The following is a 452,680-nucleotide window of genomic DNA, read 5'->3' as shown; positions in this document are numbered from 1 at the left end:
GGGATGGGCAGTAAATGCTGGCCAGCCAGCGATGCCCATGTCCCATGTATAAAAAAAAGGTGAATGGAATTGAGGAATAGACCAGACACAATCTAAATGATTGGGATAGGCTCAAGGGATTGAATGGCCTTGCCCTGTTCCAATGTAATAGTTTTATTCATCGGGTAAAAATAAATCCATACTTTTATTTTCATGGTGTACTTATATCTCAAGTGAAGTGTGAGTGAATTGCTTCTGAATTTGTAGAAGGGTTTCCAAGTTGATTTTCATTAACTTTTCTGAGCCCAGTCTTTGTACTTTCCTAAAATATTGAAGCATTCTGATTTTAAATGTTGCCTGTTTCTCTCCACAATTGGACTCAAATGTTTAGATTTTCATTGAGTCTGCCACAGTTTATCCAAAGTAGTCCTGGCAATATGAATCCAGAAATCCTACCCTAATTTCCGATATATATCCTATATTTGTCAGTGGGGGAACAGGACTATTTAAACAGACTCTATTGTCACTGGAAAGATGGTCTTATCCTGCAGTGTGTGATTTACAAAGTTTTAGAATAGACATAAATGTTTGTATAAGGGTAGTTGAACTGTCAATTTTCCAAATCCCCTGCCCTTGAACTTTTTTTAAAAAACTGAGCTGGAAAAGAATTGTGCTTTCAGTTTCAGTTGTTTGTTGACATACCTTAAGTGCCATCATTGTAGTTTTATCACAGCATATCATTTTCACAGTGGTAGGCTAGAAGTTCACAGTCTGACTGACAGCTCAAAGTGGTTATTAAAGGATTACTGTCTTTGTAGGGTTATGAATGCAATGTTTTACGTGAGATTAAATACTTGAGATGTAAATGAATTGAATCAACTATTTCTGAAAGTGTGTATTTTTTATATAAGTCTGTAATGGATACTTATGACTTTATTTTAGTTAATCTTACTATGGCTCCTGAGTTATGCCCATGGTGGATACTAGTTGAGTTGACAAAGCGGGTGTAAAGATAAAGGATGGTGGGTAGGGGACATGGGTTGGCACTAAAAGGCTGTAAGAAGCCTTGGGGTTGAGTGGGGAACTTGGATTGGCACAAAGGCACAGGGAGCCATGAAGATGAATGGGGAGGATGGATTGAAATAGGGGCTATAAGGGGCCAAGGGGATGAGTAGAGGGGTTTGTGTCAGCAAAAAGGGTATGAGGGGGTCGTTGGGGTGGATGGAGGGGCATGTGCTGGCATGAGTTGGTAAGGAAGGGGCATAATAAGAGGGTGGGAGGGATGTGGGCTCGAAGATCTAGATCCTAGAGAACTAAGATAGGCCATTTAACCTGTTTGCCTTAATAGTCAACAACCTCTGTGGCTGCCTCCAATCTGCTTCTGGGATAGCAAGTCCATCTCTAGCACACATCTGACCTTGCCCCTGGAATGAAAATCCAACTATATGGGACACTTTTTTCTGGAGGTGGGTGTGGCAAGACAGAAAAGTTTCTAATTCTGCGCGTTCACATCTGGAGTGAAAAGCCAGGCCAAAGTCTTGAGTTGCACCCGCAAAGGGCAGCGTTTGTCTAAGTTCTATAGGTGACCTATGTAAACCCAGCTAATATGAGTAGCTTGAAGAGGACACTGAGCTACCAGCGGAGTCTCACAAAGCAACTGGTGAGACTCGCAGGGAGCGAAGGCAAAACATTCACTCTGGGGGAATGTAAATAATCTTGGAATACAAGAGGAGAAACTGTAAATGATGAGTGCAATTATATGTTACTGCCCTCTTGTGGCAAGGAGTTAGTTTCCATTTATTTATTAATTATTAGTCACTCGTAGGCTTACATTAACACTGCAATGAGGTTATTGTGAAAATCCCCTACCCGCCACCCTCCGGCGCCTGATTGGGTACGCTGAAGGAGAATTTAGTATGGCCAATGCACCTAACCAGCACGTCTTTTGGACTGTGGGAGGAACCCGGAGGAAACCCATGCAGACACGGGGAACATGCAGATCCCACACAGGCAGTGACCCAAGTTGGGAATTGAACCGGGTCCCTGGCACTGTGAAGCAGCAGTGCTAACCACTGCACCACCGTGCTGTCCATGTGGGTGTGGTCATTTTTTATTGTTTATTGTACTACTCGATTTTGTGGTTTCATTAAAATTCATACATTTTCACCTAATCACTGTTGATCGTGTGATCCAGTTTACGTGCCAACCTGCAGATGAACACAGCTTACTGGTGGAGCTGTATTCATTCACCAGTCAAACATACGGAGTAATGCATATGAGGGATGAGGTACTGACAGGGAAACTGGTGATTTCAGTGTAGGATGAACAGTCATTGTAAGGGGGTGCAGCCATTGTATTAAATGCTACAAGTGTAAGAGGAGGTAACCTCGCCAGTGTAAGAAGCACGTTGGAACAGGCAGAGGAAAAGCTGCTGCACTCTGCACTAGCCCCAGGAGGGGGAAGCACAGACACTGCTTTGGTTGAATCTCCCTGGTAACCAGACACACAGACCAGCTACAACTGGGTTGCGAGGTGCTATTTATATTGTATCTCATTTTTACTGGACTCCAATATTATTGACAGTGTTTCTTGTTACTGTTTATTCTGCTTGTGTAGTTACATGGACACTGTTTTGTTTATCTTTCAGTTGTCCTGTCGTTTTGCTTGTATAAAGGTGCCTTCTAAACACTCTCAGATTCGGGCTTCAGGTGTTGGTTACCAGTGCAAACAAAGAGCAGGAAAAGACACTCTGCGATTCCAATAGTTACCAGACTCGGAGCACACACCAACAACAAAAGTGAGTATTCTTATAAAGAATCTGGATAAATCTCATATGATCTGCTGGTGTAGGATCTTAAGCTAAATGTTGAAGTTGGACAGCATGGTGGTACAGTGGCTAATCAGCACTGCTGCATCACAGCACTGGATTCAATTCCCAGCTTGGTCACTGTCTAGTGCGGAGTCTACACATTCTCCCCATGTCTGCGTGGGTTTTCTCCTGGTGCTGCGGTTTCTTCCCACAGTCTGAAAGACGTGCTGGTTAGGTGTATTGGCCATGCTAAATTCTCCCTCGGTGTACCCGGACAGGCGCCACAGTGTGGCGACTAGGGGATTTTCACAGTAACTTTAGTGCATTGTTAATGTAAGCCTACTTGTGACCATAAATAAACTTTTAAAAAGTACATATCGTGGTTATGTTAGACAGTATTTTGAATTAAGAGAGTAAAGGAAATGGTGATTCAGAGCTTCCGTGATAATATAGAACGCTGGTTAGGCCACATTTGGAGTATTGCGTCCAGTTCTGGTCGCCGCACAACCAGAAGGACGTGGAGGCGTTAGAGAGAGTGCAGAGAAGGTTTACCAGGATGTTGCCTGGTATGGAGGGTCTTGGCTATGAGGAGAGATTGGGTAAACTGGGGTTGTTCTCCCTGGAAAGTCAGGGAATGAGGGGAGATCTAATAGAGGTGTACAAGATTATGAAGGGGATAGATAGGGTGAACGGTGGGAAGTTTTTTCCCAGATCAGAAGTGACGATCACGAGGGGTCACGGGCTCAAGGTGAGAGGGGCGAAGTATAACTCAGATATTAGAGGGATGTTTTTTACACAGAGGGTGGTGGGGGCCTGGAATGCACTGCCAAGTAGGGTGGTGGAGGCAGACACGCTGGCATCGTTTAAGACTTACCTGGATAGTCACATGAGCAGTCTGGGAATGGAGGGATTGGTCTAGTTGGACCAAGGAGCAGCACAGGCTTGGAGGGCTGAAGGACCTGTTTCCTGTGCTGTACTGTTCTTTGTTCTTTATAATATGAAACTCTGAACAGTAAGACACTGGGTTGTACCTCAAGGACATTTGATTATAAATTTTGAAATATTCTGAGTATGTTTTTTATAATTGAATGATTATAGTGCAGAAGAAGGATCATTGTGCCTGTACCAATTCATTGTAGGGCCATGCAATCAGTTCCACTCTTCTGCTCCTTCCCTGTAGTCCTGGTATTTTTACCCTTTCAAGTATTTATCCAATTTCCTTTGGAAAGTTTCTATTAAAACTGCTTCCGCTATCCTTTTTGGGCAGCACGTTCTGGACCAGGAATCTGTAGATTGCCAGTGAAGCAATCCCCTGTCTCCTTGCTAATATTTGTTTCTCTCTCAAACAGATTATTCGGTCATTATCACATTGCTGTTTCTGGGTTCTTGCTGTGCACAAGTTGGCTGCAGAACAACAGTGATTACATTTCAAATGTACTTAATTGGCTAAAGTTCTTTGGAATATCCTGAGATCATCAAAGGTTTTATCGAAGTGCAAGTTCTCTATTTTTCTTTCTTCCTTGCTCAGTGAACAGACGTGCATGCGGTCCACAACCAATTCACCAATTGGATATTTTGTCTTCCGAGGAGTAGGTTACCTCCAACAAGATGCAGTAACTCGCAATTGTCTCTCTTCAAATTCAGTAGCCATTTACACCCCCATCCTGCAAATTTATTAATATGTTTGAACATGCAGGTCTAAGAATAGGCAAATTATCAAATACTGCATGGAACATACCAGTGCCTACCCTGCTACAGCCATAGAGAAGGCCACAAATGACTTTTGGTCAGTGTTGAAAAATGAAATTTATGGGATTTTGTCAAGCAGATATTTAACATAACTTTATATTTGACTAATTAAGCAAGATAGATACATGGCAGTGCAAATTATACATGGTCTGTAGAAGCATTAGGTTTGATGGGCCTTTCCTTGTTCCAGACTTCATTGTGCTCTGTCTTTAGATTTTCTCTTGCCTTAAGAGGGGAGAGTTTCTGCTGAGGTTCCACCAATTATTATAACTTCAACAAATGATTTAAAGGAATCTGGAGAAATGGTACAAATGGTACTTTTTTTACTTGCTCATGGGATGAAGGCGTCATTGGCTAGGCCAGCACTTATTGCACATTCTTAATTGCCCTTGAAGGTGGTGGTGAGCTGCCTTCTTGAAACACTGCTGTGTATGTATTGTAGGTACACCCACAATGCTGTTAGGGAGGGAGTTCCTGGATTTTGACCCAATGACATTGATGGAATGACGATATAGTTCTAAGTCAGGATGCTGAGTTACCTGAAGGGGAACTTCCAGGTGGTAGTGTCCCATGTATCTGCCGCCCTTAGCCTTCTAGGAGGCAGGGTTTGGAAGGTGTTGTTGATGGAGCTGTGGTGAATTGTACATGGTACACACGGCTGCCACTATGCGTCAGTGGTGGAGGGAGTGAAAGTTTAAGGTGGTGGATGAGGTACCAATCAAGCATGCTGCTTTGTCCTGGATGGCATTAGAATCATGTATGTTTTTGAAGCTGCATTCATCCAGGCAAGTGAAGATTATTTCATTGCACTCCCGACTTGTGCCTTGTAGATGATGGACAGGCTTTGGGAAGTCAGGAGTGAGTTACTGTCTGCAGAATTCCCAGCCTCTGACCTGGTCTTGTAGCCAGGCTAGTCCAGTTCTATTTCTGGTCAGTGATAACCTCAGGATGTTGATAGTGGGGGATTCAGTGATGGTAATGCCATTGAATGTCAAGAGGTAATGGTTAGATTCTTCGTCTTGGAGATAGTCATTGTCTGGCACTTGTGTGTCATGAAGGTTACTTGCCACTTATCAGCCCAAGCCTGAATATTGTCTAGGTCTTGCTGCATTTACTCATGGAGTGAATTCAGTATTTGAGGCAAGCAGCACCCAAAATTGTGCAGTCATCGCAAATAGCCTCATTTCTGATCTTATGCTGGAGGGGAGGTCATTAATGAAACCACTGTTTGGGCTCAGGACAGTACTCTGAGGAACTGATGTAATCACTTGTTCTGCAGCCAAGTTGTGCACAGCAAGGTCCCAGAAACTGCAATGTGATAGTGACCAAATAATCTGCTTTAGAGAGAAATACAGTGATGTCCTGGGACTGAGATGATTAACCACCAACATGTAGAACCATCTTCCTTTGTATTAGGCATGATTCCAACCAGTGAAAGTTTCTTCCTGGTTCCCATTGACTTTAGTTTTGCCAGGGCTCCTTGATGCCACACTTGGTCAAATGCTACCTCGAGCATTCACTCTCACCTCACCACTGGAATTCAGTTTGGTTGTCCATATTTGAACCAAGGCTATAATGAGGTCAGAAGCTGAGTGGCATTGGTGTAACCCAAACTGAGCATCCATGAGCAGGTTATTGCTGAGTAAATGCGGCTTGATACCACTGCTGACCACACTTTCCATCACTTTGTCGATGATCAAGAGTAGACTGATGGGGGAGTAATTGGCAGGGTTGGATTTGTCTTGCCTTTTGTGTACAGGACATACCTAGGCAAATTTCCACATTGCCAGGTAGATGCCAGTGTTGTAGCTGAATTAGAATAGCTTGGCTAAGAACACTAGTTCTGGAGCATAAGTCTTCAGAACTTTTGCTGGAATATTGTTATGCCCCATAACCTTTGCAGCATCTAGTGCCTTCAGCATTTCTTGATGTCACATAGAATGAATCAAATTGTCTGAAGACTGGCATCTGTGATGCTGAGAACCTGCAGAAGAGGCAGAGATTAATCATTCACTCATCACTTCCGGCTGAAGCTTGTTGCGAGTGCTTTAGTCTTGTCTTTTGCAGTGATTGCAAGGCTCTTCCATCATTGAGGATGGGATATTTGTGGAGCTTCCTCCTCTAGTGAGTTGTTTTAATTGTCCACTACCATTCATGGCTGGATGTGGCAGGATTGTGGAACTTAGATCTGATCCATTGGCTTAGCTTCTTTCTATCCCATGCTACCTCTGTTGTTGGCACGCAAGTAGTCCTGTATTGTAGCTTCACCAGGTTGACATCTCATTTTTAGGTATGCCTGGTGTTGTTCCTGGCATACCCTCCTACACTCTCTCGGTTGAACGCCTCGATCGGTGGTAATGGTAGAGTGAGAGATATGCCATTCCATAAAGTTACAGATTCTGCTGCTGCTGATGACCCACAGCGCATCATGGTTGTCCAGTTTTGCATTACTAAATCTGTTCATTTAGCACGATGGCAGTGCCACACAACATGATGGAAAGTATCCTCAATGTGAAGAAAGGACTTTGCCTTTTCTTTGCCATGTCACACCTATCAGTACTATCATGGGGATTTGCATCTTCAACAGGTAGATTACTCAGGGGAAGTTCAAGTAGGTTTTTACCTTTTTGTTGGTTTTCTCACCACCTGCCACAAATCTAGTTCTGATGTGGAGATGCCGGCGTTGGACTGGGGTAAACACAGTAAGAAGTCTCACAACACTAGGTTAAAGTCCAACAGGTTTATTTGGTAGCAAAATCCACTAGCTTTCGGAGCGCTGCTCCTTCATCAGGTGAGTGGGAGTTCTGTTCACAAACAGGGTATATAAAGACACAAACTCAGTTTACAAAATAATGGTTGGAATGTGAGTCTTTACAGGTAATCAAGTCTCAAAGGTACAGACAATGTGAGTGGAGAGAGCATTAAGCACAGATTAAAGAGATGTGTGTTGTCTCCAGACAGGACAGTTAGTGAGATTTTGCAAGCCCAGGCAAGTCATGGGGGTTACAGATAGTGTGACATGAACCCAAGATCCCGGTTGAGGCCGTCCTCATGTGTGCGGAACTTGGCTATCAGTCACTGCTCAGCGACTCTGCGCTGTCGTGTGTCGTGAAGGCCGCCTTGGAGAACGCTTACCCGAAGATCAGAGGCCGAATGCCCATGACTGCTGAAGTGTTCAGCAGCTATGTCTTTTAGGACTCCACAAACTCATCAGTAGTGCTGCGACTGAGCCATACTTTGTGATGGAGACTGAACTCCCCTGCCCACAGTACATTCTGTTCCCTCATCATCATCAGTATTCCCTCCATGTGGTACTTAACATAGAGGAGTACTGATTCATCGGCTGAGAGGGATGATAGTAGGTGGTAATCAGCAGGCGGTTCCTTGACCATGTTTAACCTGAGACTTCAGGGGTTCAGAACTCCCACTTCAGGACTCCCAGATGGTGGCATCTGGGACATTATTTTTCAGATGATATGATTCTGAGAGTATGATTATGTCAGGCTGTTGATTGACTGTCGATGGGACAGTTCTACCAATTTTTGTACAAGCCCCCAGATGTTAGGAGTGTGCAGGGTCAACAGTTGTTTCCAGTGTCTTAGTGGATGCCAGATGATCTGTCCGGTTCTGTTAGACTTCATAATGACTTGATGCAATAAGGTGGCTTGCTAGGACATGTGAGAATCAGATGGCTGTGGGTCTGGAGTCACGTGTAGGTGTGGACTCAGACCTGGTAAGGACAGCAAATTCCCTCCACCTAAAGGGGATTAGTGAAGCAAATGGGTTTCTGTGACAATGGTCTTGTGGTCACCATTAGATTAACTTTTAATTCCAGATTTAGTAATTGAATTTAAATTCCTTCAGCTGCTTTGGTGGGATTTGAACCCATGTCCCCAGAACATTAGCCTGGACCTCTGGATTACTAGTTGTCACTACAGCACCACCTCCCACTTCTCCTTGTTTTTTTTCTCTCCAGGGTTTCTGTGAATCTTATTCCGAAGTTACAATAAATGTTCGAGAAAATCATCTCCGAAATTCAACCTTTAATTTTACCATCACCTTTGAAAATGTTCTTCAGATGTATTTATTTTAACTGAATAAAAAGGCCACCTAGAATTTCCTATATGCAAGGAGCCACCCCAGTTAATTCAACTTTTGTGCTATTTTCAATCAAATGGCAATTTTACTTTTCACATAATTTCATCTGATGTTTGTTGAATATTTGCAGAATTTCTAGCTGGTCTTCAGAAGCTGATGTGTGTGTGTCATCATGCAGACTATCAAATCTTATAACTGTGTGCGATGTGGCAATGACTTTGCTAGTCAAACAGCCCTAAAACATCACTTTCAAACAAAACATATTGGAAGAGTATACTGTGACAAGTGTGGGATTGAAGTACTCAAAGAAAAACTGAAGGAACATGAACAAGTGAGTGTCCAGAAGCATTCTTGATGAATTATCATCTGGTACAGAGTGGAAAGGAATAAGGTTAAAAGAGAAAAATTAATTTCCTGCATTCAATCAACATAGACCATTGAGTGAAACAGTGTGTCATTTTTTAAGGGGGCAAAGACTGTTCTTAACTTTTTTTTGGAATTGTTACACCACTATTTCAACATTTAATATTTCAGTGGTTCTAAATTGGACTGATAATACTGTGGAAAATATTGTTAAAACTGGAAACAGCTGCTGTTTTACTTTCTTATGCTATTGTTGCACTAAAAATATCTGGAATCCAGCTTTTGTTGGCTATGCCGTAGTACCTAACTGGAACTGGGTCATTTCTACATCTGACTCTAGTGTTAGGCATAGCTCAATGGTAGCACTCTCCACTCTGCGCCGGGAGGTTATGGTTGCAGTTCCCACTCCAAAATCCTCCAAGGCCCTGTCAGTCCTCTCAGGTGGACATAAGCGATTCCATGGCAATGTTTTAAAGAAGAGCAGGGGATTTCTGCTGGCATCCAGGCAAATATTTATATCTTAGTCAATAGCATTATCTGGTCATTATCATGATGCTGTTGGGCTATTTTGTGCATAATTAGGTACAGCGTTTCTGACATGACCACAGTGATTACATTTCAAAAGTACTTAATTATCTGTGCCACACTTTGGAGCCATTCAATAAAGTCCCTCATAAGAGACTTTTAGCTAAAATTGAAGCTTATAGAATTGAAGGCAAATGTTGACCCGGTTACAAAACCTACTGAGTAGCAGGAGGCAGAGTGACATTAATGGGCTGGAATTCTAATTGGTAGGATGTTTTTTTTAAAACTGATTTTGTTTTTTAATTCTTACAAATTTTACTCCATTTTTAAAGTTATAAAGCCAATGTGCAGAGTGGACTGGCCAAGCCCTTAATCTATCTTCTTGCTTGCTCCACAAACTGACTCTGATTCAAATTGAATCCAATTAATGGTCCACACAAGAGAGACATACAACATCTAAGCTGACAAGGCATTACACCTGACCTTAGGCTTGATCTGACGCCTGATGTTAGCCAAAAGGCCGTCAGGTTGTTGTTAGTGGTATCCCACAGGTATCTGTGTTGGGGCCACAATTATTCACTTGTTTATTAACAACCTAGGTAATGAGATAGTCACATATTCAAGTTTGCTGATGACTCAAGCCCTGTTGTAAACAGCGTAGGTGCGAGCATAAAATTACAAAATGTTGTTAAAAAATTAAATGAATGGGAAAAACAGTGAAAATGGATTTCAATGTGGGCAAATATGAGGTCATCCACTTTGGACCAGAATGCTTTGGAAGTGGTAACTAGCTAGAAACAGTGGACGTTCAGAGAAACTTAGGGAGTCCGTGTTCATAAATTGTTAGTGTTATGGATAGGTACAAAAAATGATCAAAAAATGCTGGCTTTTATATCTAGACGATTAAATTATATTACATTATTCCAAGCCTTAGTTGGACCACAACAAAAACAGAAAATGTTGGAAAATCTCAGCAGGTCTGACAGCATCTGTGGAGAGATAATAGAGCCAACGTTTCGAACCTGGATGATCCTTCATCAGAGCTGTGATGAAGGGTCATCCAGACTCAAAATGTTGGCTTTATTCTCTCTCCACAGATGCTGTCAGACATGCTGAGATTTTCCAGCACTTTCTGTTTTGTTTCAGATTCCAGCATTCACAGCATTTTTCTTTTATCTTAGTTAGACCACACCTGAATTACTGTGTTCAGTTTTGGGCACTAGGAAGGATTTATCATTACAGGGAGAGTGCAGCATAGATATACCGGAATGAAACCTAGACCCCAGGTTAAGTTACAAGCAATGGTTTCACAAACTAGAATAGCACTGCTGGAATTTAGAAGATTAAGCTGTGATTTGACTGAAATTTTGAAATGGTAAGATGAACTGATTGGGTAAATAGAGGGGAACTATTTCTGCGGATGAGGAAGTTAGGATGAGGGACATAGCCTAACAGTTAAAAGCAGGCCTTTCAGGAGTGAAATTAAGAAATACTTTTACACATAAGGGGTGTTAGAAGTTTGGAATACTCTTCCACAAATAGCAGTTGATGCTAAGTCAATTGATAATAGTTCAGAGATTGATAGATATTTGTAAACCAGACGTAATCATGGAAATGGGATACAGGCAGGTAGACCACGTTTAGTCTCAGAGCGGCAGAACATGCTTGAGGAGTTAAACAGCCTCATCCTGTTTAGTTCCTAATGAAAACTAAGTTGAAAAATTAGGCAATAAAAATAACCTCAAAAGGATTGGCAAACAAAATCCTCTGTTTTTCTAAGCATTGCTTATAGAAAATGTCAGCAATTTGCTAAGATATCTTTGCAAAATCTTCGTAAAAATATAGTGATCTCAATAAAATTGGGCAAAATAATTTGCAGTTTTTATGTAATGTACAGAGGAATATTGTGCAGTATAATATCACAACTAGTGAGTATGTTTATAGCTAACTTGATTTTGTTTTGTACATTGGTTTAGCCCCCTACTATACTCCTTATACACCTGTGACTGTGTAGCCAAATTCCCCTCCAACACAATTTTCAAGTTTGCTGACGGCACCACTAGTGGGTCAGATCTCAAACAATGACGAGACAGAGTACAGGAATGAGATAGAGAATCTGGTGAACTGGTGCGGCAACAATAATCTCTCCCTCAATGTCAACAAAACGAAGGAGATTGTCATTGACTTCAGGAAGCGTAGAGGAGAACATACTCCTGTCTACATCCAATGGGGACGAAGTAGGAAGGGTCCAGAGCTTCAAGCTTTTAGGTGTCCAGATCACCAAGAACCTGTCCTGGTTTCCCCGTGCCGACACTATAGTTAAGAAAGCCCATCGACGCCTCTACTTTCTCAGAAGGAAATTTGGTATGTCAGCTACGACTCTCACCAACTTTTACAGATACACCATAGAAAGCATTCTTTCTGGTTGTATCCCAGCTTGGTATGGCTCCTGCTCTGCCCAAGACCGCAAGAAACTACGAAAGGTCGTGACTGTAACCCGTGAATGTAACCCAATCCATCACGCAAACCAGCCTCCCATCCATTGACACTGTCTACACTTCCCGCTGCCTCTGAAAAGCAGCCAGCATAATTAAAGATCCCACGCACCCATCGGGAAAAAGATACGAAAGTCTGAGGTCACGTGCCAACCGACACAAGAACAACTTCTTCCCTGCTTTTGAATGGACCTACCCTGCATGATCTTTCCCTATACCCTAGCTATAACTATAACACTACATTATGCACTCTCTAATTTCCTTCTCTATGAACGGTATGCTTTGTCTGTACAGTGCGCAAGAAACAATATTTTTCACTGTATGCTAATACATGTGACAATAATAAATCAAATCAAAATTGGTTGCTGAAAGTAAAATTTTTAAAGTGCCTGTAGTAAATATATTGTGCCCATCTACAGACTGTACATTACAAAGATAAACATAATTTGTCATGTGAGCATCTGTACTGGGATGAACCATTACAACGAGAGGACAAGTTTGTGGCATCAGAAAAGAGTGTGTCTTGCCGGATGTGTGGCAGGGTGTTTGGAACCATCCACAGCAGGGAGCAACATGAGAGACAAGAACATCATTTTACAGCTAGCCAAAGAGGTAAAGTACATCCAAAAAATCCCCTTACTCGAAGATAGTTGTTGTGTACCAGCTTAGACCTTTTGGGGTGGGTAAATGAATGTAAAACGTTTCCGTCTTTCAGATGGTTAAACTGTTAGACCTTGTTTTTTCATCTGTTGGGTAGATTTAGTAGAAGTCCATAGGTAACTGACAGCAACATGTCTAATCCCTCAATATCTTACCAGTCATCAACAGCCTAAATCCCGCCTCTAAATCTCCCCCCCCCTCAAAGTGCAATCAGGCTCCCAGTTGATACCACGTTCAACAGGTCCCATTGCTCTTCCTTGCTCTTCGTACCCCAGTTTAGACTGTTATGTAAAGATGTCTGAATTGGGAACCTTAGTCAATACCCATAATTACTTGGACTTTGTGTGTCAAAACAGGCATAAGGAAATGCATAAGGGTGAACTGTCAGTTCTGTTTGTGCAAGTGGATGAGTTGCTCTATAAAGATGCTTTGTGAAGGTTTTTGTTGATGGCTTTTAGTGTTGAATGTTAGCCAAGAGGACATTGTGATGGGAAGTCTGAAATGGATATGACGGTGATGAATGGTGCACCCATGTTGTTGAAGTAGTAGCACAGCTTGCTGTCACATAGTTCCATTCACTTACACTGGGTCCAGGATGTACAATTTCTTGCACCAAACAAATGGCAGGCCTCCTTCTGAGCCACTAAGTAGCCAATCAAATGCTGCACGATATTTTTCCCTGTCCCGCACCCATCAGAAAGCTCCCCCAATACAAGGAATATCACAGAAACCCTTTCAAAGCAGTCAAATTAAATTGGCCCAATAGAATGGAATAGAGATGTGAGCAATATTGTATGATATTGCCCAGACCTCAATTCCATATCGGAAAGCATGCATGCTGTCTTGTCACACTTCTGGGAATGACCCCCAGCCGTTTCTTATGGGGAAAAGTTGAGGCCTGTATCTTCTCATGATCTAAATATCATTTAATTTCCTTTGGCATCTCTGACTTTTTTGTGATGAATCTAACTGCACATCTGTTTGGGATTTGCTAAAGAAAAGTCATTTTTAAAAAAAGTAAAGATTGCATTAAGATCAAAGAAAACGTTTGAAAAATAACCATTCAGGTTGCTGGAAATGGAAAAGTGGGAAGGTGAATTTTCCATCCAATTGAGTTGCAGTAGATTCCTCTTCAAATCTGGAAGCTCAGTCAGAAAAGGCCACCTAAATATTAAGGAAAAAGTTAGAAATCCGGAGATAAGAATTTTCATCAACCAACTACTTACATAGCTTTCATTTATCAATTTTGTCGGTTCTTTGAAAAAAATTGACCTTTTTTGACTATATTTTCATAGCAAGAATGTCAACGGCATTCTCCCCGGACAGTGTATTGGACCTCAGTCAACCACAGCTATTACAAAAGTTTATGGAAACATACCTTGGACCAGAAATGGGATTTGTGAGGATGGCTTGTGTTGGAGAAGTAGAAAATCTTATTGACTTAATTCAAGAGTGTTGTCCCACATCTGTGACCCGACTTACCAAGGTAATGGGTTCTATCTTCACAAATGTTTTATGAGGGGGCAGTGAAGTATGAGAAACCTGAAATACTTTGCAGTTGTTCTGTAATTTTTTTAAAATATGGAAATAGTATGTGTGGCTTTCTGTGGACCCAATTGGTTTATCTTAGTTTCAAAGCATTTGGTTGGCCTATTTTAACAGATTCTTCAACTGAGGATTGGAAGGGTTGTAGAATTCCTACAGTGCAGAAGGGACCTTTCGGCCCATCGGTCTGCACTGACTCTCCGACACAGGCCCTCTCCCACACTATCCCCTTATCCCCACACATTTCCCATGGCTAATCCATCTAACCTACACATCTCGAGACACTAAGAGGCAATTTAGCATGGCCAATCCACCTAACCTGCACATCTTTGGACTGTGGGAGGAAACCAGAGCACCTGAAGGAAATCCACACACATGGGGAGAATGTGCAAACTCCACACAGTCACCTAAGGCTGGAATCGAACCCAGATCCCTGGTGCTTTGAGGCAGCGGTGCTAAACACAGTGCTCAGCCATTCCCAAAATTTACTGATGTAATTGTTTGCATAAAGGCAAATTCACAATCCAACTTGGGTCTACTATGGATCAGCCTTTAGTGGTCCTAATTTTCTGATGTGTGCTGGTGAGATATGGTAAGATTGGGAATCTCTCCCATTTCTTATGGCTATTACTACAGTTCAAACATGTACAATTTGTACAACATGTACAAGAAGTTAGAAACATACATAGAAAATAGAAGCAAGAGTAGGCCATTTGGCCCTTCGAGCCAGCACCGTCATTCATTTTGCCATGGCTGATCATTAAGTACTCTGATCCCGCATTCCTTCCATATCCCTTGATCCCTTTAGCTATAGCTAAGGTAATAATTGTCTTTATAGTTGAACTGAATTATTTCACTTTGTGTGGGACTCTGATTGGGATAATTTTGGATCCTCATAAAGGACACTTTTTTTGCAAGTTGGTATACCTTATGTTTTGAAATCGGGTTGATAGCCTTTCAGTGCTAAATGGAAAATGTATTGGGGAGGATCATATATTATTTCCCCCCCTCAAATTTTGCATGCCCTTGTTACTCTCTGCTCTCACCTTTATCCTCATTTTAGGCAGTCCCTCAAAATTGAGGATAGAAATATTGAAGCATAGGAAATAGAAGCAGGAGTAAGCCATTCAGTCCTTCGAGCTTTCCCCGCCATTTGTTATGATCACAGCTAATCATCTACGGTGGCACAGTGGTTCGCACTGCTGCCTCACAGCGCCAGGGACCTGGGCTCGATTCCAGCCTTGGGTGACTGTGTGGAGTTTGCACATTCTCCCCATGTCTGCATGGGGGGTTTCCTCTGAGTGCTCTGGTTTCCTCCCACAATTCAAAGATGAGCAGGTTAGGTGGATTGGCCATGCTAAATTGTCCCTTAGTGTTCCAAGATGTGTAGGTTAGGGGGATTCATGTGGAAAATGTGGGGATAGTGCAGGTGATGGGCCTGGCTAAGGTGATCTGTCAGAGAGTCAGTGCAGACTTGATGGGCTGAATGGCCTCCTCCTGTACTGCAGGGATTCTATGAACTCAGTAACCTGTTCCTGCTTCTCCCCGCCCACCCCCCCCCACCCCCCACCATATCCTTTGATCCCTTAGCCGCAAGAGCTACACCTAACTTGTCTTGAAAACATACAATGTTTTGACCTCAACTGCTTTCAGACCCCTCCACTTGTTCTCCTGAACTCCAGGGAATACAATCCTAACCGCCACAATCTCTCCTCATCCATCAGTCCTATCATCCCAGGAGTCGACCTGGTAAATCATCGCTGCACTCCCTCTATAGCAAGAACATCCTTCCTCAGATAAGGAGACCAAACCTACGTATAATGTTCCAGGCTCGGCCTCACAAAAGACGCAAACCAAGCCCCACACTGTACACACTTACGTATCCCCCTCCCACCTTGCCCTGACCCTCCCTCCCTCCCTCTCCCATCCCCCGACCGAGCCTGATCCCACATCGGCCCAACCACCCCTTCACCCCCTGACTCAAATGATCCCACCTCCCCAACTGGACAGCCCCACCTCACCCCAATGTACCCAACCCAGCCTCACGCCCCCAGCCCACACTCTCTCCCTGACTTCCCCCTTCCCCATTGCCCTCCAATGTCCAACTCTTCATTCCCCCAATATCCACATCCCCGCCCCCCCACCCCCTCATTTTATTCACTTGCCTCAGAAACCAATCTTCTCTCTTTCAATGAGACCTTCAAACCTGCTTTACGGCAGCTAGTGCTGTAAAAAGGGGACGTGTCCTCCTTTGCTCCACTCCTTCTTGTTGCTACAGCCAGGGACACTCTTCACTGCCTGAGTCTCACCCGGCCTGAATGCAGAAGGTCGGATGAGACAGGTACTATGGAATTTGAGAGCAGCTAAGTCGGTACGGAGTGTCACTCCACTGCTGATTATCACTCTGAGGAATTTAGGCCAACAACTCACATTTACCAATTTAGTCTGGTGAGGCAGAGTCAACTTAGTGAATTAACAGCAACTGGCTGAAGTCAGTAAGTTGTTTGAAGATTCTTCACAAAGTCGAGCACTCCACTCCGAGAGCAAGCTGAAAGTGCCCAAGTCTAGTTATCAATGTGGATTCAAACCTAAATGGTCAGTATTCATGGATGAATTTGTAAGCTTGAAAGAGATTTTATATTCAACTGGCAGAAGCGAAGCTTATAAAATGTAATTCCACTGTACCTACACACCACAGTAGTTAGTGTACTGATGTATAGTAATTATATATTCTACTAATGCGAGACTCTGCAGTAACCTTACTGGATAGCTGTGCCCAGCGGTAAAGATGAGTCAGAAAGAGGGTTCCAGACAGGGATACACTGCAAGCCTCTAGTTAACCGATGGACCAAGTAATCAATCATCAGAAGGATAAGGTGACTTCAGACTAAACTGTTATCAACTATAACTAATACATAGAGAGGTTTGTGCCAGGAACAATTTAAGTGATTTATTGCCTTTACCTAAATTCCTAAAAACTTTGTATTTTAAGATTTATAAATTATTGGTCTTAGAAAATAAATCACTAATTCAACCTGTGAAATATCTCTAATATTTTTTAGCAAATTATTTAAATGTTTACGGTGAGCGTGCATTAGGAGATTGTTGCTTCAAGTCCCACTCCAGTGATTTGAGCAGATGACCTTGGCTGGTATGTCTGTGCAGTGTTGAAGGAGTGCTGCACTACTGGAGGTGCATCTTTCAGATGACATGTTAAACCGAGGCCCCATCTATCCTCGTAGGTGGACATAAAAACCCCACAGCACTGTGTGATTGATGCGCATCAATTGGACACGAGGCACAAAGCTTCGGTAAAAGAAGGCTTTTATTAACTAACAATGGAACTATCAGAACTTTAACACACTATCCCAGACTGAAGAGGTCCCGTCCGAGCAGGGGGTCTTGTATCTCTCCCAGGAGGCGGAGCCCGACTGGGATGTGCCACAACAGTAACAACCACGGGTATCAATCCCACCCTAGCCCAACAACAACATTAGTACAATCCCACAGTAACCTATATACATTCCCATAGTGCTGGCCAGCCCTGGCCCAGTACTATCCAGTGGGAACCAACGATGGTTCACCACATTCACCCCTCCTTTGAGAACAAAGGCCGGCGGGGTACGAAAACAGACTAAAATGTCAACAGATTATAAGTTCAGACGGTCTGGAGGACCGCACCGTCGTTGTGACCTCCTCAATACCGGCAGTGACACCGGAGTAGGCACTTGCGGTGGCGTTCTCCCCAAAACGGCATCCAGCTGTTCTCCCACGGACTCACAGGCCGGTTGACCCTGATGAAACGGTAGTGCAGGGGATCCTGACACATTCTGCGGTGGCGACGATCTTCGGGGCTCAGGCAAGCTGTGCATTGGAGTAAAACTGTTAAGCCCTGGTCCCGATGCTGTCCGCGCCACGTCCGGGGAGAAATAAGGGATAAGGGATTTGTCACTGGGGGTATGGGAGCGACAGGAGTTGCTACGTCCCCTGCCGGCGCCAGGTCTCGGATCAAGACTGTGTCCTCTCGCCCGTCAGGATATGCCACATAGGCATACTGAGGATTGGCGTGGAGGAGGTGGACCTGTTCGACCAAGGGGTCGGACTTGCGGGCCCTTACATGTCGCTGCAGGAGGACGGGTCCTGGGTACGTCAACCAGGCTGGTAAAGATATCCCCGAGGACGACTTCCGAGGGAATGAGAACATCCTCTCGTGGGGAGTAGCATTGGTTGCCGTACACAGGAGGGAGCGAATGGAGTGAAGCGCATCGGGGAGGACCTCCTGCCAACGGGAGACTGGAAGGCCTCTGGACTTCAACGCCAATAGGACAGCCTTCCAGACTGTAGCATTCTCTCGTTCCACCTGTCCATTACCCCTAGGGTTGTAACTCGTGGTCCTACTAGAGGCAATCCCATATGAGAGCAGGAATTGCCTCAAGTCATTGTTCATGAACGACGAGCCCCTGTCGCTATGGATATAGCTGGGGTACCCGAACAGGGTAAAAAGGTCACGGAATGCCTTGATCACCGTGGCAGCCGATGTGTCCGCGCAGGGGACAACAAACGGGAACCGGGAGTACTCATCTATTATGTTCAGAAAGTACACGTTCCGATCTGTTGAGGGAAGGGGGCCCTTAAAATCAACACTCAGCCTCTCGAAGGGGCGAGTGGCCTTGACCAAATGTGCCCGGTCAGGTCGGTAAAAGTGCGGTTTGCATTCCGCGCAAATCCGACAGCTCCTTGTCACCGACCTGACGTCCTCCACCGAGTAAGGCAGGTTGCGGGCTTTGACAAAGTGGTAGAGCCGAGTGACCCCCGGATGGCACAGGTCATTATGGAGGGCGTTCAAGCGATCCTCCTGCGTAGTAGCGCATGTTCCGCGCGAGAGGGCATCCGAGGGCTCATTGAGTTTCCCTGGATGATACATGATATCGTAGTTATAGGTGGAGAGTTCAATTCTCCACCGCAAGATCTTGTCATTCTTGATCTTGCCCCTCTGCGAGTTGTTGAACATGAACGCCACGGACCGCTGGTCCGTGATCAGGGTGAACCGCTTTCCCGCCAGGTAATGGCGCCAGTGTCTGACGGCCTCCACAATGGCCTGGGCCTCCTTTTCCACCGCTGAATGCCGAATTTCGGGGCCTTGGAGGGTGCGGGAAAAAAACGCGACGGGCCTGCCCGCCTGGTTTAGTGTGGCGGCCAGGGCGAAATCAGATGCATCGCTTTCCACCTGAAAAGGGATGGATTCGTCTACCGCGTGCATCGTGGCTTTCGCGATGTCGTGTTTCAATTCCTTGAAGGCCAATTGGGCCTCTGGCGTGAGTGGAAAAGTCGTGGACTTAATAAGCGGACGGGCTTTGTCCGCGTAGTTGGGGACCCACTGCGCATAATAGGAGAAGAAGCCTAGGCATCTTCTCAGTGCTTTTGCGCTAGCGGGCAAGGGAAGTTCAGCAAGGGGGCGCATACGGTCTGGATCAGGGCCAATGACCCCGTTTTCCACCACGTATCCCAGGATGGCTAACCGGCGCGTACGGAATACACACTTCTCCCTGTTGTAGGTCAAATTCAGGCGAGATGCAGTGCGTAAAAAGTTCTGGAGATTTGTGTCATGGTCCTGCTGATCACGGCCGCAGATGGTGACATTATCCAGGTACGGGAAGGTAGCCTGCAGCCTGTTCTGGTCCACCATTCGGTCCATAGCACGCTGGAAGACCGAGACCCCATTGGTGACACCAAATGGAACCCTAAGGAAATGATACAGACGACCATCCGCCTCAAAGGCCGTGTATTGTCGGTCCTCTGGGCGAATGGGGAGTTGGTGGTAGGCGGACTTAAGGTCTATGGTGGAGAACACCCGGTACTGCGCAATCTGATTGACCATATCAGATATGCGCGGGAGAGGATACGCATCCAGCTGCGTATATCGGTTAATGGTCTGACTGTAATCAATGACCATCCGGGGTTTGTTCCCGCTCTTGACCACCACAACCTGTGCTCTCCACGGACTAACACTGGGCTGTATGATCCCTTCTTTGAGGAGTCGCTGAACCTCAGATCTGATGAAGATCCGATCCTCAGTGCTGTAACGCCTACTTTTAGTGGCGATGGGCTTGCAGCCTGGTACCAGATTCTGAAATAAAGAGGGTGTGGTGATCTTTAACGTAGAAAGATTGCAGGCGGGGCGCTTTGGACAATTTGGAGACTGCAGCTGTTCTCCCACTGTCAGCGAAGGGAGTGGCCCACTGTACTGTAGGATCACACTCTTCATGTGGACCATAAAGTTTAGTCAGAGGAGAATTGGTGCGCAAAGATGCGGCAACACAAGGAGCCTGAAACGCTCGTAAATTGTGCCTTGCACTTTCAAAGTTACCACACAACGTCCTAGCACAGCGACAGACCGGGACCTTGATGCCATAGAGATTGTCTGTTTGGCAGGTTGAATCTGGAGTCCACACCTCTTCACAGTGTCAGGGTGAATAAAGCTCTCAGTGCTCCCGCTGTCAAACAGACAATAAATCGCATGATCATTTACCTGTATATCCATCATCGAACAATCAAGCCTGTGAGGCTTAGCCTGGTCCAGGGTGATCGATGCCACCATTGGTCCGTGAACGTCACTGCAGGCAGCTGAGGTCGATGCTGAGGACCCCTGCTGGTCGCTCATGGTCATCGTCGACCAAAATGGCTGCTCCTATGAATCGCACATGGGTGAGGGCGCCAAACTTAGTGACCCCTGGTGGTCGTCATCCTCCGACTCCGTCGACCGCAATGGCATCGTCCTGGACTCGCACGTGGACGAACCTCGTGAGTACTTCGACGATGATGGTGATGATCCCCGTTCCGAAGGGTTACTGGCCGCACTGCTGTTCCTGGGCTTCGATCTGCCCACCTTCGCATAATGCCCCTTTTTACCGCATGCGGTACAGACTACCGCTTTAGCGGGACACTTTTGTCGGGTATGTTTGGCTCCTCCGCAGGAGTAGCACCGCGGGCCGCATGGGGCTGCAGCCGTCGTCTGGTCCACATGGGAGCACGCCATAACACTGCACTTCAAGCCCGAGGGGCGAGGAGGGATTTGCGACTGCTCCTGCCACGTTGTCTCCACGTGGTCCTCCGGATACAGGACCAAGCTCTTCGAAGCCGCCTCGAGCATTTCAGCTAATTCCATGGCTTGGGTCAGGTTGAGATTCCCCTTTTCTAGCAGCTTGAGACGGATGTATGAAGACCCGACCCCGGCCACAAACGCATCTCGGGCGAGGTCGTACATGTACTGCCCAGCCGACACAGCTTTGCAGTCACAGCCCCTGGCTAGCTGTAAGAGCTCATTGGCGTAGTCCTCCATGGTTTCGCCCGACTGCCAACGTCGTGTAGCGAGGAGGTAACGAGCGTGGATCTCGTTAGGAGGTTTCGTATAGCGCTTTTTTAGAAGCTCGAGGGCCCTCGGGTAAGTGGTGGCCGCACGGATCGCGAGGTAGACTGTGTCGCTTACCCTCGCATGGAGGACCCGGAGTCTGTCATCATCTGTGGTGACCGCTGCGGAGGCTGCCAGGTAGTCTTCAAAACACTTCAGCCAGTGGTCGAAGGTGTTAGAAGCGCCCACCGCACGTGGATCTAGTGTCAGACGTTCTGGCTTGAGGATTTGCTCCATACTCTCCTTTCTTTTTTTTTCTTCCGTCGAGAGTTTAATTTTAGTTAATAAAATTGATGCGCATCAATTGGACACGAGGCACAAAGCTTCGGTAAAAGAAGGCTTTTATTAACTAACAATGGAACTATCAGAACTTTAACACACTATCCCAGACTGAAGGGGTCCCGTCCGAACAGGGGGTCTTATACCTCTCCCAGGAGGCGGAGCCCGACTGGGATGTGCCACAACAGTAACAACCACAGGGGTATCAATCCCACCCTAGCCCAACAACAACATTAGTACAATCCCACAGTAACCTATATACATTCCCATAGTGCTGGCCAGCCCTGGCCCAGTACTATCCAGTGGGAACCAACGATGGTTCACCACAGTGATGGAAAACAAATGAGTTCTCCTGATGTCCTGGACAATACCTATCCTTCAACCAGGACCTAAGTAGATAATCTGCTCATTTATTTCATTGGTTGTTTGTGTGGTTTGTTTTGTGAAAAGTGGCCATCATGTTTCTTGTCCGGTAACAGTGACTACACTTGAAATGTACTTCATTGATGGTAAAGCATTTTGCAATGTCCTTGGGTTGTGAAAGGCGCTACGTGAATGCAAATCTTTCTACTTTTAAAGTTCATTTATTAGTGTCACCAGTAGACTTGCATTAACACTACAATGAAGTTACTGTGAAAATCCCCTAGTCGCGCCACACCGGTGCCTATTCGAGTACACTGAGGGAGAATTTAGCATGGCCAATGCACATAACCAGCATGTCTTTTGGACTGTGGGAGGAAACTGGAGCACCCGGAGGAAAGCCACGCAGACACAGGAGAACATGTAGACTCCGCCCTGACAGTGACCCAAGCCAGGAATCGAACCCGGGTCCCTGGCGCTGTGAGGCAGCAGTGCTAACCATTGTGCCAGAGTACTGCCCTATTCTGTCCTATTTTGTAATTTTTGCCATATATCTTCACAGGGCGGCTCTTATTTCAAAGGGACAGACACCAGAGATTGGTCTGATATTGATGTTGTGATATTCAGCTCCTCATTTATGAGCCTTGATGACTGCAAGGAGAAGATACCGTATATGTTGTGTGGCCTGGAAAATAAGCTGAAATTATCTGTAATGGCCAACAGGTGAGACAAAGAAATGCTTATTAAAAATTAAGGATTGTTAATGCTGGAAATTTTAAAATCAAATCAAAAATTATAGAAAACACCAAACACATTTGTTACATTTGCTTTGTGTGGGATTCTTCATCAGTCCGATCAGTTAACCTCATTTTCTCTTTCTGCTGCTCACTAGTTTGCTTGTGTGCCTCCAGTAATCTCTGTTTTTGATAGTATTGTGTTTTGTCGTGTGTTCTCTGAATCCCTGTCACAATCCGTCACTATTTGTAGTTGATAGCCAGGTTTGTGGGTGGCTTCTTTGAAATTAGGCCTACCCTCTGTGAGCAGAATCTATGACCCATGTTCAGCTCTATTGAGCCTCAGTTGAAAGCTAATACAATGAGGTTCGAAGAGTCGATTGTTGGCATCCTAGAGGAGTGGATCAGGTCATTTGACCCATATGAGGGAGATCTACAACTTCCACTGCTCCTTTTGGTATTGAAGCAGCCCATGCTACTATACAGCCTGAAATACAGAGGAACCTGACTTTAAGGTCACATCCTCCCACTATAATTTGACCATTTCTGTTATTGAGCTCTTTCCAAGTCCCTTCTACCCATCCTTTGGACCAAATAAAACTCCACAGAAGACTATGAAAACTTGACTTTCCAATCAAAAGGGAAATTTACCTTACTCTGAGGAAATCTCTTACAAGATTCTTCCCAAATCCTTTCATTAGAGATGTTTGCCTTTTCCTATAACTACACCCAAGAGCACAAGTTGTGTTAATTCTGCATTATGTTAAAAATTATGTTAATTCTGGATAAAATAAGATACAACACCATTAACGTTTAGTGATGCAAGTATATGATTCAAATTGTTTGTCATTTTAGAATATTGATGGAAAAGAAGGCCTCACTTTCTCTTCGATTTCAGTTCAAGTGTTTCAAAGAACTACATATTCATCACTTTGATGTTATGCTTTGCTATGATTTATTAGGATCAATTCCATCCAAAGGTTTGCATTTTATTTTTCACTGTTACTTAGATCTGAGCACCTAATGTATTTTGCTGTGGACAATGTACTAAAAGGAATACATCTTAGTTCTCTCTCTGTCTGTTTTAATATTTTTTCCATATTTAAAGAAACATTCCATTGTTTATTTTATATTATGGTTTGCATACTCACAATTTACACTTTGTAGCAAATTGATTAATAATACCTGAATATGTAGCATAGTGATTATATTATTAGTTAATGTTTCAGAGGCCAGGGCTAATGATCAGGAGATCTGAATTCAAATCCAAGTGCAGCAACTGGCAGTTTAAATTCAATGAATTATATTGATCTGGATTTTTCAAAAATAAATGTGGACACAAAACTACCAAATTGCTGTGAAAATTCAGCTGGTCCACTAATGTCCTTTTGGGAAGGAAATCTGCCATCCTTACCCATTCTGGGATCTGCCATCCTTACCCATTCTGGGATCTGCCATCCTTACCCATTCTGGGATCTGCCATCCTTACCCATTCTGGGATCTGCCATCCTTACCCATTCTGGGATCTGCCATCCTTACCCATTCTGGGATCTGCCATCCTTACCCATTTGTGACTCTAGACCAGAGCAATGTGGTTGACTCTTAACAGCTCCTTGTAATGGCCTAGCAAGAAACTCCATTGTACCAATTCACTATGACAAAGTATAATAAAAATAAAACCTGTCAGATTTTCTGGCAACAACCATGACCATTCAGCTCCAGACTTTATTGCAGTCTTTGTCTAATCATAAATCAAAGATCTAAATTCTGGAAGCAAGGTGACAACAATTGCCTTTTGCAGTTTTCTGTTGCTCTGTTCTGAAACCATTCCATTTAACACAATGGTAGTGGCTTGCAACACAATGGAGCATGACCTATCTGTGAAGATGCAGCTTTACGTCAACAAGGACTGTGCAATGATCATTCTTACCAAGACTATCATGTATGTGTGACACACAGATTGCTGAGGATGAATTAAGTTAGGTTTTTTACTTCATGCTGGATCTCTTACCACTTGCTGTAGGCCCAGTGTGGCAAATTACATCCTTCAGGTTTTGTCCAGATCTGCTTGCAGTGGCACTACCAAGCCCTCTTGTGATGGACATTGAAGTCCCCCACCCAGATTACATTCTGTGCCCTTTCTACTCTGTGCTTTTTCCACGTAGTCTTCAACATGAAGGAACAGGGATTCTTCACTGATGGAGTGTGGTAGGTGATAATCAGAAAGAGGTTTCCTTGCCCATGTCAGATTTGATGCCATAAGTTTTTATGGGACCTGGAGTCGGTGATGAGGATTCTCGGGGCTATTCCTTCTCAATTGTATACCACAGTGCCACCGGCAGTACCACCCAGATGATGGTTAAAAAGAATGTTTCTGTCACTGCCATGTCACAGACTGCTTGACTAGTCTGTGGAGTAGGATTCTCCGAATCCTGGCACAAGTCCCCAAATATTAATGAGGAAGATTTTGCAATGTCAACTGAGCAGGGTGTGCCTTTGTTATATCTGGTGCCATGGTTGTCCATTTGGTTTTATTCCTATTAAACTATTTGGGCACGATTTTCCCAGCCCGCTGCGCTGCTCCAGTGGGTCGGGGAAGCTGGCGATCGGGAGTGGGTGGCCGGGGAAGTATTCAAAGCTGGCAATCGGGAGGCTGGCAGTGGGGGGGCAGGGGGAATTGAGCATGCGCAGATCTCCCTACTGACAGATCAGCGCATATGTAGTGGCCCGCTCCGCATGCTGATGCCAGCCTCTTGGGTGGGATTATGTCCTGCCCCTCGCTTACCAGCGTGAATCTCCCGGTGGATTCTGTGGAGCACAGAGTGCTGGAAACTCATCCCAGTAAAAATGCCCAAAAAACGGGAGGGAAAATTTCCCATTTTCCAGCCCATTGGGCACTTAGACTTTCTTTGGGAAAATCGCCCCCTTTGTAGCCAAAGCTACAAGGGAGTAACTTCCTGGGCCATTTTAGAGGAAGTTAAGAATCAACCATCAGGTAAGGATAGCTGTTTCCTTTCCAGTGGACATTAGTGAACCAGCTGGATTTTTGCAACAATGCAATAGTATCATGGTCACCATTACTGATACTAGTATTTTATTCTAGAATTGTTTAATTAACTGAATTTAAATTCCCCATATTGGGCCAAGTGCTGGTAAATGGGATTAGGTGGGAGCTCTGATGTTTCTCGCGTCTCAGTGCAGACTCAATGGGCCGAAGGGCCTCTTCTGCACTGTATGATTATATGATTCTATTGAGAGCTGAACACATACGTTCAGACTGTTAGTGCCAGCCTCTGGATTCCTAATCTAGCAACATACCCATGATGCCTTTGCACCTATCTTTGAAAGATACCTTGACGTTATTTATGGGGGCTTGGATTTCTCTCAGTATTCTGCCCAGCCCTTTTCTGTCAAGTAGTAGCCCAAAAATAGATTAACTGCTTATTTCCCTGCTGTCTGTGGGATGTTGTGTGCAAAATAGCAGCTCTGTTTGTCTGTGAATTAAAAGCAATTGCTGTGTGAAAGAGTAAATCATTATACTGCACTTTGAGATGATTCAAATTGTCCAAAAGGCACAAGATAAAGATGATATTGTGACAGAAACAAAATCTTAAGTGGGATTTCTTTTATTGTCCAGATGTTAAAAGGAATTTATACCGACAATTATATAATTGTGGTGATGATGTAAAAATCCAGCTTTATTCAATCGCTCTGCTGCAATATCAGGTGGATTTTGTGAAGTCATCTACAGTTGGTGTGAAGGATCTGATTCGTCTGGTTAAACACTGGTTTAGGACCTCACTTGCTAAGCCCACTGAGGCCAACAGGTTGGCACTATTTGTACCAGATTGTTTCTGTTGATATTGTAATTATTAATAGAAGTGTAATGTGACTATTTACCTTTAGAAAATTGATGTCAACTTGGATAATTATTCAAAAAGATACAATCATTATTGGATATGATGTGAATGCTGATCGTGCTAAGACAGAACCCTCGCTGCACCATATTAGCAGAGACAGTAATCTACTAAAAATAAATGATTAAGGTTTGTACAGCACCTTCAGGAGAGAGAAATATTCCTGTGCACTTCACAGGGTGTTTTGAAACAAAATTTGACAGTGAGCTACGAGGAGATATTAGGGCTGATGACCCTAAACTTGGTGTAAGTTTAGGTTATAAAGAGCCTCTTAAAGGAAGGAAGAGAGGAGGAGACATTTAAGGAGAGAATTTCAGAGTTTTGGGCCTTGACAGCTTCAGCTCCTAATGGTGAAGCCATTAAAATTGGAAATGCTCAAGAGGCCAAAATTGAAGGAGTGAGGATATATTGGAGTTGAGGCAATGTTACAGATTAAATAAGTAGATTTAATGATATTATGGATATGTATGGCTAAATCTGACCAAAAAATGGTAGAGTGTTGTTTCTGGCAAGAAAACTGGCGTGTTTCTCTTAGCATGATGCCAATCTGGCAATGCCAACTTGTGCCAAGGGGCAGTGCCAGGCCAGTCAGGCCACGTCCCTCTCTTCCGGGAGCTATACTTACCTTTGCGCCCCGTGAAGACCCCCACAATAGGTTCACATCTGTGTTAGCCGGTTGTATACACACTGGCACGGTATCAATATATGGGGGGGGGGGGTCAATATCTGGCAAAGGGGCTGGTTAATAACATTAAATACATTCAAATTCATATAAAACAGGTTCATGCCTGTTATAACATCACTGGCAAGGGGAAAAATAGTGAACTTGCTGGCGAGAACTGTGACTTCCAGATTTTGGACCCCGCCATAGAACGTGTGAGTTCAAGATCGCCTCCATAGCCTTTACATATACATCTATATTCATTTATATTTGACTACCTCAAATATCTCAAAGTATTCAAAATGAATGAAACTTTTGAAGTTTATTCATTGTTGTAATGTAGAAAAATTGCAGAGAGTGCCATTTGATATGGGCAAATTAAGCATTTCCGCAATAACATCACCAATACCCTATGGTTATGATCCTGATAGTTCAGTACTTTTGAAGTTCTAGTATTACTGTTTTACACCTCCTAAATCAAAAATGTATAGCGTGAAGGGATCAGTTACAATCTGAGGCACAATCAACATCCTGGGGCTTATCATTGACCAGCAACTTAGTTGGACTGGCCTTACATGGCTACAAGAGCAGGTCAAAAGCTAGGATTCCTGCAGTAACTCACCTCCAGACTCCACAAAGCCTGTCCACCATCTACAATGCACAATCAGGAGCTGATTGATTACTACCCCCATGCTTGAATGAATGCAATTCCAACAACGCTTAAGAAATGCAACACCATCCAGAACAAAGTAGCCCAGCTGATTGTCACTCCCTCCATCACCAATGAACAGTGGCAGCAGTGTGTACCATATACAAGATGCACTGCAGGAATTCATGAAGGCTCCTTAAACAGCACCTTCCAAACTCATTCTAGATGGCCTCCTGAACTCTTCCTATATAAATACCAATTTCACCAAGATCCTATGGCTCATATCCTGTCCTTCACTAGGTCTTGTTCATTCATCAACCCTGTCCTTACTGGTCTCCACTTTTTCTCCGTTCCCAAGCACACAATCCTTGTTTTCATTTGCCAAACCCTCAGTAATTATACTTCATCATATCAAGGGCAATTCGCAATAAATACTGGCCTAGCCAATGACTCCCACATCTCTTGAATTAATTTCAAAATCTAGTTGTCTAAAGCTATTTAATAAATTATTCCAAACATTTAATGAAAGGAAACTTGTTTGAGGTATTGTAACAGGAAGGAATATGACTTCATTATAACATCTAGACATAAAGATGATCAGTACTGTTTCCAGTGCAAATATTCTCCACTCAGCCTTGAAATTTGGCGAGAAGATTTAAAAGCTACTAAGCTCAATTTACACCTTAACCTGCTTTCAGTTAACTGTAGGAGTTCAGGAGGCCATCTAGAATGACAAGGGCAGCAGACACATGGGAACACCATCACCTGGAAGTTCTCCTCCAAGCCACTCACCATCCTGATTTGGAAATATATCACTGTTCCTTCACTGTCACTGGAACTCCTCCTTAACAGCACTGTGGGTGCACCTGCACCACATAGACTGTAGCGGTTCAAGAAGGTGTCTCATCACCACCTTCTCAAGGGCAATTCGCAATAAATACTGGCCTAGCCAATGACTCCCACATCTCTTGAATTAATTTCAAAATCTAGTTGTCTAAAGCTATTTAATAAATTATTCCAAACATTTAATGAAAGGAAACTTGTTTGAGGTATTGTAACAGGAAGGAATATGACTTCATTATAACATCTAGACATAAAGATGATCAGTACTGTTTCCAGTGCAAATATTCTCCACTCAGCCTTGAAATTTGGCGAGAAGATTTAAAAGCTACTAAGCTCAATTTACACCTTAACCTGCTTTCAGTTAACTGTAGGACAGATTTGGATGGAGTGCTGATGGAGATATGATGAAGTATAATTACTGAGGGTTTGGCAAATGAAAACAAGGATTGTGTGCTTGGGAACGGAGAAAAAGTGGAGACCAGTAAGGACAGGGTTGATGAATGAACAAGACCTAGTGAAGGACAGGATATGAGCCATAGGATCTTGGTGAAATTGGTATTTATATAGGAAGAGTTCAGGAGGCCAATAAGAAGTTGGGGGTGGGGAGTGGTGTGTTGAACTGGGACAAAAAAAAATGGATTTTAAAGAAAGTGGTCAAGATAGAGGGGAGGGTTCATAGTCTAAAGTTGTTGAACTCAATGTTGAGTCCAGAAGGCTGATACAGGCCAAATTGGAAGATGAGGTGTTGTTCCTCCAGTTTGCATTGGGCGTCACTGGAGCATTGTCACAGGCCAAGGACAGACATGTGGGCATGAGAGGACGATGCTGAGTTGAAATGGCAAGTGAACAGAAGGCTGGGGTAATGCTTTTAGACTGAGGGAAGGTGTTCTGCAAAGTGGCCACCCAGTCTGCATTTAGTCTTTCCAATGTAGAGGAGACCACATTGGGAGAAGAGAATACAATGGACCAAATGGAAGGAGCTGCAAGTGAAACATTGCTTCATCTGCTTTTGTCCTTGGACAATGAAGAATAAGGTAAAGGGGAAGGTGTTGCACCTTCTGTGATTGCAAGGGAAGGTGCCATCGGAAAGGGATGAGGAGTTGGGATTGGTAGAAGAGTGGATTAGGGTATCAAAGAGGGAACGGTCCCTGCAGAATGCTGACAGTGGGGGTGAGGGGAAGATGTCTTTTATGGTGACATCGTGCTGGAGTTGGTGGAAATGGCAGAGAATGTTCCTTTGAATGTCGAAGTTGGTGAGATGGAAAAGGGGATCCAATCATAGTTCTGGGAGAGTGGGAGAGGGTGAGGGCAGAAGTGCGCTGACAACACAGTGGGGGGGAATCTCAGTTGAGGAAAAAGGCAGACATGTCAGAAGTGTTTTCTTCCAAGGTGCCATCATTGAAACAGATGCAACGGAGGCAAAGCAATTGGGAGAATGAGCTGGAGTCCTTACAAGGAGTGGGATATCAGTGACTTTGATTAAGGTTGCTTTGACATGTATCTCTGGTTAAGAGATGCTGATCTGGAATGTATTCCTGGCAATCAATCTGAATTCAATATCAGTGACCTTAAGGTGCTGATGTATTAGGTGGAATAGTGCCCTTTTAGGCTATAATATAAAGACTTGTCCAGCCTGACATTGGCAAAGTAGTCACTACTGAATTAATCTAATATTCTTTCATAGATTCCGGAGGCTTCCCCCTTCCTATGCCATGGAACTGATTACCATATATGTCTGGCAGTTGGCAGGAAAGCCCATATTTTTCAGTTTTGTCCAGGGCCTCCGAGCAGTGCTGAAGTTCCTGGTACATTGCACTGATATTTTCATCATCTGGTTTGAACACTATAATAAAACCTCTCACATTGTGAAGAAAGCTCTTCAGAAACAAAGCAGGTAAATAACTAAGAATAAGTTAACAAAACCAAAGCATAAATTTGCTGTGGCCTTAATTGAATTGATACAATTAGTTGCATTGAGTTTCTTCTGCATCATCATGCTTCTCCTGTCAGTGTTTAGATGACCAGTTTATTAAGGCTGGCCCAAGAGGCCTTTTAGATATAGACACTGCCTGATGTTACACTGGACCCTGTAGACCAGAAAGTTACAGATTTGATACTTGATGCTGAGTTAGTGGATCTCGGTCACTGCAGAAATTGAAGCGTTGTATTTGAGCCCTGGTATATGGACTAGGAAGTAGAACGTCACTAAAGATTTCTACCCTTTGTCATGATCTAGTGACCATGGTGGGGAAATATATGGTGGGGAATATTGAGTGAGAATAGATTGGGTTTGACGGTGAAACTCTCTGAATAGGCACCAAAAGTCATTGTCTAGGCTCACCAGTGAAGAACATCCAATTGAGCAATAAGCCAGAGAGCTCCTGGTAACCAGGAATCCAAAGCAGAGCAAGAATGTAACACCTTCAGCAGAGACTGGGAAACAGAAGGGAGAGAAACATAAAACTAAATATCTTGTGAGATTATCTTTGGTCTGTAAACCATTACTCAAATTATTTTGCATAGATGAAATGGCTACAGATGCACCTGCACCAACAACACAGTGTATTGAAATTCAAATGGCAGATGTTTGAGCAAATGTTCCTTGGGAGACCATAATGAAGTGTTCATTGTAATGGACTAACAACCCAGCTAATTACATAGCTATGAGTGGAGAAACGGCTAAGATTGATTGGGTCAATAGATTATAAGTTATGGCAGCAAATAAATAATGGGAAACATTTAAAGCAACAATTCAAATGTTCAACAAAGATATATTCCATTGAAAATCAAAACCTCAGCAAGAAAGATCCATCCGTGGCTTACAGAGAAGGTTAAGGGTAGTATTAGATTAACAGAAGAGACGTATGGGGGTGATTCTCCCATCCTGCTGTGCTGCCCCCCTCTGTGGGGCAATCAGTGGGGGTGGGGGGTCCAGCTGCAACTCTGCGTTTGGGCTGAGTGACAGAGGGAGGGAGGCCAGCGATTGGGGCTGGCCATCGAGATGGAGGGGTTGGGAGGGGGGATACCCTGCTTGGGGGGAGGGTGTTGGGGTTGCGGGGGCTCAGGGGGGATCTGGAGATCAGGGCTGAGGGGGGGGGGCGGGTGCGGGGTCGAGGCTGGCCTGGGCATCAATTGGGTCGTTGGGGGGGGGGGGGGGGGGGGCAGAGGAGGGGATGTCACTGCTGGCAATGCAGGAGTCGTGAGCTAGCCGGCAATATGGGGTTACTGTGCATGAGCCAATCTCGGTGCTGACAGATTGGCACATGCACAGTGGCCAGCTCAGAGCTATGCTGCCAGCCTCCCCAGTGGGAATAGGCCCCGTCCACTGATTCCTGGAGTCAATCACGCTAGTGCACTCTTAGTGCACTGAGTGTGGGAGATTCATTTTGAAACTCCCGCTGAATAAACCAGCGGTATTTACTCCAGTTTTTACGCGAATTCAACACTTCGAATTCTTGGGGGAGAATCCCACCCATCATTTTGCAAAGAATAGTAGTAAGTCTGAGGATTGGGAGTATTCTCGAAACCAGCAAAGTGTCGCCAAAAAGTAGATAAGGAAAATAAAATAGAATATGAAAGTGAACTAGACGGGAACATACAAACAGATTGTAAGAGAGATAACAAATGTATAAAAAAGAAGAAAGGAGTTAAAATAAATGCTGGTCCCTTGGAAGCAGAGACAGGAGAAATTATCATGAGGAATGAGGAAATGGGCAGCACGGTGGCACAGTGGTTAGCACTGCTGCTTCACAGCTCCAGGGACCTGGGTTCGAATCCCGGCTTGGGTCACTGTCTGTGTGGAGTTTGCACATTCTCCCTGTGTCTGCGTGGGTTTCCTCCAGGTGCTCTGGTTTCCTCCCACAGTCCAAAGATGTGCAGGCTAGGTTGATTGGCCATTCTAAATTGCCCCTTACTGTCCCGGGATGCATAGGTTAGAGGGATTGGTGGGTAAATATGTAGGGATATGGGGATAGGGCCTGGGTGGGATTGTGGTTGATGCAGACTCGATGGGCCGAATGGCCTCTTTCTGCGCTGTAGGATTCTATGATTCTATCCTTAATGGATTCTATGAAATGGCAAAGGTATAGATCTTCACAGTCAAAGACACAAGTTACATTCCAGAAATAGAGAGTAATAGAGACTAACGTAGGGGTTAAGAAGAGTGAAGAACTGAGATAATTACTATCAGCAGAGAAAAAGTACTGGAGAAACTCAGGGGCCTAAAATCCAATTAATCTTCAGGACCTAGTGGCCTACATCCAAGGGTTCTAAAAGAAATAGCTGCAGAGACAGTGGATGTACCAACTATGATTTTTCCAAAATTCATTGGATTCTGGAGCCATCCCAGCAAGTTGGATGTTAGCAAGAAAAGAGGGAGAGAGAAAACAGGGAACTGCAGAACTGTTTCCTGACATCAATCATCAGAGAAGTGCTGGAATATATCATGAAGGAAATATTAACAATGTATGTAGCAAAGCATAATATGACTAGAACAAGTTAACATGGTTTTCTGAAAGGGAAATCCTGTTTGACAAATTTATTTGGGTTTTTTGAGGATGTAAAGAGGAACCGGTAGAGAATACTTCGATTTCCCCCAAAAGGCATTTGATACGATGCTGCATAAAAGGATAATACACAAGATGAGGGCTCATGGATTTGGGGGTGATATATTGACACGGATAGAGGATTGGTTAATGTCCAGAAAGCAGAGAGTAGGGATAAAGGGACCATTTTCAAGGCTGTGAATAGTGGAGTGTTGCAAAGATCAGTGAATCATAGAACCCCTACAGTGCAGAAAGAGCCTGCACAGACAACAATCCCATCCAGGCCCTATCCCCGTAACCCACGTGTTTACCCAACTAGTCACCCTGACGCTAAGAGGCAATTTAGCATGGCCACTCAACCTAACCCGCACATGATTGGAGTGTGGGAGGAAACCGGAGCACCCGGAGGAAACCCACCCAGACACGGAGAATTGAACCCGGACCCCTGGTGCTGTGAGGCAGCAGTGCTAACCATTGTGCCGCTGTGCTGGGACCTCAGCCATTTACAATCTATGTTATTGACCTAGATGAAGAAATGGAGAGTAATGCATTTAAGTTTGTTAACGATACAAAGCTGGTGGGAATGCAAACTGTGGGAAGGAAGCAACAAGGCTGTAAAAGAGACATGGACAGGTTAAGCGAATGGGCAACAACATAGCAGATGAAATATAATGTGTCAAAGCATGATGTTATCCACTTAGGTCAAAAGGACAAAAATGCAGCATATATTTTTAAGAGTTTTAAATTTGTAAATGTTGATATTCGTAAAGATTTGACTGTTCTCGTACAAGGAACACACACATTAGCATGCAAGTAATTAAGAAAGTAAATGGCATGTTGGCCTTTATTGCAAAGGTTTTTGAAGTACAAGAATAAAGAAGTCTTACTACAAGTCTTTGGTGAGACCACAGCCACAATACTGTGAAATCTGGTGTCCGTATTTAAGGAAGGATATATTTGTATTGGAGACAGTACAGCAAAAGCTCACTATGTTGGTTCCTGGGATGAGAGGGTTGTCCAATGATGGAACAGCTGAGCATATTGGGTCAATATTCTCTGGAGTTTAGAAAAGTGAGAGGTGATCTCATTGAAATATTCAGGATTATGAAAGGACTTGACAGGGTAAATACAGGAAGGTTGTCTCATCTGCATGAGAAACCTAGGACAAGGGTGCACAATTTCAGGATAAGGAAACAATAATTTAAGATTAAGATAAGGAGAAATTTCTTCATTGAAAAGGTTGTGGATCCTTGGAATACTGTGCCCCAGAGGTTGGGGATGCCTCAAGACTGCGATAAACAGATTATTGATCTCTCAGGGAATCAAGAAACAGACAGTAAAGTGGAATTGAAGCCCAAGATCATCTATGATCATACTGCATGGTGGAGCAGTCTTGATAGGCCATACAGTCCACTCCTGGTCTTATTTATTATGCTCTTATTGTGAGTTCAAAACTCCCTTTGGCAAGTTGCAAAAGCGACTTCATTAAATCTAGCAGTATGTGAGCTAGGACCTTCCCTTGACCTGAACAAGTTCACTGGTCAGCACTGAATGTTCCTGGTATAAATGTCAAGATTGCTGGTCTGAGGATTTTCAGAGTCCAATAAAAGTAAATGATAATATTATTTGTTTCCATTCCAGACCTTTTGTTTTGGATCCAGCGAATCCCACTTTTAATATCTGTGAAAACAGCAACTCTTGGGATGAAGTGACTCACGTGGCCCGTCAAAGTCTTCTGAAACCACTCCTCAGTGGCGTGCAAGCAAAGGTTCCATGGCTCTTCACCAATAATTGGTGACATTTGTTTCTTTCATCTGAGCAATATACACATCAGAGTTACCCCTAGGTTACTGTGAAACCTGTTACAAAGCAGAAGGTGTGACACTTATGTGAAATTATGTGTAAACTAATAAAAGATTTGTTTTCATGCAAATATTTTAGAAGGGACCTGAACTCCTGCTTTCTAATGCAAGATTGCATTTTAGTCACACATATTTTAACTTAGCAAATGATCAAAATCTGATCAATTTTGTCAAAAAAGATGAGAACTAGAAAATGTCCCTAATTATAAGCCTTTGATGTGTGAAGCGAATAGTTTCATGGGTTTTGTACTTTATGCTGCAGAAATACGCAAACTTCTCAATTTCCATTGGTGAAAAACATTTGTTGTCTGGAAGTTAGAAACTTCAACCAGTTTGTACTAAACTCATTTACCCAGGTACTCTTACTCATGAGACAAAGGACAGAAGTTGATTCACAGTTAACCCAATTTTATTAACAAATCCTTATTATACAAACTCTTTACAGAAACAACTCTCAGTTCCCACAATAACGTAATACTTTTTGCTCCGTCTCTCTGAGCTTTCTAATGCTACCCATGTTGATTAAACTGACTGAGCTGGTGGGTCCCATTTGCTGAGCTCTGTCTTCTCTCGAACTTGGGGTCTTCTTCGCGAAGGTTGGTCTCATACGTCCTCTTCTGTCATCATTGGTCTCCGCCTTGTCTTTACTGTAGGTCGAGTCTTCGCCGGGATCATGTTGATTCTTCACTGGGGGTGGCTTCCAGGTGTCTCGTCTTATCCCCCACTTCGCGTCCTTCTGGAAGGTTCTCTGGTTGCCAGCCAATGAGGTTACCGGGTGGAGGTGGCAGCACCCAATGTGATTGCTGATTCCATATTTGGAAGATGCTAGGGCCCCCTAGGTGTCCATCCTCAGGGACATGGGGTGCACGTAGCCTCTTTCCATTTAAGGTAATGGCGGGAATCTGAGGTGCCAGACAGTCTGGCCGAAACTGGGGAATACAGAAATATTGTCCTTATTTGATCAGGGCTGAGCACCTCTGGTTCCAGCCTTCAGGGTAAGTGCAGTCTTGCCTTTGTTCACCTCTGACATGTGTCTGTGTTTAAACTTGGCCTGTCTGAATTCCCATCAGGCCTAGCTGTGGAGGCTTTTGACTGCTTTTAAATTTAGATTGTCCAATTCTGTCGGGCCTAGTTGCTAAGTCGTATGCCACTTGGCCACACATTAGTAAATGGAAGTCTAAAGGTTGTGATCCAAATGTTGATGGTGCAAAATTGCTGTCCTATTAAATATTGAGTGCTTACATTAAAATGAAGCATTCTTTAAGCACTCGACAGACTTTTATGTAACAAAAAACTAAAGATGACATTTGGATTTTCAATAGACCAAGTAGATCATTGCTTCTCTAAACAATGGTTCTCAAACTGGGGTCTGTTGGAAATTGGAATACAAGCATAAAGAAGTCTTGCTACATTTGTATCAGGCTTTGGTGAGTCCATGTTTGGAGTACTCCATATCTAGGTAGTCCATAGGATCCCGACAGTGCAGAAAGAGGCCATCCCGCCCTTCGAGTCTGCGCTGATTCTCCAAAAGAATATTCCACCCATTCCCTCCCCTCCTCCCCATCCCTGTAACCCCATGTATTTACCATGGCTAGTCCACTTAACCTACACGTCTTTGGATACTAAGGGGCAATTTTTTAGCATGGCCAATCCACGTAACTTGTATATCTTCAGACTGGGGGAGGAAACTGGAGCACCCGCAGGAAACCCACACAGACACTGGGAGAATGTGCAAACTCCACACACACACTCACCCAAGGCTGGAATTGAACTCGAGTCTCTGGCACTGTGAGACAGCAGTGTTAACCATTGTGCCACTGTGCCACCAAGATAGGATAGGATATACTTGCTGTAGAGGCACCACAGCAAAGGTTCACTAGATTGGTTCCTGGGATGAGAGGGTTGGCCGATGATGAGATTGAGTAAATTGGGCCCATACTCTATTAAATTTAGCAGAATAAGGAGTGATCTCATTGAAACTTTAAAGATCCTGAAGGAGTTGACAGAATGGACGCAGAGATATTTTCCATTGGCTGGAAGTAGAATCTCAGGATAAGGGTGCATTTAGGATAGAGATGAGGAGAATTGTTTTCACTCAGAAAGTTGTGAATCTTTGAAATTCTCCACCCACGTTGTTGTGGATGCACCATTATTGAAAATATTTAAGTGATAAATATTTGTTCTCTTAGGGAATTAAGGGATATGGCTCACCACCCCTTCACAGATGCACACTTTTCCTCCAAATCACATTCCCACTCATTCTAAATTCAAAATCCTAGAATCTATCTGACTTGGAAATATATCACTGTTCCTTCACTGCCGCTGGGTCAAAATCCTGGAACTCCATCCCTAACAGCACTGTGGGTGTTCCTACATAATATGGACTGCAGCAGTTCAAGAAGGCAGCTCTTCACCAGCTTCTCGGCAATTATGGATGAGCAATAATTGCTGGCCTAGCCAGTGAAGCCCACACCTTATGAACGAATTTAAAAAATCTGGCCCTCTTCTTCCTCTGGCCCTTTCCCGATTCAATTTACATTTATCCGCCCGCTCACCTTGGTAAACCTTGGAATATCCTTCCCTCCCCCACTTCAGGCTGGCACTTATTCCCTCACCTTTCAATTCCAGCAATTGAAGTTGGAACTCTCCTCCATCTATTTGAACAGCAAACCTTACTTTTTCATGGATGGGAGCTTTAATGTAGGAAAACATCCGAAGTGCTTCAGCCAGGATACAATTAAGAATAACACTTGCCACTCAGAAGGAAATGTTGGAAGGGATGACTGAAAGCTTGACAAAGGGATTGTTTTTAAGGAGGGCCTTAATTTCTTACTCTGCAGTTGTGCCGTGTATGAGACATGAGGCATAGCTGGAGAATAAAGTTTTGTTGTCTTGGAACAAAGGTGAAGCAGATGGAATGGTGGAGCAAATTAACGGATGTAGAAATATGATGGTGAATGGAAGACTATTGGTTAAGCGATTGGGATTGAAGAGTGTTTTTTCTGGGATAGAGGTGAGATTCTAATGTGATGGAAGTATGTGGGTGATGAGGAATGTGAGGAATTGGTTGAACATAATCCTGTCTGTAATTAAAACCATGGAAATAAGAGAGGCCAAGGAGGGGGAAGAGAGAGAGAGACTGGAATAATGGGCTTGGATCTAGAGCTGAAGCCAGATGCTTCAGATTCTTGATTTATTTCACATGTAATTTAAGCTCAGCTGAAAATTCTGGAAACAAAATCAGTAAAATTAATCATGAAGCTGTCAGACTGACGTAAAAGCAGAAGAGATTTATTTAAGTACCATCGAGGGGGAAACTTTCTTACCTCGTCTAGCCTATATGTATCCGAGTTGCAAACTACCATATGGGTTAATCTTAACTATCCTCTGTAGTGACTCAGAAATGTAATGGCATGGTATCAGACTGTTATCTGCAGTGATTCACCACTACCTGCTCATGGGATTGGCAGTGAATGCCCATATTATAAAAATTAATATGAAAACCGCAAAAATTCAAATTCTCTTTAGTCATGCCTGTTACTCAAATTCATCTACCACCTTTAGAAACTCAAATATTTGTAGCTATGGAGAACAATTGTGTTTTGAGTGCCAGACGTGCAGAAAGCCATCTTCATGTTTAAGAGTCTCCAAATGCAAATAGCTAAGAAACCTGCACCGGAAGTATTTCTGTCTTTCTAATTCTGCATAGATACTCCTCCACTGCATTGGTGTGTAACCCTCTTACATTAAGCTGGAGAATTTTGTTGTGCATTGACTGGGCCATGGCTTAGGGACAGGGGTACTTTTGTAGCTTAACCAATAAAAACCACACAAAACAGGCCACCAGAAACCTTGTACAACTCAAGCATGCTATTCCTACAACAGTGACTTGCAGTGTTATCAGGGGTAAAGCGGGAAGAGTCCCAGGCTCCATAGGCAATAGGTTTGTCCTTTCAGGTTTCATTAGTGAGCCAGGCGACCTGGTGAATCATTACCAGAGAACTGGCAGACTGCAGAGATGCCTGACTGCTCCAGGTTATTGAGTGTCACAAAGAATTGACTGAAGGTGGAATTTCCATTCTGGTCTAAATCCCATGGTCGGGGGGAGGAGAGTTTCCCGCCATGAAGGCTGCTGGGAATTACCATGTATCATGTGTGACACTATTATGCAATCTGGGGTTTCCCAATGCTTTGCATGGCAGGATGCGCTGAATAGCTTCAAACCCCAACGCCACCCGTCCCTTAACATATTGGTATCATATTTGACGTGTGGTCTGGACTGACGTTAAAACCTGCTAGTGGTGTGGATGATTGGGTGGAGGGGAACGCTTGGGCAGGACTTCATCTGCACTCAATTAAGTGGATGCAAAATGGTTTCATGCAGGCTTCTGGTGGGAAAGGCAATCCCCCATTTCACGCTGGTGGGAAACCAACTTCTCTGCTCTCACTATATTCTTCCCCCAGCTCATCCATTAAACCTGCCCCTGGGAAGTCTGGAACATTGGTTTCATATTTCCAAAACTGAATGTAAATATTGGTCTGAACTCCCAGAGCTGATGAACAATACAACTGGAAAGGCAGAGCTGCAAGTTCTTCATGATTACATGATTCATTACTGTATCTCTAAATTCAATGTGAATATCTCAGTAAGGAAGCACCAGTCATCACTCCCAGAAGGATTTGTAGCACACGTAAGATATTCAGTAATATACCTACATTTTTGATCCTTTGTGACTCAGTAACTCCTGAGAAATATATACTGATTCGCAAGTCAATGTATAGATCCCTTAAAGTATCATTTTCCAAACCAGGGTATCTGAACAAACCTCAACTCCACTAGAGGCAGGTGCTGATAAATGAACAGGTCCACACGTAGGAATTCATTTGTATCTGGACCTGGAAGCCTTTCAATTATGGTCCATATCTTCCAATCAGGATCAGAAATCATATCCAACCGTGTTCAGACTAAAATGTGCACACTTGCCTTCCACAATAAATAGAGTTTAATTGTCCCAAAGCTGCTTTAAAAACAGCTACAGAAAGAATGTAAGGTCAGTGGGTAAGGGGGGAGGATGGCAGGTTGGTTAGGTGGCAGTTGGGCTCGGTAGTAGATAGTTGAGGTGGGCAAGGAAGTGGGTGGTTGATATGGGTGGGTTGGGTGGCAGGTAGGTAAGTGGGTTGATGGGGAGTCAGTTTGGGTTGGGGATAGTTTGTGTCAAATGGGAATCAGGTTGGTACGGAGTCATGGATCAGGAAGGAGTTGGGTGGTGGGGCCTAGTTGGGTCAGGCCAGAGGCTAGTCAGGTGGTACATGGCTGGGATGGTCAGTATGAGTGATTGGGAGGTCAATTGTATATTTATTCAGGTGTTAGACAAGGCTTTTCCTTGTCTAACATTTTCTGGGTAACTACCCAGCTAAGTAAGTCCGAGCTTAGTCTCACTCTGACTCAGTGTTGAAAGCTTTGCAGAGGATCCGAGAAGCAAGGAAATTGCCCAAAGGGAATTCAAACATTCCGGGAAATTCCCACAGAGTCCTTGCACTGGGAACTCCAAGGAGCTCTGCAGCTCATCTTCCGGGGTACTTTGGGCCTCGGACTATCCAGAAATGGGAGGATCTGGGCCTATATAGTGTTCAAAGAAGTTCAGGCAGTGATCATTGAATATTCTACATATTCCCTGTACAACAAGGACACAATGCCATTCCTTAGAAAGGAAAAGTCTAATCTTAAATTCCCTGATACAGAGTTGCTAATCCAAGTGACAAAACAGTGAAGCCAGAACTTATGTTCCTTTGGTGGAGTGATCACTGTGGCAGACGGAGCATGTTGACAGATAGATTAATTTATCTGAAGGCCATTTAACCCATTCTCATGAATAATAGCCATTGTACTTCAGCAGACTGGAGTTTGCCTGGTTGAGTTAGCTGATTTTTTAAAAACTCGTTATAGCCCTGATATTTATAGGGAAGTTTAGGGGCTGATGAGCTGGTAATGGCCAAAATATTCAGAAGTGCAGCAGGACTTCACTTGAATTTATTTTCTTCATTTTCTGGTCAATAAAGTAAAGTTTATTCATTAGTGTCATAAGCAGGTTACATTAATACTCTGGCGCCTGTTCAGGTAAACTGAGGGAGGATTTAGCATAGCCAACCAGCATGTCTTTCGGACTGTGGAAGGAAACTGGAGCACCTGGAGGAAACCTACGCAGAAACGGGGAGAATGTGCAGACTCCGCACAGACAGTGACCCAAGCCAGGAGTCCAACCCAAGTCCCTGGTGTTGTCAGGCAGCAATGTTAATCACTGTGCCACCATGCCACCCGAAAAAGATGCCCTATGGTCAGATAAACTTCATAGTTCTCCTTCAGGGAATTGAACTCTGGTCTCCCACATGATAGTAACGAGGTGCTGTCCTGTGTTACTGCAAGCCTACCAGAGATGAAAAGGTTGTTGGACAGAAAAGTGTGTGTGGAAATTGTTGAGGAGGGAGGGAGTAGAGGGAGAGATTGCAGGTCAGGAGAAAGACATTGTGAATGTTGGTGGGGAAGAAGATCACGGGCAGTTCTGGTTAGGGTTGATAGTGGGCCAATTGTGGCAGGTTAGTGTGTGGAACCACTGAGCCTGTGTCTATATATGCCCTGTTTGTGAACCCAACTCTCCACTCACCTGATGAAGGGGCAGCTCTCCGAAAGTTTGTGTTAACAAATAAACCTGTTGGACTTTAACCTGGTGTGAGACTTCTTACGGAACCAAAGGGGGCAGGGAGGAAGCACTCTTCCTCTTGGCCCAGGAACAAAGCTGAAAATGCACTGCATCCCTTCAGCAGCCAAGTTTGCCATTAAATATAAAGTTGGTTAAAATCTGAGGCATGGAGCCTTAATTAGCATATTCGAATCACATATTGTCCTCTCAAGACCAGTTCACTCACCTTCCCCCCCCCCCCCCCCCCCCCTTCTTCTGGCCTCCTGCCCTCGACCCTCCACACCTCCACAATCCACTCTACTTAAAACAAAAACTAGCTACAATTGGACCAAGTTTCAGGTTTCTCAATTAAACCCACCCTTTGGCCCTTTCCCACCCATCTTGTGGTGTTCAAGTTCTTCCAGTTTTTTTGTAATTTTAGATTCAACACTTATTTTCAAAAACACATGTTATATAACACCTTCCACATTGAAGGACGTGCCAAAGGGCATTAATGTCAGTGAAGTGCTTTTAAATTGCAACTGCAACATAGAAAATATGGCAATGGATTTGTGCACAGCGAGATCCCACAAACAACAACATGATAGGATGGGGTTATTTGTTATGACCTCGACTTTACCCATTTTAAGATTGAAGGTTCAGGATTGCATTCGCCTCCTCCCCCTCAGCCGTATGTGTTTTTATAGCAGCAACAAAAAACTGTCTGTCTGAAACAGTTTAGCTCGGCAAAATTAGCCTGCCCTCACGATCGTTGAGTTATTGTGCATCTACTTCAGTAGTATTTGTATATTTGTGTCCAGTTATTACTGATGTGGACTGTGTCTATTCCTTGTAGCTGTGTCTGATGCCCCTGTTATGTGCATGCTTTCAAATTGTAAAGGAAATGCTGAGAGAAAACCAGTGCTCAACTTTAGATCTTCTGTTGGAAGTAATTAAAACCAAGCATTTCAGGTTTCCAGTACACCATCTTCAGCTTCATTGAACCTACATCATTTGACCACTGGAGGAGCTGGTTATCTTAGATGGCTGGCCTGTGATTCAGAATAATGCCTACAACTGGGGTTCAGTTCCCATTCCAGTTGAGGTCGTCTTGGGAGCTGCCTCCTCATCCTGTCCCTGAGAGCAGAATGCAATGCCAAACCACCAGTCTCAAAACCTGCCAAGGAAAATTGCTCAGGACTAAACCCTATCAGACAATGAGCTGCCTTTGGGAAGAGCACATGTAGAATGGAATGCAATGGAATGGAATTGACCGCTCTGAAAGTTTGGCCATTACTCGCCTGGAATTTATCAAATCCAACTTCATTCCTAAGCTGGAACTTCATATAAAGTTCCTCAGTAAATTCAATATGTTTCCACATTTCTATGTTGAAACCAATATTAATGCCACAGTTTATGAGCCACCAGCTTGACCACCCAGATGTTTGGCAAGTTGGTTGTTTTCTTTCAAAATTCTAAACCCTATTTTTATCCCCCCCACCCACCCCCCAAAAATCAAATGTCTGCCAAAAACTTGCCTTTTCTAAAAGATTGAATTTCCACAGTCTGGTGATTTAAAAGTCTGTCAGCTGGAAAATTGAATTTATAAGCCTGCGCCACTGCTGAGATCAGCACACTGAAAGCTGCTGACGGGAATCATTAGAGTCATGGTTTGTGAGCTGTGACCCAGCTGATTGGTTGCGACTGATCTTGCTGGCTAGCACTGCAATAAGCTGAATAAGCGGCCGATTTCAGCCTACTGATAAATAAGACAAGCACACTGATTAAATACTGGAGGTGTCTTCTGAATACGCATTGGAGTCTTATAATTATTGTGAGCTAAGATTAACTCCTACGATCATGCGAAATCCCTCCCTGCACCATTGCACTAAAGATATAATCCTGATAAAATATGTGGGTTAACAGTTTTACTGAAATAACAGAGCAAAAAATTATTTTCTACCATTGCAACTTTCCTCACCCGTTGTCTAGCTCTGTTGTATATTTAGTGTTGGAAGGTAAGAAATAAGACCAGGGGTTGACCATATGACCCTAGCTTGCTCCACCATTTATTAAGAGCAGGGTTGATCTTTGACTACAATTCCATTTTCCAGTCCAATCTCTCCAAGAAGGAAAAAAGAACAGTTCGGACCAGAATTCTTACTTTCCTGTTTTACTCGAATCAAAAATCTATCAATCTTATCTTTAAAATACTTAACAACTGAACATCGACAAGCCCCTGGGGTACAGAATTCCAAAGATTCACATCTTCCCCTAAATGGTCAATTCCTTATCCTGACACTGGGTCCCCTAATGTGGACTGGGGTAAACACAGTAAGAAGTCTCACAACACCAGGTTAAAGTCCAACAGGTTTATTTGGTAGTAAAAGCCACTAGCTTTCAGAGCGCTGCTCCTTCGTCAGGTAAGTGGGAGTTCTGTTCACAAACATGGCATATAAAGACACAAACTCAATTTACAAAATAATGGTTGGAATGCGAATCTGTACAGGTAATCAAGTCTTAAAGGAATAGACAATGTGAGTGGAGAGAGCGTTAAGCACAGGTTAAAGAGATGTGTATTGTCTCCAGACAGGACAGTTAGTGAGATTTTGCAAGCCCAGGCAAGTCGTGGGGGTTACAGATAGTGTGACATGAACCCAAGATCCCGGTTTAGGCCATCCTCATGTGTGCGGAACTTGGCTATCAGTCTCTGCTCAGCGACTCTGCGTTGTCGTGTGTGAAGGCCACCTTGGAGTACGCTTACCCGAAGATCAGAGGCCAAATGCCCTCGACTGCTGAAGTGTTCCCCAACAGGAAGAGAACATTCTTGCCTGGTGATTGTCGAGCCTTCAACATCTCATTGGTGAAGACGAACATCTCGCCAAGGCCATCCCCACACCCCACTTCTTGCCTTCAAACAACCGCACAACCTCAAACAGACCATTGTCCTCAGCAAACTACCCAGCCTTCAGGAGAACAGTGACCACGACTCCACACAACCCTGCCACAGCAACCTCTGCAAGACATGCCGGATCATCGACACGGATGCCAACATCTCACGTGAGAACACCATCCACCAGGTACACTGTACATACTCTTGCAACTCGGCCAACGTTGTCTACCTGGTACACTGCAGGAAAGAATGTCCCGAGGCATGGTACATTGGGGAGACCATGCAGATGCTACAACAATGGATGAATGAACACCGTTCGACAATCACCAGGCAAGAGTGTTCTCTTCCTGTTGGGGAACACTTCAGCGGTCATGGACATTTGGTCTCTGATCTTCGGGTAAGCATTCTCCAAGGTGGCCTTCACGACACATGACAACGCAGTGTCGCTGAGCAGAGACTGATAGCCAAGTTCCGCACACATGAGGATGGCCTCAACCGGGATCTTGGGTTCATGTCAAACTACCTGTAACTCCCACGACTTGCCTAGGCTTACAAAATCTCACTAACTGTCCTGTCTGGAGACAGTACATATCTCTTTAACCTGTGCTTAACGCTCTCTCCACTCACATTGTCTGTACCTTTAAGACTTGATTACCTGTACAGACTCGCATTCCAATCATTATTTTGTAAATTGAGTTTGTGTCTTTATATGCCCTGTTTGTGAACAGAACTCCCACTCACCTGACGAAAGAGCAGCGCTCCGAAAGCTAGTGGCTTTTACTACCAAATAAACCTGTTGGACTTTAAACTGGTGTTGTGAGACTTCTTACTGTGTTTCCCCTCGTCCTATCCAGCCAGGGGAAATAACCTCACAGTATCTACTCAGTCAAGCCTGCTTAGAATCCTATACATTTCAATGTGATCACACCTCATTCTTCTAAACTCCAGAGAATATAGATCAGTTCTACTCATAGGACAATCCTCTCATCCCAGGGATCAATCTAGTGAACCTTTGATGCACCTCCCTTAGGGGAAGTCAATAACCTTCCTTAGGCACAAGTGATTAAAACTGTACACAGTACCCCAGGTGCATTGGTTAGGTGCATTGGCCATGCTAAATTCTCCCTCAGTGTACCCGAACAGGCACCGGAGTGCAGTGACGAGGGGATTTTCACAGTAACTTCATTGCAGTGTTAATGTAAGCCTACTTGGGACACTAATAAAGAAACTTTAAACTTAAGATGTGGTCTCACCAAATCCCAACTGCAGCAGTACTTTTTGTACTCCAGCCCCCTTTCAATAAAGGCCAACATGTAATTTGCCAATCTAATTGCTTGCTGTAACTGCATGTTAACTTCCTGCATTTTGTATACAAGGACACCCAAATCCTTCTGAACAGCAACATTTAATAGGTTCTCACTGAAGAAAGGGTTAATGTTTTTTGTACTCAATGTATTTTGTACCTAAAGGGAAAGGGTTAATGTATTTTGTACCTAAAAGGTTGAACTTTGTACTTAGAATGTATCACAAGCATAACCCTTCATTGTGGCTAATCTCCTCAGGTTTATACTGCTTTCCCTCAGGTTTATACTGCTTTTGACATGAATAAAAGTTATTCTTGTTTGTACTGCTTCTGACATTAATACCAGTTAACTTTTATTTTTATAACAATAGATAGTCAATGTAATGTGAATGTGTTTGTGAAGTCTTACCTTTCCTACAAGTTTGTGTGTGGTTTGCGGAAGACAAGCGATTCCATGGTGTGGAGCGCGATATCAGCCGTTTGAAGAGGAACTCCTGCTGAGGCAGCTGGAAGAGCGTTGGAACTTCAAAGGGAAACCGTGGGAAGAACAGGAAACAGAAGACCTGCGCTTTGTGTGCTGAGGATGCCAGATACACTGGTTTATGGTCAAGAAGCTATCAATGTACTTTTTGTAGTTGGTCTGGAAGCTTGCTTCGTGACCAGCAGTTGTAAATTGTATTTCTGAGTCGTGACTGGTCTGGGGTTGATTCGTGACCAGTATTAGAAGCCATGCTGGATATATATCCCCACTTTTCTGTGTTCAGGGAGAACTTTGGCTTCCGCTTTCAAGGGGTCAGGTTCTCCCGCAAGCTTGTGAGAATAAAGCCTACTCTATTTTGACTCATACCAGCCTCAAGAGGTATTTTTACCTACTACACTCACCATTTAAGAAACTGTCTGTTTCTATTCTCCCTACCAAATTGAGTAGCCTTCTACTTCCACACATCATACTGTAAGGGAATTGCTTAGCAGCAACATAATACAAATTTAAAAAGGCCTGAAAGGTAAAAATCTGCCTAGCAACAGTAACAAGAATTTATAAAGGCCTGAAAGATAGAAATCTGCCTAGCAACAATAACAACAACCAAGATTTCCATGGGCAGGCAAGTCTCTAAAGGTGATCAGGGCCTTCCAAGAGCATGAGAGCATCAGAAGATGATTAGGTGTGAATTGCTCCAGTGGTAAAAATAGATTACTTAGATGACCGCTATAGAAATGTTAAGTTCCACAAGGAGAAACAATTTACCTGAATGACTGGGTGATGCAGGGCTACAGAAAAGATAAGCTCCACAAAAAGAAAGAATTCAAGATATGTAGACAGCCAACTCCCAAGTTTTAAAATAACAAAAGGGGAAACAGTATAACTGTTACCCCCCTCAGAAGCAGAGAAGCCAGTCCACATCTCACACCAGGTGGCAGGGACCCATTTCACAGCCAAGGGATTCGAGAACATCTTTTGTTTCTCAGAAATGCTCTTGTGTTGCATCCAAGCCTTAGAACAAAGGCATTGCAGGAAACCTTCACAAAGGCAGTTTAAATATCTTCGCTGGACCAGGAAAAGATGTTTCCCAGACTTGATCATCAGCCCTGTGTTGTGTGATAACTATAAGCTGGATTTACTTATAGAATTATTTAAGTTTGATGTTGTTTGGGAAAGGAAAGTGCGATCAGAGATCATAGATATATTTTGGAACAAGGGGTAATTTCTACATTAAGTGTGTGTGTGTGAGATAGTTATTCATGTACTTAAGTGTTTTAAGTATTGTAGTCCTTTTCATTGTGTATTAATATTCATTAATAATTATTTATATGATGACTGGACTGATTCCTCATTGGATTTTATGTGACTCCTCACAGTATTCGAAAAAAACTATACACCACCATGACCCAATGTTTCAAGTTGGAACACCCTCGCAGGTATGGTTAGCTTGGTTATGTATCCCTTTACAGACTGTTTGGCCACAAAATTGGGCTCTACAGCACTATTATATACAAAATATTGGCGCTCAACCATGTCTGGAATGACTAGTGCCATTTGCCACCTTGTGAAGCACAGTAGTATGGGTATTCTGCGTGGGTGCTGGAGATATGAAGAGTGAGTAGATTGTGAAGTCAGTCAGCGTCTAATGCTGATTGCTGCAGCTTGACCTGCCAATTTGGGCCTCAGCACTCCTCTTACTTCCCTCTCTTAAATGCATCCAGCTGAACATAATTTCAGCTGCATGAGGGGCCTTGTCCCTACCAGTGCTATTTAAAGGCATCATCATCCAGCTTGTGGGTGAGGTGCTTTTGACTATCTACTTGTTAGTGCAGAAATAATTGGAAGTCCTGTGTTGTTGAAGAAGTTGACAGATTCTTTCTTAGATACACACAACTCCACACAACACTCCAGGTGTGGTTCATCGTAAGACCCTAAGACGAAGGAGCAGAAATAGACAACTCAGCCCATCGACTCTGCTCTGCCATTCAAGGAGATCATGACTGATCTGATATGATAATCCTCAACTCCACTTTTCTGCCTTATCCCCATAATCCTTGATTCCCTGATTAAGAATCTATCTCAGCCTTGAACATATTTAATGACCCAGCCTCTACAATAAAGGATTCCACATATTCACTACACTCTGAGTGAAGAAATTCCTTCTCATTTCTGTCTTAAATGATGACTCCTTCCTCTGAGATTATGCCCTTTTCTCCTAGATTCTCCCACAGAATCTTCAGGGAATATTTCTCCTAACTGCACCTCAGCCAGGAGCAGTGGCTATGCTTCACCAAGGAGGTGGTCAGAGAACTGTGGTACCTGCTTGAACTACACTTGCAGCTTCAGAACGGAGTGAGAATGGTGCTACCAGTGGCTGTCAAGGTTATCATGACCCTCAATTTCTACGCTAAGGGATCCTGCCAAGTTGGAGCCAGTGACATTGTCAACACATCGCAGCTCACTTTCATCGCTGTACCTTGGCAATCACAGCCTTGCTTTCCAGAAGATAGGCTTGATTGTCTCCCTTCTAAGAACCAAGAAACAGAAGGAGCAGGCATTTGGAATTCTGAGGCTACCCTATTGTGAAGGGAGATATAAACTGCACATACATGGCTTTGTGTGTGCTGCATCTCAATCGGAAGATATACTGCAACCACAATGTGTGCAGTTGTGTACCCTAATGCTGAGATCATCATGCTGGGTGAATTCCCATTATCCAGTCACTGGGCCAATCTGCCAATCCAGCCATCTTCTAATCACCGTGTCAAAGAAGAGGATGGTTTCTCGGTGCTAAGATCTACCTATAGCTAATGGCTCCCCCACTCCACCTGACCATTCGGGAATGGGTTTTCTTACAATGAGAGCCATGCTACAACTAGGAATGTCGTCACCAGGAAACCACCTCCAGACATTTAATCTGGTCCCACTGCTGTTTGTCATTTAATCTGGTCCCACTGCTGTTTGTCATTTTTATTAATGACTTGGATGAGGGCGTGGAAGGATGGATTAGTAAATTTGCGGATGACACTAAAGTCGGTGGAGTTGTAGACAGTGCGGAGGGAAGTGGCAGGTTACAGAGGGACATAGATAAGCTGCAGAGCTGGGCTGAGAGGTGGCAAATGGAGTTTAATGTGGAAAAGTGTGAGGTGATTCACTTTGGAAGGAGTAACAGGAATACAGAGTACTGGGCTAATGGTAAGATACTTGGTAGTGTGGATGAACAGAGGGATCTGGGTGTCCATGTGCATAGATCCCTGAAAGTTGGCACCCAGGTTGATAGGGTTGTTAAGAAGGCGTACGGTGTGTTAGCTTTTATTGGTAGAGGGATTGAGTTTCGGAGCCAAGAGGTCATGCTGCAACTGTACAAAACTCTGGTGCGGCCGCATTTGGAGTATTGCGTACAGCTCTGGTTGCCGTATTATAGGAAAGATGTGGAAGTGTTGGAAAGGGTGCAGAGGAGATTTATCAGGATGTTGCCTGGTATGGTGGGAAAATCGTATGAGGAAAGGCTGAGGGGCTTGAGGTTGTTTTCATTAGAGAGAAGAAGGTTAAGAGGTGACTTAATAGAGGCATACAAGATGATCAGAGGATTAGATAGGGTGGATAGTAAGAGCCTTTGTCCTCGGATGGTGTTGGCTAGCACGAGGGGACATAGCTTTAAATTGAGGGGTGAGAGATATAGGACAGATGTTAGAGGTAGGTTCTTTACTCAGAGAGTAGTAAGGGCGTGGAATGCCCTGCCTGCAGCAGTGGTGGACTCGTCAACGTTGAGAGCGTTCAAGTGGTTATTGGATAAACATATGGATGATATTGGAATAGTGTAGATTAGAGGGGCTTTAGATTGGTACCACTGGTCGGCGCAACATCGAGGGCCGAAGGGCCTGTACTGCGCTGTAATGTTCTATGTTCTATGGTCCCCTTCACTTGCAAGAACTGGAGGCTAACTGGAAAATCCCAGTTGTCTTCTTTAGGTGGTTTTATAAGTGGCCCTTAGTGAGCCTGATCAGCTCCTCACCACATGCAGGCAAATACCTCAATGTAAATTGCCTAGAGGTAAGATGGAGCTGGAGAACTGGCATGCAGACTGGCGGTGCAAGTTACCCTGACATCCCACCTCTGTTTCCAGTCCTACCAAGACCTAATATCAGGCCTTTTGCTACACTCCAGCCAAAGTTATGCCAGTGGAACAGGAGAAGGTCCAGAGATATTCCTGGCGTGTTAATATTTAAGAATAGGCTATATAGGTGGTTGAGGGAAAAGAGAAGAAAGAGAAATTTGAAAAAGATGAGCGTATGGCATTCAAACTGTTACTGAGGCTGAAGGTAAACATAGACTGGGTGTGTAATTCTGTACGCAATGTGAATCTTTGTTATCTTTTAAAATTGCTTAGTGCAATGAGAATATCTGAACCAGGTTTGTATAATATATGGCATAAATAACATTATAACAAAAACAATGATAATACAAACATGATGGCACAAGCAAATAATATGATTAGAATCCTATATTATGGGTACCAGGCCTTAGGTTGTTCCATTGTGTAGGAATTCATCTAATTCCTAGATGAATTATTATAATGACTTGTACGTAACCTGACATTCACATGTCACTTTGGCAATTGCAAGGTTTCCTGAAGATATTGGTCTTCATGGTCAGCCCAGGCGTTGATTCCTGATCTTTGTGCTATCAGGAGCAGCATTCACGGAGAGAAAACTCGAGTTATCTTGATCAGAGCTACAATTCCTGTCTTGAATGAATTGTGCTAGGTTTCTAAATTTGCGCACAATCCTAACCAATTGGGATCACACGTGTTCTGTTCACACATTTGAACCTGGTCAGAGCCTGACCCGATCTGGCTGAGAGCAAGTGTGAGAATTTCTTTCTTTTCTTTGTAGAAACGTAACTCATGGCCAGTTTCCCTGGCCTTCTCCAGGTCTTTGAGGGAAGATTGGAGCTCCTGAGCGATAATTCCTGATATCATCTTTTCCTTCAAAATCCAATCTAGTGCCATCTGACTTCTCATACAGTCATCCAAAGATTGCTTGGAATAATAGGAAATGACATCCTGTAGAAATGAAAAGGAGAGGACTCTTTAAGCAAATGGTGCAGTTGTTCTATAATGTGGGCATTGTCACCCATGATACAAAAATCAATTCGGAATATTTCAGAATTATTCAGACAAGATAAGTTTCATAGTACGTATTTATAAAGTGGTTATTGCTGTATCATTTTTCACTTTTGCATGAAGTGTCTTTTTGATAAACAGTTATATGCTTTATTAGTGCCTGTTCTGAGTTTAAAATACATTCTCTGCTAACAGGATATTGAACTATATGAACTGAGGATTGTGACAAGTGTGCACAGATGTGAGAACCACACTTAGATACATCCTTTGCTAAACGTAGCTGGAGTGTAGCAAAAGGCCTGATATTAGGTCTTGGTAGGACTGGAAACAGAGGTGGGATGTCAGGGTAACTTGCACCGCCAGTCTGCATGCCAGTTCTCCAGCAAGGTAAGGATGTGTATTATTCTGGGCTGTTCAGTAGTTAAGGGAAGATGATAGAAACCAGGGAAAGGATGCAGCAGTAAAAAGAAAGTTGAAGGGCTGAATCAAAAGTCAAGAAAATTGAGCAGAGGCCTCAGTAAAAGAACAAAGGTCAGAGCAGCAGACTGGCGAGGGAGTGAATCAGAGCAAAGGAATGAGGAGTTAAAGCTATTGAGCACACCCATTATTTGCAGGATGGACATTGAGTTTCCAATGTTTTAAAAGTGACATACTAAGCTCCAATTTATTTAGTTTGGCAGCATAAGCATTGGTTGCTCATCATTTCTCCATGTCTGATCTGGTAGCTGAAACATTACCTGACGGGAACATTTCCTTTCTCTCAGAATTTTCAGGCTTCCATTCCAGTGTAACAGTTGAAAGACAGTCATCAATTCCTGCAAAAGGAGGAAGAGAACAAGCTTTGTTTAGATGAAAGAATATGAACATAGAAAGTAAGAGCTGGAGTAGACCACTTGATCCCCGGAGCTTGCTCTGTCATCAACAAGCTCATGGCTGACCTGTTATTTCAAATCCACCTTCCTGTACTATCCCCATGTCCCTTAATTCCTTTCATACCCAAAAACCTGCTGACCTCTGAGTTGAATATACTCAATGACTGAGCATCCACAGCTCTCTGGGGTAGAAACTTCCAAAGTTTCACAAATCTTTGAGTGAAGAAATCTCTCCACATATCAGTCCTAAATAGCCAACACTTATTCTGAGACTGTGACCCTACATTCTAGATTTCTCAGCTATGGGACACATTTTCTTAGCATACCCTGTCAAGCCCCTTAAGAATGATGGGGATGATTATCCAACCCCGTTACGCTTGGCACAAATTCCTCTATGTCAGGTAAATTCAGCAAAAGACCTAAAACAGGATTCACACCAAGTGCGAATCGGTTTGTGATCTTCCCAGGTCTTCTCAGCAGACATTATCAGAAGCTGATTACCATGGATTTTAAAGCATTTAAATGTGCAAAACTGGCTGAATGGCGAATCTTCCAGGAACATCTTATGTTCCCACCGTTGGCAATGGTGTAAAGCCGACAGGAAGCACTACTGGTCTCCACAAACAGAAATGAGATGTGATGACCCCACACATGACAGGGTAGTACCCTAGCATTGCCCCCCAGCAACTTGGTAGTGCCAACCAAGGGGTGGGGCCTAAAGGGGGTGATGAATATAGTACGACCTATTGGGAGAGCTATGAAGCTGGCGATCTATGTTCAGGCGGGTTGGGGGGTTCATGCAGGTGATCTATGTTGGGGGCTGGAATATCATGCCATCAAAGACGGGCCTTGAAGAAAGCTTCTTCTGATTTTTTGTCCCAATTCTGCTATATTTAATTTATATCTATGTGCAGTGACTCTGTCATAAAACAGCCATTTATGTTTTTATCTACTCCATCCAATCCCATTAGCATTTTAAACACATCTTTCAAATCACCCCTTAATCTCCTCTTTCCCATTAATTTGACTAATTAACAGTTAAGCAGATATTGAATAATTTAACGAGCGGGTACATAAGGAGCTGTGATCTGATCTTGGATACATGGTGCTGTCGCTGAACAATATGAATTTGTGCCAATGTAGCAGGTAGACGTGTTAACAAGTTACACTGGAAAGAAATATGATTCTGGATTATAACTGTGTCGCTTCACATGGTGAGTGTTTGATCCCGAGCTGAACCATTTAATAGGAAGTATACCACCAAACAGAAACCATACACAGTCTACGGGGAGAGAGAAAATGGCCAGATGAGTTAGGGACCCACTGATCTGACAGCAGAGACCAGTCACAATCTTCACGGATCTAATTGTAATGAAAAGGGGAATGAAACCTAGTGAAATGGGTTCCTTCCCACATTTTGTTTTGTCTTTACACACAGGAAAAGGCATTCTGGGGGATGACAAAAACCAAGAAAATCAGCCATAATGAGCTTATAAAAAGTGAGGCAGGAAAGACAAAGATCGAATTACCTGAAATTCCAACATTGTTTTGCCTTTATTTGCCTCCAGCATATAGTGATAAGCCCCGATGCTTGTCGTAGGATCCTCTGCATCATTTGTGCTACCCTTATGCAAATGAAAAAAGGAAGTTGCAAAATTAAGAGTTTTTGGTATCTGCCCTATCAGAATTTTAACAATGAAGGCATTCAACCAGTCTGAGATACCCAGCAGAGAGACATATATTAGTGAAAACAGTAAAACAATCTAGGCATGTAGCAGTTTTAAATGGTCTGAGAAATATGATGGGAATATTGGGTTGAATTTATTACTACCTAACTAGATAATTTAAATACAATTGATGATAGAATGCTGAAGACTGGGGGATTAAGAGATATGGGCGTAGTGCAGGAAGGTTGAGTTAAGATAGAAGATCAGCCATGAGTGTATTGCATAGTGGAGCAGGTTTGAAGGGCCGAATGGCCTATATCTGCTCCTATTTCTAATGTTCCTATATTCTTATAGCCGTTAGTAAATTGGGTTTGCCTTCCCATTAGCATTTGCTGATAATAATTTGTATGTACATTTTTTTGTGGCCACTTGGTGCGGGTAATGTTGGTCAGCCACATACATTGGTTTTGTGGCATGGAACCTTTTACATACCATTATTCTTTGACTTGAGTGGAAAAGAAATTAAGATAAAATGCAAAACAGGTTGCTGATTCCCTCGACCCCAGTTTGGACTACCCCAAAAAAACAATTTCACCCCCAGAAGAAAAAGAACTTGCAGGTATATAGCATCCTGCTATATCCAAATCATTATACAACCAATGAGTTACTAACAAAATATAGAGGCAATGCCCTAGCTTTGCCTTCTCTTTACATTTTCAGGGAGATTTGGGGTGACTGGAAGAGGGAAAGGGTAAGGGAATCAAAATGTTAAAAACCCTGCCCATTACAAACCCTGTTGAAATTTTCCTCACCACACAATGTGTTCCCTGAAAAATCATTCACCAAATGCAGATTGTATTTAAATATCCCTTTAATGTGCAGTGTGGAATTTCCCTTCTTATTGACCATGACCTGGTTCTTGAAAGGAAACCAACTTTTGAGTTAACAACTGCTGACTGCTGCAACTGCTAAAGACCGGAGGACAGAATTCTCCAACCTCCCTTGGAGCTGGAATTTTCCGATCCTACTGCAGCGAATGGAGATTTGGCTGAGCACCAAATTCTCCGTTCTCACTGGCAGCGGTAGCGGGGCATGCAAGACCAGAGAATTCTGGCCTATAATCTGAGGGTCCTGTACTAGTTACTCCTTGCTGATGAATACTCAACGCAAAGGAAGAAAAGTTGGATTGGAAATGTCAGTCACACAGAGGCCAGGCTGATCAGCTGCTAAATGAAGCATCTGGCACTCACTCACATGTAGCCATGCCTCTGTACACAAAGTCCAAAGGATTAGTTTCTCAACCTTAGCAATTAGTAATGCTCAGGATGACTGTACCACTCTCATGAGAAGGCATTAGAGGAGTTGTGCCATCTGTTTGCGCTAAATATTCAAGCCCTCTACAACAGAGGGACCAGACTACTAGTCAATCCTGTTAGAAGCATCAGCCAATTGGCTGTTCACCACTGATGTATTGATTGTTGATACAATCCAGTTCATAATCTTTCCAATGCATCAGTGCGAGATAGCTGTCAACTTATATTGAGTGACAGGTTTTCTTCAAGGGAAAGATATGATTTACTGCATCTGTAATACCATCTTCTTTTAAGAATGTCACACATTCTCAATATAAAGGGTTTTCACTCCATCTATATGTATTGTTGAGGCAGAATTTTCTCCCGATATGGGGGGTGGGAATGGAGGCAGCTGTGTGCATAATTTTGCATTTCCAGAAAAAACATTATAAGCATAAATGTTCAAATAATGGAAAGGAAATCCTGGTAGGAAATTGCTCAGGCCACAGGGGCTGCCTTCCCCATGCCCCCTCTATAGTTTTAAATATACAATCCCATCCCAGGTTGCCACTGGGCAGGAAGTGGTCCTTAATTGGTCACATAAGGACCTCAGCTGGGGTGAAAGCAGGAAGGTCACCCTCGGCCTCAACCACCTCTGTAACATTCTGCCACTAACTGAAAAGAATTAAATTTGGCCCACACTGCAGCTGGGCGGAAAACCGACCTCAAATTGATATTAACTGGCCCATCAGGATGTGAAAAGCAAATTTGAATATACAGCGACCCTGAGGGATGTTTTACCAAGCAGTCAACATATTAGGGATCAATCCCAGACATTCCCCAACTATCCAGATGTGTGGGGAATCTGCCAGGTGAAAGTAGGGATGAGGTTGGGGGAAGTGGCCTGACAGGTCTGGCCTTGGGCAGGAAGCCAGGGTTTGCCTCACACACAGGACCCCCTTTCCTGATTGGGCACTCCCAAAGTTTGTCCTCCTGGGTTTCTCCTCTGCCATCAGCCTTAAGAAAAGGCCTTGAGGCCCTCAACACTGCTCCTCAGGGCTTCCCACCTCTGGCCATGCCAGAAGCCCACCAGGACTCACCCACCTGACCCTTCTTTGCTGGATCTGAATGTAATGCTGGAACTGGAGAGCTGCTGGCCAGTCAGGTGGCTGGCTGCTTCTTGGGGTGAAACCTCTTCCCCTGATGGGGGTTGAAAATCCGCTTCTAGTCAATCAGTGCCTCACGGAATGATAAATGGCTGTGGGGCAGCTGTCAGGAGCGGTTTGTGTTCCCAGCTGACTTTTTTGGCTGTGGGTCAGGAAACTCCAGCATCTAAAGAAATCTAGCCCACTGAGTTAGGGAAGATGCATGAGCAGTTAGGAACTGGGTACAGCAAGAGAACGGGAATGGCACTTGAACAGGACCAGCATGTAAAAGAGAATCTGCAGACTAATGAGTGGATGTTTTGGTGAGCAAGGTACATGGAAATGAAAAACAGTCATCATTAGTTCAAGCAGTTGCATGGATGGCTTCACGTGTTGAGATGAAAAGAAATCCATGAACGCCTCATTCTTGAGATTGGAAGTAAAGGTTGCAGTTTATGCAGAGGAAAGGGTTGTGGAGCATTGCTACTTCCCACTTTCAGTCCAACTCTTTGTAAGTCTTTAGCGGCATATGTCAGACTCATATATGCAGCTCAATGCCTTGTTTTCCCAAGCACTTTGGCAAGGAATTCCCTTGGAGTTGTTCTGGTTCTGGCACACTAACTTCACTGGAATGAGTTGGAAGTGGGGTTTCTGGGAGCAGAGCAGGAAAGGCTCCAAGGAAATTCTTCGATAAGATATATGACTGCACATTTTAAACTAACAGCTTTGTAAGTCAGCGTGTACACCAATGGTTAGGTTTCCATGCATAACAGTGATTAGTAAGTAAACAGAAATCAGAGCCAAGTCATTTACTTACACTGACTGAAGCGGCTGCTTCTTCTATGCTGTTTCTGATAAATTCCACTGTGATTATACGAGATGGCTGTTCATTGAAGACAGAGTTCACAAGGGCTACTCTGGCTGCATCTCGTCTGGCTTCTGCCTTTGTTGAACAGTACTACATAGAGGAATGGTAATACCAGTTAACAGAACTAACAAAATGATATAAATACCAGCAGAAAGAAGGTTAACAAGTAACTCCCCTTCACTTCCAGCATTCTGAAGGACCATTTCCTTCTCAACACCCTGGTCTCTTCCTCAGTCACCTCCCAAAAGCCTCCTCCCATCCCATGCAAGCACAGGAGATGCAACACTTGTCATTTTACCCCTTCCTTTCTCACCATCCAAGGCCACAAATATTCCTTTCGGGTGAAACAGAGATTTATATACACATCTTTTGATTTTGCTCACTGTATTCACAGATAACAATGTATCAGCTCCATACTGGGGAGACCAAACACAGTCTGGGTGATTGCTTTGCTGAGCACCTTCATTCATTCTGCAAGCTTATGGTTACCTGGAATTTGAATTCTCCAATTTGCTCCCACTCTGAGATCTCTGTTCTCAGCCTCCTGCTATGTATCAATGAAGTTCAATGCAAGCATAGGGAACAACATTTTCCAGTTAGGCATTTTACAGCCTCTGGACTCAACATTGGATTCAAAAATTTTAGATCCTAATCTCTGCCCTCACTTTATTTTATTTCTTCTTTGCTAGTTTTGGTTTTACCCTCTTGCCTTTCTCTTTTTCTGCTGGCAGTTGTTCCACATTCTGCCATTTACACCTCCTCTAGTCGCATCATTTTTATTTTTTAAAAATCATTTGTTCTATAAGCACATTGTTTGGCCTGCTCGAAAACCCCTTTGTCATTTAATCTCTCCTGCCTTTCACCATATCATAGACCTTCCCTTTTGGTCTTTTCCCCACCTTCCCCTTTTCACTTGCTTAAATCTGATGACATCTCTAGCTTTTCCCAGTTCTGATGGGAGGTTGTCCATTTGAAATGCAATCACTCTTTCCCTCTCCACTGATGTTGCCTGACTTGCTGCGTATTTCCAATCTTTTCTGTTTTTATTGTATGTTTATACCCAGCATCCTTTTTCCCAGTGGGTGTTGTGGCCTGTCTCCTAACTCCCATCAAGTCCCATTTCCCAAGACCCCTGTGCCTACTGACCTACACTGGCTCCCAGCCTAGCAATACCTTGATTTTAAATTCTCATCTTTATTTTTAAATTGTTCAATGGAGTCAGGGGTTATGGAGGGATAGACAGGAAAATGGAGCTGAGATCACAACCAGTTCAGCCATGATTTTACTGAATGGCACAGCAGGCTCAAAGGACCGAATGGTCTATTCCTGCGATTTTCCTATGTTCCTTTATCCCCGACACCTTAGTTAATCTCCCCTTGCAGTTGATGAACCAGCAGAGATCAACAATTCTCGTAACGTGTTGAGAAGGAAATGGTCCTTCAGAATGCTGGAAGTGAACTGTGGAGGCAGTAATTTCAATGTAGGTCTCCCAAGTTATTCAACCAACATCTGAAAATTACTTTCTAATGGTAATCGTTGGGAATTTCCTTTGGGATTCTCTGAATTGGCCATTTATTGATGATTGGTGGGAACCTCAATTTTACTCAGGCTTATTTATTCAGGGTTTCTGTTAATCTTCCATCAAAGTTCTGACAGTTGATCAAGAAAACCTTTGAGGCATTCCTGGTGATAATCATACCAAATGTTTTTACTGAACTGTTCTTGGGGTGTAGGAAACCCTGGCAATGCCATATTTATTGCTGAGCGCTAGATATATATGGTGGAATTTTCCTGTCCCGCCCATCATGGGAATTGTAGCGCGCAGGACACAGACCATGCGAAGGTTCATTGACCTCAGGCAGGATTTTCCGGACTAGGGGTGAGTGCGGCCAGAAAAACTGCCCAAAGTATTTACTGTACAGCAATGGACCACCTAGACCAATGATCCATGCAGATATTTATGGTCCACAGAAGTCATCTCCTTTTCGTCTTTAGCTAATTAGCAATGTAGCTTTCTATTCTCTTCTCTCTCCTCCTGTTACATTCATCAATGCTAATCGCCTGAATCACTTCCTATGGTATCACGTTTCCCATTCTAACCACACTCAAAAATCTTTCTTCTGCATTCACTATTGTTTTTATTAATGACTATCTTATATTTAAGGCACCGAGTTCTGATCTCCCCCCCACTAATGGAAACATTTCCTCTACATCTATATTATAAAACCCTTCATAAATTTTAAAGACCTCTATGAGGTCACTCATCGGTCTTCTCACTTCTAGAGAAAAGAGTCCCAGCCTGTTCAATCTTTCCTGATGCATAGAAACTCTTAGGCTGTGATTTAGCAGCCATGTTCACCCTGTGGGAGATTCCTGGAATGATCATCGAACCGCGCGCAAAATTGAAAACACAAATCTCAATGGCAAGATTTGAGTTTCTGAGTTTCCCCACCTAACACCAGTGACCCAGAAAGGGCATAAACCTGATATGCATACTTTAAAAAAATTATATCATTAGAGGGCTTGACGTTGTAGCGTCGGTCCACGACGCATCTCCACCCCCCCACCCCACCCGATAGTGTGATATCACACAAGTGCAAGTCACGAAAATGGAAACCAGTTGTGATGACCACCAGGGGCACAGCTGTGCCTGTAGTTCCCAAGGGCGAGGAACATGTCCAGGCATTGACCCAAGGCATCCTGGCAACACTGCCGGGGACACTGCCAGGGGGCTCCATGGCGGGAGGATTACCCTCCTCCATGTGCGGGGGTTCCTCTTTTGCATATGAGGGGCAGGTCCCTTAATCATGTGTGGGAGGTGTGTGGGTGGGGTTGTTACTCTTCTGCATAGAACATAGAACATAGAAAGCCACAGCACAAACAGGCCCTTCGGCCCACAGGTTGCGCCGATCACATCCCCACCTCTAGGCCTATCTATAGCCCTCAATCCCATTAAATCCCATGTACTCATCCAGAAGTCTCTTAAAAGACCCCAACGAGTTTGCCTCCACCACCACCGACGTCAGCCGATTCCACTCACCCACCACCCTCTGAGTGAAAAACTTACCCCTGACATCTCCTCTGTACCTACCCCCCAGCACCTTAAACCTGTGTCCTCTCGTAGCAACCATTTCAGCCCTTGGAAATAGCCTCTGAGAGTCTACCCTATCCAGACCTCTCAACATCTTGTAAACCTCTATTAGGTCACCTCTCATCCTTCGTCTCTCCAGGGAGAAGAGACCAAGCTCCCTCAACCTATCCTCATAAGGCATGCCCCCCAATCCAGGCAACATCCTTGTAAATCTCCTCTGCACCCTTTCAATGGCTTCAACATCTTTCCTGTAATGAGGTGACCAGAACTGCGCGCAGTACTCCAAGTGGGGTCTAACCAGGGTCCTATAAAGCTGCAGCATTATCTCCCGACTCCTAAACTCAATCCCTCGATTAATGAAGGCCAGTACGCCGTACGCCTTCTTGACCGCATCCTCCACCTGCGAGGCCGATTTAAGAGTCCTATGGACCCGGACCCCAAGGTCCTTCTGATCCTCTACACTGCTAAGAATGGTACCCTTCATATTATATTGCTGCTTCATCCCATTGGATCTGCCAAAATGGATCACCACACACTTATCCGGGTTGAAGTCCATCTGCCACTTCTCCGCCCAGTCTTGCATTCTATCTATGTCTCGCTGCAACTTCTGACATCCCTCCAAACTATCCACAACACCACCTACCTTGGTGTCGTCAGCAAACTTACCAACCCATCCCTCCACTTCCTCATCCAGGTCATTTATGAAAATGACAAACAGCAAGGGTCCCATGTGGCGGGTGTTCCCCTTATCCATCGGGGGTGTCCCGATGTCTGGGCAAGAGTTCTTTAATCAAACTTTGACATCAGGATGCCCTTCCCGGTCTAAGATTCCTGGCTCTGCAGGCTTTTTTAGGCGGCCTTAGTCTTATAAATGGAAAATTCCACTCTAGGTATGGTGGCGAGCAGTTTCAGCGCCACCCACCCTGCTGGAATGGCGGGAACTCGCAACCAATTTCTCACTCGGAAGCTCATTAGTTATATACAAGCGAGTATCAGACCAAATCACCTGGTGGGTCGATGGCTGATTTGTTCCTCCCGTCAGCTGACAGGGTTGACACTCCAGGAGCCGTATTCAAATAACAGCCCAGCATTTACACCTCACTCTCTCCAGCCCACCAGCCTTCAGGAGATCATCACAGAGGTCTAACAAGCAGAAGAACAAGGCTCGCAGCCTCAAGAAGAAGGCAGTACCCCCCTTCATCCACCAGGCCTATGAGGTCCTCTTTAGTGGAACGCGGCCACACAGGCATGTCCTATATCCCAGGGATGGCTCTTGGAATCACACCAACCTCACATCTCCGGCATGGAAGGCCATCGCGGAGCAAGTCAGCCCAAAACGCCATCCAGTGCAGGAAGAGGATGAATGATCTCATCTGTTCCACCAGGGTAAATCATCCTTCAACTCCCTTGAATATCAATATCTCATCAAGGCATCATGTACTCAAATGGCTACTTTATTCAGGGATCTCACACATCTATTAGTGGTGGGCATATATCAACACTCATTCTCTCATGGAGACTTTCACATTACCACCATCCTATCTCTCACGTTGCTCACATTCCATCCTGTGGGGAAGATTCACCACACACAGGGGACATGCATCCTACCCAACCTCTGCTCCACCCTTTCTCATCACATTCCTTTCTTTTGTCTTCATGTAGGCTAAGCTGCCACACACAGGCAGACCGGGGAGAGGGATGGCCGACATCATTGTCCTTACTGAGGATTTCTGTGGAAATTATTTGCTGTAATTTCCCTGACAATAACTGTAGCTTTTCATTGGATGTAAGTCAAGTAAGTTTTAAGTCACTTGAGTTTGGAAACTTACTGCACTGATTTTGTTTGTAAATGTTGGAGCCTTACACATGATGTACATTGAATCATTCAGAATTCAGATGAAAGTAAATCAGATAATTTTGATGCTCAAAAGCAAATGAAAAATCAGTAGATGCATTTTCCATTTCAGTTAAGTCCACTGCCTACAGTTCATACAGCCAAACAAAAGAGTTGTACAGTAGTCAGTCAGAAATATCTATAAAAGGGTTTACTTATGGTAATCTGGGTGATAAAAGGATCAAATATAAAATCATTGGGGAGATGGTGGCATTGTGGTAATGTTACTGGCCAATTTACTTTTAGCTGCACTTTGCATGTTGGTTCTGCACCAGTGATTGGTTTAAAAGAAAGTCATCGCCTCAACATGCAGATTTAGCACTATTTACAGTTTTAGGGGAGCAATAGTAAATTAAGAGGATGTATATTTTTTGAGAAAATACCTTGCTCACCTCTGCAATGGAGCTTCTGAAAGCAAATCACAGCAGAATTGAGCACATTTTGGAATATGTGCGATCTGAATGTTGTAGTTTTTGAAGTTTGATTGTGTATGACAAAAAGCAGGAATGCCAAGTCAGGTATATTGAACAAAGAACAATAGAATAAAGAGGAAGCATTAGTGCCAAATAATGATTTGTGGCTCAAAGCATGTTGTTTGGCCAGCTGTTCTGCCAGTAGGGCTTTGTAGAATAAAACCAGGAAAAGCACAATCAGTGAAACCAATGTTTCACAAACTGTAGAGGTCCTCATTTTCTTAAAAGAGAGTCTTCATTTCTAGGGAGAAAAGACACATGTCATTTTTACCATAATCCAATGTGATTTGGCAATGCAAAGATGCTTAACAGTAATTTATTTCATGATGTTCCTGCTCGACAATAAGATAAATACACAAGATCGCAAGATAAATACAAATGATGGAGGCTGTTTGGGTAATTTTAGCTCACTATCTAGAATGCTTTTTAAAGCTTACATTTTCCCATCACAAAACAACACTATCAACACAATCATTCCAAATGTTGACAGTGATATGGTCCAAAAGCAAATCTTCCCAGAAGGAAAGTTGGCTGGCAGAAAAATGCGGAAAAATGGTGGAAAGAAGTCTGCCCTGCAGACATAAAATGCTCGAGGTGGGCTAAACAATGTAAGAATAGGTATTTTGCCCCTCAGTGGGACTAAGGCAATCCCACTTCCACTTGCCTACCACTCTGTATTATGGTGTGGGCAGAGTATTATCCTGGTCAATAGACTTGCTAACAAGCGTAATCGACCTTTTATTATTTACTTGTTGGTTAGCTCAATTGGCTGCACAGCTGGTTTATGAGGTAGAATGATGCCAACAGAGTGGGTTCAATTCCCATATGGGCTGAGGTTATTCATGCCTTCACAACCTTGCCCCTCGCCTGAAGGATGGTGATCCTCAGGTTAAATCACCACCAGCCAGCTCTCCCCCCTCAAAGGCGATAGTAGCCTACGATCATCTGGGACTATGGTGATTTTATTTTTACTTTATTTACTTGTATATGGCAGACAGGTTACCAATTTTGGTGCCCGTCACCTACCATGTTATGGGGCGCAATTCAGGATGGGTGGTAAGGTGGTGGGCTGGGCACCTGTCATCTTTTACATGCACATGAAAGGGAAATGTAAAATTCAGAGCCATGTTTCTTCTACGAATCATATTGAAGAAGGCTTACCGAAATGCACAGGACATCATTTTAATTCCCTGAAACATGTTTGGATTGAGGGGGATGTTAAAATGAAAAGAAACCTTAATCTTGAACCCAAACCACCTCAAAACTGTTCACTTCCCATTTTTAATGTGGTGGAACAAAAACAGAAAATGCTGGAAAATCTCAGCAGGTCTGACAGCATCTGTGGAGAGAGAATAGAGCCGACATTTTGAGTCAGGATGAGGGTCATACTGACTCGAAACAATGGCTCTATTTTCTCTTGACAGATGCTTTCAGAACTGTTTTTCTAGCATTTTCTGTTTTTATTTCAGATTCCAGCATCCACAGTATTTTGCCTTTATTTACATGTGGCAGGATTAGAGGAGGTCAGCTCTTTTGCATACGAATCTAGCTTTAGTGTAACATAAAGTGAGGGTAATGTATGTTTGGGAAGGCTGTGAAGTGGAGGGGCGAGAGAGAGAACCTTAGGTGCAGTCTTCAAAACTCACTTCAAGCTCTCAGCACCAGGCTGAGGGTAATGTAAGTGATAAAGGGGACAATTTTGGTTTGGGCTGCCTTTTGTTAAGTCAGATTCTACTTCCATAAACATTTTGTGTGATTAATATTTAAGAAGGTGTTGCTATAAGAGATTTGCATATGTCAAAAGCATTAGGTTCAAGGATATGAAACATGACCTGGACATCTTAGGATTCTGCTGCTTACTCAACTTCACTTTTGTTTTATTGCTTCCTTATATTGAAGAATTGTTTAAAGAAATGTCCTGCAATTGCATCTGGACGATCGAATATACAGTGTGGCGCTGATTAGACCAAAACTAAGGTGATAGCTCACTGCCGTGCTTATGTTGCTCTAGTTTCCAAAGCAGTTGATGCTATTCTAGCTAGTAAGCGGATTCAATCACAAACCTCCAGCAGAAACCATAGTGGCAGCACTATGAGTAGAGACATCAATGAAAATTATGGGAGTGAATTTCTGCAGGGGAGGGGGACAGTTCTCCCAATTGCTCCATCTTAATTTCAACGAAGGGCCACAAAACCCCAGAAAAAATCCATAAAAGATGTTTTTTTTTCTGAGCTTTCCTTTGTTTGTTTGTCAAAGTTATATTGCAAAAGAAAGAGAATTCCTGCAGAAACCCATTTCTCAACTTTTCAGGTGAGTCTTGCATTCACAAAAGGCACAGTAAGAAATCTCGCAACACCAGGTTAAAGTCCAACAGGTTTATTTGATATCACAAGCTTTCGGAGTGCTGCTCCTTCATCGGGTGAGTCTTGCATTCACAATAGGCAGTAAGGTTGTTTCATCTACCATATTCTCACGAATACTGGGCTGTCAAAGGCATTGCTGTGCATTAAATGAGATACCCATTGTAATATTTGTTTACATATGTCCAAATATCCCCGATTATGAAAGTGAAAAAGTGACTCATTGTAAAAATTGCAGCGAGCTAACATTTCTGCTGCTACCTTTGATAGCCTCTAACTATCATCTGTTTAAAGTTAATATGCCTTTAGGAACACTGGCAGATTATTCCAGAGTTTAATCTCAAACTGAAACCCACCCAAATTATTGATGCAAACTCCATCATCACATCTGAGTTATAATATCGCATTTCATTTATCAAAGGTCAAAACAAAGCTAGAGTGTTCATAAAACACGGATTAAGTTGGTCTAGCTTTGAGATTCTTTTTCCCTGCTAGCCATTCAGCATTTAGGCAATTATGGGTGAGAGCACAGAGAGAGTTGTCATACCAGCGTTTATTTTGGCAGAGACAAAACTGAATACTAAAGCAGACAATGAGAGCAGGGGAGAAGGGATTAAATCCTGCCTAGAGTTCATTATTACTGCTAATGTAATGGGGATTTGCAATTATGGGCACTTTTAAAAGAATTATTCTCATCCTTTCAAGACTTTTCAGGCAGCTTTAACTCCTGAAAAGAGTTAGAAATTTAAACTTAAATCCATAGTGACGATTTTGATTAAGATAATGCAAGTTCACACAATAGCAAATGCAATATGTACGGCAGCACAAATATTTCAATAGGTTTCCCCATCAGTTAATATTTAGTACAGCTGTTTTGATAAACGTCTCTAACATGTTAAACCAGGCTGCCTGTAAAATTGATCACTTCATAGTAAAAGTGTTGATGCTTACGTGAGAAGTTCTGACCTAGAATATCTTAACTTATATCCATAAACAAATGTGTTTATTCTTCTGTCAATGGCAAAAGAGTAATATAGAAACAGCATTTGCTTCAGAGGTTACATTTTGCTCTATTTCACCTCTGAACTTCTTTTCCAGTGTGATAGGATATAGTAATGAGGCCACATTCTAGGACAGATGTGATTGCACTGGAGGGGTTGCAGAGGAGATTCACCAGGATGTTACCTGAGATGGAGCATTTAAGTTATGAAGAGAAGTTGGGTAGGCTTGGGTTGTTTTCGTTGGAGCAGAGAAGACTGAGGGGCGACCTGATCGAGGTGCACAAGATTATGAAGGACATGGAAAGAGTGGATAAGGAGCAGCTTAGTTGAAGGGTCAGTCATGAGGGGACATAGGTTCAAGTGAGGGGCAGAAGGTTTAGGGGGATGTGAGGAAAAACCTTTTTACCCAGAGGGTGGTGATGGTCTGGAATGTGCTGTGTGGGAGGGTGGTGGAGGTGGGTTGCCTCACATCCTTTAAGAAGTACCTGGATGAACACTTGGCACATCATAACATTCAAGGCTATGGGCGAAGTGCTAGTAAATGGGATTAGGTGGGAGTTCAAGTGTTTCTCGCATGTTGGTGCAATCTGATGGGCCAAAGGGCCTCTTCTGCACTGTATGATTCTATGATTATTGGCATTGCAATGTGATCATCCTTTAATTTTCTCTTTCAGCTCTCCCCCTCTTCATCCAGGGACAATTATCTATTGAAAATCTTCCATCACTCTTTGTGTTTTGATTAACTTGTAAATTCAGACCTCACCTGGATACAGCAATCAATGAACCTCTGAAAAGATATATTGAACTTGGCAGGTATACAGTAAATTTATCCAAATGGCAGGAGGTCTTATAGAGTTAAATGATGGTCTTGTTGTCCAGGCATGATGTAGTAATGGCTATAGCAACAACAGGGAGCAGAATTCTAATTAAAGGTTTCAAAGCTCAGCTGTACTTTAAATATTCAGGATCCCTCCGATTACTGCTGGGGGACCCTTTTCTACACTTAGTATGTGAAAGGAATTAACTCTTCTTAGCCGATTGTTACTTCCTCCTCCGCCAGCTTCTTGCTGTTTCAGTCCACCTGTCCTTAACATCCACAGTTCCTACTGTTGATATGTCACTCTTTCATCTCTAGCACCTTGCACACTGCTCACACTCTTCCCAACATCAAGATCTCCTTCACAGTCCTTTTGCAACCAGCAATCTGCATTCTCTTTCTCCAATACTGCCAGAGAATCCCATGTAAGAGACATTCCACCCACCTTCAGTCCATCCAATGTCACAACCAGCATCTCACCACCAGTGTTTCACAGATTAGGAATGGTCTCCCACTCTTCCCATGTCCAGGAAGTTAATAAATATGTAAAAACACAGTGAGGTATGTGTGTACAGAATTTAGACAAAAGACCTTCACAATTCACTACAGCTCTGATAAGTGGGGTGAGCTATGTTGGGAAGGGAGTGAACTTTGTTGGGAAGGGGGGGTGAACAGAGTTGGGAAGGAGAGTGAACAGAGTTGGGAAGGGGGGTGAACAGAGTTGGGAAGGGGGGTGAACAGAGTTGGGAAGGGGAGTGAACAGAGTTGGGAAGGTGGGTGAACAGAGTTGGGAAGGAGGGTGAACAGAGTTGGGAAGGGGGGTGAACAGAGTTGGGAAGGGGAGTGAACAGAGTTGGGAAGGTGGGTGAACAGAGTTGGGAAGGTGGGTGAACAGAGTTGGGAAGGGGGTTGAACAGAGTTGGGAAGGGGGTTGAACAGAGTTGGGAAGGGGGTGGAACAGAGTTGGGAAGGGGGGTGAGCTGTGTTGGGAAGGTGAGCAGAGTTGGGAAGGGGTGAGCAGAGTTGGGAAGGGGTGAGCAGAGTTGGGAAGGGGGTGAGCAGAGTTGGAAAGGGGGTGAGCAGAGTTGGAAAGGGGGTGAGCAGAGTTGGGAAGGGGGTGAGCAGAGTTGGGAAGGGGGTGAGCAGAGTTGGGAAGGGGGTGAGCAGAGTTGGGAAGGGGGTGAGCAGAGTTGGGAAGGGGGTGAGCAGAGTTGGGAAGGGGGTGAGCAGAGTTGGGAAGGGGGTGAGCAGAGTTGGGAAGGGGGTGAGCAGAGTTGGGAAGGGGGTGAGCAGAGTTGGGAAGGGGGTGAGCAGAGTTGGGAAGGGGGTGAGCAGAGTTGGGAAGGGGGTGAGCAGAGTTGGGAAGGGGGTGAGCAGAGTTGGGAAGGGGGTGAGCAGAGTTGGGAAGGGGGTGAGCAGAGTTGGGAAGGGGGTGAGCAGAGTTGGGAAGGGGGTGAGCAGAGTTGGGAAGGGGGTGAGCAGAGTTGGGAAGGGGGTGAGCAGAGTTGGGAAGAGGGGTGAGCAGAGTTGGGAAGAGGGGTGAGCAGAGTTGGGAAGAGGGGTGAGCAGAGTTAGGAAGGGGGGTGAGCTGTGTTGGGAGGGGACTGAGCAGAGTTGGGAAGGGGGTGAGCTGTGTTGGGAAGGGGGGCGAGCAGAGCTGGGAATGGGGTGGGCCGCGTTGGGAAGAGGGTGAGCTGCGTTGGGAAGAGAGTGAGCTGTGCTGGGAAGGGAGTAAGCAGATTGGGAAGGAGGGTGAGTGGAGTTGGGAAGGGGGGTGAGCGGAGTTGGGAAGGGGGGTGAGCGGAGTTGGGAAGGAGGGTGAGCGGAGTTGGGAAGGGAGGTGAGCGGAGTTGGAAGGGGGGTGAGCAGAGTTGGGAAGGGGAGGTTCTGTTTTGGAAGGGGAGAATTTAAAGTGAAACATTGATCAGATCCTGAGTTGAAATGAAGTGTGTGGTCAATGGCAAGACAGAGAGGCCCTGCGGATGTTCAATTTTATTGTTTTTTAAAATGACCAATTCAGATTACCACAGTAAGGACCACCTGGAAAATGTTGGCTTTGAAATGAAATAATATGAATTATTGTGACTGTGGAGAATAACCTATGAGAGCGATGTAAGAATATTTTCTTCATAAGTCAACTGAAGAAATAATTCAACTGTTACAGTGATGAGTGAGTTATAACCTGTATGGAGAAAGGAACATTTGTATAACATGGAAGATAATACAACTCTGTGGAGCAATGCTTCCCTATGTATGGGAATTCTGTCATCAGTAGGAAAATAAATAAAGCTGTTGTCTGCTGGGATACAAGGGAAGTGACAGGTGAGTCCTTGTAACCTGGTAACAGTAAATTAACAGTCTGTACTGGAGGCCCAGCGTCCTCTGCATTGAGAGAGCAACTCCAGTGCTGGGAGAATGTTCATGACACTAAAGAAATAGAATATTCCAATACTTGTAGGAGTTACTTACATCCTTCCTAAAACCAACCCAACATCAGCCTTTAAATTATCAGTACATATGTCCTATTACACATTTGGGATTTCTGCATTAAATGGCATGTGCCAAGATACAACAAAGTATAACTACTTTAACTTCTACTTAACAAAGACAAAATTACCATTTCACTGCCTCCACACTGACCTTACTATATTTTTATTTGTGTAATTATAAGCAGAAAGAGATAGAGAATCTGGTGAACTGGTGCGACGACAATAATCTCTCCCTCAATGTCAACAAAACAAAAGAGATAGTCATCGACTTCAGGAAGCGTAATGGAGGACATGCCCCCGTCTACACCAATGGGGATGAAGTGGAAATGGTCGAGAGCTTCAGGTTTCTAGGTGTCCAGATCAACAACAACCTGTCCTGGTCCCCCCATGCCGACACTATAGTTAAGAAAACCCATCAATGCCTCTATTTTCTCAGAAGACGAAGGAAATTTGGCATGTCAGCTACGACTCTCACCAACCTTTACAGATGCACCATGGAAAGCATTCTTTCTAGTTGTATCATTATCTCTCATTATCCAAGGTTCCCAAAACTTGCCATACTTAAGCAAGGAGTTGGAGGGCTAAAAGGGGTCATGAAAAATCATTGGCCAGCAGGATTAAGGAAAATCGCAAGGCTTTTAATACATATATAAAGAGCAAGAGGGTAGCCAGGGAAAGGATTGGCCCACTCAAGGACAGGGGAGGGTATCTATGCATGGAGCCAGAGGAAATGGACGAAGTATTAAATGAATACCTTGCGTCAGTCATCACCAAAAAGAAGGACTTGATGGATGATGAATCTGGGAAAGGGTGTGTAGATAGTTTGAGTCATGTTGAGATCAAAAAGGAGGAGGTATTGGGGTTCTTGAGAAACATTAAGGTAGACAAGTCCCCAGGGCCTTGTCTACCTTAATGGGCCTTTTGGGATATACCCCAAAATACTGAGAGAGGCAAGGGAGGAAACTGCTGGGGCCTTGAGAGAAATCTTTGTATCCTCACTGACTACAGGGGAGATCCCAGAGGATTGGAGAACAGCCAATGTTGTTCCTTTGTTTAAGAAGGGTAGCAAGAATAATCCATGATTGGAGTTGCTGGCATTGGACTGGGGTAAGCAAAGTAAGTAGTCTCACAACACCAGGTTAAAGCCCAACAGGTTTATTTGGTAGCACGAGCTTTCAGAGCATTGCCCCTTCATCAGGTGAGTGAAGAGTTCAGTCCACAAACAGGGCATATATAGACTCAAACTCAATTACAAGATAATGGTTGGAATGCGAGTCTTAACAGGTAATCAAGTCTTTACAGGTGCAGACAATGTGAGTGGAGAGAGGGTTAAGCACAGGTTAAAGAGGTTTGAATTGCCTCCAGCCAGGACGCTTAGTGAGATTTTCCAAGCCCAGGCAAGTCGTGGGGGATTATAGATAGTGTGACATGAACCCAAGATCCCAGTTGAGGCTGTCCTCATGTGTGCGGAACTTGGCTATCAGTTTCTGCTCAGCGATTCTGCATTGTCATGTGTCGTGAAGGCCGCCTTGGAGAACGCTTACCCGAAGATCAGAAGCTGAATGCCCTCGACTGCTGAAGTGTTCCCCAACAGGAAGGGAACACTCCTGCCTGGTGATGGTCGAGCGGTGTCCATTCATTCGTTGTCATAGTGTCTGCATGGTCTCCCCAATGTACCATGCCTCGGGACATCCTTTCCTGCAGCGTATCAGAAGGACAACGTTGGCCGAGTTGCAAGAGTATGTACTGTGTACCTGATGGATGGTGTTCTCACGTGAGATGATGGCATCCATGTCAATGATCCGGCACATCTTGCAGAGACTGCTGTGGCAGGGTTGTGTGGTGTCGTGGTCAGTGTTCTCCTGAAGGCTGGGTAGTTTGCAACATACAATGGTCTGTTTGAGGTTGTGCGGTTGTTTGAAGGCAAGTAGTGGGGGTGTGGGGATGGCCTTGGCAAGATGTTCATCTTCATCGATGACATGTTGAAGGCTCTAGAGATGTTGCAGATTCTCCGCTCCGGGGAAGTACTGGACGATGAAATGTACTCTGTCTGCCGTGTCCCGTGTTTGTCTTCTGAGGAGGTCTGTGCAGTTTTTCACTGTGGCACGTCGGAACTGTCGATCGATGAGTCGAGCGCCATATCCTGTTCTTATGAGAGCGTCTTTTAGCATCTGTAGGTGTCTGTTGCAATCCTCCTCTTCTGAGCAGATCCTGTGTATACTGAGGGTTTGTCCGTAGGGGATGGCTTCTTTAACGTGTTATGGGTGGAAGCTGGAGAAGTGGAGCATCGTGAGGTTATCTGTGGGCTTGCGGTACAGTGAACTGCTGAGGTGACCGTCCTTAATGGAGATGCATATGTCCAAGAATGCAACCGATTCTGGAGAGTAGTCCATGGTGAGTCTGATGGTGGGATGGAACTTGTTGATGTCATCATGTAGTTGTTTCAGTGATTGTTCGCCGTGAGTCATCAATGTATCGAGTGTATAGCATCGGTTGAAGGTCCTGTGCGGTGAAGAAGTCTCGTTCGAACCTGTGCACGAAGATGTTGGCATATTGAGGTGTGAATTTGGTCCCCATGGCTGTTCCATGTGTTTGAATGAAAAACTGGTTGTTGAAGGTGAAGACATTGTGGTCCAGGATGAAGCGAATGAATTGTAGAATTGCGTCTGGAGATTGGCAGTTGTCAGCGTTGAGTACTGAGGCAGTTGCAGCAATGCCGTCATTGTGGGGGATGCTGGTGTAGAGTGCCGAGACATCCATTGTAACGAGGAGTGTTCCTGGTTCAACTGCTCCATGGGTGCTGAGTTTCTGTAAGAAGTCAGTTGTGTCGTAACAAAAGCTGGGGGTTCTTTGTACGATGCGTTTCAGGATGCCCTCGACGTAGCCAGAGGGGTTCTCACACAGAATAATCTAGGTAATTATAGGTCGGTGAGCCTTACATCAGTGGTAGGGAAATTATTGGAGAGGATTCTTCAAGACAGGATTTACTTCCACTTGGAAATAAGTTGTCGTATTAGCGAGAAGCAACATGGTTTTGTGAAGGGGAGGTCATGTCTCACTAACTTGATCGGGTTTTTCAAGGGAGTGACGAAGATGATTGATGAGGGTAGGGCCTTTCAAAGTTCCCAAAAGAATTCTACTCAAAGGTAATCGATCACCAAATGCAAAATGCTGGAGTATGCAGGTCCTACTCACCTTTAAGAAAATGTTGATTAGTTTTTGACCTCTAATACATTTACCCCATCAGAATAGGAGAATTCTATTTCCATATTCCATTAATAATTCACGCAAAGCAGTCCTTTGCAAGGATGTCCACATGCAGCAAGACCTGGACAATATCCAGGCCTGAGCTGGAAAGTGGCAAGTAACATTCATGCCACACAAATGCCAGGCAATGGCTACTTCCACAAGAGGATCCAACCATTGCCCCTTGACATTCAATTGCATTATCATCGCTGAATCCCCCCATTATCAGCATCCTGAGGGTTACCATTGACCAGAAAGTGAACTGGATTAGCCATATAAATGATGAGACAGAGTACAGGAAAGAGAGAGAAAATCTGGTGACCTGGTGCGACAACAATAATCTCTCCCTCAATGTCAACAAAATGAAGGAGATAGTTATCGACTTCAGGAATGCCCTGTCTACATCAACGGGGACGAAGTGTAAATGGTCGAGAGCTTCAAGTTTCTAGGTGTCCGGATCACCAACAACCTATCCTGGTCCCTCCATGCTGACGCTATAGTTAAGAAAGCCCACCAAGGCCTCTACTTTCTCAGGAGGCTAAGGAAATTTGGCATGTCCATTATGGCTCTCACCAACCTTTACAGATGCACCATATAATGCATTCTTTCTGGTTGTATCACAGCTCCTGCTCTGTCCAAGACTGCAAGAAATTACAAAGAGTCATGAACGAAGCCCAGTCCATCACGCAAACCAGCCTACCATCATCCATTGACTCTGTTGACACTTTCTGCTGCCTCGGAAAAGCAGCCAGCATAATCAAGGAACCCCATGCACCCAGACATACTCTCTTCCAGCTTCTTCCATCAGGAAAAAGATACAAACGTCTGAGGTCATGCACCAACCAACTCAAGAACAGTGGATAAAAGCAAATTACTGCGGATGCTGGAACCTGAAACCAAAAGAGAAGATGCTGGAAAATCTCAGCAGGTCTGGCAGCATCTGTAAGGAGAGAAAAGAGCTGACGTTTCAAGTCCAGATGACCCTTTGTCAAAACTCAAGAACAGCTTCTTCCCTGCTGCCATCAGACTTTTGAATGGGTCTACCTCATATTAAGTTGATCTTTCTCTACACCCTAGCTATGACTGTAACACTACATCCTGTAGCCTCTCCTTTCCTTCTCTACATACAGTATGCTTTGTCTGTATAGGGTACAAGAAGCAATACTTTCACTGTATACTAATACATGTGATAATAATAAATCAAATCAAAATACTGTGGCCACCAGAGCAGACCAAATGCCAGGAAACCTGCAGCAACTTCCTGACTCCCCAAAGCCTGACAACCAACCACAAGTGAGGAGTGTAATGAAATACTCTCCACCTACCTGGAATGAGTGCAGCTCCAACAACACTCTATAGACAGTTACATAAGTAAGATGGGTATAGAGGGATATGGGCCAAATGCGGGCAATTGGGACTAGCTTCGGGTTTAAAAAAAAGGGAGGCATGGACAAGTTGGGCCAAAGGGCCTGTTTCCATGCTGTAAACCTCTATGACTCTAGCAATCAACAAAATCGACACCATCCAGGACAAAGCAGCTCACTTCACTGCTACTCCTTCCACGAACATTCAATCTCTCCACACTGATGCACAGTGGCAGCTGTGTGTACCATCCACAAGATGCACTGCAGGAACTCACCACGGTTCTTTAGGCAGCACCGTTTAAACCGATGACTACTACTCTAGAAGGACAAGAGCTGCAGACAATGGGAACATCACTATCTGGCGATTCCCCTCCAAGTCACTCACCATCCTGACTTGGAAATATATTGCCGTTCCTTCACTGTTGCTGGGTGAAATCCTGGAATTCCCTCCCTAACACCACTATGGATGTACTTTAGCTGCAGAAACTGCAGCGGTTCAAGAAGGCAGCTCATCACCACCTTCTGAAGGTCAAATGGGGATGGTCAATAAATGTTGTCCTATCCAGCGACGCCCATATCCAGTACATGAATTTTTAAAAAACTGTCATTAAAGAGTGAGCAAGAGAAAGCTGGAGGGGGTGGGGGGGCGGGGGGGGGGGGGGAGTTTAGATGCCCACATGTCTGCCCCAGGCCTGCTGCAATGCTTCAGCAATGCCCAAAACAAACTGGAATAATAACCCCTCATCTTCTGATTCGGCCCATTACAGCCTTCTGGACTCAACATTGAGTTCAACAGCTTTAGACAATAAACTCCCCTTCCATCAAAACTAGCGCCCCCTGCCCCCCCCCCCCCCCCCACCCCCCCACCCCCCCACCCCCACTTTGTAGTTTGCTGTTCATTATTTTTCAGCTCCCTGGATTGCCCCAACACAACCCCACCCTTCCCCACTTGCTGTTCAGTTGCTTCCATTAACACATTCTGCTATCTCATCTTTTGCCACCTTTAGCACACTTCATCCCCGAATGGCACCGTTAATATTCCCCTTTGTTTCATGTCCATGATAAATTTGTGAATCTCTCCTTTTCCCTGACCATCCCTGGTCTTTTATTCTGCCCCACCTTCTCACCCCCTTTCCAACAATATAATTCTTTACATTTATACCTTTCTTCAGTCCTGTAGAAGGGTCATTTAGACCTGAAACGTTAACTCTGTTTCTCTCCACTCGCGTTGCTAGACCTGCAGAGTTTATCTAGTATTTTATGTTTTGATTTCCAATATTTGCAGTATTTTGCTTTTATTTCACTGAGATGACGACTCATGACATGCAAGCCTTGTTCTCAAAGTGCCTCAGAGGAGATATACAACACAGAGCATTCAGTGACAAGTTCCACCTTTGAGCAAACCACTGGCATCACGAAGATGCAATTAACTTCTGATGCTTGGACTATTCAGGTGGAGCTCTGCAGTACTGTCCAGAGAGGGATCATCGTGATCTGTTACATCCTGCACAACCTGGTGGACAACCGCGTGCTCTTGCCACAGAGAGCCATGGAGGAGGCAGAGATTTCCTCAGGTGAAGAGGACCTGGAAGAGAACCTGAAGAGGGTGTGATGGGCAACTTCCTTGTGAGGATACCATTGCAGTGGCACAATGCGGATAAAATGCCCACAACACACTGATAGCCACAGAGTTCCAGCAGGAGTAAGGTCTGGGCAAGGGGAGCCAAGCACATTTCTCCTCTCCCTTAGGACCATGATGTGGAGATGTTGACGTTGGACTGGGGTGGGCACAGATGTCTATGTCGATATGCTTGGAGATCCTCTCCACTTTGAGCCGGTGGTTTGCGGTGTCGGTGGTAGCCATGATGTAGAGATGGGGTGGGCACACCCACTCACCTGAGGAAGGAGCAGTGCTCTGAAAGCTCGTGATTCCAAATAAACCTGTTGGACTTTAACCTGCTGTTGTGAGACTTCTTACTGTGCCCTTAGGATCATGCATGTGATTGGAAAGGGCTTTACAAGTAGTGACATTGGCCTTGGACCAGTGACCCTCAAGGATCATGAAGCTCTCATCTTGGGGAAGGTCAACACCCAAAGCGGTATATAGTTTGTCTGGGAGGTGAAAGGCAGCACAGCAGTGCACCTCCTGCATCAACTGCACATTGTCAGTCATTGCCACCTAAAGGAGATGCTTTCAGCCGTCAGAGAGATTTGCATGTGGTTGTAGCAACCATAGTGTCTCCAGTTGATATGTTTTCATGGTCACGATGCACACAACCCAGAGTTGATGAAGCAGCATTACATTACACGTGAGAACACACAATTCTATGGTGAGCTGCAAGGCTTTAAGGATCAAGTCGTAATGTGCAGTCACTTTCAGGATATGGCATCTCCCTCACAATTGGAAGGGGAGAATGAGTTTTCCTCATGAAACTGAGGTTCACAAAGGGAGGCAATCACAGAGTGGGAGCTTGGGTCACCCACGCAAATAACAGGGCACAGAGTTCATATACAAAAGGCATTCAGATGATGAGACTATTATCATGAACTCAAAATGTACATATAAAGGCGGCTGATATATACGGTGAGTCAGCACCTTGCCACCATTGCGTTTTTAGTATTTCTTTTTTTTTCTTACCCTGCTGCTGCGTCTAGGTGCATTCCTGACATCCGCAGTAGAGGTGGAGGCAGGTTGCTGACTGCTATGCTCTGTTGTCTGAGATTAACCTGGCGGTGTCCTCTGAAGGAATGAGGCCTGAGCGGGCTTGGCCTGCTTTGTGTCTCTGATAGCAGGACAGGTGCACCCTCCTAGGCCTGTGTAGTCAGAGCTGATGGGGTTACAGGCAGTGGGGATTGGGAGCGGCACGACACTCGGAGTCTCCTGGGCAGATGGTCCCAGGTTGTTCAGCTGATGGTCCTCCTTCATTTGGGTGGTCGAAAGACACTGACTGACTCCTTGAGGACAAGGGGCACCTGGAGGAATTTTGAGGTGCCCCATCCTCTCTTGCCTGCACACTGAAAGATCCCACCCATGCCGAGAGTGATGGAGTGCAGGTCCGAGTGCACATTTGGCAGAACCTGTTGGACCAGCATCTCCAATGTGACTGCCACCCTTCCCATGATGACTTTGAGATGCTTGCTTGTTGGAGCCACAACATCTGACAGAATGTGGACAGACTCCTTCATCCTTCGCTCTGGTCTGTTGATTGCTTCTCACAACTGTGCCTGAAGTTCCTGCCTGTCATTGCACCTCCAGCAGGTTAGAGATGGCCGTTTCCAGAGGCTCATCATTGGACATGGACTGAATAGATAGCTGTCCTCCAGCAGTCCTCCTCCAGCAGTTCTCCAAGTGCCAGAGATCTGGGATGTCACTGCGTCAGAATGCAGTGCAGACATGTCAGTGAGGTGTTCCCCAGAAAGTTATCTGAGCTTAAACTACATTCATGTCCTACTTGGGTGTGTATCTCTGAGATGGTGGAGGGTGCAGGTGAATACAGTGACAAGTCTTAAGCAAATAGCCCTGATTAGAAATGAACTTGGGACTGGGGCTGATGGCCTGGCTTGACCCATGTCTGAGCCTGCTGGTGCCTGTAAGAAAGATTTAGTTATTGACCAGGCTGAATGCAACATTGCATGTCACTCAGTGTGAATGTCAGGGTGTGATCAACTCATGGAGGTCTCATCCATACTGGCTTGTTGGGTAAGGCCGATCCAGCCTTCACCACAGGAGCAATCCCTGTCCTCCCTTGCCAACTTGCTTGCCACCTTTGCGAACAAAGTGCAATCCTATATGTTCGCTGTCCCTCTTCCAATCTGGGACCTCTTCCTCCTGTTGTGGGCCAGTTTGGCTACATGGAAACAAATGGATGTAACATGATGAGAAGCGATGGAGGAGAGAATGGGAAGCATGCATGCCTACTGTTTGTGCTGAGCCACCCCCAGTAAGGGCTGAAGATGCCTATTTGTTTAGGATAAAAGAAGAGATGCTGGTGATGGCAATGTGTGCCTGAGACATTCAGTGCCAATGTCTCCACCGCCATTAGTGTGTGATATCCCTGAGAAGTATTACCCTTGGAGCGCCTGATGTCATTACGAGAGTGAGAGTTTGGAGTGAGCTGAAGGTTGACTTACCCTGATGAAGCAAATTGGATCATTTATCCTTTTCCTGTACTGCAGAATGTTTCTTTTTTGGTTCCCAACAGTACTGATCTCCACTCCAACCTCTTTCCAGGCTGGAGAGGTGAGGTTGGTGGGCATCCTGGATCTTTCTCTGGGAAAGAGGATTTCATGGCATTTGTGGACATCTGTGAGTAGAGCCACTGGGGAGTCCTGGCTGAATCTTGGAGCTCATGGCTTCTTTTTTCTGAAGCCATCTGAGGAAATTCAGACAACACAGCTGGGCTGCAGAAAGTAAATATGTGTGTTTGGCTGGCATTTAAATATGGCAACAGGACCTTCAAACCATAAGGTGAGGGCAGGAGGGCCAAATGAATGTTCCCTTCACCCCACCCACCATCGCCATGCGATTTGGAGAGTGGCTCACCTATACATAATTAATGCGGTTCCAAGCATGCAATCGGGCCCGGGAACCCACCCTGCCACCCAACGGGAAATCCCACTCCCCATTAGACTTAGTCTCCAGAATGGAAAATCCCATCCTACATTGTCTGTATTCAACCACCATATCAAATGTCACAGATGTTAGTAAAATGTTGAATGATAGTAAAATGTTTTGAATTGATGAACTGAATGGCCTGTGGCTGTTACATTCTACAGATGAATCCAGCCAGCACTTCAGAAATGAGCAAAAACTCAAGAACAGAATAAGATGGAAATTTTGTAGAAGAAAAATATTGTTGTTAAACTGTAACATACAATGTTCATGTGTAATGCAAAATATAATGTAAATGAATGTTACCTGGAAACTGCCAAAGCAGCTGCCTCCTGGCAGAGTCACATAACAGACATAGGGAGCGAGAGGAGATGGCACTGATTCGTACACCACAAGACTTCCATTCTTAAAGACAGCTCCTTGCTTTCTTTTCTTCTCCCAAAACTCCTGCAATGTTTCTACTATGTTCACTGTGTGAAAACAAAAACAGGACATCTTAAAATGCTTTGGAAAGTTCAGCCAATGTATTTCTTATTGCCTTTCAATGACTTTTTTTTTCTTGGTTGACCAGTTAAATAGGAACAAATTTATTCTTCAACATTGAATATGAATCATTTAGACTGTAACATCTTAAGACTGAGAAATGCAAAATGAGGTTTGTGTTACGCATGCTTTCCAAACCTGAAAAACTGCTTAATATGACTGGTGGATATAGTGAAAAATATTTACACTCTCTGGTCCAGAGTCATTTTTAAATAATGACCATAGTGGTACTTGAACATGACCCATTAATTCATGTGCTGGCTCTTCAGAGATTGGGGGATAAAGGTTCATTCCTGTGATTCCTCCACATTGTCAGGTATAAATTGGTTGGGCTCAATTTTGGGCACATAACCAGTGGCACAAGATCAGCACACACTGAACCAGGAGGCTTGAGGCCAACCCAGCATCATCTTTTGATATCAATCATGTTATCTGGATTTATCGCTCAGGTCAGTCCCACCTCCACAGGCAACTCAACAGTTTTAAATAGACAAATAAGCTCTTCTCGGTTCTAAAGCAATGCTTTAGATTTTTTTTTAATGATTCCTTGTCAGCATTGGCTACATAGGATATATCTGCTATTGAAGAAACCGGAGCAATGCCAACCTGGCTCACAACCCAATCCAAATTCTACAAGCACACCTAAATAGGTCACTCATTCACATGTTTGCTCAAATGTCTTTCAGGTGATACTGAATTGCAGGACATTGGCTCCCAAAATTGACCTTCATTGTGCTCATTTTACACTTAAGAACATAAGAACTAGGAGCAGGAGTAGGCCTGCTCCGCCATTCAATAAGATCATGGCTGATCTTTTCGTGGACTCAGCTCCTCTTACCCACCCGCTCACCATAACCCTTAATTCCTTTACTGTTCAAAAATTTATCTATCCTTGCCTTAAAAACATTCAATGAGGTAGCCCCAACTGCTTCACTGGGCAGGGAAATCCACAGATTCACAACCCTTGGTGTGAAGAAGTTCCTCCTCAACTCAGCCCTAAATCTGCTTCCCCTTATTTTGAGGCTATGCCCCCTAGTTCTAGTTTCAGCCGCCAGTGAAAACAACTTCCCTGCTTCTATCTTATCTATTTTCTTCATAATCTTATGTGTTTCTGTAAGATAATGTAGATACAATGGAGTCCAATTTCTACATCACTGAGTTACCAAACGTAGTCATTACAGCAAAGGTTAGGCTTTCTTGTGCTCAGAGAGAAGGTAATTTGGAGTCAGAGGCAGTTCTATGGTGTGTTCCCCATTGCTAGTCTGGAAGGTATTGGCTTTTGAACAGTTCATCTGGTCACTGTCTCAGATGTGGATAAAATGTGACATTTATTAAACAAAATTAATTGGGAGAAAAGTATCTCAAAAATAGAAAGATTTGCATGTATCTAGTGCCTGTTACAACCCTGGGATGTCTCTCCAGTGGCATTCAATGGCATTATTACTGTGGAATCTTCCCCATCAACATTTTTGCTCAAAAACTGAACTGGACTGGTGAACTAAATACTGCGCCTTCAAGAGGCTGGGAATTTTGCAGTGAGTAACTTACCTCCTGACTCCTCAAAGCCTGTCCACCATCTACAATTCAGGAATACCTAGATGAGTACAGTTCCAAAAACACTCAAGAAACTAGTCAGAACAAAACAGACTGCTTGGTCAACACCCATCCTACATCCTACATCTTCACTCCCCCACCACTAGCGCACATTGGCAGCCCATGTACCATCTACAAGATATACTACAGCATACTCACTAAGGCTCATTCAAAACACTTTCCACATCCACATCCTTGGTCACCTAGAATGATAAGGGCAGCAGCTGCATGAAAACACCTCCACCTGTAATTTCCCTCAGAATCACACACCATCCTGATTTGGAACTATATTTAGTTATGGTCAGTGGATCAAAATCCTGGAATTCCTTCCTTAGCAGCACGGAGGGTGTACCTTCACCACATGGACTGCAGTGGTTCAAGATTTATCACCACTTTATCAAGGACAATTAGGGATTGGGCAACAAATTCAACAAATCACCTTATTGTGATTTTCATATTCCATGAATGAATTAAAAATAATGCTGGTATGCTTCGGGAACAAAGGAAGATCTCCAAAAACTGTTTATTGTTTCCCTAGGCTTAAGAACACCCTGGCAAGAAACATTTTCAACATTCATGACAAGTCTTATCTCATTTTCTTTACAATTGAAAGTGAGGAAACCTCCCTGTCTGTTTGTAACATACTCATTTCCCATGTCACCAGTGAAATTTGCAGCTAAGTTTCATTTCTAGAGGCACATAATTGGAAAGTAGAGACTTTATGTATCAATCTTAGGTTGGACCATATTTGGAGCAGTGTGTGCAGTTCTGGTCACCATATTATACCAGACACTGGAGAGTGCAGAGAAGATTTGCAAGGATGGTACCAGAGATGTGTGGGTACAGATAACAGGGAAGGATGTGGTCTGTTTTCTCTTGAAAAAAGGCTGAGGGTTGACAGGTATTGAAAATTATGAAAGATTTTGATAGCGTGGATACACGTGGATGGCCGTGATTGTCCAAAAAAATGACTAAGTGTTATAATGATTAGAAAACCGGAGCGATCTGTGCTGGTCTGTTCAGCTTTTTGGAAGATTGGTGAATTGTGCACCGATTCTGGGAGGAGCAGAGCCTAAACACACTGGTGAGCCTGGCTGCAAAGCAATTGGGCTTGTGTTCAATGGGCGGGCACCCCAATCTCACAGTGCACTGGGAGACCCCCTCCCTCCTCCATGCCCTCATTGGCACAGCATGTTTGCCCATCCTCTTCCTAACACAGATTGCTGGCCTGGGGGCTTCAGGCTCTCCTAATGGGTCTCCCTTCATGACCTCTGACATGCCCCCCTCTCATGCCCCACTTTCATGCCCCACCCCTTATGACTCCCCCCCATCATAGCCCTCCTTCATAGCCCCACTCCGCATGGTCCCCCCCCCCCCCGCAATCATAGCCCCCCTGTCACATCCTCTGCTCAGGCCCCAGCCCCACCCAGGCCCCACGCAGGCCTCACCCCCTTGGCACTTCCCCTGGCACCCAGTGCCTAAACTGACACTGCCAGGATGCCAGGTGGGCACTGCCACAGTGCAAGGTGGGCACTGCAAGATGGGCAGCCATGTCTCCAACCACCTGGGGGCTTCAGTGGCTTCTGAGCCCCCCAGGTGTGGCCATCACACCTAGTCTCCGCTAGTAGAGACCAGTAGTGATTCTGGCTGGGATCGCGCCGCACCAGAAGCTCACAAGATCCCGGAGCTGGTAGAAACTGGCGTTGAACGGGCTAAGCATATTTAAATGCTACTTTAAATATGCTAATCAGCCTCGCACCCTTTCTGGGCATGATCTAGTGTGCACCTGTAGAAAGGAATTGGGATAAATGCAAACTATTTGGTGCCAGGGGCGAAACCCGCTTTCAGGCCTGCACGCTATTTTCCAGGATCGATCTGTGTCAGGCATGGCGAGGCTGGAAAATGACCCTCTCCTGTGGGGAAGAACACAACTAGAGGCAATCAATTTAAAATGATTACCAAGAAACCCGAGAATGAGGAATTTGCTGCAACAGGGAATGGCTGAACTGAATAGTAGGTAAAGGGAAAACTAGATAAATATATGAGGGAAAAGGGAATAGTGGGTTATAATGGTGAATTTTAATGAGGAAAGATGTGAGAAGGCTCAAGAGAAGCATTAATAGCAGCATAGATGGTTCGGGCTGAATGGCCTGTTTCTGTACTGTGTATCCTATAACTTAAAGACTTATGGCCTGATCTCCAGGCCTGTAATCAGGTAATTCAATCACTATCTCTGGGTAAAATAAACGAAGAATGACAAGAGTAATAAAAAAGAATTAAAGTAAAGGATAGAATAAAAAGGACAAATATTACAAGAATACCTTTCATTAATCTGTACAAAATGTCCAAAAGAATAGGAAAGAAATTAATTAGTTTGCTACATTTGTGCAGCCTTTTTAAAGCCTTTCCATTTATTCGCTGGCCATTTGCAAATAACTTGATTTTTATATACAGAATATCTCCAAAGCCTTGCCTCAAAGGAAATTAGTAAGTTGATTTTCAATGGTTTTCTTCAGAATCTGCCTCCCTTGTATTCAGTTTCAAATTTTCTGAGAAAAAAAGGTGTTCAAATATTCAAAACAATGCCTCATAGTCCACATCAATGAACATGCAGAAGTCAGATCTAAGACAGGACACTGGCAGCTGAGAAAGCAGTATTTATATATATCAGGCTCTAAGCTTGATAAATGGAAAGTCATAAATACATACACAGCATATGTTTCCCATTGCTGGCTCTGTATTTTAAATCTTAAGTGTGCTGTGATTGTTAAAATTGGTGCCCCGGTAGTCTATGGACTTCATCATTATTGAATATTAGTTACATAGTTAAAAAAGGATGGTAGTCATTTTTAAAAATACAGTTAGCTTGTGTTTCAAAAATATGGGATTCACTCATACAGACCCCTTTGTTAATCTCTATGTGCTAGGTTTAGAGCTTTTGGGAGATCCAATCTAAATAACATCCTGCATTACTTATCTTGCCATTCAATCAGTGACCAAGTATTATGGATGACAGTAGGATTGTAAATCTCAACTAACACCATGCTTGTCTTCATAGAAATGTCTTTACAATATCAATGCCAGATATTCAATTAATAATTTTATTTGAAAATGGAAACTTCAGTCTTGAAGGATAGCATTACTGGATATCAACATAATGAGCAAAGTTAAATACAAAATGAAAATCTAACAACATCTTAGTCTATGGGCCAGGCTTATAACTTTCATTTCAGTTTAGAATCTGAGGTTAATCATAGGAAGTTTTAAAAGGAATCCAAGTTATAACTGCAATGAATTCTGTCTTTTGAGATAACCATGTGAAACTAATTACAAAGGAAAATTGGTTCTTGGTATTTAGAAAAGCAAATAGAATGGCCATTGCTCAGGCTACTTTTCCTGATGGCAGTAACTCTATGCAGATAACATTGAGACTGAGCGGAAAATGAAGAATCGAAAAACAAATCACGTCTTTGATTAAATCCTGTTAAAGCCCTCTGCAGTCAGCTGCAGTGTTTAACTTCTGTGCTGTTTTGGAACAGATGCTTGGAGATTACAAAACAACTTTATACATCTTGGGAATGGATTGCATCAACATGACAGGATTTTCAACACCAGAAATCAGTCATCTTTTATCTTATCAAGTACCACCCAAACAATATTATCACAATCTATGCAACAGGCTCAAGGTTGAGCCTTTTTCTACTGCAAGTTGTTAAGAAATATTTCCATCAGATATTAAATATGACAGTAAAAGCTAAATGAGGCATAAACATTTTTAATCTGAAGAAATGCAAATATTGCAACTTGAGACACAAAAACAAAAAGCTGGAAATACAGTGCAGGTATAAAAATAAACTCAATTCTGAGGAGTTTTATACCTGAATTGCTAACCTACCCTTTCCCTTTATAATTACTGACTGACCTACTGTGTACTTCTAACATTCTTTGTTTTTAATCGGATCTTGAGTTTGCAATTTTATTTCATTTTTTGTCCTGTTTGATTTCCTGACACTTTTCGTCCAGGTCTGTCAACCTTGAAGAAGTTCTAGTCTTCATGATCCTTATTTACCTCTTTCATCCTGTTTTCTATCATTCTCTGTGACTGAATTTGCTTGCATTCTGTTGTTTTTCTTTAACGTCATTGACTTATTTATTAAAGATAAGGGGAGAATGGCGAATTGTGTTTTATATCCTGAAATCATTCACAAACTAATATCTGTGTGACATTAATGGTAGCTGCACAGTTTAACACAAAAATCTTATTTTGAAATGCTCAATTAATTTTGCCTATTAAATAGGCACGCATTATTTGCAAGTCATGCTGCCACTTACAATGAAAACACAGTTAGGAAAGTTTTGTCAGCACTCAGTAAATTGTAGCTGCCATACTTTGAAGTTCATTGTGCGCACTATATGGACTAGTCACGGTCAAATACCACTAACTTAATTTATGGAGTACCCCTTGGTGCTAGCTAAAGTATAGCTCATATAATTATATAACAGTTACTTCTGTAAATTCTAGAGAGCTATGACATTCCACGGAGGCAGAAACTGTCATTATAAAACTAATGAATTAGTATAACTTTCCTTTGTTTGCCTCTGGCAGTTGTATGTTTTATATTTCAAATGAGAAATTGCTTGAAACTCCACCTCGGTTGATTGAACACATTCACTTCAGACCACACAGCAGAACCAACTACCTTTATACAACACAATAGTATTCAGTTCTGTTTGAAACTGAGCACATTCTGTTCAAAAAAGGCTATTTCTTGCTCGCACCGCATCAGCCATTGACATAATATTTTTGATGAGATCTTGGTGGTAAAGCAAATCACTACGAAATGTTGCTGATATACATACAGCCCCATTTCACAAGAATCAGTTTGTTTACAAAATAGCAAAAGGAATATGATGAAAAAAATATACAATAGTCACATCTTTCTATGAGCTAGCTCAAAATCATATCTATTTTGATTTACTAGTTCTGTTAAATATTTAATACTATGGTAGATATGTATAAATTTTTCAAGCAGACAAAATAAAGCATACCATGAGCATGTAGACTTACTAAAGTAATTTAGGTTTTTCTTATTGGCAGATGAATAGATTTATAGAACTAATTTTCAAATTCTATATAAAGTTCACTCACAGTCTTTAAAGACAAATGCTGGATTTTTGTCAGGCAGCAGTGAGCAGACTATATCTTGCAGGGATTTCATTCCATTATCCATCTTGTGTCGGTCTTCTCCAGATTACAGACACACACAGTTCCCTCATGCCTGAATTACTTTAGCTTTTGCACTGAGGTGCTGTGGAAGTCTAATGATGCAGTGTGGACGAGTAAGACTTCTTGCACACATCTGCCAATCAGGCATCGAGTAGTCTAAAAAGCCCACTAGGGGTCCTTACCCCTGGCTTGCTCACCTTTGTAATATGGTGAGTTAATTAGCTGTAAGGCTATCTGACAAGCGTCATTTCAACTTGATATATACACTCACTGACAACCACTTAATCATGTGAAAGAAATTCCTTGCCAGACCCAGCAGTCAAATACTTTAGTTGTTTCGGTGTTTTGAAGCACAGGTATGTGTCTGCTTAGTGGGAGTTGAACATCTCAAACTGCCTAATTATAATTATCATGAAAGTCAACATTAAACCTCTGTGCCTGCAGGAAAGAAATGAGGTGAGTTTACTAGAAATATGAAGTATAACTGGATCTGATCTGTTACTTTAAGTCAAAAAATGTGCAGTGAATTTTCATTTACCAGTAAGATTAAATCCAGCATTGAATCCTTTGCTTTCACCATAATAAAAGACTTCTGTTTCAATAGCTGTCTTATTTTTGATAAAGCTGTTGCTGATCTGGATGAAAGCATAGACAGCATGGATCACCTCCATTTCATTCTGCGGTTCAGACCTCCTACACTTGGTCCGGAATGAATAGTGTTTTTAAAGCCTTTCCACCCACGTCTCAAAAGTACATCAGGACACCAACCTAGAAAATTCACATCCTGACTGAGGGGTTCGAATTTTCACAATTATTGTCCAGAATCAAACCTTGACATTAGTAAATGTGTTCCATGTATTTTTTGAATAGGTAGTTGGATTTTTCTTTCAATCATAGAACCGCTACATTGTTTTTGAAATTGAGTATTTTGAAACAAGTTCAGAGAAATAGAAATAAAGCGTAATATTTATTCATAGTACATTTCCGATCCAAAATAGTGCTGCCGATATGTCTTCCTTCTTCCTCAATCATGGTTTTCCACCCACTGTGGTTGACAGGGCTCTCAACCGCATCCATGCTATCCCCCGGGTCAGTGCTCTCACCTTTTCTCCTCCCTCCCAGAACCAGCATAGGGTCCCCCTTGTCCTCATTTTTCACCACACCAGCCTCCGCATTCAAAGGATCATCCTCCGCCATTTCCATCAACTCCAGCATGATGCCAGCACTCAACACATCTTCCCCTCACTTCCCCTGTCAGCATTCTGCAGGGACCGTTCTCTCCGAGACACCCTGGTCCACTCCTCCATCACACACCACACCTCACCCCCTGCCCACAGCACCTTCCCATGCAATTGTAGAAGGTGCAACACCTGCCCCTTTACCTCCTCTCTGCTCACCATCCCAGGTTCAAAACACCCCTTTTCACGTGCACCTCCTTCAACCTGGTCTATTGCATTCACTGCTCCCAATGCTGTCTACTCCCCATCAGAGAGGCCAAACATAGACTAGGTGACCACTTTGCTGAACACCTTTGGTCCATCCACAAGCAAGACCCAGACCTTCTTGTCACTTGCCACTTCAACACACCACCTTGCTCTCCTGTCCACATATCTGTCCTTGGCTTTTTGCAATGTTTTAGTGAAATCGAATGCAAACTGGAGGAACAGCACCTCATCTTCTGATTGGGCACGTTACAACTTTCCAGACTGAACATTGAGTTCAACAACTTCAGAGCTTGAATTCCCCCTCCACATTCACCCATTTCCATTTATTTTATTTCATTTTGTTTCTTCTTTTCATCTCATTCATCCATTTTTATCTTCTTTCTCACTTCCATTTTCCACTTCTCCATTCCTGCTCTCTTCACCCCCCCCCCCCCCCCACCCTTGTAACCTCCCTCCTCCACCCTCAGACCAACTTCCTTAACCATCTATACCTCTGTTCTGCCATTCACACATTCTGATCGCTTAATGGACACTTTCGCACCTCTCAGCCTACTTTATCCTCATTTACATTCCCATTGTCCTATTACAGCCCACCACCCCCCCGCACCCCCACCCTCATATCTTTTCATTTTTTTTTGCTCTTATCTCTAACAAAGGGTCACCCAGACTCGTCATGATGGCTCTATTCTCTCTCCACAGATGCTGTCAGACCTGCTGAGATTTTTCAGCATTTTCTGTTTTTGTGTCTGAGTGAAATAAAACTATCCATAATTATCCTGAAGTATTTAGAATGAACAGAATTGAAAATGTAATTGCATTGGAGCATACTCTGGTTCTCAACCTCTGTTGTTGCCACGATTTCCATTATTACTATTGGTCTGTAATACTTCCAACCCTCTTCTTGACCAATCTCATTCTCTATAGTTTCTTTCCTGTTTCCTTTTCAGTGCCTATTACAATTATCTCATTATTGAAACCTGCCACTTACACCTTTGAGGCTCTCCTGTTCCAACTCCTGATCATAGAAATTCCAATTTTTATCTCCATTCATATTGACAATATTAATTTTGTCTCCAGTTTTTGCACCACTCCTACCTTCTTTAGGACTCCAATCCACCCCCCCCTTAACAAAACACCCAAATTCAGTTTCTCGACCACTATCTTCAACTTTGCTTTCCAAAATCCTGAACCATGTTTATTTTCCTCTCACATTCTTGCTACTCGATGTTAGAGAAAAGCCAACTTAACTTGAATCTCTGAGGCTGTACTGGTGAAAGTTGCAAACAATGAGTTAAATTTTGAAGCTAGGCCAAAGATCGTGATCCATTGCCCATACTTGCCTAAAGACAATTTATTAACTTGATTTAACCTTAGCTTTTACTTTCAGGAACCTAAACTTTAGGTACCTATGAAGTCAAATATTGCATCAATGCTGACACAGGATATTAGAACAACTTATTTCCTATTAAAACAATATCCCCCAAAACCAGCAGAGCACAGCCCTGATGGTTATACCAAAATCATGTTCATTGGGGATCTTGGAGTCAGTGAGAGAGTATCTAATTTAAATGAGATTGGCAATGACACACCAGTAAACTAAACTTTCCTGAGTAGCCCAGCATCCCACTTCATCTACCTACACTCCAGGCTCCAACAATGATCTGCATTCTGGGTCTCCTGCAGTACTGACATTGACCAATGCTCCCTATGGCACTGTTGGTACTGGAGAAGCACTGGTCCCTGGCTGGCATGTCGTGGAAGTGGCAAACTTATCTGATCACGATGCACACCCCAATGCAGACTTACCAATCCGTTAAGTGATTGATTGCCATCAAATCAGGTTGAGGAGACGGGGACTTCAGAATGGCAGCGGTGAAATTATCACCTCTGTCCCACATTAAATTCCACCTGGAAAGTTACTGCATAGAATCATAGAATGGCAACAACACAGAAAAAGGCCATTTGGAGGAAGTCATTTGGCCCACTACTAGTTGCAAAATATATATCCAGCCTAATATAATTTCCTAGCTCTTAGTCTTAGCCCTGTTGATCTTCAAGTGCATCCACAGGTGTTTTTAAAAATGCAATAAGGGTTCTTGCTTCCATCATATTTTCAGGCAATGTGATCCATACCCCATTACACTCCAAGTGAATAATTTATCTTTAAGTCTCTTCTAATCCTTCAACCAATTACTTTATACCATGCACCAGATACTGACCACCATGTTGAGGGAAATAGATCCTATTATTCACTCCAACTGCAGTTCCTCATAATATTACACAATTCCATTAAATTTTCCCTCAGCTTTCCCTGTTTCAAAGCAAACAGCCACAGCCTTTTCTCATTGCCAAAATATTACAGTCCTGGCAACATCCTTAGAAACCTTCTCTGTACCCTCTCTGGTGTGCTCATATCCTTTCTATAATGGGATGAGCAGAATTGTACAGAGTACTCTGGCTGTGGTCTAACTAGTCTTTGGTTAACAGCATAACCTCCTTGCTGCTATATTCTGTGCTTCTGCTAATGCAGGAAGGGTACACTTTCTGAAGCAGCTATCTATCTGCCCTGGCTGCTACCTTCTGGGATTTGTGGACATGCATTCCAAGATCCTTCTATTTTTCTATATTTTTCAGTATTCTCCCATTTATTGTGTATTCCCTAGCCTTGCTTACCCTCACACATTACCACACACTTCACCACATTACATTCCATTTGTAACGTTTCTGCCCACCTGACAAACCCATTGATATCTTACTGCAGTCTATAGCTTTGTTCCTCCTTACCAACCATAGATTCATAAAATCCTTTCAGTGCTGAAGGAGGCCATTTGGCCCCTCGAGCCTGCACCGACAACAATCCCACCCAGGCCTTATCCCCTTAACCCCACATATTTTCCCTGCTAATCCCCCTAACACTAACGGGCAATTTAACGTAACCTGCACATCTATGAGAGCAGGAGGAAACCGGAGCACCTGGAGGAAACTCACGCAGACACGGGGAGAATGTGTAAACTCCACACAGACAGTGACCCAAGGTCAGAATTGAACCTAGGTCCCTGGCTCTGTGAGGCAGCAGTGCTAACCACTGTGCCACCATGCCACATGGCCAATTAAATCATTTGCAAATTTCTTAGTCATTCCACATACTTTTAAGTACCAAGAAAATCAAGAGACCTAGTAGCCTGCAGAACTCCATTGAAAACATCTGATCATTCCAGTCACAAAAACATATCCATCAACTATTATCCTTTGCTTCCTGTCACTCAGCTAATTTTGGATTCAACTTCTATTTTCCTTTAAAACCCAGACTGGTTGTACTCTGCTGGCCACCCTGCTACATAGGTCAAAAACCTTGTTAAAATCCCTGTAGACTACACAAACCATTGACCCTTCTGGTTACCTCCTCACAAATTTCAATCAAATTAATCAGACATGGGTCAGAATTCTCCAATGTCATATGACCCACTACCACTGCCAGCAAGAACAGAGAATTTAGTCCTCAGCTAAAAACCTGTTCACAGCAGCAGGACTGGAAAATCCCAGCTGCGGACGAGGTTGGAGAATCTTGACTATGATCATTTCTTTAAAAAATCACGCTGACTGTCCTTGATTAATTTGTGCCTCAGAATGTTTTACCCACCAAGTCTAGGCTGACTGGCCTGCAATGATACAATATTAGCAGCCCTCTAATCCTCCAGCACCTTGGTAAAGTCTGTAGTTTTTGAGATGGAGAGTATCTGGGCTGAATGAGATTGCAGTCTGGTTCAGCCTAAGACAATGGGTGGGGTGAGGGATGCAATCAAATAACAAGGGTACAATGCAGCGAGGACCAAGCACGAAACCTTCAGTCCTCCAAGTATTTAACTGGAGGAAAGTGCAGATGATTTGAAACTCAGCAACAAACAAGATGTCTGTCAAATTTAAAGAGATGCAAGAACAGCGAGTCACAAATCTTTGAAGGTGGCATGACAGGTTAGCACAAAGATGTTAATGAAGTAAATGGAATTCTGGGCTCTTTCAAGGTTGAGGGTGGACATTTTACTGAACTGACCGGAACCACAGCGACCAAAGTTTGTGGGGAACCCTCTGAATTCACCATACACTGTGGGGTTCTAACCCCAAAGAATGTCACTGACATCACGGATCGGTTCCACAGTCAGAGAGCAGCTTGATTGACAGTTGGGCCTTCAGTCGGTTGGGGAGCCTGACATTGATGGCTGCAGCAGCTGTTCAGTCTGCACTGAGGACAAGAGGTCAAAGGGATGATCTGACCAGAGTGGGAAGGTTGGTTGATCAGCAGGGTGAAATGGCTGGGTGTATTCAAACTAGGAGATTGATTGGAAAGGTGAATGTGTGGAAGGGGATGTCAATTGAAAGAGGAGAAGGGCTGGGTTCATTTGGGGGCATGGAGGAGTTGATCAGGGGAGGATGAGGGGGACTCAATTGGGTGGGATGCTGATCACATTTGGAAATCCCATGTTGGAGGACTGGAGACCTAGGGTGGAGATTTGGGGATAATCAGAGCCCTAGGGGAATTTTGGAGATCTTTTGGGGTGGGGAGTTGGGGTGAATGGGGTCTGTAGATGGAGGTCAGTTTGCCCCAGGTATTGGACGGGGGGGAGGGGGGGTGGGGGAAATCAAAGGCTTGCAGTTGGAAATTGGAGGACAGGAAGTGGATTAGAAGGTTTTGAGGGGTAGGGGTAGGTTTGAAGGCCTGCTGATGGGGAACAATTGGGATCTGAAGGTGGAAGTGGGTTGAGGCTTTGTGGTGATGGGGATACTGGAGGCTTCAGGCTGGGATCCAGAGGTCCAGTGATGGGGCTGGGGGGGGGGGGAAGTGGGGGGCGGTTAGATTGGTTTCTGAGGATTGGGAGGGAATGAAAAGTATGAATAGGACCGAGGTGGAATTGGAAAGTCCCTGTGGGTTTGGGAATGGGGTGCCGCAGCCTGGTCATGGAAATTTCACAGGCAGGTACATGGACGCAGGAGGCAAATGTAAAAGGATTCATCGAGGAAGCTGCCACGTTACCGAGCACTCTGGAAACCCGGCCGACAGCTCACTTAAAGCTGGAAATTGATAGGTTGGCGGCAGATTTTGGTTAGGAATCAGAATTTTGAGACTTTAATCCCACTGACTTAATTTTAAGACAATAAATTCTTAAATACAAATTAGCATAAAATTTTGGCAAAATATTTTAAAGTGCAATTTGACAAATAAATTAATAAGACTTAATACCAGTAAGTCACTTGCTTTAGGATGTCGAGAGCCTTCTTGACATAAACTTTCAAACACCTGAAGGATACATTCTGTTAAAGTGGACAATGTTTAAACGATTGCACTTGGAATGTAAATTTGGAACTGTGAATGCAGTTGCTACATAAACCTATTCATGACCTCTGGTGACACAAGATATGGTTGGAATCCTGTCAATGTTGTATTTTGGGGATAAATTGTCCATTGACATTGCCAATAATGCAAAAGTTAAAACAAACATACCTTCTTGAACATTCATGTCTCTCTGTGCTGAAATATGGAGACAAAAAATGAGCAAAGATTCACCTTAAAACTTCTATGTGAGAAGCTTTCTTATTTAGACAGGCTTCTTCAATCAGCTGTATTTATTTTACAATTGTTTTGGTTATGTGGAAAGTGTTACACACTATCTGATTATGTAAGAAAGGAAGACAAATATAAACTTAGTATTAAAGAAGTAATTTTTAAATTTGTAGCTACTGAAGGTGATTACCCTGCATTGCATACAAACATGACATAAACATTACTGTATAGACAAGACTGAGGGATAAAGCATACCTATAACCAGAATACACACTTTTGCTCCCAAGCACAAAACTTGTTTAATATGAAATTTTATAGACATTTCTGAAGGCTTATGCCTTACATCAAAAATGTGCCTGACCTTAATTTCAACCTGTCCCAAAAACTGGATTTTCTTCAAAAACAAAGTGTGTGTATGTGGAGATGGGGGAGTGCAAAGGTTTATTTTATATTTTTTTATTAAATTTTTATAGTATTTTGTCCATGTTAGCTGATGTTGGGTGTGAACCTATGACATGATTGTGATCTTTAACAGCCAATAGGGAGCTGTGCTTCACATGAAAATGCTGGGGTTGCCAGCATTGAATCTGAAAGTTCAACATGCTTTATTATGTGGATTTTCTTGTCCCAAAGCCTACATCACCAGCAATGCACTGTTTATATCAACAGAAAAGTGGGGTGTCAGCAGGAGCCCAGAGCCCACAGTTTTTGCTGCTGTCATTGTATTTTCTTAGTACCATCTGCTATTTCATTAAGTCAACTGGTAGTGACACAAAGGTAATGGAATGGTATTATTTTTAACCAATTTAGCTCACTAGCATTGTACACTTTTCCACCAGCAAGCGATCACAAGCCCAAAGCTCAACAAGCCAGTTAGAACTTTGCACTCAAGTGCTGAGTGAGTTCTTGGTTTAAAATTATCCATGCAGAGAAGAACTGAACAATTGGATTTCTTTCTAACATCTCTGCTTTGAAAGGAGAAATTTATCCCATTGAGGCATCAATGATGGAGAACAGCTTACACTCTATACATCACTGCTTTCAAAACAACACTAACATTTTAAGAATGCAGGAATGGATATTCTGGAGGGTTTTTTGACAGCTTAGTGAGTTTCTTTAGTATTTGAACTACACAAGCAAAGGAAAGTTCAATCCCTGGTCTCTGCTGAGATAGCTGATCTAATTTGGCCTCATTATTCTGAGTTACTGAGGGGAAGGTTGACCATTGTCCTAGCTCTTGATTCCCAGCCTGCATCATCTGATGGAAACATTATAATGTGGAGATGCTGGTGTTGGTCTGGGTTGTGCACAGTAAGAAGTCTCACAACACCAGGTTAAAATCCAACATTTATTTATTTGGAATCATGAGCTTTTGGAGTGATGAAGGAGCAGTGCTCCGAAAGCTCATGATTCCAAATAAACCTGTTGGACTTTAACCTGGTGTTGTAAGACTGGAAACACTTTTGGTAGGGCTGGGTTTTATGCTCTCCCACTGGTGGGTGTCAAGGTGAGGGGGAAAGTAAAACCTAACGGGTGAGCCTCTCCCCACCTACCCCGACTTATCTGAAATTTTATGTGGGAGGCGAGGGTAAGCTGCCGATCCTTGGAACTATTGAGACACTTCAGTGGCCAATTAATGTCCACTTGAAGGTCTCATCCCACCAGTTGATAATTTACCACAGTGTGGCGAGGCCCACACCACGTTCAAAGTAACTTTAGTTGTGTAGGCTGATGTTAGGCAAGGAGTGGGAAGATCTCTTTTGCAGTTTAATGTTTGAGATCTAATCTTTCATCCCAGGTCTCCTTTAGATTTGCGATTTCAGATCAATGATGCCTCATCAGAAATGGGTTCTGATGAAAGGTCATCAAACTGAAACATTGAGCAGAATCTTGTGGTGGCAATCGGGGAGGTCTCAAGGACTGGCTATGGCGAGCCTGAAAGATCCCCACTGCATCTTGTACCATTCAGGCACTTAGCAAACCAACGGGATCAAGGATCTCATGGGCAAAAGTCCTGCCTGCTGAATGCTGCCAGCCAATCAGAGATTGGCAGTTCTTCAGTAGTTAGCTATGCCATCAGGGAGGAAGTGGCTGCTGCCAGTATGACATCCCCAAGGCCTTGGATCAGGATGAGGCTCCTAAGTGGAATTTAAAGATTTTGAGTGGCAGCGGAAGACTGTCCAAGGGCCTTCTGGCCACTGACTTAACTGGGGTGTAGGCAGGAAGGTGGCAGTGCTTCCATCCATCACCCTCCTGCCCGATTATAAGCCCCTGTTACCAAAATCACTGCAGAGGAGGGAGGGCACAGCTTTCTACCCATTTATATATTTATAGCACTTCCTGTTTCTTCCTCAGAAATCAATGTGGAGTTCAACCATTCTGATCCTGAACTAGAAATCCTTCTTTTGACCGATTTGACACATCATCATGCCTGCCCTGTGTCACTGGTTGAATATCCCAGCAGTGGAATGTGAATGGCATGACCGAGTTAAAGAATTTCAGTAAAGTTCATTTCAATGAGATTCTCCTAGCCCGTCCTCCATTCTTTTGGCCATGATCTGAAATTTATGGCATCTTGTTTCTGACTCACCAACCAGTGGAAACAGATCTTGCTGATTTATTTTTCTAAAACCGCCTCATAATTTTAAACTGTTATCAGATTGTCTCTCAACCTTAATGAAATCAACGTCAGTTTCTCCTGTCTGTCCTTATAACTAAAACCTGTCATCCTATCCTAATATCAGGTCATTAAAACCATCTCATAACTTCTACCTAACTAATGATTTGCATAGATTTACCATTGCCTGTTTGCTTTAATGTCCTAAAACTCCTCAAGATACTTGGATAGGTGCAACTTCTACAACACTCAGGAAGCTTGACATCATCCAGGATAAAGCAGTCTATTTGTCATCGCATCCACAAACTTTTAATCCTTCTACCATCAAAGCACAGTAATAGCAATGTGTACAATCCACAAAATGCACTGCAGGAACTCACCAAGGTTCGTTAGACAGCACCTTCCAAATGCAATCACTACCATCTAATAGGATAAGGGTAGCAGACACATGGGAATATCACCACCAGAAAGTTCCCCACCAAGCCACCCACCATCCTGACCTCGAAATATATCGCCATTCCTCAGCATTGCTATGGGTGTACCTATGCTCATCACCACCTTCTCAAAAGTAATTAGGGATGGGCAATAAATGCCAGCAACTCCCACATCCCATGAATGAATAAAAAAAGAACCCAACAAGCATTTTTTTCTCAAGTCTATGAACTTCTCCCTCTAAGATTTGTGATTTCAGGAATTGTGCTTCACCTTTAAATCTGTGCCCCTCTATCCCTTCACTCCAAAGGGGCTCAAAACTTTGCAGTCTACCTCTCACACCAAATGTTTCCTAGTGATGAAATCTGAAACAGTATTTGTCGGCAGACTGGGTGATGTCTCAATACATTGGCTCAATAGTTGAAGGATTGGCTCAATAGTTGAAGGTGATCTTCCAGACAGCAGGTTGCACTTCCTCCACAACCACTTACCCTTGCTTCACCTTAATAAAGTTCAGTGATTCACGAGATTCTCTCTGCTGCCACTCAATTAACTGACTGCTGAAGTTTCTGTAGGAGTTGATGAATTAGGGAGCTGTGGGATTGAGATCAAGTGAGATATTAAACTCTGCTCCATCTGACTCTTGCCCACTTCAAAAAGCACACAAGAAGAAGATATGTTTCGATGTTGGCAGTAAGTCAGGCCTTGAAACAGAGCTTATGAGGTAAGGTATTTTGTTCTATTCTGCTGGAGTACCGAGGTGAAGGTCTATGTGCAAGACACTGAGTACAGAGAGAAAGCATTAAAAACAAAGAATGGTATTACCCATGACCTTCAGGGAGCCCCCTAACTTTCTGAGCCTGAACACCCTTTATTTCCATCATGTCCAGATTCTCCAGTGCTTTCTTTCCATAGAGTCATTGATCTTTGTTGAAGTGAAACTCCCTCAGTCTGCATGTGCTGCTTGCTGCCTGTTATATGCCTGCTGCTGCTGAAAGTGGAAACACAAGGTTGAAGCAGGGAATAGGAAACTTTGGTTTTTTGAACAAGCAGCAACATGTTGCCAGTGTGCTTTGTTTTTGATGTTTGCCAAACTTAATACACAATCCTGTGTAGACAAACATTAATTTCACCCTGTAATGTAGAATGGCACAATTTAATCTTCTGACCATGTTAAAGCTAGCTATGGTAATCCCCTGGTTCCTGTCCTATCCTTTACTTTAAAATCTGGATTGTGTAAACATGTTTCAGAGTTAGGAGGGTTCACAATATTTCTAGAGCTCCTGAAAATATTAGCTGCAGAATCGAGCTTATTTCCTCTCTCTTTTCCTTGAGGCTTCTGAAATTCAGTTGCCCTATCAACCTTTGATGCTTTGAACTTCGTCGTAACATATGCTTTATTGAATTCTGCATTTGTTGTAGATTCCCAAGCCATTTTGACTGGGTTTGGAATTTTCCAGTCTTCATTCCTACAGATTAATGTGAAGAATTAATTTAGCACATCTGTTATTTCCTAATTCCCTATCATGTTTCTACAAATCTATCCCTTGAATGACCTATCTGTTTTTGGCCTATCTACTTCATATATATAAGTAAAAGATTTCTAATCCATCATTGTCTTTTAGATGGTAAGGAGACCCACAGCGATAATCTATGTTTCTGTTTTCCTCATTATTTTTCTGTTGCCTTATGCCTTTTATAATTTTTTTTTTACAATAATACATAGTAGAAGTTTTAAAAAGTGATGCGTTATTACAAGCAATTCTACTATTATGTTGCTTTATCTGAAACAATTACATTTTTTTATTCGTTCATGGGACGTGGATGTTGTTGGCTAGGCCAGTATTTGTTGCCCATTCCTAATTGCCCTTTAACTGAATGACTTGCTAGACCACTTTCAGAGGGCAGATAAGAGTCAACCACATTGCTGTGGGTCTGAAGTCACATGTAAGCCAGACCGGGTAAGGACGGCAGATTTCCTTCCCTGAAGAACATTAGTTAACCAGATGGGTTTTTATGACAATCGGCAACTGTTTCATGGTCATCATTAGAATTTTAATTCCAGAATTTTATTGAATTCAAATTTCACCATCTGCTGGGGTGGGATTCAAACCCAGGTCCCCAGAGCATTGCCCTGGGTCTCTGAATTACTAGTCCAGTGACAATACTACTACGTTACTGCCACCCCTCACTGCACCATATTTGCATGAAAATATCTCACAGATACAACCTGGGTCTAAATGGTTTTGTGAATGAGATAGAATATGTTTGTCGAATAAGTTAGGTGGTGATTCAAGGCTTGATTATTTTAAATTACCTGCAATCAATAGCTAAGGTCTTTGAAAAAAGAATTTGCTGCTAGAATGTTTACACAATGAACAGGTAGTTGTGAGATTTCTTAAGTCAGAGTAACTGCCCAGAAAGTGCAGTTTGTGTACTGTTTATAGAGTCCCTACAGTAAAAGCAGGCCATTCAGCCCATCAGGTCTGCACTGAAAGAACATCTTATCCAGACCCAATCCCCATAACTCCACATATTTACCCCATAACCCACCTAACCTGCACATCTTTGGACTGTGGGAGGAAACCGGAGCACCCAGAGGAAACCCACGCAGACACAGGAAGAATGTGCAAACTCCACACAGACAGTTACCTGAATCCAGAATTGATCTCAGGTCCCTGGTATTATGAGGCAGCATGCTAACCACTGTGCCACCATGCCACCCTGTTCAGGGGGTTAGTGTAAATACATAACAATTAAAAGCCAGACCGATTGTATAAATGTTCCATGTTGTCCAGATATCTTCCTGAAAAAGATTAAACATCATGAGCATAAACTTCAGCCTCTGGAGGTGCTTCTCTTGTTTCATTCACAGATAACCATGTCTGATATGAGAGACTCACTGTGTTGCAGCGGAGTAGGACTTGATGTTGTGATATTCATGCACCTTTTTTTGTGGGTTCACTTCTCCTGCTTTTGCTGGTCTTCTGCTAATACAACAACAATTTGCATTTATAGAATTACTTCAAGGTAGGAAACATTCAAAGGTTCTGGGGAAGGGGTGCAATGGAGGGGGGTGGAGGGGGGAGGCTGAAGTTAAAATAAATAAAAAAACATAACAGTTGCTGAACCAGTGGGACAGTTAAGAAACAGTTTTGGTTTTGAGAAGATTTTTTAAGGTAGAGCAACAAGCAGAAACTTTCAGAAGGTTGAGGTGACATCAGGGTCTGTCATTAGTAGTGGCATGAAGGAAGAGCAAGTAAGAAAAATCCAAAAGTGGAGGAGACTAGATTGAAATGAAGGACATATGGATGGATAAACTTGCAGAAATAGGAGGGGTCAAAGCCATTGAATGATTTGAGATAAGGATGAGGATTTTAAATATAGATTAATGGAAATGGTCTTTATAGTTGAAGAGGACATGTTGCAGAGCATTGTGCAAAATAGAATACGGGTAGCTGCACTTTAGATGAATCTGTGGGGATTGGAAAACCAGTCAGAAGGGTTTTTAAGAAATTGCATTTTAGAGGTGGAAAACAATTTTATGTACAGACTTAATGGGCAGAATCTTAACAAAAAAATGGCAAAGTGTCAGAATCTGACTGAAAATCAGAGTGTTTCTCTCCAGAGAAATAGGTAGATTTTTGCTCCAGATCTCATGGCACTCTATCAAAAATAATGCAAGGAGTTATTTTTCACGCTGTCATTTTGAAGGGCAGGGTCTAAACACACTGGTAAAGCCTGGCTCCACAGGTATCGGGTAGCCCATTAGAAAGGGTGCCCCGATTCAGACCAAAAGCCAGCATCACGCCCTCTCTCCCCCATTCCCCACACAAAACCGTCATCGCTAATATCACCTTCTCTCTCCTCCTCCCAATAGTCATAACTGGCATCACCCTCTCTTTCCCCCGACCAACAGTTGTCACCGGTGCTCTCTTCTCCCCATCACCAATGGTCATTGCCAACATCACCCTCTCCCGCTCTCTCTTTCCCTTCCCACCACCCCACCTACCCAACCCCAGACTACACACAGGACCCTGCCCATGAAGCTCCCACTAGGATCCGCCCCTGGCACTGATCCCGGCATAGGTTGCATTGCAAGGTTGGCACCATGCCAACCTGACAGTGCAATCCTGTGCCAGGGCAGTACTCACTCTCCTCCGGGGGCTATGCTTACTTTGCACCCCAGGAAGGATCCCCACGACAGGTTCATGTCTGAATAAATATATCACATCATGTCAGCGAGGTTTGAAAATATGGCTGAGGGGAATATATGGCGGGGGGTGGTGGATGGGGTGCTGTTAATTATATTAAAATACATTTAAATTAGGTTCTCACCCTTTGAGGGTGTGAACCTCACTACGTTCCCTGTGAGGGATGGGGAAAATTGCAAAACGTGATCTCTCTGGAGTGAATCGCATTTCCTGATTCCAGATTTTCAAACCAGTGGCCATTCTCTCTGATGGCGACCATGGGCTGAAAAAATCACTCCCAACAAATATAACTGTATGATATTTGGATAGACAGGAATTGATGCAATGGAGTGTGCTCAACCACCAGCTAGAAACTTACGACTTGTTTGCTTGACTACCTGAAGTGTAAGATTCATCATTTCTTGCCTGGGCTATTCGAAGAGAATGTTCTTTAGCAGCAACAGTGGCAAGTAACATTCACATCACATAAGTGCCAGGCAATGACCGCCTATAACAAAAGAGAATCCAGCCATCTCCCATTGATTTTCATTGGCATTACAAAGAACAAAGAAAATTACAGCACAGGAACAGGCCCTTCAGCCCTCCAAGCCTGCACTGACCATGCTGCCCGACTGAATTAAAACCCCCTACCCTTCCGGTGACCATATCCCTCTATTCCTATCCTATTCATATATTTGTCAAGATGCCCCTTAAAAGTCACTACGTATCCGCTTCCATTACCTCTCCCGACAACAAGTTCCAGGCACCCACCACCCTCTGTGTAAAAAATCTGCCTCGTACATCTCCTTTAAACCTTGCCCCTCGCACCTTAAACTTGTACCCCCTAGTAATTGACTCTTCCACCCTGGGAAAAAGCTTCTGACTATCCATTGACTGTAGTCAATGAATCTTACACTATCAACATTACAAAAAAGAATAACATTTTGGATTTCTTTCCATGTCATATGGACCCAACAACAGTAAAAGAAAAGAAGGAAGACTTGGACAGGTATTTGAGTGAGTAAATAACTGAGGGGGTTTTAGTTTTTGGAACAATTACTTGTGCCATTTCTTTAGGTTTCTGTGGATCAACCATCAAAGCTACAGCAGATGAACATGGAAATCACTGTGGTTTTGCACACTTGATGCCTTCATGCAAATTGTTAGACACTACCTCGGGTCTCGGTCATGGCAGTTGGACAGGTAGCCCCAATTGGTACACCGATTATTTGAACGCTTATATAGATTGGACAGATGGTTATTAGAAAACCTGGACTAACTTTTACCACGTTGCTGCTAATTCCACTGAGAAATCCTTGCATAGCAAGGCATGGCGAAACAATAAAGTCTGTAGTTTAATCAGAATTACCATGGAGCATACAAACAAATATTAAAGCAAGAAGTCTGCTGCCCAGCCAAAGTGTCCAAAATAGTTACAGACTGCTTCATGTTTCAATATGTACAGAGTGCAATAAATATACAGCAGAAGAAAGAGGCCCAGATGCTGTGATAGCAAGGAAGATGAGGAAAAGGAGGAAATGGAAAAAGCAGATGTATACCCTGGAAGATTAATGTAACAGTCACAAACTGCTTTCAGTAATTCCCAGATCTGGCCCCAGCACAAGCAGATAAATGAAACCTCAGCATACCCCAAAGCAACATGCTGTACATTTCATTACAATCTCATCACAAATTGTTCACTTAATTTGGCCCTTTTCAATTGTCAACACTAAAGAGGAATAAAATGCTGAAAAATGTATTAAATACTATTTGAAGTGCCCCTGGTGCCTACCACTTTGCTTCCCATTGGAGACCCACTAAAATACATCCCACCTATTTCCTAAGGTAGCATTTCCACCTGATTTACAACGTTTTATGTTCGAGTCCTATTTTAGACAATCCTGGTGAGAGGTGACAATTTACAGTGTGCAAAACTAAGTTGTGGCAGTAATACAGAAGCAAAACACTGCGGATGCTTGAAGTCTGAAGCAAAATATTCTGGAAGTACTCAGCAGATCAGGGAACATCTATTGAGGGCTAACATTTCAGGCCATGATCTTACATCACAACAGCTCTGATGAAAGGTCACTAACCTGAAACCTTACCTCTGTTTCTCTCCATAGATGCTGCCTGATTTGCAGATTATTTCCAGCATTTTTATTTATATTTGACAGTCATTAGCATTCTGATGAGAATGTTCCTACCATTGTCACCTCAGTGAGGATATAAAACTTTAATTTTTGCCCATGTCAGCCCAGTATTCAAAGTGTCATTCCACAGGGAAACAGGTAAGTGATTGGCTGGTGAGTATTTTTCTTGCTTATCTTTCAAAATTCAGATGATTTATTAGTAATTGTAAAGTTTTCATGAGAAGTAGTAAGTTTTACTTGCAGTAGGAAATCTAATTGTGGCAGTAGGGGTTATTAATTAAAGTAAATTAAGAAAAATAAATAAACCAGCACATAATAAAGATGGCAGAGCAGGTGATGTGTTGCAGCTGGAGTATGTAAGTTCTAATGGACACCAATGTGATCCAAGGCAACCACATTTGCAGCAAGTGTCTGCAGCTCAAAGAGCTTTGACTCAGAGACATTGAATTGGAAGCTCAGTTTCAGCCACTGTGCTTTATCAGGAGGGGGAAAGTTACCTGGACACTTTGGATGGAATTCTCCCATGCCCCATCCATCCACTGGTGGGCTCAATGGCGGGGGAGGGTAATTTAATAGGAGGCCATTATGAATTCCCCAGGGGATCTTCCGCTGGTACCTACCATGGTGGATTTGGAATCCCGCTGGTGGCCAGCGTGAATCTGATTTGCATCCAACTAATGGGATGTAGATAGGGACCAATTGGAATTTTCTCCACGCTCGATTCTCTGCAATGCCAGCGGGAATACACACTGGTTCAGAACAAGTCCAGAAAAACGTGGCATGCAGAAGTCAGGACTTACCTGAAGGATGCCAGGGGCTGGCTCCAAAGCTCAGGATGGAAGTCACCAGTGACCTTGGAACACCACAGTAGTGGGTGGGAGACCATCTATCAGGTGGATCTTCCAGTTTCAGTGTCATCAAGGAAGTCCATCTTCCAGCTTCAGAGTGTTCCTGGAGATGCATTTTCTTTTTTTAAGAGGTCCATCCTCTTTCTGCAGGAATTGGCCACCTGTGTTGCCATTTTTAGGGAATTTGGACCTGAATGCCCAGATCCCTCTGTACGTTAATGTTCCTAAGGGTTCTGCCATTTACAGTATAATTCACACCTAAATTTGATCCTCCAAAATGCATCACCTCACATTTGTCCAAATTAAACTCCATCTCCAAGTCTCCAATCTATCTATATCTCGTTGTATCCTCTTGACAACCCCTGCCACTATCAGCAACTCCACCAATCTTTGTGCCATCCACAAACTTACTAATCAGGCCACCCACATTTTCTTCCAGATCATTTATATATACTATAAACAACAATTTGATGATCAGCCATGTTCAAAATGGATGGCGCAGCAGACTTGAAGGGTTGAATAGCCTACTCCTGCTTCTATTTTCTGTATTTCTTGAGAGAGTCAGTCTGGGGAATTGATAACGGAAAACAAAGCAATGACAGAAGCATTGAATAAGCATTTTGTGTCTTTCTTCACTGTGGAAGACTTAGAAAATTTTCCAAAAATACTTGAAAATCAAGAATTAAAAGGGAGAAACTTAAAACAATCACCACCAAAGAAAAGGTGCTGAGAAAACAATTGAACCTAAACACTGACAATCCCCCAGGATCAGATGGTCTGCATCACCGGATCTTAAAATAATTGGTTTCAGAGATAGTAGAGACATTGGTTACAATCTTCCAAACTTGTTCAGTTTCTGGAAGAGTCACAGCAGATTCCAAAATATTACACCATTATTCAAGCAAGGAGACAGGAAGCAGCAAACTATAGCTGAACATCTATCATCTGGAAATTGCTAGAATCCATTATTAAGGAGATTATAGCAGGGTATTTAGAAAAGCAGAGCATCTGGCAGAGTCAACATAGTTTTGTGAAAAGGAAATTGTGTTTAAGTAATTTATTAGAATTATTTGAAGGAGTAACAAGCATGGTGGACAAAGGGTAATCTGTAGATGTGGTAGACTTGGATTTCCAAAAGGCATTTGATAAGGTGCCACACAGGATAAGAACACATGATGCAGGGATAATATATTACCATAGATAAAGGATGGGTTGGCTAGCAGAAAGCAGAGAGTAGGGATAAATGAGTCTTTTCAGGTTGGTAAACTATAATTAGTGTCTGGAACAAGCTGCCAGAGGTAGTGGTAGAGGCAGATATAATTTTGTCTTTTAAGAAGCATTTAGATAGTTACATGGGTACGATGAGTATAGAGGGATATGGGCCAAATACAGGCAATTGGGATTTGCTTAGGGGTTTAAATAAAAAGGCGGCATGGACAAGTTGGGCCGAAGGGCCTGTTTCCATGCTGTAAACTTCTATGACTCTAGTGGATTGCCACAGGGATCAGTACTGGTATATTAGCTATTTACAATCTACATCAATGACTTGGATGACTTCAATGACTTCCTGTGAAGAGGAAGAAGGAGACTTATGTTAAGATGAGACGTGAAGGCTCAGTTAGGGCGCTTGAGAGTTACAAGTTAGCCAGGAAGGACCCAAAGAGAGAGTTAAGAAGAGCCAGGAGGGGACATGAGAAGTCTTTGGCAGGTAGGATCAAGGAAAACCCTAAAGCTTTCTATAGGTATGTCAGGAGTAAAAGAATGACTAGGGTAAGATTAGGGCCAGTCAAGGACAGTAGTGGGAAGTTGTGCGTGGAGTCTGTAGAGACAGGAGAGGCACTAAATGAATATTTTTTGTCAGTATTCACACTGGAGAGGGACAGTGTTGTCGCGGGGAGTACTGAGATGCAGGCTGTTGGACTGGATGGGATTGATGTTCATAAGGAGGAGATGTTATCTATTTTTACCTTTTCCAGAATTGCTAAGTCCCCTGGGCCGGATGGGTTTTATCCTAGGATTCTCTGGGAGGCTAGGGAGGAGATTGCAGAGCCTTTGGCTTTGATCTTTGTGTCGTCATTGTCTACAGGAACAGTGCCAGATGACTGGAGGATAGCAAATGTTGTCCCCTTGTTCAAGAAGGGGAGTAGGGACAACCCTGGTAATTATAGACCAGTGAGCCTTACTTCTGTTGTGGGCAAAGTATTGGAAAGGATTATAAGAGATAGGATTTATAATCACCTAGAAAGGAATAATTTGATTAGGGATAGTCAGCACGGTTTTGTGAAGGGTAGGTCGTGCCTCACACACCTTATTGAGTTCTTTGAGAAGGTGACCAAAGAGGTGGATGAGGGTAAAGCGGTTGATGTGGTGTATATGGATTTCAGCAAAGCGTTTGATAAGGTTCCCCATGGTAAGCTTTTGCAGAAAATATGGACACATGGGATTGAGGGTGATTTAGTGGTTTGGATCAAGAATTGGCTAGCTGTAAGAAAACAAAGGGTGGTGGTTGATGGGAAATATTCATCCTGGAGTTCAGTTACTAGTGGTGTGCTGCAGGGATCTGTTTTGGGGCCACTGCTGTTTGTCATTTTTATTAATGACCTGGATGAGGGCGTGGAAGGATGGATTAGTAAATTTGCAGATGACACTAAAGTCGGTGGAGTTGTAGACAGTGCGGAGGGAAGTGGCAGGTTACAGAGGGACATAGATAGGCTGCAGAGCTGGGCTGAGAGGTGGCAAATGGAGTTTAATGTGGAAAAGTGTGAGGTGATTCACTTTGGAAGGAGTAACAGGAATACAGAGTACTGGGCTAATGGTAAGATACTTGGTAGTGTGGATGAACAGAGGGATCTGGGTGTCCATGTGCATAGATCCCTGAAAGTTGGCACCCAGGTTGATAGGGTTGTTAAGAAGGTGTACGGTGTGTTAGCTTTTATTGGTAGAGGGATTGAGTTTTGGAGCCAGGAGGTCATGCTGCAACTGTACAAAACTCTGGTGCAGTCGCATTTGGAGTATTGCGTACAGTTCTGGACGCCATATTATAGGAAAGATGTGAAAGTGTTGGAAAGGGTGCAGAGGAGATTTCCCAGGATGTTGCCTGGTATGGTGGGAAAATCGTATGAGGAAAGGCTGAGGAGCTTGAGGTTGTTTTCGTTAGAGAGAAGGTTAAGAGGTGACTTAATAGAGGCATACAAGATGATCAGAGGATTAGATAGGGTGGATAGTGAGAGCCTTTTTCCTCGGATGGTGTTGGCTAGCACGAGGGGACATAGCTTTAAATTGAGGGGTGATAGATATAGGACAGATGCTAGAGGTAGGTTCTTTACTCAGAGTAGTAAGGGCGTGGAATGCCCTGCCTGCAGCAGTAGTGGACTCGTCAACATTAAGAGCATTCAAATGGTTATTGGATAAACATATGGATGATATTGGAATTTGGAAAACTGAGAGGTGATCTTATTGAAACATATAAGCTCCTGCGGGGATGTGATTGTTGTGGATACCGGGTGGATGTTTCCTCTTTTGGGAGTGACTCGAACCAAGAAGTTCAGTTTAAAAATAAAAGATTACCCATTTAGGATGGACACAAGGAGAATTTGTTTCCTTTCAGGTGATCAAGTCTGTATCATTCTCTTCGCCAGAAAACAGTGGATGTTGGGTTATTGAATTTATTCAAGGCAGAGTTATTTTTTGATAGACACAGGGATCAAGGACTAGGGGGCAATGTGGAACCACAGCATTAAGATCAGCAAGGAAATCCTCGGTTTCATTTTTCATGAACTGTAAAAAAAATCCTACAAGCCTCCTACTCTTATTCTGTCACCTGCACTGTGGATATGTATGCAAGTGTGAGCCCAGATAGATGTGTGCAGCCTATGAATGTGGGTTGCAATTTACCTAGTTTTCTTTGTTAGGAAATTGGGTAGGACATCCCATGCTCCCTGCAGTGTGTTTGCAGCAGCAGAGGCAGTCTGTCATTGGCTAATGGCAGGATCTTTCCATTAAAATGGTCGGAAAAATTCTGGCCAGTTTCAATAAACGTATCTTCTATAAAGACCTGTCTAATTCTTTACAACCTAGATGTGAAAATAATGGGGCTCTTAACACAATTGGCAAAACCCATCCGCTTTAAATTCACAAAAATAACATTAGTCAAATCTGGAGTGGGGGAATAAGGGAATATTATCACAAAGTCATAACAGGAAGTCAGAAGAAACATCTTTACCCAAAAAGTGGCAAGAAACAGTGAACTGATTAATAGGATGAACTTAAGGGAAAACTAGACAAGCACATTCAGAAGGGAATAGATGGTTATAGTAGTAGAATTAGATGAGAAAAGATGAACACTGGCATAGACAGGCTAGATCCATGTCCTGTTTAACAGTGAGAGGAGAAATTGAAGTACTTAATTTGCTTTTGTGAAAATGTCTAGTATGCGGAGAAATGTTTTTAGATCCCCAGAGGTTCATGTGCTCTTTCTTTAATAATCTTGTATAGATTAACACCAATGACCTCACATAGAACATAATCAATAATTGTGAGAGTCTGTGCTACAATCAGGCATTACTCTGCCAGCACTGCAACTTAGAACTTTGTGCATGTGCAAGCTAATTGTTTTCCAACAGAAAGGCAGTATAGTATACACCAACATTTCCAATTTGTATTGCTAGGAGCCAAGGCTTCCCACTGGTCCACGTGAACTCAAAAAAAGTGATTGGTAAATAATACACATTAAGTTTATGCTTGAATTTCAGTGTGGGTCATGGTCAAAAGTGCACAATATGAGGCAGCAAACCTCAAAATCTTCCTCTTTTATTCACACTATAAAACAGGTTCTTTAAACCTGAAAGGGGCCCACATAGAGTGTCAGAGATACACAAGTAGGATGGGGTAATTCTTGCTCAAGAGAAGATTGCTGGTCTTTCTTATTTGGCTGCACACTGCGTTACCCATCAGTGAACTACAAGTTCACATAATGGAAGTGTCTTTTTTAAAAAAAAACTCCAATTACTCTCCCCTCCAGTACCCAAGCACCCCATGCATGATGCCAGCAATAGAGCCATGGGATCATTGTGAGGTGATGGTGGCATAGCGGTAATGTCACTGGACTAACAATCCAGAGACACAGGCAATCATGAAACCATAAATTGTTGTAAAAACCCACTAATGTTCTTTGGGGAAGAAAATCTGCCATCATTACCTGGTCTGGCCTATGTGTTTCAGACCCAGAACAATGTATTTATGACTCTTAACTCTCCTTTGAAATAGCCTAACAAACCAGTTATTTCAAGGGCAATTAGGAATGGGCAACAAATGCTGACCTTGCCAACAACGTCTGCATCTCACGAAAGAATAAAGAACAAAATCCACCAAAGCAGGCACATGGCCAAAAGACAGCACCTCTGACAGAGTATCACACCTTCAGTACTAAACTGTACCCAGTCCTGTAGTGGGACTTGAATCCGTAATCTGGTGACTAAGATGCAAGAGTATTAACAACTGAGCCATAACTGACAAAATGATTCGATGAATAATTTTGCCTTTCAAACTAACAGGAATCTGTGGCCATTCTCAATGCAATCTCCAGTAAACAATTTACTTAAACTAAAATTAGTTGCTTACACTTAAAACAATTTATTCATGTGTTGTGAATATCGCTGGCAAAGCCAGCGTTTATTTCCCACCCCTAAACACTGTTGTGAAGATGGTCATTAACTTCCTTCTTAAATCAGTGTAGTCGGTGTGGGGATATGACTCAGTGCTGTTAGGAGGGAGTTCCAGGATTTTAACCCAGTGACAAGGAAGGAATGTCAATATCTTCCAAGTCAGGATGATGTGCGACTTTGGTAATGGTGTACACCTGGCTATATCACCTGCAAAAAAAGTCAGAAACCACTTCAATAAGAAAAAGGATGGGGAAAAACCCTCGAGTGCAACAAGGAATTAGTTACTGATCTTTTGTTTGAATTGTGAAATATGTGACAAATTATTTGACTGAACACACTGCATTTATATGGGCATAAACTTGTTACAAAATATTGTAACATACCATTTATGCCTATTAAAGAGAAAGAGATACCTGCTACTTTTCTGCTTAATCAAAGCTTAGCAGCTAAAACACAAGAAAAGAACTTGGGCAGTTGTGGATGGCAGCAAAGAGTTTTCAATTCAAAACGTTTAGCTGGGGCAGAACAGAACATTCGTTCAGCAGTTAAATATGCGTTAAATATCCTGCAAAATATCTCTCTACGATTTACCAGTTTGACGTTTCCAAGGAAAAGTTTTGAGGTTATGTACATGGATAGGAATGCAAACCTTTAAAATCGGTCTTAAATCCTCTATTAAGTCTATATATTATCTTTATCAGCTTAAAAAACAAGATATGAACTTCCATTGTATTGCATAATTTGTTTTTATATAGTATGACAATACTGTGCCTTTAAGAAGTGTCTTTTAGTCATGTTTCTTGATGTTTGGGGATGGCGCTCTCTCTGGAGGTTGCTGCATGAGAATAAGACGACAAGCATCTGAATGGATAACTCTCCAGAGGTGTTAAAAAGGCCAGAAACCGAGTAGCCACATCAGCATATTTTGTTTTCTGTGCTAACTAGTTCTAAAGAAGAGATTTATGTCTAATGGGAAACTGCTAAATTGGAACAAGAGAAATAGCTAGCTGTTAAGAATTATATTTTGTCATGTTTAAGTCTTTTAATTGGTAACAATTACACCAATTATTTTTGTTACATTGTAATTATGTTCTTAAAAAACCTTGTTTTGATAAAAGCTTCCTAGTGGGTCACTTGAATCATACTTGGAGTGAAACACCTTATGTTACCCTAATGCCAAAATCAAATGAAAAAGTTAATATCTAGGCTAACTTCATAATAAACCTTGGAGTTTCTGGTCTGGTCCCCAACAATAGCCAGGAAATTTTATCAATTCAAATACATAGAAATCCCAATAAATAATTTTCACAGATTCATTTTACATTGTATTCATTTTAATGAAGTTTTAGAATCCCAAGAAACAACAACAGGTCCCTTCTAACCCCAAAAGCTTTCTGCTTCAACACTCCATTTAATATTCTGCATGTTTTCTCGTCGCTGTTTGGTGTAGACGTTGGCCTCTCCCTTTTGTAAACGTCTTCTGGTTGCTGCCTTCTGCTGTTTGGTCAGTTGTTGTTTAACTTTCTGTTTGATGACATCCTAAAATAGCAAACAATCACAAATTAAATTGAAAACAAAAGCATTGAGCAACATTATTTGATTGTTTTGAAATCAGAAATCAATGTCTTATTCATTCATGGGATTTGGGCAGGGCTCGTTGGCCAGCATTTATTGCCCATCCCTAGTTGCCCTTGAACCGAGTGGCTTGCTAGGCCATTTCAGAGATCAGTTGTGTCTTCACTACAATGGAGAGAGAATTTGAATTCTAAGAGTTCTTTGAGCTCATTAAATACATTTTGCTTCAAAACAGACCATAACTTAACCTGTATAAATTATTTTTCCATATTTTTAAGAGGTATAAGATGATGATATGCAGGTCTTGTGAAACGGGGTAGACATTAAACACAACATTAAGTGGCCATTTCCTTAAAGAGAAAATGAATCTAATAAGCATCAACTACAATTTCCAATCTTCAAGTTAAAAATATGAAATGCAGTTTGTGGATGGTTGACAGAAATGTTATATTTCAATAAAACATTCAAACCAATACTGGTATCATTAATTAGATTAACACAACAGTTACAATTCTCATCCTCATATATAGATCAAGTTTACCATACCAACCAGACATCATTCAAATCACATTCATTTTACTAATTTCTTAAAAAAGTCAAGGAAAAATACTTCAGCTGACAATATCACCTCTAGATTTATCTAACTAGTCAATTTCTTGTGACCTTGTAGAGACAGGATGGGATGTGGTCTTTAACTGCAATGAAGTGAGCAGGCAGAAGCAAGTGGACCAGGAAACATATGTTATTCACCCCCTACTTTAAAGTAATGTTCAGTTCTCAATTTATATGTTTCTGCTATAATTTTGTATGCCTATATTTGATAATTAAATCTACCCACATAAGGTTTTCACGCTGTAATACACGTTCCTGCCAATGGTGTTGTACAGCTAGCATAGTAATTCATAGCATGATAAATCTATAAGGTTTCAATGAAAAATATTGATTTAGTAAGTTAGAATGGAAAATGAAACATAAACATTAGATTTTAAAAATAGGTTAAACACCATGGCAGTTGGTGGGATTTAAATTCTTGAATACTTACAGCAAATGTGAATTTTTGTTCAGTTGGATACATTCAATAAGTAATTTCTAAATATAGTTTATAAGAATTCAGAGATGGTGTGCCAACACAATGATGGAGTTAATGTACGAAACTCCTTTCATATTAAGTTATGGAGTTCCTTTCATAGTGAGTTACCAATTTCAGGTGGTTAAGTATCCAAGCAGTTTGTAGTATCGAAGTCACTCATGTTCCTTTCCAAAGTGGTGAATACAGAGTGGCACTGTCAGCAAGCCACCTGCTAATCTTCCAATCAAGCTGGAAATAGTTGTGCTGTGAAGCCTAAAGGGCAGTACCACTAATTACCACAAAAGCAAAATAACAATTAGGAGAATCTTTGAATACAAAACTTACTGGAGGAATAGTTGAAGTACTCAGAAAGCTGCCTACTGAACTTGTACTGGTGGTCCTCTGTCTGTGCTCATTTGTGTGCATCACGCTTAGTTCATTTCTACAGAATGGAAAAAGTATTCACAAGTCACTGAATTTGGCAACACTAACTATGACACATTAATAAACCATAAAAATATATTATGGGATCTACTGTAGATGAATCTGAGAAACAGTGTACTAAAACACAAATCAATATGCTCCATTTGGCTTACATATTCAGTGTTCCATAGAATGACAGAATCATAGAATCCCTACAGTGCAGGAAGAGGCCATCTGGCCCATCAAGTTTGCACTGACACTTTGAAAGGGCATCCCACCCAAGTCTTCCCCTCCGTCCTATCCCTGTAACCCGGCACATTTATCATGGCTAATCCATCTAACCAACATATCTTTGGACACTAAGGGCAATTTAGCATGGCCAATCCACCTAGCCTGCACATCTTTGGACTGTGGGAGGAAACCCATGCAGACATAGGGAGGATGTGCAAATTCCCCACAGTCACCCAAGGCTGAAATCAAACCCAGGTCCCTAGTGCTGTGAGGCACTATATTCCTCACACAAAAAAATCTGAATGTCTACTGCTCGGATGTGAAAACAGCAATATTAATCTAAAAGCAAAATACTGTGGATGCTGAAATCTAAAACAAAAGCTGAAAATGCTGGAAAATCTCAGCAGGTGTGACAGCATCTGTGGAGAGAGAATAGAGCCAACGTTTCGGAGTCAGGATGACTGCTGCTTCACAGCTCCAGGGACCTGGGTTCGAATCCCGGCTCGGGTCACTGTCTGTGTGGAGTTTACACATTCTCCCTGGGTCTGCATGAGTTTCCTCCGGGTGCTCCGGTTTCCTCCCACAGTCCAAAGATGTGAGGGCTAGGTTGATTGGCCATTCTAAATTGCCCCTTAGTGTCCCTGGATGCATAGGTTAGAAGGATCAGTGGGTAAATATGTAGGGATATGGGGATAGGGCCTGGGTGGGATTGTGGTTGGTGCAGACTCGATGGGCCGAATGGCCTCTTTCTGCACTGTAGGATTCTATGATCCTTCGTCAGACCAGTATTAATATTAATGTATGTAACCAGCACAAGCCATTATCCATCATCTTACAAATCCAAAAGAGAGAACTGCCCAAATGCTGACTTTGTGCTGACACTCACTATCCATAATGACAAGATTCCAAATTGAACGATCTATCGCCATAGGTCATTTATTTTACTAGGCATGATGGAAGTGTCCAAGAAATAGAAGTCCCTAGTTGTCATCACTATCCGATGACTCCTGCACATGGATATCACCAAGAACAGAATTGAGCTCCAGGAGACGACAAATTCTACATTAAAAATGAGTTGGTGGGAATAAAAGTATCACTTTCTTCCTCAAACTGAAAACTACACAGTTTCAAAATTTTCCTGGAAAATAAATTGATGATAATAACTGCCCCCCAAAAATCATGTAAATTCCAGTCTCCATTATGCAAGAGACTACTCGAACCACGGAGTCACTTCAATGGTGCAGTTTATTAATGCCTTGCACAACTACTCAAAATACTGATCAGAAAATTGGTCTGCAGATCACTTTGGATGTCAGAGATGAAAGAAAAAAATTCTGGGTTTGGTGCATCAACTGCTCCCAAACCTGCAAACCAAGAAGTTATGTACAAAATAACAGTGTTATATATAGATCTATTTCTATCATATATAAAATATACACCTCGCAAGGAACTCCTTTTCTCAAAAAAGGTAGTGGAAGCAGAGTCTTTGAATATTTTTAAGGCAGAGCTACTTTCTTGATAAGGGGGCACAAAATGTTTTTGGGGGATAGACGGGAATGAGAAGCTGAGGTTACAATCACATCTGCCATGAACTTACCTAAGTGGCGCTGCAGGCTTGAGGGATCAAGTGGCCTCCTCCTAATTCATATACATGTATGTTCGCATACAATGTATATCTATAACACACACGTGTAATATATAAAATATTTTAAATCTAAATAATACACTATAACAAAGGAAAACCGACAAGAAAATACAAAACACTACACAGGGCAGGTTACACTCTGCTGAATTAGTACCTGAAAGGTCTAAACTCCTTGTTTTGGGTTGACAGATCAACTAACTCTGGGCATTCATCTTCATCTCTTGTACCTTCATCACTCCCACCTATATGATGTGCTGTTTCAGTGGCATGTTCAGGATTATGTTCTGCAACAATTCCAGGGAGTTCAACAGCACAAAATGATTCAGTACACTGTCTTTCAACATCGTCTACATTTATTTTCAGATTCCCCAGATCAATATTTTCAATTTCATTCTTCTCTGCATCTTCCTCATGTATTTTTTCAGCAATGTTCCAATCAGAACTAGGAAATCCTTCAGGATCTGTTTTTGTTTCAGAAAAGAAATCCTTGTTTTCAGATGTTTTATTTGAAAAATGACTTTCACCATCATCCAAATCATCTGAAAATTCAGTTTCAATGCCTTCCTGTTCAGGGCCTGAAGCATGCAGCAGCTCAGCATCTTCTTGGAGCTCTTTAGTGTAACCACTAACTGCAATCTCCACATCCAGTGAAGTCTCCTTCCTAAAGAAAATGGAGACAGAATCCAGATACTGTTAATACAAAGAGGAATACATGTCGCAATACTAAATTTGTTTCCTGTTGCAAAGCAAGAATGGAGTGAGCGGGAAAGTGAAATAAGCATTACAGTTGAGGAATGAGATAAGAACTAATGTACTCAAAGCTTAAACATTCCTGTATGCATCATAACTTCACACAAGACTATAGAGGGATATCCACCAGCTCCCAACAAATGCATTAAGCGGTTTTCAAAAATGAATTGGTGACACCAAGAGGAACAATTCCATTAATGTATAATTTTTTAGCCAGTCATTTTTTGTCAATAATATTTAACCAAATTTATGGTCCAAGAATGCATTATTGTTTTAGTCTAATTTCTTTCCTGCTTTAATTCATTGACAAACTCAGAGTTATAATACTCAAAATAGGAGTGAAAAATTGAATCATGTCCTTCAGACGCAGATGATGCAACGTGATGTTAATTTGCTTTCATAATGCATCTTTAACATTGTAAGCATCCCAAGGTTTTTCAGGGGGTTAGTAAACAAAGTTTGACACCAAGCCACACAAAGATGCTGGGGCAAGAATGAGGTAGAGAAGCAGAGAAGCTTACGAAGCAAAATGCACAGCTAAGGGCCTAGACAGCTGAAGGCATGGCCACAATGTTGGAGCGTTTAAAATCAGGAATATGCAAAAACCCACAACTGGAGGACTGCAGAGATTTCGAATTGTTATAATGATCGCTCTAAGCTGCACACATGTACAGTTGCCAGTAAAATTGCACACTGCTCGTAAGCTGTCCCTCTAAGATACAATGCAAATAAACGTAAAGATACTGTCCACCGAAATAATTATGTTGTGTACAATGAAGAAAATTTAGAGTGATCATTGGTAAAGGCTGGAGGAAGTTACATAGATAGGCAAGGAGCAAGGCAATGGAGGGATCTAAAAGCAAGGATGAGAATTTTAAAGGTGTTGCAGAACTGCGAGTCAATGAGGATAGAGAGCAGGGCTTGACCCAATTAGCACGACAGTAGAATTTTGGATGAGTCTCTGAAGAGTTGGAGATGGGTCATGGCCAAGAGAGCAATGGAATAGTGAAGCTTGGGGGTAAGAAAGGCATGGATGATGGTTTCAACGCAGATAATTCAAGGCAAGGGGATGGGAGGGGGAGAAGCTGGGTGGCGCTATGTAGGTGGTTTTGGTGATGGAGTGGATATTTGGTTGGAGACTCATCTGAGGGTCAAATATGATATCAAGATTGCAAACAGTCCGGTACAGCCTCAGTTGCCAGAAAGCAGCATGGAGTTGCTTGTTAAGCAACAGAGCTTGTGGTGGGAACTAAAGACAGTGGCTTCAGCCTTTCCAATAATTATTTGGAGGGAATTTCTGCTAATCCAATACTGGACGCTGTTACAAATCAGAGATGTGGCAATGAGGAAGAGCTGGATGTTATCAGCATATAAGTGGTACGCGATTAGTTCATTAGTGATGTGGAGATGCCGGTGTTGGACTGGGGTGGACAGGATGAGAGGTCACACAACAGCAGGTTATAGTCCAACAGATAGCAGATTATAGTCCAACATGTTCATTTAAAATCACAAGCTTTCAGAGTGCTTCTCCTTCGTCAAATGAATTGGAGAGAGATACACAGGCACAGTATAGGCAGATTGACGATAGCCTGACACCCAATGGTAATCAAGAGTGTGATCAAGAGTTTGTTTTGGATGAGGTGGGAGACAGCTACTCCCTGGTTCATGCTCCGTGGCAACGTCTTGACCAATTAAGTCGACCTGCCTGGTTTGAATTTTAACTAAAGCTTGGAAGTTAACCGTACTCTGGTGCATTCTCCATGGCAACGCCTCTACCAGAGTCCACTTGCTAAACCAGGGAGTAGCTGTCTCCCACCTCATCCAAAACAAACTCTTGATCACACTCTTGATTACCGTTGGGTGTCAGGCTATCGTCAATCCGCCTATACTATGCCTGCGCACTCTCTTCTCATACAGTATGAATTGTTATTCGCTTTTCTAATGGTATTCTTGCGAACTGTCCTGATGAGTGCCAAGATGCAAGTAATACTCAAGAAATGGATTGCATACAGCAAAGCTATATACTGCTGAAAAGAGAGACATGTTGCCAAAGCTTCTCATCTTGCAGGCATCAGGACAAAAACATGCCAAATTCAAATGATTATAACAATTTATACGACAGGAGGAAAGGATGTGGGTTGGTGGGCAATTCAACTCTGATTGGCCACGGTGTTACCATGGAGAAAGCAATAGGGAAATATAGGCTTCAGGGTAATTCAAAGAACCTTGAGTATATTTCTTTGCAATAAAATGTAAATAAGCCACATAACAAGCTTGACTGATTATGTTAAACTGGTTGTTTGTGTAGCTATTAACACTCAGGATTGTTGAGCAACTGCTGCTCAAGGGTGAACAAAGAAAACAAAGAACAAAGAACAATACAACACAGGAACAGGCCCTTCGGCCCTCCAAGCCCGTGCCGCTCCCTAGTCCAACTAGACCATTCTTTTGTATCCCTCCATTCCCACTCCGTTCATATGGCTATCTAGATAAGTCTTAAACGTTCCCAGTGTGTCCGCCTCCACCACCTTGCCTGGCAGCGCATTCCAGGCCCCCACCACCCTCTGTGTAAAATATGTCCTTCTGATATGTGTTAAACCTCCCCCCCCCCCCCTTCACCTTGAACCTATGACCCCTCGTGAACGTCACCACCGACCTGGGGAAAAGCTTCCCACCGTTCACCCTATCTATGCCTTTCATAATTTTATACACCTCTATTAAGTCTTCCCTCATCCTCCATCTTTCCGGGGAGAACAACCCCAGTTTACCCAATCTCTCCTCATAACTAAGCCCCTCCATACCAGACAACATCCTGGTAAACCTCCTCTGTACTCTCTCCAAAGCCTCCACGTCCTTCTGGTAGTGTGGCGACCAGAACTGGACGCAGTATTCCAAATGCGGCCGAACCAACGTTCGATACATCTGCAACATCAGACCCCAACTTTTATACTCTATGCCCCGTCCTATAAAGGCAAGCATGCCATATGCCTTCTTCACCACCTTCTCCACCTGTGACGTCACCTTCAAGGATCTGTGGACTTGCACACCCAGGTCCCTCTGCATATCTACACCCTTTATGGTTCTACACCCTTTATGGCTCTGGAATCACATCTAACAGTAGATGTTTTGGTTTGGGTTTTGCAACCTCGGGCTGTTGAGTACATTCTGTACTCTGCTTATTATGAACAACTGGAGAACATGCTGTTTGATTTGATCAGCCAGTCAATGGGATGCACAACCTACGTACCTGGAATCACATCAGCACTGAAATTTATATGCAACCGTGCTCAGTTGTGTGATAGGCATAACGTATTTTTGGACTGGCAGCATCCAATTAATGGGAAATACCTTTGCATCACTACTGCATAGTAGCAGCTTAACCTGTTGTTCAAATTTTAGATATTTTGTTTTTCTTGGATAATTTGAATCAGATTGGCCTGCCAACTAACTTGTGGTACAAACATGCGATTATTTTAAATTTTGCATCCTTGTATTTGAATGCAAGACTAAAGCTTTCAGCAACATGTCTCACTTTTTTAGCAATATTCAAATTCTATACTGCTAAATGGTTGTTAGAAATGTATTATTGGATGGACAGAAAAATCACAATTTTTCAACATCTTCTTAAGATTAAAGTATGGAGAGAGTTGCTTATTTACATCCAAAAAGGTCAACATAAATCTACAATATTAAATTCCACAAGATGATAAAATAAATTTATACAAATGTTGCTAACCTGATGTCCTGGAATGTTGGATAAAGCTCACTTTCATAGTTAAAGCGTTTGATAAAAAAATCACGAATACATTTTACGTCTCTGTCAAAATACCTGAAAAAAAGATAAGACCATTTTATTGACATTTACAGAGTTGGACAAAGCTGCCATTAAAACCATTTCTTAAAATCTCCCTGCAGATTTTCATTTTTCACAAAAATTCCATTAACATTCTGCTTTTTCGTTTGCAGAAACGCAATACAACATCCAATAAAAGCTCATGATTTATTCTTTTGGGTGCCAATACCTTAGAAAAATGAAATTGCTCATGTTTCTGCAAACTAAATTTCTGGAGAGTATACTGAAGATGTTATTTCCCAATCATGATTAACTTTTGGCTTTATATTTTAATTACCAATGTCCCTCTTATTAAACCCCATTCCCAAATGCAGTTTCACATGCAAAAATAGGAATGCCATTTGAATTGTAAGGAAAATTAGTTGAGGGATTCTTTCTCCCTCTCTTTCAATCTAATTTCTCTTTCTCTTGAAACGTATCTTGCTTCATGCCTTCTATGTAAGGTGGCATTAAGAATTCATCATACAGGAAATTGAGAGCACATCTACCACACTAACATTATTTGCTCCAGTCACTGAAAACTAAATACTAGAAACTTTGTCTCAACAGAATAAAATTAAAGGAAAGAAACCTAAGGATTCTGAAAGTTCAATATAAGAGCAGAAAGCATGGAATGAATCCACAGCTACTTGAGAAAAAAACTTAATGTTTGCATGGAAACCCTTCATCAGAACTCCTGATAAAAAAAGGATGTCGACCCAAAACATTTGTCAGGAGCTTCTACGTTGTGTATATATTTCTTACATTTTCCAGTTTTGTTATGTTTGTGCTTTTCCACTGGATCATAATCACTGTGCACAAATACCATGAACTTTATATGAATCAAAGAATTGCACGCAAAATGCAAACTTCGATAATGTATCTTTATGCAAAGTTACTTCGATAACGTGCCTTTACAGGAGTGCAGAAATAATTGCAACAAGAGACAGAACACCAATGTTGAATTATATGTGAGAAACAGAAAAACATAAATTCCAAACCTGCAGTTACTTCACCAAAATAGAAAGCAATAAAAAAAAATCTAATTTTTGGTTTTCTATTTACCATTCAGCATTTAGGTGAGATGTGGACACCATCTGTGGAAAATCAATCATTGTGACATGATCTTCACTGTCTAACATCAAGTTGAATTCATTGAAGTCTCCATGAATTAAACCATGATTTGCAAGTTTCACAATAAGGTCCATTAATTCACTGTAGGTTGCTGCAGGATTATCAAGCTGGTGAATTTGGCACCTGAAGGAAACATAAATCTATTCAACATCTTGGATGTTCAATTAACTTTTTCAATACAGAAGTATGCATTCTACTTAGTCTGATTTTCCTTACAAATTGGAACTTTTAGTTTCGATGAAAAATGTTTTTAAGTTATAAACTAGCAAGCACCCTGATTTAAGTGAAATTCTTGCATGTTCTCTGGATATTTAAAAGACAGTAAGAAGTTTAACAACACCAGGTTAAAGTCCAACAGGTTTATTTGGTAGCAAAAGCCACACAAGCTTTCGAAGCTCTAAGCCCCTTCTTCAGGTGAGTGGGAATTCTGTTCACAAACAGAGCTTATAAAGACACAGACTCAATTTACATGAATAATGGTTGGAATGCGAATACTTACAACTAATCAAGTCTTTAAGAAACAAAACAATGGGAGTGGAGAGAGCATCAAGACAGGCTAAAAAGATGTGTATTGTCACAATACACATCTTTTTAGCCTGTCTTGATGCTCTCTCCACTCCCATTGTTTTGTTTCTTAAAGACTTGATTAGTTGTAAGTATTCGCATTCCAACCATTATTCATGTAAATTGAGTCTGTGTCTTTATAAGCTCTGTTTGTGAACAGAATTCCCACTCACCTGAAGAAGGGGCTTAGAGCTTCGAAAGCTTGTGTGGCTTTTGCTACCAAATAAACCTGTTGGACTTTAACCTGGTGTTGTTAAACTTCTTACTGTGTTTACCCCAGTCCAACGCCGGCATCTCCACATCATATTTAAAAGACTCCAGTATGACGGCTGAAAAATATAAATGGTGAAAGCATTCCAAATCCGTAAATATACATTGCCCAAGGCTTTGATAACACACTCAACAATTTAATAGCAACTTTCTGGAGAGTTTACTGAAAAACTCTATATATCTGCACACATTGGGCTTACTTTTCCAGTTCTGCCGTGCGCAAAAGTAGTTGGGAAGGTTAAATCTAGGATTTGTGTCCCCATTCCCAGCAATTTTCAGCAGCCAGGGATAAGGTGGAGTGATAGAATCCCACATCTTGATGCCCTATGTTGCCAGTGTCATTGCAAAGTGGGTATTTCAGAACTTGTGCGATTTTTAGCACTGGCTGGTTTTGGAAGGTGACATGATTCATACCAACAAAGAGGTGTAATGAACTAGCGGGGGGAACCATGGTTTGAAGTTGGGGACTGTATGAAAGTTCAAAAGGTGTTGCCAGTTTCACAATTCATAATGAAATGGTATAGCATGCGTTATATATGTTTTCAATACAATTGTTATATATATTTTTTAATAGTGAGTGATGATAGGACTTTTTTGAAAAGATAGTGACAATGAAATAATTTGGCTGCCAGGTTGTTACGTCTGGCACGCTCATGGGACTGAACAGTATTGGGAAATGGAAAAGTCTTCAGATTCATTAGCTACATCATCCAATCAATAAAGTGCTATTTTGCATTGTACAAGTGAATTTCAGAGGAGTTGGTGTGAAATATGCCCATGGCTTTGATTTTCTTCCACCCCTCAAAAAAAAAAATCAGTCTGACCTCATGATTACAGCTACATAAACAGATTAGCTATTTCACTCAAGGATCTCAATGAAATTTTAACATTGATATAACATAGTCTGATAATAATAGGACAAACAACTGGACATTGTATATTCAAATACCACCACCGTAAATCTAAAGTTGAATTCAGTGAATCTGGTCACTTGTGGACTAGAATGTTATCATGTCAATGGCTAAGGGTAGTATACTTTATTCTTCTATACCTAGGGCAACTTTTGAACATTATATATAGGTTTTTTTTATTTCTACTGGTGGCACACATCACCATGATATTGTTGCACATAATAAAATTCAATCTGCATATAGACGGGAAAAATGAGAGAACATTGATGCTGGGCTCCCCGTCATAGAGGATGGGGATGTTTGTGAAGTCTCTTCCTCTGCTCAATTGTTTAATTATCTACCACTATTCACAACCGATTGTGTGCAGAGCTTGTGGAATCAATTAGCTCTGTGCACATTAACATGTACATAGTCTTGTGCTGGAGCTTCACCATGTTGGCACTTTATTTTTAGGGATGCCTGGTGCTCCTTATGGTATGTTCTCCTGCACTCCTCGTTGAACCAGGGTTGTTGGTAGAGTGAGGGATATGCCTGGCAAGGGGTTTACAGATTGTGGTTGAATACAATTCTGCTGCTGCTAATGGCCCATAATACTGCATGGATGCCCAGTTGAGCTGCTAGATCTGTGCTGAATTTATCTCATTTACTAACAGAGAGAGTTCTGCTTCAAGTGTCCTTTATCTAGCACCTAAAATAGCTTGAAGAAATTTTACAAATATTGACCTTGTTCTGAAAGAATGCTGAAACTTACATGGGGTAGCCATTTATGAGCTCCATGACCACTGCATGTCTGTTGAAGTCAACTGGTTTGGGAACAGGGAATCCTCGGTCATATAATGCCTTGGCACAAATAAAATATTATAACTGAACATATGCAATTTAATCAAGATTGTCATGTCAGGATATTCAATCTGCTCAATAACAGTTATACACTATTAAACAGAAGTATGAGGACTTATCAGTAAGACATTTAAATTATACATTTTGTTTATTTGCACAACACTACGACTTTTGGTCTTCAAATCAATAATCCATGATAAAGGTTTAAAAATTTTTGTGCCGACATCCAGTGGTTTTGCAATGGAACTGCATGCTGATTCTCAATACAATATCATTTACTAATACTGCTGGTTAAGTGGTAGGCCTTTACAATGTCAAAAGCTCCAGCACAAGTAGTTAGGTGAAATATTGCAGCAGAACTTCACATATAGTGATTGGACTATTGGATCATGCACAAGGAGAACTTAGACCAAGTGTTGTCTTTAATAAGGGGTGATCTTAGCTAATGAGGAATAATTGGAACAAGGCACATAATCCAACTTTAAAGCTGTATATCCTGTCCTTCATATACTCCCATGATAAATTCCTATGTCCAAATTTATAATGGTACCTGCCTTTACAACTGGTCACATTGTAACAATATCCTTTTGTCAGCATTGACGCTGGGGAAGGAAGTAGTTATGCAGTAAGATTATAGTTTCCATTGTCAATGTGGACTAAAGAATTTATAATACAAATAAGGCCCAAGGCAGACCATGAAATGAAGAATAGACTCTCTCTTACTTACTTTAGCTACCTTTGTTTTTCCTCTTCCCTTCATTTCACGCTCACTTTCTTTTCTCTCCTCTTAATGCATTCCTTTGAGATGGCTGATTATGTGGCAGGGAGAGAACATTTGCCAAAATTACTGGCAATAGTCTAGATTAATAGTGTCATTATGTTTGACATATAATGGAAGCAATGGGCCCAAAGAATTACACCATCTTACTACTTCGTCAGGTGAACAGCAATTCACTTCCTTTTTGTAGTTACAGAGCACATTAAAAATTCCTAATAGAGCCAGAGGATAAATCTTGGAAAATAATTTAGATACACTTCAAAATAATCAAATACCTTCATGTAGGCATATTCTTTCGTTGCTGCAAGGCGGGAGAGGTAAAGCCATGACATTTTTTGTCTGTGTTTGTGGTAGTCACGTTTGTTCTTCAAATTCCGAAATGACGTACGACCCAATCTATGCAGTTTTAAAGCAAACTGTTGCTCTTCTTCATTTGCAACGATGTAAATATCTGCAACAGATCAATGCAAATTAAATTATTGGGATATCTGATGAGATAACAATTTCTAGAACTGCAACAGTAAGTGTACAGTGGCTGGACCACAAATGGACCAGTTGCCCTCCATTCTGAATTAAAAACTCTTAAGCTGGAAACAGTACTAGAAAACACAAGTAGTCTAGAAAAGTACCATTGTATCCTTTTGTTTTCTCTCTGACCACAAAAATTATAAAAGCTAAGAATGCATTAAAAAAAATCCAACTATGGTATACATTAACGAGTATAAACCAAAATGTTATGTAATATTTAGAACATAGAAAAGCTACAGCACAAAAGGCCCTTCGGCCCACAAGTTGTGCCGAACATGTCCCTACCTACTAGGCTTACCTATACCCCTCTATCTTACTAACTTCCATGAACTTATCCAAAAGTCTCTTAAAAGACCCTATCGAATCCGCCTCCACCACCACTACCGGCAGCCGATTCCATGCGCCCACCACCCTCTGAGTGAAAAACCTACCCCTAACATCTCCTCTGTACCTACTCCCCAGCACCCTAAACCTGTGATCTCTTGTGGCAACCATTACAGCCCTGGGTAAAAGCCTCTGAGAATCCACTCTATCAATACCTCTCAACATCTTATACACCTCTATCAGGTCACCTCTCATCCTTCGCTTCTCCAAGGAGAAAAGACCTAGCTCTCTCAACCTATCCTCATAAGGCATGCCACCTAATCCAGGCAACATTCTTGTAAATCTCCTCTGCACCCTTTCTGTGACTTCCACATCCTTTCTGTAATGAGGCGACCAGAACTGGGCACAGTACTCCAGGTGGGGTCTGACCAGGGTCCTATACAGCTGCAGCATTATCTCCCGATTTCTAAACTCAATTCCTCTATTGATGAAGGCCAGTATTCCATACGCCTTCTTAACCACAACCTCTACCTGTGACGCTGCTTTGAGCGTCCTATGAACCCGGACCCTAAGATCCTTCTGATCTTCCACACTGCCAAGCGTCTTACCCGTAATATGATATTCTTTCATCCTATTCGACCTGCCAAAATGAACCACCACACACTTATCTGGGTTGAAGTCCATCTGCCACTTCTCCGCCCAGTCTTGCATCTTATCTATGTCTCGTTGCAACTGCTGACATCCCTCTACACTATCCACAACACCACCAACCTTTGTGTCATCAGCAAACTTGCGAACCCATCTTTCCACTTCCTCATCCAGGTCATTTATAAAAAGCACAAAGAGCAAGGGTCCCAGAACAGATCCTTGGGGCACTCCACTGGTGACCGACCTCCATGCTGAAAGAGACCCATCTACAACCACTCTGTCTTCTGTGGACAAGCCAGTTCTGAATCCACAAGGCAATGTCCCCTTGTATCCCATGCCCCTTCACTTTCTCAATATGCCTTGCATGGGGCACCTTATCAAACACCTTGCTGAAATCCATATAAACTACATCTACCGCTCTTCCCTCGTCTATGTGTATAGTTACATCTTCAAAAAATTCAATTAGGCTCGTAAGGCACGATCTGCCTTGGACAAAGCCGTGCTGGCTATTTCTGATCATACTATTCCTCAAATGATGACTATTCCTCAATTTGATGACTTTAAACTTATTTGTCCCAAATTGTTCTAGTTTAAGAACATAATCAGAATATTAAAAACAAAGAGTGCAATGCACTGAAGCATTTGCATGACGAACGACTACAAATGCCATCTGAACTTTGCAAGGTAATTATACCTCAAGGACACATTCCCAGTGACCTTTTATAATAGGTCCATAAGTAACTTTCCCGCTGTACTATTCACAAAACCTGAGGGGTTCAGAGATGTCCAGAGCAGGCAGAACTGGATTACATCTCCCAGCCCTATGACTTTATAAATACAGCCACACTCAATATTTTAATATACAGCTGCTTCATTTTGCAATGTGCTTAGTACATGCAACAGATCGCCTATGCACTTTTTTTATTGACCCCCCATTCCCTTCATATCGTTGCCCTGAGATGATGTTGGTCAGCCTTTTCTTCAAATCATGTAGATTTCAGTCTTCCAATTTACAAGTCAAAAGTTATTCCCTAATTTTCAAATATTGCGCAAGGCTCATGTTTTTGTTGCTTACCAGATTCTTTGCCAACACCCATTTGATTTCCAACAGAATTAACGACATTTCGCGAAGAAAGAGTTTTCAGAGCTAGGTAGTCATATCCAGTATTTGTCAATCGATAACCCTGGACAGCTGAAAAAGAAATAGTGTGATGATCCAAAACGGACAGGTGTGTTTGTCTTGCTGAATATTTTTGTTCATACTCTAAGGGTGGCCCTGAGCTTTTGATCATCTTATTTCTCCATCCTGCACTTTTCAATGACGCGGAATACAAATTTAAGGAACACTACCTCATCTTTCTACGAGGCATTTTATAGTGCTTGGGTTTTAAAGCCAAGTACAACACTTTATACATCATTCTCAATTTCTCTTCAACAACGGATGCTTGGAATGGAGGATGTTTGCACAGGTGCTACTGGGAATGGATGAATTGTGGGCTGGTGCTTGAGGTAGAGGGCACCTTGGTAAGCAGTCATTGATTGGCCTGTTCCTGTCTGGGTTTAATCTACTTTTCTGCCATCACATTCTAAGTCATTGGAGCCTTCCTATCTTTGCCAGATTTTCCCTGTAATCTTCGTTCTTTGTCATATTGTTGTAGACATGGGTAAGCTTTTTTTGTTTGTATACCTGCCTCATTTTCTCATTTTGCTTTGCACGATCACATAAAAGTCAATTAATTACTCCAATCTTCTACTCAAGACACCACAACCTTTTGACCGTTTCACCCTCACCCCTGCATGATTATACCTACTCAAAAAAGGTGTTAATGTCCAACACCTTCCACATGTTGAATGTTAACTCTAATTCATTTTTTCCAAAAATACTGCCTGATCGGTCGAAGGTTTCCAGCAGTTATTTCAATTCTATTATACAGTGAACAATAAGTACAGCTTTTCAGATTTTGTGATGTGAAACTAATTTAAGCAGTTTCTGTAGTTGTAATATGTCAAACATTTTTTTTGCACAATGTTTTGGAACTTTATGCTAATTTATAAGGGAATGAAGGGTGTGTCATGTGACACATTTTGGAGTCTGTCTGACAAAGGACTTAGGTGAGGGGGCTGTTATAGATTAAAGAAAGGCACAGATATTTTTGAGAGAAGGCGTAAGGTATTCACTGATAATGACTGTGCTTACAGTGGATAGATTGCTTGCATCCAAAGTCCCAGGAAGGTCAGTTATGCTTTAAAACTTGCTATTTTGTTCCAAGATAAAGAGATTTGGGGTCTCAAGGATAGCAAATCAGCATTTATACTGGGATACAAAGGCCATGTGATTCATGTTGCCATGGAGGTAGGCTTTGAGAGGGGAAGGAGTTATAAAATATCATAGCAATCATAGAAACCCTACAGTACAGAAAGAGGCCATTCGGCCCATCGAGTCTGCACCGACCACAATCCCACCCAGGCCCTACCCCCATATCCCTACATATTTTACCTGCTAATCGACGCATCCCATGACACTAAGGGGCAATTTTAGCATGGCCAATGAACCTAACCCGCACATCTTTGGACTGTGGGAGGAAACCGGAGCACCCAGAGGAAGCCCACGCAGACACGAGGAGAATGTGCAAACTGCACACAGACAGTGACCCAAGCCGGGAATCGAACCCAGGTCCCTGGAGCTGTGAGGCAGCAGTGCTAACAATTGTGCTACCGTGCCGCCCACTTATCCTTGAAACTCTCAGACATAGGCAGTCTGTTAGGATCTGGGAGAGAGCGCAGTTAGAGGCCAAAAGTCACTGTAGTTCACCCTGCAGGAATGAGAGTGGAAGCTTACGCTTGGATTGAAAAGACCAAATTCGTTAGGATTTGAAACGATGCAGGAAGATTTGCCTAGCATGCACTAGAGGGAGAAGCACCATGAAAAACCCTCACTGTAAAAGACAGTTCTGGGTTAAAATTACTCGGTTAAGAAAAGAAAAATAAATCCTCAGGAACTAAGAAGACTTTGGTTTGAGAAAACCTTTGAGCTTGTAGTGATTTGAAAGTACACTTGTGAAGTGGGTTTATTGGTTACATAGAAAGTAAAAGGCGAAAGTTCTGTTCTGTAGTTTAAAGAACATGTTGCCTACAAAAGAATGTTTGGTAATATGCGTTTAGTCTTGTTCACTAAAGTAAAAAGTCTCAATTGTGAAATCTAGTTGTCATCCCTTCAGCAATCAACCTGTACCTTCAAATTTATTTTTAAAAGTTAATGGTCTCTAAGGAGATCAAAGCACAATGTAAAAGTTGCCAGTCTTACTGTACTTAAATAACATTCCTCACCAGAATGTTCTTATTTCTATAGTCAGGATGATCTGTAACTCGGGAGATGGTGGTGTTGCTGCAATGCACTTGCTACCCTCATCTTTCAATGCAGTAGGTGCTGTGGGTTTGGGAGTTGTTGTCAAAGAAACCATGGTGGGTTACTGCAGTGGAGGGGAGTAAATATTTATAAAGTGCTGAAAAGGGTACCAAACAAGTGGACTGCTTTGTTCTGTAGGATATTTAGCTTCAATGATTGTTGAAGCAGCTCTCATACAGGCATGTGGAAAGTATCCCATCACACCTTTTGACTTGTGCCTTGTAAACGGTGGACAGGCTTTGGGGAGATGCGAGGCGAGTTACTTGTTGCAGAATTCCCAGCCTCTGATTTTTTCCTAGAAACAGTTCTTCTGCCCAAAATCCCACATTGGTAGGCAAGGGTCAGTTATTAACATGATCTGATCTCATCATTGATGTAGGCCTTGTGTTGCTCCAAGAATTGGGGGCAGGAGGAGGAGCAGGTTTGCTCTTGGCTTCATGTTTGACTGTTGGGGAAGAAGAAGCTCAAGGCATTGGATGTCAAAAAACTGGCATACAATTTCTCAAAATCTAAAAATGCCACAAATTTTGGGCCTATATTGAATTTGCAGCAAAATGCAAGGTCCCAAAGGTCATTCATTAGACATGTCCTTAGACATTCCATTATAGTGTCTTCAGACACATAGGCACAACTGCAAGAAATAGATGGGAGGCCGGGAATGCCCCAGCCATCTTGTAGAAGGGGGTACAGAAACCCCTGGGATTTTGAAGACTATCAAAACAAAGTAGTTTAGAATAGGGATCACAGTGTGCCATATCTCATGTGAAGATATTGTCTGCATAGACACATATATAATCATTGGTAGAGAATTTTGAACAAGTATTGTATTCTTAAGTGTCTTGTAAGCTTTGGCCAAGATGCAGCCTGTCCCAAAGCATAATGGGAAACAAGCAGAACTAGAGAGGCCACATTCTTTGGAAACAAGGTACAGAATATATTCTCTGTTATCAGTAGGAGACCCTGCAGCTGCAAGCTACCAAGATTTTAAAATTAATGGAGGCACTTAGCTTCTGTTTGTTGTGAATAGAAGTATTCAACTTCTACTGATAAGTGGTAGCTAGCAGACAGAGGGAAATGACTCCTTCTCCGTTCCCATGGTTTGCAGGTGGAGGGCGATCCTTGAACCTACTGGATTTGTGTAGGTAAGGCTGCTAGGCAATAGGGTTACACATATACTGTAACGACAAAGTTGGAATCTTCTGGCTGTCTCTCTCCCAATGCGTATTGGTCAATAAAGAACATCTTTAACTGCATACTGTCTTTGGTGAGTCTTTGTATTAGCCGAGTTCAGATCAATACATGGCACCAGAGGCAGTCCCGAGAAAATCCCCTTACACGTCTCACCACAATAGGGCCTTTACTGATTCGACTTCTGCCATTCAAGGAGAGCTTGGGAATTTCAGGGCAACATAAATGGGGTCTAAATCCAGTATCAATCTCTGCCACTTTTGATCTGATTTGGATATCTAAAAAGGTTCCCCCCCCAACCCCCCGAGGTGAAAAAAAATCCTCAGCCCTGATGCTTGTTGAACTCAGTCAAAATTATGAATTGTGCAGACAGCCTAACAATCAAATTCTAAAGTCATAAAAACATAAAGTTCAATTATACTGGTAGAAATCATTCATTTGAAGACAAATATGCTAGACTTGCATATTCAGGTCCTTTATGTGCTTTACTGCACAAACACAAGCTATTAAAACAAGACTTTGCAATGATGGAAGAGACATTCATCTCAGTACCCTAAAGGTTAAGAGGTAGTCTAATATTTTTCCTTCCATACACAACAAATTATGGAAAAATATTTAGTTTGTGCGCATTTCAGTAAAACTGGTACTTTTAAACATTCTTTCACAGGATATGGGTATCGCTGGCGCAGCCAATATTTATTGCCCTCGAGAAGGTGGTGGTAAATGGCCTTAAACTGCAGCAATCCATATGGTGTAGGTACACAACGCTGTTTGTTTTTGCATAAAGAGATATATTTTTTTCCTGTCATTGTCAGTGTTTTCATTTATAATTTCAGACACATTGCATTTGGAACTATTTTTCTCAGCTATATTTGTGGTCTTCCACAATATCTTTTTACAATGCACCATCTTTTCTCAATTTTGTGTTTCTCCATTGCTTCAGTAACAGAATCATGGAAATTTACTGCACAAGAGGTGGTCATGTGGGCTATTATTTTTGTGGCATGTTGGCTTTCAGAAATCCCACTACCTCACTTTGTTTTCCTGTAGCACTGTATATTTCTTCTTTTTCAGTATTGTCTTTTCTTTTTAAAGGGTAATCAAATACAATAATGCATAAACTAACTCAGAAAAACAAAATAAACAAGATGAACAAATATAAAAGTACTGTTGCTGAAAAATACAAAATAGCTGAATGGCCAAGGTCAGGGTTTACATGGAGAATATAAATATGGTATTTTCATGGCAGTTGCTACAGTTAAAATAATGCAAACAAAATGATTTAATCTGATATTTTTTATTAAAAAAACCTACTTTTTGTTCGTTCGTACGCCAGTAGTTTGTGTTTTACTAATTCACGCAGGACTTTGTTGCATCCACCATGTTTAAGGTTTGATATTGAAGCAATAAGACTGGGAGGAACAATTTCATGATTCTTCATTCCCATTTCGACCTGTACATTATTAGAGCAAAACAGAGAGCTGAAAATGTTACTACATCCTTCCCCAAGTTCACAGAATCACAGAACTGTTAAGGCACAGGAGGGCATTTGGCCCATCACGTCTGTACTGGCTCTCCAAGTGAGCATTGTGGCTTAGTCCCATTCCCATGCCTTTTCATCATACCTCTGCACATTGTTTCTGTTCAAATCTAATGCCCTCATGAATGCCTCAATTGAACCTGCCTCCACCACACTTCCTGGCAGTGAATTCCAGACCTGAACTACGTGTTGTGTGAAAAAGGTTTTTCTCACATCTTAGAATCCCTACTATGCAGAATGAGGCCATTCAGCCCATTGAGCCTGCACAGACAACAATCCCATGCAGGTCCTATCTCCGTAACCCCATGCATTTACCATGATACTCCCCCTGATACTAAGGGGCAATATGGCATGGTCAATCCACCTATCCTGCACATCTTTGGACTGTGGGAGGAAACCGGAACACCCAGAGGAAATCCACACAGACACAGGGAGAACGTGCAAACCCCACACAGACAGTCACCCGAGATCGGAATTGAACCCGTGTCCCAGGACATGTTGGTTAGGTGCATTGGCCATGCTAAATTCTTCCTCAGTGTATCCGAACAGGCACCGGAATGTGGCGACTCGGGGATTTTCACAGCAACTTCAATGCAGTATTAATGTAAGCCTACTTGTAACATTAATAAATGAACAAACTGGTGCTTTGAGGCAGTAGTACTAACCACTGTGCCACCGAAGCATCATATTTGCTTCTTTTGCAAATCACTTTAAATCTATGCCCTCTCATTCTCGATCCTTTTACGAGCAGCAACAGTTTCTCCCCATTTATTCAGTCCAGCCCCTTCATGATTTTGAATATCTCTATTAAATCTCCTCTTAGCTTTCTTCTCTCTGAGGAGAACTGTCCCAACCTCTCTCCAATCTTCCCTCAGAACTGAAGTTTCTCATCCTTGGAACTATTCTTGCAAACCTCTTCTGTACTCCCTGCAATACGTTCACATCCTTCCTAAATTGTGGCTCCCAGAACTGTATACAATATTCCAGCTGAAGTCTAACTAGTGCCTTGTATGAGATTAGCATAACTTCTGTGCTCTTGTGCTCCAGGTTTCTATTAATGAATCCCAGAATACTATATCTCTCTCCATCTGTCCTGCCACCTTCAACGGTTGATGTACATATACACCTAGGTCCCTCTGCTCCTGCACTCTTAAGAATTTTAGCCCTTATTTTATATTGTCTCCCCATGTTCTTCCTATCAAAATGCCTCACACTTCTCTGCTTTGAACTTCATCTGCCACTCAACCAACTTGTTTATGTCCTCTTGAAGTTCTGCACTGTCCACTTCACAGTTTACAATACTTCCAAGTTTTGTGTCATCCACAAACTTTGCAACTGTCCCCTGCACACCAAAATCTAGATCATTAATATATGTCAGAAAAACCAACCCCTGGGGAACATGACTACAAATCTTCCTCTAGCCCAAAAATATCCATTTACCATTACTACTGCTTCCTATTATTCAGCCAACTTTGTATCCAAGTTGCTACTGTCCTTTGTGTTCTATGAGCTATAACTTTTCTTACAAGCCTGTTGTGTGGCACTGTATCAAATGCCTTCTGAAAGTCTATACATACCACATCCACAGCATTACCTTCATGGACCCTTTCTATTACCTCCTCAAAAACCTCCAGCAGGTTAGTTAAACATGATTTCCCCTTTAGAAATCCATGCTGGCTCTTCCTAATCAACCCATGTTACTATTAATTCTATCCCAAATAATTGTTTTGAGAAGCTTGCCCACAACTGATGTTAATTTGGCTTGTATTCGCTGGGGTTGTCCTTACAACCCTTTTTTGAACAAGGGCATAACATTTGCAATTCTCCAGTCCACTAGCACATCCTGAGTCTAGAGAAGACTGGAAGATTACGGCCAGCAGATCTGCAACTTCCATTCATATCCTTGGATGCCTTTCACCCGTGTCTGGTGCCTTTTCAACTTTTAGTACTGACAGTTGATCAAACAGTTCTTCCCTGTCAATTCTGAACCCTTCTTGTCTGTCACCATTAACAAATAAAAATATCAAGCTAATTATGTGACCAACCTACCACCTCCAATCCCATGGAAGAGGGAAAAAAGTAAGTATCGGAAAAACTTAGAAACCCCCCCTCTGTCCCTGGTGACAATCAAGCGAGTTGCTAGAGATTGCTGTGACCCACAATTATTACTATTGACAGGAACACACAACCTACTTTTAGAAATGTTAACCTGCTCCCTACTTAAGAGAATCCAATCATCATGTTCTTTGCTAATCTGTTCCTGAGATCAGGAACGTGCTATACAAGGAATACCATCTGCCACCCAATGCAGATTTGAAAGGATAAATTCTATTTCAAATACTGCCATGATATTTTTTTCCCGTTTAAGTGGATATAGCATGAAAGTTCTCATGCACCATTTTACTTCATTGGAATCATACTAGAAAAGAGATCATTGTTTTAGGATCAGTGGTAGCAGATTTAAAATGGAGATAAGAAGAAACTATTTCTCTCAAAAAGTGCCCCAGAGAGCAGTGGATGCTAGGACATTGAGTAATTTTGAGGAAATGGACAGATTATTAATTGGTAATGGGTTGAAGGGTTATGGAAAATGGGCAGGAGAGTGGAGTTGAGGTTGAGACAAGATCAGCCATGATTGTGCTGAATGGCAAAGTAGACTCAAGGGGCTGAATTGCCTACTCCTGCTCCTCGTTCTTATGTTCTTAAAGCTGTCCTGCTCCAATTTCACTTCATCCTTCATACCATCCAGCACTTTTAACAAAGAAAACTTCTTTTCCTTTCAAGTTAAGGATCGCAACCTTCAACAAGTCTTGGATACCAATGTCCCTCCAGGCCTAGCTTCCCCTTCACTTGCCTCTGAGCCCTTACATCTCACCCTTTGTCATGCTTTCACTACCATCTCTCACCTTGCCCTTTTTGATTTCATATGATCAGTCCGCAGCATAGATGTCAGCTTCATCTCCTTTCCGCTCCATCTCAATTAATTTTGGAATATGGCATGATGCTGAGCTGTTTTCAATGCCTTTACATCCGTGCTTATATTTTTTGCCAGCAGTTTTCCCAGAGTGCACCCTTCTTCCATCTTCAAAATTCTCATTCCACCTAGACCCCTCCCTCTGGTCTCCTACCGTCTTTAGGTTGTTTCATTGAGAACTGTCAGCCTGACATTGGCTGTCTCAGTTCCGCCACTCCAGTCACTTTAACCTACCTCCTTCTGAATTTGCAGCACTCTGTTTCTCAATCCCAAAGGTAATATTGTTATAGCATGCAGCTGCTTTTCTTTGGCGAACCAACTTCCACATTGTGGAGGCTAAATGCCAACTCTCTAATATCTTCTCCTAACTCTCCCAAACCATGACGCCACCATCAAGCCTTTCCCACGAACACACCACCAAACCTTTGTTTCTCTGACCGCCATGGATCTCAGAAGCACTACATGCAGAAGGGAACATTCAGCCCATCGAGTCTGCACTGAATCTCTGACAGAGTATCTTACTCAGGTTCTCTCCTCCGCCTTATCCCCATAACCTCACAGATTTCTCATGGCTGATCGATCTAACCTACACACCTTGGGACACTAAGGATCAATTTAGCAGGGCCAATCCACCTAACCTGCACATCTTTGTACTGTGGAAGGAAACAGGGGCACCCAGAGGAAACCCATGAGGATGCAAGGAGAACAGTCACCCAAGGCTGGAATCGAACCAGAATCCATGGAGCTGAGGCAGCAATGCTAAACCATTGTGGCCCCCTGGAGATCTGCTGGCCAAGGCCTCCAACCGTATGACCCGACAATCATCAAAGTAATGGAAAAAATGGATTGGATCTGTGCCATTTTCTACTCTCATCCTGACTATTCCACCTTCCCTCACCACGTAGTGCAAGGGAAGACTTGGACTTTCTCCATTTGTGAGAATAGGCTACTGATCAATATCCACTATATACCCACTGACAGCTACCTTGACAATACAGTCTCCCATCTGCTTCATTTAAGGATTCTATTCCATCCTCCATTTCTTCTTGACATTTGTACTGATAATGCCACCTTACACACCAGTGCTTCCATTACATCTTCCTTTTACAACCAAAGATTCCTCTTTGATGTGGTTGACTGGGTCCTTGACCATGTTCATACTGTTTCCTACATTCCTGCTCTGCACTCGCCCAGATCTGGGATAATGTTTCTCTTGTTCTCATCTTCCACCCAATCAGTCTCCACCATTCCAATGGATCATCCTCCACCATTCTGACCATCTTCAGGATGATACCACCAAACATCTTCCCTTCCCCTTACATTTTGCAGGGACCGTCTCCCCTGCAGCACCTTGGTGCGCTGCTCCATTCCTCAGAGCATCTCCTCTCCATCTCATCATGCCTTCCCATGCAACCACATGATGCAACAAATACTCTTTATCTTCCCACTGTCCAGGAACTCAAATATACCTGGGTGAAACAACAATTTACTGGTACTTCTTTCAATGTAGTATAGTATTTGCAGGTCATGATGCAATCTTCTCTACATTGGGGAGACCAAACACAGATTGGGTAACTACTTTGTGGAACACCTCGGTTCAGATGACAACTGTGACCTTGAACTTCCAGTTAGCTATCATTTTAATTCTCCACACACTCCTATTCTAACCTCTCTGTCCCCAATCTTCTTTACTGCTCCAATAAAGCACAACATAAGCTAGTGGAATAGCACCTCATCTTTAGGTAAGGCACTTCACTGCCTTTCAGACTTGCACCGAGTTGTGCAATTTCAGATCCTAACTGATCTGTTGACATTGATTCATCCCATTTGGCATTTAACCTGTTGCTCTTCCCTTGTATTCTTTCCTTCCCTTACATCCAAGCTTGATTAAAACCATTCATATCCAGTTCTCGCAAAAAGTTAGTAACATTAACTTTTAATTTGCTCTGCATAGATATTCCTTCATCTGTGTATTTCTGCTGTTTCCTGTTTATTAAAAAAATCAGCAGGGTTGGATATTGACTAGATAGGACATCTTGGGCAAAATAATAAACATCATGGGAGATTCTGTTTTGCCAGATAAGAGTTGTGTTATACTTTAATGACTTGTATACAACATAAGAAGTATCAAAACTTATGTTCACCACCCACCCCACCCCACCAGAACCCCGTAACGCTAGCAAATGTGCAGTTTACAAATAGGGCGAGTTGTTCATCATTTAATAATTTTATTAACTCCAATATTTAAATACGAAATTGTGCTGATCAGGGAGTTTATCAATCGGTGCAAGTTTACAAACCAGGAGAATTTGTCGCGGGGATACCCCGTCAGAGCAAAGCACTCAGTCCCGTCAGTATAAGCACATGTACAACTTTAACACCGCACTCCGAGAATGAGACAGGCCCGGAGCGCCAACTTACCCCAACCAGCACTCTGAAATCATCTCTCTCCAGGTACCTCAGCAGCACCACGTTCAGTTTCCCCATGACTGTGATCTGGCTGCAGGGAGGAGACTGCGGCTCGAGCTGTAACACCCCGGGTAAACAGGTAAAGAGAAGCCCGAGCGGCCCTGACCCGCCGACCGCGCACGCGCACCAACTAACCCCCTCCCTTGGGTCCTCGAACATTAAATAAAATTTAATAATTGAGTCGCAAATAATAGGCGCCGTTTCATTTTAAACGGACATCAGTAGAGAATTACTTTAATTGTATTTAATTTTTAAAAAATAATTAGGTTTGGGTGCGGGTGCTGTGGATAGTTGTGTGTGTTGTGTGCTGCCAGGACCTGCCGGACGGTTGGAACCGGCTCGCGGGGGGACGGTTTGCTGGTTCTCTCTCCTTCAGCAATCGGAGGCAAGACCTGCCACTGAAGGTGCGTTGTGTATTTGCTAGTCTCTATTATTACTGTTTTATATTTAAAAGTGAAATATTCAACGGGTCAGGCAGCCTCTATGGAGAGAGGGTAGCAGCAGGTCAGCTCCAGAACCCAGAAAGAAACATCCACTTGGACATCAAACATCACTTTCACTGGTTGCCCAGGTGTTAGTCCACAACAGTAAACAACAGCCCCCCCACTCTTTCTTAGTGAAATATAACTCATAGAAAATTATCACAAAACATATCAAATTTAATGATACAGCCACTCGTGTCGCCTCCACAGATGCTGCCTGACTTGCTCGGTATGTCCAATATCTACTGTTTTGTGATATGTACAGACTGTGTTGCCGTAGTAAATCAACTCTAGCTTAACCTTTTATGGTGGGTTGACTCATTAAAAAAAAATAATCCAAGGATACACAGGTTGGAGCGTAGCATGTTACAGTTCACTCAGTGTGTTACTTTCACCTTTTCTAGTGTTCATTTCAATTTGGTCCTAGCTATAGGGAATTTCTGGTGTTCAGTATCACTGAAGTCATCAAAAAGGCTAACCAGCCAATCACCTTAAAGAATTCTCACGGACAGCAAACCAGGAAGTAACGAACTGGTTTTGCCCTTCACTTGTTTTTTTGTATAAACCAAAAGAAAGTTTGTGATATACACATGGGTTTAAGGTAGAAGCTGAAATAAATAAACAAACTTAAAAAAATCCAAATCTCTGGAATTTTTGCATGGAGTAGAGAAATTCAGCAACATAAATTCACAAATACAAAATCAGAGTGGTTGTTCAACAGTAGTTATGGCTTAGTGCACTGTTAAAAGCCTAGTTATACCTCATTCAACAGGGCTTAAGACTATTTGCAGAGACAGTTGAAATTTATTTCAAATCAGATTTCTAAGTGATTTCCTTCTGTGAGGAACATAGAATTACTGACAACAGGTTTTGAATTTCTGCATTTTACTGCGCATGTGTGGATGTCAGAAAGTGCTCTCCGCTTCGCAGAATAAAAATGGTGAACACTGAGTTTTACATCATTATAACAGCAACATTTGGACCATAAAATTGTACTATCTCTCAAAAACAATAATTTGTACTTATATAATTCATTTAATATAGTAAAATCTGGAAGGCACTTCAGGAGTGTTATCAAACAAAACATTGACACAGTCACGTAAAGGGATATAAGGGACACATGACCAAATGCTTGATCAAAGAGCTCAGTCAACACATACTGCTCTGCACAGTGAGTTATGACATCTCTGCATCACTAAGAATGAAAAATTGTAAGGGCCCGTTAAAAACAGAACTACGAAAATTCATAAAGTGACTTAAGAGTGCAACCTAATCGAGTGGATGCAAAGCCCAAGTGTTGATGGGGAAAGATGCAGATTATTAGTATACGTGAGTGGTGCTTGCCACACAAATTCAATCTTTCAGCATAACATCTAGATCATTGTTAAGAATGTGATTTGTATTATCACAATGGGACTAATTACAAATCTGTTTAAAACACAAGACTGTCTGATTTTCCCTGGAGACATTAGGCATTAAAAGGCCTCCAAGTGGCCATGATCAGGTCTTGAATTGCAATGTTAGTTTATCCTGTCTTTTGCACAAGATGTCACCTGAGCCAAGGTTTTGAAGCGCAAACTAGGAATAACTGGCCGAGGCTCGATAAGATTTAGTTTAGGATTCAAATTTAACTGTTGACAGTGGTAATATTCAAACCTGGAAACCAGAGCATTGTTCCAGGTTTGTGGTTTACTACTTCAGTGACCTATATCACTAGGCCACAAGATGAACCCAAACTTTTTCAGGTCATCTATGCCTGCCACAGGACGATTTACCATCTACTGTGGTGGGATTCAAGCCAGGCACTCCAGAGCATTGCTCTAGGTTTGTGGCTTACCTTTCGTAGTTACAATGCTAATTCACAGTGGACAGGGCAAGCCCTTAATCCATCTCCTTGCTTACTCCAAAAATCAATTCAGATTCAAATTGAATCCAATTAATGGACCCACAAGAGAGACATACAAGAAAAGGCACTGCACCTGATCTTGGACTTGATCTAACACTTGATCCAGTTCAGTGACCAAGACCAAGACCTGGGCCTGGCAAAACTTGCTATCAACAGGTCCAGGCAGCGGGTGACCGAGGGGATCGTCCGACTTGACTGTCTGCCCCTCTACCGCGCCTACGTTCATGGCTGGGTATCCTTGGAGAGGGAGCATGCGGTGTCTGAGGGCACTGTTGATGCCTTCCGTACCCGTGAGCACCGCAGGGGCTGGAGTGCATTATCAACCTCTTTAATCATATTTTAGTTTGATATTTTAAGTTTCCTTTCTACTTTGCCTTTTGTTTCGGGTGCTCCTCTCCTTTTTTGGGGACCGCCCTTTTTGATTTATTCCTCAGTTAACGTGATTTAGTTTAATTGTTTTGCCAAAAAGACTGGCTCTGATTGACAATTAACTTGGCTGAAAATGCTCACTAGAGAACCTGCACGTTACTTTGCTGTTTAGTGATGCAATTAATAATTTCTCCTAATTGTGACCAGTTGAACAGGAGTAAAGAAGTCAGTGCTGAGCACAGCTTTTACTGTTCACTTGCTGCTGGAGATCTTCTGACTAGACTGTGTTTGAAGAGGACTTTTGTGACAGTTTGGGAGACTTTTTGGGGTACTTTATCAAGACTTCACCAACATTCCATCGAAGTATTTCCCACAAATTGTCTGAAGACTTTGCCTAAAGAACGTGAGCACTCTGCTATTCAAACTTATTAGAGGCCTTACATGAGTCACCAGGAGAAAGGGAGTAATTGGTTATTGATATGTTAGGAGCCATCCCTTTTCTGGAGCATGAATGGGTGGGGGAAGGCAAGCAAATCAGCACTAGCTGTTGCAAGAGAATGTGACAGAAGAGCTCGTTTGTTGGGTCTCAGATTTGTCTAAGACACCAGGCATTACTACCACTGTTCCAGAAAGTCAAGGCCTGGAATACAAGAGGAAGAGAAGAAGTCCAGGGAAAACTCTAGCGGTTATGGTATGGTACCATCTATGTTCTGGTCAATAGTAAAAATAATAATAGTTTCAAGCAAATCAGTTTGACGATCCAACCCAAGATAATTCCATAAGTTGAGATCGAAGAGGTATCTTTGGATGGGGTTGCGTGTGAGGAAATGGTCTTTATTTGGAAAAACAAATAGGGCCCTTTTTTGTTACAGAATAATGCTGAGGCTAGCATCATCACTGTTATTGAAGTATAAGTCGGACAGCAACTTTAGGTGACTGCACTTATGTAATGAAGTTGGGAAATTGCTGTCTCATTTGTCCTACTGTTTCAGTATCTACGTGAGAATGGTATTTTGACTAGAGACTCATTTAAAATCCATGGCATGAAGTTGCTATATTTGCATGATAGATACCTGCTTATCTGGACACAAATCATTAACATTTGTCCATTCTAGTATAAGTAAAGTTTTAACAGAATGATTGATACATCTTAAATACTATCAAATGATCACTTCTGCATTGAAAATTAACTTTCACAAGTATGGAGTCTCATTTTAATTATCATTTGAGATTTTAAATTTTAAAAAATGTTTTCTTTCTGAGCCTTTCTCTTAATCCTATGTTGCTGTCCTCTCTTTGGCCAGAATTTTACTGATCCCATGGAGGCAGGAATGATGGCCTAATGATGGGGACTGTAAAATAGTGTGGGCCCATTCAGACAAATTCCCTGACATCTTCCGCAATTTGCTGAATTTCCCAAAAGCAGCCATTGCGGCAGATCACTGGTTGACTGATCTGAAGTGGATAGATATTTGACATACATAAGGACTGAACCGACCAGGATTTCCCCATACAAACATAAAAATTAGGTGCAGAAGCATGTCAGGTGATTCTAATCTTTAGCAGTATCACAATGGAAGCTCAGAGCTTACTGCATTGAGGTGAGGAATTAGCATCAGCAGAGTTGTGAAGATAAATGGCAGATCTGTGAATTTGTCTTCAGCGTGTCCTCAACCAAGCTAAACTATCGTGCTTGGAGGTTCTGGATAGGATGGGGTCAATATCATTTACCACTACTGGAATGGTGTCTCCTAGGTACTCACTGGATGTAGAATAAAGGCTCCTAGGAGGCACTGGAGGCGTTGTCTGGTCACGGTGTTGGTATTTTCAGACTCTGACTCCTCTGGATAAGAGGAGAGTGGTCCTGGATGTAGCCACATGATGCAGGTGTGCAGTGGCCAGGGGAGCTGCAGTGTCCAAAAGAAGCCATTGGAGGTGAACGAGGAGGGTGCATGGAGCAACGAAGGCAGCCTGATCGTAGAAGCCATTATCCAGCTCAGTAGGTGGGTGTACTGGCGAAAGCTCAGTTTCATTAATGCCTGAGCAGCAATACTTGTGCAGTGTGCATCTGTCCTGGGAGGTGGTGCTGTTGGATATATGTGGAATAAGGAGTTGAGGCCACTGGTAAGTGGTTGCCACCCAATGCCTGCTGCCTTAAAGGTGAATTTGCCATGCAATGTTTCTACCAACGGATTGTTCCAGGGACATCTATGTGATACCTCCGTCAGCTGCCTATCTCTGTGCCAATGAAGGCTTGTCAATGTATCAGTTGCTCAGTTAGGCTGAGAGGGCAGTTGGCTTCGGAGCCAAGGCTGACTTTTCCAGATATAAGGGCTCACTGACTACTCCTGTGGCCATCAAGGCGCTCGCACAGCAGCCTTTGTGAACAGAATGGGCTTCCAATGCTCAGGTTGTCTGATTTACCGTAAGGGCTGGAACTTTCTGGTTGTTCACACCAGCAGTTATTTTGGTCCCACTGATGGTGCACCTCCATCACGGGTTTCATGACGGCAAGGCGTGCATTCAGTGGGAAATCCCATTCATAATGGTGGGACTAGAAGATCTCTCCTGCTGCCGTGAAACATGTGGGATATGCAATAAATCCCGCCCCAGATCTAAGTTCTGCCACATCCAGTCATGAATGATGGACAACTAACCAACCCACCAAAGGAGGAGACTCCTCAAATACCTCCATCCTCAATGATGGGAAGCCCAGCACATTATTGCAAATGATAAGGCTGATGCATTTGCAATAATCTTCGGCCAGAAATGCCAATTGGCTGATCCGTCTCGGCCTCTTTCAGAGGTCCCTAGCATCACAGATTCCAGTCTTTGATTTGATTTGTTATTGTCACATGTATTAGTATAGAGTGAAAAGTATTGTTTCTTGCACGCTATACAGACAAGGCATACAGTCCTCAGCCAATTTGATTTACTCCGCGTGAAGAAACTGCTGAAGGCACTAGATATGTAAAGGCTATGGGCCCTGACAAATAATCCGACAATAGTACTGAAGAATTATGCTGCAAAACTTGCTGTGGCCCTAGCTAAGCTGTTACACTACATTGGCATCTACCCAGCAATGTGGAAAATTGCCCAGGTTATGTCCTATATACAAACAAACAGGACAAATCCAACCCGGCCAATACTGCCCTGTCAGTCGACTATCAATCATCAGTAAAGTGGTGGAAGGGGTAATCAACAGTGCTATCAAGTCCACTTGCTGAGCAATAATGTGCTTATTGATGCTCAGTTTGGGTTCCAACAGGACAACTCAGTTCCTGACCTCATTATAGCCTTGGTTCAAACAGGGACAAAAGAGCTGAATTCCAGATTAGGTGGGAGTGACTGCCCCTGATATCAAGGCAACATTTGACTGGGGGTGACATCAAGGAGCCCTAGCAAAACCAGAGTCAAAGGGAATCATGGGAAGACTTTCTGCTGGTTGGAATCATACGTAGCACAAAGGACAATGGTTGTGGTTGTTGGAGCTCAATCATCTCAGTTCCAGGATATCAATGCAGGAGTTCCTCAAGATAGTGTTCTCAGCCCTGTGATCTTCAGCTGCTTCATCAATGAGCTTCCTTCCATCATAAGGAGAAGTGGAGATGCTTGTTGATAACTGCACAATATTCAGCACCATTTACAACTCCTCAGATAATTAAGCAGCCCATATCCAAATGCAGCAAGACGTGGATAATATCCAGGCTTGGGCTGACGGGTGGCAGGTAACATTCACGCCATATAAGTGCCAGCCAATGACTATCTTCAACAAGAGAGAATCTAACCATCGCTCCTTGACATTCAATGGTATTATCATAGCTGAATCCCCCATTATCAACCTCTTGTAGGTTACAATTGACCAGAAACTAAACTGAACTGACCATATAAAAATTGTGGTTAGAACAAAGAACAATACAGCACAGGAATAGGCCCTTTGGCCCTCCACGTCCGCGCCGCTCCCTGGTCCAAATTAGACCATTCTTTTGTATCCCTCCATTCCCACTCCGTTCATATGGCTATCTAGATAAGTCTTAAACGTTCCCAGTGTGTCCGCCTCCACCACCTTGCCCGGCAGCGCATTCCAGGCCCGTAAAATACGTCCTTCTGATATCCGTGTTAAACCTCCCCCCCCTCACCTTGAACCTATGACCCCTCGTGAACGTCACCACCGACCTGGGAAAAAGCTTCCCAGCGTTCACCCTATCTATGCCTTACATAATTTTATACACCTCTATTAGGTCACCCCTCATCCTCCGTCTTTCCAGTGAGAACAACTCCAGTTTACCCAATCTCTCCTCATAACTAAGCCCTTCCATACCAGGCAACATCCTGGTAAACCTCCTCTGCACTCTCTAAAGCCTCCACGTCCTTCTGGTAGTGTGGCGACCAGAACTGGGCGCAGTATTCCAAATGCGGCCGAACCAACGTTCTATACAACCGCAACATCAGACCCCAACTTTTATACTTTATGCCCCGTCCTATAAAGGCAAGCATGCCATATGCCTGATTCACTACCTTCTCCACCTGTGACGTCACCTTCAAGGATCTGTGGACTTGCACACCCAGGTCCCTCTGCATATCTACACCCTTTATGGTTCTGCCATTTATCGTATAGCTCCCCCGTACGTTAGTTCTACCAAAATGCATCACTTCGCATTTATCTGGATTGAACTCCATCTGCCATTTCTTTGCCCAAATTTCCAGCCTATCTACATCCTTCTGTAGCCTCTGACAATGTTCCTCACTATCTGCAAGTCCAGCCATTTTCGTGTCGTCCGCAAACTTACTGATCACCCCAGTTACACCTTCTTCCAGATCGTTTATATAAATGACAAACAGCAGAGGTCCCAATACAGAGCCCTGCGGAACACCACTAGTCACAGGCATCCAGCCGGAAAAAGACCCTTCCACTACCACCCGCTGTCTTCTGTGACCAAGATGTGGAGATGCTGGCGTTGGACTGGGGTGACCACAGTAAGAAGTCTCACAACACCAGGTTAAAGTCCAACAGGTTTATTTGGTAGCAAATACCATTTGCTACCAAATAAACCTGTTGGACTTTAACCTGGTGTTGTGAGACTTCTTATTCTGTGACCAAGCCAGTTCTCCACCCATCTAGTCACCTCCCCCTTATGAGAGCCAACCTTTTGCACCAACCTACCATGAGGGACTTTATCAAACGCCTTACTAAAGTCCATATGGACGACATCCACGGCCCTTCCCTCGTCAACCATTCTAGTCACTTCTTCAAAAAACTCCACCAGGTTAGTGAGGCATGACCTCCCTCTCACAAAACCATGCTGACTATCGTTAATGAGTTTGTTCCTTTCTAAATGCGCATACATCCTATCTCTAAGAATCCTCTCCAACAACTTCCCTACCACGGACGTCAAGCTCACCGGCCTATAAGTACCCGGGTTATCCTTCCTACCCTTCTTAAATAACGGGACCACATTAGCTATCCTCCAATCCTCTGGGACCTCACCTGTGTCCAGTGACAAGACAAAGATTTGCGTCAGAGGCCCAGCGATTTCATCTCTCGTCTCCCTGAGCAGCCTTGGATAGTTTCCATCAGGCCCTGGGTTAGAGGCTAGGAATTCTGCAACGAGTAACTCATTTCCTGACTCCCCAAAGGCTGACCACCATCTAACAAGACACAAGTCAGGAGTGTGATGGAATACTCTCTGATTGCCTAGATGAGTGGAATTTCAACAACACTCAAAAGAGCTTGACGTCATCCAGGACAAAGTAGCTCATTTGATTGGCACCCCATCCATAAATATAACAGTCGCAGCAGTGTATACCTAAGTCAGCACCTCGCAAACTCACAACATCTGCTATCTAGAAGAACAAGGGCAGCAGATGCATGGGAACGCCACCACCTGGAAGTTGCCCTTCAAACCATTCACCATTCTGGCTTAGAAATATATCGCCGTTCCTTCAGTGTCATTGGGTCAAACTCCTGGAACTCTCTCCTTAACACCGCTGTGGGTGTACCTACATCACATGGACTGTAGCAGTTCAAGAAGGCAGCTCACCATCGCTTTTTCAATGGCAATTAAGGATGGGCAATAGATGCTGGCCTAGTCAGCGACACCCACATCTCAAACACAAATGAAAAATTGGATAGATGTTAGCTAGGACACCGGGGAGAACTCACCTGCTCTTCACAAGATTGGGATTGTTTATGTCCATCCAGGAGAGCAGACAGGATCCTTGTTTAATGTCTCATTTGAAAGATGACTGTCAATCTATTGATTAAAATTCTAAGTTGTGTGAAATCATTCCCAGTTTTCATCCCTTGAATAAAAATTTAAATTATTGTTATGTTTTGAGATTTTCTTTTACCTATTTGGCTCAGAAGGTAATAATGCTGAATACTTTGCTGTAGTAAATGCTTTGTGGCAGAAGGGGGAGACATTTATACAATGCTGGAGCTTCCTCTGAAGAAACCAGAACAAACATTATGCCTTGTCCTAATAAATATCATAACTATAAGAATATTAGAAATTTTAACAAGATTCTACTTAGAGAATCTCATGCTTTCAGTTACAGTGGAAACCAAGTGACATTTTCCAACCTTTGTGTTACTGTTCTGGGAATGAAGTGCATTTCATGAATGCATTATTTTACACTTATTGGTATTCTCAATTTCAATGAGAGATGTAGAGTAACAGGTGTCAAATTTTGCTTCAGTGGTAGAACTCTCAGTCCTGAGCCAAAGTCATGGGCTAAGCCCCATTTCAGAGACTTAAGCATGTAACTTTTGCTTAATACTGAAGGCTTGCTGCAACATTGCTGCCTTTGCTGTACAGGAAAACAAATGTACACTGCATAAACAGGATTTTACATTTTCCTACATCACAAGAGAGGCAACTTTTCTAGAATAATTAATTGGCTGTGAAATACCATAAAGAACAAAGAACAATACAGCACAGGAACTGGCCCTTCGGCCCTCCAAGCCCGCGCTACTCCCTGGTCCAAACTAGACCATTCTTTTGTATCCCTCCATTCCCACTCCGTTCATGTGGCTATCTAGATAAGTCTTAAACGTTCCCAGTGTGTCCACCTCCACCACCTTGCTTGGCAGCGCATTCCTGGCCCCCACCACCCTCTGCGTAAAATACGTCCTTCTGATATCTGTGTTAAACCTCCCCCCGCCTCACCTTGAACCTATGACCCCTCGTGAACGTCACCACCGACCTGGGAAAAAGCTTCCCACCGTTCACCCTATCTATGCCTTTCATAATTTTATACACCTCTATTAGGTTACCCCTCATCCTCCACCTTTCTAGTGAGAACAACCCCAGTTTACCCAATCTCTCCTCATAACTAAGCCCTTCCATACCAGGCAACATCCTGGTAAACCTCCTCTGCACTCTCTAAAGCCTCCACGTCCTTCTGGTAGTGTGGCGACCAGAACTGGGCGCAGTATTCCAAATGCGGCCGAACCAACGTTCTATACAACTGCAACATCAGACCCCAACTTTTATATTCTGTGCCCCGTCCTATGAAGGCAAGCATGCCATATGCCTTCTTCACTACCTTCTCCACCTGTGACGTCACCTTCAAGGATCTGTGGACTTGCACATCCAGGTCCCTCTGCGTATCTACACCCTTTATGGTTCTGCCATTTATCGTATAGCTCCCCCCTACGTTAGTTCTACCAAAATGCATCACTTCGCATTTATCTGGATTGAACTCCATCTGCCATTTCTTTGCCCTAATTTCCAGCCTATCTACATCCTTCTGTAGCCTCTGACAATGTTCCTCACTATCTGCAAGTCCAGCCATTTTCGTGTCGTCCACAAACTTACTGATCACCCCAGTTACACCTTCCAGATCGTTTATATAAATGACAAACAGCAGAGGTCCCAATACAGAGCCCTGCGGAACACCACTAGTCACAGGCATCCAGCCGGAAAAAGACCCTTCCCCTACCACCCTCTATCTTCTGTGACCAAGCCAGTTCTCCACCCATCTCGCCACCTCCCCCTTTATCCCATGAGAATAGAAGTCTGGTACCTCCCAACTCCATGCCCATCTTTTCTGGAATTCCATTTTCAAATCCCTCCAAGCAGATTTCTACCCTGCACAAAACCAAGATGGCTATTATCAAAGTCGCAAGTACCATTCTCATGCGACTGTGACTATGGTAGACTATCCTCCTCCACGGCTTCTCCTCCATTGTCTAATTGGGCAGGACTTCACTTGTCTGTTTCCTTACTTATCTATCTAGTCCTAGTCAGAAAGTCACCTGCAATGGCTTATCTTCCTGTTCCTACAATTGTATACCTCTGTTGCCCTTCAGAGCACAGTAAGAAGTCTCACAACACCAGGTCAAAGTCCAACAGATTTATTTGGTAGCACAAGCTTTCGGAATGCCGCTCCTTCTTAAGGTGAGTGACCCCTTCAGGGATCCACCTTTGTTGCCCTTTTAATTCTCATCTTTGTGCTGCCTGCTGGTGACCTCATCCAAAAACACAAGTTTCCACATGTAAACTGCACCCCATCACCACCTTTCTTGACCTCAAATGCCCCTTTAACTGATAATGGGACCAAATCTATCATCTTCACTTGCTGCCAAAAATTCTGTTCCTTCGCCATGAGCATCATCCCGCTCCCTGGCAACTGTTTTAAATCTGAACTAAACTGTTTGCAACCTGGGTGTCATGCTTGACTGCAAAATGAGTTTCTGATCACAAATCCACTCCATCATTCTGAATTCCTATTTCCACTTCTGTAACAACACTTGACCCCACCCCTGGTTCTGCTTATCTGCTGCTGAAACACTTATCCATGCCTTTGTTATTTCTGGACTGGCCTCTGTTCTAACATATTCCTGACCAATCTCCTATCTTTCATACTCCACAAACTTAAGCTCATACACAACACTGTTGCTTATATTCTAAACTCTCATCAAGTCTCCGACTCAAGAACAGCTTCTTCCCTGCTGCCATCAGACTTTTGAATGGACCTACCTTGCATTAAATTGATCTTTCTCTATACCCTAGCTATGACTGTAACACTACATTCTGCACTCTCTCGTTTCCTTCTCAATGAACGGTATGCTTTGCCTGTATAGCGCGCAAGAAACAATACTTTTCACTGTATACTAATACATGTGACAATAATAAATCAAAGCAAATTCATTTATCATCCTATGCTTACTGTCCTATTTGTTTCCTGGTTAAGCAACGCCTTGATTTTAAAATTCTCAACCTTGTTTTCAAATCCCTCGAGTGCCTTTACTGGCACATTTCAGTAAATTTCCTCACCTCACTAACCTTCTGAGATATCTACTCTCCTCTAATTCTGGCCTCTATATCTCCCTAATTTTAATTGTTCCAACGTACCTTCACTGCCAAGGTTCTGAGACATTGCCTAAATCTGACCACTTTTCTCACTCTCTTTCCTCCTCTTAAGACCCTCCTGAAAACCTATTCTGCACCAATATCCTCTTATTGGTGACATGTTTTGATTGGTAATGGTCTTGTGAAGTGCCTTAGGATATTTTATGATGATCTAGGCACTCTTTGTAAATGCAAGTTTGTGTTAGGAGATCATGAGGACATGAAAGGCTCTATATAAATGCAAATGATTTCTTTCAAACAAAGCATTCTTCCCCTTTTGATCTGGTGTGACAATATATTTTCATTTTAATTTTGATTTGATTTTGATGTATTTTAATTTTTAACTATGATGTTCAGCATTATACATTTCCTGCTGTTAAACAATAAACCAGTAAACCTTGCAAAGAAACAAATGGGAAGTGACACCGCTTTAACCATAAATATTCTGTAGGCTCCGCAACAGATAATTCTAGATTCTGCTACCTAGAGTGGAGATGCAGTTTATGAGCAGAAAGAACTATCCAATAATTGTAAAAGAGAAAGAAGGAACGTAAGAGGGGTTGGAAAAAGGTAAATGCGAGGTGATGCATTTTGGTAGATTGAACCAGGGAAGGATTTATTCAGTTAATGGTAGGGCATTGGGGAGAGTTACAGAACAAAAAGATCTAGGGGTACATGTTCATAGCTCCTTGAAAGTGGAGTCACAGGTGGACAGAGTGGTGAAGAAGGCATTCGGCATGCTTGGTTTCATCGGTCAGAACATTGAATACAGGAGTTGGGACGTCTTGTTGAAGTTATACAAGACATTGGTAAGGCCACACTTGGAATACTGTGTGCAGTTCTGGTCACCCTATTATAGAAAAGATATTATTAAACTAGAAAGAGTGCAGAAAAGATTTACTAGGATGCTACCAGGACTTGATGGTTTGAGTTATAAGGAGAGGCTGGATAGACTGGGACTTTTTTCTCTGGAGCGAAGGAGACTGAGGGGTGATCTTATAGAGGTCTATAAAATAATGAGGGGCACAGGTCAGCTAGATAGTCAATATCTTTTCCCAAAGGTAGGGGAGTCTAAAACTAGAGGGCATAGGTTTAAGATGAGAGGGGAGAGATACAAAAGTGTCCAGAGGTGCAATTTCTTCACACACAGGGTGGTGAGTGTCTGGAACAAGCTGCCAGAAGTAGTAGTAGAGGCGGATACAATTTTGTCTTTTAAAAAACATTTAGATAGTCACATGGGTAAGATGTGTATAGAGGGATATGGGCCAAATGCGGGCAATTGGGATTAGCTTAGGGGTTTAAAAAAAGGGGCAGCATGGACAAGTTGGGCCGAAGGGCCTGTTTCCATGCTGTAAACCTCTATGACTCTATGAAATACTTGGAGTGAGTAGAAGAATTTGATGAGACAATGAGAGAGAGGAACAGTAGGAATATTAGAGGAACAAGGACAGAGAATGAAAGAGACAATGAAAGAGACTGAAGAGGATGAGCACAATCCAGTTGCAACCCAATTGCAAATATGGTATGTCAAAAATCATATTGAATGAGTTAGATTTCTAAATTTCCACTATAGCCTTAAATTCCATTATCAATTCCCCGGATACATTTTTATTGGACCACTTTGTTAACTTGTTTCTTATTTAAGTATCTACAGAAACTCTTTATATTATTAGTTAGCTTTCTCTCGTACGCTTGCTTTTTTCAGCTTATCAATCTTTTTGTCATTCTTTGCTGTTCTTTATATTTTTCCAATCTTCTGACCTGCCCATCTTTGTACAAATAACTTCATACTGTCTTTAAGTTTAACACTGTCTTTAACTTGTTAACCATGATAATGAGCACTCCCCTTAGAATGTGTCAATTCCAAATGTGTGTATTCTGAAATATCCCTTTAAATGTCTGCACTGAACCTCCTATTGATCTATCCTTTATGCACACTTGTCAGTGTACTTTAGATAGCTCCATCTTCATGCCCTCATAATTGCTCTTATTTTAGTTTAAAATACTAGTTTTGGATGCACTCTTTTGTCTCCCTTAAACTGAATGTAAAATCCAATCATATTATGATCTCTGCTACCTAGTGGTGCCTTCACTATGAGGTTATCAATTAATCATATCTCATTGCACAATACAAGTCTGGTATAATCTTCACTCCAGCTGGCTCCAGAAGATGCTGTCCTAAGAAACTTTCTCGAAAATATTCAATAAACTCCTCATCTACCATGCCTTTGCCCATTTGATTTTTTCCAATCTATGTGTAGATTAAAATCTCCCAAGATTTTATAATTTCTTATCTCTACCCAAAACGCTTCTACATCACGAAATCACGAACTTGAGTCATCCCTCTCTAATGTGCTTTTATCATCATTAATTAACAGAGCCACCCCGCCATCTTTACCTAACTTCTTGTCCTTCCTAAATATCACAAGCTCTTAAATATTCAGATTCCAATCTCTTTCATCCTGTAGCCATGTCTCTGTACTCGCTATCAGTTCGTACTTATTCATTTCTATTTACACTATCAGTTCATCTATTTTGTTTTGAATGCTTCGATACAGAATCTTTATTATTTTGTAGCATATAGCTTTATCTGCAGATTTACTCTTAGATTTATACTCTCTGTCCCCTCTTGTCATTGTCCGTTTATCATTTCCCCTATGAATAACTTTTCTCACTTGCCTGGCCTCTACTCTTTGGTTTACCACATCTTCCCAAATTTGATTCCTTATCCCGACTATTCAACTCTCTTTACTTCCCTAGTTAACGGTGATTTTCAGTATGCTACTCTGACTTTGGGGGCATATTTGTAAGCCTTGTATAAAGTGACTAACAGTAGCTAGAATGATGTTCCCTATTTTGGAGGTCACTGGAACAGAACTGGTGAAGTTTGAATCAAACCTTGTATCCACGGGCTGTTTGTAACTATCAATATTAAAGTATAAACATTGTAGCAAAGCATAGAAAATGGGAGTAGAATGAATGCATCATTTTGGTCCCATTTGACTACTCAGCATGAGTTTTGAAAATCTGAATTTGTTTTGGAAACTTCCATTTCTCTAAGGGTGAGAAGTCCTCTTTCTCGTTTCCTCTCTAAGGCTTTACTTACATTTACTTTTGCTACCAAATATACCTGTTGGACTTTAACCTGGTGTTGTTAAACTTCTTACTGTGTTTACCCCAGTCCAACGCCGGCATCTCCACATCTTTACTTACATTCACCAGTGCAATGTCCTTCGACTCTTAAAAGCGGGGAGAAAAAAGATTCATACTTGCATTTTCACATTAATGTTGCATAAATCTGAGAAGGAAAGTTGTTGATCAAATTTTGCTTAAACATTATAAAATACTATATAGATACAGTAACATTATGAATTTGTGGAAATTAAGCAGATTATCTTTTATGATCTCACCCCTTCAGAAGCAGCCTAGTGAGCCTGTTTTTCCACAGTGGAAGATTGTGTTTGATATTAAATTGGTAGTTTACTATAAATTTGTCTTTCCAAATTTTCATTGTATAAGGTGCATAGCAGGAAATATCATGCAAAATAATCCTTGAAACTGCTTTCAAGAATGAATAATGAAGTGTAAAGGTCGTGAGCTTTTTGTTTAGTCTTCTTGCATATTGGCAGCAATCTGGTTTGGTCTGTTGGTATTCTTGTGAGGAGCCAATTAAAATATTTAACAGCTTTCCAAAGTACATTCCAAAGAGTATTCCTTAATATATTTCTAGACCAAAAAATGACCAAGGTTTGAATTTTCAGTTGGGATGACTTGAGAGCCCTTTAAAAATGGCAGGTTGGTCCCGAATCGGGATTTCTGATCCCATTTCAGGACTGTCCAATTTTCAACCTTATAAAGGGTGTGAGGTTGTGGGCTGGTTCCTGTCAATCTCGCACCCAGGGTTCCCGACCTGGCTGGCTCCATTGCGGAAATAGGTGTGTCCTGCTTCTCTGCAATATTCATGGAGTCAGGCTAGGTTTTTAAAGAGTCATGGTTCATAGCACCTGAAACTTGTTGTGAACCCTAGCATAAATTACATTTTTAAAAAGTGAATTGTAAAGGACCTCTTCATACTCCCCCGGTGCCAAGTTATGGCACTCCACCCATCCCCTATGGCTCTTCATGCCCCTATGCCAAGCTATGGCACTTCCACATTCATTGATTCTATAAATGTATAGTAGGTCAATGAACCATATAGTGATGCTAGAATGTGCTTAAAAAAGATTTTAAAAAGTCATTCATTCACCCTTTTCCATGATATTAAAAACGTAATTTCACTACAAGGCAATAAAAGTGTCAATCATCCAGATCCTTTAAAGTATTTTATGTAAAACAAACAGTGGAATTGACTGCAGAGATCAGAAAGCCAGAGCTGTCAATCAGGAGGTTTGTTCTCTGGTGCTCACTTGTTTCAACAAGAGTAATGGATGTCTGGGCTCTCACCCAAACATATGTAAGGCTGCCAGATCAGGGACAGTTTAAAAATGGAACAGGTGATTTTCTCACATCTTTTCTGCCAATCTGACATTGCAATTTTAGATTAGCCCCAAGCCAATGGGGTCCTCCTTAAAAATGCAGATTGGCTCCAAATTATGTCATCAGACCCAGAATCTGCTATTTTAGCCAAAGTAGGGTGACAATGAAGTGTTTCCTCATCGAGCCAAACCTGTCAGATACAGCAACCAAACCAACTCTTATCGAGGCCAGTCTTCCATCACCAATCACCCTTTTATTTACAGTGATACCTGAATGCTATTCAATGGCTACAGAGTGCAGATCCGTCCCGAGTCTATCGACTGCCGGCCTGAGTGGAGCCAGCTGATTTTAAACCCCTCGCTGCTCCTTCCCTATTGGGTGAGCTTACACTCACAATATCGGGGAACTCGTATTCACAGGGGAGCATCATTAGATTGCCTGGGGCAGTCGAATGATGCTCCCCCGTGGCCGTCATAACAGTGAGGTTTAAAATTTTAATTTGATTCCTCTGGGCCCTACTACAAAACTTTTGGTCCCCCCTTTACTGGGCTTCCCTTTTGTCCAGAGTGCAATTCCCTTGCTGAGCTCCACTGATTCACTTCACTTATTTTGAGAAATGTTTCCTTGAACCTTCAGTGGTGGCGTACTGCCACCTGAATTTAATGATCTAACAGCAGCTTTCAGCCATTTTCCTGGCTGTTTGGATCAGGAAGTACATAGGAAGTGTACAAATGAGGTCCAAATGACAAAATTGGCCGAGCTGCAGGGGAGGCATGCAACTCAGTTTGCAACATTCCTGCTGAGAGTTAAAATTAAGCCCTTAGACTTCACTAATTTGATGTGTCATTTGCGCAGATCATATATAATTTGTATGGAATGCAACATTTGTAATTATTTTCAATTGTTAATGTCCCACAGTATTAACATGTAAGGGTCTTTAAAGTCAGTTTTTATTGCTGATTCAAAAACCCATTTTTTGCCTCTGGTTTTTCTGTATTTTAGCATTGAAAATGCAGAGAAAAACAGTAACAATCCATTTTTATTTTGAATGTCAATAAACCTCAAGAAAGAGACTACCAGGACACGTTTAAACGAGATGATAACCAGCAATTATTTACAGGCACCACCTAAATGTAGTTATAAAAGATCCAATGATACTTAGTTGAAAAACAATACAAGAGTTCTCCTTAATTTTAAAACAGATAACTGCTGTATTTAGTGGAATAAACAAAGCATTATCGAATCATAAAATTGTACAGCATTGAGGCAACAACAAAGTTGTGCTGTTGCTTATAGAAAGAGCTAAGTGCTCATTCTTTCTTTGTGTATGTAGAATGTTTAAGTTTTTTACTGGTCAGGATTAAAAATATAACTTTGATTTTATTCTATTGTGTTTTGAACACTCATTTTGAAAGTATAGTTGCATTATGAACATTTATTGTGGAGATTTGTTCTCTACGGATGTAGAAATGTAGCTGACCATGTAGATGCCTCTTCCCAAATCATGCACAAAAAACTGGAACCCAGACAACTTTGTGTTGTGCACTCAGTGCTTCCTCATACAATGCCAAAGTACAGTTCACAGCTTGATTTAAATCTCTTTATTTAATATGCCAATATCAGCACTCAGCACCTCCCTTGTTTTCTGAAGCTCCAGTTTGCAACTCCAGATCTTGCATGTCTCGTTATTTCCTTCAAAGGTCAGGCCTTCTATTGCAATATTGAGACTGCTCACCAATTAAAACGCTTGCTTTGAGACAATATATATAATTTCAACAAGTTATCCTGCAGATATATAAAACATACCATGAAAAAACATAACTCATGGGAAGCTTTTCTTTAAATTAACTGATCAAAATCGATGATACTTTTCCATTACACAAATATAATGGAAATGCTTTAGTACATTTGATGTGTCCAGCTGCAGAATTTCTTGATAAATATAACATATAACTTCTGTGAATTACTGATAACATATAAAAGTAATTATCTGTTATGTTGAGAATTAAGTACAAAATAGAAAGTGAAAACTTATATTTCAAAATTGCTATCATTCCCAGGAGAGGTTTCAGGGTGCTTACAAGGCAATGAACAAAATGTGAACACTGATTGGAAGAGAGAGAAGGGAGAGGGGTATGGAGAAGAAATTACATAGGGTGAGGCATATGACTTTACAATTTTTAGATGTTGTTCTCTGGGTGTGGGTGATGCTGAAAAGGCCACATTTATTGCACATGCTAAAGGATTGGTATCAAAATTTTCCGTGATCTTCTGCTGTCCTTGTAGTGATCGTGCTTTTACAATGCTAGTAGATGGTGACTAAAGGAGTTGTCAGTGGTGGAATGGTGGAAGCAGGGAATGAGGTATAAGCCACTGTCAAATTTGCTCACCTCGCCATTACCTCATGGGTTCAAAAGTCCTTGTGCCAATTTAGATGTCACCCAGACAGTCATTCACTCACTGTAGGCCAGACATTGTGTTGATCAGGGAATCAATAGTGCTGAAGAGAAAAATACATCTCCATCACGGTTCAGTGAAGCCTCTCTGTGAATTCAAATTTGACCATCTGTCATGGTGGGATTCAAACTTAGGTCCCCAGAGCATTACCCTATGTCTCTGGGTTTCTAGCCCAGTAATGATACCACCATGCCACCTCCCCCCATCTTCTGTGATCATAACTTAGCTGGGTGTTCAGAGAATGAAATACTTTTCTATTAATGAGTCTCACAAGTGCTGCCAGGGAGTTCTCCAGGCCATATTCGTGCTGTCGATGGTGCCTGTACTTGCAGGAAGTCTGAGATCACAGCAAATCCCATGGCTCAGGTAGTATGGTTTGTGCCATCCATGTAGAACTGCAGATAATTCTCAGCTTTATTGAAAAGGGCATCTGTGGCCTATGTATTTGTGTGATGCCAATTGTGAGATTCTGAAAGTCCTTAGTGGACCCTTGAAGGGATCTGCTGGCAAAAGAAAAAAAAGTGGTGTTTACCTTCAAAGCAACCAGCATAGGTTGCCCTTAAGTCCTTACAGCATGTGCTCCTCACTGAGAAAGGGCTACCACATCCCAAGACAAGTAAAGGTGCATACTGCAGTGTCTTCTTATTTCTATGTATGAGCTGCAGCTTCTGTAGACCATGGTTGCGCCAAATATCTTAGTAGAGTTTGCACTCCTTGAGAGTAACTGGGGTTTTCTGGGGCCCGTTGGCTCTTGCTCCACAACACAGTGGTTTCCCTGAAGCTGCGTCACTCGTAGCAAGCCCTTTTCCTCAAGGTAGCGTTGCCTACAGCTTGATTTCTCCATTCGTGCATACGTGAATGGATACAATTGAACCATCACTAGTAGTTCCCCTTGAATGGTGTCCCTCCATCTCCAAAGGAGCAATCTAATCTGAGGCCTATGAGCTTCTCTCAATCTGTACATTGCACCCTCAGGCCACCCCTTGCAGGCTGATGACATTGTGGAGGTCGGTAGGTGGCTGAGCATCCCTCTGTGCACTCACTATTTGCAATGCACACCATTTGTAAAGGAGCGAAGTTTGTTCATTATGCATTAGACCCTTGAGTCCACTCACTGACCCATGCTGTCCATGATTTGAGCAGGAAATTAATAGGATGTCCCTCCAAAAGGCCCCAAATTGTTGTGCTCAAGTGCTCCCACACACCTTGCGACCACTCTCCTATAAATCTTTTCAAGCTTATTTTTACAACTGCCATTCATTACCCCCATCACCCACCAAGTTCCTTCCACCCCCCCCTCCATAGACAACATCTCCTAATTCCCATACCTCCTGTAATTAAAAAAATTACAGACGGCATGGTAGCACAGCGGTTAGCACTGCTGCTTCACAGTGGCAGGGACCCGTGTTCGATTCCCGGCTTGGGTCACTGTTTGTGTGGAGTTTGCATGTTCTCCCCGTGTTTGCGTGGGTTTCCTCCGGGTGCTCCGGTTTCCTCCCACATTCTGAAAGACGTGCTGGTTAGGTGCATTGACCCGAACAGGCGCCGGAGTGTGGCGACCAGGGGAATTTCACAGTAACTTCATTGCAGTGTTAATGTAAGCCTTACTTGTGACTAATAAATAAACTTTAATTATCCAGTCTACCACATTACCATTGACCCCATTATTGTACATAACAGGCGCCAGAGTGTAGCATCTAGGGGATTTTCACAGTAACTTCATCGCAATGTTAATGTAAGCCTACTTGTGACACTAATAAAGTTTAAAAAAAACAATATTCCTGTCTTCCCCCAAACGCTTCATTGTTGATGTCCTCAAACTGTTTGTTGACCTTTTCCCTCCATTCTTGAGGCCATATGAAAACCTAATTTTCGAGACCCACACCTTGAAAACATCCAGTACCCCTTCATGTCTTTTCAGCTGCTGAGATACAGAATACAGATACCTCTCCTGCCCTCTTTCTACCAATACCATGAATTGAACCCCCAGGACCAAATGCCTTAGCTGACTAACCATACCTATACACGATACTGTGCATGACCATCACTGCCTAGAGAGGCCTTCCCTCACCGATGACCAAGACCATGCAGAGCCCACTAGCATGGCCCATACAGCCCAAGGATAAGCTCTGAAATATTCTCCCAACAGCATGGCTTCAGCCCCTGGACAGTCTCTGGCCTTTCCCGAACAGTTCTTCAACTTTTGCACTTAGACTGTCTTTCATGCTTCCACTCTGTTTCTCACCTGCTTCCCAGTTCTACCTCCGTCTTACCCTCCCCGCTGCTTGTGGCCCCCATGCCCAGTCTTGGCACAGCTTGTGCTGCAGGCACCTGATATTTTGTAGTTATGATGTTAAAGGGAGACAAAAGCAGTGCTTTCTGAACTCAAGTTGTGGATGAGGAAGCCCTTAACTGAGGAAGAATGCTCTTGCTGTAGAGGGAATGCAGCAAAGGTTTACTAGGCTGATTCCTGGGATAATTGAACTGTCATATGAGGAGAGACTAAGTTGGTTAGGATCATATTCATTGGAGTTTAGAAGAGTGAGAGGGGATCTCATAGAAATTTATAAAATTCTAACAGGATTAGACAGTGTAGATTCGGAAAGAATGTTCCCAATGGTGGGGGAGTCCAGAACTAGGGGTCACACCTTTTAGGATTGAGGTGAGCAGAAATTTCTTCACCCAGAGAGTGGAGATCTGTGGAATTTACTCCACAGAAAGTAGTTGAGGCCAAAACAAATTTTTCAAAAATAAATTAGATACAGCTCTTGGGGCTAAAAGGATCAAGGGATATGTGGGGGGAAGGTGGGATCAGGGTATTGAATTTGATCAGCCGTAATAATGAATGATGCAGCAGGCTCGAAGGCCCAAATGGCTTACTCCTGCTTCTATTTTCTATGTGGGTTTCTATGTATGAAGCTTTCCAGGTGTGTGCCACTTGTGTACAGTTATAAATTATCCACTAGCAGATTTTAATTTAAAGGGGGAATGTAATTCTGGTGAATGAGTCTTTTAATTAATATTCATGAGATACAAAGTAAGGCAAATATGTTTTTATTCATTTATGGATGTGGGCTTCGCTGGCTAGGCCAGCATTTATTGCTCATATCTAATTGCCCTTGGAAAGATGATGGTGTGCTGCCTTCTAGAACTGCTGCAGTCCACGTAGTGTAGGTACACCGACAGTGCTGTTAGGGAGGGTTTCCAGGATTTTGACCTAGCGACAGTGAAGGAATGGCAATGTATTTCCAAGTCAGGATGGTGAGTGGCTGGAGGGGAACTTCTAGGTGGTGGTCTTCTCTTGTGTCTGCTGCTTTGTCCTTGTAGGCGATCGAGGTTGCGAGTTTGGAAGGTGCTGTGAGACCTTGGTGAGTTCCTGCAGAGCATCTTGTAGATGGTACACACTGCTGCCACTGTGCGTTGGTGGTAGAGAGAGTAAATGTTTGAGGATGAGGTGCCAATCAAGTGGGCTGCTTTGTTCTGGATGGTGTCAAATTTCTTGAGTGTTATTGGAATTGTACTCATTCAGGCAAATGGAGAATATTCCATCACACTACTGACTTGTGCTTTGTAGATTGTGGACAGGCTTTGGGGAGTCAGGAGGTGAGTTACTCACTGCAAGATTTATAGCCTGTAACTTGCTCTTGTAGCAAGTATTTTTGCACTTTTGTTTTGGGAGGCAGGAGAGCGAATGGTGTAAAATGGTAGCTATCGTGAAATATTCACAACATTAATGTACGTTAAGGGGATTAGCGGGGTAAATTTGTGGGGTTACAGGTAATGGGCCTGGATATGATGCTCTGTTGGAGAGTTGATGCAGACTCAATGGGGCGAATGGCCTCCTTCTGCACTGTAGGAATTTTACGATTCTGTGGTTACCGATCTTTATGATTGCTTGAAAAGGAAGTTCATAACAGAAACACATGAAAGCAGCTGCCTTAACTACTAGGAATTGAAAGTCTGACGTTATTGGTATGGATTGGTTACTTACTTAATAAACATGCTGGCTCATCAGGGAGTTAGCATGTTTTATGCTATCAACGTGCTTATCCTTATCCATGTTGCTGTTGCAGTTCTGCCTTTTAATTAACTGTGTTTAACTTTTTACTCAACACTAATTTGTTCCTTGGTTGTTGCATTTTAATTTTTTTCCCCCAGATAATGAAAGGAAAAAAGGAATTTTTGAATTGGAATAAAAAAATATTCACAGCAACAACTAAATCCACTTCTCTTAATTAAGATGGGGAGATGCGTACTATTAATAGTTGTCTTAAATTCTTGAACTGCTGCTTCTCATACAAAGTAGTTTTCAACTGCAGAAAGCAATACATCTTTCATGGGAATCACCGATCATAAATAACTAGTTATTATTATCTTGGCTTGAATGTTGGATGAGAATAGTTGATCAGAAGCTCTCCCAAAGACTATTATGCTGCATGTTGTTAATACTGAACAAACCAGATCCCAGATTGAAATCCGTCTCTTCTGATTGCAATCTTTTTTTCTGTATCGTAGAAATGAGGAAGAAGAACTACTGAACCCAAAAACACAGGACTCCAAATGATAACTTTCAAAAATTGAAGGATTAAAATGTTTATGAAACGACAAGACTTAAACATGCAAGATAAAAGATGAACAGTTAGAAAGAAATAACTGCCACAATGCTTAATCAGAGACACACAATAAAACTCTCTTTTTAGCCTCAGCTCCTATAGATGCTTAACCAAATAATCCACGAAATATTACCAATCCACAAAATTGTTTTTTTATAAACAAAAGTTTTTTAGCGACTTCCCAGAATAAATCCTCACTGGTGTGGTTTTCCGAAGTGAGACTCAAACCAGCTGTTTCTCAGGACAAATATTTTCGTGGCACAAAATATACGTTGCTTTTCTTCTTCAGTTAAAATACTTTCACAGCTTTTCCAGCACTCTCCAAACATAGGAGATGGCTTTCAGTGGGACTTCCCCCCCAGAGCAACTCACTGCAGCTTAAGTTCTGTTGTCATAAATACCCTTTTCATCTTATTCTACCATTGTCTTCTAACACCTTTGTAAACTCAGAATCCAAAAATATTAAAACCTTTCATGTTCCCATTTCACCACTATGTTTGAGTCCATCAAATTTCAAAACACCTGCCCCTGTTTACTTACAAATCTCATGTATAATGCAAATGATCTTTGTTGCCTACAAAACTTCTTTGCAATGCAATAGCCACATACTAATTTCAATACTTATCTCCAAATGCAAATTTCAAACTTCCTCTGCTTGTCGGTCAAAACCCACCATAAAGTCCCATTACAGAATTCAAAAAGGTAAAACCTTTAGTCTTTCAACCTTTAGACTCTACAGAAAATCAAAGACCAAGATACTGCATGTTCACTTCCGTGGTGTGTTACGACTGCAACAGTTGTTAATGCTGAAAAAATCTCAACTTCTCCTTTTGTTACCCTGGATACACACAGGCACAGCTTTACCTGTATGTACACAGAATATATACTAAACATAAACATATGCACACATCATCACAGGTGACAACAGCATTAAAAAAATGTCTATATTAGAAATGACAGCTGAAAATTAATTTTGTGCTACAAATTACAACAAAGTAGAGCATGTCCCATAATGTCAGCCCAAGTTTCACTCCAAATTGGGCTTCAATTCCATAAAACCAGATGTCAGTTGGGTGCTTGATGCAGCTCATTGGTCTAGGCCTTTACAAAATTGTCCCTCGTTGGCTCACATTATTATGACCAGATAAATTCCCCATTCCATGAGTTTAACATTTTACTTTCTTACTGAAGAAAGCTGAATCAATTTTTTTCTTTGCACACAAATTCATAAAGCCTGCTTTTGAGGAGTAAAAATCCTGAGATCAGGAAAAATAATTCACTTTTACATTGGTGCAGATGTTGGCTGGATTTTTCTTACACTCCGCGGAGTGTTTGCTGCCTGAAAGGAATCCCATTTTAGGCCCGACGCCCGATTCAATGGGCCATCTGGATTCCCGCCAAGGGCTAGTGGGCTGGGTGAATCCCAGCCGCCTAAGGCTGCACTTTGCGATTATGACAATTATGTAGACTATATAAATATGACAATTATTTTAAATTGGTTAGGTGCCTTTTTTATAGTTTTATCTTTGCAGTTCAATGTTATTTTTAATATATTGAAATGGTAAGCATCTTCAAATTATTCATTTCTGAAATAGATTTTAAAAAGGCATCGACTGATTAGAATAATTAATTTCACAGTATATAGTAGATTTATTTTTTTCAGTAACTGACAGAGTCTACACATCGATATCTACTTCAAATGGCTTTCAAAACATGTGCTACAAATCAGTTTAGTAATATTGCTTCTGCTGGATTGCATGCCAATCATATCTATTAACATTGTGTATGTAGTATCAATTTTAAAATGTATATTTTGAAAATATAGTTTAGGTTGGGACAAGTTCACTCAAGTATCTTCCAGATAGCGGTCTTTCCATGAATAATTGCCACAGTTCATCATTCTTGAATTCTGAGGAGCAATGCTGTAACAGCCAAATGCAACTACAGTCTGGAAAACCTACAATGGCGGACATTGATTTACAGGTATTCTGTCTTTTCATGTTTTTTGACAAAAAGAAAATGAAAGAAACCATATAAATTGTCTTCATATTTTTGTGAAAATAAATTAAATTTCAAATCATCTTAGATGGAATTAGAAGCTCTCCTGGCCCAAGATATATTGGATAAATTAGGACATGGAAACATCTATATTTATTCACCATATTTATTAACAACTTAGATGATGGGATAGAAAGCCACATATTCAAATTTTCCAATTACACAGATAAACAACATTGTAATCTTTGCAGGTGAAAGCATGAAATTACAAAGATACTGCTGGATTAAGTGAATGGGCAAAAACTGGCAAATGGATTTCAATGTAGGCAAATGTGAGATTATTCATTCTGTATCTAAAATGAATAAAATAGAGCACTTCTAAATGATAAAAAACTATAAATGATTGGGGGTTCAAGTACAAAAATCATTAAAGAATCATGAACATGTACAAAAATAATGAAAAACGTTACTGCAATATGGAGTGCTGGGCTTTATATCTAGAAGACTAGAACACAAAAGGGTAGAAGTCATACTTGAGAAATACAAAGGCCTGGTTAGACCATACTTGGCATACTCTGAATGGTTCTAGGCACCACACCTTAGAAAGGACATAAGGCTTTTATGAGAGTACAGCATAGATATATCAGAATAATACCTGGAGCCCAAGAGTTAATTGATGAGGGTAGATTACGAAGAACATAGAACATAGAACATAGAAAGCCACAGCACAAACAGGCCCTTCGGCCCACAAGTTGCGCCGATCACATCCCCACCTCTAGGCCTATCTATAGCCCTCAATCCCATTAAATCCCATGTACTAATCCAGAAGTCTCTTAAAAGACCCCAACGAGTTTGCCTCCACCACCACCGACGTCAGCCGATTCCACTCACCCACCACCCTCTGAGTGAAAAACTTACCCCTGACATCTCCTCTGTACCTACCCCCCAGCACCTTAAACCTGTGTCCTCTCGTAGCAACCATTTCAGCCCTTGGAAATAGCCTCTGAGAGTCTACCCTATCCAGACCTCTCAACATCTTGTAAACCTCTATCAGGTCACCTCTCATCCTTCGTCTCTCCAGGGAGAAGAGACCAAGCTCCCTCAACCTATCCTCATAAGGCATGCCCCCCAATCCAGGCAACATCCTTGTAAATCTCCTCTGCACCCTTTCAATGGCTTCAACATCTTTCCTGTAATGAGGTGACCAGAACTGCGCGCAGTACTCCAAGTGGGGTCTAACCAGGGTCCTATAAAGCTGCAGCATTATCTCCCGACTCCTAAACTCAATCCCTCGATTAATGAAGGCCAGTACGCCGTACGCCTTCTTGACTGCATCCTCCACCTGCGAGGCCGATTTAAGAGTCCTATGGACCCGGACCCCAAGGTCCTTCTGATCCTCTACACTGCTAAGAATGGTACCCTTCATATTATACTGCTGCTTCATCCCATTGGATCTGCCAAAATGGATCACCACACACTTATCCGGGTTGAAGTCCATCTGCCACTTCTCCGCCCAGTCTTGCATTCTATCTATGTCTCGCTGCAACTTCTGACATCCCTCCAAACTATCCACAACACCACCTACCTTGGTGTCGTCAGCAAACTTACCAACCCATCCCTCCACTTCCTCATCCAGGTCATTTATGAAAATGACAAACAGCAAGGGTCCCAGAACAGATCCCTGGGGCACTCCACTGGTCACTGACCTCCATGCAGAGAAAGACCCCTCCACAGCCACTCTCTGCCTTCTGCAGGCAAGCCAGTTCTGGATCCACAAGGCAACAGCCCCTTGGATCCCATGCCCTCTCACTTTCTCAAGAAGTCTTGCATGGGGGACCTTATCGAACGCCTTGCTGAAGTCCATATAGACCACATCCACCGCTCTTCCTTCGTCAATGTGTTTGGTCACATTTTCAAAGAACTCAACCAGGCTCGTAAGGCACGACCTGCCCTTGACAAAGCCGTGCTGACTACTTTTGATCATACTAAACTTCTTTAGATGATCATAAATCCTGTCTCTCAGGATCCTCTCCATCAACTTACCAACCACTGAGGTTAGACTCACCGGTCGGTAATTTCCCGGGCTGTCCCTGTTCCCTTTCTTGAATATAGGGACCACATCTGCAATCCTCCGGAACCTCTCCCGTCTCCATTGACGATGCAAAGATCATCGCCAAAGGCTCCGCAATCTCCTCCCTCGCCTCCCACAGTAACCTGGGGTACATCCCATCCGGTCCCGGCGACTTACCAACCTTGATGCCATTCAATAGTTCCAACACATCCTCTTTCTTTATGTCCACATGCTCGATCCTTTCTGTCCACCGCAAACCAGCAGTACAACCACCCAGATCCCTTTCCACCGTGAATACCGAGGTAAAGTATTCATTAAGCAGCTCCGCCATTTCTAACGGTTCCGCACAAACTTTTCTCCCTTCACCTTTTAAGGGTCCTATGCCTTCACATCTCATCCTTTTACTCTTGACATATTTGTAGAAAGCCTTGGGATTCTCCTTAATCTTACCCGCCAAGGCCTTCTCATGACCCCTTCTCGCTCTCCTAATTTCCTTCTTAAGCTCCTTCCTACATCCCGTATACTCCTCTAAATCCTTAACACCTCCTAGCTCTCTGAACCTTCTGTACGCCTCTCTTTTCTTATTCACCAGGTTCATCACAACCTTCGTGCACCATGGTTCCCGTACCCTACCAACACCCCCCTGTCTCATCGGAACGTTGTCATGCAGAGCTCCAGACAAACATTCCTTGAAAATCCTCCACTTTCCTTCGGTACTTTTCCCCAAGAATGCCTCCTTCCAATTTAAAGCAGCGCAGTAGGCTGGGAGAATCACACCCTACCTTTTCCCCTGCATCATGCCCAATGAAATACTTCTAAGTTTGCTTTGTTCATGCCACTCTTATGGGAAATGCTGTATCTTGTGAAAACTAAACATTAAATAGGGACATTTGAAACACTGGTGATTGATGTATATTCATCTCTAATATTTCATGCTAAGATAAAGCTTTAATTCTGTTCACTAGAAACTGAAAGCGGAGAACAAACAGTTGAAATATGAGTTGGAAAATTTAAGGTGAGTCCTTTTGATTGGTATTTGATTGCTATGTACACTGGTTGTTTCAATTTAAGCTTTTTCAAAAAAGTCAGATTTTGCATGTTTAGGTTTCTTGCATTTTAGAACAGTACAGCACAGAACAGGCCCTTCGGCCCACGATGTTGTGCCGAGCTTTTCCTCCAGGACTGCAGAAGTTAGGTGGCTGAGCATTTGCTTTTTGAGTTGATGGCTTGTCCATCCCTTCTTTCATGGAACCATAAAATGAGACAGCAGTGAAGAATGCAGTTAATCCATTGTGCTTGTGTTGGCTCTGGAAAAGAGCAATCTAATTAGCTTCATTTGCTGTCCATTTCCTGTCCTATTTGCTTCAAGAAGATGACCATCATCCCGGTACCTAAGAAAAACCAAGCAGTGTACCTTAATGACTATTGGCCGGTGGCTCTGATATCCATCATTATGAAGTACTTCGAAAGACTAGTCATGGCACAAATCAATTCCAGCGTCCCGAACTACCTGGATCTACTACAGTTTGCCTACCGCCCACAGCAGACGCCATCTCCCTGGCCCTGCACTCAACCTTGAAACACCTGGATAACAAGGACACCTATGTCAGACTTCTATTTATTGACTACAGCTCAGCCTTCAACACCATTATTCCCACAAAACTCATTTCCAAACTCCATGGCATGGGCCTCGGCACCTCCCTCTGCGACTGGATCCCAAACTTCCTAACTCGCAGACCACAATCAGTAAGGATAGGCAACAACACCTCCTCCACAATCTTCCTCAACACCGATGCACCACAAGGCTGTGTTCTCAGCCCCCTACTATACGCCTTATACACCTATGACTGTGTGGCCAAATTCCCCTCCACCATAGTGAGTCGGATCTCAAACACTGACGAGACAGAGTACAGGAATGAGATAGAGAATCTGGTGAACTGGTGCGCCGACAATAATCTCTCCCTCAATGTCAACAAAATGAGAGATTGTCATCGACTTCAGGAAGCGTAAAGGAGTTCATGCCCCTGTCTACATCAATGGGGACGAAGTAGAAAGGGTCGAGAGCTTCACGTTTTTAGGTGTCCAGATCACCAACAATTTGTCCTGGTCCTCCCCATGCCAACGCTATAGTTAAGAAAGCCCACCAACACCTCTACTTTCTCAGAAGACTTCAGGAAATTTGGCATGTCAGCTACGACTCTCACCAACTTTTACAGATGCACTATAGAAAGCATTTTTTCTGGTTGTAACAGAGCTTGGCATAGCTCCTGCTCTGCCCAAGACCGCAAGGAACTACAAAAGGTCGTGAATGTAGCCCAATCCATCACACAAACCTGCCTCCCATCCATTGACTCTGTCTACACTTCCCGCTGCCTCGGCAAAGCAGCCAGCATAATTAAGGACCCCACGCACCCCGGACATTCTCTCTTCCACCTTCTTTCGTCGGGAAAAAGTTACAAAAGCCTGAGGTCACGTACCAACCGATTCAAGAACAGCTTCTTCCCTGCTGCTGTCAGACTTTTGAATGGATTTACCTTGCATTAAGTTGATCTTTCTCTTCACCTTAGCTATGACTGTAACACTACATTGTGCACTCTCTTGTTTCCTTCTCTGTGAACGATATGCTTTGTCTGTATAGCGCGCAAGAAACAACACCTTTCACTATGTGACAATAATAAATCCAATCACATCATTCAGTATAGGCATGCAGAGTGTTATTCTTTCAAGTTATTATCAAATTGCCTTTTCAAAGTTATTATTGAATCAGCTTCCAACACCCTGTGGTGGTCCATAGTCCAAAGGTGTGCAGTTTATGTGGATTGGCCTTGCTAAATCACCCCTTAGTGTCCCAAGATGTGTAGGTTAGATAGATTAGCCATGGTGAATGTATGGCAGGGGAGAGGGGCTGGGTAAGACACTCCGCCAGAGAGTCAGTGCAGATTCGATGGGCCAAATGACCTCCTCCTGCACTATAGGGATTCTATGATTATAACCAAACCTGTTTCAATCTTTTGTACCTATATCTGCCCTCCATCTCATTTGTTCCAAGCAGAACAATCCCAGCTTCTCCGACCTAACCTTGAATCTAAAATGCCCCATCTCTGGAATGATTCTGGTAAATCTCCTTTGCAGGAGGACCCCGTCAAGGATCCCCCTGCCTTCCTAAAATGCAATGGTTGTAACTGGATGCAATATTCTGCTTCTCTTTATTCACCCTATAATAATGCATCACTTCTCCCGGGTTAAATGGGAACTGCATGTATCTTCCCATTTCAACAGTCTGTCTATATCTTCTCTATGCTTATTACTATCCTCTCCATTGTTTACTACATTTCGGGTTTTGAGTCATCCAAGTTTTGTGCCATTTGCAAACTTTGCAATTATGTCCTGTTTGCATGTGTAAATTATTAATATATATCAAAAAGAGCATAGATTGTAATACCGATCCTTGGGCAGCACAATTGTAAACTTCCATCCAGTCTGATAAATAGACATTCACTGCTATCATTCAACATCATTTAGTACTACTATTTTTCTGTCATTTAGTGATTTTCTCAGTAACAAAGGTATTTTGTGCTAAATTGAGCAAGTGGCCACTTGAATAAGGCCTTTGATAAGGTCCCTCATGGCAGACTGATGCAGAAGTTAAAGTCGCATGGGATCAGAGGTGAGCTAGCAAGGTGGATACAAAACTGGCTCGGTCAAAGAAGACAGAGGATAGCAGTGGAAGGGTGTGTTTCTGAATGGAGGGCTGTGACAAGTGGTGTTCCTCAGGGATCAGTACTGGGACCTTTGCTGTTTGTAATATATATAAATGATTTGGAGGAAAATGTAACTGGATTGCTTAGTAAGTTTGCGGATGACACAAAGGTTGGTGGATTTGAGGATAGCGATGAGGTCCATCAGAGGATACAGCAGGATATAGATCAGTTGGAAACTTGGGCGGAGAGATGGCAAATGGAGTTTAATCCGGACAAATGTGAGGTAATGCATTTTGGAAGGTCTAATACAGATAGGAAATATACAGTAAATGGCAGAATCCTTAAGAGTATTGACAAGCAAAGGGATCTGGGTGTACAGGTACATAGGTCACTGAAAGTGGCAATGCAGGTGGAAAAGGTAGTCAAGAAGGCATACGGCTTGCCTTCATCGGCTGGGGTATTGAGTTTAAAAATTGGCAAGTCATGCTGCAGCTTTATAGAACTTTAGTTAGGCCGCACTTAGAATATAGTGTTCAATTCTGGTCGCCACACTACCAGAAGGATGTGGAGGCTTTGGAAAGGATACAGAAAAGATTTACCAGGATGTTGCCTGGTATGGAGGGCAATAGCTATGAGGAGAGGTTGGAGAAACTTGGTTTGTTCTCACTGGAGCGACGGAGGTTGAGGGGAGACCTGATAGAAGTCTACAAGATTATGAGAGGTATGGACAGAGTGGATAGTCAGAAGCTTTTTCCCAAGGTAGAAGAGTCAATTACTAGGGGGCATAGGTTTAAGGTGTGAGGGGCAAGGTTTAAAGGAGATGTACGTGGCTAATTTTTTAGTGAGAGTAGTGGGTACCTGGAACTCGTTGCTGGGGGAGGTAATGGAAGCGGATACGGTAGTGAGTTTTAAGGGGTGTCTTGACAAGTACACGAATAGGATGGGAATAGAGGGATATAGTCCCCGGAAGGGTTAGGGGGTTTTAGTTAAGTTGGGCAGCATGGTCAGTGCAGGCTTGGAGGGCTGAAGGGCCTGTTTCTGTGCTGTAATTTTCTTTGTTCTTTGAATATCTTACATAAACTGATTTTTCAGCCAAAAAAAAATGTTTTTATTTGTTATTTTAATTTCTAGTATTATCATTATAAATTGACAAATATTTAATGAAATTATCTAGTTATCAATGGGTGGTTTATCTTCTTACTCTTTTCTTTTAAAGTATGACAACTGTAGGTATTATTTATGGCTTCCTTTGTGCCATCATGACAATACTTTAAATAATAAGACAACAGTAAGACTCATTTCTAGCATTATGTTAATATGTTTATTCAGTATTTATGTAGTATTACTAGTGTTTTGTTGCATAAACTGAGTTAAATCAGGATACTCAGTGGTACACTAAAATCAATACTTTACAATGGCCCCAGTCCTGTCTAAAGTCCCACCTCCAGATGTGCACTGGAAAGCAAAACTGTTGGAAGAGTTTAACTGCACTAAAGCCAATCTAGAATTACCAATTCATGAAGATCTTCAGAACCTACTGACGATGCAACTCAAATCAAGCAAACCTTTTTGGAGCTCTGTGGATGCTGAGTGTTGCAGGTTTTGACAAAAAGGACAATTAGTGCAATTGCTGGACCAACAACATTATCAGCAGTAAAGATCAAAGGAGTGATCTGGCAGTACAGCCTCCAGAGTTTGACCTCTCTCGAAAAAGTGTATACATTTAACATGATTTGCATTCTCCAAGAGAGGATATTGCACCTCATCTGCAAATGGATTTTCAAGGACATCTTAGCATTTGAATGTGGTCTGAATGAATGTGACCTACAAACGTTTATTGGGATATTCAAGGCAATCCACCCAGAAACACAGCTGTGATTGATCCAGGCAATGGGAGAGTATTCCATCATACTCCTGACGTGTGCCTTGTAGACGGTGAACAAGCTTTGGGGAGTCAGGAGGTAAGTTACTTACTGCAGGACTCCTGGCTTCTGGCCGGCTCTTATAACCACAGTATTTATATGGTTGGTCCAGTTCAGTTTCTGGTCAATGGTAACCCTCAGGATGTTGATTGTAGGGGATTCCATGATCGTAATAACATTGAATGTCAAGGGGTGATGGTTAGATTCTCTCTTGTTGGAGATGTTCATCACCACGCACTTGTGTGGCATGGAAGTTACTTACCATCCCAAGCCTGGATATTGTCCAGGTCTTGCTGCATTTTGGACATGAACCACTTCAGTATCTGAGGATTTGTGAATGATGCTGAATGGGTGAAATTATCAATGATTTGTTTGAATGGCAGAGCAGGCTCAATGGGCTGAATGACGTACTCCTGCTCCTATTTTCTAAGTTCCAATGACAGATTGGACAACTTCTGATTGGCCCTGTCTTGCTCTTATGAAGCACCACTGAATGTGGGCAACATTGAGGAATAGTGGGTGGGCAATATTGAGGAAAAGTGGGAAATCTTCAAAAGACAGATTAAGGAGAGTGTAGAAGTCATCATTGGGTGTAGGAGAGAAACTAACAAAGAATGATGGATCATTGACCTAACATAGGAGTTGATTGATGAAAGGAAACTAGTAAAGATGAGGGGACAATGAGAAGTACAGAAGATTGGATAAAGCTGTGAAGAGGAGCTGCAGGAGACCCAAATGAGGATGGATAGAGTTAAAAGGCAGGGAGGCTGCAGAAACAGCAAATGAAAAGACTCTAAGATATCTTACAGGATTTTAAGGGAGTTGACTGGTGCAAGAAGCAAGATCACTATACCAATCAGCAGCAAGGACAGTTGAGCACTTTTAATGGATGTGGAGCAGGAGGCACATGGACAGAAAACTTTAAGGAGTTCCTTAACCAGCCCAACCTCAGCTCCACATCCAAATTTGATGACCGAATCACACCTCAGCTGCTGAATTTCAACCTGGGAGAAATGACCAGAGGGCCAAAGGGCCATCAAAAGCTTGAAGAACAACATGATACCTGGGATTGATGAGATACTAATAGAGCTGTTGAAACATGCAAGGACATCATCACAACAAATCGGGACTGTGGAGGATGCCCTGGATAGTGGAGGGAGGCAAAATTATCAAGCTGCCAAAGAAAAGGAACCTCAGTGACTGTAACAACTGAAAGGGCATAGCATTGCTGTCATTACCTGGCAAGGTCCTCAGCACTATACCTTTCAACAGATTAAAAGCAGAGGTAGGCAATACTTTTCCTAAAGAACAGGGCGATTTCTGGGGTAGCTGATTATTTAATGAGCAGATCTTTACATTCAGGAAATCATAGTGCTGAGCCTAGAATATCAGAAGCCATTTGTTACCAACTTAATTGATTTCAAGAAGGCTTTTGATAGCATCCATGAACAGTCACTCCAGTACATTGCAAGAAAGTATGGCATCCTGGAGTAATGTATTAACATCTGCTAAGCCTTACACTGTGACAGCACCTGCTGCATCAAGACAAGTATGGGCAACACTGACTTCTTCAGCATCATCACAGGAGTACAGCAAGACTTCATACACTCTCCATTCCTTTTCCACTTGATCACTCATTTCATCATGAAGAAGGCAATGATGGGTGCAGACTTTGGCATCCTGTGGCACCAGTACCTGGATTTCACAGCCGTACTTGCCTTGCTGGCTGAAGAATCATATGCACTCCAAAACATGACCACTAGTCTTGAGAGTAGCAACGCCAAGATTGGTTAACGCATTAGCTGTGTGAAGTCAAAGGTAATGATGACTGGATGGCAACAAGGCCCTCCCATTACCATCGGACAACAGAACGCCAAGGATGTCAACCATTTCCCCTACCTCAGAAGGTTCATGTTCAGAAAGGCTAAGGTAAGTTGGACATCTTTCACTAGCACTATCTACATAAGATCTTGTGCATCACATAAAGAGCATCAGCAAAGAAGTACTACAGAAGACTGGTTAGAGGTGCCTGCTGTTCTTCATGAGAGAGAGACACTGATGCTGACAGGACATGTCTTCTACCTGCTAGAGTGACAGTAGAATGGACACCATCATTAGAACTCAGGGCTGGCCAAAGGAGACCTGGTATAGTATATCCACTTGTGCTGGAATGAAAGAGATTTTGATGGACCGGGGCAAGTGGTGGAGTCTTGCTACCCGTTATTCCACTGGAGGAGCTAAGTCTAAGTTATACAGCAAAAATAGACAATCACGACAGGTAGTGAGTACCTATCCAGATCAGGCAGGACGGCTGGCATGCACTAGCAGCTCGCTCTTTCTTTCTTCAGGTCTTCTCAACTTCTTGCACCCCTCAGATATGTTTGAATGGAATCTTCCATTAGAGTCCTTTCCACTGTCTACTGCAATGAACTTCCCTCAAGGCATTATAGTCTTTCTCATGACTACTTATCTGGATGGATTGTTGACAAGATCTTTTGGTCCTTTAAAGATTTACTTCATCCTGTGGGGTGTGAATTCTTTGGCTACGCTTTGGGTTGAAAGTCCCACCTTTTTGATGTTTATTATCCACCATCAGCTTGTTGGGTCTTCACATGTACCTTTTGGCCATATTTAGTGCCTCTGCTTTTCCTTTTCACCTCTCAACCTGTCTTTCCCAATCTAGTTGTCTTCTCCCCATAACATTCCCTCTTTACCAAAATGACTTCCAATTTCATTCATCCCACTATCAGTTGTTTATGTCTGTTTGTGTAATCTGCTAACATTTGGAATTGCCATTCAGTGTAGCAGTTCTTGTTCCTTTATTAGGCTGTTGAACCATATGATATTGTCCACCACAGCCATGTACAGTTTGTTGACACAAACTGTGAGTTTGTGTGAGATGAATAAATATACTTCAACAAGCATATTAAAAAATCTAACATGAGTTACACTACTGTTATCTTTTTGTATATTGATCCTTTATTCAAAACTAATCAGCCTTCACTAATAATGATCTCTTATTTAACCTGGTTTCAGTAAGAAGTCTCACATCAGGTTAAAGTCCAACAGGTTTGTTTAGAATCACGAGCTTTCAGAGCACTGCTCCTTCATCAAGTGAGTGGAGAGATGGGTTTCACAAACTCAGCATATAGAGACAAAGACACAATTGCAAGATAATGGTTGGAATGCAAGTCTTTTCAGTACCTGTAAAGACTTGATTACCTGAAAAGATTCCCATTCTGACCACTATCTTGTAATTGTGTCTTTGGGCCGGAGTTTACCATCAAGTTGCGTCCGTTTTCAGGCGTGAAAACTTGGTAAAGCCGAGCATGAGGTGAGTAGCGTGATCTGTGCCCGCCTCCGTGTCGGTTCCCCCTTTACCAAGGCTCGAAAATGATCGGGATCGCGCCCGAAACAGGCACGATGGCTATTTAAATGTATTTGCATGCGTTTAAATTGACTTAATGGGCTGCACACCCAACCTTACTGGCACTTCCCCTTTACCACCACATTCGCCCATTCAGAATTGGCGTGAAACAGACATGCTCTACAAAAGTCCGATTCGGGCGCTTCAGTTAGTGAGGAAGTAAGTGCCGTGTTTCTGTGGCTCTCTGTTTGAGATCGGTGGGGTGGGGGTGGGGCGGGGGCGATGGGTCTGACGGCTCTCTGCTTGAGATCAGTGAGGGGGAAGGGGGTATTTGCTGCCACTCTGCCTGAGATCGATGGGGGGAGAGGTCCATTGCCACTCTGCCTGAGATCGTTGGGGGGGGAGAGGCCTGTGATCGGTCTGGACGGCAAGGGGCTGGGGGTATAAGGGAGGCAGTAATGTTGTGGGGGCTAGGGGGAGGCATTATCCGGCCCGGGAGGGATGTAGCAGGGGAGAGGCATTCTATCATTTTTTTCTGCACGTGCACAGTTGGAGTCGCTGATTGGAGCTGCAGGATTTAAGGTGCGTTAAGCCCCACCCACAAACTTGTGCAGCGCGATTCGGAATCGCTGATATTTTTTCAGGCAGAGTGCATTTGGGTCGCCTCATGCCCGACTTTACCACGTTTTCGTGTCCAAAAACGGAAGCAACTTGATGGTAAAATTGGGCCCAAAGACACAATTGCAAGGTAGTGGTCAGAATGTGAGTCTTCTCAGGTAATCGAGTCTTTACAGGTACTGAAAAGACTCACATTCCAACCATTATCTTGCATAGTGTCTTTGTCTATATATGCCGTGTTTGTGAAACCTACCTCTCCACTCACTTGATGAAGGAGCAGTGCTCTGAAAGCTCGTGATTCTAAACAAACCTGTTGGACTTTAACCTGATGTGAGACTTCTTACTGAAACCAGGTTAAATAAGAGATCATTATTAGTGAAGGCTGATTAGTTTTGAATAAAGGACTAATATACAAAAGGATAACAGTACGGGTCTAAAAGTCAGATCTGAATCACTCCCAGTTTCAAGTCCATCTAGCACTTAGAATCAAAATGGTAAAATAGGGCCCTTTGTCTATATATGCCGTGTTTGTGAAACCTACCTCTCCACTCACTTGATGAAAGAGCAGTGCTCTGAAAGCTCGTGATTCTAAACAAACCTGTTGGACTTTAACCTGATGTGAGACTTCTTACTGAAACCAGGTTAAATAAGAGATCATTATTAGTGAAGGCTGATTAGTTTTGAATAAAGGACCAATATACAAAAGGATAACAGTACGGGTCTAAAAGTCAGATCTGAATCACTCCCAGTTTCAAGTCCATCTAGCACTTAGAATCAAAATGGTAAAATAGGGCCCTTTGTCTATATATGCCGTGTTTGTGAAACCTACCTCTCCACTCACTTGATGGTGGAGCAGTGCTCTGAAAGCTCGTGATTCCAAATAAACTTGTTGGACTTTAACCTGGCGTTGTGAGACTTCTTACTGTGCCCACCCCAGTCCAACGCCGGCATCTCCACATCATAACCTGGTTTCCACCTTAAGCAATTCCCAATAAAAAATGAACTTGCAACACTAATCCTTTCCTTTATCTATTTGAAGTTAAAATAACTGTGACACCCTGGAATCAAATTTGACCAATGGTTTCCTGTGCCATGAAGGCAGCAGCCTGAACTTGAAAGTCAGCAGTCTTAGCTTCCAATGCACCACTCAAACCTTTGGTGGAAGCAGTTTGTGCTGCAATGGAAGCTTTGACATCAGCTATCAGTAGTGTAAGCTGCATCATGGTGTGTTCCATAGCTGAGCTGATGGAGGTAAGCACTCATTTTACGGTTGGAAAGGATTGGCTCCATAGTATGTGCAAATCCCAATGCCAAGTTAGTGTGGGATTCCTTCATGTTCTTTGACTTGCACGTTTTCCAGTGCACCAAGAAACTTGTTATTTACAATCATCAGCCTATTCTTAAACCTTGTTTTATTGAAATGATCATCTGCATTCTGACTAGCAGAATCAGTGTGCAACCTTAATCTCTGGTGATCTAGCATCTGAACTGTTTTTATCCCTGCCCTGGCTCCTAGGCAGTTGTGACCTTAGTGTCTTCACGTGCAGGTTCCTCCTCCATCCCAGCCTCTAAGTACATGCTGTGCTGGATTTTAGGTTTGAAGCCGGGGTGAGCAAGTACATTCCAGTTGGTGGCTTTTCCACCACCTATCTGCCCACCCCTTAATCTGTCCAAAGTTTTACCAGGGCTGGGTGGTTTTGGGCTGCCCGGGGTCCTTGTGTTCCCAATTAATGGCTACTTGAGGAAGTCAAACTGCTGCAGCCGATATTTTACATGCAGTGGGACGAAGTGGTGGTCAGTTGTCGGCTCTGAACTGACTTTTTAGCTGGGGGAGGAGTGAGGACCATGATGCCCTGTAAAATCCAGGTTACTATGTCAATGGCTATCCCTGAGCAAGTGGCTGCAACTGCAAGATTGTGTTGGTGTCTCGCCAACTTCACCACTAGCTTCTTCTTCTGCCTCCATTGACTTGCAAGGCTCCAGTTATTGAGAATCTGAAATGAAAAAGTGACAAGGTTGAGTTGTGAGAGAAGAGAAAACAACAATTGCATTTTACATCACCTGAAGTTTCGAAGCCAGAATAAACAGAGGAATGAGAGAAAAATGGATTAGGTATGCAGATGCCCTCATCATTGATCACTTCTACCTACCTGTGGGTACGATCTCACTGATAGCTCTTTCCATGATGGATAGTAATGTCTCCTCCATGGGGGGGTAATACATTAAAGCACTTTGCTCCCCTTCAGTCCTTTGCTGCCTGCTGTTATGCAAAAAATGTGTCACTGCATCTATGCTCTTGGTGCTAACACTCCTGACATTGTTGTTATCTCTTTTCACTTCCTCCCATTGCACCCCCCAAGCATTATGTGAATGACTTCTTACTCCTAGAGTGAATAGAGGACATCTTTCTCTCTGTCCACCTCTTTCATGAAGACCTTCAGTGTAGTGTATGAAAACCATGGTGCATGCTCTCTCACATGCTCAGGCATTGCTCAAAGTACAGAGCACAGATGGAATTTTCAAATGACTCCCACCACTTCTTGCAGTTGTAATGTGCCTCACATTTCAGAGGTGCAAGCTGCCTTTAAAAAATGCTAGCCACTTGGTGATATCAGGTGTTCTGCTAAAATGCAAGCAGTAAATGAACATTATGGGCTGTGCTGACTGTATGCAGCAATCATGTAAAGTTGTAGGCAGTATGAGTTTACTTTGTCACCTGCAACGTAATGAAAGGGCATAGGTTGATCATTTACTGTGATCCCTACGCCTTTTTTTCAGGGACGGGCTAATATCTCACCCAACTTCTCTGCATTTGCCCTGTCAACTCCTTTCATAGTCTTAAAAACTTAATTCAGTTCACTCCTTAATCCTCTCTTACATGCTGATCAGTTCCCTCTAAATTGCGCACATGTGCGATTGTGCATCAACCTCAAAGTTCATGCACAGGTTGTCCCCTTTAAGGTAATGTGCTTGTGTGACCATGCAAAAAATTAAATATATAGTGCACTTAAACGAATGCAATAAAAAAAAGAGGGGACGTTGGGTTCTGGAATCATTCTAGTAATTATTTTATGTGCTTTCTTCACTGGCTCTAAATCCTCTTCATAATATGGACACCAGACTGGTTCACAGCATTTCAAGTGTGGTCTCACCAAGGCTCAATACAATTTGGCAGGGGCCTGGGAACCAAGAGGTAAGATCAGAGAGGAATACCAAAGGGCACAGAATATTGGGAAAGATAAGATAGCACTGGAGTAGAAAATAGTAAGTTAGTAGATGGGTTAAAGTAAAGGAGAAAATAATAATCTAAATCAGAGTTACTGTGCATGTATGTGAATGCATAGAGTATGATAAATACGATTGGTGAGTAACAGGTACAGATTGCCAACTGGAATTATGATGTTGTGGCCATAACAGAGACTGGCTCAAAGAACGAGGGGATTGGATTTAACTATTCTGATTTAACTATGCAGGTGTTCAGGAAAGATAGGAAAGGAAGAAAAGGAGGAGGAGTGGTGGTATTGAATAAGGAAAGCATTGCAATGCTCAAGAAAAGGGTTGGCGTAGAGGGGTCAAAGGCAGAATCTATTTAGCCAGACAAAAACAGTGCAATTATATTGCTTGAAGTAGTCGAGAGGCCATCAACTGGTGAGAGAGGTGTAGAGGAATAAATTTGCAAGGAAATAAGAGTTGCAAAAATTATAGACTGGAAGAGCATTAGTGTAAAGAGCAGAGTTCTTAGCGTGTGTTTAGGAACATTTTCTTCAGTATGTTTCCAGTCCAGTGAGGAAGGAAGCACCACTAGACCTGGTTCTTGGAAATGAGCTGCACCAAGTAAATCAAGTGTCAGTAGACAAACATTTAGGGGACAGTGATCATAGCTTTAAGCTGACTATGGAGGAGGACAAAACACTGTCCAGAATAAGAACAATTAACTGGAGGAAAGCCAACTCCAATGGGGTAAGAACAGATCTGGGCCGAATAAATTGAGTCAAAGGTTGGCAGGAAAAACAGTATGTGATCAATAGGTTACTTTCAAAGAGAGATGATTCTGACACAGTCAAGGTATATTCCCTCAAAATCGAAAGATAGGGCAAACAAATCCATAGCTCTCTGAGTGTCAAAGGAGATGGAGGTTAAGATAAAGAGTTAAAAGTATGCTTATGACAGGTGTTAGGTAGAAACTACAATTGAGAACCAGAGTGAACGTAGAAGATTCAGAGGGGAGGTGAAGAAGCAAGTAAGAGAAGCAAAGAGAGAGTACGAAAATAGACTGGCAGCTAATATACATGGGAAACCTGAAGCCTTCCATAGGTATATAAATAGTAAAAGGGTGGTAGAAGAAGTAGTGATGATGAGAGACCAGAATGGGAGTTTACACATGGAGGCAGAGGACATAGCTGAGCTATTAAATGAATACTTTGCATCTGTTTTTATGAAGGAAGAAGATGCTACTCAGGCTCACCACCACTGTCAAGCGCAATTCGGAATAGACGATAAATGCTGGCCTTGCCAGCAACGCCCACATCCTTTGACTGAATCATAGAAATCATAGAAACCCTACAGTACAGAAAGAGGCCATTCGGCCCATCGAGTCTGCACCGACCACAATCCCACCCAGGCCCTACCCCCATATCCCTACACATTTACCCACTAATCCCTCTAACCTACACATCTCAGGACACTAAGGGCAATTCTTAGCATGGCCAATCAACCTAACCCGCACATTTTTGGACTGTGGGAGGAAACCGGAGCACCCGGAGGAAACCCACGCAGACACGAGGAGAATGTGCAAACTCCACACAGACAGTGACTCAAGCCGGGAATCGAACCCAGGTCCCTGGAGCTGTGAAGCAGCAATGCTGAATACATAGAAAAAATATTGAAAATGTGCATTCCCTACCTTTTTACCTAATGCTACATCTGATCTGTCCCTAAGTGACAGGAGCAATACATTCTAGGAAATTTCCATGACTTACTGGGCACCTGAAAACAGTGGGTAGTATTTTATCTATCATGCATCGTTCTTGATGGTGGAACCAGAAGTGGGTAGCGCTTCATTGCGAGAGGTTTCGAGTACAGGAGCAGGGATATGTTGTTGCAACTATACAGGGCCTTGGTGAGGCCACACCTAGAGTATTGTGTGCAGTTTTGGTCTCCTTTTCTGAGGAAGGGTGTTCTTGCTCTCGAGGGAGGGCAGCGAAGATTTACCAGGCTGAGTCAGGGGATGATGGGACTGATGTATAAGGAGAGATTAACGAGGTTAGGATTGTTTTTGCTGGAATTCAGACAAATGAGGGGGGATCTCATAGAGGCTTATAAAATTCGAACAGGTCTAGACCGGATAGATGCAGGGAAGATGTTTCCGATGTTGGGGAGTCCAGAACCAGGGTTTCCAGTCTGAGGATTCAGCGTAGACCATTTAGGACCGAGGTGAGGAGACATTTCTTCACCCAAAGAGTGGCGAGCCTGTGAATTTCATTAACACAGCAAGTAGCTGATGCCAAAACACTGAATGCATTCAAGAAGCGGCTGGATATAGCACTTGGGGCAAATGGGATCAAAGGTTATGGGGAAAAAGCAGGATTAGGCTATTAAGTTGGATGATCAGCCATGATCGTAATGAACGGTGGAGCAGGCTTGAAGGGCCAATTGGCCTCCTCCTGCTCCTATTTTCTATGTTTTCTATGTTTCTCTCCTCATGCTGGCTCCCATGCGATTCAAATTAAAATTTGAGGTGCCAGCAGGAGGCACAGTGATACATATGATCACAAGGCAAGGGAAGCTTTTCATTGGTGAAATCTGCTGTCAGCTGACCGTACAGCAGGCACAGACAGGCTATAAAGGAGCCTCCTGGGCAAGTATATTGCATCATGGCCACAACTTTTCTGCCCAACTCCATTGCCATTAACATAAGATTTAAGAGCACAAAAGTGGAACAGATGTTTTTCAAATTGAAGTGTCACTTGTAAATGTTGCATATCACATTGGTTTCAATTTATTCATGTGTATATTATTGTCATTTGTTGGGACTAGCCAGTCAGAGAGCTAAACGTACTGGCACATCTAATGGTTTGCATGCATTGATAGTTACAGGGGAGTTAGGGACATTGCTGTTGTTGTGGAAGAAACAATGTTCTGTGTTAGTGTTTGCTCTTTATTGAATGTTCATGTTAGTGTCAAGTTTTGTACTTGACAATCTATGGGACAATGCTGAACTTGCTGGCTCAGCTGGCCCTTCTTTCTGTGGCTTTTAAGAGAGATTGTCTGAGATCACTTTCAGCAAGGCTAATTGAAATGTTATAGATTAACTTAAGGTTCTGGAAGGATGGTGCAAGATTGAATTTCTAAGTTTTGGTAGGCTGATTGATATATGTCCAAAAGGAGCAAAAGTACGAACTAGCAAATATGTGTGACAAAGCGCTGCTCCTTTTTCTCTTCGATGTGACAGCGGATGCAGGTCTGGAGAAAGCTGCAGCAGGGAGGCTGGCAGGGGTTGGTCTATGTTCAAAGTTGGAAATAGAGTTATGACGTTGGGACCATGGTTACATGAAGCTACTATGTGATGGGTTTTCCCTGGTATCTCATGTACTTCTCCTGATGGCCCTAGCACCCAGCAAATGCACATATGTATTCATGGCTGCCTCCTCAGGCACATCGAATTCATCCTTATCTGAGGAGGTGACCTACTGTACCCGCTCTTCCTCTTGCAGTATTTATCTGCATCGCATAGTTACATTGTGCAGTACACAGCATGCCACAACTATTTGTGATCCTCTCTGTGGTACGCACTGCAGAGACTTTCCAGATCTGTCAAGGCAGGGGAAGTGCATTTTCAACAGGCCAGTGGTTTGTTTGATGATGGCTCTGGTGGAGCCATGCACTGCATTGTTAAGTTCTTCTGCTGTGATCTGGGTTGAATCTTTGATTTTACCAACTAGGTCTGGAGGGGCAGCCCTTGTCACTCAGGATCCAGCCTTCAACCTGCACTGTGGCTTGTTAAGGACCAGATCAGATATATTATGAAGTTAACCTAGATCCCAACTTTAACATTTGATTCTGGCATTAGGATGAACATTACGGGGGCAGTTCTCCCAGCCTGCTGCACTGCTTTAGAGGCACAACAGGCTGGGAGACATTAGCGGAGGCCGTTTCGCGGGCTTCTCACTGATGCCACAGCCTCTGTGCGTCTCCGAGGCCAAGATTTGTAGTGCCATTTCAATAGTTAAATTTGAATTTCCATCCCATTAGTGGGCCCCGGACTGAAGTCTCCGGGCCTGCTAGTGTCTCCCCTCCAGCCAGGAGTGGTTCACTCCAGCAGAGTTTACTATTGCTCCCCACTAATGGGGAACAGGCGGTCCGACCCTGCTGGTGGGAACAGAGGCCATGGAGGCCCCCCCAGGCAGTGTGGGGTAAGGGTGAATGCCAGCCCCAGCCTGGCTCCCTTGCACTGCCCAAGGAGCAAACAAGCAATGCTCAAGGGGGACTTTGGCACTGCCCACTGGGCATCGGGTGTGCCAAGGGGGTGGAGCCTATTGGGGGGCCGATTGGTGGAGGTGGGGGGCCCTGCTGCCACTCTGTATTCGGCATAGGAACATAAGAACCAGTAGCAGGAGTAGGCCATCTGGCCCCTCGAGCCTGCTCCGCCATTCAATAAGATCATGGCTGATCTTTTCGTGGACTCAGCTCCACTTAGCCGCCCGCGCACCATAACCCTTAATTCCTTTACTGTTCAATCATTTATCTATCCTTGCCTTAAAGACATACAATGAGGTAGCCTCAACTGCTTCACTGGGCAGGGAATACCACAGATTCACAACCCCTAAATCTGCTCCCTCTTATTTTGAGGCCATGCCTCCTAGTTCTAGTTTCACCCGCCAGTGGAAACAACTTCCCTGCTTCTATCTTATCTATTCCCTTCATAATCTTTTATGTTTCTATAAGATCTCCCCTCATTCTTCTGAATTCCAATGAGTATAACCCCAGTCTACTCAGTCTCTCCTCATAAGCCAATCCTCTCAACTCCGGAATCAACCTAGTGAATCTTCTCTGCACCCCCTCCAGTGCCAGTATATCCTTCCTCAAGTACGGAGACCAAAACTGTACACAGTACTCCAGGTTGGCCTCACCAGCATCTTATACAGCTGCAACATAACCTAGCTGTTTTTAAACTCCATCCTTCTAGCAATGAAGGACAAAATTCCATTTGCCTTCTTAATTACCTGCTGCACCTGCAAACCAACTCCTTGTGATCCTTGCACAAGGACACTCAGGTCCCTCTGCACAGCAGCATGCTGCAATTTTTTACCATTTAAATAATAGTCCATTTTGCTGTTATTCCTACCAAAATGGATGACCTCACATCTGCCAGACCCTTGCACACTCACTTAGACTATCTATATCCCTTTGCAGACTTTCAGCGTCTCTGCACACTTTGCTTTGCCACTCATCATAGTGTCATCTGCGAATTTTGACTCACTACACTTGGTTCCCAATTCCAAATCATCTATGTAAATTGTAAACAATTGCGGTCCCAACACTGATCCCTGAGGCACACCACTAGTCACTGATCGCTAACCAGAAAAACACCCATTTACCCCCATTCTTTGCTTTCTGTTAGTTAACCAATCCTCTATCCATGCTAATACATTACACGTAACACCATGCACCTTTATCTAATGTAGCAGTCTTTGGTGTGGCACTTTGTCAAATGCCTTCTGGAAATCCAGATACACCACATCCACAGGTCTCCCATTGTCCACTGCGCATGTAATGTTCTCAAAGAATTCCACCAAATTAGTCAAACATAACCTTCCCTTCATGAACCCATGCTGTGTCTTACCAATGGGACAACTTATATCCAGATGTCTCGCTATTTCTTCCTTGATGATAGATTCAAGCATTTTCTCTACTGCAGAAGTTAAGCTAACCGACCGATAGTTACCCGCCTATTGTCTACCTCCTTTTTTAAACAATGGCATCACATTTGCTGTTTTCCAATCTGCGGGAACCACCCTAGAGTCCAGTGAATTTTGGTAAATTACCACGAGTGCATTTGCTATTTCCCTCGCCATCTCTTTTAGTACCCTAGGATGCATTCCATCAGGGCCAGGAGACTTATCTACCTTTAGCCTCATTAACTTGCCCAACACTACCTCTTTCATGATAATAGTTTCTAGGTCCTCATCTGCCATAGCCTTCCTGTCATCAATTTTTGGCATGTTATTTGTGTCTTCCACTGTGAAGACCGACACAAAATATCTGTTCAATGCCTCAGCCATTTTCACATTTCCAGTTACTACATCCCCCTTCTCATCCTCTAAAGGACCAATGTTTACTTTAGCCACTCTTTTTCGTTTTATATATTTGTAGAAACTTTTGCTATCTGTTTTTATATTCTGAGCTAGTTTACTCTCATAATCCATCTTACCTTTCTTTATAGCTTTTTTCGTGGCTTTCTGTTGACCTTTAAAGATTTCCCAATCCTCTAGTTTCCCACTAATCTTTGCCACTTTGTATACATTTTCTTTCAATTTGATACCCTCCTTTATTTCCTTAGATATCCATGGCTGATTATCTCTTTTTCTACAGTCCTTCCTTATCACTGGTATATACTGGGATTGGTGGCAGAGAGTGGGAGGATGGTGATTGGGGGGGTGGGGTGGGGTCAGAGGGCCAGTGATTGGTAGGCTGGCAGTGCGGAGCCACTGCACATGCACCAATCTCGGCGCTGACAGATCGGCACATGTGCAGTAGCCGCTGAGCGCTATGCTGCCGGCCTCTTGGATGGGAATATGCCCCCCCCCCCTTGATTTTCAGAGGAAATCCTGCTCGGGCACTCTGTGATTCACAGAGTGTGGGAGATTCAATCTGAAAATCCCATTTAAAAAAACAGCAGGAGTTGCAGCTGTTTCATGTGAATTGGGGACTTAGAATTTGTTTGGGAGAATCCCGGCCAAGGTGTTTCACTCCAGGTATGATTCAAGTGACCCACTAGGAAGCTTTTATTAAAGCAAACTTTGTTTAACAACACAGTTAGAATATAACAAAAATAATTAGCATAACTTAAAAGACTTAAACATAACAAAATATAATTCTTAACAGTTAGTTATCTCAATTGTTCCAATTTGCCAATATACCCACATAGACATAAGTCCTTTCTTTAGAACCAGTTAGCACAGAAAACCAAATATTCTTATGTGGCTACTAGATATCTGGCCTTTTAACACCTCTGGAGAATGTTCCAGACAAACACCTGTCTTCCAATGCTCATGCAGCAACCTCCAGAAAAACTCCACCCCCAGACAGCATTATCCCAGAGAGAAGCTTATTTCTTGATGTATTCCAGTCTCCATTTTAGACAGAGCAAGAGATACAGAGAAAGCGACCTCTCTCTAAAGATCCCAAAAAGCAGACTGTCTCGAGTTGTTTGTGAAAGCCTAGCTGTACCCAGTCATATGACCTTCACTGTCAAGCCCTACTTTGCAACATCCTAGAGGAAACACAAAAAAACAACCAGTTATTAGTCCAGATTAAAACAAACATTGTAACAATTAAGATCAATTATGCTACTGAAATAACAATACAGTGCTGCTGGATCCAGACAAAACGGCTCAGAGTGCATAGAACAGACCCTGAAATATAACTAAAATAAATTTCTTAAAGGCACAGTATCATCACAGGCTTCAAACATCTATAGGAGTTGTGCAAAATGTATGCGTGATGAGAGCTCCCTGAGAAACAAGCACAGACATGCATGATTCTTTATCTGTGATCACAGATCACTTCAAAGAATGAAAGTGCTTGCAATTTGGAAATGCCTCTGGCTGGTCCAAGGTTCACTAATGACCATGAATGCAGGCGATGACATCTTGCACTATAGGGAAAAAGAGTGATGGACCCAAAGCCCGATGCTCTTGCCGCCTGGTTGATGGTTCCACTAACACAAGGGAAAAGGACAGTGATCACCTTCTTTATGCACCTGTATGGGGCAGCCTGTGATAAGCCACATATGTTGTTAGAGGAGCCCTGGAAAGCATAAGTAATGAAAGATTGAGCTATGTAGTTATCTTGAGGGCCATTAGAATGGGGTTCCTGATAAATCCACGTGGCTGCAGGTATTGCTGCACAATCCCATGTATTTCAGTGGTCGCTTCCCAGCACAGTCTCAGTCATTGCTGACATTGCTTCTCTGACATCTGCTGTTAATTCTTGTCCTGAGGATGTGGTGATGCACTTGTGCTGGACAATATAAAAGGGGGTGCACAAGCAGCGGGACCTGTGTATTTATATGTATGCATAGATCATTGGAGGTAGGAGACCAGGTGGAGAGAGCATTTAATAAAGCATATAGGGCTTAATTAATAGGGGCATTGATTTACAAGAACAAGGAGGTTATGCTACACTAATACAAGACACCAGTTATATCTTAGCTGGAGTATTGTGTACGGTTTTAGACACTGCAGTACAGGAAGGATGTAGATGCATTGGAAGGTTTACAAGAATGGTTCCAGGGATGAGCAACTTCAGTTATGAGGATAGATTGGAGAGGTTGGGACTGTCCTCCTTGGAGAGAAGGTGATTCTGGCATTAGGGTGAACAAAAGGGGGCAATTCTCCCAGCCTGCTGTGCCGCTCTAGAGATAGACGATAGAGATGTTCAAAATCATGAGGGCTCTGGACAGAGTAGATAGGGAGAAACTGTTCCCACTCCTAAAAGAATTGAGAGTGAGAGGGCACAGATTTAGAGTGATTTGCAAAAACAAAAGTGACATGAGAGAAATGTGAGTGATTGAGATCTGAAATGGAGTTGTAGTGGAGGCAGATTCAATCGAGGCATTAAAGGAGCATTAAGTGATTACTTGATTGGAACAATGTGCAAGGGTATTGGGAAAAGGCAGAAGAATGGTACTAAGTCATGATGCTCATTTGGACAACCAGTGCAGGCACAATAGTCTGAATGGCCTCCTTCTGAACTGTAACAATTATGTAATTCTACAATGCCTTCACTGGATGGCTGCATCCCTGACCAACCTCCCCCTCCTGACTGCTGACATTGTGGCCTCAGTTGTTAATCGACAAGAATTATTTTTGTTGCCTCCTCTCTTCCTGCTCCTGCGTTTGTGGAATATTGGGTATATGAGACCTATAGGTATTCCAGCAATTGAATGTGACTGTGAATGTTCCCCCTGCCAGCCAATATCCTGAGATGGACCCATGTGGACACTAGTGACCCTGCCTTTTAGGCTCCTTATTTTCTGCCTTGACCCACTTCACCCAGTAAACCAGACCCTTCCCACTTCACTCCTTGATGCACCTGACCCACTCTTGTCCTCCCCGGATTGTTCTTCCACTTCCTGACCCCACTCCATACCCCCCCCTCCCCCCCCCCCACACCTGACTCACGCTTGCGAGCCCAGAGTCTCGATGCAAATTGCTATTCTCCTGCTCCCCAATTTATGCCACAGAGTTCAACAAAAAAATACTGATCTCAGACAAAACTGCATAAAGCTGACTGTTGCATGCCACCTTTAAATATATGTGAACTGGGTGCCACAAGCTTCTTGTGCACCACTGAGGTATTACAAAGAACAAAGAACAGCACAGGAACAGGCCCTTAGGCCCTCCAAGCCTGCGCCAATCACATTTTGGACTTAATTTTGGAAAGTTTTAATATTAGAAAGGATTAGTTGGCAATCTAGTTGTGAGAGAACCCTTGGGGATGAGAGACCATAATATGATAGAATTCTTTTTAAGGTGGATAGTGAGGTAGTTGATTCTGAGGCCAGGGTCCTGACTCTCTCTAAAGGCAACTATGATGGTATGAGGCATGAGTTAGCTATGGTGGCCTGGGAAACATTACTGAAAGGAAGAACAGTGGACCGGCAATGGCAGGCATTCAAGGAATGAATAAGTAAACCCCAAAAGTTATTTACTCCTGTTTGGCGCAAGAATAGTAAAGGAACTGTGACCAAACCATGGATTACAAGAGAAATTAGAGATAGTATTGGATTCAAAGAAGAAGAATACAAATTGACAAGAAAAAGCAATAGGTCTGAGGATTGGGAGCACGGGCGGCATGGTGGCACAGTGGTGGTCACAGTGCCAGGGACCTAGGTTCGATTTCTGGCTTGGGTCACTGTCTGTGTGGAGTCTGCACGTTCTCCCCCGTGTCAGCTTGGATTTCCTTTGGGTGCTCCAGCTTCCTCCCACAGTCTGAAAGACATGCAGGTTAGGTGCATTGGCCATGCTAAATTCTCCCTCAGTGTGCTCAAACAGGCTCCGGAGTCTGGCAGCTAGGGGATTTTCAAGTTGTCTTGCATAAAAGGCAATCACATTAGACAACTTGTAAAGAACAATGGAAAGCTGTACATTTGTTTTTGTCAATCTTTTTCTCACATGTTCCCACTAGCTTACTTTCAAACTGGGATTTTCACAGTAACTTCATTGCAGTGTTAATGTAAGCCTACTTGTGACTAATAGATAAAATTAACTTTTAAAATTCAGCAAAGGGATTGATTAATAAAGGGAAAATACAGTTTGAAAGTAAGCTAGTGGGAACATGTGAGAAAAAGATTGACAAAAACAAATGTACAGCTTTCCATTGTTCTTTACAAGTTGTCTAATGTGATTGCCTTTTATGCAAGACAACTTGAAAAGCATATTACATTGTACTTTATACTCCTATTAAATTTTCACAGGTAAGAGCTGTTCCTGGAAGCAAAGCATTCCATTTTTTTCATTTTTACATCTGTCTATAATTTCCTACAAAATAAATTATAACTTCTGTTAAAGTTATTTTTGCCTTTTTCTTTAAAGATTGCAATATCAGCAGTTGCTGGAAGAAAGGTGGAATGGGCACTATGATGAACGACGTGTAACTCTACTGAAGGCTCAAATAATGCAGCTGGAGAGGCAGGTAAAGTAATTTGCAAGAGAATATTACAGATTTTTTCCCCTCTTGTGCAGAGTTGGTTGTTTTTGCTGCTTTTTCTTTGTCAACAATGTCATTTAAAAATGACAATCAGGGTGAAAATTGCACCTGAAACTGCACCCACTATGAGAAGAAATCTGCCATAATGCAGCATAATCCAGCACTTTATTAGAATTTAGCTTTTATTTTACAACTACTCATTTATGTATTCAAGAGTGGTAATTTGGTGCAGTTGGATTAATATAACTGAAAATGCATTTATTACCAAATATAAGCATTTTAATCACAGTATGAATCCACCTTTTGTGAGTCACCCAATTTTAAGATACTGGAAATGTCTTTGACTAGTTTCATCTGGGCTGTGGCCACGATTGTGGGTGGGAGGACTTCTAGCACACATTTTAAAACTAGCACAACAGCCTATAGAAACTCAATTTGCAGTGAATGTAATTTGCACTTACTTTCCCTATCTTTCGTACAAGTTACATTGACTTTATGTGAACTGCACAAGAAAAACCCACACAACCAAGCAGAAACTTTACCCCCTAAATGTTTAATTTAAACTCAAAGCTAAATTGGTGGATTCTGAATTGTTGGATTTTTGTTCCCCACTGAGCTGTCTGCTTTCAATTGTGATATCAATGTTTTGACCTTTTTTTATTTCATTGAGATGATGTAATCACATATGGTACAAATTGCACTCCCAAATAATCCTATTTAGAAGCCAACAGCTTTTATGAGAGGAAGAGAGAGAGAATGCATGTGGAACATTTTTAAAGATTATACCATATTAGCCCTATTTACAATGGCAACTGGAGACATGTCTGTATAATTTGCACCAGGTAACAACAAAAACAATTTAAACCTGCTCCTTTTACTTCATTCTATATAGCAATAGTGCCTTATGAAGTGCAATCAGGCGCAACTTGCATTATGTTTTATGGGTAATTGTTCTGGCTCTAACCTGTTTTCCACTGTAGATTGAATTTATCTTTCTCCAAGTTCAGTTTCACTAATTAATGATTTTATAACCTAGGATGAAAAAATTCTTCCTGCCAGTGGCCAAACAAGAAATTAAAGGATTTGGCTAGTTTTACAACATTCTTCTCTTAAATTCTCTCCGTGTCTGCGTGGGTTTCTTCTGTGTGCTCCGATTTCTTCCCACAATATTAAGATGTGCAGGTTCAGGTGGATTAGCCGTGCAAAATTGCCCCTTAGTGTCCCAGGATGTGTACTTTAGGGGGATTAGTGGGGTAAATATGTTGGGTTGAGGGGATAGAGCCTGGGTAAGATGCACTGTCGGAGAGTTGGTGCAGCCTTGATGGGCTAAATGGTCCCCATCTGCACTGTAGCAGTTCTTTGATCAAATTAACTTTTTCTTTCAAGATTGATTGTAAGGAATCATAGAATCTCCACAGTGCAGAAGGAGACCATTTGACCCATTGAGTCTGCACCAGCTCTGACAGAGCATCTTACCCAGGCCCACCCCACCTCATCTCTGTAACCCCATGCATTTACTCCACTAATCCCTCTAACCTATACATCTTTGGACAGCATGGGGCAATTTAGCATGGCCAATCCACCTAACCTGCATATCTTTGGACTGTGGGAGGAAACCGGAATACCTGGAGGAAACCTGTGCAGACACAGGAAGAATCTGCAAACTCCACACAGTCACCCAAGATTGGAATTGACCCCGGTCTCTGGCGCTGTGAGATAGCAGTGTTAGCCACTGGGCCACCGTGCTGTTTAATCTGATTGCCAACATGTATTGAGCTTTCCATTTTGCAAGTTCAGTGTGAATAATTTATGGCCTGGATTTTGTGATCACTTTTCATTACACAAGCTTTCTATGTGCTCCTGTGCTGGAGCTTGCAGTAATTAGAAATCCATTCAGCGCGACGCCCTCTACAGTGGAACAGATCTGTGTGAAAAGGGCAGGCAACTGTTTTTCTCCACTAATCTGATTGAAGAATCCTTACTAAGGCTTCCTGAATTCAGTGTTCATGGTGCTCATTACTTTTATATTCAAAATCTCTAGTTTAATGTTTATATTTATGGCCTACTCCTGCTTTAATTTTATAAGTTTTGGCCCAAATTAAATAAATTATTTTTTGCGGTCCACTGATTCCCCATAACTTTGATCCCAGATTCATCCTTGTAATTTTTTCCCTTTTACGAGTTATTTTCCAAAAAAATGTGCAATATTACACAAGATCCACTTAAGTTTCAGATTCAAGCCTAGTTTTCTTAATCTTGCATTCTGGTTATTAATCATTTTTAAATGATCTCCAGTGTGCTAGTGTTCTACATAATTATTAATTGTACCATTTTAAATAGGTGGTGCTACTTACAGAGGGACTGAGTTCAAGAGCTGCTCAAATGCTGGAGATAGAGAATGCCTTCGAACTTTTAAATGGCCGATTCAGGTAAACACAATGCAGAAAGTATTATATAAGATATTTCTTGGGAGAAACTGGGCTTTTTTCAATCAAAATGTAAATTGTGCTATGGAGTTATCAGGAAATGGAGTCCTGATGGACATGGCCATCTCTTTATTTTGGATACTTGTTCCTTTGTTGAAGAATCTTGTTACTTTGTTGGGAACAAAAGCATTTCAACCCTGGGGAAAAAGATGGGCACTATGAAGGAGAGACAGAGCAGCACCAGGATGAGAAAGTTCGTTTCTGGGAGTTTATTTTATCGCCTAGTATGGAATTGTTTTGAAATTTTGCTTGTGTCTGAAAGTTTTATATTGGCTGCGATTTTGTTGGCATACCATAAGTCATGACAAATCTGGCCTCTTGAGTCTGCATGACAAACAGTGGGATCACGGTAGCAACTTTAACAGCAATGGCCAATTAGAATTTTGCTACTGGGGTAACTATCACATTAAGGATAGTGGCCTACCTCTTTGGCCAGAAGTACTGCAGCCTTGGCCTCCTGTTGTCTTTCACCACCTTTCACTAGCCCCCCTACAGTCCAGCCCATCTCCAAAGGACTTAAAATTTTGGTTGTTGTTTTAGACACATTAACGTATTTACTCTTTTCGTATCCTTATGGAGCTTGGGTGTATTTTTAGTGCTTTTGCTTCTTAGAAATGGCATTTATTTAGTGTTGGCCATGTGCTCAGGGTCAAATCGCAAGTCATAGATAGTTGTACACTGTTGTAATGTAGGAAAATGTGGCGCCAATTAGTGCACTGTTACAAAACTGGTGGGGATCTGTAAACGAAAAGAAACCAAATTTACTGAACAACCCACCAAATGCAGAAATTACTAACAAGATTTCACTTTTCGTAACTTTTACTTTAATGCAAGTCAGAATCAACATAGATTAAACATAAATTAACAAACAAATCACACTTGGTACGAACAAGAAATTCCACAGGGAATAGCACATACAACAGAGGCTATCTCACTGATCTAGTAGACAGTCCACTCTGCCTGTATGTCTCCATTTCAGTGACACGTGCAGAATTTCAGTTTTCTTCGAGGATTTAGCTGATTCTCCATAGGCAGCAGATTCTACACACACAGTTTTGCCCTATGTGTGCAATCCTTTCTGTATGGTGCACAGCCATTCAAAACAATCTGAACTCTTCTCCTGCACTTCTGCTTCTCTTTCTGTCTTCCATATTTCATCTTCCTTCCTTCAAACTCTTCGAAGTCCTTTCAAACTATTTGTAAAAAAAGTTACAGATTCACCAAACATTTACAAAGAATTACAATTGTTCCTTAGTGTTACTGTTTCTGTGTCAAAGGCTACCACAAATAATAATAAGATAAACAATCTGTTTTAATTATGTTGTTGAAGCATAAACATTGACCAGGAAACTCCTTTGATTTTTCTGTATGATCCTTTCCATTCACTGAGGGGATAAACAAATCTCAGTTTAACATCTCAGCTGAGAGCATCTCTGATCATTCAGTACTCACTTAGTTCACTAAGTGTCAGCCTAGATTTTGTCCTTAATGCTCTGGAGTGGGGCTTGAACCCACAGCTTTTTGACTCATTAGTGAGAGGCTACCAGTGAACCAACGCTGTTACTTAGGCCGGGATTGTCTGCTCCTGCTTTTTCCAGGCGAGAATGGCAATTGGAGTGGAAAATCACGTAAGAGGCCCACATCGCATTTTATGTTGGCAGGAAATCTTGGCATGATTCCGCATGACTGGTGTTTGTTCCTGCAGATGCACAAGAAACAATGTCAGTGAAGACTTTGCCCATCAAGCTGATTCACTTATGCACCTTTCTGCCAGAGTTGGTGCCATGGAACTTGGAGGGCATCCATTGCCTGTGGCTTTGAAAATCACAGCTGCCATTAATTTTTATGTGACTGGCTCCTTCCAGGATCTCACAGACAACCTTTATGGCATCTCACAAACCTCTGCACATAGGTTTTTAAAGTTTATTTATTAGTCACAAGTAAAACTTACATTGCAATGAAGTTACTGTGAAATTCCCCTAGTCGCCACAGTCTGGCGCCTGTTTGGGCCAATGCCCCTAACCAGCTCGTCTTTCAGAATGTGTGGGAGGAAACCAGAGCACCCGGAAGAAACCCACGCAGACACGGGGAGAAAGTGCAAACTCCACGCAGACACTGAGCCAAGCTGGGAATCGGACCTGGGTCCCTGGTGCTGTGAAGCAGCAGTGCTAACCACTGTGCTACCATGCCGCCCAAGGAGGTGCACCAAGGAGGTGATGGATGTATTTTTTTCAAGAGTATACTATATCAGTTTTGACCAGAATCAGGCTATCCAGGATGGAGGAACTATGGGATTCACCTAGATTTCACTCTTTCCACAGGTGCTGGGTGCCATTGACTGCACCCAAATTGCTCTGTAACCCCTGTGGCATCAAGGAATGTAGCTGACATCCCTTCCTGTTGTTCCTGACTTTTCTGATGAATGTGTTCTTGAGGCATGACCGCACCCAGAGGCATGTCATCTGATAGGGCTTCATCAAATTCCTGGCCCCCAGCAATTCTCCAAGTGCTGGAGCCTTGAATGTCCTACTTCCACGTACTGTGGATCAGAGAGAGTGAAGTGCTCACTAGATTGTGACCCCGAGACCTCTTTAATATCAAGTCGAGGTATGTCTCAGCACTGGTTGAGAGTGTGGGTGAAGGCTGTGACAGCTCTTCAATCTCCACTTCCAAGAAATCCTCATCACTGGTCTCTGAGTGGAGTCTTGTGTCTGGTTGGTGGAGGTCCTTGGCTGCTCCCATTTCATGCCTGCAGGAAAAGGGAGATTTTATTCATTCATGGCAGGGGCCTTCAAATACAGGGGACATGACTCATGTCAATTTGGTGTGCTGGATGATGCTGTACTGGATCCTCACTTGGTTTATCACCGCCCAGCTTACCTCCTGAGCAGGAATGGTTGCATTCCTCTTCGGGCAGCTGGTGGATCTCTCCTTGAATTGAGTGAACACTTTAAACTTGGGCATTCATCCGCCTGTCCGGGAACTTTTTAAAAAATGTTGTGCCTACTTGTCTTGCATGAAGACGAAGAGCACCTGCCAGGGCAGATGGTCAGGATGCCTGGCATATGAGAATGGTGAATGGGAGCAGCAAGGTGATGAGGATATGACCTGTTGGAGAGATGAAAATGTGTGTGGGATAGCAAGTTTCTCTTGAGCTATCAGTGAATGAGCTCTCTGTAGGTATTTGATGGGTGTGTGAGTGTCTGAGTTGAGAGTAATGAGATGAGTGACTTATCCTGGCGGAACAAAGGAAATAATTCATACTTTTCTGGCACTGGATGCCAGTTCTCCTTTGTGAGGAATTGGCACTGACCAGGGTTGCCAGCACTTGCCATGCTGTTTAAGTGTCCCTGCTAGCTGGACATCATGACGTGCCTCCATGGCATTGAGCATTCTGGTAAGGGAGGCCTCTGAGAATCAGGGCACTGACTTCCTTGCTGCCATCCTGTACCTTGGACCTAGAAGAAGTGGCTAGGAAATGCCAAGGCAGCCTTTAAATGGAGCGGCCCACTGATTAAAGCATTCAACTGATAGCGGGGCAGATGAACCAGAGGCTGTCTGCCACAGAGGCGGTGTGAAACCAATGCTGAAATTTTTTTTCTCCATGTCGCTGAAAAGCCATTGCGAAAACTCACCATCGCAGCCAGTGGGCTGAACGCTGCTTTTCCTGCCGACCATTGCACTCTGCTAAATTTGGGAAAATTCCATCCTTAGTGTTTATAATCTTAAATGTTAGCATGCTTAATTTTTTTATCTGCTCTTTTTGGTTTACACTAAGAATACAGTAAAATATACATTTGCCTTCAAAAATGGATAACTGGGTTAGAAATTAACATGGTTTAGCCTAACTGATATAGACCTATTTGTATTTGGTTAACTTCTTAATGTGGTGTTTTGTAATAATAATTAACAGGATCACAAATAACTTAATTATTTTCTGTAGAATAGAAAACAAAATTTTGTTGAAATTTCTCATCTGATTAGATGCATGAATAAATATAAATATTTTTACATGCTGTAAAGGTGAATATAATCTCATGGTGTCAAAATAATGTAGTGAATGTAAATTTTTATCATAATGCATTTATTGTAGAAATGTTCTCTAACAGTTAGATATGTTTTCATAACACAGTATATTAATGTTTGACCTCTCCATAGATCCTTATTAAGATTTGAAAGTCCCACATCTGAAGTACCAGTTTCACGCACTGAACTGATGCAGCTTATTGGAACATGTCAAGCACTTCAAAAAAGACTGCAAAAATGGCAAACGGTAGGTTGAAAGCCAAACAAGATTTGGAGTATTGATTTATTTATTCAATTGCACAAGTAGCAAAATAAGTGATCAACTTCAGGATAGAATCCCTGTAGTGCAGAAGGAGGCTATTCGGCCCATTGAGTCTACACCGACTCTCCGAAAGAGCATCTGGCCCAAGCTCACACCATGCCCTATCCACGTAACTCTGCACATTACAATGGCTAATCCACCTAATTTACACATCTTTGGACACTAAGGGGGAATTTAGCATGGCCAATCCACTTAACTTGCACAGGAAATCAGAGCACTCGGAGAGAACCAACACAGACATGGGGAGAACGTATAAACTTCGCAGTCACCAAAGGCCAGAATTGAACCCGAGTCCCTGGCATTGTGAGACAGCAGTGCTAACCACTCTGCCATCCATAATTTGAAGATGACACAAAAACATGATATCAATTATATGACTAAGTAGCTGGGCTAAGTACAGTGATTGGCTATAATGACTTCCTTATTTAATTTCCTGTGGATATTACACTTGATCATGTAATGGTCTAAATGGTAATATAAATTGATTATAACTAAAGAATACATAATGAATAACAAAGCAAACATTAATATTATCACACATGAAAAATAACTTATTAGTAATTATGTCAGTGATGCTAAATTACAGGTGAATTGTAAAATTCTCTTCAACATGGAATGGATTGACTATTCCACTTTTCTCCTGTACATATTATAAAGTACAGGTTGAAAAAATAACAATGTTATTTAAGTCAGAGATTAGTAATGGGTGACACTTTCTATTTGAGTCTCTGAATGGGTGGGATGTCAGCAGTGCTCTAGTAGTTTCTTCCCAGCAAGGTGGGTGGCTAGTCTGAACCTTGGGACATCCTAACGAGGAAGATTGCCTGGTTGTCACACGCAGCAGCTTGGCAGGTAAGGGTGGGGGCGGGGGGGGGGGGGGCGGGGGCACAGATGCTGGGTTTGGGGGCAATAATGGATTGGCAGCTCACCAGAGGATTTTTGTGGAGTTTAGAGGAACACACCCCCAAAAATCTTCAAAAACCCTCTCAAAAAATTGTCTGTTGTTAGATGCCTCCAGTGATCCCTTTTAAGGATCATTAGCTAAGCCTCTCAACATTAATTGAATGTGCCATTGACATCAACCATTGTCAAGTGTCCTTTATCAGGACCCAGTTTTCTCAGAACAGGCTACATATCTGATTCAGTGTTGAATGCTATTTGAGGAAGAGAAGAGAAAATACCGTGTCCGGACAAACATTAATTCCTCAATTAACTCCACCAAAACAAAGTAACTGCTGATCTAACTCTGCTATTTATAGGAACATGGTTTATGTAAATTGGCTGTTGCATTTGCCCAAATAACAAACTGATTACGTTACAAAAGGTAATTCATTAGCTATATTATGAAAATGTGAAAGACACCATTTTTAATGCAAATGCTTTCTTTTGTCTGCTGAGAGAAGGCTTAATTAAAAATGTGAAAGAACAGAAAACAAAATAATGCTAACAATGTTGCATATCTCATTTTAAACATTTGCACAAATGTGGGTTAATGAAGGAAAGCTAGCACAGATTTGTTAAGAACAATTAGTGTTTAACTAATTTTGAATTTTTTGATTAGCTAAGAGAGGGTCAACGAGGGTCATGCATACAAGTGACAGATAAAATTTAATGTGGAGTAGTGCAAAGTGATTTATTTTGTAGGAAAAACTAGGCAACGTAATATAAAATAGTGTGCAATTCCAAAAGGGGTGCAGGCGCAGAGGGACCGGGAATATATGTGTACAAACCGTTGAAAGTGGCAAGGTGAGTTGACAAAGCGGTTAATAAAACATATGCAATACTTGGCTTTATAAATAGGAGCATATAGCACAAAAGGAAGGAAGTTATAAGGAAACTGTATTAAGCCCTGGTTCAGTCTCAACTGGAGTATTGTGATCAAGTCTGGCACCACATTTTAGGCTAGATGTGAATGCATTAGAGGAGCTTCAGCAGTGTGGATAGATTATAAAAGCTGAGGCTGATCTCCTTGGCGAAGAGAAGATTAAGAGTTGATTTGATAGAGCTCGTCCAAATCATGAGGGCCTGGACAGAGTAGAGGGGGAAAAATCTATTCCCATTGGAGAGAATCAGAGGACATGTTTTAAGGTGATTGTAAAAGAAGCAGTGTTAACACGAGGTAAAACATCATTACGTAGCCTGTGGTTAGGACCTGGAATGCTCTGCCTGAGAGCATGGTGGAGGCAGATGTAGGTGTGATAGAAGCAGTTCAGAGAAGGTTTACAAGACCGATTCCAGGGATGGGCGGGTTATCTTATGAGGAAAAGTGGGAGAAGTTAGATTTGCAGAGTTTAGAAGAAAAGGGGCGACTTGATCGAAACCTTTAAGATCCTGAGGAATGTTAACAGGGTTGATGTGGAGAGGATGTTTCCTTTTGTAAGAGAATCTAGAATGAGGGGTCACTGTTTGAAATAAGGGGTTGTTCACTTAAGACCGAGATGAGGAGAAATGTTTTTTCTTAGGGTTGTGAGACTCTGAGACTCTCTACCTCAAAAGGCAGTAGAAGCAGAGTCTTTGAATATTTTTAAGGCAGAGCTGGGTAGATTTTCAATTAGCAAGGGGGTAAATGGTCATCAGTTGTCAGGAATGTGGTGTTGAAGTTACAATCTCAGCCATGATATGAATGGCAAAGCAGACTCAAGTGGCTGAGTGGCCTACTCCTAATTTGTATGTGTGTATGTATCTGAAACAAAAACATTTGTAGGGCTATGGGGAAAATATGGGCGACTTGGTCCAGGTGAGTCTCTTTTCTAGAGAGCCAGGATGGGCTGTAACTATTCTATGATTCTGTTATAAAAATGTGGAATAAAAACATGCCTTTAACTGAGGTACAGAATCAAGTTAGCTATTTCAAAGCTAGCAGACTCGAGCTTTCTCTTTTAGACTGCTTTGCTTTATTTGCCTTTTATATGAAAATTTGTCATGTGCTTGTTGGAAATCAATAATCTTGGACTTGTACTTTAATGACCTGATGATCAGGTACTTTTAGTTTTAGAATTCAGCATCAATGGGTATCCTTTTATTGAAGTGGTAGGGATCTAGAGAATAGCTTAGAAATGAGCTAGAAAGGTATAAGAATGAAGACTAGTAATGAACATAAATGAAATAGCAAATTTAAAAAAAAAATATTCTTTGGATATGGGTGTTTCTAGCAAGGCTAGCATTTATTGCCCATTTCTTGAAGTTGGTGAATTATTGCTTTTATAAGAATACAAAAACTAAAAGGATGGTCAAACAAATGGTGAGACTGTTGAATATGAAGATATCCATTTTTGGAGTAGAGTTAAGAAATGACAGGATTCTTTAGCATCGGTTTTGTATAGAAAACTGCAAAATGAGTGTAGGAATATATGAGAGGAATGTGAAAGAGCAATTGTTTTGCCCTGGATGATACTGAAATTCTTGGAAGTTGCTGCACCTGCACTCATCCATGCAAGTAGGGAATCACACTCCTGAGTTGCGTCTTGTAGATGACGGTTCAGATTTGGGGAGCAGGAGATAAAGGCCTTCACAATCGCACCGGAAATCGGTGGGGACAGACATTCAGAAGAACAGTTTTCTTGTTTTCAAAACGGTATGGCCGAAATTCTCCCAAAAACATCCTCAGTGTCGAATCCACCTGAAAATTGGAGTAAATCACGCTGTTTTTTTCAGTGGGACTTCAGAGAAGAATCTTCCACATACTGCGCACTGCAGAGTGCGCAAGCGTGATTCACTCCAGAATTTAGGGAGCCTATCCCCGCCCAGGAGGTCGGCAGCATGGCAAATGCCCCGCACTGCCGCCTCCTGATTACAGGCTAGCTCGATCACTGCCCCCCCCCCCCCAACCATGTCCGGCCCAGCCACTCCCCCCAGCAGGCTGACCACCCCCGCCCCCCCCCCCCCCCCCTTGCCCCAATCGCTGGCCTCGCTCCCCCTCCCACAGATCCCTATGCAGAGTGACAGCGGGACCCCCTGCACCCATAGGTCCCATGGCAGTGCTAGGGGGCACAGGCTGGCACTGCCAAGGTGCCAAAGCACAGGGGACACCATCCCTCCAGCGCCCAACCCTCTGGGGGGGCCTCAATTGCTCCTCACTTCAGTCCAGCGGCGTTGGGCCACCAGCTCCCCGAAAGTGGGGAGCTATAGTAATCCTTGTTGGAGTGAACCACTCTGGCTGGGGGTGGAGACGCTAGCCGGCACGGAGACTTTAGTCCCGGGCCCACTAATCACATTTAAAATATATAGTAATTAGTATTACCATAATTTATGCACCTCCCCACTGATTTCCGGTGCGATTGTGAAGGCCTTTATCTCCTGCTCCCCAAATCCGAACCATCATCTACAAGACGCGACTCAGGAGTGTGATTCCCTACTTGCATGGATAAGTGCAGGTGCAGCAACTTCCAAGAATTTCAGTATCATCCAGGGCAAAACGAACTACCTGTTGACAACCTTGAACTTCACTTCCTCCACCATTGGTGCACAGTGGCAGCAATGCCTTCCATCTGCTAGGATGAATTGCAACAACTCGTCAAGTTTCTTTCAGCAGTGACTTCAAAACTTGCAAACTCTACCACCTAAAAAGAAACATGGGAGCTGACACATAGGAACATCGTCACCTGCAAGTTCCACATTAAGTCAGGCACCATTCTGAGTTGGAACTATATTGCCACTGCTTCACTGTTGTTGGGTGAAGATCCTCAATGTTCCTATGCAGCACCGCCTTCAGCAGTTCAAGAAGATGGCTCCCTAATAGCTTTTTAAGGGTTGTTAGCAATGGAAAATAAATGCTCGCCTGCTTGTGGCACCCACAATCTATGAACAAGTAAAAAAAGCTGCAGATAGGATAGAACATAGAACAGTACAGCACAGTACAGGCCCTTCAGCCCTCGATGTTGTGCCGAGAAATACTACCCTGAGAAACTCTTGTAGCGACAACAATCAGAATGATTTTCTTTTGTGCTAAGTAGGAGTCAAGATTGGTGGCATAGTGGACAGTGAAGAAGGTTATGTCGGATTGAAACGGGATCTTGATCAATTGGGCCAGTGGGCTGTTGAATGGCAGATGGAGTTTAATTTAGATAAATGCGAGATGATTTATACAAAACAAAGAGACCTAGGGGTATAGGTTCATAGCTCCTTAAAAGTGGAATCACAGGTGGACAGAGTGGTGAAGAAGGCATTTGGCATGCTTGAGTTTCATTGGTCAGAACATTGAATACAGAAGTTGGGATGTCTTGTTGAAGTTGTACAAGACATTGGTAAGGCCACACTTGGAATACTGTGTACAGTTCTGGTCACCCTATTATAATAAGGATATGATTAAACTAGAAAGAGTGCAGAAAAGATTTACTAGGATGCTACTGGGACTTGATGGTTTGAGTTATAAGGATAGACTGGGACTCTTTTCCCTGGAGCGTAGGAGACTTGGGGATGATCTTATAGAGGTCTATAAAATAATGAGGGGCATAGATCAGATAGTCAACATCTTTTCCCAAAGATAGGAGAGTCTAAAACTAGAGGGCGTAGGTTTAAGGTGAGAGGGGAGAGATACAAAAGAGTCCAGAGGGGCAATTTTTTCACACAGGGTGGTGTGCATCTCGAACAAGCTGCCAGAGGTAGTAGTCGAGGTGGGTACAATTTTGTCTTTTAAAAAGCATTTAGACAGTTACATGGGTATAGAGGGGTATGGGCCAAACGCGGGCAATTGGGACTAGCTTAGTGGTTTAAAAAAAAAGGGTGGCATGGACAAGTTGGGCCGAAGGGCCTGTTTCCATGCTGTAAACCTTTATGACTCTAACTAGTGGAGAGCTTTCATGCTGATTTCTAGTAACTTCAATTTTGCTCGGTCTCTTTTTGTTATAACAGTCAGTCAACTGCTGCCGTGATGTCAAGATGAGTCACTCTTACCTTACCTCAGTTGTTTAATCTTGATTACATTCAATGGGCTCAAATAACCAGCAGCTGCACACTGACTCGCTGTGTTGCCATAAAGTGCTGTAGGGCTAATTAACGAAGGTGGAATGGGACAGAGGTGTTACCTTTTGTAGCAGCTGGTCAATCCGATTGGCTGTCAGCTCTAATAGCCCCAGCAGCAGCCACTGAAACTGTCTTGGTATGCCACAGGAATCAGCACTGGGGGTCTCAACTTTTACAATTAATATAAATGTTTTAGATGAGAGGGCCGATGGTATGGTTGCTGAATTTACTGATGCCACAAAGATAGGTAGGGAAATAAGTTGTGAAGTGGACATAAGGAGGCTACGAAGGGATATAGATCGGGTAAGTGAGTGGGCAAAGATCTGGCCAATGGAGTATAATGTGGAAAAATGTGAAATTATCTATTTCGGTGGAAAGAATAAAAGAGCAGCATATTATCTAAATGATGAGAGATTGCAGAGCTCTGAAAAGGAGAGGGATATAGATGTCCGTGTGCATGAATTGCAAAAGGTACAGCAAGTAATTAAGAAAGCTAATAAAACATTGTTTTTTGCGAGAGGAATTGAATACAGAAGTAAGAAGGTTATGCTTCAGTTATACAGGGCATTGATGAGATCACGTCTGAAGTGCTGTGAACAATACTGGTCTCCTTATTTAAGGAAGGATGTAAATATGTTGGAAGCAGTTCAGAGAAGGTTTACGAGACTAAGGTCTAGAATGGGTGAGTTATCTTGTGAAGATGGGTTGGACAGGTTACGCGTGTAACCACTAAAGTTGAGAAGAGTAAGAAGCGACTTGATTGAAACAGATAAGATCTTGGGTCTTGACAGTGTTGATATGGAAAGGAGGTTTCCTTGTGTGGGAGAACCTAGAACTAGGGGTGACCATTCAAAAGTAAGGAGTTGCCCATTTAAGACAAAGATAAAAATAATTTTTTTTCTCTTGAGGAAGAAACTACCTATAAAGCCTGCTTTGTTCAAATTTATGCCCTACTCTAGTACTTAAATGAATCACTCTCAAAATCAATCCAAAATTCTGTCCTATTGTGATTTATTTTTCCTTGAGGCTCCTTTACTATAAGGCTATTAATTGACACTCTTTTTCATCTCCTCCCCAACTGATCTAGAAAACTATCCGTGTACATTCTTATATGCATTCCATTAACTTGTCCTCACTATTATTGTAGATCTGGCTTTCCCGGTTTATACAAAGGTAAAAGTCTTCTATAATTGTTTTACACTTGTTACATGCACCTTTTAATTTTCAGATTTATACTCTGACATTGCAACTACTTTTATGAGGCATATAAACTATTCCCACAAGTGTTTTTGTTCTTTTTTTATTATTTAGCTCCTCTGAAACTGATTCTACATTTTGATGTTCTGAGCTAAGATCCTTTCTCTAATAAGCAGACTGTCACATCTTCTGCGAACCAAAATGTCCCCTACTTACCCACAATCTTATTCAATTATACCACAAGTTGTCTTCAGTAGGAAGAAGAATATGTGTTCTGTCACTGTATCAGACTAGATCTCAATCTATACTACTAAACAAGCCTGTGTACCATGCTCAGGAGAAACAGTGTATTTAAATGAAACTTTACTAAAATAACAAAGATGTGTTTCTGCTTTCTGACCCTCAACATTAAGTTAACCATATTTTCATGCCCAGTACAGATATCATATTCTTAACTTTAAGAAACATACTTTATTCAAAGTGGGCTTTTTGAAATCAATTTTTAAAAGTGGACATCATGCTGCATGATGACCACCATAGATTAAGTGACATTTTATGATTTTTGCTCGAAGAATTACTCAGGACTCTGGAAAGTTCTTAAAATGTAAATGACCATAGGTGAGCCCTCCTTGTAAAGACATTAAAAATGTGAAAGCATTTGTGAATTTACACCTACTACTGATTGGTTATTTACAGAAATTCAAAATGGTGCCCTAGACTTTGCTGGCTTGGCATTTAACCAAGAGAGGTGTGGAGAACTCAGTTTATCACAAGCAGGTGGTGTGGGCACAAACAAGAGGGAAAAACATACTTGACATCATCATCATCAACCTGCCTGCTGGAGGCCCATGACAGTACCCGTAGAAGTGACCACCGCAAAATCTTTGTGGAGGCAAAGTCTCCTCTACACATTGAGGATATCCTCCATCATGTTGTATGGTACTGCCACCATGCTAAATGAGATAGATTGTGAACAGATGTAGTAACTCAAAAGTGGGCAACCATGATGCGCTGTGGGCTATCAGTAGCAGCAACAGAATTGTACTCAACCACTGTAACCACATGGCTCAGTATATCCAGCACCATGACCACCAAGCCAAGGGATCAAGCCTGGTTCAATGAAAAGTGCAGGAGGGCATTCCAGGAGCAACACCAGGCATACCTAAAAATGAGGTGTCAACCTGGTGAAGCTACAGCCTAGAACTACTCACGTGCCAAACAGCATAAGTGGTATGTAATAGGTAGAGCCAGGCAATTGCACAACCAGTGAATCAGATTTGAACTCTGCTATTATGGATACCGTTGATGTTATATGTGAATGTGTTCCAACATGAAACACTGGTTCATTAAGATGTATATTTGTCTGGATTAATGTGAGGAGCCACTTTTAACCCAGTGAGAAAACAATCCAGTCCTTCTGTGAACAATTAAGAAAGAGTATTTATTAAAGTAAAAGAAAAGGAAAATACACAATAAGAAATACTATGATACACTATCAAACTTAAGTACAGGAATGATTAAACACACACTGTTTCTCTGCGATTACCTCTCATTCCCAAACTATTATCCATGTTCCTGAACTCACTTGGCACACACTCAAACAACAACCAATTTTGTAACTCTATAAGTCAAATCCAGCTCATTGTTACCACACAATATAGCTTGTGACCAGGTTTGGGAAACCATCTCTTGTTGGTTCAGCAAAGGTACAAAACTACGTCTTATAGAGGAGAATATCTGCAACCTGCTGTGGGTCTAAATGTTAGTTGGAACAGGCTTCTCGGGCTGTTGAATGTAAATATCTTCTCAGACTGTCGAATGTACTGGCCTGCTTTTCTGAGGGCGCTGGCAATTATACCATTTAGCCTCTTTGATGTTTAATTCTGTGGATTTGGCTGTCTGCATCTCTTGAATTCCTTGACTCAAGAAATTTGCATGTGTAAATCTTCACTCCGTTGTCTAGGTAAACTGTTTCACAGCCTCAAAATAAAGGGGGGTCGGTTTAAGACAGAGTTGAGGAGGAACTTCTTCTCCCAGAGGATGGTGAATCTCTGGAATTCTCTGCCCACTGAGGTGGTGGAGGCTACCTCGCTGAATATGTTTAAAGCGCGGATGGATGGATTCCTGATCGGTAAGGGAATTAAGGGTTATGGGGATCAGGTGGGTAAGTGGTACTGATCCACGTCAGATCAGCCATGATCTTATTGAATGGCGGGGCAGGCTCGAGGGGCTAGATGGCCTACTCCTGCTCCTATTTCTTATGTTCTTATGTTTCGTCTATAGGACAATTTACACCTTATTCTGTCTAGATGCCTGCTAACCTTGTTACTGGACAAATTGCATCTCATTGTGCATTCGACACAGCTGTTGTTAAGCAGATTTCTACCTGTTTCTGAGCAAATCACATCCTATCATACCTTTTAAAATTCTTGTTACTCCTGTTGCTAGGCAGATCCCTGACACTCCAGTTCTGCCACATCCAGCTGTGAGTGGTTGTGGCCAATTAAATAACTCTCATTGAAGGAGAAGGCTCCACAGTTCGATTCACTCTGCGTGCTAAAGGCATTGGATATTACAAAGGCTACGGGCCTTGACAACATTGCAGCAATAGTACTCCAGAACTTGCAATGCCTGTAGCCAAGCTGTTCCAGTACAGCTACAGCATTGACATCTACCTGGAAATGTGGAAAACTAACCCAGTATGTCCTGTACACTAGATACAGGACAAATCCAACTCGACCATTACCATCCCATTGTTCTATTCTTCATCAGTGAAGTGAGGAAAGGGGTGATCAATAGGACTTTCTCAACAATAACCTGCTCACTGATGCTCAGTTTGGATTCTATCAGGATCATTCAGTTCCTGATCACATTAAAGCCTTGGTTCAAACATGGACAAAAGAGTTGAATTTCAGAGGTGAAGTGAGAGTGATTGCCCTTGACATCAAAGAAGCATTTGACCGATTGTGGCATCAAGGAGCCCGAGCAAAACTGGAGTCAGTGGATAAAGCCTCTGCTGGTTGGAGTCATACCTGCCACAAAGGAAAGTGGTTGGAGATCAGTCATCTCAGCTCCAGGACATCACTTGGAATTCTTCAAGGTACTGTCCTCGGTCTAAACGTGTTTCATCAATGACCTTCCTTCCATCATAGGGTCAGAAGTGGGGGTGTTCACTGATAACTGCACAATGTTCGGCACCATTTGCGACTCCTCAGATACTCGAACAGTTCATGTTCAAATGTAGCAAGACAATATCCAGGTTTGGGCTGACAAGTAACATTCGCACCAGACAAGTGACCATCTTCAACAAGACAGCATCTAACCATTGCTCCTTGACATTCATCAGCATATACATTCTCCCACTATCAACATCCTCGGAGTTGCCGTTGATCAGAAACTGAACTGGATTAGCCATATAAATACCATGGCCACAAGAGCAGGTCAGAGGCTAGGAATCCTGTGGTAAGTTACTCACCTAACTCGCAAAAGCTTGTCCGCCATCTACAGGGTATAATCAGGAATGTGATGGAATATTCTCCTCAAGCCTGAATGAGTGCAGCTCCAATAACTCTGAAGAAGCTCAACACTATCCTGGACAAATCAGATTGTTTGATTGGGATCCCTTCCACAAACATTCACTGCCCCCACCACTGATGAACAGTGAGCCCCATCTACAAGATGCATTGCAGGACTTCACCAAAGCTCCTTTGAGCATCTTTCAAACCCACAACCACTGCCATCTAGAAAGACAAGCACAGCAGATACCTGGGAAAACCAGCACCTGGAGGTTCCCCTTCAAGTCACTCATGGTCCTGACTTGAAAATATATTGCCATTTCTTCACCATCGCAGGGTCAAAAGCCTGGAACACCATCCCTAACAGCACATTGGGTGCACCCACACCACATGGACTTAGCTCACCACTACCTTCTCAAGGGCATCTTGGTATGGGCATTCAATGCTGGCCAAGCCAGCGATGTCCTCATCCTTAAAAATGGATTAGAGAAAAGATATGCTGTCTCTAAGCAAACTGGACAAGAGCACCATTCCTTTAATAAGAAGAATAGAATTCTGCCAGAACAACCTATCAAACCTAGAGAGTGAAAGTAATTTATCTTTACATGCAAAGATTTGTCTCTATGGAAACGCAACCATGGCTTTGGCTGGAAACTCAGTGGCTTCCAACTTCCATTCATCCAAGGAACTTTGAGAGAGAATGCATCCAGACCTTCAAGGTGTGTATCTTAAAAATGAAACATGTGATTTGCTTTTCATGCAGTATTTCTGCGAATAATCTAAATGCATGCCTTGTCTCCAAAATTCATCTTTCCATGTATGTGTGTTTTTGTGTGCGTGAGGAAGTATTTTTTTGTGGATTTACATTTTGGGATGTTATGTGAATGAACATTATCTTTTCTTCTGAGATGAACGTGTGCAAAAATCTGCTATTCTATTTCTAAAAGTCACAACAGTAAAAGGGTTGTAAAACTTTCCAAAATGCATTTCTTGTTGCGGCCAGCCAAGAAGTGAGGGGGACTGGGAAACATTATCTCACTATCTCTCTTGCACTTGTAACGATATTATTAACCATATTACATGGCTATTTTGCGAACTTAGGTTTTTCAGACTGGACTTTTATCCCTGGCATTAGTCTGACCAGTGAAAATCAGATACTGGCTGTAAAGTTGCCCATCTGATGGGCTACAAAGTATCAATACTCTGCTTCTCTCTCAAAACTATTTCATACCTTCATCTCCGATTGGCTATTAAACAAACCTATATTTTAAAAAAAGATCACCAGGTTGACAGCCACATGGACTGTTAGAATTAAATAGCTTAACCCCTTCCTGAAAAGTCCATGAAACTGTTACAATTACATTGTATTTGGTCAGAGCACTCAAAGACGCTGTTGGACAGAATGGTATTCTTAGCACTGCACTTGCTAGGCATTAGCATATTTAACTATAATTTCTTCCACTGGATTAACCTATAAATATGAATCTAACGTTTATATATGAGACTATAATGCATATTCTTTGTAGCTCACATAATAAATAGCAAGCAGTTTCCAAATTTAAACCTCTTGGGTGCTGTGATCAGCAAGAAAAATAAAATTACTAATTGTTGATACATACAAATGTTCAATCGCAATGGAGAGTGGTGAGTAAGCAATCCAATACTGACAGCATTGTTCCAGGAACCTGGAAACAATGCTGGAAGAAATTTAATGATGTCACCAGAACTGCTAACGTAAGATTTCCTTTCATGCTGCATAAGATAAAGGTGCACGGTGTTACGGGTAATGTATTAGCATGGATAGAGGATTGGCTAACTAACAGAAAGCAAAGAGTGGGGGTAAATGGGTGTTTTTCTGGTTGGCGATCAGTGACTAGTGGTGTGCCTCAGGGATCAGTGTTGGGACTGCAATTGTTTACAATTTATATAGATGATTTGGAGTTGGGGACCAAGTGTAGTGTGTCAAAATTCGCAGATGACACAAGGTGAGTGGCAGAGCAAAATGTGCAGAGGACGCTGAAAGTCTGCAAAGGGATATAGATAGTCTAAGTGAGTGGGCAAGAGTCTGGGAGATGGAGAACAATGTTGGAAAATGTGAGGTCATCCATTTTGGTAGGAATAACAGCAAAATGGACTATTATTTAAATGGTAAAAAATTGCAGCATGCTGTTGCGTAGAGGGACCTGGGTGACCTTGTGCATGAATCACAAAAAGTTGGTTTGCAGGTGCAGCAGGTAATTAAGAAGGCACATGGAATTTTGTCCTTCATTGCTAGAGGGATGGAGTTTTAAAAACAGCGAGGTTATGTTGCAGCTGTGTAAGGTGCTGGTGAGGCCACATCTGGAGTACTGTGTACAGTTTTAGTCTCCTTACTTTAGGAAGGATATACTGGCACTGGAGGGGGTGCAGAGGAGATTCATTTGGTTGATTCCAGAGTTGAGAGGGTTGGCTTATGAGGTGAGACTGAGTAGACTCTTTGGAATTCAGAAGAATGAGGGGAGATCTTATAGAAACATGGAACATTATGAAGGGAATCGGTAAGATAGAAGCAGGGAAGTTGTTTCCACTGGCAGGTGAAACTAGAACGAGATGGCATGGCCTCAAAATAAGGGGGAGCAGTTTTACGACTGAGTTGAGGAGGAACCTCTTCACCCAAAGGGTTGTGAATCTGCGGAATTCCCTGCCCAGTGAAGCAATTGAGGTTACCTCATTGAATGTTTTTAAGGCAAGGATAGATAAATTTTTGAACAGTAAAGGAATTAAGGGTTATGGTGAACGGGTGGGTAAGTGGAGCTGAGTCTACAAAAAGATCAGCCATAATCTTATTGAATGATGGAGCAGACTTAAAGGGCCAAATGGCATGGTTCTTGGGGCCGTTTTTACCAAATCGGGACTAAGTGCCGGGTGTGGCCGTAAATCAGACCCGCGCCTGGAAGCCGCGCTCCAGCACCCCCATATGCCTTTTTTTGGCACGGGTCTAGTGAGCGGGGCCTCGCGCATTTGCATCTGTCGGAGCGCCGAACAGCAAAATGGACTATTATTTAAATGGTAAAAAATTGCAGCATGCTGTTGCGCAGAGGGACCTGGGTGACCTTGTGCATGAATCAGGGGGCTGTACTGGAGGGCCCCTCCGGATCGGTCCGGGCACCGAAACCGCATCTTTAGGAGCCCAATGCACCTCTCCACTGTCGCGCGGGTGGCTACATGGGCCTCATTATAGCGGGTCTCCGCCTCCGTCACAGGCCTCCGCACAGGCGTCATCTGCCATGTGCAGAGCGGGTAACCCTTATCACCCAGTAGCCACCCCCGCAGCCTGGGCTTCTCCTCAAATACCTGAGGGATGTCGGACATCCTTACAATGTAGCTATCATGCACACTACTTGGATATCTGGCGCAGACGTGCATGATGGTCATGTTGTGGTCACAGACGATTTGCACATTCAGGGAGTGGAACCCCTTCCTATTGACGAATCATCGTGGATCCTGTAGGGGGGCCCTGAGGGTGACATGGGTACAGTTGACCAGCCCCTGCACATTTGGCATCCCCGCAATTGCCACGAACCCCGCAGCCCGGGCTTTCTGATGGGCATGGTCCAATTCGAATTTGATAAACTGCCCAGCTCGGGCATACAGGGCCTCGGTGACCTGCTTGACACACGTGTGGACTGCAGACTGGGAGATGCCACAGACATCTCTGCTCGGGCTCTGGAAAGAGCCGGTGGCGTAAAAGTTCAGGGCTGCCATCAATCCGACAGCCACTGAGAGTGGGTGTCCCCCCTCCTGCCCCTCGGCGCCAGGTCCTGCAGCAGGTCACATAGGTGTCGCACGGTCTCCTTTCAGAGTCTGAGACATAGAACATAGAACATAGAAAGCCACAGCACAAACAGGCCCTTCGGCCCACAAGTTGCGCCGATCACATCCCCACCTCTAGGCCTATCTCTTGCCCTCAATCCCATTAAATCCCATGTACTCATCCAGAAGTCTCTTAAAAGACCCCAACGAGTTTGCCTCCACCACCACCGACGTCAGCCGATTCCACTCACCCACCACCCTCTGAGTGAAAAACTTACCCCTGACATCTCCTCTGTACCTACCCCCCAGCACCTTAAACCTGTGTCCTCTCGTAGCAACCATTTCAGCCCTTGGAAATAGCCTCTGAGAGTCTACCCTATCCAGACCTCTCAACATCTTGTAAACCTCTATCAGGTCACCTCTCATCCTTCGTCTCTCCAGGGAGAAGAGACCAAGCTCCCTCAACCTATCCTCATAAGGCATGCCCCCCAATCCAGGCAACATCCTTGTAAATCTCCTCTGCACCCTTTCAATGGCTTCAACATCTTTCCTGTAATGAGGTGACCAGAACTGCGCGCAGAACATCGGCGGCATACGGTGTCCGACATCTCCTCGAAGGAGACTCGTGCACGGAAGTGCCGGGGTCTCTGTTCCCTCCTTCTCAGAAGCCCCCGCGCTGGGAGAATGTCGGCCACCTCCTGCCTCTGATGGTTGTCTCCCTCCAGCCCTGTAGGTGGTATGGCCCGGGCCTCCTGGGCCCACAGTTCTTCCTCCAGTTCCTCCTCCTCGGCTCCAGCAGCAATCAATAGTACAGCCACATCAATTGGTTGCATTCCAAACGCCATCTCGCCACTCTGAAAGCGGGGTGGGGGTAAGGGGAGGGGGGGGGGCAGGGGAGGTGGATTGGGAGGGGGGGGGGCGGGGAAGAGCAGATGTTGGAGTCATGCAATGCTGCTTGCCCCTAGCACATTGACAGCCACAGCCCCCCCATTACTCTCAATCCCCCCAGCCCCAGGCTGCACACAGCCAAGCCCCCCCATTACCCCCAATCCCCCCAGCCCCAGGCTGCACACAGCCACAGCCTCCCCATTACCCCCAATCCCCCCAGCCTGCACACAGCCACAGTCCCTGGTTGCTTTGGCAGGCTGCTGCAGTGCTATGTGCACTCTGTGCACATCTTCAGCCTGCAGTGAGCTGTGGTGCTAGGACCCATCTGCACTGCAGGGCTCAGTGTTGTGCAGAGCAGCAGCCGCCCCCCCCCCCCCCACAGTCCCTGAGGCGCCACCCACCCGGGACAGCGGAATGGCCGCGACTTCCAACGCACGTAAGTACCATGGAGCCTCCGATCGCAACGCGCCTACCTCCTCTCACACCCTTGCTGTGGAGACGCCTGCTCCCGACTTTCATTTGGCAGGTTGGTAATTGCGCGGGTGCAGATTGGGGCGGAGGATGGTAAAGTGGGAAACTTCGGTAAAGTTGGGTGCGGGCTTCATTAGGCCGATTTAAATGCATGCAAATGCATTTAAATCGGCCCGCCGGCCGATCTGGGCGTGCGCCGTATTGGCGCCTGGATCGGCCGTTGGTAAAGGCGTGATTGGCCTTGGGTCGGGTCTGGACCACGTTTTAGGCCCGACGCCCAACTTTACCACGATTTCGTGCCCGAAAACAGGCGCGAAAGTTTGGTTAAAATCGGGCCCCTTATGTTCTTAAACTGTTTTACTCTCTGTAAGGCACTGAACTACCCTACTTTGCCTCTTCCAACCCCAACATCCATGCATTTCATTCAATTATAATGGCTCACTGTCTTATTTTGGATTCACATGCTCAACACCCAATACTGCCTTCATACTATCTCTTTTACTCATACTTGCTGCAGTGACCTTATTCATGAAATCCGCTTCACACATCTTCTGAACTCTTTAACTGGGCACATTGGATACATGTTACTCGAGTGCTACTGTTCTTGCAGGAATAGCTGATGCACAGCAAATGAGAGAACAATTATAGGATGAGATCCTGCCACCTTGTAAACTTTGACACAAGTGGAAAATACAACCATTGACAACATTATCATAGAGAGAGGATGCAGCATTATAGATGGCCAAGCTGAAGATATATACAACTACATGTTTGGATAATTGCCCTTTTTTCTCTTTCCTCTTCCTACTTAACATACTTGCATTCTTGGCATGACAACGTGGTGCATCTTGTGCAATTCATCTGTTACAGCTTATATTTGTAACATCATACTAGCCTTTCTTGCTCCACGTTTTTCTAAATCCTTCAGAAAATATGGGTTCTGCAAGCATTGATGGGATGAACCCTGCTGAAGGGGAACCATCACGTGTTCTCAGCCTTTCAGGCACAAAACTCAAATCCTGCTTGATGCTGATATTGAGCTAGTGAAGTCTCTGCTGAGTGATTGATTGACTCCAGGGAAGACCGGTTTGCATTCTAACTCTGAAGAAGACAGAGCTTCAGGCTTTAGGGTCATGTCTTTAAAAGAAAGATTCTTTCTACGTATGAGCAATTGCTGAATTGACTGCTTGCTGGGAACATTTCATGAAAGTTTGGGAACCCATCATTCAAACAATTGTCAATTTTTTTTGAATGGAAATTTATTTAAATATTATAACCACTAATCTTCCTCTTCAGATCAGGATACTTTGCCAACTCAAATTCACCATGGTTAAATTGGAAGTTGGTGAGTATCCAGCTGGCTGAGATTGGGATTCACATTTTTACCAATTTAACACTTCTGACCTGATCCCATCCATTGTGAGTGGGTTAAAATTACCCTCAATGTTTCAGGTTAGTTTTTAATTTGATTCCTTTCAAGCTGTGCACTTTGGTATTTCTGTTTTAGACATGATCTTCCTTCCATCATAAGGTCAAAAGTGGAGATATCCAGTATTTAGACTTGGGCTGATCAGTGACAAGTAACAGTTGTGCCACACAAATGCCAGGCAATGACCATCTCCAACTTGAGCGGACCTGATCATTGCCCCTTCAGTGACATTACCATCACTCAGTCCTCCAATATCAACATCCTGGGGCTATCATTGACCAGAAACTGAACTAGACCAGCCCTATAAATATTGTGGTTACCAGAACAGATCAAAGGCTAAGAATCCTGTGGTGAGGAACTCACCTTCTGACTGCCCAAAGCCTGTCCCACATCTACAAGGCACAAGTCAGGAGTGTAATGGAATATTTTCCACTTGCCTGGATGAGTGCAGCTCTAACAACACTCAAGAAACTTGACACCATCTAGGACAAAGCAGCTTGCTTGATTGCTAGCCCTTCCACAAACATTCAATCCCACTACCATTGATGGGCAGTGGCAACCTTATGTACCATCTACAAGATGCACTGCAGGAACTCAATAAGGTTATTTCGGCAGCACCTTTCAAACCACTGATCACTACCGATTGAGAAGGGCAACAGAAGCATGGGAACACCACCACCTGGAAGTTCCTTTCATCATCCTGACTTGGAATTTTATCACTGTTTCTTCACTCTCGCCTGGTCAAAATCCTGGAATTCCCTCCCTAATAGCACTATGAGTTTAACCTCAGGGACTGCAGTGGTTCAACAAGGCAGCTCACCACCATCTTCTGAAGGGCAACTAGAGATGGGCAATAACTGTTGGCCTAGCCAGTGATGCCTACATCCCATAGTTAATTTTTAAAAACATTATTATGGTCCACATCAGTGGTCTCCAACCTTTTTTAGGCACAAGATCACTTTTAGTATCAAATTGCAGCAGGAAATCTGCTCTTAAAAAATCAACTTTACTAAAATCCCCCCCAAAATAATGTAACACACTACAATTTTCAGATAACAATTCTGTCTTCTAGATATTGCTAAAGCTCTTGATGGCTGTCATAATTTCATCTTTGTTTTTAAGGTCTTTGAACAAGGTGTTGGCAGCAACCACTGTAGCCTCCTTGATAACTTCACCATCGGTGAATGGTTTCTTATACTTTGCCAGCAGATGGCTAATGCAAAATGACACTGCTTTGCTATGTCTTTGGCCGCAGGTTTTGAAGAGTGACTGTTGAGCTTGCATCATTCCCTTTAACTCCCCAGCTTTTTCTGTCTGAACCGTGCTGTTTAAATAGAAATTTTCTTGACATTTTGCATGTATTGTCTTGTGGTGCTGTTCCAAATTATCTCTTTTACTCAAGACTGCATTCTGTTGACAAATGAGACAAATGCCTCTGACATTTGTAAAAAGCAATTCACTTTCCCATTCCTGGTGGAAATGGTAGGTTTTTGCCCTAGGTCCCTGGCTCCTCGCTCATCGTTTTGTCTTCAACCATGTTCTTGCACCTGCAATTCGGCTGTCACTAAGCTGATTCGCTCATCATCATGTGAAGCCGGAGTCCTGCTCATTTTTGGCAGCTGTTCAGTAGCCAATGAACTGATTTGCTCATCATCGCAAGAAGTCCGAGTCCTGCGTATTTTTGACAGTATTTTGGCAGCCAATGAGCTGATTCATTCATGATCACGAGAAGCTCGTTTTCAGCAGCGTGTTGGCAGCCAATGACGATTGACTTTTCGAGACTCCAGGATCGACCTGTCGATCGTGATCAATTATTTGGAGGCCACTGGTCTATGTTATATGCACAATTTGCATAATCACTCCTCATAATACAATCCCTCTATCCCTTCAATCATTCTCGTTGCCTTTTTATCCTGTGGTGACCAGAAATATATGTGATTTTTCTAACTATGTTCACAATGATGAGTTGCTAAGTTGTTGGATTACCTCATCATTTTGACTCAATATTGATCTTTTATTACATCCACAAACCCATTTTCCTTTATTCGATACCACTGAGCATTGATTGTGATGGCTTTAATTAGTTATCAGTTGTGTCCCATAGATCTCTTTCATGTTTCATAAACATTATACTCTTTCATTGTAACTTAGTTCCCACCAAGAGGCCAGGTTTTTCCACTTCTGTTAAGGTGGGCAGGTTCGAGAACGGGAGAAAATACTGCGAGAACTGCAAAGTCACGTTTTACATCGGCATGAATGCAGGACATGATTGTCCCCTCCCCTGATAATCAATGGGCATTTCCTGATGTTCAATGTCAGTAACATCATTATGATAAATTAACAGCATTATCAGGCCTGAACGCCTGAATCATCATCCTCATTAACAAGTCCATCCACAGTGGCACGATAGCAGAATGGTGTGAAGCACGACTGGTCTCCAAAGACATTCACCTGGCGAGCAGACTTCCCAGGAGTGCTCAGGTGAATGCAGAGCTTGGCAGGGGTGGGGGGCAGGAGGAGAATCATGCCCAGGTTGTGCTAACTTGATGCCCAGGCAGTGCCCTGGCACTACACTTGCCTCATTTGGCACTACCTGGGAATTGCCCTGGCAGTGCCTACTTGATGCCTGGGGTCTGCTAGATGCCTGTCAGTGGGTGCATCTGAGTGAACTGGTCTGCTTGTTTTAAAAATTGTGCTCCAGAGCATTTAGTGTCTAAGGTGATGGCAGGGCAGGCAGATCAGATGTGCCCATCAGCAATGCATCGTGGGACCTGTGACTTGAGGTTTTTTCTTGAAAGTTTCGCACTACATGGTGGACAAAGCCACCATAGCTGTTGCTTTTCCTGCCTGATATCGAGGAAGATCCCAACCAGAAATTCTGTCCGTAGGTGGAACATAGTTCATTCTCCTACACTGAATTTCACTTGCCATCTGTCTTCCCTGTTCTCAAGTATGTTCAATTCTTCTGTAACTTATGCTGTTTGGCTTAATAGTCTGTCACTTTCATTAGCTGTGAATTCATGCACATTTAGCCATCTGCATTTGTGAATCCTAAATCTAAATGATTTATATTGAATGCAAAAGATCGCAAAATAAACTCCTGCAGTATCCTACTGGTAAGATTTTCCCTAACTGATGGCAGACACTGCAAATTCACCATCTTAGTTCTACTGGTTGTCCAATTACAGCTCTATAATAAAATGTTTCCACTGATTTACACTTTGTATTTTTCCAATTCTACCTTTTCAGAGAAACTAAAACAGCCTTTATTGAATATTATGGCATGATATCCATTGTCATACACCATCAAACTCCTTTGCTACACTTTCAAAAATATTAATAAATTAAATAGGTGAAACTACCACTTTGATTTAAACTATTATGTCCAGTGTACCATAATTTACCAACAAATCCCTCTTATTAAACAACTTTTGCTTTTAAATACAAAGAATAATCCATTTGGATTAGAACTAATAATATATAAATTTAACTTGTTGCTTTTGCATTGTTTAATGTAGTCTTGTTTGCATTGTGCTCTTTGCTATTTACTACACTTCCACTAGATGGCTACTGAGACCTCATTTCTTTGTGTAGTTCAACATTCTCGAAGGATGCAGCTATAACTTTGGAATAAATGTTAACCATGATTTCTTCAATAAAATGTTCTTTGGAACATATTTATTGTAAACTGCTCTATTTTCACATTTCTGTATTGTATATTGAGTATATACATTGTATATTAATTTGCAAAGTAACAAGGGGTTGAATTTTCCCCCCAAATTTCCAAATATCATCGTGAGAAAACAGGAGTTTTCTGCACTGGCCTCTTCGGCATGCTCTGCATCACAATCTTTCAATGCTCAGTGCAATGAAAGAGCCTCCATGCAAATCAACCCGGCATGGAGGATTCAGCCGTGTGAGTTGTCCGAAGTGGCCACAGCTATTATACACTGTTAACCAGGGGAGCTGCATTTAAACACTTAACAATGCACTCAGTCACACCAGGAAGTTGGCACCTCGTAGACCAGCTCCATGGTTTTTGGAGGGGGAGTTGGGACGTGGAGGAGAGGAAGGCCAACCTCTTTCCCCCAAGGCGATTGTCAACCCAGGGGTTGGGCCGGCAATGTGGCCTGAGAAGCAGTGGCAGCAGCTGCCACTTAAACACTTGATGATCCAGGGTGCCAGTTTTAAAGACCATCCCAGCAGACAGTGAGCAAACCAGTTCAGCCAGCTGTTTCCCCAACATCTCCCCTGGCAGTGTCTTGGCATCAAGCTGACATTCAAATGCCAGGCACTCAAATAAAAGCAAAATGCTGTGGATGCTGGAAGTCTGAAATAAAAACAGAAATGGCTGTATAAACTCAGCAGGTCTGGCAGTGTCTGTGGGGAGAGAAACTGAGTTCTGTAGAAGATCATGTGGACTCAAAACATTAAATCTGTGTTTTCCTCTCTCTACAGATGTTACCAGACCTACTAAGTTTGAGAGGAATATACTTGCATTGAAAACAGTTCACAGAATATTCACTAGGTTGATTCCTGGGATGAAGATGTTGTCGTATGAAGAAAGCTGACCTGCTGGACCTATACTCATTGAAGTTTAGAAAAATGAGAGGCAATTTTATTGAAACATAAAACTCTGAGGGAGCTTGACAGGGTAGATGCTGAAAGAATGGAGAAGTGGGGGAATAATTACAAAATAAGGGGCATCCCTCATTTTCTGTTTTTACTACCCAGGCACTGCCTGGGCATCAAACTTCCAGCATGATGTATGAGCGGAGGGGACATGCACGTCACACTTTCATGTCGATGCAAAATGCGTCTGTACTTCTTGTGATATTTTTCACTCCTGGCGCCAAACTGACCCAATGCAAGTGGGAGCAGAAAGTGCCAGCCTCTTTGAAAAGCAAGGAATAGGAGCAAGAGTTGGTCATTAAGCCCTCAAGACTGTACTGCCATTTAATAAAATCATGGCTGACCTGATTATGGCCTGCTCTTTCTTTTCTGCCCCCCTATAATCCCTGACTCTCAAGATCAGAAATCTGTCTAACTCTGCCTTGAATATATTCAATTACTCAATCCCCAGTGCTCTCGGGGGTAGAGATTTGCCAACGTTACCAACTATTTGAGGGAAGAAATTCCTCCTGACCTCTGTCCGAAATGAGATAAACACAGTAAGAAGTCTCACAGGTTTATTTGGTAGCACAAGCCATTAGCTTTCGGAGCGCCGCTCCTTCATCGGGTAAGTGGGAGTTCTGTTCACAAACAGAGCATATAAAGACACAAACTCAATTTACAAAATAATGATTGGAATGCGAGTCTTTACAGGTAATCAAGTCTTAAAGGCACAGACAATGCGAGTGGAGAGAGGGTTAAGCACAGGTTAAAGAGATGTGTATTGTCTCCAGCCAGGACAGTTAGTGAGATTTTGCAAGCCCAGACAAGTCGTGGGGGTTACAGATAATGTGACATGAACCCAACATCCCGGTTGAGGCCGTCCTCATGTGTGCGGAACTTGGCTATCAGTCTCTGCTCAGCGAATCTCCACTAAATGGGATACCCCTTATTTTGTAATTGTTCCCCTACTTCTCTATTCTCTTAGCATCTACACTGTCAAGCTCCCTCAGAGTCATATGTTTCAATAAAATCACCTCTTATTTTTCTAAACTCCAATGAGTATAGCCCCAACCAGGTCAGCTTTCTTCAAACGACAACACTTCAGCCCAGGAATCAACCTAGTGAATGTTCTCTGAATTGTTTTTAATGCAACTATATTCCTTTCAAGTAAGGAGATGTAAACTGCACATAGCACTCGAGCTGTGATCTCACCAATGCCCTGTGCAGTTGTAACTCACACTTCCCATTTTTATACTCCATCCCCTATGCAATGAAGGCTACCATTCAATTTGCTTCTCTAATTTCATCGAGAAAATCCTAAATTGAAGAAAAAACATTGTGGGCCTTCGCACTTTGAATATTAGAAGACTGGGAAGAAGCAACCACAGGATTGAAGATTAAAATGCCAGTAAGGCAAAGACCAAGCAAGAGGAAAAAGCTTTGTGTAGTTTTAAGAGGGGATTTTTCTGATCAGAGAAGGATGAGATTCCAGGTAGTATCTGGTATATTTGAAAAGAGGAATGTTTTGTTGTACGGCTGGGGTCATTTGGAAAAAAAACAGCAAATCAACGGTCTCCAGGGTAAAAAGGGGAATACCGGGAAAACAGTAAAAAAAATACTGAACAGTCTCGAGTCACATGTGCCTGAAAGGGAAATGGCAGGTTAATTAGGATCCATAGGCCCTTTCAATTAAGAAAATTAATACTGGAGTTCCTATGCTGAGTGGTTTCCATACTTTGTAGAAGTGGATAAAATAGCAAATGAGTTGTTTGTGCCAGCTTTTCTTTGTACAATAGGAAGTAAAACCTTCAATATGCTCTGGAACTTAGTTCAACCAGCAAAGCCAGGAACCAAAACTTACAATAGTTTGACAAAGATCCTTGAAGAGAACTACTCTCCAAAGCCATTGATCATTGTAAATGGTTCAGGTTCCACCTAAGGAATCAAGTGGAAGGTGAAATCATTGCTCGGCTTGTGACAACCTTTAAAAGCCTGCCACAACATTGTGGGTTTGCTGAATCATTAGAAGATACTCTTTGAGACTGTCCAGTTTGTGATCTCTAAAATGAGGTTATCCAAAGAAGATTGCTTACCGAACATGCTTTGACTTTAAAGACCACAGTAGAAATCAATGTGTCAATGGAACTGGCAGCAGCCTCACAAGTTGGTGCAGAAATGAAGATCCACAAGTTGTAAACTCCTCACAAGAAGTCAAAACAGCAACAAGCATGTCACAGATGTGTCAAAATGGGCCATTCAGTGAGTGAATGTTGGAGCAAGGATAGTTACTGCAGGAATTGTGGCAAAATGGGGTGGAATTCACCACCACAGAAAGTAGTTGAGGCCAAAACGTTGTGTGATTTCGAGAAAAAAAATTAGATCTACCTCTTGGGGCTAAAGAGATCAAGGGATATGGAGGGGAAGGGGGATCAGGACATTGAATTTGATGATCAACCATGATCATAATGAATGGAGGAGCAGGCTCAAAGGGCCAAATGGCCTACTCCTGCTTCTAGTTCCTATTATATGGTTGTCATTTCACATTCCTTTAACAATGATTTTTGTACCATATAAAGGCATACCATCGTTAGCTACTAGCCACTGCAAAAATGGTCACTGAACTTATCCACAGACTCTTGCATTATAAAATATTGTCAGTCAGAAGTGCCATGCTAATGCTGATGCATTACCAACTAGTTTTGCTAATATTCTTTATTTTCCACTAGTAAATCATTTGCCTGTGACAGTTTCTCAAGTTCAGAGACATAGCAGAATTGGTCCCATGATGGGGAAGGTGATGGATATGGTACCGAAAGGAACTATGACTGTAATGTATTGTCCACATCCTGATTTGAAACCATATGTGTCAAGAAGGTTGGAGTTGACCATTCAAGGTGGATGTCTATTGTGGGGAATCCGAGTGATCATTCCTCCTAGACTGTGTGGAAGAGTTCTTGAACAACTCGATGAAGGACATTGTGGTATAGTCTGGATGTTCAGATAGAATAAAAGGTGAGACTGTGTCAATCCTGTATACGAATAAGAAATACACCACTGTTGTCTTCTTTACACCCTGTGGAGTGGCCTAAAATGCCATGGTATCAATTACATGTTGATTTTGCGGATCTGTTTGAGGGTTACATGTTCTTAGTCATAATTGGCACACACCCAAAGTGGCCAAAAGTTTGTTAGCATGAGATCTTCTACAACTGAAGCAAATATTGGAAAACTTGATGAAAGTTTTGCAAGATTTGGTAAACAGGAACAGATTGTTAGAGATAATGGTTCACAGTTTGCTTCACAAGAGTTTGATGATTATCTCAAAGTAAATGGTATTCAGCATATAAAATCCACACCCAATGGACTAGCTGAAAGATTCATTCAAGCCTTGAAACATTCTATTAAACCTTCAAGAGAGCAGGGTTCATTATCACGTTGTGTGAATAGCTTTTTCAGAATCATCTTTTTCTCAGAATCGTCTCCAGAAGTACCAACTTCTTTAATCCTTAGTGTTGTGAATGCTACTGTGGAAGGCTTAGTTGAAGCTGAGTTTCCTGATGATTGTGTTTTTGTTACTATACAACGTGGAAATGATGTTCAAAGTTAGTTCAAAGATAAGTGTCTACTGAAGTTCCAAATCATACTTCTAGGATCAAGGACAGCCAAATTCCAAGATGTCATATACAACCAATGAAGAATTATCCAATGCATAACATTGTAGTAATTTGTTGTTATGACCACAGAAGTAAAGGGGAAGGGATGTTATATATTTAGGACGGTTGCATGCTTGCTTTAAGAGCTTTTAAGTTTCTATTCTGTACAGGCAAAAGCTCCTAGAATAAATCTGTTGTTCTAAGTTTGAATCTATGAATGCAAACCACATCTTTTCTTTTTGTTTAAAACCCACAACACCTAATGTAGTTAGGACTTTACAATTATGAAAGGGGTGGAAATGGGGCAAAAGTTCTAAAATGGTCTATGCTGTTATTGCAGCTGAGGTGATTATATTCAGCTTTGGGTCAATGTTACAAGTTCATGGGTCTGCACTAAATATTTTCTTAAGTTAAATGGTATAAGTCATTCCTGTTAGTAATTTCTAAGTTAGTGGTAATGGAATTGATGTTTTTAACACCATTTGATAATGCTACAGTGTGTATTCTGTATTTTCAGAAGGCAGAGTGAAAAGCATTCTTGAAGAGATGAGGCCATTTGTGAACCAATCAACCGGTTTACTTTACATGAATTATATAAATGAACAGATTATATCTAGTGTTAGCCATGACTCAGTTGATAGCATGAGTGGGTTTAGATCCCATTCCAGGGACTTGAGCATAACAATCTGGACTAACACTGTATGAGATCAAAGACTACAGAGTAGTATCTTCATCATAGAAATCATCATAGAAACCCTACAGTGCAGAAAGAGGCCATTTGGCCCATCGAGTCTGCACCGACCACAATCCCACCCAGGCCCTTTCCCCATATCCCTACATATTTACCCGCTAATCCCTCTAACCTACGCATCTCAGGACACTAAGGGGCAATTTTAGCACTGCCAATCAACCTAACCCACACATCTTTGGACTGTGGGAGGAAACCGGAGCACCCGGAGGAAACCCACACAGACACGAGGAGAATGTGCAAACTCCACACAGACAGTGACCCGAGCTGGGAATCGAACCCAGGTCGCTGGAGCTGTGAAGCAGCAGTGCTAACCACTGTGCTACCGTGCCGTGTAAAGTAAATCTTCATTGAACTGAATACAAGTTGGCTGCCTACAGAAGTCTCTTATGGCAGTGGTCAGGTGATGACAGCAAGCCAGGTAGGATATGCAGTAATGATTGCATTTCAAAACCCAAACATTCCTCCTTTTCATAATGAACAATAGATACACTTCTATGCGCTATCCTGCGTAACTGTGAGTTATCACGACACATTAACTGTTCTCATGCGTTAACAAACTGTTATTTTTGTTCGTCTCTGCAAATGCACTACATATGTAGTCGTTAAATCTTACAGGTTCCTTAATAGTATGTATGCACGTTGTCATTGGCTGTCTGTCTGGATCATATTCCTTTTCTGGCAGTGTTGTTCTCATGGTACATGTTGCCATGGTAACTGTTCTTCCATTTCTGTTGTTGGGACTGGTGGACCCTGGAATTGATAGAACATAGAACATAGAACATAGAACATTACAGCGCAGAACAGGCCCTTCGGCCCACGATGTTGCACCGACCAGTTAAAAAAAAAACAAACTGTGACCCTCCAACCTAAACCAATTTCTTTTCGTCCATGAACCTATCTACGGATCTCTTAAACGCCCCCAAACTAGGCGCATTTACTACTGATGCTGGCAGGGCATTCCAATCCCTCACCACCCTCTGGGTAAAGAACCTACCCCTGACATCGGTTCTATAACTACCCCCCCTCAATTTAAAGCCATGCCCCCTCGTGCTGGATTTCTCCATCAGAGGAAAAAGGCTATCACTATCCACCCTATCTAAACCTCTAATCATCTTATATGTTTCAATAAGATCCCCTCTTAGCCGCCGCCTTTCCAGCGAAAACAATCCCAAATCCCTCAGCCTCTCCTCATAGGATCTCCCCTCCATACCAGGCAACATCCTGGTAAACCTCCTCTGCACCCTCTCCAAAGCCTCCACATCCTTCCTGTAATGTGGGGACCAGAACTGCACACAGTACTCCAAGTGCGGCCGCACCAGAGTTGTGTACAGTTGCAACATAACGCTACGACTCCTAAATTCAATCCCCCTACCAATAAACGCCAAGACACCATATGCCTTCTTAACAACCTTATCTACTTGATTCCCAACTTTCAGGGATCTATGCACACATACACCTAGATCCCTCTGCTCCTCCACACTATTCAAAGTCCTCCCGTTAGCCCTATACTCAACACATCTGTTATTCCTACCAAAGTGAATTACCTCACACTTCTCCGCATTAAACTCCATCCGCCACCTCTCGGCCCAACTTTGCAACCTGTCTAAGTCTTCCTGCAAACTACGACACCCTTCCTCACTGTCTACCACACCACCGACTTTGGTGTCATCAGCAAATTTGCTAATCCACCCAACTATACCCTCATCCAGATCATTAATAAATATTACAAACAGCAGTGGCCCCAAAACAGATCCCTGAGGTACACCACTTGTAACCGCACTCCATGATGAATATTTACTATCAACCACCACCCTCTGTTTCCTATCCGCTAGCCAATTCCTGATCCAATTTCCTAGATCACCCCCAATCCCATACATCTGCATTTTCTGCAGAAGCCTACCATGGTGAACCTTATCAAACGCCTTACTAAAATCCATATATACCACGTCCACTGCCTTGCCCCCATCCACCTCCTTGGTCACTTTCTCAAAAAACTCAATAAGGTTAGTAAGGCACGACCTACCTGCCACAAAACCATGCTGACTATCACCTATCAATTCATTACTCTCCAAATAACTATAAATCCTATCCCTTATAATTTTTTCCAACATCTTGCCGACAACAGAAGTGAGACTCACCGGTCTATAATTCCCGGGGAAGTCTCTGTTCCCCTTCTTAAACAATGGGACAACATTCGCTAACCTCCAATCTTCTGGTACTATACCAGAGGCCAACGACGACCTGAAGATCAGAGCCAGAGGCTCTGCAATCACTTCTCTTGCCTCCCAGAGAATCCTTGGATAAATCCCATCCGGACCAGGGGATTTATCTATTTTCAGACCCTCCAGAATATCCTGCACATCCTCCTTATCAACTGTAATACTGTCTATTCTACTCCCTTGCAACCCAGTGTCCTCCTCAGCTATATTCATGTCCCCTTGCGTGAACACCGAAGAGAAATATTGGTTCAATGCTTCACCAATCTCCTCCGGTTCCACACATAACTTCCCTCTGCCATCTATAACTGGCCCTAAACTTGCCCTAACCAACCTTCTGTTCTTGACATACCTATAGAACGCCTTAGGATTCTCTTTAACCCTATCCGCCAAAGTCTTCTCATGTCCCCTTTTAGCCCTTCTAAGCTCGCTCTTCAACTCCCTCTTAGCCAATCTAAAGCTTTCTAGTGCACTACCCGAGTGCTCACGTCTCATCCGAACATAAGCCTCCTTTTTCTTTTTAACCAACAAAGAAACTTTTTTGGTGCACCACGGTTCCCTAGCCCTACCAATTCCTCCTTGCCTGACAGGGACATACCTATCACAGACTCGCAGTAGCTGCTCCTTGAAAAAACTCCACATGTCGGACGTTCCCAGTCCCTGTAATCTCCTAGTCCAACCTATGTTTCCTAATTCTCTCCTAATAGCCTCATAATTACCCTTCCCCCAGCTAAAACCATTGGCCCGAGGTTCATGCCTATCCCTTTCCATCACTAAGGTGAACGTAACCGAATTGTGGTCACTATCACCAAAATGCACACCAACTTCCAAGTCTAGCACCTGGTCTGGCTCATTTCCCAGCACCAGATCCAATATAGCCTCACCTCTAGTTGGCCTGTCTACATACTGAGTCAAAAAACCTTCCTGCACGCTTTGAACAAAAACTGACCCCTCTAACGAGCTAGAGCTATAACAATTCCAGTCAATATTAGTCAAGTTAAAATCCCCCATAACAATTGCCCTATTACTTTCACTCCTAAGCAGGATTGACTCCGCAATCCTTTCCTCAACCTCTCTAGAACTTTTAGGAGGTCTATAAAAGACTCCCAACAGGGTGACCTTTCCTCTCCTATTTCTAATCTCCGCCCATACTACCTCAACAGATAAGTCCTCATCAAACCTCCTCTCTGACACTGTGATACAATCTCTGACCAATAATGCTACCCCTCCCCCTCTTCTACCTCCTTCCCTACTTCGACTAAAACATTTGAACCCCGGGACCTGCAGCATCCATTCCTGCCCCTGCTCCATCCATGTCTCTGAAATAGCCACAACATCGAAGTCCCAGGTACTGATCCACGCTGCAAGTTCACCCACTTTATTGCGAATACTCCTGGCATTGAAGTATACACATTTCAAACCCTGCTCCACCCCACCTCTGCAATGCCGTGCATTGCAGTCCCCATCCATGCATCCCTCACTTTCAGCCCCACTACTCAGGATCCCTCCCCCCCCCGAATCAGTTTAAACCTCCCTGCATGGCCTTAGCAAATTTACCCCCCAGGATATTGGTCCCCTTCTGATTAAGGTGTAGACCATCCTTCTCATAGAGGTCACACCTTCCCCAGTACGAGCCCCAATTGCTTAAGTACCTGAACCCCTCCCTCCTGCACCATCCCCTCAGCCATGAATTCAAACCTTCCCTCTCCCTATTCCTCTCTAAACTATCCCGTGGTACAGGCAAGAGTCCAGAGATAACCACTCTGTCAGTCTTGGCCTTTAGTTTCCACCCCAACTCCATAAATCCCTGCCTAATATCCCCTTCCCCTATCCTCCCTATGTCGTGTGTCCCCACATGTACAATAACTTGTGGTTTATCTCCCTCCCCCCTAAGAGTCCTGAATACCCTGTCAGACACATCCCGGACCCCAGCCCCTGGTAGGCAACACACCAACCCTGAGTCCCTACCTTTAGTTCCGACCCTCCTATCTGTCTCCTTAATTGTGGAGTCCCCAATCACAAGGCCCAGTCTTTTACAGCCATTGTGTACTCTGTGCAGATGGTGAGATTCCAGCTTTCTGATTCCCCACCTGTGGTGAAGGAACAGTTTCTGTTGTTGTTTATTTGTGCCTCTGGTTGTACAGATATCTTTGGTTATTCACTTCCACTGCATTCTATCAGGATGACAACTGCTCTGCACATATCCCAAGTTGCCATGTGTGCTGACTACTGTTAAGAACATTGAAGGTTTGTACCCTGACTGGCTCTCCAATGCTCATCTCTGATAATAGTTTGGCAGTCTTGTCAAAATTAATTTGGCTTTCTGCTGCTTCACCTTGATTTTTTCATTCATGTCTGTTACTACTTCTGGCTTCAGTATAGGTTTTGCTTAGAAATCATAGAAACCCTACAGTACAGAAAGAGGCCATTCGGCCCATCAAGTCTGCACCGACCACAATCCCACCCAGGCCCTTCCCCCATATCCCTACGTATTTTACCCGCTAATCCACACATCCCAGGACACTAAGGGGCAATTTTAGCATGGCCAATCAACCTAACCCGCACATCTTTGGACTGTGGGAAGAAACCGGAGCACCCGGAGGAAACCCACGCAGACACGAGGAGAATGTGCAAACTCCACACAGACAGTGACCCAAGCCGGGAATCGAACCCAGGACCCTGGAGCTGTGAAGCAGCAGTGCTAACCACTGTGCTACCGTGCCGCCTGGAAGAGTAGTTTGTGTGCAACGTGACATTAGTCTTTGGACTGAACTATTCTGCGTTCCTTCAAGTTAGTGTGTCTCTCCACTTGAGGATTGCTTTTTATATATCCTGCTAGATTTGCCTGATTTCTTGATTCCTATGGTGATATTCACTGCTGCTTCAGCCTTCCCATTCAACTAATGCTAGTGCGATGATGGTGTATAGTGTTGAATTTCCTAAGCCTTTGTTAAACAGCTGAGTTTTTCACTTGTGAATTGAGGGTCATTGTCACTCATCACAATGTCTGGAATGCCGTAAAGACTGAATTGTACTTTCAAACATTCTATTATCTCTCTCATTGTTGAAGGAAGCTGGTCTACCTCCCAATATTCAGAGTAGTAGTCTAGAGAAGAAAATATAATCAAGTTCTACTATAGTAAACTGATCTGCTCCCAGCTTCATCCATGTCTGTCTAGGGTGTCATGCATCATCAATGGTTCTCGAGCTTTTTCAGTTAGCTTCTCATTACAAGCATCGCACTGGTCAATGTGATCCTTAATTTCATTCCTCATGTTTGGCCAGTGGAGCACTTGCTTCTCTCAGACTCTATTCAATTCCTTTGTCTCTTGCATAAATGCACTTCAGCATTTCTCCTCTCATCGATGGTGACTATTTCCTTTGCAGAAGATGCCATCTTGGGCTGTTAATTCATATGCTCTTGTGACCACTGGTATGTCCTGGAATCTCTTAGGCCATACTTTTATCACTACTTCTTGCAGCACTTGGATCTTGTTGATAGTTCAATTGATTTGAGCAATGCACTTGACTGTCAGACTCAATGGGGCCGATCTTACCAAAAACACTCCATGTCCCGAATGAACATGAAAACGGGAGTTTCAGATCTGTTTTTTTGGTGAGGCCATGAGTCCAATCTTATGCCGCTCTGTGCAAAAATGAAGATTGATCTGTTTCCCACCAGTCGGAGGAGGAGAGGGACCTAAGCACGCCGGAAAGCTGGCAGCTCAGTGTAAAGGGTGCAATTGTGCATGTGCAGGTCTCTCTATTCTGTGCAACCTTTGCCACCCAGCCCAGTCGATTGCCGCCCTGGCCAATAGCCAGTTGCAGAGGCTGATCTCACTGGAAATCTGGGCCCTGTAAGATCGCGAGAGGCGAGAAATCTGGTGCGAACCTGATTTTTCGGCTCTTCTGCGATCTTACTGATTCACCCCACCCATCGACTGGCCTGGCGAGAAGGTAAGATTGCCCCCAGTGTCTCTGCTGGGTTGATGACTTCCAGCGCACGTCAAGCTGCTGCTTCATGTTGAATCTGAAAGATTTCACAATGTTGTGTGTCATCCTCAGCTTTCTTCGTGGTAGTGATGTTCTCGACATCATGTCAGCGATATACATCTGTTACAGCTCTCGCCTTGTCAGGATCCAGATGAAGACCTTTGGTGGTGAGGGATAGAACAAAAGCAGTGTTCACTAAAATCAGACTACTAGGGATGACAGTGCGATGCTGAAGTACTGTGATGGCTGTCATGTCCAGATGATATCTCTTTAAACAAAGTAACATTTGGATCTCAAATTATATCTTTTCTTTAAAAAACGGACTGGTCCCAAACCAGCTTGTAACAAATTTGGGGTCTCTTCCAGAACTGTAATGACATTGATCCCAGACTAAACCCTAGTAAGCGTTCAGTTTATGAATAACTTATCAATTTCTAAACTGACACAAGCTACCATTTTCTTTTAACAGTTGCATGTATTTATACCTCATTATTGTGGTTTATTAATAAGTTAGTTATCTCCAATGATAATACATTCTAACATCCAGAAGGTACTGATATGCGATGTGCGTAAAATCTTCCCATATTTCAAAGTAAATAGTATAATGGCTGTCTTACTGCCCATCAGAATAGTGCATTAGAACATAGAACAGTACAGCACAGAACAGGTGCTTCGGCCCACGATGTTGTGCCGAGCTTTATCTGAAACCAAGATCAAGCTATCCCACTCCCTATCATCCTGGTGTGCTCCATGTGCCTATCCAATAACCGCTTAAATGTTCCTAAAGTGTCTGACTCCACTATCACTGCAGGCAGTCCATTCCACACCTCAACCACTCTCTGCGTAAAGAACCTACCTCTGATATCCTTCCTGTATCTCCCACCACGAACCCTATAGTTATGCCCCCTTGTAATAGCTCCATCCACCCGAGGAAATAGTCTTTGAACATTCACTCTATCTATCCCCTTCATCATTTTATTAACCTCTATTAAGTCTCCCCTCAGCCTCCTCCGCTCCAGAGAGAACAGCCCTAGCTCCCTCAACCTTTCCTCATAAGACCTACCCTCCAAACCAAGCAGCATCCTGGTAAATCTCCTCTGCACTCTTTCCAGCGCTTCCACATCCTTCTTATAGTGAGGTGACCAGAACTGCACACAATATTCCGAATGTGGTCTCACCAAGGTCCTGTACGGTTGCAGCAGAACCCCACGGCTCTTAAACTCCAACCCCCTGTTAATAAAAGCTAACACACTATAGGCATTCCTCACAGCTCTATCCACTTGAGTGGCAACCTTTAGAGATCTGTGGATATGAACCCCAAGATCTCTCTGTTCCCCCGCAGTCTTCAGAACCCTACCTTTGACCCTGTAATCCACATTTAAATTAGTCCTACCAAAATGAATCACCTCACATTTATCAGGGTTAAACTCCATTTGCCATTTTTCAGCCCAGCTTTGCATCCTATCTATGTCTCTTTGCAGCCTACAACAGCCCTCCACCTCATCCACTACTCTACCAATCTTGGTGTCATCAGCAAATTTACTGATCCACCCTTCAGCCCCCTCCTCTAAGTCATTAATAAAAATCACAAAGAGCAGAGGACCAAGCACTGATCCCTGCGGCACTCCGCTAGCAACCTGCCTCCAATCCAAAAATTTTCCATCCACCACCACCCTCTGTCTTCGATCGGACAGCCAGTTACCTATCCAATCGGCCAACTTTCCCTCTATCCCACACCTCCTCACTTTCATCATAAGCCGACCATGGGGGACCTTATCAAACGCCTTACTAAAATCCATGTATATGACATCAACTGCCCTACCTTCATCAACACACTTAGTTACCTCCTCAAAAAATTCTATCAAATTTGTGAGGCACGACTTGCCCTTCATGAATCCGTGCTGACTATCCCGGATTAATCCGCATCTCTCTAAATGGTCGTAAATCCCATCCCTAAGGACCTTTTCCATCAATTTACCAACCACCGAAGTAAGACTAACCGGTCTATAATTACCAGGGTCATTTCTATTCCCTTTCTTAAACAGAGGAACAACGTTCGCCACTCTCCAGTCCTCTGGCACCATCCCCGTGGACAGCGAGGACCCAAAGATCAAAGCCGAAGGCTCTGCAATCTCATCCCTTGCCTCCCAAAGAATCCGAGGATACATTTCATCAGGCCCAGGGGACTTATCGACCTTCAGTTTATTCAAAACTGCCAGGACATCCTCCCTCCGAACATCTATTTCCTCCAGCCCATTAGCCTGTAACACCTTCTCTTCCTCAAAAACATGGCCCCTCTCCTTGGTGAACACTGAAGAAAAGTATTCATTCATCACCTCGCCTATCTCTACTGACTCCATACACAAGTTCCCACTACTGTCCTTGACCGGCCCTAACCTCACCCTGGTCGTTCTTTTATTCCTCACATAAGAGTAAAAAGCCTTGGGGTTTTCCTTGATCCGACCCGTCAAGGACTTCTCGTGTCCCCTCCTAGCTCTCCTAAGCCCCTTTTTCAGCTCATTCCTTGCTAACTTGTAACCCTCAATCGAGCCATCTGAACCTTGTTTCCTCATCCCTACATAAGCTTCCCTCTTCCTTTTCACAAGACATTCCACCTCTTTCGTGAACCATGGTTCCCTCACTCGGCTATTTCCTCCCTGCCTGACAGGGACATACATATCAAGGACATCCAGTATTTGTTCCTTGAAAAAGTTCCACTTTTCATTAGTTCCTTTCTCTGACAGTTTCTGTTCCCAACTTATGCCTCCTAATTCTTGCCTAATCGCATCATAATTACCTCTCCCCCAATTGTAAACCTTGCCCTGCCGTACGGCCCTATCCCTCTCCATTGCAATAACAAAAGACACCAAATTGTGGTCACTATCTCCAAAGTGCTCTCCCACAACCAAATCTAACACTTGGCCCGGTTCATTTCCCAGTACCAAATCCAATGTGGCCTCACCTCTTGTCGGCCTATCCACGTATTGTGTCAGGAAACCCTCTTGCACACACTGCACAAAAACTGCCCCATCCGAACTATTTGACCTACAAAGGTTCCAATCAATATTTGGAAAGTTAAAGTCCTCCATGACAACTACCCTGTGACCCCCACACATATCCATAATCTGCTTAGCAATTTCTTCCTCCACATCTCAATTACTATTTGGGGGCCTATAGTAAACTCCTAACAAAGTGACCGCTCCTTTCCTATTTCTAACCTCCGCCCATATTACCTCAGTGTGCAGATCCCCTTCGAAGTGCCTTTCCGCAGCCGTTAAACTATCCTTGATTAACAATGCCACTCCTCCACCTCTTTTACCAGCTTCCCTACACTTAGTGAAACATCTATACCCCGGAATGTCCAACAACCATTCCTGTCCTTGTTCTACCCACGTCTCCGTAATGGCCACAACATTGTAGTCCCAAGTACCAATCCACGCCCCAAGTTCATCTACCTTGTTCCGGATGCTCCTTGCATTGAAGTAGACACACTTCAACCCACCTTCCTGTCTACCGGTACCCACCCTTGACCCTGATACCGTCCCTAATACCTCACCACCCTCACTGACTTCTGGACTACAGCTCCCTTTCCCACTCCCCTGACAAATTAGTTTAAACCCCCCTGAAGAGCCGTAACAAATTTCCCTCCTAGGATATTGGTGCCCCTCTGGTTCAAGTGCACCCCGTCCTGTTTGTACAGGTCCCACCTTACCCAGAATGTGTTCCAATTATCCACGTATCTGAAACCCTCCCTCCTATACCATCCCTGCAACCACATGTTTAACTGCACTCTCTCCCTGTTCCTCAACTCGCTATCACGTGGCACTGGCAACGTACCAGAGATGACCACATGTTTTGTCTTGGCTCTCAGCTTCCAGCCCAGCTCCAGAAATTCCTGCTTTAAATCCCCTTCCCTTCTCTTACCTATGTCATTGGTACCAATGTGTACCACGACTTGTGACTGTTTCCCCTCCCCCTTCAGAATCCGGAAAACACGGTCTGAGACGTCACGGACCCTGGCATCCGGTAGGCAACATACCATCCGTGAGTCTCTTTTGCTGCCACAGAACCTCCTATCTATCCCTCTAACTAACGAGTCCCCAATAACTATTGCCCTCCCGCTCTGCCCCTTACCCTCCCGAGCCACAGAGACGGACACAGTGCTGGAGATCCTCTCACTGCGGCTCACCACTGGTATGTCGTCCCCCTCAACCGTATCCAAAGTGGAATACTTGTTGCTAAGGTGAACGACCACCGGGGATCCCTGCACGGACTGCTTCCTCCCAGCCCCTCTCACCGTCACCCATCTGTTTTCATTCCTCGGAGTAACTGTATTCCTAAAGCTTCTGTCTATGGCCACCTCTGCGTCCCTAATGATCCTAAGTTCATCCAACTCCAGCTCCAGTTCCCTAACACGGTTTTGGAGGAGCTGCAGATGGGTGCACTTCCCACAGGTGTAATCAGCAGGGACACTGTCGTCGTCCCTCACCTCAAACATAGTGCAAGAGGAACATAGTACTGCCTGCACACCCATCCCCTCTAGATACCTTGCCAGTACCAGGTAGAAACAGCAAAAGTGAATTAAACTCACCCCTGCTCGCCCTTTCTGCCTAAGCCCTGTGAGCCAAAGCCTTATAGCTCACACTCTGCTTCCCACTCACTACACTGCCCGCTCCCGACGCTGCCCGCTCTATACTGCAGCCTACCATTTATACTTTGCGCGCTTAAAAAACCCTTCCCAGACTCCTTAGCAGCCCACTTCCAGTTTTCACTTTAAACTTAAAATACTACTGCAAAAGTAAAGGCCAAAAAAAAACACACACTAGCTGACTAATTAAATAAATAAACAATTCAATTAATCTCTCACCAGCACTGCTGCCTCCAATCACTCCCTCTCAGCTTGCTCCAGTGGAACAATGAGGATTAGGATCCTGAACTAACTTTTGACCAAAGGGAGCAAGAATTTTTGATGAACATTAAATAGAGAATTTTGCAACTCTGCAGTTAAAGCTGGATCCAACTTCATAGCAATAATATAAATTGTGAAAAATACATTCCGGACCAAATTGGTAACAGTTACAAAATGTTAGTCAGCATGAATTGTGTTGCTGATAAGGATTCTCAGTGCAATGGTGACAATAAGGACACTCTGGGTGGGATGATGCCACTGTGTGTCGGTCATGGGGGAATGAATTTTGAAGGTGCTTGATTGGGGTGCCAATCATATGGACTGCTTTGCTCTGGATGGTGTTGAGCTCCTTGTGTGTTGTTGGAGCTGCACTCATCCAGGCAAGCGGAGAGTATTCCATCACTCTTTTGACTTGTGTCATGTCGATGCTATACAGGCTTTGGGGAGCCAGGAGGTGAGTTACTCTCCACAGAATTCTCAACCTCTGACCTGCTCTTGTAGCCACAGTATTTATGTAGCTTGTCCAATTCAATTTCTGAGGAATCAAGAATGGTGCTGAACTTCAGGCTATCATCAGTGAACATTCTCATTTCTGACCTCATGATGGAGGGAGGGTCATTGATAAAACAGCTGATGTTTGGGCCTAGGACAGTGCACTGAAGAACTCTTGCTGCAATGGTTTGGGATTGAAACGACTGATCTACAATAACCACAACCATCTTCCTTTGTGCTACACCATAGACCAACTGATATGGACAAGAACCTCTACCTATTTGAAGCAAATTCTTTGCATCGAAAACCCTCACCAAGGCAAACATAAGCTTGCAATTTGGTTGGTCAGCTAACCAAGTATTGTGTGAGTTATTTCACGGAGCCTATTCATGAAAGGGTTTTCCAGCTGCTCTGTTCATAATTATAATGTTAATATTTCCATGCATCTCTAAACATCCACGCCCCAATCCCAACCCCATAGTCGGGCAGGAATTTAGTCTGCGCTCCCAGTCCTGTTCCTGTCTATTTTCCATGTTTTTGTCTACATTATTTGCCTTTATAACATAAAACTGTAGAAAGACTGAGGCCAGGATTTTTCCCAATATTGGCAAAGGCTGACATTGGGGAGGAAAAGTAGCCTTGGAGCCATTGATGGCAAAGGTGGCTTACTCCATTGTATAGTGCAGAACTTAGAAAAAAAAATTGAAGTCACAGGTTCACGGGGGGGGGGGGGGGGGATAATTTACTTGCCTCTGATTTGCCCGTCCCACCATCAAATTAGAAGCACAAGGATCAGGGCACCATTTTTGAAGGCTGCCCCAGCGCATAGTGAGCAAACCAGTTTGCCTTGGAGCCCTCTCTGGCACTACTCAGGCATCCCCTGGCACTACCTGAGCACATGGCCTGGCACTACTCAGGCACTAACCAGATACTGCCCAGGCAAAGCTGGGGTGCCTGGGCAGTGCTAGGGGCAGTACCCAGGCATGGGCAAACACTCCCCACCTCCACTCCCATGTGCTGCACTCACCTGAACTCCCCTTAGCGGTTGCACATCCATGGAGAATTGTTGTAATTCACACTGTTCAGCCATCACACCACTGTGGTTGTTTTTTTGATGGGTGGGGGTGATGATTCTGATGTAGGGCCTGATACCAATATGGTAGTTTGTAATAATGATGTTCCCGACACTCAATGCCAGGAAAAGTGCCCCATCACTGAGGGACAATCGCTTGTGCTTATGCTGATGTAAAATGCAACTTTGCAGTTCTCACGATAATTTCTACTCCCATCGCCAAACCTGCCTGACGCAAGCGGGAATGGAAATCCCCAGCCCTGAATCTTCTTGTCATGTCTATGAAACACCAAATAAAAACTTTTTTGTCCTTATCCCACATTGATGACTGCCACACATATATGAAATATTAAGTCAATCTTTTGAGCTAAACATTGCAGTACTTTCATCTATTTAAAACATAAAGATTATAGAGTTTTCTTTTCCAAAATGGAGTTTTTTTGTTAGATTTATGATTTTATTTTTCTGACTCTCTTCGATCATATCCTAATAATTTTATAACATTAATACTCATTAGTATTTTTACGCAGTCACAGCTGGACCTCAAGAAAAACTCTAAATAAATAATGAATTCACATTTTAGAATTTACTGCTGAATTTGCATGAACAATTGATTGGTTTATTATGAAGCACCCACTTCAGGGCTTTTCCATAAAAAATGTTGCATGCTTTTATGTCACTATTGGATTATATGTCCTTAGCAATTAGCAAATGCACTATTCCACGCAGTTCTTCTTGTTAATTGTGTTAATTGAGTTAAACTGTTAAAGAGAAAAATAAGCTAAAGCTAGTCACCAAATCTGCTATGCATCGATAATATAAACATGCACACCATGTTGAGGTACAAGATTTTTCAAGAGCAGTGTTACAGGCAGTGGGAAATAGGTTACTGGGGGTGGGGGAGGGAGAGGTGGTGTCAGCTCTGGGTTTTGGAAGTTGGCAATGCAGATATAATTGCCCATGTTATGCATGTAGTCTGTGAATTTATTATGAAATTTACTTTGTTGGAATAATCATAGGTTGTACATCTGTAACTGATCTTCATCGAATAGATATTAAACCTAGGTTAAATACTTTAAAATGTTAGAATGTAAACTAAGAATTCCAAATTTAATTCGGGTGTGTCTAGCAGCCCAAGCAGTTGTGTAGAAAAATAATTTCCATTGCATAACCAGGTTAAACAGGAAAATGTCTGTCACATTTATATTTTCCTTGTTCAAATAACTAATGAACTGCTCCATGTTAAATTAACCAGGTTATTTCACTAACATCGGAACTGGTACTTAAATCAAATCACTCGATTTTTTTTCCAAGTTATGAATCAGGAACTAGTGTGATCAAAAAATTGTATTCCTGAATCATTTTGCACAAAGCATTTGCTTCACTGACATTCTGTGGGGAACTCTGTATTTTTCAAAGTTCCTCACATTATCATATTGATGTTTCAAATCTGGTATACTTTGCATGCTTTTGGTATTTGTGTTCCATTACGTGGTTACTGTATTGCTTTTCTGGTGTGTATATGTGTGGTTATTTAGTAATAATGCCTGAGGGATAGTGGAAATTCACATAGAAACATAGAAAAAACCACAGCACAAAACAGGCCCTTCGGCCCCACAAGTTGTGCCGAACATATCCCTACCTTTTAGGCTTACCTATAACCCTCCATCCTATTAAGTCCCATGTACTCATCCAGGAGTCTCTTAAAAGACCCTATTGAGTTTGCCTCCACCACCACTGATGGCAGCCGATTCCACTCGCCCACCACCCTTTGTGTGAAAAACTTTCCCCTAACATCTCCCCTGTACCTACCCCCCAGCACCTTAAACCTGTGTCCTCTCGTAGCAGCCATTTCTACCCTGGGAAAAAGCCTCTGAGAGTCCACCCGATCTATGCCTCTCAACATCTTATATACCTCTATTAGGTCTCCTCTCATCCTACGTCTCTCCAAGGAGAAAAGACCGAGCTCCCTCAGCCTATCCTCATAAGGCATGCCACTCAATCCAGGCAACATCCTTGTAAATCGCCTCTGCACCCTTTCAATCTTTTCCACATCCTTCCTGTAATGAGGCGACCAGAACTGAGCACAGTACTCCAAGTGGGGTCTGTCGAGGGTCTTATATAGCTGCATCATTATCCCCGGACTCCTAAACTCAATCCCTCGATTGATAAAGGCCAGCACACCATACGCCTTCTTAACCACCTCCTCCACCTGCAGGGCCGATTTTAGAGTCCTATGGACCCGGACCCCAAGGTCCTTCTGATCCTCCACTGTACTAAGAGTCTTTCCCTTTACATTGTACTCCTTCATCCCATTTGACCTGCCAAAATGGACCACTACGCATTTATCTGGGTTGAAGTCCATCTGCCACTTCTCCGCCCAGTCTTGCATCCTACCTATGTCCCTCTGTAACTTCTGACATCCCTCCAGACTATTCATAACCCCACCAACCTTCGTGTCGTCGGCAAACTTACCAACCCATCCCTTCACTTCCTCATCCAGGTCATTTATGAAAATGACAAACAGCAAGGGTCCCAGAACAGATCCCTGGGGCACACCACTGGTGACCGACCTCCATTTAGAAAAAGACCCATCTATACCCACTCTCTGCCTCCTTTGGGCAAGCCAGTTCTGGATCCACAGAGCAGCAGCCCCTTGGATCCCATGCCCTCTCACTTTTTCTAGAAGCCTTGCATGGGGGACCTTATCGAACGCCTTGCTAAAATCCATATAAACCACATCTACCGCTTTCCCTTCGTCAATGTGTTTAGTCACATTTTGGAAGAACTCCACCAGGTTCGTAAGGAACGATCTGCCTTTGACAAAGCCATGCTGAGTATTCTTGAGCATACTAAACCTCTCTAAATGCTCATAAATCTTGTCCCTCAGGATCTTCTCCATCAGCTTACCAACCACTGAGGTTAGACTCACCGGTTGGTAATTTCCTGGGCTATCCCTATTCCCCTTCTTGAAAATAGGAACCACATCCGCAATCCTCCGGCACCTCTCCCGTCTCCATCGACGACGCAAAGATCATTACCAGAGGCTCTGCAATCTCTTCCCTCGTCTCCCACAGTAACCTGGGGTACATCCCATCCGGACCCGGCAACTTATCTATCTTGATGCCATTCAAAGATTCCAGCACAACCTCTTTGTTAAAGTCCACATACTCAATCTTTTTAGTCCACCGCAAGCCCACAATACATCACCCATGTCCTTCTCCTCTGTGAAAACCCAGGCAAAATACTCATTAAGCACCTCTGCCATTTCTACTGGTTCCGTATTGATTTTCCCGCCTTCACCTTTTATAGGCCCTATTCCTTCACGTCTCATCCTTTTACTCTTCACATATTTATAGAACGCCTTAGGGTTTTCCTTTATTCTACTTGCCAAGGCCTTCTCGTGACCCTTCTGGCTCTCCTAATTTCCTTCTTTAGTCCCTTCCTACAAGCCGTATACTCATCTAGATCCCTATCTTCGCCAAGCTCTCTGAACCTTTTGTACGCTTTCCTTTTCTTCTCGACTAGGTCCCGCACAGCTTTTGTGCACCACGGTTCCTTTAACCTATCAACTCCTCCCTGTCTGCTCGGAACATTGTCCTGTAGAACCCTAGACAGACATTCCTTGAAAAACTGCCACCTCTCTGCAGTAGATTTCCCTGAGAATACCTCCTTCCAATTTACTCCTCTAATTTGCTGCCTTATGTCTTCATATTTCCCCTTACTCCATATAAACGCTTTCCTCGCTTGCCTGATCCTCTCTTTTTCCAATGCAAGCATAAAGGAGATAGAATTATGATCGCTATCCCCAAGATGCTCTCCCACCGAGAGATCTGACACCTGTCCAGGCTCATTGGTCATAGATTGTGTTTCTGATCTCTGTCTCAACGTGTTAGGTTTTATGATCGCCATGTGCAAGAAATAAGTTGCACTGATATGGCACAGCTGTTAGGATTGTCTGAAATTGGTGAAAGTAAGAAGGCTTTTGCAACTGAAGAATGCCATCAATACAATAAACTCTAATGTGTCAAAAAGCTACCCTACTCTTTCCCAATACTGTGGTTTCCTTGAGTATGTAAACATACCTTGTTACCCCTGTGCTTAAAGAGACTCATAGGACTGAGGTGGACCATATCTCAGGGTAGAATGGTTTTGTGAGGGAGCTGATTTGTACCTGGGCAGTATATTATTGCTGCTGCTGCCTGGAGTGACAGCTGCCTCAGGCAGGTTTATTCCAGCCATTGCTATCCCACTGGGTCCTGAATCTATACCCCCACTGATCAGTGAACTGTCTGGTCTAATAGTAGCAAAAGTGAATCATTCCAGCTTGTAATATTAGAAACATTATCGCCTCGAGCCGACACATGCTTTGGCTCCATTCCCTGTCCAAATTAAAACATCCCAATAATTCTGTTCTGAATGCAGATAAATGCTACAATGTCCCTCTTACAGCATATTTTCCTAACAACGAAGCCTTGGTGAACAAAGAACAAAGAAAGTACAGGACAGAAACAGGCCTTATGGCCCTCCAAAACTGTGCTGATCATGATGCCTTAACTAAACTAAAAAAAACCTCTCTTTACACCAATCTGAGGTCCCTATCTACTTCAAGAAAACAAACATCATCCCGGCACCAAAGAAAAACCAGGCAGCATGCCTTAATGACTATTGTCCAGTGGCTCTGATGTCCATCGTTATGAATTGCTTTGAAAGATTATTCATGGCACAAATCAATTCCAACCTCCCAGATTGCCTGGATCCACTACAGTTCACCTACCACTGTAACAGGTCCACAGCAGATGCCATCTCCCTGGCCCTGCACTCAATCCTGGAACACTTAGATAATGAAGACATCTATGTCAGACTCCTATTTATCGACTACAGCTCAGCCTTCAACACCATTGTTCCTACGAAACTTATCTCCAAACTCCATGGCCTGGGACTTGGCTGCTCCCTCTGCAACTGGATCCTGAACTTCCTAACCCACAGACCGGTGGCACAGTGGTAAGCACTGCTGCCTCACAATGCCAGGGACCCGGCTTGGGTCACTGTCTGTGTGGAGTTTGCACGTTCTCCCCGTGTCTGCGTGGGTTTCCTCCGGGTTTCCGGTTTCCTCCCACTGTCCAAAGATGTACAGATTAGGTGGATTGGCCATGCTAAATTGACCCTAGTGTCAGGGGGACTAGCAGGGTAAATGCATAAATTTATGGGGATAAGGCCTGGGTGGAATTATGGTCAGTGCAGACTTGATGGGCCAAATGGCCTCCTTCTGCACTGTTTGATTCTAGATGGCAATCAGTAAGGATAGGCAACAACACCTCCTCTATGATCATCGTCAACTCTGTTGCCCCACAATGCTGTGTCCTCAGCCCTTTTCTATACTCCTTATGCATCTATGACTGAGAGGCCAAATTCCCCTCCAGCTCGATTTTCAAATTTGCTGATGACACCATCGTAGTGTGATGAGATAGAGTACAGGAAAGAGATCGAGAACCTGGTGAACTGATGCGACGACAATAATCCCTCCCTCAATGTCAACAAAACGAAGGAGACTTCAGAAAGCATAATGGAGGACATGCCCCTGTCTACACCAATGGGGATGAAGTAGAAATGGTCGAGAGCTTCAAGTTTTTAGGTGTCCAGATCACTAACAACCTGTCCTGGTCCCTCCATGCCGATGCTATAGTTAAGAAAGCCCACCAACCCTCTACTTTCTCAGAAGACTAAGGAAATTTGGCATGTCTGCTATGACTCTCTCCAACTTTTACAGATGTACCATAGAAAACATTCTTTTTGGTTGTATCACAGCTTGGTATGGCTCCTGCTCTGTCCAAGACTGCAAGAAATTACAAAGGGTCATGAATGAAGCCCAGCCCATCACTCAAATCAGCCCCCCACCCATTGACACCGTCTACACTTCCCGCTGCCTCAGTAAAGCAGCCAGCATAATTAAGGACCCCACACACCCCGGACATACTCTGTTCTACCTTGTCACCTCAGCACCTCACTATACCGCAAGCCCACGGATAACCTCATGATGCTCCACTTCTCCAGCTTCCACCCTAAACACGTAAAAGAAGCCATCCCCTACGGACAAGCCCTCCGAATACACAGGATCTGCTCGGATGAGGAGGATCGCAACAGACGCTGAAAAATGCCCTCATAAGAACAGGATATGGCGCTCGACTCATCGATCAACAGTTCCGACGCGCCACAGCGAAAAACCGCACCGACCTCCTCAGAAGACAAACACGGGACACGGTGGACAGAGTACCCTTCGTCGTCCAGTACTTCCCCGGAGCGGAGAAGCTACGGCATCTCCTCCGGAGCCTTCAACATGTCATTGATGAAGACGAACATCTCGCCAAGGCCATCCCCACACCCCCACTTCTTGCCTTCAAACAACCACGCAACCTCAAACAGACCATTGTCCGCAGCAAACTACCCAACCTTCAGGAGAACAGTGACCACGACACCACACAACCCTGCCACAGCAACCTCTGCAAGACGTGCCGGATCATCGTCACGGATGCCATCATCTCACGTGAGAACACCATCTACCAGGTACACGGTACATACTCTTGCAACTCGGCCAACGTTGTCTACCTGATACGCTGCAGGAAAGGATGTCCCGAGGCATGGTACATTGGGGAAACCATGCAGACGCTACGACAACGGATGAATGAACACCGCTCGACAATCACCAGGCAAGACTGTTCTCTTCCTGTGGGGGAGCACTTCAGCAGTCACGGGCATTCAGCCTTGGATCTTCAGGTAAGCTTTCTCCAAGGCGGCCTTCACGACACACGACAGCGCAGAGTCGCTGAGCAGAAACTGATAGCCAAGTTCCGCACACATGAGGACGGCCTAAACCGGGATGTTGGATTTATGTCACATTATCAGTAACCCCCACAGCTTGCCCCTGGTCTTGCATAATCTCACCAGCTGTCTGGAGACAATACACATCTCTTTAACCTGTGTTTAATGTTCCCTCCAACCACATTATCTGTACCTTTTAAGACCTGGCTGGCTGTAAAGATTTGCATTCTAATTAGTATTTTGTAACTTGATTTCTGTGTCTGTGCACTGTTGGAGAACAGAGACCATTCCATCTGACGAAGGAGCAGCAAGCTCTGAAAGCTTATGGTATTTGCTACCAAATAAACCTGTTGGACTTTAACCTGGTGTTGTGAGACTTCTTACTGTGCTTACCCCAGTCCAACGCCGGCATCTCCACATCATGACTACCTTCTTTCGTCAGGACAAAGATACAAATGTCTGAGGACATGGACAAACCGACTCAAGAACAACTTCTTCCCTGCTGCCATCAGACTTTTGAATGGACCTACCTCGTATTTAGTTGCTCTTTCTCTATACCCTAGCTATAACTGTAACACTACATTCTGCACTCTCTCTTTTCCTTCTCTATGTACAGTATGCTTTGTATAGCACACAAGAAACAATACTTTTCACTGTATACAAATACATGTGACAATAAATCAAAGCAGTCTAAACAAATATCCTGTGATAATCCATTTGCGAGCAATGCTCAGGAAGATACATCAGTAATAAATAAATCTACTTGAAACTTGGAAGCATAGCTTCCCAGCAATGAAGTCTTGGTGAACAAAGACCATAGAAAAGTACAGCGCAGTAATAGGTCCTTCAGCCCTCCAAGCCTGTGCCGATCATGGTGTCCTTACTAAACTTTAAAAAATCCTTCTCCCCTGACTCAGTTCATATTCCTCTATTCTCTCTCTATTTGTGTAATCATCCAGATGCCTCTTAAATGTTGCCAATGTACCTGCTTCCACCACCTCCTCTGGCAATACGTTCCTGGCACCCACCACTCTCTGCGTGAAATACTTCCCCCGCACATCTCCCTTAAACTTTTCCACTCTCACCTTGAATCTGTGCCCCCCGTAATTGACAAAGCCTCTGACTATCCACCCTGTCCATGCCTCTCATAATTTTGTAGACTTCTATCAGGTCTTCCCTCAGCTTCCATCTTTCCAGTAAAAACAATTCTAGTTTATTCAACCTCTCCTCATAGTCAACACCCTCAAGAGCAGGCAACATCCTGGTGAACCTTCTTTGCACTTTCTCCAAAGCTTCCATGTCCTTCTGATAGTGTGGTGACCAGAACTGCACGCAAAACTTCAATGTGGTCTAACCAAAGTTTTATATAGCTGCAACATGATTTCCCTTGTACTCAATGCCACAACTGATGAAGGTAAGCATGCCCCATGCCGCCTTAATCACCTTGGCCACCTATGTTGCCACTTTCAGGGAACTGTGGACCTGCACACCCAAATCCCTCTGCATGTTAATGTTCCTAAGCGTTCTGCCATTTACAGTATAATTCACACATAAATTTACTCCTCCAAAATGCATCATCTTATATTTGTCCGGATTAAACTCCATTTGTCATTTCTGTGCCCAAGTCTCCAATCTTTCTATATCCCGTTGTATCCTCTGACAATCCCCGGCTCTGCCAACAAGTCCACCAACCTTCGTGTCATCCGCAAACTTACCAATCAGACCCCCCCACGTTTTCCTCCAGATCATTTATATATACTAGCACTGATCCCTGTGGAACATCATTAGCTACAGATCTCCATTCTGAAAAACACCCTTCCACTGCTACTCACTGTCTTTCACAACAAAGTCAGTTCTGTATCCATCTAGGCAGCCCAACCCGAATCCCATGTGATTTTAGTTTCTGTACTAGTCTGCCATGTGCCAGATGTGTGCATCGCTGGCTCGATGAGCATTTATTGTCGATCCTGATTTGTCCTCTTTACCCCCTCTAGTGCAATCACGTCCTTCCTCTAGTGAGGTGACTAGAACTGCACACAGTACTCCAGCTGTGGCCTAATCAACTCCAGCTCCAATCCTGCAGCTCCAACATAACCTCATTGGAGAATCACAAGGATGTTGTTTGAGATGGAGCATGCAAACTATAAGGAGAGACGGGATCAACTTGGATTGTTTTCTTTAGAGTAGAGAAGGCTGAAGGGGGATATGATTGAGGTGTATAAGACTATGAGGGGTCTGGACAGGGTAGATTGGAAGCAGCTATTCCTCTTGGTTGAGGGATCAATCACAAAGGGCTTAGTTTCAGGGTGAGTGACACGAGATTCAGAGGGGATTTGAGAAAAACATGCTTTACTCAAGAGGGTGGTGAGAATCTGGAATGCACTGCCTGGGAAGGTAGTGAGGCCTGAAACTTTACAACTTTTAAAAAGTATTTAGATGCGCACTTGAAATATCACAACATTTAAGGATACGGGACAAATGCTAGAAAATGGGATTAGTGTGACTTTAGTGATAGTTAGTGTCATTGCAGACTCAATAGGCCAAGGGTCTTTTCTGTACTGTGCGACCTGATGACTCTCTGACAATGGCAGTGGCAGCTGATGGAATTAAAATTCAAGGAATAAATCTGGAATATAAAGCTGGTTTCAGTAATGGTGATCATGACAACAATCATTGATTATTGTAAAAGCCCATCTGGTTCAGTAATGGCCTTTAGAGAAGGAAATCAGCTATCCAATAGCCTGACCTACTTGTGACTCCAGAACCACAGCAATGTGGTTGACTCTTAATTGCCCTCAAAAATAGCCTAGCAAGCCACATAGTTCAAGGGAAATTAGGGATGAACAACTAATGCTGGCCTTGCCAGTGATGCGCAAACCCTATGAAAAAATAAAGACAAAATATTGAATGATTTTTTTGAGCATAAACTTCTTAAACATAAATATTAACAAGAACGATGGGGATGATTTTCATCAGATACTTTTAAGTGCTAATGAGTCTCCAAGTTGACCAACTTGGGATCTTGTAGGTAGGGTATTTAGTCTCCCTGCCCAATTTGCCTTGAATTTTTATCACTCTACTATCTGCTTTTTCAACACTAGCGGGCAGGACATGAAAAAATTGTGCTGGCCCACCTGCTCACTTCCTCCGCTGGTGAGTTTCACAAGGGCATGGTGAAAGTAGCCCTGAGAGCCTGCCTGATCAGTTAATAAGTACAATTAAGGTAATTAAAAAGCTCATTGAGGTCATGCTAAGAGGCATGTTGAAATTTTGCTGGGGATGCACGGATTACATGCTGATCAGGGACAAACTACATATATCGAGATGGACACAGCAGGGAGCCAGTCATGGCCACCACCACAAACAAGATAGGTGCATAAAAGAGACAATGCCTCAGAGGGCATTAGCGGCACACAGATGCCTTCAGATCAGCACAGGTTGCAGGGAGAGTGGTCTGTTTATTGCTGTGATTGTAGTAGAGACCAGTAACTTTTTTTAAAAATGTAGAAGAAATTGCAAATCCCAGTTGTTTACTAAAATAAAGAAGATTATACCACTAGATTTGGCTATAAAACAAAAAAAATTATTATACAAGAGTCAAGCAAAGCAAACATTAAAGACTGTCTTAGTTATTCACCTATACTCTAAAACCCAAAATCAACATTAGTTAAACATGAATTAACAAGCAAATTGCAATCAATTATAAACTATTAATTACACATTGAATGACAGATACAATTAAGACAGATATTATCATTTGGTTCAACATCTACTTGGTGTATAGATCATGAAACTCAGACAAAAAGTCCTTCAAAGCTCTATCTTCCTTACAAAGAATTTAACTTTCTCTTCCAGGTTGTACCCTGAACCCCAGTTGACAGCAGCGCACAACCAATCTGAGTCCCATGGGTACAATCTTCATCAAAAATAGCACATGTCTGCCAAACCACTTCCGCTCAGTCTGGATGGGATAGATCCACCAATGTTATGTTCCAAACATAAACAGCTATGACTGGAACTGTGTATTTGCTTATTTTCGGCATCTGCATTTAGCCTCTTGTCTTGTTCAATTTCCCTGTGCTACACCATTTGACTCATCGACTTCTAGTGAGCTCTGAGGGCTCCATGTGTCCTTTTATATGATTTTGACTAGGTTCAATCTACCCAGAAATTTTGGTTTCTAATCTCAGTTTTCCTTAGAAACTGGGAGTACCAGTTTCCTTTCTCAGTTTTCTTTTTGGTTCCCCTTTCAGGTTTCTTTTTTTAATTAAAAATCCAGGCTTTAAATCTGTGGATGCCATCACAATATGCTCAGGTACAACAGGGTTTTGCAGGCATCAAGAGGTCATAAAAGGAGATGGCAAGGCTGCCAAACTCAATTGTGAGACCTCCAGAATATAAGTAAGGCAGTATCTGGTAATGGGAACATAAATTTCGAGTCTAGTGATGATGAGGATCAATCCCATCTACAGAAAGGGCACAGTCCGGGCATCACAACTCAAAACACTGCTTGTCATGCCCCATGAGTAGTCCTTAGTGTCACTGTAGCCTTGGACTTATTAGTTTCTTGCTCCTTCCAAGGATCACTATGAACTTTGGTGGCCTCTCGTAAGTGCCTGCCCATTGTTGCATCTTGTAGGCCACTGATGCCCTATTTGCAAGGGCTGGACAATTTACAGAATTCCAACCAGATGGAACCTCGCAGGTATAGGGAGCAGTATGTTTTGCATCCATCACTGCATTCCCCCAGGAACTGGACCTCATTGATCACATCCATGTTGCCACTGAGGCATTGACTTGAGAGCACCCAATGCGATTTAGTAACAGGAAGGGCTTCCAGTCCTTTAACGCTTGGCTGGTCTGCAAATAAACGTTTCCAGCATTTTTGCACTTGCTTTCTTGTCAGCTGCTATGACTTCTTCACCCTTTACCAGACTAGACTCGGTGGATGGATTTGAAGAGACAAGGAATATTCCTTGAAGAGATGGCTACACACCACTCTGAGAACTCCTGACAAATGAAGGTGCCTATTCACTAAGGGTACTCCAAGCAAAATTGCTCGCTAGAACAACCATCAAGCAGGCTATTGGGCTTCTGAAGATGTGTTCTGGCAACTGGACTGGCACCTGCAGCGCACTGTTCCAAGGTTTTACACATTGTAGTGGTTTACTGCATTCTCCAGAACATGGCCCTCCAGAGAGGTTTGGAACTTGAAGAGGGTGAAGCACTGGATGGACGCAGCTCATTGGAAAAAGAAATGGAGCGGGAGATGGTAGATTCCTGTTTCATCACCATGTCAAGCTCTGCCAGAGTGTTTCAGATGGCTGGAAGGTTTCACCAGTTCTGGCACAAATGGGCATCCCCTCCAAATATATTTCTACTGTCAGTGCCACTGACAAGTCAAGGCTTCATAGTTTAGTTTTCATTATGCGAACATCAGTGCGTAGCTTGCATGCATACTGAGTGCTGCTACATATGGCTGTCCGTGAAGTTGGCCAATCTCTCAATGGATATGTTCATGCACTTGTAGCTCTGAGCCACGATTGCACACAAACGTATTGGACCCCACCATTCTCAGCCAACAGCCCTGTACTGCCTCATGAAACGCTGATATGTGGGAGCAAAACTGATGTGTCTGATGTAAATAGAGCCTCATTTCCTGTGACTCATGAGGTCCTGCATCTGCAGCCAGCTGTGCAGAGTCATGGCTCCTCCACCTTTTCAGGGTCTGCCTACACAACATCTGCTTCTCTCACCACCTCCTACACACTCATGACTTTCTAATCACCCAGTGCTACCTTATCTATCTGAGCAACAGGACCCACCAAGGTGACATTATCTGTGTTGGTGAAGGGTGTGCTTATGAGGGGCAACGGGGCTTGCTACGACATTGCTCTGGCAGTGCTTGGCCCAGTGATGGTACAGGAATCAGTCTTTGCGCTTCAATGTCAGAACCTGCAAGAGACATAAAAGATCATGAGAACTGGTCTTTAAAAGCAGAGGATCCTGCAGTGCTGAATCTCTATGCAGGAGTCTAATGCACCCAGTAAATACCTGTCCCAACTTCTAGTCACTATTTCCAATTAAGGCTACCCATCTTGTTTTCCCTGGCATGCTAATGGCCTGTGACCCTTTGCTCACTGTCTCCACCATCTCGTTCCAGATCTGCTTAGCCCATCTCTTGCGACCTTCTGGAGAAAGGAACTCCCTCCTTTCTTTTCCCTCACTATCTCTAGCTTCATCTGATGAAGGAGCAGTGCTCCCGAAAGTGCGTGCTACCAAATAAACCTGTTGGACTTTAACCTGGTGTTGTGAGACTTCTTACTGTGCCCACCCCAGTCCAATGCTGGCATCTCCACATCATGGCTACTTCTAGGTTGTCATCCATAAAGCAAGGGGCAGCCCTGGTTGGGTGTGGCCCTGTGCCATCTCTGTTCCATGATAATTCCAGCAAGTAAGTCTCTAAAATGCTAGCTTCAAAATGGCTCTGACCCAAATTTTTAATTTCTCCCTAGCCTACGGGGAGGTGCCAGAGGACTGGAGAACAGCTAATGTGGTCCCACTATTTAAGAAAGGTTGTAGAGAATAGCCAGGGAACTACAGACCAGTGAGTCTCTCGTCTGTGGTTGGGAAACTATGGGAGAAGATTCTGAAGAAGAGGATCGATCTCCACTTGGAGAGGCAAGGTTTGATCAGGGTAGTCAGCATGGTTTTGTCAGAGGGAGGTCATGCCTAACAAATTTGATTGAATTTTTTGAACATGTAACCAAGTGTGTAGATGAGGATAGTGCGGTTGATGTGGTTTACATGGGTTTCAACAAGACCTTTGACAAAGTCCCCACATGGGAGACTTATTAAGAAGGCTAATACACATGGGATACAGCGTGATCTGACAAGGTGGATTCATAATTGGTTTAGTGGTAGGAGACAGAGGGACGGCAGCTGTAGTGACTGGAGAGCAATGGCCAGTGGCGTACCACAGGGATCTGTGCTGGGCCCCCTATTTTTCATCATTTATATAAATGACATAGATGACTGTGGGGGTAGGATCAGTAAGTTTGCCGATGACACAAAGATTGGCCAGGTGGTTAACAGTGAGGTTGAGTGTCTTGGGTTACAGGGAAATATAGACGAGATGGTCATATGGGCGGATAATTGGCAGATGGAATTTAACCCTGAAAAGTGTGAGGTGATGCACTTTGGAAGGAGTAATTTGACAAGGAAGTATACTATGAAAGATCAGACATTGGGAAGTTCCGTAGAACAAAGGGATCTTGGCGTGTTTGTCCATTGATCTCTGAAGGCGGAAAGGCAGGTAAATAGAGTGGTGAAAAAGGCATATGGCACACTCATCTTTATTAATCGGGGTGTCGATTACAAAAGCAGAGAGGTTATGATGGAGTTGTTTAGAACTTTGATGAGGCCACAGCAGGTGTACTGTGTGCAGTTCTGGTCGCCACATTATAGGAAGGATGTGAACGCACTGGAGGGGGTGCAGAGGAGATTTACAAGGATGCTGCCTGGGATGGAACATTTAAGTTATGAAGAGAGGTTGGATAGGCTTGGGTTGTTTTCTCTGGAGCAGAGAAGACTGAGGGACGACCTGATTGAGGTGCTCAAGATTATGAGGGGCAAGGACAGGGTGGATAGGGAGCAGCTGTTCCCCTTAGTTGAAGGATCAGTTCGAGGGGACACAAGTTATAAGTGAGGGGTGGGAGGTTTAGGGGGATTTGAGGAAAAACTTTTTTACCCAGAGGTGACAGTCTGGAAAGCACTGCCTGGAAGGGTGGTGGTGGCGGGTTGCCTCGCATCCTTTAAAAAGTACCTGGATGAGTACTTGGCATGCCATAAGTGGGCGAGGGTCTGGCAGATGGAGTATAATGTTGGTAAATGTGAGGTCATCCATTTTGGTAGGAATAACAGCAAAATGGACTATTATTCAAATAGTAAAAAATTGCAGCATGCTGCTGCGCAGAGGGACCTGGGTGTCCATGTGCAGGAATCTCAAAGAGTTGGTTTGCAGGTGCAGCAGGTAATTAAGAAGGCAAATGGAATTTTGTCCTTCATTGCTAGAGGGATGGAGTTTAAAAACAGCGAGATTATGTTGCAGCTGTATAAGGTGCTGGTGAGGCCACACCTGGAGTACTGTGTACAATTTTGGTCTCCTTACTTGAGAAAGGATATACTGGCACTGGAGGGGGTGCAAAGGAGATTCACTAGGTTGATTCCGGAGTTGAGAGGGTTGGCTCATGTGGAGAGACTGAGTAGACTGGGGCTATACTCATTGGAATTCAGAAGAATGAGGAGAGATCTTATAGAAACATATAAGATTATGAAGGGAATAGGTGAGATAGAAGCAGGGAAGTTGTTTCCACTGGCGGGTGAAACTAGAACGAGGGGGCACAGCCTCAAAATAAGGGGAAGCAGATTTAGGACTGAGTTGAGGAGGAACTTCTTCACACAAAGGGTTGTGAATCTGTGGAATTCCCTGCCCAGTGAAGCAGTTGAGGCTACCTCATTGAATGTTTTTAAGGCACGGATAGATAAATATTTGAACAGTAAAGGAATTAAGGGTGATGGTGAGTTGGGTGGGTAAGTGGAGCTGAGTCCACACAAAGATCAGCCATTATCTTATTGAATGGCGGAGCAGGCTCGAGGGGCCAGATGGCCTGCTCCTGCTCCTAGTTCTTATGTTCTTATAACGTTCAAGGCTATGGGCCAAGTGCTGGCAAGTGGGATTAGGTGGGCAGGTCAGGGCATTTAATGCATTGGTGCAGACTCGATGGGCTGAAGGGCCTCTTCTAGTATTCTGTGATTCTGTGACTACCGTTGTGGCTTTAATCATCCCCATTCTGTTTCAAACCCTTTCAATTGGCTGCCCAGCTCACTCTCCAGCCAATTAACAATTGGCCCCTGTGAAAGTCAAGATATGATTGCTTCCTTCCTGGGGGTGGGATTTAGATTTGAAAACGGTCTCCCGTTTCTCAGTCCTGGAAGGAAAGTGAGGTCCTATATCTCACTTTCCTTTGATGATTGATCTTCTTTAACCTAAATCATTGCAGGCTGCAGGATGTGAGTCTGAACTATTCCATCTGTCAGCACATCCTACCATCTTGTCTTTAAACTCAATTTTCTAGTTTGCTAGCTCCCTAAGTACACAATTCTGTTTACAGTTAGAATTATTTATATTTTGAAAAATATAAACATGTAATATAATCATGCATCTGCCCAGTGTCCTTCGCCAATTACTCTTGTTTACCCCCTCTGCTCCTTTAGAGGCTGCCTCAGTACTATGACCTGTTGATTTCCTATCTGCATTCCAACAGGAGATTCAGTACTTTGTTGCTGAGCTACCCAAAGTGAAGCAACTAAGTGGCACATAGAAAATATTTCATAAAACTTCCTGAACTTTCTGTGCAAACCACCTACCTTTACCTTATTTCATTTCTTCATTTCATCTTATTAATCCATTTTAGTTACTTTATATTTTTATTTTTTCCACTTTTAAAATCTCACTTTCCATTTTGTTTCATCCCACTAGGGCCATCTGCCACATTCCTACACTCTGCACCTTTGTTCTGCCACTTACACATTCCGATCTCATAATGGATGCTATTAGCACCATTCCTAGCCTTTATCATCGTCATTTACATTCCCTTTGCCTTTTTGTTTGTGCCCTCCCTATCAATTACAGATCCCCCACCTCACCCCTTCACCCTTACAGTACAAATCTCATCCTTTTTTTTTGTTTTAATCTCTGACAAAGGGTCATCCTGGCTCGAAACGTTAGTTCTATTCTCTTTCCACAGATACTGTCAGACCTGCTGAGATTTTCCAGCCTTTTCTGTTTTTGTTTCAGATTCCAGCATCCACAGTATATTGCCTTTACCTCGACCTGTTGATGTCCTCCCTTCTAAACTCCAAATCCTTTCGTAGTATTCCATCACCATCAACTAAAACAAACCGATAAAACATATAAACCCCAGGGCGTCCAAATACTGTGAAATCTAAACTCCTCACTGATATGCTGCTGTATCCATTATTAGGGTCTTTCTCTCTCTCTCTCTGACCTCTTGCAGTAGTGCAAATTTGCAAGACCAACCCTGTGCTAAACCTTGAATTTGTTCTTAAACCTCAAGCCCCTTCATGCCCCGAGTGTTCCTAGTCCCATTACTGATGGAATGTGTATCAACACCACATCGGAGCATGAGAGAAATTTCATTTGCAATGCCTTTGCTTCATCCTCCAGATTCAATGGAAGGACCGTCAAACAAATACTAATGTCCTTCTTGGAATCACAAGCATTCAGACAGAACTGCTGCAAAGTCAACAGATGGCTGCAAACCATCTCTTCTACCAGGTTCCTGGACTCTCAATTCTCAAATGACCAACAGAGAGGAACAAAGAAAATGATGCAGAGACATTTGAAACTCTCCTTGGAGTGCAACAGCCTTAACCTTATTGACTGGGAGGAGCTTGTTACCAGTCATTCGAAATAGTGATAATTTGGTCATCAAGCTGCATCATTCTCGAGTCTATACGGCTCAGTGGTGATGCAGAGTGGTGGCAGAGAAGGGGGAAAGAAAGGAAATTCTGCGCTCTGATCCTACCCCATGTAACCAAAGATCTGCAGGTTGAGAATCTCTGAATTTGTTGCTATAGCTCTAACACATTCTCCCTCCTTTCAGTTCTGATGAAGAGTTTGTGAACTTGAAGCATTAACTGGTTTCTCGCCTCATAGATGCTGACACACCATGCCAAAAATCAGCATAACCGTCATTTGTAAGCTTTTACATACCTTAGCATCTGATTAGCGGATCCGAGACAATCTCCGCTCTCGATAGCGTCTCCCACCTCTCTGGCGTGATGTCACTCTGGCGCAGTTTACATTAGGTATATCAAAGTCGGGAGTTGGCGTGGCAGTGCTGAACAAGACTAAGGAGGTAAATTTGATGAAGCTGCAGCCCCTGGAGTGCTGGGGAGGTTGGACGCAGGACCTGGAGTTTTGCTGCTCTGTATGGAGCTTCCTGCAGATGTTTGGGTTCTGTGCCCTAGCCCTGTGGGGTGGGGTGGGGTGGGGCCCTTAACGGAGTGCTGGCCAGGCTGCTCTCTGCAGTCACTGTGGGAGTGTCCATGACAGCTTTGTGCTGAGACAGTCGGACATCCCTGGGCTCTTTGAAGGCCAACCCAGGCTGCCGGGTGGCGGACAAGGGTTACCTGCTGACATCTTGGCTGATGACGCCTGTGTGGAGGTCCGAGACCGAGGCAGAGACCCGTTATGATGAAGCCCACACTGCCATTCGGTTCGTAGTAGAGTGGCACATAGGACTGCTGAAAATGCGGGTCTGCTGCCTGGGCCGCTCTGGGGGTGCCCTGCAGTATGACCCTGTGCGTGCTTCATGCAGCATAATTGTGTGCTACATCTTGCACAACATCGCGCAGGAGCTGGAGCAGGATGAGGAGGAGGAGGAGTGGCGACAGGGCAAAGTGGACATCCTGCCATATGAGGAGCCAGAGGATGGAGGGCATGCAGCAATGGCAGATGCCCAGCAAGGCTGCAAGGGAGGCCTTGATAGAAGCCCGCTTCACATAGCTGGTGCTGTGCAGTGTGGGGGCTGCTCTGAACACATTTCCACCACACCCCGGGAGCCACTGTAACCACCACTCCCCCCTCCGTAACTTCAAACTGGCCCCTCAACCCACATGACCCTTCCCCACCCTCTCTCATCCCACCACCCTGTCCCCGAGAAACATCACAACCGGTTAATTGGGCCTGGGCTGGCACTGGTAGTGAGCCTTTGGTGAAAATTGGACAATGATGATGACTCGCTGTAAGGCACACTAGGATCCTGCTCCTGGTGCCACTCAAGTCTGACTCCTACCTTTTGTCCAAATGCACAGTGCCACCTTGGCCCATGTAGGAGTATGATCCTGTGTGTGCCTCACGCGTCATAATTGTGTGCTGCGTTCTGCACAACATCGCGCAGCAGTGGAGAGACCAGCTGCTAGAGGAGGAGGGGGAGCAGCGACAGGGTGAAGTGGACATCCTGTCTTTTGAGGAGCCAGAAGATGGCAGGTGCCTGGCAGGGCAGGGCAGTGAGGGAGGCCTTGATATCAGCTCGCTTCGCTTCACATAGATGGTGCTGTGCAGTGTGGGGACTGTTCCGAACACACTTCCACCACACACTGCATCCGCCACCCCCCAACAACCCCAAACTGGTCCCTCAACCCACATGACCCTTCCCCTCTCTCTAATTCCACCTCTCCCTCCCACCTTCCCCACCCTCTCTGATCCCACCACCCCATCCCCGAGAAACATCACAACCAGTTAAAGTGCCTGGGCTGGCACTGATAACGAATCTTTGGTGAAGGCTGGAGGATGATGACTCGCTGTAAAACACACTGGGATCCTGCCCCTAGTGCCACTCAAGTATGACTCCTACCTTTTCTCCAAATGCACAGTGCCACCTTAGCCCATGTAGCAGTAAAGGTTGGGAACACAAGTTAGTGAGGCAATGGCTTTGGGGCGCCACTGGGGGGGACATGGTAGGGGGTCCAGTTTGACTAAGGGTCCAGTGGATGGTGGGGAAAGTAGGGTAGGCAATCTGTAACATTTGGCCGAGTTGGGTGCAGCACAGCAGTCAGTGCCTCAATGCATGGGATTGGGGAACACTCAGGTCTGTGGGGGGAAAATCAGAGATGGTTTAGTCACTGCTGTGAGGTGAAAATAATAGTTTATTGTGCTTTTAACATTTAGCAAAACTTAACCCTGACTACTGCTGACCTTCACACGTGCACTCTTAGTGACCCTACAACTTTCTAATCTTGTGTGGTCTCTTGCTTCTTCAAGGTGCTCCTCTAGGATGCACGTCGGAGGTGGAGGTATCCAGCTGTGATCCATGCGCGGTTGCTTGTGATGCCCTTGGTGGCCGTCCCCTGGGTGGCCGAGACCTGGAGGACCCCGGCTGACTTGCGGATGACACTGATGTTTCTGTGCCACCCTGTCCATCTAGCTGGCCCGAGATGCCCTGATGTGAGGAAGGGGGGAATTGGAAGGTCTCGGGACATCCGGAGTCTCTTGGGTGGAAGGACCCGACATAGACTCTAGCCCTTCCTCCTCCTTCAGGGTGCCCAGAGGACCCAGGGACACTCCATGGGATGCCAGGGTAGCTGGACTGAGCTCCAGAAGCTCCGGTATCACTTAGCTCTGCCATCTTGGAGGCCCAGATGCGTCAGCCCCATGGTCTGTGATCCCTCAGCCCTGGCCTTCTGAGACTGGGCCAAGCTTTGGAGTCGTTCAGAATTAGCCCTCTGAGACTGGGCTAAGTTGTAGAGGGCCACAGCCACGGCCTGCTGTGTCTTCAGAATGCCAGCCATGAATCCCAGCCATGGCCAACGGTGTTTCCAACATGCCCCCGAAACCCATGGCCATGGACCGATGTGCCTCCTGCATGCCGTTGATGCCCTCAGCCGTGGCCCACTGTGTCTCTGCCATGGTCCTCTGTGTCTCCAAGATGGCCTGGACCCTGTCACCCATAAGGCCTAATCACTGACCCAGACTTTCCACTGTGGACACCACCTTTGCAGTGTTGGCCTGGTTCCCACACTGTGCCGGCACCACCTCCGGCGACAGCACTCTGTGTAACGACTCTAAACAGCCTTGCAGTCGCAACATGGTTGCTGACACCCCATCCATAACTCCGTGGGTTTTCTGATGCATCTCCACCAGCTTCAGGCCGAACGAACCCTGAGGCCTGGTATCTGGGTTGGGGCCTGCTGATTCCTTGCCTCCGGAAGACTTCCGTGTGCCTGAGCCCTTGGATGTGCCTGCCTCCACTCGATATGCATCAGCGACTATGATGTGCTCATCAGTAAGTGACCCAGAAGCCTCAGCACTAAAATGACCCACCATCGTGATAGTCTCCGTGTTGGTGGATTATGTTGTTGACACTTGTGCTGAATCCCTTGAATCTTCAGGGCCTCCCTCCAAGATTTCGTCCGAGGAGTCCTGGAGAGTTTCTTCATGAGCAGCAGGTGGGTTGCTGGTACCCTAAGGGTCTAGTGCATCAGGGTCCAGGACTGTAACAAAGAACACACATTAGGGGAAGGGAGGGAAAGCAGCCTGTGCAGCATAGCACTTACTTCAAAGAAGATTTAGGAAGAGGGTTAAGCTGATACTCACTTGCAGGCCAGATGCTGACTTGGTTGTTGGTCACCATTCTAGGCGTTGATTCGCTCCCTGCCAGCTCCAAGGCAGGCTGCTTGCAGATCATCAGGTGCTGCAGCTCAAGTGCACCGCCACCAGTCTGTGCCCTCTCTCGCCGGTTGTGTGCGCTTTTCTCCTGTGGGAAAATAATGGGGATTGAAAGCATGGATATATTGAAATGCATGGGGCGCTATGTGTGCCGTGAAAGGAGGGGGGGTGGGGGGTGCCAGCGTTGTCCATGGGTGGGGCGGGGGGGGGAGTGGAGGGAAGGCCAGCAGTGTGCGGGGATGAGGTGAGAGGCCAACAATCTCAATGCTGGGAGGTTTTTTAGAGATCTCCCAGAAATGTGTGCAGGGTACCCCTCATCGTGCCGATCTCAGCCTCTTCAGCGGGAAGAGACCCCGCCCCCTAGCTTTCAATGATAATCACGCTAGTGGCCTATGCAGTGCACAGTGTGTGGGAGATTCATTTTAGGAAACACGCTGGAAAAATCAGTGTGATTCACTCCAATTTTCACGCGAATTTGACACTTAGAATTTTTTGGGGAGAATTCCACCCATAATGTCTGTTAGTTCCTGATGTGTACTTTGTTGTATGTTACTTTTAATAGTGTGTGATAACTGTAATTGTGCAGTTGAATAAAAGGTTCAGGTGATGGTTGCCAGGTGACAACAAAAAGATTCTCCTGCAGTAAATTGACAGGTTTATGGCTCGTCCTTTTGCCTGCTGGGGGGAGGAGTTCAGGAAATGAGTCTCCTGAGGAGCTTGAACTCCAGCTCAGCACAGAGGTACATACCAGATGGTGATCTTGGCACCAAGGCAAGTTTTGGAATAGGAACTGGATTTAAGTCAAGCGATCATCTATTGCAGTTTAGATGCTTTAGATGCCTCAGACAGAAATGATAAAACAGCTTCCTTTGTTTTTGATTCATGAGCACCTTGAGAAGCAAGTCTTTGTTCACATTACCAATAAATAGCTATAGTTTTATGTAAGAGGAAATTTTCTAAGACTACTTCTATGGGAATTAAGTTTCACCAGTCAGCAGCACAAATTGAAAATTTAAATGTGTACTGCATACAGTTTTTCAATCAAAATCATAGAGAACATGTACTTTGATTCTAATTTGCATTGTCATGAGATTTCCTACTTGCAGCACTAACTCAAAGTTATCTCAGTAAATCCCATGTTTAAGAATTTTTTGCTGGCTTATTAGTGTAATTTTTGCTTTGTGATATGTTTTAAAATACTTTGTGTCAGTTCTTCCTAGTTTAGAAAGAATATTTTCTCTACTAAACTATATAAAATAATTGGAATGGGTGGGGGGGGGGGGCGGTTGACTGGGCACAGTGGTTAGTTTCGAATCCCAGCTTGGGTCACTGTCTGTGTGGAGTTTGCACATTCTCCCTGTGTCTGCGTGGGTTTCCTCCGGGTGCTCTGGTTTTCTCCCACAGTGCAAAGATGTGCGGGTTAGGTTAATTGACCATGCTAAATTGACCCTAGTTTCGGGGGGATTAGCAGGGTAAACATGTGCAGTTACAGGGATAGGGTGGGATTGTTGTCAGTGCAGTCTCCATGGGCCGAATGATCTCCTTCTGTACTGTAGGGATTCTATGAAATTAATTACATATCAAATTTATGGCTGATAGCCATTTTCCCTCTGTCAAATTTATGAATGATGAATTCAGTTTGGCAATTGTAGAAAAACAGCCAATTACAATTAAGCTGAAATAATTCTGTTTTCATACTTTCTAAACATCTGATTTGGCACCTAACTAACAAGATGGAGTTAACCGACTTTAGGCAGGTTTTGAGTGAAGATAATTTATGGTGGAACAAGTACTTTGTCTTAGTTTGACAGAGTCTGGGAAAGTGCCAGTTTCTGACAGGATTTGATTAATAGCAAATCACTTACCCTGCTTAGTTGAAGTATGAATCTTCAATCCAACTCCCGATCAACTTCACAAATTTGAAAGGAAGTTTAGGAAATAATTTTCTAATGCAAGCAATGGCTGAAATGTTTGAAATTTAACTCGGTGTGGGTACAAATGGGTTGTGATGCATCTGCACCGCAGCCCCATTAAATGTCCCATCTGGTATTTAATGCGGGCACTAGAAATTTTGATTGTTTGGCATAATTCAAGCTTTGGGATCATAGAAATTACCTTTTTTTCCCCAACCTTTACTTTTGCAGAGTTGCATTTTAAGTATAACGTGCTTTAGACATTTTAAAATGATCGATGTGACTCAAACTTATGAATGCAACAACAGAAAGTGAACAGACATGCTATTGATTCTGGCAGGGGAGGATGTGTGTGCAGTGTACCTGTCCCTGCTGCCTTTGTAATGTATTGACCTGTCACTCTGTTGGACGTGGTGCCTCTTGACGATGGAAAGATCGAATGTGATGTGTGAACTCTACAAGCGTGGGGACAGTTCTAAGATCACATGTGGCCTGCAGTGTGAAGCAGCCAGGCAGACGGGACATCACTGAGCATGGCAGCTGACTTCCAGAGAGTGCAGTTCGCAAACATCCTACAGAGATACAACTATACAGCTATTATTTCCCCATAGGCATTGGCCAAAATTCTCTGTCCTCATTCACAGCTGGGATTTTCTGGTGCCATTGACATTGAATGGAATTTTGGTTGAAAAGCCAAATTTTCACATTACCTTGTGAATTGCTTGGGATTAGCGGGTAGGGCCTGGGTGGGATTGTGGTCGGTGCAGACTCGATGGGCCGAATGGCCTCCTTCTGCACTGTAGGGTTTCTATGATTTCTATGAAATTCTTTGTTCTTGCTGGCAATGGGTCCTGGCACAGTCGAGACTGGAGAATTCCATCCGCAGGCCAGGATTTTCCAGCCCTTCCCATCAATGGGATCTTCTGGTCCTGCGAAAGGAGCCTCATCCCGCATGGTAGTTGCCGTAGCAGTGTGCCCAGGAAGCCAAGCAAATGGTCTTGAACTTTAGTGGGACCAGATGTTTCCGCTGGCAACCAGTGGTGCGCCATGTGCACTGCCAGAAAACCCATCGCGCCGGGGATGGTCCGGAAAATTTCAGCCATTGAGTGATCAATTTGTAGTTTTGTGTTATCAAACCTTACAAAAAGAGATGAAAATGTGAATTTTAGGAACGTTGCTTAAATAAGTTTGGAAATTGTGGTTGCCACCATATGCTTAGAGAAATCCTTTACAATGATTCAAAGTTCTGAGATAAGATCAGCAATTTGTATTTTAAAAGGGTCTTTAATATAATAAAACATCCCAAGGTGCTTCACAGGAACATCATAAAACAAAGTATGACACTGAGGCAGAAATGGCCAAAAGGTTAAAGTAGGTTTTAAGGAGTATTTTACAGGAGGAAAGTGAGTTAGAGAGGCAGAGTGGTTCACGGAGGAAATTTCGAAGCTTGGGGTCTTGTAAGCTGCAGGCAATGGTAAAAGCGATTACAATCGGATGCTCAAGAAGCTGGAATTTAAGGAGCACAGTTATCTTGGTGGATGTGGAACTGGTGAAGATTGGCCTCTGAAAAATAGTGGGAGTGGAACCAGTAATGTTAAAAAGATGAGCCTAAAGGCTTTGTGCTTTAACGTGCAATAAAGTGGATAAATTAATTGCACAAATAAATGTAAATGGGTATGATATATACAGGATTACGGAAACATGGCTGCAGGGTGACCAGGGATGAGAACTGAACATCATGGGGTATTCAGCATTTAGGAAGAACAGACACAAAGGTAAAGGCAGTGGAGTTGCATTGCTGGTTAATAAAGAAATTAACATCATATTGAGAAAGGATATTCGCTCTGACAAAGTGGAATCTATATGAGTAGAGCTAAGAAATACCAAGGGGCAGAAAACATTGTTAGGGGTATTATATAGATCCCCAAACTGTAGTGGTGACAACAGGAAATTAGAGATGCATGTGATGAAGAAACATGTTAATTGTGGGTGATTTTAATCTGCATATAGACTGAGCAAATCAAATTAGTCACAATACCATAGAGGAGGAACTCCTGGAGTGTAGACGTATTGGTTTTCTGGACCAATACGTTCAGGAACCAACAAGAGAACAGGCCATTCTAGACTGGGTACTGTAATGAGAAAGGAATAATTGGCAATGTAGATGTGTGAGACCCCTTGGGGATGAGCAACCATAACAGGATAGAATTTTTCATCAAGATGGAGAGTGACATAGTTCATTCTGAGATTAGGGTCTTGAATCTTAATAAAGGAAATTACACAATACTTTTCTCTGTATGTTAATACATGTGACAATAATAAATCAAATCAAATCAAAGACAATGATGTAAGGCACGCGTTGGAAATGATAGATTGGGAAATGTTACTTAAAGGGATAGGCAATGGCAAACATTCTAGGAATACATGGGTGAACTGCAACAATTATTTATTCTTGTCTGGTGCAAGAATAAAAGGGAAAGGTGGCCAAACCATTGCTTACAAGGGAAATTAGATAGTGGGCAGAATTTTACGAGATTTTTTCGAAGTGTCCAGCGACCGTGAAAACGGGAGAGTTGCTGATCCATTTTTCAGGCAAGTTTTCACTCCCAATTTTATGCACTTAGTCTTTGAAAATATGGACAAGACCGTTTTTAGCCACGAGAGGCAGTTGGGGGTGGGGGGGGGGAATGCAAATTTAGCCAGGTTGCTGGGGCCAGTCGAGGCAAGGCGGGACACCCTCTTTCCCCCAGCAGGACGCCATCCCAGAGGAAGGGATGAAAACGCCACCTGGGAGGCGGTGGCAGCATGTGTTAGTGCCAGGGCACTGCCAGAAGAACTGGGAAACAGTGCCGCAAAAAACTGAATGACCTAATCTGGGCAGCAAGGATTCCACCTAAATGACCCCCAGATCCCCCCTACCCCAGTACCTTGCATGTTTTCAGCCCCTGACACCCCAAGCACCTCCATTCGCCAATCCAAGAGTATCACAGCGCTTGCCCTCTGAGGGCCACCCCCTGAAACCCTGCATGTCTCATGCCATCTGATTTGACATGGCTCCTCCTGTCCCCACAGGAGAAGAATACCCACAATAGCTGGGAGAGGGCAAAGACAGGGGGTGGTCTGCCCAGATCTGGGTCCTCACCCACTTTGAGGAGCAGGCATTTGAGCTTGCGGGAGAGGAGGGCATGTGGATCATTCGCGACGGCACGGTGGCACAGTAGTTAGCACTGCTGCCTCACAGCACCAGGGACCTGGGTTCGATTCCCAGCTTGGGTCACTGTTTGTGTGGAGTTTGCACATTCTCCCCGTGTCTGCGTTGGCTTCTTCCGGGTTCTCCGGTTTCCTCCCACGGTCTGAACGACGTGCTGGTTGGTGCATTGACTTGAACAAGCGCCGGAGTGTGGCAACAAGGGGAATTTCACTGTAACTTCATTGCAGTGTTAATGTAAGCCTTACCTGTGACTAATACTTTGGTACTGGGAAATGAACCGGGCCAAGTGTTAGATTTGGTTGTGGGAGAGCACTTTGGAGATAGTGACCACAATTCGGTGTCTTTTGTTATTGCAATGGAGAGGGATAGGGCCGTACGGCAGGGCAAGGTTTACAATTGGGGGAGAGGTAATTATGATGCGATTAGGCAAAAATTAGGGGGCATAAGTTGGGAACAGAAACTGTCAGGGAAAGGAACTAATGAAAAGTGGAACTTTTTCAAGTAACAAATACTGGATGTCCTTGATAGGTATGTCCCTGTCAGGCAGGGAGGAAATGGCCGAGTGAGGGAACCATGGTTCACGAAAGAGGTGGAATGTCTTGTGAAAAGGAAGAGGGAAGCTTATGTAGGGATGAGGAAACAAGGTTCAGATGGCTCGATTGAGGGTTACAAGTTAGCAAGGAATGAGCTGAAAAAGGGGCTTAGGAGAGCTAGGAGGGGACATGAGAAGTCCTTGGCGGGTCGGATCAAGGAAAACCCCAAGGCTTTTTACTCTTATGTGAGGAATAAAAGAATGACCAGGGTGAGGTTAGGGCCGGTCAAGGACAGTAGTGGGAACTTGTGTATGGAGTCAGTAGAGATAGGCGAGGTGATGAATGAATACTTTTCTTCAGTGTTCACCAAGGAGAGGGGCCATGTTTTTGAGGAAGAGAAGGTGTTACAGGCTAATGGGCTGGAGGAAATAGATGTTCGGAGGGAGGATGTCCTGGCAGTTTTGAATAAACTGAAGGTCGATAAGTCCCCTGGGCCTGATGAAATGTATCCTAGGATTCTTTGGGAGGCAAGGGATGAGATTGCAGAGCCTTTGGCTTTGATCTTTGGGTCCTCGCTGTCCACGGGGATGGTGCCAGAAGACTGGAGAATGGCGAATGTTGTTCCTCTGTTTAAGAAAGGGAATAGAAATGATCCTGGTAATTATAGACCGGTTAGTCTTACTTTGGTGGTTGGTAAATTGATGGAAAAGGTCCTTAGGGATGGGATTTACGACCATTTAGAAAGATGCGGATTAATCCGGGATAGTCAGCACGGATTCGTGAAGGGCAAGTCGTGCCTCACAAATTTGATAGAATTTTTTGAGGAGGTAACTAAGTGTATTGATGAAGGTAGGGCAGTTGATGTTATATACATGGATTTTAGTAAGGCGTTTGATAAGGTCCCCCATGGTCGGCTTATGATGAAAGTGAGGAGGTGTGGGATAGAGGGAAAGTTGGCCGATTGGATAGGTAACTGGCTGTCTGATCGAAGACAGAGGGTGGTGGTGGATGGAAAATTTTCGGATTGAAGGCAGGTTGCTAGCGGAGTGCCGCAGGGATCAGTGCTTTGTCCTGTGCTCTTTGTGATTTTTATTAATGACTTAGAGGAGGGGGCTGAAGGGTGGATCAGTAAATTTGCTGATGACACCAAGATTGGTGGAGTAGTGGATGAGGTGGAGGGCTGTTGTAGGCTGCAAAGAGACATAGATAGGATGCAAAGCTGGGCTGAAAAATGGCAAATGGAGTTTAACCCTGATAAATGTGAGGTGATTCATTTTGGTAGGACTAATTTAAATGTGGATTACAGGGTCAAAGGTAGGGTTCTGAAGACTGTGGAGGAACAGAGAGATCTTGGGGTTCATATCCACAGATCTCTAAAGGTTGCCACTCAAGTGGATAGAGCTGTGAAGAAGGCCTATAGTGCGTTAGCTTTTATTAACAGGGGGTTGGAGTTTAAGAGCCGTGGGGTTATGCTGCAACTGTACAGGACCTTGGTGAGACCACATTTGGAATATTGTGTGCAGTTCTGGTCACCTCACTATAAGAAGGATATGGAAGCGCTGGAAAGAGTGCAGAGGAGATTTACCAGGATGCTGCCTGGTTTGGAGAGTAGGTCTTATGAGGAAAGGTTGAGGGAGCTGGGGCTGTTCTCTCTGGAGCGGAGGAGGCTGAGGGGAGACTTAATAGAGGTTTATAAAATGATGAAGGGGATAGATAGAGTGAACGTTCAAAGACTATTTCCTCGGGTGGATGGAGCTATTACAAGGGGGCATAACTATAGGGTTCGTGGTGGGAGATACAGGAAGGATATCAGAGGTAGGTTCTTTACGCATTTAAGCGGTTATTGGATAGGCACATGGAGCACACCAGGATGATAGGGAGTGGGATAGCTTGATCTTGGTTTCAGATAAAGCTCGGCACAACATCGTGGGCCGAAGGGCCTGTTCTGTGCTGTACTGTTCTATGTTCTATATTGGAATAGTGTAGGTTAGATGGGCTTTAGATTGGTTTCACAGGTCGGCGCAACATCGAGGGCCGAAGGGCCTGTACTGCGCTGTAATGTTCTATGTTCTAATAAATAAACTTTAAAGTTTACAGCAGGGTCGGGCTGGAGCACAGAAGTGAGCCCCTGCCACTCCTCCTCTTGTTGGATAAATCTCAAGTAAGTTGCATGCAGCCCAGATTCCTCTCCCTCCCTTGCACTGAACCTTGTGTCCTGTGTTGCAAGAAGGGACCCCGACATGCCCGGGCCATCTGGCATCGCAGCCCCCACTGCTGTTCCCACCCATTTTGCCCCGACAGCTCAGAAGACTCCTAGGATGAAGAGACCTCCGAAGCCGACACAAGTTTTACATCAGCTTCAACCTTGCAATTCACCATCCCAGGGACTCTCACATCGGTAGGTCAAGTTAGTGGTGAGGCATCTGGGCACACTCTGATGTGCACGACACATCTGCTGATGTACATTGGTTGGAGGAGGGAACGCCCAAGGCCTCTGGCATGCGGGGGCTGCCGGAGGCAAGGACTCAGCTGGCCCCAGGCTACAAGCGGGGCCTCTGCGATCACTTCTCCCTTAGCTGCTTGAGATGCAACAATAGAGACAGAGAATGAGGGAGGGGCTGACAGCATCACTGGACCAACTGCGAGGTTGTTGGGAGGAATCCCAAAGCTTTCAGGTGGACCAGCTATTGTCTGTCATGAGTGGTTCCCAGGCCAACACTGCAAGGATGGCGTCCACGGGTGGAAAGCCTGGGGCAGGAGATCCTTACCATGAGTGGCAGATTCCAAGCGATGGCTGAGTCTCAGCAGGCCACAGCTGGAGGCCTCAACAGGTTTCTCGAAATTCTGTGGCCCATGGCAGAGAGGCTCGAGAGCTTGCAGGAGATCCAGTGGAACAGTGCTGAGACACAGCAGGCTATGGCAGCAGCCCTTGAGAACGTGGCCTAGTCACAGAGGATCATGGCTGAGGGGCTACAGAGCATGGCCCAGACTTAGAGGGCTCCTGCTGCTGCCATTGACAGATGGTCCCCAACTCAGAGGGCCATCGCAGAGTGCTCGACCATCATGACAAGAACACAGGTGGTTCTCCAGGACTGGCAGGGCCAGGTGATGCCGGAGCATCTGGATCTCACTGCAGAAGCACTACCATCCCATGGAGTGACCCAGGGACCCACAGGAACTCCGAGGAAGGGCTCGGGCCTGTGCCAGGGCCTTCCGCGCAGGAGGCTGTGGCTACACCTTCTGACTCCCCCACCCCATCCCACCACCGCCACCTTCCTGACACTGGGGCATCTAAGAGGCAGCGGGATGAAGAGGGTGTCATGGATACGTCCCTGACACTTGGAAACTGTCCAGGGCCCTCAAGGTCCAGGCCCTACAGAGGGCACTCGCCAAGGGCATCACAGGCCATGGAGTGCGGTAGGCAGCTGGCTACCTCCATCCCCGATATACATCGTGGGGAGACATCGAGACGTAGTAGTGGACCACGTAAGGTTAAGAAGTTGTAACGGCACTAAGATGGCACAGGTGAAGGGCAACACTAGGTAGATAGAATATTTAGACACTTTAAAGTCTCACATTCACATGTTTTTATATTCTCATTTATTTTGAAAGCACTATTATTGGCAACAATGCATGTTATTTCACCCCACGCCTGTGACGAACTTGTCTCTAATTAGCCTCTAACAGGAATGTACTTACCCCGACAGCCGCTGGAAAGACCCTGCATGTTGATATTAGTGGGGGTGGCCCCTCAATGCACTGCTACTGAGAAAATCAAGGCGCTCAAATAATTCACTGGCCACAGCGGCTGGCATGCATTGGCAGCAACTTACAGCATCTGCCATGGCAAACCCATGAGAGATTCACAGCCCTTGCCCCCCCCCCACCACCACCCGCCCCAGGGCCTTGCATGGCGGTTTAGTGCTCCCTTACCTGGTGCCAGCATGCATGCAGAGCTCAGGTAGGAGTCAGACTAGTTTGCACATGGCATCATCACAATGGCACACAGCGAGTCGTCATCACCCTCCTGCCTGCCACAGAAACTGACTAACACAGCGTACCCAAGCCTACCACTCTGGTGTTACAATGTTGCAGGAGATTGTAGGACTCCAAGGAAGGATTGGGGGGGTGGAAATGGAACCTACGTGCGGTAACACAGGCCCCTAGTTATTAAAGCACATGGTGATCAGGGCTGCCCTCTCATGTCTGATCCTTGCTGCTGCCAGCCCTCCAGCGCCTGGGTACTGTTGCTCGTCGTCGGTCGTCCTCCTGCTCCTACTGGGTGGCCTCCTCTGCACAGGTGTCATCAGCCAAGTCCGAAGCGGGTACCTCATGTCCCCCATGAGCTATCTCTGCACCCTGGGCTCCTCCTTAAAGACCTCTGGGACATCACAGCTCCTCAAAATGAAGCTGTCATGTCCGTTCTCGGGGTGTCTGGTGCAGACGTGATATTCAGCTGATGGTCACACACCAATTATAAATGTATTGAATGGAACCACTTTCTGTTCATGAATCTTCCTGGATTCTTCATCGGGGCCTTGGTGGCAACTTGGGTGCAGTCTATAGCCCCCTGCACATTTGGCAACCCCATGATGGCCGCGAATCCTGCAGCTTGTGCTTCCTGCTGGGCCTGGTCCAGGTCAAATTTAATATACTAGCCAGCCTGTGCATACAGGGCATCTGTGACCTCCTTGACACACTAGTGAACAGATGGTTGGAAAATGCCACAAAGGTCTCCACTGGCAGTCTGGAAGGGAGCAGATATCCACTCCATCTGACGAAGAAGCAGCGCTCTGAAAGCTAATGGCATTTTCTACCAAATAAACCTGTTGGACTTTAACCTGGTGTTGTTAAAACTCTTACCGAGTCTGGAAGGACCCATTGGTGTTAAAATTTAACGCAGCTGTCACTTTCACAGTCATCAGAAGTGGGTGACCCCCTTTGTACTATGACCCAGAGTCAGCACTAAGACCCGATGTCAGCGCTCTGAGCCGAGACCATGTTGGGAGTCCGAGGTTGGACCCAGTGAGCAGCAACAGCCCCCCACCCCGCCCCACACACACTCACAGGCCCCCCACAACCCAAAATGCAACATGGTAGCTATGAAACAATCCCCCCTGAGCAACACGGAGCAATTTGAGCATGGAGGCGCACCTCCTCGCTCATCCTCATTGATCAAGTGCCTGATGTAATGGGATTCCCGCCAGGCAATGACAGGAACCCCACTGTAATACATTTGAATGTAACTAGTGGGCCTCCTTCCTGGGAAAGCTCCCCCTTCCCTCCCGATGTGACATTGCATTGCTGGAGTTTCCAACAAGTTTTAAAAACAGAGAACTGGCGAACTGAACCTGTTGGGGTGCACAGGTAAGTAGAGACCCCGGGGGAGAGAGCCATGCCAGACAGTACCTTGGCATTAGTGCGGGGGAAGGGTTGCTCTGTTGGGGAGGTTCAGGGTGGAAGAGAGAGAGGTTCTGTGTCCATGAAGGTTGCTTATTTCATCATTATCCTTTTTTACATTAGGGCTTCCTTTAAAAGTTGTACCCCGATTTGTCAGAAGTCGAATGAGCCCATTCTGCCATCATGACATTGTGGCATCCACCTTACAAGATTTCTTTTCAGTGTATTTAAAAATTTGGCAGCAGAAGCCGGCAAGCTATACACCACCTTTCCTGCCTAAATTGACACATTCGAAAAAATATTCAGAAAATTCCACCCAATGTTTCTACCCATTGGGAGTCTAATAATTCCACCCATTTGAAGTGGCTCAGGTTATATAAACTGCTATAATTACATGATTCCTTGTCAAAAAGAAATCTGACCCTTTTCTCTTCAGCTACTAATTTTCAGACCTTTTTGTATATCTGAGTAGAAGGTAGAAATTCAGCTGAATAGATGTTGGCCTTTTTCCTTTATCCCAACACTTGAAAAAATTGCATGGAGAATGAGGAATGATGGAAAATGGTACTCTGACTTCTTGGGCTTTTCTAAATACTTTCAGAATCATTATCAAACATTTAGCAAGCTGGCTTCTCCTCCCCATGTTTCTTGTGACTCATATTTGAGGGGGAAAATATGCTTAAATGAATGATTAAGAACAAAGAACAATACAGCACAGGAACAGGCCCTTCGGCCCTCCAAGCCCCTGCCACTCCCTGGTCCAAACTAGATCATTCTTTTGTATCCCTCCATTCCCACTCCATTCATATGGCTGTCTAGATAAGTCTTAAACGTTCCCAGTGTGTCCGCCTCCACCACCTTGCCTGGCAGCACATTCCAGGCCCCCACCACCCTCTGTGTAAAATATGTCCTTCTGATATCTGTGTTAAACCTCCCCCCCTTCACCTTGAACCTATGACCCCTCGTCACCACCGACCTGGGGAAAAGCTTCCCACCGTTCACCCTATCTATGCCTTTCATAATTTTATACACCTCTATTAAGTCTCCTCTCATCCTCCGTCTTTCCAGGGAGAACAACCCCAGTTTACCCAATCTCTCCTCATAACTAAGCCCCTCCATACCAGGCAACATCCTGGTCAACGTCCTCTGTACTCTCTCCAAAGCCTCCACGTCCTTCTGGTAGTGTGGCGACCAGAACTGGACGCAGTATTCCAAATGCGGCCGAACCAACGTTCTATACATCTGCAACACCAGACCCCAACTTTTATACTCTATGCCCCATCCTATAAAGGCAAGCATGCCATATGTCTTCTTCACCACCTTCTCCACCTGTGCCGTCACCTTCAAGGATCTGTGGACTTGCACACCCAGGTCCCTCTGCGTATCTACACCCTTTATGGTTCTGCCATTTATCATATAGCTCCTCCCTACATTATTTCTACCAAAATGCATCACTTCGCATTTATCAGGATTGAACTCCATCTGCCATTTCTTTGCCCAAATTTCCAGCCTATCTATATCCTTCTGTAGCTTCTGACAATGCTCCTCACTATCTGCAAGTCCTGCCAATTTTGTGTCGTCCACAAACTTACTGATCACCCCAGTTACACCTTCTTCCAGATCGTTTATATAAATGACAAACAGCAGAGGTCCCAATACAGAGCCCTACGGAACACCACTAGTCACAGGCCTCCAGCCGGAAAAAGACCCTTCCACTGCCACCCTCTGTCTTCTGTGACCAAGCCAGTTCTCCACCCTTATTTACTTTTAAGTTCATTTTCTTTTTTTTAGTTGAAAAGCATTGACTATTTTTAATTTTGTCCTGTGGTTTGAAAAGGGCTTTGAAAAAATGCTTCAAGACAATTGTTCCTCTAAACCAAAAACTGAAACTGCTTGGTGGGTTTGCTATTATGTTTTCTGATCCATCAAATAGGATGGCCATTGAAATGAAAATCATATTTGTAAATTTTCATTCGAATATGGTGAATAGTTTTGCTTGTATTCTTTCAACACTGAATCCTTTAGGCCATTTTAGTAACCAAACCCCTAAGGACGCAGTGTGGAATCCCCAGATGTCATAGTCATTGTTTCTTTTGCATTTTTATTCATTTCTCATGAGATTCAAATTTTAGAAATTCAGTGCTCCTTGTAACTCTGACTGTCTATTCATTGTGTAGACAATACCAGATCCACTCTGGATGATATAGGGAGCACAGATTCAGATTCAGCAGATTTTTCACATTTTTCTGTGAATTTTTAACAGTAACTCAGTGGGCTCATTTAGTTTAACTGCTGTTGCCATTCTGCCTATAAAAGCTCAAGTAACAAAACTGTTCCTCACTTGATTTAAAATTGTTTATCTGTCATTTCATTAAATGATACAGTGAATAAAATGTTGGATTGTCTCTGGGGAAGAAAGAGTGTGAATTTTATGAAAGGCTGATTAGCAAGTATTATTTACCTCTTACTGATGGTACATTTAAAATGAGATTTCATAACTTCGGGTTGTCAAATTCAGACAATTAAAGTCCATTTCATTATGCTATTTGTTGCAAGTACATGGGAATTCATGCAGCCATCTTTTTTTTCTGATTTGGCATTCAAATGCAACCAAGTTAATTATTCATACAAATATCCTTTAAATTCTGTTTATAGGCAGCAAATGTTGAAAACCTTTCTATGATGTGGCTGATGTCAGGGAGGAATCTGACTAACCAACCTGTAACTCTCCTTGATCTCTGTTATGGCAGGATTGATAACCTGAACCTTCAGCGTGTGGTAAGTCTGAATGAAAATCTAAGAAGATTTAAAACTAGCCTGTCAGTATTGAACTCAATAGTTTAATATTGAATGAATGACTGAAACAAGATAATTATTGAACTTTATAAGAATAAAAACGTTCCTACAATTATTTACTGTTTACTGGATTCAATATTCCAATGCATTCTTGGTTGGCCTACTACATCTGCACTCTAAATTCAGCTTATCCAAAATTCTGCAACCTATATCCATGGCCATTTTATCCATTGTCCCTATCCTTGTTGGCCTATTTTGGCTCCTGGTCACCTAATGCTTACAAATTAAAATTAGGATCCTTATGTTTAAAACCTTTCATGGCCTCATTCCTCCTAATTTCCATAACCACCTCCAGCTTTACAACTCCTTTCCTTTGACTCTGACTTATTGTGCATTCCTTCCTCCCTCATCCCAATTGTGGAATGCTGTCAGCCTGTGAGATCCCTTGCTCTGAAATTTCCTCCCTAAACGTCACTGTCTCTCATTTTCCTCCCCTTCTCAAGTACACTATTTGAAATCCACCACCTTATCTAAGCTTTTGTTCACTACTCATAATTTCTCTTTCTTTAACTTAAAGTCCATTTTTCAAGACTTTTCAAAGCACTTTGAGATGGTTTTTTGTATTAGAGATGTGATATAAAGGTGCCATACAAGTTGTTGATTATCTTCATGATTAGTTTGCACATTTAATGTGATATGCTAAATTTAGTATCATATTTAAATTATAGTGCTAAACAACTATTTCTGCGTTGTTCAGAACAATGTGGTTTTAGGATATGTATTGTAAGAAGGGGAAAACAGTATTTTCCAATGGAAGCACTGCACAACCTTGCTCACTGATATAAACATTAGCATCATACAGATCGTTTAATTCTTCTTTGGGGTTTACAATTTACATACAGCTGTTTCACTAAATTCCACAGGAAACAAATAACTATTACAATCTGATTTTTTTTACTCCCTTGAACATGGCTGCGTGAGAGCTTCTCAGTACAAGAGTTTCCTGGACTACTATTAGTCGGGATAGAATTGAACTGATGACAATAATCACAATTGAATGTTGGAGATGCGGCTCAAATTGTGCAGCTGTGTCTGTGACCTTTATGGCTGTTGATTTTTATAAAATCCAATTTTTTCAGCTCTGCTGTATTCACCACTAACTGCAAATGCAGTGACTTTGAAGTGTCTGATGGGAAAAAAAATGTATGTCATAGAAACTAGGAGGAAGAGCCCATTGCTTTTTTTTCCTGTATCAAGGAGCTAACCTGTCAGTTTCCAACTGGAACAAATTCACAGTGACAGTTTCCAGTTTTCATAGATTGCACTTTTAAGTACACTATTTCAACCTGTATCTTGACTATCAGGTTGTAAATTATTCCCATGTTAAATTATTCATGAAGTGCACTCCATCATGTCATACACCTGGTTACCGACCAAATGTTGCGGACTTTCAAGTTTAGTTCTGGATGTTTCCAGCACTTCTGATGTGTCTGAAAAATAATATATTGTTCTTTAATTGATTCCTTGCTTTATGTCATTACCCAGAGAGCTAAGATTTGTTTTTGCCAATGATGTAGATTTTCTGATTTCAGCATTGGAGTGAAGCATTTTAAAAAGAGAGCAGAACATTGCTACTCAAAATTATATAATAGTTTTATAAATTTGTGCCAGTTTTTAATGCATTTACCCAACAACAGCTGGAAGATCCTACCACATCCTTTGTGTAAGGAACATATATTCTTTTACTAGAAAAGATCTCTTGTCCATGATGTTATACGTCTCGGAATTCATCCTACCAGATTCCAACTAGTCTACAGCTTAATAAAAAAATAAAAATACCTTGGGGAATGGCCATGGACTTAGTTCAGCTGTGGGCAGCTGTTCCTCCCTAACACTACAGCATTAAATGGTGGCTTGAACACTTTAGTGGGTCAGAAGTCATATCATGCATTAATATTAGTTCATAAATAGCATTGCTAATCTTTGTGGAGTTAAAGTATGTGAACTAATAGCTTATCCTTTGAATCTAAGCTAGTATTCGTAGAAAATAAAATCATTGTGCTCCAGTGTGAAAATTCAGATATGTATTTGCATAAGCAATAAATTACATTCCATCCATGTATTTAATAATTGTAGTAGATCTTGTAAATTTTGTATTATTTTCAAATGAATACAAACTTGGTCATGATAAATTTCTTTGTGGAACGTTTCAATAGTGTCCTTTCGTGCATAAATTAAGTAAGTAATACAAGAACTGCTTTTGTACAGCAAAGTGTTAAAGTATCACATTATGAAGCAATGGGATATAAGTGTCTCTGTCCATTCTGTGGAAGTGTTTCTTTTAAGGGTATGAGAGATGAGCCCTCAGCACGCTCACTTATTTATTAGCGTAATTTGACAAAAGCTGTATGCCTACTGTCTCAGTTAAAAATGGTACGAGGATCCGAAAAGGGAGAAAATAAAATTACAAAATTGTGATGGGACCTGTGAATAACTTTTATTTGGAAAGAATTATAGTGATTATAATTTTCCTTCGATTTGAATAACATATTACCTTTCTCATCTATTTTGTTTGACATTTGAATATTAGTAGTAGATACAATATAATAATGAATGTCACATTCTTCTATTTTGAGAGAAAGAAAAAGCAAGAGAAAAGAGAATGACAATGCAATAATGCAGGAATTTAACTGGGAGTACATTTAAAATTCTTAAGTGTGTGAACTTCCTATCAACCTGAGAGTGCTAACTTGTACACTGCATGGGCATGTCCCTTTTCTCCTGGGGGCTAAGCTTACTTTGCTGCCCCCGGCGGGATCCTCTTGAATGTTTCCAGTCTTCATAAAGCTGTGGAAGTCATGATGGTGAGATTTGAATATTCAGCAAGGGGGGAAAATCATGTGACAGACGGCCCTTTAATAATAATCTAATTCATTAAAATGTATGTAAATGAGGTTCCCATCATTTCCAGGCGGGTACCTCTGTACATCACTGGTGAGGCACAGGGAAAATTGGGAATCGAGATCTCACCAGCGAGAATCTTGATTCCTGACTCTCGCGGGATTTTTCACCTGCTTCGCCATTCTTGCTGACAGCGAACATAGGTGAAAATTTGCCTCCTTTGACTTCAAAATCAGTCTTTTATCTACATGACATCTGCAGTCCTTGGTCTAATTATCCCCTGCCTTCTAACTCCATTTCACCTGAAGGTTACACTTGATATTGTCTCACTGTGTGCATCGTCATGGGAAAATCATGATTATTGTGTACAAATGCCACCATGAACCATATGTTTCTGTACAGCAGCATACTTCAGTAATGTGCTTCACTGGGACTGGTGCCCATTTATAACTTAAAACAGTCTGTAACCAGTGAGAACAGATGTTGAGTTCATTAAATTCCTGCATCCCTGTTTGACACATTCAACCAATGACAGGAGTAAGTTTCCTCCAAAGAAAAGTAGAAAGGAAGCAGAGCCAACAGTGATTGATGTAAAGTCAAAGCTCTCCTGAAAACTCGCCCCTTTATCATTAATCAAAGCTGACTTAACTGACCTCTCTTTGTTTTAGAATTTCAAACAAAGTATTTATTTTTTAATACTAATACAACATAAAGATCTAAAAAGCATTATAACAATGTATTATTTTATATTTGAACAGCATTTTTGAAAATGCAACCTTCTATTCAATTGCCTATTCCCATTCTCTGTGGTCCAATTGTTAATTTTGTACCAATAATGGTGCATTATTAGTGACCAGTAACATCAATAGCCTTGTGGTATAGAAAGCAGTATAATCATATGAATCTTCACAGTAACTGAAAAGATTATAGTTTTATCTCGCAACATAATTACGGATTAAGATATATTTAATTGTTTTTAATATGTTTGCATTTTGTACCTAACCGTCAAATATGGATGTCTTTTATCACTGATATCAGTTACTTTTGGAATTTGGTAAATAGAGATATTAAACGAAAGTAAGCCTTAACTGGCTTTATCAATGAATATTCTTCAGACAAATAAACTCACAGAATTCATCTTTAAAACAAAATAGTTATTTGCAAGTATATATATTTATAATAAAAAGATGTAAATGGACTGCAAAGTGGTTGGCTCCCTAATTGTGGCTGCAGTCCTCTTTGCCCTTCCATAGCTGCAGCCTCATAGAAACATGCAAGGGTAGATTTTCTGAGTTTGTGCTGCCAACCAGGAGTCTCGCCTGCCAGCTGCTCATTTGGGGGAATGAAGTGCAGTATGCCTATGATTTCCAATATGCATGGCTGGCAGGTGAGGTTCCTTATTGGCAGTGCCAACTAGAAAAATTACTTACTCTGCCACTGCCCATTGAAAGCATTGAACCATACTGGGAACTTAGCACCAGAGCAATATCAACCTGCACGCAGCTTTAGAAGATCATGGCAGTGCAATAACAGCATTTGAAATAAAAAGAGGAGTAATATTAAATATGCTATCAAAGAGGGTAAAATTCCTAGTCTAGACAGATTTCATCTGTGTATTTTATAGGAATCTAGAGGAAAGATAATGCAAAATTAATAATTTGTTAGAAAAATGTGTAGTTCCAGAGAGCTGGTAGATAGCTAACATTATACCTATATTTAATAAGAGATGTAGAACATGTTCAGAGTATTGTATATCTGCTTAACATTGGTGGTAAGAAAGACAATGGATAAGATTTTCTCTGCTTTTGTCAAAGGCCAATGGCAGATGGGAAATGTGGTGTTTTACACTGATGGTTTTTCTTCCTATGTTGTGCTGCACTTAGTGCCAAAGATTTTCAGGCACAAGTTCCATGCCTTATCATTAGCTGGCGGCCTTGATTCACCTGCACCATCACCTCAGCATTTTAATGATTGGGGCGCCACATTTAAAGGCTGCTTCTACACACAGCTAGCAAACTTGCCACTTGCCAAAGTCATGGCTGTGAAAACTGCAAAGCGTATTGTCCTGAAATTCACCAATGCTTCCCTGCAAAGCCTGCTAGATGCAGTAAAGGCCCGCCATAATGTAATATACTTGTGCTCTGGGTCAAGACCTGTCAGCAAGATCACCAATCCTGCACTGAAGGTGGTGCCAGAAGAGGACAGTTATCCAGTGCAGGAAAAGGATGAATGATCTTCATTCTGACAAGTCAGCCACTCTTCTCTTCACTCAACTCACACACCTATCATGCATCCACAAGAATCTCATTCAATACCTGCTCAAGGGACACCACCACTTGCTCTCCCACACATTCCTTCATTTCTCCTGCAGATTATGTGCTCATCACATTGCTGCTCCTACTCACCATCCACACATGCAGGCATCCTTATCATCTGCCATGGCGTGCATCATGCTTACACTCTGCATTTGCTTTAATGCAGGAGAAGTTGGCCCACAACAAGTAGGATAGATCCCAGAAGGGCGGAAGGATGTCAGAGCTGAAGGTCTTCACAGACTGAGAAGAGAGCCCTCCAGCTGGCCAGGGAGGATGCCAACCACTCCTGTGCCGATGATGAGGTCGGCGGCAATAAACCAAGCGAGGATACAGCACTATATCATCCATAAGACAACAATGCTGAGAATCATGTCTTCTGTCTCTGCAAGCCCCTGCCATGCACTAATGAACTATCTTTCGCAGGCACATCTGGAAGCAGCCGAGGGGGTCCGCAGGCCAAGTCCTTGACACCAGTTCTGATAACAGCATGGACCATGATTTCTCGCACCCAAAAATTGAACCCACACCCTCCACCAGTGCAGAGATACGCACCTTGGTGGGACAGTTTTATAGCAGCCTTGGGGTCACTATCTGTTGAGCACATCAGTCTCTCAAATCCACAGCAAGCAGGTGCCAGAACTCCGAGGATTGCTGGAGGCCAGAAACCTGCTGAGTCCCCGTCAGATTACGTGCCTCTGGACTTAGTCATGCCTCAGTTGCTGGAGCTCTAAAGACAAATGAGGAAGGGATGTCTGCTAGACTCCTTGGATTGAAAAGCAGCATGGAGCAGTCCTTCCGACTCCTATCTGAGGTGATTGTGCTGACATTCCAATGCAACGAGGTTAGCACAGCTAGGGTGGAAGCTGCTGTGGAGACGTTGGGGCAAGACTTTTGTCCTGCACTGCTGGAGGACATGCACTCCATGGTGCGGGCACTTGCTGGGATCCACAAGTACCAAAACCAGAGGTCGGTGGGGCTTCTCGAGCTTATTCCGGCTGCCCCTATATTCCAAGGAGGAAGCTAGGGGCCCTTGGACACCAGAGGAAGGAGGATTGGCTGGTGCAGACTCTAGGGCCATCTATCCAGTTGAATACGGGAGTGTCCAGGCCATCTGAATCCCCTCTTCCTATGACCGCTTCAGCTCCAACTCCAAAGGCTGATGAGGGTTGCACTGCCACACAGCAGGACCCCAAAAGCAGGCTAGCATCCTCCAGGTCTCTTTCCGTGTCCCCCCCCCCCCCCCCCCCCAATCAAACACCCAGAGGATTAAGAATCTTCTGATGACCATGAAGCCATTGTCAATTGTCAGGAAAAAAATCTGGTTTACTAATGTCCTTTAGGGAAGGAAATCTGGCATCCTTACCTGGTTTGGCCTGCATGTAACTCTAGACCCACAGCAATGTGGTTGATTCTCAACTGCCCTCTGAATAAGGGCAACTAGGGTTGGGCAATTAATGCTGGCCAGCCAACGGCGCCCATGTCCCACGAATGAATAAAGAAAAAGGATTCCTGCCAAGGTCATCACAGACAGCAGGGTGGGGCAGACAATAGGTTGCCTCCACTTCTGCTGTGGATGTTGGGATGTAGCAGCAGTGTTAAAACAGTTAAGAAACAATAGTTGCACAACATGGGCTCAGGTGTTGAGCACAACATTCGCTTCTGTAAATAAATTCTCATTAATTGCACCTTTTCTATGGCTTCTTGTTCTGATCAGGTGTGTTCCTGCAGTCCCAACCTTAAAATTGGATGCCTGAACAGGGAAAAAGTTATCAGTCCAGGGTGTTGTAGGTAAATAATACCTCTGAGACTAGTCGTGAGTCAAAGTACAGTGGTTTATTTTCACAATTGTGGGAGAAGTCTGATCCCTAACGCGGTCTCCAGACTTCTCACTGAATACAGGTCAAGAGTAAACATTTATACATATATTTTCGCCCCTGGTCACGGCCGCATTTTCCCACGATTATTGCTGCCTCGGCAGTTCTGTCCTTCTCGTGTAACCGTGGCCATCTCAAGGCTGCGAATATCTGTTTTGTCGCCACCTGTGCGTTGTTTATCCATTACACAAGATCATAAGTTTGCATAAACAGGATAACTAAAATACAGGGGCCTATATAACAATTTATATCGATACGGATGAATGGTATATAATGAATATATATGAATCTATTATTATATGATCACAGAAGGCATACATGTAAGTTCCACCATGTTAAGTACATAATATAAAAGAACACAAAATGGATTCTGCTTAACTCATACTAGCTGGGAAAATCATACGGTTGTATACAATGCAAGGACAGCTGTCTCTCTTATCTGGTTTGGATACACGAAAACAAGCTCTACAGACATAAAAACAATGAGCTCTAATGAAAACAATGAGCTCTACAGTGCTTCTCACAAATCTCTAAGTATTATAGAGTTCGGGTCTCAATGCTTAAGTGTTACAAGGTTCATTAACCCATTCCCGTCTTCACAGGGCTTTTTCCAAGTGCTTTCTGCAAGGTTGCCACTGCATTGGCCATGTCCCTTCACAGTGAATGAACACATCAGTCATGCCTGTTTCTCATTAGGTTTGCGGATGTCTCCCACAATGTACTGGGGTAGCATCACTCATTCCAGCCATTGCCCATGTGTGTCCTCTGCACCATTTTGAACAGTGGCTGCCTCCTCATCCTATATGCTTCAGCCTCTGATGACACTAAACCTCAAGGGTACAGCTCATGAAAGATGGGATTTTAGGGGTGGCTCGGTAGCATAGTGGTTAACACTGCTGCTTCACAGCGCCAGGGATCGGGGTTCGATTCCGAGCTTGGGTCACTGTCTGTGTGGAGTTTGCACGTTCTCCCCATGTCTGCGTGGGTTTCCTCAGGTTGCTCCAGTTTCCTCCCACAGTCTGAAAGATATGCTGGTTAGGTGCATTGACCCGAACAGGTGCCGGACTGTGGCGACTAGGGGAATTTTACGGTAACTTCATTGCAATGTTAATGTAAGCCTTACTTGTGACTAATAAATAAACTTTAAACTTTAGGTTAGGAGAGTTGAAATTTTCTTGCTTTCTGTCAATGACTAGGGGATTTGACCCTAGTCACACCAAATGACTGAGTGGCCGTAGCTTTGGCCATTATTGCATCCTGAGCTCTCACCTGAGGTTCAAGCATTGCCCGAAGTTTCAGTCCAAGGTCTTGCATGCAACCTGCACTTGTCAACATGCACCTCAGCACACAACCAAAGGTTAGGAGCGCTCTCCTCGGGCGGTATGCCATTACAAATTGTCTAAGGGATGTATTTTCTTGCCCAGTCGGCCCATGGTGCTATCAAATCATGGCAGTCAGTATTTTGAAGGCCAATGCGCCAAGGGTTAAATACGAAACAGCAATCATTGGCACTCACAGACGCAAATGGTGCTTGAGTGGGTATAATTGCGTGAGTTGTCAATTAATGAGGGTCAGCTGATGAGGGTCACTGACATGTCTTTCCATTAGCCTTGCCCTTGTGAATATTGCCCCTCCAGAAGCACCACTAGTTCCCTCCCATCTACCCACCACATCGAGTCTGCACCAACCACAGTTCTACCCAGCTGCATTCCCCATAACCCCACATATTTACCCTGCTTGTCTCCCTGACACAAAGGGGTAATTTAGCATGGCTAATCAACCTGACCCGCACATCTTTGGAGCATAGGAGGAACCCAGAGGAAACCCATGCAGACACGGGGAGAATGTGCAAAATCCACATACTGTCACCCAAGGCTAGAATTGAACCTGGGTCCCCGGCGCTGTGAAGCAGCAGTGCTAACCACTGTGCCACCGTGCCGCCTGACTCCCCTGACTCTTCCTTTCTTCCCCCCATAAACCCCAAAGCCTTCCCCCAGCCTCCCTGGAGCCTTTCCCCCTTTCAGTCCTTCCTTTGGCCATTGGGTGACCACTCAAAAAGGCCAATATGATGTTGAGAATACGGTTCCCAATCCTTCTGGTGGCCAGCTGTCCAGATATTGAGAGGCATCTTAAACTATTCTGCTGTAAATTTCAGCTTTTAACTTCGCTCCTTTTATTCAGAGAGCTGTGGCAATACTGCCCCTGTCCCTAAAGTTATCTCCGAACTGATTATTTCCCACCAATTGGTTAGGTGGTTCCTTGAACAAATACGTCCCACCAATGGTTTGTTCCTGATTGAATTAGTCTGTTGGCAGTCTGGGTGGCTAGGTTCACCTGTTTACGTCCCTTATGGGTCTGTTCTATGAAGCTCCTGACATATTCATGGGTAATTTCCATAGCCTCTCTCACGGCCTGTCAGACCACTTTACCCAGTGTCTCGTCAGTGTACAATGAATCATCCCACCAAGCACCAAATGCGTATTCCAACAATTTTCCCAGCAAATGGAACCCTCCCACAGTCAATGGGTCTGTCACTTGCAAACAAAAACTGATTACTTTCACAAAGTCAGCCCCCGGACATGATTTCTGTTTCCGGGTTGGTTATGCATCACTGCATGGGGCCTACCCACACTGCTTTAAATGCCTTACGGTTATCTTGCTGGTGTTCCCTAGAGGTTCAAGGGTCCAACAAGCACACACTATGTAATGCTCTGATTCTGAACAGCATCCTGTCAGACTCACCATGGACTACTCTCCGGAATCGGTTGCATTCTTGGACACACGCATCTCCATTAAGGATGGTCACCTCAGCACCTCACTGTACCGCAAGCCCACGGATAACCTCATGATGCTCCACTTCTCCAGCTTCCACCCTAAACACGTAAAAGAAGCCATCCCCTACGGACAAGCCCTCCGAATACACAGGATCTGCTCGGATGAGGAGGATCGCAACAGACACCTCCAGACGCTGAAAGATGCCCTCATAAGAACAGGATATGGCGCTCGACTCATCGATCAACAGTTCCGACGCGCCACAGCGAAAAACCGCACCGACCTCCTCAGAAGACAAACACGGGACACGGTGGACAGAGTGCCCTTCGTCGTCCAGTACTTCCCCGGAGCGGAGAAGCTACGGCATCTCCTCCGGAGCCTTCAACATGTCATTGATGAAGACGAACATCTCGCCAAGGCCATCCCCACACCTCCACTTCTTGCCTTCAAACAACCACGCAACCTCAAACAGACCATTGTCCGCAGCAAACTACCCAGCCTTCAGGAGAACAGTGACCACGACACCACACAACCCTGCCACAGCAACCTCTGCAAGACGTGCCGGATCATCAACACGGATGCCATCATCTCACGTGAGAACACCATCTACCAGGTACATGGTACCTACTCTTGCAACTCGGCCAACGTTGTCTACCTGATACGCTGCAAGAAAGGATGTCCCGAGGCATGGTACATTGGGGAAACCATGCAGACGCTACGACAACGGATGAATGAACACCGCTCGACAATCACCAGGCAAGACTGTTCTCTTCCTGTGGGGGAGCACTTCAGCAGTCACGGGCATTCAGCCTTGGATCTTCAGGTAAGCGTTCTCCAAGGCGGCCTTCACGACACACGACAGCGCAGAGTCACTGAGCAGAAACTGATAGCCAAGTTCCGCACACATGAGGACGGTCTAAACCGGGATGTTGGATTTATGTCACATTATCAGTAACCCCCACAGCTTGACTCCTGGACTTGCACAATTTCACAAGCTGTACTGTCTGGAGCCAATACACATCTCTTTAACCTATGTTGAATGCTCCCTCCACCCACATTGTCTGTGCATTTAAGACCTGGCTGGCTGTAGAGATTTGCATTCTAATCAGTATTCTGTAATTTGATTTCTGTGTCTGTGCCCTGTTTGAGAACAGAGACCACTCCATCTGACGAAGGAGCATTGCTCCGAAAGCTTATGGTATTTGCTACCAAATAAACCTGTTGGACTTTAACCTGGTGTTGTGAGACTTCTTACTGTGCTTACCCCAGTCCAACGCCGGCATCTCCACATCATGCTCACATATGCCAGGCCCTACTTCTGGGTCAAGTCTCCTTTTAGATTCGGCCCAATGAACCCAGCCCCTTCTTCTATCCCTAGGGTTTGATTCGAATCTGTAGCCATCCTTAAAGATCTCATAGGACGTACTTGCCTGTAGCACCGCCATAATGAATATTATAAACAGAAGAGAAAATGCTGGAAAATCTCAGCAAGTCTAGCAGCATCTGTAAGGAGAGAAAAGAGCTGACGTTTCGAGTCCAGATGACCCTTTGTCAAACCCTTTGTCAATGAGTATTATAGTCCCCTTCACTGGACCTCCTCTTGGTCGAGTGTCTACTAATTCATGTCTGTCCTGTGAAAGTTGAGAAAGTTGATTTTTATACAGGCAGACAAATAAATATCGGGGGAATGGTTCCAAATCCCAAATCTTCAATGTCAGACCTAACCTCACCTATCAGATCTCTGGTGAGATTATTACTTGGCCACCCTTTGACTGGGTCTCAGTGGTCTTAATTATCCCTTCAATTACGTGATTAAATGTTTTTGGGAGCCCCTCACCCTGTAGATCGATTAAGATGAGTGCATACTCGATTCCATAGACTCCATACTGTAGTCCCTTTCCAACGTCCGTGGCAACCCAGGATGAATAATAAAATAAAAGTAACGTTTATTGATTAGTCACAAGTAAGGCTTGCATTAACAGTGCAATGAAGTTACTGTGAAATTCTCCTAGTTGCCACACTCCGGCGCCTGTTCGGATCAATACACCAAACCGACATGTATTTCAGACTGTGGGAGGAAACCCACGCAGACACAGGGAGAATGTGCAAACTCCACACAGACAGTGAGCCAAGCCGGGAATCGAACCTGGGTTCCTGGCACTGTGAGGCAGCAGTGCTAATCACTGTACCACCGTGAATAGCTATTCAGTTCAGACAATTGTACTGAATTAACTAAGTTTGCACTCCAAACAATCCCCCAAGACCTTCCAGTATGCTCCTTTATCTCGCATTCGTGGTTCATAGAAACATAGAAAAACTACAGCACAAAACAGGCCCTTCGGCCCCACAAGTTGTGCCGAACATATCCCTACCTTTTCAGCCTACCTATAACCCTCCATCCTATTAAGTCCCATGTACTCATCCAGGAGTCTCTTAAAAAACCCTATTGAGTTTGCCTCCACCACCACTGACGGCTGCCGATTCCACTCGCCCACCACCCTCTGTGTGAAAAACTTCCCCCTAACATTTCCCCTGTACTTACCCCCCAGCACCTTAAACCTGTGTCCTCTCGTAGCAGCCAGTTCCACCCTGGGAAAAAGCCTCTGAGAGTCCACCCGATCTATGCCTCTCAACATCTTATATACCTCTATTAGATCTCCTCTCATCTTATGTCTCTCCAAGGAGAAAAGACCAAGCTCCCTCAGCCTATCCTCATAAGGCATGCCACTCAATCCAGGCAACATCCTTGTAAATCTCCTCTGCACCCTTTCAATCTTTTCCACATCCTGTAATGAGGCGACCAGAACTGAGCACAGTACTCCAAGTGGGGTCTGACGAGGGTCTTATATAGCTGCATCATTATCCCTGGACTCCTAAACTCAATCCCTCGATTGATAAAGGCCAGCACACCATACGCCACCTTAACCACCTCCTCCACCTGCGGGGCCGATTTTAGAGTCCTATGGACCCGGACCCCAAGGTCCTTCTGATCCTCTACAGTACTAAGAGTCTTTCCCTTTATGTTGTACTCCTTCATCCCATTTGACCCACCAAAATGGACCACTACGTATTTATCTGGGTTGAAGTCCATCTGCCACTCTCCGCCCAGTCTTGCATCCTATCTATGTCCCTCTGTAACTTCTGACATCCCTCCAGACTATCCACAACCCCACCAACCTTCGTGTCATCGGCAAACTTACCAATCCATCCCTCCACTTCCTCATCCAGGTCATTTATGAAAATGACAAACAGCAAGGGCCCCAGAACAGATCCCTGGGGGCACACCACTGGTGACCGACCTCCATTTAGAAAAAGACCCATCTATACCCACTCTCTGCCTCCTTTGGGCAAGCCAGTTCTGGATCCACAGGGCAGCAGCCCCTTGGATCCCATGCCCTCTCACTTTTTCTAGAAGCCTTGCATGGGGGACCTTATCGAACGCTTTGCTAAAATCCATAGAAACCACATCTACCGCTTTCCCTTCGTCAATGTATTTAGTCACATTTTTGAAGAACTCCACCAGGCTCGTAAGACACGATCTGCCTTTGACAAAGCCATGCTGAGTATTCTTGAGCATACTAAACCTCTCTAAATGCTCATAAATCTTGTCCCTCAGGATCTTCTCCATCAGCTTACCAACCACTGAGGTTAGACTCACCGGTTGGTAATTTCCTGGGCTATCCCTATTCCCCTTCTTGAAAATAGGAACCACATCCGCAATCCTCCAATCCTCCGGCACCTCTCCCGTCTCCATCGACGACGCAAAGATCATCGCCAGAGGCTCTGCAATCTCTCTTCCCTTGGCTCCCAGAGGCAATTCTGTAGGTATAATCATCAATGATTCCCTGAAGTTGCACTTACGCCCATTTAATGGCATTAGGATGACCATAGCATGTTGAAATGTAATATTGCTAATAACCCAAAACTTTGTAGGTTACCCCTAGAGATACCATTGTCACACCATGTAGTAAAGTTTAGTTTTCCCAATCCTAATTAACCCATCTCGGGGCCTCTATCATGTTTGGACATTGGGTAGGTTTTTGATATCCACAGGTATTAAGCTGGTAACATCTAATATCTCTACAATCAAGTCTTATCTATTATAAGGGAAATAAGGAAGGGCAGGTAACAGAAATGTTAATGAGGGATCACTTTGGGACCAGTGACCATAATTCCAGTAGTTTTAAGATCGCTATGGAGAATGATAGGTCTGGCCCAAAAGTTAAAATTCTAAATTGGGGCAAGGCCAATTTTGATCGTATCAGGCAGGAACTTTCAACAGTTAACTGGGGGAGTCTGTGGGAAGGCAAAGGGACGTCTGGTAATTGGAAGGCTTTCAGAAGTGTGTTAACCAGGATTCAGGGTAAGCACATTCTTCTTAGATTGCAAGGCAAGGCTGTTAGAAGTAGGGAACCCTGGATGACTCGGGATGTTGAAGCCCTGGTTAAGAAGAAGAAGGAGGCATATGACATGCATAGGCAACTGGGATCAAGTGAATCCCTTGAAGAGTATAGGGGGTGTAGGAGTAGAGTTAAGAGAGAAATCAGGAGGGCAAAAAGGGGACACGAGATTGTATTGGCAGGTAAGGCAGAGGAGAATCCAAAGAGCTTCTACAAATACATAAAGAGTAACTAGGGAGAGAGTAGGGCCTCTTAAGGATCAACAAGGTCCTCTATATGCGGATCCACAAGAGATGGATGAAATCCTAACTGAATATTTCTCATCAGTATTCACTGTTGAGAAAAGCATGGATGTTAGGGAACTTGGGGAAATAAATAGTGATGTCTTGAGGAGTGTATATATAACAGAGAAGGAGGTGCTGGAAGTCAAGGTACGTAAATCCCCAGGATCTGTTGAAGTGTATCCCAGGACATTGTGGAAGGAATTGCAGGTCCCCTAGCAGAGATATTTGAATCATCGATAGTCACAGGTGAGGTGCCTGAAGATTGGATGGTGGTAAATGTTGTGCCTTTGTTTAAGAAGGCTGCAGGGAAAAGTCTGGGAATTACAGGCCAGTGAGCCTCATCTGTAGTGGGTAAGTTGTTACAAGGTATTTTGAAAGACAGGATCTACAGGCATTTGGAGATGCAAGGACTGATTAGGGATAGTCAGCATGGCTTTGAGAGTGGAAAATCATGTCTCACAAATTTGATTGAGTTTTTTGAAGGAGTAGCCAAGAAGGTAGATGAGGGCCGTGCAGTTGATGTTGTGTTCATGTTCTTTTGCAAGGCCTTTGACAAGGTACCACATGGTAGGTTGTTGCATAAGGTTAAATCTCATGGGATCCAGGGCGAGGTAGCCAAATGGATACAAAATTGGCTTGATGACAGAAGAAGTGGTGAAGACAGAACTGGTCGTAGAGGGTTGTTTTTCAAACTGGAAGCCTGTGACCAGCTGTGTACCTCAGGGATCAGTGCTGGGTCCACTGTTAGTTGACATTTATATTAATGATTTGGATGAGAATTTAGTAGGCTTGGTTAGTAAGTTTGCAGATGACACCAAGATTGGTGGTATAGTGGACACTGAAGAAGGTTATCTAGTATTGCATCGGGATCTTGATCAATTGGGCCACACTTGGAATACTGTGAACAGTTCTGGTCACCCTATTATAGAAAGGATATTATTAAACTAGAAAGAGTGCAGAAAAGATTTACTAGGATGCTCCCGGGACTTGATGGTTTGAGTTATAAGGAGAGGCTGGAGAGACTGGGACTTTTTTCTCTGGAGCGTAGGAGGCTAAGGGTTGATCTTATAGAGGTCTATAAAATAATGAGGGGCATAGATCAGCTAGATAGTCGATATCTTTTCCCAAAGGTAGTGGAGTCTAAAACTAGAGGGCATAGGTTTACGGTGAGGGGAGAGATACAAAAGGGTCCAGAGAGGCAATTTTTTCATACAGGGTGGTGAATATCTGGAATAAACTGCCAGAGGTAGTAGTAGAGGTGGGTACAATTTTGTCTTTTAAAAAGTGTTTAGACAGTTACATGGGTAAGATGGGTATAGAGAGATATGGGCCAAACTCGGGCAATTAGGACCAGCTTAGGGGTTAAAAAAGGGCAGCATGGACATGTTGGGCCAAAGGGCCTGTTTCTATGCAGTAAACCTCTATGACTCTATTACATGTTTACATAGTTCTTGACAATACTGGCCCTCAAAGCCAGGTTCCGTGACATTGAATAAATATTTCCAAAAACCTAATATCTGAATCATGTATCTGTTAAATACCCAAATCGCCCTCTGTGAGTCTTTTCATCTCTGAGTTCCATTCAGACTATCCATAGTCTGGATCAATGATTCAGATTGGCATACCTGGCCTTTCTCGGGGCACAAGAACCTCGGATATCCAGATGTTGGGTTTCTTTATCCATTCTCCTGTTCCTCCAGTGGGTAGCTGATGTACACGATTCCACGACAGTCATCAGAGTAAATAGGAACCTGTGAAAACATCAATGTTGGCCTCCACCAGTCAGGTAGTTGTCAGGTTTGTTAGGGTCCTCATACATTTTTAACGGAGTATAATGCCTCCACCTACTTCCCGTCCTTGTATTTACAAACGCACATGTATCACCTGTCATAATTACCTCATACGGTCCATGCCATCGTAGTTGGATACTACTGCGCTCCAGTCCCACCTTTACCATCACCCTGTGGCCCACTTGTGATACTCTTGATTTTTCAACTTGCTGACCCCTCTCCAGATTCTGCACTGCCTATCGGTCTCTAACTTCTTTCTTAACCAAATTGTTCACTCAATTTAACATACCTTCAGATTCTGTCTCCACATGTCAACGCATTGGTTAAATCGATGATTTGTTAAAGCAGAGTAATCTCTCATGTGGAATGCTTCCACCCACCAAGTAAATTGATCCATAATTACTAGGCAATATTGCTTTCCTTTTTCATGGGACTTATGGATATATAAAATCAATCTCTGTTCCCAAGGTCCTCTGGAAGGAGGCTGGTGATGTAGTTTTATTTTTATTGCTTTTCCAGGGTTGTACTGGGCACATGTTGACAAAATTGTGCAGTTTTTCTTCCCATTCCCTTTCACCACCAGCACCGGCCCATTATATCTATTGTTCTGTCCGGTATGTTGTGTCCTGTGGTGAATCCACAGTAAGAATCTTCTGATGCTTTTTGGGGCGACCACTTTCTCTTTGGTCCCATTTCCCATTTCATGCCATGTTGTTGGTCGAGTAGTGTGCATGTCTGAGATCTGTTCTTAAATGTATAATTACAAGCACATCCAAACCTTTGAATGGGTCTATTTTAGATTGGTTTCTTGCATATCAGTTACTTCATATGTAACTCATGTGCATACTTGTATAGTATCTCAATATCATGCCAACACCTTCTTGACTCACAGGTGAACTTATCAAAAGATTCTGAAATCTTTGCCCATCTCTCCACATATGATCCAAATGCCTCGGGTGGCGGTGAGAGTATCAAATTCTGCTCTCTTGACAACAAAGCTAAGGACTCAAATATCACCATGAGAAATCTATCAATTTCCCAGCCCATCTATACTTTGCTTTCACTAGAATATACATCGATGCCAAGTCAAAATATTCCAGTGAATTGAATTGCACTCAATATCCCAGTTACCATTTGCTGTTTAATATCCAGTCTCTATCTTCTCAATTGCTTAATCCTATTCCGTTTGCTTCATACTATCTTTAAAACAGAAATCAAACCTTTTTATTTGATTCCAGACAGTAACCTATTTTGATTGTTTTTTATCTTGAATAGCATCATTTTAAAGGTAACTTGCTAACAGCACATTTTTCCTATGTCAGAATTGTCCCATTTTCAAACAACAGTGTTGTGGCCTATCCATTGGTGTCTATCTTATCTCTTTTATAAAAATAAACTTTGTTCCTCCATCCATTGCTACCACCTAAACTGTGTTCTTCTCATCCAATCCCTTTAAATGTTTTTTTTATCACCATCATCATTCTCATTAACCATCAAATCCGTACCACCTTTAATTCTGCCCTACCCTGTTCAACTTTTGCCCATCCTGTTCTTGGCTCTCCATTCACTCTAATGTAACTAACCCTTTGACCACAGGGTCACATTAGCTCCCCTATAACAACTCTTGCTATAGAACCTTAGTTAGGCTGCACTTGGAATATAGTGTTCAATTCGCCACACTACCAGAAGGATGTGGAGGCTTTGGAGAGGGTACAGAAAAGATTTACCAGGATGTTGCCTGGTATGGAGGGCATTAGCTATGAGGAGAGGTTGGAGAAACTTGGTTTGTTCTCACTGGAATGACGGAGGTTGAGGGGCGACCTGATAGAAGTCTACAAGATTATGAGAGGCATGGACAGAGTGGATAGTCAGAAGCATTTTCCCAGGGTGGAAAAGTCAATTTCTAGGGGGCACAGGTTTAAGGTGCGAGGAGCAAGGTTTAAAGAAGATGTACGAGGCAGATTTTTTTACACAGAGAGTAGTGGGTGCCTGGAACTCGTTGCTGGGGGAGGTAGTGAAAGCGGATATGGTAATGACTTTTAAGGGGCATCTTGACAAATACATAAATAGAGGGATATGGTCCCCGGAAGGGTAGGGGATTTTAGTTAAGTCAGGCAGCATGGTCGGTGCAGGCTTGGAGGGCTGAAGGGTCTGTTCCTATGCTGTAATTTTCTTTGTTCTTTATTCTTCTATTACCCTGTTCATTTCCTCACGTCTCATATGCATATCGCATACGTGTTCCTTTCCTTCAATGTTCATCTATCCCACCGGGTTATTTCCATTGTCCCTAATTGTAGTAAACAACCCAGTTGCTGGCAGGAGGAGGCTTTCCCATTGAGGACCACCTCAATCCGACATGGTTTTCAACCTTCCCATATTCAGAAATTGCAACAGATTGTTGAGCAGCTGCTTCCTCAACATTGCAATTGGTTCACTTACTCTGCCTGCCCATGCTGGACAATCATGCTGGAATACAAATAAATTCTCAAATATCTTAAAGCGACTGCAAGTCTTATTCCATTTGTAGCTAGCTGCCACAAAAAAGAAACAAATCCATCCTGCTCGGAGCAGAATGGGTTAGTTCAGCTGAACATACTTGATAATTCAAAACCTTAAAAGTTTGTAATTCCCAATTCCTGGAAAAATAAATATATCTGCTGTCTCTGCTAGTTTCAAAAGGGGCGGAGTAAAAGTTCTCAAATGGACGTCATTACATCATCACTTTTTAAAAATCAATCAAGCATTCAGGACTCAGGACTAATTCCTTTCTCAGAATCTAATTCTAGAATTATCTTTTCACTGCCAATTGTATCAGGAATATATCTTTCAAGCTGACAAGAAGTTTTGATCAATCCAGCACACGATTTTCATAATCGCTTCAAATATCCCAAATTTTAATTAACCCTACCAAATTAAGACTGTCACATTTTCACACTTATTCCACTTTCCTCCAGCCTACGCTTAAAATTTGCACATTTAATTGCTTCCCATAAATCTGCCATTGTAAACTGACACAGGCATGAGTTTCAAAGTGATTTCAAATCAAAACTCTTTGCTGAAATGACTATGTGGGGGGTAGGATTATTAAGTTTGCAGATGACACAAAGATTGGCAGATGGTTAACAGTGAGGTGGCGTGTCTTGGGCTACAAGAAGATATGGACGGAATGGTCAAATGGGCAGATAAATGGCAGATGGAATTTAACCCTGAAGTGTGAGATCATGCACTTTAGAAGGAGTAATTTGACAAGAACGTATTCAATGAATGGTGGGACATTAGCATGTTCTGTGACCTTGGTGTGTTTGTCCTCAGATCTCTCAAGGCGGAAGGGCATGTAAGTAAGGTGGTGAAAAAGGCATATGGGACACTTGTCTTTATCAATCGATGCATAGATTACAAAAGCAGTGAAGTCATGTTGGAGGCCACAGTGAGAGTACTGTGTGCAGTTCTGGTCGCCACGTTATTGGAAGGATGTGATTGCACTGGAGGGGGTGCAGAGGAGATTCATCAGGATGCTGCCTGGGATGGAACATTTAAGTTGTGAAGAGACGTTAGATAGGCTTGGGTTGTTTTCATTAGAAGACTGAGGGGTGACCTAATCGAGGTGTACAAGATTATGAGAGACATGGACAGAGAGGATAAGGAGCAGCTGCTATTCCCCTTAGCTGAAGGGTCAGTCACAAGGGGACATAGGTTCAAGGTGAGGGGCGGGATGTTTAGGGGGGATATGAAGAAAAATGTTTTTACCCAGAGAGTGGTGACGGTCTGAAATGTGCTGCCTGGGAGGGTGGTGGAGGTGGGTTGCTTCACATCCTTTAAAAAGTATCTGGATGAGCACTTGGCACATCATAACATTCAGGGCTCTGTGGGCCAAGTGCTAGCAGATAGGATTGGTGGGAGTTCAGGTATTTCATGGGCGACACGGTGGCACAGTGGTTAGCACTGCAGCCTCACAGCGCCAGAGACCTGGGTTCGATTAGTGGCTTGAGTCACTGTCTGTGTGGAGCTTGCACATTCTCCCCGTGTCTGCGTGGGTTTCCTCCGGGTGCTCCGGTTTCCTTCCATAGTCCAAAGATATGTGGGTTCGGTGGATTGGCCATGCTAAATTGCCCCTTACTGTCAGGGGGACTAGCTAGGGGGAAATGCATGGGGTTATGGGGATAGGGCCTGGGTGAGATTATGGTTGGTGCAGATTCGATGGGCTGAATGGCCTCCTTCTGCACTGTAGGGTTTCTATGATTCTATGTCCATAGGCTGCTCTCCCCTTTGAGAAGGAGAACTGATTGGTGGTAATTTAATCTGAGAGCGCTACACCTCAGGTTCAGAAGGCGGACTTTCATGAATAACCCCAGCCAGTATGGAAATTGAACCCATGCTGTTCGTGTCACTCTGCATCAGTAACCAGCTGTCCAGTCAACTGAGGTAAGTCAACCCCTAAACCACAGTCAAACCCAGTATCACCGAAATCAAGCCTGGTGATTCCCCAGTCAAACCCTGGTACCTCAGAGTCAAAGGTTACTTGCCCCCAGTCAAACCCTGGTATCCCCAAGTCAATCCTGGTGACCTCTGAATCAAACTCAATTATCCCTCTCCCCCTGAGTACTTGGAACAACTCCCCAAATGCTGCATTCACCTCCAAACTCCATTGAAGGGATGCACATCTTTTGAAGCCAGTTGTGATTTACCCCATTCTTATGTCACACTGCCATGGATGGATTTTTTGATGTGGTTGAGGGCGGGCTATGATTCCAGTGTGTGGTCCTGATGATTAGATGCAAATATATTATAATGATGTTCCTGGCATTGCATGGTGGGAAATGTGGTTCGCCAATGACTGGGGGAGGGCAAGCTTTAACGCCGATATAAAACGCTACTTTGGCCTTCTCATGATATTTGCCACTACCATTGCCAAACCTGCCTGATGCATATGGAAGTGGAAAATCCTGACCAATGGAATTCCTATTGAAGAAGAAAATGGAAAAACATTTAGAAACCAAAAATGTAATAATGAATAACCAACGTAGATTTCAAAATGAAACATCTTGCCTGGCCAGCCACATTTGAATTCTTTAGAGAAGTAACAGAAAAAATAGGCAAGTATAATGAGTAGATGTAATTTAACTAGGATGAATGGGTTGTGTCTTTTCTCATGAAAAGGAAAGGCTGAGGGGTGACCTAATGGAGGTCTTTAAAATTATGTAAGATTTTCACAGAGTTGATACAGCGAGAGTGTATTGTCATAGTGTATTATAGTCTTTCTTGTCATGTATTTTTATTACTTTCTTTTACTTTATATAATACTCTTGTGGGCAACAACAAAACTTAGAGGCTGTCACTATAAGATAATCACCAGGAAATCAAATAGGAAGTACAGAGGAAACTTCTTTACCAATAAGTGGTGGAAATGTAGAATTCACTACCACAGGGAATGATTCGGGCAAATAAGAGAAAGCTAGATAAGCAAATGAAGGAGAAGGGAATAAAGGGTTTTGCTGATAGAGTTGGGTGGGGAAGGATGGGAAGGCTTAAGTGGAACATAAATGCCCATGGACTACTTAGGTAAATGGCCTGTTTCTATGCTGTATATTCTGTCTGACAGTGACAGTTGCCAATGGTATGCTTTTAAAAAATGTTTTAACCTATAAATTAAGTGATGGAGTATATTTATCAGTTGTGTACAGAAGGCCATTGTAAGACCTTATTGTAAGAAGTATTTTGTCAACGGTTAACCTTATAAACATTACTACAAAGCAATAGAGGTTAACAATGGGTAAGAGGTTTTATGTAGTTTATTTTGCTGCACAGTCAAAACCTCTTCTGCAAAACTAGTCTAATTACATAATTAAAAAGACGTTTAGCAATTCCTTCTTTGAGTAAAAACAAGAAAAGAAACTTCCTCAAACCATGCTCTGAAAATTAAGGTTAAATCTGCCTGTTTATAATTTAAAATGTTTGTGTTTTTGAATGTTCGTTTTCATAATTGTATAAATTTAAGATTAAAGGTTAAACTGACTTCAATACTGCTACAAACCCCACTGATATATTATGTGAAAGATTCCCAACTTGCAACACTGGTTCACAGTGCTTTATATTTGTTTGGATTAATGTGAGGAACCACATACAACCCAGTGAGAAAACATAGAATCATAGTATCCCTACAGTGCAGAAGGAGGCAATTCTGCCTAGCCAGTCTGCACTTTCTGACTGAGTATCCCACCTAGGCCCTACCCCCATAGCCCTATAACCGGCACATCTTGGGACATTAAGGGATAATTTAGCATGACTAATCCATCTAACCTGCACATTTTTAGAAACAGTCCAGTCTTTAATAAATACTCTTTCTTAATTGTTTATATAAAGTAAAAGAAAGTAATAAAAATACATGACAAGAAAGACTATAATACACTATGACAATTAAATATGTAGATGATTAAACATGCACCATTTCTCTGTGATTATCTCTTATTCCCAAACTATACCCACACTCCCTGAACTCACTTGGACATCCCCTTACCCAAACAACATTCAATTTTGTATTTGTTTAGGTAAAATCCAGTTATTAGTTACTACACATTACAGCTTAAAAGACCATGTCTGAGATACCTTCTTTTGTCAGTTCAGCAAAGGTATGAAACTACGTCTTGGAGAGGAGAATATCTGCAATATGTCCTGTCTCTGAATCTCAGATAAACTGGCCTCTCCATAGGTCTTGGCCTGTCTGTCTGTTAGATGGAAACTAGCTTCTTGGACTTTTGGATGTAACTAGCCTCTCAGGGTGTCACAATGCTGGAAAATCTTCATCAGAGTAGCTCATCTAGACTTGAAACGTTGGCTCTATTCTCTCCCCACAAATGCTGTCAGACCTGCTGAGATTTTCCAGCATTTTCTGTTTTTCTTTTAGATTCCAGCATCCGCAGTATTTTGCTCTTATCTCAAGCTGTCAGATGTACTAGCCCTTTTCCCTCTGAGGGTGTGGCAATTATGCTATTTAGCCTCTTTGGGGGATATGTTGATATTTCATTCTGTTGATTTGGCTGTCTGCATCTCTCATATTCCTTGACTCTAGAAATTTGCATTTGTGTACCTCCACTGATCTCTCACTCATTTAGTAAGCTGGTTTCACTTATAGGGCAATTTACACCTGATTTTGACTGGATGCCTGCTAATCCTGTTACTGGACAAATTGCATCTCATCATGCCTTTGGAATGCTGGCTACTGCTTTGCCAGGCAGATTTCTACCTGCTGCTGGACAAATAGCATCCGATCATGCCTTTTTAAATTCTTGTTCCTGCTGTTGCTAGGCAGATCCCTGATAATACCATGTGTGATACTTACACAGTTAAACTCATTCCAGATTGAGTAAGAAAAGATCAGCCACCAACCATTGAAGTCAGTCAATGAAACCCAAAATTGTAAACATTTTACAAGTCTTGATGATGAAAATAACATCAAGTTCTCTGAAGTATCCCTGCTGAAGAAATTACAGCAATCCCACAGTTACTTTATGATTTTCAGTGGTTTTTAGTTTTTTTGTTTTTATGTCCTGCATTCATCAATGCTTATAAAGATAAGTTATCCCAAATCTATATGGGAGATGATTTAAAATGCATCCATTTGCTAATCATGTGGTATTTGACTCTTCTATAATTTACCTTTCAGAGCTTATTCCAAAGACTCAATTGGAGTAGCTTAGCTTCATGCCATTGCCAACATCTTGAAGGGAAATATTAGCTGTAAACAAGGCATGTGTAAGATGTTTATCAAAGTTAATCTAAAATTATAATGGTTAGAAATAAGACAAAGATAGTTCTTGTATTAATTAACACTACTTAATAAGTGTCACAAACAAAAGAAAAATTATCAAAACCCACTGGAGAGCCTATCAGGGTGCAGCTGCTAGAAGGTTAAGGAATGGTAGAAAAATAGGGGGAAAATCTCCCAGTCCACTGCGCTGCTCTAACAGTGCAGCGGGCTGGGAGACATCAGTGAAGGCTTTTTAGCAGGCACCCTGCTGGGGCACCATGGCCTCCGCACATCTCCGGGGCCCGGATTTCCAGCGTCGTCAGCTTCGCACTGGAAATAGTGCAGGATTAGTCTGCATGTGCCGATCTTTCAGAGTGGAGATCAGTGGATGCAGTGCCCCACTCAGCACTATGCTGGTGGCCTCTCCAATGGGAATAGGCCCCGCCCACAGATTTTCAGCGTGAATCTCCCTGAGGCACTCTGCAGTGCTCAGGGTGTGGGAGATTCATTTTGAAAATCCTGCTGAAAAACCAGCAGGAGTTACTCCAGTTTTGACGCTAATTTGGCACTTAGAAATGTTTTGGGAGAATCCCGGCCATAAATTTGTATCCTGTGTAAACGTTCCCAAAAATTAACAAATTTGGTCTTATCAATAATTAAATTACATCTTGAAATGTATGCACATTAAGCTCCTAGAAAGCTAACATTTTTATTAAAGAAAACTTTGTCATACTCATATTTAATTATCAGTAAAGCTTTATGGGCGGGATTTTACGGCCTCATTTGAGCGAGACCAGAAATTCCCGCCCAGGGTCAACGGACATTTCCATTGTCCACCTCTCGCCCGTTCCAATTTTGTGGCGCGAGGTGGTAGAATTCCGGCGAATATATACATTCTTAGTTTATAAAAACTAATATCATTCTAAAGCTAAGCAACTTTAAAAATTAAACATCTATGTAAAACATCAGGACAAAATATATCTGCAGAGAATTTTGTGCAAACATTTTTATAAAAGTTTCTCAAAGTATCACCTTTCACGCACATGAATAAACAAAGACCATAGCGGTGAATCTCCCAAAATGATTCTGGGCCCTATTTTACCATTTTGATTCTAAGTGCTGAATCTGAGCGTGATTCCAATCCGATTTGTAAACCTGTTCTCAGGCGTCCCCATACGCACTCAGCCTGAAAAAAAAGTTGCGAGTTTGAATCGCGCTGTGGGCGGGGCTTATCGCACCTGAAATGCTGCAGCTCCGATCGAAGCCTTCAACTGCATGCGCAGTAAAAAAAAAATTGAAAAACTCTCCCTGTTACATCGCTCCTGGGCCGCAAAAAGCAGATAAAGCGGCCCACGAGCGATGGCCCCCACAGCTATCGCCCCACTCCCACAACATAACTGTCCCCCTTATCTACCCACCCCCCGGCTACCCAGACCAATCGCGACCCCCTGCTCCCCTTCCCCCATCCTGATTGCCTGCAGAGTGGCTGCGGACCCACCCTTTCCCCCCACCAATCGCCCGCAGAGTGGCAGCAGACACCCCTGCTCCTGCCCCCCTCGCCCCTCCCCACCAGAGAACGATCTGGCCCCGCTCCACCCCCCACCAGAGAACGATCGGGCCCTCCTCCTCCCCCGCTCCCCCCACCAGAGAATGATCTAGCCTGCCTCCACACACCACGCGCGCCTCCCCCCCCTCCGCCCCCCCGACCACCACCACCACCACTGATCTGAGTTAGAGAGCCGCCGGTAGCTCTGAATTACCTCTTCAGAAGCTGGAGTGCCCGAAACAGAACTTTGCCGAGCATGTCTGTTTTGCGCCGAATCTGGATGGGCGAACACGGTGGTAAAGGGGGAAATGCAAGTAAGATTGGGCATCCAGCTTATTAAGTCAATTTAAATGCATGCAAATGCATTTAAATTGATGTCGCGCCCGTTTTGGGTGCGGTGCCGATCGCGGCCATTTTCGGGCCTTGGTAAAGTGAGAATCTGCGCGGATGCGGGCACAGATCGCGCTATTTGCCTCACGCCCGACTTTACCAAGTTTTCGCGCTCAAACAGGTGCAACGCAATGGTAAAATCGGGCCCTCTAAGTGCTGAATTGGCAGGAAAAGTAGTGTAATTCACGATTCTTTTTTCAGTGGGTGTTAAGACTCGAATCTCGCAAACTGTGCACTGCAGATGTCACAATCGTGAATATCATTAAAAGCTTGAGGGCGGAGCCTATTCATGCCAGAGTCTGACAGTTCCAGGCCTCTGCGCACGCGCAGTGGCCCTGATCTGTCAGCCTCCCATTTGCTGCCCAGCTCGATCGCTGGTCAGCCCGGGGCCCCCGCCGTGCTGCCCCTGCCGACACCTCCATGGCCCGATCGCGGTCCCCACGACCATTCCTAAGCCAGCCCCAACAGCCCCCGTCCTGGAGCACCGCGATCTCCAGCATCCCCCCTTCCCATCCCCTCACCCCACAGCAGTGACGATTCCTCCCTCACTCTCCCCCACAGAAGGAAGACCCCCCCATGGGAGGCAGTTCCCCCCGGCAGACCATCACTACCACTCCCCAGCCCGCCTGGATCGCTGGCCTCCTTCCAGCCCCAACTGATCCCCATGCAGAGTGGCAGTGGGACCCCCCACCCCCACCAATTACCCCTAAACCCTGCCCACAATAGGCACCACCCCCTTGGCACTGCCCAATGCCTGGTGACAGTGCCAAGATGCCCCCTGGGCAAGGGCACTTTGCCCCTTGGGCAGTGCCGGGGGCATAGGCTGGCACTGCCAGGGTTCCCATGACATCTTCTTCGGAGCCTTCAACATGTCATTTATGAAGACGAACATCTTGCCAAGGCCATCCCCACACCCCCACTTCTTGCCTTCAAACAACCACACAACCTCAAACACACCATTGTCCGCAGCAAACTACCCAGCCTTCAGGAAAAGTGACCACGACACCACACAACCCTGCCACAGCAACCTCTGCAAGATATGCCTGATCATCGACACGGATGCCGTCATCTCATGTAAGAACGCCATCCACCAGGTACACAGTACATACACTTGCAACTCGGCCAACGTTGTCTACCTGATACGCTGCTGGAATGGATGTCCCGAGGCATGGTACATTGGGAGACCATGCAGACGCTACGACAGCGGATGAATGAACACCGCTCGACAATCACCAGGCAAGAGTGTTCTCTTCCTGTTGGGGAACACTTCAGCGGTCACGGGCATTCGGCTTCTAATCTTCGGGTAAGCATTCTCGAAGGCGGCCTTCACGACACATGACAACGCAGAGTCGCTGAGCAGAGACTGATAGCCAAGTTCCGCACACATGAGGACGGCCTCAACCGGGACCTTGGGTTCATGTCACACTATCTGTAACCCCCACGACTTGCCTGGGCTTGCAAAATCTCACTAACTGTCCTGGCTGGAGACAATACACATCTCTTTAACCTGTGCTTAACCTCTCTCCACTCACATTGCCTGTACCTTTAAGACTTGATTACCTGTAAAGACTTGCATTCCAACCATTATTTTGTAAATTGTGTTTGTGTCTTTATATGTCCTGTTTGTGAACTAAAATCCCACTCACCTGATGAAGGAGCAGCGCTCCGAAAGCTAGTGGCTTTTGCTACCAAGTAAACCTGTTGGAGTTTAACCTGGTGTTGTGAGACTTCTTATTGTGTTTACCCCAGTCCAACACCGGCATCTCCACATCAAGGGTTCCCATGCCCAGGGGGCAACACCCCCCCTGCTGCCCAACCCCCTGTGGGGCCCCGATTTCCCCCCTTCACTCTAGCGGGGCCTTCTGCTAGTTCTTCGAACATGGGAGCTACTCTAAACCCTGCTGGAGTGAGATATTCCTGGCGGGGTGGGAGATTCTATCGGGCCTGGAGAATTCAGTCCCGGGCTCAAAAATGACATTTAAATTGTATTACAGCTAGATTAAAATCACTTACCTGGTCTTCCCTCCAGTTTCCAGCGTGGTCTTGACATGCCTGCTATCCGGCGGTGGGAGACGCACATGCGTCGGGAACGCATGCGTGAATCCCATGAAATGGCCGACACGCGTAGCACAGTGGTTAGCACTGCTGCTTCACAGCTCCAGGGTCCCGGGTTCGATTCCCGGCTCGGGTCACTGTCTGTGTGGAGTTTGCACATTCTCCTCGTGTCTGCGTGGGTTTCCTCTGGGTGCTCCGGTTTCCTCCCACAGTCCAAAGATGTGCGGGTTAGGTTGATTGGCCAGGTTAAAAAAATTGCCCTTAGTGTCCTGGGATGCGTAGGTTAGAGGGATTAGCGGGTAAAATATGTGGAGGTAGGGCCTGGGTGGGATTGTGGTCGGTGCAGACTCGATGGGCTGAATGGCCTCCTTCTGCACTGTAGGGTTTCTATATTTCTATCTCCCAACCCAACGCGCCAAAAAATTAGCGCGTCGTGATGGGAGAATGGGGCCCCACGTTTCCACACACACAAACGTGTGGCTCCCACATAGTAAAGTGAGGAATGATAGAGACAATACAAGTCCAAGTCTTTTTGGTTACTGTTTCTCTTTCTGAATATAGTCATACAAACATTAAACTGTAGATGGATTTTGAAGTAGAGAAATTCTTGTAACTAAGTTAAAATGTATTGTACCAACTCATTCAGTTATAACGTCATTAGTTGCACAATTGGGGTTGTTGGGTTGCTATGGGTGCTGCTTTGAGGGACAGAATAGCATCTGTTAGGTGTGCGTGCACATTTCTGCCATGAATCATGTTAAATATCATCTTGGTGAGAACATTATCATGCACACAGCCAATGTCTACCAGAAGTATGCAAAGCAGGCAGATGTGACGTCAATCAGAGTGCAAGGCTGATTTGATGCCAGTGGTGCTACTTTTGACCAACAAAAGCCCTTTCTCAGCCTCACTCAACTGAACATGTCTTCAGCAGCAGAAAGGACACCCCACCAGGGGCGACACGATAGCACAGTGGTTAGCACTGCTGCTTCATATGGCCAGGGACCCGGGTTCAATTCCTGGCTTGGGTCACTGTTTGTGTGGAGTTTGCACATTCTCCCCGTGTCTGTGTGGGTTTCGTCCGGCTGCTTCGATTTCCTCCCACATTCTGAAAGGCGTGCTGGTTAGTTGCATTGACCCAAACAGGCACCGGAGTGTGGTGACTAGGGGAATTTCACAGTAACTTCATTGCAGTGTTAATGTAAGCCTTACGTGTGACTAATAAATAAGCTTTAACTTTGAAATGTATCATCAACTACTTACAGGTTAGTTGCTGGTGTAATTATGCTTTTTAGTTGCTTCTCAACTTTGTCTTTTGCCTGAGGTGTGGTGATCTTTAAGTTAAATCACCACCAGTTAGCTCTCCCCTGCAAAGGAACAAGTAGCCTATGGTCATGCTGGGACTATGGCAGCATTTCAATATTTTCAAACATGTTAATACTTCTAACACATCTCATTGTTCCTCAAATAGGGAAAAAACTGTTCCTCAAATAGTGAAAAAAAAGTGCTCCTGAAATAGGGACAAAAACAGTGTCAAGATATGAAACATTCAAGTGAGGAACAACGTGTCGAATGTAGGTTCTTCAACCTGACACCTGTTGCATAAAGGAAGTCACTGAAGTTTTTCACTAAAAGCAAGCTGGCTACATTCCATTCTCTCTTGTTGGAAGAAGCAGGCTGAGTAAACACACTGCTGCACAATGATTGCAGGCTTTCTCTGGTGCAGGATGCCATTGACTACAGACAAATTATGTTGTGGGAGCCACATACAGAAAACCATTCAGGTCAATGCCCAACTCCTGGCAGTGATCATGATACTGTTGTCCTGCAACAGTCAACTGTGTCATCAACATTTGAGACATTATGGCAAACTAATTGATGACTATTAAAATGAAGAATCGGCTTCTGACAACTTGGCTCATAAGAAGCCATGCAGTGTATTCAGTCATCCTGAAAGGAGAACAGGTTTGGGTCTCAAGGAGGCATTACCATTCTCCTGGAACAGTGCCTTAGTTATCCTAGAAATCTGTTGAGAGGACAGATTGTTGGGCTGCTGTGACACTTTATCTAATCACTAATCTGTAGCCATGATGGCAGAAAGCTGGCCTTGCGTGACAGCAGACTAAGCATCAGATGCTACATGATGGTTAGATCCATGAGTGTGTGAACAGTGTTGGTCACCTCTTAAATGCTGGATGCTGAGTTCCAAGTTTGTTCAAAGTCCAATTTTAAGTTAGTGCTGAACTCCTCCATGCTCCTTAATGTTGAGTGGAGGCTTTCTGGCAGATTTTCCAATTCACCAAGAATTGTTACACCCGCACTCATATCCAATCCCATGTACCTACCTTTAGGAGGGACTCTGCTCAGAATTAACACCCATTTTGGTTCAGGAAAAAGTGGAGAACTAGTTATTTAAGGAAACTGCATCAAATCTGACTCCCAAAAATGCTTTGCCTGCATTCTTTCTCAAAAAACTATCAGTCCACCTGAGGGATCCACCACACGTGCATTTTGCTGCATGTAAATGAATCAAAGGGGCATGACCTACCTCATTGTCTCCATTTTTGTTTCCACATTGTTCCAATGATTAATGTCTTATAAATGCAACAGATATAACCATGGCAGATTTCCCGCAAAGGATGTAACTCTGAGGTAGTCAGTTTATCTGGCAGAATGAGGATTGGTGGAGTTTTTTACCTTCATACTGCTTTTTAAAGTTCTTTGAGCATTGAATTAGGACTTTTGTTGCTACATTTAACAAACTGCTCAAAGTACTATTTTTCACATAGATTTCTCTTTTTTTTTGCTAAGAGCATAGGTAATAGGTGCATGAATAGACATACGGCCTCTTGAACCAGCCTTAATTCCACTTTCCATTCGGTCACATATCCCTTGATTCCCTAATTTATTCCAGCATTAAATACACTCAATAATGGAGCATCTACAACCTCTGAGTGAAGAATGTTATCCTCATTTCAGTCCTAAATGATTGACTCCTTTTCCCGAGGCTGTGTTCTAGATTCTAGATTCCAGAGTCAGGGAAACAACTCTTGGGTCATATTTTTCACACGGTGAGACAAAAATGGCAGCGGAGGGGTAGATTCAAAAATGTACTTTAAACCTGGTAAGAGAAGATTGAAAGTTACTGGAGTCCTTTGGAGAGGTAGTGTACTCTTTTGGATATGGTCCTGGGATACCTTTGGGAATGTGCGTAAAAAGCATATAAACTCACTGGAACTGTCAAGACAACTGTCAAAAACATTGTCAAAGCATTTAAATGTCCTTCCTTTTAAGTGTTATAAAAAAATTGTCTGCAGTGTTTTAAAAAAAAATCAGTACTTTCAATCTCACTCTCTCTGTTGACATAAGCCCAAAGATTATCATTACAGAATTGGTGCTGCACGAATGATTTTACAACCTATCATTACATTGTAGTACTTGTCTGTTCATGGTTTGATTGACAGCATCATGTGGGTATAAACTCTTTGAAATGGGACTGAAAATACAAATGCTTGATTTCATAAGGAATGAAAAGAAGTTAAATATAGTAAATGGGTTTTTATCGATGAGAGTGTTTTGTTTAAATAATTCATTAATAGGCACTTAACTTAATCTTAGTTGGTAGGTGTAAGGGCAAAAGGTGGGAGGCATCAAATAACATGAGTAAGCATTAAGTTAGTATAGGGGCTATCAAAGGCCAGCATGTTGGATGGAGGGCATGGGTTGGCATGGATGGGGCAAGGGAAGTGTTTGGAGGAGTGGTGAATGCCAGAAGTCGTTTTTGTTTTATTCAATTCTTGATATCTTTGACAAAGTGCCAAAAGATGCAGGCCTTCTGCTCAGTCCACCATTGTACCCAGCAGTCTCGAAACTTTTTCTGGGATCATTCACCACGAGTCCCATCTTTACATGCACTTCCTGAGCCAAACATCAGAAATTCTGGGGCACTTTTTCCCAGGTCATTTTTGTGGAGTCAGTATGCACTTCCTGACTCAGGAACAAAAATCCAGGATTTACTGTCTATTCCGTCAAGTCCCTTCAAACTCTTGTACAATCAGAGCTAATTTTTCTAAACCCCAGAGGGTATAGGCCCCATTTAATCAGCTTCTCATCACGGGACAACCTTCTCATCTATTATGTTATGAGGACAACCAATCACCAGGTTAGAGGCTGTAGAATGAGGCATCATGGAATTCATATCTTCCATACATGTGAAAATGCAAAAAGATTTATTTAGACTTTCCTAAATCACAGACAGCTATGCTTATACTGGAAGCTATTGGGAAAATGCATCAACTTCTGGCTGAAGACCTGCAACCTATTTCTAGCAGCACCAGTCTCTGTCAAAGTCACCACTACCTTAAACATCTTTATCTCTAAATACTTTGTGATGAAACTCAAATACTTAATTTCTTTAGTTCGTTGGTCAGGAACTCTGATTCATGATGAATGTTGGGACTCTTGTGCATACGCTGACTGGGAAATGGCCGCATGTGCAGTTCATGTTTTTTTGTGTTCTTCAGGCTGACACTGCCAGCTTGCGCAGAAGGGAAAAGAGAAAATAGCGCATAGAGGCAAGTCAGATGGCTTGGATTGGAACACTAATATCTAGTAGATCTCCCAGGGAGCAAAGAGGGGGTGAGGGGGTGGGCAGAAAGAGATTTCAAACTAGGGGAGGGGAATTTGGATAGATCCGAAAAATAAGTCCCAAGTAAGGGACAAAGCCAGGGGACAGGAGCAGTTCCCATTAAATGAAGTTAAAGAAAAAAACAGAATATTAGGCTCTGAATTCAAGAAAGAGCTGTGGGGAGTGAGCATGAGAGAAACCCTGAAGATCCGGGAAGGCAGCAGAACGTTGGTGATTCCATGTTGTGAAGATACCCCTTTGGAGCAGTGGTGTTCTGCTTGGCATGGCCGAAGCTCTGAAATTGTGCTTGGAAGGTGAAGTTTGAGTGTACTCGGAGATCCAGGGAAAATAATCTTCGAAGGTGAGATTGAAACACTGTGAGCTGGGTCATTATTGAAGTCACCCAAGTGAGAGCGACTTTTGGACAGAGCTCCAAATGTGGAAAATAGAAACCCTCATGAGAAAGATGAAGTTTCAGTGAGATTGGTTGGCTCACAATGTGGCAAAAGTCTGGGTGGGTTGTTGACAGATCTATGGAATCGGTTTTGGTTGCATCTGTGATTTATTCTGTAGCGTGGTGTGTTTGACCATAGTTGCCTGTTAATTCACATATATCCCATATTTACCCTGAATGTTATGATATAAGATAAAAAGATATTGTAAGTAGTTTAATCTTTAAAAACGTATAGTTTATCCTTTATTGTTCAAAACCTGAGGAATTTTGAGGCTTTAGTTGCTTAGTCTTAAATCTCAAGCTTAATTTACTTTAAGCAAAGATTGTTGGTCCTTAACCAGATTTCCCTCCATGACCTAGAATCTGGCCAAAGATCATAACAACTTCAGGGCAATGTCCAGTTACTTAGCAAGTCAGTAACTCACTGCTGCCTCAAGAAATGCATACAATTTCTCTTCATGAGTTACTTATAATTTATTTTCTTCCTAATAAATAGGAAAAGAAAAGCAGGGAGGAGGAGCTGTCCAATTCCTTAAGCTGACTGGTTGCAGGGTGTAATTGGCAGAACTCGAGCCACTCAAAATTAATTATAAAAGCATATCTATTCTATGAATAGCAAAGACTCACATTTGTGTCTGGCTGGTGTGCAATGCTAATCACCATAACCAACATGTTATTACCAGTACTTAAGGAGCTGCCATGACTCTTTGATCATGTGAATATCTGCCATTCCTGTCCGAATGGCTGAATGCATGTATCAGGATAGTTAATTGATGGCAAAGCCTATCCCTGCTATTAATGGCTGATTATCCTAGTGAGGCTTTTCATGGAGAACTGTTAAAATGATTGCCATTCGACCATACAGAATGTCATTGAACAGACCCAAGATGTCCTAAAATATTAGGTGTCAAGATAAATTCCGAGTAGCACAGGCGTCTCCAGGCTCATTTTGACATGTTACATATTTCATAACATTGCCACGAAGAATGTGACCAGGGAACTTCAAAGGTTTTAAAGGAGAGAGACAATAATGAATATCTTTCCCCAAATGGTATCTGAAATCACCATCCTGAGAGTTAAAACCACTCCTTCCAAGGCATCAAGGACAAGTGCAACCACTAGACCACCATCACAGGAGAGAGCCCCCCAGCCCGAGCCCAGCCAATCCCCAGATCCCTTGGGGAACTCTCTCTCTGCAGCCTATCAGGGCAGAGGGGCACATTTGTAATGAAACTTAAATACTTAATGTCTTTAGTTCATTGTTCGGGAACTCTGAGTCAGGATGAATCTTGGGCTTCTTGCCCATGCACTAGCCGGATAATGGCCCATGTTCATCACAGCACTTACCTCCTTGCTCCATTACCCCCCCCAACCTCCGGAGTTCATGGTGCCAGGTCCAGGACTTGCACCAAATCCTGCCCGGTGGACTTTCTGTGTCATTTTGAATATTCATTAGTTTCCTGCCCACTCTGGACGGGAACCTGATCGGAGCAGGTGGGGCGGACCAGGAGAATCATGACGAATCCTGTTTTAGCCCTGATGCCAATTCACCAGGCCATCGGATTCCCGCCAATGGTTAGGAAGCCCAGTGAATTCCAGCCTGTATCTCCCACTGAACTTAAATATTTTTCCCTCTGAGAGGAACGAGTGTGTTTAATTCAATTCTGATTGTTTTAAAGCTTGTTTCTGTATGAAATATGCATCAATGCCTTGCTGATTTAAAATGTCTTGCATTACTTGCCATTGGTGTTAGCAAATTGGCACTACATTTATACCTCTCTTGCTTTTTATGTCCATTGATTTAAAAATGCAGCATTTGGCTGATTACTCATTTTTTTTGTAGAGTTTATTGAGAGGGCTTTTGGGGATACTCAGAATTCTGGGCTGCTCTTTGTATTTTCCGTGGGTTTAACATTATTCAACAAAACATTATTCAGAACTTCCCAAGTCCATATGTCTCTTAAAATGTCATTTCTGTCGATTTCATTTAGGCTGGCAATAGTTCTTTCAGATTGAGAGAAAAATGTGCAGCTAGGACATTTTTGTTCTTTAAATTCACTTGTTTCTTCACTTAAAGTATCAGTGTGACCACTACCTGAGATTGTGTTTACATCATGCTGTGAATCTCTTATAGGTCTTTATTTTTGAAACAGAATGGAAAGTGCTGGATTCACACATCAGGCTACTCAGCATTTCATGAAGGAGTATATGCCTGAAATATTAACTTATTTGTTCACCCCACAAATGTTGCCTGATGTGTTGTATCTTTCAAGCATTTTCTGGTTCTATTTCAGATATCTTAACATGCAGTTGTCTGATCTTTTATTTTTAAAATTATATTTTCAATTCCCTTTGTTCTATTTGTAAAAACAGGCGTAGAATTGAGTAAATATTTGTCTTCTATTTAACAATTTTTCATTTTCAGTAAATTGCATAACCTTTTCTTTTTAATTTCAATGTTTTGTAGTGTATCCTGGAATCAAAACTCTGCACTTTGTACAGACATCTGAATGCAATCAAACATACACTGAGTCTGATTCTTGCACCAGGCCAAGAATCTCATGCTCAGATTTGTCACGTCCTACCTGGTGTCGTCTATGCCAGGTTGCTGAATCAAGCAACCAGATGTAATCAATCACTGGAAGAATGCTGCATAGATCTGTTGACCCTCACACTGATTGTGCCTTCTGCCCCTTGGGTGAGTGCATTTGTTCGGTTTGCCACCTTTCATGTATAGTAATTACTAGAGCTTTCTAGTTGTTTGATGGTTGTAGATACCAATAGATGATTTGGAATACTATATTGTTCTAAAATTGAATTTTGATTTGCCCTTTACAATGTATTTTCACACAAACTAATTTTTAAACAATGTTCTGCTGCCATTTGCATGCAACAAGTTTTTGTCCATGGAACGATATTTATTTCTGAAATTGAATTAAAATCAAAATGACTGTGGAAATGATTAAAATAAGGTGAATGGGGGATATTTTCTGTTCTTTGCTGGATTGTAAAATTGAAGGTGGTTAGTTTTGTACCTACAATGTATGTTTTAAAGAAAGAATAAACTAGAATTTTTATGGTGCCTCATCAAGTTTACAGGATGTCAAAAATCATTTCTGGGCTCTCAGCCAAACCTCATTATGTATTCTTGGCTGACAGCCCAGACCTCTATTAGAATGCTAAAACAACTGGCCCCAAGAATAACATTGTTTGATTAACAGCTCTGGCTCTCTGATCTATTCTGTCAATTTCACAATGTTTATTTACACGAAAGAAAGAGCTATCACATGCTTGCAATTTAGTTATTAATACTTTATAGGATCTGGATGATTGACACTTTTATTGGCTATAGTAAAAGCAATTTTTATGAATGAATGATTTCTTTAAAAGCTTTTTAATGCATTCTTTATCACAATAGAGTTTATTGGTTCCATACAGAGTGTATAGTAGGTAAATGGGCATGAAACTGTCATAGCTTGGCATGGAGAGGATGAGGGGTCATGGGGGTGGGTGGGAGTATATCTTGGCATGAGGGCATGGGTAAGACCTTTTGAACTTACCTTTCAAAAGGCTTCTTCATAAAGACTATGGTATATGACATCTTTGAAGTGCTGAGAACCACAAGTTCTTTAAAAACTGATTTGCCTCCATAAAAATTGTAGAGTCCCCACAATGTAGCCAGCCAGGTCGGGAGTGCAGCATGCAATCTTGTGACCCAAACCAGTTTGGCCGTTGAAGGGCATTGGTTAAAATGGAAAACCCTGCAAAAGGGGTCAGAAATCGGGTCCCAGTCATCATTTTTTGTCCATGGAGTCTCCCTGACTGCATGAAAATCTAGCCTAATATTTCAGGTTAAGACCACCTTTCATTAGAATCAGCAGATAAGGAGCTTCCCTCACCATGAATAACCAACTCCCACTACAGGACCTACAAGAAATGTTATAATAAATTACTTACCATATAAATCAAAGGTAATGCAACAGAAATCTAAAATGAAATGTTTTATTAACCTAAGGTTACATACCATAGAAAGATGTGCAATACCAACAACACTTTCTATGTAATATGGTGCCTTTAACTTAGAAAATCTTTCTAGGGTTCTTTATTGAGGCATAATCAGATATAGATGGATACTAAGTCATAGAAATATATTAGGAGGGATAGCCCAGAGTTTTGTCAGAAAAATGGAATTTAAATAGAGAGAGCAGAGAGGCTTAAGGAGGAAAATCCAGAGTTTAGAAAAAAAATGGCTGAAGACAGATTACCTATGGTGGGGTATGGGAGGGTTTATATAAGAGACCCGAGTTGAGGGAATGGAGAATTTGGAGTTAGAAGGTGGTGAGCAGTTGTAGGACTAAGGGACTTTACATTCAGTAATGTAAAGTGATGAGTGATAGTTTTTGTTGTGTTGTCACAATAATATAAAGGCACCAATCACTCATAAGGGATTGGGTAAACACGTTGTGAGTTCATTTACTGAGTCAAGGCACATTGGGGAGCATTTATATATAGGTATCCTAGAATCACAGAATCCCTAAGGTGCAGAAGGAGGCCATTTGGCTTTGGCACTTGGCACTTGGCTTGATGACGTTAGCAGTAGAAATATGTGTGTATGCTCTGCTCAAAAGCAAAAGTGAAACTAAAACTTGATCTCATGACATACATTGTTTCTTCTAATGTCATGCTGCTATCCTTTAAAGGCATATCACAATAGTTATTACTCCTACTTTTGTTAGTAAAAAACCCAAATGAGTGACTTGATGAATTTTAGGCTATATTGACTGGAATCACAGGGTGGAAAACCTTGGAATGTTTGATTGCATTATCGGCATTACATAAATCCAGGTAATTCATGTTGGTGCTGTTGATAAGCCTGCAATAAAGCATAGGTAGGCAACATAATCTCTTCATGTGTGATGTTCTTGCAATTTAAATATTGGGTGGCACAGTGGTTAGCACTGCTACCTCACAGCTCCAGGGACCCAGGTTCAATTCCAGGATTGGGTAACTGTGTGGAGTTTGCACATTCTCCTCATGTCTGTGTGGGTTTCTTCCAGGTGCTCTGGTTTCCTCCCACAGTCCAAAGATGTGCAGGTTAGGGGATTGGCCATGCTAAATTGCCCCTTAGTGTCAGGGGGACTAGCTAGGGTAAATACATGGGGTAATGGGGATAGAGCCTGGGTGGGATTGTGGTCGATGCAGACTCAATGAGCCGAATGGCTTCCTTCTGCACTGATTCTATGTTACCTATAACTATAAGACAAACTCCTGTTATACAAAATAAATTGAAACATACAAATGTTTTTATATGAAACATTATTGCATATAAGGTCCACACCATAGCCAAATTGAGGCTGGTAGCCACTTCCTTATATTAGTATTTTGCATCATAATTGCATCAATACTTATTTTACTATAATCCAAGTAACAATTTCAAAGTATAGGTTTTTCAATGATTATTTTAATTTATCTTAATCCTTAATTATAAGAACATAATAACTAGGAACAGGAGTAGGCCATCTGGCCCCTCGCACGAGCTCCGCCATTCAATAAGATCATGGCTGATCTTTTTGTGGACTTAGCTCCACTTTCCCGCCCGCTCACCATAACCCTTAATTCCTTAACTGTTCAAAAATTTATCTATCCGTGCCTTAAAAACATTCAATGAGGTAGCCTCAACTGCTTCACTGGGCAGGGAATTCCACAGATTCACAACCCTTTGTGTGAAGAAGTTCCTCCTCAGTCCTAAATCTGTTTCCCCTTATTTTGAGGCCATGCCCCCTCCATGCCAGTGGATACAACTTCCCTGCTTCTATCTTATCTATTCCCTTCGTAATCTTATATGTTTCTATAAGATCTCCCCTCATTCTTCTGAATTCCAATGAGTATAGCCCCAGTCTCTTCAGTCTCTCCTCATAAGCCAGCCCTCTCAACTCTGGAATCAACCTAGTGAATCTCCTCTACACCCCCTCCAGTGCCAGTACATCCTTTCTCAAGTAAGGAGACCAAAACTGTACACAGTACTCCAGGTGTGGCTTCATCAGCATCTTATACAGCTGCAACATAACGTCGCTGTTTTTAAATTCCATCCCTCTAGCAATGAAGGACAAAATTCCATTTGCCTTCTTAAATACCTGCTGCACCTGCAAACCAACTCCTTGAGATTCTTGCACAAGAACACCCAGGTCCCTCTGCACAGCAGCATGCTGCAATTTTTTACCATTTAAATAATAGTCCAATTATGCAATTACCTGATTTCAGATTACCCTCACAAAAGCAATTTAATGTTTATGTTTTGATTATGTCTTGAAAGACATAATCAGAAGGCAAGATGGACTTTTGAGTAGTAAATTAAAAGAATATTTGTTTTCAAAAGGAAAAAGTATATTTGACAACACAAAATCTCCCAAATAAATTCCAAGTGCCGAATTCGGTTAAAACTGAAGTAACTCCCGTCGATCTTTTTAGTGGGATTTTCAAAATAAATCTCCCACACTGTGACCACTGCAGAGTGTCTCCGAGAAATTCACGCTGAAAATCAGGGGGCGGGACCTATTGCGGTTAGAGAGGCCAGCAGCATAGCACTGAGGAGGCCACTGCACATGCGCTGATCTGTCAGTGCTGAGATTGGCGCATGCGTAGTAGCCCCGCATTGCTGGCCTCCTGATCGCTGGCCAGCCCAATCACCCGGCAGCCCCAACTACCCCTCCCCCAGACACACACCCGGATGGCCAGCTCCGATCACCCACTTCGCTCCATCTGCCACTGATTCCAAATGCAGAGTGGCAGCAGGACCCCCCACCCTCACTAATCTCCCCCCTGACTCCACCCCTTGGCACTGCCCGATGCCTGGTGGGCAGTGCCAAGTTGCCCCTTGGGCAATGACACTTTTCTCCTTGGGCAGTGACCAGGCCGGCAATGTCCAGGGAGCACTCCCCCTTACCCCCAACCTCCTGGGGGGCCCCAATGGCCTGTGTTCCCTTCGGTGGGGTTGGCCACCAGTTCCCCATCAGTGGCGAGATGTTGTAAACCCCGCTGGAGTGAACCACTCCTGGCAGGGGGGAGATGCGAGCGGGCCTGGAGACTTCAGTCCTGGGCTCGGTAATGGGATGTAAATACAAATATTAAGATTTAAATCAGCTCTGCACCAATTTCTGACGCGGAGCTGATTACGCTAAAAACCCTAGATGTGCAAAGTCCATGGCTCCTAGTGGGGAGCCTGCCAAACAGCCTGCGCTGATGTCTACCAGCCCGTTGTGCTGTTAGAGCAGCACAGTGGGCTGGGAGAATCGCCCCCCCATAGACTGATTCAAATGTGTGATCAGGTCACTGAAGAATAAGGCTGTTCTGCCATTCCTTTGTTGACAACAATTCTTTCAAATTCTGTCTCGAGAGCTATCAGTACATGACCAGCTAGCAAAGATGTCATTCAAAGCTTTTATCCCCTAAGTTATCAATACCTTTCTCAGACCATGTCTGTGTAATTTCATAATTGATTAATTTAATTGGAGTTTGACTATCTACGTGCATCAGCTCTTGAAAGGACAATGTTTCTTTTGCAGTGTCTTTTGTTATCTGACTTTGCACAATCGTCTATTGGGTCATGGCTTTTACTGAGCTGAACGCAATTGATACTCATTTAAACTGAAAAAGTTTTAAATCCAGCTTTAACATAACTATTTGGTTAATTACTATTTCTTCAATTATAACTTAATTCAGGTACACCACTTGGTCTTTCATCTGTTTTGGTCTAGTTCCTAGTTATGTAATAACCCTTAATTAGTGCATGTGAGTGATTATAAAGGATAGAACACAAGATGGCTCCTTATCTCAGTGTTAGTACAAAATGGTTCCTTGACATTGTTAACTTATTATAATGATTATAACATGAAATTAATCTAAAAATGGTTGAGATACATTACACCAAATCTAGTACCCAGGATTACTTGCATCTCCCAGGGTTGAGGGTGAATTATGTTGCCAATGTATTGATCCCTCACTATTTATTTGATCTCCTTGTTCTTTTTATTTTGAGGCATGAGTATTTGTTTCCAACTCAAATTAGCTGTATATGTTTGTAATCTTCCAGAGGACCCTCAAGTAACAAAGAGTGAAAATAATATCATTTGCACTAACACAAAAAAAGTTGAAGTAGTTGTAACGCGAGGATGTTCATTTACATTCACAACTTGCTGCCACCATTATCTTTTCTCATCTCCTAAATTTTGCATCCCTTTTTCTTGTCTCTCATTATCCTGTTATATCCTAACTACATGTATTTGTGAAGCCTGTTATTTTAATGATATTCTTTACATTTAGGGATAAAGGGGGTATAGTGTGACCTAGCTGATTTGTGACTTTCAATGCTTGCTCTTGCCCAAGAGCTTCAAGTTTTTAGGTGTCCAGATCACCAACAACCTGTCCTGGTCCCCATGCCAATGCTATAGTTAAGAAAGCCCACCAACGCCTCTACTTTCTCAGAAAACTAAGGAAATTTGGCATGTCAGCTACGACTCTCACTAACTTTTACAGATGCACCATAGAAAGCATTCTTTCTGGTTGTATCACAGCTTGGTATGGCTCCTGCTCTGCCCAAAACCGCAAGGAACTACAAAAGGCCGTGAATGTAGCCCAATCTATCACGCAAACCAGCCCCCCATCTATACTTCCCTTTGCCTCGGCAAAGCAGCCAGCATAATTAAGGACCCCACACACACCGGCCATTCTCTCTTCCACCTTCTTCCGTCGGGAAAAAGATACAAAAGTCTGAGGTCACATACCAATCGATTCAAGAACAGCTTTTTCCCTGCTGCCATCAGACTTTTGAAGGGACCTACCTTGCATTAAGTTGATCTTTCTCTATACCATAGCTGTGACCGTAACAATACATTTTGCACTCTCTCGTTTCCTTCTCTATGAACTGTATGCTTTGTCTGTATAGCGCACAAGAAACAATACTTTTCACTGTATACTAATACATATCACAACAATAAATCAAATCAAATTAAAGTTAACTCCCAGCTCATTGATATTGTGAACTTCTATTGGGAATAATGGATCACTCCCAATTTGAGTTGTTTGAGTGGATTGAAAACAAAAGGTGGATTGGTACTCATTCAAGTAGACATTTCAAAATAGCTTTTAAACTGAAAAATTTTAAATCCATCTAAAGATGTAAAACATTCTGCTACCTTACTTTAATGCCACTATCAGCACTTCTTTAGTCTTCAACACTATCGTTAACACTCTCTTTCTCTTGTGCCGATAACATCTTTGTCAAATCTCTCCTAGCTCCCACCTACCCTGTCCTACTTTGCTTCACCTACTCCACCCCCTCTTAAACAGTATAAAATCCATCACATTTCCCCCTCTTTTTAGCTCTGAAGAAGTCATAAGACTCAAAATGTTAACCACAGATGCTGCAAGACCTGCTGAGTTTTTCTAGCATTTTCAGTTTTTATTTCCGATTTCCAGTATCTGCAATATTTTACTTTTATATTAGTATATTTTACTCACCTGCTTGTGCAGTCTTATTTTAGATTTTCTTTTTTAGCCCTGCAAGCTAGCAAAAATCATATCTAATGCAAACCTCAATATTGTTTACAATCACAGCTGAATAATATCAATTGACATTGCCAGTATTTTGGGTGGAATTGTCCCAAAAAAATTCTAAATGCCGACTTCGCATAAAAACTGTAATAAATCCCACTGCTTTTTTCAGCGCCGCGATCGGTGCATGCGCAATAGCCCCACACTGCCGGCCCCCTGATTGCTGGCCTCTGATCATTAGCCAGCCCTGATTACTGTCCTTCCTTCCTCTGCCTATGATCCCAAATGCAGAGTAACACCGGGATCCCCCCACCCCTACCGATTGCATCCAGAGGCCCTGCCCCCATTAAACTCCGGCACTGCCTCCTTGGCATTGCCCAATGCCTGATGGGCAGTGCCAAGGTGCCCCCTGGGCATTGTCACTTTGTCCCTTGGGCAGCACCACGGGGCCAGACTGGCACTGTCAAGCTGGCAATGCCCGGGAGCATCCCCCCCCCCCCCCTTACCCCTGACTTCCCCTCCCCTTTCACTCCAGCAGGGTCGGGCCACCAGCTTCCCACTAGTGGGGAGCTGTTGAAAACCCCGCTGAAGTAAACCACTCCTGGCAGGGGGCGGAGATGCTTTAGCAGCGCAGCGAGCTGGGAGAATCGCTCCCTTTGTCATAGCCTGTTTTGCAATGATGTTCTTGCTGGCAATAGTAAAAAACAATCTTTTCCATTTTATGTATTACTAAAAAGATTTCCTCATTGTATTACAGAATGATGAATAAAGTCTGGTTGTCAGTTTTAGGACATTGGCACACTTTATTCAACTACTCCCTCCCCCTTTCACTGTCCCCACTCACGCTGCATAAGAAGCCTAGAGCTCTACTTGAAATTTCCAGCACTTGCATTAGTTGCACAGTTTAGGTGCCAAATTCCAATGTTTTTAGTCCCAATGTATCCTTAAAATGGAATAGATCAACATTTATCACAAGAGAGCTTAGTATCCAACCAAGTCCAGTCTTGCAATCCACTTTTCCACTTGACTCCTCTTCTTGTTCTAATGTTCCAAATTCAGATGAAAATACCGTTTGATTTCTCCTCAAATCACCAGGTTTTCTTCATCTGTCTCCCCCTCTTGTAAATAGGCAGTACTCTCATTATTTGCAAACAGCAAAATAAATAATTTCAAATGGTTTAATTTCAGAATTGAAAAGAAACAATGACTGTAGGATAAATTGATGTGAATATTCCTTTCTAGTTTCCACTGATAACCTGGTAGGAAAGGACAACAAATGTTTTGTTCTTCTCTCACCTAGAACATTAATTTTGTTTTAGAAAACAGGCACGAGGCCCTAACATCCAGCCAATCATTATTAAGGAAGTTCATATTAAAAACTTCACTTTCTACTCCTGTCTCTCATCAGAAAGGCAAATTGATTAATTGAAAACAATGATTTGTCAACTTTTTGCTAAATTAAACCTGTATTTCTTTTCAGTGATTTGCTTAAAATCTCAAATCAACTTACCTGTCTTCAGCTTCTTTTCAGAGAAGTCCCTTCTATTTCAGTGCTAATGCAGGTGAATTCCTTTTCCTAGTGCAGAGCTTCATATAATGCTACAGCTAATCAAATGAGGGACTATACAAGAATAAGACTGTCGTGGTTCTTGACAAGGAAGACACTGCAATTTACTGACAAAAGTTAGGCGTATTACTGAAAGATTTATGTTGTTGAATTTTAATTTGGATGAATTGCTCTTTAAAATGTAAGGGTGAAGTATTAGTTTGCGATTTTACTGTACTGAAATTGAAAAGAAAATGAATTACAACAAAGAATTTAGGTCACTCCCGTGTACAGAATGTCTAACCAGAATCTTCAGATTACAATTAAAATACTAATTTAAAATAATAAACAGTAAAAAGAATAATCAGCAGAGTGGTTGACTTTTCATGATTTATCATCAGTCCAGCAGGACACTCTTGTAACAAAAGTAGGAATTATATTGAATTTTTCAAGAACTTAATTAAAGAGTCCCGTGCAAACAATGAATTGACTGCACACCTTGTTAAATCTGCTGAGCAGTAACTCATTATTTACGTCAATATCACAGCATTCTTTGTGATGGTGATAAATTTCCTCTTGGATTTGAAGGTACATATGATTAGACCATATTGATGACTTGCATTAAGCAGGGCTCAACAGAACTTAGGATGATAGAGAACTGTATCAGTATAGTATCATTGGATATAATTGTTTATTAAAATGTAAACCATCTAGTTATATTTAACGGAGTGAAAAACTGGAAAGCTGAATTAGCTCGCTACAAGGTACATATCAGTGAAGATATTATTAAACTTTCCAACCTCCTTAAGCGAATAAATAGAGTAAGCTAGAGATTGTCACAAACTCTTAAAGTGGACTTGTGTTTCAGCTGAGGGAAGATGCACCAGCAGTATAAATTTCACAACTTTATTCAGTGGAGTCAAATAGACAGTGGATAGAGCATGCAAAAAATTAAAGGAGATATTTGAGGCAGTAGCCAATTGAAAATTATTCACTTTTGGGATCAACCAGCTAGACTGCATAGTTTTTCCCAGTACTTTACTTTCCTGCATTCCTATAAAGAAATAATTGGATTTCATTTTAAAAACTTTGAATTTATATTTCATTTACCAGCAATCATTTGTGTTCTTTTCATCAATGTAGCATTCTGTAATATCTGATCTCTACTATCTGTTTAAACTGCAGAAGTGATAAAGGGTAGATCCTCCATCCCTCTGATAACAAAACTTGTACTTTGTTATTTTTTTAATTGGGGAAATTGTTCTTGCATATCATTGTATAATTTGTATATGCTTAGCTGCTATATGGTCTTCATACTGTTTCTTCACTGATGTTATTTGTACTTAGAGGCATTTTTCCCTTTCAGAGAACTGTGACACATTTCAAATGTTTATGAATAATGTTTATCTTGTTCCTCCTTCAAGGTGAAGGTGACCATGTTCATCATCTAGAGAATTTGATAGGATTCTGGTGGGTACATAAGTTACTGCTAAGAGCAATCTGCACCCAGAAGGTTCTGATACAAATAGGACAGGATAATTAAGTTTTGAACAAGTTTCAGAATTTCCTCTCCATGTGTTTTCTTTCTGCCTCTGATATGCACTTGCTTTCAAAGGAGGCCAAACCATTTTTTATACTGCTGCAGTAGATACAGTGCTCCTGGGCCAGCTTTTCCCAGGACTTGAAGATGATGTCAAAAATTGTAAGTGAAGTCTCATAACAATGCCCTAATAGCACTCCCTTTGACCAGCATGAGAGCAGATCCTGGACCCAAGCTCTCCACAGTGTTATGATCCTGTTAGGGACTGTTAACATTTTTTTTAAAAATCCAAACAGATTTTGTCACAAGATTTCATGGTTTTTTAAAAAACAAAACAAACTTTTTGTGCATATAATGTGTTGTGAAACCTCGCTGATGTTATGTGTGAGTGTTCCAACCTGAAACACTGGTTTTGTATGGTGTATTTATTTTTTGGATATGAGTGAGAAACATTTGCAGAAACAGTGAAAACTCAGACCTCTCTCTCATTAAACAAACAAATAAAAGTATTATTAGAAGAAAGGTAATAAAACACGACAATGAATGATCTTATACTTTGATAAATTAACAGTAAGCACTTAGTCCCTCAAAGACAGAAAACCCAGAAGTATATGTTTCCCCCCCATACCTAAACTATCCTGAAACCTCCTTTCCCAAACAACAACAATAAACCTACTGGTCAGTGATTATCACACTGTACAGTTAAGTGACCAGGACTTGGGTTCAGCAAAGGTTCAGCAAAGAAAACAATCAGTAACACGAACTGGCTTGCCTTTCACACTTCATCTCAAGCTGAGCTGTTTCCTGATGATGGCTGTCTCTCTCTCTCTCTTTCTTGCTGCTGCTTCTTCACCACCTCATGTATATCTAAACTGCTTCCTGGCTCACAGCACTCTGACTACTAATTGTGTGAATTGTAAAGAACACCCTGTTCCCTATTCTTTCCTTTCTCTGAGGTGTTGCCCAGACATGGTTTACAAATTACTTGGCAGTTTGATTTTACTTGTTAAAAAAAAATCATTTTAATAGCATCCGACTATTTTGTGACAAAGATAAATGAAACAAAGCAAGCAGCACTAACTTAACATGATAACTAACAGAGATTTGTGCTATAAACTCAGTGCTATGTTTTACTTTCCCTTACCCTGGGCCCCAAGAGATCCTTTATCTGATGAAACTTTGAAGATTCATCCACTTTTCCTGGTACAAGCCTTAAAAAAAATGTTTGAGTTACCAGCAGATATCCAACTGACTTCCCATGGCTTACCAAGCTAACTTTGCTGACCGCTTTCTGCCATAAGGCTCTGTGAAGACCACTGTAGATTTCTTCCACTAGCTACAAGCTGGACCAGGTATTCCATCTGCCTTTCTCTGACAAAATCCAAAATGCAATACAGCCCCACCTGCATTCCATGTGGTGAATGATGAAGTTAGAACTTTCTCTGCTTGAAATGCTGGCACAACTGACTATACCTACTGTTGGCTCTCTCAATCCAGTCGCGTGCAGTCTTTACCGAAACAAAGCTATAACCACCTCCCTTTGTTCTCAAAATGAACTCTCTGTTTCCAAACCAAATCACTTGCTTCTGTCAGCAAAGACACACAGATAAATAAAAGAACCTTCTAACCAAGGCTCCACCTTGGATTGCTATCTCTATGGCAAAGTGACATTAATGGCCTGTTCCCAGGTAGAAATGTAAATTTATTACCTTCTATTCCAAAGTTTTCCATATGAATAATTTCTATTTCTAAATGCATTTTGTGATCCTCTTTCCAAGAATTGTTGGCTATGACCTCATAAGTTAACATGGACCCAAATTTTTAAATATAATAAACACCAAGCTTGTTTGAGTTGCATTTACTTAAGGTTTGCTGATCAGCTTCTCAGTGTGCTGCACCTGTTTATCTACAGTTAAGCTTTAATTCCCAAAACTAATAATTACATTCCAAAACAAATGAAATAGCAAATAGATATTTGCAACAACTGTTGTAAATGAGTGTCAGACATTCTGGCTACGTGATCAAGCCAACTCAGTTGTGGTTGATTCAATATGCCGTGGATGCTTGGTATGGCAACCTGGATGAGCACCTCAATGCCTGGTATTTTGTTCTGCCGTCTGATCTTCAGAAGCTTATGGCAGCAGTTCAAATAAAAGTAGCTAAACTTCTTGACATGACACAGTCTAAATCTTGCATGCATAGAGCAGTGTGGGCAGGACTATTGCTCAATAGGTAGGTTTATTGCTCTGCATTCCCAGACTGATGTTTGAAGTCTGGCATAGGTTACATTTGCTTTCGTAATTTTTGCATACGTTTTGTCATCAGTACAGATAGCTTGAGAGAGTGCGCTGCCAGGATAAGTGAAAGTACACATGCTGACAGATTCTGGCCATGGACTGAAATCTTGGGCTTGAGATAGGGCTTTCCTCGAGCAGAATGATACGTTTCTACAGTTTTCTTTGTGTTGATCATAAGGCTGAAATCTATGCTACATTGCATGTTCAGCTCTGAACCAACAGTTTCTGCATTGTCATTGGCAAAGAGGAAATCGCAAAGTATGCCCAGGTAGACCTTGATCCCTGTCTGGAGAGATGTGAAAAGAATGTGTAACCTGAACCGATTTCCTTGACCTGAACTTCCTCAGAAAGGCTCTCTCTAAGGGTGGAAATCTGGAAGTTGTACATTGTCAAAAGCAGTTCTTGTCTCAAGTCTAAAGCTGTGGCATTGTCCATGAGGGTGTATGCGTCTCATGTGCCAATGATGACTGGTGTCACTGATATTTTCTTTTTTTGAGATTGACTCATGACCGTGTTAATAGAATCTCTGTAGCTGTGGCCTGCTGACCAGGAAAGTGAAGCAGACATGTTAGGGCATCATTTCTAGCCCCTTCTTATAGGAAGGATGCGGAAGTGTTGGAAAGGGTGCAGAGGAGATTTACCAGGTTGTTGCCTGGTATGGTGGGAAAATCGTATGAGGAAAGGCTGAGGGGCTTGAGGTTGTTTTCATTAGAGAGAAGAAGGTTAAGAGGTGACTTAATAGAGGCTTCCAAGATGATCAGAGGATCAGATAGGGTGGATAGTGAGAGCCTTTTTCCTCGGATGGTGTTGGCTAGCACAAGAGGACATAGCTTTAAATTGAGGGGTGATAGATATTGGACAGATGTTAGAGGTAGGTTCTTTACTCAGAGAGTAGTAAGGGCGTGGAATGCCCTGCCTGCAGCAGTAGTGGACTCGTCAACATTAAGAGCATTCAAATGGTTATTGGATAAACATATGGATGATATTGGAATAGTGTAGGTTAGATGGGCTTTAGATTGGTTTCACTGGTCGGCGCAACATCGAGGGCCGAAGGGCCTGTACTGCGCTGTAATGTTCTTTGTTCTATGTTCCATGTTCTTCATACTCAGGAGGTGAGCAGTGTAATCCTAAAAAAGACTGGTGTTGGCTAGAGTCAGGCCAGCTAGACCGGAAAGAAGTGTGGAAGCATCCACAGGGGCTGTTGCTGCGAAGCAGACTGTTTAAAAGGCCTGTCTCAGTGCCGTGGGACTTTGCCCCAGCGAAAGAAAAACACAAAGATCCTCAGCCATCTGCTACATTGCATGTTCAGCTCTGAACCAACAGTTCCTGCATTGTCATTGGCAAAGAGGAAATCGCAAAGTATGTCCAGGTAGACCTTGATCCCTGTCTGGAGAGATGTGAAAAATATGTGTAACCTGAACCGATTTCCTTGACCTGAACTTCCTCAGATAGGCTCTCTCTAAGAGTGGAAATCTGGAAGTTGTACTTAGACAAAAACAGTTCTTGTCTCAAGTCTAAAGCTGTGGTATTGTCCATGAGGGTGTATGCGTTTCATGTGCCAATGCTGACTGATGTCACTGATATTTTCTTTGTTTGAGATTGATTCATGACCGTGTTAATAGAATCTCTGCAGCTGTGGCCTGCTGACCAGGAAAGTGAAGCAGACATGTTAGGGCGTCTTTTCTAGCCCCTTCTTCATACTCAGGAGGTGAGCAGCGTAATCCTAAAAAAGGCTGGTGTTGGCTAGAGTCAGGCCAGCTAGACCGGAAAGAAGTGTGGAGGTATTCACAGGGCTGCTGGTGCAAAGCAGGCTGTTTAAAAGGCCTGTCTCAGTGCCGTGGGACTTTGTCCCAGTGAATGAAAAACTCAAAGACCCTCAGCCATCATACCCTCTTCATCCTTTAAACACTCCCCATGCTCCACCCATGCCACCTCATGTCCCTTACCCATCCCCTATGTCTCCACATGCCTCCTGTGCTAAACTGTGCCCTTCCACCAACCTCTCAGGTCTGCCATGCCACCTATGCCCTTTTACTCAACTTCTGTGTCCCCTATGCCATGCTCTGCCCTTCCACCTGGCCCATCTTACCCTCAATATCTATCCATCCACCCCGAGGCCTTTCCATTCCAATTGATTCACTGTACATTTTATAGAATTATGGACACCATTTTATGAACAATTTCACCATAGTGTATAGTGGGAAAAAAACTTTGAAAAAATGTAATTCATTGATAACATTCTCCAATACTTGAAAAATGTCTGGACTGCAAACTAATATTAATATCAATCACCTGGGGGTTATCATTGACAAGAAACTGAACTGGACCACCCATAAAAATACCATGGCTACCAGGGAAAGTCAAAGGCTAGGAATCCTGCAGCGAGTAACTCACCTCCTGACCCCCCCCAAAACCTGCCCACCAACTACAAGGCACAAGTCAGAAGTATAATGGAATACTCTTCATTTGTCTGGATGAGTGCAGCTCCAACAATACTCAAAAAACTTGACACCATGCAGGACAAAGCAGTCCGTTTGATTGCTACCCTTCCACAAAAATTCATTTCCTCCACCACTGCTCAACAGTGTGTACCATCTGTAAGATTCACTGCAAGAACTTACGAAAGTTCCTTGGACAGCACTTCCCAAGTCCATGATCACTACCATCTAGAAGGACAAGAGTAGCAGTTACCTGGGAACACCATCAACTGGAGGTTCCCCTCCAAGTCACTCACCATCGTGATTTGGAAATATATCGCTATTCCTTCATTGTTGGATTTTGGGTCAAAATCCTGGAACTCGCTCCCTAACTATAGGTGTACTTACTCCTCAGAGACTGCAACAGTTCAAGAAGGCAGCTCGCCAAGATCTTCTCAAAGGCAACTAGGGATGGGCAATAAATGCTGCTCTCGCCAGCAACACACATATCATATTTAAAAAAGTAAGTCAGTTTGCAACAGTTTGAGGGCAGAATGGCATGAAACCCAACTGGTCTCCCAAAGTGCACACCTGACAATCAGACCTCCCAGAGATGTTCAGGTGAGTGCATTGCTCAGGAGGAAGAAGGTCATGCCGGGCACTACTTGGGCGCTGCCCCCTTGCACTACCTGCCCACAATTGCCCCCTTGCAGTGCTCAGGGATTTCGTGGAGGGATTCCAAGCAAACTGTTTTGCGCTGGGTTGGCCTTTAAAAATGGCATCCCAATCTTCAAAAGGCTAAGTTGCTGGTGGGGAGTCCGCTCTGCTAGTGTTAGATCATGGGATCAGCCCCTTTAGGTTTTCCATACCAATTCCAGGATGATACGGTGGAGAAAGCAGCTGACCGCTTTTCCTGCCCACAATCAGCTTTTGCTGAATTCTGGGAAAATTCCACCCAATGGCTTTAGTCTTCCCAATACTAAATTGGAGGAAATGTTTGATCATCCCATATTGGATCTGTTCAGTATTTGATAGTTTAATGATGATGAAGCATTTGAAAAAGATGGTGGTGAGTTAGAAATAGGTGTAATCAGTGTTCGTGTGAAAACTGATGCTGTACTTTCAGATGATGCCACCGAGGATAACAGGGTAGATGAGAAATAAAAGGAAGCCAATAATTGATCCTTACAGGATACCGGAGGTAATGATGTGGGAGCAGAAAGAGAATTTCTCTGGCAATGATTATATAATGGGACCAGGTGAGAAGAGTCCAATGCAACTGGATGACAGTGGAGAGGAGTTGCAGGAGGATGGTGTGATCAATCATGGTTGCAGACATGTTGAGAAGGATGAGGAGGGATAGCTTACTTTTGTCACAATCACATAGGAAGCCTTGTGACTTTGATAAGAGCTCTTTTGGTCCTATAGCAGGGGAGGAAACCTGATTGAAGAGATTGACATTTGGAAATAAAGGAAAGGTGAGTATGGATTTGGGAGGTGACAACACATTCAAGGACTTTGGAAACAAAAGGGAGATTGAAAATGGGATGGTATTTTGCAAGGACGTTGGGCAAACGTTTTTTTGAGGAAGGGGGTGAAGACAACAGATTTGAATGAGAAATAAATAAAACCTGAAGACTAAGAACCATATTGTCTAACATAGGGACCAGGAGGGAAGGTTTATTTGTCTATAGTTTTAGTGGGAAAAGGGGTGAGGGAATGGATCATGGGCCTCCTGGACAAGATGAGCTCAGAGGGCAAGAGGAGTGAAACTAGAGAAAGATGTGAGTTCAGTGCAGCAGGGAAGCTTTAAAGGAAGTTTGCCCTTATGATAACCCCCAGGGCTTGCTTGAAGAATCACTGATTGACCTCCCTGTAGGACTCTTTGAATATGAGAATATGATTGGTTATTAACTCATCAGGTAGATGAGATATATCGAGCCCTGTATAAAGCAGGCTGCTGAGTGAGTCCAATATTGTATTGTCCTGGTTGTGACCTGTTTGTGTTCACCACAGGCTTGTGGTTATTTTGTGCAGTAAAACACTGTTCCTTTACAGCTGACTCCTAGAATTATTTTAGGCTTGGTGGGCTAGTAGAAGAGAGGGACTTCGCAGAGGCAGCTGATTGGATGGTCTCGACTTTAGTGACAAAGATTTCAAACAGTTACTCACACTTGTTGCTGTAGGAGAGAGTGTAGAAGGGTTTAAGAAGATGGTTTACAGTAAAGAGAAGACTGGGTTATCTTAACAATTCAGGATGATCCTGGAATTATGAGTAGTTTTAACAGATGAGTACAGACCCCATAGCACTTTGTGATCCAGCCAGTTCTGAGGTTGAATGGCAAAGCTAGATTTTTTCTTTATCTTTTCAAGTCTGCACCCCTTGGACATAAGGGGGCAGAGATAAGGACCATACCAAGGGGAAAAGCCTGGTGAGAAAGAGTTCTGTTGGGGACATTCATATCAGCAGTGGAGATTGTGGGGTAGTGGTAATGTCACTTGATCACTGGATTAGTAATCCAGAGACCCAGGCTGATGTTCCAGTGACATGGTTCAAATCCCACCATAGCAGCTGGTGGAATTAAACTTTAATCAGTAAATAAATCTAGTCTTAATAATGGTAATCATGAAACTGTCAATTGTGACCCCGATCCACAATAATGTGGTTGACTTTTAACTGCCTTCTAAAATGGCCTGGCAAGCCACTCAGTTCAAGGGCAGTTAGGGATAGGTAACAAACGCTGGCCTTCCCAGTGACACCCACTTGCCATGAAAGAATTTAAAAATTCCTGTAGGAATCAATCTGAAAGTAGCCGATGATCCCTTTAAATTGTGATAACAGGCGTTAATGGTGTATTGTGAATCTCACATCTGTTATCAAATTTCTCGTCTAGTCTGGTTAGTAATTAATTTCTGTATATATTTATGAAAATAGTAGACAAGTTATTTAATCTATTGCTGTTAGCTTAGAATTAAAATCTAATTAGAGAAGAATTAAAATTCCATTTGACTGCCTTGATCCATTCAGATTTCATATCTAACCTCTAGATTAATAGTTTCTGTTTTTTATTCATTTTTCTTTGTGTTTTGTGTCAAATTATGTGTTAACACTTCAACCTTGGTAAATAAATAAAATGATGATAAACTACAACAAAACCGTGCCTTAAGCAAATAAACTTGAAATGCAGCCTCTCTTCCATATCAAAGGTGATTCTTCAATTAGAGATTATTGTAATATTACCATATTATGATACTCTAGGTTATTATATTCTTCTGAACAAATAAAAAGATAAATTATTGTACAACAGGATACACACACTGTTTACTTTTCAGAAATAAATACTTGTAATGTTAGCAACTGTTGCCTCAGGTCAAAGCTATCCTCCTCACTTCAGGAACCAGAATGGTTGAAGTGAGTGTTCAAAATTACTTTTCAGCAGGAAATAGAATTGTTTGTCCAACCACTATTAACATGTAATACATTGGTACCTTTATTTATATTTCTTCATATCAAGTAATTATTTCTTCAGTTTGCTTGCTATGAAAGTTAGAATTTGCTTTTAGACCATAGTGCAGATCTGGTTGTAGCAAGTTGGCAGAATTATTGGCTTGGATTTTCCTTTCTCAATAGCAGAAATGCTGAGAAGATCTCCACTATTGTGGATCACAATATCATCATAATCTCCAGCGACATGACTTATGCTGAAATCTGGAAGTTGTGGTGTGCCTTGACAGGCCCACTGATAGCCCAGTCATTCCTATTCTTAAAGCAGCATGGGTGGTTCTCGTGAGAGTTTTGTTTTTTGCTCAGATTTTTAAGGACAGAAAGTTATGACTCGTAAATACAAGCATAAGTCAGCAAATCGGCAGGGTAGATGAAAGCTTTGTTGCTGTAAACTGTTACAATTAGCAATAAAAATGTTTGTGATTCTGCTAGCTCCTTTTCCTGTCTGCTTCTATCTCTTTTTCTCATACGCACTCTCACCTGCCCCCACCTCCTCTTACAGCTCCTCTCCACCCCTCAACCTGACCCCTGGCTTCCCTGATTCCTCAGTCCCTCCCAGTGTCAAAATCATCAGGGTTCTTTCTCTGGTTTTTAACATTTTTTAAAGTATTTAAATATTTGTACAAATTTTAAAAGTTTAGGATTATATTTAAACAAAGTCCAACACTATTTTAAATCATTATCCAAAGGTGTGTGGGTTAGGTTGATTGGCCATGCTAAATTGTCCCTTAGTGTCAGGGGGATTAGCAGGGTAAATACATGGGGTTACGGGGATAGGGCCTGGGTGGGATTGTTGTCGGTGGAGGCTCAATGGACCGAATGGCCTCCTTCTGCACTGTAGGGATTCTATGATTATTAATCATTTTAAAGTACCAACCTGAAGAGTGACTGCTTGACATCAAGGTTGTTACATTCTTCTCTTTGATCTTAATGTACTAATCAAATAAGAACATAAGAACATAAGAAATAGGAGCAGGAGTAGGCCATCTAGCCCCTCGAGCCTGCCCCGCCATTCAATAAGATCATGGCTGATCTGAGGTGGATCAGTACCACTTACCCGCCTGATCCCCATAACCCTTAATTCCCTTATGATAGAGATTGGTGAAACAATAATGTGGATTATTTATTTGAAGATGGGAATATATACAAATAGAGTTACCAAGAGACTGTAGTACATTTGATTTCAACTGCTTCTGCTTATAGACTGAATACAAGTCATGGGACTACAACATCATATCCTGTTGAGCAGGTAGTGATTGACGGCAGTTTAAGAAATGCTGCCTTAAAGATATATATATATAAATTATATCACAGCAAAGGGGCATGATTTCTTCTAGTAATGACATGGTCGGGGGGGGATATTTTGCTGAGAACGTCTCACTGCAGTTCGCAACTGGAGCCAACTGGAAGAGCAAGTTTCACAGCCTGCAGACAAAGTATGTACGGACTTTCTTGTGCAGTCAGTGATGAACATCGACACTTTGCCAATGACAGGAATATCCAGACAAATGTCTGCTCCCCTTTTCCTGCCTCATACTTTAAAAATCAAAAATTACATATCTTATAATAGAGTTCTGGTACCCTCTCAGTAAAGTGGTACAGTGGCACAGTGGTTAGCACTGCTGCCTCATGCGTCAGCAACCCAGGTTCGATTCCCGGCTTGGGTCACTGTCTGTTCGGAGTCTGCACATTCTCCCCACGTCTGTGTGGGTTTACTCCGGGTGCTCCGGTTTCCTCCCACATTCGGAAAGATGTGCTGGTTAGGTGCATTGGCAGTGCTAAATTCTCCCGCAGTATACCCGAACAGGCACTGGAGTGTGGCGACTGGGGGATTTTCACAATAACTTTATTGCAGTGTTAATGTAAGCCTACTTGTGACACTAATTTAAAAATAAATGTGGACATGAATGTAGAGTTTATGTTAACGCAAAGCATTCTGAGGTAAGGTGCCTTTTCTTCGGGTATTGATGGATGTGCTTTGTATTATTATCATTTAATCATAGGTTTTGTTCACTTAGTTGACTTATTAAAATCAAATCATGTAATTTTTGAATGTTACAGTCTTACATGATATTTACCAAATTAGTCATCTGTATGCTGTGGTGGGATCATATGCCTGTAAAAGCTGTTAGAAAGATGGACACTACTTTTAAAATGCAGCACAAAATATGGATGGTTTACCCTGACAAAATTGGCTCTAGATGATTAAGTGGCTTCTTTTGTGGTTTTAAGACCATAAGATATAGGAGCAGAATTAGGCCATTTGGCCCATCGAGTCTTCTCCGCCATTCGATCATGGCTGATATGTTTCTCAACCCCATTCTCCTGCCTTTTCCCCATAACCTTTGATCCCCTTACCAATCAAGAACCTATCAATCTCTGTCTTAAATACACTCAATGACTTGGCCCCCACAGCTTCTGTGGCAATGAATTCCACAGATTGTGGCTGAAGAAATTCCTCCTCATCTTCGTTCTAAAGGTTACCTTTACTCTGAGGCTGTGCCTTTGGAACCTAGTCTCTCCTACTAATCAAAACTTCTTCTCCACGCCCACTCTATCCAGGCCTTCCAATATTCTTTAAGCTTTAATGAGGTGTCCCTTCATTGTTCTAAACTGCATTGAGTACAGACCCAGAATCTTCAAATGCTCCTCATACGTCAAGCCTTTCATTCCCGGGATCATTCTCGTGAATCTCCTCTGGACCCTCTCCAAGGCCAGCACATCCTTCGTTAGATGTGGGGCCCAAAATTGCTCACAATATTCCAAATGTGGTCTGACCAGAGCCTTATAAAGCCTCAGCAGTACATTCCTGCTTTTGTATTCTAGTCCTCTTGAAATGAATACTATCATTGCATTTGTCTTCCTAACTACCAACTCCACCTGCAAGTTAACCTTAAGAGAATCCTGAACTAGGACCCCCAAGTCCCTTTGCGCTTCCGATTTCTTACAGACAAGGATTAAATCATATCTGAACGTGCCTCTGGAAAGTCATTAAAATGTGCATGTCCTTGTGGAGAACCTTCTATCGATGAAATATTAGGATGCAAGATCGCTTGTGGAACTTACAGTTACTATTGTCTGGATCCTCAGAAACTCAAATGAAGTGGTTGCCCTCAAATTGGCATTTACAAACTTGAAATCTAACAAGAAAGGGTGTGAAGGAATCACTTCATCACAAGCATGCGTGAATTGCAACCTTAATTCATTCATTTTGGGAGGGACCAAGACAACAAGGCTGAACAGGCCAGAAGCTTCACAGATAATGCAGGATTATCCAAGGTTCCATCGATTGCGCCTATGTGGCCATCGAGGCACCAGCTGAGTGCTTGCAGCAATCCACCAACTGCCAGCTGCCTGGACATTCTCTGCTTCCGCAGTTCTTCCTATGCCCCACCGAAGTGCTGCTTTTTGCGCTTGTGCTTGATGCTAAGAATGGATGTGATGCTGGTGCATCCCTTGAAGCCTCATGTTCTATTGTGAAGGGATGGTCATCGGGCTCAGTGGTGCGTTCAGAGGATGGCGCTTCATTAAGAACATACTCAGTAAGTATCTGTGTAAGCACACTGATAGCTTTTCTCAACAATCCCATGTCTCAATTAGGCTTTCAGAGCAGCCAATCTATGGTGGGATCTCTGGATGTGGCCTTCTCAGTGACAATGAAACAACTCAGCCATTTCCGCACATTCCCCAACTTTCTCCTCTGTTTGCTGAATTCTTACTGTCCTTCAACACCCCTGCCTCACTGACTGCTGAGGACTATCTGGATCACCTGCTGTCTGCCAAACTCTCACCCATGTCATGGGCATGGGACCTAACTCTGGCCGTGACTCACGCTGGCCACCCCTTAATTGGCCAGCCAGTGTGAAATCAGGGTTGGGCTACGATTGCAGGTGGGAGCAAATATCACATCTGATTCTGGTCCCACCTGCCGTGCATGCCCGATGTGCAAATTTCAGGCCATTGATGCAGTTGGCAGCGAACAGAAACTGTTCTAAGATGGCAACTGTCCTATTTATTCTAAGGAAGCCCAGCAGGTGTTAGTCTGGGATATGAAGATGAGAGGGAAGCCATCTCATGTAGCAAAGACAGGATACTGAAAAACTCATCAGAAATGGAGAAGAGGAGCTTGTTTGTTTTACTGAAAGATTATATTTCCTCACTACAGAGGCTCAAGTACAATTTTTGACTGAAAAGCCAGAAACTTCCGGCCTTATTTATTTTATTCTTCAAAGGACTGAAAGAGAATTTCCATGTCTGCAACACTTTCAACGACCGTCTTGGAGAAACAAAGTAATGTTGACTTTTGGAACTTTAAATAATCTTAAATGTATGCTACATCTTTAGAAACCATCTTTGTGTATCTGTGTGAATCAGGAAGTGGGTGTTTCTTGCGTACATTTTCAAGTGTTGTTAAAAATAAATGTTTAAGGTTTCTTTTTCTTATAAGGAAACCTGTTTTGCACCTGTTCTTAAAAGTCACAGCCCTCAAGGGGATAAAACATTTCTTCTCTAATATACATCTTGGTGTGGTCAGTTGAGAACTGGGGAAAATGGAGAAATTCTCCTGCATCGCTCCCTGTCCATACCAAATATATATAACTCATTTTGCCAGCAATAGCTTCAGTATAATGTGTATAACTCATTCAGTAATCCTTTGATTCATTCTTCTCAGAGGTTCAGTATAAAGTTGGATATTAAGAGAAGATCACGTGCAATTCAATATCTAAAACTTTACTGTCTTCCTCCCCATTACTTTTCTAACTTTACAGAGCACAGCTTCATATTTATTTTACTCTTTATTTCCTAAAATGACATCTCATCACCTTATGTAATATCCTGCTATTAAGTGCTTCAGTTCCCTACATCCATTTTATATTCTAGTCGGCAGCAGGTGTCTCTTGATTCGTGAGGATGATGTCTTCTCGGTCACAGTTTCTGCCAAGGATCTTCAAAACAGGCAGATCGTTGACCCACAGATCTTTGGCACAAGAGGCAGGACATCCCATGTAATTGTGTGATCCAGAGTGCAAGATTTGCTACCTTTCTTTCTCTGCTTCTACTGTGTCTCATCATTAAGACATTGTGACTAAAAGCATGATGTATCCTGATGGACAGCTTGTCGCCATCCTGAATGATTGATAGCTCCTCCCAGTCATTAATGTCAATGTTACTGTGTTTAAGGAAGAACTTCAGAGTGTCGTTGACGTATTTTCTTTTTTCTCCCTGGAATGTTAGCCATTTTAGAATTGAGAAATCAGGACTTGGCGGGGCTGACACTTTACGGTCACCTGGAAACAGTGTCCAGGCAATTGCAGTTGATTTTGTAGGAGTTTTGTCCGAATGCTTGTGGAGCTGGCTTTAAAAACGCTAGTGTTTGTTCAACAATCCTCATATTGAATCCAGAGGATGTGGCAGATTGGGTGCCAGCACTCCTGGAAGGCCTACGAGGGTGGGAGTGTGGCCAAATGCTGCTCTGTAAAGGTACTCTCGACCCCCATGCCAGAGGCCTAAATTGTTGCCTAGCTTCCTTTTGTATTTTTAAATAACTTTTTTTTAAAGTGGCAGAGAGGGCACATTCTTGTTGAAGCACTCTTCCAGTTACTTAGCTTGTACTGCAGCTGGGTGCTTCTCTGAAGCCGGTGGGCCTCTCATTGGCCTCCTGCTTTGTGAGCCCATCTGCCACCCTAAATTGCTCAGGGAACCTTTTTCTGACCCGATTAAAGCCTCACCCATGTGAAAATCTTGACTTTAATCAGTTTCCCATTGGCCTTGGGTTTGGAATCTTAAAACAATCCTTACTCCTGTTTCCCGTCTCCATGGGGAAGATTCAACCCTGTGTTTGAAAATGCAGCGTGTATTACCTATGCCTCATGTAAATAGTGGACTGTTCAACGAGAAAAAAATTCTTATGTTTCTGTAACAGTTGTTCACTATCCCTGTGCGTAATTCTTCCCAGTACAAAATGTGTTTGCTTTCATATTTGTTTAGGTTTTGTATGAATTCTTCGAAGAGTGAAACACTGTATTCATTATGGTTGGCTATGTAATCTTTTACAGGCAAAACTGAAACATCCAATCTGCCAGGAATTCTCTGTGGAGAATATGCTTTCAGTGCTGCCTCCTTTTCCGAAAGGTGCTACTCAACGTCAGGTGAAGAGGGCTGTTGAAGCCTTGGTGAAAGCAGCAAACTACTCCAGACTAATGGCTATGCAACAGGTGACCAAGCTAAAACTTACGAAGCATTGTACCAGAAATAGATTTAAGATTACAATATCCGAAAAATGCACTGACATATTTTGAACTTTAAAACTGAAAGTCTTACTTTTCTGCTTTGATAACCTCACTTCTCGGTATTCACTTCCATGTCAATTTAACTGTTGTCACTCTCTTTTAGCAGTTAGAAGACTAAGGGTCAGGTCCTACTACTGGACTTGTGTATATAATCTAGGCTGAGTGCAGTATTGAGGGAATGCTAGACTGTTTGAGGCACCTACCTTAAAGGTCCAATGAGGAGGATGTTAAAAATCCATAGCGCTATCTGAAGAAGAGCATGAAGTTCTATAGTATTTACTGTTTTCGTAACGGTCACTGCACTTTTATGAAGTATTTTAGGGTTTCAGGGAAACATACGTCCTCAGGGTCAACAAGATTGGTGGGTGTTTAAATTAGCAGTAGGATACTTACCAATACTTAGATGTGCTCCATCCTAACCACACCATTAGAGGCAGATGGAGCCTTACTCAAACACGTAAATCAGAATCCTATGATTTCAGTTTGGACCCCAGCATTCTACTACTTCTGTCTTGAATGGAGGCCTAGCCAGTCCCCATCACCATCTTCTTTGCCTAGTTGAACCCGTTGACACATTGAACGCCAACTTCTTCAACTGAAGTCACTTCCTCAAAATAAGAAATGTTACTTTGGGTAGCCGCGTGAGTCCTAGCTGTCGTTTCCTTTTTGTGGGATATGTGTAACATCCTTTATCCAAGTCCTGCTTAGGTCCTCTCCCTCACTTTTTCATTGACAACTGTATAGGTGCTATTTCCTACTCTTGTCCTGATCTGGAAAATGTCATCAACTTCATACCCTTCTCTCACCTTCACATGGTTCATCTCCAACTTTTCCCTTCCTTGACTTCTCTGCCTCCATTTCTGGCTATCAATCAATAATTTCTATAAGTTCACTGACTTTCAGATCTACCTTGACTCCACTTCCTCACACCCTGCTTCCCAAAAGGACTCCATTCTATTTTCCCATTCTTTATCTCCACCACACCTGTTCAGATAATCCACTCTTCCATACTAGGGCTCCTTGATAACATACTTGGTTAATACTGGCTTGATGTCAAGGGTAGTCACTCTGACTTCATCTCTGGAATTCAGCTCTTTTGTCCATGTTTGGACAAAAGGTTGTAATGATGTTTAGAATTGAGTGGTCACTGTAAAATCCAACCAAGCATCAGTGAGCAGATTATTGATGAGCAAGCATCAATTGCTAGACCAGTCGGTGACACCTTCCATTATTTTGCTGACGATTGAGAGTAAACTGGAGTAATATTGGTCAGATTGGATTTCACAGAATCACAGAATCCTCCAGGGCAGAAGAGGCCCTTCAGCCCATCGGGTCTGCACCGACGCATGAAAAGGATTTGTCCCGCTCTTTGTAAATAGGACATCTTGGCCAATTTTCTACTTTGTTTGGTAGATGCCAGTTTTATAACTGTACTGAGAAGCTTGGCTAGAGGCAGATCCAGTTCTGGAGCTCTAGCCTTTTAATGCCACAGTTGGCATGAAGTTTGGGCCATAGCCTTTGCTGTATCTAGTATTTTTGTTTTTTTCTTGAAATCACATGAAATGAATCAAATAGCTGACGACTGTCTTTAGTTATCATGGGGAACTTAGGAGGAGGCTGCAAGGGATCATTTCCTGTAATTTCTGGCTAAAGTTGCTGAAAATAACTTTGGCTTTGTCTTTTGCCCTCATGCTGAGCTGCACTTTCATTGACAATGGGTATTTTCATGGAACCTCCTCCTCGATTATTTACATAGAACATAGAACAGTACAGCACAGAACAGGCCCTTCGACCCACGATGTTGTGCCGAGCTTTATCTGAAACCAAGATCAAGCTATCCCACTCCCTATCATCCTGGTGTGCTCCATGTGCCTATCCAATAACTGCTTAAATGTTCCTAAAGTGTCTGACTCCACTATCACTGCAGGCAGTCCATTCCACACCCCAACCACTCTCTGCGTAAAGAACCTGATATCCTTCCTATATCTCCCACCATGAACCCTATAGTTATGCCCCCTTGTAATAGCTCCATCCACCCGAGGAAAGAGTCTTTGAACGTTCACTCTATCTATCCCCTTCATCATTTTATAAACCTCTATTAAGTCTCCCCTCAGCCTCCTCCGCTCCAGAGAGAACAGCCCTAGCTCCCTCAACCTTTCCTCATAAGACCTACCCTCCAAACCAGGCAGCATCCTGGTAAATCTCCTCTGCACTCTTTCCAGTGCTTCCACATCCTTCTTATAGTGAGGTGACCAGAACTGCACACAATATTCCAAATGTGGTCTCACCAAGGTCCTGAACAGTTGCAGCATAACCCCACGGCTCTTAAACTCCAACCCCCTGTTAATAAAAGCTAACACACTATAGGCCTTCTTCACAGCTCTATCCACTTGAGTGGCAACCTTTAGAGATCTGTGGATATGAACCCCAAGATCTCCCTGTTCCTCCACAGTCTTCAGAAACCTACCTTTGACCCTGTAATCCACATTTAAATTAGTCCTACCAAAATGAATCACCTCACATTTATCAGGGTTAAACTCCATTTGCCATTTTTCAACCCAGCTTTGCATTCTATCTATGTCTCTTTGCAGCCTACAACAGCCCTCCACCTCATCCACTACTCCACCAATCTTGGTGTCATCAGCAAATTTACTGATCCACCCTTCAGCCCCCTCCTCTAAGTCATTAATAAAAATCACAAAGAGCAGAGGACCAAGCACTGATCCCTGTGGCACTCCGCTAGCAACCTGCCTCCAGTCCGAAAATTTTCCATCCACCACCACCCTCTGTCTTCGATCAGACAGCCAGTTACCTATCCAATCGGCCAACTTTCCCTCTATCCCACACCTCCTCACTTTCATTATAAGCCGACCATGGGGGACCTTATCAAACGCCCTACTAAAATCCATGTATATGACATCAACTGCCCTACCTTCATCAACACACTTAGTTACCTCCTCAAAAAATTCAATCAAATTTGTGAGGCACGACTTGCCCTTCACGAATCCGTGCTGACTATCCCGGATTAATCCGCATCTTTCTAAATGGTCGTAAATCCCATCCCTAAGGACCTTTTCCATCAATTTACCAACCACCGAAGTAAGACTAACTGGTCTATAATTACCAGGGTCATTTCTATTCCCTTTCTTAAACAGAGGAACAACATTCGCCATTCTCCAGTCCTCTGGCACCATCCCCGTGGACAGCGAGGACCCAAAGATCAAAGCCAAAGGCTCTGCAATCTCATCCCTTGCCTCCCAAAGAATCCGAGGATACATTTCATCAGGCCCAGGGGACTTATCGACCTTCAGTTTATTCAAAACTGCCAGGACATCCTCCCTCCGAACATCTATTTCCTCCAGCCTATTAGCCTGTAACACCTTCTCTTCCTCAAAAACAATTTGTCTAATTGCATACCCCCAATCAGGACTGGATATAGCAGGACTGCCACAGGACTGAAGAGCTTTGACCTGATTCACTGGCATGGGATCACTTAACTCGATCCACAGAATGCTGCTTCAGCTGCTTAGCCTGCAGATAGCCCTATATTACAGCTTCATTAGGTTGAAACCTCATTTTTAGATATGCTAGATGTGGTCCTGAAATGTTCTTCAACATACCTCATTGAACTGGGTTTGGCCTCCTGGTTAATATATTGTTTATGTTATATTATAGACCAGTTTTTTTATTATTTCACAGAATGTGGGCATTGCTGGCTCAGCCTGCGCTTATTGCCCATCCTAATTGCCTTTGAGAAAGTGTTGATGAGCCGCCACCTTGAACTACTTCGGTCCATGTGTTGTTAGAACACCCACAGTGCTATTCGGGAGGGAGTTCCAGGATTTTGACCCAGCAACAGTAAAGGAACGGCAATACAGTTCCAAGTCAGAATGGTGTGTGGCTTGGAAGGGAACTTGCAGATGGTGGTGTTCCCATGCATTTGCTGCCCTTATCCAGTTAGGTGGTAGAGGTTTGAAAAATTTCAGCTGATCAGAGAGACAGCATGGATTTATAAAGGTTGAATCATGCCTAATGAACTTGACTGAATTTTTTGCAGAGGATCTTAAAGTTGTGAACCAGGGAACATTTATGGATGTTACTTGTATGGACTTCCAGAAGACATTTGATACAGTTCCTTATAAAGAGGCTTTAGACTAGTTGAAGCATATAGAAGTCCAAGTAAATTCTTGACCTGAACAGGAAATTGACTGAATGTTAGGTGACAGACAGCAAGCAGAGACAAGGAACAAATACACTAATTAGTAACTCATGTTATCCCTCAAGGATCTGTACTTTGGACCTCAACTATTTATCAAATTTGTTAATGACTTAGATTGTATGAGAGAAAGCCATGTCCAGTAACCTTGCATGAACACAGGTGCTCTGGTGAGTTGTGCAGCTTCTTATCAGTTTCATGGAAATGAGCAGATAGCATAAAGTGTACATGCTACCTGCATCACTGCCATTGGACACATGATAATCACATATCGCAAGCCCTCTGCCCAAATTTATGGTCTATTCAATTTAGCTCCTTGGGCTTTTTATTTCAACTTTTAATATGAACATTATATTTGCTTATCATAAAATTCATAGAAAATAGAAATTTTGCTATTAAAGTTGGCATCTTCATTCAAGGCATTGACTAATACAATGTGCTACTTGAGCTTAAAATGTTTTTCAATGAGATAAAATGACAGTGTTACTCAGCAATCCCATATCTCATGGTCTGTAATCTTAAAACAACATTTTAATGAATTCTCATTCTCTGAAATATTTAATGCGTTAGAAAAATATTTTGATCCCAGTACTTTTCAATTAGTTGTAACTACCGATTGTGTTGTGTGGCGCTACCACTATGCTAAATGGAATAGATTTTAAACAGATTTAGCAGCTCCAAACTGGACATCCATGAGATACTCTGGGCCATCAGCAGAATTTTATATAACCATAATTTATAACCTCAACAGTTGTACAGGGCTTTGGTGAGACCACATCTAGATTTTTGTTTGCAAATTAGTCTCCATATTTGAGAAAGGATATACTTGCATAGGAGACAGTGCAGCAAAGTTTCACTAAATTGATACCTGGATGAGGGGGTTGTCTAATGTATATAGGAGGGATGTCCGAGGTAGGTTCTTTACTCAGAGAGTGGTTGGGGTGTGGAATGGACTGCCTGCTGTGATAGTGGAGTCGGACACTTTAGGAACTTTGAAGTGGTTATTGGATAGGCACATGGAGCACACCAGAATGATAGGGCGTGGGATAGCTTGATCTTGGTTTCAGACAAAGCTCGGCACAACATCGAGGGCCGAAGGGCCTGTACTGTGCTGTACTGTTCTATCTCCTTCGTTTTGTTGACATTGAGGGAGAGATTATTGTTGCCACACCAGTTCACCAGATTCTCAATCTCATTACTCTGTCTCATCATTGTTTGAGATCCGACCCACTTCGGTGGTGTCATCAGCGAACTTGAAAATCGAATTGGAGGGGAATTTGGCCGATAAGAGGCTAATGATAAGAGGCTGAGTAAATTGGGCCGATATTCTCTGGAGTTTAAAAGGGTGAGAAGTGTTCACATTGAAACATACAAGGTTCTGAAGGGGTTTGGGAGGGTTGACATTGAATTTAACTGATGTTTAAATATTACATGGAGGTTTAAAACAGAGCTGATTTCATTATCCCAGTTTTACAATATTGTGTCTTCAATTGTTGCAATCAGAACAGATAATTTATTGAGCATACATATATTCTAACTTTCATATAAACACTTTCCTGTCACAGGTTAAAGCTCAGCAAGTTGAATTGGATTTCCAGAAGTCCATGTATTCTATTCAGGTGAACTACACAGAGGCACTATTCCATGCAATCAAGCAGGCATACCATGCTTTTCAAGAAAATGTTGCTAAAGTCCTTTGTTTACCACTGCAAGGTAAGTACATGTTTATATAAATTGAAACAATTTCACTCGATTTCAGTACCGATTCATGATGATAAACATAGGCCCAAATCTTCCAGTCATTGGATTATCAGAGACTGGACATACAACTCCAAATGCCCATCCGAAGTCCCGAATCGCTGGCCTCCATAGAAATTGCCCAGGAAGTTTGAACTTCCAACAGGCATCCTGCTTATTGGAACCTTCTGCAAAATCTCTGACTGTGAATTAGAGTCAGAGACTTCAGACAGTTATACAGTACATAACTGATACTTATCCTGGAAATGTTAGACAGAAAATCCCTGGACTAACTTTTGGAAAGCTACGCAACTGACCTTCCATCCCAATCGGTCACACTGGCCCCCCTTACTTTCCCTAACCCCTGAATGCCCCCCCATGACCCCCTGTCTACCCGTAACCACCCCAATCTGACTTCATTCTGAACCAATTACCCACCCTACCAACTTGCCAACCTATCCACCTGACCCAACTGGCACTTCACCCACCCAGCTCCTACCCACTTACATCCTATGCCCTCCCCAGTTACACACCCTACCAATCACTCATTCATCCATTCATTGATATTCAAGCTAGACATGTCAGCATACCTTACAGCAGCAAATGCCATAAAAAGGGATGTGTCCAAGCTTCTCTCTGATGCTATGGTGCTTTAATGGAAGCTGCACTCTGTATTTCTGAAAAAGACAGTCTTGGAAGACCTTGCCAAAAATGCAGAGCAACGTTGGGGTGGGCAAAACTAGGAAGTAGCAGCTGTCTGATGATTGTCGGAAGATCTAGGCCATACACAATGAGCTACGACCAGAACTATTTTTTAAACAATTTAGATTCAAACAAAATATATTAAGACAGACTTGCAAATATGATGATACAGAATGGTTCCATGTTCCATACATAGTTAAATATACCTGCATATAGCAACAAACTTGCAAGAGATTGTGTTTCATATTACTGTTTATCGTAACCAAAGTATGTTGGAGAATGGTAACTAATGTGAAATGATCAACTTGCATCTCTGGAAAATGTGTCTTGATGGTTATTTTTAGGGCTGAATTTTACTTCCGGGGCAGGATGGCAGGTGTGGGATGGGCATAAAATGAAGTGGCATGGAAAGGTACTGTGCCCATGGACTACCTGCCCTTGTGCGTATTTTACCCGTGGTGGGGAATGTTTTGGGTGACCCACTCACCTGTGGGCCAATTAAGGCCCTTAAATGGTTACTTAAAGGCCTCCTCTCATCACCACTAGTATTCGTCTGCAACCAGGGAGGCATACATCAAGTGTACAGGCTGTCCTATAAAATCTGGTGTGTGGGGGATTTGCCCCCTGTTTGGGCACAATTGATTAACCCCAAGTTTTCCAGTAACACATGCCCTCTCTACTGCGTCTACCCTAACTCCTCACCTCTCTTGCAGGGGCCTGCAGCATGTCCGTGATGAGACCCTGGCCTCACCTTGTACAGGCTCCTGGCTCCTCTTCTTTTGTTTGGTTGGCAACACTTGGAATCAGAACTTCCCTCAGATTATGGCAGAAATATCACCTCAAGCAAACTGATAGCCTTATGGCTGTTGAATATCTGAGCGGCGAGCCAGCCAAGTACAAACAAGCTCACCTCTGACTTTTATGAGGGAAAGAGCAGGGACACGATTCCCCACAAAAAAATCAGCCCTTTGTTATCTATTGATTTCTGATTTGTATCATCTTTCTGTTTTTTAAGGATTAATGCAATTCCTTTTTTAAATATGAAAACAATTGTACAAAATATAGGGGGCTATTCTAATAAAGAATTCTAAGTGTCAAATTCGTGGGAAAACTGGAGTAACTCATGCTGTTTTTTTCAGTGGGAGTTCAGACTAGAATCTCCCACACTCTGCAATGCAGAGGCCACCAGTGTGAATAGCATTAAATTTCAGGGGCCAGGGCCAGAGGCTGAAATCAGTGGGCCTCTGCGCATGTGTAGTGACCATGAAGTGTCATCCTCTCGATCGCTGGCCAGCCCGGGACCCCCACAGTGCTACCCCCCCCTCCCCCAATGGCATGATCGCAGACCCCCAGGCCATTCGCGGACCAGCCCCGAATCACCCCCCTGTCGCGACCCACCCCGACCTCCAGCCGCCCCTCAGCGGTGACGACCTCCCCCACCCCCCACAGGCAAACCCCCTCCCCCCTCCGACAGACTCCCACACCCACTTCCCTCCCCCCACCCCCGCCCCGCAACAGCACACCCCGATCGCTGGCCTCTCTCCAGCCCCCACTGATCCCTGTGCAGAGGGCAGCATGACCGACCCCCACCGATCGCCCCAATAGGCCCTGCCCCCTTGGCACTGCCCCATCCCAGAGGGCACAGACTGGCACTGCTAGAGTGCCAGCCTGAAAGTGGGGAGCTTGTGTAATCCCTGCTGGAGTGAAACACTCTGGAGGGCTGGGAGATGTTAGCGGGACTGGAGAATTCAGTCCCAGGCCCACTAATAGCATGTAAAATAATATTTACATGCTAGCCCCACCTCCCAGCTGATTTCCAGCACCATGGAGACGCCGCCAGAAATCCAGGCCTGGGAGATGCAAGCGCGGCGTGAACGCTCGCGGGAATCCCGTGAATCAGCTGACACGCATTTCTCCCGACCCCGGCACTGAAAAATTAGCGCAGCGAGATGGGTAAATAGCCTCCATCTTCTCAACAGCTAATGTTTTTTAATGAAATGAACTGGATTAAGTATTATTCAATTGTTAAAAGTTAAGTTAATCCATTTGTTATCGTTGTAAAATAAAGTTTGTTTTGATAAATGCTCGCTAGTTGGTCAGTAGAATTGCACCTGGAGTGAAACATCTTATCATCGCATTAATGCCAAAACAGAAAGTGTTGGGGTCTGGTCTGGCTTCATAATATACCTTGAGGTTTCTGATTTGGTATTCTAAAAGGTTAGATGATCATAAGCGTGCTCAAAGAGGTAGGGTGTAAGGAATGATAGAAAACTTGGAAGTATTGTAAACTGTATGGAGGATAGTATAGAACGTCAGTGGGCATAAACAAGTTAGTGGAATAGACAGACAGTTGGCAAATGAAGTTCAATGCAGTAAAGTGTGTGGTGATTCATTTTAGTAGAAAGAACATGGCACAATATAAATATAGCAACAAGTTTAATAAGTGTGGAGGAACAGAGGAACTTGTGTATGTGCATAAATCATTGAAGGCATAGCAGGACTGTTTGAGAGAGCAGTTAAGAAAGCATACTGTATTGTGAGCTTTATTAATTCGGATAGAGCACAAGAGCAAGCAGGTTATGTTGAACTCGTATAAGTCACTAGTTCAGCCTATTTAGAGTACTGGGTCCAGTACTGGGGCCGCACCTTAGGAAGGATGTGAAGGCTTTAGAGAACGTAGAGAAAATGGTTCCAGGGATGAAAAACTTCAGTTATGAAGATTGATTTTAAAAGTTTGGATTGCTTTTCTTTTTGGAGAAAATAAGGTTAAGAGGGGATTTGATAGAGATACTCAAAATCATGAAGGGTTTGGACAGAGTAGATAGCAAGAAACTGTTCCCACTCATGAAAGGATTGAGAATGAGAGGGCACAGATTTAAAGTAATCAGTGAAAGAAACAAAAGTGATACAAATAGAAATTTTTTTTACAAAACAAGTGGTTAAAAGCTGGAATGATCTGCCTGAGTGTGATGGAGGCAGGTTCAATTGAAGCATTCAGAAGAGAATTAGATGTCTGAAAAAGAAGAATGTGCAGGGTTATAGGGCGGTTGTAGTGAAGCGGTACTAAGTGAGTTGCTCATTCAGAGATTTGGTACATACATGATGAGCCAAATAGCCTCCTTCTGCACCTTAACAATTCTATGATTCTGAGTGTCTTAAAGGAGCAAAGTGAGGTAGAGGCAGTGAAGCATAGAGAGAGAATTTCAGTGGCATGGACCGAGGCATCTGAAGACATCGCCAACAATGGTGGAGCAATTAAAATTGGGAATGCACAAGAGGACGGAATTAGAGGAGCACAGATATTTCAGAGGATCATGGTGTGGGAAGACATTACTGAGACAGAGAGAGAAATGTGGCCATGGCAGAATTTGAAAGCAGGGACGAAAATTTTTAAGTCAAGATGTTGCTTGACCGGGAGCCAACGTCGATCAGCAAGCACAGGGATGATATTGGAACAGGACTTGGTGGTGATTAAAAATGTGGGCAACAGAGTTTACAAAGGGCAGAGTGTGAGAGACCAGGGAGGAATTCTTTGGAATAGTTGACAAAGAACAATACAGCACAGGAACAGGCCCTTCGGCCCTCCAAGCCCACGCCGCTCCCTGGTCCAAACTAGACCATTCTTTTGTATCCCTCCATTCCCACTCCGTTCATGTGGCTATCTAGATAAGTCTTAAACGTTCCCAGTGTGTCCGCCTCCACCACCTTGCCCGGCAGTGCATTCCAGGCCCCCACCAGCCTCTGTAAAATACGTCCTTCTGATATCCGTGTTAAACCTTCCCCCCCCCTCACCTTGAACCTATGACCCCTCGTGAACGTCACCACCGACCTGGGAAAAAGCTTCCCACCGTTCACCCTATCTATGCCTTTCATAATTTTATACACTTCTATTAGGTCACCCCTCATCCTCCGTCTTTCCAGTGAGAACAACCCCAGTTTACCCAATCTCTCCTCATAACTAAGCCCTTCCATACCAGGCAACATCCTGGTAAACCTTCTCTGTACTCTCTCTAAAGCCTCCACGTCCTTCTGGTAGTGTGGCGACCAGAACTGGGCGCAGTATTCCAAATGCGGCCGAACCAACGTTCTATACAACTGCAACATCAGATCCCAACTTTTATACTCTATGCCCCGTCCTATAAAGGCAAGCATGCCATATGCCTTCTTCACTACCTTCTCCACCTGTGACGTCACCTTCAAGGATCTGTGGACTTGCACACCCAGGTCCCTCTGCGTATCTACACCCTTTATGGTTCTGCCATTTATCGTATAGCTCCCCCCTACGTTAGTTCTACCAAAATGCATCACTTCGCATTTTTCTGGATTGAACTCCATCTGCCATTTCTTTGCCCAAACTTCCAGCCTATCTATATAGTTGAGTTGTAACAAGGCATGAATGTAAGTTTCAACAACAAATAACCTGAGAGAGGGCCAAGGTTCGACGATGTTACGAAGGTGGAAATAGACAATCTGAGTAATGACATGGATATGAGGTTAGAAGTTCATCTCAAGATCAAATGAGACACAAAGGTTACAAACAGGCTTGCAAAATCCCAGACTGTTATCAGACAAAGGGATGAATTCAGTAGCAAGGAAACAGTTTGAAGTGGGGATTGAAAACAATATCTTCAGTCTTTCAAATATTTATTTGGAAGACAGTTCTTTTCATGTAGTACTAGATGTTGAGTAAGCAATCTGATACTATAGCAACAATGGAGGAGTTGAAAGAGATGGTGATGAAGTAGATCCTTGCGTAGGCACACAGATGTGAATACTAATGCTGTACTTTCGGTGACGTCGCAAGGAACAGCATGTAGATGGGAAATAGAGGGGGTCAAGGATAGATCCTTGGGGAACACCAGTGGCAACGGTGTGGGTGCAGGAAGAGAATCTATTGCAAGTGAGTTTCTAATTACAATTAGATAGATGAAAATGCACCCTGCAGAGGATGCCCAGCATTGAAACCACAAAAGAGGAAAGGAAGACATTTCAAAAAAAAACTGAAAAAGAAACCCCATCACTTGATCAAAATTGCACTTGGTTCTACATTATATCCTCATAACAGTGCAGCACTATAATTTATCGTTCAGTCAACAAGGCCTTCCTATATAACACTCATTTCAGTTTTATGGTTCCCTTGAGTAAGGAAATATCTAGTGTTCATTAGTTTGGACTAGCACTCCTATGCACATCTGAAAATACTTTTGTGAAATAAAGAAAGGATACTTGAAAGTGAATCTAAGAAAATAACGATTGGTTTTTAAGCAGTTCAAATATGGATGAATTGAACATTATTTAAGTTTTAAAGACCTCTATATTTTCTCTGCTTTTTCAGTAACAAAGTTGTTTTCCCCACATGAACAAATGAAGATCTAAATTTAGCAGCAATTCTTGCATTTTACCTTTCTAATGTCGTAATGAAAGTCAAAACCTGGAAGCTATTTAAGTAATGAAGTTATTATCAATAATGAACAATAATTGTTCAATAATTGGGAGGATAAAAGACAATCATCAGTTTGGTTATAAGACAAACTTGTGAGTAGCACAGATGAAAGTGAAAAGTGTTTTCTTTCTCAAATGAAGTTAAAAAGTATTCTGAAAACAAACCTCTTTCATTTTGTGTAGGCAACATTTATAAATGAGAGTGTGCCTTTTACAGCTTTGTTTAAATTATTTTTTGTTGTACAACACAAGTATTTCAAAAGGTTGCCAGCTGATCCCTGATCTTAGTTTGGATTAGGAGATGTAATTAGTTTTTAATGGCAGTGTAATATCTAAATTTATTTTGATGATTTTATTTATTAGCGCTGAAACTCTATTAAATCCTTTGCCAAAATTTCCTTTGCCATTATTAGCAATAAAATTACTTATAAAGATTCGGCAACTAACAAATTGCAGGCATAAGCTTTACAGAGTGTTGAAAATATTTTCTTTAAAACATGATGAACAGTCCTACTTGTCTCTACTTCAAATTTGCCACCAGTTTGCCAAATGAGCTGACCCTATAGCCTGACCCTATTTTACTGGCAACATTTTGTTTAGAAACAAGATGTGTTGCGCTTTCTGTTGAATGTGTCCTCATACTTGACCCCAAATGAGCACAGAAGCCAGTGTGATTTGTAATTCGGGGTTTTATAACTTTCTTGGTGTGATGAAGATCTGTTCTTATCCAGATGAGTCAGTGCAAGGAAATTGAATCATTTTCCACTTTTGGCATCCAGTGTGAGCAGCAAATATTTTCAGGTGAACTATGCGACAGATAAAAGTCAGTAAATCTCCCTCTGCTGTGGCCTAACCATGCATCGTTTCCACTAATGCAAAAGACCACCAACCACTGCAGCAATGTGACACTTCTGTTTCCTGCATCAACCATCATTATTGTGCCTCTGATAATTTTTGTGTTAAATCATAATAATTTTTATTTCTTAAGATTGTTCATCCCCAGCTTAGATTCTAACAGTCAGCAACAGACCTTCAACCCAGCAATCTGGGCTATGTTCAGACTTGGATATCATTATGGTTTTGATTAAAATTTTCAAGTTTTATTGTGTTTTGTGGATGTGAATTAACAGATTCTTTAATTTGAACCAGGATATCTTTAAAAAAAAACACAGCTTTACTGTCGTTTTTCAGTGAACATATTTATATTGTAAACATATATCCTACAGTGAAATAACACTGCATTCAGTAGGATCCAGACTGATCAAATGGATAGACCAAGGATTAGCAAACAGAAATAATGGACGTGAAAAGAAGGTAATACATATTGGGACAAGAAGTATGAAAAGTGTGTCAAAGTAAGGTTTTTTGGCTGAAAAATCTTGATTAGTGGCTATCCGCAACATATTCACTAAATTCAAATACAAGAAGTCAAATTATGTACAATCTACGTATTTTCTTCTAATTCTAAACAGACCATTGCCTGGGCACTTTTGAAATATTAAATAACAAGGATAATTCTGGAGCATGGAACTTTCAATTATAAAGGAAAACCTGAGGGTTGTATTTGTCTGTTTAGAAGAAAAACACTGAAAAGAAGCATAATCCAGATGTTAGAAGAAGAAGACAAAATAAAGATGCGCCCTAATACTTACATAGGCAGATGGCATAGGTGGCAGAAGGGAACCCTGTAAGAGCAGATTTCCCAACATGTGATGGAGTTTTAACTCAACAGCTTGCAACTTTACTCCTTGACAGGATCCTCATCTGGATCTCAGCTTGTTTGACAGCCTTGGCTTCCAGTTGGCCTGAGAATGTTACAGAGTAGTTCATGAATGCAGCCATAGGTAGGAGACCTACAGGAGCTAGTGGGAATTTGGGAGTAAGCCAAAAAGGGGTGAATCCAGTGTGTGGGATTCTGATTCATGATGTTGGGGGGTGGGGGGTGGTGGTGTCTATGTATGCAGGGGGCAGCAGTAGGGTGTGTCTGATCCAAAAGAAGGATTAAGTTTCGGGTGGGTTGGCAAACACTTCCTTCTCCTCCTGGCCCACAAGCAGTGCATGAAAGGTGCATACATTCTCTGTAAAGCTGTCCTTGCCTCCCTTGAGCTGGTCAAAAGGCTGGTTAATTGAATATATTCAAGGCTGAGTTAGATAGATTTTTGATGAACAAGGGAATCAACGGTTATGGGATTGGAGTGGAGCCACAATCAGATCAGCAACGATCTTATAGAATGGTAGAGCAGACTTGAGGTGTTGAATGGCCTATTTCTGCTCCTAGTTCTTGTATTCTTGTATTGAGCAGCCAGATTTCCTGAGGCTTGGGAAACTCAGCTGGCGAGGAGCAGGTTAAATCCGAGGCTGCCAGCCTCATTAAAATATTTAACTTGCCATGCTGTTTCCAGGAAGTAAAAGCACTGGAAATCTGAAATTAAAACAGAAAATGCTGGATAAATTCAGCAGGTCTGGCAGCATCTGTGGAGAGAGAAACAGAGTAAACATTTTGAGCCTATATGCCTCGAAATTTAATGGATTATATAGCTGGAGAGGGGGATGGAGAAGGTGGGGCAGAATTGAAGGTCAAGGATAGGTCAGAGTTAAGGAGAGATTGACAAAAATATCATGGACACAAGGCAAAGGGAGTGTTAATGGTAGCAATAAGGACTAAAAAAGGTGCTGATGGTGGCATAAAAGTAAAATAGCAGAATATGTTAATAGGAGAACAAGGATCAGTGCTCAGTGAAAGCAAAACTCCTGGACGTGAGTTGATTGCCTCCCCCCTATCCCTCCTCCATTAAACCTGTGAGTGGGAGGGTTAGTGTTGGGCTTGAGATTTTTTAAATTTTAGAATCTCACCAGACCAAACTCATTCATTTGGCGAGTTAAAAATCATCCCATGAATTATAAGCACAAAACAAAATAATATGGATTCAATATTTAAGAGCCTGAAAGAAGACTTAATAAAAGATTTTTACTCCCAGAGTAGTGGATGTGTGAGGCTGAGTTTTCATCTCCTGAAAACGCGGAAATGGAATCGGGAAAGCTGAAACAGTTTTTCACTGCAAAGATTGATCTTCTCTTCCCTCCCAATCCAGTGCTAGTTTTATGTGGCCTTTTCATGGATTGTGAATCTCATATAATGACTTAATAGTTACACTAATGTAATAATGGCATCAACAGCCATGCTAGAGACTCGAGAGCAAATGGAATAGTCTGAAGTCAAGCGAGATATGTTTATCTTGACTTGAAGACTTCTGAGGTGAAAACTGCCTCTCAGACTCTGAGATGTTAAACTGGCCTCTCAGACTCTGAGATGTTACAATGCCTCTTGGCTGTGATATGTAAAATAACTCCCTGCTTCGACTCTGGTTCACTGATTATCCCCTGGTTCATGTTTGATTTTCTCCTCAGTGTATTTTGGCTGTCTGCATCTCTCACATTCCGTGACTCAAAATTAGCACCAGTATACCTCCTCTGATCTCTCAGTCATCTAGGTAAGCTGTTTCCTGATGATAGGGCTATTTACACCTGATAGTGTCTGGATGCTTTCTAATCTTGTTGTGGGAAAGGTTGCATCTCATCATCCCCTTTGAATGCTAGACACTGCAGTCACTAGGTTTTTACCTGTTGCTGGGCAATCATCCTATCACTCCTTGCTAAATTGTTGTTCCTGCTATTACTATACAGATCCATAACAGTGATAGTGTTCTAGATTTATGTTTTCTATGATGCTCCCATCTTCAGTTGTTTTCAGCGTTATCCTTAGGATCAGTGCATGACGGCGTTGCATTGCCATTTTTCAGAAGCAACAACAGCACAAAATATTAAGACAATTATAATTTATGAGCTTCATTATTTCTTAGTCCTTCGATTATAAATGTATTTTTGTTTGTTTATTCTGTATAACCACAATAATTATTAAGAGCATATTTTTACTTGCAGAAGTGCTAATTTCATATACGAACCTTAAGGAGACGACCTCTGAAGCAGCTTTAAGAGACTTTTTAACAGCTTTTAAAAACAATGCTGAACAAATGCAAGATGCAGTGAATTCTCTGATGCCATTGCAAAACCAACATAGTGCTGGTAAGAAAAGACACATGAGCAGCATATGTATTGTGTCCTAAGTTATTCTGCAACACTGGGCAAATGCCAGGATACCAGAAAATCAATTGAAAGTGTACATCAGGCATTTCTAAACCAATCTCAGACCAATTGATATGTAAAGGAGCAACCAGAACTTTACAGACAGGGTGGAAGAAGCTTTCCTGTCCCGCCCGCCATGGAAATCATAGCCGACGGGGGCAGACCATGCAAAAGTCTATTGACCTCGGGCGGGATGTTTTGGTTTTGGGGTGAGCGCGGCCGGAAAGTCCCATCCAGAATGCTTTAGTGCTGCAGAACTGTATTGTGTGGCATTGACAGTTTGCATGGGTGCAACATTTTGCTTCCACGTTGTTTTGTGTTGAAAGACTGCAGAGATTCTTAGTGCTTTCAAATATGAGTCCTGATTGAACAGATTTAAAATGGCAGCTTACAGCAAGATTGCTTCATGGCAGAGGTCACATGACAGCAAGCCAAGTAGGGTGTGTTGTATTTCAAAACTCAAACATCCCTCTTGTCATGTTGAATTAAAGACACAAAGCTCCCCATTTTTCCTAATGAACAAAAGACGAGTGCGTGCACCATCATGTGTAACTATGAATTATCCTGTTATCCATTATACACCCACTGTTCTCATGCATTAACAACTGTTTGTTCGACAGTTTTGACAAAGGCTCATCTGGACTTGAAACATCAGCTCTTTTCTCTCCTTCTCTCCAGATGCTGCCAGACCTGCTGAGATTTTCCAGCATTTTATCTTGGTTTCAGATTCCACCATCCGCAGTAATTTGCTTTTATTATGTTTGTTCGACTAGTTTTTTTTATTCATTCGTGGGACATGGGCATCACTGGCTGTCCAACATTCTTTGCCCATCCCTAGTTACGCTTGGAGGGCAGTTGAGAGTCAACCACATTGCTGTGGCTCTGGAGTCACATGTAGGCCAGACCAGGTAAGGACGGCAGTTTTCCTTCCCTAAAGGACCTTAGTGAACCAGATGTGATTTTACAACAATCGACAATGGTTTCATGGTCATCATTAGACTTTTAGGGGGGGCGATTCTCCCAAAAGTGCTGAATTGGTGGGAAAACTGTTCTAGTTCACGACTGTTTTTTCAGTGTAGCTTCACACTCGAATCTCCCCACTCTGTGCACTGCAGAGGTCACAATCGGGAATGTTATTAAAAACCCGGGGGAGGGGGAAGGGGGGCCTATTCGCGCCGGAGGCTGACAGCTCAGGAACTCTGCGCAGTGGCTCCGAACTATCAGTCCGCCCGTTTGCTGGCCAGCTCAATTGCTGGCCAGCCCAGGGACCATCGCAGTGCTGCCCCTTCAGCTGCCGCCCCCACGGACCAATCGCGGCCCCCACAACAATTCCCGGCCAGCCATGACCCGCCCCGGAGCGCCCCGTTGTCCAGCCCATCCCCACAGCAGTGGCAATCCCCCCACCCCCATCACCCCAGCAGGCCCCCCCCCCCCCCCCCCACTCCGGCAGACCACCCCTCCAACCCCCCACCCCCCCCAGCCTGCCCTGATTGCTGGCCTCCCTCCAGCCCAGACCGATCGCAATGCAGAGTGGCAGCGGGACCACCCAGCCCCACCAGTCGCCGAAGGCCCCACCCACGAAAGGCCTTGCCCCCTTGGCACTGCCTGGTGCCCGCTGGCAGTGCCAAGGTGCCCCCTGGGCATGGGCATTTGCCCCTTGGGCAGTGCCGGGGGCACAGGCTGACACTGCCAAGGTGCCCATGCCCAGGGAGCATCACCCCCTGGCACCTGACCCCCTGGAGAGCTCCAATTGCCCCACCTTCATTCCGGCGGGGTCTTCCGCTAGTTCCCCGAATCTGGGGAGCTACTCTAAACCCCGCCGGAATGAAGTACTCCTGGCGGGATGGGAGATGCTATTCGAGCCCAGCAAGTTCCGTGCCGGGCCCGATAATGACATGGAGGGGAATCTAATAATATCCTTTCTCATAGAATCATAGAAACCCTACAGTACAGAAAGAGGCCATTCAGCCCATCGAGTCTGCACCGACCACAATCCCACCCAGGCCCTACTCCCATATCCCTACATATTTACCCAACTAATCCCTCTCACCTATGCAATCCCTCTCACCTATGCTAATAGGGTGACCAGACCTGTACACAGTATGACAAGTGTGGCCTTAACAATGTCTTGTACAACTTCAACAAGATATTTAAAATACATTTATAAAGGATTCAAATGACTTACCTCTCTTCCTGCCGCTTTCCAGCGCGGTCTCGACTGCGACTGTTCTCTGACTCTGGGAGACGCACATGCGCAAATCCGGAAAAAGGCCAACGCGCGATTCTCCCGACCGGACCCGCCAGAAAAGTTGCGGATCGCGATGGGAGAATAGGGCCCTTAATTTCAGATTTTTATTGAATCCAAATTTCACCATCTGCTGTGGTGATTTGAACCTGAGCCCCCAGGGCATTACCCTGGGCCTCTAGATTACTAGTCCAGTAACAATACCACTACGCTACCGCCTTCCCTATCTTATGCCAATCTTAAGCCTTACCAACAATTAAGTAAACTCTTGGATACTCACTGGCAGTATCTATCCTGGGCCACCGCACATAACCCCTTATGAGCATCTTCATCTTTGTCATCCCTGGATGTGCACAATATATCTCTTATAACAACTTTTAGCGGGAGTGGGAATAACCACCGTTGTTCCACATAATGATACACTATCCTCACAGCATAATTCATCTTTTCTTATCTGAGATTAGCCTTCAGGAGCAAGGAAAGTGAAACCTGAGTAAAAAGAAAAAAGGATAGGAGTGTTTGAAGTAAAAAGAAGATATACCCAGCTAGAAGAAGAGTCATAGAGTCATAGAGGTTCACAGCATGGAAACAGGCCCTTTAGCCCAACTTGTCCTTGCTGCCCCTTTTTTAACCCCTAAGCTAGTCCCAATTGCCCATGTTTGGCCCATATCCCTCTATACCCATCTTACCCATGTAACTGCCTAAACGCTTTTTAAAAGACAAAATTGTACTCACCTCTACTACTACCTCTGGCAGCTTGTTCCAGACACCACCCTCTGTGTGGAAAGAATTGCCCCTCTGGACCCTTTTGTATCTCTCCCCTCTCACCTTAAACCTATGCCCTCTAGTTTTAGATTCCCCTACCTTTGGGAAAAGATATTGACTATCTAGCAGATCAATGCCCCTCATTATTTTATAGACCTCTATAAGATCACCCCTCAGCCTCCTACGCTCCAGAGAAAGAAGTCCCAGTGTATCCAGCCTCTCCTTATAACACAAACCATCAAGCCCCGGTAGCATCCTAGTAAATCTTTTCTGCACTCTTTCAAGTTTAATAATATCCTTTCTATAATAGGGTGACCAGACCTGTACACAGTATGACAAGTGTGGCCTTAACAATGTCTTGTACAACTTCAACAAGATGTCCCAACTCCTGTATTCAATGTTCTGACCAATGAAACCAAGCATGCCGAATGCCTTCTTCACAACTCTTTCCACCTGTGACTCCACTTTCAAGGAGCTATGAACCTGTACCCTAGATCGCTTTGTTCTACACCACACCCAACCATTAACTGAGTAAGTCCTGTACTGGTTCAATCTACCAAAATGCATCACGTCGCATTTACCTAAATTAAACTCCATCTGCCATTCGTCAGCCCATTGACCCAATTGATCAAGATCCCATTGCAATCCTAGACAACCTCCTTCATTGTCCACTATGCCATCAATATTGGTGTCATCTGCAAACTTACTAACCATGCCTACTAAATTCTCATCCAAATCATTAATATAAATGACAAATAACAATGGACCCAGCACCAATCCCTGAGGCCGAGATCACTGGCATTCGGCCTCTGATATTCGGGTTAGCGTTCTCCAAGGCAGCCTTCGTGACACACGACGGCGCAGAGTCGCTGAACAGAAACTGAGAGCCAAGTTCCGCACACACGAGGACGGCCTCAACCGGGATATTGGGTTCATGTCACACTATTTGTAACCCCCACAGTTGCCTGGACCTGCAGAGTTTCACTGGCTGTCTTGTCTGGAGACAATACACGTCTTTTTAGCCTGTCTTGATGCTCTCTCCACTCACGTTGTTTTGTTTCTTAAAGACTTGATTAGTTGTAAGTATTCGCATTCCAACCATTATTCATGTAAATTGAGTTTGTGTCTTTATATGCCCTGTTTGTGAACAGAATTCCCACTCACCTGAAGAAGGGGCTTGGAGCTCCGAAAGCTTGTGTGGCTTTTGCTACCAAATATACCTGTTGGACTTTAACCTGGTGTTGTTAAACTTCTTACTGAACAAAGCCTGCAGGGAACCATCCCTACACCGACGGATTGCAGGCAGAAAAGTCTGAAAGTTTTCAAATGAGAAGTCCTCTACCTGTAAAAAAAAAGTTAAAACTTTTAAAATAATATTATGGTCCAGAAAGGACAGCACTGATCTCTCTGAGTGAAAGTAGCAAAAAGAACAGCACATTTAGAGAGAAAGAAAGGACTCTCCAGCCAGCCAGGGAAAATGAGAAAACTGTAGAAATCGAAGTGAAAGTCTTCAAACAACCATAAGTCCTATGTTATGTGCTGATCAGTATCCACTTCCTTTAATTGAAGATTTGTTTGCTGGGTTATCAAATGGGCATATATTCAGAAAGATTAATCTTTCACAAGCATATCAGATGTGTGTAGCCATTGAATTGCAACCATTCTTTACCATTGTAAGCCAAAAATATCTTTTTCGTTATAAAAGATTGCCTTAGCCATGTTCGTTGGATCAAATCATTGGATCAGAAAGTAGTCTCTCTGGTGTACAATGCTCCCTGGATGATATTCTAATTACAGGGTCCAGTAAAAAGGAGCATTTGAATAATTTGGAAGCAACATTGGAACATCTTAAAGCATATGGTCTACGTATCAAAAAAAAAGCGAGACTTTTTCCAGACTTCGATCCAGTATTTGGGTCATGTTATTGATAGTAAAGACCTACATAAAGCATCTAAAAAGAAGGATGCTATTTCAGAAGTACCATTGTCATGTGAGTGTACATTTAAGAAAGTTTTTTAAAAAATCATGCAGCTTACAGCTTCAATGATGCCATTGGAACTAAGCTGTGGCAGTCAGGTGATAGGGCTTTCAGTTTTGTTTGTGGCAGTCAGGTGATAGGGTTTTTTTTCCTTTTGGACTTTCAGTTTTGTTTTGGGGAGTTGTGTTTGGAAGCAGTTTAGCAGCAAGCTAAGAAGTAGTTTCTTTCCCTGTTCTTTTCTGAAAGAAGCTGTGTTTTGGGAAACAGATTCGATTACAACCTCTTCTGAGTTTCTTCACAAGGGATTTTCAGCATTCAATCCAGGAGGCAGGATTCCTGAAACAAGCAGGCGTTAACCTATGCTATATTGTGTTTATTTGGAAGGTTTTGTGTATTGGATGTTGACTTTGTTTGGAATACATTAGAGATATTTCCTTAAGAGTCATACATTATCATGGTTGTTGTGTTTCTTGTTTGTAATTGTTAAAAGTTCTTGCTAAGTCTTACTATACATGTCAACAATATTCTTAGTTAAACTTTGCTTTTGAAAAAACTCCTCGTGGGTCAGTTGGAACACACCTGAAGTGAAACCTCCCATGCTCATCCTAGCCAAATTCAACATAAAATGTTACAGGTCAGGTGAGCTTCATAGAATACCTTGAAGTATCCAACCTGACATGTCCAACAAATGTGACGCAATAACTGTTATTCAACAAATAACCCTCACGTTATCACTCATGAACCAATGGATTAGCTGAATGATTCATTCAATCCTTGAAACCTTCTTTAGATGCTTCAAAAGAGCAAGGTTCATTATCAGATTGTGTGAACAGCTTTTTAACATCTTATAGAAATACTACTTATGTGACTACCCAAAATTCACTTGCATTACAACTCTTAAAGAGAAAGTTGAGAACTATGGAAGATTGTGTCTCTGCTACTATACCATGTGAGAATGCTGCAGAATTAGTTCCAAGAAAAGAAGTGTGGACTGAAGTTCCAAATCATACTTCCAAGGTCAAGGACAGCCAAATTCCAGAATGTCGCACACAACCAAAGAGGAATAGACATCCTCCTGATTGACTTTCTTATTGACTGCGCATAATGAGTAATGATGCATAGTACTGTGTCTAGAGTATTATTGGTCATAGTAATTTATTGTCATGACCACAGAAGTAAAGGGGAGAGATGTTATATATTTAAAAGGGCTGTAGGTTGCTTTAAAAGCTGATCACATGATTTGATGGTGATGTCATTCGAGTGCTTCAAAGGCTGCTGTTTTACTTTCAGTTTGTACTCTCTACAGGCAAGACTTCCAAGACCTCCTGTTGTTGTTTGTTTGAACCTATATTATTATCTGAGGGATCAGCTGGTGCAGGACCCTCACTCGGGTGTGTACCATCGATCTCACTGTCGTTACATGAACAGATTTAGTCTTCTATGACCCGTGCCACCACCAGCCTGGGACCTCTCCCGTCTATTGTGGGTGAGTTTGTCCTCCATAAAGACAATTGGAGAGAATACGAGGACACATGGCAAGACAGAGAATAAGAAAGTTTGCACTGTGCAGATCTTGAGTGGAGCAGTCCATAGGCGAGGTTACAAGCTACACATGATATAAACCCAGATGGAGGTAAAGGTGAAGGTGTATGTGAGAGAGTGATTGGTGATGTCCCTTGAGCTGATAGTGTGTGAGATCCCTGTGGAGTCCAATGGGCTGGTGAGCATGGGAGTTGAGAGTGATGAGCTGTGACATGCTTACTGCCATGGCCACTGCCTCCTAAGCTGCAGTTGAGAGGTTTGTGGGACTCCACCAGCCTTTACAGGGGTAGAGCACCTGCGTGTAGACCTCCATGGCATCCAGAAAGAGGCCCAGCGATGTGTCACTGATCTTGAGGGCAGAATGTTTCTTGCTTTGAAGCCATCTCAATCCTGAGATGCAGAAATTGAGCAAGCTGTTCATAGTTTAAATATGGGGCCAGAAGCACTAATCCACTGAAGTCAAAGAACGAATCAGAGGCCACCTACCCAAGAAACAACAGGTTTCAGGCAGCTGGATATTTAATGAGCAGGAAACTGGACAACAAGGTAGCAAATCCCACCATTGCAACCGGTAAGAAAAACACCACTTTTCCCATCTGCCAACGCACTTAGTGAATGGAGGGAAAAACCCAGCCCATGACAACCACATTACATGAAACTCCCTGGCAAACTTTCCTCTTTCTTGCAGAAGAAGGTGAAACATAGCAGAAGAAAGCAGGAATTAAAAGAAAGGGAAAAGTCACACTACATGTTGTACAGGACACGAGTGAGATCACATTTGGAGTACCATGTATCGTATTGGTCACCTTATTTAAGGAAGAATGTAAATGCATTGAAGCAGTTCAGAGAAGATTTACCAGACTAATAGCTGAAATGGGTGGGTTGTCTGATGAGGAAAGGTTAGACAACACTGGAATTTAGAAGAGTAAGACGCAAATTAAGTGAAACATAGAAGATCCTGAGGGTTTTAACAGGGTGGTGTGAGGATATTCCCTCTTGTGGGAGAATCTAGAATGAGGGGGCATCCATTTAAAATGGAGATGAGGTCATTTGTTTTCTCTCAGAGGGTTGTAAATCTTTGGCATTCTCTTCCTGAAAAAGTGGTGGAAGTAGAGTCTTTAAATATTTTTAAGGAAGAGGTGAATAGATTCTTGGTAAACAAGGGGTTGATAAGTAATCTGGGGTAGGCAGGATGTAAATTTGAGGTTACTCTCAAATCAGCCACGATCTTATTAAATGGCGGAACAGGTTTAAGGGGTTGAATGGCCTACTCCTGTTTCTTCTGCATACGCATGTTCATAAAAGAGGAATTTCTCTTTCCATAGTCTTCTTTACAACTTTTTCTATTTCCTATTTATCACCAAGGAAAGTCCGGCAATCCACGTACTATTATTTCTTCAAATGCTGTTGTTAATGCGGTGCTACTGAACAATGATCATTTAATAGGTCCGGCATGTGTAGATTTTAATAATGCATTCTACCATACACACCATTTGTGGAATTCTGCCATCAAACTATTTAATTGCTTCCTATAATTTAATCAACAACGTAAAAGGAAAGATGTGCAGTTATGCCACTCGTTTCTGACCACCAGATGTCTCAAAAGTTCCTTGCATTCAATGAAGTACTTTTGTAGTGGCATCATTGTTGTAGTGTCGGAAATGCAGCAGCCGATTTGCATACAACAAACTTCTACACAGCGATATGATAATGATCAGATAATCTGTTTTTGTCGAGTAAATATTGGCCAGGACACAGGATGAGGCTCCTACTCTTTTTTTGGAAAGTGCTGTGGGATCTTTTATGTCTACCTGAGAAGACAGAAGGAGTTTCAGTTTAACATTTCATCAAAATGTAGACACCTGTGACAGTGCGGTACTCCCTCAGTACTGCACTGGAGTGCCAGCTTTGATTTTTGTCCTCAAGTCATGGAGTGGCTGTCTGAGCCACAGTTAACACTGTAGGATTTAAAATTTTTGTAATTCGATTCCCAATTTTGTTCTGTATCAGTGTCTATAAAAGTTAATTGAAAGCAGAAATTTAAAAACGTTGAGCAACATACCTATTCCTGTCAAAATTACAGTTGATTTATGTTTTTTCTTAGAATGCTTTCTTGTTCCTCCTGGAATAGAATGTCTGCTCTAATCTGAACATTGGTATTGTTTTTCTTCTTTTTAAAGGTGATGAGGCTCTGTCCAAGTTTGGGAAAGATTTCTTCCTTTCCTTGGAATGCTGTGTCAAAGATTGTGCAAAACAACAAGACTCATTGACCAGTGAACTTGAAACTTTGAAGGAAGAGTTCAGTCATGCCCGAGAAACGCTTCAAAATCTGCGAAAAGAGAGGATGGGAAAACAAACTGATGGTGGACATGCATCACAATCTGCCTCAAAGCCAGACATACCAGATGGAAAAATAAAAGTAGATAAGGTATCTAACACACCACAAGATGAGGCAACAGAAGAGCTTAACAGTTTAACAGCTGAAGGATCCACCGTTACAACAGCTTGTTCTCTAAAACACCAATCTGGGGCATTGATGATGTCTAATGCCACCACCAAAAACATAAATACTACTTTGAAATCACAAGATGATCTCTCTAAGCAGGGCAGCTCTGAGAAATACGTCAGTCAACGAACATCAAAACCAGTCCAGAAAAGCAAGACTAAAGTGATACAGCAAAGACCACCTTGGCAGGACTAAGCAATAGATTTCCTGTGACTTAACACACTGGTATTTTGAAATAGGTAACAGTTCATGAATAGTTAATGGCTTACTTAAATATCTCCCTGGGCAGCAACTGTACTCTGGCTTCCTCGGCAAATAGAAAGTACTTAAAAACTTGTTTTCTTGTGTCACTCAGAGTTCATATCTATTTTTGTTATTCTAGTATTTTCATCATTTGTATACTACTCTTTATGCTACAAAGACCACAAATGTGAACAAGAGTTTTTTATCTTTATAGATAAAGGCTGGAACTTTCTGGCCGTTCACGCTGGTGGGATATTCTGGTCCCGCTGACAGTGCACCCCTGCCGTGAGTTTCCTGGCAGATGGGGTGAAGCCAATGGGAAATCCTATTGACAGCAACGGGAACAGAAGATCCCGCCACCAGCCAATGGCATGTCACCTCCTGACATGAGAAAGGCACTGTGGGAGGCCAGAGAATCCCGCCCAAAATATTTACATCTCGTGTTCAACATGCCATCCACAAATAAGTATATACGTTATAAAGTACTTCATACTGTCATTAATACTTGGGTTCTGACTGACTGCAAATGTTAGGGGTTTTTTTGATTATTTTGTGACTATAAAGTTTTGCATAAAATGAGGGTCTATTTTTCTACATAACAGTTTTCCAAAATCCACATGAAAAGTAATTAGAAAATAGAAATGCAGGTGATGTTTAAAAAATTATAGCATGTGTGTATTAATGGATGGTGATTTTGATATGAAATTTCTAGAATATGAAATATTACTTCAAAATGTGAAACTATTAGAATGCTACTAAAGATTTGAGAAATTAACATAAATAAAGATGAATGAATAAGGAGTTGTTTTGTAAATTGACGGCTAATTATAACAAATGTAAAAGATACAGTACAGTCACCATTTCCCATCAAACATTTTAATTCTATTATCAGTGTGCCAAATTCAAATATACATCATACTCACTGTGAAACTTAGGGTGAAATTTGGGATTTTGGATTGGGAGATTGACATTGATTTCAAATGGGTCTCCCAACTTCGCACTGCATGGGGAACTGTCACATGACAATGATGTTCTCTGAGTTGGCCAGTTAGTGGCCAAAGGGCACGTAAGCCTTTCCATTAAGGATGATGTGTGGGAGGATATTGAAGGCAGAGAACCAATAGGAGGTTCTCCAGTGCAGAGTGCTGCAGGGTGCCTTTGCAGGTAAGGAAGAGAGAAGGTGCCTCAATCTTGAAGCAGGCTCGGCAACTTTAAGGAACTTGAACTAAAAATGGCCCTGGCTGCCAGGCCACCATAGTGGAGAGGTAGCCTCTCCATAGGGTAGCCTGTGTCCAGTTAGGTGAAGAAAGCCTCAAAGCCTATCTGGAGTGCAGGTCCCTTTTGGAGAGGCCATCTACAAGCACCTGGTCTGCCCCAACACTTCAGGAAACGGCAGGCCAATTGGACAGTTTCAGTCAGCCTCTGTTAATTGACCTTAATCCTACCTTAATTGGCTACCTGCCACTTGCAAGTGAATAGCCCTTTGCTGCTTCCACCATGGCCTCCGATTCTGCTGGTTTGGCACACTGGCTCCATTCTCACCCCCATATCAGGGCAAACTGTCAGTCCTTAGCTATTTAATTTAGGACTAAACACAATTTAGGAGTGCAGTGTAGGTGCACTGTTTCTCTTTCTGAAGATGCTCTCTTCTTGCTGTTTTAACTCACTTCTCCACCTCTGAAGCTGCTTTTTTCTCTCTGAAACTTCTTTCTCCTCCCCTACTGTTTTAACTGGCTTCTCTTCCTCCTCTCTGTGCTGTTTTTCTCTCTCTCAAACTGCTCTCTTTTCCCGCTGTTTTAACTCACTTCTCCACCTCTCTGCACTGTTTGTCTCTCTGAAGCTGCTCTCTCTTCGCCCACTGTTTTAACTCAATTCTCCGCCTCTCTCTCTCTGAAGCTTCTTTCTCTTCCTCCACTATTTTAACTGGCTTCTCCACCTCTCTCCATGCTGTTTCTCTCCCTGAAGCTGCTCTCTTCCCTGTTGTTTTAATTCTCCTCTCTTTGCACTTTCTTTGAAGTTTCTTTCTCTTCCCCCGTTGTTTTAACTCACTTATCTGCCTCTCTCTGCACTATTTCTCTCTCTGAAGTTTCTGCCTCTCCCCACACTGTTTCTCTCTCTGAAGCCACTCTCTGTCCCCCTGCTGTTTTAACTGGCTTCTCTGCCTCTCTCTGTGCTGTTTCTCTCTCTGGATTGGCTGTGTGAACAAGTGACTTGTACAGTCAGGAGGATGATGACGACTCATTGTGAGGCAAACTGTGCTGCTGCCTTGGTACTGCCGAAGTTGCCTTTTGACAGCACACAGACGTCCAGGCTCATGTCTGAGTGAGGGCTGGGGGGCATCACCATGCAGCGCAATGCTCCGGGTGGTGGGGGGTGGTATAGGTGGATGATAAGGATGCCAGTCCAGGCTGTCAGTCCATGTGGGCCTCCACGGAACTGGGTCTGCTCGGGGGCTGGCGGAGAATGAACTAGAGGATTACAGACTGGTAATTCTCACGTCAGCGGTTAGAGAAATTTCAGAAGGAGAGGGTCTGACTTGGAAAGGCGTGGGTTGCTTTGCTATAGTCAGCATGGCTTTGGCAGGAGGAAGTCATGCTTAATGAATTTGAAAAAGCGATCAAGTGGATGAGGGAGGTGCAATTGCTGTAGTTCACATGGCTTTCAGCACAGCCTTAGACATGGTCCCACATAGCACCATAGAAAAGTTACAGCACAGAAGGAGACTATTCACTCCATCTTGTCCATGCCAACCTGAGGACACCCAGGTGCTCTTGCTAATCCCACTTCTTTCACTTGGCCCATGGTCTGTAGGTTACAGCACTGAAGGTGCAGATCCAGGTACTTTTTAAAAGAGTAGGGTCTCTGCCTCCATCACCAACTCAGGCAGCGAATTCCAGACACCCACCACTCTTTACATAAAACGTTCTTCCTCATGTCCCCTCTACACTAACTGCCACTTATCTTGAATCAGTGTCCCCTGGTTCTAGAATTCTCCACCAAGGGAAATAATTTTATCTTGTCCACTCTACCATTTCCCCTCAAAACTTTGTACACCTCTATCAAGCCATCCCTCAGCCTTTTTTGTTCCAAGGAAAATAACTCCAACGTATTCAATCTCTCCTCATAGCTACATGGGGACAATTGCATTGGCTGAAGCACATGGAAGGCAGGGGAACTTGGCAAGATAGATCCAAAACTGGCTTAATAACAGGACACAAAGGGTGGTGGCAGAAGGCTGTTCAGATGACTGGAGGACAGTACCCAGTGGCCGGTACCCAGTGGCATACCACAAGATTCAGTGCTGGATCCATTATTGTTTGTTATATACATAAATTATATACATGTTAAAATGGGGGGAATGGTCAGTCAGTTTGCCGATGGCACCAAGGTTGGTAGGGCGCTTCATGGTGAGGATGGTGGCCGTAGGCTACAGGCAGATATAGATGGGTTGGTCAGATGGGCGGGACAGTAGTGGGCGATATTTCTCCCTTATAATTGCAAGGTGATGCAGTTTGGAGAGAGTAACAAGACAAGGGAGAATTTAATGAATGGCAGGATACTGGGGAGCTCAATGTACCGGATAGATCTTGGGGTATTTATTCACAAATCACAGGCTGCAGGGCAGGTGAATAGGGTGATTGCAACAGCATATGGGACACTTGCGTTCATCAGTTGTGGCACAGAGTATACAAATGGGGAGGTTATAATGGAGCTGCATGGAATGTTGGTTAAGTCACAGCTGGAGTACTGTGTGCAGTTCTGGTCACCTCATAATATAGGAAGGGTGTGGGTGCACTTGAGGGGGTCACTAGGATGTTGCCTAATTTGGGGCTTTTGAGCTATAGAGAGAGGGATGGGCTTGGATTGTCTTCTATCGAGCAAAGAAGGCTACAGGGGCGTGATTGAGGTGCATGAGTTCATCAAGGGTGTGGACGGTGAATAGGGAGTGGCTGTTCCCCTTTGTTGAGGGGTCAATCATGAAGGGGCATTGTTTTAGTGTGAGGAGCAGGAGTCTCAAGAAGGGATTTGAGAAAACAGTTTGCGCTCAGTGGGTAGTGAGGATCTGAAATACACTGCCTGGGACAATAGTGGAGGCCGGCTACCTTATGACCCTTACAAGGGAGTTGGATGAACCCTTGGTATACCATGCCATTTGGGATATGGCACAGGTGATAGAAAATGAATTTAGACAAAGAAACAGTAATGTATCTAAATTTGCTGATAATACATAACTAGGTGAGAATGCAAGCTGTAAGAAGGACACAAAAAGACTGAATAGAGATATAGATATATTAAGTGAATGGACAACAAGATGATAAATGGAATATAATGACGGGAAGTGTGAGGTTATCCACTTTGTTCATAAGAATAGAAAAGGAGAACCTTTTTTAAAAGGTGTGAAACTGACAGATGTTAGTGCTGAGAGAGACTTGGATGTATTCTTACAAGGAACACTGAAAGTTTGCATACAACAAACAATTAGGAAGGAAAATGACATTTTGGCCTTATTGCAAAGGAATTGTAGTACAAAAATAAGTCAATCTACAATGGGTACGCCACCAGCTGCAAGTGCCCCTCCAAGTCACACACCATCCTGACTTGGAAGTATATTGCCATTCCTTCACCGTAGCTGCAGCAAAATCCTGGAACCGTCTCCCTAACAGCACTGTGGATGTGTGTACATCACATAGACTGCAGCGGTTCAAGAAGAAAGCTCACCACCACTTTCTCAAGGGCAATTAGAGATGGCCAACAAATGCTGGCCTAGCCAACAATACCCACATTCTGTGAAACAGTAAAGATAATTGTGCAGGGCTTTGGTGAGATCACACCTGAAGTATTGTGTGACATTTTGGTTTTCTTATTTAAGGAAAGTTGCATATGCTTTGGAGGAACTACAGTAAATATTCACTAGAATGGTCCCTGGAATGTGAAGGTTGTTACCTGAGAGGCTAAGTACATTGGGTCTATATTGTCTGGAGTTTAGAGCAATGAGAGATGATCCCCTGGCTGGGGAATCTCGAACATGGGGCACAGTTTGAGAATGAGAAGACAACCATTTAGGACTGAGATGAAGATAAATTTCTTCATTCAAAGGGCTGTGGATCTTTGAAATTCTCTACTCCTGAGAGTTATGGATGCTCTATCATTGAATATAGTCAAGCTTGACGTAAACAGATTTTTAGGGAAAAATTTAATATTACCCCACCGCCAGATTTGTAGGCAGTAAAATTCTGGGGTTGAATCCTGCTGCTGTTTTTGCCTTGATTGGTTAAGTCTTGTCCAAACCAAAGTAAATCAGAGTAAAATCAGACAATACAATATCATTAATTGTGCTATCAAACAATATTTACTCACTAGTAATCTCAGCAATGCTCACTGTTTGTCCGTGCTATATTTGGTCCAGGTCTGGTTACAGCCCCGGTCCAAACATAGATAAAGAGTAGAGGTGAGAGTGATTCACATCACATGAACAAATGAAAAACAAGTTACTAATGTCAAATGCAGTTAAGAAACTCCATCTTACCTGAGTTTCTTGAATGAAAGCAACCTAAATTAGTTTTCCTCACCACTCTTACTTAGAGGGCCATATATTCTGTGCCTGTGACTTCCAATTTTTGCTGAATAGTAATACATTGTGATGATTCAGAGCTATTGTATAGGCTGATAAGCTCACCACCACTTTCTCAAGGGCAATTAGAGATGGCCAACAAATGCTGGCCTAGCCAGCAATACCCACATTCTGTGAAACAGTAAAGATAATTGTGCAGGGCTTTGGTGAGATCACACCTGAAGTATTGTGTGACATTTTGGTTTTCTTATTTAAGGAAGGTTGCACATGCTTTGGAGGCACTACAGTAAATATTCACTAGACTGGAATGTGAAGATTGTTATATGAGAAGCTAAGTACATTGGGTCTATATTGTTTGGAGTTTAGAGCAATGAGCATTTTACACCACACAAGTGCCAGGCAAGGACTATCTCCAGCAAGAGAGAATATCACCGTCACTCCTTGACAATCAATAGCATTACCATTGTTGAATCCCCACTATCAACATCTGGGGAGGTTACCATTGACCAGAAATGGAACTGGACTGGTCATGTAAATACTGTGGTTACAACAGCAGGTCAGAGGCGAGGAATCCAAGGGCAAGTAACTTACCTCCTGATTCCCGAAAGCCTATCCACCATCTACAAAGCACAGGTCAGGAGTGTGATGCAATACTCTCCACTTGCTTGGATGAGTGCAGCTCCAACAACACTCAAAGAGCTTGGCACCATCCAGGACAAAGCAGCCTGTGTGATTGACAACCCTTTCACAAATATCCACTCCCTCCACCACTGACGAACAACGGCAGCAGTGTGTACCATCTTTACAAGATGCACTGCAGGAACTCACCAAGGTTCCTTAGACAGAGGGCCGGATTCTTCGACCTTACTCGCAGCTGGGATTCTACCGTCCTGCTGCAGTGAATGTAGATTTGTCTGAGTGCCAAATTCTCTGTTCTCACTGGCAGCAGCGGCAGGGCATGCACCACCGAAGAATTCTGGCCAGGACCTTTTAAACCCATGGCTGCTACCATTTAGAAGAACAAGGGCAGCAGGCACAGGGGAACATCATCATCTGAAAGTTTCCCTCCAAGTGACTCACCATCCTGGCTTAGAAATATAATTGCCATTCCTTACTGTTGCTGAGTCAAAATCCTGGGACTCTCTCCTTAACAGCACTGCAGGTGTACCTACACCACACAGATTGCAGTGATTCAAAAAGGCAGCTTGCCACAACTTTCTCAAGGACAATTAGGGTTTGCCATAAATGCTGGACTAGCCAGCGATACCCACATCCCATAAAAATGAATAAAAGTAAAAAAAATACATATTTTCACACAACCTTACTTACACACACACTGATCTATCACAGTAAACTTCATGGATGGGATCTTACGGCCTTGCTCAAGCGAGACCAGAAATTCCCACCAGAGGTCAATGGACATTTCGATTCCATGGCAGACAAGGTGGCAGAATTCTGGCGCACATTTCCTTTAATAATAAAAGAGGTATATACACAGATTTACTACACAGCACCAGAGTTCTTGCAGACATTTCATCCAAAATTGACAGAAGTAGTGCTTGGTGATTAGCATGAGTGTGCAGGGCCGGAAAATCACTGCCCAGATTTTAGCATCTTAATGATTTCTGAGTTCATTTATTTTTCATTCAGTTACTTCAGCTGTTGTAATGTTCACACTGTTGGTGATCATAAAGTTGCCTCTTTAAGGTTGTAGTCAATCTTATTTCAGCAAGAGGTAATTATGCTTGTTTCCTCTGTGGATTCTTCACTTACCCTTCCCCCATTACCTTTTTTTAAAGTCTCATTTGTTATTCTAACCTCCAAGCTCACTTTTCAACAACAGCTTTGGTTGCGCAAGGAGAACTCATGTGGGCTGCCAGAAGTTCATGCACAATCCATTCGCAAACCACTTTGTCTCTGTCCTAATGTGGCACCAAATGCGTACCTCATCCTTCATAATATGACCTGGGTATCCCCCTTTCTTCTCCAGGAGCCCTTGGACCAAGGGAAAGTGCCACATTTGTCCTGCATTATTGCTGGTAGCAAGTTTGATCTTTAATTTGTCTTTTTCTCACATGAAAGCTAGCTGAGCTGACACCAGCTCTTATTATGAGTGACCGTGAAAGTACAGAGGATCCTTTTTCATGATTAATTTGGTAGATGGTTCTTAAGCATGTCAAATTTCCTCATTCATTTAGTTTTTGCTATACAATGAAGGGTGCCTCACTAAAGAGTGAGAGAGCCCCTTCATTCTTTAAGGCCTTTTTTTATCTTTTGAGTAAAATGATTCTTGACTAATCTGTAGCATTTTGTTTTCACAAAATCCTACCTAAATAAAACCCATAAAATGGCCCCTTACCCTTCCCTACTACCTTTTGAAAAACACTTCTTTTCATCCCTTAAGATGTTATCTTCTCTAACTGTTACTGATTTGAAAATAATTCCCATTTTTTGTGGAATAACAAGGAATTATAAAGTGTAAATGTTCTTGGGGGAAAAAGAATCATTCCTCAATGATATCATTGAAGATTGGCGCATGGATTGTGCGGGTAGTGGCTGGCGGCACACAGAGAAATCAATGTGGAGCTATGCAGACAAGCTTTTGCTCTTGAAGCCTTATTCCTTCAAAATGATTGTTCCCATAAAAGTTAGTAAAGAACAAGGGGTTTCTGTAGTTAGATAGGAGTGCTTTATGGCATTTGTGTGAACGTTTTACTTTCATGCACCTGTGAGTCTACATATATGCAGTCCATCTTTGCAAGGTGCAAGATCAAAATTAATATGATGAGCGATCTATCTGTGCTCATACCTGTTCTACAACATTAAGTAATTCAAATCTTCATGAAGCTCTCTTCAGGCATATAGTAAACCATTGCACAAAATAGAAATGACAAGCAAAGGATACTTGAGGGAAGGATTGTTCATATTTATGCTTTTCGCACACAGTTCTTACAATCTTAAGGAAATGCGAAACACAAATAATGATGGAGGTCTCAAGAAATATGCTTAACACCGCCTGTGTTATTTCTCCCTGAGCTTACCCTTCCTTCTATTCACTGTATCCCTAGCCTCAGGAGACAATAAAAACAGCAGGCTCATCAGCGGGACAGCTTGAGCTGAAACAAATGGCAGTGTGATTTCTCACTGATTTGCTTTTGAGTTATATGGGCCTCCTTTCACAGACAGCTGCGCAACTGAAATTCATTATGATGTGATTGGTGCATTCTTCTTTTTGGCAGCTCGAAAAACCTCTTTTGAGTCATTCTGCCAGGGGCTCTTACTTAATTTTTAAAAGACTTTGTCCTCGAAATTCCATGGTTAGCTGTGAATAATTTATAAACTTAATTTATTAGCTGCTTTCACATGTAGATGGCTTTCCTCCAACCATTTCCTCTGAATCCAACTTAAGTTGATTATTCTCATTTTCCTTTTTTTAATGTAATATCCTGAAAGTTGTTTACTTACCGAAATATAATCCGTTAATGACTTCCTAAAATATAAACACAGCCCATACTTTTAAGATTTTCTCTTGTATCGATATGCATGTAAGAGGAACAATCTCCACGTGTTTTGTCAGGCAGTATAAATCATGTCGGTCCGTGTAGAAAGATAAATGTGTTGGAAAAGCTCCAAATTAAAGCAATAAAATGTATTTTTGATGCTACGAAAGTTCAACATTAAAATTGTAAGAGGATCTGCCAACATTCTCCTGCACCTCTGTGTTTTCCTTTGGATGCACTAGTTTCAATAAAATATAATTACTAAAGGTGATGAATTCATTATTTTAACTGAATTATAGATAATGAACTTATAGATAAAGAAATAAAACCATTTTTAAACAAACAGGAATTTTATTGTGTATATTTGAGGGCTACTTTATTCCAGTGATGTTTGTTTTTGATTTTAAATTGAAAGTATTTTTGCAGACAGCAGATAGTCTTTATAATGTGAGATTGAACTGTAAAGGAGGTGCATTGTTCATGATTCTGTTGAAATGAAGAAACGAATGAGTTTCAGAGCATAACATTGAATTGCTCCTGTTGTATTCAGTTTCTCCTCTGGTTCAAGGGAAAAATTTCCAAGCTGGCAACAAGAAGAAGAAATGAAAACCTTATGAAAAATGACCTTTTAAAATCTAGATGGTTTATGGAAGTATTTAAGAAAAACAAAGTAGAATTTCTGCACAATCTAAATACATTGTACTTTTCAAATACAAATAAGAAACTAGTGCATAAAAAATTTATTTGGATTTATTTTAGCATTGCCGTGATAATCCTGAGATATGCAGGCCTCTATCTGACTCAATATATTCTGCGCCCTCTCCTTTCCTTCTCCCCGATGTACTCTATGAACGGTGTGCTTTGTCTGTATAGTGCACAAGAAACAATACTTTTCACTGTATCCCAATACACGTGACAATAATAAATCAATACTTGTAAACAAAGCCAGATAGAATGGATCTGCTCCAGTTAGACTGCAAGTCTGTAAAAGAGCAGTTGCTTGATGGTTAAGTTCATATTTAAAGTTATATTTAATGCATGGTCAAGGCACGGTGGCATAGTGGTTAGCACTGCTGCCTCACAGCGCCAGGGACTTGGGTTCGATTCCTGGCTTGGGTCACTGTCTGTGTGGAGTTCTCCCTGTGTCTGCATGTGTTTCCTCCGGGTGCTCCGATTTCCTCCCACAGTCCATAGATATGCAGGTTAGGTAGATTGGCCATGCAACAATTGTCCCTTAGTGTCAGGGAGATTAGCAGGGTAAAATACGTAGGGTTATGGGGATAGGGCCTGGGTGGAATTGTTGTCGATGTAGACTTGGTGAGCCAAATGGCCTCTTTCTACACGATGTGGAGATGCCGGCGTTGGACTGGGGTAAACACAGTAAGAGTTTTAACAACACCAGGTTAAAGTCCAACAGGTTTATTTGGTAGCAAATGCCATGAGCATTCAGAGCGCTGCTCCTTCGTCAGATGGAGTGGAAATCTGCCTCACAGATTTCCACTCCATCTGACGAAGGAGCAGCGCTCTGAAAGCTAATGGCATTTGCTACCAAATAAATCTGTTGGACTTTAACCTAGTGTTGTTAAAACTCTTACTCTTTCTACACTGCAGGGATTCTATGATTCTAAGCAACGTTCTTAGCTTTAAAACAGAATTAGACAATGCCAAGTAAAATGAGATTCGTAATATGTATAACAGTGGAGACTGCAAGAGGCAGAACTCGCAATGAGACAGAAGCAGAGAATGCAATTTGAATTCAGTCACTGGGTTACTGTGGAGTGTGGGGTAGATTTTCCGTCAGAGTAGTTTTCCCACTTCAGATCGGTAAGGATATTGCTGGCAATACAGATCCATTTTCCTGGATTGGGGCTTATTAAAGATGTAGGGCAGGATCCTTGCCGAATCGGATATCTAGCCCAAAGTATGAAGTTGCTGATTGTGACAAGTAGAGTTGAACTTCCCTTGAGGCTTCCTAATCCTTCACCATTTCTTTCATCCATCTACACCACTTGATTATCTCTGTGTATAAATTGTAAATAAACTAAATTATTGAACACATTACTGAGAAGTGAGCAAGCAATATCACAGTCAATATTTGTTGACATAGTTATTGATTTGGTCTTCTTGGGACTGACGATACCACATCACTTGTCCACTCACTATTCAGTTCTGCCAATATCTGTGTGAAATGACTCAGCCTGCACCCAGACCAGTACAAACACGTTTCCAACTCCTTAGGTGGGTCTAATTTTCACTGACACCAATTCAGTTTGCAAATTAGCTATAATGTAACATTGGTTGTATTTAATACATTTAATGCATGTAATTCTACCTCTGTAATGCAACACAAGTATTATTGGAACATTAGTCCTATGCAGAGTGAGAGTGATAGAGACAGAAGTTACGGTGCTTATCTTTTGGAAAACCAAGTAAGTATTTCAGATACCCTCACTTTTGCAGATCCTAACAAAACCTACAGTTTGTATCATTATTAGCCATCGTTACACTAGTGCATTTGGCTCAATGTGTTAACACGCACACAAACAGATGTTTGAAAAGTATTGTGTTCCTAGAAATGGACTTCACAACCAGCTGTTCGCTACCTTTAATTATAAACTTACACAAATGAACCATTTCCTGCAGATTGGATTAGATCCAACTGAAAATTATATTTTCTAGAATATCAGGAAAAATTCATTGTGTATCAGTCACAGATCCGGCATTGAGCAGATGTGTTCATGCACAACAACTAAATTTATGCAAAGTACAACCCAGCCAAGTCTCACATGTTGAGAATCAGAATTGTGCGTTTTAGTTTCAGGGATATGACCTATCTAGATGTCTCTATTCTGAAAATTAAACAAAGCTTATGTATTAAACTTGGTTTGTAACTTATTTTTGATTACAAATTACAAATTGATTACAAATTACAAATTCTTGATTACAAATTGCATTCCTAAAATTTGTCAAACATTGACAGCTCTGAAAATGGGGAACCTGCTGGTATTTAAGAGTAACTGGGCTAGAGGGAAAAATCTGCAGAAATTTGTCAAAATAGTAAATGAAAAATGTTTGCTAATCAGACTGCATTTAAATGATCTAAGTCTATTCTATCTTTCGTGTAAAGTTGCTGGGTTGTGTCGGAACGATAACGAAGGACTACAAATTAAGCTGTTTACAAAACATGTTCAGCAGCTCTTACACACCATGCCTGTAGCCACACTGGTGAGACTCCCATATTACCAACGCGTTACTTCCTGTGTACAAATCATGGCAATATATGCATGAATACAAACTCCACATCTTCCCCAGTTTAGTTGGGACAATCCATACTCGCATATGAGGAACAGTGTTTGAATGCATGATGTGGAGTTACTGGCGTTGGACTGGGGTGGGCACAGTAAGAAGTCTCACAACAGCAGGTTAAAGTCCAATAGGTTTATTTGGTATTTTGGTGATACCAAATAAAGCTGTTGGACTTTAACCTGGTGTTGTGAGGCTTCTTACAGTGTTGAATGCAGTAACAGAACATTGAATATTTAAGTTGCACAGAGCATAAGCTTGGCCCACAAAACATGGTGCAAAGCCCAAGTGTCTCCCCCTCCCCTCCACCCCCCACCCAACCCTCTTAATAAAACCATATGTATGTGCACCTAAGTCAGTACATAATCCTTGAGTTTAGGGTTTGGTCCGCTCAGCCTCTCAGTGTGTATAATTACACCAGTTCACTGTGCTTGGGATGCACCCGGGTTATTTTCCACTTGGTAAATGGCATCAAGCGTGGCTGGGGTGTGAATAGTGGCTGCAGGGCTTGCTGCATTGGTAACAGGAAGGGGCTCCATTTCCACCAATGCAGGGAATGCAGAATGTGGGCTCAGTGTGTCAACCTCTGTGGCAGCTGGCAGGGCTGGTTTGGGTACCAGTAACAGATGTGGTGGAATTTTATGAGATTAATTCTAAGTGTCCAGCTAGCATGACAATGGGAGAGTTCCTGATCCATTTTTGAACAAGTTTTCACGCCCAATCCTATGCACTTAGTTATTGAAAAAATGGTGTAGACTGTCTCTAGCTGCTACAGAAGGTGGGCTGAGCTTAATTCACCAGCCAGTCTGTAGAGGGAGCTACTGCACATGTGCAGACGTCTGATTCTGCACATGCTCAATAGCAGCTGCAGAGGTCCGACAGACAGAAAGCTGTCAGGCCCCAGCTACTGGAGGCAGCCTCAACCAGCTCCCCCTCCCTGCAATCGCAGGGGCCCATGCCCGATCATGAGCCCCAGAATGAATGGGCATCTAACCCCTGCCACCCTCCAGACTGTTAGGGCCGCCTCTCTCCTGATCCAATCCCGTTGCAGAGCGGCAGAGGGCCCCCTCCCTCCCATCCGATCCGTTGCAGAATGCGCAGCAGGCACCCATCCCCCCAAACAGTCCGTCCCTTCATGCCCCACCCCCATAGGCCCTGCCCCAATCAGCCTCGCCCCCTGCCTGTTGGGCAGTGCCAAGATGCCCACTGGGCAATGCCAAGATGGAATTTAATCCAGATAAATGCGAAGTGATGCATTTTGGAAGAACTAATGTAGGGGGGAGTTATACAATAAATGGCAGAGCCATCAAGAGTATAGAAACACAGAGGGACCTAGGTGTGCAAGTCCACAAATCCTTGAAGGTGGCAGCACAGGTGGAGAAGGTGGTGAAGAAGGCATATGGTATGCTTGCCTTTATAGGACGGGGTATAGAGTATAAAAGCTGGAGTCTGATGTTGCAGCTGTATAGAACGCTGGTTAGGCCACATTTGGAGCACTGCATCCAGTTTTGGTCGCCGCACTACCAGAAGGACGAGGAGGCTTTAGAGAGAGTGCAGAGAAGGTTTACCAAGATGTTGCCTGGTATGGAGGGTCTTAGCAATGAGGAGAGATTGGGTAAACTGGGCTTGTTCTCCCTGGAAAGATGGAGAATGAGGGGAGACCTAATAGAGGTGTACAAAATTATGAAGGGTATAGATAGGGTGAACAGTGGGAAGCTTTTTCCCAGGTCAGAGGTGACGATCACGAGGGGTCACAGGCTCAAGGTGAGAGGGACGAGGTATAACTCAGATATCAGAGGGACGTTTTTTACACAGAGAGTGGTGGGGGCCTGGAATGTGCTGCCAAGTAGGGTGGTGGAGGCAGACACGCTGGCATCGTTTAAGACTTACCTGGATAGTCAATGAGCAGTCTGGGAATGGAGGGATACATACGAATGGTCTAGTTGGACCAATGAGCGGCACAGGCTTGGAGGGCCGAAGGGCCTGTTTCCTGTGCTGTACTGTTCTTTGTCCTTTGTTTTTTGTTATATGCCAGGCTGGTGCTGCCCAAGGGGCACCCCCTCACCCTTGGCCTCCCTGGGGGGCCTCAATGGCCTCTGGTTCCACCGGTGAGGCCAGCAGGACTGTTCCCTGTTCATGGGGAGCAGGTGTTCCCCTTGCCAGAGAGAACCTCTCCCGGCGAGGCCATAAAGGCAAGCGAGCTTGGATGATTGTGAGCTAGGCTCACTAAACACATGCAAATCATCATTACAATATATTCAAATAAATTATTCACCTCTCGCCCATTTCCAGTGAGAGGCTGAGCTCGCCGGAAATCCGGCTCTCATAAAATTGTGAGATCGGAGAAATGATCCTGATTCCTGGGCTCTTGCGCGATTTTACCACCTTTCCTCACCCATTGATGGAGCCGGTAAGATTCCGCCCATATGTCAGTTCCTGACACACAGGGCACCATCTGAGATGACCAGATATAACTGTCTGGTTGGAGGGCATGGCTGTGGACCACTGCCAGGTTGTCATAGCTACAGGTGTTTTTCATTCTGACTGTCTGGCCCAGCTCCAGAGAGCAGATTCAGTAACAACCATAATATCCTTTCCCTTGATAAAGTTAACACTTCCACAGTAAGAACATTTTAAGGGGCTCGCTGCTCTGGCTGTTTTGATTTACCTCCAGTTCATTCAATTTGTTCACATTCTAAACCTTGGAGGGGTAGCTGACAGCAACTTGCCACTATGATAAGTCATGCTGCAATGAATTTGACCTGCGACACATGGCAAGGGATTCCATTTGCCACAATAATTCCAATGCTAATGAAATGTGAAGCACGGGCTTCTTTTAGTGGATGCTGGCTAAAGCAGTTCATGCAGGGAGTGTTCTGCATGGAGAAAACTGGGGGGGCAATTCTCCCAAAAATATTCTAAGTGTCGAATTTGCGTGAAAACTGGAGTAAATCACACTGGTTTTTTAGCGGGATTTTCAAAATGGATCTCCCACACTCTATGCATCACAGAGTGCCCTAGTGTGAATCTCGATAAAAATCTGGGGGTGGGGCCTATTCCCGCTGGAGAAGCCGGCAGCATAGCTCTGAGTGGGCCACTGCACGTGCGCCAATCTGTCAGCACCGAGATCGGCGCATGTGCAGTAGCCCCACACTGCGGCCTCCCGATCGCTGGCCAGCCCCGCGATTCCGCTTCGCTGGCCTACCAACTACCCCACCCCCTGATCACTGGTCAGCCCCGCGATCCTGGATCTCTGCCCCTCCAACACCGCCATCCCCCAATCGCTGGCCAGCTCTGCGATCGCTGGCCATGCGACTTCCCCACCCTCCAATGGCTGGCTTCCCGGCTGTCTCTGGGCCAGCCCCGCCTTCCCCTGACCCGTCTCAAACTCCATGAGCCGCGTCCCCACCCTCCACAATCCCGGTCTCCACCCTCCCCCAGCAGTCTCGCTCCCCAGCAGTCCCGACCCCCCAATGTCCTGCCTCGAACTCCCCGTGCCCTCCCCCAGAGTCCCGATCTCCCCCATCCCCCGGCAGCCCCCCCCCCCCCCCCCCCCCCCCCCCCCGCCCCCCCCCCCCCCCCCTCCCATAGCCAGCTCTTATCAGGCGGTTCCCTCCCTCTGCCACCGATTCCTATGCAGAGTGGCAGTGGGACCCCCACCGATCTCCCCCCACAGGCCCCACCCCCAATAGGCCCTGCCTCCTCTGGCCCCGCCCCTTGGGCATTGTCAGTTTGTCCCTTGGGCAGTGCCAGGGGCTAGGCTGGCAATGCCAGGCTGGCAATGCTCAGAGGGCAGCTCCCTTACCCCTGATCTTCACTCCAGCACGTCGGGCAGCTGTTGCAAACCCCGCTGGAGTGGACCACTCCTGGGGCGGGGTGGGGGAGTTGGGGGAAGTTGGGGCGGGGGGGGGGGGGGGGGGGAGGGCTAATGGGCCAGAGACTTCCCTCCCTGACGATGCCGGAAATCCGGGGGAGACATGCAGAGGCTGTAGCACCCAACGGCTAGCCATTAAACGGCCTCCATTGATGTGTCCCAACCCGCTGTGCTGCAAGAGCAGCCAGAGCAGTGCAGCGGGCTGAGAGAATCGCCACTCCAAATAACTTTCTCCATAAAGCCAAATTAACCCCACCCTGTATACTCATCTATCAGTTAGAGCAAACTTCATCTTTACAAAGCTCTCCTGTCACATGTGCAAGTTATACTAAAACAGATAATTTCCTAATTTTAGGTGAATTTAATTCAATTGAGCTGGAAGTTCTAGTGATGATAATTTGGAAAATTTCAGTGCACTATTGTAAATGTAAGGTCCAGCAGTCTTAACTGTTCATCAAAAGACTTATCTCATCCTGATGAAAATACTGAATATAGAATATGTATTCATGTATCTAATTTGCCATGTCCTATGCACAGGAAGTGATGTGTCAGTAACGCAGGATTTCTCATAGTGTGACTACAGGCACGTGCAAGAGCTGCTGAAAATCTTATAATAAACTATTTAACTTGTAGTCCTTTATCATTATACCTACACAATGCAGCAACTTGACATGGTGTCAGGAACTGGCTGAGATTGCACAAGGACTTCGGCGCATTGACCCATTCATCTTTGGTGAAAACATCGCCGACAATTGGAAAAAGTGAAAAGGAGTGGTGCGTATACACCATACCGGTCTCTTTGATAGATCAAAAGAAGTACAAACATACACACTGTTGAACCAAGCATGCCCTAAAAATCTGAAGTCTTCATTTTCCAAGGGGAGAAAGACCAAGAGAACCCGGAGGTAGCATTAAAATAAATTGAATAGATTTGTGCACCCATAAAAAACGTCATCATGGATTGACACATTTTTAACACCACCAACCAGAAACCCAATGGATTGATACAATCATATGACTCAACATAGAAAATTCTTTCAAAAAAGTGAGTATTCGCTATTCCTGCTGATTGCATAGTGTGTGGAATACACAGTGACAGTGCACTAGCAGTTGCTCTGTGAAACAATACCTCATGTTGGAATCTGCTATTAACATCCACGTGCGAAATGAACAGTCTGAGAGAAGCATCAAGTAATTAAGGAGAGAAACATCAGGTGGGCAATTCTCTCATCTCGCTGCGCTGATTTTTTTAGCGCTGCAGGCTGGGAAATTCAAGCAGCGCCCAATTCACGTGATCCACGCTAGCCCCCCGAGCCTGAACGCATCTCCCAGCACTGGATCTCTGGTTGCCGGGGGTGGTGGGGGGGGGGGGGGGGGTGGTGTCGAGGCTGACTCGGACATGTGGCTGGCCAGCGATCGAGCTGGCCAGCGATCAAGAGGCTGACAGTGCGGGACCACTGTGCATGTGCCAATCTCCACTATAACAGCTCAGTGCATGCGCAGTGGCCCGCTCAGTGTTATGTTGCCGGCCTCTGCAGCGGGAATAGGGCCAATCCCGGATTTTTATCGAGATTCACACTAGGGCACCCTGTGATGCACAATGTGGGAGATTCATTTTTTAAATCCCACTGAAAAAATACCAGTGAGATTTACTCTAGTTTTATGCAAATTCGGCACTTAGAATATTTTTGGGAGAATCCCGGCCATGATTTGCAATTGTACACCTCAACCCCAAATTGCACGGTCCATTTTGAACCTGACTGCTCAACATATAATGGGAGCTTTTGCATAATTGTTTGTGTAAAGGTGAACTCCCCCTCGCTTGATGTGTAAATGCTACATGGTCTATGAATCTCTATTGTGCAGAGATAAATGACCTCAGTCCATTTGTCAGTCGGGATGCTGCATCTGAGCTCAGCATCTAAGTGTCCCACTCTTGACTGCTATCCAGGAATCTCTGCTGGACGTATGTAGAACTCAATTTTAATTGACTCAAAACCCAGTCACTTATACAGAGTTAAAATTGGCCCATAATATGTGTACAGCTGTTGGGTTTGGCCGTGATTTCCTCCATAGTCAGAAAGCCTCTTAACACTGTTGTAACTCCAGTATGAAGAGTGGGTACTTGGCCTGCTAATGCATTAATATGCATCATCAGCACCTTCGGGAGAAAGAGAAAATTTGAATTAAAATGATCCAAATCTTCATGTGCTGAGACAGCACTAAACAAAAAGCTGTTTGAAGCATTTACACATTTAAAACTAAACTCAGGTCCATCTGTTACATTGCAAAGATATGCACAATTAGTACTTCAGTTTTGCATTGGAGGGAATGCTGTTTGATTTAATTCACTAAAGAGCCTGTTTGATTTAGTTCCAGGCACAAAACTTAAAACTAACTTCTGCTAGCTTTACAGCATTAAGAATGATCATTGATTTGTCACAGCTCCAGGTGAATGACTTCTTATTTGTTTCTCCACGTGTATTGATTTAGAAAGATACTGAAACAGAATTGATTCTCATTTGATTACCGCAGGCAACATGACTGTAATACTAACTTAGGACAACGGACCAGCAGCTTGCACCATAGTGGAGGCTGGGCGTCGGAGCGGGGGGGGGGGGGGGGGGGGGGGGGGGAGTCGTGGGGGGTGGCGGTGCGGGGACAAGGGATGTAAGCATGTTAGCAGAAATTCCGATTCTATCCAAAACAAGCTTGGGTCATTTTTCAAGATCCAGATCCATTAAAACTAAAAACAAGCCAGGAATTTTGTCAAGCATATTCCCAATCAACCAACATAGAATCATAGAAACCCTACAGTGCAGAAAGAGGCCACCTGGCCCATCGAGTCTGCACCGACCACAACTCCACCCAGGCCCTACCCCCATATCCCTACATATTTATCCACTAATCCCTCTAACTTATGCATCTCAGGACACTAAGGGGCAATTTTAGCATGGCCAATCAACCTAACCTGCACATCTTTGGACTGTGGGAGGAAACCGGAGCACCCGGAGGAAACCCACACTTTTGCATCAGTGGAAGATTGCTTGAAAACCCACGATGGACGTGTAAATAGGATTTCCATTGATTTTCCACACTGCAGCCCATAGGAAGAACTGCCAAGGAAATTCCTTTCGTTGTCATTTAAACTTTCAACATCACAGTTTTTGCAAAGAAAGCTATTGACTTCAATCTTCTTCTCATCTTTGAATGGTTGATACAACTGTGTCTGAAAGAAATAATCTTATTCTCAAAACAAAACAAAAATTCCTAATAGCACTGCTGCTATAAATTGATAAGGTGCAGAGCCTTATACTTTTGTACTTGATGATGTACAGTAGTGACACTCTGTATTGCTTTCCCTGGGAGTTATAAAAAAGGCACGTTATAGCCTAAAAGCTTGTTAGAGAGTGTGTTTTATATCATTTCTATAGTAATGACAGCATCATAAACAACGCTCATTTTATTCCAAGTCATGATATATTAGAGTCTTGTACTGAGGGGCTACCATGCTATAAACAGCTTACAGGAAATACAGCAGCAATAAAACCGTTGACATTCACGAAACAATAATGTCGGTGAGTATTGTTAAGTATGAGGTAAAGCCAATTCAATTCTCAGAGCTCCTGAATATCGCTCAACGTGAAGGCCTGAGATTGAACTGGATTCAAAAGATGGAAAACCATAAACATTCTTTCCCGATTTATTTATTTAGCTGGCAGAAGTTTATTTAGGAAATACATTTAAATGGGAGAGATGAAGAGGGGAAACTAATTAACTTAATTGCATGGGGTATTGGGGAACATTGGGGAACAAGTGACCATTTGTGCATTTTCAATTTATAGTTAGAATTTGAGATGACAGTCCTGCTTTATTATAAAATAACAGTTCGAAAAAAGCTTCTTGGCTTTGCTTTGTTTACTGTTACTTCGTTGCTTAGGGCTAGAAATGTTTTCACGTCAAAGTCTCAGATGTACCATTACGGTTATTTGCACAGTGGGGATATCTCAACACTTTCACATATAAGTATGCATTGGGAAAACAGGATAAAGAGTAAGCCATTTACCCCTTGAGGCTGTGCTGTCATTCAATCAGATCATGGCTAATCTGTGACCTCAGTCCATATAACTGCCTTTGCCCCATATCGCTTAATAGCTTTATTTCACAGAAATCTGTCAATCCCAGATGTAAAATTTACAATTAATCCACCACCAAGCTGCTGTTTGCAGTTGAGAGTTGCAAACTTTGAGCACTTCTGCAAAAGGTCTGATTCTAATTTTTGGAATTCCCAATGAGGAAATGGTTCCCCTCCATCTAGCTTACCTGCTCCCCTTAATATCTTGAAAGCTTTAATCAAATATCCTCTTAACCTCAAAACTCCAGGAATGCAACCCTAGTTAATGTAATCTTTCCTCGTAATTTAACTCTTGAAATCCAGGTACCATTCAGGTAAACTTCACTGCACTTCCTTCAAGGCCAACATATCCTTAAGGTATGGTGCTCCCAGAACTCCAGCTGTGGTCTAACTCGGGCTATGTATAGCTGTAGCATAACTTGTATACCCTGCTTATACAGCCACCTATTTTTGTGTCATCGGCAAACATGGATATGTAGCTTTCTATCCCATCATGTAAGTTATTAATAAACAGGGTGCATTGTTAATAAAATAATTTTGCTCTTTTGTTACAGGGACTCAGTAAGAGTCACTGATGTCATGGTCCCCATGGGGATCCATAAATCAAAATAACCAAATTTACTGAACAGTCCCTCCAGATGAAGAATTAATCAACAGGATTTCACCTTTTAACACAAATCGGAATCAACATAAGTGAATAATAATTAACAGGCAAATCCTGGTTGGTACAGATTATAAATTACACATGGAATAGCAGATACAACTAAGAATCTCTCCCAGAGTTAGTAGGCAGTCCTCTTCACTATATGGTCCCAATTTCAGCCGCACGGTTCTTCCAAGCAGAATTCCAGTCCCTTCCCTTTAAGGATTTAGCCAATTCTCCACAGACTTTCACAGAAATCTGTCAATCCCAGATGTAAAATTTACAATTAATCCACCCTCCAGCTGCTGTTCGCAGACGAGAGTTCCAAACTTCTAGCACTTCTGCAAAAGGTCTGATTCTAATTTTTGGAGTCCCCAGTGAGAAGAAATGGTTCCTCTCCATCCAGCTTATCTTTTCTCCTTGATAGCTTGAAAAACTCAGCAGCTCCACAGACAGCAGCTTTCACATAAACAAAGTCTCACCCTTGCAATCTTCCCTCTATGGTGCATTTCTTCTCGTAATCGTCTCAACTCTCAGCTCCTGTTAGTTGTGATAATGTGGATCAACAGAATGACCTTTACCTTCACATGATATGACCAATTCTGGACATTCAGTTGCTCAGTAGTGACATAAACAACAACAGTCGTTCTAAACATGTTTTCTGACCACTCAGGAATCCAGCTCTTCGATTCACTGAGTTGACTGCCTCTCGTCTCCTTTTGTTCCAGTCTCCATGTTTTAATTTCCTTCCTGTTGGCACTGCTTCTATTTCAATCATAGGACAGCAGTCTTCATTAGTGTGTACTCATTGAGAGGTCTCTATTGAACTGATCTCTAGGTGTCTGCCTCCGGAAGCAGAGGCTGGAATTCTCCCATCCCGTCCGCCACTGGAATTTTAATGGGCGGGTTGCGGACAATGTGAAACCCCATTGACAGTCAGGCAGAAATTTCCGGCTTTTAGACCAGCACGGCCGGAGAATTCCGCTGAGAGTGTCTCATGGTAGAGTCACACAACTATGGTAAGCCAGTTAGTCAGTGCAGAACTGCATTTCCAAAATCTAAACATCCCCTTTCTCAGATTAAAAATATTGTAAAATACACAAACATCCCCAGCAAACAAAAGACACATTTGGACGCACAATCCTGTGCGACTGTTAGTTGCCCAAGTTGTCCATTATACTCCCAGTGTTCTCATGCGTTGACAACTGTTTGTTCTACTAGCCAGTCTTTGCACTTGCATTGCAAACATGGAGGGTGGGGGGGGTGGGGATCTTACCAAAAAGATTTGTGAAAACAGGAGAGTTTCAGACCTTTTTTTTTTCGACGAGAGTAAAAATATAATCTTATGACACTTAGAAAAAAATGAGGCAACGTATGATTCTTGGCAGTAGGGGGAATGGACAGAGTCCACTACAATCGAGGTGACAATTTCTCTACATGTGTGCCTAGGTTCCACATGCGCTGTCTCCTATTGAAAGCATTGAAGGTTTGCACGCTGGCTGGCTCTCCAACGCTCAGCTCTGGTACTGGTTTTGCAGACTTACTAAACTGAAATTTGGCTTTCTGTCAAATCATTGTGATCTTCTCCCTCACTCCTGCTACTATTTCTGGTTTCAGTAGCTATTTTGCTATTGGAAGGATAGTTTACATACAACAAGACATCAGTCTCTGGACAGGATTACTTTCCATCCTTTCAGTTGCTGTGTTTCTCCAGTCAAGAACTGCCTTGTATATGTCAGTGCCAGTTTTGCTTTATTTCTTGACAAGTCCTTCACCAATTTTCACTGCTGCCTCAGCCTTTCCATTCAACTGGGGATAGTGCAAAGATGATGCATAATGCTGAATTTCCCAATCCTTTGTGAATTGACTGACTTCTTCACGAATGAATTGAGGGCCATTGTCACTCAGCACAATGTCCGGAATGCCGTACTTAACTGCAAGAAGCTGAATCATTTTGCCCACAAGTGCTTGGCAAGAAGAAAGCAAAACAAGGCAATACCAATGGCCACTGGAAATGAAGAATGAATCTGATGAAGAATTATACACAGTAAACAGGTTGGTTCAGTCAAGTCTATACATGATAAATTGTCTGTGACTGTCGCCATGATGACCGCAGAGGGAAAGTATCAAGCGAACAAGAAGTGTCAGATAGATACAGGTGCATCATGCAACATCGTGGCCTGGACAGACCGTGGGAAGTGGCTCAGATGGTAATCCAACAGTAAAGCCCTCAAACGTAATGTTTTAAATTGCAACTGCCTGTCGTATATTCTAAAAAGGCCGAAGCCTCAGTCGGATTGTCAAACATCCTGAGAGTGACCCTCAGGACAGCAGCATAGTGCAGGGCATACTGAATTCCAAAAGCCTTCAAATGCTTTCTGAACACATCACAGCCTTTGCACTTTTGCTGCACTGCTGCCAAGAAATACTGGAAGAACGCAAAATCTGTCCCATCACAGAGCCAAGTCCCACCACACCTGGCAACTTCCAAAACTCTCCGGTGGTCCCCGAAGCTATGAAAATGTATGATAATAGGCTATGAACAGTGGTTGGCACTGGGCCTCAAGAATAGGATACAATGTGCCCCTTCAAGCTTGATCCACTCTGCCTTCGTGTTCAGGATAAAAAAATGTGGCAGCCAGTCTTCAAAAGATTTAACCGGGAGCCTGCCTTCAGCTCCCTCTGGAAAACCAATCACACGTATATCCTTCCTCCAGCACCGATTTTCCAAACCAGGATATCTGACAGTATCATACAGCTGATTCTCTAAGGATTGCAGCTGAGCCTCGATCTAAGAAGCGGTAATTTTGACCTTGAGGGTTCTATCTCTCACCTCACTGAGCATTAATATTCTGTGTCAAAACGCCAAGTATTTCATCTGTAATTTTGATGATGTTTGCAGTCATCTCCAGCAACGTCTTCGAGAGCGCTGGACTAAGAGAAAGGTGAGGATAAAATGATTAAGATTTAAAAAACAGATTAAAAAATGAGCAGCACCAAAGCTCACGATAACAAGACCATTCTTGTGCTCGCATCGTGTGAACCCTCTCTTCCCCACTCCATTTGTTTTTAACTGAAGTCTGTCCTGTGTATCACGTATCATGTGTCCAATACACAACAAGGGACTTTTCCAGTCAATGTGGTTTAGCAAGTCTGCTGGTTAGGTAAAATGAGAGGTACCATACAGAGAGAGCTGGAGCAGACAGTACATTCAACCCAAGAGACAATACATTCTGCACCTGTGCCATTACGGCATGGAAAACAGAAAATATATTCTTATTCAGAGACACGATGATGGTGATTGATGTGGAAAATGTCAGTGTATGCTATTGGGATAATGTAAAGGCATCTATCCTGCCTTATCTATCCTGAGTATCAATGTTGATATTTGGAGACCGAAATAGAAAATGATTTTATTCTGGATCATCAGCATTCCTCATCTTGATGAACACAAAATTATCTTTTAGCAAAAGGGCAAAGAAGTAAAACTAATTTATATTATCCCGTTAGACCACAGACTATTTCTGCAGCCCGGCAACAATCTTCTCCAACACTATGCTTCTGCAACTTTAATTTTAAAGCTTACAACCATGTGGTTTGTAGAGATTAGAGTTTCAACTTTCTTCACATTGGAGCAGTGAGATTTGTCAGTTGTCCTATTATTCGAGGCCTTGCGTAAAGGAAGCTAGCTGTCCAGCTCCCAGATTCATCAACTTATTTATGTCTCCAAGCAGTTATAGGAAATTTGAAATAAAATTCAACCTGTGAACATTTGCATTTCAGTTTTCATCATTAAACAAATCTTCATCTGAAATAAGAAGTATCATGAAGCTAATCTGGCTTAAATTCATTATTATCAAGTTACAGTCAACATGAGGGGATTTATTTTGTACTGAGCACCTGTGCTAAATGTGTTTTAAGGTAAAGATATTTTATAGATTAGCATCAGTAGAGCAGACTCCTCATTTACCCAGACACCTAATTTTCCCCTTCGGGGTTATGTAGATTAACACACTGATCTTGTGGTAACATCTTTTTTTTTGCTTGTTAAGCAGCAATGAACAGAAAATGTGCAAATTTACACAGGAATTACTTAATTCACACATAGTATTAACTCTGCACAATTAAAACTGGCATAAAATCAGCGAGAGGAAGCAGTCAGAGTTGGAACGGTGAATAGAGCAGGAGACAGCTAACAGAATTAGTCAGAATGAAATCACTTGGTGAACATGATAGCATTTGTGTACTTGCTATTAGAGTAGGAGAGAGGATTCACCAGTTTTATGTCCACATTAAATTCCAATGTTTTGGAAGTGAGAGGTTATGTAAGATGGGCTGGATAGCAAGGGTACAGCTATACGAATAGCAGCTATATCCCAGAATGAAACTATCCATCCTATTTCTATCACTTTTCTCCAAGACATCCCAATCTAAAATATGCTGCTCTAAAACAAACCTGACTACTTCAATGTTTCCCAAGCCGACATTTCTGCTCACCCAAAAGGCCCATATCCTACCCCATACCAAGTCCTGTTCATCCACTCAGCACCTCAAATTTAAAGTTCTCCCTCCAGAGTTTAAATCCCTCTGTGAACGGCACAGTGGCAAAGTGGTTAGGGACCCGGGTTCGATTCCCGGCTTGGGTTACTGTCTGTGCAGAGTCTGCACGTCCTCTCTGTGTCTGTGTGGGTTTCCTCTGGGTGTTCCAGTTTCCTCCCACAGTCCGAATGCTGGTTAGGTGCATTGGCCATGCTAAATTCTCCCTCACTGTACCCAAACAGGTGCTGGAGTGTGGCGACTAGAGAATTTTCACAGTAACTTCACTGCAGTGTTAATGTAAGCCTACTTGCAACACTGAAAGATAAACTTTAAACTCATCTCTCCTTAGCTCTGGAACCTCCTACAAGCCTGTAGGCTCATACCCCACAGCTCACAAACTCTCCAGTCCTCTGACTCTAGTCTCCAGTTCATCTTTCCTCTCTACAACCCAGGATTGATGGCCACACATGAATTTACCTTGATCACAATCCCTGGAAATCCCTCCCTGAACTCTGGTTCTGCAATTCCCTTTCTTTTTAAGATCTTGTTTGACTGAGCAATTTCTCAGTGTTCCTATTTTTTGCATCTTTGTCTTGGCATTTCAATATTGCTACACCTCCATGGAGCACTTCGGAACATTATTCTACATGAAACAACTGATATAATTGTAAAATATTTTTGTACTTATTAACTCATAACATAAGCTGTTATATTTCATTGAGTTGGATTTGATGGCGATGGAAGTCCATCAAATAAAATGGGTGACCTATCTACCCACCAACTTCCAGCCACCCCTGACCTGTTTCCTATATTATAGTGAGTGGGCAAGGCATCAGGCATCCTGCCTACCCTTGGGCCTATTCAGGACACAAAGCAGCCAATTAATGGTCGCTTAAAAGCCTCATTCTGCCTCGACTGAAATTGCATGTGTGGTAGGAGAAGGCAGGGGAAAGGTGAGCAGCTATCACTTTGTGGACAGTTCTTGGGCAGAAGGGTGGGGTACCTCTTGGGCATCCCATGTGTCCACTGGGGGCAGGCCTCAACATTGTACCCTCCCTTTATCCCTTCCCCTCCAGCCTCTAAAACCTCATCCCTTCCCCACCCTCTCCCCTCGCCTTGCTGGGGTCTGTTAGGTATGCTCGACCAAAATCCCGAGGTGGGGTTTTCTGGCCCGCCTGCCACTGGGATCCTCCTGTCCTGTCAGAAGTCAATGGACTTTCGGCTGTCCCGCCGCATTTTTCCATTTCCGCCAACTCCAGCATGATGCCACTGCTCAACACATCTCCCCCCCCCCCCCCATCAGCATTCCGCAGGGACCATTCTCTCCGGGACACCCTGATCCATTCCTCCATCATGCCCAACACCTCACCCCCTGCCCAAGGCACCTTCCCGTTAAATCGTAGAAGGTGCAACACCTGCCCCTTTACCTCCTCCCTGCTCACCATCCAAGATCCTAAACACCCCTTTCAGATGAAGCAGTGCTTCACCTGCACCTCCTTCAATCTGGTCTATTGCATTCACTGCTCCCAATGTGGTCTCCTCTACATCAGAGAGACTAAACACAGACTGGGTGACCTCTTTGCTGAACACCTTCGGTCCGTCCGCAAGCAGGACCCAGACCTTCCTGTCGCTTGCCACTTCAACACACCACCCTGCTCTCCTGCCTACATGTCCGTCCTTGGCTTTTTGCAATGTTCTAGTGAACACTAACACAAACTGGAGGAACAGCACCTCATCTTCCGATTGGGCACTTTACCACCTTCCGGACTTGAGTTCAATAACTTCAGAGCATGGACTCTCCCCTCCAACCCAGTTCCATTTATTTTATTTCATTTCATCTCATTCTCCATTTTAGCGCTCTCCTTCTTTCCATCCTCCTCCCCCCGCCTCCTCTGCCCCCGCATCCCCACCCCCCACCCCCTTTCTTCAGGCCAGCTGCCACATTCCTTAGACAGTCCTTTCCCCAGCTGTACCTTTGTTTTGCCACTCACACATTCTGATCACTTAATGGACAATTTCAACACCTTTTCAGCCTTCTGCATCCTCATTTATATTCCCTTTGTCCAATTCCACACCCCTCACTACCCTCATACTATCAATCTCTGCTGACCCTCTTTCCTCTCAGCTCTGACGAAGGGTCATCCAGACTTGAAATGTCGGCTTTACCCTCTCTCCACAGATGCTGTCAGACCTGATGAGTTTTTCCAGCATTTTTCTATTTTTGTTTCGGATTCCAACATTTGCAGTATTTTGCGTTTATCTTTAGGGGTGAAAGGGTTAATCTGTCACTCCTGTAAAACCCAGTCCATTGTGAGGAATTATTTTTGGAAACATTTTAGCACTCTAATTTTGAGGTTCCTTTTTCATTAAACAACACAACACCTCTGACAATAATGCACTTCCTTCATATTGCACGTGAGTCTAATTCATACCCTCTAGAGTGAAGCTTGAACCAGTGACTGGTTCAGAGTCAAGAGTGCAACTGCATTGGATAGGAATTTTTACAAATATCATGGAAGTAGCACATTCTTTTTTTTCTTTCATGGAATTTTGGTGTTGCTGCAGGACCAGCAATTGTTGCCCATCCCTTCCTGAACTTCTTTCTTGAAGTCCACGTGGAGTAGGTACACCCGTTGTACTGTTTGGAAGGGACTTCCAGAATTTTAACCCAGCGACAGTGAAGGAACGGCGATATACTTCCAAGTCAGGATGGTGAAGGGCTTGGAAGGAACTTCAAGGTAGTGGTAGTTGTTCTTCAAGGTGGTAGAGGTCGCAGGTTTGGAAGGTGCTGTTGAAGGAAACTTGTGGATGGTACACATTGTTGCCACTGTGCATTGGTGATGAATGGAGTGAATGTTGAAGTTGTTAGATGGAATGCCAATTGAGCAGGTGCTTTGTCCTGGAGGCTATCCCAGCACACTCCTGCCTGTCCATCGTAGCTTATGTAGATTTTAGGCTTTGGGGAGACAGGAGGTGACTTGCCCGCCTCAGAATTTCTGAACTGTTTTTGTAACCACAGTATTGTTCAGTTCAATTTTTGATTAATAGTAACCTCTAGGCTGTGGAATTATCATTGGTACCATTGAATGTCAAAGGGAGATGGTTAGATTCTGTCTGGCTGAAGATGATCATTGCCTGGCACTGGTAACAAATATTATTTGCTACTTATCAGTCCAAGGCTGAATATTGTCCACATCTTGCTGCATAAGGGCTCAGATTGCTTCAGTATCTGAGGAGTCGCGAATGATGCTGAACATTGTGCTATCTTCAGTGAACATCCCCACTTCTAACCTTATGATGGAGGAAAGGTCATAGATGAAGGAACATTATATTCTCTGTGTAACGTTATATTCTGCACCCTCTCCTTTCTTTCTCCTCTATGTCCTCTATGGAGGATATGTTTTGGTCTGTGTAGCGTGCAAGAAACAAATCTTTTCTCTGTATACCAATACATGTGACAATAATAAATAAAATAAAATCAAAGCTGAAGCTGAATCTGTCTATCCATGTATCTATATAGAGCAACATAAAATATTGACAGTTATAGAATACATTGCAAGATAAAAAACTATTGCCTATCTTGTAATTTTATTCCCAATCATTCATCTTTCCAAGTATACCAGATAATAGGAACTATCTTTACCTCCCATGCAACCGTGTGCCACACCTATTTAGAGCCACTGAAATCCATCAAGGGCTTAGAAACATAGAAACAAAGAAAATAAGAGCAGGAGGAGACCATTTGGCCCTTCGAGGCTGCTCTGCAGTTCATTACGATCATGGCTGATCGTCCAACTCAATAGCCTAATCCTGCTTTGTCCCCATAACCTTTGATTCCATTCACCCCAAGTGCTATATCTAGCCACCTCTTGAATCCATTCAATGTTTTGGCATCAACTACTTCCTGTGGTAATGAATTCCACAGGCTCACCACTCTTTGGGTGAAGAAATGTTTCCCCACCTTCGTCCTAAATGGTCTATCCCGAATTCTCATACTGTGACTCCTGGTTCTGTACTCCCCCACCATCGAGAATATCCTCCCTGCATCTACCCTGTCTAGTCCATTTGGAATTTTACAAGTCTCGATGAGATCCCCCCTCATTCGTCTGAACTCCAGCAAAAACAATCCTAAACTAGTCAATCCCTCCTCATACATCAGTCCCACCATCCCCGGAATCAGCCTGGTAAACCTTTACTGCATTCCCTCGAGAGAAAGAACATCCTTCCTCAGAAAAGGGAACCAAAACTGCACACAATATTCCAGATGTAGCCTCACCAAGGCCCTGTATAATTGTAACAACACACCCTGCTCCTGTACTCGAAACTTCTTGCAATGAAGGCCATTTGCCTTCTTTACCACCAACTGCACCTGCATGCTTACCTTCAGTGACTGGTGCACAAGGACACCCAGGTCCCACTGCGCACTCCCCACTCCCAATTTATAGACATTCAGGTAGTAATCTGCCTTCTTGTTTTTGCTTCCAAAGTGAATAACCTCACATTTATCCAAATTATACTGCATCTGCCATTGATTTGCCCACTCACCCAACCTGTCCAGATCATTCTGAAGGATCTCTGCATCCTCGTCACAGTTCACCCTCCCACCCAACTTGGTATCATCTGCAAACTTAGAGATGTTACATTTTGTTCCCTCATCCAAATCATTAATATATATTGTGAATAGCTGGGGTCCCAGCACCAATCCCTGTGCCACCCCACTAGTTACTGCCTACCTATTACTGGCCTGCCATGTGGCTGTATTCTGACCTGTTCTTCCATGAGGCACATTTATGACATGTCTTTGTTCCCCCTCTGAATTCTCAAAATTGCGCCCTCTGTAGCTGGTTTGATGTGCCAAGGGCTTTTTTTGCAGTTAAAGTTCCATTATGATGGATAATAGGTGGTTCACCATTACTGTTACAGATACTCTCTGATTAACTTCTCAGTGGTGCATTAGTTATTCTTCCAGGCTGCAAGGGAGCACATTGAATAAACTTGCATATTGAAAATGAGCACTCAATTAACACAATCACTCTACTAAGTGCAAATTAAATTTCATAGTCTTTAAAAAATATATTATTTAGCAATTATGTGGGAAAGATGTGTGACAGTTCGTTGTAAAACTTTAGGCTATTAACATCATTGAAATTCTCAGAAATTTAAGCTTGATTTTTTTTGTTTATAACAATTTAACCATTTCCCAAATATAACTAATTTAGGTTAGAAATTGCAGTTCTTAACAATTTCCATTAAAACACAGTGGTGCACTTCAATCATGTGTGATCCCTGTGTTTAAAAGTTTTGAATAGCCAGTGAAGGATATGTGGTTCAGTGTGTAGTGTCCCTGCCTCTGTGCCAGAAGCTCTGGGTTCAAGCCCCACCCCATGTCTTGAAGCCATTCATAATGCAGCCAAAGAGGTTGAGTGTCAACCTGCAAATCCTTCCAAAGATGCCAATGGCTGATGGTAAAAGCGGCACAGACTCCTGGTCACCCAGGCTTGATGTGGATTGATGTCCTTCAAGTTACATTTGTCTCTGGCAACAATCGAGTGATCAGTTCCAGGAATAACTAGCTATGGAAATAGACAAAAGTCTGCCTTCGTCCACCATTTGATACATGAGGAGAATTGAACTTGGGAGTAAGGGGTATATGTGGCTAAAGAATGCAAAAGTAGGTATTTGCAGTTTTATACATGGGTTTAAGATATCAATAAAATAAGTTGTTTGTTATGCTTTTCTAGTCCTCTGTAAATATTTCATGGAAAAATAACTTTTTCAATCACTTATTAATACTTGTTACAATCCAGGTCAGAAACTCCAAGGTGTTTTATGAAATTGACCTAGACCATAAGTTTTGTACTTTGAATTTGGCACAGGTGAGTATACGATGGTTCACTCCAGGTATGATTCAAGTGACTCTCCAGGGAGCATTAATCAAACAAAGTTTATTTAAGCACACAGTTGAACTATAATAAGAAAAATCAGCAATAACTTTTACCAATTACAAAAACACAACTATAACATTGTATAAACTTTAACAGCTGAGAATACTGTTCCAAACTAAACAACCCTCACAAACATACATCTAGGCTTGGCACAGAAAGCAAGTATGCTCACGTGATGCTGGACCTTGCAGCTTTCCAACACCTGCTATGGATTACAACTTTCGATGTTGATTTGAAAACGCTGAGGACCTCTCAGTCCTGAAACCTTCTTCACACATTGAGACACACAGAGATACTGCTTGCATATAGCTTCTAGCTGCCCCTCACAGACAGCAGAATTTTCACTCCAGAGAGAGACAGAGAACACTGCTTTCAGTCTGCGATCCCAACAGCTTCTGCCAAAATGAAAATAAAACCTTTAGATTTCTCCTGTGAAACAAACTGCCCCAAGGTACCACCTGACCTGTCAATCATTCTTCACCCAACAATTCAAAAAACCCAGGACATTCCATTAGGCCAAATTAAAAATAAACAAGATGCCTATTATATTGCTTCAGCAACTATTAGAGGACATCGGTACAGACAGCACCATGGCAAAAGCAAACATGCCAGACCTGCTTAAAAATACTACAGAGAACATGGTTAAAATATGTTTCTTAAAGGCACGGTATCATCACATACTATTAAGTCTTTTAAACAAACAGAACAAAAATAAGCTCAGAAATCACGGCACTACAGTCTGCAAAACTAATATTAATGTTAACACCACATCATAAACATGTTCAAAAAACTTTTATTAATCTAAAACATGCCAAGCATATGCCATAAATGGATATTTCAAAGTGATCTTTGTAATGTCTAAACTATTTTCTGCAGTAATAATAGGAGTATGAGCCCTAGCTTGTACATGCCACATTTGTCTTAAAGGACCCTGGGGAAAACTGCAGTGAGTACAACTATAAGAATTGCATCTGAGCAGATTTGTGTGAGACAACAATGATATTTACTTTTAGCTTTATGCTGTGAAGTTAAAGTCAGATAATGAATGCATAATGAAGAAAAATCTGAATATATGAAGCACCTGAACCTGTGGATGATGAACATTGAGCACCTGGCCAATTTTGTCTTCGTTGGTAAATAAATTAGAATCCAGAGCCACAATATTAGAGATTACTGTGGAAAACTGCACATCTGTTCTGTGCATGGAGTTGATAAAAGTGCACCTAAATTATGGTGGCAATTTATAAGCTCATTAAAACCTGATAACATTTATAATTATTTTTAATAAATTGCGAAGCTCAATGAAATTTTGCTGGAAAATCTGTAAACCCAGCCAAATGAAAAGGATTGGACTTTAATTAGTATTTTAGATCCACAAAATTTACATACCTGCATTATCCTGGGCATTAATGGATTCGGATTAGCAATATATTCATGCAAGAACAGATTGTCAGTTGATTTTTAGCACATCAGTATAACTCTACCATAAACATATATGTTTTGTACTTTACTTCCATGATGTCATGTCCAGGACTCGATATATTTTGTTACTTAACCCAAAAATAAACACATTTTCAATAGTTACCATTTATACTCATGGCCTAAAATATCATAGTTTTTCATAAACCTCATGAACCTGCCTTTGCAGGAAGTATAGTCCAAAATTTCAGAACCAGACCAAAAGTGGACAGCCTTGAAATACTGTGAGCTATCATCAGCAGCGAAATTGTATTCAATTATAATCATGGCCCAGCATACACCTCACTCTGTGATTAGCATCAAGTCAGGAGAACAATGCTGGTTGAATGGGGAGCGTAAGCACACACTCAGCATCAGGCACACCAAGAAGTGAGATGCCAGTGATGCTGCAACACAGGGTTGCATACATGCTAGAGGGTGGAAGCAGAATGCTACAGACACAGCTAAGCAATCCCACAACCAATGGATCAGAGCAAAACTCATGCAGTCCTGTCATATCCAGTTGTGAATAGTGCTGGACAATTAAACAAGTTACCAGAGGAGGAGGCTCCATAACTATCTCCAGCTTCAATGATGGGGGACCCAGAATATTAGTGCAAAAGAAAAGGTTGAGGCATTTGCAACCATCTTCAGTCGCAAGTGCCAAGTAGATTATCCATCCTGGTCTCCTCTTGAGGTCCTCAGCATCACAGACACCAGCTTTCACACAATTTGATTCATTCCACGTGATATCAAGAAACAGCTGAATGCACTGGACACCGCAAAGGCTATGGGCTGCCATCATTCTGGTTGTAGTAATGAGGACATGTGTTCCAGAATAGCTCTACCCCTAGCCAAATTGTTCCAATACAACTAGCAACACTGGCATCTACCTGGCAATATGGAAAATTGCCCAGGTATGTCTTGTCCACAAAAAGGAGGGCTGATCCAACCTGGCTAAATATTGTGCCATCAGTCTACTCTCAATCATAAGCAAAGTGTTGTTAGATGTTATCGACAGTGCAATCAAGTGGCACTTACTGAGCAACATCCTGCTCACCGATATTCAGTTTGGGTTCCTCCAGGGCACTCAGCTCCAGACTTCATTACAGGCTTGGTCCAAACGTGGACAAAAGAGATGAACTCAAGAGGTGAGGTAAGAGTGGCTGCCCTTGGCATGAAGGCAACATTTCACAAAACACAGTACCAAGATTCCTAGCAAAACTGAAGTCAGTTGGCATCAAGGGGAATCCTCTCCACTCAATGGAGATGTACCTAACACAGACGAAGATGGTTGTGTTTGTTGGAGGTCAATCAACTCAGTCCCAGGACATCACTGCTGGAATGCCTCAGGGTCTGGTGTGCAAGGACCAAACATCTTCACAGCCAGGGTGCCAGGGAAATTACCCAGCCTTGGCCCTCAAACCTAGGGCTTCCGGGCACCTCTGCACCCACCGGCATGGCCATCTTGCCTGGTCTCATTATCGAAAAGCAGTGGTGAATCATGATTTAATGACGTCATGCCGCCAGTGGGTAGCATTCCACAGGGCCGGATACTACGGCGTAAAGCTGATTAATTGCATTTAAATTCATTTAAATTCATGCAAATTGGGTTCATGCCCTTTCTTGGCATGAACCTGATTATGTTATCGGCGAGGGGCAGAGAAGATCTCAAACCGAGACGTCTTGCGAGACGTAACGGGATTTGCGCCCGTGGCGATTGGACCCACTGCATGTCGCCCAACATCTTTCCACTGCTGGCCTGATATTAATCAAGGAATCACAGATTCACAGAATTATTACAGTGCAGGAGGCTATTCAGCCCATCTCCCTGAAAGAACACTTCACCTGATGCCATTTTCCTGCCTTCTCCCCTTGATCCTGCAGATTATTTCTTTACAAGTTATCATCTAAGTCCCTCTTGAATGTCTGGATTGAACCTGCCTCCACCAAATTCTCAGGCAGTGCATTCCAGACCTTAACCACTAGCTGTATGATTTACTTCTTTTACCAATTACCTTAACTCTGTGCCCTCTGGTCCTTGATCCTTCTGCCTGGATCCACTGCAGTTCGCCTACCATCACAACAGGTCCACAGCAGATGCCATCTCCCTGGCTACTCAACCCTGGAACACCTAGATAATAAAGACATCTATGTCAGACTCCTATTTATTGACTACAGCTCAGCCTTCAACACCATTATTCCCACAAAACTCACCTCCAAACTCCATGACCTGGGCCTCGGCTCCTCCCTCTGCAACTGATCCTGAACTTCCTAACCCACAGTCCACAATCAGTAAGGATAGGCAACAATACCTCCTCCATGATCCTCCTCAACACCGGTGCCCCACAAGTCTGTGTTCTCAGCCCCCTAATATACTCCTTATGCATCTATGACTGTGTGGCCAAATTCCCCTCCAATTCGATTTTCAAGTTTGCTGACGCCACCACCGTAGTGGGTCGGATCTCAAACAATGACGAGACAGAGTACAGGAATGAGATAGAGAATCTGGTGAACTTGGTGCGGCGACAATAATCTCTCCCTCAATGTCAACTAAACAAAGAAGATCGTCATCGAGTTCAGGAAGCGTAAAGGAGAACATGCCCCTGTCTACGTCAATGGGGACGAAGTGGAAAGGGTTGAGAGCTTCAAGTTTTTAGGTGTCCAGATCACCAACAATTTGTCCTGGTCCCCCATGCTGACACCATAGTTAAGAAAGCCCACCAACGCCTCTACTTTCTCAGAAGACTAAGGAAATTTGGTATGTCAGCTACGACTCTCACCAACTTTTACAGATGCACCATAGAAAGCATTCTTTCTGGTTGTATCATAGCTTGGTATGGCTTCTGCTCTGCCCAAGACGGCAAGAAAGTTCAAAATGTCGTGAATGTAACCCAATCCATCATGCAAACCAGCCTCCCATCCGTTGACTCTGTCTACACTTCCCACTGCCTCGGCAAAGCAGCCAGCATAATTCAGGACCCCATGCATCCCGAACATTCTCTCTTCCACCTTCTTCCGTCGGGAAAAATATATAAAAATCTGAAGTCACATACCAACCGACACAAGAACAACTTCTTCCCTGCCGCCATCAGACTTTTGAATGGACTTACCTTGCATTAAGTTGATCTTTATCTACACCCTCGCTATGACTGTAACATTACTTTCTGCACTCTCTCGTTTCCTCCTCTATGAACGGTATGCTTTGTCTGTACAGCACGCAAGGAACAATACTTTTCACTGTATGCTAATACATGTGACAATAATAAATCAAATCAAATCAATGGGGACAGTTTCTTCCTATCTATTCTCCCCAGACACCTCATGATTTTGAATGCTACTTTCAAATCTCCTCTCAGCCTTCTTTTCTCCAAGAAAAGAATTATAATCTCCCCAATTTATTTTGATAACCGAAGTTTCTCATCTCTGGAATCATTTGCATAAATCTGTCCTACACTCTCTCCAATGGCTTCACATCCTTCCTAAAATGTGGCAGCCAGAACTGTAAGCTTTACTCCAGCTAAAGTCTATTTAGCATCTTACACAAGTTCAATATAACCTCCTTGATCTTGGACTCTGTGCACCTATTGAGGAATGATGTGGAGATGCTGACATTGGACTGGGGTGGGCATGGTAAGAGGCCTCACAACACCAGGTTAAAGTCCAAATAAACCTACTGGGCTTTAACCTGGTGTTGTGAGACTTCTTACTGTGTCTATTAAGGAAGCTTAGGATACTGTATGGTTTATTCACTGCTGTCTTGATCTGCCCTGTCGCCTTAAATGACTTATGCACAAATACACTGAGGCCCCTCTCCCTATTCAAAGGATCATCTTCCGCTATTTCTGCCGCCTCCAACATGATGTCACCACCAAACAATTTCCCCTCCCCTCCCCTGTCAGCTGGGACCGTTCCCTCTGCGACACTCCTCAATTACCCCAAGCACCTCATCCCTTCCCCACTTTCCCACAGTACCTTCCCTTGCAATTGTTTTTAATTTTTAATTCAGATCTTCAGCATCCACAATATTTTATTTTTATTATATTTTAAATAACATGGGCATAAATTTCCACCCTCCTCTATCAACCCCTCCGCCCCCTTTCCCCACCGCCCTCCCCCCCCAATCTCCCCGGTGGGATCTTCCGGTCCTGCCGATGTCTGTGCTGTCTTGCACAGCCCACCTGTCCCGTTGCTGGGGAACCCGCTGCGGGGATGTGGCGGGGGGTTGGGTGGGAGGGTGCCTTTGGCAGGACCAGAAGGTCCTGTTGGCAGGAAAGGCCATGCCTTTACTTTAGTTAATATTTAGTTAGTATTCTTCTAATATATGGTTGCGACCTCATACTAATTTTATTTTTCAGAATGCAAATTCATTTACAACACCCTCCCATCATCATTGCAGAATATCACCTTTCAACTGTAACATGCTGAACGGCTTCCTCTCAATATATATCTCTATAACATACAGAAAAAATTCATGAAATATTGGACCGTGTTGGATATATTTTAACTCTGTCTGAAACGATTCCCAAAAGACTTGAAAGAAGGGGTATCAGAATGATATCAGTCTGTCTTAGGTTAAAGACTTCTGCCTCGGCTTTTGTTGTGTTGGCATCAGAGACTAATATCTGTATTCCGCCTTAGCAAGGAAGCACAAAGTATGAGACCCGGTATTGGCTAATGAAACCAGAATGTTGAGGGACATTCATTCCCTGGAGGATTCGTTTTGAATGTTGAAAAAAATCAGATTAAATGTCAAAGAGAATTCATTTTTCACAGTATCCTCTTAGGGAAATTAAATGAAAGCAGGGAGACAATGCAAGCCTTTTAAGCATTCTTTGGCATGCAGATCAAAGCATTTTTACTTTCATAAAAATAGTTGGATAGATGCAGATGTAAATTATTTCTTCACAAATGTGGACTTATCTGCATTGATAGGAGATGCTAATGGTTATATATTCCTGTGAGTCGTCCAACACCAGGAGCGATTAAAAGTTAAAATATTCAACATTCAACCAACCGACATTACCAAAAGAGATTAACCAATCATTCATGTCATTGCTGTTTGAGGGGTGAGACCTTGCTCTATGCAAAATGGCTGGGTGTTTGCCTGCAAGACGGCAATGACTCCTCTTCAAAGCATTTCATTGCATTTGAAGCGCTTTGGTATGTTTCTCAGAAGACACACTACTTGATGGTTAAAAAAAGAACTTGAACTTCTATACTAATTCCATAACCTTTACATGGCCCGAAGTGCTTTGCAGTCAGTTAAGTACTTTTGAAATAGTGTATAATCATTGTTGTGATGTACCGAAATGTGCAAAGTAAGATCTCACAGACAACATGAATTCCCAAATACACATTTTATTGGTTGGAAGATGAATTTTTAGCCGGGATATAGAGAGAACTCATAATACCACAAGGTCTTTTACAAAATTGTAGAGTGAAGGTGTGTGACCATTTCTCAGATAGACGACACTTCCAAAAGTCAGTGTTTCCTCGATACTACACTGGAATATGAATCTAGATGATCAACTCAAGCTACAGAACCCACAACCTGCTGATTTGAGGTTGAGAATGCTACCACTGAACCAAAGCTGACATTATGAGATTATGGGTGGGATTTTATGGCCTCAACTCGTCCCGAAACCATAAAATCCCACCTGAGGTCAACGGACTATCTCATCGTCTGCCCCTCGCCCGCTCCAATTCCCGTGGCGGGTGGGGTGGTAAAATTCCAGCCTACATAATATGTGCCCTTCTCTTATCTTATTTTTCTTGTGAAAATTCTAGAACGGACTTCCCTAGTCAAGTCACCCAGGAACTTCCAAATGCAAGGCTTGATCAATCAGGAGTGGGAATCTATACTGCCAGGCCTCTGTTTTCAGTGTTGGCCCAGGATTTCCCATTCCCATCTTCAAGGTTTAATTGCACGGCATTATCATAAATTAATCATTAGGGTGCAGTGCCAACCAGAGATCACATGCAAGAAGCCCACATAAAAAGAAACTCTAAATTCTAGAAATTAGATCCCACTGACAGTGGAGGGTTCAATATGGTGTGTGGTCACTGAATTATGTAGGGTATGCGTCACAGGCTGTGAAACTGCCCAGGGTGTTTACAGAAGTTACTATTTGGCCTGCTGTACGTGCAAATTGGACATCTGACACTGATTTAAAGCTCTTTTTTGAAATTGGTTCTCAACTGACTACAGCGTGCTAAAATTGCAGTCGGGTATTTTACAGATAATGTGGCATCTTGTCTCATCCCAAAGAGGGTACCTCCAACAGTACAGCACATCCACAGTATTAGCCTGAACTGTGGGCCTAGAATGTCTGTTCAAGGGCTGGATTTTACCTGGGTGGCAGTTTGTAGCATCTTCCCCCAGTTTAAAAGTCAAGGCAGGCCTTCCCCCACTTGGCTGGTTTGCACCACAGTTATTTAATGACTGTTAGGCCATTCATCGACTTGAGGCAAAACCTCCACCCCCCAGGGGAGAGGAAGTCTGACTCAGAGAACTGGCAACCAATCAAATGACTGACAACTCTCTGGTCCAGAAGCACTACCAAGAGTGGAGGCCACTGCTGGGACTGGAATCAGACCTATGGCGAAGCCTGGACTTCAGGGTAACTCCAGGATCTGTCTCACTGGGACCAGGCTGGCAGGCCTTGGTAAGGGGGCAGGAGGGTGAGGGAGTTGGGAGCCTGGGGTGGAAAGGGCTTGGCTCCAATGGGCACAGGTGTCCATTAAGGGTGGTTCACCCCCTTGACTGACCACCAGCTAGCCCAGAGATAGCTGCAGAGCAGACACTTGGCACCAACTTTCTGCTACCATGAGCAAAGTCACAGCAGTGATGGAAAGAGACCTAACTGGCAGGCATATTGGTAAAAATGTGGCGGGGGTGCACCGATGGCATGACATCCAATTTTACAGTAGGTCCCATCCCCTTAACTCACCCCTGGGGGGGTTGTAAGATCCAGTCAGAGTCTTTGGACTTGCACCAGATCACCAAACTTCTGACTCAGAGATGAGAGTGCTAATGAGCCATGGTTCATACCCTACCAATATATTCACATAATGGACTTCTGTTCACTATTTTTGGACAAATATTCATGCTGTTTATTTTCAATAAGTGGACAAAGCAATGTGCAAACACATTAAGAATTCACACATTAATATTGGCACTAGTGGTTTCAAAATGATTGTATATTTTCCCTGTGGGTTAGCACATGCTGTCAATTGTGAAAATCATTTGATAATGGTGTGACTGCATTTTGAACAGACATAACGTCAAGCATCACTAATTTAGTTTTTTCTGCTGTTGTTAGTGAGATGGCTGCTGGTGCTCGGGAAGAGATCAGCTGCAGTACCAGTTGAGAGTGCTTAAGCAGCTGCACCCAACATAAAAACAAATACACCACTGGGACAATAGAGTGTAAATTAGTTTTGGGAAGTAGCATAAAATGGATGACAGTAAATCAGCGAATCATTTTACACTCTGCCTGATTGTCTTTTAATTTCAGTGGAAAAGGGCAACACCAGTTTTCTATTGCCTATTTGATACCATTACCCAAGATAATTCCTTTAATAATTTCCTTTAATTGTTATATCAGTTGCTCAGTTTGCTTTGTTTTGCAAAATTTACTTCTCAACAGTATGTACAGAGATAAACAATTCGACATGCTTGTGTTACATACTTCACACTCTCCATACATCAATAGTAACCTTGATCAGAAATGCCCAGCACAGTAACATTGATCCTGCTCACTTCCTATTCTTATTTATTAGCTTCCCATAGGGAAGTAATTGTATTTCCTTGACTTCATTATATGTGTTTTCGACTTCCTGCTTTGTAGCTGCCAATTTTGACCAGATAAATCAGTTTAGTTTGATTGAATCTGAGCCGACTGGGGCTAGTGGGAGTTGTATTGTAAAGATACAAGTCTTTGAGCTTCCTTACTGTATAAGACACAAGGCACCAATCACTTACAAGGGATTGGGGAAACACATTGAGCGTTCATTATTAAGACCAGTCACATGAGAACAGTCATACAGTGTTGTATAACTTGGAGACATTGGGAACTGTGTGTGTGCTTTGCTCAAAGCAAAAGTGAAACTAAGAAACGCATGACACGTTTCCCTTCTAGTGATGTCATGCTGATATCCCTTAAAGGCATACTACAGCATCCCCCTTCCAAAGAACTGTAAGTATTTACGATACACGTTCATATTTAGTTATCATTGCATAATTGCATAGAACTTAGAGTGTTTATCATCATGTGGATATTGTTGCAATCACTGAGACATGGTTAAAAGAAGGGCAGGACTGGCAACTCAACATTCCAGGGTATAGAGGTTTCAGGCAGGATGGGGACAGGGAGAGTGTAAGAGAGGAGGGGCAATTGCCTTATTGGTAAAAGAGACCATGACTGCAGTAATGAGGGAGGATGTCTTAGAAAGCTCTTTAAATGAGGCCATATGGAAGGAACTTAGAAATAAAAGAGGAGTGATCGCTTTGCTGGGATTATACTACAGGCCTCCCAACTGTCAGAGGGAGATAGAGGAGCAGATATGTTGGCAAATCACAAAGAGGTGTCAGAAGAATCAAATTATAGTAATAAATCAACTTTGCCAATATAAACTGGAATCGTCTCAGAGTGAAAAGATTAGATGGGGTGGATCCAGGAGAGTTTTTTGTGCCAATACATAGCTGTACTCAGGATGCGGCAGTGCTGGACCTAATCCTAGGGAATGAAGCCAGGCAAGTGGTCGAAGTGTCAGTGGCCAAGCATTCTGGGGATACGTAAGTTTCAAAATCATCTTGGAAAGGGGTAAGGATAGTTCAGAAATCAAAGGGCGATTCTCCCATCGTGACCCGCAACTTTTCTGGTGGGTCGGGCTGGGAGATGCGCGTTGTCGGCCTTTTTCCGGGATTTGCGCATACGCCAGGAACGCATGCGCATCTCCCAGAACCGGAGAACAGTCGGAGTCCAGACCATGCTGGAAACCACCAGGAAGACAGGTAAATCATTTTTTTAAAATTTCAAAGTAGTTTAAATATGTTTAGCATTCCATTATCAGGAACTTGCTGGTCCCGATTGAATCTCCCACCCTGCCAGGAGTACTGCATTCCCGTGGGGTTCAGACAAGCTCCCCATGGTTGGAGAACTAGCGGGAGACCCCGTCGGAATGAGGGGGGGAAATCAGGGCCCCCCAGAGGGTCGGATGGCGGGGGTTGGTGCCCCCTGGGATTGGGCACCCTGGCAGTGCCAACCTGTGCTCCCGGCACTGTCCAAGGGGCAAAGTGCCCATGCCCAGGGGGCACATTGGCACTGCCCATCAGGCACTGGGCAGTGCCAACAGGGCGGTGCCTACTGTGGGTAGAGCCTAGGGGTGATTGGTGGGAGTGGGGGGCTCCCGCTGCCACTCTGCATGGTGATCGGTCTGGGATGGAGGGAGAACAGTGATCGGGGCGGTCTGGGAGGGGGGGGCTCAGTCTGCCTGCGTCTTGGGAGAATTTCACTGTCTGTGTGGAGTTTGCACATTCTCCTCGTGTCTGCGTGGGTTTCCTCCAGGTGCTCCGGTTTCCTCCCACAGTCCAAAGATGTGCGGGTTAGGTTGATTGGCCAGGTTAAAAATTGCCCCTTAGAGTCCTGGGATGCGTAGGTTAGCGGGATTAGCGGGTAAATATGTGGGGGTAGGGCCTGGGTGGGATTGTGGTCGGTGCAGACTCGATGGGCCGAATGGCCTCCTTCTGCACTGTAGGGTTTCTATGATTCTATGAATTGCCCCTATGTGACTGAACTTGGGGAAGGCTGACTTCAATATCATTGTGTGGAGATGCCGGCGTTGGACTGGGGTAAGCACAGTAAGAAGTCTCACAACACCAGGTTAAAGTCCAACAGGTTTATTTGGTAACAAATACCATAAGCTTTTGGAGCGTGCTGCTCCTTCGTCAGATGGAGTGGTTATCTGTTCTCCAACAGTGCACAGACACAGAAATCAAGTTACAGAATACTAATTAGAATGCAAATCTCTACAGCCAGCCAGGTCTTAAAAGGTACAGATAATGTGGGTGGAGGGAACATTAAACACAGGTTAAAGAGATGTGTATTGTCTCCAGACAGAACAGCTAGTGAGATTATGCAAGATCAGGGGGAAAGCTGTGGGGGTTACTGATAATTATCAGTAACCCCCACAGCTTTCCCCCTGGTCTTGCATAATCTCACTAGCTGTTCTGTCTGGAGACAATACACATCTCTTTAACCTGTGTTTAATGTTCCCTCCACCCACATTATCTGTACCTTTTAAGACCTGGCTGGCTGTAGAGATTTGCATTCTAATTAGTATTCTGTAACTTGATTTCTGTGTCTGTGCACTGTTGGAGAACAGATAACCACTCCATCTGACGAAGGAGCAGTACGCTCCAAAAGCTTATGGTATTTGCTACCAAATAAACCTGTTGGACTTTAACCTGGTGTTGTGAGACTTCTTACTGTTCAATATCATTAGGCAGGATTTGGCAAACGTAGACTGGAAGCAATTACTTGTAGAATAAATCTACATTTGGAAAGTGGGAGTCTTTTAAAAATGAAATAGTGGGAGTTCAGTGTCACGTCACCCTCCAAGAGTGAAGTAGAAAGGCAGCAATTCCGGGGAAGACTTGATGTTAAGGAATATCGAGGGTTTGATAAAGAAATAAAAGGAAGCATATGGTAGGTATACAGCACTAAAACAGGGGAGGTTCTTCAGGAGTATAAAGAGTATGGGGGGGGGGTGCTTAAAAAGGACATTATGAGGGCAAAGAGAGGCCATGAAATTAAGGAAAGCACCAAGGCATTTTATAAGGATGTTAAGAGCAAGAGGATGACCAGGGGAGAAAATGCTGGGAAATCTCAGCAGCATCTGTAAGGAGAGAAAAGAGCTGATGTTTCGAGTCCAGGTGACCCTTTGTCAAAGCTCAAGGATGACCAGGAAAAGAGTGGGGCCCATTAGAGACCAGAGGGGCAATTCATGCTTGGAGCTAGAGGATGTGGTCTTAAATTAATATTTTTTCACGAAGGAGAAAGGCATTGTAGCTGGAGACTTCTGTTGAGATGGTGAAGTTCTAGAGCATGTTAATAAGATTAATAAGGAGGAGGTATTAGATATTTTATTGGGCATAAAGGTGCATAAATCCGCAGGGCTTGATGAGATGTATCCCAGACTGCTATGGAAGACAAGAGAGGAGATTGCAGAGGCCCTGATGGAGACATTTAAATTTTCGCTGGTCGCAAGTCAAGTGCCAGATGACTGTAGGATAGTTAGTGTGATACCTTTATTCAAAAAGGGAAGCAGGGATAAGCTAGGCAATTACAGGCCAGTTATCTAGCGTCAGTGCTAAGGAAATTATTGGAAAGAATTCTGAAGGACAGGATTAATCAACATCTGAAAAGGCAAGGATTGATCAGGGAAAGTCAGCACAGATTTGTTGGTGGGAGATCCTGTCCAACTAATTTAGCTGGGTTGTTTGAAAAAGTAACTAAATATATTGATAAGGGTAGTGCAGTTGATGTTGTTTATATAGGTTTCAGTAAAGCCTTTGACAAGGTTGATGCGCGATATAACACACGAGAGGCGTGATGTACTCGGGAAATAAAGGCTTTTATTGCCAACAATAACAGAGCTACCATATACAGTACACGATCCCAGACTAAAGGGTCACCAGGCAGAGCAGTGACCTTTATACCTCTCCCAGGAGGCGGAGCCGACTGGGGTGTACCATAACAACTATATTAACAGGTAGAACAGCCTAACCCCAACCCTAACCCCAACAGTAACATATATACAGACTCATGAGTTTTTTGAGAAAGTGACCAAGGAGGTGGATGGGGGCAAGGCAGTGGACGTGGTATATATGGATTTTAGTAAGGCGTTTGATAAGGTTCACCATGGTAGGCTTCTGCAGAAAATGCAGATGTATGGGATTGGGGGTGATCTAGGAAATTGGATCAGGAATTGGCTAGCGGATAGGAAACAGAGGGTGGTGGTTGATAGTAAATATTCATCATGGAGTGCGGTTACAAGTGGTGTACCTCAGGGATCTGTTTTGGGGCCACTGCTGTTTGTAATATTTATTAATGATCTGGATGAGGGTATAGTTGGGTGGATTAGCAAATTTGCTGATGACACCAAAGTCGGTGGTGTGGTAGACAGTGAGGAAGACTTAGACAGGTTGCAAAGTTGGGCCGAGAGGTGGCGGATGGAGTTTAATGCGGAGAAGTGTGAGGTAATTCACTTTGGTAGGAATAACAGATGTGTTGAGTATAGGGCTAACGGGAGGACTTTGAATAGTGTGGAGGAGCAGAGGGATCTAGGTGTATGTGTGCATAGATCCCTGAAAGTTGGGAATCAAGTAGATAAGGTTGTTAAGAAGGCATATGGTGTCTTGGCGTTTATTGGTAGGGCGATTGAATTTAGGAGTCGTAGCGTTATGTTGCAACTGTACACAACTCTGGTGCGGCCGCACTTGGAGTACTGTGTGCAGTTCTGGTCCCCACATTACAGGAAGGATGTGGAGGCTTTGGAGAGGGTGCAGAGGAGGTTTACCAGGATGTTGCCTGGTATGGAGGGGAGATCCTATGAGGAGAGGCTGAGGGATTTGGGATTGTTTTCGCTGGAAAGGCGGCGGCTAAGAGGGGATCTTATTGAAACATATAAGATGATTAGAGGTTTAGATAGGGTGGATAGTGATAGCCTTTTTCCTCTGATGGAGAAATCCAGCACGAGGGGGCATGGCTTTAAATTGAGGGGGGGTAGTTATAGAACCGATGTCAGGGGTAGGTTCTTTACCCAGAGGGTGGTGAGGGATTGGAATGCCCTGCCAGCATCAGTTGTAAATGCGCCTAGTTTGGGGGCGTTTAAGAGATCCGTAGATAGGTTCATGGACGAAAAGAAATTGGTTTAGGTTGGAGGGTCACAGTTTTTTTTTTTAACTGGTCGGTGCAACATCGTGGGCCGAAGGGCCTGTTCTGCGCTGTAATGTTCTATGTTCTATGTTCTATGTTCATAGTACTGGCCAGACCATGGTTCACCACAAAGGTCTCATATGGAAGGCTGGTCCAAAAGATTAGAGCCCATGGGATCCAAGGCAAGTTGGCAAATTAGATCCAAAATTAGCTTGTTAATAGCAGGCAAAGGTGGAGGGCTGTGTTTGTGATTGGAAGCCTGTGACCAGCGGTCCACCACAGGGTTCGATGCTGGGATTGTTGTTGTTTATTATATGCATTAGCGACTCGGATGTGAATGTAGACAGTATAATTAGTAAATTTGCAGATTACACAAAAATTGGTGGTGTTGATAGTGAGGAGGATAATCTTAGGCTACAGGCTGAGATTGATCGGCTGGTAAATTGGGCAGAGCAATGGCAGATGGAATTTAATCCTGATAAGTGTGAGATGATGCATTTTGGGAGATTTAATAATGGTCGAATGTACACAATGTCCCTATGGAGTATTGAGGAACAAAAGGACCTTGGTTTACAAGTCCATAGATCCCTGAAGGTGGCAGCACAGATAGGTAGGGTGGTGAAGAAGACATAGGGAATGGTTGCCTTCATTTGCCAGGGCATAGAATATAGGAGAAGTGAGGTTTTGGTACAACTTTATAAAACATTGGTTAAGCCACAGATGGAATATTGTATGCAGTTCTGGTCACCACACTATTGGAAGAATGTGATTGCATTGGAAAGGATGTAGAGGAGATTCACCAGGATGTTGCCTGAGATGGAAAGTTTCAATATGAGGAGAGATTGGATTGGCTAAATTCATTTTCCTTGGAGGAAAGGAGGCTGAGAGGGGATCTGCTACAATATTATGAGAGGCACGGATAGGATGGACCATACAAATCCTTTCCCCATGACAGTGGTGTCTAAGATCAGAGGGCATAGGTTTAAGGTGAAGAGTAAGTGGTTTAGAGGGGATATGAGGAGAAATCTTTTCACCCAAAGTGTGGTGGAAATATGGAAAAAGCTGCCTGAGAGGGTGGTGAAGGCAGGTATTCTTGCAACATTTAAGAAGCATCTGGACGAGCACTTAAATTAGCAAAGCATGATAGACTATGGTCCAAGTGCTAGTAAATGGGACTAGTATAGATTTGTATTTGATGGTCAACATAGACATGATGGCTGAAGGACCTGTTTCTGTGCTGTATGACTCTGTTACTCTAACTGATGAATCTTTGAATCGTGAAAGCATAAGGGTAATCTGTTGACATGCCCATGTCTTGTGATGGTAACTTTGTCTGAAGTTGTCCTTAATTGTTGACAGTGATTGTGGAAATGTCATTCTTGTTGCATTTGGGTTCTTTTCCTAGATGCAATAGGACTGTACAATGGTTGAGGAGCTGGAAGGGATCTGATACGTGCTCAGTTATGTCTCATCATTGCTCCTTTGTTTATAATGACTTCATAGGAACATGGGCAACTGTCCTCTCCCTGGTGAATAGAACAAAAATGCAGACTTTGTGAGTTAAACTTTGAAAGGAATTCTTTGCTGGGGGAATCGGACAATTTGTTTGGGATTTTTACCACATCATAAAGGAATTGCATAAATTCTTGAAAAGGAAAACTTGCAGGGATATGGGGAAAGAACAGGGGAGTGGGAATAATTGGATCACTCTTTCAAGGAGCCAGCATGATGAACTGAATGGCTTCCTTCTGTGCTGCACAGTTCAATGATCAGCTAGTTATGGTGGATTCTACACCTGTATTTGTGAGCACATTACAATAATGACTAAACAGTAAATTGGATGTGAATCACTTTGGGACATCCTGAGAAGGTCTATTTCTTTAAAATATTTTATATTTGATAAGAACAAACATTCATTCACATTCATATGCATATTAATAAGGAATCAGAGGCAGAGTTGAGGCTGAATTGTGACCTATGCAAGGTTGCTCTTGGTGTGGATGGAGAAGTCAATTTTGATTACCAACAGTTTGGCCTAGTATGGTTGAAGGGTTTTGCAACACTTTCTTTTGTCACGAGGTGGATGCTAAAGCTATCCTTGGTAGCAGGGACAGATGGATGAATAGACTTCCTTTCTAATAGATGATAGTGGTTTTAAATTGAATTTTTCTTTTTATGTGTATGGTTGGGAAACAGTTATTGTTTGATGTCAAGGTTAAGAGTCCATCCAAGAGCTTCAGTTGATGCAGTGTGATTGGTGGTGATATCACAAGGAATGGATCTCTCCGGGCACAAGTTCGGTATGTGGGTGATGGTGACCTGTCATAATTTGATCTGTTCCTCATGTTTCCCTGTGGATCAAGAGGCTACACCCTTCCTGGCTCATACTCAAGTAGTTGTCCAGGTTTTCTGTGGTAGGCCAAAACTTGGGACTTCACCATTCAGGTCACTTGCCAGGTTGTGGATGGAATGAGTGTAAATAATCCATTCTCACCAGCCAACAATTCGCTTGGATTTAAATCAAAGTAGGTTTGATGTTCCTGAGAGACAAAGTGAACAAAAATGTAATCCATTGCAAAGTTAATACCTCATTCCTCAACAAAGCATTAATTCAAATAATGAACTGAAGAATTTGGACTCAATGAATACCATAAAATTCCTTTAAAAAGTCACAGCAGGAAACACATGCATTGTGCTTCACACCATTCATATCAATGAGGACTATGATGCACTTACTTAAGATGGACAAGTATTTTCAGCATTGATTATTATTTGAGGACAGGCATTTTTTCGCTAATCTATAATTAGCAGGGTAACTGTATTCCTTAGCAACAGTTTCATCTCAAAACTGTAGCACTAGAAATTACGACAATGAGGCACCAATGCCAGAAAGAAAGAGGGATGGGGTTATTGCTTGTCTCTTCTTGGAGAAAGTGTTAATGTAAATCATTCTTGCTTGTCTTAAAAACGCCATAGTGGTTGATGTGCTTGTCACAACATGCAGAGGAAAGTTGATCATAAATTCACAAAGTGTGCTAGGTTGCATGAAATAAATGGGAGATGTGGATATAAATAACTGCAAGATTTATGCGTTGGAAGCTTAAAGGCCAATTGTCAACCCATCAGGCAATTACATTAAAGGAACAGCTTAGAGCGCCCTATGCTGCCATCAGTACCTATGGCGCTATCCGATGTGGCACTAGACCATTAACCTGCCAAAATCTTTTATCCGAACAATTTTTTAAAAGTTTAAATAAATACATCTTCAAGTCTTCAGATTTAAACATTGCATTATTTAAGTGATTCAAAAATCAACGTTGTTCAGCAACTCAGAGGTCAACGGTGTATCACTAAAGGCCTACTTGTACCTCGGGTCATGAATCAGGGGTGCCAGGGCTGAACTAAGCAGTAATGTATCTGTCCCTTGGTGCATGAGGACTGCTATGTGACTCGAACACTCTTGCTTCATTAGCACACCTGACATTGACTCTTGCTCGAGGTTGATGGGAATGATGTCACAACTAGTGAGCAGATGTCAAAATTTATTGAAGGGGGAAGTGGAGGCCATGAAAAGGATCCATGGAAATGAACTCTGGTATTGGAAGCCAGGAGATTGGGAAAGCCCATGGTTGAGGTGGGAGGGGAAGAATTCAGGGTTGTGAAGTTCCTGTTTATTCTTGTGAGTCAGGAGCAGCATTCATATATACTCTTCATATGCAGCAAGGCCTAGACAACATTCTGGCTTTGGCTGATAAATGGCAAAAATTATTAATGCCACAAAAGTGCCAGATAATGTCTATTTCTAACAAGGGAGTATCTTACCATCTCCCCTTGAGGTTCAATGGCATTACCATCGCTGAATCCCCCATTAACAACATCCAGTGTTCCCATTGACCATAAATTGAACTACACCAGCCATTTAAATACTGCAGCGACAAGAGGAGGTCAGCAGACAGCGGGTGTGGTGGTGGTTTAAAGCAGGCCTTAAAGATTCATGTAAATAAAGGCAAAATACTGTAGATGCTGGAATCTGAAACAAAATCAGAAGATGCTGGAAAAACTCAGCAGGTCTGACAGCATCTGTGGAGAGAGAATAAAGCCAACATGTCAAGTTGGGATGACCCTTCGTCAGAGCTCAGTAGTATGCAATGTTGCTATTTTCAGTTTTGTGGGCTAAAACGTTGCTGGTTAGTAATGAAAGGGATGGACTTGTTGGTCCTGCTGAATAATATGTCTATGACCTCCTTTGGATACCCATTTATAACAAATTGACTGACATTGATGATGGTCCCTCTGGTATGCTGGAATTGGTTACAGCACATTTTCAAGGACAGTAACTAAACCTGAACCTCCCGAGACAGTACTCCACAATCTTTGCCAGTTATCTGCGGATGATGCCATCGACAGAATGGGCAGAAGAGTGGCTGAAGTGAACAGTACATCTCTGATTCTAGCTGACATTCTTTCTGCTAATCAGTAAAGGGGAGAATTAAAAGCAACCCTCAGAACTGAGCCTTCTAAGCACTGAATTAATGGGCACTGCTGCAGTTGCTTTTATATTCCTGGCATACAAACCTTAATGCCCCTGGGTAGGATTATCATATTTGCAGGTGCGAAAGCAGCACTTCTGTGGACTTCACCGCAATAATCAGTAATCCTGCGTTTACATGCAGTACAAAACTAGCAATTAGTCTTCATGATACAGCACTCTGCCAACTTGATAACCCTGCAGCAAATTCTTGACAAGCACACAAAGGGTGAGTATCAGGGAATCCTCTGAAATTGCTGGATGGTATCACACAATTGTTGTCAACATAACGATTTACACTGAGAGGAACTTCTGTGCTGCACTACAATGACATGGAGTCCTGATCTAGATATGAGGATCACCCTGTAGCAAATGACACAGATCAGCCACTGCCTTTTTATTAAACTTTATGTTCCTCAGTCAACCCAAGTAGCAAAGCCTGATGCATAGCACACTGCTGGGACCAGGCAGCACAGAATAGAATGTTCCTGGCAGTTGCCCTATCTCCTGCCACAACATAACACATTAGTTATGCTTTTCCAGCACCTCCACTGATCGTTTGCCAAACTTTTGGTGAGAGATTGAAAGGGCTCCCATAGAAATTACCATCAAATGGCACGGTGTTCATTTTGATCTTCCTCAGCCAATTTCAGCAATTGTCACTGAATTGAACATTGGTCTAAACAGAAACTACTGGAAACTGGTAGACTTACGGTCAATTCTGCAACTCCGATGTGAGATCAGCTGCAGCACCCACAATCAGACTCAAATGCTAGGGTGTAACTAACTGAGTGAAGCTAACATCCACACCACATGTCACATGATCCTTTTGCATAAATTCAAGGCCATATTTGAGTCAGCATCTTAGAGTGTAACTTTTTTTGATGTGATATTCAATCTTTCATGGCATTGCCCACAGGCTGGGTCAACTTTGACTCTGATCTGCTGCCCAGCTGCAACTGAAATTTGGCAGAGAAGTTGTGGAGAATCCAGCAGGTGCACAATGCAACTTTCCAGACTGAAGCAGCAAAGCCAGGCTGGGACAGCTGCCAGGAAGTTGAAAGGCAAGACGTCTGTGGAGGGTGCAAGTCCTGGGGTCCACAAAATTAATTTTAGACTTAACTTTGAAGAGGCTCTTGCATCAGCAATTGACCTGATCGGAATGTGCACGGCACAAGCTCCAACAACATCCAAACAAAAATGCTATCCAGGATTCGAAATGCATTGTAAGATCCTGAATTCCATATTAAAAGGGGTTGATTATTTGAAGCTGGTGGATGGCTAGGACACTTGCTGATAAGCCCCTTTCAAAATGGAGTCAGTCACATTAGCTATGTTAATGGAGCAATCCCGATCCCAATTTGAGCTATAACTTCCCTGTTAACAACAACAACTTGCATTTATGTGGTGCCTTTACATGAGTGAAATGTTCCAAGCTGCTTCACAGGATGGCAGTGAGCCACGTAAGGAGATATTACGACAGATGGATAAAAAATTTGATTTTAGAGGTTTCTTTAAGGGAAACCAGCGTGACGTCACTAGAATGGAACCATGTCATGTGATCCAGTCTTAGTTTAACTTTTGCTTTGAGCAGAGCACACACACACTGACCTGATAATGAAAAGAAGCACACAGCTCTGATGCTTTCAAACTTCACACCTACGTATGACATTCTCATGTATTTAATCTTAATGAATGAACACTTACCTGTTCACCTAATCCCTTATGAGCATTGGTCTCTTACAGTATATAAGCCCAAGATCAAGGATATTTAAACACAGCTTCAAAATACTGTCCTTACAAAATACCCACATCAGATGAGTTAATACTGAGATTTGCAGGGGCAACAACATTCTTGAATCTTGGTGCCATACATAGTTACTGGTCAGTACATCTTGTGGAGAAGTTGCAAGAGTTTACTACATTTCATACCCCATTCAGATGATACTGTGTTAAATTACTTCCTTTTTGGCTATCTGTTAGCCAGGACCTCTTTTCAGCACTGTACCAGGACGCATTTGTATTGCGGATGATGTAGCTGGGATGAGAAGAACAAAGCAAAAACCATGACCATAATTACACTTACTGATGCATCCGGCATGTATTGAAGGACTGATGTTCAACAGTCTGAAGCACGACATCAATGTGCAGCAGGTCAATTTCTTCAGCTGTATTTATTCCAGTGTTGGGATTTGTCCTGATCCAAGTGAAATAGAGGATATTAAAGCTATGCCAACCTCTCAAGATAAGGATAGTCTTTGAAGCTGCCTAGGGTCTCTTTAACTTCTTGTCTTTATACATTCCCAGTTTCACTCAAAAACCTTGTTGAGAAAGGATGTGCCTTTCCTGTAGCACAAAGGCCACCAGAACCTCTTTGTAGCCTTGAGACAGTCATTATCGGAAGCATTGAGATTGTAATTTCACAATCCAAGGGAGACAACTACTCTGGGAATAGATAACTCACATAAACGTTTATGAATATGCATACTGCAAAAAGGCAAAGCGATTGCATTTGCTTCAAAATCTCTGTCCATAACACAATCCAACATATCCAACATCAAGCAGGAAGCATTAGCTTTAGTATTTGGTACCATTCATTTTCATTATTATCTATTTGGAAAAAGATTTGAAATAGAGATGGACGAATTTGACCAAAACCATTGACCAGAGCACTGCCAAGATTGCAAAGTCTCTTGATAAAGATTCAGGGTTATAACAGTGAGATTCGGTTCAAGCTAGGTAACCTGATGGTCATATCGGATACACCTAACCCAGCGAATTGCCTAACCCAGCGAAAACAGAAAATGTCTGTCTAGAGTTCTACAGGACAACGTTCCGAGCAGACAGGGAGTAGTTGGTAGGTTAAAGGAACCGTGATGCACGAAAGCTGTGCGGGTCCTGGTCGAGAAGAAAAGGAAAGCATACAAAAGGTTCAGAGAGCTTGGCGAAGATAGGGATCTAGATGAGTATCCGGCTTGTAGGAAGGGACTAAAGAAGGAAACTAGGAGAGCCAGAAGGGGTCACAAGAAGGTCTTGGCAGGTAGGATTAAGAAACCCTAAGGCGTTCTGTAAATATGTGAAAAGTAAAAGGATGAGACGTGAAGGAATAGGGCCTATAAAAGGTGAAGGTGGGAAAATCTGTACGGAACCAGTAGAAATGGCAGAGGTGCTTAATAAGTATTTTGCTTCGGTTTTCACAGAGGAGAAGGACATGGGTGGATGTACTGCGGGCTTGCGGTGGACTGAAAAGATTGAGCATGTGGACTTTAACAAAGAGGTTGTGCTGGAATCTTTGAATGGCATCAAGATAGATAAATTGCCGGGTCCGGATGGGATGTACCCCAGGTTACTGTGGGAGGCGAGGGAAGAGATTGCAGAGCCTCTGGCGATGATCTTTGCGTCGTCGATGGAGATGGGAGAGGTGCCGGAGGATTGGAGGATTGCGGATGTGGTTCCTATTTTCAAGAAGGGGAATAGGGATAGCCCAGGAAATTACCAACCGGTGAGTCTAACCTCAGTGGTTGGTAAGCTGATGGAGAAGATCCTGAGGGACAAGATTTATGGGCACTTAGAGAGGCTTAGTATGCTCAAGAATACTCAGCATGGCTTTGTCAAAGGCAGATCGTGCCTTACGAGCCTGGTGGAGTTCTTCGAAAATGTGACTAAACACATTGACAAAGGGAAAGCGGTAGATGTGGTTTATATGGATTTTAGCAAGGCGTTCGATAAGGTCCCCCATGCAAGGCTTCTAGAAAAAGTGAGAGGGCATGGGATCCAAGGGGCTGCTGCCCTGTGGATCCAGAACTGGCTTGCCCAAAGGAGGCAGAGAGTGGGTATAGATGGGTCTTTTTCTAAATGGAGGTCGGTCACCAGTGGTGTGCCCCAGGGATCTGTTCTGGGGCCATTGCTGTTTGTCATTTTCATAAATGACCTGGATGAGGAAGTGGAGGGATGGGTCGGTAAGTTTGCCGATGACACGAAGGTTGGTGGGGTTGTGGATAGTCTGGAGGGATGTCAGAAGTTACAGAGGGACATAGATAGGATGCAAGACTGGGCGGAGAAGTGACGTACCAACTCCTGTATTCAATGTTCTGACCAATGAAACCAAGCATGCCGAATGCCTTCTTCACCACTCTGTCAAAGAACAAAGAACAGTACAGCACAGGAAACAGGCCCTTTGGCCCTCCAAGCCTGTGCCACTCCTTGGTCCAACTAGACCAATCGTTTGTATCCCTCCATTCCCAGGCTGCTCATGTGACTATCCAGGTAAGTCTTAAACGATGTCAGCGTGCCTGCCTCTACCACCCTACTTGGCAGCGCATTCCATGCCCCCACCACCCTCTGTGTAAAAAACATCCCTCTAATATCTGAGTTATACTTCGCCCTTCTCACCTTGAGCCCGTGACCCCTCGTGAACATCACTTCTGATCTGGGAAAAAGCTTCCCACCGTTCACCCTATCTATCCCCTTCATAATCTTGTACACCTCTATTAGATCTCCCCTCATTCTCCGTCTTTCCAGGGAGAACAACCCCAGTTTACCCAATCTGTCCTCATAGCTAAGACCCTCCATACCAGGCAACATCCTGGTAAACCTTCTCTGCACTCTCTCCAATGCCTCCACGTCCTTCTGGTAGTGCGGCGACCAGAACTGGACGCAGTACTCCAAATGTGGCCTAACCAGCGTTCTATACAGCTGCATCATCAGACTCCAGCTTTTATACTCTATACCCCTATAAAGGCAAGCATACCATATGCCTTCTTCACCACCTTCTCCACCTGTGTTGCCACCTTCAAGGATTTGTGGACTTGCACACCGAGGTCCCTCTGTGTTTCTATACTCCTGATGACTCTGCCATTTATTGTATAACTCCTCCCTACATTATTTCTTCCAAAATGCATCACTTCGCATTTATCCGGATTAAACTCCATCTGCCACCTCTCCGCTCAATTTTCCAGCCTATCTATATCCTGCTGTATTGCCCGACAATGCTCTTCGCTATCTGCAATTCCAGCCATCTTTGTGTCATCCGCAAACTTGCTGATTACACCAGTTACACCTTCTTCCAAATCATTTATATATATCACAAATAGCAGATGGACTTCAAGCCAGATAAATGCGTAGTGGTCCATTTTGGCAGGTCAAATGGGATGAAGGAGTACAATATAAAGGGAAAGACTCTTAGTACTGTCGAGGATCAGAAGGACCTTGGGGTCCGGGTCCATAGGACTCTAAAATCGGCCCCGCAGGTGGAGGAGGTGGTTAAGAAGGCGTATGGTGTGCTGGCCTTTATCAATCGAGGGATTGAGTTTAGGAGTCCAGCTATATAAGACCCTCGTCAGACCCCACTTGGAGTACTGTGCTCAGTTCTGGTCGCCTCATTACAGGAAGGATGTGGAAAAGATTGAAAGGGTGCAGAGGCGATTTACAAGGATGTTGCCTGGATTGAGTGGCATGCCTTATGAGGATAGGCTGAGGGAGCTTGGTCTTTTCTCCTTGGAGAGACGGAGGATGAGAAGAGACCTAATAGAGGTATATAAGATGTTGAGAGGCATAGATCGGGTGGACTCTCAGAGGCTTTTTCCCAGGGTGGAAATGGCTGCTACGAGAGGACACAGGTTTAAGGTGCTGAGGGGTAGGTACAGGGGAAATGTTAGGGGGAAGTTTTTCACACAGAGGGTGGTGGGCGAGTGGAATCGGCTGCTGTCAGTGGTGGTGGAGGCAAACTCAATAGGGTCTTTTAAGAGACTCCTGGATGAGTACATGGGACTTAATAGGATGGAGGGTTATAGGTAGGCCGAAAAGGTAGGGATATGTTCGGCACAACTTGTGGGGCCGAAGGTCCTGTTTTGTGCTGTAGTTTTCTATGTTTCTATATCTTTAGATCTACAGGTTAACTTCACTGACATCAAACTTGAAGGTGTTCCCCAAATTGATCTCGTACGTTTTGTGCAATGCAAATACCAGAAGCTAGAAGAAGAAATGGCAATAAATTCTACACCACAGAAACTGTGGAAAAACATCGTCTAAGGATGGCTTGACTCATTCCAGCTTGTCCACGAACACGAAGGATCATTTTGGCCTTAATGGGATGAGCTAGGAATTTTCCTGCGGAGCCATTTTTACAGGCAGGTATGTCATCATACCAAACCTTTGTGACCAGGGCACAGATTGTATGAGAAGACTCACGAAAGAGACAGTCTGTTGGCTGGGCATGAACAATGACATTGAAGTCATCATCAAGAGATGTGAAGCATGTCAAGAATATATGCTAAGTCAGCACAAAGAACATTGACTCCACATGAAGTTCCTACACATCCTTGGTCCAAAATCACATCTGAACTATTTTATGTCTGTGGCACTAACTTCCTTGTCATTATTTGACAATTGCACAATACATCAAACACAACTGTTACACACAATCTAAGTGCTATTTTCAGTTTATTTGGTGTGCTTAGAGAAATCATTATGGATAATTGTCCACAATTTATTGGTAAGCCATTTCAGAATATGTGTGAGAAGTGGAATATTAATCACACTACTTCTTCTTCTCATTACCCTAGATCTAATGGCCGACTTAAAGGAATTCTGATGAATGCACAATAAAATACCGAATTCTCAAAAGTAGACAGGCCAAGCAAGATCTGCACATTGTAATGTTATATCTGAGAGTGACACCTGTTATGGTGAAATTAAAGTGATGGACACAAAATGGTTACCTGGCACACAAAATGGACTCTGGGAAGGGACATTAAGAGGCACAGACAGTTACACAGAGTTGAAACCTGCAGTATCTGAATTGCTGCAGGAAACTGGTCAGAGCTTGAGGCACTATAGATAAGAGCAGACCCAGAACAGTGAGTTTGATAATATGGTCAGCCACTGATGGGGACATAAATGCATAAATGTACCAAGATCAGCCACTGAATGTATATATTGCATTGATAGAGGACATAACTGCATAAATGTATCCATTCTATGTACAATGATATGCTAACTGTCCATGTCCGTACCTGTTTGCTTGTAACGATGTGTTAACTGTCGATGTCCGTATCTGTCTACTCAACTTGTAACGATGTGTTAACGGCGAATGTCCGTACTGCCTATTGTCTAAAAGGTATAAAGATGGTCAACTACCATTGTGTAGTTGCGAAGGTAGCTGCCAATTACTGCGGAGTACCAGTGCTTTCTCCCAAAGCTTTGTCCAAAATAAAACTGTTTTGTTGAACCTCCAAGTCTGACTCCAAAGTGGTAAATTTCCCACAACACACCTTTAACAGAAATCATTCCATCAGCAGAGCTCATTTTTGGTAGACCAGTGCCTACAAATTTACCTACGCTTAATCATTCTACTCTAAGAGATCAGAGAGTAACTTTTGTAACTACAAGAGAAGATGACTCATGTGCATGATAAAAATGCAGGTACAGAATTGCCAAATTTATAGTTGGGAAAACAAGTTCTCATCCAGAATCCCACAAAAGGGTGACAACCAGCCAAGGTGAAAAGGATTTGTTCAGAAAGTCCTATGAAGCCATTACACACAAAGGCACCATGTTGAGGACAACTGAGATCAATTCAAGTTCCTCAACCATTGTACAGTCCTATTGTATCAAGGACAAGATCCCAAGTCTGACCAGGAGCAACATCCAAGAATGGCAATCCAACAGATTACTGTGAGCCAGTGATAGATTTACCACAAAACAACCGACAGGGGACCCCAAAATGCAGGACAAATCTGACAAATAAATTGCAAGCTACCAATAAAAAAGCAAAATCACCTTTGCCTACTGCATAATGTGTGTGCAAATGAGGGATAGTCTGAATCAAGATGACATTCATTGGTTTCCTTTGCAAAGATAGACAGCATAATGTGAGTTGGTCTAAGATTGCTGCTTTATGTGTTACAAAAAGTTTCTAGGTGTGTGTTTGTGCAAATGTGTGCGGGTCGGATCCTCACTGGTGCAGCACATGGTCCAGGGTGGGGGTGGAGGAGCGAGGTCATGGACTGAGAAGGGGCATGAGTGTCGCAGATGTTGGGTATTCACCAAGCGTGAGCAGGAAATGACCATCATCCGCTCCTCTCAGCTTCACAATACTTTGTCACACTCAGTCCTGTACCACCCCTTTCCTCTCCCCAAGGCCCAGACAATTCCCCACCCCCACCCCTCAAGGCCCCATGATCCCCCCAGCCCTTCCTCATGGCCCTAAGATCCCCTCCACCCTCCCCACTGAAAAGATAGGATCTGAGTGCCAAATGTCAAAGCTGCCGACACACGGAGTAGCCACTCAACTGAAGTAGGAAAGAAAGCTGGGGCTTCAAAGGAACATTGAAACATAGAAAATAGGTGCAGGAGTAGGCCATTCAGCCCTTCTAGCCTGCACCACCATTCAATATGATCGTGGCTGATTGTGCACTTTCAGTATCCCGTTCCCGCTTTCTCTCCATACCCCTTGATCCCTTTAGCCACAAGGGCCATGTCCAGCACCCTCTTGAACATATCTAATGAATTGGCCCCAATAGCTTCTGTGGTAGACAATTCCACAGGTTCACAACTCTCTGAGTGAAGAAGTTCTTCCTCATCTCAGTTCTGAATGGCTCATCCCTTATTCTTAGACCCTTAGTTCTGGGCTTCCCCTACATTGGGAACATGTTTCCCGCATCTAGCCTGTCCAGTCCCATCAGGGACAGGTTTGTTAGAATCAACCTTTAATAATCTGCAAACAACAACTTTAAAAATATTTCTTAGTGGTTGTTTCTCCCTCAGCATTTCCCATATTCTGGTTTGGTTTTTAAGAATGGGTAGGAATGAGAATCCTGGAAATTGTGTAAAAATGGGGTGGTCACAGAACACTGGAGGAGGCCATTCAGCCCATCCAGCCAATGCTGCTCTCCAAAAATTAGTTTGTTTTTACTTACACTGTCTCTTCCACATGCACCATACATTTTACAAAGGACAATTTTAATAATCAGACATGGAGATGTGCACAGGGCCCCACTTATTTTAAATCTGTTACTGCTGTTAGTAATTAAAGAAACCTCAAGACATGGTCACCATTACAAGATTGGGGTGTACCAGCAGATTACTGTTACACTTTAAAGTGTAACCTGTTGGACTTTAACCTGGTGTTGTTAAACTTCTTACTACACTTTAAAGGCTCAGAGATTCATCAATTCTGTGCACTTATGTAATGGTAACTCAACATAAGCATATATTGTAAGTAGTTACACTTCTTTTAAAAGAAAGGGGGGAAGTATCTTTAAAAAAGGGGGAAAGAGTCGACATCACCAGAAAGGAAAAGTGTCATGTGATCCAGTCTTAGTTTCGCTTTTGCTTTGATCAGAGAAGGCACACACAGTTCTGATGCCTTCAAACTTTACACCTATGTATGATGGTCCTCATGTGCCAAATCTTAATATATGTACCCATAATGCATTTACCCATAATCCTTTATGAGAAATTGGTTCATTGTGTCTTGTAGAATAAGTAAGTCCAAGATATTCTATCATTACAACATAGTAGTGAATAGACTGAAGGAGCATCTTAAAGGAGAAGAGAAGGCTAGAGAATTAGAGTGGGAACCGTTTATGAAGGGTAATAGATGGGAGTACAGCTAGAGGTGCATTGGAATAATCCAACCTTGAGGTAATGAAGGCACCGATGAAGGTTTCAGCACCAGATTGAGTTGAGCTTGGCAATGTTACAGAGATGGAAACAAGGGGGTTTTGTTGATGAAGTAAATATGTGGTCAGAAGTTCAATTTGCAAAATAAACCAAGGTTACAAACAGTCTGATTCATAGAACATATAGAAAGCCACAGCACAAACAGGCCCTTCGGCCCACAAGTTGCGCCGATCACATCCCCACCTCTAGGCCTATCTATAGCCCTCAATCCCATTAAATCCCATGTACTCATCCAGAAGTCTCTTAAAAGACCCCAACGAGTTTGCCTCCACCACCACCGACGTCAGCCGATTCAGTCTCAGAAAGTTGCCAGGAAGAGGGTTAGAGTCAATGGTTAGGCTTTGGTCTTTCCACCATTTAGTTGGAGGAAATTTCTGCTCATTTAGTACTGCACGATAGACAAGTAATGCAGTGAGTCGGAGACAGTGAAGGGGTAGAGAGAGAGATGGTGGTGAGGTAGAGCTGGGTGTCGTCAGTATACATGGTAGAATCTGACCCCTGTTTATGGATGATGTCTCTGAGGGGCAGCATGATGAGAAATAACAGAGGGCCAAGGATAGATAGTTGTGAACTTTGAAGGTAGCAACACAGGAGTGAGAAGAGAAACCTTAGCTGCCGAGTCTCTGGCCATACCTGGACAGATGAGAATGGAATCAGGAGAATACAGTGCCACAAACTGGATGATGGTGAAGAAGGTTTGGAGGAGAATGGTGCGGTCAAAGACAGGTTAAGAAGGTCAAAACAGGATGGATTATCAGAGTCATAATCACATATATCCTATGTGACTATTTTGATACTGATAAGGGCCAGATGAAGAAACCCCAGGGAGTCAAAACCAAGGACTGAATTTTCCCAATGGCACAGGGGCATGTTTAGAGTCAGACCAGGATCAAAATGAGAGAACCTCATGTTGGAGCAGCTCCCTAATGATATCATGGAACTGCTAACTAGTGGCACCTAATTGCTTAAGTGAGGGTGGGTGGGCGTTGGGGGCAAATTGGTGAAGCTGCTGGGGTCTTCCCGTAATGAACAGGATTCCTGCGGAGGTCAAAGCTGCCTTATGGCTGCAGGCAGCCTCCTGGTGGAAGGTCAGGTGTCAGCAAGGCTTCCTTCAATACCCCTTTACCCCAGCCTTGGAGTCATGAACGCCAGAGGTCCATGGCTGCAGCTGCATGTCATCTTGTGGAGGGGTTCTCATGTTCTCCACATTTTTAATGGACACTATATAAACTTTTTACATTGTAATCATATACTCTGATCAGTGATGCTGTTGCGACAGAAGCAGTTTCCATTATTGATGTGGCCATAGAATTTATAAAGACAAATGTACTTAAATATATTGGTCAATTATCTGATGGATGAATTATGTAGTGCATTTCACCTCAATTTCCCTGCTTTATGCCAGTGGATTATGTATTACTTTAATACCGAAACACTTCTGATTCCATAATAGAAGGCTGACTGCAAAGTTTCACTGACTGCTTGCTTGGATATTGGTGACCTTAGGCATCCTTGCACTGAGGAATATGAGGGCCCATATCTCAATCAACCATACGATATGCTGTAGTTGCTGACTGGAAGAGTCGACTTTGTGCCACTTTCCCCGGACTTGGGGCCTTAGGTACTGGAAACAGTGACATCTGTCCAATAAACTGAATTCTTTTCACTTTCTGTCTCCTTTGCTCCTTCATTAAGTTTCAATTCTACAGTCAGTTGGCAACCATACATAGCCTTGAAGCTACAGGTTTAGCTATCTAAATGCCTCCCAATTGCAGTTCGCAGCTGATTAAGAGGTTGAGTGACACTTCCTTCTCATGGGATGGTCAAAAATGTCAAAGATAACTCTTCAACGTCACGCAAGCAACAATTTCCATGTCGAAACAGATTAAATAGTCCATATTGAAAAAGATTGTTCATGTCCTGGGTAAGAAATGGTTGCTGAGAACATCTGAGCATGAGAAATAGGAGCTGGAGTAGAGCATACGGCCTGTTGAGCTCATCCGCCATTCAATATGATCGTGTCTGATCTTCGATTCCAGTTCCACTTTCCAGCTGCTTTCCTTACCCCATGATTCCCTGAAAGATCAAAAATCTGTTTATCTCAGATTTAATTATATTTAATGATGGAGCATCCACAACCCAGTGGGCAGAGAGTTAAAAGATTGACAACCCTGTGAGTAAAGGAGTTTCTCCTCAGTTCAGTCCTTCATAATCCATGTGTTCTTTTGCTGCTGAGTCTGAGCCCTAACCAAAGCAATACAACACACGTCAATAAATATGCCTTTCCTCCAATGACTTAGTATCACCAATAATTCCTTATCCGTCATGTAATCAAAACTTATCACGATTTCAGAATTCTTACACCAACAGAGTTCAATACTAAATAAACTGGGTCGTTTGGGTGATTAGAAGGCAGCAGAGATAAGCAGAAAGGCAGGAAGATTAGCATTACCAGGAATGTGTTCACTCACTAATCTAGCTGTTTCAGTTTATAGTACAGATTTTTTCATCCCTGATATTATTATAATGTTTGTTTTTACAGCCTTTATCAACGATTTGGCAGTGCATTTAGTTCGTCAGATGTGGATTAGACTGTCAGCAAAAGTTGAAATATTTAGTCAGGCACTGAACAGGCATTTACACAACTAAATAGGCTCACTCAAAAATAAATAGGGGAGGCTTAAGAATATTGATATTAACTTACACCTATTTTTCACTCTCAAATGAATATTCTCACTTCAGATTTGGAAAAATTTGGAAGCGTGAACTGTGGACTAAACCTAGTTTCAATATATTCTAATCTGAAAATCCATACCTTCCCAATATGTGTAGATAACCGATTGCGCAAGTGCCAGATTTCAGGTGAATGGTCACTTATAAAGATAGCGTTGTTTCAATAAATTATTTCCCAATATTTTTGGAATACAAGAAGACCTTGGCACGGCTTCAGCAGCGTGTGAAACAACAGCAATGTGAAACAGCGGCAATGGGAAACAGCAGCAGCAAAGTGAAACAGCGGCAATGTGAAACAGCACCAATGTGAAAGAGTGGTAGCGATGTGAAACAGCAGCAATGTGAAACAGCAGCAATGTGAAACAGCAGCAATGTGAAACACCAGCGATGTGAAACAGCAGCAATGTGAAACAGCAGCAATGTGAAACACCAGCGATGTGAAACACCAGCGATGTGAAACAGCGGCAATGTGAAACAACAGCAATGTGAAACAGCAGCAATGTGAAACACCAGCGATGTGAAACAGCGGCAATGTGAAACAGCAGCAATGTGAAACAGCAGCAATGTGAAACAGCAGCAATGTGAAACAGCAGCAATGTGAAACAACAGCAATGTGAAACAGCAGCAATGTGAAACACCAGCGATGTGAAACAGCAGCAATGTGAAACACCAGCGATGTGAAACACCAGCGATGTGAAACAGCGGCAATGTGAAACAACAGCAATATGAAACAGCAGCAATGTGAAACACCAGCGATGTGAAACAGCGGCAATGTGAAACAACAGCAATGTGAAGCAGCAGCAATGTGAAACAGCAGCAATGTGAAACAGCAGCAATGTGAAACACCAGCGATGTGAAACAGCGGCAATGTGAAACAGCAGCAATGTGAAACAGCAGCAATGTGAAACAGCAGCAATGTGAAACAGCGGCAATGTGAAACAGCAGCAATGTGAAACAGCGGCAATGTGAAACAGCAGCAATGTGAAACAGCAGCAATGTGAAACAGCAGCAATGTGAAACAGCAGCAATGTGAAACACCAGCGATGTGAAACAGCAGCGATGTGAAACAGCGGCAATGTGAAACAACAGCAATGTGAAACAGCAGCAATGTGAAACAGGGGCAATGTGAAACACCAGCGATGTGAAACAGCGGCAATGTGAAACAGCAGCGATGTGAAACAGCAGCAATGTGAAACACCAGCGATGTGAAACAGCGGCAATGTGAAACAACAGCAATGTGAAACAGCGGCGATGTGAAACAGCGGCGATGTGAAACAGCAGCAATGTGAAACAGCAGCAATGTGAAACAGCAGCAGCAATGTGAAACAGCAGCAATGTGAAACAACAGCAATGTGAAACAGCAGCAATGTGAAACAGCCGCAATGTGAAACAGCGGCAATGTGAAACAGCAGCAATGTGAAACAGCAGCAATGTGAAACAGCAGCAATGTGAAACAGCGGCAATGTGAAACAGCAGCAATGTGAAACAGCAGCAATGTGAAACAGCAGCAGCAATGTGAAACAGCAGCAGCAATGTGAAACAGCGGCAATGTGAAACAGCAGCAATGTGAAACAGCGGCAATGTGAAACAGCGGCAATGTGAAACAGCGGCAATGTGAAACAGCAGCAATGTGAAACAGCGGCAATGTGAAACAGCGGCAATGTGAAACAGCAGCAATGTGAAACAGCGGCAATGTGAAACAGCAGCAATGTGAAACAGCGGCAGTGTGAAACAGCAGCAATGTGAAACAGCGGCAATGTGAAACAGCAGCAATGTGAAACAGCAGCAATGTGAAACAGCAGCAATGTGAAACAGCAGGAATGTGAAACAGCGGCAATGTGAAACAGCGGCAGTGTGAAACAGCAGCGATGTGAAACAGCGGCAGTGTGAAACAGCAGCAATGTGAAACAGCGGCAATGTGAAACAGCAGCAATGTGAAACAGCAGCAATGTGAAACAGCAGCAATGTGAAACAGCAGCAATGTGAAACAGCAGCAATGTGAAACAGCTGCAATGTGAAACAGCGGCAATGTGAAACAGCAGCAGTGTGAAACAGCGGCAATGTGAAACAGCGGCAATGTGAAACAGCAGCAATGTGAAACAGCAGCGGCAATGTGAAACAGCAGCGATGTGAAACACCAGCGATGTGAAACAGCGGCAATGTGAAACAGCTGCAATGTGAAACAGCAGCAATGTGAAACAGCAGCAATGTGAAACAGCAGCAATGTGAAACAGCAGCGATGTGAAACAGCAGCAGCAGTGTGAAACAGCAGCAGCAATGTGAAACGGCGGCAATGTGAAACAGCAGCAATGTGAAACAGCGGCAATGTGAAACAGCCGCAATGTGAAACAGCGGCGATGTGAAACAGCGGCAATGTGAAACAGCGGCAATGTGAAACAGCGGCAATGTGAAACAGCAGCAATGTGAAACAGCGGCAATGTGAAACAGCAGCAATGTGAAACAGCAGCAATGTGAAACAGCGGCAATGTGAAACAGCAGCAATGTGAAACAGCAGCAATGTGAAACAGCAGCAATGTGAAACAGCAGCAATTGAAACAGCAGCAATGTGAAACAGGGGCAATGTGAAACAGCAGGAATATGAAACAACAGCAGCAATGTGAAACAACAGCAGCAATGTGAAACAGCAGCAGCAATGTGAAACAGCGGCAATGTGAAACAGCGGCAATGTGAAACAGCAGCAATGTGAAACAGCAGCAATGTGAAACAGCAGCAATGTGAAACAGCAGCAATGTGAAACAGCAGCAGCAATGTGAAACAGCAGCAGCAGTGTGAAACAGCAGCAGCAATGTGAAACAACAGCAGCAATGTGAAAGAACAGCAGCAATGTGAAACACCAGCGATGTGAAACAGCGGCAATGTGAAACAGCAGCAGTGTGAAACAGCGGCAATGTGAAACAGCGGCAATGTGAAACACCAGCGATGTGAAACAGCGGCAATGTGAAACAGCAGCGATGTGAAACAGCAGCAATGTGAAACAGGAGCAAGTGAAACAGGGGCAATGTGAAACAGCGGCAATGTGAAACAGCGGCAATGTGAAACAGGAGCAAGTGAAACAGCGGCAATGTGAAACAGGAGCAAGTGAAACAGCAGCAATGTGAAACAGGAGCAAGTGAAACAGCGGCAATGTGAAACAGCAGGAATATGAAACAACAGCAGCAATGTGAAACAGCAGCAATGTGAAACAGCAGCAATGTGAAACAGCAGCAATGTGAAACAGCAGCAATGTGAAACAGCAGCAATGTGAAACAGCGGCAATGTGAAACAGCGGCAATGTGAAACAGCAGCAATGTGAAACAGGCAGCAATGTGAAACACCAGCGATGTGAAACAGCGGCAATGTGAAACAGCTGCAATGTGAAACAGCAGCAATGTGAAACAGCAGCAATGTGAAACACCAGCGATGTGAAACAGCGGCAATGTGAAACAGGGGCAATGTGAAACAGCAGGAATGTGAAACAGCAGCAGTGTGAAACAGCAGCAGCAATGTGAAACAGCAGCAATGTGAAACAGCAGCAATGTGAAACAGGGACAATGTGAAACAGCAGGAATGTGAAACAGCGGCAATGTGAAACAGGGGCAATGTGAAACAGCAGCAGCAATGTGAAACAGCAGCAGCAATGTGAAACAGCAGCAGCAATGTGAAACAGCAGCAGCAGTGTGAAACAGCAGCAGCAATGTGAAACAGCAGCAGCAATGTGAAACAGCTGCAATGTGAAACAGGGGCAATGTGAAACAGGGGCAATGTGAAACACCAGCGATGTGAAACAGCTGCAATGTGAAACAGCAGCAATGTGAAACAGCAGCGATGTGAAACAGCAGCAATGTGAAACAGCAGCAATGTGAAACAGCAGCAATGTGAAACAGCAGCAATGTGAAACAGCAGCAATGTGAAACAGCAGCAATGTGAAACAGCGGCAATGTGAAACACCAGCGATGTGAAACAGCAGCGATGTGAAACAGGGGCAATGTGAAACAGCGGCAATGTGAAACAGCTGCAATGTGAAACAGCAGCGATGTGAAACAGCTGCAATGTGAAACAGCAGCAATGTGAAACAGGGGCAATGTGAAACAGCTGCAATGTGAAACAGCAGCGATGTGAAACAGCTGCAATGTGAAACAGCAGCGATGTGAAACAGCGGCAATGTGAAACAGCTGCAATGTGAAACAGCAGCGATGTGAAACAGCTGCAATGTGAAACAGCAGCAATGTGAAACAGCGGCAATGTGAAACAGGGGCAATGTGAAACAGCAGCAATGTGAAACAGCAGCAATGTGAAACAGGGGCAATGTGAAACAGCGGCAATGCGAAACAGCAGCAATGTGAAACAGGGGCAATGTGAAACAGCTGCAATGTGAAACAGCGGCAATGTGAAACAGCTGCAATGTGAAACACCAGCGATGTGAAACAGCTGCAATGTGAAACAGCAGCAATGTGAAACAGCGGCAATGTGAAACAGCAGCAATGTGAAACAGCAGCAATGTGAAACAGCAGCAATGTGAAACAGCAGCAATGTGAAACAGCAGCAATGTGAAACAGCAGCAATGTGAAACAGCGGCAATGTGAAACAGCAGCAGCAATGTGAAACAGCGGCAATGTGAAACAGCGGCAATGTGAAACAGCGGCAATGTGAAACAGCAGCAATGTGAAACAGCAGCAATGTGAAACAGCAGCAATGTGAAACAGGGGCAATGTGAAACAGCGGCAATGTGAAACAGCGGCAATGTGAAACAGCTGCAATGTGAAACACCAGCGATGTGAAACAGCTGCAATGTGAAACAGCGGCAATGTGAAACAGGGGCAATGTGAAACAGCGGCAATGTGAAACAGCAGCAATGTGAAACAACAGCGGCAATGTGAAACAGCGGCAATGTGAAACAGCAGCAATGTGAAACAGCGGCAATGTGAAACAGCAGCAATGTGAAACAGCAGCAATGTGAAACAGCAGCAATGTGAAACAGGGGCAATGTGAAACAGCAGCAATGTGAAACAGCAGCGATGTGAAACAGCGGCAATGTGAAACAGCAGCAATGTGAAACAGCGGCTATGTGAAACACCAGCGATGTGAAACAGCAGCAGTGTGAAACAGCAGCAATGTGAAACAGCAGCAATGTGAAACAGCAGCAATGTGAAACACCAGCGATGTGAAACAGCTGCAATGTGAAACAGCAGCAATGTGAAACAGCAGCAATGTGAAACAGCAGCAATGTGAAACAGCAGCAATGTGAAACAGCAGCAATGTGAAACACCAGCGATGTGAAACAGCTGCAATGTGAAACAGCAGCAATGTGAAACAGCAGCAATGTGAAACAGCAGCAATGTGAAACACCAGCGATGTGAAACAGCTGCAATGTGAAACAGCAGCAATGTGAAACAGCAGCAGTGTGAAACAGCAGCAATGTGAAACACCAGCAATGTGAAACAGCAGCAATGTGAAACAGCAGCAATGTGAAACAGCAGCAATGTGAAACAGCAGCAATGTGAAACAGCAGCGATGTGAAACAGCAGCAATGTGAAACAGCAGCAATGTGAAACAGCAGCAATGTGAAACAGCAGCGATGTGAAACAGCAGCGATGTGAAACAGCAGCAGCAATGTGAAACAGCAGCAGCAATGTGAAACAGCAGCAATGTGAAACAGCAGCAATGTGAAACAACAGCAGCAATGTGAAACAGCAGCAGCAATGTGAAACAGCAGCAATGTGAAACAGCAGCAATGTGAAACAGCAGCAATGTGAAACAACAGCAGCAATGTGAAACAGCAGCAGCAATGTGAAACAGCAGCAGCAATGTGAAACAACAGCAGCAATGTGAAACACCAGCGATGTGAAACAGCAGCAATGTGAAACAGCAGCGATGTGAAACAGCAGCAATGTGAAACAGCAGCAATGTGAAACACCAGCGATGTGAAACAGCAGCAATGTGAAACAGCGGCAATGTGAAACAGCAGCAATGTGAAACAGCGGCAATGTGAAACAGCGGCAACGTGAAACTGCGGCAATGTGAAACAGCTGCAATGTGAAACAGCGGCAATGTGAAACAGCGGCAATGTGAAACAGCGGCAATGTGAAACAGCGGCAATGTGAAACAGCTGCAATGTGAAACAGCTGCAATGTGAAACAGCAGCAATGTGAAACAGCGGCAATGTGAAACAGCTGCAATGTGAAACAGCTGCAATGTGAAACAGCTGCAATGTGAAACAGCTGCAATGTGAAACAGCGGCAATGTGAAACAGCTGCAATGTGAAACAGCAGCAATGTGAAACAGCGGCAATGTGAAACAGCGGCAATGTGAAACAGCGGCAATGTGAAACAGCTGCAATGTGAAACAGCTGCAATGTGAAACAGCAGCAATGTGAAACAGCGGCAATGTGAAACAGCGGCAACGTGAAACAGCGGCAATGTGAAACAGCGGCAATGTGAAACAGCAGCAATGTGAAACAGCAGCAATGTGAAACAGCGGCAATGTGAAACAGCAGCAATGTGAAACAGCAGGAATGTGAAACAGCAGCGATGTGAAACAGCAGCGATGTGAAACAGCAGCGATGTGAAACAGCGGCAATGTGAAACAGCGGCAATGTGAAACAGCAGCAATGTGAAACAGCAGCGATGTGAAACAGCAGCAATGTGAAACAGCGGCAATGTGAAACAACAGCGGCAATGTGAAACAGCAGCAATGTGAAACAGCGGCAATGTGAAACAGGGGCAATGTGAAACAGCGGCGATGTGAAACAGCGGCAATGTGAAACAGCAGCAATGTGAAACAGCGGCAATGTGAAACAGCAGCAATGTGAAACAGGGGCAATGTGAAACAGCAGCAATGTGAAACAGCAGCAGTGTGAAACAGCGGCAATGTGAAACAGCAGCAATGTGAAACAGCGGCAATGTGAAACAGGGGCAATGTGAAACAGCAGCAATGTGAAACAGCAGCAATGTGAAACAGGGGCAATGTGAAACAGCGGCAATGCGAAACAGCAGCAATGTGAAACAGGGGCAATGTGAAACAGCTGCAATGTGAAACAGCGGCAATGTGAAACAGCTGCAATGTGAAACACCAGCGATGTGAAACAGCTGCAATGTGAAACAGCAGCAATGTGAAACAGCGGCAATGTGAAACAGCAGCAATGTGAAACAGCAGCAATGTGAAACAGCAGCAATGTGAAACAGCAGCAATGTGAAACAGCAGCAATGTGAAACAGCAGCAATGTGAAACAGCGGCAATGTGAAACAGCAGCAGCAATGTGAAACAGCGGCAATGTGAAACAGCGGCAATGTGAAACAGCGGCAATGTGAAACAGCAGCAATGTGAAACAGCAGCAATGTGAAACAGCAGCAATGTGAAACAGGGGCAATGTGAAACAGCGGCAATGTGAAACAGCGGCAATGTGAAACAGCTGCAATGTGAAACACCAGCGATGTGAAACAGCTGCAATGTGAAACAGCGGCAATGTGAAACAGGGGCAATGTGAAACAGCGGCAATGTGAAACAGCAGCAATGTGAAACAACAGCGGCAATGTGAAACAGCGGCAATGTGAAACAGCAGCAATGTGAAACAGCGGCAATGTGAAACAGCAGCAATGTGAAACAGCAGCAATGTGAAACAGCAGCAATGTGAAACAGGGGCAATGTGAAACAGCAGCAATGTGAAACAGCAGCGATGTGAAACAGCGGCAATGTGAAACAGCAGCAATGTGAAACAGCGGCTATGTGAAACACCAGCGATGTGAAACAGCAGCAGTGTGAAACAGCAGCAATGTGAAACAGCAGCAATGTGAAACAGCAGCAATGTGAAACACCAGCGATGTGAAACAGCTGCAATGTGAAACAGCAGCAATGTGAAACAGCAGCAATGTGAAACAGCAGCAATGTGAAACAGCAGCAATGTGAAACAGCAGCAATGTGAAACACCAGCGATGTGAAACAGCTGCAATGTGAAACAGCAGCAATGTGAAACAGCAGCAATGTGAAACAGCAGCAATGTGAAACACCAGCGATGTGAAACAGCTGCAATGTGAAACAGCAGCAATGTGAAACAGCAGCAGTGTGAAACAGCAGCAATGTGAAACACCAGCAATGTGAAACAGCAGCAATGTGAAACAGCAGCAATGTGAAACAGCAGCAATGTGAAACAGCAGCAATGTGAAACAGCAGCGATGTGAAACAGCAGCAATGTGAAACAGCAGCAATGTGAAACAGCAGCAATGTGAAACAGCAGCGATGTGAAACAGCAGCGATGTGAAACAGCAGCAGCAATGTGAAACAGCAGCAGCAATGTGAAACAGCAGCAATGTGAAACAGCAGCAATGTGAAACAACAGCAGCAATGTGAAACAGCAGCAGCAATGTGAAACAGCAGCAATGTGAAACAGCAGCAATGTGAAACAGCAGCAATGTGAAACAACAGCAGCAATGTGAAACAGCAGCAGCAATGTGAAACAGCAGCAGCAATGTGAAACAACAGCAGCAATGTGAAACACCAGCGATGTGAAACAGCAGCAATGTGAAACAGCAGCGATGTGAAACAGCAGCAATGTGAAACAGCAGCAATGTGAAACACCAGCGATGTGAAACAGCAGCAATGTGAAACAGCGGCAATGTGAAACAGCAGCAATGTGAAACAGCGGCAATGTGAAACAGCGGCAACGTGAAACTGCGGCAATGTGAAACAGCTGCAATGTGAAACAGCGGCAATGTGAAACAGCGGCAATGTGAAACAGCGGCAATGTGAAACAGCGGCAATGTGAAACAGCTGCAATGTGAAACAGCTGCAATGTGAAACAGCTGCAATGTGAAACAGCAGCAATGTGAAACAGCGGCAATGTGAAACAGCTGCAATGTGAAACAGCTGCAATGTGAAACAGCTGCAATGTGAAACAGCTGCAATGTGAAACAGCGGCAATGTGAAACAGCTGCAATGTGAAACAGCAGCAATGTGAAACAGCGGCAATGTGAAACAGCGGCAATGTGAAACAGCGGCAATGTGAAACAGCTGCAATGTGAAACAGCTGCAATGTGAAACAGCAGCAATGTGAAACAGCGGCAATGTGAAACAGCGGCAACGTGAAACAGCGGCAATGTGAAACAGCGGCAATGTGAAACAGCAGCAATGTGAAACAGCAGCAATGTGAAACAGCGGCAATGTGAAACAGCAGCAATGTGAAACAGCAGGAATGTGAAACAGCAGCAATGTGAAACAGCAGCGATGTGAAACAGCAGCGATGTGAAACAGCGGCAATGTGAAACAGCGGCAATGTGAAACAGCAGCAATGTGAAACAGCAGCGATGTGAAACAGCAGCAATGTGAAACAGCGGCAATGTGAAACAACAGCGGCAATGTGAAACAGCAGCAATGTGAAACAGCGGCAATGTGAAACAGGGGCAATGTGAAACAGCGGCGATGTGAAACAGCGGCAATGTGAAACAGCAGCAATGTGAAACAGCGGCAATGTGAAACAGCAGCAATGTGAAACAGGGGCAATGTGAAACAGCAGCAATGTGAAACAGCAGCAGTGTGAAACAGCGGCAATGTGAAACAGCAGCAATGTGAAACAACAGCAGTGTGAAACAGCGGCAGTGTGAAACAGCGGCAATGTGAAACAGCAGCAATGTGAAACAGGGGCAATGTGAAACAGCAGCGATGTGAAACAGCGGCAATGTGAAACAGCAGCAATGTGAAACAGGGGCAATGTGAAACAGCAGCAATGTGAAACAGCGGCAATGTGAAACAGCGGCAATGTGAAACAGCAGCGATGTGAAACAGCGGCAATGTGAAACAGGGGCAATGTGAAACAGCAGCAATGTGAAACAACAGCAATGTGAAACAGCGGCAATGTGAAACAGCGGCAATGTGAAACAGCGGCAATGTGAAACAGCGGCAATGTGAAACAGCAGCAATGTGAAACAGCAGCAATGTGAAACAGCGGCAATGTGAAACAGCGGCAATGTGAAACAGCAGCGATGTGAAACAGCGGCAATGTGAAACAGCAGCAATGTGAAACAGGGGCAATGTGAAACAGCAGCAATGTGAAACAGCAGCAGTGTGAAACAGCAGCAGCAATGTGAAACAGCAGCGATGTGAAACAGCGGCAATGTGAAACAGCGGCAATGTGAAACAGCAGCAATGTGAAACAGCGGCAATGTGAAACAGCAGCAATGTGAAACAGCAGCAATGTGAAACAGCAGCGGCAATGTGAAACAGCAGCAATGTGAAACAGCAGCAATGTGAAACAGCAGCGATGTGAAACAGCGGCAATGTGAAACAGCAGCAATGTGAAACAGGGGCAATGTGAAACAGCTGCAATGTGAAACAGCAGCGATGTGAAACAGCGGCGATGTGAAACAGCGGCAATGTGAAACAACAGCAATGTGAAACAGCAGCGATGTGAAACAGCAGCAATGTGAAACAGCGGCAATGTGAAACAGCAGCAATGTGAAACAGCGGCAACGTGAAACAGCGGCAACGTGAAACTGCGGCAATGTGAAACAGCTGCAATGTGAAACAGCGGCAATGTGAAACAGCGGCAATGTGAAACAGCTGCAATGTGAAACAGCTGCAATGTGAAACAGCTGCAATGTGAAACAGCTGCAATGTGAAACAGCAGCAATGTGAAACAGCGGCAATGTGAAACAGCTGCAATGTGAAACAGCTGCAATGTGAAACAGCTGCAATGTGAAACAGCTGCAATGTGAAACAGCTGCAATGTGAAACAGCAGCAATGTGAAACAGCAGCAATGAGAAACAGCGGCAATGTGAAACAGCGGCAATGTGAAACAGCGGCAATGTGAAACAGCTGCAATGTGAAACAGCTGCAATGTGAAACAGCAGCAATGTGAAACAGCAGCAATGTGAAACAGCAGCAATGTGAAACAGCAGCAATGTGAAACAACAGCAGCAATGTGAAACAGCAGCAATGTGAAACAGCAGCGATGTGAAACAGCAGCGATGTGAAACAGCAGCGATGTGAAACAGCGGCAATGTGAAACAGCGGCAATGTGAAACAGCGGCAATGTGAAACAGCAGGAATGTGAAACAGCAGCAATGTGAAACAGCAGCAATGTGAAACAGCAGCGATGTGAAACAGCAGCGATGTGAAACAGCAGCAATGTGAAACAGCAGCAATGTGAAACAGCAGCGATGTGAAACAGCAGGAATGTGAAACAGCAGCAATGTGAAACAGCAGCAATGTGAAACAGCGGCAATGTGAAACAGCAGCAATGTGAAACAGCAGGAATGTGAAACAGCAGCAATGTGAAACAGCAGCGATGTGAAACAGCAGCGATGTGAAACAGCGGCAATGTGAAACAGCGGCAATGTGAAACAGCAGCAATGTGAAACAGCAGCGATGTGAAACAGCAGCAATGTGAAACAGCGGCAATGTGAAACAACAGCGGCAATGTGAAACAGCAGCAATGTGAAACAGCGGCAATGTGAAACAGGGGCAATGTGAAACAGCGGCGATGTGAAACAGCGGCAATGTGAAACAGCAGCAATGTGAAACAGCGGCAATGTGAAACAGCAGCAATGTGAAACAGGGGCAATGTGAAACAGCAGCAATGTGAAACAGCAGCAGTGTGAAACAGCGGCAATGTGAAACAGCAGTAATGTGAAACAACAGCAGTGTGAAACAGCGGCAGTGTGAAACAGCGGCAATGTGAAACAGCAGCAATGTGAAACAGGGGCAATGTGAAACAGCAGCGATGTGAAACAGCGGCAATGTGAAACAGCAGCAATGTGAAACAGGGGCAATGTGAAACAGCAGCAATGTGAAACAGCGGCAATGTGAAACAGCGGCAATGTGAAACAGCAGCGATGTGAAACAGCGGCAATGTGAAACAGGGGCAATGTGAAACAGCAGCAATGTGAAACAACAGCAATGTGAAACAGCGGCAATGTGAAACAGCGGCAATGTGAAACAGCGGCAATGTGAAACAGCAGCAATGTGAAACAGCAGCAATGTGAAACAGCGGCAATGTGAAACAGCGGCAATGTGAAACAGCAGCGATGTGAAACAGCGGCAATGTGAAACAGCAGCAATGTGAAACAGGGGCAATGTGAAACAGCAGCAATGTGAAACAGCAGCAGTGTGAAACAGCAGCAGCAATGTGAAACAGCAGCGATGTGAAACAGCGGCAATGTGAAACAGCAGCAGCAATGTGAAACAGCAGCAGCAATGTGAAACAGCAGCAATGTGAAACAGCAGCAATGTGAAACAACAGCAGCAATGTGAAACAGCAGCAATGTGAAACAGCAGCAATGTGAAACAGCAGCAATGTGAAACAACAGCAGCAATGTGAAACAGCAGCAGCAATGTGAAACAGCAGCAATGTGAAACAGCAGCAATGTGAAACAACAGCAGCAATGTGAAACAGCAGCAATGTGAAACAGCAGCAGTGTGAAACAGCAGCAATGTGAAACAGCAGCAGCAATGTGAAACAGCAGCAATGTGAAACAGCAGCAATGTGAAACAGCAGCAATGTGAAACAACAGCAGCAATGTGAAACAGCAGCAGCAATGTGAAACAGCAGCAGCAATGTGAAACAACAGCAGCAATGTGAAACACCAGCGATGTGAAACAGCAGCAATGTGAAACAGCAGCGATGTGAAACAGCAGCAATGTGAAACAGCAGCAATGTGAAACACCAGCGATGTGAAACAGCAGCAATGTGAAACAGCGGCAATGTGAAACAGCAGCAATGTGAAACAGCGGCAATGTGAAACAGCGGCAACGTGAAACTGCGGCAATGTGAAACAGCTGCAATGTGAAACAGCGGCAATGTGAAACAGCGGCAATGTGAAACAGCTGCAATGTGAAACAGCTGCAATGTGAAACAGCTGCAATGTGAAACAGCGGCAATGTGAAACAGCGGCAATGTGAAACAGCTGCAATGTGAAACAGCTGCAATGTGAAACAGCTGCAATGTGAAACAGCTGCAATGTGAAACAGCGGCAATGTGAAACAGCTGCAATGTGAAACAGCAGCAATGTGAAACAGCGGCAATGTGAAACAGCGGCAATGTGAAACAGCGGCAATGTGAAACAGCTGCAATGTGAAACAGCTGCAATGTGAAACAGCAGCAATGTGAAACAGCGGCAATGTGAAACAGCGGCAACGTGAAACAGCGGCAATGTGAAACAGCGGCAATGTGAAACAGCAGCAATGTGAAACAGCAGCAATGTGAAACAGCGGCAATGTGAAACAGCAGCAATGTGAAACAGCAGGAATGTGAAACAGCAGCAATGTGAAACAGCAGCGATGTGAAACAGCAGCGATGTGAAACAGCGGCAATGTGAAACAGCGGCAATGTGAAACAGCAGCAATGTGAAACAGCAGCGATGTGAAACAGCAGCAATGTGAAACAGCGGCAATGTGAAACTACAGCGGCAATGTGAAACAGCAGCAATGTGAAACAGCGGCAATGTGAAACAGGGGCAATGTGAAACAGCGGCGATGTGAAACAGCGGCAATGTGAAACAGCAGCAATGTGAAACAGCGGCAATGTGAAACAGCAGCAATGTGAAACAGGGGCAATGTGAAACAGCAGCAATGTGAAACAGCAGCAGTGTGAAACAGCGGCAATGTGAAACAGCAGCAATGTGAAACAGGGGCAATGTGAAACAGCAGCGATGTGAAACAGCGGCAATGTGAAACAGCAGCAATGTGAAACAGGGGCAATGTGAAACAGCAGCAATGTGAAACAGCGGCAATGTGAAACAGCGGCAATGTGAAACAGCAGCGATGTGAAACAGCGGCAATGTGAAACAGGGGCAATGTGAAACAGCAGCAATGTGAAACAACAGCAATGTGAAACAGCGGCAATGTGAAACAGCGGCAATGTGAAACAGCGGCAATGTGAAACAGCGGCAATGTGAAACAGCAGCAATGTGAAACAGCAGCAATGTGAAACAGCGGCAATGTGAAACAGCGGCAATGTGAAACAGCAGCGATGTGAAACAGCGGCAATGTGAAACAGCAGCAATGTGAAACAGGGGCAATGTGAAACAGCAGCAATGTGAAACAGCAGCGATGTGAAACAGCGGCAATGTGAAACAGCAGCAATGTGAAACAGGGGCAATGTGAAACAGCAGCAATGTGAAACAGCAGCAGTGTGAAACAGCAGCAGCAATGTGAAACAGCAGCGATGTGAAACAGCGGCAATGTGAAACAGCGGCAATGTGAAACAGCAGCAATGTGAAACAGCGGCAATGTGAAACAGCAGCAATGTGAAACAGCAGCAATGTGAAACAGCAGCGGCAATGTGAAACAGCAGCAATGTGAAACAGCAGCAATGTGAAACAGCAGCGATGTGAAACAGCGGCAATGTGAAACAGCAGCAATGTGAAACAGGGGCAATGTGAAACAGCTGCAATGTGAAACAGCAGCGATGTGAAACAGCGGCGATGTGAAACAGCGGCAATGTGAAACAACAGCAATGTGAAACAGCAGCGATGTGAAACAGCAGCAATGTGAAACAGCGGCAATGTGAAACAGCAGCAATGTGAAACAGCGGCAATGTGAAACAGCGGCAACGTGAAACTGCGGCAATGTGAAACAGCTGCAATGTGAAACAGCGGCAATGTGAAACAGCGGCAATGTGAAACAGCTGCAATGTGAAACAGCTGCAATGTGAAACAGCTGCAATGTGAAACAGCTGCAATGTGAAACAGCAGCAATGTGAAACAGCGGCAATGTGAAACAGCTGCAATGTGAAACAGCTGCAATGTGAAACAGCTGCAATGTGAAACAGCTGCAATGTGAAACAGCTGCAATGTGAAACAGCAGCAATGTGAAACAGCAGCAATGTGAAACAGCGGCAATGTGAAACAGCGGCAATGTGAAACAGCGGCAATGTGAAACAGCTGCAATGTGAAACAGCTGCAATGTGAAACAGCAGCAATGTGAAACAGCAGCAATGTGAAACAGCAGCAATGTGAAACAGCAGCAATGTGAAACAGCAGCAATGTGAAACAACAGCAGCAATGTGAAACAGCAGCAATGTGAAACAGCAGCGATGTGAAACAGCGGCGATGTGAAACAGCGGCGATGTGAAACAGCGGCAATGTGAAACAGCGGCAATGTGAAACAGCGGCAATGTGAAACAGCAGGAATGTGAAACAGCAGCAATGTGAAACAGCAGCAATGTGAAACAGCAGCGATGTGAAACAGCAGCGATGTGAAACAGCAGCAATGTGAAACAGCAGCAATGTGAAACAGCAGCGATGTGAAACAGCAGGAATGTGAAACAGCAGCAATGTGAAACAGCAGCAATGTGAAACAGCGGCAATGTGAAACAGCAGCAATGTGAAACAGCAGGAATGTGAAACAGCAGCAATGTGAAACAGCAGCGATGTGAAACAGCAGCGATGTGAAACAGCGGCAATGTGAAACAGCGGCAATGTGAAACAGCAGCAATGTGAAACAGCAGCAATGTGAAACACCAGCAATGTGAAACAGCAGCGATGTGAAACAGCAGCAATGTGAAACAGCGGCAATGTGAAACAGCAGCAATGTGAAACAGCAGCAATGTGAAACAGCGGCAATGTGAAACAGCAGCGATGTGAAACAGCAGCAATGTGAAACAGCAGCAATGTGAAACAGCGGCAATGTGAAACAACAGCGGCAATGTGAAACAGCAGCAATGTGAAACAGCGGCAATGTGAAACAGGGGCAATGTGAAACAGCGGCGATGTGAAACAGCGGCAATGTGAAACAGCAGCAATGTGAAACAGCGGCAATGTGAAACAGCAGCAATGTGAAACAGGGGCAATGTGAAACAGCAGCAATGTGAAACAGCAGCAGTGTGAAACAGCGGCAATGTGAAACAGCAGCAATGTGAAACAACAGCAGTGTGAAACAGCGGCAGTGTGAAACAGCGGCAATGTGAAACAGCAGCAATGTGAAACAGGGGCAATGTGAAACAGCAGCGATGTGAAACAGCGGCAATGTGAAACAGCAGCAATGTGAAACAGGGGCAATGTGAAACAGCAGCAATGTGAAACAGCGGCAATGTGAAACAGCGGCAATGTGAAACAGCAGCGATGTGAAACAGCGGCAATGTGAAACAGGGGCAATGTGAAACAGCAGCAATGTGAAACAACAGCAATGTGAAACAGCGGCAATGTGAAACAGCGGCAATGTGAAACAGCGGCAATGTGAAACAGCGGCAATGTGAAACAGCAGCAATGTGAAACAGCAGCAATGTGAAACAGCGGCAATGTGAAACAGCGGCAATGTGAAACAGCAGCGATGTGAAACAGCGGCAATGTGAAACAGCAGCAATGTGAAACAGGGGCAATGTGAAACAGCAGCAATGTGAAACAGCAGCAGTGTGAAACAGCAGCAGCAATGTGAAACAGCAGCGATGTGAAACAGCGGCAATGTGAAACAGCGGCAATGTGAAACAGCAGCAATGTGAAACAGCAGCAGCAATGTGAAACAGCAGCAATGTGAAACAGCAGCGATGTGAAACAGCAGCAATGTGAAACAACAGCAATGTGAAACAGCAGCAATGTGAAACAACAGCAATGTGAAACAGCGGCAATGTGAAACAGCAGCAATGTGAAACAGCGGCAATGTGAAACAGCGGCAATGTGAAACACCAGCGATGTGAAACAGCGGCAATGTGAAACAGCAGCGATGTGAAACAGCAGCAATGTGAAACAGCAGCAATGTGAAACAGCGGCAATGTGAAACAGCGGCAATGTGAAACAACAGCAATGTGAAACAGCAGCAATTGCATTGAGTAAGACAGAAATGTTTCACTCTGCAGTGACTGCAAACACCCCAAATAAATACAAATGAACTGGAAGATAACCAGTTCGTAACTATGTGACTTGAATGTGTATCCTGTGAGCATCCACTGCACACTAAATCTGTCCAATTTCCTTTGAGATATGGTTATAATGACTTCGGAAGCCCAGCTGGAAAGAAACATAGTTTATTGCGAAATGCAAAACATATCACTGCCATGGGTGTGTACACACACTAGTCCTTGCCTGGGACCTTGTGGGGATTATCACTATACATAAAACCAAGTAATTGATCAAGTTCAAAAACAGATTTCTCACAGTTTTCTTTAAAAATACTGTGGGTTACATATTGCGTACTTTAGGGTTGGGCGTGAGTCAGACATAAAGGTGCGTGGATTCTGGCTCCCACCCTTGCCTTTGAAAGATGTTGGATATTACACACAGTGACCTATTGATGGTTGCCGGTGGGAAGCTAGCCAACATCGTGCAGGAAGGGTCGGCAGTGTACCCACTCGGAAGTTGGAATGTCCAAGGACCGAGGAACCAGGCTGTGAACCAGAAGCCAGTCACGCCCACTTATTTAAAAGTACAGGACTTTGGTAGCTGCGCCAGAAAGCATTCTTTGGAGGTGTGAGTTTCTTGGCTTGGAGAATGTAATTTCCAATGGATTATTACAGTGGGTAAGGGCTTGATTAAAAATGTGGATGACTATTCTGTTAGTTTGGAAGCATTCAAGATCTTTGCCATGGAAGAAAGATATTTGAATGCAGCTGACCCATTCCTCTGATGAATAGCAAGTGTTCAGGGGGATGTAAATCAGCCCTTTAACTCTCTTCATCTCTCCACAGGTGGCCAGAAAAATTGAGCCACAAGCAGGGAGGGTCCCACACCAAGAATGGCTGAAGATTCGATGATGACTGCCTGCAAATCCTCCTCCAGACAGATAGGAGAGAGGTCCTCATGCCCAGCGATGGGAAGAGGACACCTCCCAGCCAGACAAAAGCAGCCTGGATGAAGGACGCAGCAGAGGTCAGCAACATTGGGGTCATCCAGCGAACTTGGCTGCAATGCTGGAGAAGGTTCAATGACTGACGTTTGCAAGTGTGAGTGTGTCACCATTCTGGAGATGGACATAAATGGAAGGGTGTGATGTGAGTCAATTATGGAATTGTCTTTTATTGTGCCCAAATGTGTGCCAGGTGGCATGATGTAGATATGCCAGTCTGCTTGGCAATGGAGGTTATTGGGGGGGGGGGGGGGAGCAAGATGGGAGCTACAACACCTGTTGGTTGGCATAGAACACTGAGAGGGTGTGCTGCCAACAAAGCATATAATAGGCACATATTGAAGGGATAATTGCAGCACAGAAAGCAGCATTACATTTTCCCTCTTTATTCACAGGAGGAGGGTGCACAATGCCAGATGGAAGAACAGGACCAGTGGTGATGCATGTCCCAAACATGGCCATCCTGACAGCCATTGAGGAGGAGGTCCTGAAGTTGGATACCAACAATTGCAGCCAGCCACAGGTTGAAATGAGGTACCCTGGGCTAGTAAGATTCCAGAAGTTCATATCTATAGTTCCTGCAAACAGTAATGAATGGGCTGGGGAGGGGAGTGTGATTGAAACTGGGAAAGCTGCCCCTTTTTCTTCAGATCGGGGCACCCTTAGGCCTGCCCCACCAACATGACATTGTGTGCCCTGCCTCTTCCATTCTTTTTCAAACTGCTTGGACATTTGGCGGGAAGAGCCAGCAAGGCAGCTGGTGGACTGAAAATACTTCATTTTAAAAAACCATTAAATTCTGCCCAGTGATTTTTTTTTAAGTAAAGTTGGCAACTTTGGTTAAATATAGTTTTGTCACAAGATCCCCTGCCTTTCGTTGCCTATCCAATCAAATAGTCTTTTACCCCCATGTCCAATATTTCTATATCAAATAAAATGTAACAAATCAAATGTAGAAAATGGAAAATAAACACTTCTTTAAAATCCCCTCTGACATTTTTCCTAGATTGCTGAAGGGTTAACAACCAATATTGTCAATGCTGAAGGGTCGGAAACATGTTTCCACAAACAGCAATGAGATCAATGACTAATGGAAGAATTGTTGATGGTGTTGCCTAAGAGACAAACTTTGGTCAGGGTGCCAGGAGAATTCTCTTGCCTTTTTTCAAATCATGGTGAAAGGTGCTTTAGGCTCACCTGGGAGAGCAAAGTAAATTTAACCATCTCAGTTGAATTGTGAGCCAAGATATGGCTGAAGCTTTGGGAGTTGGGCTTGAACCCAAAGCATTTGGACTCAGAAAAAATGCTACCAGTGAGCCAAGGCTGATACCCAAGAGGAATTCAGGCTCAAGATGGACATTAATATGTACCATAGTGGGCAGGCTTTAAAATGGGATGTGTTTCAACTAATGAATTGGCATCAATGTCTTTGGAGAAAAGGAATATAGAGCAATAAGAGATTATTTAAATTTGTTGGGCTTGATAGGAAATCTTAGAACATATGGGGAGGGATTAGTAGTAAGCATAATGAAGGAAGCATAACAGAATAGAATCGAATTCCAAAATAGAAAGCTCAAGGTAATGAAGAGACAAACCTAGAGCAGCAGAGAGATTCAGCAGAAGAATGGCCAGGGTTGCAATACTGATGTACAAATGTATTTTTAAAATCACTAATTAATACTCCTTTTTGGATATTTCATTGTATTTCTCCAAGTAGAAATTTTATTCATTTTCTTTTAGTTTTTCTTCTTGTCATGCCACTGAGAAAACAGACTATAATCTACTCCCAGGTCTTAGTTAGTTCAACTCTACAACTAGTCTCTAAGCTCGAGGAATGTAGCAGAGTGACTAATTCCTTGATTTTTCCTTCCTTTCTGTGGGGTGCTTGGACTTTACTCTGCAATAGCCCGTAATTACTTGGCTGAGATTGGCAACCAACCGTGTGGAGACCCAAACCTCCTCAATTTGTTTTTTTTGTTTCACCATGAACATTAGAGAAAACATTAGCAGAGAAACACTGTCTCTCTAAGTTGTATTCAAATTGAATAGTAAGTAAAAATTAACATTTGTTTCAAGTATCTAAATAAAATAACAAATGGTTGACATGTACCTCTAATTATGTAGTTCTCAATATTCTGGGTTCAAGTAATTGATAGGGTGCCAGTATTTTAAAACTGTTCTGGTAATACTTCTAAAAATAATTGCAGTGACGTAAAATACTTTGGCTACCACCCTGCTGTAAAAGTAATAATATATAAATTATTCCAGATTGTGGGTGATGGCTGTGATAGACTACATCATTTGATGGAAGTAGGGCATTAATCCGGTATTATTGTGGGATATTAAATAACATAATTACCTTAATCATAAGTGAACAAATTAACTTTTCAAATCCAGTAATGGCTGGAAGATGTATAAATTCCAAATGTTTTGTAGCAAAAGTAATTGGCTCCCACAGCTTAGCTTTAACTGCAGTCTGCAATTTTAACTAAACACTTAGCCCTGCTGTTTATTCTGTTGGACATTGCAGGATAGAAACAAGTCTTAGGGAGAAGTGTAAAACAGATGCCATTTGTAATACACCACACCTGGTATTGAAACAAAAACAGCAAATGGTGGACAATCTCAGTAGGTCTGACAGCATCTGTGGAAAGAGAATAGAGTCAACGTTTCAAGTCTAGATAACCCTTTTTTTAGAACTAAGAGCAAATAAAATCAGCTGGAATCTGAAATAAAACAGAAAATGCTGGAAAATCTCAGCAGATCTGACAGCATCTGTGGAGAGAGAATAGAGCCAATGTTTCGAGTCTGGATGACCCTTCATCTGAGCTAAGAGCTAAAGAAAATCGCAGTATTTTGCTTACACCTGATATTGAGTTTTACTGAAATAAATGGAACAGTATGGGATATCTAACAGGCATCCCTGGTTTACACTACTGACTGAGATGAATTTTTATTTCATTATCGACTTTTTTCCTGCAGATTGGCTTGTAAAGAAATAACTGTTAGTTTGTGTGCCATATCTCTATGGAGGAAGAAATACAAGCATTTGTCTCACTGCTATCACCACAGTGCAACACCATGAAGAAGGTGCTAATGCTCAGATGATGCATATTATTGCCATTGATAGTCACGCAAACCTTTATCAATGTCTCACTCATAAGAAATCAACTCTTAGCTCTCATCTGAATATCATGCAGTCTGTTCATTTGTTTTAAATGCGTTAAGTTTTACTGAAATCTCTTGGTGGGCAGAAGTTTCTTGCCAATGTTAACTTTGAAGTACACTTTTAACTCAACATTTTAGGCAGCTGTTTTTTTAAGTATTTATTGCACAACATCTAGTTATGGGGCAGGACAAATGGACCAATTCCCAACTCTATTCCCATCTGCCATTTCTATACATTCATATGTTATTTGCTAAATGTCGTAAATTCATAAAATATTCCATGTAGTTGCGTGAAGTGTTGATGATTTAAAAAGTTAAAAACAGCTGGCACTATCCATATCAATGTTAATGGATTACATAAGAAAAAGGAGCAGGAGTTGGCTATTGAGCCCATCAGGTCTCCTCCACCATTCAATGCAATCATGGCTGATCTACTCCTTCAGCATCATTTTCCTGCACTATCACTGTATTCATTTATGTTTTTAATATGCAGAAACCTATCAGTCTCAGTCTTGAACACACTCAATGACTGAGCTGCCACAGCCTCAAGGATGGAGAATTCCAAAGATTCACCATCCCCTGAGTGAAGAAATTCCTATTAATTTCAGTCCTAATTTATTTTTATTTGTTGATTAGTCATAAGTAGGTTACATTAACACTGCAATGAAATTCCTGTAGTCGCCACACTCCGGCGCCTGTTCAGGTGCACTGAGGGAGAATTCAACATGGTCAATGCACCTAACCAGCACATCTTTCGGACTGTGGTAGGAAACCGGAGCACCCGGAGGAAACCCACGCAGAAAGAGGGAGAATGTGCAGACTCCACATAGATAGTGACCCAAGCTGGGAATCGAACCTGGGTCCCTGGCGCTGTGAGGCAGCTGTGCCAACCACTGTGCCACTGTGCCACCCTAAATGCCTGCCACTTATCCTGAGCTCTGACGAAGGGTCACCCAGACTCAAAACGTTGGCTCTATTCTCTCTCCACAGATGCTGTCAGACCTGCTGAGATTTTCCTGCATTTTCTGTTTTTGTATCCTGAGACTGTGTTGCCCATCTTCATTCGTGTTTGGGATTTTTGGGTGATGCTGAGAGTGAATGGTGTTTTGGCTGGGAGGCCAAATTTCTCGCTCGCAACAGGTCCCGCCACGGACAAGATCAGAGAATCCCACCCATCCATTCTGCATCTATCCTGCCCAGTACATTCAGGATTCTGTATGGTTTAATGAAGTCACCTCTCCTTCTTCTAAACATTGGAGAACATAAGCCCAAGTAACAGGATAATAATTCTGAATTTCAAAAGAGTAAGGCAGACACGCAAGGGTTTAGCCCTGAGGAATAGCAATGCCACAAGATGTTTAATGACCTCACATTGGCATCAAGGTCTGTGAATACATCATTAGATGCCTCATCCTACCAACTATCCTACCATAATACTACTAGCAACTGCTCGATCCACCGTACCCCATCAATCACCTATCAACAATCCCTATCAATCAGGACTCATACCTGACATTCAAATACTTAAACTCACCCTAACATAATTAACACTGCAGCAAGACTCACGTCACATCTTATGAACTTATGAAGGCGTGGCCAGTGGCAGTGCTAAATCCATTGAAGTTGATGGTATACATAATCTTCCATCACATTTCCCCCCCCCCGCCCTCCCCATCCCATTTTCTATGAGTTAAAAACTCTTGGTAGCGTAAGTATGCATTTTTTCCTTCTCCCTTCACAACAAGATTACTTTTATGCCTTTCCTTTTCAGATATCCAAGAAATGCAACTTTATCAGGCTGTGGAGGAAGACCAAGAAGACAGTGATGATGATAACAGCAAAATCACTTGATTTCAACCTTGTAACCACCAGTTCAGATATTGACACTGCGCGTACCTTATGGAAAGCCTAGAGATGTGATTTGAAAATGGCGAGATACTGAGTGTAAACGCATTGCAACTAAGGTAGTGGCAAGGATAGCACAGTTGTCAGATCCCTGGAGAACAAGCTTGAGTGCAAATTATGCTGAGGACTTTGATGGGCCAGACTACAGAAGAAGGCTGATGGACATTCACAACAAAATACATGGTTCATTTGGAAACCGTTCAGGAAACCTGTGTTCAAAATAAAGTAAGAAGTTTAACAACAGCAGGTTAAAGTCCAACAGGTTTATTTGGTAGCAAAAGCCACACAAGCTTGCGGAGCTGCAAGCCCCTTCTTCAGGTGAGTGGGAATTCTGTTCACAAACAGAGCATATAAAGACACAAACTCAATTTACATGAATAATGGTTGGAATGCGAATACTTACAACTAATCAAGTCTTTAAGAAACAAAACAGCATGAGTGGAGAGAGCATCAAGACAGGCTAAAAAGATGTGTATTGTCTCCAGACAAGACAGCCAGTGAAACTCTGTGGGGGTTACAAATAGTGTGCCACGAACCCAGTATCCCGGTTGAGGCCGTCCTCGTGTGTGCGGAACTTGGATATCAGTTGGATATCAGATGCCATCATCTCACATGAGAACACCATCCACCAGGTACACGGAACATACTCTTGCAACTCGGCCAACGTTGTCTACCTGATACGCTGCAAGAAAGGATGTCCCGAGGCATGGTACATTGGGGAAACTATGCAGACGCTGCGACAACGGATGAATGAACACCGCTCGACAATCACCAGGCAAGACTGTTCTCTTCCTGTTGGGGAGCACTTCAGCGGTCACGGGCATTCGGCCTCTGATATTCGGGTAAGCGTTCTCCAAAGCGGCCTTCGCGACACACGACGGTGCAGAGTCGCTGAGCAGAAACTGATAGCCAAGTTCCGCACACACGAGGACAGCCTCAACCGGGATACTGGGTTCATGGCACACTATTTGTAACCCCCACAGAGTTTCACTGGCTGTCTTGTCTGGAGACGATACACATCTTTTTAGCCTGGCTTGATGCTCTCTCCACTCATGCTGTTTTGTTTCTTAAAGACTTGATTAGTTGTAAGTATTCGCATTCCAACCATTATTCATGTAAATTGAGTTTGTGTCTTTATATGCTCTGTTTGTGAACAGAATTCCCACTCACCTGAAGAAGGGGCTTGCAGCTCCACAAGGCTTGTGTGGCTTTTGCTACCAAATAAACCTGTTGGACTTTAACCTGGTGTTGTTAAACTTCTTACTGTGTTTACCCCAGTCCAACGCCGGCATCTCCACTTCAAAATAAAGGACAACTCTGGTTTTAGCTGTAGAGCAATTCAATATTTAATTGTGTTCAAATGGTGGGCATTAATTGGGAATTCACCTGTGCTCTTATGGATAAGGAGCAGGCTGAAACTAGTGAGGAGGTGCGATGATTGTAATGCATACCTCTGTAAATAAAATCTTGTAAAGTGTGCAAAGGTTAGTCACATTTCAGTCCTTTTCCACCTGGCTATTTGAACTGGAACTTGGCACAAGGCTTTGAACAGAGCTTGGAATCCATCCTTTCCAGTATGAAAACACTTGCAGCTACAAACATTAGGCAGCGCCTGATGGCTGATGCCTCAACTTGCAGTGCAGCACAAGGAGCTCCCGCTAAATGTATGGCTGCTGGAGTGGATGCTCAGGCTGATGTCATGAAATGTCAGCTTGCTGCCATGCAAGCTCAGACTCTGTCACCATTACTGTGAATATCAGGGCTCAGAAGGGATGTCAATGCAGTCCAATAAACTGTCCTCCAACAGATTAATATGATTGCTCAGGTACCAGGAGGAGAACATTCACGATCCCATGTCTGTGATTCCTCCAGCTCCCTTGCTATTGTCAGCCAGCCCAGTCTGTTGCTGGCCATGCAAAATGGTGAGGTTGAAATTGAACCTTCTAGGCCCAAAAGTTGTTCACGGTTCTCCTGCAAGACCATCTGTTGTCAGCAACCTTCACCAGCCATGCTGCTGAAGGAAGCATTTCTTGGGGCAGTAATACAAGGAAAATTAGATGGAAGACAGGCACTCGGGGAATGCAGAAAGGATTAATTTAAGGTTGCATGAAATATGGTATGATTGAACTTACAAATGTGGTTTGGAATGTATGTCATGTCCAGTAAGGATATCATACTCCTAAGGTTCTGTGATTTCGGCACAGGCAAAGAATTAACTCAGGTTTCTGGAAAATTCTTAAAACGTAAATGAAGATAGGTGGAATACCCTCCCTTGAAAAGACATTCAAAATATGAAACCATTTGTGAATTGACACCTTGTATTGACTAGATAGTCACCAAAGCTCAAAATTAATAGCCCTCCCTCCCCGTACCTCATAATTAATGTTTGTGCTTCAATACTGAATGACATCTTCAGCCGAGGCAGTGAATGTTGGGCATTTACACTGATTCAGCCCTTCACTGAAAGCAGAGTTTTCTGTATTTCAGTGACAGCATCATTGATGCTTCACTGTAGGGGATTTAGGTAAAAGCCATCTCCTTCTATTATTTTACACAATGCATGAGGTTAGCTCAGTGTAAGATCACCTACAGTTTTCTATTTATTAAAGGGCACGCTAAACCAAATGAGAAATCCACGCTGCGCTACTTTGAGAAATATTCTGGTTCTTCATTGTCCCACACAAATATTAAGGATTTTGCAACATTTTTAAAAATTATTGAAATGTAAAAGATTCCCAAGATTTTGACTCCAGGGATATATAAACAAAATCCAAATTAATCAGTAGGCTTCAATAGCAGACTTGAGTATTATATTTCCATAAATCTTCAAAAATGCCAATATTTACACACAATTATAGAGTTGAGTTAGAGAGAAAGCAAATGAGGAAAAAGGCAATTAATACAAAAAGCAAACATTGTCAACTGGACTAGTTCTTTCTCTAAATAATGCATTATTTATTTCTCGATCATTATTTGGAGAGAAATTTTAAACACAGCTGTGACAATTTTTGCACAGGCTTGCAGTTATGCACACATTTTATGATGGATCTAATTTTTGATCTCAGATCGGTCCTGGGAAAAATGGTCCCATCCAAGAATGCCACATTGATTCATCAGATCAGATCCAAGGTATTTGTAGATGAAGCTCAGAGGCAAGTTTGCCAAACCTGTGCTGCCTCGGCGAGTTACACTGCTGTCTGTTAGTTTTATTGACTGTTTTGCATATGATACTCTGAGTTTATTCAGCCTCCGGTCTAAAGTTGGCTCTGTTTTTCATGTTGTCTGGATGATTGACTGACAGCATGCTTTTTTGTTGTTAACACTGCTGGCAGTGTTGAGTACAAATAGCTGAAAGCCATTTCCATCAGTGGAGTTTGTCACTTGGTATCAGACAAACAACTTCAAAAGCAGATCTAAGTTTGCATTTAATCAGCAAGACTAGACATTTGAAGGCCCAGATTGCAAAACAGCATCACAATCCAAAGGCAGCCTTCTTAACTGCAGAGGGTTTTTCAAAGGAACTGCCACTCAAATGTTAATTCATTGTAAGTGTGCCGATGTGAAATCTATTCTGCAATTTCACTCTCTTTATTCCTGTGATCCAGGTTTGAATCTAGCCCAGAATGAGATCGCCACCCACCCTCTCTGCTGGCTACGTATGAAAAGAGTGTGGCCAGCCTACTGAGTTGTTCTCACTGCATAAAACTGCCCCACTTTCAGCATTCATTGGCAATCTCACTCTGACAGACAGCAGAAGTGGAGAATTTATGGCACAGAAATGCCTGGTAGCTGACTATTGTGAGGGTGGAGAGGAGAAACTTTGTTAAGACTGATTCTGATCATAGTGTGGTGTGAACAAATAACAGGTTTTTCATTCAAAATATATAGCTTACAGCTAAGCACATGGGCCTAGAGTATTCAAATAATTCTGTAATAGGTTATATTTTGGTAAGTTTTGTAATTCTGTTTTGCACAATCCACATTTAACTGGATAAGATCTAGTACACATTAGTAATAGCTGTTTTTACATTTAACTGCAATAAGTTAACTGAAAATATGTTCAGTAAGGATGAAATGAGAATTTTTCAGCAACGTGTTACAATAATCATATTCTCTTAGAGTCATAGAGGTTTACAGCATGGAAACAGGCCCTTCGGCCCAACTTGTCCATGCTGCCCTTTTTTTAAAAACCCCTAAGCTAATCCCAATTGCCCGCATTTGGCCCATATCCCTCTATACCCATCGTACCCATGTAACTGTCTAAATGCTTTTTAAAAGACAAAATTGTACCTGCCTCTACTACTACCTCTGGCAGCTTGTTCCAGACATTCACCACCCTCTGTGTGAAAACATTGCCCCTCTGGACACTTTTATATCTCTCCCCTCTCACCTTAAACCTATGCCCTCTAGTTTTTGACTCCCCTACCTTTGGGAAAAGATATTGACTATCTAGCTGATCTGTGCCCCTCATTATTTTATAGACCTCTCGAAGATCACCCCTCAGCCTCCAAGCTCCAGAGAAAAAAGTCCCAGTCTATCCAGCCTCTCCTTATAACTCAATCCATCAAGTTCCGGTAGCATCCTAGTAAATCTTTTCTGCACTCTTTCTAGTTTAATAATATCCTTTCTATAATACGGTGACCAGAATTGCACACAGTATTCCAAGTGTGGCCTTCCCAATGTCTTGTACAACTTCAACAAGATGTTCCAACTCTTGTATTCAATGTTCTGACCGATGAAACCAAGCATGTCGAATGCCTTCTTCACCACTCTGTTCACCTGTGACTCCACTAGGAGCTATGAACATGTACCTCTAGATCTCTTTGTCCTGTAACTCTCCCCAACGCCGTACCATTAACTGAGTAAGCCCTGCCCTGGTTCAATCTACCAAAATGCATCACCTCGCATTTATCTAAATTAAACTCCATCTGCCATTTGTCAGCCCACTGGCCCAATTGATCAAGATCCCGTTGCAAATGGAGATAACTTTCTTCACTGTCCACTATGCCACCAATCTTAGTGTCATCTTCAAAATTACTAACCATGCCTCTTATATTCTCATCCAAATCATTAATATAAATGACAAATAACAGTGGACCCAGTGGACCCAGCACTGATCCCTGAAGCACATCGAAGGTCACCGAAGGTCTTCCTTTCTCTTGTTTAAGCACCTTTTTGTTGCAACTTATAAATACTTTCTAAACTGGATTTTTTTTTAATTTGGCTAATATATTTGTGCAACCCAGTCTGTTATTTTATGTAGTGTTTATACTCACCGTCTAAGTTAGGACATGATAAATGGTCCAAAGCCAAGATACCAGAAGTTCATAATCAATTCTGTGCACTGGTCTCTAAAATCCTGCTCAGTACCTGCTTCTACATTATGCAGGAGAAATAAAGAGTGTGGACACCCTTAACGTTGGGTTGGTCCTTTGTTCCAAGATTTTAGAATTCCCAGCAATTCCACTATGGTAATAAGGAGTGCTTGAGCATCAGTTTATACCAGCAGCAGAAGTTAAGTTAGAATTTTACCTGAAAGTTTTGGATGGCGGGAGCCCAAGCATAGATTGGCAGCAATTGGGACTTCTGTCCATACTCCTGTTGGCCAACAGCTCTCTCACCCATTGAGGCAGAGCACAGCAATGTCTGAGAGAGGCACAGTTGCGTTGTACCTGGGAACTAAATTCAGGAAGCCAATGTGAGGTAAGTGGCCAGGGTCCCAAAGAGGGAAGGGTAGAGTGTATTTGTGTCAGGGGAGGGTAGGTAATGCCCTGGAAGTCATGGGGATGTGAGAGTGGTAATCAAGGGATAGGTCTGGGAGGAGGGAGGTGTCCAGTCCATGAGGGGAGGGTATCCCCAATCAGAAGGAGGCTTCTGCAGAAGGCATTCCTCCCCACCACACCTCACTGCCTGAGATAGAGACCAGTTTCGATTTCACATCCTCAGCTATCCAGCATCCACCTGCTGGATAATTGAGATGGGACAGGAAAAGACCATTAAGTGGCCATTTAAGGGCCTTAATAGGGGCTGAGTTCCTGCCTGCCCCGCTGTTAAATTGTGCCTGGGTCAGGGCGGGCACAATCCAGATGGAATCCTGTCCTTGGAATTTTAAGCTCTCTCGTGTCCCAAGAACCACTGGGGGAGGAGTGTAATATTCAGGCCCTTGTTCTTAGTGTACCTGGATCAGAAAGTTAAGTACAATCTCTACAAAAAATAATCAATAAGGAATTCAGGAGAAAACTTTGTCCAGAGAATGTGGAACTCGCTACTCAATACCGTCCCGGGCTCGCTAATGATACGGAAATGAAGATTTCCATATGGTAATCAGCCTTGTGTTGATTTCCGGCGTGAGGCTGATTACATTTTTAAAAAGTGCCTGGGAAGTCACGATTAGCTGGGCACCGGTCACGAATCCTGCTACAGGACCCCCCCTGACATTTTCTGACCCGCTGCACTACTCAAGCAGAGCAGTGGGCTGGGAAAATCATGCCCTCTGTCCGTGTGCAGAGGGGTTCCTATTGCCTCTTGTTCATGAGGGTGAATCTCCTCCCTTGGATGAGCCTGGCACTATAGAACCATAGAACCATAGAAAATTACAGCTCAGAAACAGGCCTTTTGGCCCTTCTTGTCTGTGCCGAACCATTTTTGCCTAGTCCCACTGACCTGCACTTGGACCATATCCCTCCATACCCCTCTCATCCATGAACCCATCCAAGTTTTTCTTAAATGTTAAAAGTGACCCCGCAAATCGCATCATCTTCTCCTCCTTCTGTCTTGTCTGCATGCAATTATGAAGGCAGCAATCAATGCAGCATTCCTGATGGTCCTCTCTCTGCAGCATAAACAAGAGAATGGCATGAGTCAGCATGAGGTTTCAAAGGCCCTTTCTCTTCCCAGGATAACTAACCAGTTGCTGTGCGTTAAAAGGCCTGATACTGCTGTATGCAAATATTCCCTCTTGAAATCCTCCCAGGTGCATTTCAAGATGACCCGCCAACATTTTAGAAGAGGAAACTGCATTCTTTGTCATTAAATGTTTAGTCAGGAACTGAGATTATTTAGGGTGGGGGTGGAGAAACCTCTCATGTTTGAACCTGCCAGCAGAACGATTGTAACCAGCACGTGGGGAGAGTCAAATCACCCAATTGATCTGACTTTCTTCTGGTTCTGAGGAATTTCGAAGCTGTGACCAAGGGGTTAAAACAAGGTAATCGATTAGTATCCCCTCTTGGTATTCATCTCACAGGAGTGCCCTCCATTGGCACCTTTCCTGCATTGTGACTAAAGGACTCATAATCTGCCTCAGCTATGCATCTTTCCCCATCTGGGAATACTCATATCTGTTGGCTGGCCCGTACTCTGCCCCCCTGTGCAATGCACCAATGGTCCCAGAGGCCCTCGGGGAACTCACCAGCTGAGTTCATCCTCATTTAAATTGTTTACTGACCAATCATTTCATGTTGTAAGATGGTGATGCTGAGGTCTCAGCACTAGACTTGCTTAGCCCCTCCCCATGTGAGTGTGGGAATCCCTCCCAAAGTCCTGCTGGAGCAAGATGTTGAGGTTTCCCTCACTCCAAGACTTCTCAATTCTTACACTCACAACATTGACCCACTGTGATCACAGATTTGCACGCGGACTTTGCCCCTCATCTTGAGATCTCTGGCAAAGTGTGATTTAGGAACCCTCACACCATACCCGCTGTGGTGAACCATCGTTGGTTCCCACTGGATAGTACTGAGCCAGGGCTGGCCAGTACTACAGGGATGTATATAGGTTACTGTGGGATTGTACTACTGTTGCTGTTGGGTTAGGGTGGGGTTGTTACACCTGTGTTTGTTACTGTTGTGGCACATCCCAGTCGGGCTCCGCCTCCTGGGAAAGGTATAAGAGTCCCTGCTCTGACGGGACCCCTTCAGTCTGGGATAGTGTGTTAAAGTTCTGATAGCTTCATTGTTAGTTAATAAAAGCCTTCTTTTACTGAAGCTTCGAGCCTCGTGTCCAAATTGATGTGCATCACCCGCACACTACCTTTTCCCTATCTTTCAGTTGCAGATGCCTCCCTGGACTGAGTTTCCCACCTGTGGCCCATGAGCATGCTTGAGACACCGCTGGACCAACACGCGTGATGTTATGTCCACATCCTGCAGATAAATTTCTGGGCACGGCTGAGACTGGACTGCCATGCCCTCCCTCTTCTTGGGACAAGGAGGGTCTTGGCACAATAAGCAATGTAAAGAGAAGTGGTTCCTCAGTTCGCAAGCCTCCCATTTTGGCCCTAAGTTGTAGATATAACTCTGTTAGAGATTCTCATGATACTTTCTGCTCCTGTCCACAAAGACACCCACCGCGCGAAGAGTGGAAAATCCCAAATAATATTTCCAAGTTTTCTGTCAACTTTAGTCCCATTAATCCTGACTGGTTCCTCACCAAAACTCAATTGAGTTAATTAAACAGAATTTGCTTTAACAAGTTTGTGCAGGTCTTCCTTAATTAATTCACACTTGCCTAAGTGACTGTTAATTTTGTCCCAGATTATTGTTTAGAAACAAACTGACAGTGCCGTAGTTGTTATGTTTATCCTGACATGTTTTTTGAACAAGGGTGTAACATTTCCAAATCTCTGGTTCTCTGGCAGCAGCCCTATATCGAAGGAGGATTGGAAGATTATAACCAGTGTTCTGAGATTTCTCCTTCTACTTTGACTCTGGGTGTGGGACCTGGTCCTTAGATAGACTGTGGACATACTCCGGCATCTGCTGAACACTTAATACTAATTTGAAACAGGTCATAGGGTAGGCGTGTTGCCCCGAGGCATGATTCCAACTTCTCTTTCACAAGACAGAGTCTAGCACATGACTGACTGATTTCAGTAGTACATCATCATCTGGACTATATATTAGCATATCTCATCTATTAAACCTATACACTACAGCCTTTACCTCTGCAATTTCCACCCTTACTTCCCTCAGCATTCTTAGGTGCAGTCTATTTAGTTCTGGTGACTTATTAATGTTTAAGTATAGCAGTCTTTCTAATATCTCCTTTTTATTAATTGATAGTCCATTCAGTAACTCAATAATGTCTTCTTTTGGCAGCATCATCTCATTTAGTACCTCAGCTATGTCCTCTGCCTAGATGCACAAACCCCCTTTTATCCCTATCCGGCCCCACTCCTCCTCTGACAACTGTTATACTGTAAGAAGTCTCACAACACCAGGTTAAAGTCCAACAGGTTTATTTGGTAGCACAAGCCACTAGTTTTTGGAGCGCTGCCCCTTCATCGGGTAAGTGGGAGTTCTGTTCACAAACAGGGCACATAAAGACACAAACTCAATTTACAAAATAATGGTTGGAATGCGAGTCTTTACAGGTAATCAAGTCTTAAAGGTACAGACAATGTGAGTGGAGAGAGGGTTAAGTCCAGGTTAAAGAGATGCGTATTGTCTCCAGCCAGGCCAGTTAGTGAGATTTTGCAAGCCCAGGCAAGTCGTGGGGGTTACAGAAAGTGTGACATAAACCCAAGATCCCGGTTGAGGCCGTCCTCATGTGTGCGGAACTTGGCTATCAGTCTCTGCTTAGCGACTCTGCGTTGTCGTGTGTCGTGAAGGCTGCCTTGGAGAACGCTTACCCGCAGATCAGAGGCCAAATGCCCGTGACTGCTGAAGTGCTCCCCAACAGGAAGAGAACACTTTTGCCTGGTGATTGTCGAGCGGTGTTCATTCACCCGTTGTCGTAGCGTCTGCATGGTCTCCCCAATGTACCGTGCCTCGGGACATCCTTTCCTGCAGCGTATCAGATAGACAACGTTTTTCTTGGACACATGCATCTCCATCAAGGACGGTCACCTCAGCACTTCACTGTATTGCAAGCCCACGGATAACCTCACGATGTTCCACTTCTCCAGCTTCCACCCTAAACAATTAAAGAAGCCATCCCCTACGGACAAGCCCTCCATATACACAGGATCTGCTCAGATGAGGAGGATCACAACAGACACATCCAGATGCTGAAAGATGCCCTCAGAAGAACAGGATATAGCGCTCGACTCATCAATCGACAGTTCCGACACGCCACAGCGAAAAACCGCACCAATCTTCTCAGAAGACAAACGGGACACGGCGGACAGAGTACCCTTCGTCATCCAGTACTTCCCCGGAGTGGAGAAGCTACGACATCTTCTCCGGAGCCTTCAACATGTCATTGATGAAGACAAACATCTCACCAAGGCCATCCCCACACCCCCACTTCTTGCCTTCAAACAACCGCACAACCTCAAACAGACCATTGTCCGCAGCAAACTACCCAGCCTTCAGGAGAACAGCGACCACGACACCACACAACCCTGCCACAGCAACCTCTGCAAGATGTGCCGGATCATCGACACGGATGCCATCATCTCATATGAGAACAATATCCATCAGGTACACGGTACATACACTTGCAACTCGGCCAACGTTGTCTATCTGATGCGCTGCAGGAAAGGATGTCCTGAGGCATGGTACATTGGGGAAACCATGCAGACGCTACAACAACGGATGAATGAACATCGCTCGACAATCACCAGGCAAGAGTGTTCTCTTCCTGTTGGGGAAGACTTCAGCGGTCACGGGCATTCGGCCTCTGATCTTCGGGTAAGCGTTCTCCAAGGCGGCCTTCACGACACACGACAACGCAGTCGCTGAGCAGAGACTGATAGCCAAGTTCCGCACACATGAGGACGGCCTCAACCGGGATCTTGGGTTCATGTCACACTATCTGTAACCCCCACGACTTGTAAAATCTCACTAACTGTCCTGGCTGGAGACAATACACATTTCTTTAACCTGTGCTTAACCCTCTCTCCACTCATATTGTCTGTACCTTTAAGACTTGATTACCTGTAAAGACTCGCATTCTAACCATTATTTTGTAAATTGAGTTTGTGTCTTTATATGCCCTGTTTGTGAACTGAAATCCCACTCACCTGATGAAGGGGCAGCGCTCGAAAGCTAGTGGCTTGTGCTACCAAATAAACCTGTTGGACTTTAACCTGGTGTTGTGAGACTTCTTACTGTGTTTACCCTAGTCCAACGCCGGCATCTCCACAACTGTTATACTGTATATATGTCTACAGAAGACTTGGAGTTCCTTGCATGTTAGATGCCAGTCTCTTCTCATACCCTCTCTTTGTCACTCTTATTTCCTTTCTAACTTCCCCTCTGAACTTCTTATATTCAGTCCGGTTCTCAGTCACATTGTCAATCTGGCATCTGTCGATTGCCCCCTCCTTCTGCTTCATTTTACTTTCTTTCTGGATTTGTTTCTCTGGGACTCACTTTGTTATTTTCTTCTTATTCGCCCATCTAATCTACTTCTTGGCAGTTTCTGGCAGAGGTCAGGCTAATAGGCAATTTGCTCCCAGGCCTTCAGCAATTCCCCTCGGAGGTAGGAGTGGAGAAGAACAATGCTGAATATTCACTCATTACTGATTTGAGGCACTTGGTCTCCACTTAGCATTTTCACACATCGCTGTGGTTTTGATCAAGAATTCAGCAGAATAAGTGACAGAACTGCATCCCACTGCTTTGTGGAGCCGTGCCACCTTTAATCTTCAGCAGTTTTAACTGGATTTCTGACAATTTTTGAGTAAAATTATTTTCACACCTCATTCAGCTTGTGATCTATGACAGTATTGGTTGCCAACCATCTGTTCATTCCTTTGACTTGTTTTTTTAAGTTGCTTATGGATTTATATAACTTTAGCTTTCAAAATCTTGACAGCATTATTGTCACGGAACAGAGACTGATACAATATATTCCTAAAGCTACTTTATCTATTTTTTAAATTTCTTATTTTTAAACTGGTCTTTTCTGCTCAACAAAGGCAATTAAGATGGCTGACCTTCTGGGAGTCACCAGAACAAAATAATTAGCTTCTCAGGTTCAGAAATGTCACACCTCATTGTGTCTGAGGAGCTTGTAAAAGACCATCTGCAACTGTGCAGATCAATTTCAATGAGGGCTACATGAAAACCATTTGCATTTGATAAGCCAAGCTTGTTCGCGGAGTCAATGGGTGGAATTTTACAAGATTTTTTCTAAGTGTCCAGCTAGCGAGCAAATGGGAGAGTTCCTGATCCGTTTTTCGGGTGAATTTTCACACCCAGTCATATGCACTCAGTCTGAAAATATAGACTAGACTGTTCCTAGCCGCTAGAGGCAGTGGGTGGGGCCTAATTTACCAGACAACCAGCAGCTCAGATCGGAGACACAAACTGCACATGTGCAGGAAAACTGGGGAAAAAAAACAGATCTGCTGACAGAACCTTCCCAGGCCAGACGCAGCCTCCCCCTCCCCCTCCCCCACTGACATCAGAGACCACCCCCCCACATTACTGACCCCCTTACACACACCCCTCCACCGGACCCCCTTGCACATGGCCCCCTCATCACCCCCGCTGGCCCCAATGGCTGACTGACATGACCCTCTCTCTTCCCTGTACCCGATCATCACAAGCACAAATCAATACACCCGCAAGTGTTGACTTGGCTTCCCCTCTATGGTAACAAGGCAAACTGCATTAAATTCGCTGGAATGGTCTAATGGGCGTGTGACTCGCCCAAACTGCCTGCAGCTGATCTGCCCTAACAAGGGACAGCTCCATATAAATCCCCAGGATGGACAGA

At 43.3% G+C, this 452,680-nt stretch overlaps 3 protein-coding genes across 3 annotated transcripts; 1 reads left to right on the top strand and 2 right to left on the bottom strand.

Annotated features, from left to right (window-relative positions):
* Positions 1 to 49,985: 49,985 nt before the first annotated feature.
* Positions 49,986 to 86,517, bottom strand: LOC144494674 (protein limb expression 1 homolog). Its single transcript, XM_078213876.1, has 7 exons — positions 86,436 to 86,517; positions 79,457 to 79,620; positions 57,753 to 57,893; positions 54,361 to 54,456; positions 52,697 to 52,774; positions 51,682 to 51,899; positions 49,986 to 50,064 (listed from the first exon to the last, which is right to left on the bottom strand). The coding sequence occupies exons 1-7, from the start codon at positions 86,515 to 86,517 to the stop codon at positions 49,986 to 49,988; spliced, it is 858 nt and encodes a 285-aa protein (XP_078070002.1).
* A 24,217-nt stretch (positions 86,518 to 110,734) lies between these two features.
* riok2 (RIO kinase 2 (yeast)) lies at positions 110,735 to 136,662 on the bottom strand. The gene is made up of 10 exons (XM_078214764.1): positions 136,470 to 136,662; positions 130,849 to 130,987; positions 126,016 to 126,132; positions 123,716 to 123,891; positions 122,574 to 122,662; positions 120,009 to 120,200; positions 118,848 to 118,940; positions 114,516 to 115,022; positions 112,408 to 112,504; positions 110,735 to 110,957 (listed from the first exon to the last, which is right to left on the bottom strand). Exons 1-10 carry the CDS (start codon positions 136,533 to 136,535, stop codon positions 110,796 to 110,798), a joined length of 1,638 nt encoding a protein of 545 aa, XP_078070890.1. The 5' UTR covers positions 136,536 to 136,662; the 3' UTR covers positions 110,735 to 110,795.
* A 234-nt stretch (positions 136,663 to 136,896) lies between these two features.
* LOC144495003 (uncharacterized) lies at positions 136,897 to 355,113 on the top strand. The gene is made up of 12 exons (XM_078214763.1): positions 136,897 to 136,921; positions 162,038 to 162,159; positions 165,211 to 165,260; positions 187,671 to 187,770; positions 190,126 to 190,214; positions 194,430 to 194,544; positions 268,358 to 268,480; positions 304,118 to 304,348; positions 328,561 to 328,719; positions 334,576 to 334,723; positions 344,831 to 344,974; positions 353,745 to 355,113. The coding sequence occupies exons 2-12, from the start codon at positions 162,052 to 162,054 to the stop codon at positions 354,263 to 354,265; spliced, it is 1,788 nt and encodes a 595-aa protein (XP_078070889.1). The 5' UTR covers positions 136,897 to 136,921; positions 162,038 to 162,051; the 3' UTR covers positions 354,266 to 355,113.
* Positions 355,114 to 452,680: the final 97,567 nt, after the last annotated feature.

The sequence above is a fragment of the Mustelus asterias genome, chromosome 6, assembly GCF_964213995.1.
Source record: "Mustelus asterias chromosome 6, sMusAst1.hap1.1, whole genome shotgun sequence".
In the NCBI taxonomy this organism is placed as follows: Eukaryota; Metazoa; Chordata; class Chondrichthyes; order Carcharhiniformes; family Triakidae; genus Mustelus; species Mustelus asterias.
This window is presented reverse-complemented; position numbering and strand designations above follow the sequence as displayed.

Excerpts from the sequence above, each read along its gene's own strand:
- riok2 (XM_078214764.1), bottom strand. The coding sequence starts at position 136,535 with ATGGGGAAACTGAACGTGGTGCTGCTGAGGTACCTGGAGAGAGATGAT. Across the intron at positions 112,505-114,515 it reads AAGGAGTTTAGACCTTTCAG|AAATGAACTAAGCGTGATGC; the intron begins GTACTAATTCAG and ends TCCATTCTGTAG. Across the intron at positions 110,958-112,407 it reads GTACTTCAACTATTCCTCCA|GATGTCATCAAACAGAAAGT; the intron begins GTAAGTTTTGTA and ends TTGCTATTTTAG.
- LOC144494674 (XM_078213876.1), bottom strand. The coding sequence starts at position 86,517 with ATGGATAATGGAATGAAATCCCTGCAAGATATAGTCTGCTCACTGCTG. Across the intron at positions 54,457-57,752 it reads AAGCAGCCGCTTCAGTCAGT|GGTAGCACAAATGATGCAGA; the intron begins GTAAGTAAATGA and ends CATTTGCATAAG. Across the intron at positions 51,900-52,696 it reads AAAGGAAATGTTCCCGTCAG|GATGTCATTTCCTATTATTC; the intron begins GTAATGTTTCAG and ends TCATTTCTACAG.
- LOC144495003 (XM_078214763.1), top strand. The coding sequence starts at position 162,052 with ATGAATAATTGCCACAGTTCATCATTCTTGAATTCTGAGGAGCAATGC. Across the intron at positions 162,160-165,210 it reads TGGCGGACATTGATTTACAG|AAACTGAAAGCGGAGAACAA; the intron begins GTATTCTGTCTT and ends TCTGTTCACTAG. Across the intron at positions 328,720-334,575 it reads GACTAATGGCTATGCAACAG|GTTAAAGCTCAGCAAGTTGA; the intron begins GTGACCAAGCTA and ends TTCCTGTCACAG.